The sequence below is a fragment of the Schistocerca cancellata genome, chromosome 1, assembly GCF_023864275.1.
Source record: "Schistocerca cancellata isolate TAMUIC-IGC-003103 chromosome 1, iqSchCanc2.1, whole genome shotgun sequence".
Classification (NCBI taxonomy): Eukaryota; Metazoa; Arthropoda; class Insecta; order Orthoptera; family Acrididae; genus Schistocerca; species Schistocerca cancellata.
Window position 1 is genome coordinate 763,282,908 of NC_064626.1, and position 576,716 is coordinate 763,859,623.

The 576,716-nt window shown below is 40.9% G+C and overlaps 3 protein-coding genes and 1 pseudogene across 6 annotated transcripts; 3 read left to right on the forward strand and 1 right to left on the reverse strand.

The window, feature by feature from the left end:
• The first annotated feature begins 121,991 nt into the window (after positions 1-121,991).
• On the forward strand, positions 121,992-420,165 carry LOC126186823 (uncharacterized). 4 transcript variants are annotated; one of them, XM_049928246.1, is made up of 9 exons: positions 121,992-122,087; positions 277,913-278,025; positions 278,581-278,758; positions 321,178-321,375; positions 351,915-352,022; positions 375,992-376,226; positions 400,356-400,596; positions 413,125-413,318; positions 419,536-420,165. In XM_049928246.1, exons 3-9 carry the CDS (start codon positions 278,672-278,674, stop codon positions 419,640-419,642), a joined length of 1,170 nt encoding a protein of 389 aa, XP_049784203.1. In that variant the 5' UTR covers positions 121,992-122,087; positions 277,913-278,025; positions 278,581-278,671; the 3' UTR covers positions 419,643-420,165. The 4 variants fall into 4 exon arrangements, with proteins under 4 accessions (XP_049784203.1, XP_049784204.1, XP_049784202.1 ...); XM_049928247.1 differs by lacking the exon at positions 121,992-122,087 and adding an exon at positions 174,703-174,725; XM_049928245.1 differs by lacking the exon at positions 121,992-122,087 and adding an exon at positions 184,822-184,947.
• On the forward strand, positions 295,134-295,250 carry LOC126100223 (5S ribosomal RNA; annotated as a pseudogene).
• A 117-nt stretch (positions 420,166-420,282) lies between the features above and the next one.
• On the reverse strand, positions 420,283-454,178 carry LOC126186869 (selenoprotein K-like). Its single transcript, XM_049928248.1, has 4 exons — positions 454,006-454,178; positions 441,838-441,922; positions 439,208-439,288; positions 420,283-420,776 (listed from the first exon to the last, which is right to left on the reverse strand). Exons 1-4 carry the CDS (start codon positions 454,022-454,024, stop codon positions 420,686-420,688), a joined length of 276 nt encoding a protein of 91 aa, XP_049784205.1. The 5' UTR covers positions 454,025-454,178; the 3' UTR covers positions 420,283-420,685.
• Positions 454,179-509,051: 54,873 nt separating this feature from the next.
• LOC126186885 (uncharacterized) lies at positions 509,052-554,369 on the forward strand. The gene is made up of 3 exons (XM_049928249.1): positions 509,052-509,522; positions 534,936-536,546; positions 550,546-554,369. Exons 2-3 carry the CDS (start codon positions 535,029-535,031, stop codon positions 552,232-552,234), a joined length of 3,207 nt encoding a protein of 1,068 aa, XP_049784206.1. The 5' UTR covers positions 509,052-509,522; positions 534,936-535,028; the 3' UTR covers positions 552,235-554,369.
• Positions 554,370-576,716: the final 22,347 nt, after the last annotated feature.

Consider the following 576,716-nt stretch of genomic DNA (forward strand, 5'->3'; position numbering starts at 1 on the left):
GAATTTTGACGACTGTAATCCTAGATACAGGTGCAAATATTAATGCTATGTCCTTATGTTTCTATAAGCAAATTAGTACATTAATTAAAATTCCAACATTACCCGTCCAAGGATGTTCAATAACAGGAGCCATCGGCTCCCAGACACAAAAGGTCAGTATACAAGCTTGGGTACCACTGGAGATTCAATCAATACCCATAAAATGTATTTTCCTCGTTGTCAAGAATTTGGCAGTGCCATGTCTCTTGGGAATGGATTTTCTACGACGATATAGAGCCCGAATAGATCTTTATATAGGCATTTGCACACTGTTAGTACAGCAAACAGAAGTTGCACTGGATTTAGTGAAAGAAAGAGTAAAAAACTTTGGCACTTGTAATAGCATTAGATTACAAAGGATAGGCAGAAAACCTTGTCGTAATCATTTCAATTTGTTTTATGGTAACTGTGATACATTTAATGATACAATAACAGTCAGTGACTTACCCTCTCAGCAGGAAATAACCAATAAGACTACAGAATCAACAGAGTTATCCGAACCTCAGCGACAGGAATTATTCAGTTTGTTGTCACACTATATCAACGTGTTTTCAAAACGACCCGGTATTATAAAAGACTATGAATATACTATGGAAGTGGTGCCGCACCAAACTATCTGTCGCACGACATATCCCATACCGTATGCAAGAAGGGAAGCAGTTCGTAATGAAATTAAGAAAATGTTGAACTGGAAAGTCATAGAGTATTCTAATTCACCATATAGTAGCCCGTTGTTGACGATTTTGAAACAGGATAACACAGTACGACTCGTACTTGACGCACGAAACATAAATAAAATTGTTGTGCCAGTACGAACGAGACCTGAAGCGATTGAAGAACACCTCCAGAGATTTTATGGAGTTAAATATTTGAGTAGCATAGATTTGAAAATGTCATTTTGGCAAGTGAGACTAAATCCTAACTCACGAAAATATACGGCATTTATCTTCGCCGGCAGATCCTATCAATTTCAGGTCATGCCTTTTGGATTGAATGTTAGTTCTGGAGTATTCATCTCCGCCTTAGATCATGTTCTTGGTCCAGATCTTATTGATGAAGTCACTCTCTACGTTGATGATCTTTTAATTGCTACTAAAACCTGGGAAGGCCACGTTGAATTAATACAGAAAGTGTTTCAGCGATTCCTGGAATACGGAGTCACTGCCAACTTGCAAAAGTCACACTTTGGCCGAGCCGAAATCAAATTCTTAGGACACGTCATTTCATCTGACGGAATACGTCCTGATCCGGCTAAGCTAAGTGCAATTAAAAATTTTCCTGTCCCATCTTCAAAACGACAACTTAAAGGTTATCTTGGACTCGCTTCATTCTTCAGAAGATTTTTACCAAAGCAAGTAATGAACAACCCTGATTTATTGAAATTGTTAAAGAAAAATACTCAGTGGAATTGGACTGACGACTGTCAAAAGGCATTCCTCGATATCAAAGAAGCTTTGTTAAATAGCAACATTCTTTATCATCCAGATATGGATAAGGAATTTTGTGTGTCATCTGACGCAAGTTTTCAGGGATTAGGTGCATGTCTCTTCCAGATCCATGAAACCAATGGAAAACCAGACATCAGAGTAATTAGTTTTGCTAGTAGGGTTCTTACAGAAACTGAACGATCCTATTCTGTTACTGAGTTGGAAGCTCTTGCAGTAGTTTGGGCTTTCAAGAGATTCAACTACTACATTAATGGCAAGAAAATCAAAGTCTATTCTGATCATCAGGCTCTTAGTTTTCTTCTGACGTGTAAACTCCTACATCCTCGCTTAACGAGGTGGTGTCTTCTCTTACAGGAATATGACTTCGAAATAATCTACATAAAAGGCAAAGATAACATTATTGCGGATGCTCTATCTCGCATGCCTGAAGGCTCTTCGGACAGTACTGAACTTTTGGAACAAATGTCAAATTACAGAATTTTATTGATGAAGGATCCAATACATCGGAAATATTTTCTTGATCTTTGTGACCAGATTGTCCAATTGCAGGAAACTGATCCAAAATGGAGAGGTGTGAAACAGATCCTCGAAACTAATCCTACCCATCGCATGTGCAAATATTACAAATTGCATAATCAAGTTCTTTTCCATCAAACATCACTGTCATCAGAAAATTGGCTAGTATGCATTCCGCAGGAATATGTAGAACACTTACTCTGGTATACACATATTTCGTGGGGACACTTTGGTCCAGAAAAGTGTAAGCGTAAAATAGCAAAGTACTGCTACATCCCTAACCTTCATAGCAGAATTCACAAGCTCTTGAAACACTGTATCATTTGTCAAAAGGCAAAACCTTTTAATCTTTCGAATATACTGCCTTTGAATCCTATTATCACAGAGAAACCTAGACAAACCGTAGGCATAGATTTGGCAGGACCCCTCCCACGAGGTCGTGGAGGACTAAGGTACCTTGTAGCTGTCATTGATCTATTTACCAAACATTTGAGATTGTACGCTATGAGATCTGCAAATACTCAACTAATCATCAATCGTTTAGAACGTGACTACTTTCCTAGATTCGGAAAACCTGAATCAATTCTCTCAGACAATGGGTCTAACTTTGTCTGCAAAAGATGGAAACTTTTCCTTGCTAGTCATCAAATTAGGCAAATCCTTATCTCCAAGTTTAGACCGCAGTCGAACCCGACTGAGCGGGTGTTCAAGGAGTTTAATCGTTTTATTCGTACTTATATACCAAATCAGCAGACTCGCTGGGTTGACTTTGTGTCACCTTTCGAGGAAATTGTGAATAATCCACCACACCTGTCTACTGGTTTCACTCCGAGTGAGTTGATGTCTTCTGACCAAGAGAAAAATGAATGGGTCAATTCAATTCCTAAGTGTAACAACGCAAGTGCTAGTTTAGACGCCAGAATAAGACAAGCTCTAACAACGTTGACCACCCAAGCCAATTTACGCAAGAAGGCGTATGACAAACATATTAATAAGGTGTTAGCTTATAAAGTAGGCGAAAAGGTCTTGCTAAAAACACACTTTAAACCATCGTTGCTCTTACACAAAAATCGAAAATGGCAAAGTCTTTTTGAGGGACCTTACGAGATCCTTCGTATACCGCATATAGGTTGTTATCTGATTTCTGATCCCGCAAATGGAAAAATAAAAGGATTATACCATCACTCTGATCTTAAAAAATATCATGCTACAGAATAAGTCAAAAGGAAAGCTTTATAATGACAAGAGAAGGTTAGCCGCTAGTGACTAAGTGACAACTGATTTGACTTCGTTAAAAAAAAATGCTTAGAATATATATTACACGACAGTGAATCTATCTTGCTATACAGCAGACAATTTAAAATATGTTATCTTGAGCCATAATTTAAGTACAGACAAGCTGATAAAAAAAAATCTTGTTTAACAAAGAAAGTGATCAACTCCAAGAACTCTAGTTTTAAGATTTAGTTTTAAGGAGATAATATTTAAGAGAGAGAAATGAAATATAAAGCAAAGGATGTGCCTAACAAGCCGGCTTCTGCGATATGAAATGCTAAAGAAGTGAAAATAAAACATAGTATGTAAGAATTTTTTTTTTAAGTTCAAGGAGCAATGATCCAGAAACGAAATTTATTTTCGTCAAGGACAAGGGTCGCTTGACAATTATTGGTTCCTGATCCCACTAAAAAGGAAAACAAGTAACTAGTTTCTAAGTCAGCTATGTCTAGATTAAGTTCCAATGTACATAGAAATCTGGAACAGGTTCATCTCTGCATTAAAATAACGTAATGTTTACGAAGCATGTGAGTTACTTGTAAGTACCAACATGACCACGAAAGCGCTATCCTTCAGCTAGATAAACAAAGTAGCATTAATTGTAATTGCAATACGCAGGACAGATACATTCAAAGCCATAAGTGAAATAAATACCAAGTAAAGAGTGTAAGTGGCAAGGACAAAGCAATTATGACTTAAGGTCATATATAGAGGCCAATGCAGTGTAGTGCAAGCAGGCGTCAAGGCGAGAATAAAATGACAATGAAACCGCCGGCAAAACAAAGTAGCTAGTTTGTAATTGGAGCGTGTACGCAGACGTACGGCGCAAAGGAAAATTAATTTCTGAGTCATAAGGAACAAGGAGTTGTTTGCTAGATTTCTTCTTCTATGTACTATTATATCTATGTCTTTCTTCTGAATTTGTGTAAATATCCTAACCCGCCTAAACCCGTCCCGTAGACTTGACGTCACAGATTGAGAAATGCGGTTGACGTGGAAGGCTGGTTTGGCATACGATTTTCAAAAGGAAGCGCGTGAACGAAATCGGGAAAAGCTAGTTTTGAAATGTCTTTATTTTTCCTTTTAAAGTCAATCCGAGACGCAAACCGAGATCGCGATAAGGAATTTGAAATTTTCTTGAATGGTGTTCTGTTCTCATGTGAGAGGGCAATCAAATGTGACTGATTGATCCTCACATCTAGTAAAAAAGAGAATTTTTGTTGAAATGACAGTGATAACTTTAATGAATCTAATAAATAGAAAGAACGATTGAAATGAATTGAAATAATAATAATTGCTAACAGATCGGAGAAACTAATGTATTGTGACTGTGAACTAAAACCATAATTAGTCTTAGAGAAAGATGAGGAACAATGTAAAGCGAAATGTTAAGGTAGTTACCAACAAAGTAACAGAAATTGAAATGGACATGATAATCAAAGCTCTGAATTAACAAGCTTCAAAGTGAGACAAACTATTTGATTATAAACTGTAAAAAAAATTGTGTACATAGTAGTGTATAAGTGAAGGCTTAAAATGGTGTGGAAGTCTGCCACAGACACGAAGCAATGCATCGTTGTTATAAGTAAGTGATAATTTCATTCACGGTGAAGAGAAAAAAGTGTTAAACGTGCAGATAGGCCGACGGACAATGATAGTCCGGTTGTGTAACCGAAGGCGGTGATGTGATTACGTGCAGTGCATCGGAAACCAAGTGTGTTAGCTGCTTTGCAAAGTGCGAGCGCTAGCCTACCTTAAAATCTTCAAAATCGGCTGGAAAATGTGGAGACAGGGATGGTTTCAATGGAGCCTCTGTCCCTGATAATTCTCGTCCCTCCTCACCAGCTCAGCAAACCACAAAATACCACAACACCATCGACGCAACGTGTTCACTGAACCGTGCGCGGAAAAGCTGAAGTACCGCGTGGAGGCCAGTGAGCGCTTCGAGTTGCGATTCAGCTCTAACAATCAGCCTGTGTCAACGTACATCGACGCAACAAACGCGTTAAATTTAAAGTGATGTACTAGCACAGCACTCCCGCTGCAGTTCGACGAAACGGACTTTCCATGAAAGCCGCTCCCAAAATAAAAGACTCTTATATGAGTTCACAACATATCACATACAATGCTAATGTTATATCCCGTGGATGAAATGTGAACAGCCAAACCACACGCGAATAGTGACAAAGTCAAATTCCTATGAATCCCAAGTCCTAAAATAGATTTAAGCTTAGTTTTTAGACTAATGGGTATTTATATTTCTTTTGTTACATGTAACGTGTGTACGTAACGTGCGAGTGAGACTCGCCCGCCAGAGCTGATGAAAAGTTTTCTACTCGGAGACCGCAAAGTAGCGATCCAACTTCTCAAGGCATAAGCTTCACCTGGAGAAGAATCAAATTTTAACTTACCTGTCAATACACAAACAGTGAAAGCGTAAAAATCATGACAACTAGTGAGCAATGGAAAATGGACACGTGTGAGAAATTCCATGTGTGAGAATTATATGTGTATAAAAATGGACACGTGTGAGAAATTCCATGTGTGAGAATTATGTGCGTATAAAAAGATGAATCCTATGTGTTTTCTTTCAGGAGCAAAGAGCCTATGAGCTCTGGACAATAACTTGAGGCCACAAGGATGGTCGGTATGAACACTGTAAAAAAAAAAAAAAAAAAAAAAAAAAAAAGACTGTAATGAGTATAATGTATAATATCCATTGTAAACTTCGTAGATTTACTGTCTTAGTTTTTTAATTTTTTTGTGTATCTTTACCTTAAGAACTGTCTTTGTCTATGAATGAGAGATCACCATATTTGTGTAATCCTATTAATCAAATGACAGGAATACTGTGTTTGATCAAAGTAAATCTGTAAAGTACTCAATCCCATAATGTTAACGGCGATATGTGAATCTTGGTAATCTCCTTGATTTCCAAGATTCCCATGGAAGGCAATGTAACATTATGTGATTGTCTTATCATTTTAAATCATTCATTAATCGAGCAGTCGCTCGGCAACAGCTACAGTTAGCAAATAATGTTGCGAGAATGTAAAAGGTGAACGACCTGTGACGTAACTTTTTTATTGTCGAAGCGCCGTCAGAGATGCATTGAGTTATTGACTTTGAAAACCGCGGCGCGAAAAACGGACAGAAGAAGAACACTTTTACACATTTTTTTTTTTTTTTTTTTTGAGGTACGAGATACTCTCGATGAACACTTACTCATTCTTCTCTTGTCTTTTGTGTCGGACGCGCATGTCTTGCCGCCGTATTATTATCGTTAAAAATAATATTGTTTTAGTGAAAAGTGAATGTGTAATACTAAAAGTGCCTAGCAGTAGATTTATTGTGCGACGTGTATGTGAAAACGTCGAAGGAATTGTTTTCATTAAGAGAAGTGCCAGTCAAAACGGTATCCATGTTAAATCCTTCATTGCAGTGTAAGTTCGTCTATTAATTGCCATAAATTCAGAGTTTCATGGAACTGGTGTATGGACTATTTATTTAATATAGAATCTATGTCTCACTCCTTCATGAAGTTATTTAATTTTCTTTATGTTTCTGCCAAATAGAGAGTTCACAGTCACGAATTCTTTCGTCGAGTTCGGACGGAAGTTGCATGCGGCGAAATACTTTCTCCGCGCCATATTCTACTGGTAAATGCATGATAAACTACGGTCCCTTAGGAAATTCATGTTGAGCTATCCAAAATAATTATATTTTGAATAGGCGTTTACTCTCCTCTGCACTGCAACTTCCGACTGATCAGACGATCCAACAAGAAACAGCCGCACACAGTCGGCGTTCGCAAATATGTTTCCACCGCTGATTATAGCTGTATGTTACAGCACAAAAGTAACATATTGTTATAATTAGCGACTACGAACGGGGACATTTATAACTGTATGTTTATGTATACACATTACGTAAACATATCGTTATAATAGTACTCGTGCAGCGGTTGTTTTAACGTAATCCAAAGTAGTAATGAGACAGAATGAGACGTACGTTGCTGAACAAAAGAATTGTTTCGTCGATAAACGTCGCGAAGTGGAAACAGACTAATGCGTATATGCACTTGAGGCAATGGAAGATACTATCAGAAGCTTTGCTAGAATGTTATCTCTTTTCGAATTCTTAGATTTGTATGATCGAAGCAATCGTAAAGAGAATTGATAATCTAAAGACATCAATCTTGTCGATTTTAAAAATGACCTTACATTGGTCTGAACTTCGGTAAAGCCTGATGGCACACCAACTGAAACTCATGTTAGAATATGGTTTTGCGCCAACGTAGGTATAGCCTTAAGAATTTTGCTGACACAGCTGGTGACAGTGGTAAGTAGAGAAAGAAGTTTTTCGACGCATAAACTGATTAAAACGTAATTAAGGTTAACAATGCACCAGGCACGATTGTGGGATGGGAAAGGCGTCGATAGCACATGAGCTACGTCACTGTTTGGATGTCAACGAAGACGTACAGAATTTCGGTGATGCCGCGCGAGTGGCCGCGCGGTTTGAGGCACCATTGTAAGGGTTGTGCGGCCCCTCCCGCCGGTGGTTCGAGACCTCCGTCGGGCATGGGTGTGTGTCTTGCTTGTTCTTAGCATAAGATAGTTTAAGTTCGTATAAGTAATGTGTGAGTCTAGGGACCGATGACCTCAGCAGTTTGGTCCCTTAGGAATTCAAACACTCACAATTTCGGTGATGCCAAAACAAGAAAAATATGTTACCTTAGTAAGTGGGTAAACATGTGTAGTATTAATTTCAGTTCTGATTTATTTACATACGTCGTACTGTTTTATTCATTTACGTAGTGAAGATTTGTTGTAGGGAAGGACTACAATTGTTTTGTCTAATTACGAAATACACTGCACAACACAATTAAAAGAGCACTTTTTCTTAACGCCTTCATCGTTTTCCACTGCGATGCTCAAGTTTCAAATTCAGCTCAAAAGTGTCTACAACCTACCTCTCTGACGGTGTAAAAGCGCGGAGTCCTGTGACGTCACCCTCGGGCTCAGCGACGCTTCGAACAGCAAGGTGTCGACACATGCGAAAAAAAGATCAGATCTCAGAGGTTCATGTGAGATGTAAGGTGTGTTAATGGTGTCACATTGGCACCAAATTTCATCTCAATTCTGCCCAACGCCACAGTGGACGTGTCAGACAATGAGAAGGCAATCAGACCGCTTCTTGTACATATTCAACCACTTATTTTGACTCGTCTGTAATGTAATGGAGATCAGAACCACAACGCCCAGCGTTCAAATCACGCTGTTTTCTTATGGGTAGCCGAGGAAACCATTTCAGACACAAAGCCGTTCATATTCGACACGAAAGAGCCCTTCTGTTTCGCGCCCTCTGCGGCGCGATCAAGAGGGAGTGGTACACTGACACACTCATGAATAAAAGGGCAAAGCACTCCTCTAACACCATCCTGTTCGGCAGTTCTCTCGGTGTCACCTGCCCTCCTTTGTTGAGCACTTTAAAAAGCTGTCTGCACAGAGACAAGCCGAATTCGAGGCGCCTGCAGGTAGGCAACCCCCTATACACCTCCGATTCTGCCAGCCCGCTAGCAGGGGCTAGAGCAGCAGCATGCAAGCGCCAACGATTGTGTCATAGCTTATCCCTGTCGAATTTTAAAGTGATAGAAAAAGGACAGCAGGGTGTTGCCGAACTGGGTGTTTGCTGTTTCCTTCGTGCATGTGTCATTGTCGCACCCTTTCGTGATCACGTAACAAGAGGGCTCGAAAAAGGAGGGCCAAAAGAACAGAAGCAACCTTTTCTGCTTCAGGCCATGTTCAGATTTCGTCGAAAGGTTTTGGAGAACCCTTAGAGATTCCACCCTGTACATCGGAGCAAAAATTGTGGTCGCACAGGGTTAACACACCACGGAAGGGGGTTACTTAGTGACTCCTTTTATGCCACCTCCTGCCTCCTGAGGCTTTTTCGTGTACATTTTGAGCGGTATTGTGTCTGAAACGTTTTCCTCGCCCATTCATAAGAAAACCGAATGAGTGCAGTCGTTGTCGTAATGCAGAAATAGAGCGATTTATGTCACATGCAAAAGGGTATGATCATTGGCTTTCAGGCAAAGCGTGGAAGCCTTTCCGAACCGGTTAAGTTTTTAAACTGTTCGCCGTGGTTAAATTATACGATGCGTGGTAAAATGGCGCTCTCCAAAACCGGCGTCGAGGTAACTGTAGCACATCAAGAGCTATAGACGACAGGGGTGAATGACGGCTGCGGAGATGTGTACGAGTGACTGGACGTGCAACTGTTGAGCAACTGACCGCCCAGATGAACCAAGGGGCTACCAACAGTGTCTCCTCAACGACAGGTCAACGACCGTTGCTGCACGGGCCTCCTCAGCAGGCGCCCGGTTCATGCAGCCTTGCTAACTGCTGTTCATTGATGACGAAGGCTGGAATTTCCACGCCAGTAGGGCAACTGGACGTCCACTGAGTGGCGATAGGTGGCCTTTTCGGATGAAATTCGTTTTATGCTCAATCCCAAAGATGGCCGTTGGCGTGTATGACGTGAGACGTCTGAAAGCAGAAACCCTGCAACTGTCGTCGAAGGGTCCAGGCTGGATGCACTTCATAGATGATCTCGTAAACCTGGAAGGCACAATGGATCAACACAATTATGCATCTATCTTTGGGGGCCATGCTCACTCCCACGTGCTGTTTGTTTTCCTTGACACCTGCCAGCAGGATAATGCTTCGTGTAACACAACTCACAGTGTAAATGTTTGGTTCGAAGAGCACCAGGATGTGTTTACCGTAATACTCTGGCCACCAAAATCCCCGTATTCAAACCCAATCGAGAATCTGTGGTATTACCTCGATCCGGTTGTTCAGACCATGGATCGTCAGCTAAGAAACCTAGTGCACCTGCCCATGGCACTGAACAGAACACATGTTGTAAGCGTTAAGTGGCATTTCCAAATACTTCCTTTCTCTGAATCTTTAAAAAAACATATATTAATACGTCTATAGCCTATGATTTGCTTTCTTCTTTATGCTAGGTGGCATAATAATTACTCAAATGTTTGTAAGAATATGGGAAAGTTTCCCCCTGGGAATTTATGCTCTGTTACAGTTATAAACGACTTTTCTAGCAGCAGCCGTTCACAGACACAGGCTTCCAGTTGTTTTCTAGACAGAAACTACCGATGTCAATAGATCTGAACGTGATTTTAGTTTTTACGCAAATGAAAATTCTTATTAGGAAGCATTTAGCAGCTATTCTTTTTGAGTTACGTAATTAGGTACTTAAGTACAAAAATAATATCTGCCAAACAAAAATTGACAGTGGTTAATAGAAGAGTTAATGGACGGCAATTCTCAAGTCCTGTCGAATGGTATAATTTTCAGAGCTATGACTTAATTATTTATCAAACATCATACACTGACAAGAAATTCATGACAAGAATGACTGTGTCAATAAAATTCTTCTGGGTTTGAGGCCGCATTGTCAGCTATAAAATACCGACGTTTGGGCGACTACTGCAAGATGCCTTCCTCAGGGTGTAGCAATACACCCTGAGGAAGGCGTCTTGCAATTGTCGCCGAAACGTCGGAGTTTTGTAGTTGACAATGCGGCCTCAAACCCAGAAGAATTTTGTTGACTGTGACAACGGCAGCGGAAGCCTATGTTTATAAGAATGAGTATGTCGACTTTAGTACACTTTGGTTATATTCGTGACGTCACTTGTGAATGTCACTTCGGTTCCCATGACGTCACAAGCCATGTCCCCTTTCTATGACATCGTCATGCGACATCCTTTGTCTTGGAACTGGACAAATCAGAGAGCTTTTAAGCCAGCATACTCTTATTTAAATCTCCCCAATCACAGATCCAGTATTTTGACAGCCGTTGAAATGAAACCGGCCAGTCTGTATGTAGCCGCTATGTTCAAAAGTGTCCAAATGTCCTGAATTATCTATCAAAAATATGAAAGGGAAAAAAGTTTATCTCAGATACTGTATCTATCATCTCAAATGTGCTCACACACCACGAAAAAGTATGTAATGGGTGAAACTTACACATCAAAAACATTTAAGTGCCTAAATTTTGCTCCGTCAGCAAATTTCATTTGACATATGTGAAGGTACACTCATCAAGTGTCAAGCAACAAATGTCACAATGTTGCCTTCACATCTAAAATACCCATCAAAATTGATGTCCGAAACATGACTGCAGACTCTCAAATCAAGCGCCCCAATGTTATTTTCACATTGAATTGTTCTATCACTCTACATGTGCATAAGAGTAACATGCTAAGAGGGCATTTGAACTTCGCTTTATGACTAAATGAGATCATGTACAAAAAAGGAACAGCGTGAGCCTAAAATTGTGCAAAACGAATTGTGCTGATTTAAAACTCGTCACTGTTGTGACGTATTCGAACTCCTGCTCATGCCTTCACGGCACAGAGTGTAGAGCGGCACTATGGGCTGTGCAACTGTGGTTTCTCCTAAACGAAGCTGCCTGGTATGAAGTGGCAACAGGAGAGGCCTTACGTCTCCAGTTTTCGATTTGTAAGTATCGTCGACTGGGCCTGCTTGCCACACAGCACCTTTTCCCTGCTCTGGACGTTCTTGTCTGCTTGGTGCGTATCACTGACAGGTGTGTTTAGCATCGAGTGATCCAATATGTTAACGTCGTTCGTTCGACTTATGTTGCCTGACTCCTTTAAGGTCGCCAGTGGTTGTCTGTCCGGGATTGTGGACACAGATGTATCTTGCTATTGTGTGAAAATGCTGGGTGGCCTTGGTCCACCTGCCCTGTTATTCACATAGCAGTTGGTGCCTTTAGCTATAGAAAGGTTGGTTGTCTCAGGTGTTTATGAACTCAGTGGCTCCAGTTTTGTTGGTTTACTGCTATTGATCAGCGTTCAGTTATACGATAGCGCACGAACTATATAGTATAATTTTTACTTGCCTTGAGCTCTTGGTAAGGGATAATTGTTGATAAGCGCTAATTGTTGTTTGGTGAATGTAAAGTTTTTATGGAGTTTAATGCCACTTGTTCTTCACTAACATTATCCATGCATGGATACTAGCAGATTTATAGATTATGAGTTTTAAGCACACAATCATATTAAAGAGGTTATAATTGTTGTTATGACGATTTTCCTACAATTATTTTAGCTTGCATTCCTGTATTTGCTGAGGTGTATCTATGTAACTGTTTAAAATTATATTTAGCTTTATATTGTAATATCGTCACAAGCATATGGGAATTTTCTGTTTATGAATAGCCGGCCGATGTAGCCGAGCGGTTCTAGGCGCTTCAGTCTGGAACCGCACTACCGCTACGGTCGCAGGTTCGAATCCTGCCTCGGGCATGGATGTGTGTGATGTCCTTAGGTTAGTTAGGTTTAAGTAGTTCTAAGTTCTAGGAGACTGATGACCTCAGATGTTAAGTCCCATAGTGCTCAGAGCCATTTTATTTATGAATTTTGCTGAGATTTTTGAGTGTCTTTTGTTGTAATAAAATTGAGTTAGCAATCTGCTGTTGATGAAAAGCAATGTGGAAGAAATTTACCACCTCAACTTGGCCCTTGCACTCACATAAACTGTATCACTGTGGTTGTAGTACATTTCTTCCAAATTGTATTTCATGAAAGCCACGTTGCTAACTTAATTTTACTACAGCAAAAGACTCCCGCAAAGACGTAGCAATATTCATAAACAGAAAACTCTCATCTAATCATGGCGATATTACATGCAAAGTCAAATGTAATTTTAAACATGCACCTTCACAATTTGCTTGGCAAATACAAGAAGGCAAGCTAAAATAATTTCAAGAAAATCACCACAACAGTAACCGCAGTCTCTTTAATAAAACCACATGTTTAAAACATATAATCTGTTAATCCCGTAGTATCTACCAGAGAGAATGAGTTGCATTAAACTATATAAAAAATTAACACACATTAACAAACACATCAACACAGCTATCTCTTACCGAAAGCTCTAGGCAAATAGAACTTATAAATATTGTTTGTGAACTGGAATATAACGGAGCACCGATTAAATACAACAAACCAATAATAATGGTGCAACTGTAGTCGTAAACTCTTGAGATTATCAACCTTTCTTAAGCGAATGGACCAACAGCTTTCTGAAAAGTAACCCAGGCTTTTCTGAATAACTAATGCCATCCAGTATTTTTATGCAACTATCAAGGTACGCATTTGTCGACAACATTGGGCAGACCGTCGCTGATGACAATAAAGGAGACAGGCAACATAGCTTAGATAAAAAAACCTTAATATATTAAATTATTCCACGGCAAATGCCTCTGCTGAAGATATGGGCCAAGGAGATAAGAAATTTATGTGACATTGCTCCAGCATGAGCAGTGCAGAATAGTTCTACAGCGAGTGCTACTGTAGTCTCTCATCAACGAAGCTGTCTCGTATCAAGTGGCAACAAGATGAGCATTGCACCTCCTGCTTTTGACCTGCACGGACTATCGTCCTGGAAGAACGGGACCAACGACGATTGAAGAGAACCCTTCAACGTGACAGAAGTGGAACCCTTCCGCAAATTGTTGCAGATTTCAGTGCCGGGCCATCAACAAGTGAGATCGTGAGAACCATTCAACGGAATATCATCGATCCGGGCTGTCGGAGCCGAAGGCCAGCTCTTGCACCCTTGATGACTGCACAACACAGAGCTTTACGCCTCTCCTCGGCCCGTCAACACTGACGTTGCACTGTTGATGACTGGAAACATGTTGCCTGGTAGGACGTGTCTCGTTTCAAATAGTGTCGAGTACGGGTATGGAGACAACCTCATAAATCCACGGACCCTTCATGTCAGCAGAGCAGCAGAGGACTATTCAAGCTGGTGGAAGGTCTGTAATGATGTGGGGCGTGTGCAGTAGGATTGATATGGGACCACTGATACGTCTAGATACGACTCTGACAGGTGACACCTACGTAAGCATCCTGTCTGATCAACTGCATACATTCCTGTCCATTGTGCATTCCGACGGATGTTGGCAATTCCAGCAGGACAATGCAACACCCCACACATCCAGAATTGCTACGAGTGGCTCCAGGAACGCTCTTCTGAGTTTAAACCCTTCCGCTGCCAACCAAACTTCCCAGACCTGAACATTACTGAGCATATCTGGGATGCCTTGCAACGTGCTGTTCAGAAGAGCTCTCCAACCCCTTGTACTCTTACGGATTAGTGGACAACCCTGCAGGATTCATGGTGTTATTCCGTCCAGAACTGCTTCAGACAGTCGAGTCCATGCCATATGGTGTTGCGACAGTTCTGCGTGCTCGCGGGGGCCCTACACGATATTAGGCAGGTGTACCGGTTTCTTTGGCTCTTCAGTGTATAAATAGAAGGGTGCAACTAATGTATAATTTAACACTTGACACCTAAAGCATTACTGTGGACTCTCAAATTACGTGCCACAATGCTGTTTGCATGTCTAAATTGTCTGTTCAAAAATGTGTGTGAATTCCTATGGGACCAAACTGCTGAGCTCATCGGTCCCTAGACTTACACACTACGTTAACTTATGCTAAGAACAACACACACACCCAAGCCCGAGGGAGGACTCGAACCTCCGGCGGGAGGGGCCGAACAATCAGTGACATGGCGCCTCTAACCACGCGGCCACTCCGCGCGGCAAATTGTCTGTAATATTTACCATAATACTTGAAGATTCTGGCATTTAGATGCTAGGCTTACCTGAGGACGCATTACTGGTGGTATATTGATTGAAGTTTAATCAGCTGTTGTCATTGAAAGTTTTTCAGTAATGCTTCATCTCACCAAGCAGTGTCTTAGGGGAAGAAGAAGATAATGCATCATGTACTACACTAGAAAAATATAATCGGCGTTATTGTCTAGCTAATACAGATTCTTTATTAGTTTCTGATCTTGGACATATCTGAGGTAGCATTTTTATCAACTGACGTAATATTTTTCCAACGATTTAGCACAACAAACAATACTAATATTTATGTGTTTTGATGAGATGTGTACCGCATTGTGTCCGTTAAACTACTTAGGTTTGCAATACACGAGGTTAACTACGTAAAGCTCCAAATGCAAAATGTAAACACACCACATGACCGAATTCAATGATGGACAAGGTTCCACACACAGAGGAAAGTCCGATAATTTTAAAGTTCTTTACACCAAAATAAAACTAATTATAAAGTATATAAAGATTTTGAATACAAAATAAATGTTATCGTAATGAGCAAATACAACCACATGCCTCTGATTATGAACAAGAATGCGATCATTGCACGAAAATAAAATTTTCACTATTATTTACGCAAAAATTTTGAATGCAAAACATATGTGGCACTACATTTGCAACTAAATCTTCTATAACATTAAAAGATATATTGCTCACATAATAGCACTACTAATCCAACTTACAGGTGAAGCAGCACTTGTCGACCTGTTTTGTTTGATCTTTATACCAAGCATTAAAGAAGAATTGTCTGTATCATTTATCAAAATACATAAATTTTTTTGACAACATTGCAAAACACACATACTCCAGTTGTTGATCTAGCTTACAGATTAAAATGACTTATTGACAATTATAGTTTGATCTTTGTAACAAAGTAAACAAAGTTATTCCCATCGAAATTGTCTGTATTATTTGTCAAAACTCATCATAGCGTGCTAGAATTGATATCAAACACAGCCAAAGATTATAGTTATGCCAGTGCTTGGGTGTTAACCTTATTTTGCATTACAAAACGCTAGTCATTCCCTGCTAATAACGCTGTCACACAGTAGAGACGACATGACACTTCTGTGAAATAGCGTACTGAGCAATAGTAATACACATACATATAAGTAAGAAATAAGGATTGCTATGCTTTCAGTTATCCACTTCTAACTGTTTTTCAGAGCCACCCAAACATTATAATAATTACATGTTAGGTTATTAACATTATCTTGTAGTACTGTACATTTATCGTCTTCTGCCTACAATGCTAGTTTATGCTAATCTACAGAGGAGGCTACATGTCATATGACCCCAATACACCGCTAAATTACAGTAAAATTGTAACAAATTTCCCGAAACACCGCTACATTGCAATAAAATTGAAAGAAATTGCTCTATCATCACCATGTTGTAACAAACTCGTAATAAGTTGTCCCATACATCATCATGTTACTGCAAAATTATAACAAAATACTCAATACATCATTGTTACAAGAGAATTGTGTTGAAATTCCCCATCTATAGTCATGTTACAGTAAAATTGTAACAAAATGCTCCATGCTCGCTGTTACAACGAAGCTGTAACAAATTACCCCACGCATAGACATGTTATGGAAAAATTGTCACAAATTGCCACACACATCGTCATATTACAGCAAAATTGCAACAAATTACACCATACATCGTCACTGTTATATGAAATTGTAAGTTACTGCCCCAGTTTCAGCATAATTGTAATCAACTGACCCAACACATCAACGTATTACAGATAACTGTAACACACTGTCCTGTGTACGAAACGTTGGTCATATTGTGCTGATAATGCTAACTTAAAATTCCACTCGTAATAAGTTGTCCCATACATCATCACATTACAGCTAAATTACGACAAACCACCCTACTGATTGTTATTTTACAGCAAAATTGTAAGAAACTGCCCCTGTTATAGCAAAATCAAAACAAATTGACCAATACATCAAAATGTTGCAGCAAGATTGTAACAGAGCACCATCATACATCGTCATGTTACAGCAAAATTATAACTAATTGCCGCACTGTCACCTGATAAGATAAGCATGAAACAAAATTGTAAAACACCATCTCATCTCCATGGTGACAGTGTATATGCCATAACCTGACAACAGTTGTCACCTACTGGATCTCCAATAGTATTCTAAAGCCAGAAGCTAACAGTGAAATTGCCATAACCTGCCATAAGCTGCAAGTGTGTGTCGACTACTGAATCTTAAAACTGTATTGCAACACCATTAGCTGACAGCGTATGTGCTGTAACTTGATTTAATGAAACCAAAAATTTCCTGTATTATTTATCAAAATCTAACCCAATGAAATTTTAACACCTTGACTGTGCCTTTGCAGATGTCAATAAGTCTCAGCTTATCTGAGAAAGGGCACATGTATTTATGCCAACTCGGCAAAATATGACATGCTCAGAGATTACAGCAGTGCACATATGTACATATCAGAAAGTCTATCGTGACATCATTTCTATTTATGCCTCTTAAATTTAGAATAAACCTCAACTTGTGTGAGAACTTGCTGACAGAGCATATATACACATATTAGTACAACTTCCCTTATATCACACTCATGTGACCTCCTCCCACTCCTTCCATTCTCTCCTCGCCGAAAAAACGTCAAACAAGTTTACGAACTACCAGCATGCTGGAATAGCTGTGGGTCGGCAACTTCTGTTAATCAGTACAAGGAAAAAAACAGGGGCAAAGTTGCAAATTTCACTTTTTTTATTCATTCGGTGATTAGTTTTGGGCCGGGACCCATTTTCAAATCATCATACCGTAGTCGAAAATGGTATTTCCGAAAATGCAAAAACAGTGTCAAAAATTTGCAAATGAACAGTTACAGCGCAAAAGTGAAATTTTGTAACTTTGCACTGGTTTTTTCGTTGTACGTCAAACAAATATTGGCCAAAGAACGCAAAATAGAAGCCAACATGCATAACTTATTTTTCATACTAGATTCTTTGTCTGTCCCCACTATTGTTCTTCTCTACTGCTCTTTCCAGTACAGGTTAATAATTCCCAGATGTACCATTAGCAGTTCTCGTAATTGTCTTTCATAGACTTCTTTCCTCAGCAATTACATTTAGTACGTTTTCGTTCATATAGTATTGTCTACTTAATATTTAATACTTCAGATTCTTCCAATTACCTTTACGAATTTGTGATATTCTGTGTTTCACATTGAAGTATTTTTCATTGTTGTTTTAAGGTTTTATTTAGCTGCTGAATCGCTCCTTGTAATCAAAGCTGAGTCAGAACACTTAATGTTATCCATCACCTGACGTAACATATGACGCATTTACCTTTTTCTTTTAATCCGATCGCCGTAGCTGATTGTCTTAAAATAGAGATCCTACTAATCAGCACTCCTGAATTTCCGTGTGTAGCCGAGGAAAGACTTGATTTCTTCACGTTCTGCATCTGTTATTGGGGAAGAAGAAGAAAACTTCTACTCATATCACGAGAAAGAACGACCACTACTTTCTTTATATTTCCTTTAATGGATGTACAGATCATAAGAGTGACTAGAGAATTAGAGTAGAACGCAACTTTCTTACTACATACTACTGGAAGGCCCAACATGACGTTCAAGATTGCAATGCATTCCATTTGTCACAAAACCACCTTGTCTTTTGTTTTCATTCTTGGAGAGTGTGGTTTCTCCTTGGCGGTGAAGCCACCACCGAGCCGCTGCGCTAAAACGTGAAAGGCCCGGCCCACAGAAGATGAAGCCGTTTATTTGATACTATCTCTTGCCGTTTTCTCGTTTTCCACGCTGCCCATTTAATGTCAACACATAACAAAACAAACACCCACGCACAGTATATGTTCCGCGACTTACCCCCTACTCAGTATTATTCTATCATGATCATCTTACCTTGTACTATACAAGAAGTGTGAAATAACGTTTTCCCAAACGGCATGTAACACTCCATATTCCCCCAATTAAAAGAAAGGTGTGGGACCTCTCTCAACCTCGAAAAGTGTTTGATTTCTCATTAACATAAAATAATAAGAAACTAATTACTTAAAAACGATTGATATGATTTCATTCTTTAAAAAGGAATAAAACTTTGCTTTCAATAACATAGCAAGATGTCACTTATATATATATATATATATATATATATATATATATATATATATATATATATATATATATACTTACTTATGGTTTCTTATATTTATTTATTCTACAATGCATTGCCTTTGAGCCAGTATACTCGAGTGTTTCTTGTATACTTCTTGTATATGAACATAGTGAGTTACCTTTTACTCTTTCTCACGTTGTTATTACCTCAGAATTGGCTTGTCAGGTATATGTCTACTATTCGGTCTCTGCAGTCAAATCTCCGTACAAGCTCTAGACAACAAGCATGTAACATTCCTGTTCCAGCCATTTTCGTCTCTACTGTCAGGTAAATTTATTTGATTATAGAACTAAGTTGGAGAAAACTTTCATATCGTAGAGGCAGTCACTGTGCCAAGCCTCTACACTATTACAAATGTGGGCGAATCCTTATCTCCCTAAAAATTAGGTCGTTCCATCAATGGATTCACCTGATCAAGGTATAAACCAATCTTCCTGTGGGTCTCTGAATCGTACAAGTCATATCTTTCACCGATTCACACTTAACCATGGTATAGTCCATTCCTTCTACCAATCGACCTACCCTTTTCCTCTACCATACCTCATCCGCTACTTGGGTATGTCTGAGCTTAACTTCATCAGTAAACGCAGTACTAGTAAGGTAACGTTCGTATCAATACACACTGCGGGTTGCTTTCACCAGGGGTAAGCATACATTCAGGGGTAAACTAGACCAAATTAAAAGAAATACGTAAGTACATCAGATGTTACGTCGGATGACACATGTCACGAAGTGGTCTGACTCAGTTTCGACTACAAGGAGCGAGCCAGCATCTACATAAAACCTTAAACCGACAATGTAAAACACTTAATTTGGCTCCCAGAGCGCAGGACACGCAGAGTTGTAGCAAAAAGGAGAAAATAAAGAACTATAAATTTGCAAAATCTTGATACTCAACGAGTGACAAATTACGGCGTTGCTAGGAGCAACAAGTATTAAACAAAAGGAGAAACTACTAGTGGTCGGACGTAAAACTCAGTAACGATCCGTTAAGAAGAAAGCGGAAAGAAGCATCGTCACAATTCCCGAAATCTGAAGACAAACCATACGTATCCAACTGTGGTACGAGTATTACGGCAACTTCAATTAAATTTACGTGTCAAGTAAACAACGTCGACACGTGAATAAAAGAATGTTTTACCTATGACGGATTACTTTCTCGGCGGGTTTGGAGGAGAAGAATTTTTCGGTGGGTTCGAAGAAGAAGACTGTGTTTCGGTGTCATCACGTTTAAGAAAACTGTGCAGTAATAGAGAGTACATAACAGGGAATATTTGCGTTGTGTGGCTGTCATTACTGTAAGAATGGCCGCAGAGGTTACAGAATAGCTTAAAAGACTTTTTCAACAAGTGTCTGACGAAATGAGTTCTAATTTTAAGAAATTACCTGACAAAGTAGATTCTAATATTAAGGTGCTATCTGACAAAGTAGAGTTTAAAAGTATTCAACTGTCTGTCCCGGTAGAAAATACGAAAGAAGGTCTAGAATTTGAGATAAAAGAACATGCCAGATAGGAAATAGAAGATAAATTAACTAACATTGCAAGTACTTTGCTCCAGTTGCCTAAAGAGTTGTAGGGTGAAGTCAAAATCAATCCAATTTAGTTACCGAGGAGATTAAAGAGCAAATCCCACAGGCGTGTAACTGTTTTAGAACAATACAAAGAATTTAGAGTAATAGTTACCATGCCTGAAACACTATCTAATTTGGAGGAACGGTCACACGAATTTGTAAATTCTACCGCACAAGAAAAAGTTGACTCACTTAATACTAACACTCTTCCCAAGGAAGGTACTGAATGTTGGTCAAAGTACATTAAAATTTGTCATAACCAGCAAATATCACTACAGTAATGCACTGTTTGCAAGAGTATTTTCAAGATAAGGGTAAACCACGACGTCTTTTAACTGATAATGGCCCACAATTTATTAGCCATAATTTGAAGTACACTCCTGGAAATTGAAATAAGAACACCGTGAATTCATTGTCCCAGGAAGGGGAAACTTTATTGACACATTCCTGGGGTCAGATACATCACATGATCACACTGACAGAACCACAGGCACATAGACACAGGCAACAGAGCATGCACAATGTCGGCACTAGTACAGTGTATATCCACCTTTCGCAGCAATGCAGGCTGCTATTCTCCCATGGAGACGATCGTAGAGATGCTGGATGTAGTCCTGTGGAACGGCTTGCCATGCCATTTCCACCTGGCGCCTCAGTTGGACCAGCGTTCGTGCTGGACGTGCAGACCGCGTGAGACGACGCTTCATCCAGTCCCAAACATGCTCAATGGGGGACAGATCCGGAGATCTTGTTGGCCAGGGTAGTTGACTTACACCTTCTAGAGCACGTTGGGTGGCACGGGATACATGCGGACGTGCATTGTCCTGTTGGAACAGCAAGTTCCCTTTGCCGGTCTAGGAATGGTAGAACGATGGGTTCGATGACGGTTTGGATGTATCGTGCACTATTCAGTGTCCCCTCGACGATCACCAGTGGTGTACGGCCAGTGTAGGAGATCGCTCCCCATACCACGATGCCGGGTGTTGGCCCTGTGTGCCTCGGTCGTATGCAGTCCTGATTGTGGCGCTCACCTGCACGGCGCCAAACACGCATACGACCATCATTGGCACCAAGGCAGAAGCGACTCTCATCGCTGAAGACGACACGTCTCCATTCGTCCCTCCATTCACGCCTGTCGCGACACCACTGGAGGCGGGCTGCACGATGTTGGGGCGTGAGCGGAAGACGGCCTAACGGTGTGCGGGGCCGTAGCCCAGCTTCATGGAGACGGTTGCGAATGGTCCTCGTCGATACCCCAGGAGCAACAGTGTCCCTAATTTGCTGGGAAGTGGCGGTGCGGTCCCCTACGGCACTGCGTAGGATCCTACGGTCTTGGCGTGCATCCGTGCGTCGCTGCGGTCCGGTCCCAGGTCGACGGGCACGTGCACCTTCCGCCGACTACTGGCGACAACATCGATGTACTGTGGAGACCTCACGCCCCACATGTTGAGCAATTCGGCGGTATGTCCACCCGGCCTCCCGCATGCCCACTATACGCCCTCGCTCAAAGTCCGTCAACTGCACATACGGTTCACGTCCACGCTGTCGCGGCATGCTACCAGTGTTAAAGACTGCGATGGAGCTCCGTATGCCACGGCAAACTGGCTGACACTGACGGCAGCGGTGCACAAATGCTGCGCAGCTAGCGCCATTCGACGGCCAACACCGAGGTTCCTGGTGTGTCCGCTGTGCCGTGCGTGTGATCATTGCTTGTACAGCCCTCTCGCAGTGTCCGGAGCAAGTATGGTGGGTCTGACACACCGGTGTCAATGTGTTCTTTTTTCCATTTCCAGGAGTGTAATTCCTGGCTTGGGAAGGAGTAAGACACATAACTATATCCAAGTATAGCCCACAAACTAATCCTCATGTACGTGTTATGAGGAAATTAGGACGTACTTTTCTTGGTGGCACACTAACTGGGCGCAGCTAGTGCTGGAATTTCAAATAACCCTTAATGAATTACCGCATGTGTCAATAGGATTAGCTCCTGTAGAAATGATTAATAAAACCTTTATACGAGAGCTCTTGTTAAAATTGTTTACATGGCCGAAATCATCGGCGATTGACTTGGAGAAGTAGCAAGAGAAGGCAGAAGAGAATCTGGTGACACAGACACAAACGAAACTCATAACTTTTAATGAGGTGGAAGAGTGGAATGATTTTCATACACCCAGGCGACCATGTAAGTACGCTCATACCCCCATAACCCTGAGTTCGGTGTGGGGCGCCAGAGGGGTGAGTCGACTGCTGTATCCTGTTGTGCAGTTGTGTACCACTACGGCGCGGACGTTTCTAGGTCCCCAGTTCGCTACAATATAATACAATACGCTCATCCCTCAACATTTTTTTATCTATTTCCTTCAGTTTTACGTATTTTTTTATATATTACATATTAAGCATCTCGAAAGAAGTAATTTTATTGCGTGAGACCGTTTTTTATCCGAAATAAGCACTGTAATAAATTGTATTTGCCATTAGCCTATTTAACCCCCGTGAGTATTAGCAAGCGATCTAATTATAAGAACAATAACAAAAGACTTGTACAACTTCAAGTAAATAAGAAATAATAATAATAAATGAAAAATCGAAAAAATTAAGAAATGTAAGCCTCAGTTAATTACATCCCACAAATTGTTTTGTATGTTTACAGCACGCCATGGTCCACACGGTAGTGTGGAAGGCACAACATTTGTTTCCCCTTCGTTGCACTTTTGTTAGACTATCAGTGGTACACCACGCTGCTCTTCAGGTACAAGCATTTCTGCTGATCCAAATAAATTGACGAAAGGGAAAAGGCACCATAGACCGCGCGGCTAACCCACGCAGCTGAAGAGGGGGGATGAGGTGATAAACTGGTAAACGATTCGCCTAGCACAGGGGAAATGGATGTGGAAAGCAAGGTGAAGTGCCTGATGTTCAAGGATTTAGTGTGAGTAAATGAACTTTAATGGAGTGGATAGCCAGGCTATATAGGCATAGCAGAGGAGAGGGTGCATCAAGGATTAGTGGATGTGAAGGATAATGAAATCTCCATATTCATATGGTTAATAGTTTTTATCTATTTTGGGCTTTCTTTTGAATGATGTCAGCTGCTCATGGTCTTGTGAATAGAGTTATTGACTCTCGATCACAGAGCCCCAGGATCGATTCCCAGCTGGGTTGGGGACTTTTGTTCTCCTCGGGACTGTGTGTGTGTGTGTGTGTTGTCCTCATCATCATTTCGCCATCATCGACGCGCAAGTCGCCGGTCTGGCGTGTAATGAAAAAGACTAGCACCAGGTGTCCAAACTCTCCAGAAGGGGACTCCTGCACAAGTATCTCATACACACATTTGTTGGATGATCAGTAGGTAAGGTTTCCACGTTAGTTTACTGTCAAAGATTAGTCTGAGGTAGTTTAAAATGTTAGTTAATTGGTTAGGATGATCCGAAACAGTTAGGAAAAAGTCATGGAAACCGATACTGCAGGTGGTTCGTACTGGCTTGCTGGGTTCACTTTGAGGAGACGTTGGTTGCATCAGGATGTAAACTGGCTCAGATGGAGTTGAAGAGGCCGTTGGGAATTGTGGATGGTGGGGTAGAGAGGGTTAGGAAGGTGGTGACATCAGCGTACTTGCGAGCTAACATCCCAAAGAAGTTCGGGCTCACATGCGGTTCCTCTTCGTCGAAATGTCTTGGCTCAATCTCGTCCAGGGGTTGAACCGAAAGTGTCGGATTACACACTCTAAATCAGACACTTGTGACCCTTTGGTTAAATTGTCTGGTTGATGGCAAGTTTGAGAAATACAAAGTTAATATAACATATAATAACAGTAATAATAATATCGACAACTAAATTAACGACCCGTAAATGGTGTAGGCCACACACTTGCGATTTGGTTAGAATAATGTTTATTCAGAAAGAAAACTACTATCGAAAGTGGTCGTATTTAGAATTACTATTACACTCGAGCGCATATCCATTTGACACAGTTTGATCATCCACAACCTCATCGCGAAACACAAGTTCAATACTCCACCTCGATATTTACACGAAAAGTTGGAGTTCACACCAGGTGCGCGGCTGCTCACCGCTCAGAGACTAAGTCCCGTGATACCACACAACGCGAAATTTTCTAAGTCATTTCACTTCCTAGCTGCCTAGAGACCGGCTGTCCGCTTTAGCGTCTCAATCCGAACTGTATGTCTGCCCGTGACCGGCCGCGTTTTCCTGCGCGCCGAACATCCTCGCTCAACTGACTAGGGCAGTTCCCTTTCCTGAAGCCGACCATCTGATTGGCTACAGCTTATTCTACATTATTTTACATTTCAACATATTTAAATAGTCAAAGCTTGACCACTTTCACGTTCTAAATAAAGTAACAATAATATCCATTACATAATAAACGTTAAATTCTTTTACTCAATACCAATAAACACTCCTGGAAATGGAAAAAAGAACACATTGACACCGGTGTGTCAGACCCACCATACTTGCTCCGGACACCGCGAGAGGGCTGTACAAGCAATGATCACACGCACGGCACAGCGGACACACCAGGAACCGCGGTGTTGGCCGTCGAATGGCGCTAGCTGCGCAGCATTTGTGCACCGCCGCCGTCAGTGTCAGCCAGTTTGCCGTGACATACGGAGCTCCATCGCAGTCTTTAACACTGGTAGGATGCCGCGACAGCGTGGACGTGAACCGTATGTGCAGTTGACGGACTTTGAGCGAGGGCGTATAGTGGGCATGCGGGAGGCCGGGTGGACGTACCGCCGAATTGCTCAACACGTGGGGCGTGAGGTCTCCACAGTACATCGATGTTGTCGCCAGTGGTCGGCGGAAGGTGCACGTGCCCGTCGACCTGGGACCGGACCGCAGCGACGCACGGATGCACGCCAAGACCGTAGGATCCTACGCAGTGCCGTAGGGGACCGCACCGCCACTTCCCAGCAAATTAGGGACACTGTTGCTCCTGGGGTATCGGCGAGGACCATTCGCAACCGTCTCCATGAAGCTGGGCTACGGTCCCGCACACCGTTAGGCCGTCTTCCGCTCACGCCCCAACATCGTGCAGCCCGCCTCCAGTGGTGTCGCGACAGGCGTGAATGGAGGGACGAATGGAGACGTGTCGTCTTCAGCGATGAGAGTCGCTTCTGCCTTGGTGCCAATGATGGTCGTATGCGTGTTTGGCGCCGTGCAGGTGAGCGCCACAATCAGGACTGCATACGACCGAGGCACACAGGGCCAACACCCGGCATCATGGTGTGGGGAGCGATCTCCTACACTGGCCGTACACCACTGGTGATCGTCGAGGGGACACTGAATAGTGCACGATACATCCAAACCGTCATCGAACCCATCGTTCTACCATACCTAGACCGGCAAGGGAACTTGCTGTTCCAACAGGACAATGCACGTCCGCATGTATCCCGTGCCACCCAACGTGCTCTAGAAGGTGTAAGTCAACTACCCTGGCCAACAAGATCTCCGGATCTGTCCCCCATTGAGCATGTTTGGGACTGGATGAAGCGTCGTCTCACGCGGTCTGCACGTCCAGCACGAACGCTGGTCCAACTGAGGCGCCAGGTGGAAATGGCATGGCAAGCCGTTCCACAGGACTACATCCAGCATCTCTACGATCGTCTCCATGGGAGAATAGCAGCCTGCATTGCTGCGAAAGGTGGATATACACTGTACTAGTGCCGACATTGTGCATGCTCTGTTGCCTGTGTCTATGTGCCTGTGGTTCTGTCAGTGTGATCATGTGATGTATCTGACCCCAGGAATGTGTCAATAAAGTTTCCCCTTCCTGGGACAACGAATTCACGGTGTTCTTATTTCAATTTCCAGGAGTGTAATTTCCTAATTAACTTTGAATGCCACGGCCAGTAGCCTTGCACCAATGTGCTTTCTGATAAATAAATAAAGAACAAAAGTAACTATTATGCACTTAACTTTACAACAAATATTCTATTACCTAATGATTAAATAAGGTGTCATGCTGTCATCGTTCAATGTGTTTTGTGTGGAAGAAATGATGATCTGATGCTTAACTGAAAATTCTGATAATTTAAATTTACTATATCTTTTAAACAAATAAAGCTACAGAGTTGATATTTTCAACGTTTGTCATTTTAATGATGCTCTTCTATACGAAATATCGGTGTTTAAGATCGACCAAAGCGTTCAGATTTTAGCATTCAGGTCGTTGTTACAAAACTTGTTAATTTCACTTTAACAGTAAATCCTAAACTATTATAGATATGATCAATATTCAAGTTTTATTGGGATCACCATGATAATTCATGAAGGATGGTAGATTTGTGGCTTCATTCCCTGGATTACTACAGAATTAAATATTTTTTATAAATGTTTCCCTTTATGGCCGATCTTAGGTCCGCCATGTTTAACACTGCTACGTCTCCTTGGCCACAAAAGGCTTCTACAAGGTTTCCCTATGACGTAGGTTGTCGTCTGTCTCACTCGCACACACTAGAGCGCTTAGACCTCATTCAGCACAGTAGATGGTTTCCCCATCCCGTGGCGAATGTGCGCCCTTTGTAGCACACAGTCCTGAGCGGCAGGGTTCGTTTCACAATTACTGAAGGCTGACTCTTTCAGCCATATACTTAAACGAGAGCGGAATGCTCATTAACTCACACTGAAGAAGATAGACAGGAGGAGGTGGTGGTTTGGTGATCTCAGAAGTGTGAAGGGTATAATTATTGGAGCAAGATAGGACGGGGCATTGGAACATTCCCGCGGTAGGATGCAACATACAGGAACTAGTAATGTTTATGGCGATTGGATAGAAAGGATGAAATAAGGTTGACAACAGTAATTGAAGGTTTCCAGTTTGAAGAGGAGACTGGAATGTCATATACAGTCATGGGCCTCTTCGCGTTAAAGCGATACAAAGGTAGCGGACTTTCTATTGCTTAGCTAATGGAATAAGAGATGGTTGAGGTAGTAGAGTTGCTCGTTGGATTAGAAATTAAGTTGGAAGGCACAATCGTTAATAAGAAGTAATAGGTGCTATTTAAGCCGTTGCGGATGTGTTGAGATAATTTTATTGCAAATAAAACGCTGAGGCAAGTCTGATGGGAGAGGAGGTGTCATTAGCTGTTTTGTTGGGTTTAGAGTAAACTACCACTGCCTTCTGTAGGTTTTCCAGAGTTGAGGATAGCAACCTGCATGGATAATAAGGTAGAGAGAACAGTAAGAATTACTGGGAAGAAACGGGGCCTTTTTCTAGAACTTTGTAAGCGATACAGTAGTATCAGAAACACTATTTTTTTTGTAAAGCATCTAATTTATATCTTATGCTGCAATTGGCGTGTTTGTGCTAAATTGGCTACATACTGGAAGCTGAGCAAAAATCATATTCATGGACTTTCGGGATTAAGAAGTAATCAAAATGGGTGTGATCAGGAATCGTAAAGCTATGGTGTAAGTGTGTCTCGCACAATAGCTTGAAGAAAGGAGCGGTATAGGCGACAGGATCTATGGACAGGAAGCACAGCTCGTGGAGGGATTGTGTGAAGGTTTGTATAGGTTGACTTAGTTGTCAGGCGGGCAAACGTGACTTTTGAAAAACTCTGAAGCAGGTAATGTGGTCAGAGAAGGTGATGTGTACAGGGCTATTTTCTGAGTTTTTTTTTATACAAAATACTAGTAGTTCGCTTCAGAGTAATTGCATTTCGGTTGATTTTTCTCCCACTTATATCCGTACCTGTATTGCATTGAAAATATTTGCACAACAGTGCAAACATCGACGATATAGCCTGTCTATTGTGTTTGGAAACGAACTTGTCTCATTCATTCACGGTATTTGTTGTTGACAACAGTAATGTCGACTTACTCTTCAGTACTCCTCGAATCTGTCTCGGGTTTATTTTTTCGGCAGTGTTGGTAGTACATTTAGTAATAAACAGCAGTGATACACGAAGGTGAAAAGCAAGAAAGTAAAAGAAAATACTAGGAAAGTGAAAAGAAGTATAAGAAAGCTGTAGAAGATGAAAAGAGGAAAATCTGTGAGGAACTCAGACGAGAATTGGAAAAGGATGTTACTGAGGGTAAAAAGAATTACAAGGAGTAAGACGTAGGAAAGCATTTGCACAAAACTGGTGAAAGGGGAAAAGGAATAGCCAATAACGTAAGCAGAGGAGATAAGAAAGAAATGGAAAGAGTACTTTGACAAACTGCTAAACGTGAAAAACAGCAATGAAAAGGGCATAGAAGTACGACAGAAGGACCTGGGCCTGGAAGAAGAGAAAGATATTACAATGGTAGCAGTAGGACTAACACTTAGACGGCTGTAACCAGGAAAAGTACCTGAGATAGATGAAATAAGTGTGGAGATAAAAAAGATAGCTGAACATACTGGGCTACAACAGTTGTTTAGACTGCTAAGAGGCATATGGACTCAGAAATATTTGCCTGAAGAATAGCAATCACAGTGTTAAAGAATGGAGAAGAGTAAAGTATGTGAGTGCTATCGAGGTATCATACTCATATCATAAGTAGCAAAAAGAAAGTAGGGGAAACGTGGAAGGTCAATCAAAAGAAGAGCAGTGTGACTTTCGACATGGTAGTTCAACAGCGAATCCAATCTTTAGTATGATGATGGAAAGGCAGTGAGAGTAGGGGAAAGATAGAGTGATGAAATTTTTTGACTTAGTGAAAGCTAACGATAGTGTCTCCAGAGAATAACTATGGAAATATTTGAGGGAAAGTGCGTTGGAAAATAAACAATTGAAATCCATCAAGCAGTGTTTAACAAAAGCTTCAACTGTGTCCAGGGGCAAATAGGAAGAACTGAATGGTTTATGGACGTAACGGTTGAGACAAGTAGGTGTGGTGCCGCCATTATTATTCATCGTGGTGATGGATGAAATCGTCAGAGAGACAAAAGAAGTTCATAGAGGAAGGCAGATGAAGTTATTGCTATTTGCCGATGGTATTGTGGTATGAGGAACCATGAGTAAGTATGTACAAGAACATATAAAAATCTTAAACGAAATAAAAATCTAGGTGAATACGAGTAGAACTCGCTCACTGAGGGTTCTATAAAAACTGAGATATTTATATAGATATAAACTCGAGAATCGAGAATTTCGACGATTTTTGCCCTGCTACCGGTACTGATACTGGCAAGATATCAAAATCTGTAACAAACGGCCGCTTCTTTTTATTGCATTGACGTAGAAGCTTAAATTGTTTGCAGCCCTTAGGGTCTAAATTTCAACTTGCTACGTCGCCCCATTCGAGGCAAAAAGGATTGCTAATAATTGGACAGATAGACAGACGGACAACGAAGCGATCCTATAAGGTTTCCGTTTGTACCGATTGAGATTTGGAACTCTAAAAATCGAGAAATATGGAATGAAATGCAGTTCGGGGAAAAGCAAGACTATGGTGGTAATCAGAAGAGACAGAGATGGCAAGGGGGTAAATTAATATTAACGGAGAGGATATTGAATTTGTGGGTAGCTTTAAATATCTAGGAAGAGTGATAATGGAGAACGCAAGAATAGAGGCAGAAGGTAGCAAAAACATAAAATAGAACAATGCGTTTTATCGGTATGTGAGGGGCTTAGTCAGGGGAAGAGAGATGCCAATGAAGTGGAGAGAAGTGGTGTACAAGACGTACTTTACACCCAAGCTGGCATTTGCATTGGAGACCTGGACAATGACGAGAAGAGAGGTGAACAAAATTGAAGGCAGTGAAATGAAATTCCTAAGAAGTATGTTAGGGAAACGAGAAGAGGGGGAGTGAGAAATGAAGTTGTGAGGATGGAAACTGGAGCAGGAAAAGCAGAGTGAGAGGACTGAGAAGGGCAGGTTAAAATGGTTTGGATATGTAAAGAGAAGGAAGGTGGAAGAATACCAAAACAAATGACTGAGACCAAGTTTGAGCGCAAGAGGATTTGAGGGAGATCTAGAACTAGATTTATTGACTCAGTAAAGACCAGTTTAAAAAGAAGGTATATAGACTGGAACTAAACAAGTATAGAAGAAGAATGACAGAAAGATAGGGAAAAGTTGAGGAGTATCATAAATGCCCCAATGTTGCCTGATGCTGGAGAAAGGGGAAACGAAGACGACGACTACACAGCAATATGGTAAGGTTTACTGATGAAGAGTTAGCTGATTATCAACTCGTGCATAGTTTTACTTAATGTAATTGAACAGCGGCACAAGGACGCTATGTTGGGCTGCCGGCAACTGCGTCACGGTACTTTTGCATTTGTAAGTAGGTGGCTACTAGAAACTGAATTATTCTGTGTTGGAACGGAAGATGTTTGCTGTGCGAGATATGCCAAAAAGGCTGATCTGCAGGAGACTCTGTTACATGTGGTTGATGACAATCGTGCCACCAGCAGTGGACGTGCTGCAGGAGCTCTGAAAACAAGAACTGTTATTTTACTCTGTGTATTGTTTTGCACGATTTGGTAATTGCATATTACAGACTTTTTCACTATTGTGAGTATATTTCCACACAAACAAAGATTATTAAGGTAATGAATCGAATGAGTGGGAATTACATTATTACTCTGTAATGAGCCACTGGAAACCTTGCGTCCCTTGAACTAAAATATTCAGAAAATATCCCTGAACAACCTCTGAAATTTTGATGGTGGAGCTTCGATTGCCCTGTATATCATATTGTTATCACACGTCATTGTTCTGTTTCTTTAACATTTTGAATAATGTTTGTAACTCCTATTGTAAGCTCTTGTGTGTTACCAAGAGTTTTCACTGCTGACAGCACGGAGTAACAAGAAGTAGTGCTAATGTCGTTTTGGCATAACATAAATTAGTTACTGTAGCTACTGGTTGCTAAGAGTGCTAAAATTTAGAAAACAATAGATTCCTAGGGCTCTGCTGTTACATAACCCTTCAGAGAGAGAGGCATCAGAAAAAGAAGTTATGGCGACACAAAGCTAACCACGCTTTAAACAGGCTGGTGAAGGTGCGTTGCGGAAGCAGTTTCTCGAGGTCTCTGTAAATCATCAAGATGCAAAAACAGTTCTTGATTTTTTTTTCATGAGCGTGCGAGCCACAAGTAGGTATAATAATTGATGCCGGCATACTGAAATGGCCTTGGCGTATTGTTTAATAAGCTTGCAAAACAGCCGCAAAAAGCAATGCGTCACTAGCTCCAGCAATGTATTTCTGTGCCTGGAGGACAATTTTAGGCCACTGTTTCGCGTGAGAATTTCGCCACTTGGATTGAACAAAGGATGCGGTATCAACGTAGCGTGGAAACATTCACGCAGTGTAACAACATAATTTCTGTGACATATTTCCTTTCTTAAGTTGTGACTATCTATGCACGCAAACTCGTAAAAACGTCTGTACCCAAAATCAGAGTGTAAGATGGTATTTTTGGTAAAATTCGTTGTTACGTAAATATAACAAGGTATTTATGTGAAAACCTTGCACAAATTTTCATTTACGCTTCGGCTCCAGAACCTGCATCTGTGATTCGAGAGATGTATCCAGAGAAACGTCGTATTTCGACGGATTCTCTAAAATTAATTCACCCTACCACGTGCGTGTGATGTCCTCAGGCCTCGTCCTGATAGTCTTGCGGGGCAGCAAATCTGACAGCCACCTACCGGGTTGCGAATGAACTGGTAGGTCATAACTCGGGACTCGGAGGTAACTGGTTCTATCGCGGCAGTATTTGAATGGCGAAAGGAGAGGAGCTGATGATGCAAGATTATTGATGAACAAATTCTGGGCCGATGTTCTGGACTATGTTCCAAACGTCACCAGAATGACTTAGGACACTGTTGAAAGCGATGGTATTGTCCGAATTGGACGAAAAGTTCGGCGGCACCCTTGATGCTATTTGAGAAGAGTTGGCTAAATAACGGTAACAGTTTTCAAACCTTCCTTCTATAGTATCATCATCATATTCATCGTCATCATAACAATCAGCATCATCAGCTCAAACACTACAATATATCTAAATCAATTTCAATGGATTAGTGGTTTGGGTTGGGTTGATTTAGGGGAGGAGAACAAACTGCGAGGTCATCGGTCTCATCAGATTAGTCAGATTAGGGAAGGATGGGGAAGGAAGTGCCCATTGAAAGGAACCTTCCCGGAATTTGCCTGAAGCGATTTAGGGAAATCACGGAAAACCTAAATCAGGATGGCCGGACGCGGGATTGAACCGTCGTCCTCCCGAATGCGAGTCCAGTGTGCTAACCACTGCGCCACCTCGCTCGGTCTATGAATTAGTGTAATGAACAATACCGTGGTGTTAAAACATCTCTAGAATTTCCACTTGTGGGAGTGGAGGTGTGAAAGCGGTGGCGTCTAACATAACTTCGGAACAGCTGGAGCAATTATAATAAAACTTGCTACATACTGTATATACCCTTCTAATTAGAAAAGTACATTCTTTGGACAGACTACCACAGAATCCTTAGGAATGGGGAGCAAGTGCCAAGGTGATAGACACGCAAAAAATAATAGAAAACGAATTATATTAGCGTCTTTTGTGTGTTTGTTTGTTTGAGTGTGTGTGTGTGTGTGCGTGTGTGTGTATGTGTGTGTGTTGGAGAGAGGGGAGGGGGGAGGTCAGGGAGCTTATTGCTTATTGGCGACAGTCCCAGTAGCATTTAACCTTTACGGCTGTAGTGGTATTAGAAATAGATGGCACGTAAAAGTGCAACTGTCTGGGAAAGAAAATGTGGGATTTGTATATTCTTAGGACTCCGGGAGACAGGAGTTGAGATAGGGGAAGCAACACAGTGGGTGATATCTATGCGTAACTCTGTAACGCATTGAGAAATTTCAATGAAATTTAGTACAAATATGGCATTCTTTATAGGGGGAAAAATTGTTGCTGTTAGCCACTGCACTGCGAGGAGTGGAAGTGGGGATGAGAAGAAAGTGCTATGAAAAATTAATCGAAAACGGCCGATAGTAGATCCTAATATATACTATTGCGGGTTGCTTGGATGATGGTGACTGCCATGATAGCTATTGATCAAAAACGTGTGTGGGTGGGCGTCGAAAGAGGGAACTAACATGCTGAATGTACTTGTGGAATTCGTGGAGCAATTTCAATTAAACCTGCATACACATATCTGAAGAAGACTTTCGGAAAAACGTGCAAGATCCTATGCGGGGGTGAAAGATGGATGTTAAGAAAAATGTAATCGAAGATGGCTGATATCAGTGTTACATCCATAGCCTTCTAGGTCATTGTTTGACTGGAGACAGCAATAAATGACATTTGCCACCTATCGCATTTTTGCCATTAAAACAAGAAAATAAACTGAGTTTGATTTTCACTATAGATTTAATTTATTTTAGTATCTAATATAAGGAAGGAAGAAAGATTAGGGTTTAACTTCCCGTACACATCGTTGCCATTAGAGACGGTGCACAAGCTCGGAATGTTTCGAGGATGGAGAAAGAAATCGGCCGTGCTCTGCTCAAGAAATCACTCCAGCCTTTGCAGCGAGCGATTTAGTGAAATCACGGAGAACCTAAATCTGGATGGCCGGAGCCGGATTTGAACCGTCTCCCTCCCAAATGCGAGTCCAGCGTGCTACCCAGTGCGCCACTGCACTGGGATAAATACGCACCATGAAACGCTAATAAATGCATAAAAGGCACATCTGGTCGCGAGGACCTTTTTGGGACTAGACGTACGCAACTCACTCCACTATTGACTATTTGCAAGCTTTGTGGTTTTGTACTCAACAAACGCCATCCAAGAGTCTATCATGAAATCCTGGTGTGGAAGACACCACCATCGTTTAGAATAATGAGTGTTTCGTGACAGACAGATCACTTACCATTTTAGTGCCAAATTACAAATTGTGAATAGCCAGAGCAGTCTAATCACTCCAGGGCGGGTTTAAGACCCAAACGACACAAGCCGCTGCCAGTGGCTTTAAGCTGCGAGGGGTGCCAGAGGCGCCACAATTGTATACGACGTACCATGTTAGTAGCGGTCACTTGTGGCGCCAAGCTGAGAGGGGCACCCAGATACACGATTTGTATACAGTACGTATCACAGTTAGTAGCGAAAACAGACGTGGGTGAAAGGGGTTCCGAAAGGATAGGCTAAACACGGTTGGCGGTGGCGTGTTTGTTGCTGTTAGAAGTAGTCCAACTTGTCGCGAAATTGAAGTAGATACTTCCTCTGAGTTAGTATGGGCAGAGGTCATTGTCGACAACCGAAACAAAATAATAATTTGATCCTTTTACCGACCTCCCAATTCAGATGATACAGTTGCTGAAAGGTTCAAAGAAAACTTGAGTTTGATTTCAAACACGTACCCGACTCATACGATAATATTTGGTGGTGACTTTAATTTACCCTCGATATGTTGGCGAAAATACATGTTTAATCCCGAAGGTACGCATAAAATATCATCCGAAATTGTGCTAAACGCATTCTCTGAAAATTATTTCGAGCAGTTATTTCGTGAGCCTACGCGAATACTAAACGGTTGTGAAAACACACTTGATCTCTTAGCAACAGATAATCCTCACTTAACGAGCATCAAAACCGATACAGGGCTGTTGTAGCGAGATTGAATATTGTAATCCCCAAATTCTACAAATTTAAACGAAAAATATACCTATTCGAAAATGCAGATAAAAATTCACTTGAAGCCTTCCTGATAGACAATCTCCACTCATTCCAAATTAATAATATAAGTGTAGACCAGATGTGGCTTGAATTCAAAGAAATAGTATCGGCAGCAATTGAGAGGTTTATACCAAATAAACTAACAAACGACGGAGCTGATCCTCCTTGGTACACAAAACGGTTTAGAACACTATTGCAGAAACATCGAATCAAACATGCCAAATTTAAACAGACGCAAAATCCCAAAGACTGGCGATCTTTTACAGAAGCTCGAAATTTAGTGCGGACTCAATGCGAGATGCTTACAACAGTTTCCACAACGAAACTTTGTCTCGAAACCTGGCAGAAAATCCAAAGAGATTCTGGTCGTATGTGAAGTATGTTAGCGGCAAGAAACAATCAATGCCTTCTCTGCGCGATAGCAATGGAGATACTATCGAAGACAGTGCTGCCAAAGCAGAGTTACTAAACAGTCTTTCGAAATGCCTTCACAAAAGAAGACGAAGTAAGTATTCCAGAATTCGAATCGAGAATAGCTGCCAACATGAGTAACGTAGAAGTAAATGTCCTCGGAGTAGTGAAGTAACTTTAATCACTTAGTAAAAGCAAGTCTTCTGGTCCAGACTGTATACCAATTAGGTTCCTTTCGGAGAATCCCGATGCATTAGCTCCATACTTAACAATCATATACAACCGTTCTCTCGACGAAAGATCCGTACCCAAAAACTGGAAAGGTGCACAGGTCACACCAATATTCAAGAAAGGTAGTAGGAGTAATCCTTTAAATTACAAACCCATATCGTTAACGTCGATATGGAGCAGGATTTTGGAACATCTATTGTGTTCAAACATTATGAATCACCTCGAAGAAAAGTGTCTATTGACACATAGTCAACATGGGTTTAGAAAGCATCGTTCCTGTGAAAGACAACTGGCTCTTGATTCACATGATGTGTTGAATGCTATTGATAAGCGATTTCAGATCGGTTCCGTATTTCTGAATTTCCGAAAGGCTTTTGACACTGTACCACACAAGCGGCTTGTACTGAAATTACGTGTTTATGGAATATCGTCTCAGTTATGTGACTGGATTTGTGATTTCCTGTCAGAGAGGTCACAGTTCGTAGTAATTGACGGAAAGTCATCGAGTAAAACACTAGTGATTTCTGGCGTTCCACAAGGTGGTGTTATAGGCCCTTTGCTGTTCCTTATCTATATAAACGATTTTGGAGACAATCTGAGCAACCATCTTAGGTTGTTTGCAGATGACGCTGTCGTTTATCGACTAATAAAGTCATCAGAAGATCAAAACAAATTGCAAAACGATTTAGAAAAGATATCTGAATGGTGCGAAAATTGACAGTTGACCCTAAATAACGAAAAGTGTGAGGTCATCCAAATGAGTGCTAAAAGGAATTCGTTAAAATTCGGCTACACGATAAATCAGTCTAATCTAAAAGCCGTAAATTCAACTAAATACCTAGGTATTACAATTACGAAGAACTTAAATTGGAAGGAACACACAGAAAATGTTGTGGGGAAGGCTATCCTAAGACTACGTTTTATTGGCAGGACACTTAGAAAATGTAACAGACCTACTAAGAAGACTGCCTAGACTACGCTTGTCCGTCCTCTTTTAGAATACTCCTGCGCGGTGTGGGATCCTTACCACATAGGACTGACGGAGTACATCGAAAAATTTCAAAGAAGGGCAGCACGTTAGGTATTATCGGGAAATATGGGAGAGAGTGTCACAGAAATGATACAAGATGTGGGTTAGACATCATTAAAAGAAATGCGTTTTTCGTTGCGACGGAATCTTTTCAGAAATTCCAATCATCAACTTTCTCCTCCGAATGCGAAAATATTTTGTTGACACCCACCTACATAGGGAGACAAGATCACCACGATAAAATAATGGAAATCAGAGCTCGTACGGAAAGATATTAGTGTCTTTCCGCGCGCTATTCGAGATTGGAATAATAGCGAATTGTGAAGGTGGTTCGATGAACCCTCTGCCAGGCACTTAAATGTGACTTGCAGAGTACCGATGTAGATTTGGATGTAGGTGTAGAGGGGAAAAGGGGGAAGGGAGGCGCCCACTGGTAAGCCACTTGTGTGGAAAAATGTTCTCGAACCGGCCCTGATTATTTTCAAGAGACTTCTAAAGAAGTCATCGTTTCCAACAAGCCACCGTGCTAACTGCACGTCTGTGGCACACAGATTCCGTCAGATGCTTCTCTGAAAGTCACTTGGAATGATATAACCGAACCAAGAAACAAGGTGCGTTTCAGGCACATTTCAGACCAATGAAAGTATTCACGCTAGAGGAATATGTAACGCGCCGTACAGATTAGATTGACACCTCGTGTCGCAGCGGACAGATTCGAAAAAATCCACCTTTTCAGTCCTCGTATACCCAGTCCAATTGACAACGAACAATGCGTATGATGGAACTTGTCGGAAGATCAGTTACGATTTGTTATATGAGCCATATTTTTGTAATATCCTGACCAAAAGCCATCAGTGGTTATTTCCAGAATTAGATTTTCGCTCTGCAGCGGAGTGTGCGCTGATATGAAACTTCCTGGCAGATTAAAACTGTGCGCCGGAACGAGACTCGAATCTTTGCCTTTCCTTCTGAAGAGCTTATGTGAAGTTTGAAAGGAAGGAGACGAGGTACTGGCAAAATTAAAGCTGTGAGGACAAGTCCCGAGTCGTGCTTGGGTAGCTCAGTTGGTAGAGCACTTACCCGCGAAAGGCAAAGATCCCTAGTTCGAGTCTCGGTTTAGCACACAGTTAAAATCTACCAGAGAGTTTCAGTGGTTATTTCGTTTACAACGAAGAATTCAGCAACAACGTAACTAATGGCTGATCTCCGAAGAAAGAGTGCAGTTCATAAACACTCCACCAGTCTGAACCCTGACACAATACTAATTTCGAGCCAGATGGGCGATGTTAGGTATAGTAATTGAAAAAGTTTTAGGACAACACATCTGATTTTCATTAACAAGAAGAATTCCAGAGTTCCTACGATAACCAACGTTGAAACCTCAGTATGCTCTCCTCACTAGCATGCAACTTTTCAACAAAATGGCTCTGAGTACTATGGGACTTAACATCTGAGGTCATCAGTCCCCTAGAACGTAGAACTACTTAAACCTAACCAACCTAAGGACATCACACACATCCATGCCCGAGGCAGGATTCGAACCTGCGACGGTAGCGGTCTTGCGGTTCCAGACTGAAGCGCCTTGAACCGCTCGGTCACAGTGGCCGGCTGCAACTTTTCATAGTCCAGAAAATAACAACTCACGTCGACACGGCCGGCCGGAGTGGCGTGCGGTTCTAGGCGCTACAGTCTGGAACCGCGAGATCGCTGCGGTCGCATGTTCGAATCCTGTCTCGGGCATGGATGTGTGTGATGTCCTTAGGTTAGTTAGGTTTCAGTAGTTCTAATTTCTAGGGGACTGATGACCACAGAAGTTGTCACATGGTGCTCAGAGCCATTTGAACGTCGACACGTAGACAACACGTATCAACGTCACTTTCCGAGTATTATGATAGAACACACGCTAATAGCGATCGACTGATACGAAATTAACCAACAGCTCCATTCACAAATAAAATAAAATAAAAATCCGTCAATATTGTCACGACGACGTAAGGTATAATCTGTATTAGCAACAGCATTAATTAATATTCTATTATCTAGCATTGCTGAGCTTTAGTATGCACCACTACCAGAAACAAAATTTTTCTACTGGTGATAACAAAATCTAACTTTCACTGTGGATGATTCCACTACAATTCTGTCGTCTGCTTAAAATGAAACGTAGGATATTCACTCGCACAAATAAAACGACGACGCCCTTCTAGTACGAAACGAAATGACAAACACCAATAAAGTACTATTCCGGTTCAATATGAGCATACACAAACTTGTTTAATAATCCTAGAGACGAATTATACGTTCATGAAATATTATGTATTTGTATGCCGTTAGTTTCTGATGAAGCAACGACATTATTGTTACGTCTTATTTACATTCCGTTGCTAACCAGCGACTGTACTATTCGCAGACTGAGAGTTCATCATTTACTTCCAGTGTTCCAAATCAATTGCGAATCTATTCTTTCGTAATGTTACTTCCCTTTAGGTATTTGTACTATCTTTTGCTTTCCAACGATTCCGTCTTTTGCCCAAGACCGACTCAAACAGTTATTATTAAATATTTCTCAAATAAGATATAGCTAAATCTTTAGTTTACTACGTTTACGTAATACTATATTGTTGGCCCTTGCCAAGTCCAATAAATTGGGATTAACTTTATTTTAATCAAACTTCCCTAAAGCAACTCTGAAAAAAATTACCTTTTCTCTTTCTTTCTTTCTTTATCTTAGTCTCTTTATCTCATTTTTTCTCTTTAGTTGATGAATCAAACTTTCTTTAGTACTTTCTTTGTACTACAAATGACATACGCAGAAAACAGTTTTAAAGTTTCACATAATTAGGGTGATATGGTGAATATTGTGAATCGAGTGAAATGGTGAATTGCTTTAATTCTTTACTGGTTAAACAGTCTGTATGTCTGCATGCCAACAGTCTCTGATCATCTGTGCAGTGTGCACGTGTTGAAAACCAGATCCGTTTTAAAAACCTGTAAGTACTTTGTACAAAACTGTTTTTGACGCTAAATAATTTTTATATGCTGCATGCATTTGTAGATGTTACTTCAGGTAGCGTAGTCCGCGGGGTATTTTTTGATATATTCTGCCTTCTTATACTGCTTATGTACTACATAACCTAGAAATCGCTGCGTCTAGTGTTTTGAACTTCTTGCCGTGCTATTCACCGTTTCACCCACAGCAAATGGGAGGAATGGTGAACTCGGGCAGGGATGATACAGTGAAGGACTTTTCTTATGTGTAAAGTGTAAAGCTTTTATTTAGGTACATCCCTACCAGGGTTTTTGACAAGTCATGAAATGTTAGCGTTTCCTATCCCATGAGAGAGTTATATTCTGTTTTATCCGACGTCTCAATACAATCGTTAATTTAAAAATTAATTTTTATATATATTTTTTGCGAGTAAAGTTTGGTTTGTCAGTGATTAAAAAAGTAGATGTTCTAACTACTGCCATTGTTCCAGGCAAAGATGCCTACATTTTACAAAAGACAAAAAGGATCCAGCCGTGCTGATTGGACAGAGGAGCAACTTAACGATGCCGTAAAAGCGGTGCAAAATGGAATGAGCCTGAAAAAAAGCCTCAAAGGAGTATAACGTTCCATGGTCAACGCTGAAGAGACGATTAGCAAACGGGTGCTTTACGAAAAAACCTTTGGGTGGGCCGCCTGTACTAACACAAGAATTTGAGAAAAAGTTGGTAAAACATATTATAAAATAACAAAACTTCGGATTTGCACCGACAAGGACAGAAGTACGTACCATGGCATATAAACTAGCTGAGAAATATAATCAACATCACAATTTTTACCGAGAAAAGGAAATTGCTGGAATGGATTGGCTACATATATTCTTAAAAAGAAATCCGGAACTCTCAATCCGCAAATCGGAAGGAGTTTCACAAGCACGGTCAAGGGATTTCAGTACGAAAAACGTTTCAGACTATTTTTCATTGCTGCAGAACATCTTGGTAGAGCATAACCTCCTTGATAAGCCGAGAAGTATATTCAACGTAGGTGAGTCCGGACTTCAGCCGAATAATAGACCAGGTTACGTGTTGGCAGCAAAGGGGTCTAAGAGCGTTCCAGCGATAACATCCGGTGAAAATAGTAAAACCATATCTGCAATCGCTTGCTGCAATGGAGATGGCATGTTTTTATCCCCAGCTTATGTTTTGAAGGGAAAAAATGAAAAAGCCGAGTACAAGGACGGTATGCCGCCGTTTAATGAACAAAGTAAGAGCATATGGACTATCAGACCAATTGTGTGATTGGATTGAGGAGTTCCTAGATAACAGGACGCAGCATGTCATTCTCAATGGAGAGAAGTCTTCCGAAGTAAGAGTGATTTCAGGTGTGCCGCAGGGGAGTGTCATAGGACCGTTGCTATTCACAATATACATAAATGACCTGGTGGATGACATCGGAAGTTCACTGAGGCTTTTTGCAGATGATGCTGTGGTGTATCGAGAGGTTGTAACAATGGAAAATTGTACTGAAATGCAGGAGGATCTGCAGCGAATTGACGCATGGTGCAGGGAATGACAATTGAATCTCAATGTAGACAAGTGTAATGTGCTGCGAATACACAGAAAGATAGATCCTTTATCATTTAGCTACAAAATAGCAGGTCAGCAACTGGAAGCAGTTAATATCATAAATTATCTGGGAGTACGCATTAGGAGTGATTTAAAATGGAATGATCATATAATATTGATCGTCGGTAAAGCAGATGCCAGACTGAGATTCATTGGAAGAATCCTAAGGAAATGCAATCTGAAAACAAAGGAAGTAGGTTACAGTACGCTTATTCGCCCACTGCTTGAATACTGCTCAGCAGTGTGGGATCCGTACCAGATAGGGTTGATAGAACAGATAGAGAAGATCCAACGGAGAGCAGCGCGCTTCGTTACAGAATCATTTAGTAATCGCGAAAGCGTTACGGAGATGATAGATAAACTCCAGTGGAAGACTCTGAAGGAGAGACGCTCAGTAGCTCGGTACGGGCTTTTGTCAAAGTTTCGAGAACATACCTTCACCGAAGAGTCAAGCAGTATATTGCTCCCTCCTACGTATATCTCGCGAAGAGACCATGAGGATAAAATCAGAGAGATTAGAGCCCACACAGAGACATACCAACAATCCTTCTTTCCACGAACAATACGAGACTGGAATAGAAGGGAGAACCGATAGAGGTACTCAAGGTACCCTCCGCCACACACCGTCAGGTGGCTTGCGGAGTATGGATGTAGATGTAGATGTAGATGTAGATGTAGGTTCCACGCTTTTCATGTCACAAAAGTCGGCGTACTAACAACTGACATTTTTCTTCTGTGACTAAGTAACCATTTTGCACCGAGGAAGCCTGAGGGAACAGTCGTGCTTATTTTGGATGGACATAGCTCTCATTGCAGTAGCGTGGATACATTAGAGTTTGCAGAAGAAAAAAAAACATAGTTTAGCTCTGTCTACCCAGCCACACCACACACTATCTGCAGCCGCTAGACAGAGCATTTTTAAAGCTCTGAAATTCTATTATTACAATGCTTGCAATTCGTGCATTAAAATGAATCCAAATAGAAAAATTTCCAGGTTAGTGTTCGGGGGACTGCTTACAAAGGCATGGCTACTAGTAGCTACGACAGAGAATGCAATATCGGGGTTCAGAAGCACAGGAATCATCCCGTTTAATCCCGATGTCATCCCCGAATACGCGTTTTTAACATCAGCTTCAGATCAACGTCAGGAAAGCAACGAACGACATGAAAATAGACCTACTTCACCTCGACCAAGTTGTTCGCACTGACAGAAGATACCTAATCCCTCGGAAGAAGCAACTGCAGGGACTTGAACACATACAAGTTTCACCACAACTGGGCTGTTCGCAAAGGGCGGAAAATCCACAGGAAAACATGCAGTTTTCATCAGAAGCAACAGACATGACCTCGGCAGTGGCAACAGAAGAATCTCAAATAACCCCTGGCAAACTCTTGGACCATATTTCGCCGATACCTATCCTAGATAAATTCGCATCTGCAAGGAAGAAGCCCAGAGCTTAAGCTGAGGTTTTGACTTCTCCAGAAAACATCGACAACCTGTGAAACAGAAAACGACAAAATGAGTCAGTGAAGAGTAGAGTAAATGCTAAAAAGAGGACCAAAGGAGAAACCGTAACCAAAGGAAAAACCGTAACCAAAGGAAAAACCGTAACCAAAGAGACTACCAAAGGAATTGTGAAAAAGAAGCAGCCTAAGAAACGAAAAGCGTCTACCACTGACACCGGATCCGACTCGTCGCTGGATATCCAATTGCAAGACGATGATGACGACGCAGATGATGAAGAGTGTTGTTGTGTAGGGTGCGGTCAACTGTACAGTTGCACTAAAAAGGATGTGGATTGGATCAAATGTATTAGCTGCCAACGTTGGCTGCATGAAGACTGTTCAAAATATGAATCTGTGTGTGACGTATGTGGCAAAAAGCAGGGGAAATAAGTTCACCATTTCACCCAAAGGGCATTTGCCATTTCACCCATGTACATTGGTGAAATGGTGAAATTGATAAAAATAAGTAATGTTTTTTTAAACTTTTGTAGTGCATTAAAGAGGATGTGGTATTGTTAATGTGTTACTTACGTATTTTGTGAAAGAAGAGTGTTTTTATTTTGTTTAAATAAACAATTTCTTGTCTTCTAAGGGGCCCAGATTTTTTGTTCACCGTATCACCCTGATTTAGCCTAAACATCATTATTTTTATCTTGAAAATCTCAATGGTCACAATTTATAGTGTTTGGTTCAAGTGCTGTTTATAACCTATTCTCCTTCGAATCAGAAAACAAACTAAAAAAAGTGTCTTCGTCACTTTGTATTCTATTTTTAGATTTTAGCAAAATTCATAGCTCTTCAGGCGTTTACATTCTGACATTTGCGTACCCACTACACCTTGGAGTTACTAAATCAATTACAGCGCACTTGAACCGTAAAATATGATCACCGTTCGTCCCTCGTTTGAATGGTTCTTGGTTGGATCGTTTTCTGCCTTGACTCTATCAAAATATAGGAAGACAGTCTGTTTCCAAAGACAACCGCGATATATGGTAAAGTATATTAACGCACAGTGACGTAGAGTTGCGTCTTCCGGACCTCAAAACTACAAGTATCACCTCAGTAGGTGGTCATGGTCTTCTCAAGCGTTGTTCACATACCTTAGAATACGCAATAATAATCCTAATTAGCCGATACTCACTTCCTTTACATCCACTATTATATCAGCTGTGTCACCTTCTATTGTGCACGCGATCAATACTCCAAACTATCCTAAATATTGGATAGTTAACGGATGAGTTGTCCAACATTCTCATAAATCCCTAACCAAAGAAAAGAAACCTTCACAACATCTAATAGCCGGTACGACCAAGTATTCTTCAAAATTCATCAACAGATTTACCATATAATCGTGTACAGTATTTCCGTACTTATAATCCACAGTGCGTGGCTTTACACGGACGCCCACCTAGCTATATTCCGAATCTAAATTATCATGCACTCATACAGCAATCACATTCGGCTGCCACGCAGACACCAACACTTCTCATTACTAATCCAATAGATTAAACTCCCGACCTCAGGACTGGCTGCCGAATTTCAATTAACTTGCCGGAGAATATTACTACTGATGACGAACAAGAATTCAGAATCAAACTATGACACGTCAGTGTCCTGTTACACACTACTACGACCGCGTCATAACAGCGACTACTCATGCTTCCTTCCAAAAGGATCGAACTTAAGAATCATTTTACGAACAATCTTAGAACGGTGATTATTCCTTGTACATGTTAAGTTCATTCTTCGTGGCCTTCGGTAACGTTACTGGTGACCAGCTGCAATAGTGTAGCGTCGTTTACTCACGCTGCTACCCACTCGCTCTGGTGATGGAGCATCTCCGACTGCGACCTGGTTTTCATCAGCTTTTTCTCTCGGTCTTTAGATATTCATATCTTTTAGAAGTTTAAACATCCATTTTCTTGTCGAGATTTAGTTGAGTCGGCTCTATTACGTAATGCGAAACGAAAAAATCGTGTCAACGTTTTTTTTTTTTTTCGTATTACAAATACTTACATGGGGTGAAATCTGTTCCATGATAAGTGGACTCACCTTGAGAAGGAGAGAACGTAAGTTCAGTTCCACATCCAGCCATCCAGATATAGATTTTCTGTGATTTCACTAAACGGATTAAGGTTCAAATGGTTCAAATGGCTCTGAGCACTGTGGTACTTAACTTCTGAGGTCATCAGTCCCCTAGAACTTGCAACTACTTAAACCTAACTAACCTGAGGACATCACACACATCCATGTCCGAGGCAGGATTCGAACCTGCGACCGTAGCGGTCGCGCGGTTCCAGACTGTAGCGCCTAGAACCGCTCGGCCACTCTGGCCGGCTAAACGGATTAAGGAAAACACCGGAATACAACGTATTGTGAATACATAGAAAGCACTTACTTCCTTGAAATACGTAGGAGTATGCGTACGGAGCGATTTGACGTGAAACGACCACATGAAATATGCAGAAGTATTTGTACGGAGCGATTTGAAGTGGAACGACCACATAAAATTAATCGCAGGTAAGACAGGTGCCAGACTGAGATTAATTGGCAGAGTTCTCAGGAAACGTAATCCATCTACGAAGAAAGTAGCTTACAAGACTTTCGTTCGACCAGTACTTGAATACTGGTCCTCAGTTTGAAATCCGTATCAGACAGTACTTTTAGATGAAACAGAGGACATCCAAAGAAGAGCAGCACGTTTCGTTACAGGTTGCTTTAGTAAAAGCGAAAGCTTCACGGAGAGGAAAAGACAAAGCTGCAAGAGAGGCGTTCTGTATCACGGTATGGTCTACTGTTAAAATTCCGGGAGTGTATGTTCCCAGGTGAGTCAAACAATACATTTCTTCCTCCTACGTATATATGGCTAAAAGACCAGGGAGGTAAAATTACAGAAATTCTAGCCGACGAGGGGCTTACTAGTAATCGCTCTTCCCGCGAACCATACGCGACTAGAATAAGAGGAGGATGTGACATTTTTTTCTCAAAGTGCCCTCCGCCATACACTCTAAGGTGTAGATGTAGATAAAACCGATAAACATAACTTCATTTCATTTGTAAATTATTAGAACTACATACAATAATTCAATCAAATTTCTTTTTTTTTGTAAGCTATAAACTTTTTATCTTTATTTTCGCCCAGTCAACTATGTAAAAATCGCATACTTTCAAACGCGTTTGAAATAAACAGCCCAAATGCCTTTTAGCTGCAAAGGACAAAAGTTCGCCTTTAAAAACCCACCTGCTTATTTAAGAGGCGGTAAAAAGAAGAGGAAGACATCTGGTACGATAAGGAAAGACAATTCTGTGTTTGTCGATCACAATAGTATTAGAAATTAATCTCCGTCGGAACAGGCCTCGGAAGGCCCAACGGTACTGACAGACCGCCGTGTTATCCTGAGCCTATCGGCGTCACTGGACGCGGATATGGAGGGGCATGTGGCCAGCACACAGATCTCCCGGCCGTTCTCAGCTTTTGTGATCGGAGCCGCTACTTTTCAATCAAGTAGTTCCTCAATTGGCTTCACAAGGGCTGAGCCGAGCGCGTTTGCCAACAGCGCTCGGTAGACCCGGCGACTATCCATCCAAGTGCTAGCCAAACCCGACAGCGCACTCAACTCCAGTGATCTGACGCGAACCGGTGTTACTACTGCGGCAAAGCCGTTGGCATAGTTGTAGAATTAATAACTACTAATGATGTAAGAAGACAGTAGTAAATGGAGTAAGCATACGAGCGGTAATAGTGATGATGGTGGTGACTGTATAAGCAATACGAATATTTTCTGTAGCAGGATTTTTAACCAGAGTTTGTTACTACTTACGGTAAAAAGAAAGTAGAAACAAAGCCGTAGTGATGGCACACAGCTTGTTGCCGACCGAAAAGTATTAGGCTCTGTTGTAGAACAAATACATAATTAAAATGTATTTATAGTAAAATTAAGCAACTAAATGTCTTTACTAGAAAGATTGGTCAAATATAAAGATGTCTACATAACATCTGATAGGAATTTGGTTCCGTCAACTGCGTTCAATGTTCTAAAAATTATATTGTCTTTAGTACAAAACTGTGCAGACATGCTGCAATGATTACATCGGACACTGTCTGGTGTGAGACAGAGAATCATAACGTGGCTACACTTGGAGGGCTGGTGCGTCAACTGGAAGAAGGAAAGGAATAAGGAAGATTGGGACTCAACTCGCTGTGACATTCTGTCATCCCACACTATTGACCGGAGATCACTAGCACCACCAGCAGCTGGACAGGGGAATCACCGTTCACTTCGTGCGTCACCATTAATACTACAGCACAAACTGCTGCGTTTGCGCGTTTGGAGTGCTACCGTGACAGGGAAGCATGGAGTCCTGATGGATGGCGTCGCGTTGTGTTCAGCTATGAATTGTAGTTCCGCAATACCCCAGATGACCAGATAAAACGTAGTCGGCTGTGGTTTCTCTTGAGCTCTTTCAACATGAACACAAATACCACGAATTCTACAGAAAACGTCTAGTTTCCACTTTGTAGAGCACTTAGTATCAGCTGCTCAGCCAAAGCAAGGCACAAATTTTAGACTTGCTATTTTCTCTTCTAAGAAACTACTCATTACAATAAGGTGAATCGGTGTGTATTACGTTAAAAATGCCACCATGAAAAGCTTAATTTTAGGAATATCACCTCTTCTGGTACTTTATTTAGCGAATCGTGCAAATAATAACGGTTACAAGTCAAAAAGCTACAACTGTTTATTATCTTAAGGTAGAATATGATTCAGCTTCAGATTTATTCACAACAAACAAGACCCTCGGGCTACAATTGTATACATTAACTGTGTCTTAGCTGCAACACAAGTATTTTTTTCCTAATGGGAACATGAGGTTAACATTTGCGAATTTTTAACCTTTTCATCATGCGCAAGTGCTGCCAACTCTTGGGCATCACTATGAAAAAATCAGCAATTCATGTAGCAGTGCACAGCAGCTTGTGACAACCACAATATACGGATGTGGTTGGTTCGCTGTGTTCCATTGTATTATTGAATTTTGTTATTGTTATTTTGCTTGGTACTTATTGTATGATTACTTTTCTATTTATTGTAATACAGAATATTTCGTAACTAGTTATTTTAGTGCATAAAATGAAGCCAAATGTATAAAGTATGTTTTGAAAAAGTGTACATATTTTTGAATAAGTGTTGCATCCAGAATCATTAAAAAATCACCTAAGAGCATTACCACATAAATGAAAAAAAAAATTCAGACCTGAAAGTGTTAAGGTTGGGTTAGCACTCATCCGTGTTGTAGGAGTGGCTGGATTAAGTCTATGAATGTGTCTGACATGGAAGAGGACTGATAACCTCGTCGTTGAGCGCCCCTAAATCTCAAACACATCTGAAATGGAAGAAACTTACGATGAGGATGAAAATTCGTACAGTAGCTCACTCAAAAGCCATAGGAATTACGCCTTTATAGCTCTTCTAAGCCTGTCGCTAAGTTTCTGGAAATGAGTGAGGTTGGTCTGAGACAACATCTAGTCAGCGTCAAAAAGTGATTACTCCCCTTCTCTTTTCATCTCATTAAAATTTCAATTCCCAGCTAGTCGGCAAAAGCTTGCTCGACATCACTCTTTCTGGCCACAGCTTAGCTTTGCGTAAGAAGTGAATGTAGTGCCACGTCACTTGTTTCTTCTGATGTTTGACTACGTTTCGCTTTCTAAGGGCTATACCTGAAGTGGCATTCTGTCTTCTTCCCTCAAGTGGAGGTTGATTCCTAGAAGAGGGAGATTCCTTCATGTGCGGGCGAAAAATGAGAGCTGCTAGGGGGGGGGGGGGCAAAAAATCTGGTTTCTTGCCTTTTTCCGATCCTGATTTCGGAGGTTTCAACGACCTTCCGGAGGTAGTACGTAAGATTTTCAGCTGTCACGCCAAATCTGTACTGAGAATGAAGGCAAAATAAAGTAAACGCTAAGTAAGTACATGTTTAAAAAGTGAATTACCATTATATTTGTTTGTACGCTTGTGAAACGTCTGACAGTTGTATAGACACGTAACTTAGCGTGTGTATAAGATGCAGAAGTTACGCATATTTTCCAGTATTTGTCATTATAATGTTTAGTTTCTAGTACATTCTTACAAATACCCATTAATTATTACTGCAGATATATTTCCACAGGAAGCAGCTTTCAAGACTTATACCTACAGTTTTGTAGAGGAGATAATATCATCAGTTGCACTGTTTGATCAATATGTGAAGCTTTTGAACCTATCTGCAGTCATTATCTACGTCTGTCCCAGATAAAAATATCTAGAAAGTTATTACAGATCGATAACTGGGATGTGGACGCTATCAAACTGTTTCCGTGCTATTGGCAGGAAACACATGTGTGTATTTTTTTTTTTAAGAACGTGAGGGTGTCGAAACATAAATTAGAAAAGTTGTTATTGAACGGCAGGGGATCTCGGAAGGAACACAGAGGAAGCAGTATTTCGCCATTCTTCGTTTGGTCGCCAGTTGAAAGAATACAAACTGTATGTTCCGGATCCTGTTTGCTTGTCAGGAGATTCGAATGATAAATCGTTTCCATATTGCTTCTGTGGTAATCAGGCTATCCTTTACTTCTGTATCTAATGCGACCGTTTCCGAAAAGAGTGTTGAATAATGTGAAAAGAATTTTCAGTTGCTTCACCGTGATGGCTTCCAGCGATTAAGCCTGAACAGTCTCGTCTGTTCGTCAAAGAAGCAGTAGACAGTTTTTTTTCCAACCTGCATGTTTAAATGAACTGAAATTGTGGCTCAGTTCGTATACTTGAAATTAATGTTTTCAGAACTATAAATGGAAACTTCTCCATTTCAGTTTTGAATCAGTAATTTTAGAATACGACAATCATTTTGCATTTACAGACCAAACATGTAGGTTTCTTATCTGAATTGGAAACAGTAACAACGAAGACAAAAAGTTAAATAACGCTGATACAGGTTTCACGGGAAGTTCTTACCGATTTCTTTAATTTTCATTGCTGTCTTCCTCCTCACCAGTCTGGTTATATAAGGCCTCAAATACTGTTTCATTGTGTAGCTCCATAGAAAAGGACTTTTTGCAATAAAATGGATGAAAAAAATCATTTTCGAACAGTTCTTCTGCGTAAATGACTTGTTAACTACTGGTAAAAACAGCGTAGAAAGAAATGCACGAGGCAGGATGTCTTTCCACTTAAAAGCACACGTGTGAGTGAATGCTTCCACTTGTATCGGCAGTTCAAGAAAACATAGCGTAAGGCAGCTCTTCCATAGCAGGCAGTAATACCTTCATGTGTTGTGCATGGCAAACAATATGTATCACATATTTACTTGGGACTGGAAAGGTATGGCTCTCCTTCCAGTGTTAGAAACAGTTTCGATGCGTTAACTAGATTTCGTATGTAGCAATGTGCACCCTAAAATGCACCAAACATATTTTTTAAACCGGGCAATGACTACATTTTTCACACCAAACTTTTCAAACTACGCGCCACAACAACTATGGGCAATAACGAAAAAAAAGTTCATTATCAAGCTTTGATGTCAGACTATAAGACGCACAAAATCAATTTTTTTTTAGCGAATAGTTTCCTCAAAATCGAATGAGAAAGACTGTGTATCGGAGGACATACGCAAATCCCAAATCAGTGGTCTTTAATTTTTTACACGAAAAGCAAAAGTATTAGTAAGAAATTAACTACGGTGACGCATGCAGCTTTTCTTCACCTGCATAAAACAATTTTTTGAGGCACACTGGATGTCTAGAAATTTACCTGCTCCTGTACCCTACGACACACGTTGCGTGGCGACCAGCACTCCGTATTGCGCTGAGCGATAAGAGAGAGATACGAATCGGTGTTGCATCGCCGTCCACTGACTGCGAACCAATCAAGTCGCTCCACTACGTTTCTAAGCGCTTCACCAATGTGGGTTGCTTCCGCTTCGTATTGAGAGTCACATCGCCTATCGTGTCGCAAATCGTATTGCCTCAATCAAAACTGTACCTCAAGCCACAGTATTCTATTGCCATTTTCAGCAGGACAATACTCGTCCACACAAGGAACGTATCTCTATGAATTGTCTGCGTCATGTAAGATCTGCATACTCGCATCTATCCCCCATAGAAGATGTATGGGTCAGCTCGGACGTCAACGTCGTCCCAATGTCAGTACACGCGTTATAAAGGATCAGATACAATAATTGTGGGCCAGATTCCCTAAGGATGGCACACGACGATCTTATGACACTGTTCCTAACCGAATCAGTGCGTGCATCCACGCCACAGGGGGCGCAACGTTATACTGATAAGTGGGCTCGTACTGACAAACTGTTTCTAAATGTGATTTTGTAATCATCTAAATAACATCACGTACCTTCTCAACCGGTTAAGTTCCATTACGTTTCCTCCTCAGCTTCTGGGTGCTTCCGTTCTTTGTCAGGCAGTGTAGATTACTTTTTGTTTCTTCGCCACACTAGAAAACGCGTATGTAGTGAGTTACGTATACATGCACAAGTTCCTGATAAGAAAACGATCAGGATATAACAAGATTAAACACCTGAAGACGAATGAGATTTATCGCATTTATCCATTGGCACCGATTCTCGAGTCTACAGATTACAGCGTCAATAAAAGACTCGCTGGCGACTAATTATTTCATTTACTGTGCAATTCGTGCATATTATGCCCATTATCTGAACAAATGAAGCACAGTAGCTAGCGCAGAGACGGCTATGCGGATTCAACATATAACCAAAACGGGTGTACCTGCAGTGGTATGAGTACGGATACACGGCGGTGTGGACGCCTGGACGGCGCCTTTCTCTCTGTAAAAGCGAGCTGTCCACATGTGGGGCGAGGCTTATTCGTATCAGGTCTGCGCGGACAAGGTCGCGGGCTGGGCGCCAGTGCTCCACATGTGACGGCTCGCCGAGGTCGCACTCCCCGCCGTAAGTACGCATTTTCGGCTTTTCAGGGAACAACAGATATTTACCAGTATTCTTCTTGAGCAGTGTACTTAAACGCGAAACAAGAGCTTCTTCTAACGCGAATTACCTTTGCAGAAACGGACAATAGATCGTCTTTGCTTGCAGGCTCTTCGACGGAGGTTTCTGCACAATACACTACTGGCCATTAAAATTGCTACACCCTGAAGATGACGTGCTACAGACATGAAAATTTAACCGACAGGAAGAAGATGCTGTGATATGCAAATGATTAGCTTTTCAGAGCATTCACACAAGGTTGGCGCTGGTGGCAACACCTACAACGTGCTGACATGAGGAATGTTTCCAACCGATTTCTCATACACAAACAGCAGTTGACCGGCGTTGCCTGTGAAACATTGTTGTGATGCCTCGTGTAAGGAGGAGAAATGCGTACCATCACGTTTCCGACTTTGATAAAAGTCGGGTTGTAACCTATCGCGATTGCGGTTTATTGTATCGCGACATTGCTGCTCGCGTTGGTCGAGATCCAATGACTGTTAGCAGAATATGGAATCGGTGGTTTCAGGAGGGAAATACGGAACGCTGTGCTGGATCCAAACGGCCTCGTATCACTAGGAGTCGAGATGACAGGCATCTTATCCGCATTGCTGCAACGGATCGTGCAGCCACGTTTAGATACCTGAGTCAACAGATGGGGACGTTTGCAAGACAACAACCATCTGCAGATACAGTTCGACGACGTTTGCAGCAGCATGGACTATCAGCTCGGAGACCATCGTTGCGGTTACCCTTGACGCTGCATCACAGACAAGAACGCCTGCGATGGTGTAATCAATGACGAACCTGGATTCACGAATGGCAAAATGTCATTTTTTCGGATTAACCCAGGTTCTGTTTACAGCATCATGATGGTCGCATCCGTGTTTGGCGACAACGCGGTGAACGCACATTGGAAACGTGTATTCGTCATCGCCATACTGGCGTTTCACCCAGCGTGATGGTATGGGGTGCCATTCGTTACACGTCTCGGTCACCTCTTATTCGCATTGACGGCACTTTCAACAGTAGACGTTACATTTCAGATGTGTTACGATCCGTGGCTCTACCCTTCATTCGATGCCTGCGAAACCCTACATTTCAGCAGGATAATGCACGACTGCATGTTGCAGGTCCTGTACGGGCCTTTCTGGATACAGAAAGTGTTCGACTGCTGCCCTGGTCAGCACATTCTCCAGATCTCTCACCAAGTGGAAACGTCTGGTCAATGGTGGCTGAGCAACTGGCTCGCCACAATAAGCCAGTCACTACTCTTGATGAACTGTGGTATCGTGTTGAAGCTGCGTGGGCAGCTGTACCTGTACACGCCATCCAAGCTCTGTTTGACTCAATGCCCAGGCGTATCAAGGCCGTTATTACGGCCAGAGGTGGTTCTGGGTACTGATTTCTCAGTATCTATGCACCCACATTGCGTGAAAATGTAATCACATGTCAGTTCTAATATAATATATTTCTCCAATGTATACCCGTTTATCATCTGCATTTCTTCTTTTGTGTAGCAATTTTAATGGCCAGTAGTGTATAAATAGCCTTATACCTCGCATTGAGAGCTTTCAGCAGTGGCTTCTGTTTATGTCTTCTTCCTATCTGCAACACATGAAAGCCAAAGTAAAACGTAAAGTTATACGTTTTAACGTGCTCATTTGCATCGTCAAGAAACTGCAAATCACCGATAAAACACAATCGATCTTCGAATGTGAGTTACGATAGCTGTTTTTCGAGATGGGAAGCCACACGTGCTGCCAACGAACAACGAATGAAAGTCAAGAAATCGATCAATGACGGGAAACGAGTGTTTTCGTGCTGACGCTGGCATTCAAATTTAACTACACGTTTCTGGTTGTCATGTTGCTATATTGCAGTACTTCCGGCTGCCACTGAAGCAAATGTGGGGCACCGGGCAAACAATTAGTAACCCACACGAGACATCACTCTAATACCATGTGACACTGCTTCTAGCGTTGGAAATGGCGAGGAAGAGAGTCCATAAGTTTCTGCAGGTATGCCGTATCCAGCTGAACTCACGCATGGACCGTTCTACATTTAAATGTACATGCTCTACAAACCATAGTGGTGGATACATTGTACCAATTTCACAAACCTTCCTGGTCCCGGAGGAGGTTCGAGTCCTCCCTCGGGCATGGGTGTGTGTGTTTGTCCTTAGGATAATTTAGGTTAAGTAGTGTGTAAGCTTAGGGACTGATGACCTTAGCAGTTAAGTCCCATAAGATTTCACACACACACACAAACTTTCCTTCCTATGCAGTTCGAGTACTGAGCGAGGCAAAACTCACTATCCGTCAGTATACTGCCTTAATGTTTCTCACCTTACTTTCACAATCTCTACCCGAGGCCTACGATGGCGGCCCTATGGTGATCGCACAGTCTTCTTCCATTACATATTCTCTAAATTTATCTCACAGGGCTCGCAAGAACTATTTCGTCTTTCTTCCAAGGGTACCTATTAAAGTTACCCAAACATTTCTACTATACTTTCGTATGGACTGTGGCGACCTATTATGATCCTATCAATTTGTATCCAAATTAATTCGATTTTTGCTGTCATCTCTACTAAATAAAGATACCATACACTGGAACGATATTCTGAAATTGAAGGTATTGGCACGATAAACACGTAAGCCAAGTTTACATAATTCCGAGTAAAATGCAAAAAAGTCCACAAACTGGGGAAAACATTAACCGGTCTTGTCTTTTCCCAACCTACATTTAGGCCACCATCACACCAAAATCTTGTTACATAACATGTTAACGATTTTTACTCAGTTTTAAAAAATTGGACTTTTCTCTCTCTTGCGTCAAATGGTTTTTTGGTATGATGTCAAATAAATAAACAAGTAACTAAAGATACAATGACTATTAGCACTTAATAGATTACTGAATATCATAAGGAGTCTGCGAAAATTAAAAATAATGTATATCCTAGCAAAAGTCGTAGTTGTGGAAGGTCAATAAGAAGTTCATTATGCTTCACCTCCTAATGAACGGTGTGTAGCATCCGTAGTAGTTTTCTCACAGATCAGCATATTTTAAAATTCTATGTCTGAGGATGGCACATACCTCTTCGTAAGCTTCAGGACATCTTTATATTCCTTAGAGTTAACTGACCTCGTACCTTATAAAGTTTTTCCTCAATAAAAGTCAGTGTAGTTGACGGCTTTCTCAATGACAATATCTTGAGAGATAAATTGTGATAATCATGTGCTACAGTGAACAATATGCTTGTGTTCAGTGGAGTACTCAAAGGATCCGTGTTTTGAAACAGTAAACGTCTCTTTGCTAGAGCCGGACAGCTTTTTTAAGTTGGGCTAGGAGTCTAAAAGTAGATCTTGTGTAACATCAACCAAATTGAACTGCTTGGATGTGTTTAACATACCAGAGTCTCACTACTGTTTGGTGCAATGACAGGGCAAACTCTGGACATGTTTGATTCTTGCCCCAAACATCCGACGTCAACAAGCCCATGTCTCATTTTATTCTGAATTGGTCTCATGGGCAAGCATCATTCTTGCACCACATGACCGAGCGATTTTCAAACTATTTAATGGTAGTAAAATATCTGGTTATTGCATCAGTGCCTTAGATTGGTCGCACTGGAGTCTTGTGTGCTATTTCTTTTGCTGGCGCACTGCATTTTGGCAGAACCTTTTCAACAAGTCTAGGTCTTCCACTAGCGTCCCCTAATACTAAATTTTACGAGATCGCCGCGTTTCATACCTCTTCTTAGAATTTACTCCTAGTTGTAAGATATGAGGTGCTCAGTTTGTTCACCGTTAGTCTTGTAATCAGGGATTATTTCCATTATTTTACAGTTATCCACATTTAAAGAGCTCTGTCATTCATTACACCAAGCGGAGTTTTCGTTCAAACCTTTCTGCAATTCCTTGCAATCGTCCAACGCCGATACCTTCTTGTACAAAACAACACCCTTAGAGAACAACCTTAAAGTGTGGCTGTTCCTATCTAATCAATCATTTATGTATACTGATAACATCAGTAGTCCTATTATGCTTTCCTTGGGGCACACGCGATGTTATTTTCGATACTGTGGAATATTCTTCATCTGAAATAACGTACTCGCTTCTATGAGTCAAATATTCAAATGGCTCTGAGCACTATGGGACTCAACTGCTGAGGTCATTAGTCCCCTAGAACTTAGAACTAGTTAAACCTAACTAACCTAAGGACATCACAAACATCCATGCCCGAGGCAGGATTCGAACCTGCGACCGTAGCGGTCTTGCGGTTCCAGACTGCAGCGCCTTTAACCGCACGGCCACTTCGGCCGGCAGTCAAATATTCTTCGAGCCAATCACATAGCTGCGAAGATACTCCGAATGATTGTATCTTGGTTAGACTGACCAGTGTGGCGCAGTTCGAATGTATTTGGAAACATGGGAAGTTGGAATCAAAGTATTCATCTGCATCTGTTGGTTGCAAAATGTGAATGAAACAAGCTGTGTTCAACACGAATGAACTTTTCCTGAATCCGTGCTGGTTCTTTGAGAAAAGAGTGCTTTCTTGTAGATATCCCATAGTGTCGGTGCTTAGAATATACTATGGGATCCTGCAATAGACCAGCGTCAGCAATAGTGATCCATAAGTCTGCGCATCCAATCCTTAACCCTTTTTGTAAACGGAGTGGAGTGACCTAGTGCGCAAGATATTGTCGGTTAATATGAGCCAAGAAGGGAACTAATTCCGCTATGTATTCTGACTGAAATTTCATTAGGGCCTGGTACCTTGTTCGCTTTAAACAATTTTAAATGTTTTCCACTACTGGATCTGTTGATACTCGTTATCTCTCATTTGTGAGCCTGTGCGTCAGTTAAATTTTGGTACGATAATATTCTCTTGTATGATTACCTTTTAAATGCGAAATTTGAAATTTCTCCTTTACACTTTAGTTTCTGCATCAGACGGATCCGCAAGAGACTGACTGGAAGATACCTCAAAGTTAGTAGGTAGCGGTTCCAAAAGGACCAAGAATATTCTACGGGGCTAATATCGGGTGATTTAGAGGCCTTTTGAGGTTCGATAGCGTGCCTAAACGTTCTCAACACCAGGAACGTATAGCTGCACTCCTGTGAACACGGCAAATCGATTGGGAGGAACCCTAAAACAATGGGATATACTGTCGGCAGTGGACTTCACAGAGGTTTCCAGAGAACCGACGTAAACGTTTACTTAGCGTCATTTGGCTTATGTTTTGATGTGTGTTGCTTGTCACCTCGCGTGCTCCTAACGTTACGTGTTGTAAACCACTACTGATGCTGGCACTACATTTGCCGTCCCGTAACCCTGTTGTAACAACGAAATGAATTTAGAGAAAGGGAATAACGTTTGTTGCAAAATTTATAGGAAATTTGTTAGATCTCTGTGCTGAATGCTTGCAGAGTAGATCAAAAATCGCTAACGTACATTGCACGTTCATAAGCCACCGTAAGCTGCGATTAGTTGTTAACGATGAAAATTAGCTAGTAAGTTGCGCAGTATCATGTGAACGTTCACTTGCATATAAAGGGTGGTGCAAGTGGTCCGGACAACAGAGTTCCTGTGTACAAAGGGACACAACAGAGGAAAGGAAATAACAGTACTAACCTGACTACAGCAGATATTGGAAGTGACCACCATTCATCTATTGGCACTTTTGGGCTCTGGTCAGCAAGCTGCTGAAGGCGGATCGAAGCTGGACTGTTGCATTTGCTGCAGTTTCGTCCGAAATGTTCTATCGCAGTTCTTGAAGACTACGAGGGTTATTGCGATAAACATTAAACTTGGTGGCTCCTACACAAGGTAATAGCACACTGACAGATCAGGTGGCTTGAGTGGCCAGCTAGGGCTGCGACCAGACTGACTTCTGCTAGCAGCTTTGTCAGGTGTGAAGATTGTGTAAATGTGCTAATGTTCGACCCTGCTGTAAGGTCAGTTGCTCCATTCTATTGAAAGTAAGTGTAGGACTTTTCCTTCTCCATTAATACTGCCCAAATTGTCCGGGTCACTTTTATTTGCCCCACCATATACATGAAAGTTTAAAACAATTATTAGGCGCTGAAATACACCACCAAACAGAAGAAACAATTTTTCGGGAAAGCTGTGCGGCCAAGATACTTTAACATTTTGAGTGGAACTGAAATATGTTGTCGACACGAGTTCCAAACTCTAATTTTTTACAGGACTTAGACGATTAGACTGTGTTTTCGATGACTGACTTTGCAAGATTATACGAAATTTTTTCTCGGGGGGGGGGGGGGGGGGTATTTGAGGGGCAACTGTTAACCGTAACTATTTGCTGTATTTGATAATTATATTCAGGTGTTAACCATTTGTTGAAAGTTTTTGCAGTGGTTATTCATCATAACGAGCCTTGGTTTACATTGTGACAGTAATCATCATACTGCACTTTTTGACTCATGCTTGCTGTAGATTTTGTGAATTGCTGTGCAGTTAAATGAACTTTTCTCGCGCGTATTTCTTATCTGCTCGCAACACATACATAAATAAATAATTGTGTATTTTATTCTGAATCTGCAATTCAGGTGGCTTTAGTTAACAAACATTTATTTAATTTAAAATATAACTATCTGGTTTAGTCAACATCATTAATTCTATGGGTTTTATCCAATCATTTTACTTATTTAAATATACTAAGCTGCTTATTTAATGTGAAATTATATCATTGTACGACACATAGTACAGGAGATATGACGTCATAAACATTGAGTTGCGTGAAAATGAAACTGCAGGGTGAATCAGCTAGAGATACAGGTGAAATATGTCTACAAATATGTGTGAAATTTGTTAAATACATGTGAAATACGCTCAAAGACAAAGAAAAACGACGGAAACCAAGCAGTTATCTTAATGGAACGGTTCAAATAGTTCAAACGGCTCTAAGCACTATGGGAATTAACATCTGAGGTCATCAGTCCCCTAGACTTAGAACTACTTAAGCCTAAGTAAACTAAGGCCATCACACACATCCATGCCCGAGGCAGGATTGGAACCTGTGACCGTAGCAGGAGCGCGGTTCCAGACTGAAGCGCCTAGAACCGCTCGGCCACAGCGGCCGGCAAATGGGATGGAAACCGGTAGATGTGAGGTACACGTACAGCCAAACAAATGATTACAATTTCATAAAACTCCTTCTCTGGCCTTTAGGCAAGCAGTTATTCGGTCTGGCACAGATTAATAGAGTTGGTCAAATGGTTCAAATGGCTCTGAGCACCATGAGACTTAGCTTCTGAGGTCATCAGTCCCATAGAACTTAGAACTACTTAATCCTAACTAACCTAAGGACATCACACACATCCATGCCCGAGGCAGGATTCGAACCTGCGACCATAGCGGTCGCGCGGTTCCAGACTGTAGCGCCTAGAACCGCTTGGCCACTCCGGCCGGCAATAGCGTTGTTGGATGTCTTGCCAAATTCTGTCCAATTGGCGCATTAAATTTTGAAAATCCTGAGATGGTTGGAGGACCCTGTCCGTTATGCTTCAAATATTCTCAATCGGGGAGAGATCCGGCGTCCTTGCTGGCAAAAATAGAGTTTGGGAAGCACGAACACAAGCAAAACGGGGCGTACCGCTATGCTGTAAGTGTGCCGTGAATGACAACCAAATGGGTCCTGCTATGAAATGAAATGGCGGCATAGATCATCACCCCTGGCTGTCGGAGTGTACGGCGGGCGTCAGTCAGATTGGTACACCATCGCTGTCTGGCGCGTCTCCCGACACGTCTTCGCCCTGGGAACTGGGTTGGGTTGCGTTGTTTGGGGGAGGAGAACAGACAGCGAGGTTATCGGTCTCATCAGATTAGGGGAGAGCCCGCATCTCGTGGTCGTGCGGTAGCGTTCTCGCTTCCCACGCCCGGGTTCCCGGGTTCGATTCCCGGCGGGGTCAGGGATTTTCTCTGCCTCATGATGGCTGGGTGTTGTGTGCTGTCCTTAGGTTAGTTAGGTTTAAGTAGTTCTAAGTTCTAGGGGACTGATGACCATAGATGTTAAGTCCCATAGTGTATTAAAAAAAAAAAAAAGATTAGGGGAGGTTGGGGAAGGAAGTCGGCCGTGCCCTTTCAAAGGAACCATCCCGGCATTTACCTGGAGCGATTTAGGGAAATCTCGGAAAACCAAGATGGCCGGACGCGGGATTGAACCGTCGCCCTCCTGAATGCGAGTCCAGTGTTCTAACCACTGCGCCACCTCGCTCGGTGGGATCTGGAGTAGAATTGTCTTCAGTGATGAGTTCCGTTTCGAACAGAGCCCCGATGACCTGCGAAGATGTGTCTGGAGACGCCCCAGACAGCGGTGGTATACCAGTCTGACTGACGCCCGCCATACACCCCGACAGCCAGGGGTGATGATCTATGGCGCCATTTCATTTCACAGCAGAATTTCTTTGGTTGTCATCTGCGGCACGATATTCTACGCCCCGTTTTGCCCCGTTTTGTTGGTCATCATGACACGCCATCCTCCTCGGCTTATACTTCAGCAAGGCAATTCCCGCCTGCACAATGGGAAAGTTTCTACTGCTTGTCTTCGTGCTTGCCAAACTATACCTTGGTTAGCAAAGTCACCGGATCTCTCCCCAATTGAGATCGTTTTAATTACGGGCAGGGCTCTCCAACCATTTCGTAATTTTTACGATCTAACGCGCCAGTTGAACAGAATTTGGTACGATGTCCCTCAGAAGGACATCCAACAACTGTATCAATCAACACTAAGCCAAATAACTGCTTGCATAAGTGCACACATGGACCAACGCATTATTGACTTGCTCAAATTGTAAAGCTCTTTCCCTTGAATAAATCATCATATTTTTAATAAAATTGTAATTATTTGTTTGTCTGCACATGTACATATATCTACCAACTTCCGCACCATTCGGATAATTCCCTGATGGTGTGTCTTCTTTTTTTTGTCTCAGAATGTCTATGTAAAATAGGTATGACATGGATGTATGTGGGCAAAGCCACAGCTAAAAATATTCTCCTAAATCCTTGTATCAATTTCAACAAAGCTTACTATCTGGAAATAAATACAGAGCGCTGGGGGGGGGGGGGGGGCAGAGGTTAAGAGCCAGCAACCTCCTACTTGGGGTGGGGATGATAACGTGGAGAGAGGAGGTGGGCTGAGTTGGACAGCGAGCAGGATGGAGGAGATGGACTCATACAGAGGGAAGGAGGAAATGGACAGAGAAATGGGCAGGGAAGCGGACAGAAAGGGGAGAGGGGGAGATGATGAGAGGGAGAGAGGAGAGAGGAAGAGGTGGACAGAGAAAGTAAAGAGTAGCACATGGGCAGGGAGAGAGGGGAGGAAGAGAAGATGGACAGAGAGAAGGAAGAGGAGGAGATGGGCTTAGAGGAGGTGATAGAGGGAGAGAAAATGGGTGAGAAGGAACAGATAGACAGAGAGAGGTGGGAGGTGCAGGTGGACAGAGACAGGGGAGTGGAGGAGATGGTCAGTTAGTGGGATCGAGAACGTGGACAGTGAGAGGGGCAGGAGGAGATAGGGGAGAGGAGGAGACAGAGATGTGAGGCAGAGATGGAATGAGAGGGGGGTAGAAGGAGTGGTCAGAGAGAGGAGGGGAGAGGTGATGGACAGAGACAGGAGGGAGGAGGAGTTGAACTTATAGAAGATTGCAGTAAATACATACCCTTGCAATACCCAGTACTCTTCTGATATATTCCTGACTACCCAAACTGACTTCTCGATGGTACATACTATCATATTTTTCGTGATATTGGTATGAAGAGCTGTAGCTTGCAGACGTTAAAGCTATACATTTTATAGCGTGGTGGCTATACAAAAAGAGGAAAACACGATATATGGGTGGCAAAGGTTACAGCAGTGAGTTTACGCTGTAGGAGGGTGTAATAACGCTAGAAGAGGGTTTGAGCATTAAGCATTGGAAATGCAATTTGGGATTTTTGTGGGTTTGGAAGGTACTTTTATATTTCAAAGGATAAAGTTTTGAGATGTAGGATGTTAGCGTCTCGCTGGGGCAGGATAAATAAATGTGATATGTAAGAGGTTCTGTAGGTGATAGTGTGAAAACGGTTAGTTTCTGTTTTTTTTTCTTTTTCTTTTTTCCTGGCGTGTGTCGGGTGACCCTTCTTAATATTTTTAAGCATATTTTCAAGGGTGCTTTTTGAAGAAGATGACTGGTTCGTAAAATGGAATGGTACGGATTGGGTGGGATATCGTACCTGTAGAACATTGTCAATTGATTTTGATCGCTGTAGTAATCGGTGAGTCATTCCCACAACCAACACAACAGACATATGGACTCATAACCACATCACAATTACATCCACGTATTCATTTACGCTCTATTCATTGTCCCTGCCTTTCCCATCTTCCTGGATGATACAGAGTCTTAGGAAGTTATAAATAGGAATAAAAGCAGGAGTGCTTTTCTTCCTTCTTATAATAAATCAGTTTACCCGGTCTTTTCTCTTGGAGCTCCAGTGCTGGTAACAGTCTACTTGAAGTTGATGCTGATCAAGCTACTGAAGAGGATGGTGCTGATGGGTGCGAGAGTGGTGCAATTGAGACTACTGCAGAGAATAAGTAATAGGTGCAGTTGTGACTGGTGGTGTTAATGAAGCTGTTGTTGCTTCCTGCAAATGGTATTCCAGCTCCTTTGATGCTGTAACTGGAAACGTTGCGCTCACTGGAATTACAGTAGGTGGCTGTAAGAGACAAGAACGGTAAATTTCACTTTCGTGAGGAAGTTGGATGAAAATAAAAGGTCAGGAATACAGGAAAAGTGGTTAGACGAGGCAGATACAATGAATAGAGAATGATTACGTCCATGACAATGGAGTCAACTGACAGCGAAAAGCTATGGCGAAGATTGTGGAATTCTAGAAATACAGACGATGGAGGCAGGAGGCACAGAGGACGATGACATTTAGGGTAGCAGAGGCCATGGCGGTAACACTGAAGACCATGACGACATCAGGTGAATGCGCCGACGAGCACGCTGAAATACGAAGTAGGCCAGGTTGTGGAGGCTTTTCCAAATCATGAACTGTAGCCCTGAGAGCTGACTGCACCAGCTACTACATGACTGGATAAAAGGCACCAACGCTGCGCCTGTGGTCCGTCTATCCGTTGTTACAATTCGCGAAAGTCGGTGGCGCCCATATCATCAGCACGCTGTTGCCCCCCAACAGCTGACTCTGGTGGCTGCGGTTTTCCTCAGACGCATATGTTCGCGGTACATTTTCGAAACGTACGCTTGTGAAACTTCTTGTAGCTACATAAAATCAGAGATCAAGTGGCTCAAGCGTCGAGCGCGTTGGTGACACTCATGTTCTTGGTTGTGTCTCTGCATCACCTTTAGGCGTTACAAGCGGGCAATGCTGTCTGCTGTAAGGTTAACGCTGTAAGTAGAGGGCCTGTCTGATTGAAGAAACCTTTGGATCAAGAGAAAACCCAAGAAACCAACACAGAATACCAGCAATAATGTATTTGTCTTTGAGCATAGGTTCAAATGGCTCTGAGCACTATGGGACTTAACATCTGTGGTCATCAGTCCCTTAGAACTTAGAACTACTTAAACCTAACTTACCTAAGGACATCACACACATCCATGCCCGAGGCAGGATTCGAACCTGCGACCGTAGCAGTCGCGCGGTCCCGAACTGAGCTTTGAGCATAGGGAAATGTTCAATACGTATGCAGGTGATGTAGAGCGAGTTTACAAAAATTAGGTTCAACTTGAGGTATAGTGCTGCCAGTGGTAACTACGGAGAGAACAGACGCGTAAACGCAAAGTTCTACATCATTATGCGGAAACCGACGTTACATTTACGATGCACCTATGACTGAGAGAACTGTCTGTTCAGAAAAACATGGGGTTTTATAGGCTATGATCCCTCTTCTACACCATGCCCTGAGATGGGGCCAGGGCGCTAATCCCATATGACGGGTTTCCGAGAGCATCACGGATTTATCCCGAGTGTGTTCGTCTCCATTCGTGTGTCGCCGCGAACGGTGGTCAATTGCCCTGCTTCAAAAATGGTTCAAATGGCTCTGAGCACTATGGGACTTAACATCTGAGGTCATCAGTCCCCTGGACTTAGGACTACTTAAACCTAACTAACCTAAGGATATCACACACATCCATGCCCAAGGCAGGATTCGAACCTGCTACCGTAGCAGCAGCGCGGTTCGGGACCGAAGCGCCTAGAACCGATCGTCCACAACGGCCGGCTTGCCTTTTTTGGTACATACAAAATTGACAACTGTTCTGTGGGAGCTGGTTTGACTTGTTACTTCGCCCTTGCCGCTGTGGAGAAGCCCTGTTTAAGTACCTTTGCTCAGCGTTTCGAAGCCTACACGACTGCCGGATTATGAGTTCGCACGAGTGGAAGCTAGCAACCACGCGTTCGCTGGAAGCCCGATACAACTTCGTCACTGGAAACCTCGACGTGACCAACAGAGGGCCATCGTTTAAGGCGGGTTACACCGAACTACGATCCACGGGCCTAATCGGTCCGACGGCGTCAGCTCATCCGGCCCGCCCACGGTACTTGAATTTGCTTGATAAAACGTATGGAACACGTGACGCTATTATTCAATTTTAATTTGAATATTATGTTTAGAATATTAGGAGATCTTCACACATGCGAGGACCTCCTGGCTGCTAAATGTCTTAAATGTACTATGTTCAGTTTTAAATTATTGCATCTAGATACTGTACCGAATGATGGTGCTCCCCGCGTTCATCATTTCGTCAGTTATCTGGCCCGCTGTGAAAAAAATTTGGTGACGTTTTGTAAAAGGTAATATAGTGTTCAGCAAGTCCGGTCGGTCGACGCATGTCCGAAAGAACAGTCGCCATATACGAGTATTATATATATACAGGGTGAGTCACCTAACGTTACCGCTGGATATATTTCGTAAACCACATCAAATACTGATGAACAGAATCCACAGACCGAACGTGAGGAGAGGGGCTAGTGTAATTGTTTAATACAAACCATACAAAAATGCACGGAAGTATGTTTTTAACACAAACCTACGTTTTTTAAATGGAACCCCGTTAGTTTTGTTAGCACATCTGAACATATAAACAAATACGTAATCAGTGCCGTTTGTTGCATTGTAAAATGTTAATTACATCCGGAGATATTGTAACCTTAAGATGATGCTTGAGTACCACTCCTCCGCTATTCGATCGAGTGTATCGGAGAGCACTGCAACATACATCGCGTTTCTACAGAATGATCTGCCAACGTTGCTCGAAAATGTCCCACTGGAAACGCGTCGACGTATGTGGTATCAGCATGATGGTGCACCTGCACATTCCGCAATTAACTCTAGGCTGACCCTTGACAGGATGTTCGACGGGCGTTTCATAGGACGTGGAGGACGCATAAATTGGCCAGCCCGTTCTCCTGATCTTACACCTCTGGACTTCTTTCTGTGGGGTACGTTGAAGGAGAATGTGTACCGTGATGTGCCTACAACCCCAGAGGATATGAAACAACGTATTGTGGCAGCCTGCGGCGACATTACACCAGATGTACTGTGGCGTGTACGACATTCATTACGCCAGAGATTGCAATTGTGTGCAGCAAATGATGGCCACCACATTGAACATCTATTGTCCCGACATGTCGGGACACACTCTATTCCACTCCGTAATTGAAAACGGAAACCACGTGTGTACGTGTACCTCACCCCCCATGGTAATGTACATGTCCGTCAGTGAAAAAGACCAATAAAAAGGTGTTAGCATGTGGACGTAATGTGCTGTTCCAGTCTCTTCTGTACCTAAGGTCCACCACTGTTGCCTTTGGATCCCTACGTAATTCGGTGCTCTCCGATACACACGATCGAATAGCGGAGGAGTGGTACTCAAGCGTCAACTTTAGGTTACAATATCCCCGATGTAATTAACATTTTACAATGCAACAAACGGCACTGATTACGTATTTGTTTATATGTTCAGATGTGCTAACAAAACTAACGGGGTTCCATTTAAAAAAACGTAGGTTTGTGTTAAAAAACATACTTCCGTGCATTTTTGTATGGTTTGTATTAAACAATTACACTAGCCCCTCTCCTCACGTTCGGTCTGTGGAATCGGTTCGTCAGTATTTGATGTGGTTTACGAAATATATCCAGCGGTAACGTTAGGTGACTCACCCTATATATATATATATATATATATATATATATATATATAGACGGCCAGACGCACACTCAACTCTAATTCTTACGGAAATCTGCTAAATGCCACGAGTATCGAGGAATCGAGGATAATGGGCAAGGAGCACTAAATTTACAGTGTGTGGATGTGTGGATAAGCTGAGTATGTGAGTTTGATGGGGGGCATGTTGGGGTATCCCGGCAGATGCAGGACTGTGTCCAGATGGGTTAGTGGTCTCAGCATCTGCCAAATAAGCGGGAGACCCGGGTTCGAATACCAATCCGACACACATTTTCAACCTTACCCCTTAGTTTTAAACAACGCCCGCTCGCAGCCATTGTCTCTAATTCCTTCGTGTCTTACTACTGGATTTGCCAACACGAGAGGGCTTCTGTATTTCTAACAGAGCAGTTGTACCTACAGTGCAGCTACTGGTGAGTGCATGTGAATAGTCTGATCAAACCAAAACGGACGTCGATTAAATTGCACCTGCAGATATAAACGTATTTCTTAGATCATGTTTCCTTGAAAACCTTTACAGGGAAGAAACTCTATTGATTTCCTTTTCTCTTTAACACAAAACGTCTTTGAACAGAGCATCTATAAGCAGAAAAACAAATCTTATTATTGATTATTACGGTCTACCCGACGGGAGGCCCTCGTCACACGACATTTCATTTTTTCATCGGTGGATTGTAATACAATCAGTGTGCGGAAGGCACAGTTGGAGGCGTGTCGGCACTAGAAGCCATAACGCGATATACGTAAGAATGAAAGAAATGTTTTGTCTTCTGTTGGCGGGGAAGGTGATAAAAAGGTGTAACAGGCAGTTTTTTTCTATTTTTGGGCGCAAGACCGCTTTATCATTCAGATTCCTTGAATTGATTGCTCTTTAGCGTTGTCGCTGTTGCAGCCCACGTGTGAAATACTTTGTGCCGCGTAACGATAACTGACATCGACCTTAGTTGTTCTGAAACACTGCTTGTATCTGTCGGAACAGAAACAGTAATGTGATCGCAGAGGTCACCGTTGCTTTCCCTTTCTTACGCCTTCTTAACGGTGCACCCCTTGCGTGATCGTGTTGTCCTTCGCGTGCCTCGTTGTCTCTCTCGCTAATATCAGCCGCCGTTATATAATCTGTTGCTCTCGTCATACGCCATATTTCCGGCGATTCCTCCTCGGGGTTGCGTGCATCCTTATTTTATGCAACAGTATTGCAAGTCAATTGGGTATGTGTGCCGCCTATGGTAGATGTCGTGCCTCAACGTGAAACTTGAAACCCAGACTGCCGGTGGAATGTGCGCTGTCCCCGGAAGATCGTTAGGGCTTTAACTGAATTGCGATGCTGACGTATATTACGCGCCCTTAACGGGCTTCTGGATTACGGCCAAGAGAGAACACGGTCCCTTTACGTCAACCCGCATCGGTACCGCCGCGTCGCGAACCGAACGTGTTCTTAGACTTTTCATATTTCAGTAGCCCGTAGAGAACAGCTCAGTGCATGGCGGCGGATACTAAGTACCACCTTTAATATTTCTCCTTCGTCATTCGTGCTTTCAGCATCTACATATGCACGGCGATTTACGCCCATATTTCCTTACTCGTAAAAACTAGCTGAAGCCACTGGAATCATTGTTTCTCTCGAACACAATCTGTAGATAATTCTGGTGTTGCTTTTTATTTCGAAAATGCCAAAGAGCATGCATCTTTGAACTGGAGTACAATGATTTGATATTTGTACTTGACAACATGAAATTCACAAAAAGGATCTGCAGCTTAGAGGAGTAGTCTTCAGTTAAGTAGTTCCTTAATTTTGTGTTGTCGTAATGATTTATCCAATCGAGTTCCGAAGGTTCGCTTTAAATTCTCTAGCCTTTAGAGAAGTAGGGCAGGAGTTATACATTGGCGTTGTAGATTTAGAGAAAGCTTCTGACACTGTTACTTGAACCTATTTTGTTCAATTTATACGCGGAAGTGGTTCTTTGAAGATGGAAGAACAGCTGTGGAGAAGTGGGAATCATTGTTAATAATATACCGGTGTTTTCATAATTTTTTCGGGTGGTCAACCCACCTTATCACAAGATGAATGCGATCTTCAGGTTATTATATGATGCTTACCTCAGGAATATAAGAAATGAGGACTATAGAAGAATCTAACAAAAATTGAATATCTGGTTGTGAATAGTGACATTGGATTTGAAATGCTTGCCAGTTACAAAACAGGTGGAAACATTTGAATACATATTGACAAAATTAGACTTAGTTTTACGTAAGTAAAATGCAGAATACAACAAACAAGAAAAGCAGTAGATTGTATGAATTCTTTTTGGTGGGACAAGAACCTCCGAAGAACAATAAGAAAACAGTACGCAGTTTAATGGCTGCATCCGTGCTTTGCTATTGACCAGAAATATGAATTTTAAGTGCTGACGTCAAAAGAAATTAGTAGCGGTGGAAATGGAATATCTACGAAAGAGCTCCAGAATATCCGAATAACCGAAGAAACAACTAATGATGGACTAGGAACTAGAATGGAGACAAGTGAAACAGTGATAGACAGGATCTAAGGAAACTCATCGAACTGGCATGGACGTTGTTGAGATGCCAGATTATCATAGACAAAGAAAATTTTTGAATGGAAACCAGCTGTAAGGAAAACATGTTCTTGAAAAGACAATATCAACGAAATACTGGAGCATCGCAGTGTATGTAAGGAGGATGTCCTGTATAGAATTCCTTGGCATAAGATAATAGCAATGTAGCAAAATGTTGATATTAATTGTTCTTCGTATTAATGAATCCTGTACAATAATAATAGTATTAATAATCGCATGTTCCATAAAAGACTTACATGATTTCTAAGCGATATAAGTGAAACAACTCAGTTTACGAGCTATGTATACATTATGCGTTCCTGTGGCAAGTACATGTCGGTTATATACAAAGAACTACTTTTTACACTAGCTACATTTAATAACAAAAACAATCATACCATGGCAAGGCGAAAATTTCTCGGTCCCCCATGAAGATGACGTTATGTGAATAATGTTTTGTTTCTGTGCATAATCCACAACGAGTTGACTTTTTTTTTTTAAAAAAAAAGGAAGGACAACTAGGGTTTAACGGTTCGTTGACAATATGTTCATCATAAATGGACAAGATCGGTTGGACAGGGATGAGGAAGGGATTCGGCTCCGTCGTTAAGAGAAGAGTCATCGTAGTATTCGCCTTGATCAGTTTAGAGAAGCCACGGGAGTCCTGGCCAGGGGGGGGATCTGAACCCAGCTTCCGGCAGATCCCCAAACGAGGTGGCGCAACGGTGAGACGGCCATCCAGATTTTTATTTGATTACCTCAAATAGTTTAAAGCAAATTCCAGCGTAGTGTCTGTGAACGAACACGGACGATTTCCTTCCCTATCGATCTCCAATCCGAACTTGTGTTCTGTCTCTAATTACCTCATCGTCAACGGAGCGTTAAATCGTATTCTTCCTTCTTTTCTCCCTGACGAAAGTGAGTCAAGTGCCTTATCATTGCGCCACCTAACTCGGTGGCTTTTTAATAGTAGTCCTACTGAGTGTTTCGTTCGGATGGATAAACTGGAATATTGTGCGGTCATGAAATTCTTTATTTTGTACATACCGTGCGGTCATGAAAATATCTTAAGATTTACAAGGAGTGTACTCCTTTATTTACAAAATGAGTGGTTGGATTCAAATGCGGTTGCTCTTCTCTTGGTGATCTACGTAAACGACATCTCCATACCCGTACATGAAACCGTTCAGGATAAACACAGTATTCTACTAGACGACCGTTGACCTCATATTTATGAAAACAGTAGTGCCATCGACATGCATGCTGTACAGTACGTTTTACATGAAGAATTCACCGTGAGCGAGCTTAGTGAAAAAATGGGAGTCATGTTTGTAGTATGCTAGTCGATAGAAAGGGTAAAAATGAATTTCTTAACAGTGTTCCTACAATTATTAGTTTCTCCCTGTTTAGAGAATGCTGTTGCTCCGCAACTGCACATTGAATTAATTAATGTCCAGTTGTTAATACGTTCTTTATTTTAGTCCACAATCGATGTGACGTTGCATCAACACAAAACAGTTTTCAGATCCACTAAAAATGGCTTAATTATAAAAGCCGAAACCTGTCATAGATTAAAATAAACATCATATTAGCATCTGGAGCGGTTATTCATTAGTGTTTGAAGCGCTTTGAAAAGAATCCCCTAGAAGTTTTTCACCAATATGCCACTGTGGGTAACACTTGGGCTAACCAATTAACGACGATATCGAAACAGTAGTTGGTGTTGTAGGTGGAAGTGGGTGGTCCTGCGTCGAAGTTTACCTCATCTGAAGGAAAGATTGTATCCAGTGCTTTTCGAAATGCGAAGGGGATTCTCGTAACTGTTTACATTGCGAAGGGTGAAACAATATTTGCGGAGTACCTATCAAGTTTTATATATATAGACTGAAGTGGAGAGCGAAAATTTGTGTCTAGGGCGGGAATCGTAGCCTGTTCTCCTCCTTACTAAGCAGGTGCGGTAGCCACTAAGCCACCCTGGCACAGGGGTTCACATAGCTGCACAGAAAATAACCTATCTCGCCTCCCTCCTCGATCCAAATACTCACTGCCGTACCAATCTACTTTAAATTCCCTCATTCACATGAACGGAATTGCCATGATCTGGAATAGGACCTCAGCATCGAACTTAAATGGGGGATTCAGCCTGAAACCCACTCTACTGGTCTCATACAGGTATGATTTTATGTATGTAGACTGAAGTGACGGCAGTGAGAATTTGCGTCGGGGAGGAAGACTTGCCAGGGTGATCTGTGCAGTTGTGTGAAATGCTGTGCCAAGGTGGTGTAGTGCCCAACGCACCTGCTTTTTAAACAGTGGTCCCAGATTCGATTCTCGGTGTTGGTACAAATTTTCACTCGCCACTTCGGAGTATATATATATACCGGGTGATCAAAAAGTCAGTATAAATTTGAAAACTGAATAAATCACGGAATAATGTAGATAAAGAGGTACAAATTGACACACATACTTGGGATGACATGGGGTTTTATTCGAACCAAAAAAATACAAAGTTCAAAAAATGTCCGACAGATGGCGCTTCATCTGATCAGAATAGCAATAATTAGCATAACAAAGTAAGATAAAGCAAAGATGATGTTCCTTACAGGAAATGCTCAATATGTCCACCATCATTCCTCAACAATAGCTGTAGTCGAGGAATAATGTTGTGAACAGCACTGTAAAGCATGTCCGGAGTTATGGTGGGGCATTGGCGTCGGATGTTGTCTTTCAGCATCCCTAGAGATGTCGGTCGATCACGATACACTTGCGACTTCAGGTAACCCCAAAGCCAATAATCGCACGGACTGTGGTCTGGGGACCTGGGAGGCCAAGGATGACGAAAGTAGCGGCTGAGCACACTATCATCACCAAACGACACGCGCAAGAGATCTTTCACGCGTCTAGCAATATGGCGTGGAGCGCCATCCTGCATAAACATCGTACGTTCCAGCAGGTGTTTATCAGCCAGCCTGGGGATGATGCGATTCTGTAACATATCGGCGTACCTCTCACCCGTCACGGTAGCAGTTAAAAAACCAGAATCACGCATTTCCTCGAAGATTAAAGGCCCGATAACGGTAGATGTGATAAATCCAACCCATACCGTACCCTTCTCGTCGTGCAATGTGGTTTCCACGACAGTTCTAGGATTTTCTGTAGCCCAAATTCTGCAGTTGTGGGCGTTGACAGACCCTCGGAGCGTGAAATGAACTTCGTGTCCACAACACGTTACTAAACCAATCGTCATCTTCCGCCATCTTTTGAAACGCCCACACCGCAAATGCCCTCCGTTTCACTAAACCGCCAGGTAACAGTTCATGATGACGATGGATTTTGTACGGATAGCATCGGAGGGTACGCCTCAGTGCCAACCAAACAGTAGTGTATGGAATGCCGGTGCGACGTGCGACTGCACGAGCGCTGACTTCCCCGTGCATAGACGAACCCGCTACAGTCTCCATTTCTTCCTGAACTGTCTCAGCAGCATTACGCCTTGTGCTCGGTCGGCCACTACGGGCTCTATCGTCTAAACAACCCGTGGCTTCGAATCTCGAAATCATTCTCGCCACAGCTGCATTTGTCAACGAACCTTTACCCGTTCGAATTCCCTTCCTACGGAGATAGGATCGTAACGCTGAACTAGCACATTCCCCATTCTGATAATACAGCTTCACTAAAAGCGCCTTTTCAGGTAACGTCAACATGCTGCGACTGCTGGCGCATCTGATTCTCTCTCTCTCTTTTTTTCTCTTTATTGTGATTTCATTCCCCTGCCCCATATGGGCAGGGGAGGGCTGTCAGCAGCACAATCCGTCGCTCTTCAGCCGAGTGACACGACAACTAAAACAAGAATTTCTCTCTCTCATTACACCTCCTTTTATACACGATTGCCATGCGCAGTCACTGACGTTTTGCTGCCGAGCGCCATCTGTCGGACATTTTGCGAACGTTTTTTTTTTTGTTCTAATAAAACCCCATGTCATTCCAAGCATGTGTGTCAATTTTTACCTCTCAATCTAAATTATTCCGTGGTTTATTAAGTTTTCAAATTTATACTGACTTTTTGATCACCCGGTATATACAGGGTGTTTAAAAAATGACTGGTATATTTGAAACGGCAATAAAAACTAAACGAGCAGCGATAGAAATACACCGTTTGTTGCAATATGCTTGGGACAACAGTACATTTTCAGGCGGACAAACTTTAGAAATTACAGTAGTTACAATTTTCAACAACAGATGGCGCTGCAAGTGATTTGAAAGATATAGAAGACAACGCAGTTTGTGGGTGCGCCATTCTGTACGTCGTCTTTCTGCTGTAAGCGTGTGCTGTTCACAACGTGCAAGTGTGCTGTAGACAACATGGTTTATTCCTTAGAACAGAGGATTTTTCTGGTGTTGGAATTCCACCGCCTAGAACACAGTGTTGTTGCAACAAGACGAAGTTTTCAACGGAGGTTTAATGTAACCAAAGGACCGAAAAGCGATACAATAAAGGATCTGTTTGAAAAATTTCAACGGACTGGGAACGTGACGGATGAACGTGCTGGAAAGGTAGGGCGACCGCGTACGGCAACCACAGAGGGCAACGCGCAGCTAGTGCAGCAGGTGATCCAACAGCGGCCTCGGGTTTCCGTTCGCCGTGTTGCAGCTGCGGTCCAAATGACGCCAACGTCCACGTATCGTCTCATGCGCCAGAGTTTACACCTCTATCCATACAAAATTCAAATGCGGCAACCCCTCAGCGCCGCTACCATTGCTGCACGAGAGACATTCGCTAACGATATAGTGCACAGGATTGATGACGGCGATATGCTTGTGGGCAGCATTTGGTTTACTGACGAAGCTTATTTTTACCTGGACGGCTTCGTCAATAAACAGAACTGGCGCATATGGGGAACCGAAAAGCCCCATGTTGCAGTCCCATCGTCCGTGCTTCCTCAAAAAGTACTGGTCTGGGCCGCCATTTCTTCCAAAGGAATCATTGGCCCATTTTTCAGATCCGAAACGATTACTGCATCACGCTATCTGGACATTCTTCGTGAATTTGTGGCGGTACAAACTGCCTTAGACGACACTGCGAACACCTCGTGGTTTATGCAAGATGGTGCCCGGCCACATCGCACGGCCGACGTCTTTAATTTCCTGAATGAATATTTCGATGATCGTGTGATTGCTTTGGGCTATCCGAAACATACAGGAGGCGGCGTGGATTGGCCTCCCTATTCGCTAGACATGAACCCCTGTGACTTCTTTCTGTGGGGACACTTGAAAGACCAGGTGTACCGCCAGAATCCAGAAACAATTGAACAGCTGAAGCAGTACATCTCATCTGCATCTGAAGCCATTCCGCCAGACACGTTGTCAAAGGTTTCGGGTAATTTCATTCAGAGACTACGCCATATTATTGCTACGCATGGTGGATATGTGGAAAATATCGTACTATAGAGTTTCCCAGACCGCAGCGCCATCTGTTGTTGAAAATTGTAACTACTGTAATTTCGAAAGTTTGTCTGCCTGAAAATGTACTGTTGTCCTAAGCATATTGCAAAAAACGGTGTATTTCTATCGCTGCTCGTTTAGTTTTTATTGCCGTTTCAAATATACCGGTCATTTTTGGAACACCCTGTATATAATGATATCTCTATGAGACCAGTAAAGTCTCTGAAATTGTGTCATTTTACTTAGCAGGTCTTCTCAATCAACTGCTTAAGGTACTCGGCGAGAAGACGTCTCGACGAATTGTTGAAGCATCCACAATATTTATCAGACGTGATATCCTTCCAGCTGTTCTCATAGCTAAACAAATGTTTCGCTTGAAAGTCTTTCGAGTAAAGGGAAGGAGATTATAGTGCACTATCAGATTCCTAGATCACAGACTAACGTGAATTAAGATATAATGTCTGTTTCAGATCGATAAATATTATACTGAAAAATAGAGAAGTTAAAATAATACAAACTGTGCGAACAGCCTGTTTACAAGTTGAATTTCAGAAGAAAACTGTCATCCCAAAGTTGTCGACGTGACCTCTCTCTGTCGGTTAATAACAAATTTGTCATAACGGGTGATTTTCTGCCATATATTAAAAGACGTCTGGCCTGGTGCAAATTAATGCATTGCACTCGATGACGATTTTATATTATTTTTATTGTAGTGGATCTACGCATCTGTGACATGCCATTCCATATGCAGAATTTTTTCGAGAGAAAATTCGGAAACTTGCGGCTATTAAATGTTCAGATGAAATTGAAAACAATAATTACAATAATTAGGAAAAACAATAAATATTTAACGCAAGAATTTGTAAATAAAGAGTTAAATATAACTTGAAACGCGTTTTTCTAGAAGTGTATATTCTATATGCAATGCTTTCTTCTGATGTTCAGGTAGCATGTGCTATGTTATAGGATCACGTATTGCGTTCACATTTCTTCACAGAAATTAAGCTGCACTTCGTTGAGTCGTTCATTCTAGAAAGTTCGAACAAGTGGCGAGCAGTTCCAAATAACCAACAAACATTTCCAATCGATGCTGTGATTGGAAGCTCATCATGAATGTTAATAAATACTAGATAACGCTCTAATAGGAGCATCATTGCAGTAGTTTGCGATTAAATCTCAGTGCCATGCCTTTAGACATGGGCATATCGTTGAAATGCCTCGGCGTTACTATTCCAAGCTACACTCCTGGAAATTGAAATAAGAACACCGTGAATTCATTGTCCCAGGAAGGGGAAACTTTATTGACACATTCCTGGGGTCAGATACATCACATGATCACACTGACAGAACCACAGGCACATAGACACAGGCAACAGAGCATGCACAATGTCGGCACTAGTACAGTGTATATCCACCTTTCGCAGCAATACAGGCTGCTATTCTCCCATGGAGACGATCGTAGAGATGCTGGATGTAGTCCTGTGGAACGGCTTGCCATGCCATTTCCACCTGGCGCCTCAGTTGGACCAGCGTTCGTGCTGGACGTGCAGAGCGCGTGAGACGACGCTTCATCCAGTCCCAAACATGCTCAATGGGGGACAGATCCGGAGATCTTGCTGGCCAGGGTAGTTGACTTACACCTTCTAGAGCACGTTGCGTGGCACGGGATACATGCGGACGTGCATTGTCCTGTTGGAACAGCAAGTTCCCTTGCCGGTCTAGGAATGGTAGAACGATGGGTTCGATGACGGTTTGGATGTACCGTGCACTATTCAGTGTCCCCTCGACGATCACCAGTGGTGTACGGCCAGTGTAGGAGATCGCTCCCCACACCATGATGCCGGGTGTTGGCCCTGTGTGCCTCGGTCGTATGCAGTCCTGATTGTGGCGCTCACCTGCACGGCGCCAAACACGCATACGACCATCATTGGCACCAAGGCAGAAGCGACTCTCATCGCTGAAGACGACACGTCTCCATTCGTCCCTCCATTCACGTCTGTCGCGACACCACTGGAGGCGGGCTGCATGATGTTGGGGCGTGAGCGGAAGACGGCCTAACGCTGTGCGGGACCGTAGCCCAGCTTCATGGAGACGGTTGCGAATGGTCCTCGCCGATACCCCAGGAGCAACAGTGTCCCTAATTTGCTGGGAAGTGGCGGTGCGGTCCCCTACGGCACTGCGTAGGATCCTACGGTCTTGGCGTGCATCCGTGCATCCCTGCGGTCCGGTCCCAGGTCGACGGGCACGTGCACCTTCCGCCGACCACTGGCGACAACATCGATGTACTGTGGAGACCTCACGCCCCACGTGTTGAGCAATTCGGCGGTACGTCCACCCGGCCTCCCGCATGCCCACTATACGCCCTCGCTCAAAGTCCGTCAACTGCACTTACGGTTCACGTCCACGCTGTCGCGGCATGCTACCAGTGTTAAAGACTGCGATGGAGCTCCGTATGCCACGGCAAACTGGCTGACACTGACGGCGGCGGTGCACAAATGCTGCGCAGCTAGCGCCATTCGACGGCCAACACCGCGGTTCCTGGTGTGTCCGCTGTGCCGTGCGTGTGATCATTGCTTGTACAGCCCTCTCGCAGTGTCCGGAGCAAGTATGGTGGGTCTGACACACCGGTGTCAATGTGTTCTTTTTTCCATTTCCAGGAGTGTATGTGGTGCAGAATGACCACACGACATGTAAGGAGAGCGAAACATTGTGATCAAATAAAAAGAATGAAAATAAACGTCTGAAAGTGCTGCGCACACTAAAATTAGAGCACTCTTACATGCACGTACGTCCCATTCTCGAATATCGTTTCAGCATTTGGGTCTCTTCGTAATGTATCTGAAGTATGAGTTCAAAGACGCAATCTTCAGCGTAGATTAGACGGGTTTAACTATTTTTATTGCATTGGACCTTTTCGTCTGTGACACGTCACTCCATATCTAGAACTTTTTTCGAGAAAAAATTCAGAAACTTGCAGCTATTAAATGCTCAGATGAAGTTGACAATAACAGTAAAAATAAAAAAAAATTAACAAAAGAATTTATAAATAAAAAGTTAAATATAACTTCAAAAGCGTTTTTTTCTGTAAACGTATATTCTAGATACAATGCTTTTAATTAATTACAAGTTGACTTCTCGTCATCGACTTTGTATATTTCAGTGGAGCTATATTCCGTACTCGTGCGGTCAATTAACGGGGGCAGCATAGCAGTATTTTATGTGTTAACTGGTCTGAAATCGACAAGTGATAGAAAATTAAACGGGGCAACGTTGCAGTATTCCTTGTGTTAATTGGTCTTATAATGAAAATTAGTATTTAAGTTTTTGTTTCATAGCCTCCTTGGAGGACAGATATCGATAAGTGACGGAAAATATAGATTTGATTTACATTCGCCCATCTTCCAGACAATTTTTCTAAGATTTACCTTTGCCACTGCATGAAGGCTTTCCTCCTACCGATGCGCCCATTTCTGACAATCTCTGTAGCTCAGTCCTCCAGTTTCATTTTTAAGTTGGTGTGCGACAGTCACTTACTTAAGGATTTTCCAGATGTCTCTGTGTAACATAATAGGTTCATTGCTTCTTCATTCACCGTTCATTATTCACTACACAATAGTCAATGTATTTGAAGTTATACTGAAATTCCTCCACATCGATGAGTTTGAAGTTTACGGAATGTATTTTATTTTTCGTCAATGTTCTGGACAGATCCTGTTACTTACTAAATTTAAACAGGTTTTTTTTTCTTAAAAAGTAAAAAAACAAGTTTTCTGTCTTTTGCAAGTCACTATTTCTAGTTTCTACCAAAAGCAGAATACAAAAAAATTCTTGAAACAAATATGGACACAAAAATGTGGCCTTTCACTGAATAAGTCACTTGAATGTCTTATTTATAATGACGAGAGACTAGGCCTCATAAATCACTGAAATGGGCGGGAAAAGAAGGATCATAAATAGCCAAAATACGCTATAAAAGACTATACCTATTTGTTTACTAGACTGCACTATTTAGACTATCACACAGATAGTATATTCATGTTAATACGGTGATGCAACTAAATTTTTAAAATAATGCTAACTTTTTAAACAAGATGCTAAACGTGCTAGACAGAAAAATCGAAAGTGTGTCTTTTCGGTTTATTGGGTGCACACCAAACGTTTTTTTCTTTTAAATGTTGAGTCTACTGTCACATAATACATTTCTCATCTGAGAAAACGACCCCTCAACATCTAAAGAGGTAGCTGAGGCAAATCTAAATCAACGAACTATTTGTATGGGCCATTTATAACGCTTCTGAAATATTTCTAAGTTTGTCAAGGCCAAGATTTTTCGAAAACATCGTTTTACACTTTTCCCTACTAATGGACCACATTTCATTGGCACTGCATCGCCCATAATTTTCACTAATTTCGTCAAAGGCTGCCCTCTTCCTTGAATCTTGCAGATCACTGGTGGCAGAAAACCAAATCTGCTGAAAAGAAAGTTAAGTCATTTTTCACTTCCGAAGATTCGGAAAGTTTATTTGCTGGTACATTTGAAGATACTTCATCCACCAGAGCAATATCCACCTTAGTTATACTTGAGATATCTGAAACGTAGTAAACTACAGCTAAAATCCGTGTTCCCCATCTCGGTATGGTAGTTTGAGAGGGCAGAGGTATGTCTGGTGTAATGTCTTTATTCGTCTGAGTCTTTTTCGGGCCTTTCAAAAAGATCTCAGTAACGGAAATAAATTCGTCGACATAGCAAACGATGTTCGTATTCCTGCAGACACCCTACAGAAACCATATATTACACAGTTCACGTGAAGCATGTATGGAAACTGAAGTTTTAAAGTTGTCCCAACGTTTTCAAAGTGTGGTTCAGCATCTGAAACGAAAAATAGTGAAATTGTCTTACTGATTTCTTTCAGACCACAGTAACTATAATGAATTGGTAATAAAACAGTTTTACTGAATTCCTTAGCCCACAGAAACTGTAATGAATTGGTGCATAACTCTGGGGAAGTTGGACTGTTAACTATTTCCAAAAGTAGTGAGATAAAGTTCGTTTTGACGCATTTTGTTTGTGTGGTTTGCATACGTTAATGGGTAGCCGTACATTCAGGGACAAATTATCTCCTTCCACCTCCTCTTAACCTATTGTTATGCTAATTGATTTATGACCCCTTGAGGGCTGATTTATGAGCACCTGGGAATAATCTGTTCTTCTGAGAAACCCCCCACCTCTCCCTTCCCCCTCCTCCTATCCACCTCTCTGGAAAACTCCCAATCCTCCCCCCTCTCTGATACAAGCAGACTTTTGATATCAAATTAATTGACAAATTAATTAAGTTGATCAATTAATTACCCCTCCCCTCTCGAAAATCCTCTCTCCCTCCCCTTCTTTCCCTCACGTCCCCTCCCCTCACCCACCTGGAAACCAGTGGAGAAAAGAAAAAGTCTGTGCTGGGGAGGAAGGATCTCACAACATGGAATTCAAATCAATGCCAATAATAATGTATTGTTCGATTGAGTTCACATGTTTTTTATTTAGTCGGTTTGTGGGAGACAATGCTCTCCTACTTAGGTAGAGTTCGCATCTGCCCCCCCCCCCCCCCAGCTCCACTTCTCATGACATAATTGCAAGCACCGATGAATGGAATGATGTGCAATGTATTAGCCACCGTTTTGGGTCACATGCATGTGTATCTGTCGTCTGGGCACTGGGAACAGCATCTGAATGCCATGGGGATTGGGCTGCATCTTCCACCTCCGTTTGCTGTGGAAGTCCACAAGTTAATGGCTTGTATGCATCAGCACACACCTCTAGCATCAGGAACTACCATGAGACTGTTCATGCACAGGGTGCCCATCCTCTGCAACACACAGAGTATCCGCTATCAGGGGCTGAAGGAAAACTCTTATCAGAGGCCTCATAGGCAGCTGCCACTTGTGTCGATATTGGTCCAAGTGGAACATGTGCCTACTCACCTGGGGGACTGCACATTGTTCTCATGGCCCCAAACGCAGCATCAGGTGGCGGCATTGCTTTGACTAGGAAATTCCTCACTCGCTTCTCGTATCTCTCAAGTGGCTACTTCCTAAGTTTGTGTGTGAACCAGTGTGTCCCAATCTGTGGACGGAGGTTTCCATCCCTCCTCAGAATACCAGAATCCTATCGGCTAATGCTGAATCAGTGATGGTATATAAACCCCTACCCCCTCCACTCTCATCCTCATTCTGATATCGCCCATGGTTGTGTTAGTTTGATCATCAATTTGCCTGTTTCTGTGTTACTTTGCCTGCAAGATGAAGAGTTTTTCAAAGAGCACCAGCAGCAGCACCAATGGCTGCGCCAAATGCCCGAGACAAGCAGAATTACCAGGTAAGCATGCACAGCATGAGATCGGATTTCACAGTGTATATTTTCTTTAAAAAGTTTCGTAATATCAAATCACACTGTGTTCAGATTTCAGTACCACAGCATTTGTTCAGATTTAATTTTCCTAGCATGAGATCGGATTTTTGGTGTATATTTTCGTAAAATGTTTCATATTATCAAGTCCTTGTGTGTTCAGATTTTGAAGTTAAAAAAGTGTCATAGTATCAAATCACGGTATCTTTGGATTTCGTAGGTTTCGTAGCATTTGTTCAGATTCATAGAATTTTTATTTACATTTGGGTATTAATTTTTTCCTTATTATTTCGGCATACGTCCACCAAATCGTGGGTCAGATGGAAGCTGAGAGGGAAGAACAGCAGCATCAACATCGTAAGTATATGTACTTTCTTCTTTGTAGTACTGTGTATTCATAATAAGTTGATGTAAGAAAAAAATGGTTCTGAGCACTATGAGACTTGATTTCTAAGGTCATCAGTCCCCTAGAACTTAGAACTACTTAAACCTAACTAACCTAAGGGCATCACACACATCCATGCCCGAGGCAGGATTCGAACCTGCGACCGTAGCGGTCGCGCGGTTCCAGACTGTAACGCCTAGAACCGCTCGGCCACCCCGGCCGGCTTGATGTAAGACATATTCTTTTCGTTAAAAAATCATCATATACATAACGCATCCCACCCCCCATGAACCATGGACCTTGTCGTTGGTGGGGAGGCTTGCGTGCCTCAGCGATACAGATAGCCGAGATAGCCGTACCTTAGGTGCAACCACAACGGAGGGGTATCTGTTGAGAGGCCAGACAAACGTGTGATTTCTGAAGAGGGGCAGCAGCCTTTTCAGTAGTTGCAAGGGCAACAGTCTGGAGGCCTTGTAACAGTAACCAAAACGGCCTTGCTGTGCTAGTACTGCGAACGGCTGAAAGCAAGGGGAAACTACGGCCGTAATTTTTCCCGAGGGCCTGCAGTTTTACTGTATGGTTAAATGATGATGGCGTCCTCTTGGGTAAAATATTCCGGAGGTAAAATAGTCCCCCATTCGGATCTCCGGGCGGGGACTACTCAAGAGGATGTCGTTATCAGGAGAAAGAAAACTGGCGTTCTACGGATCGGAGCGTGGAATGTCAGATCCCTTAATCGGGCAGGTAGGTTACAAAATTTAAAAAGGGAAATGGATAGGTTAAAGTTAGATATAGTGGGAACTAGTGAAGTTCGGTGGCAGGAGGAACAAGACTTCTGGTCAGGTGACTACAGGGTTATAAACACAAAGTCAAATAGGGGTAATGCAGGAGTAGGTTTAATAATGAATAGGAAAATATGAATGCGGGTAAGCTACTACGAACAGCATAGTGAACGCATTATAGTGGCCAAGATAGATACGAAGCCCACACCTACTACAGTAGTACAAGTTTATATGCCAACTAGCTCAGCAGATGACGAAGAAATTGAAGAAATGTATGATGAAATAAAAGAAATTATTCAGATAGTGAAGGGAGACGAAAATTTAATAGTCATGGGTGACTGGAATTCGAGTGTAGGAAAAGGGAGAGAAGGAATCGTAGTAGGCGAATGTGGATTGGGGCTAAGAAATGAAAGAGGAAGCCGCCTGGTAGAATTTTGCACAAAGCACAACTTAATCATAGCTAACACTTGGTTTAAGAATCATGATAGAAGGTTGTATACATGGAAGAACCCTGGAGATACTAAAAGGTATCAGATAGATTATATAATGGTAAGACATTTAGGAACCAGGTTTTAAATAATAAGACATTTCCAGGGGCAGATGTGGACTCTGACCACAATCTATTGGTTATGACCTGTAGATTAAAACTGAAGAAACTGCAAAAAGGTGGGAATTTAAGGAGATGGGACCTGGATAAACTGAAAGAACCAGAGTTTGTACAGAGTTTCAGGAAGAGCATAGGGGAACAATTGACAGGAATGGGGGAAAGAAATACAGTAAGAGAAGAATGGGTAGCTTTGAGGGATAAAGTAGTAAAGGTAGCAGAGGATCAAATAGGTAAAAAGACAAGGGCTAGTAGAAATCCTTGGGTAACAGAAGAAATATTGAATTTAATTGATGAAAGGAGAAAAAATAAAAATGCAGTAAATGAAGCAGGCAAAACGGGATACAAACGTCTCAAAAATGAGATCGACAGGAAGTGCAAAATGGTTAAGCAGGGATGGCTAGAGGACATATGTAAGGATGTAGAGGCTTATCTCACTAGGGGTAAGACAGATACTGCCTACAGGAAGATTAAAAAGACCTTTGGAGATAAGAGAACCACTTGCATGAACATCAAGAGCTCAGATGGAAACCCAGATCTAAGCAAAGAAGGGAAAGCAGAAAAGTGGAAGGAGTATATAGAGGGTCTATACAAGGGCGATGTACTTGAGGACAATATTATGGAAATGGAAGAGGATGTAGATGAAGATGAAATGGGAGATACGATACTGCGTGAAGAGTTTGACAGAGCACTGAAAGACCTGAGTCGTAACAAGGCCCCCGGAGTAGACAACATTCCATTGGAACTACTGACGGCCTTGGGAGAGCCAGTCCTGACAAAACTCTACCATCTGGTGAGCAAGATGTATGAAACAGGCGAAATACCCTCAGACTTCAAGAAGAATATAATATTTCCAATCCCAAAGAAAGCAGGTGTTGACAGATGTGAAAATTACCGAACTATCAGTTTAATAAGTCACAGCTGCAAAATACTAACGTGATTTCTTTACAGACGAATGGAAAACTGGTAGAAGCCGACCTCGGGGAAGATCAGTTTGGATTCCGTAGAAATGTTGGAACACGTGAGGCAATACTGACCCTACGACTTATCTTAGAAGCTAGATTAAGGAAAGGCAAACCTACGTTTCTAGCATTTGTGCACTCAGAGAAAGCTTTTGACAATGTTGACTGGAATACTCTCTTTCAAATTCTGAAGGTGGCAGGGGTAAAATACAGGGAGCGAAAGGCTATTTACAATTTGTACAGAAACCAGATGGCAGTTAGAAGAATCGAGAGGAATGAAAGGGAAGCAGTGGTTGCGAAGGGAATGAGACAGGGCTGTAGCCTTTCCCTGATGTTATTCAATCTGTATATTGAGCAAGCAGTGAAGGAAAGAAAAGAAAAATTCGGAGTAGGTATTAAAATCCATGGAGAAGAAATAAAAACTTTGAGGTTCGTCGATGACATTGTAATTCTGTCAGAGACGGCAAAGGACTTGGAAGAGCAGTTGAACGGAATGGATAGTGTCTTGAAAGGAGGATATAAGATGAACATCAACAAAAGCAAAACGAGAATAATGGAATGTAGTCGAATTAAGTCGGATGATGCTGAGGGAATTAGATTAGGAAATGAGACACTTACAGTAGTAAAGGTGTTTTGCTATTTGGGGAGCAAAATAACTGATGATGGTCGAAATAGAGAGGATATAAAATGTAGACTGGGAATGGCAAGGAAAGCGTTTCTGAAGAAGAGAAGTTTGTTAACATCGAGTATAGATTTAAGTGCCAGGAAGTCATTTCTGAAAGTATTTGTATGGAGTGTAGCCATGTATGGAAGTGAAACATGGACGATAACTAGTTTGGACAAGAAGAGAATAGAAGATTTCGAAATGTGGTGCTACAGAAGAATGCTGAAGATTAGATGGGTAGATCACATAACTAATGAAGTATTGAATAGGATTGGGGAGAAGAGAAGTTTGTGGCACAACTTGACTAGAAGAAGGGATCGGTTGGTAGGACATGTTCTGAGGCATCAAGGGATCACCAATGTAGTACTGGAGGGCAGCGTGGAGGGTAAAAATTGTAGAGGGAGACCAAGAGATGAATACACTAAGCAGATTCAGAAGGATGTAGGCTGCAGTAGGTACTGGGAGATGAAGAGGCTTGCACAGGATAGAGTAGCATGGAGAGCTGCGTCAAACCAATCTCAGGACTGAAGACTACAACAACAACACATAACGCATATTCTTTACTGTTGTTGAAGATGACTTTGAGGAGCAGGAGCAGGGAGGGTTAGAGATCCCATTACAGCTATCGTGTAAATGCGTATTCAAAAAAATAAAAAAATTCTTCGTTTTGTGTGTGTACATGTTTTTATTAAATCAATATGTTGCAGTTGTAGGCGATGTGGGGGAACTGAATCGAAGGGTTCATGGTGGTTCGAGTGAGGAGATGCTTGAGTAGGTGAAGGGGATGGAGAGGGAGCTGTGTCGTTGTGGGGGGGGGGGGGTGCCAGATAATCTGAGGGGTATAGCATGGAGCCAGAGCGATATATATATATAATGCATACTCACTCTGCTTACATATAATCAGTGTTCCTTGCCTCATTGCTTCAGCAGGCAATGTCTGGAACAATGTACCTATTTCAGTGCAGAAACAACCATGTAGATGAGGTGCTGTGCAGCACACTGCTCCATGTAAGATGAACCTCGTCACCCTGTGCTGAAAGCTGCCACTGTGCAAGCAGCCACAGCTGCAGCCAGCATTACCCGAGCATCAGCTCCACTGTAGCGTCCATGGGCCAGCCTCCCTCCAGCAACTGGCTCAGGCTTGTGCCAACAACCATCTCTTCAGCCTCAGGTGCAGCCAAGATGCTCATACTTGGGTAATGCACCATCTCTTCCTCTCCCATATTCTCGACAGAACCACAAAGAGGTTCTACAGCTGCAACATATTGATTTAATAAAAACATGTACACACACAAAACGAAGAATTTTTTTTTTAGAATACGCATTTACACGATAGCTGTGTTGGGATCTCTACCCCTCCCTGCTCCTGCTCCTCAAAGTCATCTTCAACAACAGCAAAGAATATGCGTTATGTATATGATGATTTTTTAACGAAAACAATATGTCTTAAAGCAACTTATTATCACAGTCAGCAGCAGCAGCATTGTCATCAACTAATTGTAATTATAGTAATAGTAGTAACGCTGTGGCTAGTGGCGGTTCCTTCCCCCATCTTTTTCGTGAAGGACGCCATACTACAATTAGAATACTCGGTGATTACGGATGCCTTTGAGGAGCGAATCTCGTTTGCTAGGATCGGGAATCCAACAGGAGGGTGCCGTGACCTTTGAGGGGTTTTTGAAAGCACACCTTCCCGTTCTGCAAATGGGGCTCCTCAAAGTTGTTAATGATCTGTAGTATCCCACCATCAAATGCAGCACTTTGCTGTGCATCAAACTGTCACACCCCACTCCCAAACAGGCTTCTGGCATTCGCGAGACAAGTCTTCAGTATCTTTGGGGGCAGAATGGCGTGATATCGTGGAGCTAATGAATCGCAGAGTGGTTTTTTGAGTCCACCTCGATTGCTATACTGGACCAGTTTTCCGAGATCGAAGTTAGAGGGTCAGCTAAAGCACACTCAGCTGAATACTACACCTTGACATCCATACACATGTCTACGATCTAGTAAATGGAGGATCCAGATATATCAAGCTTCCTAAGGATATAGCTCATAAGAAGGCATGTATTTATGTCAAAAATAAAAGTGACCAGGCTTGTTTTGCATTGTCAGTCCTGGATTGCAAAAGATCCGCAGTGCACATCTCAATAGGGTAGATACCTTGAAATTCGTAAGTGTTGTAACTTTGATGGTATCGAGATTCACGACAGACCTAAATTCGAGGTGCAGAATACCAGAATAATGATTCACATTCATGGCCTGGAGAAACGCTAGTCAGATGAGCAGCACAAGCAGGATAAAAATATAGTCGCCTGACCCCAAAACTTCTCAAAATGCATAACATGCATTTGGACTTGCTGCTATTCTCAAAGGAGGAAAATAAGAAGAAAGACAACTATCATTACTGCTACATCAGGGATAGGATCGACTCATTTCCTCCCAATGGTCAAAAAATCTTTCTGTAAAGTATATTTGCTTAAGGTGCCTCAATGTCTTTTCCTCAGACAATTTATTAGTAAATCATCTAGCAGACTGCACTTCCAAGGACCCAGTATATGTGATCATGCCTACTGAGGAAAACAAATTCTTAAAGTTTAAGATGCCCACAATCAGGAGCGACGCCCTTTGTAGTTTACACTGATTTTGAATGCATCCTCGCTCCTGTGACGCACTGTGAAGGTGACCCCACAACCTCACATACTACCTTCACAGAAAAACACATTCCATATCTATCAGCATATCAAGTTGCATCATCCTATGATTCAAGTCTTAACCGACACAAATCTTATGTCTGGTGTACCATTCAGTTTGGCTGCTCACTGAGATCGAAAAACTTTCGTGGGAGGTTAAAAATCTTTACAGTGACAACATTTCGATGACCAAATCGAAGAAGAATGAAGTTTTGTACAATAACGCCGTCGACTGCCATATTTTGTGGACCACCGTTAGATAAAAAAGTGGTCCCTTTTAGGGACTGTCATGCTACAGGTAGTTCCGTGACGTTGCCCATAACACATGCAACTTGAAGAATCAATTACCCCGCCACGTTTTTCTTTCATAATTTAAGTGGGTATGGCGCTCACTTTCTTGTAGAGCACTTGGTTGATTCCAGCATTGTGAAGGACCAAGTGTTGAGAAATATATTTCATTTTCCAAACGAATGACGCCGATAATTATACTCCACTTCCTTGACTCGCCACGTTTTATGTAGGTGCGACTCAGAAACTTGTTGAAACTCTGCCTCAGAAGGGTCTTCACATCACCTGAGCTGCATTCCCTGATGAGGAACAGTTTCAACTCATGACTAGGAAAGGGGATTTTCCATACGAGTGTGTGGTTAGTATGGCAAAACTCAACGAAACCACGCTACCTTACATAACTGCATTCTCCAGTGGCCTTACAGGCTATCCCATATTAGATGCAGAACAGAAGCCTGCTGTGAATGTATGGAGGGAATTCAGCACCTCCACTGTAGGACAGTATACACAGCTTTACATGGACACAGATGTGCACTTGCTCGCAGATGTTTTTGAGAAATTCCGGAGTCTATGCATGAACACATATTTTCGGGATCCCTCGTTTTATTACACAATGCCAATGTTGTCTTGTGATGCTATGCTCAAGAAAACTAAATGTAGCATCGAACTATTGACCAATGCTGATGTGATTCTTTTCTGTGGGCTTGGAGTCAGTGGGGATCTTTGTCAATGTGTCCATTGACACGCCAAGGCAAAGTACCCACATATGGGTGAGAAGGTCAATGGATCCCTTGATTCGAGTTACATTATGTGTTTGGTTGGTTGGTTGGTTGGTTTGGGGGATATGTGTTTGGATGTCAAAAAGATATACAAACTTGCCATGCAACGATCACAGCCGATTGACGAGTTTCGATGAGTGCACTGAAGAAGAATGCAAGGGATTAGGTGGAGAAATCGAGGGTATGGTGGCTGATTGAGATATGGGGTATGTGATGGCTGCAGAACTCATATACCTTATTAGTTTGCATGATACGTACTCTGATTTGTTGCTGTGTACGAAGCAACTAGTTCTGTGAGGAGGCTCCACATCAAAACTGATGACAATGCCGGTGGATAAGTGGAGATACATCATTCATATCTTAATCTCTAGATGTGTCTCAGATTGGGGATGAGGGTGGTTAGAATCACCCTGGTCATCTGCTTCAAGCAATGCCCAGAAGGAGTATACTGATTTGAATACAAAACTGAGGGTTTCTGCAACATATGACTTTGAGAAACATTTTTTTAAATCAATGATAATTCAGTTTTCGGTAAAACAATGGAGAATTTGAGGAAATGTCATGAAATTTTGATTAGAACCAAATGGAATGGATGTTGGAGCATAAGAAAATCCATCGCTGGACCAAATTTTAAATGGGTCACAGTATCCAATGGAACTTTGTCGCTGGGGAGATGGCTTGCAGTAGAGCTCACGAAACCTATCTATGCAGGGATGTGCATACTAGACCTATCCAAATTCCACATGTTCTGGTCCATTATGAGTTTGTGAAAACTCATTTCGCTGATCCTAAATTACTTTAGATGGACACAGATAGCTTCATCTATTGAGTGAAGATCTACAATCTCTATGAAGTAATGAGGTGCCACAGTGCAGAATTCGACACTTCTTCAGACATGGCCGATAGACGTTGTGGTATTGTTTAGCAGAACAAGAATATTATTGACCTGATGAAAGACTAGATGAATAGGTCGCTGATTGTGAAGTTTGTTGGTCTGCAAACAAAAATGTATGCAAATCGCACATGGAAGGTGCCACCCACAGGTGGGCTACAGATATGCGTCACGCAAGATCAAGAGCCTTCTCTATCGAAGACTATCTGCAAAGCCTGTACAGCAGTGTCTGTGGTGCTCTGATGCAGCACGTGGTGCAGCAAACTAGTATTTGATCAAGAGGACACAAGGTGTACACTGTACTGCAATCTGAAGTCGGCCTATCGCCTCATGACGACAAAAGTGTCATTTGTGATAATAGGACTGAAACTCTCTTGTACTCACACTACTCATTTGTTCTGAGAGAAGGGGTTCGGGAACACTGATTGAATGAGGTGGAGAGAATGAGACTGGCTGTAGATGTTGCAGAATAGTATGACCCTTTTATCATAGTGCAAGTAATTGTGTGTGTGTGTGTGTGTGTGTGTGTGTGTGTGTGTGTGTGTGTGTGTGGTGTAAATATTTGTTTATTTGTGCACACCTTGTATGCATACTATATGCCCTGTAAATAAATAAATAAATATTGTACTTGTAAAATATTTGCATATCATATGTGTAGACAAAAAGAATATTGTTTCGAGATCCTGGAATATGTTTGACTCAAATAAAATATGTCAACACCCATGTGAGGAGCGAAACGGAAACAGTTGTAGCTGCTATAGTGCAATCGTCTTACCAACTGAGCTACGATGGCTACCCCTTATTTTATATATTGAGAGGATAGTTAAATGACAAAAACAACAACGATTTGCGATATTTTTTTACACATCAACATTAGTATACATCAGTAAAAATTTACTGGTTCAGTCTTTACAACAGTACAGTATTTAGCAAATAAAGCTGTCTTGTATGCAGAGAATTCAGTATGTACTTTTCTCAAACTGATGTGTGCTCCTTTAGTTTCTTCTTTTGACACTTTATTGATGCAGTGTTCTAAATCATCTGTAAGCACACTATATGTACAGAAATAGTTCACAATATCTTTATACATAGTTTGAACACACAGCAACCCACAGTTCAGTTTTCCCAACACAAGGACTAGTAACACCACCACCCACATGCCAAACAAGTTCGTAACAGTGGAGTGTTGCAGATAAATGGAGCGACCTCCAGATCTCACCATGAGTATCAAGCCGTCATACAATGACTTTATAGATAGCGTCAGACCAGCACAGTAAAGGTCCAGGGGCGGACAAAATGGAGAAATCTCGAAGATCATCTGTTGATTGATTCAGGGTTCCATACAACACAGTTCATCCCATTCCAACTCCATAAACCGCTCTTTAACGCTTCTCAATGCATTTTTCAACCTCTGACACAAGATACCAGTCATTGTCCGCTGATGCTAGTACACCAATATTTAAGCGCTTTGAACCACTAGCTGTTAAATTACAAACTGAAGTGAAAGGAATAGAGCACTGGGATGAATCTGCAGCTTCTCATCCACCACATCAACACTCTTCCCTTGCAGCAACGTCAGAATGTTCTAGGATGGTACATATGTCAGAGACAAGTGCTCACCTGCATTGTATGGTGAAGAACCCTCAGCACAGCTCTTCTGAGAGTCAAGGACTGGCTGGCTGTCTTCATCAATGAGCAGGATGGATAGTAGCAACTCATTGTCCTGCTCCAGCATGCTGGTCAGTTTCGCTATGTGATCCCACAGTGCTTCTGTCACTGCTGGCACCGACAAGCAGAGGTCACTAAAGGACCCAAACATGCCTTAGTTCACTGCAGGGGTGCGGACATGCTCGAGGATGCTGCCAGTCTGGAAATAGCGGAGGTCACTGAACAAAGAAGAAGAAATAGGTGACATCCACAGACAAAGATATGGAGTTGAACAACGATGTGGACCTAATCCACATATACTTACTTTTACACATCTTGTTGTGTGAGGCAGAGGAAGTTGACAATCTCAGTTGCTACTGATGCTTCATGGTTCTCCCACTAACTGGCTGAGACTGAGACCGCATCTATCTTAAATACCCCACCATTACAATCACATAACTGGATGTAATGTGCCCACATTCCTGTTGGTTCACGCCAATTTTCAGGAAGGGGAGGGGGATGCTGCATTTCTATTGGTACTTGAGGGAAGTTGGGGGGGGGGGACTAAACTTGTTTTGAAAGTCCTCTGGTCGCGATATTGTGAACTAGCACAGTCGAGGCCCGTACACCAAGGTGAGCACTTGTGGTTCATTCTGCCTGAGGTAGTGGAATAGGGTAAAATTTTCTCCTGCACTGTGGATTGAGAGGCCATTTCAAAAATCACGACCACAGGCAGTAATCTCAGTGGGCTGCAAAATGTATCTTCAGCACATCCCGCTGCACTGCCATTATTTGCTGGAAAGTATTCACCCCACACTGATCTATTATCACCTCCTTCCATTACTCGTGTGCCGGCTGCTGTGGCCAAGCGGTTCAAGGTGCTTCTGACCAGAACCACACTGCTGCTACGATCGCAGGTTCGAATCCTGCCTCGGGCATGGATGTGTGTGATATCCTTAGGTTAGTTAGGTTTAAGTAGTTCTAAGTCTAGGGGACTGATGACCTCAGATGTTAAGTCCCATAGTGCTTAGAGCCATTTGAACCATTACTCGTGTAGGAGGCTGTGGACGCAGTCCTCAGCTGTATGCTTACAGGTAATACACTTATTTAATTCCTCTATTTCTGTCACCAACACCTTATCAATTGAACATATAATGATAGTACCGTCTCAGGAGGAGACTACATAGTCAGATACTGCAGTAACATAGTTCTGATATCAGCTCAAATATCCAGCAAAATACTTAGTATACCACAACATCTTTCATTATATTTTCATCATCACCACACAAGTGCTCCATAGTGAGATCCTTCCTGTCCGACATCTCAAAGGCTGAGTGATTTAGCGGTGGGAGTCACTTGGAAAGCTATTGCCACCTGGTGGCAGCGCACGAAACAAGAGCCTCCATAGGTGCTTGACCTCTGTGGTGTGCAGATGCTGCAATCAGTGACTGTCCAGTGCCCAGACGACAGATATGCATGTGGTGATCCAAAACAGTGGTTGATATAAGACCACACTTCATTCCACTCCTCGGTGGTTACAGTTATTAGATCATGGGAAGTGGGATCAGGAGGTGCAGATCTGAGCTCTACCAAAGTGGTGGAGCACTGCCTCCTGCAAACTGATTAAATAAAGAATATACAAACTGATATGAACAATATATTATCACTGATGTTGATTTGAATTCCATGTTGTGAGATCTTTCCTCTCCAGCACTGGCTGAGTCTTTTTCCCATCAATATCCAGATGGGGAAAGGGAAGGGAATTGGGAGATGGGAGGGCTGGGGGATTTCCCATAGATGGAGAGGGAAATTAATTGATCAATTTAATTAATTAGTCAATTAATTTTATATCAGAAGTGTACTTGCATTGGTAAAGGGGGGAGAGTTGGAGAATTTCCAGAGGGTTGGGGCAAGAGGAGGGGGAGGTGTGGTGGTTTCTCAGAAGGATGGATTATCTCAAGGTGATCATAAATCAACCCTCATAGGGTCATAAATCAATTAGCATAACAATAGATTAAAGGGAGGGGAGAGGGATAATTTTCCCCCGAATGTATTTTTGCCCTTGAATGTATGCAACCCGCCCAAGAAAATGCTTCAGATCGAACATTATCCCATTAGCTCCAGACACGCTGTTGGAGGAAGAAATGCGTTTATTGGTTCGTTTTCCGAAGGATCTAATGGTTCAACAATGATATGTGCAGTAAAATGACCCAAAGGAATCCAGATCTTTTATTTTTTTACTTAATCTATAATGATTTTCATTACTTCAACGTAACACTCACGTCAGCAACATTTTCCAAAATTTGACGCACTGGTGAGAGATTCGTCTGTATACTTCTCCAAACACTGACTTCATGTCGGATTCTGTAATTTTCACAAAGATATTCTGGTATCAATAAAAGCAACATTGCGATTTTACATTCGATGTTACAACTGCTGTTGGAAGCAAAGAAGTATTCTTCCCAGTAAGCTTGGAAAGTGCACTTTTGTGTTTGGTTGTACTGATTTGTTACAAAACGAAATATTTGTTTTCGTAGTTCACTGACTGCTCACATTATTTTGCACAGACGTATTTTATTGTCAGTAGAAAATAAGTTAGATCCAATAGCATTAATGTAACTTTGCAATTTACTGCTAAAGGAACACTGAATTTCAGCATGTTACGAACTACCTTACACAACAATGTCGCAATGAAATCTGAAAGAAAGAGAAATTCAGAACAGTAATTAAACCATGTGTTACCTCTGGAACTCACTGTTGGTTCTGAAGGAGGGCCGGCCGGAGTGGCCGAGCGGTTCTAGGCGCTACAGTCTGGAACCGCGCGACCGCTACGGTCGCAGGTTCGAATCCTGCCTTGGGCATGGATGTGTGTGATGTCCTTAGGTTAGTTAGGTTTAAGTAGTTCTAAGTTCTCGGGGACTGATGACCTCAGAAGTTAAGTCCCATAGTGCTCAGAGCCATTTAAACCATTTTTTTTTTCTGAAGGAGGTGTGAGCCGATAAGTAGCCAAAGAAGATAAGCGATGGTTAAAACCCTTTACTTCTTTTAACAGCGACACTCCTTGTTATTTTTAATAACAGAATAAATAATAATCAAACATATAAGAAAAGGAATCAGGTATTTATACACAAAAAAGTCAGAAAAAGGTAAGTTAAGCCGTAGCGTAAGACCTACAGGTTCACGTTCAAATGAAAGATGTATTTAACACACTTAAAAAGGCATTCTACCAAACTTCCTGTTCTGATAATGATGTCACAGCTTTGATAACCATCTTAGCAGCTACGTCCTCGTGGCCGCTATTTCCTGTTACTTATATCTGAAGAGATCGTGCTTGTATATCTCCAGTTGGTCCGAAACATGCCAGCGCCTATTAGGTGTGTATTGCCCACAGTAGAAGTAGCTCAAGGCAGTTGTAGAACAGTCCGTTTAGCACTAGCCCTCGAGATGTTTTCTCACTGTAAACAAGTGGTGCTCACAAACAGCTGTCGAAAATTCACTACCATCTCTTTCTTCTTCTTCTTCTTCCTCTTCTACATTTCTACAACAAAAGCAACTGCTACTACTACTACTGCTAATATTGTTATTTCGAGGTGTGGTAGACTGAGACTCTTTTACATCGCTAGGTTCAGACTGTTCTTAAATGACCAGAACAAAAGCAACGGTCGATTTTTCAGCTCAACTACAATGCTATTTTGTTTACTCATTTTTTTATGTACTAAACTAAACGCCGCCCGAACAGCTCTTGGAAGGCCCAACGGTACCGACCGAACACCGTGTCATCCTCAGCTGTTAGGCTCGCCGCTCGACAGGCTGTTGCCAGCTTATGTGGTCGGCGCTGCTACTTCTCAGTCAAGTACCTCCTCAATTAGTCTCACATGTGCTGAGTGCACACCGCTTGCTAATACTGCTCGACAGACCCGGATGGCCATCCATTTAAGTGCTAGCCAAGCCCGACAGCGCTTAGCTTCGGTGTGTTGCCACTGCTCCAAGATCGTTGAATATTTTTATGTACGTCACGAATTAAAATAAAAGACAAACAGTCTCTCTCTCTCTCTCTCTCTCTCTCTCTCTCTCTCTCTCTCTCTCTCTCTCTCTCTGTCTCATTCATAGAGTTTATTCCATCGTACGAGGTTCTCTTTATTCACGATTTGCCAAATTTTTCTTATTTTTAACTTCGTGACTGGAGGCCCTTCCATTCGCCACAGTCGTCAGTTAACTTAAGGGAGAAGTCGTGCTCGGCACCTGTCTATGAATCTGTAAACAATTTGTCGTGTTACAGTATGCTGATCATTTTTACTTTTGTACCGTCTAACTAGAAATGAATGAAATTCAATTTTCGTGCCATACACATTTCGCCTTTATCCTTTGCGAAACACATATACATCTTCCCAAAATGTAAACTAAATAGTATAAATAGAAATATATACATATTCCAGTCCACTGAAGATGCCTTGCAAAGAATAAAGAAGAATGATTCGAAAATTGTGTTTCATCCAGTTGTAATTAGACGGTCCAAAAGTAAAAATTATCAACACCCCGTAATATTATACACAGCTGAGAATGACAGGACTACAAAAACTGAAAATGTGTTGTCGTATTTTGTCTGTTTGTATATCCCATTTTCTGAGATAGAGATTGGGACCAGCCCACCACTTGCCAATACAAACTGGAAAGGCGCCTAAAACCACACTCAGGATGAAATTACAGTGAAAGCCAGACCTTTGTAGCTGCTTACAAGCGTTGATAAATATCAACGGGGACAGTTGAAAATGTGCGCTCCGATCGGGACTCAAACCTGGGATCTCCTGCTTACATGGCAGACACTCTACCTGACTGAACCATCGAGGACATTCAGGATGGCTCGTGTACCACACCAACAGTCGTTCATCCACTGACTCACAAGCTATCACGTTACGTTTTAAGCTGTACAAATAGGTGAACGTGAAGAAAAAACCATATGGGGTGTGAAATGCTGATCGCCTTTTCAAATCATTTTGTCAGCATTGTTCAAAAGAGCAAAAGACCTCCTCAGATGACGATACAGATTTACTTTATACGTATGACCCGCATTCTCAGGTTATTTTACTTCTTGCGATTTTTATGAGATGTATAGGCTTTGTGACTGAATTTGACAGAGGCACTTGGCATCTCCCCACCGTGTCCGATGCATCCTCTGAGTCGACCAGCGCGGATGTCGTGTTAATTAGAGACTTTATTGGTGCCAGTTACGTGACATACATTACTGTATAAGGGAACGACCTAATCGTTTAGTATTTAAGTGGGCCGGGCTTTGTCATACCTTGTAGTCAATCACTCGTTGAAAGTCTGGAGAGCATGGCAAGAATGCGAGGCGTTCGACGTTATTTGAGGGGTAACTGGAGTTCAATTACGTTGGAGATAGTTACGTTTGGCAGAACGAGGGTGGTGTGACATGTACCGAAATACAGTAACCGGGAAACGATGAAATCATCGACTTGAGGCTTGTGCAGTCGCTCTCCAGCGTAGGTGGCTACTGCGTGCTTGAGTTACGCCAACACGAACCCTGTCGCTAGGTGCAGAGCGTGCTGCAGTTTCTGCACCAGTCCATCTGTCACCCACAGAGTACGATGTGTCATTATATCCCACTCTCGTTCGAATAGTTTCCGCATTTTAGTTTCACCTCCGACGAAACGGCATGGGGCAGTGGTTGAGATATTGGTTCAAAATGTTCAAATGTGTGTGAAATCTTATGGGTCTTAACTGCTAAGGCCATCAGTCCCTAACCTTACACACTACTTAACCTAAATTATCCTAAGGACAAACACACACACACACCCATGCCCGAGGGAGGACGCGATCCTCCGCCGGCACCAGCCGCACAGTCTATGACTGCAGCGCCTTAGACCGCTCGGCTAATTCCGCGCGACGATATTGGTTCATAAATGGTTCAAATGGCTCTGAGTATTATGGGACTTAACTTCTGAGGTCATCAGTCCCCTAGAACTTAGAACTACTTAAACCTAAGTAACCTAAGGACATCACACACATCCATGCCCGAGGCAGGATTCGAACCTGCGACCGTAGCGGTCGCGCGGTTCCAGACTGTAGCGCCTAGAACCGCTCGGCTACTCCTGTCGGCGAGATATTGGAACTAGTCTCAAATCCATCTGTGGTCTTTGTGATTTGGGTTTCACGTAGTTTACTTAAGCAACTGCAGGTGAAACGGCCAAGCTAATGAACAAATTTTAATTGCCATTATCTATCTAGAGAGGGAATGCGAGGTAAAGACGTCACGTTTTTGACCATTAAACTTTATGCCAACGTCCTGGATTAATGTCCAAATCTCTCCACAATAACTGATGGAATGTGACCATAAGAAACTTTCGATGGTGGATCGAGCGTCTGGTGGATGTCTTATTCTCGGCGGCTCCTTGATGCTACTCGTCAGGAGTAGTATTTGTGCCGGAGCGATGTTTCAACCCTCTTTCTTTCTCTCACGCACAGCCATCAACAACACAGTCGCAACACTAAAACTCCACACGCACTCGCGACAGTCAGTTACTTGTAACAGTTACACTTCGCAGACAAAAGATCCCATTGTGTGCGAAAAGAGGTTGAACAATGTTAAAGACGGGGCAGTTTCATAAAAGTCTCGGCTGTTTCTTCTGAAATACCCTTGTCCAGTTGGGTGTCCTTCGGCTCTAATGACAACAAAGCCGACAGGACGTCAAACAGTTTATTTGTTTCCACTCCATTTTGGTTCGCTGACGTTCTTGATCCCGACAGCTGTTACTTCTGGGATCTGCAAAGGAACCTGCATCAACAGGACAGTGTCACAGAGTATGACACGAGACATGTGAGCAACACCAACCGACCAGCATAGTTTTACGAACTTTCAGCATAATGGAATAATTGTGGAACAGCAACTTCTGCTAGTCAGTACAACGAAAAACCAGCCAAAGTTGCAAACTTCTCTGTCATATGCATGCGCTGTAACTGTTCATTTGCAAATTTTTGGCATAGTTTCAACATTTTCGGAAATACCATTTTTGGCTATGTTAAGATGATTTGAAAATGGGTCCCGGCGCAACACTAGTCATCGAGTGATTAAAGAAAGTAAAATTTGCAACTTTGGCTAGTTGTCGTTGCACCGACACAACTTTTTTCTGTTTAAGAGTTCGCCGGAACTTTCGCCTACTGAGAGGGCCTTCCTATGGCTTGCAACACGCACCTCGGTGCATTGTCGACCGGAATGGTCGACGTGTCGAAATTTCGAGGCCTCGCACACACACACACACACACACACACACACACACACACACACACACAGATACGCCCAAGGTCTGTTCCCCATTGTCGCGACGTCTAACAGTAATTGTCTCCCACGGCGGTGCCACAAGGCACTGGTTTCTCTGCTTTCTGCGTGTCGAATCAAGGCTATATATCTGCCCGTTTCACATTTGCTCCGTCTAGTCTGTTCTTTCATTACATCGAAACTCAATGGTGAGGACAATACGTGGACTTTTTAATGGAGTGTGACACACACATAAGGTTACCACGCTTTATTAATCATCCCGTTAAAAGAGCACACTAGTCGCTTGGGACTGATACGTTGTGGACCTGATCACGTGACCCTCTGTCTCTCAAGTAAGCGAAGAGGAGTGTGCGTGCCACTTTCGACTTTAATTCAGGCTGCCGTGAACATGAATCTCTCTGTTTATTTCAACATTCTCAATGGCCAAGTGCCGCCTATCTTCACTATGAGTGTTCTGACTGAAAGAGGACAACAGCCAATTTCACACGGAAATGGAAATGAGAGTTTGGCGCCATTGGCCGGGTGGCCCCTTGCGGGGCAGTTCCGGCCGCCTTGATGCAGGTCTTACTACATTCGACGCCACATTGGGCAACCTGCGCGCCGGCATCGAACCCGGGCCCTTAGGACGGCAATCCGTGACGCTGACCACTCAGCTATCGGGGCGGACGCATGCAAACACTAAGGCATCCCATTGCACCTCGTCTGACCCGCTAAGTCCACCTATCTTAACCCCGGAACTATTTGGAACAGCGGGTGTAACGTTGCTATCAACACCCTCGCAATCTGGTAGCTCTGTGGGATTCGATAAGCAAAAGTGTGCCATCAGCTGGAACTGGCGTACCTGAAGAAACGTGCACTGTCTCCCTAGCCGAACAGTTGTCAAGTCTAGAGGCGGTGTCACACGACATTAGCGTGATGTCTCCTGAAGTTGACTAATTTGTTGTCCGGTATGCCTAGGAAGGTGTGTATTCCCAAGAATAACTTCCGCACCATCCTATGTAAGCCACTGTATATCATACCGTAATATAGTTTAAAAATAAATTAGTGCGTTTGATCTTTCTTTACTTTTCTCCCTCAATAACTTAAAATAATTTTATTTTGTACCTGTCATCATTGTGTGTTAATAAGATGTACTTCCACAACTTTTTTAATCAGCAGATTTCCATTTAGGTATTAAATGTTATGTAGACCAAACATCAGTGATACTATCAATATCTGACTTTTCTCAGAAAACGGAGTAGCTTTATTTTTTACTAAGCAGCTTACGTTGTCTCGCCAGAGTTTTAAAAATAGGCATACATTTTCATGTCGGTTCTATTGCACAAAGAGATTCGGTGATAACAATTAGTATATTTACCAGCTGAAACGCTCGGCACTACACGCATATTCATTTTGTCAATTTTGTATTAGTAACTAACATAAAAATTAACTGTGTTTGCAGTGAAGTATCGAAAAAATTTCGTTTCCACGTTTTCGTGAAAACACCTTTGAAATTCTGAAACAGCCTTACAAATAAATGTGCATAATATACAAATGCATCAGTATCAATATTAAGAAACGTAATCTGGGCACAGATGCTTCGCGTGTCTAAAATGTGATTTTGTAAACGTCTCTACGACAACGCCTTTTCATAGCTGTATAGACAGGTACTGTTTTCGTCTACAGACGTTTCCTCGTCGCAGCTGAAAGCTGTCAAAAGTGCTGCCAGCTATCAGGGATTTACTTAATTTGACTCGACTCCTACGAGTGCCTTATTAGTCAAGAATAAATATGTTAAAACTTCATACAGATGCGACAATTTTTCACGCATCTCTGTGTTTATGACATCTGCGAATTTTGTGGCGAATACAGTTAGTCGCATAGAAGTAATGCATTTAAACATCATACATGATGCGGCAGTTTTACATATATCTCGTTGATTATATCATATTTTCAGAACTATGACAGGTGGGTGGTTCTCACTCACAGCGACTGTTGACTGACAGTAAAGGATATCTGTAGCAGGTTTGGCTGAAATCGCTCCAGTGGTTAGGAGGAGAAGCGGACCAACCACCCACCCACCCGCACACACACACACACACACACACACACACACACACACACACACACACACACACACACACACCTGACATCTATTTGAAGGGGGTTTTGGAACATTTACCGTTTTACAAAATCTTAAAATACCTCTAAGAAAACGATCCGTTGACACATAACCAACACGAATTCAGAAAAATATCGTTCTTTACACGAACTAATTATGATATCGGCAGCTGATCTCAAGACGAGTCCATATTTCTACGTTTCCAAAAGATTGTTGAGACTGTTCCTAATAACCGGCTTCAAATCAAATTGCGCACCTATGGAGAATCGTCTCAGTTGTACAACTGGATTCAGGATTTCTTGGCAGAAGAGCTACGGTTCGTAGTAATTTACGCAATGTCAACGAGTGAAACACAAGTGGTATTTGGGACTCCCCAAGGAAGTGTTATAAGCCCTCCGCTGTCCGTAATCTATATAAAAGAATAAGGAGACAATCAGAGCAACCCTCTTATATTGTCTGCAGATGATGCTGTCATTTACCCTCCAGTAAAGTCATCAGAAGATCAAAATGAATTGCAAAATGATTTAGACACGCTTTCTTCATGGTGCGAAAAGTAAGAAGTGTGAGCTCCTCCATATGAATATAAAAAAAAAAAGTTTAATTTCTCTTAAACGATAGTCACACAAATTTAGGGGATGTCGATTCAGCTAAATACGTAGAGATTACAATTACGTACAACTTAAAGTGAAACAATAACATAGTAATTGTTCTGAGGAAGTCGAACCAAAGACAGTATTTTTTGGCAGAACCCTTGGAAGATGCAGCACATCTGCTCAAGAGACTGCCTACACTACGCTCGCCCGTCCTCTCTGGAATACTACTGCGCGGTATGGAATGGTTACAAGATGGATGGAGAATATCGAAAAAGTTCAAAGGAGGACAGCTCTTTTTTACTATCGAGAAATGGGCAAGAGAGTGTTACGAATATGACACACGAGTTGGGGTGGCAATCATTAAGAGATATCTTTTCACGAAATTCCAGTAGCTAACTTTCTCTTCTGAGTGTGAAAATATTTTGTTGATTCCTACCTTCATTGGGAGAAATGAGCATGGTAATAAAATAAGAGAAATGAGAAGTCGCACAGAAAGATTTAGGTGTCCAATTTTCCCATGTCGTTTCCGAGAGTGGATCGGTCGTAAATAGCCTGAAAGTGGTTGGCTCTATGAACCCGTTGCCAAGCACTTACGTGCCAATCGCAGTGTAGTCATGTAGATGTAGATGGAGGCGCAGATGTGGATACTCACAACCAAGTACATCTATTATGCCGTCTGTTACTACACTGCGCAACACAGTTGAAGGGTCACTTTTTGAAATCCCGTAATTGTCTCCCATTGCAATGGAGACATTCGATATTTGGCTCAAACGTGCCTTCAACCTTGCGTGGCGCCCTACGACGTCTCACCCGGCTCAGCGAGCCTTCAGACAAGAAGGTGTCGGCACATGCTAAATAAAGGCCAGAGCTCAGTTCATGTGAGGTGTAAGTTGGGTTAATCATGTCACACTGGCACCAAAATTTCACCATAGTTCTACCCACGCCAGTGCGGACGCGTTGCAGGATGGGAAGGTCGCCGTACACCCCTCTTATCCACATTTCATCCCTTCCTTCGACGCCTCTGCGGTGGAGGTCAGATCAGTTTCTCCCAGCGCTGAAGTCACGGGGTTCTCTTATGGGTGGTCGAGGAAAACATTTCGGACACTCCGCCGCTCAGAAACGCACTTAAAAGTGTGTAATGTGTTTTGTAGTGTTGCAACACTACAAAACACAATAGACACTTAGAAGTTTAAAAATAAACGGTAAATAGTGGCGTACGAAAAAGTGTGCTATGTAAAACGTAAGAAATTCATAGTTCTGCAGAGCAGCGAAAAATTAGACTACAAGTGTCAATGTCTAATAAAGAAAAACACCAACGACATGTTAGAAGACGGCATTTCCTGATGTAGGCGAGAAACCAAGCAGAAATAACCGTAAGTAAAAATCAACACATTGTTAACAAAGCGTTTTTCGACCTTAAAAACAAGTCAAATTGTAAATATCTTTGATTACAGACCACCGATGATGCTTAACCACAACAAAGCAAAACGCATCTGGTGAGAAAAACACGTTTTTTCTTGTAGTTAAATCGACGGAACGAAAATACCCTCAGGAATCGTAAAGTAACAACGACAATATGGCCAAACATATGAAGAAAATAAACACTTTGCTGGTTTGAATAATGTTCAAATTCCATCGAATAATCTTGAACGGTCTCTAGTGGTTCCTCCCTGTACGTCACAACAAAAATTACTACGGTCGCAATACACTCCAAACGGGTCAGAGCGCGTTAAATGCGGTTGCGGCCCCACGATGTCCTTAAAGAAGGGCTGAATTGTCCCGGACGTGGTGGCATGGGGGGGGGGGGGGGGAATGGGGGAGGGGGAAGGGGAAAGAGAATCAACAGCGTCGAACGTCGTCAAGAACATCATCCCGTTGCTCGTCGCACTGCGAACTACCTTTTCGACCACAAAATCTGTGGAAATCAACGTTGCAAGGGAATGGCTATTTCACTGATGACCTTTATGCCCCCTTCTGTCGCATTTTTGTGTCTATTCTGAGAGGCGGTGTGTCTGAAATGTTTTCTTTGGCACCCGTAAGAAAACCGTGTGATTTCAACACTGGGCGTCGCGGTTCTGATGTTCATCACAGAGGCGTCGAAAGAAGGGACAAAACGTGGTAAGAGGGGACGTGGCGACCTTCCCATCGTGTGACACGCCCACGCTGGCGTTGGGCGGAATTGTGGTGACATTTTGTACCAGTGTGACATCATTAACCCACCTTCGCACGCCACATGAACTTCTGATCGCTGGCCTTTTTTCGCACGTGTCGACACCTTCCTTTTTGAAGCATCGCCAAGGCTGAATATGACGAGCCAGGGTGCCACGCTTTTGCACCATTACAGAGAATGGTTGAAGGATCTTTGAGTCAAACAGTGGCACACAGTTACGGGCTTCCGAAAAATTAATCGTGTTTTGCAGTGTACTTAAACTAAAACAAAAGAAATGTTACGAGATATTGAACAAGTATTAGGCGTAGTGTATTTGTGACATTGCAGATTACCGTAAAAGTTTCCGATCTAAACAATATTAAAATAAGTATAAATAGAAGATAAGAGGCAGGCAGACAGGTTTCATTGAATACTTGAGCTCTATTTATGTAAGAGGGTAGCTGACATTATGCTTCGCGTTTACTTTTCACCTCAGCGTATTGTGAGCTGGCTTGATGACACGAAGATGCCTTCCAGTGGGCTGTCGCACCAGTATAAACGCGCACACCAATTACGGACGAGCGAGGTTATTATTATGTTTACAGCAGCTATTTCAAGTCTCGTTTTGTTCAAATCTTTGCAGTTAAGTTTAGTACTTGTAGCGACACTGGTGGATAAGAAGATTAAATTAATTTTTTGTATTTTCTCTAGACGGTATTTTGTTTAGCACCAGGGAGCTTTGGAATCATACTAAGGACGAAGAAAAGTCTAGTTATTTATATTCTAATACGTAAAATGTTTACATTTCAGTATCTAGACGTCTCTCTTAAGAATTAGCTTGTCTGTGGCATCACTCATACAGTAATGGAGGATGAAATCTGACATTAGTGAGCAAGAGTCGCCGGCCGATGTGGCCGAGCAGCCTAGGTACTTCAGTCCGGAACCGTGGTGTTGCTACGGTTGCAGGTTCGAATCCTGCCTCAGGCATGGATGTGGGTGATGTCCTTAGGTTAGCTAGGTTTAAGTAGTTCTAAGTTCTAGGGGAGTGATGACCTCAGATGTTAAGTCCCATAGTGCTTGGAGCCATTTGATTTTTGAGCAAGACTCCCTGAAATTATTTAGAGCCACAGTGCTAAAAACTTTTCGCACTCGCTAGTGTCTGACACATTTTATGATATTTTTATCAATTATGTTTTATCTCGATGCAATTAACTAAGACAAGTACACTATGTGATAAAAAGTATCCGGACACCCTCAAAAACATACTTTTTCATATTAGGTGCATTGTGCTGCCACCTACTGTAAGGTACTCCACATCAGTGACTTCAGTAGTCATTAGACATCGTGAGAGAGCAGAATGGGGAGCTCAGCGGGACTAATGGGCTTCGAACGTGGTCAGGTGATTGGGTGTCACTTCGTTCATACGTCTGTACGCGAGATTTCCACACTCATTCCTGGGTCCGCTGTTTCCGATGTGATAGTGAAGTGGAGACGTGCAGGGACACGTACAGCACAAAAGCGTACAGGCCGACCTCGTCTGTTGACTGACAGAGACCGTCGACAGTTGAAGAGCGTCGCAATGTGTAATAGGCAGACATCTACCCAGAACATCATACAGGAATTCCAAAGTGCATCAGGATCCACTGGAAGTACTATGACAGTTAGGCGGAAGGTGAGAAAACTTGGATTTCATGGTCGAGCGGCTGCTCATAAGCCACACATCGCGCCGGTAAATGCCAAACGACGCTTCGCATGGTGTAAGGAGCGTAAACATTGGACGACTGAACGCTGGAAAAACGTTGTGTGGAGTAACGAATCACGGTACACAATGTGGCGATCCGATGGCAGGGTGTGGGTATGGTGAATGCCAGCGTGTGTAGTGCCAACAGTAAAATTCGGAGGTGGTGTTGCTGTGGTGTGGTCGTGTTTTTCATGGAGTGGGCTCGCACCCCTCGTTGTTTTGCGTGTCCTATCACAGCACAGGCCTATATTGATGTTTTAAGCACCTTCTTGCTTCCCGCACTGTTGAAGATTAATTCGGGGATGAAGATTGCATCTTTCAACACGATCGAGCACCTGTTCATATCGCACGGCCTGTGGCGGAGTGGTTACACGACGATAACATCCCTGTAATGGACTGGCCTGCACTGAGTCCTGACCTGAATCCTATAGAACACCTTCGGGATGTTTTGGAACGCCGACTTCGTTCCAGGCCTCACCGACCGACATCGATACCTCTTCTCAGTGCAGCACTCCGTGAAGAATGGGCTGCCATTACCCAAGGAACCTTCCACCACATGATTGAACGTATGCCTGCGAGAGTGGAAGCTGTCATCAAAGCTAAGGGTGGGCCAACACCATACTGACTTCCGGCGCTACCGATGGAGGGCGCCACGAACTTGTATGTCATTTCCAGCCAGGTGCCCGGATACTTTTGATCACGTAGTGCATATGCAGTGTGCCTATAGATGTGTTTCGTTGCGAAGGAAAGAGTGTAGTATGCAGTGTATGCATATACCTTGTTGAAAGGAATTCGGAGGGGAGGGGATAGTCGGCCTTGCCTGTTGGACGATTAGTGTTAACAGCGTATTTTGCTTCACAGCATCACGAGTAGGTTAAGAATTAACAGTGATCGTTGTCTATGACCTTGGAGTTATGGACTTACAACTCCACACCCTTTGTCATTGGTGACCAAATTCTAATAACAAATGCTTCTTCCGGAGTCAGCATTTGAAACGGCTAGATGAAGGAAGAGCACAATTGCGCCACTTTAACCATGATGGCAGCTACTGGGATGATTACAAGCAAGAGAGTCTGTGTCTTTTTCCGAAGTCACAAACAAACAAACAAATAAGAGAACGTGATTTTTTCCGAGGGCATAAACTTTGCGCTGTTGGTCACGAATGTTTAAATAACGGGTGGCCATAACTAAACTGCCGCTGTTCCAAGTGCTGCAGTGCGGGCTGTATACATCGCAGGCCTCACAAACATCGTAGGCATGTTCATTAATCGATGCGCTCGAGGAGTATGCTGAAAAAAATAATAGTTCCACTTTCTGCCACCAATGGAACATACAGTGATGTAAGCAGTCAGAATGTGAAATGTTTCCTGTTTTGATGTCAGTGTGCTGTTTGTCGCTTGGCGACGACTGTTGACTTCTTTTGTGAAATGACTGTTGGCGTAAAGGGTAAGAAGATTGAAGTTTTCCGTAGGAAACGCAATGACTATTGAGCAGAAAGACCGCGCTGGTAAATTTGTTTCATGAGAACTTCAGCAATAGCAGTGCGACATTGCGGCAATATCGCCGATAGAAACAGCTGCGAAGAGGCGCTATGTTAATCAATATATTGAAGAAGTACGTGAATTAGGTGGTGCAGCGAGGAGAGGGAGGCGGCCCATTCACATGGCAGTTGATGCAGTTGCTGAAGCTATAGCCGGCCATACAGCAGATGCCTCAAATTCCGCAGCCATTTCTCGAGCTACGAGTATATCACGGAATAGTCTCTCCGCTGGTCATGAGTTCAAAAGATTTTGGGGCGCATTCTACACTGGTATCCCTATAAGATTCAGAATTTGCACCAAATGAAACCCTAAGACAGGATACAACGCCGTTATCGTTCCCTTCGTCTCTTGGCATGCGTGGGGATGAAGGCTGGGGAATATTGTGTGGACGGACGAGGCAAATATTACTGTGCATGGTGCTGCGCATGCGCAGAACTGTCGCGTATGGGATTCTACTTCACCACATCTTGTGCACGAACATCATCTGCGCACAGCTTCTGTGACTGCGTCATGTGGTTTCACAGTCCGCCTGCGTAACGTGTTTGCTACCAAGCAGCGGGCCCGCGTTCGATTGCGGGCAGGTTGGAGATTTTCTCCACCCATGGAATGGGTGTTGTGTTGCCCTCATCATCATTTAATCATACCGCCTCGCAAGTCGCCCTATGTGGCGTCACCTGAAATAAGACTTTCAACCCGGCGGTCGAACTTCCCTGGTTGTGGACTCCCGGCCAAAAATGCCATGCGGTTTCACAAGCTCCTTCATTCTCGATCCGCTTGTCTTCGAGGAAAGGACACCTCGCGGACCTGTTAGGAGCGCAGTGACATCTGAACAACATAAGGACCTCCATGTGCAACACGAGACTCGAGCTTTGCAAGGACGCAGCTGTGTCCATATCATCATTTTCTTAAAAGATGGGGCGACATCACCTGTCGCTTGCCAAGTGAAGGATTTGCTTCGAGAAATCTCTAGTAGTGATCGCATCATCTCTAGGCATTTCAAGACGCGTATCCTTCCACATCCCCCGACCTAAATCCAAGTGACTTCTGGTTGTGGAGATATGTGAAAGATCATACCTGTCAGGGATGTATCCGGACTCTTCCTGATCTGAAGAATATAGTACGACGATATACTGCTCTGATTGCACCAGATATGCTACAAGCAACTGTCGACCATATCGTGTTACGGATGCAACAAGTTGCTGTGTCGAGAGACCATACTGAACATACTGTATGCTGCAACTTGTGATCATATCCTAATAACCATGCCAGAACTACCTTTATCATGAGTTTGATCGTCCCCCCTCCTCCTTTTTCCTGCTCCAACATCAAATTCTGACTGCTTACGGAGCCATATTTTCACATGGTGGCATAAAATGTAACTATTTTTTTTTCAGCATACTCCATGAGCGCACCGTTTCATGAACATATCTACGAAGTTTCAGCGTCCTTCGACGTATACACTGCAACTTTCGAAATACTGTTGGACCACTGGTATAGTTATATAATCACCTGTGTTGAGTAATGCCACAACGAAGCATAGCCAAGGCGCAGCAGTTGAATAAGTGAACGTTCATGCCATCTGTTGGATAGTTGCAAAAACAAAAGCACAGGTGCTTCCGCTTGGAGGCAGCCAAATGAAATAGCGCTACGCGTAAGAATATCTGAATAGTGCTGCGCTCAGACGACGAAATAAAGAAGCATTAAATTAGGATAATATTACTACGTATAGTAAAAATATTACTTTAATATTATATATATATATATATATATATATATATATATATATATATATATATATATGGTAATGTTATGGTAATGTTATGGTATGTCCATTGGTAAATAGAGAACTTGGCATAGAGTAAATTAGTGTAATTAGTGTTTAAATGTGTGGGAAATCCCCAAGAACGCGGACAATGCAGGTTGGCGCGTGATTTTGGCAGTAGAGAGAGAGAGGTGTTCTGGAACTGTTCGGATGCAGAACAGAGATTACGCAGCGCGAAAGTGACGGGTTTAGTACGGAACGGTAACGTTGCTTATAGACAGTTAAAAGTGAGCTTACAACAAACACGAACTGGATTTATGGTGTGTCAGCAAGTCCAATGGACAATAAGGCTTGCAGGATGCAACATTTTGACGGAGACGGCTTGTGAGCAATATAGTTACTGTTCCCGATCAAAAAGAACATGGCACGCCTTGTGGAAATCTGCGTAATTTACGACGGACTGCAGCGACCAGCAGCAAGGTATGAAGTGACCAGTGTCTGCAGCTAATGTTGCAATGTGATCTTACTACCATATGAGATCCATTGATGAACTAACGCCAGCACAAGCAACGATCAAGTAGTTATCGTACGACAGTGTTTTTATGAACAGTGCATTTTATACCGCCGCCATAACAAGTACATTTATCCGTAGCGAACCAGTTTATGTATTTATCAAGTCAAGTTCTCTACAGTGGAATGTCTGAGTGAAATAATAAGTTTTTGATTCAAAGAGCATTCCACGAGTGTCATAAATTATTTACAGAAAATAGTTCTTTATTATCCCAAATTCATCACTGTGTGTGCAGCAATACAAGTAAAAAGGCTATATTACGTGAGTATCGGCGTATTAATGCAACAAGAGGATATAATCGGAGTTAACGCCGAAAATTTCCAACAAACGCCGGATTATACACCTGGCAGAAGACGCCAGGTACTGTGCCACATTAATTACAGTTCAACTCGATGTGATGGCTTTTCAGTACATAATCAACGTAAAAACTTATTCAATTTCATTAGAACAAAATGATTTTAAAGTAATGTTTTTTAACATCTCTAATAACCATCAGTTCTATAGTGTCCATTGCTTGTTCAATTAAAGAATTTATTGCCACCACAGTAGTCATTGTACCTTCAGTACAATGCAAATTCAGTAACATTAAAATCATTACTGACAGTTGGTGTAGATCAATCTAACTTACGGCAAGTTCAAGTGTTTATCATGTGTGTGTGTATATTGTCTTACGGTAAATGTTGTTCGCCTGTTAGGCGTGATTAACGTACACCAGTCAGTGCATTCTGTTCAGTCACTTCAAAGAAGTTATTTTTGTTAATGAAAATCAGAATTCATCAAACATTCGATTTCTTGTACGCCATCGCCAATATTTATTCAGAAATTCCGTGGAATAGTCTGAACTACATAGCAAAGCTATTCAGGCTTATTACACGCGATAGCCGCTTTCCAGACGTCCGATGCCGCATGGTCTAAAAATATTACAATACATTCGAATAGTGGCATCGCAGTTGCCACAGCAGAGTCTATGAAGAAGTGGTACAGTAAAGCTTTAGATAATAAATGTCAAATAATGTAAATACTGATACTTTGAAAAGCCACTATCAGGCGTCTTGTTTCAAAACAAAGAATAGATTACCAGTAACTTCTGAAATTTTCCCGGCGTATTTCTTCTTCTAATAATTTCCGGGTATGCAGCCGGATCCCGTCGACATTCTGCCACGATATTTCGGCCCAGAGACGTCCGGCCATCATCAGGTGAGTACACAACTACTGAAGAGCCCAGGTGCAGTCGCGGTATTTATGCCGAATCTCGCGCATGTGAAATGTACTGGCATCCTACAGCGCATGCGTCAGGTGTTGACATGCGCATCATAGCCGAGTTGTACGTGCTGCCCTCGGTGGTGGAAATAAAGGTTCATCTAGTCATTGAGTATCGAATGACACTGTCGATTCCGCTGTGATTGTATAATTTTAATAACAGGATTCCAATTTTTATCCAGCTGAAAGCCGTTGTCACGATTTATAAGATTATTGGCAAGACGTATTTCCACTGATTCCTTGATTACGGAATCCCAAAAACCGGAAACCGGGGATAAAATTTTTGTTACATTGTATTCCATTGCATGTCCCAAGGAAATACAGTGCTCTGCTACTGCCGATTTTGACGGTTGCCGCAGACGAGTGTATCTTTGTGTACTCACCTGATGATGGCCGGACGTCTCTGGGCCGAAATATCGTGGCAGAATGTCGACGGGATCCGGCTGCATACCCGGAAATTATTAGAAGATTACCAGTAAGTTAATAAATCTGGGACAATAGGTAAGGACATATCTAGTGCTGACACTTCAGGATGACGAAGTATGCAAGATACAAGAGGTGTTACCAACCGGACAATGGATATAGTAGCTGAGAATATCGCTATTTTGCATGAATCTATGGATCTTTGTAGATCACTAAAATATGTAATTCGAAATTAAGATAGATTTTGTGAATGTTTGACAGTTTCTCAAAAGAAACGCAACGGAAAAAGATAGTGGCATTCGTATAAGTTAAAGCACCTGGTTCCATGATCTTGGGACAACATCGCTGCCGCTTAATAGGGGATTCCAGAATTCAAGTCGAGCTTCGGGCATGACTGTAAGCTTGAGTGTGCTGCCACCATTCGTAAACCTTTGCAAACGCTATAATGTAGCTCCTGGAATACAATGAATACAAACTTTCACATGTCTTGAAAGTACAGTACTTTGTTTCCGGAAAACATGGCTAGTTTAGAGCATTCCAGTTCATCTTGAGGTAATTTACATTCATTGTGGAGATTTAACTTTGTAAGTTGTTCGTTTACCAATATTTATGGCACATTTGGAGACAAGTATGCTAGCAGCAGTTATGGATAAAACAATGCTGTTCGTGTTTCACTGTGTCACCTGTATAAAAACAGAGCATTTAATCAAACGCGCAGTTTGAACAAAGTCTGCCCCATCCATGTAAAACATCCACAATAAGTGCAAACCGTCAGCAGATGATCACGGAAATAGGATACTCAAAATCGGTCATATCTTGAAGAAATGGTTGGTTGCTGCTATTACAGTGCAACCTATTTTGAGTAAAATCGCGGAATTCCATGTAGCAAATAGACAGATAAATTTATTTTCCACGAGTTGTACACAGACAATAACTATGTTTTGTAACAAAGTACTGAAAGCAACGATTTCGGTTTGTATCACAATTTTTTTCATATTTATGTCTTTTCGTGGATAAGTACCGTTCAGATCTCCTGTAAACGAAGCGGCTACAAATTTAATGAGAAAAGTCAGATTTGCACAAGTTTTATTCAAACTACCGTGAGATGATCGAAGTATTCAGAGGTTGTTAAGAGCTTTAGATGGAGCATTAGGCAATTTTTACTAAAACATGGGAAAGGAATACAGTGGGAGACGAATGTGAGTCTTTGAAAGAAGAAATAGTGAAGGCAGTAGAAGATAAAATAGGTAAAAACACAAGGACTAGTTGAAATCCTTGGATAACACCGGACATACTGAATTTAACTGACGAAAGGAGAACATTTTAAAATGTGTCATACGATGCAGTCGAAAGGAAATAAAGACATCTTAAAAATGAGATTGACAGAAAATGCAAAATGATTCAACAGGAATGGGTAGAGGACAAATTTATAAGCATATAGAAGCATATTATCTGTGGGAAAGATAGATTGGAAGAAAATACATAATGGCAAAGTAGGAACGACTAAAGGAAAAATGATAAGCTTTAGAAACATGCAGGCCAGGGAAACGGAGGATGCTGCCTGTAGGACAATGAGAGAGACCTTTCGATAAAAGGGAAGCAGGTGTTTATGGATATCAAGAACTCTAGATGACAAGCCAGTGCTAAGCACAGAAGGGGACTAAGAAAGGTGGAAGAAATAAATAGGAGGGCTACACAACGGAAATGAGCTTCACAAGAATATTATACCCACAGAAGAGAAAATAAATGAAGATGAGACGGAAGATACTATGCTGCAAGAAGAAATTGGCAGAGCATTGAAAGAGGTAAGTAGAAACAAGGCCCGTAGAGTAGACGTCATTCCTTTAGCACTGTTGACAAAACTATTACGTCTGTTGTACAAGGTAAATGAGACAGCTGAATTAACCCCAGACTTCAGCAAGAGTGTAATAATTCCATTTTAAAGAATGCAGGTACTGACAGATGGGAATACTACCAAATTATCTTGTTTGCAAAATACTGACACAAATTATTAACAGAAGAATGGAAAAACTGCTAGAAGCCGACCTCGATGAAGACCAGGAACGTAGCAAAGTGAGGCAATATTGAGTTGACGACACGACACTGTTCGAAATTTTGAGAATAACGGGGATAAAGTACAGGACGAAAGGTTATAAGCAACTTTTACAGAAACTGCAGTTATAAGAGTCAAAGGACATGAAAGGGAAGTAGTGTTTGAGAAGGTAGTGAGGCATTGTTGTAACATATCATCAGTGTTGTTCAATCCGTGCATAGAGCAAGCAGTAAGGGAAACCAAAGAGAAATCTTGAAAGGATTCAGTAGAAGAAATAAAAACTTTGAGTTTTACCGATGACATTGTATTTCTCTCAAAGACGGCAAAAGAACTGGAAAAGGATTTGAACGGAATGGATAGTATTTTGAAAGGAGGTTAAACGATAAACATCAAAAACAGTAAAACAAGGTTGACTGAATGAAGTCAAATTAAATCAGGTGACGCTGAAGCAATTAAATTAGGAAATGAGACAGTATAGGTAGTAGATTATTTCTGCTATTTGGACTGCAAAATGAATGATGATGGCCGATGTAGAGACGATATAAAATGCAGACTGGCTATAGAAAGAAAAGCATTTGTGGAAAAGGGAAATTTGTTAAAATCTAATACAAATGTGTTGTTAGGAGATCATTTCTGAAAGTATTTGACAAGACAAAGTCAGAACAAAAATACGCTCAATAATTTCTGTAAGTATTTGTCTGGAGTGTATCCTTTTATGGAAGTGAACGTGGACGATAAGCAGTTCATACAAGATGAGAATAGAAGCTTTTGAAATGTGATGTAACAGAAGAACGCTGAGGGTCAGATGGGTAGAGCGAGCTAATGAAGAGGTACTGAACCGAACAGGAGAAAAAGAAATTTCTGACGCAACTTGACTAAGATAAGGGATAGATTGATGGGACATGTCCTGAGGCATCAGTGAATAGTTAAATTAGTAATGGGAGAAAGTGGGGGGAATACAAATTGTGAAGGTAGACCAATGCTTGTCTACACAAGCAGCTTCAAACGCATGTAGGTTGCAGTAGGTATTGTGAGGTGAAGAGACTTGCACAGAGCAAACTAGCGTGGAGAGCTGCATAAACCGGTCTTTGGACAGAAGACCGCAACAGATAGTGGTGGCGCTCCGAGCGCCGTAGGATAGCGGCAAAACCCTGATCTATTGAGGCAAAGGGGACCACCCCAGCATTCGGCATCTCTTGCGATGGCATCGGACGTACTCTAGCAAATTGGACACCGTCCACTGGGCACTAACGTGGAAGCCTCGTCAGTTTCACGACAGCCGGACTTGGCCGCTGATAACGAAATTGTGGAGACAGTCATCGAAAGTTAACATAAAAATTCATTTGTTCCACATTCTCTAAAAATTATGCAATTCCAAAATGCTTTAAAAATCAAATTCTTCACAATCTGTGTTACAATTACAGAAGTCTTTTTCTTCTTATTCGTCATCTGTAGGCGATGTTTCAACTGTTTATCTGTAGCGATATGTCTTTTTCTTGTTATTTCGATACTCAGGATATTTAATTGTATTTGGTTTCTCACATTAGTTTTCTCACTTTTTTCTTCTTTTTTATCTTTCTCACTTTTACTGCTGAACCCTGCTGCTCCCAAAAATTTGGGTGCTTTCTTATTAGCAGATAACACCTTTTCCATAGCCTTTCTTTTCTTGCAGCATCGCAATCTTTAAAAAGCTTCTTTTTACTTTTAGAATTTCTTTCAGAGCGGATGAAAGGAATTATCCGTGGGAAGGGAATCGGTAGATGTGATGTGCATTCACAGACAAACAAATGATTACAATTTCTAAAGAACTGGACAATATATTCAAGAGAATGACCTTTACAAATTGAGGAAGTCAACGACGCGTTGGTCCTCTTCCGGCAAGCAATTATTCGGCTTGGCATTGATTGACAGAGTTGTTGGATGTCTGGATGTCCTCCTGGGGGGGGGGGGGGGGGTTGCTGTGCCCAATTCTGACCAACAGGTGCGTTAGATCGCCAAAATCCCGAGCTGGTTGGAGTGACTTGCCAATAATGATCCAAGAGTCTTCATTGGGAAGGGATGCGGCTACCTTGCTGGACAAGGTACGATTTGGCATGCAACACAAACTCTCGTCATGTGTCGGCAAACATTATCTTACTGAAATCTAAGTCCAGGATGGCTTGCTGCGAAGGGGCGTAGACTATCGTCGACTTACTGCTGTGCTGTAAGGATACAGCGGATGACAACCAAATGGGTCCTGCTATGAAATGAATTGCACCCCAGACCATCACTTCTGGATGTCGGGCCTTAGGGCGGGTGACAATCAGTTTGATGTCATATCGCTGTTCGGGGTGTCTCCAGACACGTCCTCGCTGGTCGTCGGTGCTCATCACTGAAGACAGTTCCACTGCAGTCAATGAGATCCCAGGTCGAATGTGTCCGACTCCACTGCAAACGGGTTTTTTGGTGTACAGAGGTCAGTTGTAGTCGGCGCAAGAGGCACGGTAAGCTAAGTCTCCCTTCTATGAGCTGCATGTTAATAGTCTTTGTAGTCACTGAAGCACCAGTAGCACGTCGGATCGTTGATAATGTTAAATCTTGAGCTCTGAGTGCCTCTCTGACGATGTCTCGGTTCTCACGTTGTCTCGTCTCTCGAGGTCGACCGCTTCCCCCTTGACGCTGAGTTCAGCCATGATTCACTCATTCCTGCCAACATCATTGAATAGTGCCATCGCTCTTATTCAAATGTTGAGAGCTTCGTCGATTACTTCGACCGGCTACTTTGAGCCAATCTACGCGTCCTCTCTCAAATGCTGCCATCTGCATATATTATTCACGCGTCTGTCTGCAAGTTATCTTTACTGTCCAACTGAGAACACGGAATGATATTCGGAAAGCCTTTATGTCCTGGTATCGACATGTCCCCTGTTTACTATCCTTGCCGGACCCGTGGAGAAATTGCGTTGTAGTGTCACACATTTACCGATCGGCCGCCAAAGTTCACACTTTTGCATTTTTTGTCGAAACCTGTGTGGATATCAATTTGTGACCAATTTGTATAACTCCTACGTGGTGCCTCCTTTTTTGTCTTGTGTGTAAATTAGATTTTTTAAACTTGTTCCTTTTTAAATTTAGATAACATGCCTGATATGATTTTGTAAAAGATCTATGAATGAATAAACAACTAAGTAACTAGTTCTTCAGCTACATTGGCTTGGTATAGTAGTCAGTCATTAGTTACTGAGCTTAGGAATGCATCATTTTCCTTTGATAGGAGACTCTTCCTCTACATAAGTAAGAAGAGATTCCAAGCTTTGTGTGGGTTGCACTCCTTATCTTGAAATGTCTCAGGATTTAGAGGGTATATTCCTGTACTTTCAAACCGAGGTGCTCCTACTTCAGTAATTGCTATATTCATATAAACTTGGCTGAAAGTGTAGGTTACTTGGTAGGGTGCTATCTTCTTGTTAGTGTTTGGCTTAATGAAACTGTCACATTTTCGGTTGAAGACAGTAATAACTGCATTTTATGTGATGTGTATGGTGGTGTGGAAATCATATGCAGGGTGCTGGCGACCGAAATGGTAGATGGTCGAGGTTACATGACTACCGTCATTGTCTAGTGTGAAGCGGAATGCATCATCTGCTGTAGGCTTTGTGAACTTCTCTAAGTGCTTCAAGCTTTTCAGAAAATGTCCACTGTTTGGTAATCCGTTTTGGGAGATCTGTATAATGTTCCGCAGGTCCGCCTTTTTCATGATGATAAGCCATTCTCTTTCTTGTAAGGATAGCCCCCCCCCCCCCCCAAATTTCCACCAGGTCAACTTTATTTTAGCCCTTAGGTCCTAAAACGTGAATTGGTTTCCGAACTGGTGAAATCGACATTAAATATTTGTTTGGATGCAAACCAAATTTGTCCATTAGCTTTTCAGATTGTTGTAAAACAGAATTAGATCTTTGTTAAATCTGAAAATGCTGCTGATCGTCACCGGGATGGTCTTCTGAGAGGCTGAAGAATTGTTTGATGATTACTTTTACGAAATCCTGACAGGCTGTCTTCCAATGGCATTTTAGGGTTGGGTTGTTTTGAGGGAGTAGACAAGACAACGAGATCATCGATCTCATCGGACTGCGGAAGGAAGTCGGCCGTGCCCTTTCGAAGGAACCATCCTGGCATTTGCCTGGAGCGATTTAGGAAAATCACGGAAAACCTGAATCAGGATCGCCGGACACGGGATTGAACCGTCGTCCTCCCGATTGCGAGTCCAGTGTGCTAGGCATTTTAGGTTCAGCATCAAAATTGTGCTTGATTTTCAATTCCTCATCTAGAATAAACGCTAAATGCCTCAGATATGTTATATCATAAAAAATGTAGGCCAGCATATTTCCCTACCTCTCTGTAAAAACCCTTCCCACTTTATAATTTGATGCATTGCTTGTTTTAAGCCTGTCTCTCACTTATCGTTGAGATAGGACAGTACTGTTTATCGATTTCCCATCCAACATTAGTTTGTCCTGAGTCCATTTTGTCTTTCAGTTGTCCATTTTGTTACGCGAGGCACCTGAAAAGACAATACAATATTCTTTTTTTAAAAAACTTTTATACAGGGCCATGCCGCTACCATGACGGTATTGCTTCAATAATAATGGCCTCAATTCCCAGTGGGATAGTATGGCACATGACACTTAATTCACTACTAGTTGAGCCAGGATGGTTTCTTCGAAAGGGCACGGCCGCTTTCCTTCCCAATCCTTCCCTAATCCGAGCTTGTGCTCCGTCTCTAATAACCTCGTTGTCAAGGGGACGTTTAACACTAATCTCCTCCTCCTCCCCCTCCTCCTTGTCCAACTAGTTCAGATTGATATACGTAAAAATTATGACACAATAATTAAAAGAATATTAGTTGAATGCACGCACATACTTATTATAGCTAAGAGTTACGAAAGAAATGAATAACTTCTGTTTGTACGTAAAACTTAAGTCTCAAATTAGAATAAAGACGTAAAGAACAATATTTTTCGCAATATCTCACACACATTCTCTCTCTCTCTCTCTCTCTCTCTCTCTCTCTCTCTCTCTCTCTCTCACACACACACACACACACACACACACACACACTACTTAAGTCACAATCTTTTCTATAGTGCATCACTTATCGCGATCTTCACAGCACATTGGTTATACTTTTTGTTGGTTTAATTCCCCGTCTCCTCCAGTAATCTTCCATTCGCGTTGTATCTGGACACTAGAAAAGCAACGTATTTCAGATGAAGAGGTTGTTAAGTCAGCTACCTCCATCATTGGATAAAAGGTCAAACAAATTAATAATAAACATCTTAGTTTAGAATATCAGCTCCAGGAATTTTGGTAAAAGAACACCATTGGTTGCGACTGTGTATTATGTTGTAACTTAGGAATTTAATAATATGGGCCATCAGTGCTCAAAGCTACCACTATAACCACTTGTAACTATAAAATATGTGTAAGAAGAAAGATAAGCGTTGAATATAAGAAGTTTAATAGGAAAGGAAACATATGAGTGGGAGAAAGGCCCCTTATTTGACGCTATTTTACGACGTATGAAAATTATAGTATTGTAAAGTATGACTGGTAATGATCTGTTTCGAGATAAATATGACTGAAAATCTCATACAGCCTCTCGTCTCTAATATTCACGTACTTCTAGTAGATACTGAGAAGAAATAACCGCACGTAAGCTATTGTCTTAAGGTAAAATTTTAACCTTTCAGTAACAAATGACTGATTTAAGCAAGACAATATTGTTTGCTCTAAATAAGTTTCAGGCAGAGAAGGTTCGGCAGAAATAAAGTGTCTTTTGTTCTGATCGTAGTATATTATTTTCCTTGTGACAACACGCCTAGAAACAGAACGACACGAATGGCGCAGTACGAAAGGAACTATGAAAGGAAAAATCCCAATGCCTTATAATAAGATGGGGAAGCTAATTTCCATCCAAACTGTACTAGTGAAAAAGTGAAAATGTAAAAGAATGAAATACGTTTCCTGTAACGTTTACAACACTATCCACGGAAATACAACAAAATGAGTACATAATATTTGAGACTGTTATTCGCCAAGAGAAAGACGTGCATCTCTGGCAACGCATCAAGTACAGTGGGACCACAGTCGAACACTAAGTACTTGAATAATGTTAACTGGAACCAACAGCAATGCTTTTCGGCGTCGAAACTGGTAGAATGTTTTGAATAAACGCCGTTGAATTACAATACCCCGCTATTGGTTTCAATTATCATTATTCACATAAAAATAATTGGTGACGCAGTGAGATTAGTGTATAATGTGCAAGCAATATGCAACTGACCAATAGACCAATAACAGCGAGGTAAAAATAGAAGCAGAGCGTTGTTTCAGAAAGACGTTTAAAGCTGAAACAGCACTTTGAAACACGGTTAAAAAATTAATGGAGGTATGTTCCGTCTTTGCAACTACAGCAGCTAGATAAAATAATGTTTATTAATAAGGGTTGGATCCCCATTCACCCCGCCGGCCGGAGTGGCCGAGCGGTTCTAGGCGCTACAGTCTGGAATCGCGCGACCGCTACTGTCGCAGGTACGAATCCTGCCTCGGGCATGGATGTGTGTGATGTCCTGAGGTTATTAGGTTTAAGTAGTTCTAAGTTCTAGGGGACTGATGATCTCAGCAGTTAAGTCCCATAGTGCTCAGAGCCATTTGAACCATTTTGAACCCATTCGCCCGTAATATAACTGCGATTCTTCTTGGAATACTCGGCCTCTCCCGCCGGAGGTTCGAGTTCTCCCTCGGGCCTGGATGTTTGTGTTGTTCTTAGCATAAGTTAGTTCAAGTAGTGTGTAAGTCTAGGAAACGATGACCTCAGCAGTTTGGTCCCTTAGGAATTCATACACATTTGAACATCTTGGAATACTGGCATATAATGATTGCATAGTCTCCAGTGGAATGTTATGCCACTCTTCGTCCAGAACCTCCTCTAACTCCTGTAGTGACGGGAGAGGCGGAAATCTGCTCCGGGATCTGCGCTCCAATATCGCCCACAAGGGTTAGATAATGTTCAAGTCCGGGGACTGTGCTGGCCAGGGAAGATGGTGCTGTTCAAGTCCGGGGACTGTGCTGGCCAGGGAAGATGGAGCAGTTCAGTTGCATGCTCCTCATAACACGATTGTACTGTCCTGAATGTGTGAATGGGTGCATTATTGTGCTGAAATATGGCATCATTGTTGGGGAACATAATTTGAATCATGGCGTGCACCTGACACCTAAAATGTTCACATACTCGCTGGCTGTAACACGGCCTTTGAGACTAATGAAAGGACCAGCAGAATATCATGATATGGCTGCCCACACCATCACACTTCCACCTCCATGCTCAACAAAAATGGCTCTGAGCACTATGGGACTTAACATCTATGGTCATCATTCCCCTAGAACTTAGAACTACTTAAACCTAACTAACCTAAGGACATCACACAACACCCAGTCATCACGAGGCAGAGAAAATCCCTGACCCCGCCGGGAATCCATGCTTAACCGTTGGAAACAAGCAATCAGGATTATGGGTTTCTTTTGGATTTCTACAGACGTAAACCCAGCCCGATGTTGGAAATAACAAAACGCTGACTCGTCGGACTGCATGACGTGTTTCCACTGATCAGCCGTCCACGATTTAAGTTCCTGACACCATGTTTTACGCTCCTTTGCGTTGGTCGTCACCATTAATGACTTCGGTATGGCAGCTCGTCCATGAATATTTACTTTATGGAGTTCTCGTCGGACAGTGTTGATAGATAAGGGGTCTCGAAGATGGCTATTGAGCTTTGCAGTCTCTTTAGCCGCCGTAGTGTTGTGCTGTTTTGACACAATTCGTGTTAGCGTACGACTATCTCTGTCATTTATTTTTGATTTGCGCCTACTTTACATTTACACGATGATGTCTTTCCATGTTCTGTGTTGGCTGTCATGACTGTTGAAACAGTTGCTCTTGAAACACTGAATAAGATAGCCGCCTTGGTTACTGATGCTCCAGTTAATTGGGCCCCCACAAACTGCCCTTCTTGGGACTCTGGTAGTTATTTCATTGCACATCGAGCTCAAGCTCGGAATGCAAATACGAAGTGTGCGCTACTCGTAAACAACCTGCACTGATGCCTAGTCCGTACTGGACACGCACAATCCAGCGCGACACGTGCCTTACCTGTTTTGTTGACCGTCAAACTCAACCATCTCATTACTACCACCGTTCACATTATTTTGCCTATATCCTGTAAATTAACTCCCGTTTCTTTTTGCTCTATGCGTCTCGCTTCTTTTATCTATGAAGCATCTTCAGTGGCCTGCATTACATGTTTGTTTTCGTATACATAATGAAAGCATTATGTAGTAGTTACCATTATGTACCTGTGTTACGTTTTCTCGTGTTTTTCTCTTGTTTTTTAGTTCAGAAACAATTTTTTCAGCACAAGTTTCGTGTTGTTTCTAACCTAAAAAAACTAGAGACAAACAAGGGAAAACGTAAAATAGTAACATACTTGTAACTACTATATAATGCATTTATTATGTACATATAAATAAACATATGTTACAAAAATGGTTCAAATGGATCTGAGCACTATGAGACTTAGCATCTGAGGTCATCAGTCCCCTAGAACTTAGAACTACTTAAACCTAACTAACCTAAGGACATCACACACATCCATGCCCGAGACAGGATTCGAATCTGCGACAGTAGCAGTCGCGCGGTTCCGGACTGAAGCGCTTAGAACCGCTCGGCCACAGCGGCCGACAAACATATGCTACAGGCCACTGAAGAAGCTTCATACATAAAAGAAGCGAAACGCACAGGCAAAAAAAACAAACAGCCTTGATAGAAAGGAAAAAATGACAAGGGTTAAAAAAGTCGAAAATGCAAGGTCCATAAGTATCCCGCAATCCTTATGGTGCCATATGTTCACGCAGATCGTGTGGAGTTTGACACCCCTGTAAATGATCTGTTTCTCTGTGTCAGTCCCTGCACACTACGAAGACCACATCTGTCGTTTATTTGCTCCAACATACTGTATGCTTTCGAAATCTGGTGCTACAGAAGAATGCTGAAGATCAAATGGGTAGATCACATCACTAATGAGGAGGTATTGTATAGGATTGGGGAGAAGAGGAGTTTGGGGCACAACTTGACTAGAAGAAGGGATCGGTTGGTAGGACACGTTCTGAGGCATCAAGGGATCACCAATTTAGTATTGGGGGGCAGCGTGGAAGGTAAAAATCGTAGAGGGAGACCAAGAGATGAATGCACTAAGCAGATTGAGAAGGATGTAGGTTGCAATAGGTACTGGGAGATGAAGAAGCTTGCACAGGATAGAGCAGCATGGAGAGTTGCATCAAACCAGTCTCAGGACTGAAGACCACAACAACAACTGTATACTGCGTGGAGGAGCAGTTGGTGCTGCAACATAGTGTCCTGATAGTAGATCTCTGATCGCCAAGCTGTCTAATTTAACGAACACTCACTGCCTCACATCACTGGCCTCTCAGGCCTGAAAACAGCTGAACTAGGTCAGCGACGAGGTCAGATGGACGGTTGATCAATTTTTATAAGTTCTTCTGTTGAATCACTGTTTTTACTTACCTATAAATGTGCATGTGCGAGTTTGAAAAATCTGAAATTTACAGTTCAGTATTGTGTCGACTGCAAAGTCGTTAGAGCCAGAACAGAAACTCGTGTGGGAAAAAAAAACAGCCGATGTCTTGTTTAATGAAGCATAACGACCTTCACCGCAACTGATTCAGGGAAACTATGGAATATAAATACTATATGTATTGCCGGTCGCAAATATGAACAGCTGTTTGTAAGGCGCTAGTGAGTTCTTTTGGGACTTAATGAAATGCCACGTCCATTCACTCAATACGCTACCTCCCCCCACCTGCTTCTCTCTGCCCCCCACAATCCCCGCCCCCTCTTAAACCGCCGTCTTAACACTGAAGGCCGCATTGCCGTGAGCGTGGTGGACATAACACGACTAGTACCGGCGACTCGTTACATCACAGGCACGTTCAACAGGTGCTGTCCGGAGGGCGCATGGAAGGGACGTAGACGACACTAGGTAGGTGGTTACAGCCACTCGGTGTGTGAGAAGGGTGAACTGTAATGGCGTAACAGCTTCATATTCTTCATCATCATTTATATTGTTTGTAATTTTGATAATGTTTCGATGTGAACAAACGAACCTGTTAGTAGTAAAAGTATGCTTCATTACATTTATACGACTTCAAGGTGCAACCAGATTCAAACACATAGGCCCAGTAAAATCAGAAATTAAGTGTTCAATTACGAACAGGTAGCAGGGTGACGACCGTCTTTTGTTCTTCGAGAACTCACTCGTGTAGTTAGTTAGATGTGACGTATTTCACATCGTTACTGAAGGCAAGCCGGATAGAATTATCTTTCTGGTAGGTTTGCGCTGAATGTCAAATAAGAACAAAATAACTTTTCACCTACTTGTAATCTATCAAAAGTTAATGCTTTTCACGTCCACGTTTGTTTATCAAAGCGAGTAAAAGTCTATCAATCATCTATCACGGTTTATTGTTTCCAATTCATTTTTAGATACTTTTTTATACTCAACACGAAATTTCTTATTAAATAACTTATTATCATATTTCGTATTGTTAGCAATAGTTTTCAAATTTCTTTGCAATGGACCTACGAAACGTACTTGCTGCAGTAACTGTTGTGTGAAGACGTCCACTCCAGCATTTATAGATGCTGACAGCATAAGGTGGTTAAATCGCCCACAGTATCACCTGTCGTCGGGGAACGAATACGCTATATCTCAAACTAACCGCTGCGTGCAGAGAAATAATGCGACTATGCAATTCAAAAGTACATAATCTTCCTTTTCGTCACATCGTGCCGTCTCAGTTGACTGGCAGTTATGCAGTAAATCAAATATTACTAGCTGGATCTCTGGCCGGTGTCAAAGGTATTCGTGGAATTTCGTTTGATTTTCGTAATTAGCCATTACTTTGGACATAAAATATATGAGCCATTTCCATGGGTATCCTGGGATACATCGAAATACCAAGGTTTGGCTCCTCTTCTTGACCCATTGTGGACGTCAAGTGCGCATCTGTGTCTTGCGTAGGAGTTTGACGAATGCTTCTGAAATTAACTCAACTAACACACCAAACAGACGGACGAAGCGCCATCGACAGTGATACATGCCATGTGTGTGTTTAGAATATAATCAAGAACATTGCTGGATAGTTCAGTACTCAAGACGATTACGATACCACCTCTTCTCTGCTTACTTACCAAGTACTAGTGATGAACGCTGTAAGGACCACTGACAATGGAAGAGCCGGCCGCGGTTCTAGGCGCTTCAGTTCTACGGGACTGATGACCTTAGATGTTAAGTCCCATAGTGCTCAGAGCCATTTGACAATGGATGAATACATCCAATGGGTGACTAATTCTGTTCATCTTCCGCACGATTGTGATACACAGAGTTAGCAAATGCTGCTTTAGTACGATACACTTCTCGAGAAACCGTGGTTGAAAGTTTTACGAATCTACTGAATGCCACATACGAAATGATGAGGAACAGCTCTAGCGCAACCGGTTTAGGGGACCGGCCAGTGATCTGCCCTACGGCCTTCGATTCTCGACATTTTATTTTTTTTCTGGTCTTCCAGCGAACACTTGTGTCGATAGAAAGAGTCATGGTTCTTCGGAAACTAAGAATAATAAAATAATGATGATATTAAAAAGCTAAACTCCGTGCGAACAGACCTTGGAATGCCCAACGGTACCGATTGGCCGCCGTGTCATCCTCAGACCATAGGCGTCACTGGAAGCGGATATGGCGGGGCATGTGGTCAGCACATCGCTCTCACGACCGTATGTCAGTTTACGAGACCGGAGCCGCCACTTTTCAATCAAGTAGCTCCTGAGTTTGCCTCTTACGGGCTGAGTGCACCCCGCTTGCCAACAGCGCTCGCCAGACCGCGTGGTCACCTATCCCAGTGCTAGCCCAGCTCAACAGCGCTTAACTTCGGTGATCTGACGGGAACAGGTGTTACCTCCGCGGCAAGGCCTTTGGCAGTAATGACGATATTGGTAGTGTTATATTTGCTGCGATGTGTAATCGACATGTAGTACGAAATTTCAACATTTATCTGTCTATACATTCGGCGAATTTTGTAGTGAAGTTGTACAAAATTATACCTGCCTAGTGATGTTTACTGTCATCAACAAGTCAAAAATTTATGAAGCGACTGCAGAATGGTTTGATATTGTTGCAGGGCCAGAAGAAAATGTATTCGTACCTGTGTTAAAAAGGACGTGGTTTGCGTCGAAAATTATTTCTGAGGGGTCATCCTTTTAAAATATTATTGAGATGTATTTTTCACCATTAATAATAACAATTAAATGTCTGTTTCAAGTGCACGAATTTATCGATATAATGTCTTCTTTCCATCACGATTCCTTAGTATACCTCGATTATATCTCGCCACGCATGTATCACGACTATTATCACTACTATTAGTATTCCTTTCCGAAGAAAAATAATTAGTTGTAGAAAAAATTAAGAGACCTGAACAGAATACGAACATCTGGTCCAAAGCCTTAGCCGGTTCGCTAACACCAGAGCTCGGCGTTCTGGTGTGATATTCAACATACTAACAAAACTCTGAGCCTCTATTTCTCGAAACCACATGAGAGACACATCATAGTAGATCAGGATTTGCTACATCCAAAATTGTACTGTTTTACAAGAGATGATCATAATCGGTGAGCCGCAGGATGAGTGTGATCCTGCAGATCTGCCGCAGCTGTGCTAAAATGGAAAAAAAAATCTTGTGGTTCGCGTGGTCTTGTGTAACGTTAAATTGTTGGGCACGCAAGCGAAGTGGCTTATTAGCTAGTTCTCATTTTGGAGAAAAGAAGGGCTGTACAGTCGAATGCTGATCTGTGACTAATAAAGCAGTGTGGCGTCCACGACAAGCTTTCTCCAATAAATAGATTTCATGTGACACGATCCATTCATTTCATAAGAGGATGGAAAAAGTCAGCTTCCTTCCTCAAGTTACGATAGTGGAAACTAGAAACTGGGAATCCATATTGGCCATCCAAGTTTTACTTGGATGTCGGTAACGTGATCAATGGACACGCAATGTGTGCGCTTGCTAACAGCAGAAAGAAAGTTGCCGTGCGGTGCCTGGCGGCTGGTTGTGGGCCCAGCCGTGTCTTGAGGTGAAAGCAGCGGCTGGCCACGCGCCGACCTTGCAGCTGCCGCAGGGACGCCCGCGACGAACTCCCCTTAGAGCGACCTCCGCGGTCAGGCTAAGCCCGAGTTTTATTAACATCTCCTCCACCGCGGGACAAATCAGTGTTCTTCCTCTTTAATGTCTCTTTCTTCTGACATGTTTGGAGTGGAGGCTCCCCATCATGCCCTATTCTGAGCATCTTCCTTCGTCTGTTTGTATGTTCATCCTCTTCTAATGCCATCCATCATTCCAGTTCTCTTCCTACGTATTATATGTCCCAGCCTAGTTTTTTTTCTTCTTTCTGATCACTTTCAATTGCCTTATTTCTTCTACTGTTTTCTTCGTTACATCTTCATTCTTAAGTCTGTCTGTCCACTTCACCTTAAGCATTCTTCCCCTAAGGGATATTTCAGACCTTCTAAATATCTTTCTTTTTAACTATCATGATTTACTTCTGTACAACACTACACTCCAGACATAATACTTATGGATGACAGCACACAGTACAAACCCGAACTGAATTGGAGTTTTGGTTGACATTCTATCGAGATACAACATTTGGTACCGATCTGAGTGTCTGACATCTGGAGGTTTGTGTTTTAGTTTCATGTTCCAGGTATCATTTGCACGATAAATAGTTATGATATGGAACGAGTCATTATATATCGAAAACAATTGTTTGTTTGTTTGTAAATAGGCCTCCATGCTGATCACTTGTTAGTTTTTCCGTTTTTTAATTAAAGACAGGCAGATGTTAGTCAGTAATTCCTACCCATCACGATTTACGCATTACAGTAATGGATAATCTTCCATAGAGTAGGGAGAGTTATGAAAGAGAAACGCTTTCATTTTAGTTTCAAATTTTACTTTGCTGTCTGTTAGGCATTTTATATCAGTGGGTGAGGAATCAAAACTTTTGGTTGCAGCATTGTGAACCCCTGTTTGTGCTACATACAATCTTGCTGTTCAATAATGAATGTCATTTTTTCTTCTGGTATTGTCATTATGTACATTATTGTACCTGTTGAAGTGCAGTGGATTATTTACAACAAATTTCATGAGGAAATAACTATTCTGTGTAACGGATAAATTGCAACTCACATGCCGGGCACAAGGCAGGTACGACGAAAAATGTGTTAGTAAAATTTTCAGCCAAAGCCTTCTTCAGAATGAAAGCACAGCACTCACACACAGTCATACAAACATGTAAAACTCACCCACACGCGCTGCCTGTTCTAGCCAGACTCTTTCTTAACGGGGGAGGGAATGGAACCAGTGAATAATAATCATCGACGAGAGGAATTTAGAGCATCTGATGCTGCCCCAGCAATCAGCGCGGTTATGTACCCGTGTGTTGTGCGGGGGCAAGATGGTTGAAACGGTTTGGCTCGGATGTCAGAGCTCCTGCGACTTGGAAGACAATGAAAAACGCACGACAGAATAGAATGAACGGAAATTAAGTAAAGTAAAGGAAATCTAAAGTCAGATGACAGAAAGAAAACAATTACAATAAAAGTAAACAGTGCAATATTAATTCATGTGTACAAAAGAAAAACTTGTTTGAATTGCTCCACTTATGAATGAAATGTGATTTCTTTAAAGTTCAGATTATGTTCGGATCGATTAGTACACCCGTAAACAATCCAAGCTGGCAATTTTGGTGAAACAGCTACGTCTCCACACAATCAAAGTGGCGGACAAAGTGGCGGACATCCGCTTCAAGTTTGTGACGTAATGACACACCCCCTTCTTTTTTTTTACCTCCATTCGTTTGGAAGAGTATCAGAGATAATATTACAAGTCAGGTCAGCTTTTACTAAGCTTTGTATATCTTTGTTCTACGCTGATTGCTTCTAATATTAATTATTTGAATAAAATGTTTAAATCTGTGCTTCTTAATTAATTTCTTTCAATGCTTGTTATCTTTTCCTTCCCAACCATATAGCTGTAATATAATTAAATTCTATGGGTCAATATTATCGCAATTACGACTACCTAGGAAATATTCAATAGCTTTGCTTCCCTTGGCAAGACATTTTTCCAGTTATTATTTTCTTGCGACTTTAAATCTTGGTTTCAAAATATAGTCCATTGAAGAGTGATTTTTCTGAAATTATAATTCGGGAACTAATTTTTTTCGATATCTTGCTTTTATTATTTTTTCTTTTATTTCAAAATCAATAAGCCAGTTCGTCGTAGGTGTACGAGTGCCAGCAAAAGCTTGAATTCCCTGTATCAGACAGCATTTATGACATAAAGGATAAACAAAAAACCTTGGTGCTACCACCACTTTAATCCATACAATTAAACATTCAGATTAAAATTCACTGACTCTTCAGGTGTAGGCGTCACGCGTGCCACTAAAATCACTACGGTAGGTGAAATGGTCACTCAGTACAATTAATGATAAGAATATCTTTACTGTATGTTTGCCTTTTTATAATGGTTCCTTCAATATTTGTGCTCTGTGTTTAACAATGCCAGGTCAGATTTTCACTAAAGCACCGGGGGGAATTGTCACTGTGGGAACAAGATAAATTCCCGTATGCACATACAAGGGTCTGTCACAATAAATAAAACTGAACAATTATCTGCTCAAGGCCCAAGTGAAGCAATCCACTATTAATAAACAGCCACAACTCTATCCTCTAAGAGCCTGGCAAACAACAAAATAACCACAACTCAGCTCTCTCTGAGTGTGCCTTCAGAACCACTGTATTTACACTACGTAAGCGTACGGATCCAAGTCTGCTATCATCATATAAAACTCCCAGCCACAATCACCAACTCTTGTCCCTCAGAACCCATTAAAATACTTCCCTACCATTAAATAACTGCAAATATTTGCAAGCCCGCAAACTATAACTCGCAATCAAAGATCTCCCTACTTAACTTGTAGTGTTAAGCAAATTATAATTTGTTAATCTCGAAACTAGCGAAGTGAATCCTACTGAAATTCATCGTGACAGAAAATTCGAAAACACATAATGTATCCTGTAGTCTTTTATCCTTACGAGTCAGTTCGCTCCCGGCAACTAGTATCCAAGACTGTCCCGCCACGACACGAATCGACTTCTCGTTAGGTTAAAACGGCACTGCCTATCTGCTACATATAAAAAGAAGGAGAACCATTAAATTTAACAAAAATACAGTGCCACTGTCTCTTCTAACAATTTAAAGATTGTTGGCGCAGGCCGTCGGCTGCACCCTCGGCGGCCAACTACGACGGTTGGCTGTAGCATCTCTGGACTGCGAGGGTGACAGGTTGCAGCGCACCGCAGCGACTCACGTGCATGCACGTACTGCTTCCTTACTTTATGAAATCTACGACATAGTTACGGAACACATATTACACAAATTTTACAAACATTCGATTTAACATTTTTCTGGATATCAAGACGTTTCCAAATGCCGATTTCAAAAAGAAAAGGCAACAAAAAAAAGTGCGTCTTCAGAAATGACACAGCACAAATTTAGTAACTGCTTCATCTTTTCAGATGCTCCTCCTCATTTGTTCTGTACAGTTTCCGTTTCAAGTTATTAAACTTCCCAGGTAAAGAAAGGATTTTACTTCGCCTATCTTTTTTCCGTCCGAGAATGTGTTAACTGGAGCTTTCTTCTTGTTTATTCTAATAACTTACGTCTTTCCTGTATTTATCTTGATTCCATACTGATCTCCCCTTCTTGCAATATCTCCATCATCTTCGGTACCTCCTTTTCTGATCCCACCAGCTCTGCTCGATTACCCTCGTATTTTTTAGTCTTTAATCTCTCTCCTCCAATTACAATGCTTCTTGCATCCTCTGTGGCCTTACCTATCAGTTCTTCTCTATACATCTTGAGTGACTTCGGTGACAGCGAGCGTTCTTATCTTGCATCCTTCCAGTGCTCACCTCTACCGTCTCCTCATTCCGTACCCAGTAACTTTTTGCCTTGCGTACCTTCCTTTTATTAACCTTTTATCTTTCCAGTCTGTACCAACATCTTTTTAATTTCTCAGCAGTAAACGCCAGTTGACTCTATCGACAGCCTTCTCCTAGTCGATAAAACAAATTTACACCTCCTTGTTCATTCCTATCATTCTTTCTCCAATCGTCCTCAGACAACATTAGTTTCTTTACCATTTATGATCCCGAACTGATTTATATTTTTACATATATCATTCTCCAAATTTCACAGCTAACTTTCGATGAATGAATTAAAAAGAAAACTAAGATTCCGTTAAACGACAAGGATTTCTAGAAATTACAAGCCATGTTTAATACAGGATGCTATCCAGTTGCTTGCTGAGAGCTTGGATGGTCTTGCGGCCTCACCGGTAACAAACCAGCCAGAAAAAGTCGCATTAGCACAAGCTGACCTAGTGTCACATTTCGTGAATCCACAGGTAGAGCCATAGAGAGCTGAATGAGGGCAAACAGAGAGGAAAAGATCAACCGAAAAAAAGAGAAAAAAATGAGAAACCGACGTCCCGGACATAAGCAGGCAGAAACGACTAAAACAAAGGGGATGCCCCTCGTTTACACACTCGCACAGCTGTAGCTTGCAGACCAGAACTTACAGTCGTAGTGATTAGTGATTACTGATGATTGTATGTGCACACTTCGATTTTATATTATGGAAATTGTGTTTGTTGTTATTATGTCTCGTCAGTCCAACAAATATCTACACAAGATTAGTAAAAACTTGGGAAAACTTAAAGATGGTGGCTGTAACGCTTCATGTGTCCTACACAGTCCCCCCCCCCCTCACCCCACCTCGAACACCACAGAATGTACATACAACCATGTGAAACCGTCACAATGCCGGCCGGTGTGGCCGAGCGGTTCTAGGCGCTACAGTCTGGAACCGCGCGACCGCTACGGTCGCAGGTTCGAATCCTGCCTCGGGCATGGATGTGTGTGATGTCCTTATGATAGTTAGGTTTAAGTAGTTCTAAGTTCTAAGGGACTGATGACCTCAGAAGTTAAGTCCCATAGTGCTCAGAGCCAAACCGTCACAAAAGTCCTTCTTTGTACATCACATAGGCTTGAATGTCGTTAAAGCATTGACTCTTCATGTGAATTTCTAAACTTTATCGTTTTGTAGTAGTTTTGTATTGATGACATCAAGTCTCGTCACTCGTTACGATTTTGTTTTTCCAGAAAGGACTGTCCGTGTTTTACATATCAATCAAGTCGTGGCTGGCGTCAACGCGTAGCTGCTTTTGTTTAGGAGTCAAGCTGTGCAGGACCAACTTTGCACACACTTTTCTCTTCTTTAAGGCATTCTGGAGAATGTCTTGATTTTGAGATGTTGCTCCACTGTGATCTCTGGCTCACTACGGCCGCACGTTCACAACTTAATACTGCCTGCTCACCACTGAATGGTCGAATTCACATCTGTCGCACATAGTTGTTAGTTCAAACTGCAATCGTAGTTCGTGCGATGAAGTTATACGCCAGAATTAAAATCAGTCTCGGAACTATTTGGGCGGACGGTGTAGTTCTCAAATTAACTGCGTGAGACATGTATTCCTCAAATTTTCGGAAGCTTGCTTTTCAATGATTATATTTTTTGAACTGCAGTTTCTTGGACTTATACTAAAACAATGTACTATTCACTGATGCAAAAAAAATATTATTATTGCCTGAAAATATGCTGTATATTTTACCGTAACCAAAAATTTTTGCATTCTTATTATATTAAAACTTTTTTATATTTTATTGTTATAATTAAAATCGTAGTCATGTGTGGCACGTTAAAAATGGGACCTTAGAGCAAGTTATACTTGAGGGGAGGGAGACAGACTGTACTCCCCCTCCCCCCCTCCCACCCGCCCAGAACCGAAGCCCGGATTCGCACTTGAGCTTACTGGATATCAACAAACATATTCTCTGATTTGGAAGATGAGTGTTCTCACAAGCGAAATTGCTGATACGATACCCCAGGAATACACGGTAGCGTGTTCTTTAGAATGTCGCGCTATGTCGACTCAAGTATGTGGTACATTACTGGTAAAATCAATTAGTCAGTTACATAGTCAAGTATTAAAATCCACATATCGTTTAAAAAGACGTCTTTGTTAGACCCTTTTGAACATATGGCAATACATTCATCTTATTGTTTCCAAGATGAGTAGTTAATTAATCCTTTCGTACCCACTGGCTACAAATGTCTACATTAAATTTTTCTGGCTCTTAGTTGCAACACAAATATTTTCCCCAGTGTAAACCTCATGTACACATTTGTAAATGTTCAATCTTTTTATCATGTGTAAGTGCTACCAACTATTGTGCTTCACTATAAAAATATAGCAAGTCAATGTAGCAGTGCACCGCAGTGTTTGGTTAGTTATATTCCGTTGTATTAATGAAGTTTACAATTGTTATTTTGCATGGTAATTATTAAATGATCAGGTTATTTATTAAAACAGTGAAAATTTCAAAATTAGTTATTTTAGTCCATAAAAATAAGCCAATTGTTCAATGTATATTTTGAAAACTGGAACATATCATTACAGCATAAAGAAACATTTTCCTTCCTCCAGAAGAAATTCAGGTCTGAAAGCGTTAATGTCACCAGTCATACTAGTGTCCTAGCTGAAGAAAGCTGTTCCGAGCTTGACTTGCCGACTTGAGAACCAGCTTAATGAAATGAGAATCAGCTGAGTAAAAACGGTAAAACTGGTTGTCGTATGTGGCTGGCTGACCTCTTAATAGAAAACAGAATCGAGCCAGCCTTTCGGGGCTCATTCTCCCCAGCACTATGGTTAGGAGGCCCGATACCTGATTATTTTAAACGCGTGTTATCACTGTCGCAGTTGTGCCTAGGATGGTAGACAGGTCTCAAGCCAAGCAGACGGTTGCCCTTAAGCAAACATACCAAACACATGAATTCAAAATATATTGCACGTAAAGTGATATTCCACAAGTTTCACATATTATTGGATCAACTCGTCGGAGGAGGGAACTATGTTTCAATGGGCAGTGACCTGTTGTTGTGGATTAACATGAGATTAAAGGAAGGGGTCTCTGAAACAGCGCATAGTTCTCTGTAAAGGCACCAAGGGGCTGACAACCTTAACTTACCCGTCCACACAGATGGTTCACACTTCACAATGCACTTCGCTCATAACACGACGTACTCCGGTGGGATTTGGGACACTGGGGCATGTTCTTGTGATCATGACACGTGCGACATGTTTTTTTTTCCCGCCAGCAGGTTTAATACTGGTTACTTTCGCTGGGAGCAGTTGCGCAAGCGTGTGTTAACGACTTCGGTTACAGAATTACAACGATCTGGTCTTCATAAAGTTATTGGGATAATAGAGTAGTACTACCATGGGCACAGTCAGAGAAGACGGGTGGTTAAAAATTTGCTAGGCACTTCCTGCAACTTAGTGGTATGTATCGTGCTATCCTTTTTCCTCAACCACTACATCCCTCTCGAGATTATCCAGCGTTGTAACATTATAATTGCGACTGTGCCGTAGGATCGTCCTTTTTGTTTATGGTATACAAGATCCGGCTTCCAGGTCTGGTGGAAATGGTTTTTGTTCAGCCTGGAGCTGATGGTCTTTCTCTAATTGTCAGAAGTCATTTGTTGTCAGAGTCTACTACGTTGGCTTAGAGGTAAGTTACTCTCCCATTACTGCAGGTGGCTCTATCACAGCACAGGCCTGCATTGGTGTTTTAAGTACCTTCCTGCTTCCCACTGGGGAAGGCGATTGCATGTTTCAATACGATAGAGCACCTGTCAATAATGCACGGCCTGTGGCGGAGTGGTTACACGACTATAATATCCCTGTAAGGACTGGTCTGCACAGAGTCCTGACCTGGATCCTAGAGAACACCTTTGGAATGTTTTGGAACGCCGACTTCGTGCCAGGCCTCACCGACTGACATCGATACTTCTCCTCAGTGCAGCACTCGGTGAAGAATGGACTGCCATTCCCCAAGATACCTTCCAGTACCTGATTGAACGTATGCCTGCGAGAGTGGAAGCTGTCAGCCAGGCTAAGGGTGGGCCAACACCATGCTGAATTCCAGCATTATCTATGGAGGGCGCCACGAACTTGTAAGTCATTTTCAACCAGATGTCCGGATACTTTTGATCACATAGTGTATGTGCTTTTGCGGGGAGTGAGCTACCAACCGCGCTACCCAGTGTCCCCTTGCGGACTTAATCGGGTAGCTCTGTAGGGTATTCAGTGGAAGAGGTATTGACATCTCTAAAAGGGGGAGTCATAGAAGTTGGAAGGGAAACATACGTTCAAAGAAGATAACTAGGAAGAAACAGTGTGTAACAGGGGAAATACTTCAGTTGACCGATGAAAAAAGGAAATGCAAAAATATTCAGGGAAATCCAGCAGTACAGAAATACAATACACTTTGACTGAAATAAATAGGAAGTGCAAGGAGGCTAAGGTGAAATGGCTACATGGAAAATGTGAATAAATCGAATAAGAAATTGTTGTAGTAAGGACTGATTCAGCATATAGAAAAGTCAAAACAACCTTCGGTGAAACTGAAAAACAAGGGTGGTAACATCAAGATCGTAAAGGGAATTCCACTGTCAAATGCAGAGGAGAGAGCCGATAGGTAGGAAATGCACTTTGTGGGTCTCTATGAGGGGAAGACTTGTCTGATGCTCTGATAGAAGAAGAAACAGGAATGTATATAGAAAAGATCGGTGATCCAGTGTTAGAATCAGAATTTAATGGACTTTGGAAAACTTAATATCCAATAAGGTAGAATGAATAGATAAAATTCAATCAGAATTTCTAAAATCATTGTGGGAAATGGCAACGACGACTACTCACTTTGGTGAGTCGAGCGGTATACCACCTGACTTTCGGAAAAACAGAATCCACACTATTCCGAAGATTGCAATAGCCGACAAGTGCGAGATTTATCGCACAATCAGCTTAACACCTCATGCAGCCAAGTTACTGACAAGAAGAATGGAAAAGAGAACTGACGATGTGTAAGATAGCGATCAGTTTGGCTTTAGGAAAGGTACAGGCATCAGAGGGGCAATTCTGACGTTGTGGTTGATCATGGAAGCACAGCTAAAGAATAATCAAGACGCTTTCACAGTATCTGTCGACCTGCAAAATCGTTCGATAATGTCAAATGATCGAAATCTTTAGGAAAATAGGGGTACGCTATAGGGAAAAACGGGTACTATACTATACGTACAACAAACGAGAGGGAATAATAAGAATGGAAGACTAAGAATGAAGTGCTCGGATTAAAAAGGGCGTAAGGCAGCTATGTACTGAATTGCTTCGATGACTTCCTTTAATCCGATCTGGTGCGGATCCCAAACACGCGAGCAGTACTCATGAATGGGTCGCACTAGTGTTCTATATACGGTCTCCTTTGCAGAATGACTACAATTTGGTAATATTCTCCCAATAAACCTGCGTCGACCATTCGCATCCCACACTACAATCCTAACCTGCTCGTTCTATTTCATAGCGCTTTGCAACGTTACGCGTACATATTTCACTGACGTGATTGTGCCAAGCGGAAAACTACTAATGCTCTAATCGAACATTACGAGAAAACGGCTTCAGACTCCTGATCGATTTACAAATAAATTAATGCTTAGAAATTTAAGCATGTAAGTGAGAAAAAGATTGAAATTATGTTAAAAATGTCTTGGAAGTTGCAAAGTGCTCTAATTATCAAATAGTGGGTGAGTACAGTCTGTGTAATTTGCACTGCGTTTTAAGCGTAAGGTAACTTTTCACGGACCTCGAAGTTAATGACGTCATATCTCGTGAACTAATCTTGCTGTGACATTCTGTAGTGTATGTGGATACTGTCTGCAATAGAGTTGGTAGTAAAGAATTAATAAAATAAAAGGTCTTGCCCTGATGCTGAAGTTTTACTGCATGAACAGCGAGAACATAGTAAGCGATAAACTGTTTTCCTTTCACCATTCTGTGGAGGGGGTGCCGGAGGGAAAAAAGAACTTTGGTAAGGGTTTGAAACTATCAATAACGTTCGTTCAAAGTCACCACGTGCTCTCATATTCAAATAATCAAATACTGAATGAAGAAAGTCTGGATATTTGCGGGCGGTGAGTTATGTTGCTTCTAGAAATGTACATAGTTCGTTATTGTAATACTTGTCCTACTGCGTTAAGCCTTTAACATAAGATTATATCACTGCAGAGTACGACAACGTGGAAAGGTCGTCGCGCTCGTGACTCTCATTTTACCTGACCTTGTACAGACAGTCCAGCGCTAGACCGGCGAGGTGTTCACATTAGCGTTTTTGGTCTCGAGACGCCCGAGACGAGCACCGTCCGAGATCGTAAACGCGTAGAGGCCACTGTGTCACAGGTAAACAGCACGTACCGCGATATGAGGAACAAGGACGACTGTGCAGAAAATCTTTTCTCAGTTCAATGCTGGACAATAACAGCCGGTGAGCACACTTACCATCCAGTAACATCTCCTCGGAATGTAGTGCTGACATCATCACACCGCACTTGTACGTCGACTAAAGAAATGGTTCAAATGGCTCTGAGCACTATGGGACTTAACATCTGAGGTCATCAGTCCCCTAGAACTTAGAACTACTTAAACCTAACTAACCTAAGGACATCACACAACTCCCAGTCATCACGAGGCAGAGAAAATCCCTGACCCCGCCGGGAAGCGAGAACGCTACCGCACGACCACGAGCTGCGGACAAAGAAATGGTTCAAATGGCTCTAAGCACTATGGAACTTAACATCTGAGGTCATCAGTCTCCTAGACTTAGAACTACTTAAAACTAACTAACCTAAGGATATCACACACATCCATGCCCGAGGCAGGATTTGAACCTGCGACCGTAGCAGCTGCGTGGTTCCGGACTGAAGCGCCTAGAACCGCTCGGCCACACCGGCCTTCCCACAGCGGCCGGCGTTAAGGAGAGGTCACAGGATTAATAGGGGCGCAGAACCACTGCCACTGAATACTCGAAGCATGGAAAACGTCTCCTGAACTGACAAACAGTAGTGTACAATGGTAATCTCTGACGGCAGGATAATAGTTCATCAAAATCCACATGAGTACATCAGTGCAACGCAGTGCATCGTTCTCGCAAGTTGTGGAGGTATTCTCGCTTAATGGATGCTGACGTGGGATAAAATGGGGTCTAACAGGTCTTCAATCGTCGCCTACTAACGTACGTATACAGCTCGTGGCCTACTAGTTTCGGTGCCTCTAGATCGCGGGTCCCGTATTTGATTGCGGGCTGGGGATTGGGATCTTCTGTTGTTTTAATCATTTCCTCTGATCTTCATCAGACAGACGCAAGTCGTCGTAGTGGCGTATACAGGAAGACCTGCACCAGGCAGCCGATTTACAGACCAATAACGCCATGCAATCATTTCATTTCACCAACGAGCGACATCGAAATCTACTGTCGATCATGTGCATCCATTTGTTCACTTGGAGTACCGCGTAGGCGATCTCTGAGTTCAGTAAGATAACGCGGGAACCATCGTTCCCGAACTGTACCAGATTTGTCTGAGGAACACACCACGGTGTGTGCCACCTCCACTCATCTGATCTCTTGGTACCCTTCGCCATCCCCTGTCGCCATCCCTTCACAGGGCGCCTGACGTTAATCCAAGCATATCGGTGACACCATCGAGCATGACGCGCGTGTCTTGGCCCAAACTCTTCTGGGCGGCGAGTAAACTGTCACGGAAGAGGACGGGTGTCTAGTGGAGTCTACTGGAGTACACAACTGGGAAGGTGGCTCTGAGGCAGTTGCTCATTACGATGCAAGTGTCAGAGATTAAAAAGGAAAAATCATTCGATCTACTCCATGTGTAGAGAAAGTGATAATCTCTGCGGGCATAACTATTCAATAAATTTAATAAATACGATGCAGGGAAGAGTTTGAACGATTAGCAAATGGTGTTCATCGCTTACTCCAAGGTGACATTTTACTGTCAGGAAACAGACGCACAATGAAAGTATACTCACAGCATTCAAATAGTCCTCCGTCTCGTCCTAATTGAGAAAAGTTGCGCAGTGCTAACACGCTGGACTCGCATTCGAGAGGATGGTGGCTAAAATCTTAGTTCGACATCTAGATTAGGATTTTCTGCGATATACCTAAACTGGCTGAGACAAATTCCAGGATGGTTTCTTGGAAAGGACACGGCTGGTTTCCTTCTCGACCTTTTCCCATCCCGAGCTTGTGCTCTGTCCCTAATTGTCTCGTCAACAGCGAGACGTTAAACCCCGCGCTTCCTTCTTGTTTCGTCTCCTACTTTCAAAATGGTTCAAATGCCTCTGAGCACTATGGGACTTAACTTCTGAGGTCATCAGTCGCATAGATCTTAGAACTACTTAAACCTAACTAACCTAAGGACATCACACACATCCATGCCCGAGGCAGGATTCGAACCTGCGACCGTAACGGTCGGGCGGTACCAGACTGAAGCGCCTAGAACCGTTCGGCCACCCCGGCCGGCCCGTCTCCTACTCACAGATACGGTGGCATCGCGCGTAGTATAGGCGCTCTAGGGGAGAAAAGTAAATTACGCGATGAATTGCTGCAAAGATTAGCTAGGGAACGTTTGTTGGCGGATTCAGATTAATTCTCAGCACTCTAATACTTGCAAAATCGGTCTAAATAAGACCCATTAGGCTCATTTTGATTCCAGAGAAAGGAATCGACTTGCTAGTTCTCCAAAATCAATAATTCACTGCGCCGTAGCTACACAACTGCATTCACCTGCTCGTACAGTTTAGCGCGGAGCGCACTATCTTGCGAGACAGAAAGAGAACCAGACCCGGATCAAAATAAAGATGCCAAATTAAAAATAGCTTCAGCCGTCTATATTGCCGTTTTACTTCAATTTTGCCACCAGTTTCGGCTTTACACTACGTCATCTTCAAGCCCCCTGACCGATGTGTAGGAAGAATCCCAATCTTGTACAATCGAAGTAGGGGCCAGCATACAGACATTGGTATCCGTAGACTTCTGTTTAACAACGCGATGAAGTGATAGCGCTGTTAAAAAGAAGTACAAGAGGTGAGATTACTTCCTACACATCTGTCAAAAAATGGTTTAAATGGCTCCAAGCACTATGGTTCAAATGCCTCTGAGCACTATGGGACTTAACTTCTGAAGTCATCAGTCCCCTAGAACTTAGAGCTACTTAAACCTAACTAACCTAAGGACATCACACACATCCATGCCCGAGGCAGGATTCGAACCTGCGACCGTAGCAGCAGCGCGGACATGTGTCCGGAAACGCTTACTTTCCATGTTAGAGCTCATTTGATTACTTCTCTTCAAATCACATAAATCATGGAATGGAAACACACAGCAACAGAACGTACCAGCGTGACTTCAAACACTTTGTTACAGGAAATGTTCAAAATGTCCTCCGTTAGCGAGGATACATGCATCCACCCTCCGTCGCATGGAATCCCTGATGCGCTGATGCAGCCCTGGAGAATGGCGTATTGTATCACAGCCGTCCACAATACGAGCACGAAGAGTCTCTACATTTGGTACCGGGGTTGCGTAGACAAGAGCTTTCAAATGCCCCCATAAATGAAAGTCAAGAGGGTTGAGGTCAGGAGAGCTTTGGAATTGGTCCGCCTCTACCAACCCATCGGTCACTGAATCTGTTGTTGAGAAACGTACGAACACTTCGACTGAAATGTGCAGGAGCTCCATCGTGCATGAAACCACATGTTGTGTCGTACTTGTAAAGGCACATGTTGTAGCAGCACAGGTAGAGTATCCCGTATGAAATCATGATAACGTGCTCCATTGAGTGTAGGTGGAAGAAACTAAAATGAGCTCTAACATGGAAATTAAGCGTTTCCGGACACATGTCCACATAACATCTTTTCTTTATTTGTGTGTGAGGAATGTTTCCCGAAAGTTTGGCAGTACCTTATTGTAACACCCTGTATAAGCAAGACAGTTCACGACCTTAGAGAAGCCACAGAACGCTAGCAGAAACGAGATCTACAGTTTTTCTCTTGCTGCTAGGTCATACCTCTAAGGCCTTCAACCACAAAACCACATTAACACGAACTGCACTTTGCATTACACAACTGGCCATTAGCAAAGACGAGTGGGCCCCTAATTGCCGTGCGTATGACCTTCCACTTCTCTCATTTCACGGTATGAAGAAATCTATGCGGTGCTTCGTTTACAGGTTGGCGTCCTCGTTCATGACGCTCTCAGCGTGCAGCGAAGTTCCTACTTCATTCGAAGCATGCCCAGGACACTGGTGTCTTCGGCTTCTGTGCTGTCTTCTGTGCTTATTGTAAGCAGTAATGACAGAGATTGAAATAATTTCTGTGTGCACCTTTGGCCAAAAATAAACATTTGTTTCATTACAACGAATGAATACTTAATGTTGTAGCATTTCAATTTGTTTCATGACACTCATCTGGGTCGTAAGGCAGCATCTAACTACTGACAAAAAAAGAACATCATTAAATAACGTAAAAATGACTGCGACCAGTCATTTATGAACTGGTTTTATGTAAGTTAAGCATTCTGTTACATTATCTTATGAACTTTACTGGTTAACACTTCATACTGGTATTATAACGGTATTATGCTGAATAGTGTACTAAAATCCCGTTTTCTCAAGAATGTACTTGGAAATATATTACATTGATGATTGTCACGTTACGTTCGTCTATGTTCAACTGAACAAAACCAGTTTTATCACGGTGAATGCGATTCGCATTTATACTTCCAGGTTAGAAACAGCACTTCCGGGCATCCTATAACGTAATAAAATTTCAAATTTTTACTTACAAGACAGATGAACCCAACAGTACTTGTGTGATGTCCCGTACGATGCCACTTCGCTATTCGACATAATTTTCTGAACATTATACACAGTCTAATTTAAATATGCCTGACTTACACTGAGGTGACAAAAGTCATGGGATGGCGACAAGCACGTATGCAGATGGCGGTAGTATCTCGTACTCAAGGCATAAAAGAGCAGTTCATTGGCGGAGCTGCCATTTGTACCCAGGTGATTCATGTGAAAAGGTTTCCGATGTGATTGTGGCAGCACGACGGGAATTAACAGAGACAGGCGCCTGGGACATTCTATTTCGATATCCGCAACGTCAAGAATACCTGATTTCAGCATTACCTCTCACCATGGCCTACGCACTGGCCTACGGTGTTCACTTAACGACCGAGAGCAGCTGCGTTTGCGTAGAGTTGTCAGCGCTAACAATGAAGCAACACTGCGGGAAATAACCGAAGAAATCAATGTAGAACGTACGCGGAACGTATCCGTTAGGATACTGCGGCAAAATTTGGCGTTAATGGGCTGTGGCAGCAGACGGTCGACGCGGGTGCCTCTGCTAACAGCACGACATCGCCTATCGCCTGCAGCGCCTCTCGTGGGCTTGTGGCCATGTCGGTTGGACTCTAAGACAACTGGAAAACCGTGGCCTGGTCGAATGAGTCCCGATGTCAGTCGGTAAGAGCTGATGGTAAGGTTCTAATGACGCACAGGTCTCATGAAACCATGGATCCATGTTGTCAACAAGGCATTGTGCAAGCTGGTGGTGGCTCGATAATGATGTGAGCCGTGTTTCCATGGAATGGACTGTGTCCTTGTTTGGCTTCTTGGACATCATTTTCAGACATTCATGGGCTTCATGTTTCCGAGCGACGATGGAATTTTTATGGATGACAATGCGCTGCGTCACCGAGACACAATTGTTCGCAATTAGTTTCATGAACATTCTTGACAATTAGAGCGAATGATATGGCCACCCAGATAACCCGACATTGATCACATCGAACAATTACTGGACGTAATCGTAACGTCGGCAAAACTTTCGCAATTATGGAAGGTTATAGACGCAGCATGGCTCAATATTTCTGCAGGGGGCCTCTAGCGACTTGTTGAGTCCATGGCATCTCGAGTTGCTGTACTACGCGGGGCCGGCCGGGTTGGCCGAGCGGTTCTAGGCGCTACAGTCTGGAACCGCGCGACCGTTACGGTCGCAGGTTCGAATCCTGCCTCGGGCATGGATGTGTGTGATGTCTTTAGGTTAATTAGGTTTACGTAGTTCTAAGTTCTAGGGGCCTGATGACCTCAGAATTAAGTCCCATAGTGCTCAGAGCCATTGGAACCATTTTTTTGTACTATGCGGGCAACAGGATGTCCGACACAAATGTTCAAATGTGTGTGAGATCTTATGGGACTCAACTGCTAAGGTCATCAGTCCCTAAGCTTACACACTACTTAACCTAAATTATCCTAAGGACAAACACACACACCCATGCCCGAGGGAGGACTCGAACCTCCGCCGGGACCAGTCATACAGTCCATGACTGCATGTCCGACACGATGTTATGAGGTGTACCATGACTTTTGTCACCTCAGCGTATTACATGCATGGTCATTTACAGTACTGTCACAAGTAGATTTCTACTAAACCTTATTATAGATAATTATATTAGCTTGAAACAGATATCCTTTTCCCTGAGATAATGGTTCAAATGGCTCTGAGCACTATGGGACTCAACATCTGTGGTCATCAGTCCCCTAGAACTTAGAACTACTTAAACCTAACTAACTTAAGGACATCACACACATCCATGCCCGAGGCAGAATTCGAACCTGCGACCGTAGCGGTCACGCGGTTCCAGACTAAAGCGCTTAGAACCGCACGGCCACACCGGCCGGCCCCTGAGATAATGACTTAGGTACATTTTTGTTATTTGTTTTTTGGTACGTAAACCCACCCATGGCTACACCACCTCACTTTGCAGCCCTAATCATTGTTGGTGTACAGTTCCATATATCTTCTGAGTTCCTTATTCAGTTTGACAATTCTTTCTGGGAGTTACAATTTTCACCAACGTTAGTACATAACAGTAATCTTGTGAATAACGTCTCTGAGGCTGTTTCAGATGACGCAGTAGAGCACAAGACGGTAGCGTTTTTAAGGAACTGTTTCTGCATGTAATATGATTTGCCCATTCTAGCGCTTGGTGGTAAAACTAACAGGTGGATTTAAACGTTACGCAATGGGAATAAAGCTACATAAGGCCCCAATGTCTTGTGACCAAACTATCATCAAGTATTTAATAGTACCGTCAAAAGAAATTTAAGGCGGAACAACCACGTCAGGCTAGATGTGTAGAAGTCAGATCCCTCACCGAGGCATCAATAAACGAAGGATATGTATTTCTCCTATGAAAGATGTTACTCGCAAAATTCTCTTTCGAGCAGTTGATGTATAGTGTTCGTTGATCTGGGAGTTGATCTGGCAGCCTTAACAAGGTAGAGACAGAAACTATCCAAGGGAAGCGTGACTCATTAAGAGTTTATTTTGTGATCGCGAGAGAATGACTGAAACGATCAACAAACGTTAGCGGGAGGCGATATAGAGAAGGCGCCGTGCATCCCGGAGCGCCAAACTCTTTAAATTCCGATAATCCCGCCTTCCAGTAGAGCCAAGAAACATTACTTCCTGCAGCGGTAGGGTTCTTCCTGGAGACTACTGGGGGCTCGGGAAGCGGAGGAACCAAACTCTCTCCAGCACACCGACTGCCGGAGGGCAAGGTTTGGTGCGGGGCAAGTAGTTTCGCCTTCCACACACAGCGCCGATATCATTCAAGTGTTAACAACATCGTGTCGAACTTCTATGAAAATTTTGGAAGTGATACATGGCAGTCAGCTATCGCTTAAAGGATACACCAACGCAAGGAGTAGAGAGCGATCACGACGAGTCCGGAAATGCTTCATAACTGGTTTCTAACCAAACATACGACAAGACATGGTGTTCACTAAGTAACGGCGACTAATTGCTACTTAAAACACTGCTAGATATGAAACACTGTTAACAGCTGTTAACAAAACACTTTCGGCATGACGCTTTCTGAGTTTTGCCGACTGTTCGAAAAAGGGTAGTTAAGAGATATGTCAACAAGAAGGAACAATCCCTTCCAGTTGTGAATAACATTAGAGCGCGTCATCTTCAAAAACTCCTGTGTTGTCTGCAATTGAATTCAGAGAATGCACAGTCCTCGAAATAATCTGGACACATCCACTAACACCTGATAGTTCAGCAGTCACTAAGCTCAACGGACAAAACAGTACACATCCTATTGAAAGAGCACTCTGGTCGCTTTGGGGGGCACTGGGTTTTGTAGAGCTGATATCGGGCGGTAACATGGTCCTCCACTGCTGGCCTTCGGACGGGGGTCGGGGTGGGGGAGGGCGCATCAAAAATATGGAAAATCTTAAAACACAACACGTTTCCGTGTCGAATATGGTGTAGGAAAATCGTTGACATTCAAAACAGCTTCCAGTCGTCTCGGAATGGACAAATACAGCTCCCGTGTGGTTTTAAAGGGAATCTTATACTATTCTTCCATCAAAATAGTGGTAAGTTCGAGTAAGATGGAGGTGGATAGCGATAATTCACCCTTCTCTCCAAAGTAGGCAACAAAGGCTCAATAATATTGAGATCAGCAGACTGTGGCAGCCAGGGGAGAAGCGACAATGCACCCTCGTGCTCACAAAGAGAGCTGCCGTCTTGGAACACAGCATTGGACAACAAACACTGTACTAAGGGATGGGCCTGATCAGCCAAAATGGTCACATAACGCTTGTCAGTAGTGCTAGATTGCAGAGCAACCACGGGTCCCATGAGATACCACGATATAGCTGCCCAAATCATCGCTGAATCCCCCCTCCCCCATTCACTCCTGGAAAGTAAGTTCTGACAGAAGTTGTAATCAGTGTGAAGCAAGACTCATCCGACCAAATGACTTTATTCCACTGTTCCATAGTACATGTTTATGGCTTTGTTACAACGTTTTTCTGTTACGGGCATTTGCTCACTGATGAATGGTTTTGGAATTACAGCTCACCATACAATTCCCTGAGTGGAGGTCCCTTCCTATTTTTTTTTTTTTTTGTGCTGATGAGTGTCGCGAGTGCGTAATTTAGGTCTGCAGTGACTTTTGGAGCTGTCATCCTTTTATTTTTCGTCACAATCTTCGTCAATAACCATTCGTCCCGATCATTCAACACACACTTTTGCCCGCGTTCTGACTTAGCGGATTATGTTTTGTCGCTTCTCCTTCATTCGGTATAATTCTTCGATATGTTGCCCCTTGAAACACCAAAAACTTCAGCTACCTCAGTTACGGAGGCAGCCACCTTACGAACACCAACAGTTTGCTCACGTTCGAATTCACTTTACCTCCGATACAATGGACGCATAACAGCACAGCACATTGTTGTGACCACGGCTGAAAATTGGAACGTATTGTGGACGTGGCACGGGTGTCGTCTGTAGTCAGATACAACAGCGCAACCTGCAAGCTTGACTATCATCTGCATTTATGTTCAAGCATGTATTACTCCCGGTGTTTCCACTTTTTGTCGATTTCCTGTGGGTCGTGGCTGTATGGAATCACATGTGGGTCTCCATTCCTGAGATGTACAGAAGGAGAACTTTGGGGCGGAACGGAATACTTAATGTTTAACAGTCTTTGGTAAAGAAAAGAGAACAAGAAAACACTTCTTAAAGATGTAATAAATCACCTTGTAGTATAACTTAACGTACCTTAGTTGAAAATCGCTTAAAACTGTACGTTTTTTTTATTTTTTGCATTTTTAAAAGGAATGCTTCTATATTGCTCGTTCTGTCCCAACCACGGGGCAGAGAAGAATAAGAAAATTGCTTATGAAATGATAGCAAAAACAATGAAATTTTCGGCAGTATCATCTTGAAAAAAGGCTTAAAGTTGTTTAATGAATAATTTAGATTAAGGAATATGGAATATTAAAAAAACTGTTAACAATAACAAAATATTTTAATGTCGTCTTGAAAAAGGTACAATTGTTTTAATGCTCAATACAAAGTTACTGTTACTTTATTGAATTCCATCGTTCGTGCACCAGATGTATTTTCTGGCTTGCGAATAGATAAGATAGGATGCCTAGTAATAAATCCGGTAACCCAGTCCCACCCAGCTAGATAAGTTTCTTTGTGCTAACTGATAGGCTAATGATCCGACAATATGTTTCATCGTTGGAATAAAAAGTCTGGACTCCATTGACCTCAGTTACATCCCAAATCGTCCTTTTCTTCTTCAGTCAACACATTTTTAAATTTCTCATCTGATTTCTCAACTCTGTTCCAACGTTCCCATTGTGTACGTTAAACTCCTTAGATTCTTTTAAAACTCCCATTTCAGAAGATAAACAGCTGAAACTGCCATTTTCACTGATTTAATATCCAACTACTTTCTATCGGTCTTTCTAATATAAGTTCACATCGTCTGGAAAATCAAGGAAAAAGAAAGAAATATGTAGTCTGAAATCTATGTGCATCAAAAATAAAGGGGCAGAGGACAGAACGGGACACTATTCCGTCGCAAAAGCACATTTCCGGTTACCAGCTTTTATGGAGCATAATACCTGACGAATTTAAACGTACTATTTAACTACCGTATAGGAAACGGCGTGCACTTTAAGATTACATCCATTGAAGGTCGTGCAACTAAGACATGACAGTTTATCTTGCGTTTAAATTCATCAAAATTTCTAAAAACACAATTGGAAACGTGAAGGACAACTGTTCACTTTCAATTTGGACTCCAAACCAAGTCAAAATGACTGTCGCGCCTTCCCTTCCATTCAGAGATGTAGCTACATGTGACTACAGTAGGCTGCAGCATCCTCCGGTATAGAAAACAGCACAGTCCCGCTGTGCCCCGCTATCCCGTTCTGCCCTGAGTCTCACTACATTGGTACCTGAAGATCACTCGACGCTAATGATCCAAGTTCCATTCCAGGCGTTCCATTGTTCCACATTATTCACGTGCTGGGGGGAGGGGGAAGTGTTTATTGCGGTGTTCTTAATGACTGCCCAGAGGCCAAATTAAGTGGAGATGGTTGAATACAGTCTGGGTTGTCACAGTCCTTCCATTTGACTCCAAAAACGCAGTGAGCTGTTCTTTAGAGTCTCGTCGTCTTGCCTACGGGCCATAAAGTGCAGGCGCCGATCATCGGCTGGTGGTGGTTGAAAGGATCGACCACTTCGACACGTATCTTCAAGTTCTGACTTATACCACTGCTGTTGAATGTCCCAGTGACGTCACTGTGTTTTGTGTCAACGGGGCGGGCAGCTACATGTCCTGACCGCCCCCCCCCCCCCCCCCCCGCCTTAGAGTAAAATTTCAAAACGCAGACGTTCTAAGCCTGAATTAGCATTCGAGCCATCTTAACAGACTGGACAGTAGACACGAGCCGTACCATCCCAGTCACGACGGGAGACACAGTGCGCTCCATTGAACTGCATTAAGAATGTAGGTTTGATTAAGAAAGTGAGTTACACGTTTCGTCCCATGCTAAGACCATTGAGCAGCAAGAGTGGCGCTTTGTAAGAAGAGAGTAAATGTTCGGGATTCCCCCTCAGTTCTGCTACTGTACAAATGTCAGATTCATCACAGCGTGGGAATGAAATGGTGCGACAATTGGAAATGTATTCCACAGTTGAAGTACGCGGGGCAGTCATACTGGTGTAATTTGCAACATAACTGTTTTTATTTATTCTGTAAAAAGTCAATAACGACGCATGCCGAGGATGCCGGCTGTAGCAGAAATCCTGCATACTCCTTTTAAATCTGAATATTGTATCGAAAATGGTCATAACAGTTAATAACGTTACCTAGACTCTTTTTTTTCATAGAATTATAAAGCAAGATCACTGACTCCTCCCGCGGCACAATGCAGGCTTTCTTTAGAAGAGTAACATGAGAAAGTAATGCTTATCGGATAATTTTACTGATGAATTCATCTACAAACATGTAGAAGTGTAGCAACGTTTAGGAAATTTTTTACTTGGCTTCTTCAGAGAAGACTCATCAAATTCAGTAAGATGTTATTATGAACATAATAAAAGATGTGTTACATAATGTGATTTCCTCTTTCTTATTCGACGGCAGAAAGGAAAGGAACATATAGATAGTAAATATGTAATAAACATAGACATGGGCAGTCGGGGTAGCTAGCTACGCTTCCCTTCAACCCCCCTCCCATCCCCCCCCCCCCCCTCCCCCAGAAAAACTGCTCTTCACAATCCGAACTCGCACCCTGCTCCACCACACAGACCAAACCGGCACCAGTTTGTAGATAGGTGGAACGTGTAATGGATACTGACTACTAGCAAGTATATTCATAACCATTTGTCGTGAAATCTCAAAACTATGTTGCCATTCGGTGGGAAACTTTTATCTAATATCTACTGCCACCCCTCTCCACTACCCACTAGCGTAGAACATTTTTTTGGGGCGTAGTATCTTACTAATACCTGCATACCTTCCATGACAGGTGTGACTTAAAGCCATTTTATAGTAGACTGGTGTGTAAGTTCGTAGCGTTTTTCCGTAAGTTTAATAAACACAAAAGATACACGTGACAGAGATTTTAGTACTCCATAATATACACTCCACTATTTATAACAGTCTGTCAACGCTGGAGTAAGTTTTCGATTCCACGACTGTAGAAATTACGTGGTTTTGAGGATGGGAACTCGTCGAGTCATGTTCATCTGGAAAGGAAATTCCTTCAAGGTTGTTCGATAAAGAGCGGGGAATATGAAAATATGATGGCGCAAGGTGTGTGCGTAATGACTTCCCAAACCAACTCTTGTATAATGCTTTTTGCCAGCAGAATGCGGGCCAACATTTCGTGGAGTTGCATCCCTTAACGCAGTCTTCCTGGTCGTTGTTCTTGGATTGAGTCTGCAAGACGTCTCAGTTGACAATAAATGTCAGCAATGATGGTTCCACTTCAGCGAAGAAATTCATAGTACACCACACCGCCGCTGTTCCATCAGATGCATATTATTATTTTTTGTGGACGCGCGCAAGTCTTTGTACGGGGAGTTGCCGTTTTCTTTGGGCTCAACCATATCTTCCTTTTCATTATGTTAGCATAAAGAACCATTTCTCGTCACCAGTAACGATGCGGGATAGGAATGGTCGGTGGTGTTCATGAACCAATTGATGGTGAACAAGCAGAGTGCAGGTATGGCCACCGGCTGATTTTTGTGATTTTGGCATATACCCTATTTTTGAACGTCCCCCATTTGACGCGAACGTCGCACGATGGTGAAATGATCACGGTTCAACACATTTTCCAGTTCTCAATTGCCGGCCGGGGTGGCCGAGCGGTTCTAGGCGTTACAGTCTGGAACCGCGCGACCGCCACGGTCGCAGGTTCGAATTCTGCCTCGGACATGGATGTGTGTGATGTCCTTAGGTTAGTTAGGTTTAAGTAGTTCTCAGTTCTAGGGGACTGATGACCTCAGAAATTAAGTCCTATAGTGCTCAAAGCCATTTGAACCAACCAGTTCTCAATTATACTGACGTGGATCGTTATAAATTAATACGTTTAAACGATCATCAAACACCTAAGGTCCTCCAGAACACAGAAAGTCAAAACGATCTTCCTTAAAACGAGAAAACCATTTTCTTGCCTGCTCTGCCCACTGGCTTTATCACCATACACGGTGCAAATAGTTTTGGCTGCCTCCGCTGCTGTCATCCCTCTACTGAATTCAAACAAAAGAATACGTCGGAAATGTTACGGTTTCTCCACTTGGCATTTCATTTTCTAGCGTCCACAACCCCACTCACTATCTCCAAATGACAAAATGACGATATTTACACACAAATGGAACACAAACTACAAATAAAAAATGACAGTAGATAAATAAACCTATTGCAACCAGACTACAACATGCAAAACAAAAACGATACGAACTTATGCACCAACCTAATATAAGAGGAGTGACATTAAAACGAGATAGATAGGAAAAAAAGTAAACTGTTTATTATTTCAAAAGTAACTGCTATTACTGTTAATACTTTTATCCCACTGTGACACAAGAATGTCAATGTCTTCATGGAACAATCTTTACGGTTGGATTTTTTTGAGTCATCAATCTTCTGACTGCTTTACTGATTTGATGCGGCCCGCCAAGAATTTCTCTCCTGTGTCAACCTCTTCATCTCAGAGTACAACTTGCCACCTACGCCTTCAGTCATTTTCTGGATGTATTCCAATCTCTGTCTTCCTCAGCAGTTTTTGCCTCTACAGATCGCTTTAGTACCGTAGGGGTCATTCCCTCGTGTCTTAACAGATGTCCTATCATCCTGTACCTTCTTCTTGTCAGTGTTTTCCACATGCGCCTTTCTTCCTCGATTCTGCGAAGAACCTCTTCATTCCTTACCTTATACGAATATTCAGCATTCGTCTGTAACACCACATCTCAAAGGCATCGATTCTCTTCTGTTCCGGTTTTCCCACGGACCATGTTTCACTATCATACAATGCTGTGCTCCTTACGTACATTCTCAGAAATTTCTTCCTCGAATTAAGAACTATGTTTGTTACTAGAAGATTTCCCTTGGCCAGGAATGCCCTTTTCGCTAGTGCTAGTCTGCTTTTGATGTCCTCCTTGCTCCGTCCGTCATTGGTTATTTTGCTGCCTAGATAGCAGAATGCCTTAACTTCATCTACTTCGTAACCATCAAACCTGATGTTAAGTTTATCGCTGTTCTCATTTCTGCTACTTCTCATTAGTTTCGTCTTTCTTCGATTTACTCTCAGTCCATACTCTGTACTCATTAGACTGTTTTAGACTGTTCATTCCATTCAAGAGATCCTGCAGTTCCTCTTCACTTTCACTCAGGGTAGCAATGTCATCAGCGTATCATACCATTGATATCCTTTCACCTTGAATTTCATTTCCACACTTGAGCCTTTCTTTTATTTCGGTCATTGCTTCTTCGATGTACAGATTCAACAGTAGGGACTAAGGATTACATCCTTGTCTTATATCCTTTTTAATCTGAGTACTTCGTCTCTCCCTATAGGTTACCCCAACTTTTCTCAGAATTTCGAACATCTTGCACCATTTTACATTGTCTAACGCTTTCTCCTGGTCGACACATCCTATGAACATGTCTTGGTTTTTCTTTAGTCTTGCTTCCATTATCAATCGCAACGTCGGAATTGCCTCTCTGGTGCCTTTATCTTTCCTAAAGCCAAACTGATCGTCATCTAACATATCCTCGATTTTCTTTTCCAATTCTTCTGTATATTGTTCTTGTAAGTAACTATGATGAATGAGCTGTTAAACTGATTATACCGATAATTCTCGCACTTGTCAGCTCTTGCAGTTTTCGAAACTGTGTGGATGATATTTTTTCGAAAGTCAGACGGTATGGCGCCAGACTCATATATTCTACAAACCCATGTAAATAGCCACTTATCCCAATGATTTCATAAATTCTGATGGAATGTTATCTATCCCTTCTGCCTTATTTGATATTAAGTTCTCCAAAGTTCTCTTAAATTCTGATTCTAATACTGGGTCCCCTACCTCTTCTAAATCGACTCCTGTTTCTTCGTCTATCACATCAGACAAATTTTCCCCCGCATAGCTTGTTTTGAGTTTCCTATATGCTGAGTCAGTCCTTCCGACAATCATCTCTTTTTCGATTTCTTCACATTTTCATGCAGCCATTTCCTCTTAGCTTCTCTATTTATTACATTCCTTAGCGACTTGTATTTCTGTATTCCTGAATTGCCCAGAACGTTTTTTGTACTTCCTTCTTTCATCGATCAGTTGAAGCATTTCTTCTGTTACTCATGGCTTCTTCGCAGTTACCTTCTTTGTGCCTATGTTTTGCTTTCCTAGTTCTGTGATTGTTTTTTCTAGAGATGTCCATACCTCTTCAACTGTACTGCGTACTGAGCTATTCCTTATTGCTGTATCTATAGGCTTAAAGAACTTCAAGCGTGTTCATCATTCTTTAGCACTTCAGTATCCCACTTCTTTGGGTATTGAATGTCCCTGACTAATCTCTTAAGCTTCAGCCTACTCTTCATCACTACTATTTTGTGATCTGAGTCTTTATCTGCTCCTGGGTACGCCTTACAATCCAGTATCTGATTTCGGAATCTCTGTCTGACCGCGATGTAATTTAAGTGAAATCCTCCCGTACCACCCGGTCTTTTACAAGTAAACTTCCTCTTCTTGTGTTTCTTTAACAAAGTATTTGCTATTACTAACTGAAATTTATTACAGAACTCAGTCTTTCTCCTCTCTCATTCCTTGTCCCAAGCCCGCATTCTCCTGTAAGCTTTTCTTCTACTCTTTCGCTACAACTGCATTCCAGTCCCCCATGACTATTAGATTTTCATCTCCCTTTACATTCTGTATTACCTGTTCAGTGTCCTCATGTACTTTCTCTATCTCTTCATCTTCAGCTTGCGACGTCGGTATGTAAACCTGAACTATTGTTGTCGATGTTGGTTTGCTGTCGATTCTGATAAGAATTTCCATGAACTGTTCACAGTAACACACTCTCTGCCCTAACTTCCTACTCATAACGAATCTTACTCCCGTTATACTATTTTCTGCTGCTGTTGTTTTTACTCTATAATCATCCGACCAGAAATTCTTGACTTCTTTCCATTGCACTTCACTTATCCGTACCGTATCCAGATTGAACCTTTGCATTTCCCTTTTAAAATTTTCTAGCTTCCCTACCATGTTCAAGCGTCTGACAGTCCACGCCCCGACTCGTAGAACGTTATCCTTTCGTTGGTTATTCAAACATTTTCTCATGGTCACCTCCCCCTTGGCAGTCCTCTCGCGGAGATCGAATGGGGGACTATTCAAGAGAGATCATCATGACACTTTTTCAGTTATAGGCCACATGTCTTGTGGATACACGTTATGTGTCTTTAATGCAGTGGTTTCCATTGCCTTCTGCATCCTCATGCCGTTGATCATTGCCGATTCTTCCGCCTTTAGGGGCAGCTTCCCACTCCAACAGCAAGAAAATGCTGTGAACCTCTGTCCGCTCTTCCGCCCTCTTTGACAAGACCGTTGGCAGAATGTCGGTGACTTCTTATGCAAAAGTCTTCGGCCGCCAATACTGATTTTTAATTAAAGTTTAAGCGGTGGCGGGCTCCGAAACCGGGACACTTTCAGCACTAATCAAAGGCGTTACCCCGAGACCACATTTGGCTATGGAACTGTAGTTGTACCGAGGCGAGCACCTCTCTGTCTGAAACAAATCGACGGCTATCAGTGTCTTTCTTCAGGGCTAAAAAAATATGGAGACCGCTTCGGGGAGAGACCGGGACTGTATGGAAGATATGTAACGGCTTCCCAGCGAAACTTCTGCTACCTATTCAAAACAGCCTTGACGCCACCTGTGCGGGCATTTTGTTGGCAGGTTGTTTCGACTACGGTGCAGAAGTTCCACTGGAAAGCCCTTACACATCCTCCACACAGTGCCTATATGATACGATATTGGAAAGAAATTTCTGTTGCTGCTTGAAGCCATTAGATAGGTAGCCTGCCTGGTAGGTAGCCTGGAACTGTGGCCATGAACTATGGTCGGCCTATAGATATTACAATATTTTCACGAGTAAGAAACGTCCCATCTGTTAAATGTAAACATCGTGTTCCTGATTTCAAAAGAATAGTCATCGACCTTGTAAATATTCTGCATCTGTGTGAACTACCTCGACAAGGCCAGCTGAGCTACAGAAACAATGCAAGAACAAGTCTTATCTCTAGCGCATTGCACTGAGATAATGAGAAGAAAATTTACACATGGCTGCTGAACGTAACTTTTTCCAGTTCCACTTGTTAATGAAGTCTTTTCTCTCCTGTGCAAGTTACCCTTTTATGTTTTTGATATTTGAAGATTTCATATAACTTGGCTTACTAAGTTAAAAGAATATCTTATTTATATTTTAATTGGTATTACTAGCTTTTCTTTAGTGTCACCCCGAACGACAGAATCATCATTGCTGTCAACTCCCTCCACATTTCCTTAATGTTTTAATGGTGTCGTTTACAGCTTTCGGTTAGAAAGGACAGCAAACTGCACCTATCTTGCTCTAATGAGAACGTCTCTTTTACCACATTCTGTAAATTACTTCCCTATATCTGTGAGTCGATTTCACAGCTATCACAACTTCAAAAATCCTATTCACCGTACAGTGTCAAAAGTATTCTCTCCTAAGACTACTAAGGCTGTAAAACAGTTGTACAAAGTCAACTATTTTTTGTTGTTTTCACAGTTAAAGTGAACGTCGCCCAGTAACCTTTGTTATTCCTTTGCTTGCTCGAGATATTTCTCTATACAACAGTTTACCTCATGGCGAACTGATTTTACAATATTTCGAACATTTATTCGATTATGTTTCACGGATGATTTATTACACGTCATGTTTCGTAGACTTGGGCTGCACGCAACAATATTCGCATTTCTACAGAGTTCGGGAATTCTGAAGGAAGTTTACTGATCTTGAAAGAAATTAGCTTATTGCATTGGCTATGTTTTATGTCCAATTTATTTTTGTGTTGTATACTACAACGTTTCAGCTGTGTAGCATTTTCACGTAACTACACACATATCAAAAATCTTAATTACATTCTCTTAGTACGGTTAGACACACTCCTCATAAATGTTTATTTTCGTTTGTTCTGACAAACTTCATCGCTTAAAATTTTATTTCTTTACTTTTGATTCGATGTACGTTCATTAGTTGCTGCAACCAGTTTCACTTCCGAGGAGGTTATACGAATGCTACTGTATCGTTAATAGCTTCTGTTTTCCTTTCTCATAACCACTCACAGTCTGTTATTTCTAAAAGCATGTCAAGGTAGCAGAGCAGAAATATTTCGTTGTGGTATTCCTTCCGCAGCCAGCTTCAACCTAATTACGTTCGTCTCTTGATTTTAAATTTTCTAGACAACAGCACGGCAGAAAGGAACTGCATATTCAGTTACAAGAATTGTTGAAGTTGTGTTACATTCGCTTTCGTGACGTCTTGCCTTCCCGTCCCATCCGGTCTCGCCCAGAAACATTTGCCGTAATGTTAGTATTTATATTTCTCAGAGAGCAAGAACTAGATGTTTACTCCAGACGGTCGCACAAGGGAACATCTGCTTATGTGACGTTTAAGCTGCAAGACCGTTTAAGATCTAACTCCCTTCATCGGCGCCAAACGCACAAGACGTGGGCCAGCCACACCTCTACGGAGTGGGTGCTGGTGGTGATCGAGAGAACAGGTCGGACAAGTCCTTCGACTCACGAGTTGCGCAGGTACGGTAAAACGCAAGTCGTAATTTTCATTTTAATCAGTAAAGCTGGTTTCTAAGTAAATAACCATTTATGTAACAAAAGTGTAGTAAAACAACTTCACTGGTTCTGTTTTGTATTGATGTACATACATATTCTTATCACTGTTGCTGAATGTATTCAATTTCAAAGAGTAAGTCCGTGTTATAATCCCTCTACCACACTTCCTGTTAAAGGAAGGAGTAGCTTCACTATCGTGAATAAGAGACAGGATTTGGGTTTCATTCCTGGACACTAGACGCATTTGCAGGTGAATCTCTTTCCTTACTGCACATGGCACCACATTTATTTTCTCGACGCAAATGATAAATAATTGTTCCCTGGCTGTTGAAATGTTTCATTACTTGTGGATATAATACACGCGTTGCATTCTAAGAAGAACCACTGGATTTAATTCATCTTTCGTTGGTGCTTCTTGTGGGGTGGGAGCGGTCTAGGATTTATCGTTCCCCGGAGGCGCCGGTTAAATTTCTTTTACTCGTCGTGGGGAAGCTTATTCCATGTCTGTTCCCAAAATCGCCATGTTGTCCCGAACTTGGTGTAAGCCTTTCTAGTTGGCGAGACTTAAGTGGCTCGCGTATCAGTTCGAAATGTGTTTTACTCAAGCAGATTCCAGTTTGGCGTCAAGAGGCTGAATGGATTCAGTTCCATACCTTTCCACCACAGAAAAATCTGAGGTGTTGCCTGGAATAGTATTCGTAATTCCACGTCAGTAGCCAGCAACGCTAATCGCTAACCATCACAACATGTATAGGTTCTGAAGCAGATCTTCCTAGTTATATGAATCTTGAGAGTCTCGTTAAAAAGGAAGTTAATTGAAAGAAATTTTATCTATACGCGATGAAAAGTGAAATCTCTGCGAACTTTGTTGAATACACTATGTGATCAAAAGTATCCGGACACCTCCAAAAACATACGTTTATCGTATTAGGTGCATTGTGCTGCCACCTACTGCCAGGTACTCCACGTCACTCGTCTGTACGCGAGATTTCCACACTTCTAAACATAACTGGATCTACTGTTTCCGATGTGATAGTGACGTGGAAACGTGAAGGGACACGTACAGCACAAATGCGTACAGGCCGACCTCGTCTGCTGACTGACAGAGACCGCCGACAACTGAATAGGGTCCTAATGTGTAATACGCACACATCTATCCAGACCATCACACAGGAATTCCAAACTGCATCAGGATCCACTGCAAGTACTATGCCGGTTAGGCGAGAGGTGAGAAAAATTGGATTTCATGGTCGAGCGGGTGCTCATAAGTCACACATCACGCCAGTAAATGCCAAACGACGCATCGCTTTGTGTAAGGAGCGTAAACACTGGACGATTGAACAGTGGAAAAACGTTGTGTGGTATGAGGAATCAAGGTAAACAATATGTCGATACGATGGCAGGGTGTGGGTATGGCGAATGCCCGGTGAACGTCATCTACCAGTGTGTGTAGTGCCAAAAGTAAAATTCGGAGGCGGTGGTGTTATGGTGTGGTCGTGCTTTTTATAGAGGGGGCTTGCACCCCATGTTGTTTTGCCGGGTACTATCACAGCACAGGCCTACATTGATGTTTTAAGCACCTTCTTGCTTCCCAGTGTTGAAGAGCAATTCGGGGATGGCGATTGCATCTTTCAACCCGATCGAGTTCCTGTTCATAATGCACGGCCTTGGGCGGAATGGTTACACGACAATAACATCCCCGTAAGGGACTGGCCTGCACAGAGTCCTGACCTGAATCCTATAGACCACCTTTGGAATGTTTTGGAACGCCGACTTCGTGCCAGGCCTCACCAACCGACATCAATACTTCTCCTCAGTGCAGCACTCGGTGAAGAATAGGCTGCCATTCCCCAAGAAACCTTCCAGTACCTGACTGAACGTATGCCTGCGTGAGTGGAAGCTGTTATCAAGGCTAGGTTTGGGCCAACACTATACTGAATTCCAGCATTACCGATGGAGGATACCACAAACTTGTAACTCATTTTCAGCCATGTGTCCGGATACTTTTGATCGCATAGTGTGTCAACGCCTTATGCATAATGTCAAAAGTGTCCAACATCATCTATTTCAAGAGACTGCATTTGACACGTTTGTAGAAGGAATGAGGTTCAGAGGCCCGTCTCCCGGTCCAGATTTAGGTTTTAGGTGGTTTCCCTAAATCGATTAAGGTGATTGAGGGGGTAATTTCTAATTTCCTTTCATTAGGCTACAATCTATTCTGTCTACTGTGCATTTTGTGCCCGAGCTTGTGCTCCATCCGTAATGATCTAGATGTCAACAGGCTATGGGACAAATTATGGTCGAAGGTAACTACCTGGAAATGCGACAAGTTAAAAGCATACTAAGGTCCTTAGAATCAATATATATATAGCGAAAGAAAGGAAAATGACTTTTTAACGTGCAGTCAACGATGAAATCGTTAGAGACGGAACAGAAGCTCGGATAGGGAAGGTTGGGCAATGATATTGGCCATGTGCAACTCAAAACACCGGTCTTGTCATTCGGTTCCGTTTTAAAGAGCAAATTTTACAAAGAGCGAAAAGTAAATAGGCTCTTGCGTGACACAGGCTTTGAAGGACGAACAGATGCTTGTTTACATGAGCTGATAAGAGAAGGATCAAATAGTAAGCCTGAATGCTGTTGAGACGCTTAAGTAATAAACCTTCACAAGCAAGTACCTCCACTACGTAAAAAGCAGATCAATTTGCACATCGTATTTATTAAACAGCAAACAAGTTTAAATTGCCAAAGAAGACAAGCAAACGATCACAAAACAAGATAGAAAAGAAAACACGGCTTCTTCCTAGTCTTCCACATTAAACGAACTGAACTGGCTATCGATTCCAAACAAGTAGGAATAGCTGCATACCTCAGACAATCAATTTTGATTTTGGAAGATGGGTACAAAACAAACCAGACTGCGGAAGATGATTTTATACCTGATCTTATGATAATGTGAATTATTTGCTTTTAGTAGAAAGAGTCTGTAACGTCTTAAGACTACTTCCCAACTTGTACTATGAAAAATGAAACTGATTTTTTTGAAATTCTAATGTCATAAAATCGGGTGGACGAAGCAAAATAATGTGCGTTGACGCCGTAATTTGTTTGCTAAGTTCTTATCAGACCACAAATGCACATGCACAGGGTCCGCCTTCTATCGGTGTTAGGATTTTTTCTGTCACTTATTTTTATTTTATATTTCTTTTTCATTCAGCACACTAGTTCCGTAGGACCACATTGAGGTACAAATCATCATGATCATCGAACGAGTCAGTAAATGAAATTAACACCAAAAATTTCATAATAAATAAAATAAAATTTACACAAATCTAATGCAGATGACAAGCTGATGAGTATATAATAGCATAATCAACCATGTAACATAGAAATATGCTTCAAGTTTTCCTAAGAACTCCACGATAGAATAGAACCATGAGGAAATTCTTCAGTTGGGCTTGAATATGCAAGGATTCCTACTATCGTTTTTTTGATTCTTGCGGTACCTTACTGGTAATTGATGCAGCAGAATGCTGAACGCCTTCCTGCACAAGAGAAATGAGCGTTGAACAGCAGTATGCGCGGCTGGAGTTCACTTTGAGTGACGGTACAAGAAGCATTTAATGATGGAATACCTGACTCGAGAAAGAGACTTTATATGCGGATAGAACTGGAAAAGAAAACTACGTTTTTAATGAAATTTTCATATCGATGTATCTTTCAACGAAAGACATTCAAAAAGCCTACCAGACGGCAGTGAATTAAGAAGCGTTCCAGACAGCATCTGAAATATAAGATAAACTAATATGTAAGTCAGTGATATCATAACCATCATCAACATCATCATCCTTTTCCGAATCACCTATTCAGAGAACATTCGGTAATGCATATGTGAATAATGCTTATACATGTACCACATCTACATGTTACTGTACTGATATGCATTTTGAACAAACTGCATCATATTCAAGATTAAATATATGAGATGTATAGAATTTATTTGAATTCTTGAATTTATATAGGAATTATAATTGTAATAAATATTGAGAGGAAAAAAAACACATTTTATTTTAATCACATGCAGTAAATACAGTACATTGATAACTTTTCTTTAGTAGGTATTGGCTCCCACATGCCACTTGATTTTCGTCTTAAGTCTTCCTCTATCAGCGACTGAATCTCTTCGAGCTGGCGTCTGTTTAGTCGGAAGCTTTCCGCGAATACTTTTTCTGGAACTTTCATAAACAACACATATTCGCCAAGTGCTCTTCGCTTTGCATGTAGTTGTTAATACACAGAGACGTTTCATTGCTCTTATATGCACTGTACAGCAAAATAACATATCTGAGTTCCGAATCAGACTCAGAATCTATACGTAACTGCATCGAGATGTCTGCAGTGGCCATTGCGGGGCGAGGCTGTGCCGCACGAGCGCTGTGGGCTGGCCCTCTTGCTCTACCGTCCGTCTGCCGCGTCCCGAGTGGGGCGGGCATCACAATTCCCTGACTCAAAAAAATGGTTCAAATGGCTCTGAGCACTATGGGACTTAACATCTATGGTCATCAGTCCCCTAGAACTTAGAACTACTTAAACCTAACTAACCTAGGGACATCATACAACACCCAGTCATCACGAGGCAGAGAAAATCCCTGACCCCGCCGGGAATCGAACCCGGGAACCCGGGCGTGGGAAGCGAGAACGCTACCGCACGACCACGAGCTGCGGACTTCCCTGACTCCTGAACCCGGTTCGACAGGAGGTTCACAAACTCACGCCACATTATTTTCGAACTGTCCGTTTCTGAGAAAAAAAAAATAACCTTTGTGAATGGGTATGTATGAAAAACGCGAAGTTTTACCTTGGTTCGGTGTCCATGTAAAACTGTAGGTTACGTCCCGCTATAAGTAGCTGTGTAGGTCTGTGCAAATGTTAGAGGAAGGCAAAGGCTACCACTGCGAGTGAGATCATGTTGACCGTGCTATCATCCGCCGAGACAAAAAACAAACCAAAACAATGAAATTCTGGGAAATTCCAAAATAGACAAAATGCGGGAGACACTGATCGAAATAACACAAACTTTTAAGCTATACCATCTGACCACCAAGCTGAACTTCGCTGCTGGGAATAATTATTTGTGCGAAATGACGGAAATCACTTAGGAACATCATCACAAACTGTGAGAATCTCTGCAGTTGCTTTATGCTTATCTGCAGCTGAGAATGCGTGCCATTCAGAGCACAAATTCCACCGTATCAAAGCAGTGATTTTGATACTTATCAGGTATTACACAGCAGTACAGGCTCTCTATGAGCTATTCCTCTAGAAAATTATATTGTTTTTCTGGAATTTTTGCTGACGTTCGATGCTTGCAGAAATCTTTAAGACTGAATTCGGTAATTAGTTTCCTTATAACAACTGAAGCAGTTACAGGACCGCCGCTGTAAACAAGACTACGTACCCGTCTTCAAAGATGAATGCTAGCTGAAGACAGCCTCCGTCCTGGCTACTATGAAGAAATAACTTGTATAGTAGGATGGCATGTATTAAGGGATATAAGTGGTGAGATGGTACGTCAAAACTGTCTAGGCAAGCCACGTATGAATGGCATATGGCGTGGGTTGCATTATTGGTATGCAGTACCGTGGCCTACCGTGATAGCCCGTGAGGATTCTGTTACCTTCGAAATCCAACAGACCGATATCAGCTTCGTATCGCGCTATCACTGTAATTCACAACCCATACCTTCACATCTATGCTCTGTCGCGCAACGGACACATTCGACACACTGCATACAATAGGTGCACAATATTAGCAGCGGTTATCAAAACTCCAAGGTCGCCAACGAATAATAACCCGGAACTAGTAAATAAAAATCGAGATAACTAGATTTCATTGCTATAAGCCTGCTCCATTCACAATTGCCTTAGGGACTCGCAAGTAAAAATCCTGTACTAACAACTCAAGAAGCATAAGTTAACTGCTATGCAAACCCTTTAAAACACCTAAGTCATTGAACGGCGTTCAGAAAGCACGAGGTCATTCTATAGTAATTCCTCACTTTAAAATAACTAAGCCACAAATTGATGGTTGAGAAAAAGGCATAAAGCCAAATGAGTAAAGTAATGGATGCACAGTACCCCGCCACATCCTCTTATGCACATTGAGAGGCCAGCAACAAGTGTTTCTCGACCTCCACGTCTCCAGAAGGGCTCAAACAACATGTGGTAACGTTTTCGAATCAGGAGCCGGCACATATCTACTCCTTACTCAAGCCTTCAGTATTACTTATATAACTGCTGGATGATAACGCAGCAAAAAATCTTCCCATATAACTTGCTAGAATACAGGCACTTATTGTCTATGTATATGTAATTAAATATCGCTTTTTAATGTAAAGAGAACATACACAGTTCAAATATCGGCTTGTGATTCGTCCATTTTGTATTTATGTGTTTACAAGCATTTTCAGGCGGCAAGGATAAACTCCGTGTGACAGTCGACGCTGCGTGCCCAGCAGAGAATCTAACGTCGTATTGATGTCAGCATTTTGCTCTGTTGCCTGCTTTTCACACACGCCCCCGCTTGGACATCCAAGCAGATGTGACGATTTCATCTCGTACGGCCTTAACTAGCTGTCTCTCCACTCATTTGGTTCGTTACATTGCACGTCACAAATGCAGAAATGTTTTTCAGGTCGGCACCTCCGTATGGCATTGGCACCTCTTCCAGTTAATGTCTACACCACTCACCTAATAGATAATCACGGGAAAGAGGAAAGTTTTGCAGTATGCGGAGGATATATGTATTTACGTGGAAAATACAATCCTAGAATATTAAGTCACAACTGACAACCGCAATGTTCGCGCTACAACACTGGCTCACAAGAAACGGATATATCCACAGCTAGGATACCACTACAGCTAGGATATATCCACAGCTAAATCAAATGCAATATCGATTTCGAGGCACAGAGCGAATCTGCCAGCGGTAATAGAACTAGGACCGTAGAACTTCCCTACGAAGATGATACTCAAATACCTGGGACTCTTCATTGACCATAAGCTAACCTGGAATGCGTACTCAGTATCTGGCTAACAAATGCGAGATGGCTGTCAACATAATCAGATCTGCAACAGGACTTGTTTGGTGCTTGAACGTCGGTACAGCATCGACACTTTACCGTACGATGGTTCGTTTAACCATTTATTGTGAAAGTGGTTATCATGGATTTGCACATGACAGTTACCTCAACAGAATTAATAAATGCCAATACATAGGGCTGAGAGATGCTTTGGGAATAATGCGCTCCATCCCTAACTATGTACTCTTGGTTGAAGTATATGAACCTCCAATCTATTTACGCCGGTGGCATCTCTGAGCCAAATTTCTCCTTAAAAGAAATCAACATGAATCCAACAATCTTAAATAGATCGCCTCAAATATGAACACTGTTTAACTGGACGCTTCTGGGTTTATAGAACTCTTCCTTCCTTAGCCCATGCGTATTCAGATACTCAGGAGATTTCAAGGAAGATCATTAGAGCACCTAGACGAAATAGCCTTAGCGTCTCATTCCCACCGGAATTGTCTAAGGTGAACATAATAACTGGGATTACTTTTGACCATGAGGCTGACATTAACAATAAAATTATGGCACAGTTTTTAGATAGTATTAGGAGCAACATGCGTATCTACACTGACGGCTCCAAAACCCGTGACTCTCGTAAGTACGTTCTGCATACCATGTTTGCCGATGTCTGTGCTCTTCATATTACCTACAGACGTAAGTACCATGACTGCGGAACTCGTTACGATAGTAAAAGCATTTCGTTTCTGCTCGTAGATGACAGCATCTGTGTATTTTTAATCAGTACTTAAAATTTTTAGCACCTGTGACTGAGAACCTCATTGTATACAGGATTATCAAAATGCTGTAATCGATGCCTGAAAAAGGCCATTCCGTTTAATTTCGCTCGGGTGAAATCACACTGTGGAATCACTGGCAACGAGGCTGGCGACCGCTTAGCCAATGAAAGCTGCTGCGGTAGTACATACCACCAGGAATGCAATCCCAAGTACGGATCACCGGTATGTCCTCCACAGACGCACGACAGAAGACTGGTAACGGGAATGGAAGGAAACAAGACACAAAGGCAAGAAGCACGCAACAGTTCACTCGTCTTTCCCCTATTCCACGAAGTCTCCTTTAAATTCAGTGCCTAGGCGCCTCACCTCTATGATAGCCAGAGTCAAATTTAACCAGGGATGTTTCTGTAAACATTATCACAGGCTACACTTCGTAGAGACACCTTGCTGCTGTTGGGGAGAAATTGAAGCAGATTTTTTTTTTTGTGTCCAAGGCTGCAGGAAAGTACTACAATCATTTCACAAAAACTTGTGAAGCCTAGGCATTATTGACGGCTTTGTTAGCAGCACAAGATCAAAGACTTTTCCATACGATGTACAAGGTCACTGTTGCCGCAAACATCCACGTCTAAGACCAACATGTCACTGAAGTGAACAGCACAGTTTCAATTTGAATTTACAATCATTGTATAGTGTTGGTATGTAACTATGTGTGTTTTGTTTACAACGTGTGTGGGTGCGAGGTCACGCTCTCCGTTCTAACATTAATTTTATAACTTTGCACATGGCTGACATTTGCAACAACCGTATACACAAATTTGAAAAATATGTAAAAATCTGCCAACCGGTTGCATAGGTTTTCTATATACCTTGACCAGAAGGTGACGAAACCTGGTCAAGGAACATAAAAAACCTATGCAACCGGTTGGCAGATATTTACATATTTTTTCAAATTTGTGTATGCTTTTGCTGCAGACGCCAGCCATGTTCAAAGTTGTACGCTTCTTACCCGCCCATGTATCAAAGGCTGTCTCAAAGTACAAAGACATCAGAAAGAAAATCCTAAACACAGGTAAATTACCTTACCTTCTGATGAAGTCCCCCTTAGAGGTGACGAAACCTGGTCAAGGTATATAGAAAACCTATGCAACCGGTTGGCAGATTTTTAGATATTTTTCAAAATTAATTTTTTATCAATACCTGCATATGTTATGTAAGTAAGTAAGTATGTATGGATGTGTGTGATGTCCTTAGGTTAGTTAGGTTTAAGTAATTCTAAGTGTAGGGGACTGATGACCTCCGATGTTAAGTCCCATAGTGCTCAGAGCCATTTGAACCATTTTTTTGAGTATGTATGAATTTACGCTAAAAGCCAATAAATTCAATTAAAAATTGCAGCTAACTTCTACTGACTTCGCATCTCCCGTCGTGTAGAACCAAAGGGTGCTGTTGTTTGAATGGTCGATCGTCACATTCCTTGGGTGAAGCCTGTTTTATCAGAACTGGAATACTCAGTAATCGGTTTAGATACGTGTGGCTCCTTGTGAATTATAGCGTTACAACTTTGAAGAACCACCAGCACAAATTTTCAGTGAAACTATGGGCGAGTATACTCAGTTATTGGTTAATATAACGTATCAGCTTCCTCATTTAACTTCAGAGAGTATATGTCGTGTTTCTGAGAGAGACAATGTCCATGTCGTTGAAAAATATCCCACCAGATCTTCACAAAAGTATGTGGTTCCATCATCATGGCACACCAGGTTACTTTGCATATCTTACTAATGGACACGTGTATTAGATAATCTCTGTTCCATGACCAGCTTGTTCACGTGATCTGATCCCACTTTTCTTCTTGTAGGAAATGTGTGCGAGACAACTATTAAGACTAAAAAGGATCTCCTGGGGTGATTCTCGCTGCCTCTTTGTTCGAACAACTTAAGGGCTAAGCAACGTTAAAAGGGATGCCCAGCCTCTGCCACTTTCATTGCTTACTCCCAGGGTGCAACGGTCGTCACTATTCCCGCTCCGCAGGACACACAGGTTTGTGAATTCCGGAGCTATTCTAATCGGCGTGACAAAACTTTGTGCGAAAATGCCTACACAGCAGCTGGGAGACGCCACTTTAAACAACTATCGTGAATGTTCATCTTGTGTAAGATAAGCAAATACATAATCTTATTAAGAAAGTCTTAAACAGAGGCTTCTAATTTTTGGTTTTCGTGTCTGTACGAAGGATCATTGTTTCAAATTGATACAAATGCTAATATGTTGGAGGCTTTCTGTAGTGAACGTACTTTGTGTCATTACGTTTGACGTTATTTCTACTGTTTATTCTTAGCTACGGACATTTTCGTTGTCATTTTGATACATTCAAGCCAAAGCAGGAGTACTTAAGTGAACTAATGTTAAATTTGTATGACATCTTTCTTTGAACTTCTTGTAAAAATTGTGTTACGTACTCACATATCATATCATATTTCGTGAACAAATATGACTGGGATGCCTTCCAAAGTGCGTTTAAGACGGGATAAAGAATACATGTGTGCAACCTTTAAGTCGGACCTCGTCGTCTTCAACAGAAGGAAACACACTGGCGTTGAGCGTCATTATAAGACGAACTGTTGGCAGCAGATAACCACCGGACGAACTAGGCGCGTAAACATTCAACTATGGTGTTTATAGGAGGCCAGAGAAAGACGATAAATTACCGTAGCTTCTGCTCTACTAAAATTTAGCACTAGTACGTTAGTGTATCATTTACTATGTCTAAAGTAATGGACTGGGGGCGCTCGAAAGGTGCGTTTAAAACATGATCCCAATCAGCTGGTTCCTAGTCTGCATCTTGCTGCACCTAAGTGTCGTTGGAGTAAAATATTAAGGAAGATAAAGTCGTAACGCAATCCACCCACAGAACACAAACTAGAGGAGGTTAAAGACAGAAGATAGGCTATTAGTACTGGGATCTGAAGTACATAACATCAATGGACACAAACTGAAGTAACTGAGGTGCACAGAAAGAAACAATTCCTTATATACTTACAGTCAGAGCATACCCATAACTGTGTAGGTGCAGGAAAAGAATTGTCGAGAGTGGTAAATATTATTGTTAGAGAAATCGCAAAAACAGATTAAAAAGAATAAAAGCTTGTGACACTACTGTCACATATTGCTGTGTGCTATTGTTTCATGATTATTATTTTGTGAGGGAGGAAAGAATCCATTTTTTGCGCTGGGATGGTACACTGCTGATGTGTTCTCAGGGTCCTGCTGTCGGCAGAAGGCAGTCAGTGAATCTCATTAGAAGAAGTGCTCCTCCCAGGGAGGCAGGAAGTTTTCTCAGATGTGAAGCTGCTGCCTGTTTCGTGCTGTTACGAGCAGAGCTGGCTGGCTCCCTGGCCTAGCTGTCAGCAGGGGGCGCCATGTCACCACATTCATTCCTAGAGAATAATTTATTTTGATATTGCTGCCTTTTCTGCATGGACATCAAAGGACGAGACGTTGTAGCATCGCACGGCCGACGAAGAACGACAGTTCCCAAAATTTATGTTACCCTTTTGAACTGAGTCGCCCTGCTACTACGCTTGGTCCAAAGGGTCCGACCAATTGGGGAAACACTTCTCCGTGCTGGTACGAACACTGTGTTTGTGATTGTGCATTTTGTACGCCAAGTGTGGGAAGATTCTGCTATGTTCCCCCAGCTGTCCTTTTTTTTGTGAAATGGGCGATATTCTTGAGGATGACATTGACAACAGCATGAATTCGCTCCCTCCATGTAGAGGTTTTTGAAAGTAGAGTGGAGGGCTGTCAAGTCAGATTCTGGGCACTCGTCTCCAGGCCGTCTTTGAGAGGGAGTCATCTCCAGGTGCCAAATGGTGCTGACTGCCGCCTGCTAGCTGATTTGGAGAAATATAAGTGTCGAAAATTGTAATAGCGCGATCTACATTCTGAGCATCTCGTTACTTGCTTACTTTGTCACACAACTTGTGTTGTTTAATTTGGTTATAATTTGTGGCCTCTTGTTGATTCGTTAACTTTGTTTTTGCAAACGGCCCAGATGAACAGGCATTGTTGCATTTTCTCCTTAAAGAGTTTCACGCTTTTTAGTACGTCCCTACAGTCTTACATTCCTTTTTTAATTTTATTTGAGTTTTAGGGGAGAGTCTTCTCTATTAATTTTACTGTAATTTTTGTCAAACATTAGAGCAAATAAATAACTGTTAATCTAGGCCTTCATTTAGGTATCAAGGTCCCTTACTGTGCTACGGGTTTTCCATTGTTAGGTAACACACAAGTAGAAAATGTAAGCTGTTGTACGCCCAATTTGTTCGCACTGCGGCGGCCTTTTCATTGTGTACAGTGGGCAAATTCAACAATCAGTTGTATTAAGAATACAGATAAAATAACAAGCATTGCACTCGCTCGTCTTGTGTGATCAAAGACTTGTTTTATAACGAGCACAGCACAGACCCTCCTCGAGTCAGACCTAAGACACGAGACCGCTTAAAAGCGATACTAGTCATGCCCCAGAATCCCACTGTAAACGAAAAACCATTGCGAGAAGTTACAAAAATTTATATAACAACGCCGGATGGAGAAAAGCAACCAGATATCAAGGTTTGAGCAAGGTGGAGGGCGTCCAATTAAGCAACATTTTCCACGTAATCGCAGGTCGAGCATGCACCATTGTAAAACTACGGACACAAAACGACAGCCAATCAACAACGAGCGCCCGAAAGAGTGTATGTTTGAACTAATTTGTCCCAACTAATACCTGTAATGCTACAGAACGCAGGTGACGATGAAATTAGTGTTTAACGTCCCGTCGACAACAATTAGGTCATTAGAGACGGAGCAGAAGCTCGGATTAGGGAAGGACGGGGAAGGAAATCGGTCGTGCCGATTCAAAGGAACCATCCTGGCATATTCCTGAAGCGATTTTGGGAAATCATGGAAAGGCTAAATCAGGATGGCCGAACGCGGCTGTGAACCTTCGTCCTCCCCCAAACGCGAGCCACAGCGCAGGTGCTAATTAAATTAGCTGAACATAAATCACAGCCACAGAAACTTTAATATCCTGTCCATGGCCGGTTATATTAGACGCGAATTTTCTGTGGTGTTTAGTGGGTACAGCTCGACTGTTAAATCAGTCGTCCAGAAAGTATCGCAATGCTATTAATCTGTAAAGATGATAAGTTGTACTACAGAAACAGCGCATTGATAAGGTAGTCTACCTATGATCTAGCCGGCACGGTAGCTCAGCGTGTTCTGTCAGAGAGCTGGTTGGCCTCTGTAATAAAAAGCTGAGTGGAAGGATCAACAAACTAACTTTAACGGATGTCATGTGACGTCCGCAACGACTAAACCCAACGATCAACAAAGAGCAAAAATGCAAAAATAAATAAATAAAAATAAAAAAAGATGGGAGAGCCCTTGCCCGCGAAAGGAAAAGATCGCGAGTTCGAGTCTCGGTCCGGCACACAGTTTTAATCTGCCAGAAAGTTTCAGCACATGTTTTAGTTTTTCTTAGTGCACAAAGAGCAACAAACCTGGCTAATTATTAAGTGTGAACTAGGACAATGGTGAAAAAGAAAGCAAACGAAATTTGGAATGCTCTTTTCTCATCAAGTCACATTTTTTTTACAAAAAATGCTCTAAATCAGTGTCTCCAAAAAGGCTACAAAGTTGGCATCGTAGTACAGACTGGGACTCGAAGCCGGGATCTCTTGCTCACTAGCCAGTTGCATTAAACACTGCACTACCTGGACTCAGAGTTAAGCGCAAATACGCGGACTATTTCGGCATGCTCCTCGACCGGCCACATTCCCCCCTATCACCACCACTTATCCACAGTCCCTGTCTATTCCCTATGTGCTCGCTAATTTTAGATTACCGCTGAAGGTCGAACGTAAGTGTGCATCTGCACTGGTGCTTGTGGATTCATAGCCCACCGAGGTGTATCAGTTGTATGAATGCTTAGAGTCTGTTCTTTCGGACATGTCTGAAGGAACAGACACCACCTATTCATATAAACTTGACACCGACGAAGAAAAGGTTGGCGCATCTTCTCGAAAATTCGTAGAATGTTGCGAATAACTGTCGCGGGATCACAAATTCTTGCGACCAGCTCTTCACAGCTATTGACTTCCGAGGGCTCATCGCTGATTGGCTGCCGCTTCGTGGCTACAGCTCCACAACGGTGCGTCTCCCACCTACGGCTATTTGGAAAAATTTACTCGATTCCAAGTTGCATGCCTTGCTTTCTCCTCATTATCTGGTTCGTTTTCTCCACGCTGTTTAATAATGGCCGGTTATATTTAGAAGAAGATATGAAATGAAGAAATCTCTTCTGAAAGAAATTACAAGTTTCTTACTACAAATGTTAACTGTGTACTGGGAGAGTGTAACGAAACTATGGTTACGTGGGGAAGACAGTGAAATTTCGCTGGGGCGAAAATTTTCGACATCGAAAAGAGATAATTTGATTTAAACAAAAAACTTAAAAAAATTTGTTGTTATTCTTTTGTTCCACAGATATCAAGAAACGTGTAATCATGGGGGTGTTTCTTACTGATCACATTCGCCTCCACCACTCAAAGAATTACTTTGAGACAATTCCAAATGTTTACGGCTAGAACAGTTTCCAAAACATTACACTTTAGTAATTAGTTCGGCTGTGACACTCTTATAGTTCAGCTGATTTCTTATACGTTATCTTAGTTCGGTGTAATTCGGAGTAATCTGCTTCCCGCTGCTGCTGTTGCTGAAGTAGTCGTTGCCTTGGTCCATTTCATTTCCTAACTGGATCAAGTTACGTGAATTCCATGAAATAATCCAGGTACCAAGTCGTTTTATAGGGGTTTATTTATGACAAGCTGCACCATTTCTTCTTAGTGGGCGCCCACTCCACATAACAGGCTACATAGTCACAATACTGTATTACAACAATTACATTATTGCGCAGACGTGTGACAAAGGGGTTGCGTCTCAAAACTGTCTTCAACTGTCCATTCTTGAGTCTTGTGCTCCTCCTATTTATACGTATTTTAACAATCAAGTCAACAAAACTACAGTGCAAATTTATTAAATTAACAATTAAAAGTTTAACATTTTTGTGAGTAACTATCCACAAAACCTTGCTTATTTTATGCTGAAACTGTCGTATACAGTAGAAATGACTTTTACATAGGATGTACATCATATCATATAAAATACTGAAAGATAACAATACTAACCTAAATTTTCTTAATTATGGCTCCATTTGTAAATGTAAAATATTGCGAACATATATTGGACAAGCATGACCTACTAGTAAACAAATGGAATAATAAATTTTATGAGATTTAATGTTTTACGCGAAATCCCTTATTAGGTACCATTGGAATAACGGAACTTTCAAAACGGGAATGTAAAACAAAAGGGTTGTTTTATTTCAAGATACAGAAAAACATACATACACTCCTGGAAATTGAAATAAGAACACCGTGAATTCATTGTCCCAGGAAGGGGAAACTTTATTGACACATTCCTGGGGTCAGATACATCACATGATCACACTGACAGAACCACAGGCACATAGACACAGGCAACAGAGCATGCACAATGTCGGCACTAGTACAGTGTATATGCACCTTTCGCAGCAATGCAGGCTGCTATTCTCCCATGGAGACGATCGTAGAGATGCTGGATGTAGTCCTGTGGAACGGCTTGCCATGCCATTTCCACCTGGCGCCTCAGTTGGACCAGCGTTCGTGCTGGACGTGCAGACCGCGTGAGACGACGCTTCATCCAGTCCCAAACATGCTCAATGGGGGACAGATCCGGAGATCTTGCTGGCCAGGGTAGTTGACTTACACCTTCTAGAGCACGTTGGGTGGCACGGGATACATGCGGACGTGCATTGTCCTGTTGGAACAGCAAGTTCCCTTGCCGGTCTAGGAATGGTAGAACGATGGGTTCGATGACGGTTTCGATGTACCGTGCACTATTCAGTGTCCCCTCGACGATCACCAGTGGTGTACGGCCAGTGTAGGAGATCGCTCCCCACACCATGATGCCGGGTGTTGGCCCTGTGTGCCTCGGTCGTATGCAGTCCTGATTGTGGCGCTCACCTGCACGGCGCCAAACACGCATACGACCATCATTGGCACCAAGGCAGAAGCGACTCTCATCGCTGAAGACGACACGTCTCCATTCGTCCCTCCATTCACGCCTGTCGCGACACCACTGGAGGCGGGCTGCACGATGTTGGGGCGTGAGCGGAAGACGGCCTAACGGTGTGCGGGACCGTAGCCCAGCTTCATGGAGACGGTTGCGAATGGTCCTCGCCGATACCCCAGGAGCATCAGTGTCCATAATTTGCTGGGAAGTGGCGGTGCGGTCCCCTACGGCACTGCGTAGGATCCTACGGTCTTGGCGTGCATCCGTGCGTCGCTGCGGTCCGGTCCCAGGTCGACGGGCACGTGCACCTTCCGCCGACCACTGGCGACAACATCGATGTACTGTGGAGACCTCACGCCCCACGTGTTGAGCAATTCGGCGGTACGTCCACCCGGCCTCCCGCATGCCCACTATACGCCCTCGCTCAAAGTCCGTCAACTGCACATACGGTTCACGTCCACGCTGTCGCGGCATGCTACCAGTGTTAAAGACTGCGATGGAGCTCCGTATGCCACGGCAAACTGGCTGACACTGACGGCGGCGGTGCACAAATGCTGCGCAGCTAGCGCCATTCGACGGCCAACACCGCGGTTCCTGGTGTGTCCGCTGTGCCGTGCGTGTGATCATTGCTTGTACAGCCCTCTCGCAGTGTCCGGAGCAAGTATGGTGGGTCTGACACACCGGTGTCAATGTGTTCTTTTTTCCATTTCCAGGAGTGTATATTACATAAATCCTCCAGATAAAAGCTAAAAGGTACTGACAAAAATTGATTGTAATGAAATAAGAGGAGCTCGGTACCTTTCTGATACAACAACAACATTTTATGTTAATATTTATATTTACTAATCACGACAAGTAAGATGTAGATGAGAGTAGGTAACAGACCAGAAATGACGTCATTGTGGGCAAATCGGGACGCACTGACCCTGAGATTTTAACGGCTGAACGAGAAAAAGCCATAAAATTAACAAAGAATTTTAATGTGAATCTCGAAATTTTCTCGGCGTACTTGGCGGCTCACGTGAACGTGTGTGGCCGGTGCCCAGATGAGATACCGCGCACGTGACTGGCTGCGCTCGCGAAACATTATCGAGTAAGACGTTTAAGTCTACAGAGAGTGCAGTAATTGTAGACTTGAATAAGAAAAATTACAGTCTAAAGGACATTCTGTTGGAAACTACTGGATACGCGCAGGTGCCAAGATTAATAAATTATAGTTCCATCGCAAGTACGACATTTTAGAGCATTAGCAGTAAATGGAACAGAAGTGCCGGAGAAGTCTCTGAATTGTATGTCTAAAGCATCAGTTAGATTACATTAAATTATAAATTCAGAAATTTTGAAGGAATTAGGCCAGTAATTCAGGCTGCAACCTTGTAATAGGTGACTCATCTGGGAATAAGAAGAAATATACATTACTAGGTCTTACCTGAATCACTGAATGGCATTGTCTTGTTTGGCTCAACAGGAGAAAAAATTTAACGAAATTAGATGTGTCCAGTTACAGTAAGAACGAGAGTAAGTCTGAAAAACTAACTTCGATGCAAACCGAACAAATACCGAAAGCCTAAATAGTTATGGCCGCACGGAGATTTTAATTTCACTCCTGACTTGTGCGAGGCCAGTATCAGGCCACTGCGCCACTTTGCTCCGTACAGTACTAGAGATAGGACTCGGTACATTTTCGCGAAGAGTTAACTACGACAAATCTTTGTGCAACAATCGCTGTAAAAAGAATCCAACTGACTGATGAAAAGCTCTCGGGTTTCCAGTCGGGTTGCAGCGTTAAAAGATCGCAACGTTTCGAAGTGTGTCATATTCAGTATGACTCCAGAACATAATGAGTACGACGCTCTTCGAAACGTCGCGGTGTTTTAACATTGCAACCCGGTTGGAAATCCGAGAGCTTTTCGTCAATAGTATACTCACGGAAAGACTGGCTACATTCACTTATAAAGAGTCCAGTTGGTTTTGTGCACCACCCTGTAATGTCAATATGACATGGTTCCATCACTTCATCCAAGAAAGAAGTAGTTATCTAAGCAAAGACTGGACGTTGGTACTCCTGCACCAAAAGAGGCACAGTCAATTTCTTTTTGCGAAAATCACTGCAACTGTTTTTTTCGGGCTGCACAAGTGTTCTTCTTCTTTCCCCTTCAGAGAGTAAAGGAATAACTAGCGAATACTGCGCAAGTATTCTGTACTTACTGGATGGTATGATACTTGAGAAGAGGTTTAGATTTCAATAAAAAAAATTATTTTTCGTTGTGCTAATAATTCTGCCTACATACATAATTTGTCATTGGGAAAATACACTGTGTGATCAAAAGTATCCAGACAACTGGCTGAAAATGATTTACAAGTTCGTTGCGTTCTCCATCTGGAATTCAATACAGTTTTGACCCAACCTTAACCTTGATGACAGCTTCCACTCTCGCAGGCATACGTTCAATCAGGTGCGGGGAGGTATCTTGGGGAATGGGAGTCCATTCTTCACGGAGTGCAGCACTGAGGAGAGGTATCGCTGTCGGTCGGTGAGGCCTGGCACGAAGTCGGCGTTCCAAAACATTCCGAAGGTGTTCTCTAGCGTTCAGGTCAGGACTCTATGCAGGCCGGCCGGTGTGGTCGAGCGGTTCTAGGCGCTTCAGTCTGGAACCGCGCGACCTCAGATATTAAGTACCATAGTGCTCAGAGCCATTTGAACCATTTGAAATCTGCGCAGGCCAGTCCATTACAGGGATGTTATCGTCGTGTAACCACTCCGCCACAGGCCGTGCATTATGAACAGGTGCTCGGTCGTGTTGAAAGATGCAATCGCCATACCCGAATAGATCTTCAACAGTGGGAAGCAAGAACGTGCTTAAAACATCAATCTAGGCCTGTGCTGTGATAGTGCCATGCAGAAGAACAAGGGGTGCAAACCCCCTCCATGAAAAACACGACCACCCCATAACACCATCGCCTCCGAATTTTACTGTTGACACTACACACGCTCACTGATGACGTTCACCGGGCATTCGCCGTACCCACACCCTGCCATAGGATCGCCACATTGTGTACCGTGATTCGTCACTCCATACAAGGTCTTTCCACTGTCCAGTCGCCCAATGTTTACGCTCCTTACACCAAGCGAGGCGTCAGTTTAGCATTTACTGACGTGATGTGTGGCTTATGAGCAGCCGCTCGACCATGAAATCCAAGTTTTCTCACCTCGCACCTAACTGTCATACTACTTGCAGTGGGTCCTGATGCAGTTTGGAATTCCTGTGTGATGGTCTGTCGGCGGTCTCTGTCCGTCAACAGACGAGGTCGGCCTGTAAGCTTTTGTGCTGTTCGTGTTCCTTAACGTTTCCACTTCACTATCACATCGGAAACAGTGGACCTAGTTATGTTTAGGAGTGTGGAAATCTCGCTTACAGACGTATGGCACAAGTGACACCTAATCACCTGACCACGTTCGAAGTCCGTTGAGTTCTGCGGAGCGCCCTATTCTGCTCTCTCACGATGTCTAATGACTACTGAGGTCGTTGATATGGAGTACCTGGCAGTAGGTGGTAGCACAATGCACCTAATATGAAAAACATATGTTTTGGGAGTGTCCGGATGCTTTTGATCACATAATGTAGAATGTATTTAAAGAAGATCCAAGAGTCAAGACATTTATGTGAAAGGAGCCCACGTTCAAAAGCAAGCTTTCCAGCCTAAAGACATAGTCTTTGACTCAGACGTGAAGAACTTTTCCACCTTGCCCCACGCAACGATGGGGTGTGGGGTTTTCAGTGGGAGAGAAGAGGGGTGGGGGTGCGGCAAGAAAATAACTAGCAAGTGGAGAACTGAGTGCCAACTCAGTTAATGGAATTAGCGTTACGAAAAAAGATGCCTCAATCTGTAGACGACAGCAGCCGTGAGTCACCGTAGTACAACGCAATAGGAAACAAAGGCTCTTGTGTCCCATCTAAACTATGGGAGAATAACTGAATAGGCTGTAGGAAGTTTTGCATTAGTGACGTCTCACCAGCAGACAGAACACGTTCGCATATCTGCAGCGTCGCGAGTTAGCATATGAAACGCGTAGTTGTTACTTGAGGAGTAAGTCAGTATCATGACCGGCCGGCCTTGCTGCCAGAAAAAACGAGTCTTTCAAAGTCTTACATCACTGTGCGGCCGCACGCTTCTGCTTTGTGGAAGTCAGATTCTTCTCAGCTGCTCCGACTGACACGACCGGCGTTCACAAAGGTGAGTGTGTGTCGTAGAGAATACTACTGGAGTGAAGAAGGCCTGGCGTACTCTGCGAGTCGCCAACATCATATCACAATAGTCAGGTGGCGTTGTTACGGTACTGTTGCTCACATTTTGTGCCAAGACCAATACTTCAATTTTCCACGTATTTGGCCTGCTGAAAATCGTCGAAGAAGGAAAATTACTTTTCCGAGGTAAGTACAACAAGGACGTAACTACAGTAATCTCACTAGTGAGAAATACATTGTGTGTTGTTTACTATCGAGACATATCGAGTATAATGAAGGTATAAGATCATAGTACAAATTTATGTGACTGTAGGCCTATGGCCATATAATTGTGAAACAAGTGTTAGATAAATTCGGTAGCGTGGGAGAGTGCTGCAAGTCAATTTATTGAATATACGCATTGCGAGCAACGTTCATCTTCAGACAAGCTTTACAAATGATAGTCTGAATCATTTGTTGCGTACTACTGATGTGAAAAGTGTCGAGTTGCACGCGGTTCGGAAACCACGTTGACTGTAGGTCCCCCTACAACTGCCTGGCTAAGTCAGTTCAAAGGTCGTAGGAAGGGAACGGCTTATAAACTCCAACAGGACCGTGCCTAGTAAAGCACTGTGGCGTTCAAAATAGTCTTCGGGTTAATGACTGCGTGACTTTAAGATGAATAAAGATTAAAAATATGGTACTGTAACGTACACACAGACGGAATTTCGTCCCTAAAAATCTTTCAGAGTTTAATAAATGACTAATTTTCTGCATGACAGTGCCAAATTCGTTGACTTTTGGTTCACATTTATTTATAGGAAGCCATTTCTCTGTGCTGAGGTAGCATCTATATTACTAGAACTCTGTCCCGAAATCCATTGCCAGTTGCAACGTAGGAGCAACAAAAATTCGATTTTTAACATTTCATTTAATTATTGAGAAAATACAAAAATTTTAAATTCTTTCGTAAACAGAGTAAGACAAGAATTACAATTGGAAAGTATATATACGTCCTGAGGCGGCGTAATTTATGGCGCACAAATTACCCTGAGTATATTCATCCAGTATATGAGAATGATAGCCCGTAGCGACTCCCAACGAACTTTACACATAGCTTCCAACATTTACCAAACTTTTCCGCCCTGACACCCACGCAAATGATGAAAAGAATAACGCTTATCACTTACTACATAATCGCTCTTCAAGAAGTCGAACTTCAGCATGCGACACGCCTTTTTAATTTATTACTTCTTTACTATTAACTCTATTCTCTACACACTTTGCAGACAGTATCTATATATATCACTGAATGTACCTGCAAAATTGTATCACTGTATGGCACATAGCTCAGAGGATAAGACTTCATAAACATTGGGAAATTAGCTCTTGCTTAAAATGGAGCATAAATTGCCCTACATTCATGCAGTTTTCCAGTACCAACAAAAGTTCTTTGGAAATTCTGCTGTCGTTGCGTCCTCCGTATAAAACAGGAGTTCCTCTCATAATCGTATCAATACACTGGAAACTTCAGACAAACAGCCGCTTCGTAAGAGATGATACGCGGGAGACTTGAGAAAAGCGTCCAACGCAAACGATTTAAAACATAATAGGAAACAAAACGTTAACAAAAAAATAGACGCGAAACTGCGTGTTGGTCACCAACCGCTGGATCCAGTTGGAAGTGTTGCCCGTTTAATTAGTCATTTCTTGCTTATTCTTTCCTGGGGAACACAAGGCTCGGAGTACTTTTAGGCGGCAGCAAGTTAGGAATGCGGTCGCCGGCAGTTTTAATAAGAGAACTTATCAATTTCCAATAGATTTAAGCGTAACTTCAAACCTTTCTTAAATTTCTTCTCACTTACAAGCTTAAAGGCAAAAATTTAACGCATTAACCCGCTTGTAAAGTAATCACATGTTTGAAGCTATTTTATACAGGGGAGTGCGATTCTTTAAAGAATCTGTGATTTAGTGGCAATTTAGTAATACAGAGCTCCGTCAGTACGGTCAGTGCACCACAAAACGTAGAAATAGTGGCGGCTATCCCTTCCTTCCCTACGAAAAAAAAAGCGACATACAAGTTGTGACACGTCGCAAGCAAGTTAAATGCCCTTTCTCTCTCCAAACTTGAGCCACATTTATTCCAGATATCGAATGCAAATTATTAAAATGCCTATGAAGTATGTGTACAGAACTCACGGTATCTTTGAATGAGCTTTTTGCGCACTATCTGTATAATAACATTCAAATACTGCACAGCAGTTTCAGACAAACCGTACGCAGCGCGATAGTCACAAGATTTTTTTGGAGTCATATACTGGGACAGTAATTCCATTCTTGTAGACCGCTTCAGGAGAGAAATCATTTCAAAGGAACTTGTATCTTCCTAACGTAACGTTTACCTTCGTCGTGACTACTATCTGTCCTATAGCTGACATTCTAACAGAAGTCAATTTAAAGCGAAATACGTGCCACACTGGCGACAATTCTCCAGCTACAATAACAATTCTACTTTTTTCTGTATGAATTTGATGGATGAAGATGGAACAAGCGCTCGATTTTTGACATAAGTTTGTTTACTCTTAATAACCCTCTGAAATATGCAGCGATAAGATATGCATCGAGTCATAATTTTGTAGTGCAATCCCAAAATTGCCAGCGACCGCATCCCTAACTTGCTGCCGGCTAAAAGTACTCCGAGCCTTGTGTTCCCCAGGAAAGAATAAGTAAGAAATGACTAATTAAGCGGGCAACACTTCCAACTGGATCCAGCGGTTGGTGGCCAACACGCTGTTTTGCGTCAATTACTTTGTTGACGTTTTGTTTCCTATTATGTTTTAAATCGTTTGCGTTGGACGCTTTTCTCAAGTCTCCCGCGTATCATCTCGTACGAAGCGGATGTTTGTCTGAAGTTTCCAGTGTATTGATACGATTATGAGAGGAACTCCTGTTTTATACGGAGGACGCAACGACAGCGGAATTTCCAAACAACTCTTGTTGGTACTGGAAAAAATAGCAAATTTTACTAAAAAAAAAAAAAAAAGAAGCAAACTGACGCTGTGCTCGATCAACAAATCCGGGCCATGAGCAACGTTCCACCAAATACTACAGACACTCTTTCTAATTATACTAAGTTGTCAGTTCCTTTTAAAGTGCTTCAACTTCCTGAGCCTGTCACGCCAATCACAATATCAGGTGAGGTTCACGGTTAGGTTGAAGCCCTCGTAAGGAGTGATCGAATCCAGATCTCGGAAGATATGTAGAAAAATCCGAGTAAATGATTTAAGAGTGGAAAAGATCTACCGCGGTTTAATAAAAAAGTTCAGAGAATGCTGAGCAAGCAGAGATCGTTGCACTCTCGTCGGTCTATAAAAAAGTCGACGCTGGAAACATAAAATTCCACACTCATACCTTAGCGAAAGATCTTCCCGGGAAAACAAGAAAATTCAGGTCTTGCTTAAAACTGGTAAGTTTGTCGAACGCTTCTATCCAGTCACTCTTCGGCCAAGGTTTTGTGGCAGTGGAAGACAACAATAGGAAAGTTGAAGTTTTAAGTTTCGCTTTTAAAAAAACAGTTATGCAGGAGGATCGTACAGACATATGATCGTGTGGCTGTCGCGCAAATACCAATACGGCGGACATAGAAACAGGTAGCCATGATGTTAAGAAGTAACTGAAAAAGTCGAAAAAAGTCGCCAGATCATGATGGAATCTCAGTTCGGTTTCACAGAGAGTACTCTTCGGCACTGGCCCCTTAGTTTGCATTTATCACGAATCTGTTGTTAGCGCAAAGTTCGAAGCCACTGGAGAAAGGAGACTCCTGTATACAATAATCGTAAAAGAACGGACCCTCAAAACTACAGACCGATATCCGTAACACTGGTTTACTGAGTAATACTTGAGCATACTCTAAGTTCAAATATAAAAATTTCATTCAAATAGAAAAGCTTCTGTTCACATATCAGAACGGATTTAGAAAGCATCGTTCGTGCGAAATTCAGCTTTCCCTTTTCTCGCACGATATATTGCGAACCACGGACGAAGATCAACAGGAAGATCCCATATTCGTAGATTTTTCGGAAAATGTTCGCTTCGGTTATGCACGGCAGACTGTTAGCTAAGGTCCGAGCATGCAGATTAAGTTCCCAGATATAGGAGCGGCTTGAATAACACTTAAGTAACAGAATGCAGTACGTTGTCCTCGACAGCGAGTGTTCATGAGAGGTAAGGATATCAGCAGGAGTGTCCCATGTCAGTATGACAGGACCGCTCATTTTCTCTATAGGATGATTTTTTCCATCGTGTACAAACTCTAGGGATTGATCGCTGAGAGGATGCGGGACAAAAAAGGTCTAAACGCATGGTCTCCACGCTAGACACCATTTATTCAATCATACTTTGTTACAGAGATTGCGTGCTGTACCATGCAACCACAGTTACAGTTCGCATGGTTTCCTCCTAGAGTGTGGTACTGTCCTCATACGACATGCCCTAGACCCTCCACTGCCATAGTAATTGGTAATGTACCCGATTAACTTTTCCTGCTGAATCACCTTGTAGTGGACATGACTCAGCCTGGTACACAATGATTCCGTATTTGAATCGAGAGCTTGTCGACATGCCGTTTACTTATGGAAAGGCAAACGGCAATGGGCGACGGGCAGCGAGGTTGTATCAGTAGATCATCTCCGCCGACGACAACCACAGCATTCAGAGTTTGCAACAGCGTTTCGCCGTTTGTCTGAGACAGGGTCGTTTCAGGAAGCATGAAATCATGAAGGACGTACCCGAAATGTTCAGACACCGGACCTGGAGGAAGTGTGATTAACACTGCGGAATGCGACCGCCATGTCAGTACCAGGCAGCTGGCCCGCCAGTACAGGGTAGGCCAGATGACCGTCAATTGTTACTACCCTTATCACTTACAGCGTCTGCACGGCTTACTAGCGACAGACTTTCCACATCTGGCACAGTTTTGTCAGTTGTTTCTTCACCAGGCAACCACGATTCCGAGATTTGTGGCATCCATCCAATTCACAGATGAGCCCACCTTCACGCGGAGTGGTTTCTTCAACTTTCATATCAGTCATCTGTGGGATAGTACGCAAAACTCCCATGGTATGGTGACAGCGAATCATCAGCATCGTTGCAGCCGGAATGTGTGGACCGGGATAGGTGGTGACCGTATTTTGGGACCAGTCTTCCTTCCACGTAGTCTAACAGGCCGGAGCTAGCAGCGTTTCTTGCGGGTGACTTTGGCTCCCCTGCTGGAAGAAGTGCCATTGATGATTGGAACCGTTATATGGCTGCTACATGATGGCGCTCCAGTCGACTTTGCCGTCAATCGTGTCTCCCTGGTCGATGGATCGGACGAGGGGATATAGCTGCATGGCCTGCTCGTTCACCGGATCTCAACTCGTGAGATTTCTAGTTATGGGGCCATCTCAAAAGTATCGTGTGTGCAGAGCCCATTCCAGATGTGGAGACACTGGAGTAGCGTATTCATGCTGCCCTTAACACTGTTCGGATGCAGCCTGGCCGATGTGAATGTATGAGACAGAAGATACTACGGCGCGTACACGCATGCGTTGAGGCACATGAAAACCATTTTCAACACATACTGTGTAGTCCTGGATTGTCTCTGAACCGCAGTAGCGGATTTGGATTCATTAAACCATAAACGACACTGCACACGCTCTGCACCCTTATACAACTCTGTTATCACTGTTGAAATAACTCATTCACACATGACACCTCGTGCGGACATCGGAAACTAACAGTGTTAGGCGGGAATAAAACTTGGAGGATATTCTGCATGCAGTACTGTATCGAACATTTCTGTATGCTATTTACTCTTTTCACAATTAAAAGTTACTTTTGAATAACTTATTTCTAAACACCCTGTATATGACCACGAACTTCTATTTCTCTGGGGCGTGTGTGGAATAAGCGATTTCAGGCACCCTCGAAGCCCAGGTACAAATCGCAGTGAAAGGAATGAAAATACGTATGTATAAAACGTCCACTCCTCATATTTAGTGAGAAATGACGTGCAGATCGTTCTTGAAATACACTAGGTGAATTACTACGTTTTTATTCATGCAACTGCAGAGTAGTAGGTGCAGAAAAATGAGTTCCGCCTAACTTCGTATCAAACGAATATTGGTGGGACGCGACTTCAGTTGGATTCGTGACTGATGGCGATAGTTAGGTTGTTCTGCGCACCTGCGTCACGCATTTTCCGACAGCCAACGAGCATTCATTGACGTCCTAAGAGCTCTGCTGTGAGTGTCGTATCCAGTGCAAGTATTGAACGTAATCATAGCGAGTTATTTAGTGAATTTTTGTTCCATTTGTTGCAAGTTGTCATAGCTGATTGTGGAGGTAAGCGACAAATCCTACACAAGTAAGTGGGAGACGTAATTTACAAGCTTCCATCAAGCGCAAACCCTACCGCAACTGTCGATTCGCACCGGCAGCAATACAATTCCCGTTTGTGTTTCGACCTGCGCAAACCACCGTCGTTCGTGACAGGACTATAGTTAGAGGAAAGGGAATTGTAGCTATTATTGTATAGTTTTATCTGAAATGAGAACAAGTGTTTAATTTTACTACAACGTAAGCTATTGGTTGCAACACATCAAAAGCGAAGTCAAATATTGCACTAAATTTACACTACTGGCCATTACAATTGCTACACCATGAAGATGACGTGCTACAGACGCGAAATTTAACCGACAGGAAGAAGATGCTGTGATATGCAAATGATTAGCTTTCAGGACATTCACACAAGGTTGGCATGGTGGCGACACCTACAACGTGCTGACATGAGGAATGTTTCCGACGGATTTCTCATACACAAAAAGCAGTTGACCTACTTTGCCTGGTGAAACGTTGTTGTGATGCCTCGTGTAAGGAGGAGAAATGCGTACCATCACGTTTCCGACTTTGATAAAGGTCGGATTGTAACCTATCGCGATTGCGGTTTATCGTATCGCGACATTGCTGCTCGCGTTGGTCGAGATCCAGTGATTGTTAGAAGAATATGGAATCGGTGGGTTCAGGAAGGTAATACGGAACGCCGTGCTGGATCCCAACGGCCTCGTATCACTAGCAGTCGCGATGACAGGCATCTTATTCGCATGGCTGTAACGGATCGTGCAGCCACGTCTCGATCTGAGTCAACAGATGGGGACGTTTGCAAGACAACAACCATCTGCACGAACAGTTCGACGACGTTTGCAGCAGCACGGACTATCAGCTCGGAAACCATGGCTGCGGTTAGCCTTGACGCTGCATCACAGACAGGAGCGCCTGCGATGGTATACGCAACGACGAACCTGGGTGCACGAATGGCAAAACGTCATATTTTCGGATGAATCCAGGTTCTGTTTACAGCATCATGATGGTCGGATCCGTGTATGACGAAATCACAGTGAACGCACATTGGAAGCGTGTATTCGTCATCGCCATACTGGCGTGTCACCCGGCGTGATGGTATGGGTACCATTGGTTACACGTCTCGGTCACCTCTTGTTCGCACTGACGGCACTTTGAACAGTGGACGTTACATTTCAGATGTGTTACGACACGTGGCTCTACCCTTTATTCGATCCCTGCGAAACCCTACATTTCAGCAGGATAATGCACGACTGCATGTTGCAGGTCCTGTACGGGCCTTTCTGGATACAGAAAATGTTCGACTGCTGTCCTGGCCAGCACATTCTCTAGACCTCTCACCAATTGAAAACGTCTGGCCAATGGTGGCCGAGCAACTGGCTCGTCACAATACGCCAGTCACTACTCTTGATGCGCCATGGTATCGTGTTGAAGCTGCATGGGCAGCTGTACCTGTACACGCCATCCAAGCTCTGTTTGACTCAATACCCAGGCGTATCAAGGCCGTTATTACGGCTACAGGTGGGTGTTCTAGGTACTGATTTCTCAGGATCTATGCACCCAGATTGCGTGAAAATGTAATCACATGTCAGTTCTAGTATAATATATTTGTCCAATGAATACTCGTTTATCATCTGCATTTTTTCTTGGTGTAGCAATTTTAATGGCCAGTAGTGCAGTTGCCAGTGACTGTAAAGGCTGAGTATTGTGACGTCGTGCTAGCAGAAACGTAGAGAAACAAGTGTAGAGCATCGTAAGGGTAAGTACTGATTATTAACGTTTGGATTTGAAGATGCACCAACTCGTTTAGCAGCTTTCAACCAACTTCCTCCTTGTCGTAGTCAAGAGCCGGTTGGCAAATAGGACTTCTTGTTAAGTTTGTTCAAATGCCTGTGGTGACCCTTTCTTCGTTCCGCGTAACTTGGTTGTAGAAGTTCCAGATTTTATCTTTCCACTGTTTGGGCAGTCAGAATTATGCTTCACTCTTCGCCCTTCTATCTCCCCTACACCACGAAATATCTGAACATCTGCAATCTGATGGTTATCTCCAAAACATGAAGAATGCATCACCATGGCGTAAATGAAACCGAGATAAGATAATCTGACGTAATTGTGATACGTAAATATGATGCCCTTCCCCTCGTTTCCAACAAAGGATCTAATCTGTGAGTGAAGGTTTTCCAAGGAAGTTTATAAACGAGACCACCAGTTCATTTGAGTTAAACGTGGAGGCGTGGTCGTAATTTTGTAGTGTATAATTGGTCTCTTGCTCTACATTGATAACATATGGCTGAGCGTTATGTGGACAAATTGGATGACAAGTTAGATAGCCTGCTAAAGGGACTGGCTACTCTACGCTTGTTCTTCCACTTCTGGTACATTGCTGCGCTGTGTGGGATCTTTACCAGACAGGATTGACGGGGAGATAAAGTGGAGGGGGCAGCCCATTCTGTATTACTGCGAAATAGGGGAAAGTGTATCATGGATATGATAAGTTAGTTAGGTGGAAACCATTCATTAGAACAAAGACGTTTTTTGTTATGACGATATCTTTTCACGAAATTTCAATCACCAACTTTCTCCTCCGCACGTAGGGATAGATGGCCATCGAAGTATAATTATGAAAACAAGAACTGGCACAGAAAGATTTAGGTGTTCATTGTTTCCAAGTACTGTTCGAGAGTTGAACGGTCGAGAAATAGTGTGACAGTGGTTCTATTAAACCTTTACCATACACTGAAGTGTGGTTGCACAGTAGTCATAGAGACGTAGATATAGCTGGTGCACCATGAGTGGTTTGCAGAAAACAAATTTAGATGACGTTCCCTTCAATGGCCTTGTTCTTCAAGACAATGCTAAGTGACACTACTATCCTCGTTCATACACTCATAGGTGAATATTGCAGTGAGCATTTCTGGCCATCGTAATAGCCCACCCCCAACATTATTAAGCCGCTGCGGCCGCTTTTAGAGTAGATTACCTCACGTCTGACGGAACTAAGTACTACACTGGATGACGAATGATACAAAAGTCCTGTTTGCATCCATCTCGCTACCAATTGCAGCCATACGACAGATTAAATTCTGTGCAACACAGTTGTATCATGTTCTTTCGTATGTTTTCATGTTATTGATAGCTGTCTTTCTGTTCTCATGTGTAATTTAGTTTTCCGTTTACGTCGGGAATGAACAATACTTCCTGGAAAATAAACAAGAACCATCTAAACAGTGGACTACAGGCGTTCAAGTAAGAGTTATTTATTTCTCTTGGCGGATATCGTGGCGAGGAATTACGCGACAACGGTAACGGCTTAGGTTCAAAATGGTTCAAATGGCTCTGAGCACTATGGTACTCAACATCTTAGGTCATAAGTCCCCTAGAACTTAGAACTACTAAACCTAACTAACCTAAGGACATCACACACCCATGCCCGAGGCAGGATTCGAACCTGCGACCGTAGCAGTCCCGCGGTTCCGGACGGCAGCGCCAGAACCGCTAGACCACCGCGGCCGGCGAAACGGCTTAGGAAGTCAGGATTTTCATTCCAGGTGCCGTTTCCTGAAAGTTGAGAAGAACCGCCAGCCGTAGAGCAGACTTGTGTGTGTTTACACGTGACTGACCTACACGCGTTTCGCGTCTGTCTGGAGCACAGAGGCTTATCTGGGTCATACTGGGCCGGCGCCTGCCCCTGACAACCAGTTCTCCGCGGTCGAGCTAGCTACAACGTCCTCGGGGCTTTTTAGCGCCCACACTCTTGTTGACGGATTTTGTTCCCAAGCAGCGAAAGATACCACCTCACTAAAGCAGCTTTAAATATCCACCGTTACTTTCAGGTAAGCTGCATGTGTTCTGGCGTTGTAAAAGCTATTGAAGAAGTTCCATTTTTCTTCAGCGACTAGTAATAAATACTTAGGTGCCCTTTGAAATGTTACTTCTATCTAAGTGCAAGTGGAGTTTTTGGCACGTTTTGTTCTTCGCAACTAATGACTGAAGCCTATATTATCTGAGGCGGATGCTGACCGGGAAATACAAGCGGCGTTGCTAGACAGACCCACGTCCAGAAGCAGCTTCCCTGTTGACGACGTGGCAGGTGCGAAGTTACTGTCGTACCCATCAGGTATTTAGCATCTACACTCGCAAGTCTCTTTACTGTACATACCTGAGGTTACATATTCATATTTTCGCAAAATGGAATTACGTAGACTGCCTAGACTTATTAAGATCCAAGCTCTTAATATAACATTCCTATTCACTAATCTGGAATTAAACGCTAAAAATATGTAAAATGTGTATGGCTATACACAACGTTCTTTCTACTTTAACTCCTGGCGAGGACACCAATTTTTAACTATCAAAAGGCAAAAGAAATTTGTTTAGATAGAGGCAATGAAAATTGTAATAGTTTCCACTCTGTTAACGTTCTCATGTTAAGATATCTACCCACAGCTTTTCACTGTCTACTTGATAGATGCTTGTCTTTGTGATCACTGTCGAACAGTACCAGAAAGTGTGTAGTGAACAAACAAAGGATACACGTCCTTGCCACCTCCTTTACATCAACTTTTGATGATATCCCACTAAAGTTAATGACTGACAGCGAAGTGAAGCTGCTGTATTGCCCAAAGCAGTGTATTATGGTTTTAAAAAATTATTTGACATTTTAAATCAGGAATTATGAAATCCTTCTACTCCTCTAACTTTATTTTTCCTTGTGGGCACCATTTTTAGTTTCCTTCAAATAATAACTTTCTTGGTATTGTTATTTGTGTAAATTTCTACGGAAGAGTAATGCAGAGATGTCACAATGTACTCTTTCGTCTAAATCGAAATAATCAGCAACTGGTTGCTGTTTATTTCCATAGATACAGCTACAGTTGCTGAAGATGGATAAAACACTAATCTTTCATCTAACATGACTTCCACCGTTGGAAAAATTGTGGATGTGAACACTTCAAGTTGCATGCTAGGTTCATATTCATTGTTGAACTGGTGGACTTTTTTGAGCGATCACTGCAATGCTGATGCATCTGTCTTCTGAAAGTCAAGTTTCCTTCCTGAAAGGAGGAATAATTTCAGAGGTCTTGCAAGACCACCAAAGCCTTTCAAGACACTGTCCATTCCATTCAACTACTGCACCGAATGACATTGGGCATAGGCTACAACCTTGTCTTACTCCATTCTCAACCGCTGCTTCCCTTTCGTGCCCCTCGGCTCTTATAGGAGTAACTGCCATTTGGTTTCTGTACAGATTGTAAATAGCCTTTCGCTCCCTGTATTTTACCCTTGCTACCTTCAGAATTTCAAACAGAATATTCCACTCAACACAGTCAAACGCTTTCTCTAAGTCTACAAATGCTATAAACATAGGTTTGCCTTTCCTTAATATAGTTCTAAGATAAGTCGTAGGGTCAGTATTGCCTCGCGCTTTCCTACGTTTCTCCGGAATCCAAACTGATCTTCCCCGATGTCGACTTCTACCAGTTTTTTTCATTCTTCTCTAAGGAACTCCTGTTAGTACTTCGCAACCATGACTTGTTAAACTGATAGTTCAGTAATTTTCACAAATGGCAGCAACTAATTTCTTAGGAATTGCAATTATTCCATTCTTCTTGAAGTCTGAGGGTATTTCGCAGTGTCATAACTTTTGCACACCTGATGGAAGATTTTTGTCATGGCTGGTTCTCCCAAGGTTATCAGTAGTTCTGACGGAATATCGTCTACTGCAGGGGACTTGTTTCAACTTAGATCTTTCAGAGCTCTGTCAAATTCTTCTCGCAGTATCATATCTCCCATATCATTTTCACCTACGTCCTCTTCACTTTCTATAACATTGCCTTCACTTCTTTGTATAGACTCCTTATATAATCCTTCCACCTTTCAGTTTCCCTCATTTCTTAGGACTGGTTTTCCATCTGCGCTCCTGATACTCATACAGCTGCTTCTCTTTTCTCCAAAGGTCTGTTTAATTTTCCTGTATACGGTATTTTTTTTCCCAAGTGAAATATGCTTTTAAATCCTTACAGTTGTCCTCTACTCATTCCTGCGTAGCCATTTTGCGCTTCCTGTCTGTCTCGATTTTTAAATGTTTTTATTCCCTATCGCCTGCTGCATTTTCTGCAGTTTAAATTTTTTCCTTTCACCAATTAAAATTTAATATCTCTTGTGTTATCCAAGGATTTCTACTAGGCCTTGTTTCTTTACCTATTTGACCCTCTGTTACCTTCATTATTTCATCTCTTAAAGCTACCCATTCGTCTTCTACTGCATTCCTTTTTCCTTTTCTAGTCAACCGTTGTATAATGCTCCCTCTGAAGCTCTCAACAGCCTCTGGTTCTCTCAACTTATCCAGGTCCCATCTTGTTAATTACTTAACTTTTTCCAATTTCTTCAGTTTTCATCTATAGTTTATAACCAATAAATTGCGGTCAGAGTCCACATCTACCGCTGGAAATGGCTTGCAATTTAAGATATGTTTCCGAAATCTCTGTCTTGTCATTATACAATCCATCTGAAACCTTCCTGTTTCTCTAGGTCTCTGCCACTTATACGACGTACCAAGTGTTAGTGATGATTAAATTATGCTTTGTGCAAAATGCTACCAGATGGCTTCTTATTTCGTTCCTATCTCCCAGTCCATATTCACCGAATACTTTTCCTTCTCTTCCTTTTCCTACTATCGAATTCCAGAGCCCCATTACAATTAAATTTTCTTCTCCTTTACCCATGTTAATAATTTTTTTCTCTCCTCATGCATTTCTTCAGTCTCTTCATCATCTGCGGAAGTAGTTGGCATATAAACTTGTACCGGTTTGAAGACATGGGCTTCATGTCTATCTTGGCTGCGTTGATACGTTCACTACGCTGTTCATAGAAGCTTACCCACATTCCTATTTCCTTTATCATTATTAAACCCACTCCAGCATAATCCCTAATTTGACTTTGTATTTATAACCCTGTATTCACCTGATCATAAGTCCTGTTCCTCATGCCACCGAACTTCATTATTTCCCAATATATCCAACTCCAAACTATTCATTTACGTTTTTAAATTTTCTTACCTACCTGCCCCATTAGCGTATCTACACTCCTGGAAATTGAAATAAGAACACCGTGAATTCATTGTCCCAGGAAGGGGAAACTTTATTGACACATTCCTGGGGTCAGATACATCACATGATCACACTGACAGAACCACAGGCACATAGACACAGGCAACAGAGCATGCACAATGTCGGCACTAGTGCAGTGTATATCCACCTTTCGCAGCAATGCAGGCTGCTATTCTCCCATGGAGACGATCGTAGAGATGCTGTATGTAGTCCTGTGGAACGACTTGCCATGCCATTTCCACCTGGCGCCTCAGTTGGACCAGCGTTCGTGCTGGACGTGCAGACCGCGTGAGACGACGCTTCATCCAGTCCCAAACATGCTCAATGGGGGACAGATCCGGAGATCTTGCTGGCCAGGGTAGTTGACTTACACCTTCTAGAGCACGTTGGGTGGCACGGGATACATGCGGACGTGCATTGTCCTGTTGGAACAGCAAGTTCCCTTGCCGGTCTAGGAATGGTAGAACGATGGGTTCGATGACGGTTTGGATGTACCGTGCACTATTCAGTGTCCCCTCGACGATCACCAGTGGTGTACGGCCAGTGTAGGAGATCGCTCCCCACACCATGATGCCGGGTGTTGGCCCTGTGTGCCTCGGTCGTATGCAGTCCTGATTGTGGCGCTCACCTGCACGGCGCCAAACACGCATACGACCATCATTGGCACCAAGGCAGAAGCGACTCTCATCGCTGAAGACGACACGTCTCCATTCGTCCCTCCATTCACGCCTGTCGCGACACCACTGGAGGCGGGCTGCACGATGTTGGGGCGTGAGCGGAAGACGGCCTAACGGTGTGCGGGACCGTAGCCCAGCTTCATGGAGACGGTTGCGAATGGTCCTCGCCGATACCCCAGGAGCAACAGTGTCCCTAATTTGCTGGGAAGTGGCGGTGCGGTCCCCTACGGCACTGCGTAGGATCCTACGGTCTTGGCGTGCATCCGTGCGTCGCTGCGGTCCGGTCCCAGGTCGACGGGCACGTGCACCTTCCGCCGACCACTGGCGACTACATCGATGTACTGTGGAGACCTCACGCCCCACGTGTTGAGCAATTCGGCGGTACGTTTACCCGGCATCCCGCATGCCCACTATACGCCCTCGCTCAAAGTCCGTCAACTGCACATACGGTTCACGTCCACGCTGTCGCGGCATGCTACCAGTGTTAAAGACTGCGATGGAGCTCCGTATGCCACGGCAAACTGGCTGACACTGACGGCGGCGGTGCACAAATGCTGCGCAGCTAGCGCCATTCGACGGCCAACACCGCGGTTCCTGGTGTGTCCGCTGTGCCGTGCGTGTGATCATTGCTTGTACAGCCCTCTCGCAGTGTCCGGAGCAAGTATGGTGGGTCTGACACACCAGTGTCAATGTGTTCTTTTTTCCATTTCCAGGAGTGTAATATACCTCGCTCCGATCCATAGAACGCTAGTTTTGTTTCTCCTGATGACGACATCATCCTGGGTAGTTTCCCCCCTAAGATCCGAATAGAGGAACATTTTACCTCCGGAATATTTTATCCAAGAGGGTGACATCGTAATTTAACCATACAGTGGAGCTGCATGCCCTCGGGAAACATTACAGCTGTAGTTCCATAGACTATTGCCCCGGCATGCACTGAAAAGGCTGCTTTCCCCCTTCAGGAGCCGCACGTATGTTTGGCCTCTAAGCAGATACCCCTCTGTTGTTGCACCTTCAGCACGGCTACCTCTATCGCTGAGGCTCACAAGACGCCACACCGAAGGCAAAGTCCATGGTTCACCTGGGGAAGGGGCGAGGGTGAGGCGGATGCCAGGTTTGACCAGCGTCTGCACTTACGTTCAGAATGCATTTCTTGCGGTGTTTCCTTATTTTTATTCAACCCTTGTGTTTCTTTGATCCTCTCTACCAATAGTATTGTAACTACAGTTTAGTTCGTTTTCTGTACATGCATGTGCAGATCAGAAAACTATGAATTAACCCTGAAATCCAGCCCCAAAATAATAATAATAATCGGTAATCTGAATCGTAAATGAGTTTGGTAGAACAGGATGTTATTCACAAGTGTGCAACAGAATGGGCCACAGATCTTTTGCAACATGGAACCATGTGGAGAGTCTTTCCTATCGGAATGCGTAGCCATCTAAAAGAATATTAAAGTCCCTGATACTGTACTGATTCAAAATCAAGAAAGGTGCTCCATAGTGACTCAAATTAATAAATGGATGAGTATGTAAGTGCAGCCATGTCTCAAAAACGTAGACTGAATGCATCTCGCAGCAAATGATTCCGTCGGCACCTGCAAACTGTCACTGAGAACTTACCTTATCAGCTGAAAAGTAATTGTTTGAAAAGAATATGCTTTTCTTTGGTGATACCCTGAGTGCAATAGATCTTTCCATTTTTCAGAACTGAACGTGTATGTGCTGTATGGCAGTGTAGTAAGCGTGTTACACTAGAGAAAAAAGTGATGTTTCAAACAACGACACAGGGTTACACAGAGCGTCTCTTGTGACTTACAGTATAGTTTGTGGGATATGGTCATCCTCATACAGTCAGGCAATGCAACTTTAAACTGGTCTATGTAATGGATCTATACCATTATATTTAATAGGATTATCACATGTGCTCGATGCCAGCATGCAGTATATGGGAGGAGAGAGATGCAGTAAAAATCTTATCAAGTTCTCTATCGGATGAAGTTATTAGAGCTTTCATAGTTCGTAATTTTTCTCTGTTGGATGGTACAGAATAACGATGATAGCATGTTGGAGTGATAGACGTGAATGGGCCCTGAGGGACACGAAACTGCTTCGGACTGCAGTATCTGTATGTAGTTTGGGGACACAACACAAAGCTGTAACAAAATCCTCATTCTTCTTCCAGTTCCTGCACTGTCTTTTCTGCTACCTCATGTTGCAGGAGCAGGCCTCATAAGGCGCTGACCTTACACATCGTACACTGTTGTGAAGCTATGACAACTTGTTCCCATTTCCACCGAATGGTCAAAACATGGTCCTGTCGCACTAACTCAGGTCACTCTGTTTCTACACGGGTTGCAGAAGGTGGCAACTGCTCAGTTCCGACTTAAACTGAAAGGATCACATGTGCAAAGTTGCAAGAGACAAAGGGACTACCTAAAACGATATTGGAATTTTACTGAAGCAGATAGGTTCGAGAAAGGTGACTTGTTACGAGATAAGAGAGTGCCATAAATATGATTCACTAGTGGCTGTAAACATTAAAGGACTTCTCCATAGCATCCAATGCAGGTATGTGGTTGAATGGAAAGGCTTGATTCCAAATCCCAGACAGCATTTCTAGTGGATATTGTAACACTAGAGATCTGAAAAGCCTGTGTACATTTCTTACGACCTCAATCAGCACACCATCTACTGTTTGTGATCCTTCTCAATCAACCTTCGCCTATAACCCAGTGGATATATCGTACTGGAGAAATATCTAGTGGTGGCATGAGGGTGTTGTAAATACTGGCGTCATACCACGTTCCTTAGCTTTCTAAATTCAGTAATTTTATTACGAGGTTATACCATAGGCGACGTGTAACCGCACTGTTGGCCTGATAATATGTACTCCAGTGATCACCGTCTATATTCAGTGTCGTGGTATTTGTCTGGAAAAACCACTTCATTCATAGGTAATGCCATACCTCGATTTATAAAGCCAGTGTAGCTTTTAACATGAATACTTGTCTGCATCGCCGGCCTGGTGGCCGAGCGGTTCTAGGCGCTACAGTCTGGATCCGCGCGACCGCTACGGTCGCAGGTTCGAATCCTGCCTCGGGCATGGATGTGTGTGATGTCCTTAGGTTAGTTAGGTTTAAGTAGTTCTAAGTTCTAGGGGACTGATGACCTCAGCAGTTATGTCCCATAGTGCTCAGAGCCATTTGAACCATTTTTTTTTTTGTCTGCAGCTGTAGAACCAAGACTGCTTGTGGCAGTAATATGGTCATGTTTTTTAATATCTGGCGGTTTGTAAGGCGTCTTTCTAAGACACGGTGGTAACACTCACAAAAAAAAAACTGATGAGAGATTTCCACCCATTGCTGATTTTCTCTCAGTATTATTTCATATAGCCAGCAAACATTTATTGGCGATGTATTATACTTAGTAATAGGGTGTGTGTGATAGGTTCACCATGTGTATCAGGCTTATAAAGTATGTGTGTGTGTGTGTGTGTGTGTGTGTGTGTGTGTGTGTGTGTGTGTGTGTGTGTGTCAGCAGGGTGTATTTCTGATACTTCGCTCATTGTCGAATGTCGTCCGATTGAGACCATGATCGCAACATTTAATTGTAAGTATAGCGATCAAATATGTTTGTGACTCGTTTCCTAGGATAATTGTGTCTAGGGTGTCCAAATGGAGAGGCCTGTTGGGATGCAGGAATGGAGCTGAATTAACTATGTCGTCCTCTAGATGGCCAAATAGCGAACAAACACTTAGTATGTGTTGGATAGCTGTCGTGTTCGCATGAAAATTTGAGAAGATCCAATATGGACATGTGTGTTTGCGCTGGACCATTATTCCATGCCATGTAAATTGGCCGATTGACTGCTTCTTCACATTTCCCGTCTTTATTTAGTTGGGAGAACATCGATTGTGGTGAGCACATCTAGCAGTTAAAGACAGGTAGAAGACACGTTTGCTGGTTCTCTAGACATGAGAAACACCTTAGTTGACTTTGTAAATTATAGGGATGATTTGGAAACTGTTACATCACTGACATCTGCATTCGCAAGTGGAAATATCAGTTTCCTCTACTTTTTTTTCGTGTTTTCACGTAAAGGTCTTCACAGACGGGATGAGTTTCTAGTTACTCAGTGGTTTACAGCACACTCCACCTTGCTAAAGTTTCGGGTTTCTAGAGAAATAATTTCCAGTCTATATCTTTGGAATTATGTTGCACAAGCGATGCTGTTTTGCAACCGATATTGCTATGTGCTTTATATCGAGAATTATCTCGTAAATGGTAAATATTCTGGCAAACCACGTGAAAATACATGTGTCCTTGTAAGCCCAGATTGGTGTAGAAAGCAAGCAGGTCTGACCAGAAACGGTGACGCCTTTGTGCTGAGGGGAACCGAGCCAGCCTTTGTACAACAGTCCTCGCGGTATATATACAAGTGTCCCGCGAAGATGGCATGATATTCTGGCAGACCATGTGAAATTACATATGCTCTTGTAATCCTGAAGTCTGGAGATGGGTGTGAAAAGCAAGCAAGCAAGCAGGTCGGGCCAGGGACAGTAATGCCTTTGTGCCGAGGGGAGCCGACCCCAAGTTTGTGCAACAGTTTTGAGAGTGACTTTCGTCCACTGAGGGCGCTCTGATCACATGTCAGGAGTTGATCACCACCCGACCTCATGGGAAATATCTAGTGCAGCGAGGAGTATACCTATGGTGCGTGTGCTTATGCTATCTGTCTTCGCAATATATGTACGAGTGTCTGGCGGTCGATAGCTATATGCATGATGCAAGAAGGGCGATTTTGTATGGCACAGGATATGAGTTGTATGTTTACTATATCGACTAGGTACACGGTGATATATTGTTGGGTTGGACATCTGTTTCATGCTCTAATACTCAACCTTCCGTCCTTAGTGGCAGAGTAGTGTAATTGAGTAACAGTCTTTCCATATTTGATGATCTGTAGGTCACTTTGCAGGATTTAATTGTCATTGCAATATGGCGATCTGTACAAAATAGCTTTTTGCCACTGAAAATCTTGTCTGCAGGAAAAAAAGGTGGACAGTGCTTCCACACTGGCAGCATCAGTAATTTGGAGGGTAAATTCAGTAAGATCCAATCAGAATGCGCGATTCATTCACAAAACGTCCTTTGTGCTGGGGCATAGGAACATGTACAAACTGATTCAAATAAGATGGAGGCAAGGTATCTATGGAAAGTTCTGGGAAAGCAAGTGTTCAAAGACAAGCTGAAGCAGACCATCCATCTCTGGCAGGGATGCTGTCACTCATCGGCTACTGCGGCATTAGGACATCTCCAGACCAGTAGCTGCAGACACCAAAAGTTCCACTCATTTTTCTCTTCTGTACAACAGTGCTTCGAATTCCGTTTGTGTAACTGTTCCGATTTTCCTGTCTGTGCTTAGACAGTGCTCTCCTTTCAAGGAACAAGAATGCTTTTATGATTAACGGTGTCTTCGCGAGCTTGCACAGACATGATGAGGGCTTTTAGCTGTGAGAACGTTTACCGTTTCTGAGACGTAAGTTGAAAGCAGGACGTCACGATTTCTGGGAAGGGGACACGTGATGTCCCTTTAGGACCATCAGCAAGAATGCATTTGGTGTTATTCTGAGCTACTTTCGTAAACAGGTCCTGTTAGGACAAGAATTTCCATGCAGACAAGCTGAAACATTACGAAAGCTCCTACAAAAGTAATCGTTAACTATTTCTGTGACACTTTACAATTTCTGAGAAGTCGACTTGGCTCTTATACAATGCTCTGGTTTTCCGCCAAAAGAAAGTAAATGACAGCTCTCTAGCTGGAATACACCTCCATTACAGACGCCATTTTGAAGACAATGTATAGCGCTGTCTCCTATCGAAACTTCATGAAACTATAAGGCTGAAGTGGGAATATTCCACGATGTCCCAACACATATTCTACTTTTTTGTCATGCATGCTTAGGCGCAGCTCGCATGTCCTGGTAGGATCACTAGGAACTTGCACCCTGTGCTATTCTGGGAAGCATTGGAAAAGATTCCTGTGATGTCAGTATCCACAGGTAGAGAGGTATCGTGCCAGCATTAGTAAACACATGTGTGCAGCCCAGATGTTGATTTGGCTCTTATTTACATAGACATGTGACGTCAGTATAACACTCGAGGAACTCTAACTGTATATTCGAATACAGACGCGACTTTCACCTGCTGGCTGCTGTCGGCAGCTGCCTGAGAGCAATAGCTCACATCCCTATATTTCTCTATCTGGTGGTGACTCGTGGCATTGGCACGTGTGCACATTGGAACAGTTTGCTGAGAGTGATATGGTGTGCGAACATCTCACTGGACCGCAGGTACAAAGGACATGCTTCATTGCGCCAGCAACGGTATCTAGGTAGACACATATTTCAAAAGGTATTTCTCAGACATCAAGTATGAAAAAGAAGCCTCGTGCTCGCGGGACCCGAACTGACACATGCACATGGTTCGGCAGCTGATGGATGCATCTTCAATTCACAGGGGCTGCCAGTGCATCTCGACTCCTGGCAGTGCGTGCGGTGACTTTCTGTGTGATCCAGTACACAGAGGATGATGGGTGGTGCGTGCTTCACGATTGAAAGATTTTTAGTGTGTAATTAAATGTGATAGGTGTTTCATGATGGTATTCCTTGTGGGATCGGAATAAAAAAAGAAAAGTGATATATGTAATTACTTCTTACAAGACCTTCATCTCACCAAAAAGCAGAGAATGATGAGTGACAGAAATCCAACCCCCGAAAACTGCATTTTTGTAAATAAACAATATGCCCTTGAATTTCCTGTCATGAGATCCTTCCTCTCCAACACAGAGCAGCCAATTACCAGGTAGGGGTGGGGGAGGTGTGGGTGAGGGGCAGGCGGAGTTACTAGAGGGGAGGGGTTAATTAATTGATCAATTTAATTAAATAGTCATTCATACTGATAAGAGTTAGAGGGGCTATTCCAATAACTCAGACCTGAAAGTGTACTTGTAGCAGTGAGGGGGAAGGGGGGTGGGTGGGTTGGAGGTTTCCTGAGGGGATGGGGGAGGGGGAGGAGAATGGGGGAACAATAGGTTAAGGACCTGTCAATCAAAACGAAGGATCCTTTTAGCAGAACAATATAGGTAAAGGACCTGTTAATCAAAGGAGAAAAATAGGTTAATGACCTGTGAATCAAAGGAGAACAATAGGTTTGCCCCTGAGTGCATACCTGCACCTGATGTAGGCAACCCACAGTAACAAAATACGCTGAAACGAACTTTCCCCTACTACTAACGGGCTTATCGATATATTCGCCGAATAGCCTCTTGATCCAAAAGCTCCTCCATCCACACTGTTCGATGTGGTCGCGCATTGTCATCTATAAAATGCACAGTGTCACAATGACGTTGCAGGTTGAGTGTACCGCTTTCAAACATTTGGAAGCCACTATGTCAATGCAAGATTATACCTTTCCACACTGTAACAGCTGGAAGAGCAAACGATCACATTCGCCAATGTTCCCGAGAGCATTACGCGTTCCAACCTCTCGCTGTATGAGGGTACATCGAGCGTTGTCGAACGTGATCGTTTTGGTGGTCCAGATATTATGGAGTGGTGAAACATAATGCTGCATGGGCGTTCTGAGCTCCAAATCTTCGAACATGATACACTCACCAGTCAACGTATTGTGACACTGTGTTCCTTCCCTCATGTGCGTCGTTTCGGGGCTGCATTCGGTTCTGACTTCATTTTTATGGATGACAAAGCGCGGTCGCGTCGAACAGCGTAGGTGCAACGACTTTTGGAACGAGAAGATATGCAGCAAATGGACTAGCCAACCCGTTCCCCTAATTTAAATTCCATCGAGCATGTGTGAGATGCCCTTGGAAGACGTATTGCACCACGCCCATTTGCACCAGTGACCATGCAGCAGTCGTCAACGACGCAGGTGAAAGATGGGACCGTCGTACCACATGAACTTCTTATCAACCTTGAGACCAACGTGGGGGCACGTTGCAGAGCATACATTTCCGTCCGTGGTGATCACGCACCCTATTGAGGACGATGTACTGCCTATTTTAGTGTCCAGGGCCCACCATGAATTGCGGTGACTTCAGTGTAATTGTTGTCTTTGAATAAAAGTGTCATATCTGTTCGACTCACTGTGTATTTCTTTCAGCTAATTTCTGTACGATACTATAGCAGTTCTTTCTATGTATGGTCCAAGTTCCATAGCGTTGTGTTACTCAGCAGTAACATATCGTGTGAAATTTACTTTCGTCCTTACGTTTTGCACACCAGTGTCGTCGTGGCACAACAGTGTTATCTCTGGTTAGCTAACAACTTAACAAGTATAATTAGTGGTACCGTCAGCCTGTACCTCGCCAGATAACAGGCGAGGTCTCGTGATAGCGACTTTTGTGTCAGCTTTGGAAAATTAGATTTTGCAACGCCCTGTGTAGTGCTTCACAATCAGAAAAAATGAAGAAAACTAACACGTAACTGCGGTAAGTACTAATAGCTAGGATAATGTTTGAAGTTTGTCGGACTACTGCCCATAACCGATGGATACATACGTTCTGAAATCCCAGGGTTAAAAATAAAACGTTTCGATCAAAGAACACACAAGCAAAGACAGCAGTTCGGTTGTGGTAACCTAAAGTGGTGTAAAAATAGCTCCTTGTGGAAACTGTTTGCTTATCTAATAAACTGACGCTTTCTTAACATCACTATGATGGGTGCCCTTGTCTATAATTTAGTATAAAGTCAATATGCACCTACGAAAAAAGGAAACACGCTTAAACAACGTTTTGGTACAGTAAACCAGATGAATGAAGTACCGTCTGTAGCTTCTCATTTAGGCCTTTAGTGACTGAAATCAGATTTATTTAACGAGGCAGTGCACATGAAAAACAAAACAAACGTCAAAACGGAAAAGATGAAAATGTGCACCAATAAACCTCCAGATACGTGTATGGCGTCTTTAAACCATTTATATATTTGGAAAAAAATATTTTAGAACGAAACAACAATATACGTATGCACCAAAGTAACTTCCAAGTACTTCTGAAAATGTGTACCAGTGTGTTTCTGATACCGACTACTTCAGGCATGAAGAGCTCTCAGCAGACACGATAGCAATTTTGAAAGCGCCTCACGATTGTAGGCCACGGCAAATGCTGTTTACATTGTGGGTGGATTGCTTGCCAAATAATTATAGTAACATTAACGTAAGAATTTCTGTAATTTTGCAGATTTTAAGTTACTCATGACAAAACATGTACCAAAGGAAACAATACCCATAACCAAACTGATCTGGTGCAGCCTCTGGCAGCCAACCTTAATCATGGAGGAAATTTAGAAATTTGTGGTAAGATCTTATGGGACCAAACTGCTGTGGTCATCGGTCCCTAAGCTTACACACTATTTAGTCTAACTTAAACTAACTTACGCTAAGGACAACACACACACACACCCATGCCCGACGGAGACTCGAACCTCCGACGGAGGAGCCGCGCGGACCGTGACAAGGCGCCTTAAATCACGCGGCTACCCCGCGCGCCCTTAATCATGGAGAAATGCGAAGTTGTACACTTGAAACATTATAAAAAAGAAAAGTAAGCTACAAACACTGAATTAACGTGTTACAGCTGGCATCAGTAGCGTCATATAAAACACACCAGAGAGTGGTTCAAAATGGTTCAAATGGCTCTGAGCACTATGGGACTCAACTGCTGTGGTCATCAGTCCCCTAGAACTTAGAACTACTTAAACCTAACTAACCTAAGGACATCGCACACACCCATGCCCCAGGCAGGATTCGAACCTGCGACCGTAGCAGCAGCGCGGTTCCGGACTGGAGCGCCTAGAACCGCACGGCCACCGCGGCCGGCAGAGAATGTGGAGATACTAAATATAGGGCACATGTAGATTCAGTCGAATTCAACTCGAGCAGTAGGCGTCAGTTCATTGATATCTGACGAGAACATTACTCGATAGAGAAAGATTGTAAAAAGATTGGGCTAACAAGTGGTACTGAATATGTGCAGAGAGGATCAGCATTGGTATTCACAGACGTATTCGTGTGATGGAAGTATCTGACAGAAACGTTGGAAAGTTTGACTCTGCAGGGTTTCTAAGAAAGGCGCGAAATATTCGTATAACGAAAAATTTTCATCCGACTTTTCGAGGTTGCAATTGACGAATATCATGCAGCACAATAATTGTCGAATCCCTCAGCATGAAGATGTATGAGGCTCATTCCAGCTGAGAAAAAGTCATGTTGGCAATCATTAATCACAAGCTCCGTCTACGAATAGTACGGGAAGAATACCCAGTCCCCGATACAATGAAGAATGGTCTCCATCATACTTTTCATGGCTACATCAGAGTGTATGTAAAATTTCAGCACTGAAAAGAAGTACCTGGAGAGAGTAACAGAGCGATAATTTCGATCGCGAATATGTCCAGTAGATCCTCAATGTTGCCGCTTCCGCTACATTTGGACAGATACTCTACTAACCAGTTTTTAGTATATGTCAGAGAGTATTTGGCTCTAATTTGGTCCTCCCTTTTCTCTTCCACTCGGAAATGAAACGCATAGTAAGTAACTGCCTCCGTCTGCGCGTTTCACCTCTAGTATCTTTTCATTATGGCCCGCCAATGAGTGTTGATATGGAGGGTGAAGAATGGTAGAACAATGTCTCGAATACTGAATCTTCAAAATACTTCAAAGATCTTCCTTTGTGTTCCGCCAGCATTTTCGTAACACATTCGATCTGACTGAATGAGGTAACTGAAAATCGAGAAGCACGTCTTTGAATGCCTTTGTGCTTTTCGTTTGTTCCGTTCCACCATTATACCCCAAACACCTTATCAATACTGTTGAGCGAAGCGGTATAGTCGTTAAGACTTTTTGTGATACGTTCTGTCATTTTTCATTCTCTTTTGGACCCGCTAATCTACTAAGCGCTTAAAGTGCATCGACTAGGGCGGCATACACTGCGAACGGAGTAACAGCTGTGCAGACAGCCGTCCGCTAGCTCAGGTTACAAGTGCAAATAACAGATGCTGTTGCGATGGGATCTGAGCCGAATCCACACAGCCGAGATCCTGTTTCTAGTGGGAAAGTATGAAATTAGCGCCAAATCGATTATATTATTAAATATTGTTTTGTAAACAAATGGAGAACCACCGCCACATGGATATTAATAAGTTTTGGAGGTTAGTTTGGGATCAAAACGGAAAAAAACAATAACTATACACGTTCTTAGAAAAGGCCTTCTATGGCGGAAAATATCCGTATAAAATTTGACGAGATTGAATGCCATAAGAAATATCGTTTCACTACCGATCTCGTAATTATTAGGTAATCACGCCATGTGGAGAACTGTTTACCGATGATCGACATTCAGCGAGAAGCAAATTTGAAGTAACGGCTCGTCAAAATATAGGTCTGAGTAGGGATTATTGAGTGTAGTAGTTTGCCAGGCATTAGTCGCGTGTGGTAGGCCTTGAGATTGACCAGTCCGCGACGTAAAGTAAGCCTTCATAGAGTCCGAGGCCGCACAGGAATTTCCTGAAATGTCACCCACTGTCTGGCTGGCGAGATGCTGTTGCAACTTCACTTGGATGCGGGAGAGACAGAATCAAACTTGCGTCCTGTCATCTCGATGTAGACTGTCTGTGATTTCCCTGAATCGTTTCTACAGGTACACGTATCAAGTCTAACTGCAAACACGTTACTTGCGACTTCAGAGAGCGTTACGTACTAGTACAACAGTGCCACTGTGGACTATAACAGCCTAATGAAACGTAACTCACTACTGGTTTTTATATTTTTTTTTATTTGCATGAATTCTGTTGAAGTGCACGAAACGCCTGAAACACCGCAGCACGGAGAGGAAGTAACTGAAATCTATACTGACGTATACATTGTATATGCGTAGGGACCTATCGAGAACGCTATTCTAGTTGCTGGAACTTCAGCACTCGTACGTGGGTACACAGACATGAAATAACACGGGAAATTATGGAAGATAACAGTTAAAAAATATTTAGTTAACACCATTGTTAAGTGGTGGATTTTTGTCATACGTTAGTGAGGAATGTTCCTTTAGTAAATTATTGACAGCCTTAGACAAGATTGGCAACTTACTTCAAACGTACAGAAATATTAAACTGCGCAGATAACAAAACGAAAACACGCAGAACCCTAGGATTACAATGTCAAGAGCCATAATTTGAATCGGTTCATTCATATAAATACTTGAGTGTAAGGGCATGAAACGGAACGATCACATAGGCTCAGTCGTAAGTAAAGCAGGTGACAGACTTCGATTTATTAGTAGAATACCAGAGAAATACATTCAGCCAGAAAAAGACATTGCTCACAAAACACTCGTACCACCCATCCTAGAATATTTCTCAAGTGTGTGGGACCTATATCAGTTAGGATTAATAGGAGTTATAAATGCATACAATGAATGGCAGCACGATTGATCATAAGTTTGTCTGACCCATAGGACAGTGTCAAAGATTCTGAAGAAACTGATCTGGTAGACGTTTGCTGATAGACACAAACTATCTCGAGAAAGCCTACTTAAAAGTTTCAAGAACCAGCTTAAGTATTGAAGCCGGAAATATACTGACGCTGCCTACGCATCGCTTCCGTAGACATGAGGAGAACAAGATGAGAGCCGGCCGCGGTGGTCTAGCGGTTCTGGCGCTGCAGTCCGGAACCGCGGGACTGCTACGGTCGCAGGTTCGAATCCTGCCTCGGGCGTGGGTGTGTGTGATGTCCTTAGGTTAGTTAGGTTTAAGTAGTTCTAAGTTCTAGGGGACTTATGACCTAAGATGTTGAGTCCCATAGTGCTCAGAGCCATTTGAACCATTTGAACCAACAAGATGAGACTGATTACAGAGCGCAAGGAGTCATTTAAAAAATCATTATTCTGCCACTTACATAAATAGAACGGTGGGATAATGGAGCTGTTACAATGGGAAGCATCTTCTGCCATGCATTTCATAGTGGCTTGTGGAATATGTATGTAGATGTAACGTAGAATAATATAGAATAATTAATTATATTCTTCTTACGATATAAATTCCATGGTACAAAACCTTTGCATCGTTCTGTTAGTTCGCTCAGCAAATATTGGATATTTTATTCAAGCGTGGAAAGCAAAACGCTCCTCTTTTCTAATACTTATTTTAGAAGCACATCTTAAGTTTCTCAGCAGTGTTCGTTACGTACTATGTGATAGCTGCAACAAGCCATAGCGGCTTCAGAAATAATTACGGCAAAGATTTCAAACAAAGAAGAAATGCGTGTTACTGGAACATATCAGAACCACACTGGTTCTGTTGGTGACATTATACTGTTTGCTTCTAGAAAAGACAAACTGAAACAGTTAATGTAAGAATTTAAAACAGTGTATTTGAGAGTAGACTTGCACGAATTGTTATTGTAGTTGTTCGGCAAAAATCAAACAATCGAAACTTCAGGTAGGAATATCAGCAGTGTAGGAAAAGATAGATTGCTGCATACCGTAAAGAAGACACGTCAAGTTGCAGACAGGCACAATTAAAATAAACTTACATAAAGCTTTTGGCCACAGCATTCATCAGTAAAACAGATACACACACAAGCAAGCACACCTCACGCATTCCGGCCCGAGATGCTGGAGTTGGCGGTCGTGTGTGCGTGAGGTGTGTTTACTTGTGTACGTGAATGGTGTGTGTCTCTCCTTTACCGACAAAGATTGTGGCCGAAAGCTTTATGTAAGTGTCTGGCTTAATGCAGCTCTTCATTCTACATGTTAAAAAACTGTCTATTGTCTATTCTCTGCGAGTCTCTTCATCTTCAGATAATAACTGCAAACTACATCCATTTGAATCCTCTTAGTGCAGTCAAGACTTGATCTCCTTCTACAATTTTTTCCTTTAAACATCCCTCCATCTCCAAACTTACAATTCATTGATGCCTCAGAATGATTTTATCAACCTATACCTCATTTTAATCCATTTTCCTTTCTCCCCTATTCCATTCTGTACCTGTTCCTCATTTCTTCGATCCACCGTTCTAATCTTCAGCGTTGTTCTGTACCACTACATTTCAAAATCTTCAATTATTTTCTTGCCTGAATTGTTTATCATCCATGTTTCAATTCCGTGGAAGGCTACACTCCAGACAAATACTTTCAGAAAAGACTTCTTAACACCTGATTTTTTTTCTTTGGTATTAATAAATTTCTCTTTTCAGAAAATATTTTCTTTTTCTTGGCAATCTACAATTTATAACCATTTTACTTCGGATATCGCCTGTTATTTTACGCTCTCAAACAGTAAAACTCATCAGTTACTTTTGACGTCTCATTTCCTAATCTAATTCCCTCAGCATCGCGTGACAACTCGTCTGCATTCCATTACGCTTGTTTACTGCTGTTGATATTAATATTATAACCTCTTTCAAGACACTATCGATTCTGTTCAGCTTATCTTGCAAGTCCTTTCATGTCTCGGATAGAATTGCAATGTCATCGCCAAACCTCGAAGTTTATATTTCTTTTCTTTGAACTGTAATTCCCTTCCTCGATTTCTATTTGGCTTCCTTCACTGCTTCCTCCATATATGGACTGAATAACATTTGGGATAGGCTACAAACCTGTCAGACTCCCTTCTCAACCTCTCTACATTCGTTCAAAAATGGTTCAAATGGCTCTGAGCACTATGGGACTTAACATCTATGGTCATTAGTCCCCTAGAACTTAGAACTACTTAAACCTAACTAACCTAAGGACATCACACAACACCCAGCCATCACGAGGCAGAGAAAATCCCTGACCCCGCCGGGAATCGAACCCGGGAACCCGGGCGCGGGAAGCGAGAGCGCTACCGCATGACCACGAGCTGCGGGCTCTCTACATTCGTCAACTGTTATAATTATAGTCTGATTTCTGTACAAGTTGTAGACAACTTTCAGACCCTGTATTTTCTCCCTTTTACGTTCAGAATTTCAGTGAGTGTATTCCAGTCAACATTGTCTAAAGCTATCACTAAATCTAAAAGAACTGTAAACGTGTATTCGTCGTTATTCAATCAGTTTTGCAGGATAGATCGTAAATTCACCAGTCTTTCTGTTCTTCTGTAAGTAATTTGTGTCCGTATTTTGTTCTCATGGCTTATTAAACTGACGACTTTGTGAAACTTGTTCCTGTCTTCCTCGGAATTTGAATTACAATGATAGACATGGAGTTTACAGTTATTGGATTCAGAAAAAAACTCAATTATTGATCAAGATCGCAATTTATTATTTTCATTGATTACTTGTTTCGGGTCAAGTTGTTAGCCATCTTTAGATCACAAGACAAACATTTTTTTCCGTATACAATCACCAACCTGTGGGACACACCGTCCTAAGTTTTGTATAAACTTCTTAGCTGAATCTTATTTTATAGCTCAGCGAAACAATGCAAAATCACCCATGACTATGAGATTGTCGTATCTACTGTGTAAAAGCATTATATCAGGTATCTTCGCGTGTGGATAGTGAGCTCACAGTAAACGTACTACGTTGCTCTAGAGACGAGGTAACAGAAAAAAATACATTAATTTTCTCTCAGTTATATGAGGTTGTCGTATTTACTGCACATGTGGAGATTATCTGATATAATGGTTTTACACAGTGGATGTGACAGATCTCTTAGTCATGGTCATCTTATATTAATGTTTCATCGAGTTGTATAATAAGATTGAGCTATGCTGCTTGCACAAAATTTACGACGACGTGTCCTACCGTTTGGTGATTAGTGATTACACACGCACGCACACCTCAAAAATGGCATTCTGGGATCTGAAGAGAACAGTAAACAATTAGAAAAAAATGTTCAAATGTGTGTGAAATCTTATGGGACTTAACTGCTAAGGTCATCAGTCCCTAAGCTTACACACTACTTAACCTAAATTATCCTAAGGACAAACACACACACCCATGCCCGAGGGAGGACTCGAACCTCCGCCGGGACCAGCCGCACAGTCCATGACTGCATCGCTATCAGACCGCTCGGCTAATCCCGCGCGGAAAACAATTAGAGATCGCGTATCTCCAACCAGACCATGTCAAGAAACAACAGAAGTGGAAAGTATTGCGTCAAGAACACCTCGACCGAACGCTATCAAACTGATACTTCAGTATATCCATGCGTGTGAAATATATTGATTAGAATTTCATCCTTACGCGAGATTACTTTCATTTTTATCAGTGAAAATAAAACCCATTCCTGATGAAGAATTCTATAAGCATATGATGGCTGTTGGGTGTGTCTAACGTTACTGGAACTTTTCAGATCAAAATTTCAACATAGCATGCCAGAGAACGAGCCTGCTCTTAACGCCATCTTTCGGACTTTGGAAAAGGTCGAATCATTGGCATGATTGGCGTGGTAGGATCATACAGACAGGTCACACAGACAATCGGCTGCAGTGCAATGACTGCAAAATTACTGGTAACGGGATGGTCTCAGGATAACAGTGTGGCCAGAAAAGTAGGTGCGGGTCCTTCTAGACGGACTACTCCGCTAGCAGATAGCAAGATTGTTCGACTAGTTCTGAGGAACTTACGAATGACAACTGCTGAGATCCGGAGAGGTGTTACAGGCAGAGTGTCACAATGAACTGTTGAGGATAAATTACGGGAAGCTGTGTTGATATCTCGAGTTGCCATGCGTTATTTGCCGCTGATCACAGACTCGTGTGGTGTAGCGTAAAAATGAACTGGGACAGTGAGTGGCATTCTGTGGAGCTCGGCGAGGAGTCTCGCTTACTGCTTATAGTGCTCAGATCAGCACTAACGCCTTCGTGAACGGCCTGGAGAAAGGTCACAGGCAGCTCGGTACTCAGTCCTCCTCTGGCTCTGGAATCGTGGTGTAAGGAGTTATTCGTTATGACAACAGGACTGGTTTGGTAATTGTTGAAGGGCAAGTGAATGCTCGCCAGTGTGTGGCAGGAATAGTAAACTCTGTTGTCGCACACTTTCTGAGATTTATTGATGGATTTCGGGCATCACCTATAGAGCCAGACAATAAAAAACAACAATTATCTGTCACATCGATTTAAACTGAACGTAAGTAAAAGATCTAAATAAATTAACATTTTTAGTATACACTCCTGGAAATGGAAAAAAGAACACATTGACACCGGTGTGTCAGACCCACCATACTTGCTCCGGACACTGCGAGAGGGCTGTACAAGCAATGATCACACGCACGGCACAGCGGACACACCAGGAACCGCGGTGTTGACCGTCGAATGGCGCTAGCTGCGCAGCATTTGTGCACCGCCGCCGTCAGTGTCAGCCAGTTTGCCGTGGCATACGGAGCTCCATCGCAGTCTTTACCACTGGTAGCATGCCGCGACAGCGTGGACGTGAACCGTATGTGCAGTTGACGGACTTTGAGCGAGGGCGTATAGTGGGCATGCGGGAGGCCGGGTGGACGTACCGCCGAATTGCTGAACACGTGGGGCGTGAGGTCTCCACAGTACATCGATGTTGTCGCCAGTGGTCGGCGGAAGGTGCACGTGCCCGTCGACCTGGGACCGGACCGCAGCGACGCACGGATGCACGCCAAGACCGTAGGATCCTACGCAGTGCCGTAGGGGACCGCACCGCCACTTCCCAGCAAATTAGGGACACTGTTGCTCCTGGGGTATCGGCGAGGACCATTCGCAACCGTCTCCATGAAGCTGGGCTACGGTCCCGCACACCGTTAGGCCGTCTTCCGCTCACGCCCCAACATCGTGCAGCCCGCCTCCAGTGGTGTCGCGACAGGCGTGAATGGGGGGACGAATGGAGACGTGTCGTCTTCAGCGATGAGAGTCGCTTCTGCCTTGGTGCCAATGATGGTCGTATGCGTGTTTGGCGCCGTGCAGGTGAGCGCCACAATCAGGACTGCATACGACCGAGGCACACAGGGCCAACACCCGGCATCATAGTGTGGGGAGCGATCTCCTACACTGGCCGTACACCACTGGTGATCGTCGAGGGGACACTGAATAGTGCACGGTACATCCAAACCGTCATCGAACCCATCGTTCTACCATTCCTAGACCGGCAAGGGTACTTGCTCTTCCAACAGGACAACGCACGTCCGCACGTATCCCGTGCCACCCAACGTGCTCTAGAAGGTGTAAGTCAACTACCCTGGCCAGCAAGATCTCCGGATCTGTCCCCCATTGAGCATGTTTGGGACTGGATGAAGCGTCGTCTCACGCGGTCTGCACGTCCAGCACGAACGCTGGTCCAACTGAGGCGCCAGGTGGAAATGGCATGGCAAGCCGTTCCACAGGACTACATCCAGCATCTCTACGATCGTCTCCATGGGAGAATAGCAGCCTGCATTGCTGCGAAAGGTGGATATACACTGTACTAGTGCCGACATTGTGCATGCTCTGTTGCCTGTGTCTATGTGCCTGTGGTTCTGTCAGTGTGATCATGTGATGTATCTGACCCCAGGAATGTGTCAATAAAGTTTCCCCTTCCTGGGACAATGAATTCACGGTGTTCTTATTTCAATTTCCAGGAGTGTATTATAATGTAAAAGAATTCTCTCTTTCTTATTTGAGCCTCTGTTATAAAATTGTATAAGAGCTCACAGACTTTTGTCTTCTGCTGTTAAAAGGGGTTTAGTGTTTGTAAACAAGGCATTTCCAGAGGCCATCAGATGCTGTAATACTGCCATAGTTTCTTGAAACCTTCTGTGGCCGCCGAAGAAAATGTGATTAACATCTTCCTCACTGCCGCATTCACATGAAGATGAGGTGACCATGTTGAGGCGGTAGAGATGTTGTCGGAATCTCCCGTGATTGAAGCGAAGTCGTGCCATTGTCACTATAAAGTTTCTGTTGTATCTGCAGTTTTGGTGCCAAGGACATGGCGGGAGATTAGGCATCACTATGGCTTAGTATCTGCTTTAATTTCTTAAGGCTCTTGAAGATTTTCATTCCATGGGTCGTGATTACAGTCCTTATGTTGTTTAGAATATCGTTGGGTGGCAGTTTATCATATTTCACTGAATCGGTAAATACAGCTTTCTTGGCCAGAATACGCGAGCAGGGTCCGAGATGGCATATTCAGGCAGGATAAACAAATCCCTCGCACTGCACTTTATAATTCCCGACAGTAATTCGGATTCTGTACCCAGACCGAGTATTGATATGAAGTAGAGGTCAGAGGTACCTTGGTTTCATTATCACGGCCGCATCTCGCTCCGTGAAGGTCGCCGCCGCCAGAGGCATGTCGTGTGAACCCGTTCACTGACGCGAGAGTGCCCCTGAATGAAAAAAGCTGTCTCACATTTGTCCCGCAGTTCTTCTGCAGCTTTCGATGCACGCCATTGATAGTAAAGGGACTGACATTACCTGAGCTTAGGTTTTTCTATTCGGACCGCTCCCTGTACTGTATGTGCACGACTATGACGACTTTCGCTACGCTCTGGACTTTTCTTCTGGCAAGCCGTTCACTTCGTGAACTTTGCCGTCATCAACCACAGCAACTGCCTGTTTATTGCGCAGGTCTCTGCATCACTGCCAATGCAAGCGGTCAGAATGTGTGCTCTGCATGTGCCGAGTAGGATAGAAAACAGTTCACACCACAGATGCCTTGCTAAGTGTACGAATCCTTGACTGGCCCGTTCACTCCCGTGACTTTTTTGTCCGCAGAGCGTGTCTGGGATGTGCTGCGAAGATGTGTGCTATCATACCACCCTCCAACCAATAATCTTCGTGTATTTCAGGCAAGAAATAAATTCCGCCAAGTGACATGCGGCAGCTGGTTGCCTCCACGCCACACAAATGAAAGAGCCGCTGACGTTGCTGGACATCAGCTCCGAATGGAATGAAAATTTAATAATTTAACAGCCGTTACGTAGTGATCCTCTTCACAAAACGTGACAAATATTGGGCTTACTATTTCTGCCACTTGTTGAAGTCAGAGGGTGTTTCGCCTGTCCCGTATATCTTGTATGTAATACTGGATTGGTCCATAGGTTCGCAGCGTTCTTCTATAAATTTAATAAACACAACAGATACACAAAACAGATACTTTACTCATCAGTATTATAACCTCCTTCTGCCGACGCTGGGCTTACTTTTCGATTCCGCGGTTGCCCTACGTGATCTTGATGTGAAAACCTCGTCCAGCCATGTTTGGAGCGCATTTTCATTCAAAAAGGAAGTTCCCTGAAGCTTGTTCCATAAACTAGGACTTCTGATATGAAACTTCCTGGCAGATTAAAACTGTGTGCCCGACCGAGACTCGAACTCGGGACCTTTGCCTTTCGCGGGCAAGCGCTCTACCATCTGAGCTACCGTAGCACGACTCACGCCCGGTCTCACAGCTTTACTTCTGCCAGTATCTCGTCTCCTACCTTCCAAACTTTACAGAAGCTCTCCTGCGAACCAGAGCTTCTGTAAAGTTTGGAAGGTAGGAGACGAGATACTGGCAGAAGTAAAGCTGTGAGACCGGGCGTGAGTCGTGCTACGGTAGCTCAGATGGTAGAGCGCTTGCCCGCGAAAGGCAAAGGTCCCGAGTTCGAGTCTCGGTCGGGCACACAGTTTTAATCTGCCAGGAAGTTTCATATCAGCGCACACTCCGCTGCAGAGTGAAAATCTCATTCTAGGACTTCTGATATTTTTAAAAATATCGGAAATCTGATATATTGAGATTTGCAAAAAATCGTTAGCGGATCTCGATATAGCGAACAAAAGTGCCGACATATCGATGTATCGACTGGATAAATATCAACGTGCCGGCCTTCTTAGCTGGGTGCTAACCAGCTTGCCTCCCATGCACTGGGCGCGGGTTTGATTCCCGGCCGGGTTGCAGATTTTCTCCACTCGTGGACTGTGTGTTATGTTGTCCACATCATCATTTCATCCTCATCATCGTACGCAAGTCGCCCAATGTGGCGCCGACTGAAGTAAGACTTGCACTTGGTGGCTGAACCCGAATGGGACATCCCCGCCAACAATGTCATACGATTGTTTCATTTCGTTATATTTCAACGTACCGAGCCAGGAAAATAGCGGCTTCGCATTGTAAATATACTGCCGGTTTTAGAGTTGTATATTTAAGTACTGATTTATTATTAGATATTATGTGCATTTACAAACTAGTAGCCAGCCTATCTCCCTTACACAATAACTGAAAGAAAAACTATGCAAGTCCACGCTTGTCGATAACCACTTTGCATGTAAGTGGCACAATAGAAGGTGTCCGATGGGTCCATCACTCGGTTTCGTCACATATCGGATTTATGTGGAACGCTTCATGTCGACTTCCCTGTTTTTTTTTTTTTTTTTTTTTTCATCTCTGCCAACGCCAGCGACCTAGCATTTGTGGTGTGGCTAAACGTTGCAGTTTCTGCTGATAACGCCAAGCGCCGATTACGTAAGCACGACTCCGCCCACCGCAAAGACTAATCTTGTCATTTAGATTTTTGTTCATCATTTTCAGTACTTGTTTTTGAAGGATACCAATGTAAAGAAATAGCACAGTAGTTGCATTAAAAATTGTTTTCTAACGCAAATTCTTCACGTCGGAAATCCCCTTACTACATTTACATCGCCATCCCCCTGTGCAATTGGACTTCTTCTTTTTTGCCACATATACTTGATTCACAAAATCAAAGAGAAAGATTTGACGTGATGAAAGTTCAAAAAATATTAAGACTCCTTAATATAGTGAAAGTAAAATTATGTTCTACTACAGTTTCAAAAGATCAACTTCAAATATATACCGAAAATTATTTGAAAAAGGTAATCAAAATTAAGTATATCGGCACTCGATATTTCTATATTGATAGGCATATCGGTACTAACTTGAAAAGATATCGATATATCGATATTTTATCATTATCCGTGACATACATAGAGGAAAAGGGAAGATCTCAGGGCGCGAGATTAGGTGAATAAGGCGGGTGCGGAATTACTTCCGAACCCAAGTCCTGTATAGCGTTTTTTGCCAGTCTAGGTCCTAGGAGAATGCTGTCTCGCGTTATTGTGGAGTAGTATCACTTAACGCAGTCTTCCTGGTTGCTGTTCTTGGATTACTTCTGCAAGACTTCTCAATTGTTGACAATAAATGCCAGCAATGGTCGTTACCTCTCGTAAAAGCAATCCTTTGTACACCGGACCGTCGCTGTTCCACCAGATACATGACATTATCTTTTGTGGATGCGTGCAGGTCTTTGCACGAGTAGTTGCCGCTTTCATTGGGCTTAACCATTTCCTTTTTTTCCTTATGTTAAGATAAAGACACCATTTCTCGTCACCTGTAACGCGACAGGATAGGTATAGTGGGTGTTGTCCACGAGCCGATTGATGAGGAGCAAACAGAAATGCACATATGGGCACCAGCTGATTTTTGTGATTTTGGCTTAGAGCATACGGTAACCGTACATCCGATTTTTAAACATTCCTCGTTGCATGAAAATATCGCACGATAGTGGATTGATCACAGTTCATCACATTTGCCCGTTCTCGAGTGAACTGACGTTGATCATTGTGGATTACTGCGTTTAAACGATCTTCATCAAACCCCGAAGTTGTTCCTGAATGTGACGAATCACTAATGTCGAAACGATGCTCCTTAGAACAAGAAAATCATTTTCTTGCCATGATCTGCCCTATGGCATTGTCCTCATGCACGGCACAAATGTTTTTGGCTGCCTCTTCTGCTGTCAACCCTCTGTCGAACTCAAACAAGAATATGTCGGCAATGTTCCGATTTTTTCACTTGGCACTCGAATTTCTAACTACGCAATTTCACTCACTATCTCCAAATAACAAAATGACAATATGTAAACTCAAGTAGCTACAGTGAACTACAAATAAAAATGACCGTAGGTAAATAAACCCATAGCAACCAGAATAACAACATGCAAAACAAAAACGCTACGAACTTATGCACCAACCTAATAGTTTCGTCAACCTATATTATCCCGAGGATCTCAATAATATTGATTGAATATCGTCTGCTGTAGGTGCTTTGTTTGGATTTAGGTCTTTCAGTTCTATGATAAGATTAAATAATGTGCAATGAACACACCAAAAAGAAGATGGTGCGTATTGTCAATGAAAACTCAAAAGTATTTAACGTCGGAAATGATAATTAAGAGAAACAGTCAAAGTTCCGGTTATTGAAACAATCACTGCATATTCCGAGACCATCATACATAAGGAGACAGATGACTGAATCAGATTGATATCTTAGTGGTTATGTTTTGTTAATCAGTGGTCTACACCTGACTTGCTTACCAAACGGATGACACGATTGTAACAAGTGGCTCAAGTTGTCTTTAGAAGTGTAGAATGTCTACTGTATGCTTCTCTTCCTTTTTACCCTCTCTTAACCGCTTGACATCTTTTCGTCGTCTAATTTACATGGCGCCAAAAACTAGAAGCTTTTCTACATGTTATCTGTAACGGTAGGAACAGTCTTTCCATTATAGGAACTGGCTACGTTGTGTTATCTTCAGATAATCATGAATTTGCCTACGCCTCCGTTTTCGAATCAATTTTACCGTTTTCTATCAAATCCGCTGAGCTTTCTGTAGTAGTAAAAAGTGAAATTCTGGCGTGTGTCGTCATATGCGCAAAAACAAAGCTAGAACAGAACGCTGACAGTTTTTGTATTGCTTCTATATTGTTTTTTTGGCTGTACATTGAGGTAACATACTGATCTGCAGCTTAGTCCGTAGATGGCGATGGTTTGGTTGTGAGTTTTCGAAGCCACTGTAATTCAAGTAATGGCGCACATTTTGTAATGTTGATGCTTTAATTTGTTCTGAAATCGGTGCTGATATTCAAGACAATAAAAGCGGGTTAAAAGCTGTGAGCTATCTGGGGAAGTTAACCTTGCATTACTGAGCAACTGTTTCACCAGGTATCCAGTCTAGCTCACCAAATTCCCAACCAGACTAACATTAATTATAATCTTTTAGTAGTCATCCTATAACCGGTTTTATATATATATATATATATATATATATATATATATATATATATATATATATATATATAAAGACAATTTAAATAAAAAGAAATAAATCAGTTTATATTTGGACATTTATTTTACCACTGATCATTGTTCCGTTAAAATTTCAGCATATTAAACTTGATTCATAACTAAACTGGTGCCTTATTTAGGATTGTGAAAATGTGAGTTTGTAATCTTACGGAACACATCAAATATGGAGCCAAGATTGGGAGACTGCATACAACACTGCATTCATAAAATAACACGCGAAGACCGTTGAAACATATGCAAGAGGAAATTAACCACAATCAACCGATTCAATTTTCACCCAAAGAAGTTACGTTCGTAGCGCAAACCTGTCCGTCATGATATTACCACACACTGGTATACTAAATTCGTACTAACTCTCTGTGAAATCTTCCCGAAAAGAATAGCTGAGGGCTACTTTGATGATTACACCACATGCTTCACGTTGTCAACTTGGTTTACACAAAGAGTGTAACTCCACAATAATTTTGATAATTAAAATAAATTACATCGAAACACAAATTACAAAAGAAGAACCTCGAACTGGTTACTATCGTCTTACTATTAACCTGATGGGTCAAACAATTGTATAAGCACGTGGTACTGGTCTCACAAAGCACACCCCACGTGGGTTGAACATAAAGGAAAGTTGCTATATTGAAAAATATTGTCAAGACGAGACGTTATAATCTCACGCACATTCGCATTTAAGATTGATGATCTTAGTTAGAGTTACGGATCATCCACACGTGGTTCCACTTTACTCACAAAGTAGTGACAAAGCAACTAGTGGAAGATATTCTGAACTTCACACTCGAATTACACTGCGTTGCAATTTAAGATAACATTAGATATTTTAGATCTAAACCTGAAATAAAGGTGATTAAATTTTCAGTTAGGCTGAACTTAAGAAATCCATTGTCCTACGGACTTAGCAGAGGCGCGCCGTGACCAGAGAGGCAGCTTCCTATACCAAAATGACAAGGGACGGATAGAACCATACTAAGAATAGAAACCTTTTAGAAAGCGTAGCTACCTGTTCCGACGTTGGTCCTACTGTTCTCTAGCAGACAGGCTTGTCTGCTACCATCAAGCATGCAACTAGAAATACATTTGCTCGTTCATCCTTTCACACAGAAGGGAATAGGGATGACAGTATCTTATCATATACACTATATTAAAAAAAAGCGCATGTAGGTTCCATATGAGACTGTGTGACATGAATTACATATAAACTGTGTTTTAAAGTGTAGTAGTGTGACAGATCGTTCTTGTTTATGTGTAAAAGTAACACGTTCCACTGCTCAGTCTCCTCCCAGATAGAGTCAGAAACACCACAGTAAATTTAGAAGTGGAATGTATGCCATAAATGACAACAGTTTTAAGAAATAAACATGAAAGGAATCCAACAGAGACCTTTCAATTATTTCGATGAGTGGTTCATGTCCGCCATTTTGATGACATAATGTGTGAAAGCATGCATGTGGTATCGGCAGGCTCAGTATTTTCCGTCTGTCTGGAACTAGGACGTCAAAAATCTGAACTCTACTCTAATCACTGAGACCATCACTGATACAGCATAGAAAGCTCTGCTGGAGCGTTTGTGGAATGACATCAAACCACCAGCACGCTCGCAAAACAACCCACTGAAATTCTGTTAATATCCTCTTGTCCGCCGTTCTGGCTTCTTTACAGTATTCATAACTCAGTATGACACTCAAAACAATGATCCAACCTACAGAAAGTCTCGAGGAACCAGTGATATTGATGCATTTTTTTCAATGAAACACAATCTGCATCACGTATTTTATTACTATGCCCAGCTTCGGCCAATTTAGGTCACCTTCAGCTTAAAATACGAGTATGTAGAGGATATTAACTGTCACTGGCATCAGCTGGCGCGCGTCGCCAAAACTCTTGCGGATGCACCATTGCTGAAGCCACCACTCTCAATCTTCTATTTATGAAGATGGCTCAATCAATCAGAACAAATCATAACATTCAATTACGTCATCTAGAGCACTTTTTGCGCGAACTTTTCAATCAGTCAGAAACTGAAATGCAGTTCTTACCTACTCGGCATTTTCATGGTCATTACTTTATTTCTAGTCTGTTCACAAGGCACTTTGAATAACTGCGTTTATTGCTCTCTGCCGTTAAAGCTTGCTAATTCAGAATCTGTACTTCACATTTTAGATGTAACCTGTATTTTCCACTAATGTGAATCCTTTCTGAATACTTTCTTGAAATGTGGACACTTCATGCAACGTTCTGATATTGACTTAACAAATCTGTAGATACTCGTATTTTTCTCTTTTTAAACTTCCTTCTCCCCTCGGTGAATTTGTTTTAACATATCTACGAAGCAGGTGAACAGTACTCAAGTATTGATAAGATAAGAATGTCGTAAATGACCTCCTCCATACGTAACCAGTACTGTCTCATATTCCTTCACATGAAACGTTGAACGGTAAGTTTTTCTTCATTTCACGACTCACGTCATCAATCCGTTGTTCATCCCTTCAAAAGTCACTTGTAGAGATTTAAATGCTCTAGCTGCATCCAGTGCTTTAATGCTGATACAAATATTAAAACAGAAGCGAAATTTATTGTCTATTTATGGCTACTGCATTGTGTTTGCTCTCATTATGCTAACTGGCCTGTGTTTGCAACAAGCACTGAATTTTCTGTAGATCTTCCTAGATCTAGCAATAATTTCCTCGCGACATTACATCGTGCCAAACGTCTATGTTATTCATAATCAGTCGCGAACCGCTACTGACATTATAATTTCTGGATACTGGAATGGGACAGATTCAGTCACGCCTTCCAGTTTCGTTCCTTTCTTCCGACGTTCCCCGTTGGAAAAAAAGGCACATAAGTGCACAGATTAGCCAAAACATTATAAGCACATGCTTAATAATCTGGAACGCAATGCAGCAGACCTTCTGCGTGGTATGCATTTGATACGTCCTTGGTAAGTCTACGGAGATGTGTGGCATCAGATGTCTATCCAAAGGTCATGCGATTCCCGTAAACCATGGATGGGTGTTTTGTGGGTGCAGAGCTGGCGCCCAATAGTGTTCCAGCTGAGTTCCATCGGGTTCACCTTAGGCGAATTTTGTGGCCAAGACATCAGCATGAGTTCACTATTACGCTCCTCAAACCGCGTGATACGATTTTGGCCTTGTGGCACGGACATTTATCCTGTTGGAATATGACATCGCCGTCGGGGAAGGTATCAAGCATGAGGGGACGCAAGTAGTTGGCAATAATGTTCACGTAGCCTATGGCTGTCATGGTGTCATCGATTACTACCACAGGCTCCATGAAAGCCAAGGTGGATGTCCAACATCATTGGCCTGCATCCGACGAACGGATCATGCTTCGAGCAGTCATTCGCCTGGATGATGGCATATCCAGGCTTGACCATCGACTTGGTGTATCCAGTAACGTCCGACTAGCCCACCTGATTCACTGATTCACTGATTCACGTCTCTGTCTCGATGTTCCAGTGCCCACTGTAATCGTAAATAACGATGTCCTTCGGCCAGCATGGGAACGTGTGGGCATCGTCCGTTGATGAAGCCCATATCCAACAACATGCACTGAACGTTGTGCTCCAAGACACTTGTGTCTGCACCTGCACTGTACTGTGTCTTGAGATCTACCACAGATCGCCACCTATCCTGCTTTACAGAGTGGAGAAGCCTCCAAACTTCATGTTCTGGGATGAGACATTAGACACCAGCCTTGTCGTCTACTCGTGACATCACTTTCATTCAACTACTCTCCATAGATGATCAGGATAGTACGATGGTGCCGAGCGGAAACACCTCTACGATGTCAGGATGGTGTTGTGGAACCTGTAGACCGTCTGTTGGCGCCAATAAAACATGATTAGGAAGTTGTAATTTATTCATTCAGATTTACAGTTCTGAGTCTCCTCGTCAGACTCGGCTGACGTCTCGTTCCAGTGAGGCGGAAGAATTCTGTTCACTTCTGGTCAGTTAGGCCGCTTCTCCAGCAATTAATTCGAAGTCAGGCAGGCGAAGCAGAGCTGTGCCAGGGTGGCCTCACAATGGGTTAGAACGTCCTCGATCCAATTCCATAAAATGCCGATTTCCCGCGATGTCCCATCGGGATGTACCGCACTCCCTGAAATCGTGTAGTCGGATGATCCTAGCCCCACCGGACAGAGATGCCCTTCACACCCAGAAGTGCATATAGCGTCAATCAAGAATAGAGGCATCGGACGGCTCTCTCACCAGGCAATGGTGATGATGTTAGTGCGACAAGCACTGCAAGATGCACTCGTGACAGAAGACCTTCAGTCTCCCCATCATTGTCGTGGTAGGCCACCAATGCAAAGCCCGACAAGTAGTAGGTAGTGATTACTAGGATGTTGTCATCTCGGGAACGGCAAGGAGCGTGTTCATGAGAAGTGCTGGAACATCTAATAAATGGATGTGACAACACCGTACTAATCATTGAACCGAGTGCTCCGGTACGAATGTGATCGATCCTAACGACCAACTGAATCCAGAGCTGGAGAACTAAGGTATTTATGGGAAGTGGTGGGAAGTTAAGACGTGAGGCTCTGTCCGTTATGACCGAATGTGGCCCGCTTCTCTACTAGATGTCAGCGGTCCTCGTTCCGCTTTGTTTACTTAACAATTTGTTACAAGCTCTTAACTGCACTGTCAAGTGCCTGGTAGGTGTTTTTGCGTCCTACATATTGCCTGTTGCTTAACGTAACAAGAGCTAACAAATACGTGTCTGTCACACTCTCACAGTGGACGTAACTTATGCCTGGCGGTTGGTTCCGGTTTAGCAACCTGTGCTCGTTTACGCGACCGACTTACGGTGCTGACTGTTTCTTTCTGCTGCGTAGTTAGGTCACCACCTCTGCCTGGTGTCGTCTGTGGCTGCGCCATAATGAACTTTAGGAAAATTTTAATTTCTTGCCCTTTTCTGTTCTGTGCCGTAAAAATAGCAACACATGAACTGCCTACCAGCTTCGCAGTTTTCGAGATGCTTGTTCCCAGAAGCTAGACCATAACAATCCTCTCTTTGTCAAAACCGCGTGTGTCAGTGGATTTCTCCATATGTGGCCCGTGTATTTGCTGGAATGTTTCTTTCCTTACCACGTCGCGGCCTGCAATGCCATCAGGCGACATTCAATCTCGGAGTGGGTAGCTGTCGCAATATTTGGCTCGTTAGTGTATATTGACTATATATTTCCTTCTATGTGTGCTTGTCCAGTAAGGTGTGTCACGAGATTCGAAACAGTACACTTTACGCCGTAAAGCCCCAAACTAATGTCGCATATATGGTAAGATCGCGCCGCATTTTGTTTACTGACTGTATGGCATTGGTGGCCAGATGTCCCCAACTTGGGGAAGGTCAGCTGCCAAGTTGCAAGTCTTTTCAGTTGACGACACAGTGTGCGAATTGCGTTTCGATGATGACGAACTGATGATGGGGACAACACAATACCCAGTCCCCTAGTGGAGGAAATCCCCGACCCAACCGGGAATCGAATCCTGGCCCGTTGCACCGCGGTAATGAAATAAAACGTTTTTCGAAACGCAATAAATGCAGCGTCAACCTGGAGACAGCTGTATGCAGTTCTCTGAATGTCGTTGTGGATTTGAGGTAGGCACGACGGCATCTACTTTTATTTAATTTTCGCGTAAAATAGTACACGGGATGTTTCACATATAGACATACCTGTTGGAAGGGCACCTGCATAGTTATGCTGCGGCACTTTTTGTAATACTTTATGTGTTCGTTCTTTATCGATGATGAAGTCCCGTCGTTCCTCATTTTGAAAAACCTGGTATCGAAATGACGGCAGTCCTCTACCAGGTTCGAAGCTGATTTCTCACATTGCTCTGAGAGTCTTCTGGTCTAATCAGTGAGTCAAGTAATTATCGAACACAGTCTGGCGATTTACTGTGATATAGGAAGTATACAATTTTTCTCGCTTAAGAATCATTAAGATGAGTCTACACCCTTTTGAGCAAGATATTAGCGTTAAACAAAAAAAGGAAAAAAAGAAAGCACATCAATATCAAACCATCTGAAAACCTTGCAATTTTTATGAGACGAAAGTGCGGACAAGTCCAATGAACGACGGAAGTTACAGACCATACTGTTGAGAAACAAGCTGGTGTATCCTGACGCCAGAGGGTCACACAGGACTTTCATCTGTGTTCTTGTGATAGGAGCGAACCAGCATTTTCTGTTGTAGTGCATGTACTAGCCTTGTTAACTTCACATTCCTTAAGCTTTCGGCTAGAAAAATCGCTGGGCAGCGAACCGAGCGTTGCAGCGTCGTGGTTAAAAGTAGTTTCGTATTTTGAAGTAATGGGGTTAAAACCCCAGTCTAGTCATCCCAATTTCGGTGTGCTGTGATTTCCCTAAGTCCCTGCCGGATGATGCTTGTATGGCCCCCTCGGCCTGGTGCCTTCCGTATTCTTATCCAAACGAAACTTGTGTTCACTACGTGATGATTTCGACCTTCCTTCTTCCATCCTTCCGGGGTACATACAGCTCTAGGCATCGAATCAAGAAGCGAATTGTGCGTTTCTGAGAGATTACCTGCCGTGCTATTTTCGTTAGAGACTTCAACACATTCGTACGGATCTCTGGAGACCAGTGACGGGACTGTTGGCGAAAGGCCTTAGTAAGACCAAACTTCTCTAATCGGTGGCATGCCAGGACTGCAAGACAGAAATAACATAAGCTGCTCTACGAACACGTATCGACGGTAGTAATTGATGCCGCGTAGTGATGTTGCAAAATGAAGCCAAGTTTGACCGAATGGTTCAGTTTTGACTTTTGTATCACACCAGGCGAAGCAATGGCATTAGAGAGGATGCTTATAACAGAGACACAGACCCTATCAACATCTCTGTCATTTGTTCAGTATGATGCTCCAAAATATATGCAGAATCACTGTAATCACGTACTTAACATGAGTGCGTTGTTTTAACTCCAGACTAGGGCGACGTTTTGGCACTCCAATGACAGTGTCCATACTCTCACTGCAGCCTGAAGCGTCGGTTATTGACAACTTCACAAATTTCGGATAGTGGTAACCAGGATCGAGAGGGAGACGCTAATGTCGTACATTCAAGAAAATTTTTATATCATGGTAGCTTCGCAAATTACAGACTTTGCGACAGCAGTCTGGTTGTAATGTCGTGATACTTAACCGTTTGTCCGCCCCCGGTAGCTGAGAGGTGAAAATGAAACGAGACCGAGCATTTGATTGGGATATACCATAATAGGCAACCCTCGAGAAGACGAGCGTTGGGTGCCGTCAATAAACCGAGATATCTCACGCAAAGAATAGTGGAAACAAAAAATTAAGAAAAACACCTGTTTTGTATATTAAAAAAGTAAAAAAAAAAAAACAAGATGGAAAAAAAAGTTTCGCAGCAAAGAGTCATGGACAGGAATGAAACGTTTCCTTTGCTGCAGAAGCAACGCACCTTGAAATTTCCACTGCAGTGACAACACTGTTTTTCTTTTCTTGATGCAGAAGAAGTACTCTTTGTATTAAACGTTCTTTTAACGGCATAGAAGCCAGCCGAAAAGGCAGAAATTGGCGAGCGTAAGGATGGGTTGAAGGGGAGGAAGGAGACCCAACAAAAAAAAAGTGGTCAGTGTGACAGAATGTCACTCCTAAGGGCCCGGGTTCGATTCCCGGCTGGGTCGGAGATTTTTCTCCGCTCAGGGACTGAGTGTTGTGTTGTCCTAATCATTATCATCTCATCCTCATCGACGTGCAAGTCGCCGAAGTCGTGTCAAATCGAAAGACTTGCACCCGGCGAACGGTCTACCCGATGGGAGGCTCTAGTCACACGACACTTATTTTTGCATAAACCGTTCTAGTCCCGCACAAAAGTAAGTATGGCGCCTTAATGTGAGATTTTCATTATCATGCGACTGTGTTCCGTTGCTGTCGGCAGTTCTGGAAAGAGAACCTAATACTTCGCAAAGTGATCCTTGGCCAGGACGTTACACGTCCTACTTTGCCAGACGAGAACACTGCTGATGCCGAGAATCTACCCAAGCGTGTACCCTATAGACCAGGGAAAGAGCGTTGAAACATTCCTGTAGCGACCAGTCAATCAGTTCCTGACGACAAGCTTTAGCTGAGTCTAGCTCCACACGAGCGGCATTTCTGCACCACAGAGGTTCCGCAGAGCTTGAACTGACTGTTAATGTAACAGATCAGCCACACGCGGCCGGAATTTATGACTGCGTTACGTCGTTCAGCTGCGTCACACACAAAAAAAATATATATATAAAAAAAAGAGAAGAAGAAGAAGGCGCGACGATTGTTCGCAACGATATGTCATTACATTGTTCCCACGAGCAGAGCTGCGAATAGCCTATCGGATGCATCGGTGAACTTCCAACCGTTCCTAATGTAGATCACATATCTGGCAGGCGTTCTCTTGCTGTAGCCACTCGAAGAGTGATATCATCGGGTATGTTGCGTACCATCCTTCACGTATGCAAGGCGACGAGCCACTCGTGAAAGGAAGAAGATCCCGTCGACGACGATACTGTTAGTGACGGAGCACAAGCTCTGACTGGCGAAGGAAATTGGCTGTATCACTTTCGATCCACCCAGACATTTTCTTAAAGCGATTTAGGGAATCCTCGGAAAACCTAAATCAGAGACCGGGTGGGGATATGAACCAGCGGCCTCCCGAATGCGAGTCCATTATCTCACCATTGCTGCACGTCGCTCTGTGCCAATCATTCGTGTACCGCACGTCATTCTTCACTGGAAGACTGGAAAGGCTGTTTGCTTTGAGCATGGCGTATGGTCGTTATCATTACAGATCAGTTTCGCTTTTTGGATTTGGCGATAAACTGAAATCCGTAATAATCTAACCCCTTGTCATAAGTGAACTGGAAATCTGCAATACCACTTACGACAAGGGAAATTTTGAACCAATTTCATTTTAGTAAAGAGTAAGGGTTAAAGCCTGTCCTATAGTACAAATGTTATGTTCGGCCAAACTGCTGATGGTGCACGAAATTCTCGATATCCATCCAGTTAATGACAAATAAATATTACCTCATGCAGCCGTTATTCGATGCTTTCACTGGGAACCTTGTAACCTCCCCAGAAAAATGTGAGAGAAGAAAGACAATAGTGTAACCTCCCAGAGAAATTTTCTTAAACTGACAATAATTAAATGTTAGAACTAGCAATCTGACCACCCATGCATAACCTCCCACAACATGAAAGTCAACTCAATAAGAAATGAATGAAATCTCAATGACAATGGAAACACAAATAGACCGAAATGTCGATCTTTAGGCCCTGATTAAACTCAAATTCTTACCTCAGTAAAATTGGATCTGCTCTTTTTTTTTCCATAGCTTGGAGGAAATGCTTCGTAAAAATTCTTTGAACTTAAGTAAAAGCTTTTCTTTAGGGAAATCCAAGGGAAATGTTATTTCAAAAAAAAGGATTGTTTGTTAAAAATGGTTAGTTTCAAAACGAAATTATTATTGGGGCGTTTCTTGAACAAATTAATTACACTCAAGATCCATTACAATACATTATTAGCTCATTACCTTATTTAAAAATGTACCTCGTCCTGAATCTTGACCAGAGCCATGTCGACGCCCGCCGACTCCTCACACACAACTGCACTGGGCTGCTACTACCGACAGACTGTCCATGCAACTGCCTCTCGCAACAGACTGCCTACTCTCTCGGCTCGCTACTGACTACTACTGCATCTCGCAACAAACTGCTTACTCTCGCGAGCTATTACTCTCTGGTCAAAGATTGTTATGCCTCACCATCGCTGCGTACGCGTTTCAACCTATACACACTGTGTGACGAAAAAAGTGAAGCACGCAGAGGGAAGCCAGACACAAAATGAATCGTGACGGTTTGAGGGGGTGTGTGATATTAATTCAATGATTACAATAACGAGTCACAGTTACAAAGACCTTGGCAGTATGAGCCCGCTCTGGTCTGGATGCCTACACTGATTCGATGGGGAATGGTGTCATAGAGTCATTATATCCACTCCTGGAGCAAACTGGTGCACAACGGTTGCAATTGGTGCTTGATATCTTGGATACCGGCACTGGAACGGAACTCATATCCGAGCTGGTCTCTCACATATTCTATCGATGACGGATCTCGGGATATCGCCGACCACTGGATTAACTCAGCATCACGGCAAACAATTCATAGACGCACGTGCCGTGTGTGGACGAACATTGTCATGTTGAAAAATGGCACCACGATACTGTACCAAGAGAAGTAACTCATGGAGACCATATATGTCCGTGCTGTAATGTTGTCGCACTATCAGCCGTGACTTGAAGCCATGTAAGGTGACTCCCCCACAATGACACCATGACGGGAGTGCCTCTCTAAAACATTGGAAGAAGGAAAGCTCTCTCCAGGTCGCCGCCATATTCGCCATCGATGGTCCTCCGAGGTAGTGAAGAACAGGCAATAATGCCACGCCATTCATCAGCAGCCCTTGCCTGTTAATTCTCGAATGTCAGGCGCAGATGTGAAGGGGTTACGATGTGCCTGGTGGAGAACACACCTATCCACCCTCGAGGTGGTCAGATGCGCTCGATCGGAACCTTGGCGACGAGTATGTATGCCTTCACTCTCCAAGGTTGTTCAGCATCGAATCACTATCACATCCGTACGCTCCACATATCTGGAAAACGCACAGTTCACCAGCCGCCCAAACGGAGACCTCAATGATGCCCCATTCAGCCTCTGTCAGATATTGCTAACGTTATCTCACACGAGTACGTGGTATCTCTGTGTCCTTCACAATAACCACTGAACTCATGACGCTGTTCAAGCTCCATGTGTACTCTACCAGGTTTGCTAACAATGCTAAACACGAATAACTCTGGTGGCCGTTCTACCTGTCACAGACAATTATTTACATGCAGCCGATGGTGTGTACGTGTGCGATATTACATTGTCATCGGACCGTCTTTCCCGTGTGTTTCACTGACAGCAGCCTTTGCGTTTACGACATTTGGACCGAAGAGTAGACAGACAGAAACAAAATGAAAGTGTCATTTGGCATATGTACACACGCGCGCACGCACGCACGCACGCGCACACACACACACACACACACACACACACACACACACACACACACACTACTAAGTCGAAACAATACGACTACTAACTTGATTGAATGTTGGTCCACCTTTCCACCTTTCGAACACAATACAGACGAGGTTCTGCGTAGCATGAATTCGATAAGTCTTTGGTAGGCTTCCAGAGGTATGTGACACCGGATGCCTGTCCACAGTTCTCTCAAATCCAGTAAATTACAGACCGGTGGTTTATAGACGAGAACCTGGCGCCTGATAGTAAGCCAGATTTATTTCACCGAGGTTAGAAAGATGAGAAGATATCGACATGAGTTCACACTATAATGTTCCTCAAGCCATTACAGCACGCCTTTGGCCTTCTGACACGGACAGTTATCCTGCTGGAAGATACCATCGCTGTCGGTGAAGACATCAAGCATGTTGGGACGCAGGTGGTCCGCAATAATGTTCATGGCGCCTTCAATTACCACTACAGATCCGATAAAATTCTAGTCGAATGTCACGAATAGCATAACACTGCCTCCACCAGCCTCCGTCCGTCCGTGGCGCAGTGCATATTTCGAGCAACTATTCATCTGAATGACGGACCCCACCATCGACGTGGTGTAACAGGAAACAGAAATCACATGACCTGCAGACACGTTTCCGCAGATTCACGAACCAATCTCGATGATCAAGTGCCCACTGCAATCGTAAATGACCATGTAGTTGGATCTACATGGTAACATGAAGGGATCATGTGTTGTGGGGCTCCATGTATAACATTTTGGGCTGAACGGTGTGCTCCGAAACACTTGCGGCTGCACCAGCATTATGCTCTGTCGTCATTTGCGACATAGATCACCGCCTATCCTGTTTAAGAGCGGGAAAGCCTCCGAACTTCGCAACCTATGATGAGTCGTGGACACTCAGAACCTTGTCGCCTACTTGCGGTTTCAGCGTCATTCAATCACTTTCCACAGATGCTCACAGCAGACCACCTTCACCGTTTCCGAGATGGTAGTTTCCAGGCGCTGTACCATAATGCGATTCATTGGCAGAACACTTAGAAGGTGCAACTAGCTTACCAAAGAGACTGCTTACAGTACGCTTGTCCGCCCTATTCTGGAGTACTGCTGTGACGTGTGGGATCCGCGTCAGATGGGACTGACGGATGACATCGAAGAAGTACAAAGAAGGGCAGCTCGTTTTGCATTATTGCGAAACAGGGGAGATAGTGTCACAGACATGATACGTGAATTGGAGTGGCAATCATTAAAACAAAGGCGTTTCTCGTTGCGACGGGATCTTCTCATGAAATTTCAATCACCAGTTTTCTCCTCCGATTGCGAAAACATTCTGTTGGCAGACACCTAGATAGGAAGAAATTATCATCACGGTAAAATAAGAGAAATCATGGCTCGCACAGAAAAATTTAAGTGCTCGTTTTTCCCGCGTGCCATTCGAGAGTGGAACGGTAGAGAGATAGTATGAAGGTGGTTCATTGAACCCTCTGCCGGGCACTTTATTGTGAATAGCAGAGTAATCACGTAGATGTAGATAACGAACTATCCTTCATCGAAGTAGCTTATGTCAGTGAATTTCTGCGTTTGCAGCTCGTATCGTCGCTACAGTGATTCCCCATTTCTTTCTACTCCGCGAGTGTGCTTTCCTTACCGATTCACGAGCCCGCAACGCCACTAGGCGTTTCTCAATATCGCCGTGGGCAGTGGTGATGATCTCTTGGCTCATGAATGTAAGTAACAGTGATTGTGTACTTCCATTATTAATCCAGACTAGTACTTACGCGTTTTCTGACATTCACATCTTTTAACAGCAGCAGGTATTTCTTAATTACTTCATTGTCAACTGAGGGAGTAAGTCATTGCAAACACTGAAATTCACTCGCTATATAATTTCAACCAGCGTTTCCATTGGAGTTAGGACTAGTCCAAAGTTTGTGTCTTTTTAGGTAGTGAATTCTTCAGCGTATAATTAAAGTCATCAAAGCCTAAGAATGATATCGTGAAGTAATTTAAAACATTTCAGTCCAATTTTTGAAGACAGACAAGACGTAAAAAGCTCCTTGGAATCCCGAGGCATTAGCGCTATCTGTATCCATCACCTTGGCCTATTTTCGTTGCTCTTGAATAAACATTAAGAGTGTGCCACGTACGCCAATAAAGCGCAGTGAGGAGCATCCGCGGCTGCCATCTTCGTCATGCCTAGTCTATCTTCTTTCAGTCTCTGATTACTTTTTAGATAACAAGCGAAACCTTAGACAAAGGAAAAGAAGTTAAAACGTTAAAAGGAAGACGTCCGGTTTCGCGTTACACCTTTTACAGCAGTTGTCGTACTTGATCCTCAGGAGGCAACTAGATAACACGCGGCTTACCTAACCCGACCAGGCGGGTGCCGGGCATATCAGTTGAAAGCCGGCGTTCGGGTTGGCTGCAGCCCGCTCTAAGTGTGTGTTTCTAGGACATTCGCCATTCTTTCTAACCTGTTTCAAAGTCTTTTACTCGCAGACTAATTTTCAGCTACGTCAGAACGCGAAGTCCTCCGGTTGCGAGTGCTTCTTGAGGTAAGTAATCGAGAATTTCAGCTGAACGAAAGAGTCCTGCTTCGCCGTCTGCGCTAACTACAACGCGAATATGTTGGTTTTTTTTGTTTTTGTTTTTTAGCTCTGATCGTGGACACTGCACCACTGAGTTGCGAGAAAAGTTCGTCATCATTCAAGTGTTCTCTCATTCCGCAACAAATCATTAAAGCGGAAGGCTGAAGGATAATGGTCACTGTGGCGGTCGTGATAAGCGTTTCATTCATTCATGCGCGTAAAACGAGTGATTGCTATACACTTCTAGAAGTTTATTAATTAATCTTATCGTGACTTCGCGGTTCTTCCTTAAGCGTTCAGTACAAGGACAAGATGAAGACATTTTGGCACAGAGGTAGCGTTCGTATCAACTATGATTTTTCGCTGTGTTGGTACATGATGCAGTCTATGGCATGCCAAGAAACAAAATGATCTGTGGAATAGTTTTCTTTACACGTCCTTTAAAAGTCCTTGAAAAGCAGTAGTATTGCGTGTGTTTCGTTTAGTACCTAACCTGGAATTTTGAGCCATCATAAAAATATTTATTTTGTTCATCGCAAATTTACCGGAAGATGAGAAAAAAATGAAGGTTTAACGTCCCGTCGACAACTGGGTCTTTAGAGACGGAGAATAAACTCGGACTGTTTCGTTCAGGTTGAAGATTGAAACTGGCAGTACCCTTTCAAAGAAACTATCCCGGCTTTTGTCTGGAGTGATTCAAGGAAATCACGGAAAACCTACATGTGGATGGCCGGGCGCGTATTTGAACCGTCGTCCTCCCAAAAGCGAGTCCAGTGTGCTAGCCACTGCGCTACCACGATCGGTCGAAGGTCGATGAACGGTCATTAGGAGTCTTCTCCTTTAATTGTAAAAAGAGAATGGCTGAGTACAAACATGACCGTACTGCTCTTGAATATGATCCATATGAAGGACTTCTTAAAATTGCTACCTCCGATGAAAACAAAATGAGTGACGGCGTCTATCGAAACACCATTACTATGTAAGTGACGCCACTATTCGTAATAGTCAGATGATCAAACATCCACGTAATGTGCGTGTTTGAAGTGCAGCTGCTCGTAATATTCGCTACATGTTTATGAAAAGAACTAATACGTGGAAGCACACAAGGAAGGCAAAGACAGGTTAGAAGTTAATGTCCAGTCTACGCCGAAAGCTTTAAAAATGAACAAGAACTGGGTTGAAAATAGGCCATAGTTTGATTCAGAAACTGTTTCGGCATTCTCCTGACGCGATGTAGGGCAACCAAATTAAAAACTAAAACTCCGCCCTAAAGGCCATGAAGGCCCAACGGAACCGACCGACCGCCGTGTCATCCTCAGACCACAGGCGTCACTAGATGGGGCATGTACTCAGCACACCGCTCTCCCAGCCGCATGTCAGTTTACGAGACCGGAGCCGGCCTCCAGGGCAACCAGAGACAACCTAAATGCGCGAGGGGTGGCGCCATGTTTCAGACATTAGACACGTATTCGGTAACACTAGGTTTCAGATCCGCGCCCAGACCTCCAGATTTAGGTATTCCGTACTTTACCTCTAGCACTTAAGCAAATAACGGGATGGTTCATTTGTACAGGTCAGGGCCGATTTCTTTGCGATCTTCGTCCAATCCCAGTTTGTTCTCCGCCTCTGCTACACTCGTCCTCAACGGAGCGTTATACTCAGATATTCCTTTTCTTCGGAAGGGGAGACCAACACCTCTCCTCTCGAATAGTCTTAACTCCAGAGTCATCAAGCTTACCGTAAAATACTAAGAGGTGGTCGCCGAAGCATGCACAGTAGAAATGAAGTTTCAGTGTGTTACGACAACAAGAAGCCCTCTGTGGCAGGAGTGACAATACTAAAGCTTCGAAACTTCCTTGAGAAGACTTTCCTGCGTGCTTTCCCCTCTTTTGACTTGAAGAGGCAATAATGTAATGCTGCTCGACCTAAAGGTGGCTTACTTGAATTCTGGCACTGAAATAAATTTTCTTTGTCAGAATTCCGCTGACGAGGAAGGAATGGGTGGTTTTATGTTTTTATGATCACTAGTTTTTATATCAATATCCTGGATTGAATTCCAAAAGTAATTGTCGTCTCTGATGGGTTGGGGTCATCCAGCCGACAGAGTGGACATTAGTGCCTCTGGAGAGGAGGAGGGCATTGGGTCGGTGCCGAGGTTTACCCTTATTATTCTCACTTCTGCATAGCTACACTTTCATGACAATGTTTACATTTAGATAGTTACACCTGACTGCACAACTAACGTGTTGGTTAATTGCCACTGCGTACAAAGAAACAAAAGCATTTCGAAGTGCGCAGTCAACGTTGCCGGCGATTCGAGTTTCTTTTTCCTGAGCTCTCGACCAAGGACGACTAGAGCATTTGGCTTTTTTTTTTTTTTTTTTTTTTTTTTTGTAAGGTGTAAGCTCCATAATGAAATAATTGTGAGGAGCACCATTTAAGTTTTTCGTGGCGCCATAATTTCGATCTTCTAATAAGTGCTGTTGGTTCACTGTGAAGTTCAACATTGATAAACTGCCACATGGCGAGATTATGGTAAAGTACAGAAGTAAATCGAGACAACGAAATGTTTCTCCTAGCACGAGTGTAGCGTATAATCCACCTCAATGTAGCGAGTCATAAATTTCTTGATGCACTAGAGAGATGCCCGAAATGTAGTCCCCTCGAATCTCTCTAGATGTAGAATATTTTCAGTAACGGAATCTGACCGAAATGAATCTTTTACTCGAATGAGGACATTAATTTCGATGGATTCCACGGTATGATCCATCTCCATTAACCCTGGAACACTAAAGGCGAGAAAAAGTTACATTGCTACTAAACTATCGTAAATTTTACTACTCCATATTTTATTCAAAAGAAGTCATAATTTATAGTTTATGCACTAGTTAATTACAATTACAAGATCTCCAGCGCTTTGTTACATATAAAATCAGTACAAAATGTACTGTTTTACACCATATACTGATAATTCCAGATTTGCGGAAATCGCGAATTGCTACCAACTGCAATCGTAAATTTTAACGAGGATTTAGTAATCTAGGGTTAAGAGACATCGTGAGGAACGAAAGCGACATCACTTGCTCTCAGGGATGTCTCATAGCACTGTTACTGTTCAGAATATATTCGAAATATTAATCAGAGTATAGTACCATTTGGTACGCAGTCTTATATCCAGTCACAGACATGAACACATACGGTCTACTGTTCTTTGACAGCGTCATGAAGGCCATAATTCAACTAAGCTCGAATCCCTCCGCAATCTTTCAATATTCATAATTCTCCTCAATACATGACATAAAGTCTCTTGTCTGAGATACCGGTTTAAATTTCGCTTTTACGGATCGAAGTTTTTCCGCTTGTATAGCAGACCTCCAAGAGGTGAATTCAACCTCATTTCACTTTCCGAAATCCGACAAACGGAAGTCATACATTTTGAACATCAAACTGATTGCTGTCTCACGAGGAAGTTTTTTATCTCGTAACCACATAAGGAAATACGTCACGTCGCATTAGGAGGAAACAGGTAGTACATTGCCGCGACATCGGTATAAAAAGGACGCAACGGGAATAAAGCTTTCTTCATCCGCTGCCAGCCCAGGAATTGAAAACAGCAATAACGATAAAAGGTAGCTTTTTATTCTGTCTGTATAGTTCGAATCAATCAAATTCTGGTTGTTGTGAATATAAATTGACATTCACGAATCAAGATAAATATTCTAATTGTTTACGGAGAACGCAGAGGATCATAACGAGAACAGCTGAGCTGCACGTACAAAGGTGAAATTTATTACTCTGGGGTAAGCTGAAAGATGAAGGCTATCAACAAATTCCCATAACCCAAGAAGTTTTAAACCATCGTATTGTTGCAGTGTGTGCGACGATATTGCCTAAATCTCATGTCTGTCCAGAAGTCATCGCACGAGCAAACGGAAACGTGTGTTAACAGTAGTCACTGGCCATTTCGAACACACTAAGCAAGCGAAGTGACACAGTGCTCCATAGTGGACTCGAAACCGGACGGCGGTTCGAACGTCAGTCCAAGCGTAGTTTTCACTAATGGTAAACGTCTCGATGGTTCTTTCTTAAAAGGACATGGCCGATTTCCTGCCCCGTAACTCCCCAATTCGAACTTGTGCTCAGTTTTTAGCGATCTAGTCATCGACGGGACGCTGAATCCTGATCTTTCTTCGAACACCCGATAACTTGAATGGAACGTCATAGAATTGTTTATGATCACTTTCTTCTGTGATTTCCATTTTGTTACTGTTGCTGAGGTAATATTACAATGTAAATGTGTACGATTATATAGTAATTAAACTTCTGTTGTTTTTGAATGAGAGGTTATTATATAGCAATCTCTGTGCGTTAATTTCCTCTTTCACTGATTCATTCCATTTATAAAATTCACCTTTCGTTCAAATTCTGACAACAACATACCATGGTTTTACCGCAGTTAACTGATGAATTATTCTTAGGCACCAGGTCTTTTGCCTTCCAGTTGGTGTGTCAGTCTGAAGCAAAGTATGATTAGTATCAGTTTTAAAATAAACTTCTCACATATTTCCCGAATTTGTAAATAGCTGGAGCGCCTAACCAGTCGGACGCGACATTTCCATTCGAGGATCCATGCCCGACACAACACTCGTAATTGCTAAATACTGTACGAATTTCTCCGAAATTATAAACAGAATTTCGGAGATTAAGACACGGTTGAATTCGTCTCTTTGAGACTGTAATTCCACTTGAAATACCTAGTTGATACTGGTGTTCTTGAAATTAACATACAGTAGCTATGCTGTGAGACTATGTGTCGCTTTCTTTTGTACAATTAATTGTATGAAAATAAGATTACAAACTCTTAAATAGTACTGGAAATTTTCTAAGTGGACAGCTTAGCTGAATTCCTCTTTATCCAAGTCACATACGTCAGTAGCTGACAGGCTATCCGCGGACGACCATGTGGGTGCTTTATCAGAAACTGTGACAAAATGCAGGAACAGCTGCAGTACTGTTGCAAAACTGGCAGTGAAGCTCAGAGTAAACAAATGTTATGTAATCCGCGTGGTTACACAAAAGCCTCGATACTGTTCGATAGCATCATCACCGAGGAATCAATAAGATCAGTCATAAGTGTTAAATTTACGAGAGTGGTTTGATAAGTCTGGTAAATTTCCATGAAAGAATGGAACGTTATTGTTGCGCCTCATGGTTGGTAACCTTGATTATTCCAAGGATCCTATAAAGAATTTCAACAACGTACATCGTACAGTTCATTGTCGACAGCCGTCCGAACTGATCAGCGTGTCGACTGCGATTGAAAATGGAGAAAGCCGGGTTTCGTGCTGTTATTAAATATTTTCATTTGACGCATTGGATTGCACCGTGAATCAAAATAGAACTGGACTCTGCACCGTCAATGATGACCACAAGAAGCGCGCTCTGGCCGTCCAATTGAGTCCACCACAAAGGAAACCATTGACAAAATCCATGATATGCTAATGCAAAAGCGCCGAATAAACATTCATGAAACTGCTGAGATTGTAAGCATCTCAACAAAGTGAGTGCATAATATGCTGCAAGCGAGAATTGGCTACAAGGAAGCTATGTGCGAGGAGTGTACCTTTGATTGCTCACAGTCGATCAAAAGCACATCCGTCACAACATTTCAGTGCAGTGTCTGGTAATGTTTAATCGCAATTTGCAAGATTTTTTTGCGCCGATTTGTAACTGTTAATGAAACTCGAATCCATCATTACACACCAGAGTCAAAACAGCACTCAAAACAAAGGACAGAGACTGGTGAAAGTGCACCAAAGACGGCAAATACTTTCTTGTCAATTGGTAACATGATGGGCACTGTTTTCTGGGATTCCCAAGGAATAATATTCGTAGATTACTCGTAAAAGGGCAGAAAAGTAACTGGACCCTATTATGGTTCATTGTTGGCTCGTTTGAAAGTTGCGTTGGCTGAAAAGAGACCAAGGTTGGCACGTGAAAAACGCTATTTCACCAGTGTAACGCACCAGCCCACAATGGCGAAAGTGCGTGACTTGAGCTTTGAACTGGTTCCTCATCGATTCTATTCGTCAGACTTAGCCCCAAGGGACTTCTTCCTGTCCCTAACTTCAATCTTTGGTTTTGCTAGGAAGAAATTTTCATCAAATGAGGAAGTGATAGTTGTAGTCAACGAGTATTTTGTAGAGCTTGACAGAATCTATTTTTCTCATGGGATGAAAAGGTGGGGGACGGCTGGACTAAATGTATATCCCGCAAAGGTGACTATGCCAAGAAGTAGGATGATTTGCTTAAGAAACAAACTTTTTTCTTGTTTTTTTACCATACTTAACAAAATAACGTCGTATAGGATTATCATCGACAGTGATTCAAGGTAGAGCGTCCACATAGATCTGCTTGAGTCCATTTGTATACCCAGTACTTGAGTGTCATTCGTGACTGTGGGATCCTTCCCAAGTTGAATTAGCCGATGAGGAAGATAAGACTGTAAGTATGATTCATCACATTGGTATCTTCGTACATCCATAGCTGTAATGAAGGATAGTGGGACGTCAGCTGGTATAAATTTATATTAAAAAATGAAAAAATTCCTCCAGCTGTATTTAAGGTGTCGATTTTATTTTGGCAACTAGTTTCAACGCCGTAACAACGTCATCTTGAGGCCCTATAAAATATACCATACAACAACCAATGTGATATCAGTAATCTATGAGTTATTATGTAAACAAATAGATTATAAACATATTGCATAATGGGCGAATTCAATAAAATTAATTACATTTTGGCAGTTTTCATTTAATGCAATCATTCTGGAAATTAACCATTTATGTGGTACCAGTAAGTACAATTGAAAATATATATACGTGGTCGTTTCCATTACAGATCAATGTCAAGCATTAAATGAAATGGGAGTATATATAAAAATGTGATAGGCTACAGGAAAGATAATATGGTTAGTTGGTTGGTTTGGGGGAGGGGACCAAACAGCGAGGTCATCGGTCCCGTCGGATTAGGGAAGGATGGGGAAGGAAATCGGCTGTGTCTATTCAAAGGAACCGTCCCGACATTTTCCTGAAGCGATTTAGGGAAATCACGGAAATCGTAAATCAGGATGGCCGGACGCGGGTTTGAATCGTCGAAAGGCACTATGCTTCAACTAAGTGCTTATTCTTGAAATATCTACTACTTCTATTGCAGATGAGTCAAGCAACATTATTTCCAAGGACACTTATCTCCCGTAAAATCATTAAGGTAAAGTTATTGAAAATCTGTCCAAACAAGGACGCGAACCGAGGGTCGTGATGTCTGCCGAAGTACGTACACCCTATCGCACAACGGTACTGTGCCTGTCAAAGTACTGACGTAGCTATAACTGCTGTTACCATGTTTCATCTTCTCCTTTACTTTCTTTTTCACATTCATCCAAAACAAAACTAACGTTTTCGGCAAGGATCATATTCTAGCCATTTATAATTATTATTTGTGTGTGTTGAGACGTCCAGACCTCATGAAGACCCTGGCAACCCAACAAATTAGTAATAATAGTCTTGGTAACGTACAGGGTTCGCCAAGAGCTAAGGTACACGCTTTCAGGAATGATACTACTGGTGATTCTGAACAAAATAAAGTAAGTTTTTATTGAATAACCCGAAAACCGTGGGCTGTGACGTAAACGAGTCACAGTACCAAAATTAAACTGCATTAAATTTCCTACAAATAAGTTCCTACTCATTTTTTCCAAAGAGCTATCAACTGCATTAAATTTCCTACAAATAAGTTCCTACTCATTTTTTCCAAAGAGCTATCAGTTTGTTCGATTAGAGGGAGAAAATACTGAAAATCTCGCGCGACGCGCAAGCGCTGCAGCTTAGATAGATTTTGTAGGCCAATTTGAGATGGTTTCTCGATGTGACAGATCACAAGTGTCCTGTATCAAATTGTTCGTCTCGAATTCATCTACATCACTGTGGTACATTGTAAAACAATAACAGTGCACCGTATAATACAGTAAATAAACAACAATGTAGCGCACATTAAAAGTGTTCTATCTCGGAAACCATTCGAAATAGGGTATATCTCCATATGAAGCTTTGTTCAGTCACCAATACTGTTACCCCTCAAAGCATGTACCTTTCTTCCTGACTGAACTTGTATTTAAGTGTTGTGTATTCTTCGGTACCTACAGATGAACGCTAGGGGCCCAAAACGCTTTGCGAATAAATTTTTATAAAATCAAAAACACATAAACAATGAGGCTATTGCTGTATATACACAGACCTTAGTTGAGGGTCAATACTGTCTTGTACAAGCACGCCGAAAGAAAACAAGTTAGCAGTGATGACAAAGGATCAACGAAGAGCTATTCAGACAAGGATCAACGAAGAGCTGGATGCCATGAGACTGCAGTGAGCTGCTACTCCTTTTTTTTTTTTATTTTCCATTTGTACCGCCATCTTATGTTTTGTTTGCCGTTTGAGTGTGCTCTGATTTGGCAGGAGTGCCGAAACAGCGATAAAGAAATGTAGGCCGCGTCCTACGCGCGGTCACCGTCTAGCGCTCGCCAGATAACGACACTCACCACGGCCAACTGCATCGCGTCACTCGCCTCTGCAGCGCTCCCACTGGTCTGTAGTTCGCAACTCGTCGTTCAACAGAGCCATGGCCACCTTTTCTTGGTGTGTATAGGTGTCATAAAAATAAATTACAACGAAACATAATTGTTTGCCTTATATCATACTTCCGAATTATAGCGTGTGAGTTGCGTAATATAGACATACTCGTGAGGTCAACAGTACATAACAGAATGTTACAGTGAGGGGAGGTAAATGAAAAATGGAAGGAATCGTATTGGAAAATTGCATCTTCTACTAGGAATATGCTTCTTCATAGTACTACTGATGTTCAGTAGCCTTAGTGTGAATATTATGTAGGCGCTTGCATTACCAAAGGCGTATGACGTTTTCCATATGTTAGTAACGTCAGAATACCTCACCAGCTAAATCTACGGGAATCTTTTCAGTGATTATAATAGTAAATATCTTATCAGATAAATTTATTGAAGTCTTTTCAGTGACTATACTAGTAAATAATACTTACATTTGTCACACAAAAAATGAGTCCACAACAGTTTAAGCGACCTGCATCACAACCTGACCAACATACATACATATCTGTCCTGCGTAGGCCTAGCTATTTTGTGGCGTCATTCCACACTCATTCACTGACACAACGGTGCCTTTGAAGAATAACATTGCTAAGATATGCGGTCTACACCAAAATGTTGTTGCTCCTCTGGATAACCCCGCAACCCTGCGGTGCTTAATGACAAGGGCAGTAATTGAATTACGTGACTAGTGTTCAAGCGCAACGGGAGTGTTCGTCGGTGTTTAATGGAAGAAAATTTGCATTGCAAGCACGCGAATTCCGCACTTTGTTTCCACAAACCACTGCGCTCGTCGAGTGCTCGTTAACTGCTGTAGTGAAAGGGCATCGAAACGGGCGGCAACGTGGCAGAATAGCTAGACTTCAGTGCGAGAGATAAGACTCCAAAAAATTGGTGATCTGGTGATAAGCGATCGCGCGGTTCCAGACTGAAGCGCCTAGAACCGCTCGGCCACAGGGGCCGGCTGACTCTCTCAGCATAACAGAATGATAACCTATTTACTAAACACACTCGTGGTTGCACATAAGATTCACATATAAGATCTTACTTTTTATTTGTGGGTGACCGGTTTCGATCTGCTTCAGAGAGCATTCCTTGGTGTAACCGATAGTGCATAAATAAAAGATGATAACTTATATTCGACCACGACAGAGTTTACTAAATATTAGATCGCCCTTTTCCTGGGACAATGTTTCAAAAAATTACAACAGAATGAGACAAGCAGATTATACCACACGTCCTGTCTCCTAGGCATTTACATCTCTACCCCGCAAGCCACCTTGCAGTGTGTGGCGTAAGGTAATTTGTGTACCACTGTCACTTGTCATCTTTCTCGTTCCAGTCCCGAACAGTTTGCGGGAAACACGGGAAGAACCATTGCTGCTAAGCCTCCGTGTGTTTTCGAATCTCTCTAATTTAGACATAGTAGGAAGCAATGTACACTACTGGCCATTAAAATTGCTACACTAAGAAGAAATGCAGATACAGACGGGTATTCATTAGACAAATATATTTTACTAGAACTGACATGTGATTACATTTTCACGCAATTTGGGTGCATAGATCCTGAGAAATCAGTACCCAGAACAACTACCACTGGCCGTAATTACGGCCTTGATACGCCCGGGCATTGAGTCAAACAGAGCTTGGATGGCGTGTACAGATACAGCTGCCCATGCAGCTTCAACACGATACCACAGTTCATCAAGGGTAGTGACTGGCGTACTGTGAGGAGCCAGTTGCTCGGCCACCATTGACTAGACGTTTTCAATTGGTGAGAGATCTCGAGAATGTGCTGGCCAGGGCAGCAGTCGAACATTTTCTGTATGCAGAAAGGCCCGTACAGGACCTGCAACATGCGGTCGTCCATTGTCCTGCTGAAATGTAGGGTTTCGCAGAGATCGAATGAAGGGTAGAGGCACAGGTCGTAACACATCTGGAATGTAACGTCCACTGTTCAAAGTGCCGTCAGTGCGAGCAAGAGGTGACGAGACGTGTAACCAATGGTATCCCATACCATCAAGCCGGGTCATACGCCAGTATAGCGATGACGAATACACGCTTCCAATGTGCGTTCACCGCGATGTCGCCAAACACGGATGCGACCAACATGATGCTGTAAATAAAACCTGGATTCATCCAAAAAATGGCATTTTGCCATTCGTGCACCCAGGTTCGTCGTTGAGTACACCATCGCAGGCGCTCCTGTCTGTGATGCAGCGTCAAGGGTAACTGCAGCCATGGTCTCCGAGCTGATAGTCCATGATGCTGCAAACGTCGTCGAACTGTTCGTGCAGATGTTTGTTGTCTTGCAAACGTCCCCATTTGTTGACTCAGGTATCAAGACGTGGCTGCACGAACTGTTAAAGCCATGCAGATAAGATGCCTGTCATCTCGACTGCTACTGATACGAGGCCGTTGGGATCCAAGTACGGCGTTCCGTATTACCTTCCTGAACCCACCTATTCCATATTCTTCTAACAGGCATTGGATCTCGACCAACGCGAGCGGCAATGTCGCGATACGATAAACCGCAATCGCGATAGGCTACAATCCGACCTTTATCAAAGTCGGAAACGTGATGGTATGCATTTCTCCTCCTTACACGAGGCATCACACCAACGTTTCACCAGGCAACGCCGGTTAACTGCTGTTTGTGTATGAGAAATCGGTTGGAAACTTTCCTCATGTCAGCATGTTGTAGGTGTCGCCACTGGCGCCAACCTTGTGTGAATGCTCGGAAAAGCTAATCATTTGCATATCACAGCATCTTCTTCCTGTCGGTTAAATTTCGCGTCTGTAGCACATCATCTTCGTAGTGTAGCAATTTTAATGGCCAGTAGTGTATTTGTCGAGTCTTCTAGGGATGCACCCACTTGGAACTTTAACAGTAAACTAAATCGTAATGCAGAACGCCTCCCTTGCAGAGTCTGCCATTGGTGTTGGTTGATCATCTTCAAGACGGTTTCGTGGTTACTAAATGAACCTGTAATGAAACGTGCTGCTCTTCTTTGGATCTTCTCTATTTCCTCTACCAGTCATATCTGTTACGGATCCCATAATGACGAGCAATATTCAAGTATTCGCCAAATGAGTGTTTTGTCGGCTACTTTGTGGATGCACTACGTTTTGTAAGGATCCTTCCAATGAATCTCAGTCTGGCATCTGGCTTACTCGCGATTACCTTTAGCTGGTCGTTCTGTAATGGGCGTCAAAAAGTACCCGTTGCAAGGCCGCACAATCCGGAATCGGCACGCCAATCAGTCAAAATCGCCGTGACCACTGAGGCAATCATCTCACCGATGCACCAGGATGAAGATCCGGTTTGCTAAAAGACCGTGTCCTGCCTCGTGAAGAAGTCCGTAATGCATGTTGCACATCCTCGTCCGACAGGAATCGTCGACCCTTCGGGGTCTTTTTCAAGGGACCAAAAGTGTGTCAATAGCATGTGGAGGGATCAGAACAGTTTAGCGGGCCCTCTAGGGTTTCCCACTTGAGTTGGCGTAACTTCTGAGTTACGACATTTGCGATGCGGGGACGTGCGTTATCATACGAGGTGCATTCAAGTTCTAAGGCCTCCGATTTTTTTTTCTAATTAACTACTCACCCGAAATCGATGAAACTGGCGTTGCTTCTCGACGTAATCGTTCTGCAGACGTACACATTTTTCACAACGCTGACGCCATGATTCCATGGCAGCGGCGAAGGAGTCTGTTTCGACCACTGGAAAATCGCTGAGGCAATAGCAGCACGGCTGGTGAATGTGCGGCCACGGAGAGTGTCTTTCATTGTTGTAAAAAGCCAAAAGTCACTAGGAGCCAGGTCAGGTGAGTAGGGAGCATGAGGAATCACTTCAAAGTTGTTATCACGAAGAAACTGTTGCATAACGTTAGCTGGATGTGCGGGTGCGTTGTCTTGGTGAAACAGCACACGCGCAGCCCTTCCCGGACGTTTTTGTTGCAGTTCAGGAAGGAATTTGTTCTTCAAAACATTTTCGTAGGATGCACATGTTACCGTAGTGCCCTTTGGAACGCAATGGGTAGGGATTACGCCCTCGCTGTCCCAGAACATGGACACCATCATTTTTTCAGCACTGGCGGTTACCCGAAATTTTTTTGGTGGCGGTGAATCTGTGTGCTTCCATTGAGCTGACTGGCGCTTTGTTTCTGGATTGAAAAATGGCATCCACGTCTCATCCATTGTCACAACCGTCGAAAAGAAAGTCCCATTCATGCTGTCATTGCGCGTCAACATTGCTTGGCAACATGCCACACGGGCAGCCTTGTGGTCGTCCGTCAGCATTCGTGGCACCCACCTGGATGACACTTTTCGCATTTTCAGGTCGTCATGCAGGATTGTGTGCACAGAACCCACAGAAATGCCAACTCTGGAGGCAATCTGTTCAACAGTCATTCGGCGATCCCCCAAAACAATTCTCTCCACTTTCTGGATCATGTCGTCAGACCGGCTTGTGCGAGCCCGAGGTTGTTTCGGTTTGTTGTCACACAATGTTCTGCCTTCATTAAACTGTCGCACCCATGAACGCACTTTTGACACATCCATAACTCCATCACCACATGTCTCCTTCTACTGTAGATGAATTTCAATTGGTTTCACACCACACAAATTCAGAAAACAAATGATTGCACACTGTTCAAGTAAGGAAAACGTCGCCATTTTAAGTATTTAAAACAGTTCTCATTCTCGCCGCTGGCGGTAAAATTCCATCTGCCGTACGGTGCTGCCATCTCTGGGACGTATTGACAATGAACGCGGCCTCATTTTAATACAATGCGCATGTTTCTATCTCTTTCCAGTCCGGAGAAAAAAAATTAGAGGCCTTAGAACTTGAATGCATCTCGTAAAACAGTAGCACCGCTCCACAACAGTGGTTTGCAACGAATGTGCTATCACACACCGGTGTTTGTCCTTCGGCAACCAAGAAGTCCTGTCTGGACGCATTTAGTTGTAAGTCGCCATAGTTCACGTTTCTGCATTTACCACAAGCACGTCGAAAGTCACGATGACCACACTGATCCCTTGCCTACATGTCGGTGCTTATACACCAGCATCGGAATCGCGTTACGTTGCATATACGCTGCAGCAACACCCTCAGACGGAAACTTTCCGGTCGCCCCCTATGATTCAAATCGCTTCGTACACATACTCCTAGACATTGTATGGCAGCAACTGCTTTCAGTGATTGCTCTGCAATTGTGTAATCTTACAACAAAAGTGTCTTTCTGTCTATGTATTCGCAATACGTTGGTTTCTGTTGGACCTGCACCAAGCGTCGATCCTCAGCACGTCTTCCTGCATTTCGCAACAATTTTCTAGCCTCGCAACTTCTCTGTATACAACAGCAGCATTCGCGAAAAGCCTCTTGCAACTTCTGACGTTATCCACTAGGTCATTTATACATATTGTGAAAAGTAATGGCCCTACAACACTCCCCTGGGGCACGGCCGAAGTTACTTTGCGTCCGAAGATTTCTCTCCGATCAGAAGGACATGCTGTGTTCTCTTTGCTTGGAACTTCAGTTCAGTCACACAGCTGATCTATAGTCCAAGTCAAGATACACGGCCTCTACCTCGACGCCTGTATCTACTGCTTTCTGGGTCCCGTGGACGAACAGAGCGAGCCGGCTTTTTCACGATCATTGTTTTCGGAACCCAAGTTGGCTCCGACTGTGGAGACTTCCGGTCTGCAGAAAAGTCGTAACTCGCGAGTATAAAACATACTTCAAAATTCTAGAACTGACTGACATCAGGTATATATATAGGCCTATAGTTTTGTACATCTGTTCGACAACCCTTCTTGAAAACTGGAATGACTCGTGCTTTTTTCCAATCATCAGGAACACTTCGCTCCTCGACGTACGGTACACTGCTGCTAGATGAGGGCCAAGTTCTTTCGCACACTCCCGTCAGGTCCAGTGGCCGTCCCTCTGTTGGGCGATTTCAGTTGCTTTTCTATTCTATGGTCACTTATTTCGATATTAGCCATTTTGCCTTTCGAGTGACGGTTTAAAGGAGGCTCTACAATGCAGTCTTCTTCTGTAAACAGTTTTGGAAAAAGACGTATAGTGTCTCGCCTTTTCTGTGTCGCCCTCATTTTCAGTGCCATTATGGTCACAGAATATCTGGACAGATGGCTTCGATCCTTTTACTGATTTAACGTAAGACCTAACTTCTTAAGATTATCTATCTAGTCGATAGACAGAGTTTTACATTCCAGCTCGTTGAACGCTTCACTCATGGCTCTCCTTACGCTAATTTTGGTTTCGTTTAGTTTTTATTTGGCTGCGAGGCCTTGGCTACGTTTAAATTTGCTTGAAGGTCTCTTTGCTTTCGTAACAGTTTTGTAATATGGCTGTCGAACCACGGCGGATCTTTTCTCTCACAATTCTGCTCGATACATACCTGTCTAAAACTTATTGCACAATGCTCTTGAGCTTTGCCAATTGATAGATAACGTTGTTATGCTGGAGATGAAATTTTTGTGCTGACCACTCAGGTAGTCTAACATCTAAGCAGAAAGTTTTTTCCTGCCTTTCTTTGTATTCCTATTTACAGCTGTATTCAGTGATGCTGTAATGGCCTTATGATCACTGATTCCCTGTTCTATGCTGAGTAGAAGAGTTCAGGTCTGTTCGTCACCAGCATCGCGTCTCCACCCAAAACTATAATATGACCAGGAAATTTACGCGAAGTACTCTCCAAGTTTCCTCTCCATTGTTGCGCCAAGAGTGCTGCTAAGACAGGGGGTCTATGAAAGCATCCGATGATCATAACTGATCCTCCTTTAACACTTATCTTCACCAAATTATTACGCAATAGGAATCTGTCCAAAACTCATTAGACATTCTCGTATTTTTTTATATCTACAAACACGCCTTCGCCACCAGCGTTCAACCTATCTTTGCGATCTACATTCCAATAAGAATTTAGTATTTCGTTGCTACTGACGTCTGGTTTCAGCATCCTGTCCTCTAGATTATGTCCCAAAACGTTTGATTCACGTCGGACGATCTGGATGCGAATATCATTTGCTCGAATTATGCAAAATGTTCTTCAAACCAATAGCGAACAACTGTGGCCCGGCTACAGGGCGCACTGTCATCCATAAAAATGAAGTCCATGAATGGCTGCAAATGGTCTCGAAGCAGCCGAAAATAACCATTTTCTGTCAATGATCATCCATTTGGCCCACAGGACACAGTCCGTTCCAAACAAATACAGCCCACACCATTATGGAGGTGTTAGCAAAGGCCCTCGCGTCGGTCGTTTTCCGCCATAGCTCATTAACACCAAATTCCGCCGCACTGTCCTAACGGACACGTTTGTTATACTTCCCACGTTGATTTCTGCGGTCTTTGCAGGCAGTGTTGCTTGTCTGTTAACACTGACAACCCTCCAAAAATGCCGCTGCTTTCGGTAGTCAAGCAAAGGCCGTCGGCAACTGCGTTGTCCGTGGTGAGAGGTAATGCCTGAAATTTCGTATTCTCAGCACACTCTCGACACTGTGGATCTCGGAATAGTGAATTCCCTGACGATTTCCGACATCGAATGCTCCATGCGTCTAGCTCCAACTACCGTTCCACGTTCAAAGTCTGTGAATTCCTATCGTGCGGCAGTGTTTTCACATGAATCACCTGAGTGCAAATGACAGCTTCGCCAGTGCACTGCCCTTTTATATTTTACTGTCGCGACACTACCGCCATTTGTATATGTATTTGTATATGTATATATTGCTACCCCATTACTTTTGTCACGTAACTGTATATCAAAATTTTCTTTCCGCGATCTGCTGTGTCGAATGCAACTCTGTCTGGACTCAAATGGCATCGTATTCGACCTGTGGAGATATTTCTCTGTCCTAAATACCGACATGTGCGCGCCACACGTACTCCGCTGTCCTAGTACCTCTTCCTGCGTGTTGTGCACGCCTGACCTGCTAAGGGGAACCCTACAATTCTCCAATCGATAGCGGAGGTCGTGGAATTTGTATCCGATCCCATGGCAAAATCGTCTGAGCCTGTGGTTTAGACCATACCCTCTGCTCCGAGCCAGAGAGGACCATCACGGGTTCTAGGCATTTCCTTATAAACTACATCAACAGACTCTCATGATGTCACCTCAGTCTTATAAGTGGGTCGATTAGTGGAAACACCAACCTTGTGTAATGATTATGGCAGTTGGACGGTCGTCGATTGGAAATTTTGTACCACACTCAGTGAGCCTGATATTAAAATTAATATAAAGGAATAAACCAATCTGAAAATGAGACACTCTGAAATAAGCGACAACGCCACACAAAGTAAGTCTGCAAAGGTCCCTGTGGAATCCAGAATGAAAGCCCATGAACACAAAGAATAATTCGGTGAAAGCACAGATCTCTATATCACCTAAAAGTACGGAGAGAAAGCTATTAAACAAAGCGAACACGTAAGAAAGCCACAACCTTCCGAAGTAACATGAACGAGAACAGGCCGAGAGACAAAATACTGAACGTTTGCCGTGCGCCAAAGTCTGAGTTGTATGCCAGACCGCATTGGCCCTAAAGTTGCAGGAGTGTTGGAAGCGACTGCGCTGTCCTCCTTCAGTCTACCTCAGACACACTGGCCCACGCGATCCCGCTGTTTCTAGGCTGGCAGCACCTGGGCCCCTTGTAGTCCCAGGATCGCCGGTCTGTCAACGTCTACGCAAGCATCTCCAACTAGCCAAGGAGCACGTTTGGCTGGCCTGCAAACTGCTGCCCCAGCCGCGGTACCACGACGCGATGAATCCTCCTAGTCTTTAAACTGGCTCATCAGCCGATTGACGTCGTTCTAAACCGAGGGGAAGGTATAAAACAGTCGTAAAACGTAACCAATTTCTTAATTGTGGCGATATACAGTACATTCAGTGAAATGTTAAATAACTTTACGATGTTTAAAGTGCCTAACTATATTCGTTTATCTCTATGAAGCTTTTTAGTTGGTTAAGCACATATGAAGATAGCGACTGTTTGCTAAAACCGGTAATGGAAATATTTTTTATAAATGTAAGCGATTATCGCCATAGCAAATTTTTATATAACTGCAGTTTTCTAAACTTTTTAAAAAGAATCCTTATGAGAAATAGGTCATCATTCAACGGGAACAGCTTTCAGAAAAAACTCACGTAATTACCAGTTCCATTCCCACCAGTTCTCAAGATTAATGTGGCGACATGATTCAGTAATATTTTAACGTAAGTGCTTGTCGTTTCGACTTAAATGCTTCTTGATTTCAAGTTGTTAAGTTCTCCTACGAACATGTCAGTCAAATCGAATGAAAAACAATTATGTTGGTGCCTAGTACACGTGAGAGTCAAGTAGCTGAAAATTCTTCTCCACAACACGTTCTGGGATGTCTAACAGGCTGCGGTTTTGTGCAACGTAACAGCTGTGAAGTTATTAATTCGTTCCAAAGAAGCTCTTTAAACTTCAACGCTGATGAGATACATATACCCTTATTATGACCACCTGCTTTAGAGCTTGTTTGTCCATCTTTGAAACGAAATACGTCACTGATTTCCGTGTTAGGGATCCGACAATTGGTTAGTAGGTTTGTGGAGGTATGTGGCATTAGATATCTACCACAGCTCATGTAATTCGCGTAAATAACGGGCCCTGATTTGCGTACGCGGTGACGGCGCCCATAGCGACCCAGACAGGTTCTGCAGCATTTACATCAGACGAATTTGATCGGCGAGACGTCAACGTGAGGTCATTATATTGCTCGTCAAACCACTTTAGCACCGTTCTGGCTCCGAGACACCGACAATCATACTGTCAAAGATGACATCGCCGTCGGAGAAGGCTTCAAGCGTGAAGGGATGCAGGTGGTTCGAAGCTGTCAGCGTGGAACTCCTTGACAGAATAGAAGGAGTGACCCACGAGGAAACTCTTCGGTTTCGATTTGAAAGCGCGTGGATTACTGCTAAGGTTTTTGAATTCTTGTGGTAGCTTATTGAAAATGGAAGCAGTAGTACACTGCACACCTTTCTGCATAAGAGTTAAGGAAGTCCCATCCAAATGAACGTTTGATTTCTGCCAAGTATTAATTGAGTGAAAGCTGCTTATTCTTGGCAAAAATCTGATATTGTGAACAAGAAATAACAGTGAAGAACGTATAAATAGAGAGGTCAATGTTAAAATACCCAGACTAGTGAACAGGGGTCGACAAGAGATTCGTGAACTTACACCACTTATTGCCCGAACCGCCCGTTTCTGAGCCAAAAGTATCCTTTTAGAATGGGAAGAATTACCTCAAAATGTAATACCATACGACATAAGCGAATGAAAATAAGCAAAGTAGACTAATTTTCGAGTCGAACGATCACTTACTTCAGATGCCGTTCGAATAGAAAAATGGCAACATTAAGTCTTTGAAGAAGTTCCTGAAAGTGAGTTTTCCACGACGGTTTACTATCTATCTGAACACCTAGACATTTGAACTGTGCAGTTTCACTAATCATATACCCATTCTGTGAAATGAAAACATTGGGTTTTGTTGAATTGTGTTAGAAACTGTAAAAACTGAGTCTTACTGCGATTTAGCGTTAGTTTATTTTCTACAAGCCATGAACTTATGAACTGCACTATTTGAAACTGAGCCAGTCTTGCACACAACATCCTTTACTACCAACTTGGTGTCATCAGCAAACAGAAATATTTTTGAGTTACCCCTAATACTAGAGAGAACATCATTTACATAAATAAGGAAACGAGGAATAGGAGTGGCCCCAACACCATTTTTTTGTCTCTAGATGAGGGAAGAGTGTAAGGTCATCCACGGGAATACGAAAAGAAATCCGTTAAATTTCGATTAGACAATAATTACACAAATTTAAAAGCTGTCAATTCGACTACATACGTAGGGATTACCATTACGATCAACTTAAATTGGAACGATCACATAGATAACGTTGTGGGGAAAGCAAACAAAGACTGCGTTTTATTGACAGAACACTTAGAAGATGCAACAGGTCTACTAAAGAGGCTGCCTGTACTGCGCTTGTTCCACCTCAGCTAGAGTACTGCCTCGTAGTGTGGAATCCGCGTCAGATAGGATTGACGAAGGACATCGGAAAGTTCAAAGAAGGGCAGCTCGTTTTGCACTATCGCGAAATAGGAGAGTGTTACGGATCTGGTAAGCGAATTGAGATGGCAATCTTTAAAACTAAGGCATTTTTCGGTTCGGTGAAATCTTTTCACGAATTTTCAGCCACCAACTTCCTCCTTAGAATATGAAAATATTTTATTGTCACCAACCTACATAGGGAGGAGCCCGCCCGGCTAGCCGCGCGGTCTAACGCGCTGCTTCCAGAGCGGGAAGGCGTGCCGGTCCCCGGCATGAATTCGCCCGGCGGATTAGTGTCGAGGTCCGGTGTGCCGGCCAGCCTGTGGATGGCTTTTCAGGCGGTTTTCCATCTGCCTCGGCGAATGCTGTCTGCTTCCCCCTATTTCGCCTGCTTCGCAGACACCATTTCCACGTACGCGTACACCATAATTATTCTGCCACGCAAACATTTGGGGTTACACTCGTCTAGTATGAGACGTTCCCAGGGGGGTGGGGGCACTGTGGGCGTAACCGCACAATAACCATGAATTCAGTGCGGGGCGGCGATGGGGTGGGTGGAGTGCTGTGGTCCGTTGTGGAGTTGTGAATCACTGAGGGCTACGGCGGGACGAAGCCTCTTCGTCGTTTCTAGGTCCCCAGTTTAATACATACATAGATATGTACATGGATACATAGGGAGGAATGACAATCGCAATAAAATAAGAGAAACCAGAGCTCGCACAGAAAGACTTAAGCGTTCATTTCACGCGCTGTTAGAGAGTGGAACTGCAGTCATGGACTGTGCGGCTGATCCCGGCGGATTCTCGAGTCCTCCCTCGGGCATGGGTGTGTGTGTTTGTCCTTAGGATAATTTAGGTTAAATAGTGTGTAAGCTTAGGGACTGATGACCTTAGCAGTTGCCCCATAAGATTTCATACAGGGAGTGGAATGGTAGAGAAATAGTCTGAAGGTGGTTCGAAGAACCCTCTGTCAGGCACTTAAGTGTAAATTGCAGAGTAGGTATGTAGATAAGATATTCTTACAACCACTATTATTACACCGTATTACTTGGCTGCGAGTGGTACCCTATGTTGTGTTAGCTGAAGAGCCAACACCGTGTTACGAGTGGAGGCCGCAATGCACGCGTTTTAGCTTACGCAGGCTGGCGTGAGGAGGGAAGAACTATATTGACGTGAGGTCTGGAACATGACAAGGAATGAGAATTCAGAAAGCAGACATAATTAGTTTGATACTTAACTTTAATCCATTAATGATGAACGTTGCTCTTGACGGTACATGATTCACAATATTATCTGCTCAGAATACATTCTTGAAGTAATTATAGTAACTTAATATGGCGCCTTGCTAGGTCGTAGCAAATGACGTAGCTGAAGGCTACACTAAACTGTAGTCTCGGCAAATGAGAGCGTATGTAGACAGTGAACTATCGCTAGCAGTCGGCTGTACAACTGGGGCGAGTGCTAGGGAGTCTCTCTAGACTAGATCTGCCGTGTGGCGGAGCTCAGTCTGCAATCACTGATAGTGGCGACACGCGAGTCCGACGTATACTAACGGATCGCGGCCGATTTAAAGGCTACCACCTAGCAAGTGTGGTGTCTGGCGGTGACACCACACCCTAGACTCGTTGGACTGCCCGCACCAACAACTGGAAAGCTTGATTCACAGTGTGGTCATGGGCGTGACCAACATGAAGTCACCTTTCTGCCATTCTGTCACGTTTCCAGATCGACTCGGCTTGCTTCGCTAATTCCATACAACCGAGTGGCACATACATATAATTTCACCGCAATGAAACATGTCGGTGGTGGAGGGACACATGACTCTTTGATACCGGTTCTACAGTCTACAGCTTTCCAAAGCGACCAGTATATTTTAAGGGAGTAAATAATATTTTGACATCTAACACCCAGACACTCGAAACCATGTGATAGTATTTACAAGGGGCGTCCTTACCTAAATTTCTTCACGGACAGAATTTCTCAAGTGTATTACCCAGAAACAGAAGTACAAAATGGTTCAAATGGCTCGGAGCACTATGAGACTTAACATCTGTGGTCATCAGTCCCCTAGAACTTAGAACTACTTAAACCTAACTAACCTAAGGACATCACACACATCCATGCCCTAGGCAGGATTCGAACCTGCGACCGTAGCAGTCGCGCGGTTCCGGACTGAGCGCCTAGAACCGCTAGACCACCGCGGCCGGCAAACAGAAGTACAATTACATCAGTTAATGATTCTCTGGAAGGGGGGGGGAGATTTAAGCAATGTTTGTGAAACAAAAGATGTTGAATAACCAAAACGGTTTTATGAGTAAGTATGCTGTGAACATGGGCAAGCTTCATGATGTAGAGGGAGAAAGCGACGCTGAGAAGGTCCTTTTACGTTTCTTGTAGACGAAGCTCCATGCTGATCATCATACACTGAGGTGACAAAAGTTTGGGATACCTCCTAATATGGTATCGGACCTTGTTTTACGTGGCGTAGTGCAGCATCTCCACGTGGCATGGACTCAACAAGTCGTTGGAAGTCCCCTCAGAAACATGAAGCCATACTGCCTCTATAGTCGTCCATAATTGCGAAAGTGCTGCCGATGAAGGATTTTGTGCACGAACTGACCTCTCGATTGTTGTTTTTTTGGTCTTCAGTCCGAAGACAGCTCTCCAAGCTACTCTGTCCTGTGCAAGCTTCTTCCTGTCCGAGCAAAAACTGCAACGTACATCTTTCAGAATCTCCTTACTGCGTAGATCTCTTGGTTTCCCTCTGCGATTTTTACCCCCCACACTTGCTTTCAGTACTAAACTGGTGATCCCTTGATGTCTCAAATGTTGAGTGGTACTTAAGATAGGTAAATAAATTAGTGAAATCAATGTGAAGTGAAGTAGAAATTAGAAAATAAATGAAAAACTTAGTTTAGTTTAGAAGAATTACACACTGGCAAACAGCGGACAAAGCAGCAGTGCCAACGGTCGGCGCTTGAAGTCAGCACGTTCAGGAGAGAAGCGGAAACTGTCGATTCAGCCGTCAGGGCATCGCCCGACCGGCTCACCTGTTTCTCAATTGTCACATGTGATCAAAGGCCCTCGCCTACATTCCAAGAGCCAATGACCGACGTTAAGAAGATTCTTCGAGAAGCTTTTCAACGTGACAGAAGAGGCAATGACCGTGAAGTCGTTCACCTCCAGTGAACTGAAGTGAATAAATACGCGAGACGCAGTGGGCCCAAGAAGAGTAGTAGTAGTTTTCAGTTCAGTTTCAGTGCTGAAGACCGTCATGCAAGAAGAGACTACATCATACACAGACGCACCAAGTCCGCCGCTGTAATGGAATAGCAAGCAGCAGCCTCGCCGCCAGAAGACAGAAGTTAAAAGGTATTTGAAGACTGATTTTTACGTACCCGGGTGACTCGTGAGGACGGGAAGGAGACGGCCTTACATCAGCAGTCAACTGTGAGCTGGGATGAAGACCTGGCAGCCGAAGACTGGCAAGCGGGAGTCCGTTGTTCGAGTCCGGGACACTGGCCTTCCTCCGCCACGCCGCTCCGCTGGCCGACGCACAACACTTGACACACGCGGCCGCTTAGAGAAGAGAAGCACTGGGACGCCACATCCAAGGTATCACCATCCGATTCACGACTTCGTTCTCAATAATTAAACGGGCCACAGCACGATGCGCGTCTCCAGTCAACTGGGCGAGACGGCGACACGAAATACACACCGCCATGTGTAATCAGACGCCGCCGCTGCCGCAGCAGAAGGCTTCGCAAACGACACAGCTGCCGCTCTCCGGGCCAGAACATCCAGTAAGGAAACAGTAGTACAAAACTTTCAATAAAAGTTATCTTATGTAAAAATGCTGTTTCATTCTACCCCATACCCGAGCCAAGGAAGAACCCACCCTGCCCACATGTTGTTAAGAGAGAAAAATTAATTTATTTAGTATTTTCACCCTGACATAATGCTTTAGAATCAAATGCCCTTTGCAGTAATGCTCATCCTGACAATTGACTAGCATCAAAAGAGGAAACCCAGTTACATTTAGTGACAGAAGTGTTACACAAAATACGTCCTACTAAACGATTATAGTCAAGTTGTGTCACAAATTTCTTTTCTCTCCAATTCTACTCAGTACGCCTCATTAGTTACGTGTTCTACGCACTAAATCTTCAGCATTCTTGTGTAGCACCACATTTCAAAAGCTTCTATTCTCTTCTTGTCTAAATTATTTATCATCCATGTTTCAATTCCATACATGGCTACACTCTATACAAATACTTCCGAAAAAAACTACCTGACACTTAAATCTATACTTGATGTTAACAAATTTCTCTTCTTCAGAAATGCTTTTCTTTCCGTTGTCACTCTACATTTTATATCCTCTCTACTTCGGCCATTATCAGTTATTTTACTACCCAAATAGCAAAACTCATCTACTACTTTAAGTGTCCCGTTTCCTAATCTAAACCCCTTAGCATCACCTGATTTAATTCGACTACATTTCATTATCCTTGTTTTGCTTTTGATGATTTTCAACTTCTTTCTCTACTGCTTGCCCAATCTACATATTGAATAACATAGGAATAGTCTCCAACCCTGTCTGACTCCGTTCTCATCCCCTTTTTCCCTTCCTCATAACTGCTGTCTGGTTTCTGTACAAGTTATAAATAGCCTTCCGAACCCTGTATTTTATCGCTGCCAACCTCAGCATTTCTAAGAGAATATTCCACTCAACATTGTCAAAAGCTTTCTCTAAATCTTTCCTTAAGCTATCTTCTATGATTATTATTGCGTGTTCCCACATTTCTCCGGAATCCAAAGTGATCTTCCCCAAGGTGGGCTTCTACCAGATTTTGCATTCTCGTGTAAGGAATTCGTGTTAGCATTTTGCAACCACAACTTATCAAACTAATAGTTCCATAGTATTCGCATCCGTCAGCGACTGCTATCTTTGGAACTGGAATGATTATATTCTTTTTGAAGTCTGGGGCTATTTCGCCGGTTTCATACATCTTGCTCACCAAATGGAAGAATTTCATCACGGCTGACCCTTCCAAGGCTTTCAGTAGTTCTAACGGACTGTCGTCTGCTCCCGGGGCCTTGTTTTGTTGTAGTTCTTTCAGTGCTCTGTCAAATTCTCCTCGCTGTATCAAATCTCCCATCTCATCCCCGTTTACTTCCTCTTCCATTTCTATAATACTGCCCTCAAGTACATCTCCCTTGTATAGACTCTCTATGTACTTCTCCCATTTATCATCTTTCCCCATCTTTGCTTCGAACTGGTTTTCCATATGTGCTCTTGATATTCACTCAAATGGTTTTCTTTTCTCCAAAGGCCTTCATAATTTTCCTGTAGGCTGTATCTATCTTTCCCGTAGCGATATTTGATTCTGAATCCACGCCGGCCGCGGTGGTCTAGCGGTTCTAGACGCTCAGTCCGGAGCCGCGCGACTGCTACGGTCGCAGGTTCGAATCCTGCCTCGGGCATGGATGTGTGTGATGTCCTTAGGTTAGTTAGGTTTAAGTAGTTCTAAGTTCTAGGGGACTGATGACCATAGATGTTAAGTCCCATAGTGCTCAGAGCCATTTGAACCATTCTGAATCCTCACATATGTCCTCTAGCCATTCCTGCTTAGCCGTTTTACACTTCCTGTCGATCTGATTTTTTAGACGTTTGTATTCCCTTTCGCCTGCTTCCATTACTGTATTTTCATGTTTTCTTCTTGCCATAAATGATCGATGCGATTCTTGTCGGGAAATTTAGGTGGCCAGATCATTCACTCGAATTGTTCAGAATCTTCTTCAAACCAATCGTGAACAGTTATGGCCATTGACATGGCACACTGCCATCCATTAAAATTACATCGTTATTTAGGAACACTTGAAGAGTGCCTTGTGTACAACTTGAGGTTGCGCCACACTCGAATGCTACCATCAGCTCTTACCAATTGAAAAAGGGATCATCTGACCAAGCCACAGTTTACCAGTCGTCCAAATTCCAACCGATATGGTCACGAGCCCAGGGTAGGTGCTACACTGCTACAGTCAACGTCGTGCTGTTAACAAAGGCACTCGCGTCGGGCTTCTGCTGACATAGCCCATTAACGCCAGATTTCACCGCACTGTTCTAACGGATACGTTCATCGTACGTCACGCGTAGATTTCTGCGGTTATTTCACGTAGTTTGCTTACCTGTTAGCAATGACAACTCTACGCAAACGCCGCTGCTATCGGTCGCCGTCGCCCGCTGTGTTGTCCACGGTGAGAGGTAATGCCTGAAATTTGGTAGTCTCGGCACATTCTTGACATTGTGGGTCTCGGAATATTGAATTCCCTGACGAGTTCAGAAATGGGGGATTAGAACACTTGAACGGAGTGACACTTGCACTGAGCCTGCGGCTCTTGCGGGCCTAACCGACTTTTCACAGGCTCACTAAGGAGTCTAGCAGTTCAGCGCGGCTGCTCGTGCCAGGTGGATCGCGCTCACACTGCACCAGTGAGCAACCACTTATAACTTCAGCTTTGCTCATTAAGGTTTTTCGTGGCAAATTTATTTTTAAGAGTGTTGCATTAATGAGAAATGACAAAGAAATTCAACAGAATGAGAACTATCACTGAAATTCAACATCTCTTTTAATACACTCCTGGAAATGGAAAAAAGAACACATTGACACCGGTGTGTCAGACCCACCATACTTGCTCCGGACACTGCGAGAGGGCTGTACAAGCAATGATTACACGCACGGCACAGCGGACACACCAGGAACCGCGGTGTTGGCCGTCGAATGGCGCTAGCTGCGCAGCATTTGTGCACCGCCGCCGTCAGTGTCAGCCAGTTTGCCGTGGCATACGGAGCTCCATCGCAGTCTTTAACACTGGTAGCATGCCGCGACAGCGTGGACGTGAACCGTATGTGCAGTTGACGGACTTTGAGCGAGGGCGTATAGTGGGCATGCGGGAGGCCGGGTGGACGTACCGCCGAATTGCTCAACACGTGGGGCGTGAGGTCTCCACAGTACATCGATGTTGTCGCCAGTGGTCGGCGGAAGGTGCACGTGCCCGTCGACCTGGGACCGGACCGCAGCGACGCACGGATGCACGCCAAGACCGTAGGATCCTACGCAGTGCCGTAGGGGACCGCACCGCCACTTCCCAGCAAATCAGGGACACTGTTGCTCCTGGGGTATCGGCGAGGATCATTCGCAACCGTCTCCATGAAGCTGGGCTGCGGTCCAGCACACCGTTAGGCCGTCTTCCGCTCACGCCCCAACATCGTGCAGCCCGCCTCCAGTGGTGTCGCGACAGGCGTGAATGGAGGGACGAATGGAGACGTGTCGTCTTCAGCGATGAGAGTCGCTTCTGCCTTGGTGCCAATGATGGTCGTATGCGTGTTTGGCGCCGTGCAGGTGAGCGCCACAATTAGGACTGCATACGACCGAGGCACACAGGGTCAACACCCGGCATCATGGTGTGGGGAGCGATCTCCTACACTGGCCGTACACCACTGGTGATCGTCGAGGGGACACTGAATAGTGCACGGTACATCCAAACCGTCATCGAACCCATCGTTCTACCATTCCTAGACCGGCAAGGGAACTTGCTGTTCCAACAGGACAATGCACGTCCGCATGTATCCCGTGCCACCCAACGTGCTCTAGAAGGTGTAAGTCAACTACCCTGGCCAGCAAGATCTCCGGATCTGTCCCCCATTGAGCATGTTTGGGACTGGATGAAGCGTCGTCTCACGCGGTCTGCACGTCCAGCACGAACGCTGGTCCAACTGAGGCGCCAGGTGGAAATGGCATGGCAAGCCGTTCCACAGGACTACATCCAGCATCTCTACGATCGTCTCCATGGGAGAATAGCAGCCTGCATTGCTGCGAAAGGTGGATATACACTGTACTAGTGCCGACATTGTGCATGCTCTGTTGCCTGTGTCTATGTGCCTGTGGTTCTGTCAGTGTGATCATGTGATGTATCTGACCCCAGGAATGTGTCAATAAAGTTTCCCCTTCCTGGGACAATGAATTCACGGTGTTCTTATTTCAATTTCCAGGAGTGTATTTTGATGATACGAAGAACTGTGGCCAGCTATTTATTACGGCCGTTGCAGCCTTATGATGGCTGTCGTTTTAGGAGGAAATTTAAACTGACAAATTTTAATGTTAAACATAAAAACATAGAAGGAAGTCTGCCAAGGAGCTTCTGTGGGTGGATTTCAGTCTCTTCTTTGGTTTAAAAAAGCAGCTAGTACGCGTAAGTCTAAACACCAACATAATCGTAGCTGCAGACTTGTGAAGACGTGAAAATTTACATTGAAACAGAAGTCTACGAGGCTAATTTTACTAAGAAAGTAATCGTGCAATTGCCTCACTGTGGGTGCAGAAGTTCTAGCTATAGTCGAATTTCCACACTGTCAACATAACCCGAAAATCAGTGAAAACAGCTAACTTTGCAAGCTAAAAAGCAGTATGGTAACTTGATCTAGCAGCAGATTCATTCTCTGAGTGTTCCTCCTGAAAACAAAAACGTATTTTCATAGTGAAAACGTTGGGAAAATTATTGAGACGTTTATTTCTCTGTTCCCATACGATGAATACTTTCTTTAGTCATATCGTTGAAAAGGATTTTCCCAATTTTTTTCATATCGGCTTCTCGCTGTTCACCTTCCAGGTGTCCATAAACTTTTGCACAGACTTTATTGTAATGTTGCTGTAAACTGAAGTTTCTCGTTATGTTCAGAGTTCTGAAGCAGATTAATAGAACACTACGCGTATTAAAACACCATCACATACAGTAAACGTATAGACTAGGTATCCTGTTCTGATACGTTGATCCTGATGTGCCTGACCACTTTGAAGTTCCTAACCCGGCCATCATACTAATTTTCATCCCTTTAAAAACAGCTATTCACCATTTTAACTTCACTCTTTTTTAATTTAATAGCTGTCTCTCATCTTTGGAGCGTTTTCTCTGAAGGTTCCAAAACGATTTGGCTGTATTCTAATCACAAGTACGTCAAAGAAATACGGACTGCCTAAGGGGCTGTGACACAACGAAAGATGCCGTAGATAATTTTTTATTTCTATCACCATCTAACAGAAGCATCTTTACTCCGAAAATTGGTATGAACTCAAACTAGGAGCTTAAAGCGTTCCAAGATTTCCAGGCAAATTGATGCGGAACAATTGGTAGTCAGTCGTTGGAAATCACTTTGCCTGTTTGTTGACTGTGTAGATATAAATTCAGGGAAATGAAATGAGCGTATGGCATTGTTGGCCGGGAGGCCCCTTGCGGGGGAGTTCGGTCGCCGTATTGCCAGTCCTTTCTAGTTGACGTCACTTCGGCGACTTGCGGGTCAATGATGATAAAGGACACACAACACCCAGTCCCCTGCCGGGAATCGAACCCGGACCCCTGCGTGATAGGCGGAAACGCTACCGCTACGCTACGGAGGCGGACAATTTGGAGAACACACTGAAGTACTGTTCAGTACAATCAATAAGCTCCAAGGAAATAGGCATTGGTTTACAATCAGCTATGCTTACCACTGCACCTCCTCAAGAAGACTGTGGGTAGATTTTTTATTCAGAAAATTCAAGAAAAAGGCTACTCTGATTTTGAAATTACAAGAAGCCTCATATAAGCAGAAGGGAACACGTTAGGGTGCCGATGAGTTTTAATGGGTACGTGTCTTGTAGTAACATTCATTTTTTGATAAAATGTTGAAATTCATTTTACCACAAGTTTATTTTTATAAGCTCAGTGCCAACTTTTTAATCATAAGTATTAACCTATTTACATGAAATTTTAGCAGGAAGTATGCATTAATATTATCGAAAATGTAATTTGTTTATTTTATGGTTCAAATGATTCTAAGCACTATGGGACTTAACATCTGAGCTCATCAGTCCCCTAGACTTAAAACTACCTAAGGACATCACACACATCCATGCCCGAGACAGGATTCGAACCTGCGACCGTAGCAGCAGCGCGGTTCTGGACTGAAATTTAAAATAAACACTGAAAATAATTTTTAACGTTTCTCATAAGATGACTGCACAGAACCGTTGAACTACGTCTTGTGAATGTACCTACAAAATGTGGCATGTGAAAACTGTGGTACAAGTACCGAAACTTGGTTTCCAAGAATGCCATTAAATCATATTAAAAATTCAAGACTCGAAGACCAATGAAGTTATGGACTTGGATATTTCTACATCTTTACATAACAGATACTATTTTAAGAATTGGCTGCCATCGGTAAGGTAGTAGAAAAGTTAAATTTTTGGGTGGAGTCTCCCCTTAAGCATTGCGCCGTATACACTGTATGTTCGAATTGAGGCTACGCAGAACCTAATTATGGTCATTCTTCTGAAGGCCATTGTTTGCACATCTGCGCTACCAGTCGGTTATGCTGCGCTAGTAAAGACCACAAAGACTCCTGACGGTCCCGTTTTACAACGAATGCTCGCAGGCGGCGAAATATCATGAGTGCACTTGCTCACCTAGCCGCATCCTCAACGGGCCTGCTATGGTGTACAACATGTGTCATAGAAATTAATTTTGACGTATGTTGAAAGGTTGCAAAACAGCGACCAGTCACTTTTTGTGATAATTTATTTTGTGTTTACCAGTTTCATGCTGGTTTGCTCATCTTCTAACAGCGGGAGAAATTATGGATTTAACTGCATATCATTTGCCTGGGTTTTCGCTGCAAAGACCTTGTTTTCATTGTCCGCCCGTACACATTCTAATTATAAGAACCTCTCAAGGCGAATACTGTGATTATTCTTTAGAAGAGGCTTGGCTTTTGAAATAGTCTCGTCAGTCTTCATTAGGGAATATTTTACAAATTTCAATAGATATATAGCCGAGTTTGTATCATTTACAGGAAACACCAAGAGGAGGTGGTCTCTTTTCGTCTCCCATTAAATTTATTTACAGTATTTACAAGATTGTCAACGATTGCGTTAAACTACTTTTCAGTATTTACAAATTTTTCAATGATTCTGACGTTCTCTTAGTCATCGTAGCTTCTGTACGTAGGCCATACAAGTCAGAAGTGATTTTGAAATCCCATGTTTGGAGTTTCTTTAATGCTTTGCAATCGTTTCGTCGGTCTTCACTGGTAACTTTTTTCTTCTTTTCCCATCAGAGTTTAAAATTAGTCTGTGAAACTGGTGGCCGTGGTACTCTGCATTATCTCAAAGATTTTTGTACCAATGAGTTAACATTCGGACGAAGTGGTGATGTCAATGCATTTATTCTTCGGTTCCATCCATCTCAGACGTTATTAGTGCAATGGCGCCTTCCATTGCAATTCCACAACTCTCGTGGCATATGTTCGTTATCGAGCCCACAAAATAGTCATAAAAGTCCTGAAGATTTTGGTTTTCAGGGCTGCTGTCCTGAATACGCAGCCAATTACCACCCAACACTTTTAGGGGAAGATATGCTATTGCAGAACGCATTCTTCTGTAATGGCGTATATTCTCGTTTTCCTAATAGGCTGGAACGAGGCCGTAACACTTCAAAAAGATTGCATAATCTCTGTTCCAGGAAACAAACTGTTAGCTGCTTGGACGACGGCAATTTCTAAGTCCATCATCAGAGATACAGGATTCTATCTAGGCACGTTAGTTTTAATAGCTTTAAAAAAACGTTCATATGTTTCTCGATTTTTATTTGGCAGCAAAGTGTAAACATCTGGGGTGATATCCGTTTCCTCCCAAGAACTACTACGGTCAGCGTAAAGTATAAACAGCTGTCTAAACTGCTTGCTCAAATCCTTGAACGATCCATCCATACAGAATGATTCACAGTTTTGATAGCAGCGCGGGGTAGCACCGTTGTCTCAGGCGCCTTGCCACGGTTCGCGCGGCTCCCACATCCGCAGGTTCGAGTCCTCCCTCCGGCGTGGGTATCGTGTTGTAAGTATCGTAAGTTAGTTTAACTTAGATTAAGTAGTGTGTCAGTCTAGGGGCCGATGACCTCAGCAGTTTGGTCCTATAGGATCTTACCACCCGCAGTTTGATAAACACGCTCTTCCGTTTTCGCTGGCAAACACCAGAATTCTGTCACTTTGATTAGATTAGATTAGATTAGTACTTGTTCCATAGATCATGAATACGACACTTCGTAATGATGTGGAACGAGTCAAGTTAAGAAAAGGTGTCTATACAAGACATTAAATTATACAAAATATTACATGACACTTAATATTTTTAATTTTTTTGGGTGGGGGGTGGGGAAATTACCCACTTACTATATCCAAAAATTCATCTAATGAGTAGAAGAAGTTGCCATTCAGAAATTCTTTTAATTTCCTTTTAAATGCTATATGGCTATCTGTCAGACTTTTGAGCTGTTAGGTAAGTGACCAACGACTTTTGTGCATAATTTACCCCCTTCTGAGCCAAAGTTAGATTTAACCTTGAGTAGTGAAGATCATTCTTTCTCCTAGTGTTGTAGCCATGTACACTGCTATTACTTTTGAAGAATTCATTCTGATTGTTAATAACAAATTTCATAAGTGAATATATATATATATATATATATAGTGAGGCTACAGTGAGGATCCCTAGCTCTTTAAATAAGTGTCTGCAGGATGATCTTGAATGAGCTCCAGCAATTATTCTGATTACACACTTTTGTGCAATGAACACTCTTTTACTCAATGATGAGTTACCCCAGAATATGATGCCATACGGAAGCAGAGAATGAAGATATGCGTGGTAAGCTATTTTACTGAGATGTATATCGCCAAAATTTGCAATGACCCTAATAGCGTAAGTAGCTGAACTCAAACGTTTCAACAGATCTTCAGTGTGTTTTTTTTCCAGTTCAACCCCTTATCAACGCATACACCTAGAAATTTTGAATATTCTACCCTACTATCGATTCCTGATCGAAGTCCATATTTATTGATGGTGTCATTCCATTTGCTGTGTGGAACTGTATATACTGTGTTTTGTCAAAGTTTAATGAGAGCCCATTTGCAGAGAACCACGTAATGATTTTCTGAAAAACATCATTTACAATTTCATCTGTTATTTCTTGTCTGTTGGGTGTGATAGCTGTCTTGTATCATCGGTAAAAAGTACCAACTTAGCATTTTCGTGAATATAGAATGGCAAGTCATTAATATATATTCAAAACAGCAGAGGACCCAAGACCGAACCTCGCAGCACCCCATTCTTGATTGTTCCCCAGTTTGAGAAATCACCAGTTTCTAGCATATTATGTGAACTGCTTGTTTCAACTTTCTGCACTCTTCCAGTTAGGTATGATTTAAACGCTGTCCCATTCATACCACAGTACTTGAGCTTATCAATAAGTATTCCATGATTGGTCCTCTGTTATCATCTGCAAATAAAAAAATTGCTATCATTATACATCAGTAAATTATTTTCGTGGGAGAATATTCCTCCACAATTGGTGGGATCTTGTGTAGTTCCCACACATTTTCGCCAATGTGATGTAACGATTGTTTCGCTCTTCTGTTTGATCGTAACTATGTTATTAAGTCGTAGCGTCGATTGGAGAGCTGCCGTACTTCTTCAACATAAACTGATGAAACTATAGCGTCTGTTTCTTTTGGCCGCTTCTTTTCACTGACAAAATTTTTTCGCCTTTCATTCGCTGCTTCACCTGGAATATAGACATGGCTACCTTCTCCTAAAACATTATTTTTTGTGGATAGTCTTCCTTTACATTTGTTCTTCATAAAGCTTACACAATGTCAGCAAATCACTTCTTGTTTGTTTGTGTAGTCCACCATAAACGGATGCCCGTTATAAACCAATAGAGGATTCCCTTTAGTAGTCTCAGTGAACTCAGCCTCAGCCTAAAACACGGAAAGCTGCTTCCAGTAAGAGGTTGATAAGGCACTGACTCGCGATAAAGCCACACAGACCATGAACTGGTATGGGGACAGGGAACTTTGTGCAGGAAATGGGCTTTGGCCATTCCCAGAATACTTTGCAGGTAGCGGTGGACAGGCTAGTGTATCCTACTTCTGGAAGACACTGCCCACTTCCTACAGCAGGGGCGGGCTAACGTTGCACGCGGCTCATGAGCGCACAGCGCTGCACGTGTGCTGCTCGCGTGCAGGCGGCGACCGGGGCTGTGGCGACAGCCGGCAGGTTGCGGCAGTGTAGTGCCAGGCTAAGCTGCGGACGTTGATGCGAAGCGAGCACTATGTAGTGAACGTTGTATTTCAAGAAACGGAGAAGTGGAGATTTGCTATCTTTTAAAAAGTAATGGGAGAATCATTTTTTCTTTGTGCAAAAACGTGAAAATTCGAAATGTTTAACATGTGGCAGTATTCTCGCTGGTCAACGGAAGTTTAGTATTGAAGGCCATTATAATAAATTTCACAAGAACGAGTACAATTTATTGTCGGATTCTGAGCGGATGGGGTATTGACTGAGCTTAAGAAGAGCGATCTGACGATACCAGATGAATATGTCGTAGTTGGCCGGCCGGAGTGGCCGAGCGGTTCTAGGGACTACAGTCTGGAACCGCGCGACCGCTATGGTCGCAGGTTCGAATCCTGCCTCGGGCATGGATGTGTGTGATGTCCTTAGGTTAGTTAGGTTCAAGTAGTTCTAAGTTCTAGGGGACTGATGACCACAGCAGTTAAGTCCCATAGTGCTCAGAGCCATTTGAATTTGTCGTAGTTGCCGTTGTCACGAGAGATCTGCGACTTTCTCTCGTCATGTCTCCCATCTAACTGATTTAACATTTTATGGAGCACTGTTTTCAAGTTTTCAGGACGACAACGATAATAGCCCAGCGGTATGTGCAAGTTATAAGACTGCGCTTAATATAGCGAGAGCTGGAAAACCATTTGCTGAATTAATAAGTTTCGGTTAAGAGCAAACATCAGTGATGAAAATTTACGTAACTGTTTGTGTTTGTCTGTATGTAGAAATTTTGTTCCAGATATTAAACGTATTGTAAACTCCACCTGTGATAATTAAATAAAACGTATCGTAGGTAATAGGTACTCTTTCAAGCCATGATTTATTTCAAGCACTCCTACTAACCTTATTCATTCACTCAATAAAGCAAGCTAGGAAACAAAACGCATTACAGAGGAAAGAGCGGACAGAAGGTATGGTGGGGATGGGAGATAAGCGGGTGGCCAGCTGTGTGCACGCGGAACACCCGTTAATTACACGCGTGCAAGTGCACCGCACATGTGCAGGATTCCTGCCCGCCCCTGTCCTACAGTGTCCTGGGCTCCATACAGATACCAACACATTCCCTCTCTGTACAAGTGTCATTCCTTTCGAGTGTCACAAACTCCGAAGTGGAACATCCCCTGCACCTAGTTCCAACTACTATTCCGTGTTGAAAGTCTCTTAATTTCCATCGTACGACCACAATCACGTCGGAAACCGTTTCACTTGAATCGCCAGAGTACAAATGACAGCTCCGCCAGTTCACTGCCCTTTGATAACTTGTGTACGCGATAATGCCGCTATCTGTATATGTGCACTTCGCTATCCCATGACTTCCGTAACCTCGGAGCATATACAAGAACAACTGATACACTAGCTTCGTGAGGGAAGGAAATTTTATTGCTCTTTATTCGCTCGGGGCGATGGTCTGAAAGTGAAAGGATGGGTGTGAGATTTCCACAGGATTTGCAGACACAATGGAGAAAATATCTAATGCATGAAAGCATTTTTTTCTCAAGGCACTGACGATAGTCAGGTATAACATGTCCGTATGGGACTGAGATAGTATCAAATGTATTTAAGTAAAAGAAAGATCAAACATTGGCCCGAAAACATTATTTCATGTGAGTGTCTGCATTACTTGTAAAACAAATGCCCAGGTGTAAGGTGGTGCTGTATGAATACAGAATAAAGGTAATACAAAAGCCTCTTCCAGCAATGGAGAATCTAAGAACAGCGAGGAAGAGATCTCATTAAATGTAGTTCGGGCCAATGTGAGAAGCAACTATTGGGAAACAATATCTTCTGTGGGGGCCTGAAAAATGTGCAGAACGGATTAAGAGCATATTTTTTACGCTTTCGGCTAGCTGAGGACTGAAGCGAGACGCGACGGTAGAGGAAACAATTTTTTTAAAAAAGTGCAGAGGATATGTAATTTACTTGGAGGGGGGCGGAGAAGAGAGAACTTGGAATGGGGTACAATTTCGTTGTTTTTCCATGTAACAGTCGCATAACAAGGCGGATTCGACGCTGCATCTTCAGTAGTAATTGCCGTGTTAAAAAATGGTTCAAATGGCTCTGAGCACTATGGGACTTAACTTCTGAGGTCATCAGTCCCCTAGAACTTAGAACTACTTAAACCTAACTAACCTAAGGACATCACACACATCCATGCCCGAGGCAGGATTCGAACCTGCGACCGCAGCGGTCGCGCGGCTCCAGACTGTAGCGCCTGGAACCGCTCGGCCACTCCGGCCGGCAGCACGAGTATTCCTAACTAGTTGCCAAGTTTCAAAGAACAATTTTAAGTGAAGAACGGTGAGATATTCTTTGTCTCCCTACATATCGCTTCCGTGGCGACAATGGAAACAAGATAAGGCTAATTATGGCGCCCCCACAGAGACAAATAGTTTTCTGTTGAGGGCAATTGCAGCTGAAGTAATCCATGATTCAGAAATAAACTGCTTTCAGATTTATTTGAACGTTTAGAGTAATACGACCGGTTCCGTGATATGAAATCACATCTTCAGGTGTACGTCTACAAGATAGGAAACGTACAGCCGACATTATGATAAAAAAAACCACACCTATCCTAATAATCTATACTCTGTGACAACCAGTAAGGAATACTCGCACATCAGTAAAACTTTTAAGCCCTGATACTGGAACGAAGGAGAATCAACCTTCTTAAAATTAAATACTGTTACCCGCAGCACGCAGGGCGTCACAGTTGAAACTGACTAGTTGAAAAACTGACATGTTAAGAGCACCTTTACCTACAATGAAAAGTGCAAAGTAAGAAAACAAGAAAAGGTAAAAGCCCCAGCTAGCAACACTGAAAGCCCATGGTCAAGAAAACTCACTTCATACCAGGAGTGTGGCCCTGCACGGCGAGGCGCTGTAGTGTTGCTGTCCGCCACTTCCTGGTTTGGAACCAGGGGCATTGTGTTGCTAGCTGGGGCTTTTTACCTTTTCTTGTTTTCTAATTTTACTCTTTTCATTGTAGGTACACGCGCCTTTAACGTGTCAGTTTTTCAGCTCGTCAACTTGAATTATGGCGCCCTGCTTGTTACGGGTAACAGTTTTTTATTTTGAGAAGATTGAGTCCCCCTTCTTCTCGTAGCAGTACTTTACTGACTTGTGAGTATTTCATATTGGTTGTCATAGAGGATACATGATTACCAAAGGTATGTTTTTCATCATAATGTCGATTGCACGTCTTCTATCTTGCAATGTATACCTGAAGACGAGATTTGACACCACGAAACCGGTCGTGTTCATGTAGAAGTTCATATGCAGCGGAAATCGGCTTATTTCTGAAACACGCATAGAGACATTTAGGAAGGAATCCTTCCCTCGCCCCATCAGGTGGCACAAAGATAATTACTCTCTGCAATGCGCTTTAGAGAGGTTTTCAAAGTGTGCACGTATCCTAGATATGATAAAATTTCGTCAACGCGTTTTCATTGTTCTTAAAATTATGCATCCCCTTCTGGTATTCCATCGGCCGCTCGGCATTGTAGCTGAAAATGAAACAAACTCTATAATCTGCCGGGTCTCAGCGTACCGCATGGTCAGAGGTTTTAAAAAAATCCAATTTCTTTGCTCGTGCAGTTGTTCAGCTGCCAAAACATTGCGCTTAGAGTTTTATGTTTCCAGTATTTTATCTTACGTCTCTGGGAGCATGAAATTGGCGTCATCTTTTAGTTTCTTATCAAGAACCCTCACAAACATTCAACGGTATTTCGGCAATAGTACTGCATGGTCATATTTACTTGTTCTAATACATACAAATTAAACAGGTCTCATGTATGTCACGGGCTGCCTTCTATGTGCTGCGATTAGCTTCCGCTTTTTGGGAGCTTCAGATTAAATGTCGAGACTTCCTCTCTTCTGCAAACTACATCAAACATGTATCCTCGTAGTCATTAGTCTGGCAAAATCGAGTAAACTCCTCTCGGTCTTTAAGACGCAATAGCTGAGTTACTATTTCAAGAATTCGACGGCTGTCGCCGGATCTTCTTCGGGAATTAGAACTACTGATTTCCGGAGGCATGGCCTCTTCCTTCAATGCACGGAGCTACAGAGTCCAGAATTTTCCACACGTGGCCCGAATTTTACGCACGCACGGTACAGCTATCTGCCGTGCGCTGCCTGACTCGCCTTTCCGTGCATACGAGATTTCAGCCCATTATTGGAAAAAGCTTCCGTTTCGTGCATAGAAGAAGGAGGGATTGCCATTCCCAGAAAGCAATAGTCTTAACTCCTAATGATGATGACATTGACACCTGATGAAAGCTCGAGAATTATAATTTTAATGGTGTTGTTCGAAAAGTGAAAGGATTTTACTTACATCTAACCAGTCCTTAGTTTACATCTCAGCCTCTTTCTGTCAAGCATTTCACCGACTTCACTGGCTTCCAGCCGCTTGAACGAGTTGTATCACTGATAGACGTATGTCTACATCGACTATACCTATTTCTTCTACAAACATCTAATTTATCCCTAGGATTACGTCAACAAATAATACCGAACAGTCCTAAGATTATGTCAGTAGCTAATACTGAACTTAATTAATACTGATAGCAATATCCTTTACAACCTACGACAGCGTGGTTCTGGAGGCGCCTTGTGGTCGTGTAGTAACGATAATAGCAGTAGTAGTAGTTTTATTTATCCGTAGATCACTTTTACATGGACAGTGGGCATATCTTGGGATTACAGATTACAACAGAAACAACGTAATTCATATATACAGGCATTTACACAGGCCCTACTTAAATTTCAAGTTTGATAAGGACGAAACAGGTAGTTGGCCGTAGCCTTATAGTAGGAACCAACATGACGTTTGCCTGAATTTATTTAGGGGAACCACAGAAAGCCTAAATCAGGATGGCCAGATGAAGACCGCTGTTTCTACCCTCCCGAATACAAGGACAGTATGCTTAAAACAGTACTACTTAATTCTGTTTATCCCTAGTGTAGAATAATGTTTTGCAAAGAAATTATTTAATAATGCAAAAGGCTAGTGCTACACTGTTCATTTATTTCTCACTCCCTGACACTGTACACACTATACACACATCGTTTCATAACGTAGCGTTACACACACCATCAGCTGACGTCAGGGAATAGTGACATTGTTTGCTTTCCATTCTGTGTGCCTCAGCTTGCCATTTGCTAAACTGAAAAATTGATTCAGCAGCCATCTATAACGAGCGACTTATTGAGCTCGGAAAGATAATAAGTTGTTAGCAGCTCTGAGTCTTTTCCAGAAAAAAAGCAATCAAAGAAAATAAGAAAAAAGAGGTAGGGAAAGTGTTACGTTAAATAATACACTCCTGGAAATGGAAAAAAGAACACATTGACACCGGTGTGTCAGACCCACCATACTTGCTCCGGACACTGCGAGAGGGCTGTACAAGCAATGATCACACGCACGGCACAGCGGACACACCAGGAACCGCGGTGTTGGCCGTCGAATGGCGCTAGCTGCGCAGCATTTGTGCACCGCCGCCGTCAGTGTCAGCCAGTTTGCCGTGGCATACGGAGCTCCATCGCAGTCTTTAACACTGGTAGCATGCCGCGACAGCGTGGACGTGAACCGTACGTGCAGTTGACGGACTTTGAGCGAGGGCGTATAGTGGGCATGCGGGAGGCCGGGTGGACGTACCGCCGAATTGCTCAACACGTGGAGCGTGAGGTCTCCACAGTACATCGATGTTGTCGCCAGTGGTCGGCGGAAGGTGCACGTGCCCGTCGATCTGGGACCGGACAGCAGCGACGCACGGATGCACGCCAAGACCGTAGGATCCTACGCAGTGCCGTAGGGGACCGCACCGCCACTTCCCAGCAAATTAGGGACACTGTTGCTCCTGGGGTATCGGCGAGGACCATTCGCAACCGTCTCCATGAAGCTGGGCTACGGTCCCGCACACCGTTAGGCCGTCTTCCGCTCACGCCCCAACATCGTGCAGCCCGCCTCCAGTGGTGTCGCGACAGGCGTGAATGGAGGGACGAATGGAGACGTGTCGTCTTCAGCGATGAGAGTCGCTTCTGCCTTGGTGCCAATGATGGTCGTATGCGTGTTTGGCGCCGTGCAGGTGAGCGCCACAATCAGGACTGCATACGACCGAGGCACACAGGGCCAACACCCGGCATCATGGTGTGGGGAGCGATCTCCTACACTGGCCGTACACCACTGGTGATCGTCGAGGGGACACTGAATAGTGCACGGTACATCCAAACCGTCATCGAACCCATCGTTCTACCATTCTTAGACCGGCAAGGAAACTTGCTGTTCCAACAGGACAATGCACGTCCGCATGTATCCCGTGCCACCCAACGTGCTCTACAAGGTGTAAGTCAACTACCCTGGCCAGCAAGATCTCCGGATCTGTCCCCCATTGAGCATGTTCGGGACTGGATGAAGCGTCGTCTCACGCGGTCTGCACGTCCAGCACGAACGCTGGTCCAACTGAGGCGCCAGGTGGAAATGGCATGGCAAGCCGTTCCACAGGACTACATCCAGCATCTCTACGATCGTCTCCATGGGAGAATAGCAGCCTGCATTGCTGCGAAAGGTGGATATACAGTGTACTAGTGCCGACATTGTGCATGCTCTGTTGCCTGTGTCTATGTGCCTGTGGTTCTGTCAGTGTGATCATGTGATGTATCTGACCCGAGGAATGTGTCAATAAAGTTTCCCCTTCCTGGGACAATGAATTCACGGTGTTCTTATTTCAATTTCCAGGAGTGTAGATGTTTTGTCATCATTATTAATATTATTTATTTGTCTTACAGTTTTCATTAAACTCCTATTCTGTGTTATCTAAGTAACCATTCACTGAATGGAGTGTACGCTTAACAGGCTCTTTTTAATTACCTTCTTAAATAAGGTTGTTTTAGTAAACTCTTTAAACTCCTTGGACAATTTGTTGTACAGTTCTATTTCTTGGTAGAAAATGCTGTTGCGAGTTTTATGTTTATTCTTTCTTGGTAAATGTAAGTTCAGTCTAAATCTTGTTCCATGATCGTAGACAGAGCTGTTTGTGCTCTAATTATCAATGTCATTTTTTTTTTATATTTACTCATATGGTGTCGTTGAACAACCCAGATCTTTACAATGAGTTCAACTTCTGTTATTTATTATTATTATTCTAATGGCCCTTTTCTGTAGTTCAAGAACTGTGTTCATATTTTGTGAATTTGTTCCCCATAAAATAATTCTGAAGCTAAAAATTGAGGGTACATATGAATAGTACTCTGAGGTGACATAAGTCACTGGATACCTCCTAAAATCGTGTCGGACCTCCTTTTTCCCGGCGTAGTGCACCAGTTCGATGTGGCATGGACTCAACAAGTCGTGGTAAGTCTACTGCAGCCTTCCATAATTACGAAAGTGTTGCCGTCACAGGTTTCTGTGCACAAACTGACCTCTCGATTATGTCCATAAATGTTCGATCGGATTCCTGTCGGGCGATATGGGTGGCCAAATCGTTCACCCGAACTGTACAGAATCATCTTCAAAGCAATCACAGACAATTGTGACCCTGTGACGTGACATCATTGTTTGGGAACATGAAGTCAATGGTCTGCAGACAACCGTTTCCAGTCAATAATCGGTTCAGTTGGACTAGAGGACCCAGTTCATTCCGTGTAAACGCAGTCCACACCATTATGGAACCACCACCAGTTTGCACTGTGCTGTTGTGACAATTTAGGTCTTTGGCTTCGTGGGGTCTGCACCTATTAACCCAAATTTCACCGCACTGTCCTAACGGATAAATTCGCCGTACGTCCCACATTGATTTCTGCGGTTATTTCACGCAGTGTTGCTTGTCTCTTAACACTGAGAGCTCTATCTTCCCTCTATTTTAATTGATAACGAGACGAGTGTTGTTCGTGTCTTAAAATTTTGTGCGGTGTCCGGAATTCTTCCCAAAATACTTGGTGTGCAATCTTAATGTGTCACAGAGCGGCTGAGTCACGTATTGTTTCTAAGTCGTCATTCAGCCACGCTTATTTGTCCCTTTCTTAACAGCATCTTTACAGGTATTTTCGCCATGATTTCATTTAGTTATCCCGCTGTGTCTCGCTGGGGTCTTATTATGGGCTTTTCTGAAGCTCACCCTCCTGGTGTTGCCTTACGTTCCGTGTGGTGGGATCAAACGCAGTTTACCAGTTTATTGATCCTTCCATAGATTATGAAAATCTTCTTCAGTATAACATTAATGCAAGGGCGCTGATGACCTACCTGTTTAGCGCCCTCCACCATAAATCATCATCACCATCATCTACGCAAACGGTATTTCCCTCGGTCGTTCAGTAAGGCCGCCTGCCACTGCTTGTCCATTGTGAGAGGTAATGCCTGAAATCTGGTACGCTCATAACACCCTTGACACTGAGGAACGAGGAATACTGAATTCACTAACATTTCCAAAATGGAATGTCCCAAGCATCTATCTCCAACTACCACTCCACGTTCAAAGTCTGTTAATTCCTGTCGGGCTGCCACAATCACGTCGGAAACCTTTTCACATTATTCACCTGAGTACAAATGACAGCTCCATCACGTGGAACTGGACGGAGAACTCTCGTTCCTCCGAGGTATGATGGAGTTCGCAGCAAATTCGTGCTTGCTGCCCATGATTGTAGTGTGTCAGGCGTCTTCATTTAGGACTGTCTTCACGCCGCCCCAAATGACAACTCTGCCAATACATCGCCCTTTTGTATCTTGCCTACGCGAAACTACCGCCATCTGTATATGTACATATCGTTATCCCATGACTTTTGTCATCTCAGTGTACGTAAGCAAAAGGCGCTGGGTGTTACACATTGATTACAAGACTGGTCAAAACATGCTGATGACATTTTGTAATTATGTATGTGTGTTCAGACCACTTCAACTGAGAATCAACATTCATTCCTAGAAATATTGCATTTGTTACGCAGGCTGCAAGAAAAAAGGTGCCAGCACTTTTAATTTTACGTTGTCGTTTTCCATCCTCAAACTGAAACACATGGCAATTATTTCTGTTTGTTCAATGTCACTTTATTGCATAGTGAACAGCTGTAAACTTTCTCGAGTTTTTCATTTGCTTTCCCTGCAAAGAGTTCTCTTGCTTTTTCAGTGACCATAATATTGCTGTCATGGTTGCTGTCGAAGGCAAAGGCCCTCTGCAACGATAGGCGTTCAGAAAATGGTTCAAATAGCTCTGAGCACTATGGGACTTAACTGCGGCGGCCATCAGTCCCCTAGAACTTAGAACTACTTAAATCTACCTAACCTAAGGAGTTCACACACATCCATGCCCGAGGCAAGATTCGAACCTGCGACCGTAGCGGTCACGCGGTTCCAGACTGTAGCTCCTAGAACCGCTCGGCCACTCCGGCCGGCTAGGCATTCACTTGGCCTGCTCGTTACATGCGGTGGTGGAGACGAGGTGTCCACCCTCGCTGGTAGGGTGGCTCCTTCATCATTGGCTCCTTCATCATTGATAGAATTACCAGCGCATGCCATCATTCACTCACAAACCACCGCAATATACGTTTTGGTGTTCACCGCGATTATATAATATTTGTGAATTTTACTGTAAAAATTATTTAGGCCCTACTATTATATTAAACTGTTTCCCAATAATCTGGGTCACTTATCACATCGTAAAGTGGCATGTCCGGTAGAACTAAAATGTGTCTGTATTCATCATATTGAGGGGACTGAAATATTAATTGCTTTGCGAGGTCACACTGGCCGCTCTGATAGGCATCTCTCTTTCTACCAATGATCTTTCGCACTGCAGCTCAGTGTGTGCTAATTTTGAAACTTCCTCACTGATTAATACCTTACGTCGAAATAGGACTCACACCGAGTATCTTTGCTTGTCGCAGGCAACTGATCTACTGACTGAGCTATCCAGGCACACGCTCAGTCAGTGGACCAGTTGCCTACAAAAGCTACTGATTCCATTTTCGACTTCTGATCCAGCACACAGTTTTAATCTACCAGAAAGTTTCACCGCTCTTCCTATGCAGTAATTGTGCAATTGCACTGGATAAGGACCATGCACCAATAGATAGTGAACCATCTCGTGATTGGAATCGACATGTTTCATTCTCAGATGAGAGCTGGAGAGAATTGCATATACTGTACGGGCCTTAGCACAGTCGCCCTTTCTCACTGACAGAGGTATACCCTGCAACTGGCCCATAACCGTAACTTTGTATCCTGTTCTCTTTTTAACTCTCTCTAAATGGCCAACTTATAGCCGGTACGTTGCCTTGTGCTGAGCTGGAATGTCAGTCCTATGTAGAGATAATACTGCTGCGCGGTGCTGAGAGAATACTGCTGCGCGGTGTCGGATCCTTGCCAGTTAGGACTGACGGAGTGCATCGAAAAAGTTCAAAGAAGAGCAGCACATTGTGTATTATCGCGAAATATGGGAGAGAGGGTCACAGAAATGATACAGGACTTGGGCTGGACATCATTAAAAGAAAGGCGTTTTTTGTTGCGACGGAATCTTCTCACGAAATTCCAATCACCAACTTCCTCCTCCGAATGCGAAAATATTTCGTTAACACTGACCTACATAGGGAGGAACGATCTCCACGATAAAATAAGGGAAATCAGAGCTCGTACGGAAAGATATAGGTGTTCATTCTTTTCGCGCGCTATACGACATTGGAATAATAGAGAATTGTGGAGGTGGTTCGATGAACCCTCTGCCAGGCACTTAAATGTGATTTGCAGAGTATCCATGTAGATGTAGATGTAGAGTGAACGTTGTTCAACATGCGACGCGCCCCAAAGAACATGCACATTAAGTTTCGAATGACAAATTTTGGAACCACTACAAAACCCATCTACTGCACTTTCGCCATCTCCGCGGTCGGTATGTGAGCAGGATCATTCTCCTGGCGATATAGGATTATTTCTTGCACGCTAATGTTGGCCGTTCCTTGAACAACCGACAGAAAAACGTCATAATAAAAAGTATCAAAGTGCCAATAATTATTTTCTGTTCAGTTACTACTTTCTTTTAATGGCTAATATTTAGCTTGCATAATGTAACAATAATTTAATAATACTTAGATATGATACTATTCTATAGTGAATAAATCTATTGTGTGTCTCACAGAGCCGTAGCGAGGTGACCCTGTGCTCCTGGCAGAAGGGCCAAAGCTCCGCCTCCCGCCTCCGCCCTCCCTTCCTCCCCCACTCCCACCCCTTGCAGATGTATCTTTCTGCAATTTTTTTGCCCAGATTTAGCAAATATTATAATTTTCTAGGAAAGTTTACTACAATGAAGCATTCTTTCTTCTTTTGTTAGTGCCTTGTCCCGCAGTTACGCAGGGTCGACATAGTTAGAATGGATTTGGCAAAGTTAATTTTTAAGGGGTGGCAAGATGTCCTTCCTGCCGTCACCCCGTACCCCCCGCGATGGAATTAGTGTGACCCAGCTGTCTGTGTCGAGTGTAATCCGTGGAAGAGTGCGAACGTTTTCAGATGTCTGCGAGTCTTGTAACTGAGGCGGAATGTGGGGGACCAGCCCAGTATTCAACTAGGGGGATGTGGAAAACCGCCTAAAAACCACATCTAGGCTGGCTGGCACACCAGCCAACATCGGGCGGATTCGATCCGAGAACAGCGCGCCTACCCGAGTCCAGGAAGCAGCGCATTAGTGCTCTCAGCTAACCTGGCAGGTTACTAAAAATGAAGCATTATTGAGAAATATTACTTGGATGAACTACATTGATAGAAAATATTGTGCACTACGAATTAAGTGTATCATTCTAGTAAACAAATTAAAAATTGTATAAAGTTTCTAAAAAAATTAAAGCAAAACGTAATCTGTGCCTTGTTATATACGTTCATTGATTTAGTCTGATATATCATAAAGGGCAGATTTTATTCCCACCTCATAAATTATTACTAGCGCATAAAGTATTGGTTATAAATGTTATATTACCAACGTCAGGTTTACGAGCTGTGTCGTATTCTAGCAACAAGCAGCTAAATTTTGCAATCTACTTTCACCCATACTCGATCGCAATCATATCTAATTTCCTGAAACTGCGTTCCCACGTTGCTGCAGTCGCTGGCATTGTCACAAATATCCCCATAGCTGTTTTGATGTTTGGGTGCGTATCTCTTACCCCCAACTTAATTCTTAAACCGCCTTTCCTTCTTTCCCTTTTGCGTCCACTCCGATCCTGCGGCCTTCGCAGGAGGCAATCTCGCCATCCCCTCGTTACGGCCCTGCTGTTTCATGTAAAGTAGACACATCCAATATTTCTTAAAAAATTCAAGACATCGAAATCAGGTTTTCAACTACTTATAGTTGTATCTATCTAATGAGATTTGAAGTAAATTTTTCTTTCTTAAAATGTCCATTAATTTCGACAGTATTCTGTGATAACTGAAATGAGAAATGCGCAATATTTATAGCAATGGCTTCCACAAAAAATCCTTAAATTTAACACGGCACCGGCTGGGGAGGCCGAGCGGTTCTAGCCGCTGCAGTCTAGAACCGCGCGACCGCTACGGTCGCAGGTTCGAATCCTGCCTCGGGCATGGATGTGTGTGATGTCCTTAGGTTAGTTAGGTTTAAGTAGTTCTAAGTTCTAGGGGACTGATGACCTCAGAAGTTAATTCCCATAGTGCTCAGAGCCATTTGAACCATTTTTAACACGGCAATTACTACTAAAGACGCAGCGTCGAATCCGCCTTGTTATACGACTGTTACATGGAAAAACAACGAAATTGTACCCCATCCCAAGCTCTCTCTCCTCCCACCCCCTCGCCTCCCTCCAACTAAATTACATATCCTCTGCACTTTTTTAAAAAAATTGTTTCCTCCACCGTCGCGTCTCGCTTCAGTCCTCAGCTAGCCGAAAGCGTAAAAAATCGGAGGTCTCCGATCAGATAATATAATCATTAATTTAGCACTCATTCACAGGCCTTTTAGATCCTACAGTACCGCAGCGAAGAAACAGCAAGAACATCATTGTTGAACATGATCGAGCTGTGTAGGCGGCAGCTGTGTGAACCGAGCGCGCTGTTTCCATGTAAACCATGTTAGGTCTGTTCTAATAGTCGTTTCTTTGCGATGCCACTTGTACGACATGGCACTGTGACAACAGCGTGTGTTTGCAGTCACGACCCGAGAGAAAGACTTCTTTTAGGCAGAAGATTGGAGCAAGAGAGGTAAGAGAATTCACATGCCTCTCCCAGTTTTTCGGCAGTTTTTGCGCCCGGTCTGCGTCTGCGCCGTTGGTGGGGGCTTACCGCGTCACGCCGTCGGTAAGGTCCTGACGGCAGTTCAGCGTCCGTAATTACCGTTCTACAAAAAAGAAACGAATGTTACTGCTTTTTTTAAAACTAACTTTGCTCAGAAACGGTCTAATATTGCTTAACCAACTGCATAAAATGCTTGACAAATAATATTTCAGTTTAATTTGAAAGCGAATTTCAAACGTAACCTCTGCACAACTCTTTTCATTCGGTAGGGAATTTTAATTTAAAAGTGTTTTTTTTTTTTTTTTTTTTTTTTTTTTATGGAGTAGGAGAGACGTAAGAAACAAACAAACTGAGTTCCCCCTAAAATAACACTAGCAGGAATGTCGACGCTTTCAAATTGTGGGCCATGAAATTTAATGATCACTGCCTCACAGCAGCAGCGAACGTTGCATTCCCTAATAAAAACCAAATACAGATGCTTAGATATGCTGAGTCACAGATAGGCACAACAAAAAGACTATCACAAAATGAGCTTCCGGCCAACGAGGCCTTTGTTGAAAACACTCACACAGCCCCTGCCTTTTGAAGCCAGACGTTCAATAGAACACTGACAAATATATCTGAGCAAAATTTGTTCACTGTCCCTCAGTTTGTCTTTCATAAAGGATTCTAGATAAAGAAAGCAATGCAAGGGCTCATAAATGAAGTCCTGATAAAGTTAAACAAGAAAATAATCCTGTTGCTTTATTGTTACATTCCATCCTAGATTTTCCTTTGTTCAAATGCAGGTGTATTAGATTTATTGTGTAGACACTAGATACACCACCAAAAGATATTAGTTTAAAAGATATTAGTTTAAGATTTAAGAAAAAGAATTCAAAACCCATCAGGTCACTAAAAAGAGTAATTTTGCTGACTATAACAGTGTTTCTAACAGCATATTAAAATCTTGTGATGACGGCATTAAAGTTGAGCTACCTCTGCAATCACTCAAGGAGTCAAAGCTTATGTCCTAGCAGACTTATATGCTGTAGTAAAACCCATTTATAAAACTGGAGATAGGAAACCACCTCTGATTACAGAACCATTTCATTCTCTCCAGTCTTTTCAGAAATGTTTGAGGATCTGGCCTATAATAGAACACTGACTTGTTTGTTTGAGCAAAATTTGTTCCCTGTTCCTCAGTTTGTCTTTCATAAAGGATTCTCGATAGAGAAAGCAATACAAGGGCTTATAAATTAAGTACTAACAAAGCTAAATAAGAAAATAATCATGTTGTTATATTTTACAACTTGCCACATCCTTTATTAACTTGATCATCAAAAAATTCTTTGTGGCAAACTAAAGTGTTATGACGTTAATGGCAACACTCTACTATGGATGGAGTTTTACCTTGATAACAGGAAGCAGAGAGGTTTCATTGACGTGCTGTGCTACATGTATGAAACTCGCCTCAGAAAGTGAGAATATGGCATACAAGGTCCCAAGAGGATCAATACCAGTTCCACTCTTGTTCTTACCTCCATAAACAATCTTCCTCTGAATTTAAAGTGTTATCCAGAAGCTGTAATGTTTCCTTATAAGACAAATGTACTATTCAGAGGCCAAAACTCAACTTACCAGACACAACTCATATGATAGCTTAACAGATGTCCAAGTGGTTCACATCTATTTGAATATTAATCTCATAAAGTCTCATACAATGCAATTTCGAACATTTTTAAATAAGAATGATTTTCATATACTATAATTTGACTCATTACACTAGGTCCTCTGTCAACATCTGGGTCTACATCTATACTCTCCAAACCACTGTGAACTGTATGGCAGAGGGTACTTCCCATTGTACCCGTTATCTGGGTTTATTCCCATTTCATTCACATATTGAGTGTTGGAAGAATGTTTAAATGCCTATCTGTGTGTTGTAACTAATCAAATCTTGTCCTCATGATCCCTATGCGAGCTGTAAGTGGGGAGTTAGATTATAATCCTGGAATCATTTAATGCCATTTCTTGAAACTTTGTAAGTAGAGTTTCTCGAGATAGTTTACATCTGTCTTCAAGAGTCTGCCAGTTTGGTTTCTCTAGCATCTCAGTGACACTCTCCCATGAATCAAATAAACATATTACTGTTAATGCTGATCTTCTCTGTATAAGTTCAATATCCCTGTTAGTGCTATTTGGTGCAAGCCCGACTCTCTTGAGCATTATTACAAAATGGGTTTCATGAGTGATTTGTAAGCAGTATCCTTTGTAGACTGACACCACTTTCCCAGTATTCTACGAATAAACCAAAACCTACGCTTGCTTTACCCACAACTGAGCCTATGAAACCATTCCATTTCATAATATCATACAAATGGCTGTCTTGAAATACCATCCAGCTTTTGTGAGTCTGCTATTTGGTAGATGCCCAATGAAGAAGTTGTTGTTTTGGCTGTTAAATTCGCATTAATGGTGACAGGTTTTTTTTTACTTTTTTTTGTGAAGACATAGAAGACAGCAGAGGACATTCACTGTCAAATGGGGATGAGACAATGAGTGAATATTATGAAGACAAAGATAATCAAAACTGTTACTACATGACAGCAGAGGACATTCACTGTCAAATGGAGATGAGATAATGAGTGAATATATTGTTCATATGTGAGTGTTCAATTCAGGATCTGAGAATGTTCAAGATTAGAAATGAAATAATTTACCAGCTAATGAGATTAAAAAATTGGTGGAAATGTTTGAATGTTTGATGGAGCATCTAAATGGAATAAATATTTTATGCCAGTGGCACTTGCAATCCATTTTCCAGCAATTTGCTGATGACATGCTACTAGATGATTATCATGACCAGCAGCAAAGTTCTTTGATGAAGATAAACCAAAACTTGTCCTATTCTATGATAACAATATAAATCATGGAGGTAATGTTATCATAAATAATTTCATAAAACAAACTTATATGCACAGTAAAAATGACCATTATTGTAACCATAGTCTTACATTTTTATTTTTATTCATTTGTTTATTTTTTTGCATTGGAACATACTTTTTCTTAACGACATTAAGGTAGTGGTATGCACTTGACATAGTGATAAATAAAACCCCTGTGCTTGCAAAACTTTAGGTATATAGTGTCCAGTGCATCTTGTCTTATTGAATTGACAATGATGAAATTCAATAAATCCCTTAACTTGATCATCCTCTGGTGACTGTTCCTCATAAAGTCAGTGCAAGGCACTACAATATCTCTTACACACAGAGCAGTAGACTGTTGTACTCACCGAGGCACACTGACATAACAGTTATTTCTAATTCACCTGCACTTAAATATATTGAGGTTGTAATAATTTAGGAGTAAAGGAGAAAACTCACAAGCACCAAACAATAGAAATACTGAGTCATCAACATGTACACAAACAAAGAATGAATGGAAACTTTGCCAGCTTTTGGGTGAATTCTTTAACAAGCTAGAGAAAACACACATCATTCACATGTGCCACTACAGTGCACTGGCTGCACTCACATTAAGGCTGTGATTTTCAAGTGACTTATTATATTGAACCTTTTATTTTAAATTTTCTGTTGCTTGTCATTAGCTGTGCTATTTTAAAAATTATACTTTTATCATTCAGTGTCAGTGTCATTAGCACTAGTTTACCAGTATTTGTTATTGCTTCGATCTATTAATTTACACTTACTTATACCATATTTCATGACTCTTGTAGTAGCAATAAAATAAAGTACACTTATTTTAATGCTTATTGTAATTTGGCTCTCAATACTTGTGAAGTTTACTCTAATAAATAATAAGTTTAATAATAAATAATAAGTTTACTCTAATAAATCAAGTACATTGTTTTCAGTACATTTTTATGTGTTTATTTTGAGCTATACCTGATATGTTATAATACTCTTGACAAGGGCTGCAAACATCTCATCCTTCACTTCACAGAATTTTCCAGATCTGATGCCACACACTTTTTCTGTTTTAGTTTCCACAGAAGAAGCATCTGGTTCCAAACACAAATGATTCAGTCAGTCTACAGATTTGTAACCTCTGTTAACATCTGAAGCTACAGTCTTCAATATTTCAGTCACCTGAAAGGTAAATCCGTGATATGAAAATCGTTCAACAACATAACTTGACAACTTTATATGCTTATGTAAATTCATAGCCGGTGACTTTTGCCTTACAAATAACTAATTAATATGATGGGAAAAATGAAATTATGTAATAAAATTAAACTCTTAATGAACTCATGACTTAAATTTATATTTTATTTTCCATTGTTGTGCTGGAAGCCATAAAAGTGATTTATTTAGATAATAGGGGCTGAAAGAATAGATTAAGTGAACTGATAACTGGATAAAATTACAGCAACTAGGAATGTTTGAGATCTTGTGTTAATTACAGACTTGAAATATTACGCTAAATTCAGAAATATGTACTGATCAAAGGACAGCTTCCTTTAAAAGCATAGATTATTAGTTTGAAAATATCTTTTTGACCACAAAAATGTCATATTTATAACCCTTCATCAAATATCTTTATCAGTTGGTGCAAGTTTAGTACTGTAGATGGGCTGAAACCTAAATAGTGCAGTACATGATAGGATTACTCCTCTTGTAAGCCTTACAACTGCTGTTGCCTTCTGCCTAGCCCTGGCTGAGGACAGATAGTTGTGCAGATTGAGAGAAGGCACCTTCTGCAACAGTGAGCTACCACACGCTGACAGGACAACATCACTACCATGCCAGCCACTGAGACTCTAGGAAGGAGGTCTGCTATTCCTTTTCTTTTTACAAGAGGAACTCACTATGAAGTTGGTTTTGATGTGGTATGTATTCAGTGTTTCAGCATGAAAATAGTAATCTAGTGCTGTAATGTGCTATCAAACAGATGAGTCAATAGTCATTCAAACTGAAAGAACTGTGATATAACTTTAGTTTACATTAAAGGTACATTGTAGTAACTGTAATAAGTCAGACAGTCATTCACATTTTTAAATGTGACATGTTGGCGAAGAGAGAATGGCATGAACCTGTCAGACCTATGGATGTACTGTAAAAGGATTACATATTAAAAAAATTCTGCTAGGCATTAAAATAAATGTAAAAGGCTTTCCTATATAGGACTGATCATTGTGGAACACAACTTCAGATATAAATGCCAGTAATTTAAAAAAAACTTTGAATAACCATTCATTCATTGCCATATCATATGCTGTACTCTCCATCGTCTTTAACTGCATTTCTCCAGAAGATTATCCTGTAAGATAACAAGGAGCAAATGTATTCCAAATATTCATCATTTTTGTCTGGAGTGATGACAATAAGAGTATGAAAACTGATTTTTTGATAACTTTAACAATGTGCTGATTGTGGCTTCATTTCTCATAGTCTCTTAATAATTTTACATATGACTTTCCATATAGAATGTGAATAATAATATATCCATCTGTGAGACTTGGAAATAATTTTTATTTGCTTGGTACAGTATAAGATAGTTTTTTTTCTAAGATTTAAGTTTTTCTTGGTTTGAATAAATTATTGAGTTATTTGACTATTTTGTTGGTTGTATCTGGAGCAAAGAGTTTGGATTTTCAATCAGTTTGCTATCATTAGCTGTAAATATTAAAGTTTATGAAGTGCTTTACACTCTCTTTAGTAGGTTATTAATTTCAGTTGGAACGTGTAGGGCACTATCTTCCAAACAATATTATATTATTGAGGTGCTATATCTGATTTGCTACATGTTATTTTTATTTTTGGGGTACAGAATGTTAATGTGAATCTTATCTCCTGCTATGAATATCAGAATTTAGCCTTGCAAGTGTATGCCACTGATACAATATTCTACTTTAACCAATAAAATTTTACGTTAAACAGAATCAATGATCTTATTAAGGCCAATACCAATATTATAATTTTTCTTATTTAACTTCACCAGAACTCAGTTCATGAAGTAAAAAGTAACATTCCTTATAGAGAAGCCATTAAATGTGAATTCTTCACATTTACATTTTTGGCATTTATCACACACACACACACACACACACACACACACACACACACACACACTAAAAGTCTAAGAAGCTGACCTTGCCCAAGGTATTGGACGGGTCACAAGTGGTGGATAATGAACATTCCACCAGATATGGTGGACAGCTGCAAATACAGAATAAGCAGTACCAGACCAAAGCAAAATAAAACTAAATCCACTTTGTATCTGTCTTGTAGCAAGCGGTAAAGTGGTCAGTGTCTGTTCACCAGGGGTGTGGCTGAAATTTATATTCCAGTCTTAACTCTGAGTTAACTCAATGAGTCTACTCAACCTCACCTGATTCTAGGTACAATCATCACGGAGCATTTTGATAATCACAATATTACCCCAAGTGGTCAATCCACCACCAGCATTACTGGCGCAACTGGTCTTTTGGATTCTGGGGTGGCCAGAGGATTCAACAGAGGAAGTTGGAGTCCTCAGGCCAACTTAAAACCAAAACAAATATATTTTTTGCAACACTTAACATGACTGTGTTTTGGAAAAGGTGATTACAGAATTGCGAGAGCAGAAGTCAAGTCAAAATATAGATCAATCAATCAAGTTAGGCAGAAGTAATATCAGAGTATATCACCTTGCCTTTTCAGATGATCTTGCAATTTTAACTAGAGATATTACCACAGCTCAAAAACAAATTGAAATTCTTAAAGATGTTGCAGAAAAAATAGGTCTACAAATATCATTCGAAAAAGTGGAATATACTGTATGACAGGCAACAAACAAGCACCAAAATTTTTGAATATAAAATATGGAAAAATAAAAAGGATTTCTCAGTTTAAATACTTGGGAGAAATCATACATGAAAATGGCATGGAAAAAACTGTAAATGAAGATCACTATCAAAAAATGGCAATTTACACAAATTATTTATAATAAAAAATCACTTTCCAAATTCAGTAAACTTAGGCATTACACCACTGTAATCAAACCTGAATGTCTTTATGGAGCAGAAACTTTAATTTTAAATAGAAAGAGAGATATTGAAGAAATTCAAAAGAAAGAAAGAAGGATTATTAGAGAAATATTAGGCCCCAAAATTACTGATGGAGAAACTCATAGACTGAAAAGTAATAAGGAAATAGAAGAATACATAGACATACATGGTGACATGAGAAAATTAAGACTTAAATTTCATGGGCACATTAAAAGAATGGCACCCACTAGATTGACAAAACAAGGAGCAGAATTCTACAAACACAGAAATAAGGCCAAAATGGATCGCAGTGATTAAGGAGGATCTTAAAGTAGCTTGTATAACTCAGGCAGACATTACAGATAGAAAACATTCAGGCAAAAGACATTTGCTTGGAAAGTTGTTCAGAGGAAAATTAGAAAATGAACTGGAACACCATGGTCTCATGAAAGAAAGAGACTACATTCTGAAAGGGTGAAACAAATTTGGACACAAAGGAGGGCAAACCATGAAAGGTGACATTGATGGATTGTACCTCATCTGGTCCTATTGGGGCCATAGGTGAATAATATATTTGTATCTTTAGTGAATTGTATGTTGTTCACAAATTGCAACATCTTCTAAGCTTTTCACAGTAATTAAATAGATAGAAGCTTTGTCTTTTCCTGATATATTTCTGACCAAACAGCAGTTCTGATAGCTTGAGTCAGATTCTTTGTTAATCATGCATCTGGATTTCTTGTGGTGGTATTTCCATTGAAACTATCATCCCCTAGCACATATCCCATTAGAAATACAATACAAATTTTCATAAATTCTGTTTTAAGCTGTTGTAATAGACCAGTAACAAAATATTTTCATAAAAATTTTCATTCCCTATTTTGTCCCCTTATGTATTGAATTAAAAAAAAAACAGTGAAACATCTTTTTTTAACTTGTAACTGAGAAGCCAAATACAAATTTTCTTATATTTAACTTTAAAAATAATTAAAATATTTTGAAAAGGGTAGATTGCTACTCACCATGTAGCAGAGATTTTGAGTCACAGATAGGCATAACAGAAAGATTGTCAAACAAGTAAGCTTTCAGCCAGAAAAGCCTTCATCAGAATTAGACAAAATACACACATAACACGTGCGTAAACACAACTCACACACGCATGACCACAGTTTCTGGATGTCGAGACCACACTGTGAGTAGCAGGTAGAAGTAGTCTGGGTGGTTGGGGTAAGGAGGAGGCTGCAGTGGTGAGGGGGAGGGGGAGGGGGAGGGGAAGGGATAGCAGGGTACAGTTGGGGGACAGTAAAGTGCTGCTTGTGGGAGCACACAGGGACTAGGTGGAGAGAGGATAGGGCAGCTAGGTGCAGTCGAGAGGTCAGATGGAGGGGGGTGGGGGGAATTGGAAAAGGAGAGAAGTAAAACAACTGTGGGTCTGTTGGTGAAATAGAGGGGTGTGTAGTACTGGAGTGGGATCAGGAAAGGGGATAGGTAAGTGTAGGACAATGACTAAAGAACATTGAGGCCACGAGAGTTACAGGAATGTTGGATGTACTGCAGGGAGAGTTCCCACCTGCGCAGTTCAGAAGATGTTTTATTGATAGGAAGGATCCACATGACACAGGCTGTGAAGCAGCCATTAAAATTAAGGACATTGTGTAGGGCAATCTGCTTGGCAACTGTGTGGTCCAGCTGTTTCTTGGCCATGGTTTGTTGGTAGCCATTCACACGAACAGACAGCTTGTTGATTGTCATGCCCACATAGAATGCAGTGCAGTCATTTCAGCTTACACAGAACTAGTTTCATAGGTAGCCCTGCCTCTGATGGTATAGGTGATGCTTGTGACTGGACTAGAGTAGGTGGTGTTGGGAGGCTATATAGGACAGGTCTTGCACCTAGGTCTATTAGAGGGACATGAGCCTTGAGGCAAGAGGTTGGAGAACAGGGGATGAGTAGGGATGGATGGGAATATTGTGTAGGTTCAGTGGGTGGCTAAATACCATTGTGGGAGGGGTGGGAAGGATATTGGGTTGGACATTCCTCATTTCAGGGCATGACAAGAGGTTGTGGAAACCCTGGTGGAGAATGTGACTCAGTTGTTCCAGTCCTGGGTGCTTCTGAATCATGAGGGGAATGCTCCTCTGCAGCCAGACTGTGGGTCTTTGGGAGATGGAGGGTGACTAGAAAGATATGATGCAGGAGATCTGTTTTTGTACAGGGCTGGGAGGGTAATTACGGTCTGTGAAGGCCTCAGTGAGATGCTAGGTATATTTCGAGAAGGACTGTTTGTCACTACAGATGAAATGGCCACAGGTGCCTAGGCTGTATGGGAGGGACTTTTTCATATGGAATGAGTAGCAGCTGTCGAAGTGGAGGTACTGCTGGTGGTTGGCAGGTTTGTATGGACAGAGGTACTAATGTAGCCATCTTTGAGGTGGAGGTCAACATCGAGGAAGGTGGTTTGTTGGGTTGAGGAGGAACAGTCGAAGCAAATGGGGGAGAAGGTGTTGAGGCTCTGGAGGAATGTGCATAGAATGTCCTCACCCTCAATACAGATCATGAAGATGTCATCAGTTAATCTGAACCAGGTTGGGATGCTGAGTGGTTAGAAAGGATTCCTCGAGATGACCCATGAATAGGTTCGCAAAGGATTGTGCCATGTACATGCCCATTGCACCCCATATTTGTTTGTAGGTGATACCTTCAAAGGAGAAGTAATTGTGGATGAGAATATAGTTGGTCAGGGCGTATAGAGGGAGGTTATAGGTTTGGAGTCCATCAGGCATTGGGAAAGATAGTACTCAATGGCAGCAAGGCCGTGGATGAAATGATAGTGTAAAGGAAGGTGGCATCGTTAGTGACATGCAGAGCATGATGTGGTAAAGGAACAGGAACTATGGAGGCTTAGTGGAGGAAATGGTTGGTATCTTTTATGTAGGATGGTAGATTTCACATAATAGGCTGAAGGTGTTGGTCTGCAAGAGCAGCAATTCTCTCTGTGGGGACACAGTAACCGAACACAATGGGGCATCCTGGGTTGTTGGATTTATGGACTTCAGAAAGCTTGTAGAAGGTAGGAGTGTGAGAAGTAGTAGAGGTGAGGAGAGTGATGGACTCCAGGGAGAGGTTCTGGGATGGGCCTAAGGATTTGAGGAGAGACAGGAGATCCTGCTGGACTTCTGGAATGGGATCACTGTGCAGGTTTTGTAAGTGGACCTATCTGACAGCTGGCGGAGTCCTTCTTACAGGTAATCCTTGTGGTTCAAAACAACAGTGGTGGAGTTCTTGTCAGTGGGTAGGATTATAAGGTGGGAATCAATTTTTAGGTGGTAGATTGTGGTTCTTTCTGCAGATATAAAGTTATCTTACATGTTGAGGGATTTGGGGAACGATGGGAAGCAAGGTTTGAGGTTTAGAAATTATGGAATGTTAACAGGGGGTGATTTGGGGGCAGTGGGGATGGATCATGGTTGAATGGAGAAGTGAACTGCATCAGGAAGGGTTCAACATTGGTCTTTGGATGAGTCTGACTGGTAGGGTTTGTGTCAAAGAAGAGTTTCCACTGCAGGGTCTGGGAGAAGTCCTGTATGATTAAATTTTGGAGGGGGCAAAAGGAGAAGCATTTGTAAAGAACTGATACTTCTGTGGGGCTAAGGATTTTGGAGGAAAAGGTCATGAGTGTGTTTTGGGTCTGTTTAGGTTCTGGTTTCTGTATGGTGGTGGAAGGTAGTTTTTGAGGATGGTGTAAATGTAGCAGGTCTGTGAGGCAGGGTTTGTCGGCTAAGAGGGGATGTGGAGGAGGTTTGAAGGTTGTTGTAGAGGTGGTGGATAGTGGTATTGCAAGGTGGGAGTAGGAAGTGAAAAGGTTGGAGAGTTTCTTGATGGTGCATTTTGCATGCTGCTCTAGTTTCTGGAGGGCAAGAGTCTCAGTGTGTCACATGGGGTCAAGAAATTTGGGACTGTATAGCAGGATAAGTTTATGGGTAGAGAGGAGGTATTGCAAGGAAGTCTGGGCCTGATTGACGTGGTTTTGCAGGGCTATGTTGGTGAGGGCTATGGACTGGTGGAATCTGAACTGTCATTGTGGAAGGAGGGGGTGCAGCCAGAGCTGGTTAATAATGAAACATTTTCATAAAAATTTTCATCTCCTATTTAGGGACTGAATTTCTAAAGACAATGAAACGCGTATTTTGTCTTATTTTTAACTGAGATGTCATGTATCGGTTTTCATAAATGTAACATTAAAAATGATTTATTTTAATTAATGAATCATTAATAATGATTCTTCACCCACTATTTTACTCCCTTAGTGGTTGAATTTCCAAAAATACTGAAGCATGTATTTTTTAAATTCTGACCGAGAAACCAAATACCATTGTTCGTAGATCTAGCTTCAAAATTGCCTTAATAGTGATATATTCCCAAAAAATGTCCCCTTAGGGGTCAAATTTTGAACAATTCCTTACAAAACGATGCCTACAGTATTAAACCAACATGTTCTCCAAATTTCAAGTTTATATTCTTATAGGTTTGAGCTGGGCAATGCTGAGTCAGTGAACCGGTCAGGTCCTATTTCACACCACTAGGAGCTGAATTTCCAAAAGGGCTGAAACACATAATTTTTTATTTTTAGCCAATAAGTTATAAATAAAAATCAGTGTCCTGACTGACTGACTCATCACTGCCCAGCCCAAACCACAAAGTAGAGGGTGTTGATCTTACATTGCAGGTGTCAAAGAAGGGATTTTTCAAAATTCCACCCATTAGGCGGTGAAATAGGGGATGAAAAGTTTTATGAAATATTACATTACAAAGACATTTTGAAAACATTTGATTCTGGCTTTTCATATAAAACACTGAAACAAGTATTTTTATTATTATTGTTTTTAACCGAAAAGTCAAATTCCAGTTCTCATAGATGTAGTTTTGAAGATACTTTAGCAGTTCTTTAATAATGATTTATTTTAAAAAAAATTTAACTCAATATTTTGCCCCCTTAGGTGTTGAATCCCCCCCCCATGAAACATGGACCTTTCCGTTGGTGGGGAGGCTTGCATGCCTCAATGATACTGATAGCCATACCATAGGTGCAACCACAATGGTATCTGTTGAGAGGCCAGATAAAGGTGTGGTTCCTGAAGAGGGGCAGCAGCCTTTTCAGTAGTTGCAGGGGCAACAGTCTGGATGATTGACTGATCTGGCCTTGTAACGCTAACCAAAATGGCCTTGCTGTTGTGGTACTGCGAATGGCTGAAAGCAAGGAGAAACTACGTCCGTAATTTTTCCCGAGGGCATGCAGCTTTGCTGTATGATTAAATAATCATGGCATCCTCTTGGGTAAAATATTCCAAAGGTAAAATAGTCCCCCCATTTGGATCTCCGGGTGGGGACTACTCAATAGGACGTCAGAAGAAAGAAAACTGGCATTCTACGGATCGGAGCGCGGAATGTCAGATCTCTTAATCGGGCAGGTAGATTAAAAAATTTAAAAAGGGAAATGGATAGGTTAAAGTTAGATATAGTGGGAATTAGTGAAGTTCGGTGGCAGTATGAACAAGACTTTTGGTCAGGTGAATACAGGGTTGTAAATACAAAATCAAATAGGGGTATTGCAGGAGTAGGTTTAATAATGAATAAAAAAAATGGGAGTGCGGGTAAGCTACTACAAACAGCATAGTGAACACATTATTGTGGCCAAGATAGACACGAAGCCCACACCTACTACAGTAGTACAAGTTTATATGCCAACTAGCTCTGCAGATGGTGAAGAAATTGATGAAATGTATGATGAGATGAAAGAAATTATTCAGGTAGTGAAGGGAGACAAAAATTTAATAGTCATGGGTGACTGGAATTCAACAGTAGAAAAAGGAGGAGAAGGAAATGTAGTAGCTGAATTGGATTAGGGCTAAGAAATGAAAGGGGAAGCCGCCTAGTAGAATTTTGCACAGAGCATAACTTAATCATAGTTAACACTTGGTTGAAGAATTATGAAAGAAGATTGTATATGTGGAAGAACCCTGGAGATACTAGAAGGTTTCATATAGATTATATAATGGTAAGACAGAGATTTAGGAACCAGGTTTTAAATTGTAAGACATTTGCAGGGGCAGATGTGGACTCTGACCACAGTCTATTGGTTATGAACTGTAGATTAAAACTGAAGAAACTGCAAAAAGGTGGGAATTTAAGGAGATGGGACCTGGATAATCTGACTAAACCAGAGGTTGTACAGAGTTTCAGGGAGAGCATAAGGGAACAATTGACAGGAATGGGGGAAATAAATACAGTAGAAGAAGAATGGGTAGCTTTGAGGGATGAAATAGTGAAGGCAGCAGACGATCAAGTAGGCAAAAAGACAAAGACTAGTAGAAATCCTTGGGTAACAGAAGAGATACTGAATTTAACTGATGAAAGGAGAAAATACAAAAATGCAGTAAATGAAGCAGGCAAAAAGGAATACAAACGTCTCAAAAATGAGATCGACGGGAAGTGCAAAATGGCTAAGCAGGGATGGCTAGAGGACAAATGTAAGGATGTAGAGGCTTATCTCACTAGGGGTAAGATAGATACTGCCTACAGGAAAATTAAAGAGACCTTTGGAGAAAAGAGAACCACTTGCGTGAATATCAAAAGCTATGATGGAAACCCAGTTCTAAGCAAAGAAGGGAAAGCAGAAAGATGGAAGGAGAATATAGAGGGTCTATATAGGGGCAATGTTCTTGAGGACAATATTATGGAAATGGAAGAGGATGTAGATGAAGATGAAATGGGAGATATGATACTGTGTGAAGAGTTTGACAGAGCACTGAAAGACCTAAGTCGAAACAAGGCCCCAGGAGTAGACAACATTCCATTAGAACTACTGACAGCCTTGGGAGAGCCAGTCCTGACAAAACTCTACCATCTGGTGAGCAAGATGTGTGAGACAGGCGAAATACCCTCAGACTTCAAGAAGAATATAATAATTCCAATCCCAAAGAAAGCAGGTGTTGACAGATGTGAAAATTACCGAACTATCCATTTAATAAGTCACAGCTGCAAAATACTAACGCGAATTCTTTACAGACAAACGGAAAAACTGGTAGAAGCTGACCTCGGGGAAGATCAGTTTGGATTCTGCAGAAATGTTGAAACACGTGAGGCAATACTGAACCTACGACTTATCTTGGAAAATAGATTATAGAAAAACAAACCTACATTTCTAGCATTTGTATACTTACATAAAGTTTTTGACAATGTTGACTGGAATAGTCTCTTTCAAATTCTGAAGGTGGCAGGGGTAAAATACAGGGAGCGAAAGGCTATTTACAATTTGTACAGAAACCAGATGGCAGTTATAAGAGTCGAGGTGCATGAAAGGGAAGCAGTGGTTGGGAAGGGAGTGAGACAGGGTTGTAGCCTCTCCCCGGTGCTATTCAGTCTGTATATTGAGCTAGCAGTAAAAGAAACAAAAAAAAAGTTAGGAGTAGGCATTAAAATCCATGGAGAAGAAAGAAAAACTTTGAGGTTCGCCGATGACATTGTAATTCTGTCAGAGACAGCAAAGGACTTGGAAGAGCAGTTGAATGGAATGGACAGTGTCTTGAAAGGAGGGTATACGATGAACATCAACAAAAGCAAAATGAGGATAATGGAATGTAGTCAAATTAAGTTAGGTGATGCTGAGGGAATAAGGTTAGGAAATGAGATGCTTAAAGTAGTAAAGGAGTTTTGCTATTTGGGGAGCAAAATAACTGATGATGGTCGAAGTAGAGAGGATATAAAATGTAGACTGGCAATGGCAAGGAAAGCATTTCTGAAGAAGAGAAATTTGTTAACATTGAGTATAGTGTCTTGAAGTCGTTTCTGAAAGTAATTGTATGGAGTGTAACCATGTATGGAAGTGAAACATGGATGATAAATAGTTTGGACAAGAAGAGAATAGAAGCTTTCGAAATGTGGTGCTACAGAAGAATACTGAAGATTAGATGGGTAGATCACATAACTAATGAGGAGGTATTGAATAGAATTGGGGAGAAGAGGAGTTTGTGGCACAACTTAACTAGAAGAAGGGATCAGTTGGTAGGACATGTTCTGAGGCATCAAGGGACACCAATTTAGTACTGGAGGGCAGCGTGGAGGGTAAAAATCGTAGAGGGAGACCAAGAGATGAATACACTAAGCAGGTTCAGAAGGATGTAGGCTGCAGTAGGTACTGGGAGATGAAGAAGCTTGCACAGGATATAGTAGCATGGAGAGCTGCATCAAACCAGTCTCAGGACTGAAGACCACAACAACACAAACAACAGGTGTTGAATCTCCAAAGCTTCTGAAACCCATGTTTTTTTTTTTTTTTGTTTTTTTGTTTTTGACTGAGAAACCAAATACAAATTTCCTAGCTCTAGCTTCAGAATTTACTTAATAGCAACATATTTTCAAAAAGCCTTCTATCCCCTATTTCACCCCCTTAGGAGTGGAATTTCAAACAATCCCTTCTTAAGCCTCACAGTATAAGATCTGCATCCTCTACAAATTTCAAGTTTGTATCTGCAGTGGTTAGGGCTGGACGATGATGAGTCTGTAAATCAGTCAGGCCCTATTTCACTCCCTTAGAGGTTGAATTTCCAAAAACAGTGAAACGTTTTATTCATTTCTAACTGAGAGGCCAAATAGCAATTTCCTTAGATTTAGCTTTAAAAATGGTTTCACAATGAAATATCTTCATGAAACTCATAGCAATTTCCTTAGATTTAGCTTTAAAAATGGTTTCACAATTAAATATTTTCATAAAACGTATCACTGCCCATTTCCAAAAACAGTAAAATGCAAATTTTCTTTATTTCTAACAGTGAAGCCGCATACAAATTACCATATTGAGCTTTAAAAATGCTTTCAAAATGAAGTACTTTCATAAAACATATCACCCCCTATTTCACCCCCACAGGAGTGGATTTTCAAAAACAGTGAAACATATTTCTTTTTTTTTTTAATTTCTAACCAAGAACCAAATTCAGATTTCACAGATTTAGCTTTGAAAATGTTTGCATAATGTAATACTTCATAAAACTTTTCATCCCCTATTTTGAAAAATCCTTTCTTAAATGACCCCAACAGTGTAAGATCAACACCCTCTCCTTTGCAGTTTGGGCTGAGTGATGATGAGTCAGTCAGTCAGGATACTGACTTTTATTTCTAACTCTAGGTGAGAATTAGCTTTTATCAGTGTGTGCTCTGGAATATCAGTTTTGAGGAAAGGGGGAGTGGCTCTATACACAAAAAGTGGAATAAAATCCCAGGCCTTAGACCTTAGTAAACACTGCATTGAACACCTATTTTAGTGCTGTAGGCCTACTTCAGTAATAAACTTGGAAACACATAAAATAGCAGCTTTGACAATCTATAGGCACCCAATTGGAAATGTTTTAAATTTCAGTAGACAATTAGAGAGGGTACTAATAAGACTTAGTAGAAATAACTGGAAAGCGATTGTATGTGTATATTTCTGATTGAGAGCTTCTATAATCAGTTATGACCTGCTTCGGTTTGACCCCTACAGTAACATCCCCATCAGGAATAGGACATAGTACAATAGCAACTGATAATTTGTTTCTAAATCCATCTGTCTTTAATGAAATATATGTGAACCTCTAAGTAAATGACTTATCTGACTATGATGATCAAATGGCAGCAATAATGCACCCCATCAGTTGATTTAAACAAGAAAAGAAAAGGAAAATTTCATAGACTTATATATGCTGATTCAGAGAGAATTTTGTGGATTAAATATGGGAAGAAGTTTACCAATGATACACAGGAGACGAGATGGTTAATTCTCTCCTAAAACTATTGTTCCAACATTGTGAATCCAGTTTTCCTTTACTATGGGTCAAGGACATTTACTGTGGAAGCCAATAAAAAGGATGACTAACATCTGGGATCATAATATATTGTGGTTGAAGGAGAGACATTTATTTAATGCAGAGGACTAGCTCTAACCAAGAATTAAAAAATCCACCATAAATAGTATTGTAATATTCTTCAGCCTGACATCAAAAAAGGTATACACCATATCCTACATATAAAAAATCTCAAAATTGCAAGAACAAGGCAAGGACAGTGTGATGCATTATTATGCATGAAATGAATAAACTTGGCAAGGAAAATGATATTTAACTCCCAAGTGTCAGTAGCATCAAAACAGATGGCATGAAATTAAAGTCATTGGCTACTAAATTCAGTGAATTCTTCCTAACAGTAGCTGAAAATGAGAGAACAAAACGCTTTCTATCAAAAGCTGATCCAATAAATTTACTTAGATGGATAATGCACATACCACTGCCAGATATTAGTCCTTCCAATGCATCTGTTAGAGAGATCATAAAAAATCACTATGTCACTAAAATATAGTTACTCTTATGGTTATGATGGAATCTCAGCCAAAATACTAAAATTTTGTGCTGACTTAGTTACTCTGGTAATAATGAGTGAAGGAGTATTTCCTAATAGAAATGTGGTGGTAACACCAACATGCAAACCTGGAGATAAACAAGTTACTCTAACTATTGACCAATCTTCCCATATTCTCAAAACTTTTAGAGTAAGTAGCTTACAATTGAATACTTAATCATCTTTCTCAGAATAACCTTCTAAGAACAACTCAGTTTGGCTTCCTTAAATGTTTCTACATTAAGAATGCAATACATGTTCTTACTAAACAGCAAAAGTTATCCTTATTCTTTAGTTTCTCCTGACATATTTGTTGATCGAACTGTCCACCAGTATACTGCCAGTTCATAGCATCCAACAAGCTCAATATTTTGGTGATCATTGTCAGGTGTGCTGACAAACTAAGCTCCGGAGGTTGTGTGGCTGACTTATATTCCCTCCCCTGGCAGGCCGTTCCCTCCATGGTACGCGGCTGCAGCTGCACTTCAGCAGTCATGGAGACACTAGCATTGGCATCCGTGGTAGGTGCTCTGTCTGCCCTCATCACCAGATTGTTTTGTTTGCTGAGGGTCTTGTTAATTAAACTCAGTACTGGGTGGTGTGACAGAGAGCACACCTAATCTGCCATTTGGGTACCCACTTTTTCGGAATACAGTTCTGAGGTGTTCCAGCTCCTAGGACAGACCCTCTGCGTCTGAGATAGTGTGTGTGCTGTGTAATAGTGTTTTCAGTACTCCTTTCCTATGCGAAGGCTGGTGGGAGCTGTCAGCATGCAAATACAGGTCAGTGTGTATTTTATTCTGACACACAATGTGCTCCATGCTCTTCTCTTGCCCATGACATACAGAAGTGGTAATCTTGCTTCTGCTTTGGTCTCCACAGTGAATTTGGTGTTGGGATGTATTTAGTTCAAATGTGTAAGGAAGTCAAGGAGTTTGTCCCTTACATGGGACCACATGACAAACATGTCAGCCACATAATGGAAAAAACATGTGGGTTTCCATTTGGATGACACTAGGGCTTCCTTCTCAAAGGGCTCTATATACAAATTTGTGACCACAGGTGAGAATGGGCTGCCCATTGTGACTCCTTTCATTTGTTCATAGTATTCTCCATTAAACAGGAAATACGTGGAGATCAAGACAGGCCTGTAAACATCAATGGTCTTCTTATAAAATTTCTGACCAATAAGGCCCAGTAACTCTTGTAGGGGTACCCTGGTGAATAATGAAACAACGTCAAAACTCACTAAGATATCTAAGTCTCTCGCCCTGAAATTGTCACGACATTTACAAAATCCACAGAATTGCAGACATGATGAGTGCATTTACCCACATAAGGGTTTAGTATTTCCATCATGTGTTTTTTCAGAAAATATGTAGGAGCACTAATGCTGCTGACAATGAGGTGCAATGGCATCCCATCTCTGTGTACTTTAGGGAGCCCTTGAGGTAACAGTTTCTTGGTGATCCCTTCTGGTAAATACACATCCATGATAAGAGCCCTAATCTTGTTCTCTACCAACTCTGTGGAGTCAGCATTGATCTTCCTGTAGGAGCCGTCATCTTCTAGCTGGCTCAGCATCTTGTCAATGTAATCCTTGTGGCAAAAGACAACAGTGGCATTTCTTTTTGTCAGCAGGTGAGACAACAATCTCAGGGCACTCTCTCAGGTCCTGAATAGCTGCCCACTCTCTGCTGGTAATTTTTGATTTCATAGGCTTAGTTCCTGTCAGAGCACAACGGGTTTTATTATGTACTTCTTCAGCAGTCTCAGATGGTAATCTCCCCACAATTTGTTCGACTGTGCTGACAATGTCCACAACTGGTGTGAACTTAGGGGCAAGAGCAAAGTTAAGTCTCTTTTCCAGAACTGAAACCGCATCGTCACTCAGATCCATGTCATTCAAATTGATGACCATCTTGCACAGGGCTTCAGGTAATGGTGAGAATTTTGATATTTGACATCCTGTGGCCTTCCTATGGGCAGAATCAGCTGCCAACCAGGTAACACCAATAATCCAGTCCCAGGTCCAGGAATTAAAAAGATTGGCCAGTTGTAAATGTAGTCTAAATAGTTCCACGGAATTGTACTCAAGGTGCTGGTGGATAAAGTGCACCCTTTCATGTACCAAGCAAGGCTGGCCTGCTTCTTAATTCTCATGGATGCTGCAGAATTGATGTGACACATGACTTTTGCAAAGTTTGGCACAACATGCTGGGCATGACATCCCTTCAGAATTGCAAGAGCACTCAGAATATAGCATCTCCGGTGGCACAGTGTGTCATATTTCTTCATTCTGTGATACGTCTCCTCCCTGTAAAGGTATAAAATATGATTGCTCAGTTTCTCCCAGCATATTTGTTGATTGAACAGTCCACAGGTGTACTGCAAATTTATAGTGTCGAAGGGGCACATTATTTTAGCAATCAGACGTGTCATTGTCATCAGGTCCACTCACAAACTGAGCTTCTGGGGATGCATGGCTGACTCATATCCCCTCCCCCAATGAGCTGTTCCCTCCATGCATGCAGCCATGCATCTGCAGTCACAAAGATGCTAATGTTGGCGTCTGTGGTAGCATTGATGTAAGTGCTCTGCCACCCTGCTCACCAAGTCTGATAGCTGAAATATTATATTTTTGGGCCCTATGAACTGGCAGTACACGCATGGACAGTTTGATCAAAAATTACCCTGTTGTCGTTTTCTGTGATGCTACCAAGGCCTTGTATTGTGTAGATCATAACATTCTCTGAGAAATGAAAAGGAAGTTAGATAATTACTTTCATGTTCTATGGATCATTTTGCACAGTGAACTGTAATGATGTAGGAAGATTCACTTTACATTCACATCACAAATTAATTTGTAAATATGTCTGCTTGCTGAACATTTATAAGGCCCTTAAAAAACAGACGTGAGTTAGTAATTCCTACCCACCATCTTTTACACATTTTGATGATAGAGATTCTTCTACAGAATAAAAGGAGAAACCTTTTCAGTTAGTTTTCAGATTTTACTTTGCTGTCTGTCAGACATTTTATATGCCCAGGTAAGTGGTCAAAAATTTTAGTTGCAGTGCATCCCTTTTTGTCCTGGAGACAACGTTAATGTGGAGTAATGAATGTCATTTTTCCTTCTGGTATTTTAACTATGTACATTATTGTTCCTTTTGAACATTATTCCCTATGACATTATTGAATGAAAGTATGCAAATATGTCAAATTAGTGATTTGCTTCTCCCCAAGATTTGCAATGAATCTTAAATCAAATGTGGCTGAACTATGTTGTTTTTAGAGTTCCAAAACGTGCTTTTCCAGTTTAAATTCTCATCAATACTGATACCAAAAATTTTGAAGTTTTCACCCTACTTACTATTTCCTCTCCATTTATAATTGGTTTAATACCCCTACAAGTGCAGAACTGACTATGTTGTGTCTTTTTAAAATTGAGAGAAAGGCCATTTGCAAAAAACCAGTCAATGATACTTTCAAGGACATTGCTTGCCATGGTATTGCATTAAAAGTTTTCCCCTCAAATGGAATCATATCTTATCAATAGAAAACAGAGGGTCACAGTAGCAAATGATAAACAGGAATAAGATTAAATTCAGAGTGGGGTAACATTAAATATATGCTGCAAAGTTCAGTGCTTAGACCTCCACTGCCCTTGGTGCTGTGAATGATTTTCTGTGGACATTAGAGGACTCTGCAAAAACTATAATGTCTGCTGATGACACAAGTATGTTGATAAAGAGCTCAAACTCACACATTCCAAACACAGCAAATATTTGGTTGGCAAGGGGAGGAGAAGGCAATGGCCTTGCCGCAGTGGGTACACCGGTTCCCGTGAGATCACCGAAGTTAAGCACTGTCGGGCATGGCCGGCACTTGGATGGGTGACCATCCAGTCGCCATGCGCTGTTGCCATTTTTCGGGGTGCACTCAGCCTCGTGATGCCAATTGAGGAGCTACTCGACCGAATAGTAGCGGCTCCGGTCAAAGAAAACCATCATAACGACCGGGAGAGCGGTGTGCTGACCACACGCCCCTCCTACCCGCATCCTCATCTGAGGATGACACGGCGGTCGGATGGTCCCGATGGGCCACTTGTGGCCTGAAGACGGAGTGCTTTTTAAGGGGAGGAGAGATGATTGCACAAATTTCCTGATCCCAAGTCATTGTGCCAATGTCATGGGTTAAATTCTAAACTCTTCACAATGGTTCATGGAATGAGGTCATGTAAAACTGTTGATTGTGATCTGTCCTGCAGACTAGGACATTAAGCTTAACGGCTCCCTTGGTGCTATTCGAGTGGAGGAGCTTATGTGCCAGCACCGAGATTAACCTTCTCCCTTGCCTCATCATCATACAACACAAACATAACACTGTACCATATACACAACCATTACACTCATCTACACTTGTCAAATACACATATGACATAAATCCTACATATCCACAATGAAGGGGGCCACTGAGCATGGAAGAAGTGCATCCTTTCTGATATGCAATTGGATCCAACTCATAGGGTTTCCCAGTGAACAATGCCGTAGAACATTTACATTTTACACCCAGAAGAATAATGGAACATGCTTTCAACTGGTTCACTATCTATAATTTTGCAGAAACTGATGTTACGCAATTCCAAACAAATAAAAATTACTAAACAGGTATCAGAAGTAGACTTCAATGGGCATACTCTGAATGAGTCTCCATGTATGAAGTTGAGGTAGTACCAGAATTAACCAAAAAGCTCAGTTCTGCCTGCTTTGTATTTAGAAATCTCTCTTACTGTGTTGACAAGCAGACAAGTTTGCTAGCGTACTTGGCATACTTTTGCTCAATTCTACCCTATGCCATAGTCCTCTGGGACATTGCAGCTAAGTTGAAAAAAGTATTTATTTTACAGAAGTGTGCAATAAGAACACCATGTAAAGCTGATAACAGAACATCTTGCAGAAGTCACTATAGGGATCTATGGATTCTTACATGCCAATACACATTTCCCTATTGATGTTTGTAGTTAATAACAAGAGTGAGTGTAGGATGAACTTAGTAATTTACAATCACATTACTAGAAGTAGAAATAAATCCATATAGATTCTGTACCCCTCTCTTATGTTCAGAATATAGCTTCATGGTGCAAAGATCTATTATATAAAAGGTTGTGAGTGGATGCCATGCAGGAAACTGAAAATCCCTACATATTTAAACATAAAGTACAAGAATACATAACTAGACACTGCTTCTACAATATATCTAAGTATTTGTACTTGGGAACAAAAATTATGCCTGCCTGTAATATCTGAAATCTGTGCATACTCAATTGCAGTGTGAAAGATTCATTCTGGAGTCTAAAACATATCACACCAGTATATGAAAATGAAGTCCCATGCTTCTTGTCAGAGCGTAGGGGAACAATGCGGGAGACCCCCCACTGCCGTCCTAGGCAAGGTCCTGATGGAGGTGGTTTGCCGTTGCCTTCCTTTGACCATAATGGGGATGAATGATGATGATGAAGATGACACAACAACAACCAGTCATCTTGGGGCAGATGAAAATCCCTGACTCCGATGGGAATCGAACCCGGGACCCCGTGCTCGGGAGCTGAGAACACTACCATGAGACCATGAGCAGCAGACACACCAGTATATAGACAGTAAATAGTGGCCTGTGTATAGTTAAAATGCTTTGTTTGAAGTACAGTATCAGCTGACTAGTATAAAAGGACAGATAGTGGCTTTTTTCAAAGTAGTTCTTTTTCATCTTACATAAATGAATAAAGTACTCTACAAGTGATTGCCATAGTTATCAGTTTGAACAGTTTAGTGCTAGTCATAATCTGTTGTTAGACTGCTTTACAAAAGTAACCATCAATGGCTTCTTCAGCCTCTCATATATAACTGATTCTTTCCACATCCTTAAAGGCTCTCCTTCATGATGAGATTTACAGAACACAGAGTGTGTATTAATGGATGATTCATTTTGACTCTGTTATTAAGCTGTGAGTGTATTCTCTTACATGAAATGCTTTCATATGACTCATGTGACAAGTTTACTACTGGGGGTGGCTTAAGGTTTCTGAAGAAAGATCAACAGTTATCTTGAGGGCCACCCCTGAATGTTACTCATGCTACTTTTTTTCATATTTTCAAAATATTGCTGATATGATGACAGTGTCACCATATCAGCAGTATATAAGAAACACGAGATTGGGACTGTCCAAAATTTTAAACTTACTGGTTGTTTAAAACTTGAATTTGAACATGAAACTTTTCCTTTTGTGGCTAATGCTCTTACTGAGTGAGCTACCCATGAACAACTCATGACCATCCCTCACACTTCATTTCTGCAAGGATCTCTCTCCTATTTACTCAACTCACAGAAGCTCTGTCAGTAGTTTTCAAAACAGTGCATACCCTGTTATAAGCCATTTCCTTGCAGTATCCTTTCTTAGAAATGCAGTTGATCAAAGTATGCAGTAGAGCTTCTGTGAAGTTCAGAAATGGTAGAGATGTCCTGGCAGAAGCGAAGCTATGAGGGTAGTTATGTGTCATGCCTGCATAGTGCAGTCAATAACAGCAATGCCTGTGAAAGGCAAGGTTCTACATTCAAGAGCCTGTGAGGCACAGAGTTTTAATCTGGTACGAAATTTAAAATCTAATCACACTCCAGGGCAGAGTGAAAGAGATTCATTCTGGAGCCCAAAACATATCAACTTTAATTTCAGCAGTAATTACATCTCTAACATAAAATCTCAACTTTCTATATCTCTCAATAGTCATAAAAATAGTAAATATTTAGGATGAATAAAGTTATTGGAGGCATAACTAATTCATTACAGCATACATAAATTCTTGTAATGTTTTGTGACCAGTAGTAAGTACATCGACTGATACTGAATCCAAGTTTTCATTTTTCTCCTGTTTTTCAATTATTGCATTGCAGTTCAGGTTTGTAGATTCCTTTGATGGCTTAGCAGACTAATCATGGCATGAAACATGAAAGTACACATCGGCAGGAATGGAAAGTGTTCCACCATGATGCACCAGTTTGATGTTTATCAAACTTTTATTCTATTTGCATTGAAGTCCATCACCATCAGTATGGGTTGTAATACTCATGGGCATGAATACAAACTTGTATACATTGTGATATCAAAGCAAACAGCCTCCAAATGTCTCCTTGATGAAGCACTTGACATGCTTGAAACACATGTCATGTTCATGAAGATTGCATACTGGATGCTGGCATGAAAGTATACATTTTCCCACTGTATCCCAGACACACTCTGTCAGCGACAATCAGAGCACCAGGAGGGCCATTTAAGGGTCCACACATTCCTCAAGGTATTTGTTGTGTGAACTGCAGTGTGAGGTCTTTCATTATTGTGCTGGAATATGCCATCTGTATTGTTGTCATGAAGATTATGACAAAAGTGTTTACCATTCAGCCACATACGAGTGATCACTCAGCCTTCCATCAAAAGTTATCAAATCAGTCCTCAACAGCTCCTCGCACCATAATTCCAGGAGTTGGAGAAGTACGGCCCTCGAGAATAATTTTTTCTTGTACCCTTTTATCAGATCACCTACAGACATGTTGAAGTCAATCTGACCACCATAAACAGAAGTGAGACTCATTACTGAACATGCCAGAAAGCCCCTCTACAGGTCAGTTCGCTCTGACTGCACACCATGTAAACCTCATTGTGTGTAGTATGGTATTAGTGGTAAACAAGACATGGCAACATGAGACCTCCTCCCTGGTTTCTGTAATAGGTTTCTGACAGTTTGCGATGACAGCCTGTAATCTCTGCCTAGACTTAAGTCATTGTCATCCTGTTATTTGTAAGAGGCACTCAAACAATCTATGATCTTCTTATGGTGTACTTCTTGCCACGCTGTTGCCGTGCATAATCCCATCACCACTCAATCTGCAGTCGTTGTATTACATCCAACTGTCTTTATGATCTGTCAACATGATGCACCCATGACCCTCATGCCGATGATTTGTTCTTTCTCATAATCTGAAAGGTGGCCATAAGCTTCACTTGCACATCCCCTGAGCATGTTGTGTTGTGATCTCCATTGGAAAAATTCCAGTTAGACACACCCAGAAGCCATCATATACTCACACTGTTCTTAGTATGTAGGAACAGAGCTTTTTTCTGTATAGAAAATAGAATTACCCTGAGTATAAAATTTTAATCAATGTATCCCACTGGCCTGTAAACACTTGCATATAAGTTTGACAGTGTTTGCTCCAGGTGTGCACTTCTGACAACAGAATTGTGCCATCTGCACAACAGGTAACAGAATAATGATTGTTGTATTTTATCTGTTTTTATTTTTATTTCAGTTGATCACAGTAGACTTATTAGGGTATGGAACGAGTCAGTGTGTCTACAATATTTGCAGTCATGAATTGTTTCTACAATTAATGGATACAGTAGGGTACAACATTGAAGATTCAGAATATGATTTGGCAAACGTTTTGATATCATTTTTGAAAGAGAATGGTCTAAGAACTGAGCCTTGTGGCACACCAGCCTCAACATTTTTCATTTAAGAATGTTTGTTTGCCACTGAGACAAATTATTATCATGTAGTGTACAAACCAATTATTGTCTGATAGTCTATGTGCTTCTTAAAACTGACACTTCTTGAACAGTTTGCATAAGTAAAATAATTGAATTCTTTAAATAGGTTATGGGAAATGAGAAATATCTTATTATGGTGTGCAAATACTATGATTTATTTACTGTGTCAAAACTAATGAAGTAATTTTTTTCCCTGTCAGTAAAACACTGACTGTCAGAAAGAAAATATGTTTTTCAAAATTATCATTTAGTTTATTCTAGGAGTTACAAATATCTGGGAAAACATGGAGACTGGCTGATAATATTGGGAGGTATTCTTATCAGTTCAGGAAAAGTTGCAAACAGAACATAAATAATCTTGTTGATAAAGTAATTGGACAACCATGGACTAGTCCACACTTGTTGAGGGAGACTAGTTTTTACAACTTAAGTGCATGTGACTGTAGGCCAACGAATGTCTGACTCGTTGGAAACTGATTACCAGGTATTTCACTTCCAGAGGTATCAGTGAGTCAGTTTTGTCTACAATATAATTTGCTGAATACACAGATAACTCATTCAATTTGGTTCAAACATCATCTATTGTGTGTTTGTGTATGTTTAATAGAGTAGATAAGGTTTTGGTAAGTCCGATCCCAGGCTTGGTGAAGTGCTTAAAATTGCTAAATTTTTTAAGGTTGCTTCAGCAGCTCAGCAATCCTTTACAAATGAATCTCAAGTTTTGCATGACATCAGACACCATCACAAACTGGTCAACTCATGATTTCCACTAATGATTCTCTAACTCCACCTCCTTGTCTCACCCAAGCTCATAAGTGCACAAATTGCTGGTACCTCACGATAGACTTAAATACAGCAATGCTTTTGCTCCCTCCACAGTGTCGAGTGGCCCCTTTCAGAATATTACTTGGGCAAGTCATAAATACCCCCCCCCCCCCTCCTTGCTGTTGTGATGTTCCTCATGCATGTCAAAGAAGTGACAGTCACTTCCTGCCTGTGGTAGCAGGTGCAACAGAAGTAGATGCTTGCATCATGCACCAGACTGCTGGGCCTGCAGGGAGTGTGATTACTTGGCTATCATATATCAACAAATGGCATGCTGCAGTTGTACTCAGCCACAGGGTGAAAACAACAGAGTCATCCACATTGTCATGGTTGTGGTTCAGGTGTCTCCCAAACTCCACAAAAACTCTTTTTGAACTTAATGCTGCTCAGCCACTCCATGGAATTCCAGCTGGACACTGGCACTCCTGTGTTTTGAATCAGTGACAACATATAATATCAGCTCGATTTACCTGCCATGCAATGGGTCCAGTGCTGGGTCCTGCCTTCCTGCTGCAGGACCATACCTATTCTCAGAGAACTATTGCTAGTCGCTAAGTACAATGGCACTGAACACATATTAATCTCCTTAGTGCTGCACTCCCCTACTGCTAATAACATTTTGGCTTCAATGTCTTTTCAAATTCTGGGTTCACAGTAGCGAACCAACTTAATTTAGTATCAACCATGGTAACATTTTCTGATCTTGACATTCTGTACATGTCATATAAGAAGATTTTTGAACCAACACCTGAGTGTGCATCTAACTTACTGGCTCACATTTCTCTGCAGCCTTCTGCAGTGGCTAAATTTTACTGAGCTTGTCCACGTTCATTTTCAGTTTGGGAGGCAGAGCTCACAGGCAGAACTCACAAAGGTTCAGTAGTAAAGCGTTATTTTTCCGGTTTCCACCAGCCATTGGGCAACAGCTATGGTGGCAATTAAAAAACCAAATGGGTTGTTACATATATGTGGTGATTTTGATTGCACTATTAATTCCCAGTCAAACATTGATCTTTATCTACTGCTTCACCCAAAGGTTTTGTTGTCTAAACTGGCTGGGGGCCACTATTCAGTGATAGATTTAAAGGATGCATATCTCCAACTGCTGCTTGTTGATGCTTCATATCATTTCTAGTTTTGAATAAGTCATTTGATCTACACAGGTACAACAAGTTACTATTTTGGGTTGAGAGTGTACCCACCATCGTGCAAAAATATTTAGAGCAATTGATTCAAGGTATTCTGCACTATGCTAATTATTTGAACAATAGTACTGTTCTGGGTTTTTTGTGTGTTGGACATCACAATAACCTTGAATCCCTTTTTAAAACATCTGCAGGTTATTTTGTCAGTCAGAATAGTGCAGTTTCTTTGCATCCAACATTAAATACCAGGGAACATTCTGTGTCACAAAGGTATCATGCCTGTGAGTGGCCACATCAACATGATCATAAACATGCTGGCCACTACTAACCTTAAACAGTTGTTGTTTTGGGGTAAAATCATGTACTATGCCAAGTTTATCTCCCCAAGTGGTGCAGATTGCACATCCTCTCAATCAACTGTACAAGGAGGACACCAAATTCGTGTGTCAGCCAACAGGCTTTTCAGTGCCTTAAAGACAGTCTCAAGGTGACACTGACACCATATACACCAGGCCTGTGATTGATCCCAGTAGGGCATTGCAACACCTTTTTCCTCAAAAGATATCAGGTATCTCTGAGCATCCAGTTGCCTTTATTTCCAAAATGTTAAATGCTGTACAGCTCAACTATTCCCAAATAGAGAAGGTGGCTTCAGTGATCATTTATAGGGTCAAGAAGTATCATGTGTGTTTGTATGGCAGCAAATTCCAACTTTTGACTGACCACAAACCCTTGATTGTTCGGGAATCACTCTAGCTCCCAGACAAGGTGGTGCAGTATTTGCAGTGCTGTGCATTGTTCTTCAGTGGGTAGCAACATGAATCCATTTTCGTACTTTTGCCCAACAAGCCAATGCAGATGCCCTGTCCTGCCTCTCTCTTGGCCCTGATGAGGAATCAATTCCCAGAAAACTGTTTGTTTTGCCCTTGATCAGTACCTACAAAGAATGCTGGGTGAATTCCTGTTGACGACATGTGAGGTTGCCTCAGCATTGTCCCGTAACCTAGCCCTGAGGAAAGTTTTGTTGGCAGTCCAGAAAAGGTGGTCAAATAATGTTTCTATTCCAGGCTGGCCAAGCATTTTGAAATTATTTACACTGCAATATCAGCTCAACACCACACACAGCATCTTAGCATTGGCTGTGAAGGATGAAGGACTCCAACATTCGGGGTGTCCCACCTGCCCTCCTCTGGTCCCACATCTTGCAGGTTCTTCTTCATGTGTCACATTGGTAGATGGCCTCCAGTTTACACATACTTGATTCCTGGCCTTCTGTCTCCATAATAGCATTGACTATCAGACCACCAACCCCTTCCACTCTCCCCCTCCAATGTTAAGTCTGAGCAGATGGTGTGCACATTCAGAACCCAGATGCAGAAGGCCTCACAGGTATCATCAACTGAGGATACCATGCACAGCTCCCTAGTTACATATAGGTTCGGCCCCATTAATGGGGTCACTCCAGACAAAATCATACATTCCACTGGAATCAAGTCCTGTTGGACCTCCATCATCCTGTAATTGTACCCATTCTGCGTACAGGCACCTGTGTCTGGGCATGCACATTTTGCAAGCATCTGGGGTGGACAAAAGGGTTGTTGTAGGACACAAGGACTGTCAGATGATTGACATCATGGTTGGGCACATCCAACAGATCCATCATTGCATCTAGCTCCAACCACAGCTGCCCTCGCAGTCACCACCCCTGCCCTCCTATTCTGCCTCTGGTCCTTAGACCAGACACCAGAGCCACTACCAGCAGTCTCTCAACATGTCATGTGTCTTGGTATGACCTCTTTCCTTGTGCCCCTGCCACCAGTGGATGGGTGAGGAATCACAGTTTGGGAGTCAGGATCACAGTTTGGGCATCTATAGAAATGGATCTGTTCCATCTATACTAATCTTCCCTTACCCTGGTGGCACCAGAGGTCTCTACTGCTGCTTTGAGCACACTGCTGCCCCCACTGTTCCTGGAGTCCTTAACCAGGCCTCCTGACAGGGTCAGCCTGAGCCGATGTTCGTAGATCCACTTGTGCAATGTGACGCCACTCCATCCCTACATGTCGATTTCGGAAGAGGAGGGGGATTTAATATCCCTGACAGAAGACATGATCAACAGCAGATCAGAAGTTCTGCAGTTAGCATCTGTAATGCGCCATCAGAGGAACTAGATTAGATTAGTACTTGTTCCATAGATCATGAATACGACACTTCGTAATGATGTGGAACGTGTTAGGTTAATAAAAGGTGTCTATACAAGACACATTACACAAAATTTTACACGACACTTAAGATTTAATATTTTTAGTTTAATTTAATTTAATTTTTATTTTAAATTACCCACTTACCATATCCAAAAAATCATCTAATGAGTAGAAGGAGTTGCCATTAAGAAATTCTTTTAATTTCCTTTTAAATGCTATATGGGTATCTGTCAGACTTTTGATGCTATTAGGAAAGTGACCAAAGACTTTTGTGGCAGCATAATTTACCCCCTTCTGAGCCAAAGTTAGATTTAACCTTGAGTAGTGAAGATCATCCTTTCTCCTAGTGTTGTAGCCATATACACTGCAATTACTTTTGAATTCGTTCGGATTGTTAATAACAAATTTCATAAGTGAATATAGATATTGTGAGGCTACAGTGAAGATCTCTAGCTCTTTAAATAAGTGTCTACAGGATAATCTTGAATGAACTCCAGCAATTATTCTGATTACACACTTTTGTGCAATGAACACTCTTTTACTCAATGATGAGTTACCCCAGAATACGATGCCATACAAAAGCAGAGAATGAAAATAGGTGTGGTAAGCTAATTTACTGAGATGTATATCGCCAAAATTTGCAATGACCCTAATAGCATAAGTAGCTGAACTCAAACATTTCAGCAGATCTTCAATGTGTTTTTTGCAGTTCAACCCCTCATCAATGCATACACATAGAAATTTTGAATATTCTACCTTAGCTACTGATTTCTGATAGATGTCTATATTTATTAATGGTGTCATTCCATTTACTGTGTGGAACTGTATGTACTGTGTTTTGCCAAAGTTTAATGAGAGCCCATTTGCAGAGAACCACTTAATGATTTTCTGAAAAACATCATTTACAATTTCACCAGTTAATTCTTGTCTGTTGGGTGTGATAGCTATACGTGTATCATCAGCAAAAAGCACCAGCTTTGCATCTTCATGAATATAGAATGGCAAGTCATTAATATATATTAAGAACAGCAGAGGACTCAAGACCGAACCTCGCAGCACCCCATTCTTGATTGTTCCCCAGTTTGAGAAATCACCAGTTTTTTTGCATATTATGTGAACTGCTTATTTCAACTTTCTGCACTCTTGCAGTTAGGCATGATTTAAACCATTTGAGTGCTGTCCCATTCATACCACAGCACTTGAGCTTATCTAGAAGTATTCCATGATTTACACAATCAGAAGCCTTTTAGAGATCACAAAAAATCCCAACGGGTGACTTCCGGTTACTCAGAACATTTAATATTTCATTAGTGAAAGTATATTTAGCATTTTCTGTTGAAAAACCTTTCTGGAAACCAAACTGACAGTTTGTTAAAACGTTATTTTTACAAAGGTGTGAAGGTACTCTACAATACATTACTTATTCAAGAATTTTAGATTAGGCAGTCAGAAGAGAGATTGAGTGGTAGTTGTTGACATCAGATGTATCCCCTTTTTTATGTAGTGGTTTAACAATGGCATACTTCAGTCTATCTGGGAAAATACCCTGCTTCAGAGAGCTAAGAATCCCACTTATCTCTTGGGAACAAGCTTTTATTATCCTGCTTGAAATGCCATCAATTCCATGTGAGCTTTTATTCTTGAGAGAGTTTATTATCTTCCTAATTTCAGAAGAAGAGGTGGGTGGGATTTCAGTTGTATCAAATGGTATGGATAAAGCCTCTTCCATTAACTGCCTTGCTTCTTCTAATGAACATTTAGATCCCATTTTCTCTACAACATTTAAAAAATGATTATTCAAAATGTTTTCAACTTCCGGCTTGTTGTTTGTCAAGTTTCCATTCGCTTTGATGGTAATGCCGTCAGCCTGTACTCTTGGTTGCCCTGTCTCCCTTGTAATAATATTCCAAATATTTTTGATTTTGTTATCAGTAGTATTAATCTCAGACATGATGCACATGCTTCTGGACTTTTTAATAACCTTTCTTCATGTAACACAGTAGTTTTTATAATATTTGACTGTTTCTGGGTCATTACTCTTTCTTGTTGTTAGATACAGTTCCCTTTTGTGGTTACAGGATATTTTTATTCCTTTAGTAAGCTCAGGTTTTTTGCATGGTTTCTTATGATTAGATTTAACTACTTTCTTGGAGAAACAGTTTTCAAATTCTCTTACAAGTGTATATGAAATAAGTTATATTTTAAATTAGCATCAGGTTCCTTGTACACCTCATCCCAGTCTAACTGCTGAAGATTTTCTCTGAAATTTCTAATGGTTGAGTCATTACATTAATTGAATGCACAACTTTGGAGGGTAGTTTTGAATTACTGAATGGAGCTGTCATATACTGTAACTAGCTGAGCACCATGATCAGAATGGCCATTCTCAACAGGACAAGAATTTATGTTTTTAAACTTATCTTGGTCTATAAAAGTGTTATCTATCAATGTGCTGCTGTCCTTTACTACCCGAGTAGGAAAATTAATGACAGATGTCAAATTGAAAGAACCGAGCAAGACTTCCAGGTCATTCTTCCTATTACCCTCTTTCAGTGAATCAACATTGAAGCCCCCACAAATAATAATTTGCTTTCCCCTCTCTGACAGATAGCACAACAAGGCATCCAAGTTTTCCAGGAATAAATGAAAGTTTCCTGGAGGGGACCTATATACTGTTACAATTATAAAAGCGCTCTCTTTCAGTTTAAGTTGACAGGCACATGCTTCTGTATGTTGCCCTAGACAAAACTTTTTTGTATGTAAGCTTCTTACACAGTGATAACTTTTAACATATATGGCAACTTCTCCTCTCACCTTATTCTCTCTACGCATATGTGCAGCTGGTTTATAACCATTGATATGTATCTTTTCCATATCAGACACAATGTGATGCTCAGACAGGCATAGTACATCTATTACATTATCAGATTCAATGTCATCTAAACAAACCAGGGGCTCATCTATTTTATTCTTCAATCCTGGAATATTTTGGTGAAAAATGGTAACATTATTTTTTATTTTACTTTTGTGAGAATCTACTTTTTTCTTTAATCCACCAATATTTTGGTTAAATTTGGTAACATTATTATTTACTTTCCTGTTATGAGAATCTTGTGAGTTTTGGACTTCTTTAGCACCTGCCTGCCTGAACTTCTCATTGGACACTGATATTAGTCTAAAAAAGAGGTACATCATGAGTACTAGTGTCCTCCCTGATGGATTTCTCTAACAACCCTGCCAGTTTACCCTTCCCTTTCCTATTTAGCTGTAGGCCATGCCTAGTGAAATCCCCCCTATCAATAGATTCGACAGGAACCAATCCAATGTCTGACAGAGTGGCCGCTCTACGCAACTGATCCAACCCCATATTTACCCTCCTGACAGAGCGGTTCAACTGGGACTGATCATGCCACGTGAAAGCAGGCACCAGCCCAAAATTGGTATGGGTCGTTGCAGAAGCTATTTTCACCAGGTCACACTCAATACTGTAGCCCTGATCCTTATCAAAACTGTTTCCCACTCCACCCACTATCATCACATGATCCTTCTTTGAGAAACCCTTGCACAAGGAACCTATATCCTCTACCACCTGGCTAAGACATGCACTTGGCTTGAAAAAGTTTCTGACGTGGTACCTGTCACCTAATTTTTCCTGCAAAATCTGGCCCACGCCTCTTCCATGGCTGCTACCTACCAACAGAACCTTCCTCTTACTTTCTACTTTTTTTTGAAACAGTTGGTTTCCTGGTAAGATTCTGTTGCATCTTAACTACATCTACTTCTACTGGAGCCTCTTCCTTACTTAACTGTGGTAGCAAGGCAAATCTATTTGTTGTGCCAATTGGGGAACTGTCAGACACTGTTCTCCTTCTGTGGCCCCTGTTCCCAGCTACCACTTCCCACTGCTGTTTACCCTCCTCCCCCCTTAACCTCTTCAATTCCTCCCTTGCTCTGTCCAAATCAGCCTGAAGGGCTCTAATTTTCTCATACTGTTCAGCTATAATCCTATCTCTTGAGCAAACCCTGCAAAAGAATGGAAGAGTCTCGTTTGCTTCCCCAATTCCCACACCGCTACAATTTCCCCAATGAAATCACCCGTCACAACAGCTGCACAAAGCCCCTGAACTGCTGCCAAGTCAAAGGGGTGAGGCTGACAGCAGCTTGGATCTAGGTATACTGGATCCCACAGGGTTTGTATCCCTGAGGAATACCGTATTTACTCGAATCTAAGCCGCACTTTTTTTCCAGTTTTTGGAATCCAAAAAACCGCCTGCGGCTTAGAATCGAGTGCAAAGCAAGCAGAAGTTCTGAAAAATGTTAGTAGGTGCCGCCACAACTAACTTCTGCCGTCGAATATATGTAGCATGCTTTGTAGATACAAAGATAAATACTGGCGCCAAAACCTCTGCGTCAATAAATAAATTTTAAAAAAAGGTGGAAAACAAGCTTTTTTTTCTCCGTCCCGAGTTTCGACCATTTTCATACATTATCCAACGAAGTAAATACAAATTCCGTATTGTTCATCTTCGAATGTAGCAGAATTTCAATGTACTACGAAAATACGACTGGCAAGACTGTTTGGGATGTTTGTCAATATGGCCAACTCTACGTTCTGAATTTTTTCCTACCTGTGAGAAAAGATGGTTGCTAATAGGAACCTGATGAAATGTGAATCACATGCACTATTCTCTTGACCATAAGAATAATACGAATATAAACATTTTGCCATGTATTCTTTCGTGTTTGCTGCTATCTCATTTAAATCCTGTCTGCCTAATAAACTATGAAACTAGAGCAAGACAACAGCAAACGCGGAAGAATATACGTATCGTGTCATGTTTATATTCGTATTATTTTTATGCCTAATAGTGATGCAGTCAGAAATGAAGCACGGCAACCGACTAGATTTTTAAATCTAAGATGACTAATTTCTGTGCAGAATTTGATGTACTAAAGAAGCGGCCGCAAAGATTTTCAAACGGAGAAAAATTTTCGCGTAACTCTCGTTCAGAACATGTTCTATCATACACAGTCTATTATTTGGTTCTTGTTGATCATTATCAAAGAAAGCAGCAGTGTAAGTAACAACATATAGCAGTCTCTTGCCATTGTTTCGCTAATGAGACGATTCCTCTCTCTCTCTCTGTCTCTCTCTTTTTTTTTTTTTTTTTTTTTTTTAATTGTAAGCGGCGGTAGCGCGCACAAAAGCAAGCCATGCCGCGAGCGGCGACAGGCCGTAAACACTCATTATCAGAATGCGACAAACAGTGCATGACACAGTACAGTAATGCATTTTCAGCTTACAGTGGCGTAAACACCTATAACAAAGAAAACGGCACTTATCAGATCAAAGCAAAATAAGCAATCGATTCAAATCAGATGAAGCACGTGAAAAAGGAAGGGTACGCGTATAAATACGGACGGAGCGCCTGACGCATAGCAATGGCTACCTGGTAAAGCTTAACTGCTAAGCTTACAACTCGAACCAAACTACTGTAGCTGTATCGTCATTCATTCGACCTAAATTGTGTCTCATATTATAATGGACCAACTTTGTTTCGATTTGGAGGTGCGGCCTAAAACTTTTCTCCCCCCTTGAATTTCGAGTCTCAAATTTCAGGTGCGGCTTAGATTCGGGAAATTTTTTTTTCCTTGATTTTGAGTCTCATTTTTCAGGTGCGGCTTAGATTCGAGTGCGGCTTAGATTCGAGTAAATATGGTACTCGGATGCAATAACTGCCTAATTCACTCATCCAGCACATCGTACTCTGGCTCTCTCACAGCCTTATCCTATCTCAACAGAGACAGGGCCACCTGTGAAAGCAGCCATGTCATATAAAGGCTTGTTGCAATTACTGCATAGTATTTTACGTCATAACCACCAACTGACTGTATGCCATTGTAAATGGTCACCACCAACAGAATTGACCACCCAGTGGTGGAACATACCACTGAGCACAACATGCTCTGGTACAGTAGTTGCTTCAAAACTTGTGCCAAGTGGATCCTTCCCCCCCCCCCCTTCTCCCCCCCCCCTTCTCCCCCCCCCCCCCCCCCAGCACCAGATTTTCTCATCTATACTGATACAACTACACAGGAATACATCCTTCCCTTCTGTAATATTCCTGGCCTCAGTCTCCTCTAACCTACTGCACCCACATCCTCTACCCAACAGACTCTCCCTCCTCTATCCTGTCACTCCCTCCCAATCCATGCCTTCACATCATTGTCATTGTGCACCACACAACTCACAAACTCTGGAGTCTGTGAGTTGCATTCCTATCATGTACACTTGCTGTCCCCCACCCCTCTTCCGCATTCTTATCCCACACACTGGCTGCAGTCCCTTGAGCTACCAGCAACTCGTCCTCCTGTTTCCCACCTCTTTCTCTCTGTATCCACCATACCCAATGTAAACCCTCCCCACTAGTCCACCTGATCTTAGCATTGTGTGTTCAGCTGTCACAGTGTAGGTACAAGGGTCTGTGTGTGTGTGTGTGTGTGTGTGTGTGTGTGTGTGTGTGTGTGTGTGTGTGTGTGTCTGAAAACTGCCTATCAACGACTCAATATATCTACTGTTCAATGAGGCATCTCCTTTACTGCTAAATTATTGCCTTTCTTAAGGGTTCACAAAGAACAGCATACAAGATATCTCTAATGAAATCATGGCAGAGGTAAACAAGAATTATTGTATATTCTGTGTGTTTCCCACAACCTTTGAGCATGGGGATTATAAAACTCTATTCTTATAATAAGATGGTATTGCTCGCATCCCTCTGGCATGCTGTCCCTTTTTTATAACAGTAGTCAGAGGGACACAGTGACAGACTGTCTACATCTACATCTATGTCCACAAACATTTTACCAGTTAATGGGGTTCCTTCCCATTCCATTTATGTATCAAGCACAGGAAGAATGACCATTTGAATACCTCTGTCCATGCTATAATTATTCTGATCTTGTCCTCACAATCCCTGTGTGAGCAATACACAGGGGATTGTAACGTATTCCTAGGGTCATCATTTAAAGATGGCCCTTCAAACATTGTCAGCAGACTTTTGCGAGAGCCTGCTTGTTCGGTTTCTTCAGCATCACTGTAATGTTCTCCCATGGGTCAAACAAACCTGTGACCATTCGTGCTGCCCTTCTCTGTATATGTTAAATATCCCCTGTTAGTCCTATTTGGTAAAGATCCCACACACTTAAGTAGTATTCTAGAATGGGTCACAAGAGTGATTTGTAAGCCATCTCCTTTGTTGACTGATTGCACTTCCCTAGTATTCTACCAGTAAACTGATGGCTAACACCTGCTTTACTCACGACTGAGCTCATGTGATCATTCTGATCCACATCCCTACAAAGTGTTACAGGTATTTGTATGAGGTGGCCGATTCCAACTGTCACTCATTGATTTTATAGTCATAGGGCACTACATTTTTTATGTTGTAAATGCACAGTTTTACATTTCTGGACATTAAAGCAAGTTGCCAATCTTTGCACCACTTTGAAATCTTATTGAGATCTGACTGAATATTTATGCAGCTTATAGTACTGCAGAAAGTCTGAGATTACTGTTAATATTATGTGCAAGGTCATGAATATACAGCACAAACAGCAGTGGTCCCAAGACGCTTCACTGGGGGCACACTTGTAGTTACTTCTACATCTGATGGTGACTCCCCATCCAAGACGACATGTTGTGTTGTCCCTACCAAAAAGTCCTAAAGACAGTCATAAATTTCACTCGATACCACATATGACTGAACTTTTGACAATGAGCATACGTGTGGTACTGAGTCAAACACTTTCTGAACATCATGAAATACTGCATCTGTCTGACTGCCTTGATCCAAAGCGTTTAGTGTGTCATGTGATGTAGTAATTGACGGAAAGTCATTGAGTAAAACAGAAGTGATTCCAGGCATTCCCCAAGGTAGTGTTATAGGCGCTTTGCTGTTCCTTATCTACATAAATGATTTGAGAGTCAATCTGAGCAGCCGTCTTCAGTTGTTTGCAGATGACGCTGTTGTTTATCGACTAATAAAGTCATCATAAGATCAAAACAAACTACAAAATGATTTAGAAAAAATATCTGAATGGTGCAAAAAGTGGCAGTCGACCCTAAATAACGAAAAGGAGAGCTAAAAGGAACTCATTAAACTTCAGTTACATTATAAATCAGTCTAATCTAAAAGCTGTAAATTCAACTAAATACCTAGGTATTACAATTACAAACAACTTAAATTGGGAAGAACACATAGAAAATGTTGTGGGGAAGGCTAACCAGAGGCTGCGTTTTATTGGCAGGACACTTAGAAAATGTAACAGACCTACTAAGGAGACTGCCTACACTACGCTTGTCCGTCCTCTTTTAGAATACTGCTGCGCGGTGGGGGATCCTTACCAGACAGGACTGACGGAGTAAATTGAAAAAGTTCAAAGAAAGGCAGCACAGTTTGTATTATCGCGAAATATGGGAGAGAGTGTCACAGAAATGATGCAGGATTTGGGCTGGAAATCATGAAAAGAAAGGCTTTTTTGTTGCGATGGAATCTTCTCACAAAATTCACCTACATAGGGAGAAGTGATCACCATGATAAAATAAGGGAAAAAAGAGCTCATATGGAAAGATATAGGTGTTCATTCTTTCCGCACACTATATGAGATTGGAATAATAGAGACTTGTGAAGGTGGTTCGATGAACCCTTTGCCAGGCAATTAAATGTGATTTGCAGAGTATCCATGTAGATGTAGATGAGAAGAGTGCAAGCTGGTTTCACATGAGTGATGTTTTGGAATCCATGTTGGTCATTCTGTTCGAAATACCTCATTATGTTTGAGCTGAGAAAATGTTCTGAGATTGTACAACAAATCGATGTCAAAGGTATTGAATGGTAGTTTCGTGGATCACTACTACTACCCTTGTAAACTTATATTACCTGTGCTTTCTTCCAATTTCTGGGTATGGTTTTTTGTTTTGAGGGATGTACAATAGATTATAGTTAGAAGAGGGGGCTAACTCAGCCATAAATTCAATATAGAATCTGATAAGGATTCCATTGGGCCATGGAGCTTTGTTCAATTTTAATGGTTTCAGCTGTTTCTCAGCACCACTGAAACTAATTCTTATTTCACTTATCTTTTAAGTAGTATTGGGATTAAATTGGGTCGATTCTCCTGAGTTTTCCTTTGTAAAGGAACATTTGAAAACAGAGTTAATCATTTCAGCTTTTGCCTTCCTAGCCCCAACTTCAGTTCCTGTCTCATTTGCTAGGGGGTGACTTGAAAGATTGTTTAACAATATTCTGCTGCAGTAGTCACTGAAGCATTCATGCTTTGCTCTCTTGACAGCTAAATGCATTTCATTCAGCTTCTCCCTACCTATTGTCCTATGCTTTGTTTTACACCTATTATGCAGTAGTCTGTTTATTTGGGAGTTTCTCTATGGTGACTTTATCCCATGGAGAATCCCTTCCATTATGAACTGTTCACCGGATATGTCTCTATACAGTGCATGGTTAACTATTGTTTTAAACTTAAGCCATAGTTCCTCTATATGCTCCTGCTCTGTGCTAAAAGTTTCAAGTTCCTCATTGATATGACATTACTGATTTTTTAACTAGTTTACTATATTTTTCTGCTTGTTTTAGTTGCCTTTTTTACTTAGGTAATCATAGTTGCCACAACTGCATCATGATCACCAATTCCTGTTTCGATGTGGACATCCTCAAAGAGGCCACCTCTGTTTGTTGCCATTAGATCCAATATATTTCTATCATTGGTGGGGTTTTGAACTAAGTGTTCTAGGTATTTTTCAGAGAAAACATTTACTGATGTTTCACAGGATGTCTTATCATGTACACCACTAACAAACCTGTAATTTTTCCAGTTGATTGTTCAATGATTAAAGTCTACACCGATGATTACAATATGATTGGGGTACTTACATACAAGTGAACTGAGGATTTCTCTTAAGTTCTCAGTTACATCAGGATATAAGTCATGTGGTTGATAGAAGAATCCAATTACTATTTTTTGCCTATTCCTGATAAGCCACCTCCATTTCCCATTATCGTATCCTTTTGGTATACTATTAAATTTCCCCAAAAATCTCACTGCTATCAATCTCAGGCTTCAGCCAGCTTGCTGTACCTGGCATGACATGGGCTTCACTGCTTTTCAGGAGCATTTTGAACTCAGGCACTGTGTTGAAAATGCTTCGGCAATTAACCACTACTCTTACCTTTGGGAGGCATTTCTCTTCATCTTACACTGATGCTTCTGGGTTTCCTACAGCCTAGTCTAAAAAGCCCTTGTGTGCACCCCACAAATGGTCAGTTATCTGGGTAACACCTCTGATGTGTGCTGCACACCTGACCCACTCAGGTGCACTCTATACTACAGAAATAAAATTAAACTCTGAATGAGCCCTTGTAACATGTGGAGGTTCAGTTCTGGCTGTGTTTATGTTTGTAACCTATGAACACTGATGTGCAAAACATGATGTGCATATCAGATGATGTGTCACTGCCAAGCAACATAGCTCAATGAAACTTGGACCATACATAGAAAGAACTGCTGCAATATAGTACCGGAGATAATTGAAAGAAATACACAGATCAACAGAAATTACACTTTTATTTAAAGACAAGAACTACACTTAAATCACTGTGATTTATTATGGTCCCCTGGTCATTACAATAGGCCAAAGGTTGGTGAGGAGTTCTTTTGTTGGGGCATTCCGTCATTCCTCCACCAGCATGACTGACAACTGCTGGATGGTCATTGCTGCATGTGGACATGCTGCAGTGCATGTCCCAAACACATCCCACACATGCTTGAATGCATTTAAGTCAGGGGAACAGGCGGGCCAGTCCATTCATCGAATATCCCCTCATTCCAAAAGGCACTCCACGTACGCTGTTTGATGTGCTCATGCATTGTCATTCATGAAAATGAAGCCAGGGCTGAGTTCAACCCTGAAAAAATACTCATGGCTAAGGAGTACAGAGACACAATGTAGTTGACTGGTGGGTGTACCAATATCAAAGATTATGTCTGCTCACACCATAACATCTGGACCACCAAAATGATCATGTTTGATCATTTTCCTGGGTGCATTATGTATTCCCACCTCTCCATATGAGGGTATGACTAGAATCACTACTCAAACTGAATCTGCTCACATCTGAGAAGAGCAAGCGACCTTACTCTTTGTTGATCCATCCCTATGCTCTTGCATACACTTGCTTCAAGTGTACAGACAGCTACAGAACACAACATACTCTGATTACTGTGGCAAGAGGCAGTGCTGAAGACAGCTGATCTTTGCAGTTCCATGAATGAGGTCACTGCCAACAGGCATTATGGTCCTTATGTCACTGTGACTCTGATGTATGCACAGCTATACTATCAGCATATGATATAAGGTGGGGCAGAGGTCTTCATCAGTCTTCAATGGCTCACCTGAAGATGATTGGTGGCCGTCCAGTTGAAATATCATATCCCGAAATCTCTTTGAACACAACATACTATTCTTCGGACAAAGAGATCATCCCCATGCAGTTCCCTTGCCACTGTGGAGAGCAAGACTGTGTGCCTTTCATTCCTGGTAAATGTGATAGCAACTGTGTTTGATATTTGACTTGGGTCCCTTCTTACCTGTTGCACGGTCATCTGGTGCTGACCTCATGGCATGTGACATCCAGTTTTCTGTGTATGACTGGAAGACTTTTAGCAACATGCTCCTGCATTTTCATTCATTTCCACCAAGTAGTTAATGTGTTGTGTTACTTCATCTGCCTAATGCTTAAGTCTTGTAGAGTAGTGTAAATAATCTACCAATGATTTTAAGGGATGGATGCAAAACTGCTGATGATACAAATATAATAATGAAGGATCTAAACTCTGCCTTATTCTGACATACACAAGTTGATAACTCAACAGGCCTACATTTGGTTCCAAAAAAAATCTTAATCTAATAAAAGCTCAATTTATACAGTTCTGAACAAGCAAATATGACCTGTTGGCACCATAAGTACGAATAATGGCTGCACACTTAAAAAAGCTTTGTGTTAATCTCATCACTCAGTTGGAGGACAAGTGAAAGCAGAGTCAACAACTGATACAGGCCTTTTTTTAAGGGCATTATTCCAAATTTCAACAAAGTAAGTTAAGAACAGTACCAGATTCTATATACCTAGACATTTTGAAAGGATTTCACTCCTGAAATAATGCCCTTTCAATAGTGATCATATTTGCATTTCATCTATCAAATATGTGATTCACTATGCGCTAAATTTCTGTGGTTCAACTGTTATTATTTCTGAACAGTATTGTGAGAGGTGAAATAGCAACAAATATTGGTCAGAAACAAGTGAAAGTACCAAGAATCCTTCATTTCCACAAGTGCCTTTTGTTTTTATTTTTGAAAAGACTTTCACAGGACCAGTGGCTATTAATGGGAACAAAATGCAAGACATACAACACTTGCTTGATTATATCCTGCATGAATATAACACTTTCTATGGTGGTTTGATGAAATGACCTGTGCATAACAGTGCTGTTGATGATGACGATTTTGAAACTGTTTTGTATGCGCTTTGATTAGAGTTGCAATACTGAAAAAGAAACTATTACTTAAAAAAGGAACATCTTAAAACACTACTAAAGAAGTAACTTGACCTTGCAAATGAATTACTTCCTCAAGAAAAGGACCTTATTCCAATACTTTGGACTTATTTTTTTCAAAGAGATTGAAAAACTTCGCAACTGCAGTAATGCCAAAATACCCATTTCATTCTGTTCTTTACACATCGGAAAGCCCATCCTGTTGCACTCCATACACTCACTCGCAGAATGTTTTCCTTGGTTCCTGAAACATAAGATTTTGGAGTAAGGTCCTTTCAAAGATGACTGCATCAATTACATAAATTGATCAAGAAGGTCAGTTTAGTATATTTTACACTCAAAATACCTCTGATAGTGTTTCCATAATGGCAAGGCTGTAAGCATCTTTTGAAAATTTTTGTAATGGCATTATCTTCTGGGACAGCACAGTAAAAGAAAAGAAAGTATTTATCCTTCTAAATCAAGTAACTGAATATTGTATAAATTAGATAACCATGCACCTTGTAGAAATCTCTTTAAGGATTTTGAAATTCTCAGCAGTACAAGATTTACTGTGATTTACATAATCACAATACAAGATACACACAAAAATTTCATGCAGACTTTGCCTCCATCCCCAGGGTTCAGAGTAGGGAAATGTAATTTGACCAAACATCTTCAACAGGCTCCCGTCTAACACAAAGCAAACAGCAGAGAATTGCAACCAGCTCAAAGAAAATAAAAAATACCTCACCAGTCATTCCTACAATTTATCTAAATTTCAGGGTGGAAAAGTGTACCAGGTACATGACAAGTGGTAGTGTTTTGTGAGCAAGCCTGTGGTTTACAGATATATCTAATTGTTTCATTTAAAAATAACAATGTATTTGTGTAAGTAATAAAGACCAATAACAGATTAATTACCAGAATTTCAGTATAACTGAGGAACCATTTGTTTTAGTAACTTTTCTGTTAATTTACTAGTTTAGCTGAGACAAGCAGGAATTTTTAACAAACAGTTTAATGATTATTTATATATAATATAATGCAGCCTACTATTATGTTAGTAAAAGTTGTTCCCTTTTCTTAAAGTATAACTTTACTCATTCCTCATCCCTGATTTTACTTCTTGATGGGATCTGTGGTAAAAAGTGAATGAATGAATTAATAGAAGAGTATTGGTCCGTGATTTGTTTTGCATTTGTTGGTGTAACAGAAGAAAATTGTTCAGGAAATCTATTTTTGGTCAACTCAGTGGAAGGCTATTTGTTTGTAACAGTTCTGACAAATTTGTAAACATATTTGGAGAACTCCTGCAACACAGATATAGTGTCCACTGCTCTAAGCCTAGTTCCATGGAAGTAATTCCCTGGTGTCTTAACACATATTCTATCATCATGTCCCTTCTCCTTGTCCATGTTTTACTCAGATTCCTTTCCTCTCCGATTTTGCGCAGTACCTCCTCTCTCCTTATATTATCAGTCCACCTAATTTTTGACATTTGCCTGTAGTATCATATCTCAAATGCTTTGATTCTCTTCTGTTCTACTTTTCCCACAGTCCATGTTTCACTACCATACATTGCTGCTGTGCTCCGGATGTACATTCTCAGAAATTTCTTCCTCAAATTAAGGTCTATGTTTGATACTAGTAGACTTCTCTCAGCCACGAATACCCTTTTTGCCAGTGCTAGTCTGCTTTTGATGTCCTCCTTGCTCCATATGTCATTGGTTATTTTGCTGCCAAGGTAGCAGAATCCCTTTACTTCATCTACTTCATGACTATCAATCCTGATGTTAAGTTTTTTGCTGTTCTCATTTCTGCTACTTCTCATTACTTCTGTCTTTCTTCAGTTTACTCTCAATCTGTATTCTGTACTCATTAGATTGTTTATTCATTCAGTATACCATGTAATTCTTCTTCACTTTCACACAGGATAGCAATGTCATCAGCGAATCGTACCATTGATATCCTTTCACCTTGAATTTTAATTCCACTGTTCTTCTGTTTCCATCATTGCTTCTTCGATGTAAAGATTGAACAGTAGGGGGGAAAGACTACATCCCTGCCATACACCCTTCTTAATCCAAGTGCTTTGTTCTTGGTCATCCACTCTTATTATTCCCTCTTGGCTTTTGTACATATCGTATATTACCCTCCAGATTGACAAATCCCATGGACATGTCTTGATTTTTCTTTATTCTTGCTTCCATTATGAACTGAAACATCAGAATTGCCTGTCTGGTGCTTTTACCTTTTCTAAAGCCAAATTGATTATCAATTAGCACATCCTCAATTTTCTTTTCCATTCTTCTGTATATTATTCTTGTCAGCAACTTCAATGCATGAGCTGTTAAACTGACTGTGCAATAATTCTCACACTTGTCAGCTCTTGCAGTCTTTGGAATTGTGTGGATGATATTTTTCCAAAAGTCAGATGGTCGTTGTCAGACTCATACATTCTACACACCAACATGAATAGTCATTTTGTTGCTTCCCCCAGTGATTTTAGAAATTCTGATGGAATGTTGTCTGTCCCTTCTACCTTATTTGATCTTAAGTCCTCCAAACTCTCTTAAATTCTGATTCTAATACTGGATCCCCTATCTCTTCTATATTGAACCCTGTTTCTCCTTCTATCACATCAGACAAATCTTCTCCCTCATAGAGGCCTTCAATGTACTCTTTCCACCTATCTGCTCTCTCCTCTGCATATAACAGTCAAATTCCCATTGCACTCTTAATGTTACCACCCTTGCTCCGAAGGTTGTTTAAACTTTCCTGTATGCTGAGTCAGTCCTTCTGATAATCATTTCTTTTTTCAGTTTCTTCAAATTTTTCAGACAGCCATTTTGTCTTAACTTGCTTGCCCTTCCTATTTATTTCATTCCTCAGTGACTTGTATTTCTTATTCATAAATTTCCCTGAACATTTTTGTACTTCCTTCTTTCATCTATCAGCTGAAGTATTTCTTCTGTTACCTATGGTCTCTTCACAGTTACCTTCTTTGTACCTATGTTTTTCTTTGCAATCTCTGTGATTGCCCTTTTTAGAGATTATCCTGGAAGTCTCGCCCATCGAACCTAAGGTAATTTTAGTGTGGAGTGGGTAAAGGCTGTTAAGAAAGGGGTACCGGTATTAGGATGGGAGAAATGGGAGTCAGTATCTCATGATGATTTCAATGCACTTGAATGTAGTAAGAAGTATATTTTTTTGAGTAAATTGGGAAGGTTTTTTCTAAATTTTTCATACACCAGTTGTTAGGTGGCATTTGAGTATCCACAGCAATTCTACAGATTTTTTTTTGTAATTTGGCCGTTATCAAAAAATAATTGTATGTTGAGTAAAGAGGACAGGAACAGAATGGACAGGAAGAAAAGAGAGAATAAAATGAAATAGAACTAGCCGCAACCTCCACGATGTCCCTTCTTTCAGTAGAGCTCATTCACCCAAGTGTGCATGAGCGCCCTTGAATTTGAAATAATGGAAAAAAGTAGTGACTGATTGAAGATTTTTGACAGCCTGTAATGTATATTGATGTGGTAAGGTGTTGTACACAGATGTCAAACATCTAGTTTAACTTTTCAATCTAGTACACAGACTTAATCTTTTAGAAATGTTCATCATTATTATTTGATGTTCCCATAATCATCAAAAACTAAAAAATAATTAACAACAGTAGGTGACAGATTTAATATGATTTTGCACCGAACTGTTATAGATAATTAAAAATAAACATTTATTCATTACTTACTTATCAAAAATTACTAACACTTCTGTTGTTACTGATGTAATTTCCAAGAAGCATCTTTTTAGTTGTATTGTATTGTATAGAACTGGAGCCCTAGAAATGATGGAGAGGCTTCGTCCCCGCCATAGCCCTCAATGGTTCACAGCCCCACAACAGGCTACAGCAGTCCATTCACCCCACCGCTGCCCCACATGGAACCCAGGGTTATTGTGTTGTTCGGCCCAAGTGCCCCCCCCCCCCCCCCCACCCCCCCACCCACCTCACCCACCCCCCACCTCACCACCCCAGGAACATCTCACACCAGACGAGTGTAACCCCAATGTTTGTGTGGTAGAGTAATTGTAGTGTACGTGTACGTGGAGATAGTTTTTGTGCAGCAGTCGCCGACATAGTGTAAATTCAGTGGAATAAGGGGAACCAGCCCGCACTTTCTGAGGCAGATGGAAAACCACCATAAAAACCATCAACAGACTGGGCGGCATACCGGACCTCGACACTAATCCACTGGGTGGATTCGTGCCGGGTACTGGCATGTCTTCCCACCTGGAAAGCAGTGCATTAGACCGCATGGCTAATCAGGCAGAATATTTTTAGTTTATTAACATAATGTGCTATTGTAATTTGTGCTTGAATGTGGTACAGGAAGTAAGTTATAGTCACAAATTATTTTTTGATGAAATATGGTATTTTATTAATGAATATCCTCTTTTTTTACCAGGGTCGTACATTTAGTGGACTCATACACAGCTACTTGGATACATCAGATGAACTGAATAAAGTGTTTCTTCCAATTTACCAAACTCCTGAAGGCAAGAAAATTTATGATGAAACACTGGCCTCAGTTCGTGAGAACTTTCCTCAGTATGTGAGAGAAATTGAAGGAACAGCTGATGGAGCAAAGGTGCCATTTCATAAAGTAAGTTGTGGCTCATTTCAGAGACATACTCATGTAATCCAGTTTAAAGACATAAAGCAATATCAGACACAGTGAGAAAGGGAGTCTTTTGTTCATTTCTATTTTGGTAAACGTAATGAGTATTAATCACAACTAAGTAAAGAAAAGAAGGTATGGGCAAACCAATTCGAACTGCCTTGTGTAATTACTATGACATTTATTATTATTATTATTATTGTTGTTGTTGGTACTGGGTAATACACAGGGCTGCCACAAGTTCTGGAAATCAGTGAATTTCAAATGTGCCAGGGAAATATCAGAGGAATTTGGAAAAAAAATCTGGAAAAACCTTGTTTTTGTCTCAGTAGATGAAATGTTTTATTTATTGAGATGTCATGCATCGTTGCTGGCTAGGTGCAGCTGAGTACATGCGCTGCTTCCCTACTCTCTCATTCCTACTGCTTCTCCCCTTCCTATCACGCCCCTCAGCTTGCAGTTGATGCTGCCACCACTTCTTGCTGCTAGGGTAGCCTGCCAACGAGAGACAGAGAGGTGTGAGGAGTGGTTTTTTTTTGGATCTGATTCTCAGAGGCTGTATACAAAGCGGTTGGAGATGGCAGTCAAGCGTGCATGAGTTGTGTCTGAGTGATTGTGCGAATGTGTGTGTGCTCTCATTTTCTGCGTAAGGCTGTGGCCAAAAATTTAATTTTGAGAGTGTGATTGTCTTTTCTATGTGCCTGTCTGCAGCTCAGTGATTATCTTTACAGAGAGTTGCTACCTATTCTCATTAGTATTGATTCTCAAGGTATTCACACAAATTTTCTGTCACATGGATTGATCACCATGGCTTCACTTCATTAACATGGTGTCTGTGACACATGAATAGCTGACCACATGAGTGGATTTCTCTGATGGGCCAAAAACACAGGCAATTTCTGCGGGTATCTCCCGTTCTGAAGCCTGTTGTTTCCCACTAATGTGCAGGCCCTGCCCGTCAGATCTAGTCTTACCGATCTATCTTCAGGCCAGGTCTGTCTGTGTGTGGCTTAATGTGGAGGATTTTCATAGTTTATCCATGGACCCAGGACTGCGGTGCTCCTCGGCAAGCCACAGCCATGGCGATGGATTTCAGGAATTGCGACTGTATCACCACAAGTACATTTTACACGGTGGCACTTTGAAGACATTTTATTTATTGTAGTACATTTTCGCTCTTCAAAAGTAGTTTATATATTAGAAACTATGACCGATAAGAAGAAGAAAATTGTGGCTCTCGTTGGCGATTTGTGTGCTAAATACTCACATATTTCTTAAAAGAAAAATCACACAATACCTGTAAAATAATAGACATAACACAGTGGGTAATAACCAACAATAATGAACATACTAGAACCAACATTTCATTGGCAGTTAGCCATAGTGTTGGTTTACGCAACTCTTGCCTGCCTTATGCACTTTTTTCAAGAGGCCTACTTTTTGCTGTGGTTAGTTCTGAAACCAGTGAAGGTATTTTAAATCTGTCTTGCGACTCCAAGGAAATGCATTTTTTTTTCACCAAATGTGTTTCGTTTTATTGAAATAAAATAACAACAGTGGTCTTAATGAAACAAATATACCATTTGGCGTCCGCAGCTCGTGGTCGTGCGGTAGCGTTCTCGCTTCCCACGCCCGGGTTCCCGGGTTCGATTCCCGGCGGGGTCAGGGATTTTCTCTGCCTCGTGATGACTGGGTGTTGTGTGCTGTCCTTAGGTTCGTTAGGTTTAAGTAGTTCTTAGTTCTAGGGGACTGATGACCGTAGATGTTGAGTCCCATAATGCTCAGAGCCATACCATTTGGCTTGCTTTCTCCATCTAAAAATATTTCATTACAAAAGATGGTGATGTTAGTGCTTAAGGTTTTTGCTCACACAGGGGAGAAATACAGAAGTCCTTACATATTTTTGAGATCTCAAAATTTGTTAGAGAAAAATGCAAAAATTTGTCTGGGAATCAGGGAAATACCAGGGAATTTCACTTGGAGAAACTTGTGGCAACCCTGATAGCTTTCTTCCTGCTTTTGATACTGTCACTGTAACCTACTGCATCAATTCTTGAGCTATAAGTTTGTGAAAACTAATAGAGAATCAGATAAACATCAAATTTATGCTGAGACAATCAAAATATTAACTTTAATGATAGTATGCCTCATGATACGTATGATTTGTAGGGACTTTAGAAAGTAAGTTACACATTTCAAAAATATTGCAAAACAAGTGGATACAGAACAGGACATGAAACACAAACAAAATTACAAAAATTTTTTAATACATGTTGGAACAAACTTGCTTAAAAGGAGTAGTGAAGTTGAATTAGTGAATGAAACAAGAAACATGATTTGTGCAGCAAGAAGTCTTTATGAAGGATCCAGGCTCATACTTAGTGAATCGCAAAAAGGAGGTCAGTGAGTGACAAATACATATCCAAAATAAACAGTGCTGTCAAACAACAATGTGATTGTATTGGTACTATCTTCAAAGACCCAAACAAATTCCTGTGTGAAAATTATCTGGGAAAGGATGGCATAGATTTAAATAGATTATGTTCGGTAACACCCAGCAGAATGTATGCAGATGTATGTAAAATCATTAAAAACAAGGGAAACTAACATTGTATAGTGGGGGTGAAAAATCAGGAAGTCTGATATCCACAAAAAACAGTGATAACAAAAAAGAATATAGGACAAAAACAAACATAGAATCAGGATATTCAATTATAAAAATAATGCACCAGAATATACAATACATAAAAAATAAGGTAACCCAATTAGAAATAATTCTAAATGAGGAAACTCCTGATATTCTAGCTCTGACAGAACATGGTCTAAATGAGCATGAAATTGTAAATCTTACTGTTGCAAATTACAATGTAACAGCTAGTTCATGCAGGAGGAATAATAAGGGTGGTGGAGCTGCTATACTAACCCATAACAATATAAACAGAAACCATATAAACAGCCTTGATTTATGTAAAAAAAAAAAAAAAAAAAAAAAAAAAAACATTGAAAATGTAGTCGAAGTAATAGGCAAAAAAATTGTTTTAAGCAGTTCCTCACTGTACATCTTAAACATCTACAGACCGCCAAATGGGTGCATAGAAATGTTCATTGAAAACTTAGGAGAGCTCTCACATATCATCCTGAGCAAGAACTGTGCACTTGTATCACTAGGTGACCTAAACATAAACATATTGAAAGACACCAATGATAGTAGGGAGCTCCTAAACACAATGAAAACATAAGGCTTATAGAGTGCAATAGCTACTCCAACATGTATAACTGCTAACTCCTGTACTCAAATAGATCACATCTTCACAAATTTAAGATACTTTCAGTACAAAAGTGAAGTTATGGAAACGGCCCTGTCAGACCATGATGCAATAAAAATATGTCTACATCATATCACCACAAATGAAAAAACACAATAAATATGGCAAAAAAGAAGATTAAATGAACAAAACTTAACAGCCCTTGGGATAAATCTTGAAAAAGAAGGATGGGAAATAATGGAGAAAGACTCTCCATCAGAGGATCATAAAGTGAATTATTTTATTGACTTACTTTCCTACCATCTCAGTATTACATGCCCAGTAGTAAAAACTAAAGCCAAAACTACAAATAAAAACAAAAAATGGATAACAAAAGGAATTTTGGTCTCTAGGAACAAGATAAAAATGATGCACAGAATACATAAAACTAGCACTGATGAAAACTTTAAAGACTACCACAGAAAATATAAAAGAATGTATGCTAAAGTACTGGAAGTAGCCAAACGACTAGAAGCAAAAAAGTACATAAATAGTGCTGATAATAAAAGCAATGCTTGTTAGTTTATTATAAATACAAATCGCAAATCCTCTAACTCACAGGAACACAGCAAAATACAGTCCATGATCAGCAAACAAACTGTAACTGAACAGAATAAAATCATAAATCTCTTCAATGACTGTTTTGCCACAGTAGGCCAAAAACCAAAAGAAAAAACAAATAACAAAAAATACAATAACACATGGAAAACATTTATTAATACCCATGGAAAAACAATGGCGCTTTCCCCAGTGACAGAAGAAGAAACACTAAAGATAATAAAAAACCTAAAACAAACAAAGTCATGTGGAATTAACACAATATCAAGTACAGAAATTAAACACTGTGTGCAGGAACTTAGGAAACCTCTTACACAACTAATCAATTCATCATTCCTGGAAGGAACTTTTCCAAAGTGCTCAAAGACAGCACTGATAAAACCAGTACATAAAAAGGGGAATTAATACAATCCAGAAAATTATAGGCCTATAGCTCTTTTACCAGTAATATCAAAAATATTTGAATGAGCTTATGCACAGAGACTCATCACTTTTCTGATGAAATATGAAACAATCAACAAGAATCAGTTTGGCTTCCAGAAAGATAAATGCATCATAGATGCAGTAATAGATCTCATCAAAAATGTCATAACTTGGACTCTAAAAATTAATGTGTACGAGTATTTCTGGATCTAACAATGGCATTCAACTGTGTAGACCAGAAAACTTTAGTAGAAATATTAGGAGTATATGGCATAAGAGGAAATGCAGGAGACTGGATTCTCTTGTACCTGACAAATAGGAACCAATATACTGAAATTACAAAAACTACTGGTGAAAAAATAAGATCTAAAGCAAGAATTTTACACTTGTCTGTGCCACAAGGCTCCATTCTTGGCCCAACACTCTTCATTCTATACAGAAATCACATCTCAAATATGATTAGGTATGGTAATATAGTAAACTAGTGCAGATGACACAACTCTTCTGTTTAAGGATAAAGACACAGAAAAGCTAGAAATAAAAACCAATGTAGATGTAAATAATGCTGTCCAAAGATTTATTGATATTACCAAAACACTTTGTTACTAAAACACTTTGTGTAAACTTCAGACTTCAAAACTTTCACAGTGAAGATATGCATAGATGAGTGCTTAGCAGAGAACACCAAATATACAAAATTCCTTGGGATAATTATCGATGAAAATGTAAACTAGGATAAGCATGTACAGTATATGAGGGGGAAACTTAGCTCAGCACAAACTCAGCTACCTGAGAGATACAGGCATTATGAAAACAATATATTATGCATTAATTCATATGATATTAAGTTATAGCATACTTTTGTGGGGAAATACTTCAAAAACAAACATTAATAAAGTATTTAAATTACAAAAAAGAGTCATAAGAATGATAGCCAACCGTAAATGGAAAGATTCATGTAAACCAGCATTTAAAGCTCTCAAAATACTAACTTTACCCAGTATATACCTACATGAACTCCTCTGTTGGACCAAACTCAAATACTCTGCTGATACTAGAGATGACAGCACACAACACAACCATGACACAAGAAAACAGAACCTGTTTCCTGAACCTACACAAAAAAAGGTTATACACTGGACCAAAACCCTTGAGAAACTCCCTTCAGTCTTGAGAGAAATAAACAATAAAAATATTTTCAAAAAATGTCTGAAAAATTTTCTAATAGAAAACTGTTATTACAGTGGTAATGAATTTATGTGCGTTACATTTCAAAACAATTGCAATACTATTATTGTATCAAAAGAAAAACTACAAAATCTAATGAAATAGCCCTAGAATAATTTTGTAATAAATTATATTTTTGTCAAACAGTACCTGTCAGTGCATGAAATGAAAATAATTCTTGATCCAGCAGAGAAAGGATAAATAAAGGATAATAAAGGATAAATAAATAAATAAAAATTAAATAAATGTTGTCCTATGCTAAAACCATTATGCAACCAGAGTGGCAGATTGTCACAAGAGAGTACATGTTCTAGATTTCTAGCAGACACATTTTTACTACAGTATGGATAACAGATGCAGCAGAGTCTGGGAGTGAAATAGCCCTGGATCTATGATATTTCTGAACCGAGGCAAAAACTTGATATTGGTGTTCACCCCCCCCCCCCCCCCCCAAGCATTTGAGACAAAACGTCAAAAATTTTAAAAAAGTTGATTTTTCAAAAATATGTTTATTTTGTAGCACACATCTTTCTGAAGAGTTTGAATATAAAACATATATGTTCATGGAAATGTAAGACAAGTTATGTGGTCTTAAGTATGCCGAAGTGCAGTGCCATGCCTCTTCATACAGCACTGTATTTCGCTCTGTGGAATACAAATGTGTATATTTTGTGATGGAAGCCATAAACCCTATACTCAGGACAATGAAAATTAGAATGTCCTGTGGTGCCTCTCCTGCTCCCAGTCGACTGGTTTGACATCCTCCCGCCCCCCTCCCCCCCCCCCCCCACACACACACACACACCAAAAAAAAAAAAAACTCAATTAATACTTGGTGGGATTATTTGTGACTGGGAAAATAAGAACTTTTGAGAAGCTGTTAGCTTGTAACTTTCTCTTTTGAGTGATAAGAAATTAAATATAGGAAACAAGAAAGCAGTAAGGACAAGAGACAAGCAAGACAGTAAACATTTCTTCAGTCCTTAGGTCCCAGCATTTTTTTCTTTCTAATCTTGCTACAGCTTGCAAGGTGTGCTTTTCTTTCTCTAAAAGAATCAGTGACCTCATCATAGTTCACCAAATGTTTTGCTTCATGAAAAATTAAAATGTCATTGCCTAATACTGAAAAAGCTTTTAATACAAATAGAACCCAATTCTGGTGTAGTTTCTCAATTTGATTACGTATATTTTGTCACTGTTAGATAAAATGAAATATGCATTTCTAATATTGCAGCAATTGTAACACATACAATATAAGTGAGACTGTTTTGGCACAAATGGTCATTTTATCTACCTCATTTACATAAATAACATAACATAACGTAAATCACAAAGTACCAATATCAAATGCCAGTTACATCTCCTAGAAGCACAAAGTTTTTTTTATAGGAAATAATTTCACATTCATTCATATGCTCCAGTTTCTCAGGCATAAAATCGAAAAGTAGCAGTAGTAATATGAAATTTTTATATAAATTTGGAATAGTCATATTCTCCCACATAGTTTGTGTGATGCTCCCATTTCTTCTCCTTCCTCATTCTAACAAACAAACCTGCCATCACTAATTCTGTAACTATTCCTGCCACTGTCAAAAGTTATTCTCTGGTTAACTTTACTAACCCTGCTAGAATCACCAGTTTAGTTATCCCTCATTTATTCTCCGGTTAGGCGTTATTACGTGTTCGTACAACTCGTTTTCCATATTATTCAGAAATAGAATTAAGCAGCTGCTAACTGGGAACTGTACAGCTGACCTTTAGTAGTGTAGTGATCTGGAAAAAATTTTGTGTCAAAATTTCATTTTCTTGGATACACCGAGAAGATTATATGTAATCTTTCTTATATGTTCTTCCTGTTAGTCATTTATTTCCACTCTGGTAATCTGAATCAATGGATTTTGCTGTAATTATAACAGTGCTTATCATTCCCACAAAATAGGACTTGGCATTCATCCGTTTGGGCTATTTGGCTTTCATATAGCCCTGTTCCCTTTTGTCTTTGGAAACGTTTTTTATGTCTAGATGTAAAGGGGATTCCCCTGGCAGATATATCAGGTACACTAAGTGCACATTCAAAAATCAACTTTTGATTCATTTAGATACCAACTTAGAATGTGTTCAAAAATGTTCAGAAACCAACAGAGATGCATTTCAAAATCATATGAACAACTGGTAGACCAACATGTGCTCTATGTTAGGCACTCTGTGAAACAAGGTTTTTCTTAAAAAATATGAATTTGGTGCCCCCTGAAATTGCCACCCAGGGCAGATACACTGGTTTCACCTCCCCCTGCAGCCAGGCATGGAGTGAAATGATGCAGCAACTGGAAATGTACTCCAGAGTTGAACTGTACAGGAAAGTACCATTCTTGTGCACAAAATGCTTAAATTACGCCCAGGTTAGTCATGAGATTCTGGTAGTATATAGACAAAATGGAGTGTCATGTTGAATGGTGCCAACAATTTGACCAAGGCTGCACAGATGTGGTTCATGCTGATCCACCATAACAGTCCAGAACTTACATAATGCAATTTCCATTTGCTTGGAAAGCTGAAAGAACATCTGGGGAAAGAAATTTCCAACTATGAGGACATTCAGACAGCAGTTCTTGAATGGCTCTATGACCAAGATTGGATATGTATTGTCAAAGAATGAAACAATTGAGGTGTATCATTTTGGCTGTTCTTTACAGAGATTTTGTAACTATGTTGAAAAATACTGTCATGAATCTGTGTCACTTTGAAGTGCAGTGCAGCGGTCAATGAATTATACATGGCCTGCTATAATAATGTGTAACTTACTTTTTAAAGTCCCCTCATGTTTGATGAATCATGTATTATTGTAGATCCTGTCCCATGGCTTGAGTAGTTCTCCAAGGAAACTGAAGGCCCAGTTCTAAATCACATGTTATGAAATATTTCCACAGCGAATCTCTGTCATATAAACAACCCTTTTTTAATCATTGTGTTAGCACATTTGAAAAACAAGGCCAGAATACGAAGTTCCTCTGTTATGCTTAGCATACATTCATCCATATCCAGATGCTACACTTCATTTATACACACTCTAATGTGTTTGGTCAGGGGAGGATGACTCTTTGATGGGTATTGAGCAAAGTAGTACAGTGGTTAGCACATTGGACTCATTCAGGAAATCTGCATCCAACCACCCAGAGTTAGATTTTCTGTGATTTCCCTAAATCACTTTAAGCAAATATGCATCCGACCATCCAGATCTAGATTTTCTGTGATTTCCCTAAATCACTTTAGACAAATGATGGAATGGTTCCTTTGAAAGAGCACTACTGATTTCCTACTCCACCCTTGAAACAATGCTTGTGCTCCATCTGTAATTATTTCAGTGTCTACAGGATATCAAACCCTAATCTTTCCTCCTTCATTCCTTGCTTCCTTCTACACTGGGTGATGGAGCTGTGCTGCTAATGGTCAGGGAAGCATGTAGTTCACCAACCTAGGCATGGTTGCAGTGGTGTGATGGATAGATTTCAGGTTTCTGTCCAATGTTCCATCATGAAAACAGCATTTTTAAGCATAAGTTTTATTCCATAGAAAATTAAAACAGTCATGACAGTCCTGGAAGGCAGCCAGTGCTCCCAAGGCTCAACCTGGGCTCAGTCAGTGATGAACTGCTTGGCTAAGTAACTGTCTGTTGTTTCAGACAGTGTGTGGCATATGGGAAAGCAGTACTTCAGCACAGCAACGGAAGTGCAGCAAGCAGCAGCCCGTGATGGTGGCTGTGTGTGCTAGGCATGAATATACAGCTTGGCACAACATAGCATGCAGAATCAAGTTGTGGACCCAGCGCAGATGGCAATGGCTCACAACATTGACATGAGCCAGCACAGGCAATGGCAAACAGCTACAGTATTTCCTCGCATGTAGCAGTGACCAGCAACAGGGTTTTGCCACACAGACAACAATGGCGGGACAGTTAGTTGTCCCAAGCTCAAACCATGGAACTTGAGAGTTGGTGGACAACAGCAATTAGAAGTTAGCCAGAGGTGGCCCACAGGTTGGGGTGTGCCAAGTCAGCAGTATCCGTATTTGGTGTAGACAGCAGGCCCACAATTACCTGAGGCAAAGAATGCTGACAGCACCTTGTTAACTCATCTTTAACAATATTTGAGTGTGGATTTCCTCTTGTAACTGGTCCTATGACATCTCTTTTCTGAGATGGTCACAAGATTCTGCTGCTACACCAGTCTGGGTCATGGTGCAACAGATGCTAACTGAGCAGAACAGCATAGTTGTGAGCACAATGTGCTCAAAATTTAGGGGAAAATTTTTCAAATTCTCATATCCATTGAGCTTGAAGTTTTCATGGTTTCCCTAAATCTTACTTATTTACTTTACCTTTCTCAGTCATGCCCAGAGGATCATGCACATCTACAATGCTCCTCTTTTGCTCAATTCTGTGAGGGGCATTCAGTAAGTACTGAAACACATTTTGTTCCCTTTCAGCCAGTTTTGGTTGAAAAAATATGAAATTTATTGTGGGACATCATGGAATATTCCCACTTCAACTCCTATAGTTTCATAAAATTCCAGTTGGTGGCAACAGTCCATGTAGCCTTCAAAATGGTATCTGTAATGGAGCTGCACTCCAAGCACAGAGCCGTTTTGAGTTTCTTTTGGCAGAAAACCAGAGCATCACAAATATTTATAGGCCATTGCAGAATGTCTACAGAGACATGCCAGTGAACAAAAGCACGGTGAGTCATGGCCCGCACAGTTAGCCGTGCAGTCTAGCGCACAGCTTTCCAGAGTGGGAAGGAGTGCCTGGTCCCCGGCACGAATCTGCCCAGCAGACTTGTGTCGAGGTCCTGTGAGCCAGCCAGTCTGTGGATGGTTTTTAGGCAGTTTTCCATCTGCCTCAGCAAATGCGCACTGGTTCCTCTTATTCCACCTCAGCTACACTATGTCAGCGATTGCTGCGCAAACAAGTTCTCCACGTATGCGTACACCACCAGTACTCTACCACGGGTTACACTTGACTGGTGTGAGACATTCCCTGGGGGGAGGGGGGGGGGAGGTCCACTGGGGGCCAAACCACACAATAGCCCCGAGAAAGTGGCTCGATGTGGGGTGTTGGAGGGGTAAAGTGAACTGCGGTAGTCCTCGTGGGGTTGTGGACCACTGCGACTGTGGTGGGGACAGAGCCTCTCTGTCATTTCAGGGCCCTGGTCAACATACAATACAATGGTGAGTCATTGGGCAAGGTGTCTGCCATCATCACAACAAGGTCACACAAACCTGTCCCATCTACCGTTTGCCACCCAGGTGCACACAGCTGTTACTCTTACAATGTCAGAATGTGTGGGACACCCTCATTCAAGGTGATTGATGGATCATAATCAAACACCTCAACTGCTCAACTGGACATCTGTGTTGGTAGTGCTGACAGACTAGTCCACCAGTTGGTATTCTCAAAGGTGTGTGCCCAGTGGGTTCCTCACCGCCTAACAAAAGCCGAAAAAGAGGAATGAAGGATCATCTGTGCAGAATTTCTTGAGCATTACAAGGCTGATCATGGAATTTTTTTTACAAAAATCATCTCACGTGATGAATTGTGGGTTCAATACTTCGAACCGGAAACAAAACAGAAACCTATGGAGTGGCACGACACCACCTCTCCTCTGAAGAAAAAGTTCAAAGCCACACCTTCAGCCAGTAAAGTCACAGCAGCATCTTCTGGGTTCTGAAGGATTTATTCTGTTTCATGTTCTCTCTCGTGGTGCCACTGTCGACTCTGAAGTGTATTGGCCTACCCTCAGGAAACTGAAGAAACAACTTCAGCATGTTTGTCACAACAAAAATACAGTGAACTTTTCCTTCCCAATGACAATGCAAGGTGTCACACAAGTCTGTGCACCTTAGAGGATTGTATAAAACTTTATTAGACTGTATGCTGAGCGAAAATTTTCTAAGTCCCACTTAGGGACGTTATCCCAGACAAGAGCTGTAGGTGTTCTAGCAATTCTCGTCAGCTTCTGCAGTTGGCATTACATAATCGAATGGCGGAGCCAGAGTTGGAGCAGAGTCAAAATGAGATAACTCATATTATCCAGTGGCCTCACAGCCATTGACCTCAAATAAAAACAAACTTAATCAAGTTTATTACAGTCTTTATTTATGGATCCTGCACCTTCCGACTTCCATCTGTTTGGGCCAATGAAGGCTGCATTCCACAGGAAGCAGTATATGGATAATGAGGAGGTTAGCGATGCAGCAAGACGTTGGCTTCAACATTGAGCAGTAGAGTGTACCATGTGGGTATATAGGCCCTCACAGTAAGGTGGCATAAGGCTGTCACATTGAATAGGGATTATGTAAAAATATAGGGTTTTGTAACCAAAAGAGTGGGGGATAATGTGGTGTACTGGAATCTGGAATAAAGCCATCCTGCTTTGAGGGGAAAATGTGCTGCACTACTTATTGAATGGCTCTCATATTTACTGCTTTTTGCCATCAATCACCTACTATGCTGATCTGCAGCAAGTTCTCGTGGACTCCATTCCTCTTGTCTTTTGTTTGGTCTACCTAGTGGTCTTCTTCTGCAGGGAGTAAACTTCATGGATTTCGATATTTATCCATCCAAGCAATATGACCTGCACACCTGTACAAGCCATTTGGTTGTAATAGGCAACAAAATGTGGACTGTTGTAGATCACATCCACTCACAATTTGCCAGATCCTCTATTCCCCAGTGATCTCAGCTTGTATATGACCATAGTTTTTCCTTAAGACTTTCTTCTCAAAAATGAGAAGATTATTTAAGTATTTTTCCAGGCAGCCAAAGTTTCACAAGTATACAGTTCTACAAATTGGATCAGTATTTTGTTCAGTGAAATTTGAAATTCTTTGGGAGACTGCATGATTTGAAAGCTGACAGAGGCTGAAGTATGGTCAGTTTGTGGCTTGGATCTTTGATTTGATTTCTTCTTCACACAATATGTACTCTTTAAAATATTACTTTTAGATATTTAAAATTATGAATCCTTTGTAGGATTGGATTCCAACTACCAGTGGCTGAAGTGGGTCTCTTCAATAGGCATGAGTCCTGCTTGTCATAAGATATTCAATCATCGATTTATTCACAAGGAGACCATTCTTGCTGACTGTTGGCTCCATACTGTCACTCATCTGTATCAGTTTTTCTTTAAATCTGGACAATAGGGCCATGTTGTCAGCAAATGCAAGATGTGTGATTTTCTCATCCTCTATCTTGATCCCTTAAAAATCTTATGGGAAGCTTTCCTCATTATCATATCTAGCACCTAGTTGAACAACATTAGTGATGCACCATAGCCTTGTCTCAGTCCTACATTTATGTTAAAGCTCTCTGTGAATTGACTCCTGCATTTTGTTTTGCCTTTTGAATCAGTGAGGCAAACTCTAAGCAGGCTGATGAGTTTCTTGGGTATTGAAACTCAGTTAGGCAATCCATCAGACTCTCACAGTGAATGCCTTCTTAAAATCTACAAAGAGCACATGATGGTCTTCCCCTTATTCTCACATCTTCTCAGTGAGCTGCCACAGTACTTAGATGTTATCCACAGTTGAACAGTCCTCTCTGAAACCACCTTCATATTCATGAATAACTTCTGCAAATGACTGGTTTTTATCCAGTTTATACTTGGACAAGATCACCAAATTCCCACCATGTTCACTCTTGGGACTTAAACTTGACCAGACTTTGGAAATAATGTGAAACAACACTCATCTGACCAAATTACTTTCAACCACTGCTCCATAGCACAGGTTTTATGGTTTTGGCACCATGTTTCCCTGTTACAGATATTTGTATCACTAATAAGCAGTTTTGGAATTCCAGCTCACCTTGCAATTCTCTGTCTATGGTGTTCCCTCCATGTTGTTTTGGTTCTGACAGTGCGACTTTCAGTTCTGCCTCTGTCATCCACTTATTTTTTGTCACAATCCTCTTCAATGCCTGTCTGTCAGGACCACTTGACACACTCTTTCGTCCATGTTGTGACTTAGGGATGATGTTTTTCTGCTTTCCCTGTATGCAGTATAAATATTCATGCAGTGCCTCTTGAAGCACCCAACACTTTGGTTCCCTTGGTTACAGAAGGACCCACATTACTAGCACCAACAATCTGCCCATGTTCAAATTCTCTTAGCTCTTACATAATCCACTCACAACTACATAGAGCACTGTTCTGATCATGACTGATAATTGCAACATATTGATGACACTGTCCAGGTACCATTCATGGTCAAATACTATAGTGCAAGCAGCAGGCTTGGCTAGCATTTGCATTTATGTTCCATGTGGTGTTTCCATTTTCTTGTCCAACTCCTGTAAAATATGCATGACAAACAATTTTCTTAACATTTAAGACAGTTATTACTTGGAAAACCAAATTGGTAACCTGGCTGCAGTGGCAGCCCCATCATATTCACATACAAGTGGGGAAGGTGACGTGCTACAAGTGCCACTGGATGAAATCCCCATTTAGAACAGGAACAGAAACAGAACTTACAATGTTTCTCACATTAGCTCCTTACAATGCTTCACCAGCAGAACCTGTAAAACTATCTTCTCCAGTGATGTTGCTGTTTTCCACAATGGTGACTGTTGATTCATCATCTCCTGTCATAATCATAGATGATAATGCCGACTGTTTGTTTAAATCTATGCTGACTGGTATTACTACACTTGTAGGTTCCTTGTCCATCTTGGTATCTCTCCGCCAGTAGTCATCCCATACTTTTTTGGTGTGATTTACAGCCTTTCAAGTCTTCTAATGTCAGAACACTAAAAGCTATCACAGCTGCAAAAGCAAAGTGACTGTGTGGTCTAACAGTTTGCTTATTTATATAATAGAGGGAAACATTCCACGTGGGAAAAATATATCTAAAAAGAAAGATGATGAGACTTACCAAACAAAAATGCTGGCAGGTCGATAGACAAACAAACAAACACAAACATACACACAAAATTCAAGCTTTCGCAACAAATGGCTGCTTCGTCAGGAAAGAGGGAAGGAGAGGGAAAGACGAAAGGATGTGGGTTTTAAGGGAGAGGGTAAGGAGTCATTCCAATCCCGGGAGCGGAAAGACTTACTTTAGGGGGAAAAAAGGACAGGTATACACTCGCACACACACACATATCCATCTGCATATACACAGACACAAGCAGACATTTGTATATGCGGATGGATATGTGTGTGTGTGCGAGTGTATACCTGTCTTTTTTTCCCCCTAAGGTAAGTCTTTCCGCTCCCGGGATTGGAATGACTCCTTACCCTCTCCCTTAAAACCCACATCCTTTCGTCTTTCCCTCTCCTTCCCTCTTTCCTGATGAAGCAACCGTTTGTTGCGAAAGCTTGAATTTTGTGTGTATGTTTGTGTTTGTTTGTGTGTCTATCGACCTGCCAGCGCTTTTGTTTGGTAAGTCTCATCATCTTTCTCTTTAGATATAGTTTGCTTATTTAGTTAGCAATGCTGAGGTCCTGATTTTAATTCCCAGTGATCACTTCAAATTTTTTTCTGGGGGAAGGAGGTCCACTCAGCCTTGAGAGGCCAACTGAAAAGTTAACTGAAAACCAGCGAATCTGATGTGCAAGTTACAAAAAAAGTAGCATTGCAATGGAATGTTCACTCAATGTTTATCTGTTAGCAGCAAAGCATCAACCATTATTTATTCAGGTTAGAGAAAGATATGGTTGAAGTATTACAACTATAGATCTTATTCTTTGCAAGATTTCAGACCAATTACACAGGAATTAGGCCTAGATAATATGGTGGCAGAAGTTGGAAATCTTTGTCTTGTAAAATTTTGTTGATAGAATATGAGGAGGTTAGTACTCCTTAATTAATGCCAAAAGTTCAACTTTCCTTGTCTCTACACATATATAATTGTTTTCTGTTCTTTTGCATGACAATCCAAAGTTTTCATATTATAGTCATAGAGATGAAATGACAACAAAACGAAACTTTGCATTCACAACAATTAAACATTGCCTGACACTGTTATTTTATAATACTTGTTAGACATTATCACTTTACAATATATATTCACAGTGTTGGGTGTATGAAAAATAAATAAATACTTGTTTGTATAGGCATCTTTTGAAAGCAAATCCCATAGATGGAACAGTTTTTCTGGTACATTCATTGCCAGCTTTCAGCCCAGTTTTGTGCAACAGTTGCTTGAAGTGTTAGCAGAGTTGGTTGTCTTTGTTTTGTTCATAATATTGCAGAAATTTCTGTCAAATAATATATTTATCTTTATCATCAATGAAATATTGTTGTGTGCATTTTACTTGTTCTGCTTTTCAACAGATACCTGAATTCTCCTCCTCTCAGCATAGAGTCCCTCTTTCCGTAACTTGCACATCATTAACTTGCTTAACTTTTCCTTGCTTGCACCTTCTGTCACCTACTCTGTTGATATTATCATACCTTTATCATTATCAATAAAATTAATGAGGTTAACAGCAAGTTGTCACGTCTTCCTGTGAAGTTATTTTCTGCAGTCACATTCCTTGATTACATTTCACACTTACAATGCAAAATAATAACACGTGCTACTTTGAATTGGAATGTAACTGCACCTAGTCATGTGACCAAATTAGTTTCTGCTACGGCCTGGTTATTACTTTGTCTTGCTGACAAAATAAATGTAAATATATGCTGTGTCTGTTCTTTTAAAGATGTCCAAAAGATCAGACACCACACACACACACACACACACACACTCACACACACACACACACACATTAAGATGAGATGTCCACTGATCTCATCAGTGCAGATGCACACCAGGCTCAAACTCTTTTAGGAATCCGTGAAATGCCATGAGTAATGAGGGAGGTACGGTACGTTAAGGTAGTCTGCTGTTGCAGTGACTACTCTGTGGTCAGAGCATCTGCCTAGTCAGCAAGAGAACTGGGTTCGAATCCCAGTCCAGCTCAAGTTTTCAACTTTCCCCATTGATTTCAATCAATGCCCACTTGTAGCCAATGTCTGTAATTCCTCTACATCTTAATTCATAATAGCTGCTCGATCAAAATGGTGTCTGTATCTTCAGGCATATATAATTGAGACAGCCACTGATCTCTTCAGTGCAGATGAACACCAGGCTCGAACTCTTATGGGAATCAGTAAAATGTCATGAGTAATGAAGGTAATGGGCAAGGGGCATTACATTAGTACTGTGCAGATAAGCTGATAATTTGGGTCCAATGAGAGATATGGTAGAGTAGTCCATGCTTTTACAATGACCACTGTGTCCATATGACTTAGGGGTCAGAGCATCTGTGTTGTAAGGAGGAGACCTGGGTTTGAATCCCAGTCTTGCACAAATTTTCAACTTTCCCCATTAACCTGTGAGAACTCGCATGTTGAGCATTTTACCCTCACTCAACAAGCAGTCTAAAATTTACCTAAAATGTGTAAATTAGTATGTTTTTGTTATTTTTATAATAAACCACTCATATTTTAGTATTTAATACATTGATTTGCATTACACACTAATGAGTTTATCTATATTGTTGGTAATAATCTTAGGACAATTACAATCACCAGTCTTCTGAGGCACTTTCACAAAAAGTTGAAAAAACAAATAAAACAAGAATTTCTTATTATTTAACTTTTGTGACTTAATCATCATCATATACCTGAGCTTTGCACATACCACATAAAATTACAGTATGTTCATTACACAAAAATTTTTGACAATGGATACAAGCCTGTTTTGTCTTCCAATTTTTGCGTCTTGGACAGACTTCCTGGGGTTTTTCAGCATCTGAAACTTCAGTTTCATTGGTAAATAGTTTTATAACTTGCTGTAGAGGCTGAAATAGGTTTTGATTATACTCCTATGCCCAATTCATGGTTGTGTTAGCTACAGATCCAGCATTTTCAAGTACTGTCTCATAGTAATAATCACATTTATATTCTCTTTATATATTATTTGTCTGTTTATGCCAGTGTTTAAATTTGAAAAAAATAATCTCAATGCCCACCTACATGCTACTCGAGCCACGGAATATTCTTCTTTCAGTCAATCTACCACATCAATACCTCCTTTTGTCCAATTACAATATGTGTTTATGGTTTTTGCGTGTTCCCCAGTTTTTGGATCAATCTGATCATTGTCATGGCGCATAATTATCATAAGCACAACTTTTTTCTTTTTTTTCTTTGGTATATAGGAAACCAGACCTTGTTCTCCTGTAAACCAAAGGTACTGCTGAGTGTTGGTCTTATTTTAGTATCTAGGAACAAAGGAGGGATTTCTTTTTTATTCTTCCTGAGAGTACCAACTAAAGTTGCTCATTTGCTTGTCAGCCAATGGAATCAAGGTGAAATTATCAGGTGTTATGTTTCTACCAGTGTATAATATATCTGGTGATAAATGATTCACAACAGCAGATGCAGTGTTATCGAATTTGTATGGGCCATTTGTTTGCTTGCCTGGGTAAATTCCTACATTACTTGTGTAAAAAGAATTTGAGTCACATAAAGCAGACACTTTAATTTCATACTTGTCCAGTTTATTTGCTATGTACATACGGAATAGCAGTTTCGAAATGCTTCCAACATTTAATCAATTGTTACATTTTCTCCTACGTGATAATTCAATCGACACTTTGCGACAAACGAATCAAATATTTTGCGAACTGGTTAAGATTGTCATAGTTAGACCTCTCTCAGCAGGTTTGAATATCCTCAAACCTTGCTCAGCATAAATTTAGCAACACTGAAAAAATCCTTATATTTGAAACTAGTGCAGAAATGTTACTATTCAGCAGAAGAATTGCTTAATTAAGTAATTATTCAGTAATGTATATTATATTACTGATATTATAAGGAAAGTTGTAAACCAGTTTTTGTGTTTTGACGAGTCTCCTGTACTTTAAGTCAATGGCTTGAAATTGTATGTTATAAGACAATAAACTTCTACTTCTACTACTTGTCACCAGAAAAAGAAATCTAGTAGTGCTCATAACAGCTCGAAAAATATCAGGAACTGTGCCATCTTTATCCCACATTTCCTGCACATTCAAATGACACATTTTTTTATACCAGCCATGTACAAAATGCCAATAAACGCTTTCAGTTCTATAATATCAGTCTCTTTACAATCCCTCTCTCTTAAAAATTCAGCCTTCATTTTTCTAATACAAATATTCATATACATTACTATGTCAGTCAGCATTTCTTCTTCTTCATCATCATCATCATCATTTAAGACTGATTATGCCTTTCAGCGTTCAGTCTGGAGCATAGCCCCCCTTATAAAATTCCTCCATGATCCCCTATTCAGTGCTAACATTGGTGCCTCTTCTGATGTTAAACCTATTACTTCAAAATCATTCTTAACCGAATCCAGGTACCTTCTCCTTGGTCTGCCCCAACTCCTCCTACCCTCTACTGCTGAACCCATGAGTTTCTTGGGTAACCTTGCTTCTCCCATGCGTGTAACATGACCCCACCATCTAAGCCTGTTCACCCTGACTGCTACATCTATAGAGTTCATTCCCAGTTTTTCTTTGATTTCCTCATTGTGGACACCCTCCTGCCATTGTTCCCATCTACTAGTACCTGCAATCATCCTAGCTACTTTCATATCCGTAACCTCAACCTTGTTGATAAGGTAACCTGAATCCACCCAGCTTTCGCTCCCATACAACAAAGTTGGTCGAAAGATTGAACAGTGCACAGATAACTTAGTCTTGGTACTGACTTCCTTCTTGCAGAAGAGAGTAGATCATAGCTGAGCACTCACTGCATTAGCTTTGCTACACCTCGCTTCCATTTCTTTCACTATGTTGCCATCCTGTGAGAATATGCAACCTGAGTACTTGAAACTGTCCACCTGTTCTAACTTTGTTCCTCCTATTTGGCACTCAATTCGTTTATATCTCTTTCCCACTGACATTACTTTCGTTTTGGAGATGCTAATCTTCATACCATAGTCCTTACATTTCTGATCTAGCTCTGAAATATTACTTTGCAAACTTTCAATCGAATTTGCCGTCACAACTAAGTCATCCGCATATGCAAGACTGCTTGTTTTGTGTTCACATATCTTAATCTCACCCAGCCAGTCTATTGTTTTCAACATATGATCCATAAATAATATGAACAACAGTGGAGACAGGTTGCAGCCTTGTCTTACCCCTGAAACTACTCTGAACCATGAACTCAATTTACCGTCAACTCTAACTGCTGCCTGACTATCCATGTTGTTGTTGTGGTCTTCAGTCCTGAGACTGGTTTGTGCAGCTCTCCATGCTACTCTATCCTGTGCAAGCTTCTTCATCTCCCAGTACCTACTGCAACCTACATCCTTCAGAATCTGCTTTGTGTATTCATCTCTTGGTCTCCCCCTACGATTTTTACCCTCCACGCTGCCCTCCAATACCAAATTGGTGATCCCTTGATGCCTCAGAACATGTCCTACCAACCAATCCCTTCTTCTGGTCAAGTTGTGCCACAAACTTCTCCCAAATCCTATTCAATACTTCCTCATTCGTTACGTGATCTACCCATCTAATCTTCAGCATTCTTCTGTAGCACCACATTTCGAAAGCTTCTATTCTCTTCTTGTCCAAACTATTTACCGTCCATGTTTCACTTCCATACATGGCTACACTCCATACAAATACTTTCAGAAATGACTTCCTGACACTTAAATCTATACTCGATGTTAACAAATTTCTCTTATTCAAAAACGCTTTCCTTGCCATTGCCAGTCTACATTTTATATCCTCTCTACTTCGACCATCATCAGTTATTTTGCTCCCCAAATAGCAAAAGCTCATTTACTACTTTAAGTGTCTCATTTCCTTATCTAATTCCCTCAGCATCACCTGACTTAATTCGACTACATTCCATTATCCTCATTTTGCTTTTGTTGATGTTCATCTGATATCCTCCCTTCAAGATACCATCCATTCCGTTCAACTGCTCTTCCAAGTCCTTTGCTGTCTCTGACAGAATTACAATGTCATCAGTGAACCTCAAAGTTTTTATTTCTTCTCCATGGATTTTAATACCTACTCCAAATTTTTCTTTTGTTTCCTTTACTGCTTGCTCAATATACAGATTGAATAACATCGACTATCCATGTAAAGACCTTTAATTGCTTGCAAAAGTTTGCCTCCTATTCCATAATCTCGTAGAACAGACAATAACTTCCTCCTAGGAACCCGGTCATATGCCTTTTCTAGATCTATAAAGCATAGATACAATTCCCTGTTCCACTCATAACACTTCTCCATTATTTGCCGTGAGCTAAAGATCTGGTCCTGACAACCTCTAAGAGGCCTAAACCCACACTGATTTTCATCCAATTGGTCCTCAACTAATACTCGCACTTTCCTTTCAACAATACCTGAGAAGATTTTACCCACAACGCTGATTAAAGAGATACCTCTGTAGTTGTTACAATCTTTTCTGTTTCCATGTTTCCATGTAAAAATGTTTGGTGTGATTACTGCTTTTGTCCAGTCTGATGGAACCTGTCCCGACTCCCAGGCCATTTCAGTTATCCTGTGTAGCCATTTAAGACCTGACATTCCACTGTATTTGATGAGTTCCGACTTAATTTCATCCACCCCAGCCGCTTTATTGCACTGCAATCTATTGACCATTTTCTCCACTTCCTCAAATGTGATCCTATTTCCATCATCATTCCTATCCCATTCTACCTCGAAATCTGAAACATTACTTATCGCATTTTCACCTACATTGAGCAACTCTTCAAAATATTCCCTCCATCATCCACAGGATTCACCAGCAGTTTTCCTGACCTGTCCAAAATACTTGTCATTTCCTTCTTACCTCCCTTTCGAAGACTGCTAATTACACTCCAGAATGGTTTTCCAGCAGCTTGACCCATAGTCTCCAACCTGTTTCCAAAGTCTTCCCAAGATTTCTTCTTGGATGATGCAATTATCTGTTTGGCTTTGTTTCTTTCTTCAACATAACTTTCTCTGTCTACCTGAGTTCTAGTATGTAGCCATTTTTGATATGCCTTCTTTTTCCTTTTACAGGCTGCCTTGACTGTGTCATTCCACCAAGCTGTTTGCTTCATCCTACTTTTACACACTACTGTTCCAAGGCATTCTTTAGCCACTTCTAGTACTGTGTCCCTGTACCTTGTCCAATCCTTTTCCAATGACTGTAATTGACTACATTCAACTAACTGGTACCTTTCGGAGATCGCTGTTATGTACTTGTGCCTGATTTCCTTATCCTGAAGTTTCTCCACTCTTATCTTCCTACATATGGACCTGACCTGCTGCACTTTCAGCCTCACAATCCCAATTTCACTGCAGATTAAATAATGATCAGTGTCATCAAAGAATCCCCTGAATACACGTGTGTCCCTCACAGCCTTCCTGAATTCCTGATCTGTTATTATATAGTCAATGACAGATCTGGTTCCCCTGCCTTCCCAAGTATACCGGTGAATGTTCTTATGTTTAAAAAGGGAGTTTGTGGTTACTAAGCCCATACTGGCACAGAAATCCAAGAGTTGTTTCCCGTTCCTGTTGGCCTCCATATCCTCTCCAAATTTACCCATAACCTTTTCATACCCTTCTGTTCGATTTCCAATCCTGGCGTTAAAATCACCCATGAGCAGAACACTGTCCTTGTCCTTTACTCTAACAACTACATCACTGAGTGCCTCATAAAAATTATCCATCTTATCTTGATCTGTCCCTTCACAATGCGAATATACTGACACAATCCTAATTTTCTTGCTAGACACTGTCAAATCTATCCACATCAGTCGTTCGTTTACATACCTTATTGCAACTACGCTGGGTTCCATTTCTTTCCTGATGTAAAGCCCTACACCCCATTGTGCTATTCCTGCTTTGACTCCTGACAGGTAGACCTTGTATTCTCCCACTTCCTCTTCTTTCTCACCCCTTACCCGAATGTCACTAACAGCTAAAATGTCCAGTCCCATCTTACTTGCAGCCTCTGGCAGCTCTACCTTCTTCCGAGAGTAGCCCCCATTGATATTAATAGCTCCCCATCTCATTACCATTTGATGCCAAGTTGTATCTTAGGAGTCCCTAGTTTGTCAGTTAGAGGTGGGACTCTGTCACCTCCAAAGGTCCGAGGCATTTTGCTCTGATTGTTGCCAGCATCATATTTAAAGTACCAGGGAAGCAGGTTGCTAGCCTTACTTGCCCCGAGTCCCATTGGGTTTTACCCCTAACGGCTGAGGGACTAACAGGTGGATTTGGTAGTCTTTGCTGTATGAGCACAAAGATGGACACGACTCAGAATATGCCCGAGATTCCCAGCCTTATTCCAAAGTAACTGGTATCCCGACTGTCAGGACCACTTACTTGGCCACTCATACGTTGCCCATGGTTCATGAACTAGAACATGACTACAGGAACCCACACCATGAACCAGCTCGAAAAATATCAGGAACTGTGCCATCTTTATCCCACATTTCCTGCACATTCAAATGACACATTTTTTTATACCAGCCATGTACAAAATGCCAATAAACGCTTTCAGTTCTATAATATCAGTCTCTTTACAATCCCTCTCTCTTAAAAATTCAGCCTTCATTTTTCTAATACAAATATTCATATACATTACTATGTCAGTCAGCATTTCTTCTTCTTCATCATCATCATCATCATTTAAGACTGATTATGCCTTTCAGCGTTCAGTCTGGAGCATAGCCCCCCTTATAAAATTCCTCCATGATCCCCTATTCAGTGCTAACATTGGTGCCTCTTCTGATGTTAAACCTATTACTTCAAAATCATTCTTAACTGAATCCAGGTACCTTCTCCTTGGTCTGCCCCGACTCCTCCTAAATATTCATATACATTACTATGTCAGTCAGCATTTCTTCATTTACAAAAAAAAGAAAACAGTCTACAATATCTTTGGCATCTTTTGCCACAGCTTTTATCTCTTGTCTACCAATAACAAGATTATGAGATCTTGTCCTCAGACTGGAATGCCCTGGATTGCAACTCCACTTTGTTTGTTTGCCTAAGTAATATAACTGACTTCATGCTTGGATGAAAGACATTTCCACCTCTACTTCATCTGGCGACTGTTCCATTTCAGTACACTGATCTCTGTGTTCACTGCCTAGGTCACTTTTGGTATTATCGGCTCTAACAGATGCTAGTGCAACATCTTCTAGGTTGTCTTCTTCCAGCCACACCTAAAATCTTTCTTCTACTCTATTCATCTATATAAATACTAAATAATGTTGGTTTGCTCATAATGTAGATACTTAGCTCTTGTTGTTGTGGTCTTCAGTCCTGAGACTGGTTTGATGCAGCTCTCCATGCTACTCTGTCCTGTGCAAGCTTCTTCATCTCCCAGTATCTACTGCAACCTACATCCTTCTGAATCTGCTTAGTGTATTCATCTCTTGGTCTCCCTCTACGATTTTTACCCTCCACACTGCCCTCCAATGCTAAATTTGTGATCCCTTGATGCCTCAAAACATGTCCTACCAACCGATCCCTTCTTCTAGTCAAGTTGTGCCACAAACTTCTCTTCTCCCCAATCCTATTCAATACCTCCTCATTAGTTACGTGATCTACCCACCTTATCTTCAGCATTCTTCTGTAGATACTTAGCTATTGTAAATAATTAAAAAAACACAATAGACATACTTAGGTCAACATTCGCATGATGAGCAGAATTCCATGTAATGATGATCAGCCCAACCAAATGATATCTGTGAGCAACACCCGCGTACTGGTGCAATGATAACAGTTTGTGCGTGTCAGGGGACGTACAAAACCCTGCTACTGAGCGATCGAGATTTCTGAAGGCATTGTTGACAAAATGCTGATTTAAAATTTGTGTGAGCAGAATGCTCATAGTGCGAGTGCTCGCGGGTTAATTTCAGTTGATACTGGCTTGCAGCCAATATCAGTAATTCCTTTGTGTCTTAATTCATAATGGTTGATAGATCAAAATGGTGTCTGATCCTTCAGACATGTCCAAAAGAACAGACACCATACATCTGAACATGAATTGCAGAACTGGAAGAAAGACTTACATGAACTATGAAATATGTGTCAAAATGAAACTCAGAGGACTGTGAAAGAAAATCTATTCTAAAGATTTGGAACAGCTCAGTAGAGTCAGTGCACCATTACCAAGGGAGAATTATGAAACTGGGCCCCGTGAATTGCAACTGAGCTGAAATCATTGATTTCCAGGCTTCTTTCTCCTAGTCCAGGGAATTACATGGAAAAGGAAGACATAACTTCAATTAAACATGTAGAGGAGAAGTCATTAATAGCTAATACTAAAGAGAAATTCATACCTGACATGAAGACAAAACTTCTTGTTACCCAAAAATGCTGTGTATAAACCCAATCAGTCAGATTTCATGCAACTCACACTTTATCATTTCGAGTGAAGAAAGACAGAGCCACTTTGCAGTCAATGAATGCTATGTCACATTCATATGCAACAATGCCAGTGATAAATATCAATATATTACTGTTTCCACAACTTAATCACTATCTTCGGGAAGCAAAGGCAAATAAGGACCAAAAATTTAAAAAAAAGAAAGATTTAAAAGAAGCAAAAGTTTAGTTGCAAAAATCTTGTAATTGACATAGAAAAATTGAAGCAAATAAGTTTCAGTATTGCATCCAAAACGTCTTCTCTCCAGTTCCAGAAAATAATTCATTGCTTTTGTTGGACCCTTGGCCTAGACCTCTGTCTTTAGTAGGATGACAAAAAGACTGTTAATATAACTTGAATTCCACCCAGAACTAGTAGTGTCATTCAGCCTCTTCATAAAAAAATTTTTCAGCAGTGTGGAGCATTTTTCAATACATTTGTCAGACAGTATAAGTTTTGAAAACTCTTTTGTCATTTCAGGTTTACCTGCAGAATAGCATTGTTAAACTTCAGTCACATCAGTCTGCATCATAATGTTTTACAAATTTGATCAAGTCTGCAAAATATGCAAAACAATGGCCATGACCATTTCTTACACCATCCCAATTTTGCCTAACTAATACTAGTAATTACTATGAAGTACATGAGTGCATTAATTTTTCTTTTGTCAGATGTGCCTGCTTTATGGAAAATGTTGTTTTCATCATACAATACACATTTCACATTTTGGTGATGACTGCAGGGAATAAACAAGGAACTGTTCCATTGTCATTAAAATATACATTATCGTAAGAACTGTGCTACAGGAATTTCATGACAACAAAATAAAGTCCCTATAGATGGAAGTCATCTGCAATGTAACATCATATAGTTTGTGGATTTTCTTTCCGCCCAATCTCTCTTCTGACTGCCTTATCCAAAATTTTTGAAAAAGTAATGTATTGTAGAGTAGCTTCACATCTTTGTAAAAATAAAGTTTTAACAAAATGTCAGTTTAGTTTCAAAAAGGGTTTTTCAATGGAAAATTCTATATATACTTTCACTAATGAAATATTAATTGCTCTGAGTAACCGGAAGTCACCCGTTGGGATTTTTTGTGATCTATCAAAGGCTTTTGATTGTGCAAATCATGGCATACTTCTAGATAAGCTCAAGTACTGTGGTATGAATGGAACAGTGCTCCAATGGTTTAAATCATACCTAACTGGAAGAATGCAGAAAGTTGAAATAAGCATAATATGCAAAAAACTGATGATTTCTCAAACTGGGGAACAATCAAGAATCGGGTACCGCAAGGTTCGGTCTTGGGTCCTCTGCTGTTCTTAATATATATTAATGACTTAACATTCTATATTCACGAAGATGCAAAGCTGGTACTTTTTTCCGACGATCCAAGTATAGCTATCACACCCAACAGACAAGAATTAACTGGTGAAATTGTAAATGATGTTTTTCAGAAAATCATTAAGTGGTTCTCTGCAAATGGGCTCTCATTAAACTTTTACAAAACACAGTATATACAGTTCCACACAGTAAATGGAATGACACCATTGATAATTATAGAATTCGATCAGAAATCGGTAGCTAAGGTAGCATATTCAAAATTTCTAGGTGTATGCATTGATGAGGGGTTGAACTGGAAAAAACACACTGAGGGTCTGCTGAAGCATTTGAGTTCAGCTACTTATGCTATTAGGGTCATTGCAAATTTTGGCAATATTCATCTGAGTAAATTAGCTTACCATCCCTATTTTCATTCTCTGCTTTCCTGTTGTTGTTGTTGTGATCTTCAGCCCTGAGACTGGTTTGATGCAGCTCTCCATGCTACTCTGTCCTGTGCAAGCTTCTTCATCTCCCAGTACCTACTGCAACCTACATCCTTCTGAATCTGCTTGTATTCATCTCTTGGTCTCCCCCTACGATTTTTACCCTCCACGCTGCCCTCCAATACAAAATTGGTGATCCCTTGATGTCTCAGAACATGTCACATGTCCGTCCTACCACCCGATCCCTTCTTCTGGTCAAGTTGTGCCACAAACTTCTCTACTCCCCAATCCTATTCAATACTTCCTCATTAGTTATGTGATCTACCCATCTAATCTTCAGCATTCTTCTGTAGCACCACATTTTGAAAGCTTCTATTCTCTTCTTGTCCAAACTAGTTATTGTCCATGTTTCACTTCCATACATGGCTACACTCCATACAAATACTTTCAGAAACGACTTCCTGACACTTAAATCTATACTCGATGTTAATAAATTTCTCTTCTTCAGAAACGCATTCCTTGCCATTGCCAGTCTACATTTTATATCCTCTCTACTTCGACCAGCATCAGTTATTTTGCTCCCCAAATAGCTAAACTCCTTTACTACTTTAAGTGTCTCATTTCCTAATCTAATACCCTCAACATCACCCAACTTAATTCGACTACATTCCATTATCCTCGTTTTGCTTTTGTTGATGTTCATCTTATATCCTCCCTTCAAGACACCATCCATTCTGTTCAACTGCTCTACCATTTCGATAATATTGTCCTCAAGTACATCGCCCTTGTATAGACCCTCTATATACTCCTTCCACCTTTCTGCTTTCCCTTCTTTGCTTAGAACTGGGTTTCCATCTGAGCTCTTGATGTTCAAACAAGTGGTTCTCTTATATCCAAGGTCTCTTTAATTTTCCTGTAGGCAGTATCTATCTTACCCCTAGTGAGATAAGCCTCTACATCCTTACATTTGTCCCCTAGCCATCCCTGCTTAGCCATTTTCCACTTCCTGTCGATCTCATTTTTGAGACATTTGTATTCCTTTTTGCCTGCTTCATTTACTGCATTTTTATATTTTTTCCTTTCATCAATTAAATTCAATATTTCTTCTGTTACCCAAGGATTTCTACTAGCCCTCATCTTTTTACCTACTTGATCCTCTGCTGCCTTCACTACTTCATCCCTCAAAGCTACCCATTCTTCTTCTACTGTATTTCTTTCCCCCATTCCTGTCAATTGTTCCCTTATGCTCTCCCTGAAACTCTGTACAACCTCTGGTTCTTTCAGTTTATCCAGGTCCCATCTCCTTAAATTCCCGCCTTTTTGCAGTTTCTTCAGTTTTAATCTATCAGCTTTCCTATGGCATCATATTCCGGGGTAACTCATCATTGAGTAAAAGAGTGTTCATTGCACAAAAGCGTGTAATCAGAATAATTGCTGGAGCTCATTGAAGATCATCCTGCAGACACTTATTTAAAGAGCTAGAGATCTTCACTGTAGCCTCACAATATACACTCCTGGAAATTGAAATAAGAACACCGTGAATTCATTGTCCCAGGAAGGGGAAACTGTATTGACACATTCCTGGGGTCAGATACATCACATGATCACACTGACAGAACCACAGGCACATAGACACAGGCAACAGAGCATGCACAATGTCGGCACTAGTACAGTGTATATCCACCTTTCGCAGCAATGCAGGCTGCTATTCTCCCATGGAGACGATCGTAGAGATGCTGGATGTAGTCCTGTGGAACGGCTTGCCATGCCATTTCCACCTGGCGCCTCAGTTGGACCAGCGTTCGTGCTGGACGTGCAGACTGCGTGAGATGACGCTTCATCCAGTCCCGAACATGCTCAATGGGGGACAGATCCGGAGATCTTGCTGGCCAGGGTAGTTGACTTACACCTTCTAGAGCACGTTGGGTGGCACGGGATACATGCGGACGTGCATTGTCCTGTTGGAACAGCAAGTTCCCTTGCCGGTCTAGGAATGGTAGAACGATGGGTTCGATGATGGTTTGGATGCACCGTGCACTATTCAGTGTCCCCTCGACGATCACCAGTGGTGTACGGCCAGTGTAGGAGATCGCTCCCCACACCATGATGCCGGGTGTTGGCCCTGTGTGCCTCGGTCGTATGCAGTCCTGATTGTGGCGCTCACCTGCACGGCGCCAAACACGCATACGACCATCATTGGCACCAAGGCAGAAGCGACTCTCATCGCTGAAGACGACACGTCTCCATTCGTCCCTCCATTCACGCCTGTCGTGACACCACTGGAGGCGGGCTGCACGATGTTGGGGCGTGAGCGGAAGACGGCCTAACGGTGTGCGGGACCGGGACCGGGCACTAACAGGAGTCCCCCAGAGAAGTATGGCTGGACAACCTTGCTCTCCATGCGGGACCGGGACCGGGCACTAACAGGAGTCCCCCAGAGAAGTATGGCTGGACAACCTTGCTCTCCATGCACTTAAACAATCTGATGTATACGGCAAGCAGCAATCGGTGGCTGTTTGCTGATGATGCTGTGGTGTATTATGGAAAAGTGTTATTGTTGAATGACTATAAGATGTTTCAGGATTCTGAGATAGAATTTCTGTTTGGCGTGATGAACAACAGCTTGCTTTTTTAAAATTAAAAAAAAAAAAGAAAAAAAAAAAAAGAAAGAAAGAAAGTAAGTTAATCCAAAGGAGTAGGAAAAAGAACCATGTAATGCTGGAGTACAGTATTAATGGTGTGCTGCTTGACATGGTTGCATCAGTTAAATATCTAGGTGTACCACGTACCACTGCAGAGTGATACGAAATGGAACAATCACATAAGATTGGTAGTATGGCAGGCAAGTGCTCAATTTTGATTTTGTTGGGAGAATTGTAGAAAAGCATAGCTCATTTATAAAGGAGAGTACATATAGAACACTAAAGTAAACCATTGTTGAATACTGTTCAAGTGTTTGGGACCCTACAGGACTGGATTAAAGGAATACCTGAAAGCATTTCAGAGGCATACTACTAGATTTGTTATCAGTAGGTTTGATCAACATGTGAGTACTATGGAAATGCTCTGAACTCAAATGGGAATCCCTGGAGGAAAGACAATATTCTCTTCATGAAACACTGTTCAGAAAATTTATAGAACTGAAATTTCTAGCTGACTGCAGAACAATTCTGCTGCCACCAACATACATTTTTCATGGACCACAAAGACAAGATAAGAGAAATTAGGGCTCTTACAGAGGCATATAGACAGGTGTTTTCCTCTCACTCCATGTGCTAGTGGAATATAGAAGGCAATGACTAGTAGTGGCAGAAGGTACCCTCTGTTATGCACTGTATACTGGCTTGCACGGTTTGTAAGTAGATGTAGCTGTAGAAGATAAGACGTTGTCACCTTTAATCTTTGTTCCATCAAACCATTGTTTTGAAAGTTTGCCCATTGATAATTGGACCAGTCACTCTAACTGAAGGATATGTTCTCTTTGACAGCAGCTGACCAATTTTCACATTCAATCTTGACATCTATCTTTATTATGAATGTCATCTGCACATCACAGTCTTCCTTTTATAAGTAACTGAGTGCTCTAAGTTCTATCCTGTCAGCAAGATTGTTTGCATGATTAACCAAAAATTGCAAGTTATTGTGTAAATATTTGGACAGAAATTGTCTTATACATGTTAAATCTTTTCTATTAGCATTTTCAATAAGAATTTCAGGTAGTGTAGCTGAAGTTCAAAACACATGTATATAGAAATATTACACTAAATCAACTTACTTGATATAAGAATTATTATCTTTGACAAATATTGTTCCTTTTTTTTAGCTCTTTCTCCTTAATATGGATGACGTACTACCAACAGTTGCTGGATACAAGTCAACAGATAATCCTGAAACAGGATGTTCTACAGTTTGCTGCAATCAACCTGGTCAGGTATATCTTGTATTAAACATTTCTTGGATGAATTTAAATAACATTCAATGAAATCTTTTCTTTGAAATCTTTTAGTTATAAGGTAAAACTTCTAGTTCTTAAAACAGAGTACAAAAACAGAAAACGTTTCACCACAATGCTGGCAAACATAGAGCAAGCCAGTCCAACAAGGCATATAGTGTGTGTGCACGTATTCCAGTGGTCAAATTCTGGGGACGTTGGAGCAGCCTCTTATTCTTGACTCTTAGCGAATGTATAAGGTTTATTCAACATATTTTCCACCTGATTGATCAACAATGCAGTAGCAAATATAGTAATATTAAGAAGTTTATTGTACTCTTGACAGCATTTGACTAATCTAGTAGTAAATGTTGCTTTTATTTAATTTCAAATAATAAAAGGATAACTTAGTAACTATAATCTAAATGATTTCTGTCATGTTATGAATAGTCATTCAAGGTATGCCTGTTTAACATAATGGCTTGCACAGTAAAAGTAGAAATATGGATTCAAGCATCTTTATCATGCTTTGTGATCCCATTCATTTAACTTAAATTTGAATGATGCTGCCAAGGTCACATTTGAAACAGCTCATATCTTTAACGCCAGTAGAGACTAATATAGAATATTTCTGCATCCCCTTACAATTATTAGAAATTCCTTAAAATCACTAGTTGAAGCTGGCCTTTTATTTTGTCAGAGACACAACGTAGGAGGCAAACCCTGTGAGTATGTACAAGGTGTTCAATTTTGCTTCCACCATTTGCCGGTACGTGGCGACAACTTTATATAGCAGTTGAAAAAAACAGATCACAGACATCAGGCAGTTAGCTTGGACCTCAGTCAACATAACCTCATTCAAACATTAGTCAATTTGTGTCTGCATCATAAAGTTGTTCTTGATTAAAAATGTCAATTTATGAGCCTAATTCTCGTCATTTGTGGGAGGTGTTACTGTTTTGTTTCAGTATGAAGTAAACAGCAGCTGAGTCTCATCAAATGCTCTCAAGTACATATGGTAAAGACACTATTAGTGAAAGAATGTGTCATGAGTGGTTTCAATGCTTCAAGAATGGTGATTTTAACGTCGTAGACCGACGTAGTGGTGGAAGCGAGAATGTTTTTGAAGATGCATAATTGAAGACATTACTGAGTGAACACTCGTGTCAAACTCAAGAAGAATTGACACAATTAGTGGGAGTGACACAGCAAGCAATTTCAAAACATCTCAAGGCTATGGGCATGTTTCAGACAGAAGGAACTTGGGTCCCGTGTGACCTGAAACCAAGAGACATTTAACGGCATGTGTGTGTTTGTGAACAGTTGCTTTAGAGGCAAAAACAGAAGGGATTTCTACATCACATTGTGACAGGAGACAAAAAATGGGTTCATTACAATAACCCTAAATGTGAAAAATCATGGGGATATTCTGGCCATGCTTCCACGTTGATGACCAAACCAAATATTCAAAGCTCCAAGATCATGCTCTGCATTTGGTGGGACCAGCTCGGCATCGTGTACTATGTGGTGTTAAAACCAAGTGAAACAATCACAGGTACTTGTTATCAATGCAGTTAATGTGTTTGAGCACAGCATTAAAAGACAAACGGCCGCAATACAGCGAGAGGCACGATAAAGTGGTTTTGCAGCACGACAACACTCGACCCCACATTACAGAAGAGGTCAAAACGTACTTTAAAATGTTAAAATGGGAAGTCCTACCCCACCTGCCATTCTCCAGACATTGCTCCCTGTGACTATCACCTGTTTAGATCAATGGCACATGGTCTGGCTGACCAACACTTCCAATCTCATGAAGAAGTCACAAATTGGATCGATTCATGCATTGCTTCAAAAGGTGAACAATTTTTTTGATGCAGGATTTGTACACTGCCCAAAAGATGGGAGAAAGTAGTGGCCAGTGATGGAAAATACTTTTAATGATACATGTGTAACCAATTTATTTCATTAAAGCCTCAAATGTTGGGTAAAAAACAGCGGAAGCAAAGTTGTACATCTTGTAATTATGTGAAATCATTAAAATATTAAATCGCGTGATGGATAATAACTCCAGATACATAACTACAAAACTTACAAATTATTGTTTTGTATGTTAAATGACATATTTTATTAGCATCTGCTTCATCATTATAGGAATGTTGCCCTCTCATAAAGTGATGTGTAAGTAAACTACTGCAATGTCACTAGTCTAACATACATGGGGATTCATCTAAACTGTTCATCTAAAATATTTTCAAAATTGTTTCAGATACTATAATTTGGTTTCATAGCTGTACTAATTACAGATGTATAGGTACCAGTTTCACCTTTCCAAATAGATATATAATAATTTCTAGTTATAATATCACAGATCTTGTTTCACACTCTGGAATTTTACTAGCGGTTTTGGAGAAATTATAGTATTTACAACTAAGAATTTATCTGTTTTAAAGATCAATAGTAGACATTAATAGCCATACACTAAATGAAATAACATGTGTAAAATTCTGTGAGGTGTACTGTGAGACTTCACTCCATTTTTGTGCAGAACATGACTGGAAATACTACCCACATAAATCTAAAATTAGATAAAAGTACAAAAATAACCTCAAAGAAAACAATGCAAAATAATCATCACATAATAATGCAGATAACCATGGCAGAAAAGTTGATGAAACTTTATGATATAAACAGAATGTTAAGGTGATAAGTTTTGTCAAATCAGAAGCTTCCATGGGCAAAGTAATAAAGAACAGCCCCACCAATGATCCCTTTTACCCAGCACATTTTTCTAATAGCAGGGTCAAATGATATCTACCAAAACTAACTCAATAAAGCCACTCATTGTTTACATGAGAACTCCATGGTCTACACAAACATCAAGTAATTTTTACGGGTATTTCTAAAAGATGTGATCTTGTTAGTTTTTCATGTATAAGTGAAGCAATATAGAAAGCAAATATTCTATATAGTTTAGAAGAATCTGCCAGGCCTTCCCCAACACAAGCTTCCTTGCAACAGATGATATGGCCAGAGAACATTATATAAGAATGTGCATTTAATAAAAACTGCTCATTCGGTCCCTGCATACAGATCCAAACACCTTACCACAGACTATTGAAAAGGCTTCCAAATGGCAAAAAGTTGATTGTAACCTGCCAATTATATGTCATTCTAAGCGGAGGAAGCCCTCAGAAAAATATGTAAATGAAATTGTTCATCTCAGTCACCAGTTTAAAAATGTTGTTAGGAATTCAGACATATTGCAAAGCGATAGTTCAGTTTTAGTGGCACAACCCAAAGAAAATAAGTCCAGTGTAAAACAAGCACAAGGAGCTAGTAAAGTGCTTAGCACATCACAGAAATGGAAATCATTGAAGTTAAGGACAACAGTTAGAATACTTCACCAGAACATTTAGTACACAAATAATAATGCAGATGAATTAGAGGTGAAATTACAGGAATATAGGCCAATATTATAATAGAACCAGAACATAGGCTAAAAAAAGATGGAGATTACCAACTTAAAAAATTTGCAAATGTAAATAACTTTCGCAGAACATTGCATAAAGATGGTGAGGTTTTTATTTTCTCTAGCTGTGAATCAAATTATGCCATTCAAAATAGCATAAAATGTATTAGTGAAGTGAGCATTGAAGCTGCTGCAGTGGGAATAAAAACTGCATGGAAGATGTACTATGCATTTGGCCTGTACCTAGCACAAAAAGTTAAATAAAAACATTCTTTGAACAACTAGAAGGCACAATCCAAGAGCTTTCAAAAACATATGTTTATTCTATGATTGTTGTTGTTGTGGTCTTCAGTCCTGAGACTGGTTTGATGCAGCTCTCCATGCTACTCTATCCTGTGCAAGCTTCTTCATCCCCCAGTACCTACTGCAACCTACATCCTTCTGAATCTGCTTAGTGTATTCATCTCTAGGTCTCCCTCTACGATTTTTACCCTCCACGCTGCCCTCCAATACTAAATTGGTGATCCCTTGATGCCTCACAACATGTCCTACCAACTGATCCCATCTTCTAGTCAAGTTGTGCCACAAACTTCTCTTCTCCCCAATCCTATTCAATACCTCCTCATTAGTTATATGATCTACCCATCTAATCTTCAGCATTCTTCTGTAGCACCACATTTCGAAAGCTTCTATTCTCTTCTTGTCCAAACTAGTTATTATCCATGTTTCACTTCCATACATGGCTACACTCTATACAAATACTTTCAGAAACGACTTCCTGACACTTAAATCTATATTCGATGTTAACAAATTTCTCTTCTTCAGAAACGCTTTCCTTGCCATTGCCAGTCTACATTTTATATCCTCTCTACTTCGACCAGCATCAGTTATTTTGCTCCCCAAATAGCTAAACTCTTTTACTACTTTAAGTGTCTCATTTCCTAATCTAGTCCCCTCAGCATCACCCGACTTAATTCGACTACATTCCATTATCCTCGTTTTGCTTTTGTTGATGTTCATCTTATATCCTCCTTTCAAGACACTATCCATTCTGTTCAACTGCTCTTCTAAGTCCTTTGTTGTCTCTGACAGAATTACAATTTCATCGGCGAACCTCAAAGTTTTTACTTCTTTTCCATGGATTTTAATACCTACTGTGAATTTTTGTTTTGTTTCCTTCACTGCTTGCTCAATATACAGAATGAATAACATCAGGGAGAGGCTACAACCCTGTCTCACTCCCTTCCCAACCACTGCTTCCTTTTCATGTCCCTCGACTCTTATAACTGCCATCTGGTTTCTGTACAAATTGTAAATAGCCTTTCACTCCTTGTATTTTACCCCTGCCGCCTTCAGAATTTGAAAGAGAGTATTCCAGTCAACATTGTCAAAAGCTTTCTCTAAGTCTACAAATGCTAGAAACATAGGTTTTCCTTTCCTTAATCTAGCTTCTATGATAAGTCGTAGGGTCAGTATTGCCTCACGTGTTCCAATATTTCTATGGAATCCAAACTGATCTTCCCTGAGGTCGGCTTCTACCAGTTTTTCCATTCGTCTGTAAAGAATTTGCGTTAGTAGTTAGCATCCATGACTTATTAAACTGATTGTTCGGTAATTTTCACATCTGTCAACACCTGCTTTCTTTGGGATTTGAATTATTAAGTTCTTCTTGAAGTCTGAGGGTATTTCACCTGTCTCATACATCTTGCTCACCAGATGGTAGAGTTTTGTCAGGACTGGCTCTCCCAAGGCCGTTAGTAGTTCTAATGGAATGTTGTTTACTCCCAGGGCCTTGTTTCGACCCAGATCTTTCAGTACTCTGTCATATTCCTCATGCAGAATCGTATCTCCCATTTCATCTTCATCTACATCCTCTTCCATTTCCATAATATTGTCTTCAAGTACATCTCCCTTGTATAGAACCCTCTATATACTCCTTCCACCTTTCTGCTTTCCCTTCTTTGCTTAGAACTGGATTTCCATCTGAGCTCTTGATATTCATACAAGCGGTTCTCTTTTCTCTAAAGCTCTCTTTAATTTTCCTGTAGGCAGTGTCTATCTTACCCCTAGTGAGATAAGCCTCTACATCCTTACATTTGTCCTCTAGCCATGCCTGCTTAGCCATTTTGCACTTCCTGTCGATCTCTTTTTTGAGACGTTTGTATTCCTTTTTGCCTGCTTCATTTACTGCATTTTTATATTTTCTCCTTTCATCAATTAAATTCTATTTTTCTTCTGTTACCCAAGGATTTCTATTAGCCCTTGTCTTTTTACCTACTTGATCCCCTGCTACCTTCACTACTTCATCTCTCAAAGCTACCCATTCTTCTTCTACTGTTTTCTTTCCCCCATTCCTGTCAATTGTTCCCTTATGCTCTCCCTGAAACTCTGTACAACCTCTGGTTTAGTCAGTTTATCCAGGTCCCATGTCCTTAAATTCCCACCTATGATTATTGGGGATTAAAAATAAACACAAAAAATACATACAACACTAAGACACATCTGGACTTATTGCAGATTCACAAGCTAAAAACAAAAATAGATAAACTCACCAGAGTAACTAAGCCTTGCCACATTAGTAACAGCGGTTCATATCAGATCACCAAAGTTAAGTGCCATTGGGCTTGGCTATCACTTGGCTGGGTCACTGTCTAGGCCTGCCAAGTGCTGTTGGCAGGTGAGGTAAACTTAGCCCTTGTAAGACCAATCGAGGAGTTACTTGATGAGGACTAGCAACTCTGGTCACAAAACTGACAACAGCCAGGAGAGCAGTGTGATGACCACATGTCCCTCCATATGCGCATCCAGTGACACGCATTGGCAGAGGATGACACGTGGTCGGCCAGTACTGTTGGGCTTTACAAGATCTGTTCAGACAGAGTTTTTAGTTTTCTACAGCAGGTCATTTTGCAATCATGACAGACATTAACATAAAGACTGGTGGAAGTGAGCAGAACATATTGGAGCAAAAAGATAATTCAGTTAAAAAGTATGTTAATGGCAGAAAAATGAAAAACATTATATGCAGACAATGATGCAAATACCAAATTGGGACCAGCTTTTTTCTTTATTTAGTTGTTATTATAATGTAACATGTCTTGTCAGCAAAACAAGTACCAAAAAGAAAAAAAGTGGGTGACTGGGGAAATACTCTAGGCAAGAAATAAGCTGAAAGTGTATTATGACTTTCATAAGCTAAAAAAGACTGAGGCTTGTAATATTCTGTATGAACTAAAAAAGAAAGAGTACTGCATTTTCATCAGAGAATCATGCATGAAGAGACAAGGAATGTAACACAACGGGAAGATGGCCTCTGCCCACTGAAAGGTGGCAAAAGTGATGTAGATCCTCTGGAAGTAGCAAACATCTTTAGCAGATATTATATAACTGTAGCAGATGTAGTGATAAAACAAAATAATACTACTGTTAGATAATAAAAAATTTATTATAATAGATATGCAACAGCAAATTACTGAATAGCTTTAAAACATTGCTGAAAATAATATTATATCCAACCATTACAGACAACAATAATGGTTTACTCAAAGTTGACGTATGTCCATCTACAACATCAGGACATGTCCTGATGAAAGCAATAGAGCAGAAGGAAGTTTATATATCAAAATAAAATACCAAGCAGCACACTGTTTTCCAATTCTCTATGTAAATATGCAATGTTGTAGGGCATTCCATTCCTCCACTAGTGTGGTTGACAACTGCTGGATGGTCACTGATGCATTTGGATGGACTTCACTGTGTCCCCAACGCATCCCATATGTGCTCGATCGGATTTAAGTCAACCAAACAGGCAGATCAGTCCATTCACTGAATATCCTCTCATTCCAAAAACTCCTCCACATGTGCTGTTCAATGCACCATGCATCGTTACCCATAAAAATTAAGTCAGAGTCAAATGCACCACTGAAGAAATGCACATGGGGAAGGAGCACAGTGTCACAAAGACATTGACCAGTCAGTGTACAATCTTCAAAGTTTTGTAGACAGTACACCCATGCAACATTATCCATTCCCACACCAGAGCACCTGGCCTATTGAAAAGCTCATTTTGGACAATGCACCTGGGTGCATTACTTGTTGCCACTTTTCCCCATACATATAAGGGTATGTCCAGAACCACATGTCAGACTGAATCTGCTTCTATCCGAGAAGAGCATGTGACTCTACTACTTGATACCCCAGTCCATATGCTCTTGGCATAATCGCAAATGTTGCTATCAATGTGTACATGTTAACAGAACACAAGGTATTGGCCATTGGGCAAATAGGTCACCCTCACGAAGTTGCCATGCCACTGTGGAGAGTGAGACTGCATGCCCAGCAGTCCTATTAGACGTGGCTGCAGTAGCAACCACTGTTTGACATAGGTATATTCTTGGCTGTTGCACAATGTAGCGGTCATTTGCTGCCGTACCTGTCCACGATTGACCACGTTCTCTCCTGTATGCTGCAGTGCCTATGGTTCAGAATGCTTCCCATGCACATGAAACGATGTGAACAGTACTAAACTGCTGGGCTGCACTTGTCACTCTGCATCCTTCTTCCAGTTTCCCAAAGATTCTTCCCTGTATGAAGTCATTCATATGTTGTTTCTGGGCTATGCACTAATGAAGAAGACTATCACAGTGCACCATAACTGTTCATAACATCTATCTGGGTTAGATGGTGTTTCATCACACCTCATAAAGTGATGCAGAGAAAGTATACTAAAACCCTTAATACATGTGGTGAATGCTGCAATCGAGGAAAATGTGTTTGCAGATTCACAATAAGGAAGTAAAGTAAAGCCAGTATTTGAGAAGGGAAGTGGAGGTCAATTAGGAAACTACAGGCCAGTATCTTTGATCTCCACTTTTGCAAAAATCTTTGAGATGATAATAAAGAATAAAATAACTCTTATAACTAAATTTAAAATATTGCACTCATCACAAGTTGGTTTCAAATAAAGGAAGGCAATAATAATGGCACCAACAGATTTAGCAGAACGTAGTCTCTTTTCACTTGACAGGCAACAGAAGACTTGTGGGATCTTCATGGATTTTTCCAAAGTACTTGGCAGTGTGAATCATTCCAAACTAACGAAGAAACTCTGTGCATTTTTAGGGAAATGCTATGGCATAATTAACTTGCAGACTATGAACAGGAATCAGTTCACAGAAGTCAGACTTACTAGGTGGGGGAAATATAATCAGTTACAGTGTGGAGTTACAAACTGTCAGACATGGCATGTCCCAAGGTTCCGTCCTCAGACCAGTACTATTTATTCTCTACATAAATGATTTCTGAGACTACATAAAATAGTAACGTAACTTTATCTGCTGATGGCACAGCACTTTCTATGCATTCAGTAGGCTAAATAAAACACCAGAACACTGTAGGCTGGAAAATATTTACGGACAACAGCTGAGACAAATTAGGAGATCAAAAGGGAAGCACTCTTGAATGCTGAAAATGCAAATAAGTATCTAAAACAATACAGTTTTTTTATGAATCAGCTAAACTAATGTATGTTGTGTTTCAGACAAAACAGAGTGACACAGATTTTCCTCGAGAGCAAAACAGCGAGAGATGTGAATGATAAAGTTATCAGGACAATTTGCTATGTATGTTCTCACATCTGGCCTACACAGTTCAAATATGAGGAAGCACACAAGCTGACTAATTAAAAAGAATGTTTAAAAAAAAAGAACCAGTGAGTAAAGGGTAGATTGATACTCACCATATACAGGAAGCATTGAGTTGCAAGCAGGCACGATGAAAAAGACTGCTAAAATATGTAAGCTTTTGGACAAAGTCCTTCTCCCAAAGTAGAAAACACACACATTGACATAAGCCAAATCATAAACACATGGTCACTATCTCCGGGTGCTGAGGCCCAACTTTGACTGCGTCTGACATGAGCAGCAATCTATTGGGATGGGCAGTGGGGTAATGAGATGATATAAGACAAGGAAGAGGAGGGATAGCAGGATGGGGGAGGGAGAAGATGCTAGTGGTTTCAGAACAAAAGTGCTCCAGTGCACTTTGATCATCAGGCCAGGGCATATCTTGCAGACTACTTCAGACAGAGGGTAGTTGGAAGGAGATGCCCAGTCATGGGTTTGTTCACTTTCCTGACCTCAGCCCTTTTGACTTTTGCTTTGTAGGTACGTGAACTTCCTTGTGTTCTCAATATCAGCAGAAACAGTACCTGAGCTTATTGAGTAAATCTTTACAGCATTTGATACCATCAGAGTGGAGTGAAGAATCTGACAGGGAATCAGAGAAAATAAGATTCACTTGTGTAGTGAAGTTGATGGTTATCATATTGCACATTTACTTCACCATAGTGAAGCCACAGATTCAGTTTATGTTGTTTGATTGTACATTATTGTCCATAAACATTTTCTAGCCTACAGTGTTCTGGTATTTTATTTAGCCTACTGAATGCATAGAAAGTGCATAGTATGGTAGAAACTTTTATTTCACATTTCTAGTTATAGGTTTATTATTCCAAAATTTTCTGAATTTCATCCTCTATAATCTCCCAAATTTTTAAAACATTATTCTGTAACACTCTGTTTATCAGGATATTATGGCAGTGAGGTCAAGTGATAAAACACATCCTAAATGGAGCCATAGATGACTATAACAAAGGGAAGGAAAATTATTACACAATATAGCGAAATCTCAAACTCAATAAATGCTCTAGATGAAGCAGGCAAAAGGTTATTTACCATATTTACTCGAATCTAAGCCACACTTGAATCTAAGCCGCACCTGAAAAATGAGACTCGAAATCAAGGAAATAAATTTTCCCGAATCTAAGCCGCACCTGAAATTTGAGACTCGAAATTCAAGGGGAGAGAGAAGTTATAGGCCGCATCTCCAAACCGAAACAAAGTTGGTCCATTGTAATATGAGACACAATTTTGGGCGAATGAATGACGATACAGCTACAGTAGTTTGGTTCGAGTCATAAGCTTAGCAGTTAAGCTTTACCAGGTAGCCATTGCTATGCGTCAAGCGCTCCGTCCATATTTATACGGGTACCCTTTCTTTTCCACGTGGCTCGTCTTGTTTGAATTGATTGCTTATTTTTTCTTTGATCTGATAAGCGCAGTTTTCTTTGTTATAGGTGTTTACATCACTCTAAGCTGAAAATGCATTACTGTACTGTGTCATGCATTGTTTGTCACATTCTGATAGTGCGTGTTTACGGCCTGTCGCCGCTCGCGGCAGGGCTTGCTTTTGTGCGTGCTACCGCCGCTTACAATAAAAAAAAAAGAGAGGAATCGTCTCATTAGCAAAACAATGGCAAGAAACTGCTATTTGCTGTTACCTACACTGCTGCTTTCTTTGATAATGATCAACAAGAACCAAATAATAGACTGCGTATGATAGAAGATGTTCTGAACGAGAGTTTAGCGAAAATTTTTCTCCGTTTGGAAATCTTTGCATGCGCCTCTTTAGTACATTACATTCTATACAGAAATTAGAGTCATCATAGATTTAAAAATTTAGTCAATTGCTGTGCTTCATTTCTGACTGTATCACTATTAAGCATAAGAATAATACGAATATAAACATGACATGATATGTATATTCCTCCGCGTTTGCTGTTGTCTCACTCTAGTTTCGTAGTTTATTAGGCAGACAGGACTTAAATGAGATAGCAGCCAACATGAAACAATACATGGAAAAATGTTTATATTCGTATTATTCTTATGGTGACGAGAATACTGCTGACAAACATTCCAAACAGTCTTGCCAGTCGGATTTTCGTAGTACATTGAAATGCTACTACATTCGAAGATGAACAATACGGAATTTGTATTTACTTCGTTGGATAATGTATGAAAATGCAGTGGTCGAAACTCGGGGCAGAGAAAAAAAGCTCGTCTTCCACCTTTTTTTTTTTTAAATTTATTTCCTGACGCAGAGGTTTTGGCGCCAGTATTTATCTTTGTGCCTACAAAGCATGCCTGTGTAGTGCTACATATATTCAACGGCAGAAGTAAGTTGTGGTGGCACCCACCAACATTTTTCAGAACTTCCGCTTGCTTTGCACTCGATTCTAAGCCGCAGGCGGTTTTTTGGATTACAAAAACCGGAAAAAAAGTGCGGCTTAGATTCGAGTAAATACAGTAACATGGTACCAAACTCAATCAAAGAAAAAACAGTATAAATTTTAAAAAAGTCATTTAAAAGGGCCTCTCACAAAGAGATATGTATATAGTATTAGTGAGTATTCAAAATGAAAATAAATGTCGATGTTATGCAGACTGTAACAACACACCCTCCCTAATGTAAAGTTCAAATAAAAACTTATGGATCCAAATAAAGAAACAGTATTAACATGAATAATATTTACACAATGGGAATTTTTCATTTTTTAAACAATGTGTTACTCAAGTGGGGAATCAGTGCATTGTTGAATTTGATTTCAGATTTCTGCATAATTCTAATGCGCAATTCATGAGGAATAAGATCAGTTTCTTTTTATACTGCATTTTTCATGGCTGGCAAAGTCCGCAACCAAGTTTTGAATACCTGAACCTTAAGATGCTTGCATAGAAAAAAAAATCATGGTCTGATGATTGTGCAGGCAAGGGGACATCAGCTTGTAAAAAATTAGGTGTCTGGAAATATCTGTCACGGCACTTGGATAGAAACCCACAATGGGCGTCTGCTTTTCAGAACTGTTATTGCTGTTATTGTTGTTGTTGTTGTTGCTGTTGCTGCTGCTGCTGCTATTGTTGAATTCTTCAGTCCAAAGACCGGTTTGATGCAGATCTTCCCACTAGTCTATCCTGTGTAAGCCTCTTATCTCTGCACAAGTACTGCAACTTACATCCAACTGATGCTAATTTGAACCATACTCTTTTAGGATGTTCACATTGAAGCTGTTAATCTGCTATCAGTGACCGTGAGGTAGTACAAACAGCAAGGGCTTGTGAGACCAATTGAGGAGCAGCTGGACTGAGAAGTAGCACTCCACATCACAGAAACTGACAATGGCCATGAGAGAAGTGTGCTGACTGCATCTCCCTTTGTATCCATAGCCAATGGCACCTTTAGATTGAGGATGACATTGTAGTCAGTCGGCACTGTTGGCCTTTCTGATGTTTGTTTGGATAGAGAGACAATATTAATAGTAACCCCAGACTTTTCACAGTTCATGCAGTTGTCTATAATGAAATGCTGTCTGAAAACAACTGCACAAATATTAAGTCAGATCTAAATAATATTTCAAAGTGGTGCTAAAGACTGGCAACTTGCTTTAAATGTTCAGGAACACAGAACTGTACACTTAACAAAATGAAAAAAATGTTGTCTCCTGTGGCAGTGATATCAACAGGTCAGAGTTTGTAATGGTCAGCTCATACAAATACCATAGTGTAACAATTTGTAGAGGTATCAGATAGAATAATCACTTAGGCTCAGTAATAGGTAAAACGGGTGGCTGACTTCAGTTCATGAGAGAACAGTAGGGAAATTCAGTCTACAAAAGAGATTGGATACAAAACACTTGTGTAACCCATCCTAGAATATTACTCAAGCATGTGGGATGAGTACCAAATAGGACTAACAGAGATATTAAACATTTACAGAGAAGGGCTGCTCAAATGATCATAGGTTTGTTTGACCCATGGGAGTGTGTTATGGAGATGCTGAAGAAACTGAATTGGCAGACACTTGAATATAGACACAAACTATTCTGAGAAAACCTACTTACAAAGTTTCTGGAACCAGATTTAAATGATGATTTTAAGGATATACCACAATCACCTATGTATCATTCCCATAGTGATTGCAAGACAAGATTAGATTAATTACAGCATACACAGAGCAGTTTAAACAGTCATTATTCCTATGCTCCATACATGTGCTAAATGGCAAGAAGTCCTAATACTGGTTTGCAGAGTATGGCTGTAGATATATATAAGGGGCAGTCAAATGAAACCCAGTCACTAGTGTAAAGTAATGGTAATGATTTTATTAACTCAAAAATGTAGTTATACACAGTACACATACTCAAAAATAGTTGCCAAAACTGTTGGTACATTTATTCCATTGCAACACCAAAGGCACATCAGACTGCAGCAGGCTAACAAGTCAGCAGTCACAGAACATTGCTATCAGAACTACATGGTATGGATTACTAAGGTTCTAACACAGATGTCTAATTTCTGGCTCTGTGTCAGTAACAGTTCCATTGAGATGCAAGTAGGGGAACCACTGACAACTTGTGATAGTGGCTACGTCCTTAGAAAGGCCTGAGAACCTGCACTTAGTTTGATTAAGAAGAGGCAGGAGATAACCTACAATCAACTGGCTTTGGGGGCATGTGGAGCAACAACAGCAACAGCAAAGATGCTACCAGCATGTGACCCTGGATGTGAACCTCAAAAGGAGCAACTTATCAACTTATCAGCTGGAGGAAGGGGGGGAGGGGGGGGGGGGTTGGAGATGATGTACACATGTATATCCCTGAGCACAGATGGTGTACAGAACAGCAAATTGGAGGGAGAGGGGCAAGAGAGAAAATCACCATGCTCTCTTCTAAGAAGTTAATTCATCAGTGCACCTAGTGATGGCAATGTGGTCACTTGATGAAATGTTGTGCCTGTTGGACACTGACACCTGGCCATTTCATCATGAATTATGCTGGAAGAAACTGAAGAATCACAGAATTACAATACTTTAAACAGTTCTAGAGTATCTGAGATAAACAGCTTAGCTATATATTACTGTTTAAAATTTCAGTCATTCATTCTGTCATTCACATGTCATATTCCAGAAATCCCATCATGAAAGAGAACCTTCCGAGACATGGAACAAGTCAAGTTACACATCAATAGGCAGAAGCAACCATTTCTGGCTACTTCTGTAAAGTACACTAACAACAAACTATGACTAGTAGTAAACTATCCACAATAATAATTGTAGGAATTACTTCCTTATTACCTTACATTTGTATATTAGGGAAAAAAACAGTTACTTTGAAAAAGTCACTGATCCTTCTCTTATACTACTAGCCTGCTCTTGTTAAGTAACATTTCAAACAGAGCATTTATGTAACTTTACACAGACCACTATCAGCTGCCTATGAAGCAATTAGCTTGAATGGAGATAGCCCTTAGCACTGAAGTAGATGTGTCTATTTCTCCACAGTAATGGAGAAAGCTCAAAGCTGATCAGGCAGCAACACATGCAGAATTGAGAAAATAGAGAGCTTCAGTTGGCAGCAGTGATGTTATGTACAGGATATATGATTAGACTGTGGTCAAATCGGTTAGATCAGGCAAGAGGTCAAGAGATGCTGCATATCTTCTAGTTTTAGTTTAGATGTCTCCAACAGCTTGTATGCTCTGGAGAGTATGGGAAAAGGCAACCCAATAAGTTTGGGAACACTCTTACAAAACAGGAAAAGAAGTGCAAGCTAAGATTAATGGTAAATAAAAAGGCGACATTCTGTTTCTATATGGGCTAGTCAGGCTTGACCGATTGCCATGTCATCCTCTGCCAAGGACATCATCAGATGCAGTATGGAGGGCCAGGACACCATTCTCCCAGTTTTGGTCAAGTTTCTTGGCCTTGCAACCACAACTGCTCGGTCAAGCAGATCCTCAGTTGGTGTTAAGAGGCTGAGTACAGCCTGTTCCAGTCCTCCCACCAAAGAAAAATTCCTGGCACTACTTGGAATCAAACTCAGGTCCTCTACATGGCACTAAGCTATGGAGGCAGACTAAGTTAAGAATATCAGGAAGATTAAAAATACAAAGAAGGTCCTCCTGCCAGGGAATAGTTGAGAAGAATGAACTAGTTCAGAACTGCCTGGATGGTGAATACTACGTCATTATTACTGCTATTTTTAACCCAGTTTCAGTGCTCAGTGATGTCACCTGTGGTTTAGGCTCCCCAAGGAAAAGTCGTAGTAGAGATCATGTAGTTATTACTGTGGGTGCTGAGAATGGTTTAGACTATAATTTCAACCATGCAGTTGAGGCAAATTGCTTGGAATGCTCCGCACACAAATGTGGAGATCTTGGCCATCTGTGAGCTATATAACAAGAACTGGCTCAAGCATTCTGCAGGAAGTGTAAATGCAGAGCTTCAGGAGTCATTCACTCAACACAGTGGCAAGGTCACACATGGGTGTGATACACCTTACAAGTTTCACTCTGCATCTGAATGTTTCCTGTATGAGGTTAGTTATGTGACTAATTTCCAGAAGCATTAAGTGTGTCTGTTCAATTCCAATAATTTTCAATATTTTCAATAGGCTTTTTTAAGATAAATGTTTACAAAAGACAAATTTTCTGAATAACTACAGATACCATTGTAACTGTCAGTGTAAAAATTAAAAAAATATGGTAGCTTAGACAATACAATTGCTAACAGTCATAGTTTGTTTGGACTATGTGTTCAAAACATAAGCAACTTGTTAAATAAGAAAGGTGTGTGTGTGTGAGTGTGTGTGTGTGTGTGTGTGTGTGTGTGTGTGTGTGTGTACAGGTGGGCGGGTGGGTATGTGTGAGCAGTTATTTTTTCAAACCACAATTTCTTCTCATTTTCTTGTTCAAACATGCTTCAGCACATATTTGCCAAGGACAATGGCTCATTATTTTTATTACATATCTTGATTGCTAGCTTATTTGTTTTCCACTACACCCATACAAACAAATTACAATTAAAATATCCAATGAAAATAAAGATCCACAAATCTTCTGAAACATGTTTGGACATGGAAATTAAGTTTGTGTTTTACAAAAGGAATTACACCCAGTCCTATAATCTATTTACAAACACATCACAAATGAAATTATTTATTATTATTATTGTTATTACTATTTTTATTGTAAATAGTCTTCATGGGTTTGCGCCAGAAGACATTGTCCTAATTCCACAATATTTCCTCAGAGTAACTGTCCAACATCTTCAGGTGGTTCAACCTTGCTGGCAGCTAGGTGCGACTGATGATATCCACATGTTGACTCCTGTATATAGAACACGCACACAAAGAATGTGCAGGTGCGGAAATCACATGTGTGCAATGATTTGCAGATAGATGGTGCCATACTTAGTATCACTGCGCATGCGTGATTTCCATGCTTGCTCATTCTTCACTTGTGTGTTGTATATACAGGTGTCGACGTGTGGATACCATCAGTCACACCTAGCTGCCAGCAAGGTTAAACCACCTGAAGATGTCAGACAGTTGCTCTGAGAAAATACTGTGGAATTTGCACAACATCATCCAGCAGCACTCATACTCACAAAAAATACACATATGATGTACTCTTGTATGTATAGACTGTTATTACCCAGTGCATGATCACTGTGTTATATCTACTACATATCCACTGGGAAAGCTTGAAAGTCACACTTTTATTATTGTTTAATTTATGTTGCACATTCACTGTTGAGATCAGTGACTTCTGGCAGCAGTATAATCCAAAAAACTACGTCCTATCACCTCTTGAAAAATCTTTTGTAACTGGCCTCTGTACCCAATCAGCAATGGAAGTTCTCTGCAGTAGCCTACAAGAACATATTGAGAACTGTTATTTACAATAACATTTAGAGTTCAGAGATCCATATTAGTTAATTTCTTCAGTCTACTTCAGTAATTATTGGGTTACTCTGATGTTTCCCTTCACAACAACACCACCAACATCCACCCCTGGTAGCTGAGTGGTCAGCACGACAGAATGTCATACCTAATGGCCCGGGTTCGATTCCTGGCTGGGTCGGAGATTTTCTCCACTCAGGGACTGGCTGTTGTGTTGTCCTTATTATCATCATTTCATCCCCATCGACATGCAAGTCGCTGAAGTGGCGTCAGCTCGAAAGACTTGCACCAGGTGAATGGTGTACCCAACAGGAGGCCCTAGCCACATGGCATTTTCCAACACCACTAACAGTGGATATGGGGTACTATAACGTCTGTGAAATTTTCCTGAGAGATTGTCCAAACTTGGAGAACTCTACAGTCATGTTCACTTTGATTTCACTCAACTCTCCCAATTCACTCATACTCACAAAAAATACACATATGATGTACTCTTCTATGTGTAGACTGTTATTACCCAGTGCATGATCACTGTGTTATTTGGAGACCTTTTGCTGCATAATGTACTTATAGTTCATTAATACTGCAATAGCAACTGGCTGTCAATAATGAGTTGTGAAAGGGAAGTAACCTTCCCTTTAATTGGAGGTAGTCTTTAACCAAAAGATGTTCAGCAAGTCATTGTCACTCAGTGGCTATGGTGCAGTACACTCTGAAGATATCATTTAATTATTGTGGGATATTGTTTATTGTTTAGTTTGTTAGCATTTGGATTTAAATGCAGGAAACTGTAAATAAAATAGTAACCTGTCCCAGCTTTCCACAATTATCTACATCTGAATTACTTGTCTGGTGCAGCAGCAATAAATTATGTACACAAACCTTCCTTATGAATCTGTTTATCTATTAGTGAAAACTGTATCAAAATCTTTACAGTAGTCCCTAAGATTAGCCTTCACATATGGAATGAAAAAGTTGGCTAAGGACTTTAATTTATAATATGTATAGATATAGATTCTGTCTTAGCTTTGTTGCTCACTAGAGTTGCAGCAACTGTTTACTTTACTACTTTCCGTACCAGATACTGCCTCTTCTGTAGCCAACCAGGTTGTAGTTCCTATTGGTGTCATGAAATATCACTGTAAATGCAAGTTAAATATCAAACAGCTAACAATATATGTATTACACACTCATCATTACTATAATTATAAGCTATGCACACAAACCTTCCTTGTTAAGGAGACCTGAGCTTAGCCATCACATACCAATGGAAAAACGTGGTGGAGAGCATTAATTTAGTAATATGTAAAGATACATTTTACAAAATATTATAATTCATCAATCTTTGTTGAAAGTTTAATCAGGTGTGGTAGCGAGTCAAACTGTTAAAATTTATATCATTAAATATTGAGCATGGAGTGGAATGTTTTGTGATGCCCTTGTAAGTATAGCTGCCAAAAGGCAACCTCAGTTATTTCATAAAAACTAGACAAACTGCAATTCATATTATGGGAGTACTACTAAAAATATATTCTGTCAGCTTCTTTTTAATGATATTGTGCTTATGTTAGAGCACCATTAATGAACAGCAAATGTTTGATGAGCATTCTGTGGTCCATCAAAGTGTTCAGTTAACATGAAAGTAATGAATAGTTGTAATTGAAGAAAAAAAACTGCTGACAGAATTTCCAAAGCTTGAGTTATGCTAATAAATAAGTGTAAACAATATTTTACAGTTGCCCAGGTGAATCAGTAAATACAAGGTTAAATTACGTACTGCGTGTAATAGAAATTACAAGTACTTAGTTGCCTAGTTAGCATAACAAATAAAATTGAATCCTGTCTTTTAATAGTGCTGCATTTGATAACCTTGGTGAACAAGCAGATGAAAGATATTTGTGACTCACCCATGTCCAGTGGGGCCATCTTCAGCAGGAACACTGCCAATGTCACAGGCCAGTCATATGAACTTCTCTCTCAGTTGCTTTGCCTCAAAAAATGAACTACCATTATCACTTCTGTTTACCATGATCAATTTATACTTGCATTGCATAATGCTTTGATTCATGAGAGTGTGGTTTCCAACACTGCTAGGGTTCATGGAACTTACATCAAGCAATAAGAATGCATGGATTTAACATTATTTTCAGCTAGGAACTATTGCACATTAATTTGTACCTGGAACTATGTCTTGTGTTAAATTCTATCAAGATTATTATTGTTTGGTTTTCCTGGGCTAATAGACAATTTTAATCTATTGTTACAGAAGACATCTTGAGGTTTGGGTATTCTGCTAGATGTCAGCATCATTCATGTACAGTATTTCAATGATGTGACTTGTTATCTTCCATCAGGTGCTATTTGAGACAGTTTGTCGAATGGAACAGGTCCAATATTTACGAGGGTGGTTTGAAAAGTTCTCGGAACAGAATAGAAAAAAAAGTACTTTCATCATTGAAACTTTTTTTTTATTTTTCAGTGTAGTCTTTTTTGTAGATTGATGCACTTGGTCCAGTGATGTTCCAGTGCATTGATCCCATCTCGAAAATGAGTTTCCTCCAAGCCTGCAAAATACTTGCCAACTCTAGCTATCAGTTCTTCATTTGAATTGAATCTTTGTCCACCAAGAAAAATTTTTGGTTTTTGGAAGAGATGGAAGACTGACTGAGTGATATCAAGTGAATAAGGCAGGTCTGGCAACAACTCATACCTCAGCTTGAATAAGTTTGCCATGGTCATGGCACATGTGTGTGGGTGCACACTGTCTTGATGGAAGATGACTTTCTTCTTGTTAAACCTGGCCTTTTTTCCCATATCTTTTGTTGCAATTTATCCAGGAGTTAGCATAGTATTCTCCAGTAATTGTTTGCCCAGTGGGGAGATAATCTACAAACAGAATCCCCTTCACATGCCAAAACACTGATGCCATGACCTTTTCCATTGAAGGAATTGTCTTTGATTTCTTTGGTGGCTGAAAATCAGCATGTTTCCACTGATTTGACTGTTGTTTTCTCTCGGGAGTGTAGTAGTGCACCCAAGTTTCATCTGTGGTCACAAACCGGTGCAAAAAATCTTTTTTGTTTCTCCTAAAACAAGCCAAACATTGTTCCAATATGTCCATTCTCATGCATTTTTGATCCAGCGTCAAGAGTTGTGGCACCCATCTTGCAGATAATTTTTTCATTTCTAATTCCTCAGTTAAAATGTGATATACACTTTCAGATGTCATCTGACAAGCATGAGCAATTTCATGCACATTCAATCAGCGATCCTCCATGACCATCTTGTGCACTTTTGCAATGATTTCTGGAGAAAGTGACACATCTTGGCCAACCACTACATGGATCATCATTTAAGCTCTCCTGACCAAATTTAAATTCATTTGTCCACTTGGCAACAGTTGAATATGAAGGAGCAGAGTCCCAAAGTGTATTCTGGAAATTGGCATGAATGTCCTTTGTTTTCATACCTTTCTTTATGGAGTACTTAATCACTGCTCCAATCTCGATTTTTTCCATCTTCGCAAATCACTATTCTGGAACAATAGAGCCATGTCACCACCACAGCTCTCTTCCAAGAGCACTAATGTGGCAAGTGTTTACAGGCAACAGACCAATGAATATCACGTGAACAACACATTGCGCTAGTGCTGACCTCGTAGTGATTCTGAAATATTTTCAAACCACCCTCGTATACCTATGGCCTTCCCCCTCCACGATCAGTTCCAGGTATTCTGTCTGCAGTCTGCTCCAACTAGATGTGCCACTAAGCATCCTCTCTTTAGCCCAGTATACCAGGATGGGTGCTGGCATTATGTCTTTGGACGACTATGTGTGTCCAAGTGCTGACATTCCAATTTTGATCTGATATATTTCTAGATATTCCCTCTGGAGCTTGCTCACTCTCAAAGCATTCTTAGGTAGTCTCTCAGTTCTTCTCAGAATTGAGAGTGTTAGCACCAGGCACACCAGATCCAAGATGGATTGCTGCAGGACACTTCTAGTGGGAGCGGACTGCAGAGGGAACACCAACAGACCAAAAATGGAATGCCAGCACACGGACAGGTGCACCAGATCAAAGATGCAACACCAGTGGTCAGCCTGGTGCACTGGTCTGAAGGGAATGCCTAAGAATGCTTCTGGTAGGAGTGGACTGCAGAGGGGACACCCAGAGCTGCACAGGACTGAAAAAGGAATGCCAGCCCACAGATGGGTGTGCCAGACCAAAGCTAGAATGACAGAATTTTGTCTGGTACACCAGACTGAGGAGAGAACACCTAAGAATTCATCTAGTGGGAGTGGGCTGCAGAAGGAAGACCTAGACTGCACCATAGCAAAATCAGAATACCAGCAGGCTGACTGGTGCACCAGAGTGAAGACAGAATGCCAGGCCATAGGTATAAGTACTGGACCCATTCCACTTGACAGGCTAGATGTATATCAAAAACCTCACATTGCACTTTCAGGTGAGTGATATCAAATGTCCAGGTTGCCAACAGGCCTCCTTACTGCCTACAAACCCACATTTGTATTACTTGGCTCAAAAGTTAGCTGTGTTGCCAATACATCTTTGTTACCATTGTCTCACTTATTCCTTCCATTTATATGATCATTTTTGCAATCAAATGCCTGTGGTAGTAACAAGGCTAGAAATATTACAACACCGCAAGTCAAACAATGCAAGTTGTGCATTTTGGATAGTGGGTTTGCAGCGTTGAGACAAAAACATCTGCTTGTACTAGATAATGATGGAAATGGTGAGAGCCTTCGAGCAGATCATTGCACTGAGGGTGGAATCCACATGCTGATGATCGATAACAATTCCCAATTCACAGTGAGAGATTTCAAATGGCTTTTCATCTGCAATGGAATTAAACATTTTACCAGACCCCCTTTCCACCCAACCACAAAAGGGTGGCAGAACAGTTTGTGCTTTCAAAGAGCAAATGTGAAAAGCCTTAGGGTCTGCAAAATTGGCTTCAATGTTAAATACCTTCCTATCTTCTTACAGATCCATACCCACTAAAGCTAAAAGCTGAGCAGAGCTCCTTCATGGACACTCTTGGATCTTCTGTTTCCATTCACCTAACATGAAGCAGGTGCAGTTGACAGGAACAACAGGGGCACCAGGTGGTATTAGTGGCTAAAACACATGGGATGCTGTGCCAGTACTGAAACCAGCTCTGATTGTGACGCTATGATCAGCGGCCTCCCTTGCCGTGAACTCCACCATCATCACCATCATAGACACATCATAGGTCTTTTTACTCCCAGTTCAAAGAGGTAGGCTGCCCAGCCTTCCTTATGTAGACTGAGAACTACACCTCCATATGGCTTCATTAATCATTGAATCACTGGACCTGCCATGTCTCACAGAGGTACCTCCACTACCTGAAGGTTTTGGGCTTTCGCGAAACTCTCCAGATCCAGAATTATCATTGCCAGTGGCCCGAGGCATCTCTCAGGAGCCTTCCATCATGACATTGAACTGCTCCCAGCTGCTTTCACTGTGTCCTGCTCCATTCCACACAGGCAGGTACAGGCCAAGAGAGAGATTTAGTATCTCTGCAGGATGTGCAAATGGAAGATACAAGTGTATTGATATGTATAACATCATCCATATCCCAGTAGGGTGCATGAAGCGGGAACACATTCAATGTTGCAGGCTGGTCACATGAACTTTTGTAGTGGGCAAATATAAGGCTGCCCAGCAGAGATCCTCCCTCAGTTGCTATTATCTGACTTTGCCTCTACAGGTGAACTGCTGCTGCTTATGCAGACTAATGTAGACTTGTGTTGCATAGTGCTATGAGTGTTACCTCCATCACCACCATCAGACTTAACAGAACTTTGCTTCATACTACACTTGCAACAAGCATGCATAGCAAAATAACTACATCAGTTTCAGTCAGGAATTACTGCATATTAATTTGTATCTGGAACTATGGTTTATGCTGAATTCCATAAAGAACTATTATTTTTTTGTTTTTTTGGACAAATTGACAATTTTAATTTATTGTTATAGAAGTTTATTTGTGATTAATAAGTGTAATTAACCCTAAAGTGAGGGTTAAAACATCACAATAACAAAAAGCATCTACTAAAATATTTTGAGGATTTGTGAAGTGTAAAAAGGAATATGATAACATGAGAAATTTCTGCAGATTTTTTTTAGAAATAATCACATTATTTCTGTGATAATGAATTCACTTTGTTTTCTCAACAACTAAATGTATTTTTCAGATGAGGAAATTTATTAATGTACACTAAAATGAGAGCACCTTCATACAAAAGAAGCAACATTTTACTTGATAAATACCATTGAAGTATCTCATTATTAAATATCAGTTATATTTTACATAATTGCAGTGTGCAGTGCCATTCTTTGTAATAAGTCATTGTTTGAAATGACTCATAATGCTACAAAAACAATTGTAAGGCAAACAGTACTTGCTGTTATATTAGTCATATTGGACAGCCTTCGCTCTACTGACGAATGAAGTGTCAAGAGACTTCAAGCCAGATTACTCTATGCAATAACAATTTTTTTTATTTTTGGTGCAATGAAAGAATGAACATGTTACAACAATTACTGTTTCTAGCTACATTTTAATCAATACTCATATTTTTATTGTGACTTTAGCATAATTAAATAAATCTTGAAAGTTTATTGTTAATCTTAATTGAATACATTGGTGGAATGAAAGAATGAACATGTTACAACAATTACTGTTTCTAGCTACGTTTTAATCAATACTCATATTTTTATTGTGACTTTAGCATAATTAAATAAATCTTGAAAGTTTATTGTTAATCATAATTGAATACATTATACCTCCCAAATGAGCATTAGAAAGTTAATAAGTTTCACAAAAACTGTAACCTTAAGTAAGTGAATTCTGTTTGTCAACTTGTTTTTCAGGAAGTTCTTGGACATACTGAGGATGTTCTGGCAGATGTAATGAATCATATTTACTTTGTATCAGCACACATAATTTCTGATTCACCACAAGGTCGTTGGAAAATTACTGAGGAACATTTCACATCTCTCTGCTATGCAGGCCATTTGCCTGGTTTCACCATGAGCTACAATCACCATGGCCTTGTCTTTAGTGTAAATATTATCAGTGCTAAAAACTGTGTGTCTGGAAAAACACGTAAGTATTTGTTTGTGACAATTTAATAGTTAGTTGTTGTTTGTGAAGATGAGTCATTAAAATATTGATATACAGCATTTTATATAATACTGTCATACTTATAAATTCATAGTTCAGTAAATAATTCATTAGTTATAATTATTGCATTACTCACAAACATGGAATGTTGAGCCTTTACAGAACTATATTTTGTTTGAAGTGTTTAATGTGTATGTTGACATGACAGTCATTTCATTCATCCATGATCTCCATGATCTTTCTTGCCACCCACTCCCTCTGTTCCTCCCTCCTCCTTCTCTTGCACAAACAAGAACATCACAAAAATCTTTTTGCAATGTCATAAATTATGCAGATCAAAACTAACATTCAATTATGATATGAAAATATGGATATATTCAGCAGTCTGCATTTTCGACTGAGGAACATCACCTTCACTGATATAACCAATAAAGATGTTACAAAAATCACTGCACCGCTGAAAGTAATGCTGTCCAAAATCTATAGGTTAGTTAGGTCTGACGATGGATAAAATGATGGAGTTTCAGATTTGTATTCTGCCATTTATCTGTTGTGGTCCATAACCATGTCACTCAAAATTAGTAATTCTCATTATTATGTTGCAGGTAATGTATTTAAATCTTCTGCTGACTTAACAGCCTCAAATAAAGCCATCTTTCACTTAGAATTAAATTTGATAAAGAAATAAACTCTAATTACAGATACTCCTCACTTGTGCAGATTTTCTAAATTCATTTGGAAAAGTATTGTGCAATATATTCATAAATGTATCATAAAACTTAGAGCAATGAATAAATAATTATATGAAGAGTAAAACATATATGGAGACTAATAATTTATGTTGTACACAACCGAAAATTAAAAACAATTTATTACATACAGCATTCACATCACAGGTATTGTGCCTCTTTATGTCACAGATGGTCTGCTTTCAGTTCTACTATGACATCATCAAGTAGTGGGCATAGTTACACTATTTAAATTAGTTAGCTGCAAATATAATAATTATCAGAGTCACAATAAACTGTTTTACTCTAAAAAGTTGACTGCATTGTTTAACTGGTATATGGTGTCCTTGAAAAGTTCCACTATCATTTCAGAAAATCGTTGGATACTAATATATTAACGAAAACAATTCGTTTTTGAAAATACAATGGAACTGGATGGATAAAAAGTCTTCTCACCAAGCGGCAGCAGGAGAACACACATACAAAAGGTATTACAGTTTCCAAGATTTAGGAGACAGTGGCTCCTTCTTCTGGCAGAAGGATTGAAGGGGAAGAAAGAGGGGTGAAAGGAAAGGACTTGTGAGGTTTAGGAAAAGGGGTAGAGTTTGGAAAAGTTGTCCAGAACCCCTGGTCAGTGGCGACATGCCGGATAGGATGAGAAGGAAAGATGTCCCGCCCAGTTCGTCTCCTCCATGTTGGGGTTCTGGGCGGCTTTCCTGAACTCTGCCTCTCTCCCTAAACCTCACCAGTCCTTGCCCTTCCCCCCTCTGCCTGAAGAAAGAGCCACTGGCTCTGAAAACTTGCAGACTGTAATAGTTTTTGTGTGTGTGTTCTCCTGCAGCCACTTGATGAGTATTTTTTTATTTGTCCAATTACAACTTGGAGACTATCAGCGAAAGAGATCATAGATGTTTGTTGTAAAAAGTTTAGCAGCTGCAAAGATTCTATTCTGTTAAGCCAGAATTTCAATGTGTACCTCACTTATTACTTGTAGAACATCAAGACAATATTCAAGTTCTGGCCCTGTACTGGTCAGAATTGCACTATCAACAGTTTTACAACAGACCATGATTCTATGCCTCTCATAGTTTCCACATTATGATTTTTTTGAAATGATAGTGGGACTTTATGGACACTCTGTGTATTCTTACAGCACAGAAACATGATTCTTCCAGGCACATGCTCCTGCTGAAACTTAGCCCCATCTAAACATCTTAGACATTTTTAGATGCAATTGAAAACTCCTTATGCAACAGTAGACACACACATTTTTCTGGTATTAAATTGTTTAAGACTGAACTTGTATGTTAGAATGGATCAAAGTAGTTGACAGGCATCTAGAAAAAATGGTAAATTGCTTAGTTGTTTGACAAAGTCTTCTTCAAAGTTAACAAAAGACACACACACACACACACACACACACACACACACACACACAGAGAGAGAGAGAGAGAGAGAGAGAGAGAGAGAGAGAGAGAGAGAGAAAATGACCACTGTCTTTTCCCGCTTTTGGCAGCTGACTGGAACTAATAGTGACTTTGCTGGTTTGGTAAGTGGAGAAATGAAAATGGAATGGAGTTTGAAGGGGGATGAACAAGGAAGGAGAAATTTAGGAAAGACCATGATGAGGTGGAAAATGTAGTGCATTCAGAAGCAGATTGAGGGACTACGAGAAGGAGTGCTGAGTAAATAAAATGGAGAAAAATGAAAAAACCACAGTATTAGAGGAACACAAGAAAAGGTTACACTGAGTGAGCTGAGGTAAAAGGGGGAGTGAGGGTCTGATGTGGAAGGAGTAAAATAAGATGGGATGAGGAAAAAAGTAGGTGAAGTATAGGTGCCAGAGAAGACTGAGGCATGAGATTACATGACTGAAGGCTACTTATATGGTGCTGGTAGACAATCCATCAGGTGTTGGAAACAGGGAAAGGGTGAATCCAAATGGCAAAAATTTTGCATCAGGTATTGAATTCAATCACATTATGTTGGGCAGTATGCTCTGAAATTCAGTTTGCCTTTGTGGGGCTATAGAGATGTATAAACTCATTCAGACAACGCAAGAAATTTAGTAACAGTCTGATTCATTCATCATGTTCCATCATTCCCCTGGGAATATCTTTGGAAATCGTTGGTGATGGCTGGGTGGTGCTTATGTCAGACTACATGTTGGTGGCAGTTGGCTGTGCTTGGAGCCTATTACCAGGGGCATTCAGGTGCAGTCTACTGACTGAAGGGTGATGCATCAGTCACACACATATGTGAATGCTGTTCTCTTCTGAGTGACTTACCAAGCTTGTCATTAACATATTTCACTGAATACTTCACAATAATATGGAGAGCATTCATTATGATATGTCTGAGGTCATTCTCAATTGTAAAATTGAGGCTACAATCAGAACTCTTGTGTGCACTGCCAAGCATGATTATGAATTTGGCCCTTACAGATTTATTTATCCAAAGAGACTAAATAATCTTAATGGAAGGGAGAAAGATAGATTAGCTGAACTAATAGGGGAGGGGGATAAGGCACTGACACCAGTGAAAGAATTCCTGTGATTACAGGTGTGAGAGGCTAATTGCCATATTCAGAAAGACAACTTTAAAATACATCCAGGTGACTGTGGACTACTCCAACCACAAAAGTCATTTGTAATTATTGCAGTTATAGACCCCCACTGGGAAATTTTCAAATATGTTATTCTTAGAAAAAAAGAGTAATTATTTTTATGACTCTCTCTTGTATGGCATCAGTAATTTGTCACACTCATTTAAGTAGACTGCAACATGAAACAAAAGTTAGTAAGTTCACTATGAAATAAAGTGGTTGACCCAAGCCACAAGAAAATTAAAGAATTTACGCAACTAATTCTCTATGCATGCAGGTTGAATGGAATACAGAAAAGTTTGCCACACAGTAACATGGTATGGCAATATGGATAGACAGCGGTGGAAACAACTGTAATAGTTTGTTACTCAGTTCAAGTGGCTGAGTAACTATACGAAGTCACAGGCTCCAAAGCATAATTTCACTCTAGCAGTCTCACACACAGGCATAGCCAATTTTTACAACAGTTAGAGCAGCCCACTTAGTTATCCAACAGAGTCTGTAAATACAGCCTTACCATGTAAGGAAAATGTCATTTAGATCTGACTCACTGAGAATCAGAATGAGATCATGGTTGCTTGGGCTCAAATCAGCGAGTTAGCTGGTCTCATATGATTGGGCAGCCAGAGATGCTGTTTTCCTTGTGGCAATGCCCTGGCCAGATAAGAAACAAAGACATTTGTCAATAATTCTGCATATTCCATCTATACATTTGAAGAGAATTACAAGAATTATTATGTCACCTAGCAGGTAAAAGAAAGTGCAAGATGGTCTGTCAAGGTTTTAATATTAATTTTATGAAATATTTGGATAAAAGAAATGATTTGGTAATTACTTACAATTTACAGTCTGAGTTGTGTTGTAATTTTCCTGCCATAGTTATATAGGAAAGCAGCACACTAACAAACACCATATTTACAAGTGAACATTCAAGTAGTTATGTAAATGTTATTCAGTAGTGACTGGCCTCGCTGACCATTCTGCACAACTAGCCATACTATTTGATTTACCTGATTCCAATGAAATGGTTTCATGGGAAACAGTTAGATTAATTAATGAACAGACAACATAAAGTTTTGAGGCAGCCTTTCAGGAAGCTGTCGAAGGTGGGAGGGGTGGCGTGTAATGTGACAGATGTCAATTCCAAATTTACTGTGACAGTATTATGAAAAGGGTAGTTGATACTCACCATATAGCAGAGATCATGAGTCACAGATAGGCACAACAAAAAGACTGTCAGAAAGTAAGTTTTCGGCCAACAAGGCTTTTATCAGAAACTGACAACATACACACACACGCTTATGCAAATGGAACTCACACACACATGACCACAATCTCTGGCCGCTATGTGTTTTGGCTATTTCTGATAAAGGCCTCGTTGGCCAAAAGCTCACTTCTGGACTGTCTTTTTGTTGTTCCTATCTACGAAATAGCATCTCCACTATATGGTGAGTAGTGACTATCCTTTTCATAATATTGTTACATTCCATCCTAGATTTGCCAAATTTACTGTGTTTATAGATGGATTTCTATCAGTCTTTAACATCTGCTTTCCCAAGAAAACAATAACATATTGTATTAATTCCATACAAAGAAGCCTTGAATTACAAAAACAATCAAGATTCATGTGCAAGAAAAAGTTATTTACATCAAAGTATAAAACACATTTCTAACAGATAATTTTTTGGTTATTCTTGAAGACATGTATTTTGTTTTTATCTTTAATCACTTGTGGGAGTTGGCTGTATTATTTGATTAAATTATAAAGCACACTATTTTAGGTCCCCCCCCCCCCCCCCCCCTTCTGAGATGTAAGTAGTTTCTGGATCTGTTCCATGCTCGTGTAGAGATCTGTTCACTGGGTACTGGTCAGTGTCTTTTTTTATGAGATCACTGTTTGCAAAATGTATTCATATGGGACAGTCAAGATTCTTGTAGATTTAGACAACTCTCTGCAGTGAATTTTATAGCTACTATTGGCTATAATTCGTACAGCCCTTTAGTGTAATTTAAAGACTGTTTCTATATTCTGCTCATTTGTTTCCCAGAAGCTTTTGCCATAACTAATTATAGAATGAACATATGCAAAATATATTGATCTAGTGTCTAAGCTAATGTGGAAACTAATACCGATTTTTTTTTTTAGTAAAGTTAATTTGTTGTTTTCTATCCATCTACATACATGCATGAGTGTTTTTTCAGTTCTTTGTTTAGAACATTTGGTGACTCATCACTTATTTTATCAGAATGTTACTATCATCAGCAAACAGTACTGTTTCATCATGTTTGACATTCTAAGGAAAATTGTTGATATATATTGTCATGTTGTAACAAATCTGAAAGTAGGGTAGTCAATGAAGTCCAACACATAGCATTGAAAGCACGCTAATTGTGGACACCAACATTCAAACAGGCCAGAACTGACGTCTTGGATGAGAGCACTGCTATTTGTACAAACATTGAATTTTCAAAAATGAGTGAACATTACAAACATAAGAAATTTTGAGAACCTTCTAGAAATGATAAATACCGAATGATAAATATTTGCTGATAATTAGATTTGAACTGGTGACCTTCTGCATGCCAGCCAGAGACACTAGCTGCTACTCCACACTGCATGCAGCACAGCTAATGGCATTTCTCCCTCTCCTGATTAAATAGTGATCCACTGTTCCAGAAGTTCTAGATCCTGTCAATGCTCATCTGTATGGCAGTGCTGGAGAATTCTTGCATTCAGGTCATGCTGTCACGTTCTCTTCACTCTCGTGAGTGTCAAAGGTAGACCCTTGCATTGCAGTTTCAAGATCCCTAAGTGAGCCTTCTCATCGATCTGCCCTTCTCATCGATCTGCAGTCCAGGACTCTAGTAAGGAGGACATGGATGATATCTGTGTGGTTTTGACTTCTTGTTGAAGATTTGCGTCATTTGTTCATGATACCCAGAAAGCAGTAGTACAGGTGCCTAGGTAGATGCCATGTTTCTTGATTTCAAGAAGGCATTTGATACAGTTCTACACTGCCATCTAATGAACAAAATATAATGGGTAGTCAAATGAAAACCAAACACCTCCCACAATGGGGCCATGAAATGGTTCCAATCAAAAGGAATCACCACACACATTAAGACATTTATCTCACTGGGAGACGTTTCGTAGAATGCAGTCAGCTCCTGATGGAGATCCCACAGCCGCACCAACTCTTGCACTTTCTTGTCTGACTGAAACTGACATTCATATGTATCGTTCTTCAGCTTAGCAAAGATGCAAAAATCACATGGGGAAAGATCCGGGCTGTACAGAGGATGATGCAGTATTTTCCAACCAAATCACTGAAGCATAGGCTTTGTCTGATTGGATGATCTTGTCCAACAGCACTTCTGAGTGTTTTGACTTTGTGATGAATCACAGTTTCTGCAAAGTCTCTTTGCAGCACTGTGCATGAATTGTGATTCCAAACTCAATGAACTCGACAAGCAGAGGGCCCTGCATTTGATGAAGTAGGTCATCATGACCTTACCAGAACCTGTGTGAACAGCTTTTGAGGAGGGGGGGGACAATGTCAGGGGAATGTGTGTTGTTTTCACAATTGGCTTTGCCATTTGCCCTCAGGCTGTCGAAATGCTGTCAGACGGAAACTTTCTGTTTCATGATAATGCTGGCCCCTGCACTGCCAATCGGACAAAAGCTATTCTTCAGCAGTTTGTGTAGGAAACACCACAAAATCCTCTGTACAGCCCAAATCTTTCACCAAGTGATTTTCACATCTTTGGTGATCTGAAGAAAGACATGCATGGATGTTGGTTTCAGTTAGATGAGGAAGTGCAAGAGTGGGTGCTGTTGTGGATCCATAAGCAACAAACTGTGTTCTGTGAAATAGTAATTGATTGTCTTTTCTCCCAATGGGATAAATGTCTTAAGAGTGTGGTGACTCCTTTGGAACAGAATGATTCCATGGTCCATTGTGGCAACTTTCCTGTTTTCATTTGACTGTGCCTCATACGAGCATATGGAATATCAGACCAACTGTGTGATTTGATTGAACAGTTTCTAGCAAACAGGACACAGTGTGTCATCTTGAACAGAGATAGATAGATAGATAGATTTATTCACCTCATAACATACCATTTCAGATCATTGTTGATTTGATGTACTGGAGGCATATCAGGATTTTTACATTATTTTATATATATTTCTAAGATATTGCTACATGATTACATACTACAGTTTCCAGTGTACAAAAGTAAAGGTATAATTTCCTTATTCAAACTCTAAAACTGTCCTCAAAGAATTCTTCAGTAGAATGGTAACACTTTTCCACCTGACAGGTATAGAGTAATATTTTCAGTGAACCTAATTCGATGATAAATGTATTAGTGCCTTTTGTTTTATTGTGAATATTTAACCCCATATACTCTGGTGTTCAGGCATAGTGTTTTAAATGGTGTGTTGGCAGTTTAAGATTCTCTCTGTAGTGAGTACTGTAATTGTGGTCAAAATGGAAAGAGTTAAGTGTATGTTGACTTTTATGTAAGAACAACAATGCCTCGTATATGTAAAGGGAAGCAACAGATAGTATTTTTAGATTTTTTAACAATGGTCAACATTTTATCTGTCATTCAGCAACACACATGTTTCTAACTTTTTTTTAATAATAGGAGTCTCAGGACATTTGCCGAATTTCCCCAGGAGATTATGGCATAACGAATAATTGACTCAAAGCAAGAGTGACAGACTTTCTTTCTGATGTTTATGCTCGTGGCACCTGACAATATATACATTGCAAAAGATATGTGTTGAGTTTGTTTACCAGGCAGTCTGTTTCTGCCTTCAAATGTAAATTTTTGTCAAGATTTAAGCCTAAGAATTTCACATGCTTTGCTTCTGTGATGCCCTGATCATTGCAAGTTACTTTTAGTTCGCTTTGCTTAATTTAGCTTCAGATTGCTTCCTTTTTGTTTTAGATACATTTAGTTTCAGTTTGATGGAACCAAGATTCGAGTTTCTCTAAAGTATTTATGACACTTTCCATAGTTCTTCCTCATTTCCATAGTTCTTTCTCATAGTTCCACCTCATTTTCAATTAGAACTGATGTATCATCAGCAAACAAAACAGAACGAGCATCAGTAGGAAGTGGTAAATCATTTATGCAGCAAAGGAATAGATAGGGACCCAATATTGAACCCTGTCAGACTCCTCGACCAATGTTTTCCAATCTGAGGAGTAATTTCTCAAATTTGAAGTTATAGTTACTTTTTGTTTCCTATCTGTCAAGTAAGAGATGAACCACTGTAAAGCAGTGTTTCTCAGTCCATATATATGTAATTATTTGTATAGAAGTAAAGAGTGGTTCACTGAATTGAAGCTTTTGTCAGATCACAGAATATTCCTGTGACCTTTCTACCCCTATCTAATGAGGGGCGTATCTTTCGAGTTAACTCATTGATTGCATGTACAATGCATTTTCCTTGTTGGAATACAAACTGGTTTTTAAAAATTATGCCTTTTGCTGTAAGAAATCTTTGAATTTGTTTTGCTGCAATCTTTTAAAACACTTTTTAGAAAGTACCATCAGAAGAGAGATATGGTGTAATTCCTTGTATCTTCTGTCGATCCTCTTTTGAATAGTGGCTTTATCTGTGCTTATTGTAATACATTTGGAAAGCATCCCTACTGAAAATGTGGGTTAATCTAACTGACAGTGGTTGTGATTGCAGATGTGGGTATTTCATTCCACCCAAATGAGATTTTGGTTTCTAGAGACAAAATTTCATTTTCCACATCCCATTGGGTGATTTTTTCTAACTGTTTGAAAAATGTGCTTGGATTGTTTTCCAAATTTATGAAATTTACATTGTCTTGATTGGCTGCTAAATCTGTGTCTGACATTACTACATTTAAGAAGAATTCATTGAAACAATTTGACATCTGAACAGGGTTAATTACAGTACCATTTTCAAATCTTATTTTTGAAATCTCATAATTCTTAACTTTGGTTCCTAATTCTTACTGAACAACTGTCTTTGTCTTAGTATGATGTTGGAGGATGAAAGTATTATTGGCCAGTTTTTAGCTGCAACTACATCATTCCTGAATACAGATGATAGTGATTGACATACATAACACAGTCAGGATTTCTGTTTCATTGTAACTCTTTGCGGAGTAGTTCCCTTTTTCTAGCATTAGAAATTATTGTTCCAAGTGCAATCCACATAAGTTTACTGCTTGCTTTCTTTTGCCAAGATCTGAGAAGGGAAGTTTCCTTAAACACCTTTTAAAAAAACTAAGGATTTGTCATAGTTTATGGTGCTTGAACTGTAATGGTCTACGGGCCAGCTTGCAGTATTTAGTTTATTGTGGCATAAATCCACGTGTCTTTTGCTGTAATTCATTTTTAATATACATTTCTGTAGGCTTTAATTTATCTGTCTTTGGGAGCTCAACAAAAAGAACTGAATGACTGAAAATACCTAGGTCTAAACAGAGATTGTTTTCATTTTCAAATTGATAGTTTGTAATAATATTATCAATGCAGGTTACTGATTTGCTGTTTTTTCTAGTACTTTCAAAAAAGTTTAATTTGAAATCAGGTTTCTGTATTGAGTAATGAAATTTTTTTTTTTGGAATCACAGCTGTCAACTAACACATTTAAGTTAAAAGCTATAGAGCAACTCTCAAACACACTCTTTTCATTTAAATAATTTAAATCTACTCTTACTTTATAGCTTACAGAAGAAGCAACCAGAATGCAGAAACCTCCTTGAGATTTGTTACTCCTACAAACCCCCGCATGAACCATGGACCTTGCCGTTGGTGGGGAGGCTTGCGTGCCTCAGCGATACAGATAGCCGTACCGTAGATACAACCACAACGGAGGGGTATCTGTTGAGAGGCCAGACAAACGTGTGGTTCCTGAAGAGGGGCAGCTGCCTTTTCAGTAGTTGCAAGGGCAACAGTCTGGATGATTGACTGATCTGGCCTTGTAACAATAACCAAAACGGCCTTGCTGTGCTGTTACTGCGAACAGCTGAAAGCAAGGGGAAACTACGGCCGTAATTTTTCCCGAGGGCATGCAGCTTTACTGTATGATTAAATGATGATGGCGTCCTCTTGGGTAAAATATTCAGGAGTTAAAATAGTCCCCCATTCAGATCTCCGGGCGGGGACTACTCAAGAGGATGTCGTTATCAGGAGAAAGAAAACTGGCGTTCTACGGATCGGAGCGTGGAGTGTCAGATCCCTTAATCGGGCAGGTAGGTTAGAAAATTTAAAAAGGAAAATGGATAGGTTGAAGTTAGATATAGTGGGAATTGGTGAAGTTCAGTGGCAGGAGGAACAAGACTTCTGGTCAGGTGACTACAGGGTTATAAACACAAAGTCAAATAGGGGTAATGCAGGAGTAGGTTTAATAATGAATAGGAAAATAGGAATGCGGGTAAGCTACTACAAACAGCATAGTGAACGCATTATTGCAGCCAAGATAGATACGAAGCCCACACCTACTACAGTGTTACAAGTTTATATGCCAACTAGCTCTGCAGATGATGAAGAAATTGAAGAAATGTATGATGAAATAAAAGAAATTATTCAGATAGTGAAGGGAGACGAAAATTTAATAGTCATGGGTGACTGGAATTCGAGTGTAGGAAAAGGGAGAGAAGGAAACGTAGTAGGTGAATATGGATTGTGGCTAAGAAATGAAAGAGGAAGCCGCCTGGTAGAATTTTGCACAGAGCACAACTTAATCATAGCTAACACTTGGTTTAAGAATCATGATAGAAGGTTGTATACATTGAAGAACCCTGGAGATACTAAAAGGTATCAGATAGATTATATAATGGTAAGACAGAGATTTAGGAACCAGGTTTTAAATTGTAAGACATTTCCAGGGGCAGATGTGGACTCTGACCACAATCTATTGGTTATGACCTGTAGATTAAGACTGAAGAAACTGCAAAAAGGTGGGAATTTAAGGAGATGGAACCTGGATAAACTGAAAGAACCAGAGGTTGTACAGAGTTTCAGGGAGAGCATAAGGGAACAATTGACAGGAATGCGGGAAAGAAATACAGTAGAAGAGGAATGGGTAGCTTTGAGGGATGAAGTAGTGAAGGCAGCAGAGGATCAAGTAGGTAAAAAGACGAGGGCTAGTAGAAATCCTTGGGTAACAGAAGAAATATTGAATTTAATTGATGAAAGGAGAAAATATAAAAATGCAGTAAATGAAGCAGGCAAAAAGGAATACAAACGTCTCAAAAATGAGATCGACAGGAAGTGCAAAATGGCTAAGCAGGGATGGCTAAAGGACAAATGTAAGGATGTAGAGTCTTATCTCACTAGGGGTAAGATAGATACTGCCTACAGAAAAATTAAAGAGACCTTTGTAGATAAGAGAACCACTTGTATGAACATCAAGAGCTCAGATGGAAACCCAGTTCTAAGCAAAGAAGGGTAAAGCGGAAAGGTGGAAGGAGTATATAGAGGGTCTATACAAGGACGATGTACTTGAGGACAATATTATGGAAATGGAAGAGGATGTAGATGAAGATGAAATGGGAGATACGATACTGCGTGAAGAGTTTGACAGAGCACTGAAAGACCTGAGTCGAAACAAGGGCCCCGAAGTAGACAACATTCCATTGGAACTATTGACGGCCTTGGGAGAGCCATTCCTGACAAAACTCTACCATGTGGTGAGCAAGATGTATGAGACAGGTGAAATACCCTCAGACTTCAAGAAGAATATAATAATTCCAATCCCAAAGAAAGCAGGTGTTGACAGATGTGAAAATTACCGAACAATCAGTTTAATAAGCCACAGCTGCAAAATACTAACATGAATTCTTTACGGACGAATGGAAAAACTGGTAGAAGCCAACCTCGGGGAAGATCAGTTTGGATTCCGTAGAAATACTGGAACATGTGAGGCAATACTGACCTTACAACTTATCTTAGAAGAAAGATTAAGGAAAGGCAAACTTACATTTCTAGCATTTGTAGACTTAGAGAAAGCTTTTGACAATGTTGACTGGAATACTCTCTTTCAAATTCTAAAGGTGGCAGGGGTAAAATACAGGGAGCGAAGGCTATTTACAATTTGTACAGAAACCAGATGGCAGTTATAAGAGTCGAGGGACATGAAAGGGAAGCAGCGGTTGGGAAGGGAGTAAGACAGGATTGTAGCCTCTCCCCGATGTTATTCAATCTGTATATTGAGCAAGCAGTAAAGGAAACAAAAGAAAAATTCAGAGTAGGTATCAAAATCCATGGAGAAGAAATAAAAATTTTGAGGTTCGCCTATGACATTGTAATTCTGTCAGAGACAGCAAAGGACTTGGAAGAGCAGTTGAACGGAATGGATGGTATCTTGAAGGGAGGATATCAGATGAACATCAACAAAAGCAAAATGAGGATAATGGAATGTAGTCGAATTAAGTCAGGTGATGCTGAGGGAATTAGATAAGGAAATGAGACACTTAAAGTAGTAAATGAGCTTTTGCTATTTGGGGAGCAAAATAACTGATGATGGTCGAAGTAGAGAGGATATAAAATGTAGACTGGCAATGGCAAGGAAAGCGTTTTTGAATAAGAGAAATTTGTTAACATCGAGTATAGATTTAAGTGTCAGGAAGTCATTTCTGAAAGTATTTGTATGGAGTGTAGCCATGTATGGAAGTGAAACATGGACGGTAAATAGTTTGGACAAGAAGAGAATAGAAGCTTTCGAAATGTGGTGCTACAGAAGAATGCTGAAGATTAGATGGGTAGATCACGTAACGAATGAGGAAGTATTGAATAGGATTTGGGAGAAGTTTGTGGCACAACTTGACCAGAAGAAGGGATTGGTTGGTAGGACATGTTCTGAGGCATCAAGGGATCACCAATTTGGTATTGGAGGGCAGCGTGGAGGGTAAAAATCGTAGGGGGAGACCAAGAGATGAATACACAAAGCAGATTCTGAAGGATGTAGGTTGCAGTAGGTACTGGGAGATGAAGAAGCTTGCACAGGATAGAGTAGCATGGAGAGCTGCATCAAACCAGTCTCAGGACTGAAGACCACAACAACAACAACAACTCCTACAAAAGATGCTAGCTACCTTAAAATTATTTATTCTATTTAAAACTTGTAAATAATCTTCTGTCAGCCAGTGTTCATTTAAACAGATTATTTTCATAGTTACACAATCTGAAAGTAGAATTTTAACTTCACCTATTTTATAGCATTTAAGGTTTGGTAGTTCTGCTGTTAAGCTGCTGATATTCCAGAGCATCAGTAGAGCATTTTTGTTTTTGACTTTGATTTCATGTGCATCTCCTCTTTGGTGCCTATCCTTTTTATTTTCCATTTCAACCTCTGCTTTTTCACTCCTATCATAATGTATCAGTTTCCTGTGCTTTTTAGGATTTCACACGTCTTTCTCAGACATGTGTGAAATCCTAAAAAGCACAGGAAACTGATACATTATTTTACTGAAATTCATAGAGCCTAACCTATTGAGGTGTAAGGCATCTCTCTCCTGACATTTATCATTTAAAAACTTGTTTGGCTCAATGAACACTGCCCCGAGACTGTCACACTGTTTCCTGGTACCGCTGTTTATTCTAGTGATGTAAGTATCACTTAGCGATTTTCTGTGAATAATTCCATTAATTACCAGCCCACAAGATCGCAACATGTGACTGACTATGCCTCAGCTGAGCGGATGTGCTTCTGCCAGCGTCATGTAACATAAGTCACTTATGCTCCTCAGCACAGTGATCTTCACTGAGCCAAAACAAATGACCACATGCCAAACTATTGCTCCCCACATGCCACAGTGCCAATGCAGGAGCATTTTGACAACATTGTGCATGACTGTCACCTGTCTTTTGACTACTTGATAGTGTTGTGACTTGGCAAGACTGCCAAGCCACTATGAGAGGAAGCCGAAAGGCACGCGTTTAAGCTCACGCAGGCTGGTGTGAGGTCTGGAACAGTTAAGGGAATTTATAGTAGCAAAAAACGTAAGTAACTACTGGAATACTTAACTTTAATTCATAATTGGTGAACATCGGTCTGACGGTACATGCATCACAAGATAAATAGCAAATGATAATGGCGCCTTGCTAGGTCGTAGCAAATGACGTATCTGAAGGTTATGCTAACTATCATCTCGGCAAATGAGAGCGTAATTTGTCAGTGAACCATCACTAGCAAAGTCGGCTGTACAACTGGGGCGAGTGCTAGGACGTCTCTCTAGACCTGCCGTGTGGCGGCGCTCGGTCTGCAATCACTGATAGTGGTGACACGCGGGTCCGATGTATACTAACGGACCGCGGCCAATTTAAAGGCTACCACCTAGCAAGTGTGGTGTCTGGCGGTGACACCACAGATAGTGCCCACAACAAGTTCATCTATTTGAGAAGAATATTTTAGTTGCCTCAGTGATCCACATGGCAGCATATCTCTTCCTCTCACCCCACCAACAAAGACTGCTACCGGACTTCAAGTCTCCACTTGTGCACATTAACATGATCTTGTTGACTTGGACTCTGACGGATGTTTCATAAGGCTTCTGCTGGTCCCACTTCCGAGAACTGTATTTTTCACTTTGCCGCCTGCTTCCTTCCCTTTGATGAACCACACTATGTCAGACCCAAATTCTGACATCAACTTGCTACCACACAATGACCATCAACTAAGGATGAACCTAGAACATTGCAACCTACCCAGTACATCGACCATTCAAGACAAACAACAGGAAAACAATCATATGTCCATTAACACACTCAAGCAATATGCCTCATCAGCTGATGAGCTCCTGGTGATTCACCAACTCTACGCCAACAGCCGTGCATTATTGGATGCACTCCGTACAAAGAACATGTTGCTCCCACAATGTAATAATGACAAACCTGCTGCCTCACCAAGGTGTGTGAGCGGCTTGTGCCTCTGACACACAACCGTCATGATAACAAGAGTGAGAATGCAAGCTTGGTCACATCCACCTCACCTAAACTCTGACCACACCAACTCCCTGTTCTACACAGCACCAGCATTGTCATCGACCCCAAGCACACAGCGAGCAAAGCACATACACCAGTACACCATTCCAAGCCTTGTCATCCAGCTACCCTATTACTGGCATCATTGTGCACACCTCTCTGACTGTACAGCATATTATCACCACATCTCTTCTGCATAAATCACTGCCAAGCAGCTCAACTGCCACCCACTGCCAATCTTCACATGACAACTGCAACCTATTGGCTATGTTAACCTGTTTCTGTGTTCAACTATTACACATTTACCACAGGTTGATGATCAACAATGCTGCACCCAGAACACATTGAAGGAATTGAATGCAAGAGGATGCCTTTTCAACCACATTCACTCGTGCAATTCGCCTTCAACTGCCACTGTCAACCTCAGCATTTCTTCCCATCAAGAATTCGCCACAACATCACCAGACTCTATGATTGCCCTGCATCTACACTGACTTAAACCACAATTGGAAACGTGTTGGTACCCTGTGTTCCTCCCTCCCCACTGCTCACAGTCCTCCATAAATGGTCTCAGGATAGACCATGTCCATCAAACTTCCCTCCGGCAAATATATTACTGGATCATGTCAACCACACTTTCCCCTCAATATATGCCTTCCCTTTGATCAAATCAGTCTCTCTGGCATGCCAGCATCCTTGCTACAAACACCCCACCCCTGTCTCTTCATTTGTATCACTGGTGTCCCATGTGAACACACTGGACACTTCTCACGTCAGCTGCAGCCATACCAACTGTTCAATACTCATACCTTACCTACCGAAACTTCAAGAAAAGATCCACTCATACCTCATGGAAGTGCCAGCCATGGCACGATCAGTCATTCACATTCTACCCACTGCAAAAGCAGTCACCAATCCCACTATCATCTTTCCTTCAGTGCTCCGCACTACCACTGTGAATTATTATTGAATTCTTCAATGCTGTGGACAAGTTAGGCAATGGATGTTGACATAATGGTGATTTATTGTCAATAATGCTGCTTTAGATTCTTCCAGATAGTTATGACAATATTAGTCTCTCTGTAGGGAATTATGCATTAAGTGGATTGAAATATTCACAGCAATATCCATCAATGACGTACAAAAAGTGGAATATCTGTGACTTAACCACTGACCTTTGTGTGTTCTTAGTGTCCAAACAGAAAAGACATGTACCTCTTTCTGTGTAATTATTCATGAAATAAAGCATTATTATTGTTCCATACTGTGCTGTACCTCAGTTATATCTTACCTGCATTGCACTTGTGCTACAAATTGTTCTGTAATTACATGTTATACCTGTATTGTCAAACCACATACCAATAGGCTATGGGCCCAGGTAATGCAATCAGCAAAAACAACATTTGCACAACAGATATGGTGCATATGACTGCTGCACATGGAGCTCATCTAAAAATGCAGTCATGCAATAATTACAACAATGGAAAATACCAGCTGAAGCACTAGTCATCAAAAATGACACTTGGGGATACATATCTGGAGGCTTATCGTAACCGGCAGTGGCTGATGAAGGCGAAGTGCTCTCTGCTGCAGAAAATACACACAAAGCTTGACTAGCAGCAGACAGAAGAGCAAAAGCAGATTTTGTTTTATCCCTCAGTTCCCCTGAGTTGAGGCAAGTAAAGAACTTCACTGCATAACATTAGGTATGAATTAAACTAGATAAGATCTTATCTTATCATAAATGGTGGTTTATTGTCAACAACACTGCTTTACAGTCTTCCAGATAGTTACAACAATTTTAGATGAAATGTAGAATCTTATGACAATTTACCAGATGTTGAGACTGTAAAAGTAAAAATCTTGGAAGAACACAGCACAAGGATTTGGAAAAACAGTGAAAGTGTGAGCACTGTGATGTTTGTTAAATTGGGTAAACATTTCATGAATGAGCCAAAAAGTGCTGTGAGTGACAGTGAGAAATCAGAACAAAACTCAAAACAAAACCAAAAAAGGAAAAATGTAGCTTTTGCATTAAGAAGGTACACATAGGAGATGAATTTTTTTCAAGAATAAACTAAGTATACAAGCTGCAAACAATCAGATGATGAATAATTTTACAGCTCTGAAGAAGACAGACTTCAAATCATTAAAGGCCAATAATTCAATCCAGACAATAACTTATTATATGATGAAGATAACAATTCTTCAAGTGTCACACCTGCTCAGCAGTCTGTGCCAGGTGTAGATTTATCAGATGTTTCACTACATGATGCTAACTTCATTTCAAATAAAACAGAGGTCAATGTCGCTGATGAATTATGTGGTCCAGGTCATGAAGAGTGGAGGCTGAGGAGAAAAGCAAGAATAGTTGCATGAGGATTCAGCTAGTGGCCTGGAGTTGACTTTGTGGAAACATTCTCTCCAGTTGCAAGAATTGAATCATTTGACTACTCATTCCTCTGTCGGTCAAATTTGACTTATGTTTTCACAGCCAGTGGATATCACCACTGAATTTCTCAGTGATGAAACTGACAGAAATATTCATGAACAGCTGGACTCACGGGTCAAATTCTTACAAAAGTTAAAAGATATGAAGAAAGATATTCATATAGTCAAGAAGGCACGAGACTCACTCCAAACACTGAAGTGTGCAAAATGAGAAAAGCCATTTATGGGCTATGCCAAGTTGGTCTGCAGTGGTATGCCATGTTAAATTCAATCCTAATGTCTGTTGTATTGCAGTCCTCAAATTCAGATCCAAACATCTTTGCAGACAGAGTTCAAAAATTTCTAGTCTTTGTACTAATTTATCTAGATGATACTATATTCACTTCAGCAGACCCCCAAAGAACAAAACAGATCAAGGATGAGTTATCTGCCAAAGTATGTCAAGGATTTTGGTGCCATAAGGTGTTACCTGGGCATCAAAGTAAATCAAACTGTTGACAAAATTACATTATGTCAAAATGACAGTTCTGGATTTTCCATTATGTCAAAGTGGCTATATCACAGAAGTTTTACACTGGTTCAAAATGGATGATTGCAAGCCATTAAGGACTCCATTGGCAAATGGGAAATAGTTGGATGCAACAGCTATGAATACAGAAGATTATACTCATCACCCATTCAGAGAACTGGTTGCAGCGTTGATATACATTGCCATCAGTACTCAACCTGACATAAGCTATGCTGTCAATAAGCTACCCCAGTACAATAAAAGCCATACTTTTATTCACTGGCATGCAGCTAAGTGAATCCTTAAATACTTCAAAGGAATCATGGACAAAAAAGTGACCTACATCAAGGATTAGGAAGGAATCTTCAGTTTCACAGCTGCTGATTGGGCAAGTTCTGGTGCTGAGAGGAAGTGGTATACGGGCTGCAGATTCACCTTATCCTGATCAGCAATCTCACTGTGTTCACACAAGCATAGATCCATTGCTCTTTCATTGACTGAAGCTGAGTACATGAGCCTAGCAGCTGTGGCAAAGGGAGCAATTCACCTGTCAACATTCCTGAAAGAGAAGGAAAACTGTCAGACATCACCCTGTTCACTGACAATCAGTCATCTGAGAAGTTAGCACATAATACAGTTTCCCACTCAAAGTTGAAGCACATTCGTATAAAATATCACTTCATACATCAGGCTCTAGAAGAGTATCTGGTGAAACTGGAATATCAGCCAACAGAAGATATGATGGTAGATGTACTCATTAAGGCTCTTCCTGCACCAAAGCACAAGAAGTGTGTTGAAGAACTTAGACTTCAATCCTAAAACAACAAACTTAAGACTCAGTTTTTAATTTATAACTGCTACAAAAATTGAGGTTTAAATTTTACACCCACGTAAGACCTTTGGTGTCTATAGGTGTCACTGTGCATGTTTTCAAGTCAAAGTACACATTATCCTAAATATTACACTTTCTAACACAATTAGCTGATCCCACTTTGCCAATATACACACGGGTGTGCTTACTGACAGTATGAACACCAACTCTCAACTATCCATGGGGTCACCATTGTACATTCCATCACACAATGACATTCAGAAGACACTCTGTGCTTGTAGCGTTAAAAATAAAATAACAATTCCTGACAGGTGTGCAATCCAGTGATACATTTAATCACAATGTGTCTGCAGCCCAGAGTCATGAATTAACTCATCTGCCAATGTAATTTGTATAGATCCTTTGACTTTTTAATATAATCCCAAGGCTACTTTTTCTTTAATCTCATTTGAACATTTGTGTTAAAGAGTGAAAGATGAAAAAACCTGGTGTAGCTTCAGGTTTAAAATTACCCATGATTAGATAGCCTAATAATTTGTCTTCTGCATCACTAATGATATCCTCCAATGAGCAAGTAATTGTTATAGTTGTTCCTTTTCACTTGCAGATAACTGATGTAGAGATGAAGTTAGTAAACTAGATACTTCAAGTGATGAAATTAATTCAAAAAAATTAATTTCTGTCACAAATTCTACTATCCATTCGTAGCCAAGGTTGATGCCTGAGTGCTCTTTCATTCTTTACAGTAAAGTTAAATTGTTGTCGAACCAGTAGTGACATTCACTGGAATACATCCAATGCACTGAACATGATGACAAGAGTATCTAGCAAATTTTCACTCAGGAAGTTGTAACAAAAAATTAGATTTCACTTAACATGCCATTTTTTCAGTAACTATGCAACAGGGAGCACCCATATCTTATTCCATTTGCTAATCGTGTATGTTGACCCTTACTGTAAGTATCTGGTTCAAATGGCTCTGAGTACTATTGGACTTAACTTCTGAGGTCATCAGTCCCCTAGAACTTACAACTACTTAAACCTAACCAACCTAAGGACATAACACACATCCATGCCCGAGGCAGGATTTTGCAGGACCTGCGACCGTAGTGGTCGCACGGTTCCAGACTGTAGCGCCTAGAACCGCTCGGCCACTCCAGCCGGCACTGTAAGTATCTGTTCTTCAGTGAATTAATTTCATTAATTTCTTCAACTTTTCAGAACTGTTGTATAGTAGTGATGTTACTTTGGCAGCTTGATCTGTGCAACAAAATTCTTGAGACACGTTTTCTGGCCTGTGTATTTTAGCAATACAATCCTTTTACAGCATTTTTTTGTACTGATATATTCATAGATTAAGTATTTGTTACATCTTCAATGCCAAAATTATTCATAACATAGATGAATGTTATTTATGTTCACTTCCATTTAAGATGTAGTTAATTAAACAGGCTAAATTGGTAACTCTGGCTGCATTGTGATGATTTACAAGTAGTTGGTTTGTGTTATTTAATTTTTGTTGAAGTGTTATGTAACTGATACATATCTTGGAATGTCTTCAATGTCTTGGTTTTGTTTTTTAGTAGTTATATAATCCACTCCTTCAAGCCTACTCGCAATTTCACATGCTTCTGCTTCTGCAGAATTGTTAATTTCTTTGCAGCTTACTCCTCTGCATAAGTCACAAAACTCAAGATAAAGTAGACTTTTTTCAGTTAAATTTCAGTCTGGAAGTTCATCATACTCATAAAGGGCAACATCATTGTCCAGGCATCAATCGAAATTAATAATACCTTTTTTGTTCTGCTGAGCATTGAAGCAAAATTTAAGCTTCTCAGCTTTGTTGTACATAGTGTGGCTGCACAAGAGTGTGGAAAGGAAATATAATTTATATTCAGCAAACGGCAAGAGGGAGTCATAAATTAACTATTTAGAAACACCAATGCAAAGAAAGTTCCTGACTACAGAGGTTTGATTTTGCTGTCACATGGCCTAAAACCTGCAACCAAGGATGAACAATATGCCTTTAGTTCTCACAGGGCAGCTATCAACCTTGTTTTTACCCCAACAGTGCTTAATGAAAGGCATTGAGAAAAAAATTTTAATTGTCTACTTGGACATTAAAAGTATGTGGTCATGTGCCACATAAGTGTATATAACAATGTTTGAGGTGCAAAATGGTGACGAAGAACGTCACTGCAAAAGTGCAGGATGGTTATAATAAAACTTTCGTGACCTGAGACTGCTCCCACATAAAACAAGTGATTGTAGTACAGTGAAACTTTGTGATGAATGAATATTTTAAAGAAACATTTTAATTTACACATGAAAGGGTAGAATTTGTTAATTGCCTACCATATTTACATTCCAGCCTACAAACATTGCTCAATGTAATGACCGTCTGCATCTGTCTAGCATGAAACTGCACTAAAGATTGCTCTACTGCTGCCTAAAATATCTCAGTTGGGATGTTGGCTACCTACCTTGCTATGCTCATCTTCAGTCTCCAGCATGTAGTAATGTCACAGCCAGAATCACATGAGTTCAGATCTGGCGATCTTGGTGGCCACTAGTTTGGAACAACTGGCCAATGATTTGGTTTTCTCCAAATGTTCTTCAACCCCAGTTTGGAAAGAGGGCCTCTCCATATTCCTTTAATGTGTTGATACTTGTGAAAAGCAGCAGCACTGTTGTGTTTTTTTGATAAAACAGCTTTATGAGTAAAGCCCTGCTCATCTTGTCCAGACCTATGTTGACTGTCTACAACTGTAATTCACACTGGTGCTTGTTTTTCAACACTAGATCACCACACCAGTACCAGTACCTGATGGCACATCATGTCACTACCAGTACTAACAATGCAAATCCTGCAGTGCACAGTTTGAACATCATTCCTATAAAGTGGGTACCCATTAGGTAAATAGTTTTCCAACTACACTGGCTCAAGTAGCAAAATTTTAACTATAAACACTGCTCAGTTGCTGCTAAAGTATTGCTTATTCATCATTTTTTAATGTTCCCGTTAATAAATGTCAAAGAAACATATATCACACTAGACTAATTTGGTTTCACTTTATCAAATGAGCATGTAAAATTTTACTTTAAAAAAACATTTTATTTGTCACAGGAAACAAACTGACACTTTCCATCGACAGGTTTCACATGAAAGATGTGATGTGTATTATTTGTTTGGGCTGCAAAATACACATTGCAAAAATCAAAACTGCAAATATCTGCTGAATTACCAGATAAAACATACCTAACAACTCTTAGGATGGACATTTTCTGTATAAGAGGCTCATATTTAAAGTAAGAACTGATAGCACATCATGTCCGCGCATCCTGTCACATGACATCTGTTCATGGTCGGCCACTCTTGGCAAGTCTCTCACTACACTGCCATTATGTTTCATGTCTCTGCCAGTGTTGCTTGTATAGCTATAGTGCTTCATTTGTCGCAATGTCAGTCAGTAATCCTGCCGATTGTGAAGGTGCTCAGTTGTTCAGTTCTTAAATGCAAAACAAGTTTGTCTTGCTGAAATTCACTGGCAGCTCGTTGACATTTATGGTGCAGATATAATGAATGATGGAAATGTGCATAAATGGTGTAAGCTGTTTAATGAAGGAAGGACAAATGTTCATGATGAAGAACGATCTGATGGCCTACTGTCATGAATGAAGACTTGACACAAAAAGTTGATGAAACAGTTCTCCAAAATAGGCACTTCACTGTTGATTAGCTGCACCAGAAATTTCTACAAGTTTCAAGATCAGTAGTTTTTCACATTTTTACTGCCTAACGTCACTACAAAAGAATGTGTGCAAGATGGGTGCCAAAAATGTTGACAGAATAACACAAAACAATTTGTCCATTTTAGAGCACTATCACAAGGATGATGATAAATTCTTGAGTCACATTGCGACTGGTGATGAAACATGGATTGTGCACTGCACTCCAGAGAATAAATGTCAATCCAGTGAATGGTGTCATTTAAACTCCCCAATGGAACTACAAAAATTCAAACAAGAACTTTCAACATGGAAAATCATGGCCACTTCTGGGACCAGAAAGTAATTCTTTTGTTACATTTTCTGCCAAGAGAAATGATAATAAATGCTGAGAGGTACTGTGAAACTTTACTAAAGCTTAGATGCGCTATTCAAAATCACCTGTGGGGACTGCTCTCTACAGGCGTCATTCTGCTTCACGACAATGCTTATCCTCATGCTGCAAAAAGAATAAAGATGCAATTGGACAAGTTTCATTGGGAATTATTGGATCATACACATACAGCCCTGGATTAGCTCCATTAAACTTTCATCTGTTTCCAAAACTGAAGAAATTTCGTGGTGGAAAGTATTTGGAAAATGATGACATGTTGGAAGAAACTGTTGCTCATTAATGGCAGAGTTCTTTGATGCTGGGATCCAAAAGCTTGTGCCATGACTTGACAAATGTTTAAATGTTCATGGTGACTATGTTGAAAAGTGGAAAAATGTGCATATTGTAGTTTTTGATACAATTTAGATTCATAAATACAGTTTCTCTAACTCCCTTACAAATAGGTTCTTACTTTAAAAATGATTCTCATAAATTTCCACTGCAGTGAATACTCTATACACATTTTTCTCCCTGCACAGCTTCCTTATTGAAGGAAGCTGTGCAATCCTACTTCAGCATAGCCTGAATCACAAATTGACTCTTATGGTCTCATCCTGCTCATTTCATCTCTTCAACCACCAAAATTTGTAATATTTATTTAGAACACCCAAAGAGTAGTCAGTGTTTGTTTTGAAATAATGCCTTTAATGAAATGTCCATTTACTATCTAGTACATATTACTCTCATTCATCTTCACAGTTTCTATGATTTTAATATTAATTTTCTAATTTATAATGTTGCCAACCCTTGCATCCCTTACTTCTGCTAAGTACAGTACTTTTGTTTTAATAGTTTCCTGTTAAAAGAAAACTGTAAGAAGTTGTCTGATTTGTATTTTAATAGCTCGCTACTTCATAACACGTGCACTGCTCGCAGCTGAAAATTTTGTACAAGCACAACAAATCTTACGAGATAGTGGCTGTGGTGCAGCAAATGCTGTGAGCATCAATATGACATTTTTAAACCAAGAAGGGGATCGTCTGTTCCACAATGCTGAAGTAGGACCTGCTGCCAATGGAGCCACGGAGAGTGCCTTGAGTGTTCTCACTGCTAGTCCTGGAGAGCATATATATCACTGTAACAAGTATGTAAACTTGTACATATACTTAAAACAATTCCTTTAGTTGTTTTCTTTCATGTTAGAAGCAACATTCTCCTGTACCCCAGCAACTCCCATAGTAGTATATTGTGCAAAGTGTAATGTAAGGTACTCCTGTATAATCTAGTTTCCAACCAAATTCATTTTGAAATGCCCAGACAAAGACATCTACTGGTCTGCTAAGTACTACAACATGATTCCCAAGTTATGTTTTCAAAGTTCTAAAAGCAATGTAGCTTGAAATCAGTTTGTGTGCACATTCTTCAAAAATAAAAGTCACTGATAATCTTGTCATTGAGTGACCAATAGCTCCTCTCCAGAACAGTCGAAACTACCTATTATACTTTCCAACACCACAAGTGATGCATGGAGAAAAGCTTCCCAGGAGACAAGTTATCCACTGCCCCAAATTTCGTTTATGATAACTGGAGATAGGCCGAGGTGCCTTGTGAAATTATTTGAGATGACTCTTATATGGAATTTTTCCAAACTGCATGAGCAATGGTATGAGTGATAAGAAAACATACTTGAAATTAATCTGAATGTTTTGGATGCTCAGGACTCTACTTGTTCCACATACTTTATAAACAACCTGTTTTTAACTATACAGACAACCTTTTTTTAATTGTATACAGCTTAGAGGAGATGTTTTAAAAAACATCATTTCTCATGAATAATCTGATTTAACTTATCAGAAAATTGTTGCCATGAAACAAGTGCTTAAGAAATCAGGTCATCTCTTGGTTTAACATACCATTGATATATTGCTTGTTAATGACCATTTTCGTAACACTTTATAGACAAGATATCTACACATGCATCCAATTTATTCTTCATTAGCCACACTGAGGTGTGTGGCAGAGGCTACACCATATAGCACTAGTGAAAATAGTATATACGAAGAACAACTGTCAGAAAACCTCTGTACAAGTTCAAATTTATATGTTATTTTATTAATTATTACAATTTTCGAGGAATCAATGAAATAGGTTGAAAATACTTGACTGCTATTGAAGAGACTGTTTAAAGATCCTGAAAGAGTTGTTGAAAAACACGTGGATATAACTGTTTGTATTTCGTTTGTGAAACAAATGAAGGTTTCCATTACATTCTCATTTTCATTCCACAACAACTATCAGCTGCTATTGCATCTCTATGGCACAATACTTTAATACAAGCAAGAAATAAAGAAAATTTGTTATACAGTACAAGCATGGATTGCCAAACTACTTAGAGATTTTAACATGTGTCAGCCAAACACATCAACATTCTTATCATTTGTCTTCTAGGTTCAGGTTCCCTGTTTCCCACTAAAGAAAGAACAGGAGTACTACATAATCATGGATAGTGTAAGGTCGGAATAAAATTTGATAGTGTTCCTGATCTAAAAGAATTGTCAAAGTGGCAAACAGCGAGCTGCCCAATTTTTTTCTGCAGCATATATGTCTTAAACTAAGCAAAGCTGATGCATTGGGTAAGTGGCAAATCAGATATCTGCAACTACCAAATAATGGATCACACTTTTCAACTTTAGGTAGCACATATGGAAGTGTTTAATTAAGCAGAAAATGATTTAGAATCTATTTTTAACAATGAGTCATCTCAAAACCTTGATTCAGTAACAATAGTTAAATATCAAGTCCCAAGTTTCTCAAATACATGCTGTTTAAATGACATATTTTGAAACTGGTTCTGTAAAGCATCCACTTTTGACAGTTTAACTGAAACTACCACATACACGTGTTTACAAAAACATTTTTGGCACCGGCTAGAAAAATAATAATTTTTGTTCTGAATAACCCGGAAGTATAAGTTAACTGTTGTTACTACTTTTGCTTTTCATGTGTTCACTCTCTGACTCAAGATAACCCACTCCCAGAAACAGAATACATTGCACCAATGCATACATTATTACTACTGCTACTGCCATTTCTACTACCACTACTACTACTACTACTACCATTATGGTGTAATGCTAACTGAACAGGAGTGAAGTATTTTGTACATACTGACAAACATAATTATATGACTTACCCCCACCCTTGATGAGTCATGAAATGTCACTTATAGTGCAATGTGATCTACCATAGTTCTAGATTTCTCTGTTTGCAAACAAGTCACCATTGTACCAAATGTTATAAAGTGTGGACAAAAAAGAGCCTTCGGCCTGGAATCTCATTGATTGTCTTCGTTGATGAGTCCCACTTCGAATTGAGCCCTGATGACCAGTGGTGTATCTGGAGACATCCTGGACAGTGGTGGGATAGCATCCTAACTGTCACCTACCATATGGCCTGACAACCAGCAGTAATGGTCTGAGGTGCCATTTCATTTCATAGCAGGTCCCATTTGACTGTCATCCATGGCACCCCTACAGCCCAGCAGTACTTCAGCAATATCTACATTGTATTTTGCTGCCCTCCTTGCAAGCCATCCTGGGCTTACATTTCAGCCTCATAATGCTTTCCCACACATGTTGAGGGTTTCTACTGCTTGTCTTCATGTTTGCCATACCCCACCATGGTCAGCAACGTCACCGGATCTCTCCCCAACTGAGAATGTTTGGAGCATTATGGGCAGGCTCCTCCAAGCATCTCAGGATTTTGATGAACTAATGCAGCAATTGGACAGAATTTGGCATGATATCCACCAGCTTTATCAATGAATGCCAAGTCAAATAACAGCTTGCTTAAGGACCAGAGGTGGACCAACGCATTATTGATTTGTTCAATTTGTGAAGCTCTTTTTCTTGAATTAATCATCCATTTTTTCTGAAATTGTAATCATTTGTTTGTAAGGAACATCACATCTGCCCATTGAGACAATTCCCTTGTGGTGCATCTTTGTGTGTGTGTGTGTGTGTGTGTGTGTGTGTGTGTGTGTGTGTGTCTTAGAATATATTTTCTTATGAATTGTATTTTGTAAGAATTGATAATTAGGTGTTGAATACCTTGTTAGGGTTGAAAAGTAGACTTCCTAGATGTACCATCAAGACCCCACTGCCTGCAACACATGTTGCAACAGCTCCTCAAATCAGAAAAATTATAGTAAGTTTAGGGACTGCTTTATCATACAAATGCACTGAATAGCCAAAGAAACTGGTACACCAGGCTAATATCATGTATGGCCCCCATGAGCATGCAGAAGTGCCACAACATGATGTGGCATGGACTCAACTAATGTCTGGAGTAGTGCTGGAGGGAATTGACACCATGAATCCTGCAGGGCTCTCCACAAATCCATAAGAGTATGAGGGGCTGGAGATCTCTTCTGAACAGCACATTGCAAGGCATCCCAGATATGCTCAATAATGTTCATGTATGGGGAGTTTGGTGGCCAGTGGAAGTATTTAAACTCAGAGGAGTGTTCCTGGGGCCATTGTGTAGCAATTCTGGATGTGTGGGGTGTCACATTGCCCTGCTGGGATTCCCAAGTCTGTCGAATGCACAATGGACATGAATGGGTACAGGTGATCAGACAGGATGCTTATGTACAAGTCACTAGTCAGAGTCATATCTAGACATATCAGGAGTTCCATATCGCTCCAGCTGCACACATCCCACACCATTACAGAGCCTCCACCAGCTTGAACAGTCCTCTGCTGACATGCAGGGTTCATGGATTCATACACGTCCATCCACTCGATACAATTTGAAAAGAGACTTGTTTGACCAGGCAACATGTTTCCAGTCATCAACAGTCCAATGTTGGTGTTGATGGGCCCAGATGAGGTGTAAAGCTGTGTGTCATGCACTCATCAAAGGTACATGAGTGACCCTTCGGCTCCGAAAGCCCATATCAATGTTTCGTTGAATGGTTCGCATGCTGACACTTGTTGATGGCCCAGCATTGAAATCTGCAGCAATTTGCAGAAGGGTTGTACTTCTGTCATCTTGAACACTTCTCATCAGTCATCGTTGGTCCTATTCTTGCAGGATTTTTTTTCTGTCTGCAGCAATATTGGAGATTTTATGTTTTATCAGCTTCCTGATATTCACTGTGTGCTCATAAAATTGTCTTACAGGAAAATTCCCACGTCATCACTACCTCAGAGATTCTGTGTCCCATTGCTTGTGCGCCAATTATAACATCATGTTCAAACTCACTTAAATCTTGATAACCTGCCATTGTTGCAGCAGTAACCAATCTAACAACTGCACCAGACACTTGTCATCTTATATAGGCATTGATGACCACAGTGCCATATACTGCCTGTTTACATATCTATATATTTGAATAAGCGTGCCTATACCAGTTTCTTTGGTGCTTCAGTTTATTTTTGCATTGTAGAATAAATAAAGTTCAATTGTGATGGTAGTTAAATAGATATGAAAATAACATCACACAAATAATAGTCCCTCAAAATTTTGGTTAAATCAGTGTATCTTCTTTAACTTCACTTTTCTGCTGCAGATAGGGCTCACAGTTCTTCCACCTCAATAAGTACATGTTGACTCCTGTTCATTGTACTCCATAATATGGTTATTTTTGGAGTGCTTCATGTATCAAATATACAGTTTCCCCACACAGGTTGAAACTATGTCATCTTGCCTTAAATGTTGGCACTGTCACTGTATGATACCTGTAGTGCTGTGCACAACTTTGCACTCATAAGCTGAAGGGCAATTAACAATATAGTTATTATTTAATTTTGTCTAATCTTGAAATCAGTATTTCCATTAACATATGTCAGGTTCAATGACACTTGGATAAATGTGAAGCACATTGTTTCATTACATTCATTAGCATATACTCTTGCTAGCAAGCAGTTCCAACAATTAATGCTTACAAAGACACTGATGGCTTCTGAACCAGTATATCTAATCATAGTTAAATTTATGTACAACATTTTAGTACATCCACAGACTCATCACTTTACATACAAATTGGTTTCATCAGTTTAATACAATTAAATTTAAATGCATACTCCCTACACTACACAAAAGCCAAACACAAGAAAGCCAATAAAGTACAGGGTATCAATAAAGGGATTTCCCACTTATAAATATTAATAGTATCAACTGAAAGCATTGTCAAGTTTTGGTTCAAGGTTACAATTAAAGAGTAACTCAAACAGTTTTAAATAATCACATGCCTGAGTACCAATTTGTTGTTCCCCCTCACAGTGCCATATATGCAGAATGGTGACTTCTGAGTGTGAAGCATTTTGTGTGAATCTGTGGTTTGAGCTCAATGTGTGTTTCATTTAAAGTCTGCCCTCATGTGGCAAAAACATCTGACAATGGTACAGTCAATTCAGATGACCAGATGTGTGTGTAAAGGGAAAAGCATGGGGCAACGTAAAGTGTCTGAAGAGGATACTCACCGTTTCAGGGCATCTTACCATCGTAGTCCACAGATGTCTGTTCAAAAAGCAAGCCTTGAACTTCGGCTGCAAAAGCTGACAGTATGGAAAGTTTTAACAAAACTTTTACTCATACTGGTTACAGTTGGTCCATGTATTGTGCAGCAGTATAATTTTATTGTGAATGTTTTGTGAAGGCTAGGTCTGGGCCAGTGTGCCAATCAGAACATTAACAAGGCACACTGCTGATGTAATGGATGTCAGAGATGAGCATTGCCACACAACCTTAGACTGAGGAAGGCAGAAATGCAAATGTTGCAGTGCTGCATAACAAGGCACTCTGACGTAACATTACGTAACTTCATTTCCAGGGCACCACTGCAAAGTCAAATGTAATCAGAAAGACCTGAGCTCAATGACCCAGCATAATTACTGAACTACAGGAGACAAGGTGTGCTGACAGGACCAATACGGAAAGGCAAATGCACTGATAAGCTAGAGCCACCGTGTCTTAGATGCAGGCTCAGACCTCAAATTGCAAGGCTTTTGGAGCTCAAAGACACATTCAGTCATGCTGCCATGCTATCCATATCAGTAGAACCAGAGAAAATGACAGTCTATTGAGTTTCAGTGAAACATGACAAGCAGACTGATGATGGCCTGCCTACTACCTGCTTGCTGACTTCAACACCAAGATGCAGCCAACCTGATGCATACCATAGCTGTAGTCTGCCATTGCTGTCCACTAGGTATCACAGATTAGAAGACCAGTGTGTGGCCAATCCTCCATTACAGGTCATTGCAGATGATCTGCGAGCTACCATCTCCACACTGACAGTTGTGGCACATTTGTGCAGCCTCCTGACAGACTCATGAGCATGTGCTGCAATCTTGGTCAATTCATGGTAGACCACTAGGACCTAGTCTTCATGACAACCAACATACTGGACCACAGTTAATAATCTTGACCTGATTGTGCAACAATCTGTCTTCAAGAGTGCTCAGGTGGGAGCCGCAATGTATCGCTGAATGTTCTGTGGGTGACGGCTCCACATTCCTGTGCTGCCACCAGCACATCATGTGGCCATGCCACTAAGCTGATGAGTGACATCATGGCTTGCTGATGAGGCATCAGCACTTCTTCACAGAATGTGCACTTACATCTGGCCGCCAACTGCTGCCCTGAAACTCACCACGATAAATAAAAGTTATTGCAAATATCACTGTATGACTGCTGGGCATAAACTGGGCCACTCACCCACATTGTGTGCTTGGCCTCCCATTCACAACATGACCCCCAGCTACCTGGGTCACAACATTGGTATTAGAAATGGATGTCACCTCAGGACTTCAGTGACAGTGGAACCATGTCTGCTCCCATTCCTGGAAATATGGCTCAACTGCTGCAGGGTTGCAGTTTAGTGTGCACGTTTTTGTTTGGCTGCAGGGAACATAAGGAGTCAGTGAGTTTTCTGGCAAGTCTCTAGTTGCATTTATATGTATTGAATAAAAGGAGTGAACATAGGCAGTGATCAAAGATGGTGTATATCAATTTGTACCATTTCAAGACATACTGTATTGTGTTGTAAGCCTAGCTCATTCATTGTCTTGGAGTATGAGATACTGATACTCGTGAATAACCATTCTAGCAGAATATTTGGTTGTAATAGCGTATGCTAGTCTATTTAAGTGTCTGCATCATCATTTTAGGTTTTACTTCTTTGCTGGGCTTTGAATAATTGCTAGCAGGTCAACCATGTCATTGTCCATTTCACAAGTTCTACCCTGGAGCAAACACTGAGAGTGAAGATTGTGGCAGTTCCTGTAAATTTACTTCATACACAAAGCACTAATAGTGCGCAAGTAATGGAGAATAACATAACAGTATCAGCTCCAAAACCTTGTGAAAAAGCAGTATCTCAACTGTCTTGAGGTGCCAAATGAAGTAACTGTGTACTATAAGGAAGTAAATTGGCATTTGAGAAGCAACATGGTTGATCTTGATTTAGGTGCAGTAGTATCTACACCAGTGGGTGATATTGATTGTTGTTTTGAGGCCTTATAGACTGGGCCAGATATACTGGGAAATACATGTGCCACTGACTTTTGCATTGTGCAGACAGTAATTGCAGATGGTGGCTTTAAGGTAGATACTATTGAGAATACACTGAAAGCTGTTGATGATGTTGGTCATACTGCAAATGTTGTGGCTAATGTAGTAGTACAGCCACATTTATTTCTGAAGGACTCAGCTTTGTCACCAATTGGTTAGGGGCAAGAGGTGAGGGGAGGGGAGGGAGGTGAGGGGGGGGGGGGAGGAGGAGGAAAAATGATAGTAAGGCTAAAGATCAAGCCAACAGGACTGAATCCTTTCAAGAATATGTGCCTGCCAATACTTGCAGTGTGATAGGAAATATGGGTAAGAGAAAACATCATGTAACTGTTCAGATAAACACAGTCAAATTTGGAAGACGTTGTTTCAGCTGAAGGAGACAGATGTATGTGTTACATTGTCACAGGGTTCTATTACCGTGAAGGTAGGACCACTTAAACTGCATATGGCATCACTAAGATTCAATACACACAGTAAAGTGCAAGGAACACAAGAGTCGATTTTAATCAAAAGATAGTATAAAGAAGCATGGCACTGCAAGGTGTAGTCAATCTGTAACTAGCTGTAAAATAAGAGAGGTAACTGGAGCTACCAATCAGCGTATTGTACTAGGAAGTACTGCAAGTAGTTGTGTAATCATATTTTAATGATATGTGTTTTGAGGAAGTGTAAGGGAAACTTTTGTTTCAAAGATAAACTTCCAGATGAAATACCAAAACAGCAGGTTAAAAAAATCCACCTGATAAACATGTAAAGACAAAAATAAGGATAATGTAGCATTAATGTGAAAGAGAGTTCAGCAAATTGAAACTTAAGAAAAATGGTATAGAATTAGGAAACAGAGAGACATTCCATGTACGTCAATTCTCAAGAGTAAAACAGTTGGTCAAGAGTAAAACAGTTGGTGCAGGGGACACAGTTTACAATTATGTAATTAGATCTAAGAGTGTTGCAGAGTATAAGCAATGGCAAAATTTTTGAAACAGGGGAGGAGTGTTGCATGACAGAATAATTTTCTTGTACATGTACAATTTATCACCCCCCCCCCCCCCCCCCCCCGGCAGAGAGGTTCTGCCAGGTGAGCTCAGAACAGAAAAGGCGGGCTCTTGGCTGACGTGCCAAGTGGAATGTCAACAAGGTGTACTGCTGACATAGCAGAGCCAGGGCGTGAGGTGAGCATTGCCACACAATCTCAGAATGAGGCAGGCAGAAATGCAAACATTGCAGTGCTGCATAACAGGGAACTGTGAAGCAACAGTTCATAACTTCAGTGGCAGGTTGTCACTGCAAAGTCAAATGTAGCCAGAAAGACTGGAGCTCAGTGATGCAGAATAATTATTGAATTACCACAGTGAGGCTAGGAGCGCTGACGGGACCGATAAACAAGGGCAAATGGGCTCGTACGCCCAGAGCCACTGCATCATTGGTGCAAGATCAGTCCTTTAAATAATGAGGATTTTGGAACTCAAAGACACATTCAGCCATGCTGCCATTCTTCCTGTGTCTCTAGAACCAGAGAGAATCATAGTCAATAGAGTTTCAGTGAAACCATGCCAAGCTGATTGATGATGGCCTGCTTGCTGATTTCAACATTGAGATGCAGCCAACTTCATGCACACCATAGCTGTGGTCTGCCATTGCCTGCAACTGGGTCATTGTGGATAAGAAGACTGGTGTGTGGCAAGCCCTCCTCCACTAAAAGTCATTGCAGAAGATCTGCAAGCTGCCGTCTCCACAATGACAAGTCTGGTGAGTTTGTGCAGCCTCTGGGCCAACTTGTAAGCAGCTGCTGTAGCCTTGGTCTATCCATGGTGGATGACCTGGGCCTAGCCTTCACAACAACCAACATCCTTGACCACAGTCAGCAATCTCCACATGAACAAGTGACGGGCTGTCTTCAAGAGTGCTGATGAGGTAGAAGCCACACTGTATAGCAGAATATTCAGTGGGCAATGCCTCCTCATCTCTACACTGCCACCAGCGACTGTTGCACCGATCTGCAGAGCGACATCACATTTCATTGATGAAGCATTATACAAGCTTATGGCCAGCCACCGACCCCACTCTGAAGACACTTATAACACTGTAAACTCATCACGATAAATAAATGTTATTGGAGTTACCACTATGTCACTGACACCTCCGGGCATAAACTGAGCCACTCACCCACACTCTGTGCTCATTCTCCTGTTCACACTGTGACCACAGCTTCTCGATTCACAACACGTTTTAAAGCCAGGTGAAAATGGTGTATGTTATAACTAGTGAAAGGATTTTAAGGTTCTAATTCTGGCCAGAAAAAGGGGAAGAAAGGTTCTGAAAATACATACAAAAAGGTGCAAAAAAGGTGCTGATGAAATTACTTAGGTTTAAACAAGCTACATTAACTTTCTATGTGCCATTTACAGGTTTCTGCTCTACTGGATTATACACATCATTTCAATGTTTTTGACACTAAGCTGCTGGCACTTTGAGCTCAACAGCTCCTTATATTCACAGATACTCCACTTGGCATCTATAGAATCTATAGAAACCAATGGAGCATAACTTTCCAGCACCCACAAAGGAAGTTCAGTTAAAGTTGCAAAGGTTTCCTCATCTGGATTGTTCTTCAAATGTAATTCAAATTTGTCTTTAACAAATCCGTCAGGGACATCCCTAACATTCATCAACTTCTTCCACCATTCCTGTTACTCCATACCTTCTTCTTCCAAACTCTGAATTACATCAGGCAAATACTTGTAGCCACAGACTGCAAAAAATTCTGACTCAAGGTCTTTGTTGACCAATTGTTTGGTCTGCTTTATGGCTGCTGCTGTACATTGTGTCTAGGGTAAATATGAAGTTTTCAATTTTATCAAAGTTTTCGCGCAAGAAGAGTGCACATCTTATCCAAGCACCTCACCTTGTGATGACAGGAAACTGTGGAAGGTGGAGCCCTATCATTTCCTGATAGAAAACTTAACATCTGGGAGCCTTTTACCAGAATCCTCTTCAGGGTAGCAATGAAGACATTTACCCTACAGTAATTCTCCCAGATACTTTTGCAAATATGTTGTAGACCATGTGCAATATATGTCACATGCTTATGGTTGGAGTATACACCCTTTAATTGCTGGAAAGCCAAAAGCATGTGTGTACTTGATCTGTCAACACAAGCCTGATTTTTTCATATTGTATGCCCGCTGGCCACAGGTTCATACATGAGTCATTGAATAATTGCATTATTGTGCAGGCATCTGTCTTCTCGAGTTGGTACATCCTGGAAAGCACAGGTTTTACCCATTCACCAGATAATGGAAAAACTAACACATGCAAAATATATCGTTGGGGCTCATCAGTAGTTTCATCTAAACTGAACCCCATTTTTTGTTTACTGATTGCCTCTTTTACTATCTCTGAAACATTCTCATAAATTCACTGTATGCAACTTTTTCTGAGTGCTCTCATCCACCACTGACCCCTGAATATACTTCTCAAGAAATGATTTGAATAAAGATTGTTGGAATTCCTGACTGGATTAGTGCCCTGGCAAGATCCAGACTAAACTCATTCAGTGACCACTGTTTTTCAGATCCTGAAGCAGAGGTGTGTATCAGAGCAGTCTGCTTAGGTTTCAACTGGCAAAGTTCAATGTTCTTCATATGTTAGTTGTTCTGGATGCATTGGTTTATTCTTTTTCTTTGGTGCTTGTCATCAATTGCAATTGTACCAATACTTTGCAGACGGCGCATCACAGAATGATGCCACCAGTTTCGATAAAAATAATCTTTAATTCTTCTGAAAGTGAACACAACTTCTACTTAACCTTCACCATGATTTTGTAGTGAAAAACCAGTTCTGGTAGAACACCAACACATCCAACAAGACACTAAACAGTCGATAGATAGGAACTGTTAAAAGTCATGCTGGCACAAACTGTATTTAGGTTTCAACTGTTGCAGCATCAATGTTTAAATTTTATTTGATTTCACAGCTCCGAATTGACCATTTTTACTGAAGTTGACTATTGTTTCTGAGTTGGCCATTGTTGCTAGGGGTATGAATAATTACTGCTGATTTCCATAAATTATATTAATATTTATTGACCATTGTTGACTTCTGATTAAACAAAATCTTAGAATCCTGTTCAAGAAGAGAAAAAGTGCTGTCTGATGTATTGAAAATGCAGATAAACATGGGAGGAAAGGTGCTTAAGCATGGAATAGAAGGGAAGAGATGCAAACTGTAATAATCTCAGAAAAAGGTGCAAATATAGTTTTACTTTTGGAAAGGCCTGCACCTTAAAATCCTTGCTCCAGTTATAACTTTGTACGGCAGGATAATTACTTTCTTGATTCTGTGGTGTTCAGTGATGAAGCAACTTATCATCTAAATGGGAAGGTAAATATCCGTAATGTTCATATCTGGGGGTCAGATCATGAACCTATACAATGCGAAGAGATTCCCTACAATTAAATGCATTCTGGACTGTGTCCTGACATCAAGTGTAAGGACCATTTGTTTTTGTTGTAGCTACCATAACAGGGGTGGCCTATCTGTATGACAACTGTTTTCCGGTGGCCTCCACATCATCCTGACTTCACACCATGCGTGTGTGTGTTCCCCCCTCCCCCCCCCCCCCTCTCGAGACTTTATACCACTACCTAATGATTTGACAGAATTGAGACACAAAAATGTAGAGGCTATTGCTTCCATTACCACAGATTTGTTAACCAAAGTGTGTGTGAATAATTGAAATTTAGGTTGGACGTGTGCCATATAACTAGGGCTGCACATCTGTAAGAGAAACTAGGTTGGTTACTTTCAAATTGATGTATGATTTGTTGCAAATAGTATAAGTTAAACTTCTCTAATATACCATTGAAGCTGGGACACCCTGTAAACAAAATAAAGTTTTGTATCTCTATGGTACTAGGATGTGAAAACTGTGTTCCTTTACATAATTTTCTGTGAAGCAAAACGAAGGTTTTAGATGCAAGAACTAAAAAAGCTTCTATGTCTGGCTTCATACATTCACCTGCCAGTCAAAACGAAAACTACTCTAATTCATTATCAAGAAAGAGAAACTGAGATATGTGTGTGTTTATTGCAGGTTTCTCAGGCTTAAAATACCTGAAACAGGAGGTATGATTATAGCCAGCAGTGAGCAGCGCCTTTCAACTCTCAACAATTATCCTGATCCATTAAATAAGGATGATGTAGCAAGAATGTTGGGTGACATTTCACACCCAGAATACAACGTGTTCCAAGACTTGCCAGGAGCACAAGTCAAAACAGTAGCTGTCGGTACGTAGTGAGATAACAACTAATATGAGATTTATCATTGAGTATCGCATCCTGTTTCATAAAATACAGGTTAAAAAGGATTCACTAAATGTAAGCACACGATAACAGTGAACTAAATGTCAGAGCTATCAGGTAAACAACATTTTTCCCCCAAAGTAAAGGATTTTTGTTTCTATCTTGCTTTTGTGTTACTTTTTATCCAATCTTTTATGTGATGTGTAATTTTTGTTTTTAGCACCAGTACAAGTTACATACTGTACACAGATTGTCATTCCCAGGTTACAATAGATACCAGGCAATCAACTGTACAAGAGCATTTAGACTTCTTAATTCAGCATCTCGTTCTGCTTGTACAGTTTGTGTCTGGCAGCTAATGTGTAACCTCAATTTGTGGCATTGTGTAGTTTTTCTACTGATTATTTCTTTCATGTCATGTCACTCATTTTTCTGTCATCTGGGTGTGCTACATGCAGGATCCAGCCCAGTGTTTAGATACTTGCCATATATATGTGCACACAGAAATATATATGTCATTTTTCTCTCTTAATATTATTTTTATGCACAGTGACATATAATTCTTAACTCCAAGTTAGTTAAGTTGTTTATACGTTGTATTAAACACGGTTCCAAATGTCAGACAATTTTTGAAAATTTTGTAACTGTAATCATTGAGAGACCATTCTCAGACTGTTCAATTGAAACCAGCAATATATCAAAATGTAACAGGCAATCAAAGAGTTTCAATTTGAGGCCGCTGCTGCAGCATGGGTGCAGCATATAAACACTGGCATATAAACACTGACATATAGGCAAGGGATTAATGTGGCATACATGTCCATCAGACAATGAAGAATGTGTACAGGGCAGTATGTCTGTCAGAAAGCAGCGCTGTGGAATGGTGCAACAAGGAGTGCTACTGCTTCATGATAACACAAGTCCCCATATTGCGAACGTTGTAATGCAGAAGTTATGCCAAGTCAAGTGGGAGACACTCGAGCACCCGCCCTATAGTCTTGATCTCTACTCATCCATTTATCACACCTTGGGCCCCTAAAAAGAAAAGGCCTTGAAGGGTCAACAGTTCCTGTCAGATGAGTGTGTGTAGTAGGCACTTATAAAGTTCTTCATGCAGCTGGACATGGTGTTTAACCACATGAGTATTTTCAATCTAGTGCTTCAGTGAGATGATTGCCTCAAAGTTCACAGCAGTTTTGCCTGATGGCATACCGATTCTGGACTGTACAGCCTTGGAACAGAAACTTTCTGATCACCCATTATTTATCTGTTTATAAATCACCAGATATCTTCACAGTGCCTTCCAGTTACCCTCTGCACTATTCACCATATATATGTTCTAATCTCATAATGGTAGTCAGCTGAAAAAAATGCCAAGGACTAATTTCCTTTATCAGAGTGAGAAACTCCTTTTGATGCTGTTTGCAACTCAACTCACTCTTCACAACTCAGCACACAAGGAAGGAAGACTGTGTGTCAAAAACATATACGAGACAGAAATTGAGCATATGCATCCATTAACAGATATGAAAAGCCAATAGTTAATCCTAAGAGGATGTGCTTAGTTATTTTGTAACACTGTCCACTTTGAAGGTAGTCTCAGGAGCATACCCATGCCCTAACAGTTCACATATTTCATGGTTTGTCACTGAACACTAGTAAAAAGTAAGTGTAGTTAATTTCCACAATTTCAGAAGGTAATGAATTGTTTAGCCTCAAATCATTTAGCAGTCTGATTCTGACTCCACCCCTGATTCACCTATTTCTTCTACATCAACTTACTCATCTCTTCTTCGTCCTACATGTTGGAGTCATACCTCATCCTTTCCAACATTTATCAATAGTTAGGTTCATCTGCCCCCCATATTTTAACACCTCTTCCTTTATCTCCCCACAATTTGTTTTTCAATATTTGTGTGTGCCAGTCAATGATTCCGAGGAACACAACTTTTTCACTTTCACTAGATATGTACTTCATTCATTCTGATTTTGTTTCTTTGCAATTTGTTGATATCACTTATAATAGAAATATAATAACAGCATTGTTGTGTTGACAACAGTCACTGACAGCAGAATTAGCAGCGGCTGCTTCACCTTTTCCTTTGCACTGTTTTGCATCTTCCAACTTATGTTACTAGTGAATTATTCAAACCAACTGTAGTTCATACTCAAATTTCAGGCACACCACCACACAATTGCTGCTTCTTCAAACTGATATTTTGGTTGTGACTCACTCTAAAGACCTTTAAAATTATTTCTCAAGAAACCTGGCTCCTCACATGCTCCCTATTCTTTTGAGATTCAGCCTCGAGTTAATCAATATTACATCATAGTCCAAATGTATGTTTGGTGTGGGTGCACTATGCAGCAAAACAGAGCATAAGGTAGCTTTAGAAGGTAAAAGGTCCCATACACATCTTTAAATCTAAGACCTGCTTAGCAAGTGTAAGATACAGAGCATGTGCATGCAAGATGCCTGAATGAGTTTACTCATTAAATCCACAGGCTGGGTAAAGCTGATGATCTGCTAAAGTGGCCACCTGGTTCCTCCTCTTCACTATAAACACATGACTCATGTGTACAGGTTCTTTGTTTAATTTGAAAAAACTATGTATCTTGAAAAATATACATTGTATGAAAAAATGTTTGAGGTGAAAAGTTAATATTTCATAGGGGACATGTCTGTGCTAAAATTGGCCCTGCCTCTATGGGGTAGGAGACAACATTTTATTTTCAAATGCAATACCTACCATTTTTATTGCAGATTCAGATTCTATGCCAAAAAAGTACCTAGGATTTACCTGAAACTTTTTTCATGCATGGTGGATGGTGCTGTAATTGACAACATTCAATTTTTCTGGTATTTGCAATTAAGAACATACTCACTTGCTTTTATATTACACTTGCAATAAAAACTGACTTTTTGATTCTGAATAGTCAATATTTTCGTTAAAAATTGCAAATTTGGTTACACAGTAAAACTCTTACAGTTCAACATTTAAACGTATTGCAAATAAGCTGCTTTTAATGTAACTTATTTTTCTGTTCCCTTTGGAGTTGGTGTTGGCAGGTCCCTGCACAGTCAAGATGCTCGATTTCACTGAGGCCCCTCAAATCACACCATCAGGATGACTGATTTCAGTGTCCTTCCATCCAGCTGCAGTAACTCTCACACCTACTGCTATGTGGCCATCAGCAGAATACACCCCACAACCATTATAAGGAAACATTTCATAATAATAAAACAGGTGCACATGCCACAGATGCACACAGAGCATACAAAGTGAACTCGCATGTATGCCCCATCGCTCAGCACCACACAAATCAGCATGCCCCACAGCAGTGCCAGAACCTTTATCAACTTGAGCTTCTGGTACATTTGCAGGAATGGATGCTTGATCCACAGAAGAGAAAATCTAAATAATTTTAGTTTATGGCGAGGCTTCAAGAAATTTGAACACTGCTGTTGCTCTTTGTGCCCAGCGTTTTGCTGATAGGCTGTGATATCTTAAGACTATTTACCATGTTGTGAAACAATTTACTACTAAGGAGGTGTACCAATTAGAAAAAGAACGTGCCAAGCCACTGTTACATGGAACAGCACAAGTATCAACTGTTTAGATTAAGAAGCTTACATTTTTAACATAAAATACAGAATGAAACGAGTAAGTTCTTAATTGCAAAACATTGAATCCTGTCGATTACAATGCTATCTACCATGAATGGAAAGAATGTTTTTAGCATAGAATCCAAATGTGCATTAAAATGGGAGTTCCTATTTGAAAATAAAAAGTTGATCCCCCCCCCCATTCAAGATGGGTAAGTGCCTACGACACGTGCAACCCAAGAAAGCAGGAACACTGGGGACGAACAAGATATTGTCTCTAAGCATAGAACAATGCAGCAAACTTGCACTGATAAGACGAAGTTGTTTTGCACCCAAAGAGAATTATATGATGGGCTGCTATAAGTACGGTCAAATATGATGCAGCCTTCCATACGCAACAACTGCCACCATTTCGAAATTCATTTGTCTTGCGAGGGCATTGTCGCCATTTGGAAGAGTTCTGCAGGACAAAGTTAGATGGCTTCTGGCCCTGCAGAACTTCCATCCACGTTTTCTGCAAAATGTAAATGTACTTACAGTACTCAATCCTACTTCAATGAGTAGTCAATGAGTTGAGTGTAACAAACAGATTTATTGCTGTATTTAACTCAATATATCCTTTCAACATAAAGGATCTAACAATTCTATCTATGTAATATCCAACTGACATTCTTTTTTTATACAACATTGTTATTACTTTTCCAAGGAAGGACTCTGCTTGAAGTATTCTGTGAAGCAACATTGATGTGCCTCCATTACATCCGTGCTGACATCACAGCATCTGTTGTTGTGTCTACAATGGCACACAAAACTCAACAAATACCTCAAACAGAAATTACAAATTATAGGCAGAAACTTAACATATACTGGGTTATGTAAATAAATCTGATTTATAAGATTGAAACCTTATTTTATAGTAATTTGTATTAATTCAGTGCCACAACATAGCATGTTCACTCATTCATAATCAATGCTGAGAGCTCAGAAATTTTAAACTAAAAGATATTCATGAGGATATCCCAAACAAACCTCGAAATTTCTGTAATCTCTCAGTCTGCTTCTGTATTTTACAGACATTATACTGCAGTTTTTTTGTTTTTTTTTTTGTTAAACTTTTGTCCTACATCTCATGTAGTTGCTTTCTTCCTTTACTATCTTTAAAGAAAAACAACTGAAAATTATCTTAATTTGTATGATGGTTACAGGTTTCTTTCTTCCTCAATTTAAAATGCATACTTAGGTAAAGGCAGTTGATATACTGAAGTCAATGCAACAAACATTTTATGTATGCTGCACAACAAAGTGAAGCATAATATAGTTTTTAGGGGACCATCCTAGCTTTTAAAGCTTATTTTGCAACTACATCTGTCGCACATACTAGAATCAAACAATTTCCTGTCTTTGCAAGACAGTACACAGCTCTTATACTTTTAAACAGTATGCTTATTTCAAATTTGTGTGACACTTGCTACTTTCTCCACATTAAACTATGAAAAAAGCTGTTCACCCAAAATGTATGCTAAATTTTTAGGTAGTTTCATTACTACACTACCATATATTGTACACATGAAGGATTCTGAAATTTTTTACACTGCTCATAAACACCAAAAATCTACAAAAGCGTCCCTGCACTACTTCCAACCAGAGGAAGAATTGTGTGGTGTTGCTTCTGGAAATGATCTTGATTTTTTTGCTATAAATGCACACACGGAAAACATGCACCAACTTTGGCGGCCAGAATGAATTCCTTGCTTAACCAAACACTAAAATTGTAAAAAAAGATGAATTTGATCTTCACAAATCTCACTGTCTAATAGAGTAACGGGAAGTCTGATCAAAATATTCTCTAAGACAAACATAGCAACAAAGTTGTTGCCTATGTTAAGGCAGGAAAAGAAAATCTGTGTTTCTGATGCCAACATTGTCGTACAGAAGTATTAGTGAGAAAAATAATTTTAATGAAAAGAGGTATCACATATGTATCACACAAGATGACATTTTGACAGAGCAGACTTCACTCTATTTCATATAGATTAAGGACTGTTAGGCTTGTCAATTTTTACTGTTTGTCAAATCAAAATGAATGAATCAGATAAATCTATTCATCTCAATGATAGAAGCTTAATGGAAAGCATTTTTTGAAAGGAGGATTGTTACATTTCACTTGTCTAGAGACCACAAACAAATCTGTAAAGGTATAAAGCTGAACAACAAAACTTACCACCACCCTAAATAAATGTGGTCTGCATCTGCTGAAATAAAACACATGCCAACAGGTAAGAGCAGTGATATAAAAATGTTAAATGTACAGAGCTTTGTATCAACTCAAATAAAATATGCAGTGTGGCCCGTCTCTCTTTCCTCACTTTGCAAACCAAAGCAAGAAGCCCAACTATGTGAATAAACTATTTCAGTATTCTGTTAAATTTAGTCTTTTGAAAGCATGCCAGTCTTTTCTATGTAGAAGCTCACACCTTTATTTCTTTTATAAAATCTTATAAAACCTGTTCATGGGGATACACTGTTGTGTGTTTCTGTAGGCAATGTATTTTTGACATTTCAGTATAAGTTGTAATGTATTATTCCTTTTCACAGGTATATTTGATTGCGTTGGAAGAACATGGAGCATATATGCTGACAATCCAACAAAAAGTAATCCAGTTGTCGTGCTTCCACTGTTTTTGAAATCTACAAAAAAATAGTTCAAGAGAAATGGAGGGAACATCTATCATCATGTAATCACCAGATCACATCGATGAGCATCTGAGTTACCTTCGTTTGAAAATATGTTCCTTGTGCACAGTGTAAATGTTAACCATTATGTGAATATAATTTTAAAGTAAAAGCATTAATATCTTCAAGCACTTGCATATTAGTAATGAATGAGGAAAATTAGATGATGGATTTCAGCTGCAGAAGATTTTGCATCTCTAATTATTTAAATTTTCTGTAACTGACGACCACACATACCAAACCCCCCTATGTGCATCCACTACTTATATTTTTGTGTCACTAACAGAATAAAATTTTTTACCACTATAAATGATGAAATTTAAGGTTTCATACAACGCAGCTTCAACAGAATTTTGGAACTCCAGTATTCATATAAAGATGTATTTTTATTGTATTCACTGTATGCCAAAAACTAATTAACTTAGAAGATTACCACAGATTAATTACTATCATACAATGCAGAATAAACATTACATCCATTTTTATTGTTAATATGTGTGTCATTTTTATGTATTATGCTTTGTGCTTATTCCAAGTATCATTGAAACAATGATAGACTTGTTAGCTGCCAGGAAATAATGATTATGTAGCTTTTAATGAAAGACAAACTTGCACTGGAGTATTTTATTTGTACATTCAAATTACATAAAAATTTATCATTACACTGAAATTTTAACACATCTAACAATAATACTTCAATTTCAAGATCTTCATAAATATATATTTCTAAACTAGGGAGTACGTATACTGTGTAGATCCCACATCAGTCAGCACCACTCCAGGTGTACTGGTTTTACTAGTGCAACTTCATAAGCAGTTAGCACAAACAATGGCTTAAACAAATTTTGATTTATACCAAATTTAGTAAAATAGAACAGAAGAGGAATGGCCATTGCTGTGTTTCTGCTAGAATCCACACAGGATTATCACAGCTTGTGCATCTTATGATAAGATACTATGCTGTGATACTCTTGCCTCCTACGGCTATGCCGTTAGGAGGCTAAGTTTAACCTCATCCTCCTGTACCACAAGGCAGTGAACTAAGATCCGCTGTACCTCCACTGCCAAATCCTCCAAGACGGCGTCTAGGTGCTGGTGGTGGACTGAAAATGTAAGCAATAAAACCAGTTTTAAACTGTATGTAGGGTTCAGCTAGCTGTTTTGGCAGTTAAACTAGATGAATGTTTTTGTCCAAAATGTGAACATATCTTACACAGAACCAATCTGGTGCTGTAACAAAAAATAGTGATGTAACAACTCACAAATAGGAAAAAAGAAAGAATATAATAAAAATCAGTCAACACTTTCATACTAGGAAGAATAAGTATGTTCTCAACATTATAAAACACAAACAACAAAAAAGGAAGTTATCACAATTATGTCATAAATGTAAGCATACATACAAGGCCACCTGTGCAGCAGCCAAGTCTTATACCAACTCCACTGTAACTACTCAACTGCTGCAGTGATTTTTGTGTGAGCATGTTGACTGACCATCTGTCCACATATATGGCCAATCACTGCCAAAATAAAGCCAAGGGGAAGACTATCCACTTATCAGTCAAGCATCCTGACTGATTGAACATGTGACGTCAATGGCTGCTTCTCGACCCTTGCTATTTGGATACAAACTTATCTGAACTGCTCAGGTGGAAACTAGGCTTTCTTCAATACATTCTTTGGTTCCAAAATCCCTCAGCTGCATCTTCACTAATCAGTCTTGTTCACCTCTGCCCATTTCGAACCCATAAGGGAAAAGTGGTGGTCAATTTTTCTTAACCTACATGTAAAGTGAAAGAAAGATTACCTTGCTACAGTCAGTAGATGTCTATATACATATATATTCTCTCTCTCTCTCTCTCTCTCTCTCTCTCTCTCTCTCTCTCTCTCTCTGTCTGTCTGTCTGTCTGTCTGTCTGTCTGTCTGTCTGTGTGTGTGTGTGTGTGTGTGTGTGTGTGTGTGTGTGTGTGTGTGTGTGTGTGTGTGTGTGTGTGTTTATTTTAACACACCCCCACCTTCAAATAGAGATTCAAATCAACCTAACAAAATATTCACAGGCTATTTCCATTGCACCTACCACTTCAAGTGTATGACTGTCATTAAACAGAAAATTTCTGTATGTACTTCCTATATTTTATAGTCACGCAATACAACAACACATCATATGCGGGTTCCACCATACATTTGTCACATTCATTTCTGCAATAGGAAAATGAAATCCTACATTGCTAACTTAACATTGTAATTTTTTGACAGCAAAATTTATTCTTTCATCTTTACATCATCAGACAGTTATTCTTAAAGTTTTGAAAGTTCAGACTTCAAAGCATGATAAACAATAGCCGCTTCCAAATCACTTTTGCAAGTTAAAGCAATGTGTGATTACTAGAAGCAGAGGCCAGGCCTTCACTGTTCTGCTGCACTCTAGTACTCTGTCAGGAGTACACAAATGAACGTTTCTGTACAATTTCTTCTTCTGAATAGATTTGGAAGTGAAAGTGATTGGACTGTGATTTGTGGATTCTTTCACTTACACAGACATTGTTTTTAATTAGTTCAAGAAATTCATAGCACAGAAACTGACTTGAACATTGAAGTCTGTCCAAATAACAGCTTACCACAGCAAGAAGATTTGCAGTTAGTGTACACCACACTGTCTACTCCAAAAACAGAAGGTTTGATTTTAATTCTGTCAGCAGATGGTAAATAGGTTTAAATCTAAGTTCAAGATCGTAATGGCGATGAATCACAGCTTCAACAATTCCACAAAAAAACATGTAATGAATGGCATGTGCCTTGATTTCTCCCTATTGTGCTAATAAAACTAAAATGGAGGAAGTAAGGACTATTGGCAAAATCTTTTTAAAAGACAACCACAAGCAGAGATGAATAGGATCTTCTTTAATGATAACAAGCCTGTTTTTGAATTAGCTCCACATCATTTGTTTATATTTCTGTAATTAAGAAACCATCGGCAGGCTTCATTTTAAACCTCAGTCAAAACTGTGTGTCTTTCCAACACATTTTTGAGCACTAATGACAGGAGAATGTAATGGTGCATTAAAATGTGTGAATACAAAATCAGCTCACTGTTGAGCCATCTTCACGTATAAAATACAGAAAATTGCATAAAAGAGGTGAATAATAGTATCTTACACGTTATATTTAAACTTCCCTTATGTCGTACATAGCAACAAAAATTTATTAATTCAGTCTGTATCAGCATATGCATTACAATCTTGAGATTGATACTGGTAATTATCATACGTCCATGTGTGGATGAAAATATGATGTATTCCTTACAATGCTAGTTACAGGAACAAGGAAGTAGTTTTACTACAGCTTGTGGAGAACTGGCCACATATGTAGTGCTAATGCTACATGTAAAAGCCAACTGCCAGATGATGCTACTAGAGCCAACAAAGTTTTACTAAGTTGTGCCTCTATAATAATATAAAGAATTCTAATGTAGCTAACATTATATTAGATTCATGTTATATAAAATGTAAGGAACTATGTTCAGTTTCTACAATATGTAGCAACAACCTGTGGTGGGCATGATAAGACATCCTGTGAAACATTACTAAATGCCTTCTCTGACCACTACCTAGAAAAGACAGCGCAGAACCACACTCATGATGGAAATGTATTGGATCTAATGGCAACAAATAGACCCAACCTCTTTGTGAATGTCCACATCAAAACAGGTATCAGTGATCCTGACGCAGTTGTGGCAACAATGATTGTCAAAGCACAAAGGATAAAGGATAACTAAAACCAGCAAACGGATATATACTTCCATTAAACTAATTTTTTTCTTAAAATCAGTAGTGTCATGGCTCAATGAGGAACTTTAAACTTTCAGCATCGGACAGGAGCATCCAGATTAATTATGGCTCAAGTTTAAAAGAATAGTTGATCATGCACTGGATAGATATGTACCCACCAGAGAAGTTTATAATGGGAGGGACCCTCCATGGTATACTGTCACTGTAAAGAAACTTCTATAGAAACAGAGACTACTGCATAATAGGTGTAACATTTGGCTGTCAAGAGAACAATGCACGAAGCCTTAATTGACTACTGTAGCAAAATACTGTCAAATGACATTTCAGAAAATCCAAAGAAATTCTGGTTGTATATAAAGGCTGTTAGTGGCACCAAAGCTAGTGTCAAGTCCCTAGCGAATGAGACAGGAACTGAAATGGAGGGTAGCAAAGCAAAAGCTGAAATGCATAACTCTGTTTCAAATGTTCCATTAGAAAGGAAAAGCCAAGAGAACTGCCTCAATTTAACCTCCGTACAACTGCAAAGGTGACAAATTATTATTAGCATCAGTGATGTTGAGAAACAGCTTAAATCATTAAAATTGAATAAAGCTCCATGGCCCAATGGAATTCCTATTGTATCCTACACTGAATTTGCAGTTGAGTTGGTTGGTTGGTTTATTTAAAAGAGGGGGATGGATTGAACTGCTAGGTCCTTGGTCCCTCGTTCCAATTAGAATAATTCCACATGGGTGGGAGTAAAATTATCGAGGCATACAAAACACAGCTGGAAGAAAGGAGAAAACCACAAGAATGACAGAAGGGCAACAAACACTACAATGGACAAAATCGGACAAGAAAATCACAGAGAGATGCAAGAAACGTGTAGAAGAAATCAAAATAAGAGAGCAAATTACCATGGCTGGCCAACCATGGGGATAAGAAGGAGAAGCTAGCCACTCTGCAACACATTACAACCTCTACCCTAAAAGCACTAGGGTGGAGGACACAGAGGGACGAAGGACAAGTGCTAACACTTAGATCAAATAATAAAACCCACCCTCACGAATAAAATGTAAAACTCAATTTGCTGTTGAGGCATTGTCGCTTAACACCAAAGGTAGGGTGCTGAGAAAGTTAAAAGTCCGCTGCAGAGCGGCTAAAAGTGGGCAGCCCAGCAAGAGGTGGACGACCGTCATTTGTGAGCCACAGCGACACCGAGATGGCTCTTCACGATGGAGGAGGTAACCATGCATTGGCCACGTACGGCCAATGTGGAGCCAGCAGAGGACAACTGATTCCCTGCGAGAGGACTGCATGACAGACTTCCACACATTCTTAATCTCCTTAATGACACGCAATTTGTTGTGTGTACTGTTATGCCATTCCATCTCCCAAAGCCGAAAAACCCTGCAGCGTAAGATGGAACGCAGGTCAGTTTCAGAGATGCCCATCTCCAGAAGCTGTTTCCGCATAGCCTGTTTGGCCAGCATGTCGGCAAATTCGTTGCTTCGGATTCCAACATGTCCTGGGGTCCACACAAACACCACTGAATGATAGGACTGCTCCAGGGCATGGATGGAGTCCTGAATGGATGCTACCAAAGGATGGCGAGGGTAGCATTGGTGGATAGCTTGTAAGCTGGTCAAGGAGTCAGTACACAGGGCAAGAACAAATGTGCTCAAGAGCACGAGATATGGCCGCCAGCTCTGCAGTGAAAACACAGCAGCAATCTGGCAAGGAGTTCTGTTCAATATGTCCTTCACAAACATATGCGAAGCCTACATGACCATCAGCCATCAAACTGCCGCTGTAAACCACTTCATGGCCCCAGTACATGTCTAGAATCAAGAGGAAGTAATAGCAGAGAGCTGCAGGGTTAACAGAGTCCATAGGGTCATGCGAAAAGTCCAGAAGAGTCTGCGGCCTAAGTGTACACCATGGAGGTGTACGTGAATGGACCTCGAGGAGAGGTGGTAATGGAAAGGACTCCAGTTCAGACAGAAGGAACCGGATGCAAACCACAATCATAAGCCCTGACCTCAGCAGCCGATGCGGGAGATGAACCGCCGTGGTTGGGAAAAGGAGACAGTAATTCATATGTGCAGGAGAACTACGAACGTGTGCAACATAACTGGCGAGCAGTTGTGCACACAAAGCCTACGTGACCATCAGCCATCGCGCCGTCAGTGTAAACCTTCTATGGAGGGACTCCGGCCTCCATCAGGACAGTGGTCACCAGACTCATTCTAAAAGCTCCCGTCGCTAGGCGAACACCACAGTGATGCACTGGGTCAAGTAAATGCAACACTGAGGGTGCCGCTGAACCATAAACCAGACTCCCACAGTCAAGGCAAGATTGAACAAGGGCTCTGTAGAGCTGCAGCAGTGTTGAGAGATCTGTATCCCAGCTGGTGTTGCTCAGGCAGCGGAGGGCATTGAGATGCTGCCAGCACTTCTGCTTAAGCTGACTAAGGTGAGGTATTCAAGTCAATCGGGCATCGATAACCAGTCCTAAAACTCGATGTGTCTCCACTATAGTGAGTGGATCGTCATTAACGTAAATTTCTGATTCTGGATGAGTGGTGCGATGCTGACAGAAATGCATGACATACGACTTCATGGGTGAAAACCTGAAGCTGTGGGCTAGAGCCGATGACTGTGCCTTGTGAATGGCTTCCTGTCGGTACTCCTCAGCAACACCAGTACTGGAGGAGCAGTACAAAATGCAGGAGTCATCCACATACAGAGAAGGTGAGACCAACAGCCCTACAGCTACTGCTAGACCTTTAATAGCCACTCAATACGGAGCCCTGCAGAATGCCATTCTCCTGAATACATGGGGAACAATGGGAGGCACTGACTTGGACACAGAAAGTACGAAGCAACAGGAAATTTTGGATAAAAATTGGGAGCAGCCTCCAGAGACCCCACTCATACAACATGGCAAGGATACGATGTCACTAGGTCATGTCGTATGCTTTACACAAGTCAAAAAAGATGGCAACCAGATGTTGGCATATGGAAAAGGCTCTTCAGATGGCAGACTTGAGGGACACAAGATTATCAGTGACAGAGCGATCCTGGCTGAAGCCACCCTGACATGGAGGCAGTAGGCCAAGTGACTCCAGGACCCAATCCAACCACCGACACACCATACATTCCAGCAGCTTACAAAGAAAGTTGATGAGGCTGATGGACCAGTAGCTATCCACATGAAGCGGGTTTTGACCGAGTTTGAGCACCAAGATGACAAGGAGATGTTGCTTTTAGTCAGATGAAATATGTTTAATCATCTGGATCCTATCCCACCCAAGAGCTGTGTCGGGGCAATCTGCAAGGGCACTGCGGAGCTCCCGCTCTTTAAATCGGGTGTTATAGGGCTCACTGTGGTGTGCAGTGAACAAGAGGACTTTACTTTCCATCTGCTGTTTGAGGGTGTGAAAGGCCGGGGGGTAGTTCTCAGACGCAGAGGCTTGGGCATAGTGCTAAGCAATGTGCTCGGCAATCACATTTGCGTTGGTACATAACACGCCCGCGCCATTGATGTTAATGCCAGGGACACCTGTTGGGGTCTTGTACCCAAAAAAACATTTGATCTTCATCCAGAATTGGGAAGGTGACGTATGGCACCCAATGGTCAAACACATACCTCTCCCAACACTCCTGTTTCTGTCACTTTATAAGCTGGTGAACGTGGGCACAGAGCCGCTTAAAGGCTCTAGAGAAGGGTGCCACTTATGTCACTGTAGAGCTTGCCAACGTCCTTTAATTGCCTCAGTGACTTACGGCGACCACCAAGGGACTATTTTTCACCGGGGGCACCCTAAAGAACGAGGGATCACACTTTCCGCCGGAGGAATCATCATTGTGACTTGCTCAATCTCAACATTGATGGCCCCACGTGGGGGAGATTCAGCGGTGACAGTAGAGGTGAAGGCTTCCCAGCCTGCCTTGTTTAAAGCCAATTTGCATTGGCGTCCATGGGCATGATGCTAGGGGAGTGACAGGAAGACGGGGAAGTGGTCACTATTACACAGGTGTCACGTACTCTCCAGTGGATAGATGGGAGAAAGCCAGGACTGCAAACCGAAAGATCAATGGCCAAATATGTGCCATGTGCCACACTGAAATGTGTGGGGGCACCTGTATTTAAGAGGCAGAGGTCGAGTTGTGACATTTTTTACCTCCGTACCTCGGCCAGTAAGCATGGCGCCACCACATAAGGGGTTATGCGCTTTAAAATCTCCCAAAAGTAGGAAAGGTTTAAGCCGAAAGTAGGAAAGGTTTAGGAGTTGATCAATCGGTGCAGCCAATACTCTCAGGGGTACTGCACCATCTGGAGGAAGATATACATTGCAGACAGTTACTTCCTGCGTCATCCTTATCCTGACAGCCACAGCTCCAAGAGGGGTTTGAAGAGGCACAGGTTCACTACATACATAGATGCAAACTCCACCTGACACTATTATAGTCGCTATGGTTCCTGTAATATCCCTCATAGCCCTGGAGGGCAGGGATCCACATTGCCGGGAACCAGGCTTCCTGGAGGGCAATGCAGAAAGCAGGTGTAGAGCTTAACAGTTCCACTGGAGGATTACATGATCGTGAGACTGAGAAGGCAGGAAACACTCAATGAGGCAGTCCACGCCCCAAGGTCACCTGCTGCAACCAGATGAGTACCTGTGTGATTGACATCCATTGTGTCTGAGGGACCAGCAAGATCTAGGTCCTCAGCAGCCACTAGATTCTCCACCTCATCCTCAGACACAGAGCTTTTAGGCAGTGGTGGTATGGGTGCCACACAGTGCCTTGGTTCTTGGGGGTATTTTTCTTTTTACATTTGTCCGGCTGGGAAGGCTTCACTGATTCAGTCTCAGGGACTGAGGAGAACTGTGAAGCCCTTTGATCAGCTACCTGTGGTTATTTCAGCCACTAGTGGGTGTCAGCTTTGGCACTGGTAGGAACCTGGGAAGGGAGTGACCCGAGGGATCCCTTCCTGGCGATAGGAGCCAAAGAAGACTTACACCTCTCTGGCGGAGAAGTGGGCAATGGCATCCCCAATGGTTGGAGGAGGTGTTGCTCCTGAAGTAGGTTGTGCAGGAGGAATATGGAAGGAAGTGCCTTCCACCATCAAAGGGGCAGGTGGAGTCTGACGGCTCAGAGCCAACTGTACGCAGCAGAATGGAAGATGGTAGAACCGTTGTCATAGTGGTGGCGTAGGTTGACGTCATATGCACAGGATGTAGCCTTTCATATTTTCTCTTAACCACAGTATAGGTCAGTCGGTCCAGGGTCTTGTATTCCATTATTTTTCTTTCTTTCTGGAGAATCCTGCAGTCTGGCGAGTAAGGCAAATGGTGCTCTCCACAGTCAACACAGATGGGAGGCAGAGCACAGGGAGTATTGGGATGTGAAGCACATCAACAATCCCAACATGCGATGCTCCAAGTACAGTGGGAAGACATATGGCCGAACTTCCCGTACTTAAAGCACCACATTGGGAGAGGGATATATGGCTTTACTTCATAGTGGTAGACCATCATCTTGACCTTCCTGGGCAATGTGTCACCCTCTAAGGCTATGATGAAGGCACCGGTGGCAAACCTGATTATCCCTCAGACCACAATGGAAACCTGGCCGCTCTAAATTGGTGCGCAGTCATCGTCAGACTGCAAAAGAAGGTCCCTGTGAAATATGATACCCTGAACTATATTTAAGCTTTTATGGGATGTGATAGAAACAGAAACATCCCGCAGCTTGTCATAGGTGAGTAGTGCCCATGAATGGGCAGAGGATGCTGTTTTGATCAAGACGGACCCTGAATGCAGTTTGGACAAGCCCTACACCTCCCCAAACTTGTTCTCTAAATGCTCCATGAAAAACTGACGTTTCATTGGCAAGAAAGATTCCCACAAACTCTCATACAGACGAGGTACCATTGTGAATAATCTTCACTGCCATCCTTAGCCTGGCACTCCCCCCATGAAGTGGCCAGGGAGAGGAACGATTTGGGGTCATATTTCTCAGCATTGACATTATGCCTTGACTGCTTAGAAACTGCTGGTGTTTGACCACCAGCAAGAGATGACATATTACACCTCATGGCGCGTCATCCACCCTGATGCCACTCACTGACCAGGGGCCCTCCTCACGGCTGCCACCCAGCCACAGCAAATGCCACCTGGCAGGACGGTCATTGCCGGGAGTTCCAATGCCCCAGAGTGACGGACATCTATGCCTTGGCACACGTGGGGAGTTAACGGTGCAGCATCAGCAGAGCAATCCCCAGATTGTCAAGGGGCTACAGCCAACAGGGTACATGGCGGCCCCACTACAATGGGCTGGCTACCGAGCTGGATATCAGGCACAAGTAAGCTACGAAGTCCATTATCGTCGACAGTGCAGAAAGCAATACTGCACAGAGGATGGAGGAAAATGCATCCAGGAGGGTGATCTTACCCAACAGCTGGAGAATGAGTGGGAGTCCACATCCACACCAACTAAGGATTCGAGAGGTCTCAGTGCGTGATTGACACTGTGCACCATGTATGGCACCCTTCCCCAATTGGCTTGCTCCCTTAAAAAAACTGTGGCCAGTGGTTGGAAAAAAAAGCACAGGTAAAACCCATCTACAAGAAGGGTAGTAAAAATGATTCACAAAGCTGCCATCTGACATCACTTTGTTGTTGAATCTTAGCACATGTTCTGATCTCTAACATTATGAGGTATCTTTAACAAAATGAACTACTCCTTGCCAACCACAACAGATTCCGAAAACATGACCATGTGAAACCCAACTCTCACTTTTCTCACATGACACATACTGAAACTTTTCAATCAAAGCAGTCAGGTGGATGCAGTATTTCTTGATTTCTGCAAAGCATCTGACTCGGTACCACATCTACACTTATTGTCAAAAGTTCAATCATAGTGATATCAAGTGAAATTTGTGACTGGATTACAAACTTTCTGGTAGGGAGGACACATCATGGTATCCTAGATGGAGAGTCTGATGTAAAAGTAACTTCATATTAATGACCCTGCAGATTATATTAAGAGCAACCTCAGACTTTTCGCAGATGATACAGTTATCTACAATGAAGTGCTGTCTGAAAAAGCTGTGAAAATGTTCAGTCAGAGCTTGATAAGATTTCCACGTTGTGCGAAGATTGGAAATTTGCTTTGAACATTCAGAAATATAAAACTGTGCATTTCACAAAATGAAAAAAATGTAGTACCCTGCAAACTAAAGTCAATGAGTCACAGATGGAATCTGCCAACTCATGCAAATACAGTACCTGAGTGTAGGAATATGAAATATTATGATCACATAGGTTCTGTTGTAGGTGGTAGACTTCAGTTTATTGGCAGAATACTGGAGAAGTGCAGTCAGTCTACAAAGGAGATTTGTAAGGAATCATTTGATCCAGTCTAGAATCTGCTCAAGTGTTTGGGACCCTTACCGAATAGGACTAACATGGTATATTGGCGTGTGGGAGAGTTACAGTGCAGGTGAAAAAACTGAACTGGCAGACAAAGATAAATGAAAGATCCCAAGAAAGTATACTACCAGAGTTTCAAGAACAAACTTTAAATGATGACTCCAGGAATATACATAAATCACAAAGGGAGCATGAGGACAAGATTAGAATAATTGCAGCACACAAACACACACAGGCATTCAAACAATCATTCTTCCCATGCTCCATACTTGAATGGTAAGGGGAAGAAACCCCAACAACTGGTAGAACAGGAAGTACCTTGTCAAGCACTTCACGGCGATTTTCAGAGTATGGACATAGACATAGATGTAGAACCACATACCGAACCTAAGCAGCTCATTAAGTAATACAAATCAGGACACACTAAAAAAGAAGAAAATTAAAGGGTCACCACAAAACAGAACAACATTTTTAAAATACAGCAAAGTATGTACAGTGCCAATGGTCAAATTATAAATCCATAATATTAAATAATAAAGTGGGCAATACTGCAACCTCAAAGCTTAGTGCAAATTCCAACCAGTATTAGAAGTGGCTTTAATTATAAACCAGCAAATACACCGACGGCAAAAATTGCAACGCAAAGAATGAGTTGTGAGATATAAATGAAAGCTTGTATGGGTGTTTGTACATTTGAAAGATGATGTCTACTCAAATTTCGCACCAGTCACATAAGAGTGGCACAAGTATATGCCAGTCAGGTTTGCTTTAAAAACATGTAACAGTCACGAGATTTCTTTACCTTTAGAGACTGAACACAGTGAGTTGATGTGAGTCAGGAATGTCTACGGCACCAAAGAGACCATCATTTAAATCTCTCTGAGTTCAAATAAGATCGTGTAATAGTTAAAAGAAGCTGGATGTTCTTTTTGCAATATTGTAGAAACACTTAGCAGGAATGTAGCCACTGTACACGATTGCTGGCAGCAGTGGTCATGGAAACGTACCATCACAAGAGGAACAGGCTCCAGATTGTCACTTGGTGCTACTGAGAGGGAAGCATATGGCTTGGCACATCATACTGCATCGGCAGCAGCAACTTTAGCAGCAGTTGGCACCACAATGACACAATGAGCTGCTACATATTCGTTACTTCATGGACAGCTCCAAACTAGATGCCTTATAGCGTGCATTCCACTATACCCAAAACATTGCCATTTGCGACTTCAGAGGTGTCAAGTGAGAACTCATTGGAGGACTATTGTGTTTCCTGATGAAAGTTGGTTCTGCCTCAGTGCCAGTGCGGGCCGTGTGTTTGTCAGGAGCAGACCAATTGAAGGCCTGCAACCAATCTGTCTACTTACTAGAAATGCAGGACCTACACCTGGAGTTATGGTGTCAGGGGGGCGTGATTTTGTGTGACAGCAGAAGCATCCTCATAGCTATCCCATGCATCTCGACTGCAAACTTTCATGTCAATCTGACGATTCGACCTATTGTGCTGCCATTCACAAACAGCATTCCAGGCGGTGTTTTCAGACAGAATAATGCTCACCCACATACCACTGTTATAACAACATGCTCTACAGTGTGTTGACATGTTGCCTTGGCCCTCTCATCTGGCACCTGTACAACAATGCATGCACATCTGCATTCTTGCATTCAACAGTTTGGCAGTTACACCAGTTATTAATGTACCAGCTTTCAACATTTGCAATGGCTTATCTTGTGTTTACATTAATCTGTAATCTTGAAATGCTAATCACTTAAATAGGTTACCTAGACAAATGTGTTCCACAATTTCATTACTCTACTTTAATAAATTTTTTTGTGTTTTGATTTTTTTTTCAACCAGTGCAGATGGATAAAATTTAATTGGTACAACTAAGCCATAGCAAGTTACATTAAAGATAGTTACAAGGATCAAACTTCATGAAGATAAGATTAATTCCTTACACCTACGTATTTGCTATAGATTATATCATTAAAGACTATCACACATGAAGCATGTGAAGAAACAAGTTAACTGATGAACATTAAGCATTGTTTCTATTTATTTTGTAACACAGCACGTTTCTGAAGTCATATTCGAACCAACATCCAGATGACGTGGGTTTATGTATAATCCAATTAAGCTTAAGGTTCCTGTATTAAACACACAATACATATACACTGAGTGAGAACTCAGTTTTAGTCCTCCACATAAAATAAGCAAACAGCTGAAGTTACACACTTTTAATTTCAGGTTTAGGTGTGAAGTGTAACCAGCATTATATGTGGTCTTTATTGTGAAACCTGAACAAACATATCTTACTCTGTGTGTGTGTGTGTGTGTGTGTGTGTGTGTGTGTGTGTGTGTGTGTTTTGTGATACATTTTAAGCTTAATTGCATTACACACGTCTATGTCATCTAGGTATCGGTTCGAATATGATGTGACTTACCAAACAAAAGCGCTGGCAGGTCGATAGACACACAAACAAACATAACCACACACACAAAATTCAAGCTTTCGCAACCAACTGTTGCTTCATCAGGAAAGAGGGAAGGAGAGGGAAAGACAAAAGGATGTGGGTTTTAAGGGAGAGGATAAGGAGTCATTCCAATCCCGGGAGCGGAAAGACTTACCTTAGGGGGAAAAAAAGGACAGGTATGCACGCACGCACGCGTGCGCGCACGCGCGCTCGCGCGCACGCACGCGCGCGCTCCCCCGCACACACGCACAAGCAGACATTTGTAAAGGCAAAGAGTTTGGGCAGAGATGTCAGTCGAGGCGGACGTACAGAGGCAAAGATGTTGTTGAAGGCAAGTGAGGTATGAGCGGTGGCAACTTGAAATTAGGGCAGGATTTTAGATCCACCCTTCATGAAATCCTCCCCACTCCACCAAGAGTGTCTTTCCGCCGTCCACCTAACCTTCGTAACCTCTTAGTTCATCCCTATGAAATCCCCAAACGACCTTCCCTACCCTCTGGCTCCTATCCTTGTAACCACCCCCGGTGTAAAACCTGTCCCATGCACCCTCCCACCACCACCTACTCCAGTCCTGTAACCCAGAAGGTGTACACGATCAAAGGCAGAGGCACGTGTGAAAGCACCCACGTGATTTACCAACTGACCTGCCTACACTGTGAAGCTTTCTATGTGGGAATGACCAGCAACAAACTGTCCATTCGCATGAATGGACACAGGCAGACAGTGTTTGTTGGTAATGAGGGTCACCCTGTGGCTAAACATGCCTTTGTGCACGGCCAGCACATCTTGGCACCGTCCAGGTTATCTGGATACTTCCCACTCACACCAACCTGTCAGAACTCCGGAGATGGGAACTTGCCCTTCAGTATATCCTCTCTTCTCGTTATCCGCCAGGCCTCAACCTCCGCTAATTTCAAGTTGCCGCCGCTCATACCTCACCTGTCTTTCAGCAACATATTTGCTTCTGTACTTCCACCTCGACTGACATCTCTGCCCAAACTCTTTGCCTTTACAGATGTCTGCTTGTGTCTGTATGTGCAGATGGATGCGCGCACGCGCGAGCGAGAACATCCCTGTCCTTTTTTCCCCCTAAGGTAAGTCTTGATTGGAAAGACTCCTTACCCTCTCCCTTAAAACCCACATCCTTTCGTCTTTCCCTCTCCTTCCCTCTTTCCTGACGAAGTAGCCGTTGGTTGCGAAAGCTAGAATTTTGTGTGTATGTTTGTGTGTATCGACCTGCCAGTGCTTTCTTGCTTTCTTTTGGTAAGTCACATCATCTTTGTTATATATATATTAGTTAACTTTTATTTTTATATGATTGTGTGTGGTACTGCTTGAAGATATAATCTACAACAAACACCTAGAAGTAAGATACAGTAAGTTCAAGCCTTGGAACAGTCTTCAATGTAACACCTAATGGCTCAATTGTACCACTTAGGCTTTATCCATCTATTTACTGGTTTGTAATTAAAGTCACTTGTAATACTGATTGTATTTGGCACCTACACCTTTGGTTACAGGACTACTTGGTTTATAATTCAATATTGTTAATTTATAATTTTTTTGAGCACTGGCATTTTACATACTTTCCTGTATCTTAAAATATTTGAATGTTTTCAATTGTGACCATATTAATTTCCTTCTTTTTAGTACGTCCTAGTTTTGTATTATTTAACAAACAGCTTATTTTTGGTGTATGGTTGCTACTGATTGTAGACAATGAACATAGTTCCTTACATTTTGTATAACAAATCTAACAAAGTTCATTACATTAAAATTCTTTATATTATTATAGAGACACAACTTCGCAAAAGCTCATTGGCTAGCGGCACCATCTGGCAGCGTTTACACGTAGCATTAACATTACATATGTGGCCAGTTCTCCAACAGCCGTAATATAGCTACTTCCTTGTTCCTGCAGCTAGTGTTGTGAAGATGTGCCATACTTACATCCACACATGGACTGTATGGTAGTTACCGCTGTCAATCTCCATGCATTTAAACACAAGTGTGGCAATATGAGCACTGGAGAAACATACAGCTAACACCGTAAGTTATGTAAACACGACAACAAAGTTTAGGTAAGGATATAGTTTTATAACCCTTGCCAAATAGATATTCTATGTATTTTGTCAAGGTCTATAAACATTTTTCAGCATGTACATGATAAAGAGTGATTCAGCTCAACAGATTATGACAATGTGTAATGCCTGGAGGGTGGTAAGCACTGAATGAAGTAATTTTTATTGGTACGTACCACAGAATGGAAGTATAAATATAAAATTTACGATACGATTGTTCACCTCTTATAGACAATTTTCTGCATTTTAGATCTGAAGATAGCTCATCTATGATATGAACTAGTAATCAGTAAAGGAGTGTTTGCAATCTTGACACAGGATTTTTTATCCATGCATGTTAACATAACAGATCACCTTTCTTCCAATTTGACAATGTCAGTTAACATAATGGAGCACCCATTAAGTGATTTGAGAGGATGCACTTCCATGAGCAGTGAGATAATCCAGCAATAGAATATCAAAATACATAATATCAAACAATGGAAAGTCCAAGTTGTGAAAAGGGTAGATCACAACTCACCATAAATATGACACACAGTTGCAGACTGGCACAATGAAATGACTGCTACACATTTAGCCTTGCACAAGGTGAGAGAAAAGTAAGACTTATCTAGAAAAGTTTTTATTTTTTCAAAGAACAATATTCTCCCCTTCAAAATAGTTTCCTTCAGCAACTATACACCAGTGGGTACGTCATTCCCTGTCTTGGTAGCAGTGATGAAAGCCTTCAACTGGCTGGGTCTTTCCTTTGAATTTCCCCCGAGTTCCAATATGACATCCTCTACGACTTTCAATTTCAGGAAAATAAAAGAGGCACAAGGACTAAGATCAGGCGAACAGTGGGGCTGTGGAACAACAGGAATGTCTTCTGAGATCAAAACTTCTGAGATGAAAGTGGCCATGTGATATGGGGTGTTGTCATGATGCAGCATCCACTTATCTGCAATGTCTTGTCTCACTTGACTCAACCTTGTGCTAAAGAGGCTTTCAAAGACATCTTTGTAAAACACCTGGTTGACAGTTTATCCTGGACAAACAAATTCTTCATGCACAATATCATTTTTGACACTTTCATTGGTTTTTGAAGTTGAAGGTCTCCCTGAGTGAGTTCATCTTCAATGTATTCACAGCCTTCCAAAAATTATTTGTGCTAGTGAGAAACTTGTGCTCTTGATAATGTTATGTTCCCCACAAACCCATTTCAACTTTTGATCAAATCTCAATGCTCTACATTCCACTGTTCCATTTTCAAAAAAAGAAAAAAGAAAAAAAAGAAAAAAAAAAAAACTTCAATAATGTGACACTCAAAAATCATGTCATGAATGTACAGAGCTGAAACTGGGACCTCCGTCTGGAATGAATCAACACCAGTCTACACAAGTAGAACACAGTGTTGCCAGGTTACTCACAGTGTTGTCAGACATTACTTTTCTCACACATCTAGCACCCCCCCCCCCCCCAAATCTCTCTCTCTCTCTCTCTCTCTCTCACTCTCTCTCACTCTCTCTCACTCTCTCTCACTCTCTCTCACTCTCTCTCACTCTCTCTCACTCTCTCTCACTCTCTCTCACTCTCACTCACTCTCACTCACTCTCACTCACTCTCACTCTCTCTCACTCTCTCTCACTCTCTCTCACTCACTCTCACTCACTCTCACTCACTCTCACTCACTCTCTCTCTCACACACACACACACACACACACACACACACACACACACACACACACACCTAAGGCTTCTTCCCAATCACTCAAAGACTGATCCATTTCCTTTCCAATCAGCCTGTCTTGCCATTCATTCACTGGCTTGTACCTTACATTTATGACCCACATCGCATCTTATCACATTTGATGTTCACTGCCCTGACATATGCAAGTGTGTAATGTCAACTGTTTTTATAAATTTGTCTCCTGAAGTATATTGGTTTTAGCTTTCAAGACCAATATGGACATTACTGTTTAATCTTTATTTTCTGTCTCAGCTCACTCAATTTATCATCCTGCAGGCAGGGGAAGTTGCAAGTGGACTGGAAGAGGAGGGGAGACCAGAATAAGACATAATGGACAGACATATCAAACTACAAGAGTGAAGTGGGGGAGGGGAAACCTGGGACAAGGATCACAGTATCAAAGGATCTATAACTACATCCCAGTGCCATTCCTAATGGGTTGCTCCATCTATCTACATTAATTCAGCAAAGTATATACTATCCTCAACAAAAATCCTAGTTCAACATCCTGGTCCCCTGTCAATGAAGGGCTCCCTGCAGATAAAGACTCCACAATTGGGGTGATAGATCATGGTGATTACATCCAGAACATCTCTGCCAACTGTAACTCTTCCACACCCAAGCTCTGCCATGGAAATCCCATCCCATAAGCCCAGCATAAACTCAAATCCCTAGGCTCACCCCAGCATTTCTCCCTTGGATCCATTTTGTCCCTCATTTCAACCACCCAGTGCACACCCAACTTCTACATGCTTCTTTAAATTCACAAACCTAAATATACTGGACACACCATTGTAGCTGGTTACTGTGCTCCTATGGAAAGAGTTGCAATTCTAGCTAAATAACACACTGATCCATTGCCTAAAACATAACTTCCAAAATCAAGGGCACAAACCATTTCCTTTATCACCTCTCCATCTCTATCCCATTGGCATTTCACTCCCTGTTAACCACTGTTGATGTGACCTCCCTTTACAGTAACATCCTCCATTGCCATAGCTAGTCCTCCAAACACTACCTTCCACAGTTGCCAGTTCCAAACCCACCAGCTCATTTCTTATGCACAATTACCTCTCCTTCTAGGACAAAATCTGAGTCACAAATAAGGACAAATGCATGGCATCCTGACCTGTTCATAAGTCACCTAGAACTACCCTACATAACCATTCTAGATCCTAACCCCACTGTGTGGTTCAGGTTCAGTGGTGATATCTATGACCTGGATCCAGAGCCAAGGCATTCCACAGTCTTAATTCCCTCTCTGCTATCCATTTTGCCTGGTCTTCATCTTCTCAGCAAGCCGTCTTTACCTCTAATTCCTTGATGATTCCTTAATAACCTCTATTTGTGCAAAACGTACTAACCCCCAACATTACCTCCACTTTGATAGCTGCCATCCCTTCAGAAAGATTACCTCTCACACGGTCTAGCCACTCTTAGATGGCACATCATCTAATGAGTGAACCTTGTCCAGTCTGCTTAAGTTTTTACTCACAAACAGGCCTACTGTGCTATACCCACAAATACCAATTCTCCAACCAATCCTCTTAACCAGCTGCAAAGGAGCGTCCTGCCCTTACAATCCAGCCATATTGTCTGCTTGTGTCTGTATATGTGTGGATGGATATGTGTATGTGTGCGAGTGTATACCCGTCCCTTTTTCCCCCTAAGGTAAGTCTTTCCACTCCCGGGACTGGAATGACTCCTTACCCTCTCCCTTAAAACCCACATCCTTTCGTCTTTCCCTCTCCTTCCCTCTTTCCTGATGAGGCAACAGTTTGTTGCGAAAGCTTGAATTTTGTGTGTGTGTGTGTGTGTGTGTGTGTGTGTGTGTGTGTGTGTGTGTGTGTGTGTGTGTGTGTCGACCTGCCAGCACTTTCATTTGGTAAGTCACATCATCATTGTTTTTAGACAATGCATGCATGTTTACAGTGTACACAACTGCATGCATGTTTACAGTGTACACAACTGAGAACTTCTAAGGAGGGAATAAGAGAAAGAAAATTAAGAACAGTAAAGCAAGTGTGTAACCATAATTACCTTGGACCCCCTGGTCTCCTGTAGTCAGTTGTGTACTGTGGTCCACGTCTGTTTGTGTCCGGTGAGACTAATGTTTTTACACTGTAATAACAAAAAATAATTAACAATTTCTTTTCTACTGCTACAGAATTGTAAATTTTAAATAAGACGTAACAGATTAAAAATTCCTACAAAAACAATGCTAATACTTGAAAACCCATTACATACAAAAGTAAAAACATTACATGGCAAGGGATTTTGGGGTGTGCATTCATAAAATATTTTGTCCCACACTCTGTGTGCAACAGAAGTAGTGCACTGTCAGAAAAGAGTATACGTTCTGTGTTTCCTGCAGACAGTCTTACTGTAATACGGATAACAGCCGCACGAAAATGCGGGAGTGAAACTGCACTGCAAATGGAAACATATTCCAAAGTTGAAGTATGCAAAACAGTATGATTCTTGTGAGAAAACCATCAAAATTACCCACAGTTTCACTGTGAAATTCTGGCAGTACGTGGACCAAATGTAATGTCACATCCAGCTGTAGTGAAATGGTACCAACAATCTGACTAAGACAATACAGACACTGTTGGTGAGGATCAGGAAAGAAGACAGCTGACCAACTACAGATGAAAATGTCCGGGCAATCAGGGCACTGGTCTGCAGTGATTGCAGATCTTTCAACAATGAGGATGTTCACATGGTGGTTCTCGAATGGCTCCACGACTAAGGAGTAGATTTACCTCTCTGAGGAATGACCAATAGAATGTTTTGTCCAATGCTTAGAGAGACTTTGGTGGGTGTTGGAAAATAGTGTCATGAATCTGTGTGACAGGCGAAGTGCAGCATTCAATGAAAGTTACCTCGCCTTCCATAATAATGCATAATAAATGCATAATAATGCGTAACTCACATGGGTCATCATGCATGTAATGCTGCAAAAAATTTATGCCACTATCTGTAACTCCAGATAAAAATGTCAATTTTTTTCTGATAAGGAAGTAACCAGCCAATACAGTTCATCATTATGAATCAGGTGGCAGCAACAAATAGTGTTTACTTCATTTGTATTTTTATGCTCTTTTTATCTCCTTTTCATGAAAGAAACTGTTTTACAATGTTTTCTGTAACATACATTACAGGGGTTCAGTATCTCAACAAAGTACCTCCATATCTTTAGGAGACTAACAGTAAGAGGACAGCCTTGAAGGACTTACACATATGTAGATCATAGAAAAATTAGTATCTACAGCTTTTACACATTCTGGTTGGCTTATGTATACGGTGCTTAATTCTGAGGGCATTATTGTAATATCCACAGAAATTTTGTGTTGAGATGTATGAGCTGGATCAAATAAAAATTTTCCTTCTGATTTTATCGAGAGATATCCTGTTATATCTCAACAATTCAATAAAAACACCCTGCCATTAATGAGAAGCTCACATATGGTGTATTTTTATGGCAAGTGGTTTCTGTCACAGACCATCTTCAAACCAGCATGTATCTCCCATTTGAGACACAGAGTCGATACACAGAGCTGTTGTATGTGCTAAAAGGCACCTGTCTTCAACTGCACTCGCAGGTGGTACAGACAGACAACCCTGTGAAGTATTTCTGAACACATTTTCCAGTAACTGTCTTCAGCAGCTAGTTCAACAGCCCGTAAACAAAGAAAAAATGTTTGACCTTGTAGCAAGAAGCAGACCTAATCTTATTGACACTATCAAACAAGAGAGGGAGATTTAGCAATCATATAACACTGATGGTTACTGATGTTAATAAATCCATCAAGAAGTTTAGGAGAGTCTTTATGGTCAAAAGAGTATGTAAGCAGCTTTTAGCATCCTACTTAGAAAAGGAATGGACATGTTTTAATTCCAATATAATTGACATAGAAGAGTTATGGGCAAAGTTTAAAATGATTTTGTAAATGACATTTTGGACTAGTATGTGCCAAATAAGTGGAGGAACAATGGAAAAGACCCACCGTTATTCAATCACAAAATTTAGAAAAATGTTGAGTGAGGAGAGGTTGTTGCACTTTCACATTAAAAAGACATGGAAATTTCAACAGGCAAGAGAGAGTAGAAATTTGTGTATCTGTAAAAATCAATGTGTGAAGAATACAACTTCCATCACCATACATTATCGAAAGCTTTTGCCACGAACTCTAGAAAATTCTGGTCCTTTGTAAAATGAATAACGTGCTGAAGGCTTCTATTCAGTCACTCGTCAACCAGTCTGGTGTGAGAATAGAAGGAAAGCTTACGTTATTTGTTTTATGGTCACAAAGAAGCACAATTTGTGCAGTGTAAGACAGAAAATAGTTAAAAATGAGAACTGATATCACAGATAAATGAATGAAGCACTGAAATACAGTGAGGCATGCCATCCCAATGTTGAAATGCAAAACATATGAGCTTGTCTGCAGGAAGCTAGCTGCATGCATCCTTTTAACAGATTATTTCTGAAAAGCTCAAGAGGAATCTAGTCATTAAATTGGCTGAATGTATTGAGCACTTTTTAGGTGGCAGGATTTTGATTTTTGCAGTCATTTAATTTCTTTTGTATATATGTTATACATCAGGGACAAAAATTTTATAAAGATAAAAAATTACGTTTATGTATACATTGGTTAAATACTTACAACAATACAAAAAAGTCAACACAGCCCCAAAACCAAGAGACAACCCTTGATAGGCTCCAAGGCTGTGCTCTCTGAATACTCCCATCTGAAAGACAACACACACCATATATATCAAACTGTGATAAAATTCATCAAGTGAAAATGCTAAATACCTCTCGACACTAGTGTGATCAGCACTGTTACTGGATAATTTGGGTTACTTTAACTTTACATGATGTGTTGAGGTAATGATGAGCAGTAATAAAGGGAATCAAAGACAAATTAATGACACAGCTGGGGCCATATAGTAAATACAGTTAAGCACTTGTGCTCTCTCAGCAGCAAAATAATGCATGACAGTTGAAGCAAGAAGGACATAGGATTGGACTAGCACAGGCAAAGCAGTCTTCATCAAAAGAAGTCAAACCGTATGTGAATGAAGTCAACTAGTATGAATCTTAGATGTTTATGTACAGAAGGACAGTTGGCAACTATCTAGACACTGTGGTAATACCTCTTCCAGAAAATGTACAATTGACATAATTTCTCAATTTGCATTATGCTTTAGTCTCACTTTGAATGGGTATTTGAAAGCAAACAGATTTTTCTTGGGGTGAAGGTACTGGTGACTGATCCATAGCATAGCCTTGTTTCTATGTTAGTTTGGAAGGTGACAGTTGCTGAATAGTTGAAATTAAGTGTACAGGAATCTTAAGTGTCGTATTACTTTCAATTAGTTTCAATTCTGGGGAATACAGAAGCGTCCGATCCTACCCGTCGGCTTTGACCCATGACGTCACAAATATGGCGGAAACGACCATAAACGACAATTCCAATATGGCGGATATAAAAACATCGAATACATATCATAAACACGAAAATACATAGAAAAACAACACACACACAGGTTTCACAAAAAGCCTAATGACTAACGGGACAAGCGTGGGAAATTGGGGGTTTTTGGGTGGGGAGAAACTAAATATACACAAATTTAGCCACCGACCGCCATACAAAACCACGCAAAATGACGAAAAAAAATCGACATCACAAAACTCACCAAATACCACAAAACACATTCTTATCCGGAATCAGAAACTTCCCTTGACCTATATAGATCTACAGTAGCTCCCGATCCCATAAATTGGGATCGAACACTTCCCTTGACCTATATAGCTCAACAGAATCTCCCGATCCCATCCCCCAATACAAAAATCAAAAAACACCACAAACCATAGCAAACAAACACTTCCCTTAACTTACATACATCTACAGCAGCTCCCGATCCCATAAATTGGGATCGAACACTTCCCTTGACCTATATAGCTCAACAGCATCTCCCGATCCCATCCCCCAATACAAAAATCAAAATACACCGCAAACCATTGCAAACAAACACTTCCCTTCACTTCTCGAACCAGGTACCGCGCCGTATGGAACGCCATACGTCATCTTTCCTACAGCGCCACATGTAACCGTCCCTGGTCCGAGACGCCGGAACTTTAACCAATTTCATTGGCTCACGGCACAGACCGCACTTTACGACTTCGGCAATTAAGCCAACTAGCTGAAGAAATTTGATCAGCTCTAAAGGTGTCTCGCCCATCATAGCCCTCAACCGAGCACTATTAATCCGGTCTTTCATATCCATTCCTGAACAAAAAACCACAACCGAATACACTTAATAAGAGAATTATATTTATTGTTATGAATATCTTGCTAATTGTTCTTTGGTACTTCATTACCTTAGCAGAATTTTTCTTTAAAAAAAAAAATTGTGTGACATATGATATAGTACATAATATAAGTTCAAATAATACATGCATTCCTTACCAGCATTTTAGTATCACCTTATGTAATGCATATAAGGTAAGAATCTTGAATGATTCCTTTACATGAAAAAATATAGAAGGGTACGCAGCATTGCAGACAGCAAGGTAAGAAAATTTCCTGCCCTCTCAACTAAATGTATTGTGCGTGCAACAACAGTCACTGCCAAATGATAATCTTGACTGGCGACTTGAGGATTTTGAAGGCATATGGCCAGAATGCAAATTGATCATGTTGATCCCAGACAGATTCATAAGCACTAAGATCTGGGCTTAACTGCTGTGAGCATAGTTATCCCAAAGTTCAGCACTGTTCCTGTGTATCATGAACCTCTCTGCACCCTATAAGGCAGTGCAGCACGAGTAAAATTGTCAGAGGGTCTGCCAATATGTGAGAGTTTGAGATGTGTGAATTCTGGTCCTGTCAATGCCAAGCCGGGAATAATACTCTCACAGGAACCCAGGCAATGGCTTTAGTCCATAGGGCATAGCTGGTTACTTATGCACCTGCACTGTGCTAGACAAAACTTGGGTAAATATCAAACAACATGGATGTTTGAAACACTCTACTGTATTTCTTACTTTTAATTTGTGGACAAAAAGTTACTGATCTGAGGATATAAAGATACGTTAATGTAGTCTGAGAGGAGTCATGTAACAGTCATATATCAAAGATACAGTGAGATTACCAACAATTAGCCAAAACGAAAAGAGGGAAAGAAATGATAAATTGAATTTAAAATGTAAATGTATTTTCTACAGAAGAACAGGCTTTATTGTAAACAAAAAAATTAAGGGAAATACGGAAGCGTCCGATCCCACCCGTCTGCTTTGACCCATGAAGTCACAAATATGGCGGAAACAAAAACAAACACACACACTTTCCACAAGAAGCCTAATGACAGTAACGGGACAAGCGCGGGAAATGGGGTGTTTTGGGTGGGAGGGAGGGCGGCAAACTAAATATAAACTAATTTAGACGCCTAGCGTAGCTACAACGTGTAAGTGAAGACAGCCATGCATGAATACCCATCCACCTCCCCAGGGGTCGTACACCTGCAACCCATAGAAGATAAAGATGCTTCAGTAGCTGATTAGTGTTTTTTGTCTTTTAAAAAAAAAATCTCACGGGATAGAACGAACAGATCAGAAAAGTACATAAAATAAGATAAAACAGGACTGGAGACAGCCACACTCAAACCAAACTCCGCGCCGTCATGACGTCACACACGACAACACCCTTACGTCATGGGTCAAAGCCGACGCGTTGGATCGGACGCTTCTGTCGACCCAAATTAAGCTACAACCAATGTTACAAATACCAAAGACCATACCAAAATTTGTCTCAAAAGCAGACAAGATATTCTATCATCAACATGCTCACATGTTGAGGTAGTACAAGACCTCTATGAAGAATTACAGAAGCTGATAAATTACAGGAAATAACACTACAATGTTAATAAGAATGTGGGATTTTAGTGTGAAAGTAAGACCAAATCTAAACATTTATCAGAAGAGATATTTAGCTATGATACCAGAAATGATAAGAAGATATTGTTCAGCATACCCTTTCAAAAGAAAAGAGAAACCTGACTTCACAAGTCAGTACAGCAGAGGAACAGTTCAGAGATAACTGATTGTATCATATCAACAAAAATAATAAACTTTGGAAAATTTAATATAACTGGATAGATAACAAAGCTGTTCACCATGTGGCAGTATAAGAAAGCACATTTAAAATTAAGGAAATGAGCAAGCTTCTGGAGTCAGTGGCACCACCTCCTGGCAGAAGTATTGAAGGGGGAGCAAGAGGGATGAAGGAAAAGAACTGGCAAGATTAGGAAATGGGAAGAGTACTGGAAAAGTAACCCAGAACACTGCATCAGAGGATACTTACTGTCCAGTGTCTTCTCCTGCCACTGCTTGGTGAGTGGATTTTTGATCTATATGATTATATTAGCATGACAATGCAGCCTGTAATAAACTATCACATGTGGGGCAGTGTTTAGTGGACAATAACATTCGTGAAAAGGACTGGCCTGCCCCGAGTCCTGACTTGAACTCGACAGCACACATACGGGATGAGTTAGGACATCAATTTCACTCCCCACCAGAGCCCATTATCTGGTTTTGGCTCTTGAGAAAGAATGGGTCATTCCCCACAGACATTCAGACACATAATTTAATGCCCCCCACCCCTGCCTCCAGCACAGTTCAGGCTGCTGTAAAGGAGTGGACACATCCCATGTTATGTCCTTTAGTTTGTGTCTAGATACTTTTGGTCAGACAGCATAGATTGTGAAAATTTATTCAAGGACAGGAAGATATATTAAATTGTCCAGTGTCTTAGAAAATTAAGATTAAACAGATATAAATAAGTGACAATCAAGGCACTTTTTTAATTGGAAACCTTTAGCTCAATACTCTTGCCTGCATTCTAAAGGCAGGCATTCTGTCTCTCTAATGATAAATGGGATAATGTGGCTCGATGCAATGTTCAGTATAGCAACAGGCCTCAAAGAATCATTTCAGCTCAAACCAGGCATGCTTTCTCATTTTATTGCAAGAAGGGTTTTCAGTACAGGAAGTTGTCCACCATGCTTATATTATGTCATTCAGTTTCTATTGTGAGGAACAAAATGCTGATATCTGACTCAGTGGTCATGCATGGTTAACAAGATCAGCTGATGACAGCAATGTACAAAAAATCACTTCATAGGTACCAAGAGAAGAATGCAACAAACTGCAAAATGTTTGCTTCCTTTATTGAGAAAAACTAAGAGGGCTGCATTTACTCAGTATGCAACCATATTTACATGATCACTTTGGCCTCTAAGTATTCATTAGAAACCGTACCACTCCTCACCCCTCCACAATGAGTAAACAAGGCAGTCAAACATCTGGAATGAAACCTGTATCAATGGAGTCGGCATAGAAAAAAATCTTAAACTTTAACCAGGAAGAAGATCAAACTGAATTTAGAAGTGGACACAGCTTGATGGATCACATTTAAGTTGTGAACAAAAGAATAAAATGGGGTAATACACACGGATTACCACTTTGTCTGGGACTCTGATATTTAGAAAGATTTTGACTTTTTTGACTCCACAAAGAACAAGATCTTGATTCAACCTACGTAAATACAGGGTGTTACAAAAAGGTATGGCCAAACTTTCAGGAAACACTCCTCACACACAAATAAAGAAAAGATGTTATGTGGACATGTGTCCGGATACGCTTAATTTCCATGTTAGAGCTCATTTTAGTTTCATTAGTATGTACTGTACTTCCCCGATTCACCGCCAGTTGGCCAAATTGAAGGAAGGTAATGTTGACTTCGGTGCTTGTGTTGACATGAGACTCATTGCCCTACAGTACTAGCATCAAGCACATCAGTACGTAGCATCAACAGGTTAGTGTTCATCACGAACGTGGATTTGCAGTCAGTGCAATGTTTACAAATGCGGAGTTGGCAGATGCCCATTTGATGTATGGATTAGCACGGGGCAATAGCCGTGGCACGATACGTTTGTATCGAGACAAATTTCCAGAACGAAGGTGTCCCAACAGGAAGACGTTCAAAGCAATTGATCGGCGTCTTAGGGAGCACGGAACATTCCAGCCTATGACTTGCGACTGGGGAAGACCTAGAACGACGAGGACACCTGCAATGGACGAGGCAATTCTTCGTGCAGTTGACGATAACCCTAATGTCAGCGTCAGAGAAGTTGCTGCTGTACAAGATAACGTTGACCACGTCACTGTATGGAGAGTGCTGCGGGAGAACCAGTTGTTTCCGTACCATGTACAGCGTGTGCAGGCACTATCAGCAGCTGATTGGCCTCCACGGGTACACTTCTGCGAATGGTTCATCCAACAATGTGTCAATCCTCATTTCAGTGCAAATGTTCTCTTTACGGATGAGGCTTCATTCCAACGTGATCAAATTGTAAATTTTCACAATCAACATGTGTGGGCTGACGAGAATCCGCACGCAATTGTGCAATCACGTCATCAACACAGATTTTCTGTGAACGTATGGGCAGGCATTGTTGGTGATGTCTTGATTGGGTCCCATGTTCTTCCACCTACACTCACTGGAGCACGTTATGATTTCATACGGGATACTCTACCTGTGCTGCTAGAACATGTGCCTTTACAAGTACGACAACATGTGGTTCATGCACAATGGAGCTCCTGCACATTTCAGTCGCAGTGTTCGTATGCTTCTCAACAACAGATTCGGTGACCGATGGATTGGTAGAAGCAGACCAATTCCATGGCCTCCACGCTCTCCTGACCTCAACCCTCTTGACTTTCATTTATGGGGGCATTTGAACGCTCTTGTCTACGCAACCCCAGTATCAAATGTAGAGACTCTTCGTGCTCGTATTGTGGACGGCTGTGATACAATACGCCATTCTCCAGGGATGCATCAGCGCATCAGGGATTCCATGCGACAGAGGGTGGATGCATGTATCCTCGCTAATGGAGGACATTTTGAACATTTCCTGTAACAAAGTGTTTGAAGTCACACTGGTACGTTCTGTTGCTGTGTGTTTCCATTCCATGATTAATGTGATTTGAAGAGAAGTAATAAAATGAGCTCTAACATGGAAAGTAAGCGTTTCCAGACATGTCCACATAACATTTTCTTTCTTTCTGTGTGAGGAACGTTACCTGAAAGTTTGGCCGTACCTTTTTGTAACACCCTGTACGTGAACAATCTTCCATCTAGTCTACAACTAGCAGAATTTTATCTTTTTACAAATGATGCTAGTATTGTAATAAATCCAAGTGCACACACACACACACACACACACACACACACACACACACACACACACACACACACACACACACACAGATACAATTCTTAAAAGTATCATTGACTGGTTTTCTGCTAAAGGTCTCACCCTCAATTTTTAAAGAGACATTGTATTCAACTGTCGACATCAATGGGCATTACACCAACTATAAGTGTAAGGAGGGAAACATCAAAATTCTTATGGGTTCATACTGATGATAATTTAAATTGGAAAAAAACATTTAGGAAACCTCTAAAACAACTTAGTTCAGCCACATTTGTGCTTGGAATCCTTGCAAATCTTGAGGAGAGAAATCAGTAAGTTGACACATTTTGCATATTTCATTCAGTGACATCATATGGAATAATGTTCTGGGTTAGCTCACCTTTAAAAGGTAAGGTCTTCATTGCACAAGAGCGTACTGTGGGAGTGATGCTTGCCAGTGATTGTCTTGTGGACATTGTTTGAGGAGCTGGGCATTATGACTGCTCCTTCACAGTATAGTTATTCCCTAATGAAGGTTTTTGTAGATAATCCACCACAATTTAAAAGGAATACTGAGGTACATAATTACAATACTATAAGGGAGAATGACATTCTCTACTCCACATTTGGCATGTATTTGGCACAGGAAAGGATGTACAATACTCCAAAAAGGATTTTTTATTACTTGCCCAGTGATATGGGGTATCTGACAGACAGCACAGTAAAATTTGATAACAAACTGAGAAAGTTTTTCCTTGAAAACTACCACTATTCTGTAGAAGAATTTCTATTACTGTAATACGTAAAAGGTGGTGGGTAGGAACTACTAACTCACATCTGTATATATTCACCTCTATTTATATTTACCTTGGAAATGTTCAGAATGTAGCCATATGTACAAATTAATTAGCAATGTGAATGCAAAATTAATCTTTCCACATCATTATGATCTATTTTGCAAAAGGATCCTTGGAACAATACCTAACCAAGATAATTTCTAGTCTCAGTAACCTTTACAGGTTGACCGAAGCGTCCGAACCCACCCGTTGGCTTTGACCCGTGACGCAAGGCTGTTGTGGTGTGATGTCATGACATCGCGAAACTTATTTTGTGAGAGTGGCATGTTTGTAGGTGTTGTTTTGATGTGATCAATGGTGCTCTCTGGTAGTGTGTTTATGGGTAGCGTGTTACGTGGTTTATGGGGTTATTTGCATGATAGCATTGCACGTATGTGGTATCGGAACTGTGCTTTCAGCAGAATATTTTTCAGTGAGTTAACAATTTTAGTTTTGTTATTTCGACGTTATTGTAGTTTTTTTCTGTTCATGTGTGAATTTTGGTAAATTGCTTTTTTTATGCATTTAGTAGGTATGGATATGACTGACAAGGTCAACAGTTTTTGGTTGTCGGCGATGATGGGGCAGTGCGTCGTCTCTAGTAAAATTTCTTCAACTATTCGGATTTTTGGACGAAGTCGTGAAGAAATGAGGCTTACTAAAGTTCCAGCGTCTCAGACCAGGGACGACTATATGTGGAGATGTCGTAAGGTAACAGGTCAAGGGAAGTGTTCGATTCCAATTTTGTTGGTTTGTTGTGTTTATTGAAGTAGTGATGATTGTGGACGTGGTTGTTTTGGGTTTTGTGATTTGATATTGGTAGTTTCTGTTCACCTATATAGGTCAAGGGAAGTGTTCGATTCCAATGTGCGGTTGTGGCTGTGGGTGTTCTGGTATCGGGAATTGCTGTTGAGCTATATAGGTCAAGGGAACTTTTCGATTTCAGTTTGTGGGTTTGGGAGCTGCTGTTGAGCTATATAGGTCAAGGGAAGTGTCTGATTCCAAAGGATATGGTGTTTAGTGGAATTTGGGGAGCTTAGTGTGGTCTCTTTTTTTCCTCCCCCTTGTCGTTTTGTGTGGTTTGGTATGGTAGTGTGTGTCTAAATTTGTTTATATTTACTTTGTCCCCACCCAAAAACCCCCAATTTCCCACAATTGTCCTGTTAGTTTCATTAGGTTTTTTTATGGAGCGTGTGTGTGTTGGTTTTTCAATGTATTTTCATGTTTGTGGTCATGTTTACATAATGACGTCATAGGTGCCATATTGGAGTCAGTGTATGGTCATTTTCGTTGTGGGTCAAAGCAGACTGATGGAATCAAGACGCTTCTGTATTTCCACCTTTACCCCCCCCCCCCCCCCTCTCTCTCTCTCTCTCTCTCTCTCTCTCTCTATGTCTGTCTGTCTGTCTGTCTCTGTGTGTGTGTGTGTGTGTGTGTGTGTGTGTGTGTGTGTGTGTGTGTGTGTGACATGGTAGACATGAATGATCAGGTTACCAGTGTGTTTGCTTCAGTTTCTAAGTATTTTCATGGTAGGTGGGCACTAATTTTAGGTAGCTTTGCATGTTTTAATTTGTGTTCCCATATGGAAATGTAATAGGCATTTCAATATTAGAATGATGCCACCAAAATAATGTTTAATGGACGACTTCGTGTTTACCAATGTGATCGTAACATAACTATTCACCAACACTGCATAACCAGTACAGGGACTATGATGTCATACAAATATTTTAATTAAAAGTGTGTTGAGACCTCCACACAAATATGGGAATTCTTGATGAGGATTTCCTTGTTATTAATCTCATTGGGGAACAGCAAGAAAAATGTGGTTGGCAGTGGAGATGTACTACTTACGGAATGTGCAACATGTATTTTAAAAAAGAAAAAGAAGAAGACTCATTAGGATCATTCCAGGTCAAACGAACCAGATGTCCCCACCATATCTCCAATTTTGTCAGAACTTTTACCATAGTTGCAGGCCTATCTCAAAGGAACTTCTGTGAGGTTCCAACTCAAGTTATGCTGTACTTTTGACAACAAGGCCATCAGGCTGGTGGTCACTTGTCAATGAACATATTATCATGAATAACTCATGTTTAAGAACTCTTCATAAGTTGGCTGTTACAGTGAGACACCACACAAATTGGTGTTCCTACTCAACTTTTGGTGTGAAGTTCAGATGTAATGTTGACAGGATCAATCAGGTAGCACATTTTCCAAAACTGCTGCTCAAAGTGGGCAAAAATACTAGTTTCTACCATTGATATCTCCAGCCGGAACATTTCTACATCACAATATTTGGTCTGTTTATCAATAAAATTAATATTACACCACATGATAAACGTAAACTTTCAAATATGTTTGGTTACTGAGATATTTGGATCTAGACTGAGTGCCTAAGTTGTCAAATTTGACCATTGTTTGCTCCAAATATCTCAAAATGGTGGTCAATCAACTTTCTTCCAACTATTCCCATTAGAAGGAGCAGATCTCTGTATCCTGCACTCGTTTCTGTTTGTCGTTTAAGGGATAATCTTCAAACATATGCTGGCTGCTTTGTTGTCATAAACACATATTTGGTGTTAATGGATGCGCATTTTTTTTATTTCCACTGCCAGAATAGCCAGGCCATGTCACACCCATTCAGAATTTATCACAGAGGTACTGAAGATATCCAAAATTTGAATGTTATCATAATCATCGAGGCATGGCACTGTTTGTGTGCATGCTTATTTGACAAGGTTGATGGAACACCTGAAGGATGCAATTGGAAAAATCAACTATTTCTACTATTCCAATCATTGTTCTGCTGCCCAATGTAAAAATTTCAGGAACTTCACCAATTTACTCAGCACCAAAAGTTGGGTAAAACAACCGGTTTGCAGGTTTCCACCGCAATAGTCATCTTATAAAGGGCTGTCAAGTATGATTTATTTGCGATAATATGCTCATTGGCGGCGTGACCTCCAAGCTGATGACGGTGGTGTCAAAAGTAAAGCTTAACAGAACTTCCAATTAGGTGTGCCTGCAGCTATGGTAAAAGTTAACAAAACTGGAGATGGTCAGTTTTGGACAATTTCAAAAAATTGATCTGATGCAGATTGTCTTACAACCAATCAATACACCTATCTTCACAGGAGACCAGTCTGTCACCACAACTTCATTTAAAAAAAAAACAGTGGTGGTGGTTATGTCACAGTGAAATAAATGTTCAAATAAGTAACTGAGATGCTCAGTTTTGTCACAGTGCCATTGCCACATTTACACAGTCACTGAGTCAGTGCATGGCGATAGTTTCTCGTATGTCAGTATACTTGATATCTGGTTCTCGATAGTGGCCTGTTCTAAAGTTTTCCATGTACTGCTGTTTTCATTTCATTACCACCCCTGCTGCTCCCCTGCATATTCAAAAAAGCCATCTGCCTGCCTTCCATTATGTTGTATCATCATCATCATCATCATCAGCAGCAGCAGCAGCAACCTTCATTAGAGATGGAGCACAAGCACAGATTACAAGTATCAGGACGGAAATAATGAAAAACCTAAGCCAACAGCTTGATGACCGTGAGGAAATATAGATTGCCGAATCTCCGCAATAGATTAACTCTGTACAGCTCCAACAAATGGGGAACCTTGCATTTCGCAATCAAAGCTCTTACCTGTAACTAATCCAGCACAACTCAAAGCACACCCTCTGCTAGTACCTCACACTCACTTTATGAACATTTTTCAACACATGTGTACTTCTATTCAGTCAACATGTAATACTGCTCTGTTGATCACATTTATTATGCACACCATATGCACAAAGATGTTTTGTAGCACTTCCTAGCAAGTAATATTTTCCTGGTGTTATACACAGTTTTAGAACTTGTCCTGAATTGTCATTTGTCCCTCATTCCTCAAAATAAAATTATGTAGGTGAAACAAATAACTTCATCTTTAAGGGCACTATGGAAAGACGATCTCAAATTGGATGACCCAAGGGACTAGGTGAAACAAATTACTTCAACAAAAAAGTAAATGTAAACGTATGTAAGAAAAATCTGAAATGAGGCATTGCGTGATTAAAATAAGGTACACATGAAAGAAGGGTGCTTTAGGTGAATATAAAAGTAACCTCTACAGAAATCATACCAGTACATACATAAGATTGTGATAAACATTATAAAGCATACATTATTAGCTAAAACTGCTTTAGAGGAAGTTGTATGGCGATAAGTAACCGGCTGTTGACCGGACGGAGTTCAAAGGCATTAAAGGATAGAAGTTTAGCTGAAAGGAATGTGTCGACAGCAAATCGGTCGTATTCTTTTCAAAGGAAATATTCCCGACTTTGGATTAAGCGATATGGGGAAACTTTAAAGCTGGATTGTGTCACCTACTTCAAAGGCAAGCGAGAATATTACACAAATTAATATTTAAAAAAGTGATACAAATTAATATTTAAAAAAGTGATACACATTAAACATTTAAAAAAGTCAATTCTGAACAAGTAATGTAAAACATTAGCAAAATTAAAAGAGCTAGGCAACTTATTATTCTCAATCCTCACAACATTACGATTAGTTCGAAAAGTCTTAACTCCTGCTACGATTCAATTAGTTGGCGAAGTTACAGTAGACAAGATGAAAATTCTAGAACACTGCATTGACGAACATCTTCCACGTATAGTACAAATTAAACTCTCCATTCAAATACCATTTCACCTAATAAATTAAGAGAACTTCTTACCCGATGCAATGTAAACCATATCCTCGAACAAATGAGATTGCACTAATTTTCTAGTTTTTATACAAACATGTCTGGAACCTTAGCTACAATTTCGATGACGAGTCACTCCCAACTCCCACACAAACAGTTAAATGTCATCACCCCTGACACATTTCTAGCGATCAAAGAGATTTAGCAGTCGAAAGACCTTTCTATCATTGTTGCCATCGTTTTCTAAGATGCTTAGGTGTCGCTAGTCTGGTACACTTCAATATTCTTATATAAAATCTCATACTTTTCATTCCTGCTACGCTTCAGTTATCCAAGCTTGGTGCATATTTTTTAGATTAGATTAACTTTCATTCCAACAGATCCGTAGTCTTAATATTAGTAGTTGTTGATCTCTTTAATTCTAAAATCGTTTAGAAACATTCCATCCTGTAATATTTTCTTATTGGTTGACGAAATAAGGTCACTTTCACATTTAGGTCCATCTAGTCGTTGCAAGTTTATTTATTTTTGTTTTCTTCTAGGAGATTATTTAGAGCCGGGTTTTCACACGCTACAAAAGTTATGCCACGTGGTCGATACCACAGATTTCCAACATTTAAGCAGCGGAAGACGCATGTTACGGCCCTTGTAAGACCAAACTTGTCTGTCAAATTCCTTCTTATCTAGTAAGGAACTGACAAATAAAGCAGTACACGTTCCAAGAAAACATTTACAAGACTGAAATTGGTAATGTAATTACAGAAGTAGACGAAGAAAACAAGGCGCTAGTCCATGGAATGGTTTAAAATGAGAGATATTTACATGATAACTTGTTAAAGGAATTGTTGCGCTCGTAACCTGATGATTACACCAACTTCCCGTACATAAACAGTAAAACAGACAAACAGAACGAATTACTAAAAACTTATTTAGAGTTACTTTCTCCTTACACTGAAAAAGAAGACAAGTAAGCGAAAATCTTCCACTTGATTCTCTAATGACGGTTCAATGTTGTGGAACTTCGCAGTACAGTAGGACAAATTGCAATGAAGCTAACATCTTGGGTTGTCGGGTGTTCTGCCGGATATCAGCGTCGTACTTGCACGATATTTCGGTAGCGTAACTCGTTACCTTCATCAGGTACTCGAGGAGTAGTCTCAGGTCGCACCTGATGAAGGTAACGAGTTACGCTACCGAAATATCGTGCAAGTACGACGCTGATATCCGGCAGAACACCCGACAACCCAAGATGTCATTAGATCGCCGGAAAAGCCTGAAGAATTGTAATGAAGCTATTTTTCACTAAACATTGCGGCGCAACATCGACACACACAACCTCCATCATCTTCTCAATTTTTCCGTCAACCTTCAACGTGCTGCATGTTTCTCAAGTACTTCAAATGGTACCATACACTCTGAAATATTTAGCAAATATAGTAAAATTCAACAAATTATTTGATTGTGTATGGGGCTATTGTGATACGGAACAGTGCTCCACATGACCTGGCAATGAACTATCAATACTAGAAAATAATGGGGTGAGTAATCCGTATTTTTATATGTTTATGTGTTTTACTATGAAATTGGCTTCATCAACTGAAGTTATATATGTACATGGACTTTTTAGTTGACATACATATAGTTTTTAATGCATTTACAAACTGACGATTCTCATAACGTATTAACATTCTAGATTTCTAGTGTGTTACATTCCATATTTATGCAATCATATATTAATAACTACTTCATCTCTTCCATTATAAATCCGCATGTTAAGTGCAGAATTACACACATCTTCTTACAGTTTCACATTATATATATGGAATACCTACAGTTTGCTCACATGCAGAAGAACATTATTGTTGCAGAAGAAGCTGAGCAGCACAGTCACTGTGGTGTAGTGGTTATTTTACTAGGCTGTTGCATGGAGGGTCATGAATTCGAAACTCACCCCAACTGTAATATTTTAATTTCCATATTCGGTTAGAGTACATTCTAGAAGCATCTACAAACGCCAAGAATCATTGTACTGGAATGTTCTGTAACAGTATATACACCATATGTGTTCTGGCCGCTGGCAGTTCGCTCCATGATCTTGTATTTGCAAGTGAAGTTAGTGTTCGTCATTCATCTAATTACACCTTCTTCTATGTGACATTATGATCACACATGTGATTTGATGACAATATATTTCATTTGTCGTTTATGGATTGGCCTCATAGTATACTAGTAAAGTGATAGTCTGGAAACACAAAGGTATTTGCAGCCTTGCAAAGTAATGTACATATTCGAGAAATTTCAATCAAAAATTAAGATTAACTTCTTACAGCTGAAGGTCATAGTTATATAAAATTTGTGTAAATGTCATTGTGGTCGCCTTTTGACTGTGAAACTATTTATTTGTAAAATTCAATATTGCAACCTCGACTGTGTAGCCATTACTGCACTTTACCTCATGTCACAACATAAAAAAATCATGTGACATGACATGACACAGAACTTGGTTCCATAGCATGGTGTTAGTGATTATGACTTCTTGTGTATTTTGCTCTCATTGAGTTTCAATGTAATTATGTTTCTCATATTGTGCTTGATTTTTGCTTATGTTCATAATATTTGATGGAATAATGATTCCATTTTAGTTTCAAGTAAAGCAAAAGTTAATTTGATGGCATGGTGTATATTTACTTCTTCTTATGAATCTATGTGTTAACTGCCCGACTTAAATGCATTGTAAGTATGTCGACCATATTCTACTTGTTCACATCCATTTTTCATACTTTCTCACATTTTATTGAAAACTCCATGCTAGCAGCGTGGATCTTGCAGCAGTTGGGAGGCTTGCATGCCTCAATGGTACAGATAGCCATACCGTAGGTGCAACCACAACAGATGGGTATCTGCTGACAGGACAGAAAAACATGTGGTTCCTGGTGAGCAGCAGCAACCTTTTCAGTTGTTGCAGGGGTGACAGTCTGGATAATTGACTGATCTGGCCTTATAACATCAAACAAAACAGCCTTATTGTACTGGTACTCCAAAAGGCTGAGGGCAAGAGGAAACTACAGCCATAATTTTTTCTGAGGACATGCAGCTCTACTGTATGGTTAAATGATGATAGCATCCTCTTGGATAAAATATTTCAGAGGTAAAATAGTACCCCATCTGGGACCCCAGGCAGGGACTACTCAGGAGGACGTTCTTATCAGGAGAAACAAAATTTGGGTTTTACGGATTGGAGCATGGAATGTCAGATCACTTAATCAAATAGGTAGGTTAGAAAATTTAAAAAGAAAAATGGATAGGCTAACGTTAGACACGGTGGGAATTAGTTAAGTTCTGTGGCAGGAGGAACAGGACTTCTGGTCAGGTGAATACAAGCTTATAAATGCAAAATCAAATAGTGGCAATGCAGGAGTAGGTTTAATAATGAATAATGAACTATGAACATGGGTAAGATTCTATGAACAGCATGGTGAACACATTATGGTAGCCACGATAGACATGAAGCCCACACCCACCATAGCAGTACAAGTTTATGTGCCAATTAGCTCCGCTTGAGGAAATGTATGGTGAGATAAAAGAAATTATTCAGATAGTTAAGCGACTGGAATTCGATTATAGGAAAAGGAGGAGAAGGTAATGTAGTGGGTGACTATGGACTGGAGGAAAGGAATGAAAGAGGAAGCAAACTGCTAGAATTTTGCACAGATCGTAATTTAATCATAGCTAATACTTGGTTTAAGAATAATGAAAGAAAGCTGTATATATGGAAGAGACCTGGAGACATTGGAAGGTTTCAGATTGATTATATAATGGTAAGACAGAGATTTCAGAACCAGGTTTTAAATTGTAAGACATTTCCAGCAGCAGATGTTGATTCTGATCACAATTTATTGGTTATGAATTGCAGTTTAAAACTAAAGAAACTACAAAAAGGCAGGAATTTAAGGAGATGGGACCTGGATAAACTGAAAGAACCAGAGGTTGTAGAGAGTTTCAGAGCGACATTAGAGAAGGATTGACAAGGACAGGGGAAAGGAATACAGTAGATGAAGAAGGCGTAGCTCTGAGTTATGAAATAGTGAAGGAAGCAGAGGATGAAGTAGACAAAAAGACGAGGGCTGGGAGAAAACCTTGGATAACACAAGAGATATTGAATTTAATTGATGAAAGAAGGAAATATAAAAATTCGGTAAATGAAGCAGGCGAAAGGGAATACAAATTACTAAAAAATTAGATTGACTTTAAAAGAATATAATACTTCCACTTCCAAAGAAAGCAGGTGCTGACAGGTGTGAAAATTATTGAACCATGAGCTTAATAAGTCACAGTTGAAAAATACTACCACAAATCCCTTCGAAAAGAATGGAAAAACTGGTAGTAGCTGACTTCTGGGAAGATCAGTTAGGATTCCAGAGAAATGTTGGAACACATGAGGCAATACTGACCCTACGACTTCTCATAGAAGATAGTTTGAGGAAAGATAAACCTACGTTCATAGCATTTGTAGACTTATAGAAAGTTTTTGATCATTTTGACTGTAATACTCTCTTTTCAATTCTCAAAGTGGCAGGGGTAAAATACAGGGGGCGTAAGACTATTTAGAGTTCGTAGAGAAATCAGATGTCAGTTAGAAGAGTCAAAGGGAATGAAAGGGAAGCAGTGGTTGAGAAAGGAGCGAAACAGGGTTGTAGCCTATCCCTGATGTTATTCAACCTGTACATTGAGGAAGCAGTAAAGGAAACAAAAGAAAAAAGGGAGAAGAAATAACATCCTTGAGGTTTGCAGATGACATTGTAATTGTGTCAGAGACAGCAAAGGACTTGGAAGAGCTGTTGAACGGAATGTCTTGATAGGAGGATATAAGATCAACACCAACAAAAGCAAAACGAGGATAATGGAATGTACTCGAATTAACTCAGATGATGAGGACGGAATTAGATTACGAAATGAGACACTTACAGTAGTAGATGAATTTTGTTATTTGGGAAGCAAAATAACTGATGATGGTCAAAGAAGGGAGGATATAAAATGTAAACTGCAATGGCAAGAAAAGCGTTCCCGAAGAGAAATTTGTTAAAATTGAGTATAGATTTAAATGTCAGGAAGTCCTTTCTGAAATTATTTCTATAGAGTGTAGCCATGCATGGAAGTGAAACATGGACGATAAACAGTTTAGACAAGAAGAGAATAGAAGCTTTTGAAATGTAGTGGTATAGAAGAATACTGAAGATTAGATAGGTAGACCACATAAATAATGAGGAGGTATTGTGTAAAATTGGTGAGAAGAGAAATTTGTGGTACAACCTGGCTGGAAGAAGGGATCAGTTGGTGGAACACATTCTGACGTATCAAGGGATCTCCAGATTAGTATTTGGGGGAAGCATGGGAGGTAAAAATCGTAGAGGGACACCAAGAGATGAATACAGTAAGCAGATTCAGATAGATGTAGGTTGCAGCACTTACTTGGAGATGAAGAAGCTTGCACAGGATAGAGTAGCATTGAAAGCTGCATCAAACCAGTCTTTGGACTGAAGCGACAACAACAACAATATGAACGATATACTCACAATTTACATACCGTCCAAAGCAGAACAGTTACATTCTGTGACAAGATGTAATAAAGTTGGATACCTATTCTGTCAAAAACTGCTAACATGGACCTTTCCACTAAATGTAAGAAAGTATGAAAAATGTATGTGAACAAAAATAAAGTGGAATAAAGAATTATGTACATTACTTCTACACTGAGCAGTTTACATGCAGATCCATAAGCAGTATCAAACTCATGAGAGTTTGCAGAGTAACATGCTATGGAACCAGCTTGTGTTTATATAAAACGAAAAGAAATATGGTATCATTTACCTACAGCCAGATGCGAATATGAGCAACATACTTACATTGCAATTTGTTCAAAAAATGGTTCAAATGTCTCTGAGCTCTATGGGACTTAACATCTGTGGTCATCAGTCCCCTAGAACTTAAAACTACTTAAACATAACTAACCTAAGGACATCACACACATCCATGCCCGAGGCAGGAATCGAACCTGCGACCGTAGCAGTTGCACGGTTCCGGACTGAGCGCCTTAACCGCGAGACCACCGCGGCTGGCACATTGCAATTTAAAGAGCGCACAAACTCGTAATCAGGAATACAATGATGTGAAACCAACTTTTATTTCGTATGAAACAAAACTAATATGGAAGTCTTTAAATCACCTAACACACAAAAAAAAAAATGATATAGGTTGAAGCGCTCTGAGTGGTCTGGCAGCCAACTAGGACTGTGTTACCGTAAATCCCTATACAAGTTTACTCCTGTGGTCAGTATTCGAATGGTATCACCGAAACTGAGTGTGGAAACGTCCAAATGCCTATGGTGTAGTGCAGATGATGCCATTTTAATGTGTGCCACAAAAGTTACACTCGCTTTAGCTTTGTGATGCTACTATCGTTCCCTACCACTAGTTATCTAGATACTGACTAGCTAGAGAGCCTATGTAATACCAAAAACGTCTACAAAGAGGTGTTATCAACAACTCTATAGTTTATTGAACTGCGCAAGAAATAACATTATTTATGAAAACACGAAAACGAGTGCTACAATGTTTGAGATATCAAGCATTACTTGAAATTATGGATGGTATGTGGGAAAACATCCCTGATTGTGAGTTACATATGGCTAAGGCTAAAACAAGAAACACTCACAGTACCTACATCAACGAACACAACAGAGCATTAAAATCTTACAAAAGTGGTGCATATGCAGGTTCATCTAGCAGACAAAATAATTAATTTCTGAAAATTATGTAGCAACTGTATAACTGTAGCAACTATATAAAATTAATTAAGCCATACTTGAAAATTTATTCCTTTCTTCTATGCATATTTAAGACAAACTCTTGCATTTTCTTTGAAATAGAAGTGATACAGTTGCCAAAGTTTAATAAAAATAGTGCTGATACAATAAAAGTGATCACTTCATTCGGTATGGTAAGTGAACACTATCATTACAAAAGAGATTTGAAGTATGGTTTTATTATATACCAAGAAACTCTGACAACATGGTGTGTGTGTTTTTATTATATATGATATGTAGCGTGAACTATATCAGCATGGTGTTTTTATCATAATATTAACTTTCTACATTAAAGGTTGCCAGTAGTTAAAGGTTTTGCCACTGCAGTTATGAACACACAACCATTCATTTGTGTGGTGAAAGTGTATTATGTTCCTAATACATGATGCATAGGTAATATTGGTGTATGGTCCAGAAAGTATTTAGTGAAAGGTGATTTGTAGTTTCACATCAACTCTCTTACTTCCACAAATGATGAAAATTAATGCATTACTCACGCTATAATCGGAGAGTCTAACACAGAACTTCAATCCCCTCACAAACTGGCCCAGTGGATTTGAGAAGCAAAGTAACAAAGTTTCTGGTGGCCAAACATTAGCCTGAGTCTAGCTTTTAATTAAGAAAATCGTCAGTTATATCACAGTGTCTTTTAGTGCACAGACAAGAAACATAACGCCAAAAATCAGTGTACAATAACTTTGAATTTCGTCTTACTTAACTCGTGTTAGGTGCTAAAGTGAAAATATTAACTTTTAAATTAGTCTTTAGGACATCGTAAATAACATCGAATACAGCACACATGAACTATGAAACTGCACTTTTTATAATATTGTATAAATATTGGGAAGTTAACATGTAATCACTAGATGTCAAATATCGATCAGTCACTTCTAGTGTAATCCGAAATTGCATCTTTCATGTATCGGATTTTTTGATAGAGCTTGAGTCATAACTCTGAAAGTACTCAAATTGACTTTTGTTATTCGAAAGCAATTCACAAAGGGTATTTGTTTAAGGGTACTTCATCCATCATAAATTTTGTGATGTTTCCTGCAGCTATTTGGTAGTTATCTAGTGAGTTGGAGCAGTGTGTCCAATAAAGCAGAATTGTGCCAACCCCAGCTGGTATTTCGTGGCCAGAAGTGTCTCTAGAGCTTCTCTTGTCAGCAGAAAGATGATTGCTGATCTCTTTAGCTCGAGTATGTCTGCTTTTGGGAAAACAGGTAGTTTGCAGAACACTGGGAATAACCCAGTCTGTGGTTATTGAAAACCAGACTGTTACTTGCCATCCTCCCCCCCCCCCCCCTTGGAGGCAGGGAATGCCATGGCTGCCCTACATTCCCCAGAGAATACTGAGAGCAATATTCCTTCTTTCCTGCATGGCTTCAAAAGACAGACGCCATCTCACCAGAGTAGGAGAATCAGTTGCATTCATTCTAAAAATCTGTTTTGGCCCATGCTATTGCACCACTCTGAATAAATGTTTTGGCATGTAAGGCTCACCAATGTAATGACGCTGCCCTGGCCGAAGGATAACTTCGTGTTCAAAAATGTGCATCTTGTACACAAAAGAGGGGAAGTTAAGTGTGCTTTCCCTTCCTTTTTCATGGTTAAGGACAATTTTCACCTGTAACCTTGGCAACAGCACCCCCCCCCATCACCATCACCATAGAGGTTTTGAGAGCAGAGAGTTGAGGGCCTTTAATTTGGTTTCTGGGTACTCTGTTCCTGGCTGTTTAGGGGACAGCATTATCTCTGACCACACTTTTGAGCTGGTTGGCGCACAATACCTGTTGAAGCAGATGTAAGCAGCGCACTTGCAGTCACGATCCATAATCTGTGCACCTCATAACCTGCTTACTTTGCCATGTAACTTGTGATGCTCGTTTTCCTTATATTTGTGGCTTCTTGTTATAACGTTGTCCTCGATCATGTGAGCTGCCCAGTTAATGAGATCTAGTGCTTTAGCTTCATGCAGAGTCCCATAGTTTTTAATATCTATCACTGTGTTAGCGTCATTTTGTAATCCAATGTTGACTTTAGAAATCTCATTGTGATTCATATTAATTCTTATAACAAATAAATAACTGTAAATCTTAGTCTCGACTTAGATTTCAATATCCTTCAACTTGCCATGCAATTTGCCTGGTTAGGCGACCCTTAAAAGAGTTGTATATCAAATTTGTTCACTTCATTGTGTCGGAGTTGTCCTTGTGTACAAGGATAACTTTCTTATTACTCCGTCAAAGCATTGAGCATAGAATTCTCTTGTGTTGTATCAGTACCATTTAGTTTATACAGATATTATTTTCTGAAAGCTACCAGGACTGCATTCGGCCCCCTTAAGTCAGTATGAGTTAATTCTCCTGATGTTTGAAGTCAGTGCAAATCTTCCAGCCAATCAGACTCGAGAACAGACTGCAGGTATTTTCAGTCAGCACTCGTCTAAGGCGCTGCATCCCGCCAAGACTATCTCAAATAAGAGTTGCAAAGCACAGGCGTCTGCCACTACATGACAACCAACAGTGCTCTTGCAGACGAAATGGTTGGAAAGACATCACCGATATGGTTTGCTGTACTGTAATAGACACTACAGTGGATAGTGCGATAAAGAATATCAGAGAATCTGCTTAGGAGAGACGATGAGAGGACATTCTGAGTATACATTATATTACAGCCGTATTGTCCGACCTCTCTAGAGACTACAGCAGATCGAGTTGAACTCATACATTAGAGTATTGTTTAGGTGTTTACGAAACTAATCTGTCACCCCTTATAGTCGGATATACTCATCAGTGCGTTGAAATCACAATCCCCTACGTCAAATCTATCCTCCCCTTACTGCTAGATATACATAATTTTTTACATGAATAGTGGTCTGGCTACTTCCTACAAACGTCTGGTGATAAGTTGGAACATAAGCTACAGTAACTTCACGTTCAAACAGCATAACGTTTTTCACTTTCATTTATTGGTGTATATTGCCCGAAAAAATATGGTATTCCACACTCACACCAGTCGCATGTCGTTTCACACGGTCTACGGTGGCTTTCGAGTAGCAAAACCCTCTTGACACATCGTCGATATCAGATGTTCATCGAGGAATAGAGGACGTAATTACAATAAAATAGGCTTCGCTTCTTTTATTTATGTTACATAAGCTCTTGTATTACAGTCGGTGTTTGTCAGAGTAGGAAGAAATGATACTCCAGGCCAAGTCACAGACCCCTGCTAATTCTCTCGAAATCGGTTACGTTCTGACAGCACTGTTCCATTAGTTACAAGGCTGACAGGTAGAGAGCTATCACAAAAAGAAAAGGAGCACACTAACGTACGTCTGCAGCTCTTGGTCTAGTGGCTAGCGTTGCTGCTTCTGGATCACAGGGCGCCGGATTCGATTCCCAGACGGGTTGCTCAGGAATTAGGTGTTTGTGTTGTCTTTACCATTTCATCATCGTCATTCGTGACAGTGGCTAGATTGGATTGTGTAAAAATTGGACTATATAAAAATTAGGACTTTGTACAGGCGCTGATGACTGCACAGTTGAGCGTCTCACAAACTAAACATCATCATCAAATACTAACTTACAGAAGGAAATTCACTACCACGCAGACTGCACAAAGAAACATAAAAGGATAACCTCTTCAGTTCGTCCATACCGAATGAGAGTCTATAAATATCCACGTGTACATGACCTAATCTTCTTTATTGTATTCCTATGATTACCACGCTAGAAATACGACAGTGTTGTGGAGTCAGAGTCTTCATTGACAGCACAGTGTCTCTCTCTCTCTCTCTCTCTCTCAGTTTCTCTCTCTCTCCTCATTTTTTTGTTACATCCAATGAACTATAAAGACTTCGCTAACGTCACCTGATAGAGAACTCTATAAGTTTTACCACATCTCTCTCTTCCGATATGTCGGAAACAGATACTGTCTGCATATTGACATCGACCATATGTAGTGAACCCATCAATTATGCGTGTATTGGCCCATGGGAGGAGGTAGCCAGTGATCGAAGTTGCTTCCAAGGACCTGTATAAAGTTTTGTCGCCTGTACTGGAAGAAGACCATATCCCACAGACTATCAGTCACAAGGAGAGGGTTCTTGCGTTGTTATTTCGTAAGTGGTTTATACATTGTCTTTTGCTGTAACACATCGAAGCAGTGTATGACTACTGCTGTGTACACAATCATACATTTTGTTTTTCTGTCATGACTTCGAAGTCTGTGTTAGGTGTTAAACAGGATGGTTGAAGTAACAGAGGCGGTTTATATTATTGGCAAACATGTGGAAGACATCACAACATGTGGAAAGTGGAAGAGTCTGCTGCATTCTAGTGTGTTTTCAAACAACTATCTGAAGGATGTTGACTTTGGTTTATACGTAGAATACTAGGGAAGGGCAATTGGTGGACAATGAAGATTGTTTACAATGTCTCATGTGACTGGCTCTAGAGTGTTGCCCAAGTGTGTGGGACCCTATCAGATAGGACTGACAGGTAATATTGAATATATAAAGAGAAGGACAGCACAAATGTTCACAAGTTTTCTGATCTGTTGGAAAGTGTCACAGAGATAGTGAAAAAATTGCATGGACAGAATCTTAAAGATAGATGTAAATTGTCACGTAAAAATCACTAACAGTTTTAGGTCTGGGCTTTAAATGATGAGTCTAGGAATATACTCAATCCCCTATGTAACACTCACTTAGGAATTGTGCTGGTAAGATTAAAATGATTACAATGTGCACAAAGGACATCATATGTGAATGGAACAGGAAGAAACCCTAATAACTGGTACACTGATTTGGTGTATAGATGTAGATGTACAAAAATTGGCAATGTACTTTAAAGGTTGAGAAATGTAAAACTGTGCTTCATAAAACGAAAAAAATGTAGTATCAAATGATGGAAAACCCAGGTGGAGTGATGACAATATTATGCTGAGAATAGACTGCTACTCACCATATAGAGGTGATGATGAGTCACATACAGGCACCACAAAAAGACTAATAAACATGTGAGCATTTGGTCAATAGGCCTTCCTCTAAAGTAGACAACACACATTCACACAAGAACAAGGCTTACACCCATGAAGCTACTTGGAACTCTCCATTTATTACAACTTTTTTGTTTATTTTATCGATCTTAGAGTTAACTAATAAAATCAGGTAACAAATCCAAAAAAGGAAGGCTTTACAGTAAATGCTGATAATGTTCATTCCTGCTGAAAGGAAAAACTAAATTAAAGATGATATCATAGCTGTATTATATGCTACAATAACCGTACATCGCAAAAACTGATGAAATATGTTACAACTGTTGTAACTTCCAAAATTATATTTATTAAGTAAATATACACATAAATTTTGGGCTGCACTTTTTTTGATTGAAAATAATTCTGTTAAAATTGTATTAAGCACAGATTCAGATTGCAACTTACGCTGCAGCAGTTGGTTATAATGACTAATCCACAAAAAGTTTAGAGCCAGTTGTCATTACATATACTGTGAGTTGGGCCCCTGTCCATGTCTTCCATTTGTAAACTTATGGCTACATCATTATAAGCAACTGCTACAGCATCAATTGTAATCTACATTTCTGCTTTATACAATTTTGGCTTGCAGAAATTCTGTAATCACAAGGGCTGTTGAAGCAACTTCATACCTAACAGAGTGGCAGATATCACCTTTCTCGCTGATGGCCTCACTGACATAGTGAGAGAACTTCCAGTTGATTGAACTAATGTCGTTACTACAGTCTAAGGCATTTGCTATGCACTTGAACCCATTTGAATCGCTTATTTCGGAAGGCCTGTGTCAAACCAATGTAGTTTTGAGAAAAGTAACAAAAACTGTGTTAATATTTTACACAGCCTTTTGTGAGTTGTTTGCATGACCAAGCGAGAGATACCACAATAAACAATTATTCTGACTTATTACATACTGAAATATTGTGTCTATTTATTGACCAGCGCCGAATATTTCCTTTTGATGCAGGGTTTTCTCAAATAAGTGAGAAATAAAAATCTTAAAACCTTTACATCACACAAACAAACTGTTTGATGAACATGCAAGTAAAAGTTAGCGATAATGTTTAAGGAATTCACAATAACTTTTTATGAAAACAAACTATTATCAGTACCGAAAATCACAAATCAAAAATCTTCAGTGTCTGGTGCTCCTACAGTTGTTGGCCAGTGATGAACAATATTCCAGAATTCTGAGCTGTGTCTCTCCTGCAATATGTAACAATCGACTTTTTTATATCTATCGTATTCTTGACACTGATAGCAATGTAGCCACATGAATAGGCTAGACCAGCTTGGAATTTCACAACAAATTGAGAAACTCTGGGTAATCCTAATCTGAATCTGTGAGTAATTAAACCACTGATCGTACTGCAGGCTGTTATAGTCACAAATAGCTCATCACTGAAGGCAAAATGATGGGAAATGTTGAAACACTGAATACTACTTTCAGGTCCTTTTCTGATGTAACTGTCCATAGTGATTCAGTTGCCATCTAGTAAAGTCTCATCCACCAAGACTTGAAGTCCGAGATTTCATCTCTTAGATAACCTTCACAGAGAATTGTCATCTTGCACTCGGTGATATGATTAGTTCAATGTAATTCATAATAACTAATACTCTGTAAATTCTTCGCAGTGATCTTTTGACTTTGCCAAAATCTCTTTCAGATGGTAAGAGAGTGCCACTGACAGGAAAAAAAATAACTGTACTTTCTGAAATTTTCCAGAATCCACGAAAGCTTGACACATTCTCAGGAAACAGAGATTTTTGCTTTGCGCTGGGCCGTTATCGCAAAGCAGATGAACATTTTTGATGTCCTTGGGGATTCACATGGTGAGATAGTGAGCTTTTTGAGCAACACCATCATGAGAAAGGTAATGAATTGCCACAGTGTCTTTCAAATTTTGAAAGCCGAAAAAGTTAACCATCAGCTGCTGGAGATAAAATAGGTCTTCAACAGGTATTCCGGGTAGATGAAGATTCTGCTCGAAATAAGAGCTCAGACTGAAAATATGTTATTATCCTTTCACCTAAATTCCAAACAGTGTCAATTTCTTGACTATTCTCTTGTGCATCATTAAAACACCAACGAGAAGCCTCATTCGAAATGTTGTCTTTAATTTAACCATTAATTGCTCACTTTCAACACACATCTGCTTGTTGTTGTTGTTGTGGTCTTCAGTCCTGAGACTGGTTTGATGCAACTCTCCATGCTACTCTATCCTATGCAAGCTTCTTCATCTCCCAGTACCTACTGTAGCCTACATCCTTCTGGTCCAGCTTAGTGTATTCATCGCTAGGTCTCCCTCTACGATTTTTACCCTCCACGCTGCCCTCCAATACTAAATTGGTGAGGCCTTGATGCCTCAGAACATGTCCTACCAACCGATCCCTTCTTCTAGTCAAGTTGTGCCACAAACTCCTCTTCTCCCCAATTCTATTCAATACCTCCTCATTAGTTATGTGATCTACCCATCTAATCTTCAGCATTCTTCTGTAGCACCACATTTCGAAAGCTTCTATTCTCTTCCTGTCCAAACTATTTATCGTCCATGTTTCACTTCCACACATGGCTACACTCCGCACAAATACTTTCAGAAACGACTTCCTGACACTTAAATCTATACTCGATGTTAACAAATTTCTCTTCTTCAGAAACGCTTTCCTTGCCATAGCCAGTCTACATTTTATGTCCTCTCTACTTCGACCATCATCAGTTATTTTGCTCCCCAAATAGCAAAACTCCTTTACTACTTTAAGTGTCTCATTTCCTATTCTAATTCCCTCAGCATCACCCGATTTAATTCAACTACATTCCATTATCCTCGTTTTGCATTTATGGTGTTCATCTTATATCCTCCTTTCAAGACACTGTCCATTCCATTCATCTGTTCTTCCAAGTCCTTTGCTGTCTGTGACAGAATTACAATGTTATCGGCAAGCCTCAAAGTTTTTATTTCTTCTCCACAGATTTTAATACCTACTCTGAATTTTTCTTTTGTTTCCTTTACTGCTTGCTCAATATACAGATTGCATAACATTGGGGAGAGGCTACAACCCTGTCTCACTCCCTTCCCAACCACTGCTTCCCTTTTGTGCCCCTCGACTCTTATAACTGCCATCTGGTTTCTGTGCAAATTGTAAACAGCCTTTCGCTCCCTATATTTTACCCCAGCCACCTTCAGAATGTGAAAGAGAGTATTCCAGTCAACATTGTCAAAAGCTTTCTCTAAGTCTACAAATGCTAGAAATGTAGGTTTGCCTTTCCTTAATCTATTTTCTAAGATACGTCATAGGGTCAGTATTGCCTCTCGTGTTCCAACATTTCTACGTAACCCAAACTGATCTTCCCCGAGGTCAGCTTCTACCAGTTTTCCATTCGTCTGTAAAGAATTCGTGTAGTATTTTGTAGTCGTGACTTATTAAACTGATAGTTCGGTAATTTTCACGTATGTCAACACCTGCTTTCTTTGGGATTGGAATTATTATATTATTCTTGAAGTCTGAGGGTATTTCGCCTGTCTCATACATTTTGCTCACCAGATGGTAGAGTTTTGTCAGGACTGGCTCTCCCAATGCTGTCAGTAGTTCTAATGGAATGTTGTCTCCTCCCGGAGCCTTGTTTCGACTTAGGTCTTTCAGTGCTCTGTCAAACTCTTCACGCAGTATCATATCTCCCATTTCATCTTCATCTACATCCTCTTCCATTTCCATAATATTGCCCTGAAGTACATCGCCCTTGTATATACACTCTATATACTCCTTCCACGTTTCTGCTTTCCCTTCTTTGCTTAGAACTGGGTTTCCATCTGAGCTCTTGATATTCCTGCATGTGTTTCTCTTTTCTCCAAAAGTGTCTTTAATTTTCCAGTAGGCAGTATCTATCCTACCCCTAGTGAGATAAGCCTCCACATCCTTACATTTGTCCTCTAACCATCCCTGCTTAGCCATTTTGCACTTCCTGTCAATCTCATTTTTGAGACCTTTGTATTCCTTTTTGCCTGCTTCATTTACTACATTTTTATATTTTCTTCTTTGATCAATTAAATTCAATATTTCTTCTGTTACCCAAGGATTCCTACTAGCCCTCGTCTTTTTACCTATTTGATCCTCTGCTGCTTTCACTACTTCATCCCTCAAAGCTACCAATTCTTCTTCTACTGTATATCTTTCCCCCATTCTTTTCAATTGTTCCCTTATGCGCTCCCTGAAAGTCTGTACAACCTCTGGTTTAGTCAGTTTATCCAGGTCCCATGTCCTTAAATTCCCACCTTTTTGCAGCTTCTTCAATTTTAATCTACAGTTCATAACCAATAGATTGTGTTCAGAGTCCACATCTGCCCCTGGAAATGTGTTACAATTTATAACCTGGTCCCCTAAATCTCTGTCTTACCATTATATAACCTATCTGAAACCTGTGAGTATGCCCACGCTTCTTCCAAGTATACAGTCTCCTTTTATGATTCTTGAACCAAGTGTTAGCTATGATTAAGTGCAAAATTCTACCACGTGGCTTCCTCTTTCATTTCTTCCTCCCAATCCATATTCACCTACTGCGCTTCCTTCTCATCCTTTTCCTACTATCGAATTCCAGTCACCTATGACTATTAAATATTCGTCTCCCTTCACTATCTGAATAATTTCATTTATCTCATCATACATTTCTTCAATTTCTTCGTCATCTGCAGAGCTAGTTGGCATATAAACTTGTATTACTGTAGTAGGCGTGGGGTTAGTGTCTATCTTGGCCACAATAATGCGTTCACTATGCTGTTTGTAGTAGCTTACCCGCACTACTATTTTTTTATTTCTTATTAAACCTACTCCTGCATTACCCCTATTTGATTTTGTATTTATAACCCTGTATTTACCTGACCCAAAGTCTTGTTCCTCTTGCCACCGAACTTCGCTAGTTCCCACTATATCTAACTTTAACCTATCCTTTTCCCTTTTTAAATTTTCTAACCTACCTGCTCGATTAAGGGACCTGACATTCCACGCTCCAATCTGTAGAACGCCAGTTTTCTTTGTCCTGATAACGACGTTCTCTCGAGTAGTCCCCTGCCTATGGTCTCTGAAATGAAGGTAAAAATCTTGATTAAACAAAATCCTGGTTAAACAAAATCCTAGTTAAGTATTTTCAACTAGTAGATGTATTTGATGGGAAAAGGATATCCACTTTTTTGAGAAGATCATTCATAATCTTCCTATTAAAGTCTGCACTTAAGTAAATGTATGCTTTTCCAGCATAATGAGACTCTTTCGTCTGAAGTGCTGATATGTGCTCATCAACTTTGGCAATGTCAAGTTGTGATACTGAATCATTGGTCTGGACCTCCCTCACTCATTTTTATGGTTTTTTCCAAGCTATCTTCTTATTCTTGCCCTTTTCTCGCCAACTGCAAATAAGCTTAAAAATGCTTGTCTGCAAATTTTGATACCATTTGTACCCATCATACAATGACGTTTAAAAGAATTTGCCTTCAGACTTTTTCCTTTCCTTGGTCTATGCCATTTTACTTCTTCTACCCATGTTAGCTCTGAAGGTAAATATTTCGTCCATTTTTACTATTAGGATCCAGAAGGTGAGATTTGATGACTGTTCATCTTGACTAATGAATTCAAAACACTTAGAACTGCATGTACAAGGTTTTCCGGTAGCTTTTGCAGTTATTAGCTTACCTCGGTAATTGTATGCTCCAATCCGTTTAGTTTAGCAGTTCTGATTACATTTCGTTTGTACTGCTCAGAATAACATACCCCTTTCCTCCTCCTTTCCTTATGAATACGTTCATCTTCACAATCTGAATCACTGATATTGATAGAATATAAGATACTATAAGGACACAATATTATATCCCACTGCTTGCTGTACAATAATGACTTTGAAACAAACCTACAGTTGCATTATTTATATTGTTCTCACGCCTTTCCTGACAATCACAGCATCTGAATAAAGTACATGGAATTATTGTTCAGAATTGTTGAGAGCAAAAGCGCCCTAAGTTCTGGATGTGGGGCTGTTTTGAAATCAGTGAGAATTTCTCCACTGCTATTTGTGCTATCTGATAGATCGTGAAGGTCCTTTCCAAACCATGAGTCGACCCCTAAAGAAAACAGAAATGTACATAGCACAAAATTTCATAAAAGTGGACTTAATGCCCCCCTGAAATAAGGGATTCATGTGCATATGACTTGTATTTGGACATACTGTGAATATGGACAACCATCAACTGTATAATGGAATGATGACAATGAAAAGTTGTGCCAGATCGCGAGTTGAACCATCACCTAAAGAGAAGATCGTGACGCCCTCAACATGACGTCCTCTAGAGCGGGCCAGGTTTGGCGGGTCTCTACACTAAAAGAATCAGGGCATGCACCCTGAAATCTTTTCTAAACGATTTTACAAAATCTATTCGATAATAAAACTTGATTTCTACATTACTTGTAGCTTTATGTATCAGCTTCATGGCGAAATGGCCATATTTCGTTAATGATCATAGTTATTATGATATTTCCTACATAAATAACAAATTGGAAAACATTGCAATAGAAAACATGGGTTGATGGGGTTTTGTGTTTGATGCACATTATACCATACATTGCTGCGAATGAAGTTTAGTTAAAATATTGAATTTTTATTTGACTTGGGAAGAGGCCTCTGTCTCCAGTCTCAACAAAATGGTTTTTTAAGTAGCAGATTCACCTCCCATTACATGAGTGTGGGAATGAAATAGTCTCATATTCTCATATAACTGACGAGGGGCCGCTACGAACACGCAAAATCCACAATCCTCGAACGATTGTCAAGAAACTAGCAAGAGGCAATTCATCACATAGTGCATGAAATATCGCTCTACGAGCTCACACCATCTCAACTTTGGCAAATGATTAGAGTATTAGTAATCGCCTTGAAGCGGGAACGTGTGGTATCTCCGCTTACAGTCACTCACGTGCAGTGAACCGGCTTTATCGCCGCGCCCACGCACTATGCTCAAGGGAGAGACTTGGTGACAAAGAACGACTAAAGCAGTTTCGGGACAGGACACATTTATTCTTCCCAGCGTTACAATAAATGACAAATACCATTCGTCGCTAGTGTCCGTCCATACAGGTGCGATGCACTGGCGGCACGGCTCGATCACCGATCCCGGAGGTTATACACTCCAGTGATGAGCCGTGGAGCGGCCGCGTGGACCGAGCGAGACAAAAGGCCGCGTCACTCAACGTTCTGCTCCTGGCGCGACCGGAGGCGCCGTAACGTCCGCGAAGGAGTGAAAGACACTAACAGTACGGTGCACACTGCGGAACGGCGACTGCGTTTACGACCGCGCGTACGCAATTACGGCGGAGTCATGTTGACTCGACGCACGTGGTCCGCGGCTGGAGAACTGAGAGACGTGTGTCGCGTCGCATCGACTAGCTCGCACTGTCCGCCTGCTTTTGTCCCCGTGCGGTCCGGTGTGCCACGCACCGTTGCCGAAATTCGGCGTAACGGTACAGCTGCCCCTACTTGTGTCGGCAGTGCCGTAGTTCGGCCCTTCGTGCGTTGGACGGTGCTGTCGCTACAGCCTCACCCCTATCAAATGAAATGCTGTGGTTGCACTGGATGGTTGAAATACCGTCAGCCCTCCGACTATAACTCTTGTCCCATCCTACCAACCCGTAAGAGGCAGGTTTACAGCTGTCAGTTCACTCTTACAAAATCATAAGACATGATCAGTTCATCTCTGTGCCGTATTCGTTGGCACCGCCAGTGGTTGGCAATCCTATAAACACTTCAGCACACAGTTTCACGCGTGGAAGCTACAAGTCTCGCCAGTCCCCAACCTTGCTCGACTAGCTACCTTGTGGTAGTAGTAGCAAGCCCACTGCCCTCACCACTCCTTCCCGCCCAGCCTCCAACACGCCATAATTACAGATGTCGCCCCCAGTTCACAGCTAGTCTCCGTGTATCCTGTGTTGGAACCACAAGGATGCGGCATTAAGTGCTTCCTGCTGTACTCGCAGGACTTAAGCTTGCGCCACTGGATGAATTAGGTGCATCATCTTGTGGGCATTCTGCAGGGCGCCTACATCATCACCTGTTATCAAATAGTAAATAACTACCACCAGGCAGAATGTACATTCATGACCCCATCAGTGACACACTCTTCCTGGTCGACACTGGTGCAGATGCTAATACACACCTGGAAATGGAAAAAAGAACACATTGACACCGGTGTGTCAGACCCACCATACTTGCTCCGGACACTGCGAGAGGGCTGTACAAGCAATGATCACACGCACGGCACAGCGGACACACCAGGAACTGCGGTGTTGGCCGTCGAATGGCGCTAGCTGCGCAGCATTTGTGCACCGCCGCCGTCAGTGTCAGCCAGTTTGCCGTGGCATACGGAGCTCCATCGCAGTCTTTGACACTGGTAGCATGCCGCGACAGCGTGGACGTGAACCGTATGTGCAGTTGACAGACTTTGAGCGAGGGCGTATAGTGGGCATGCGGGAGGCCGGGTGGACGTACCGCCGAATTGCTCAACACGTGGGGCGTGAGGTCTCCACAGTACATCGATGTTGTCGCCAGTGGTCGGCGGAAGGAGCACGTGCCCGTCGACCTGGGACCGGACCGCAGCGACGCACGGATGCACGCCAAGACCGTAGGATCCTACGCAGTGCCGTAGGGGACCGCACCGCCACTTCCCAGCAAATTAGGGACACTGTTGCTCCTGGGGTATCGGCGAGGACCATTCGCAACCGTCTCCATGAAGCTGGGCTACGGTCCCGCACACCGTTAGGCCGTCTTCCGCTCACGCCCCAACATCGTGCAGCCCGCCTCCAGTGGTGTCGCGACAGGCGTGAATGGAGGGACGAATGGAGACGTGTCGTCTTCAGCGATGAGAGTCGCTTCTGCCTTGGTGCCAATGATGGTCGTATGCGTGTTTGGCGCCGTGCAGGTGAGCGCCACAATCGGGACTGCATACGACCGAGGCACACAGGGCCAACACCCGGCATCATGGTGTGGGGAGCGATCTCCTACACTGGCCGTACACCACTGGTGATCGTCGAGGGGACACTGAATAGTGCACGGTACATCCAAACCGTCATCGAACCCATCGTTCTACCATTCCTAGACCAGCAAGGGAACTTGCTGTTCCAACAGGACAATGCACGTCCGCATGTATCCCGTGCCACCCAACGTGCTCTAGAAGGTGTAAGTCAACTACCCTGGCCAGCAAGATCTCCGGATCTGTCCCCCATTGAGCATGTTTGGGACTGGATGAAGCGTCGTCTCACGCGGTCTGCACGTCCAGCACGAACGCTGGTCCAACTGAGGCGCCAGGTGGAAATGGCATGGCAAGCCGTTCCACAGGACTACATCCAGCATCTCTACGATCGTCTCCATGGGAGAATAGCAGCCTGTATTGCTGCGAAAGGTGGATATACACTGTACTAGTGCCGACATTGTGCATGCTCTGTTGCCTGTGTCTATGGGCCTGTGGTTCTGTCAGTGTGATCATGTGATGTATCTGACCCCAGGAATGTGTCAATAAAGTTTCCCCTTCCTGGGACAATGAATTCACGGTGTTCTTATTTCAATTTCCAGGAGTGTATTATACTCTTGGTATTGCCTGTTACGTTACCAACACCTTCCACCATGATGCTGTGAGCAGCTAACATCTCATTGGTCATGGTGTATGGCTCTACTCATCTTCAATTTCGAGCACAATTTTTTTTTTTTGACTGGTCATTTAACGTCGCTGACATGATGAACCTGTGTTAGGCATAGAGTTTTTGTGACACTACAAACTCTCTCTACACCTTTTGACAACTACCCTGCTACAACATAACTATGGCCTATGCATTGGGGGCTCCTTTGTCACAACACCTACGCATTCGAGAGCGGCTACTGCTGCCTCTCTGCGAGTTAGCTTAAGTTAGTGTCTCACTTCTAACTTGGTAAATTCATTGTGCCAACTGCTCAACCAGTGACATGACGTTGCAACTCTATGCATTGCAAACGTGTTGTTGCAAGCACTCATCAGCAACACATCAGCAGATCTGGTACATGCACAGACAAACATCGCTGCACTCACATCAAGGACATATGTTATAACCGCACATGTTGTGCAGCCAGATCCTGCAAGTACAGCCACAGCTGTCACCAAGAACGTTCATGTCGAACTGGCATCTTGCTCACATGTTGAACAAACTTCTTGCTCCACAACTGAGAGCTTCAATTACATGTCCGCTTCTCACTACGCCCCCCCCCCCCTCCCCCGGCGAGTCACCGCTCCACACGACAGCCGATTCAGCCTCCGCACCCGCAGCTGACGCCGACCACTCCTACGTCACATTCTACAGTCTTTATAGTCTTGACTGCCTGCTCTTTAGGTGAGTCCTTCTCTGTTTAATAATGCTGCCTGTGACGTTGTCCCCCACCTCACTGAGCCTACTCCTTATGTGACTCCAAATCCATTGAGGGCATCCATTAAGGTCATTACAAACAGTACTTGTCATAGGCTACACACCACTCTAGTCCACACAAAAACACGCTGGGTGTCAGGTAAGAAACTTCATGCAGCCAAAGAATGTGTTCAGAAATTGATAAGCTTAGGGATCGTATATCCTTCTGACAGCAATTGGTCATCACCTACTCATCTCGCCCCCAAGAAGGACTAAACTTTCAGACTTTCTGGAGATTATCGTAGGCTCAATGGTCACACCATTTTAGACGATTACCCCATCCCCAACATTCAAGATTTTGCATTGCAGTTACATGGTGCTCAGCATTGCAGCATCATTGACTGTCATAAAGCATATCGCCAGATTCCAATGTACGAAGATGATGTTCCTATAATTGCCATTATAACTACCTTTGGCTTGTTCTGATATTGCTTTATGCAATATGGACTCAAAAATACAGGTCAGACATGGCAAAGTTTTGTGGATGTTTTATTTCCCCAGTTTCCATTTGTTGCGCTTATCTCGATGAGATTTTATTTTTTTCTGCCTCTGCTGAAGAACATGAGCAGCACCTTTCCCAGGTACTCCACATAGAGATAAATTACAAAATCACAGCTGCGTCTGACAGAAGTTACGTTCCTAGGCCACACCATGAACTCTAAAGGCATATGTCCCATGTCTGAATACGTCGTTCGCATTACGAGCTCACCATCGCCCGTCACTTTTCGTGATTTCCAACATTTCTTGGCCATGATCAGTTTTTACAAGCATCACATTCCCCATGCCTCCCCTCTACAGGCGCCCTAACTGACGACTTGCAAGGCAACCACACCCCAGGTGATCGCAAAGTCATGTGGTCCTAAGACGTGACTCGAGTCTTTAATGATCTGAAAACGGCTCTAGCTAATGCAGTCACACTAATTCATCCCAGCGCCGATGCTAGCGATACTACGATGGGTGCTGTGCTGCAAAAACATATAGGCAAGACTTCTCAGCCACTGCGCATCTTGTGCATAAAACTGTCTACTTCTCAGTGTAAGTGGTCCACCTTTGATAGAGAACTTCTTGCTATCTATGAAGTCATACGCTATTTTGGAGGGGATATTGATTCATGTGATGTCATTATTTACATGGACCACCATCCTCTCGCGACGCACTATGTAATCCTGCCAGTGATCTTGTAACCTCCACCTCACTTATCGCCCTTAATGACAGTGAAAAATTAAACCGCATGTACCTAATGGAAATTTGGGAAAAGCAATCGTCACCGAAGTTAATTTGTCGGTAAAGAGGGAGGAAAGGGTTACATCTAAATGAAAGGAAAAATGCAAATGAAACTGGTGGAAATTAATTTTGAAAAGGGGTAAGTTAATAAAGAAAGTAAATGTGCGGCCGTTACGTTAACAATTAACTAGCGGTAATTAGATATTTGAGATTTGGGAGAAATTACGGTCGCCAGTCCTAAGGACAATTACTGAAAAAGAAACGTTATTGCACATATAATTAGCACTAGAAGTGTGGCAACTGAAGGTTGACACATGTAGTGTGAAAACTGAAAGTTTGTCAGAAGTAATAAATTTCGCTACACTCTGACTTTAGCAAAAGAATTAATAAAACCGGAAAATCGAAAGTTAATTTAGTGACTGAAGTTAATAGTAAGCTTTCTTTCTGAAGCACATCGAAATTCAGTAAAATACGGTTAGTCTTGGACTACCTCAACAATCATTTCAAAAGCTACTTGAATCTATGCAATTTAGAAATAAGAGATTTAACTTTGAACTTGAATTAAATGATTCTGAACAATTAACAATAGTAAAATTTAGTATGTACCAAGCTGAGCTGCAGTCACAGGTAAGCTAAAATACGGTAACAAAACTCGCACTCTTAATTTGTGCTTGTGTAATCTAAATATTGTAGCCAGCTATGAATACCTTAACTGAACTTTGAAATTAAAGCAGTGAAATCGAATGATGCTGGCATTTGAATTTCAACGACACTCGGGTTCATTCCGGAAAAGGAAGGGACCCTGCTTGGTAATGCAATTGGGACAATGAGCAACAAAGGTTCATGCTATGTTGCTGTAATTTAGTTATGAAAATGGAACAGTTTGAAAAGCTGAGGTCTGCCATACAGTTCCAAAACTTTACGTGCTTACAGTCTTCCTTGTTGGTTGATTGAAGGTTTGAAGCCGTCGATTGAGGAGGTGGCGACAGTCACTCATTGTCGGCCGTCACTGTTGCAGAAGCTGGATGTTGGCGCGCCTTCTTCTCGACACGGTCACCAGGCGAAACGGGCTCTTGATGTGCGCCAGCTAATGCTTCCCGTGTCAGAAACTATCATAGCAAGTCGAGCGCAATTACATGCTGCCCAACCCCGAAAGCGCGGCAACTCGCGGGAGCGTCACACAACACACCTACTCCACTGCACCACCCCAGCCAGACTCTCCCTCTGCCCGCGCTCCACGTGACAGAGTTAACACTACCAAAGGTCCTAAACACTTTGGTTCTCCACACGACCTATCGATGTATTTGTTCGATAGCATAGTTTTCCCTAGGCCAGACCCAGGGTATAAATACAAATAATATTCAAAAAACAAACCAACATAAATGCACAAATATATATATACAAACAGTAAAACAATTACAATATATAAAGACACAGAAATGTCATATCTTCAGGTAACAAAATAAGGAAAAAAATTTATAGTGCAGCAGATGGAAATAGGAGGATATGCATTTCCGGCGTTACAATCTTCCTCCGTGCAGCTTTTGGTATATGGACCTCATCAGGCAATATGCGACAGGCATCTGTCTTATCAAAAGCATGGATAACATTGTAGCAGACTACATGTCGCACGTTCTTACTATTTCAAGCCTTTTCGGCCCATCAGAACTCGAGTGACTACAAACTACAGATTCTGAGGTGCAGTCCCTAACTACAAACAACTCCATCATACTGCACATCTGACCATGCTGCTCACCTGGCGTCGAGCAACTGATCCTTAGTGATATGTCGACAAACTCGCCACAGCCACTTGTACCTCTCCCCCTTCATCCGACCATCTTTTCTTCACTACATGGACTAGCTCACCTGAGCACCAGAGCGATGGTTCAGCTCGTCACTGAACGTTTTATCTGGCCAAATATTGAGAAAGACTGCAATGATTGGGCTCAAGCATGCGTATCGTGCCAGCGTGCTGAAGTAGGTCGGCATGCTCAGACGACTCTTGGACACTTTGAGGTTCTTAAGGGACATTTTAAACACGTACATATTGTCCTCGTTGGTTCCCTACCCCTCTCTAATGACCACCGCTACATTCTATATTTCATTGACTGTGTAATGAGGTGGGTGAACGATATACTGTGTCTTGAGCATTCATTACCTGCTGGCTCTCTGGTTCCAGCTGCCCTTCATCCATCATCACGGATCAAGGCCGCCAATTCGAATCTTTACTCTTCGACCACTTGTGCATTCTATGCGGTGCCAAGCGATTTTGTATGATGGCTTATCATCCACAAAATAACGGGTTGGTCGAACGCTGGCACCAAGCACTGAAAGCAGCTTTAAACGGTGATTCAGACTCCTGGTCCAACGCACTTCCATGGGTTCTGTTGGGCATACACATAGCCAACAAAAATGATTTGAAAGCCTTATTGACAGAAATCCTTTAGAGCCCCTCATACTACCTGCTGAATTTGTCAAGGACTCTAGTATTACTGACAACGAGGTACTGCTCTCTCTAGTGGTGCAAGTTCGTTCTCCTATCACGAGCACACACATACTGCAACCCTGGACACACACATGCCCAGCGCTTTTTCTCCACAAAGACGTTGCAGGCTATGAATTTATTATGTTCGAGATGATACTGTTCGTCAGGACCTACCTCTTCCGTATTCAGGGCCTCATCCGGATCTCAGTCGATTGGAAAATACAAGGACGATCATGCTATACCGCAAACCACAAACAGTCTCCATACAACAGGGTAAGCTGGCGTGTGTTCTTGCCAGTCAAATCTCAGTCGACGAGGTCTCAGAGCTAAGCCCCAGTGTAGCTGCGACGAGCGTCTCGATTCCTGGCGAGTGTTCAGCAAGCACTCACACCTCAAACTTCCTCCCTCCTCATCAGGGCAGTGTTGGTGATAGTGTTCCTAGCAGTGTAAGTGTTGCATCTGATAAAGTGGTCGTACCTTTCTTTACACAGCCTACGCCTTGCGCGTCACAGCTATGTTCACTGTCGACGTCTCTGCATGCCCCATTGAGGATATTTCCTTGTAAAGTCATAAAGACTATTTGTTTGTTATTCAAGCATCATTTTGCTCCCTCAAACGCTCTGATTGTAACCTAACACTCATCCAAGGTTTCCAATTATTTTATGTACTATTATTTTGTAGACAGCTCTCTTCAAGCTTACGGCGGCTAAAATGGTCTGCTTACAGTTCATGTCCAATACTATCAGCAACAGCCCTCACATTCTACGCCTATCCATGTCCCACTCTCTCATCCGGGTTCACCTCTGACATGGGTACAAGATTTTGTTATGTTGTTATGTCTTCACTTTCCTCCATCTCGATCCATCTCCCTTTGTCTAATTGCACCTGATCTGTGCTCCACACTCAGAAGGGGGGGATAGGGGGGGGGGCTCTGTGGCGGATCAATGTATCGAGTAATGTGAAATATATGTAGTAAGATGTTTGGCTGATACCGAAGACTCAGGCAGTCTCATGTTAACTGTTGAACTGTACAGCGGACTTGCGTAAATATGTTACTAATAATAAATAATTGTTGATTTAATGTGGATGTTCATGACCTTATTTCGCTATGAAAACCACACACACTCGCAAGTGTACCATTTTTCCGTTCCTATCCCTGTACAGAGAAAGGAAGGGATTCTTCTTTGTACAAATATCTCTTGATTCATCAGTGAAAGTAACTTTGACCAATAGTTGGCAAGATTTTGTAAATCATCAGTTTTACTGGGTCATTTCTAATCTGCAGCAAAAATGCAGAACTGTACTATTTGATGACTATTTATCTGTGGTTAATAAGGCTACAGAAACAAGATAGTCATTACTTTATGAAATGTTTGGAAAATTTCATTGACCTTAAAAGAGTTTATAAATGTATAATTTATCTTTAACACATCAAAACATAATTAAGATGAAAAGGTTCACCACTTCAGTGTTAAGGATGATAAACTATTTGCTACGAATTATTTTCATAATTTTCAGGTGATGAACAGGAAGAAAATCCTTTGGTAAGTTTCAGTTGCAACTGTTCACTATTAAACATTCGATGGGCTACACAATAGCACTAAAACTGCAACGCAATTGAAGTTTTATTTTGATCTGAAACGTTAACCTTTTCTTTTTTGAAGAAGCATCACCAGTTATGACAACAGCTACATTTATTTTATTGACAGGTTTAATTTTGCTTCTTTTGCCAGAAAGGCAGTATAATTTTTTTTTAAATCTATAATAAAATTGTCTCAACTACATAAATATGTTTATTTATATACTGAATAGATTCTGTAAAATCGTTTGGGAAACAATGTGGGGGTGTGCCTCTATTCTGTTGGTGCAGTGCCTCGTCCAGCCTGGCCCGCTGGGGTGATGTCACACCGAGCACGCTACCTGCTTCTGTGTAGGTGGTGGTGATCGAACCTGGATTTCCCGCTTATCACAGTCGGTCGCCTTGCCATTAGGCTATCTCAGAACGCTCCACAGCCATCCTTAAACTTCCATATAGTGTCAACCATATGTCTACAGCCTGTACTCGTACATTTATTATGTATATGCCTGTACAAGGCAGACATTTTTGACTGAAAGTCGTTTACCTGGTGTCGGTGAATAAATACGATATTGCAGTCCTATCTTGTTCAAATGACGATGCAATGTTCCTTCGGATATGCATGCATGTGTAGTGAGAATGGTCTGCTGTTAGAACGTGAAATAGCTAGAACAGGCTAGTAATGCATCTAAAATACAAGCAAACGAAAAGTAGTCAACTCCATATTGTATCCGTGTGAAGCAAGTAACAGAAGACAGATTGGACTGGAAACAGGATCACAAGTCCCTGTCGAAAATAGCTAGGAATTGGCGTTGTGCCACAGAGAGAAGGGAGCCGTCAGGAGTGCCCTATGGAAGTGTGATAAGACCACTGTTATTCTGTTTATATGCAAATGTTTCGATGGACAGGGTAGGTAGCAGTCCAGCGTTATTTGCTGATGACGCTGTGATTTATTGTAAGGTGACGAAGTTGAATGACTGTAGGAGGATACAAGATGACTTACATAAAATTTCTAATCGGTGTCATGAATGGCAGCTAGCTCTAAATGTAGAAACGCAGGAAATTGATGCGAATGAGTTTGAAAAATGAACCCATAATGTTCGGATACAGCATTAGTGATGTCCTGCTTTCCCTCGTTCTGTTTGCGAGTGGAACAGGAAAGGAGATTATTATTTGTGGTGCAGGGTACTCTCTGCCATGCGCCGTAGGGTGGATTGCAGAGTATTGATGTAGAAGTAACCTGAGAACAGAAACTTGGGATTATACTCCCAGGGAGACACATTATGACGAAATTCCAGCACCAGTCAGTACAGAGTTTATTGAGAAGCACCTCTTGACTTAATGAATTGCATGGGTGATATGATAGCACAGAAGATATCAGAGACAGCAGTTGTAGAGGAACTTAGAAAACAGTATCTTAAATGGGTAAGAATGTAGACAAACATATGTTGCATGATAAACGAACTTGAGCAATTTCGTGCAAGTGAAGCTGAGCACTCGTAAAGATTAAACACATACACTGTAAGTCACAATGACCTGTCCACAGCACAACAAAGCGTTTCGTAATCATGTGCAAAACCACACCTTATGAAGTTCATGAACTTTGTTCAAGGAGAGACTATGTGGGGAACACCTGCATCAATCCAAGCTGTGGGAACTGCTTACAGAAAGAGATGTTTCTCGTGCAGCATCTGCAACGGAAGGCTTCCCGACTTGTCAGCTGCCCAATGCAATACCATATCTACATGAAGCTCCTGACAAAGGATATGATAGAGATGGTGATGGTCATGATGGCATCGACACCGCAACTGCAGTAGCAGCAGACACCCATGCAGCTTCGACGTCATGTGCAGATCGCCCCTTATTTCTCTGTGAAGTACAGTGTTCTGACTGTGGTAATACTCATGACTATAAGAATCGCAAAACAGTGAAGTGCAACGAAAATCAGGGTTTCTCATCAAATACCAAAAATATTTCTAGCATTTTGGGCTCCACTAAAATTATGCAAATTACACACAGACAAAACTTACAATAACTTAGAAGTTAATGCTAAGTTAAGTCATTTGGAGGATCCCAATGTACTGCAGGTACCTCTTAGATGCATTATCAGATATGGGCATCCAAAGGGAAATCCATTATGTGTCCTAAACCTGGGACATTAGACAGGATTCTTTTGAGCGTAAATAATTTGCCAAAAGAGTTTAAACTATTGCGTGATCTCCTTTGGCAGGCGTTCACGAGAAGAAATTAACCATTCAACATTGAACATTTATACGTGGATTTTGTAAAAGCGTATGGACGCATTTTCTTTGACCCATCCCTTCTGTCTCTTGAAGTGCTTTGTTTACACTCGAAACACAAAGAAGTACAAAGATACTAAAGACAAATGCTGTGTGCAGTCAACTGGGTATGACTAAAATACGAAAACTAGTTGATGAGCTGAGTGTTGATATAATCTGTTTGCAAGAACCATACTGTAGAATCAATAGGTCCCCGCATGTATCTGCAGATATGTTAACAGTTACTGACCAAGATGAGACAATATCTGCCATTGCAATTACAAGTAGAAATTCGCTGTGACTAACGCGGCACAGCTGTTTACAAGTACATAGTCACATTAAAAGAGAATAACATGAAGATAGAGCGGATTAAAGGAAGCATCTACATGCAGTATTCTCATCCCATCGTACCTTATGAAGATAACCTCAGGGCAGTAGCTCTACATCAACGAGGTGCGTGTATCCTTGTGGCAACACATGTGAACGAAAAATTCTCTCCGTAGCATAATAGGTGAGATACTAGAGGACACAATACAGGATTTGGACCTCATTGTTTTAAATCCAGAAGGCCAGCGGAGTACATTCGAGGGATGAGCAGGTGTAGTCACTAACAGAGACGTTACTTTAGCAAACTCATACGATAGTATAATTTTCGGTTTGTACTTCTGCGGTGCATACATGCGATCCTATCGATTTCTGGCGTTAGTGCGCCTTTACGCAAAGATAAATTATTCTGTGGTCAGAGGTAACAGGCGTGGATAAGAGTTTCAAGCGCGCGCCGGGCGAGCCTGTGGCGACTGGAGAACTGGAGGCGTTAGAGGGCGGAGTGAGACGAGTAGTGAGAGCCAGGCGCATGTTAGTTGTGAACTGCAAGCATAGGAAGTGCTACAGCGTCGTCTGAGTGATGGGTCTTAGGCCAGGAGGTTGCTGTTTGGCGTGGAGCGGATCACATCGGAACTAGTGCTCGCACTCCTACTAATTTTGTTGAGCGTCAGCTCTCAGTTTGGAATATGAACTGTGTCATTAGCTGGAACAGTAGTTCATCCTTCTGTGTTCCACTTTGGTCGCGTGCAGGTTCATCCCGTAAATTAAACTGTTTTCGGTTAGCAAGTCTCAGAAGCATTTTTCCTACACTGAAGAGCAGAAGAAACTGGTACACCCGGCTAATATCGTTTAGGGGTCCGCGAGCAAGCATAAGTGCTGCAAGACGATGTGGCATGGACTCGACTAATGTCTGAAGTAATGCTGGAGGGAGCTGACCCTATGAATCCTTCAGGGCTGTCCATAACTCCGTAAGAGTACGAGGGGCTGGAAATCTCTTCTGAACGGCACATTGCAAGGCATCCCAGATGTACTCAATAACGTTCGTGCCTGGAGGGGAGGGGGGGGGAGGGGTTGGTGGCCAGTGGAAGTGATTAAACTCAGAAGAGTGTTCCTGCAGCAATTCCAGACATGTGTGGTGTCGCCCAAGGTGCAACACTCCATCGACGGAGTCTGCCAGCTTCAAGTTGTTGTTGTTGTGGTCTTCAGTCCAGAGACTGCTTTGATGCAGCTCTCCATGCTACTCTATCCTGTGCAAGCTTCTTCATCTCCCAGTACCTACTGCAACCTACATCCTTCTGAATCTGCTTAGTGTCTTCATCTCTTGGTCTCCCTCTACGATTTTTACCCTCCACGCTGCCCTCCAATACTAAATTGGTGATCCCTTGATGCCTCAGAACATGTCCTACCAACCGATCCCTTCTTCTGGTCAAGTTATGCCACAAACTTCTCTTCTCCCCAATCCTACTCCATACTTCCTCATTAGTTATGTGATCTACCCATCTAATCTTCAGCATTCTTCTGTAGCACCACATTTCGAAAGCTTCTATTCTCTTCTTGTCCAAACTATTTATCGTCCGTGTTTCACTTCCATACATGGCTATACTCCATACAAATACTTTCAGAAATGACTTCCTGACACTTAAATCTATACTCGATGTTAACAAATTTCTCTTCTTCAGAAACGCTTTCCTTGCCATTGCCTGTCTACATTTTATATCCTCTCTACTTCGACCATCATCAGTTATTTTGCTCCCCAAATAGCAAAACTCCTTTACTACTTTAAGTGTCTCATTCCCCCAGCATCACCCGACTTATTTCGACTACATTCCATTATCCTCGTTTTGCTTTTGTTGATGTTCATCTTATATCCTCCTTTCAAGACACTGTCCATTCCATTCAACTGCTCTTCCAAGTCCTTTGCTGTCTCTGACAGAATTACAATGTCATCGGCGAACCTCAAAGTTTTTATTTCTTCTCCATGGATTTTAATACCTACTCCGAATTTTTCTTTTGTTTCCTTTACTGCTTGCTCAATATACTGATTGAATAACATCGGGGAGAGGCTACAACCCTGTCTTACTCCCTTCCCAACCACTGCTTCCCTTTCATGTCCCTCGACTCTTATAACTGCCATCTGGTTTCTGTACAAATTGTAAATAACCTTTCGCTCCCTGTATTTTACCCCTGCCACTTTCAGAATTTGAAAGAGAATATTCCAGTCAACATTGTCATAAGCTTTCTCTAAGTCTACAAATGCTATAAACGCAGGTTTGCCTTTCCTTAATCTAGCTTCTAAAATAAGTCGTAGGGGCAGTATTGCCTCACATGTTCCAATATTTCTACGGAATCCAAACTTATCTTCCCCAAGGTCGGCTTCTGCCAGTTTTCCATTCGTCTGTAAAGATTTCGTGTCAGTATTTTGCAGCTGTGGCTTATTGAACTGATTGTTCGGTAATTTTCACATCTGTCAACACCTGCTTTCTTTGGGATTGGAATTATTATATTTTTCTTGAAGTCTGAGGGTATACATCTTGCTCACCAGATGGTAGAGTTTTGTCAGGACTGGCTCTCCCAAGCCTGTCAGTAGTTCTAATGGAAAGTTGTCTACTCCTGAGGCCTTGTTTCGACTCAGGTCTTTCAGTGCTCTGTCAAACTCTTCACGCAGTATCATATCTCCCATTTCATCTTCATCTACATCCTCTCCCATTTCCATAATATTGTCCTCAAGTACATCGCCCTTGTATAGACCCTTTATGTACTCCTTCCACCTTTCTGCTTTCCCTTCTTTGCTTAGAACTGGGTTTCCATCTGAGCTCTTGATGTTCATACAAGTGGTTCTCTTATCTCCAAAGGTCTCTTTAATTTTCCTGTAGGCAGTATCTATCTTACCCCTAGTGAGATAAGCCTCTACATCCTTACATTTGTCCTCTAGCCATCCCTGCTTAGCCATTTTGCACTTCCTGTCAATCTCATTTTTGAGACGTTTGTATTCCTATTTTCCTGCTTCATTTACTGCATTTTTATATTTTCTCCTTTCATCAATTAAATTCAATATTTGTTCTGTTACCCAAGGATTTCTACTAGCCCTCGTCTTTTTACCTACTTGATCCTCTGCTGCCTTCACTACTTCATCCCTCAAAGCTACCCATTCTTCTTCTACTGTATTTCTTTCCCCCATACCTGTCAATTGTTCCCTTATGCTCTCCCTGAAACTCTGTACAACCTCTGGTTCTTTCAGTTTATCCAGGTCCCATCTCCTTAAATTCCCACCTTTTTGCAGTTTCTTCAGTTTTAATCTACAGGTCATAACCAATAGATGGTGGTCAGAGTCCACATCTGCCGCTGGAAATGTCTTACAATTTAAAACCTGGTTCCTAAATCTCTGTCTTACCATTATATAAACCTTTTAGTATCTCCAGGGTTCTTCCATGTATACAGCCTTCTTTCATGATTCTTAAACCAAGTGTTAGCTATGATTAAGTTATGCTCTGTGCAAAATTCTACCAGGCGGCTTCCTCCTTCATTTCTTAGCCCCAATCCATATTCACCTACTACGTTTCCTTCTCTCCTTTTTCCTACACTCGAATTCCAGTCACCCACGACTATTGAATTTTCGTCTCCCTTCACTATCTGAATAATTTCTTTTATTTCATCATACATTTCTTCAATTTCTTCGTCATCTGCAGAGCTAGTTGGCATGTAAACTTGTACTACTGTAGTAGGCGTGGGCTTCGTATCTATCTTGGCCACAACAATGCGTTCGCTGTGCTGTTTGTACTAGCTTACCTGCATTCCTATTTTCCTATTCATTATTAAACCTACTCCTGCATTACCCCTATTTGATTTTGTGTTTATAACCCTGTAGTCACCTGACCAGAAGTCTTGTTCCTCCTGCCACCGAACTTCACTAATTCCCACTATATCTAACCTTAACCTATCCATTTCCCTTTTTAAATTTTCTAACCTACCTGCCCGATTAAGGGATCTGACATTCCATGCTCCGATCCGTAGAACGCCAGTTTTCTTTCTCCTGATAACGACATTCTCTTGAGTAGTCCCTGCCTGGAGATCCGAATGGGGGACTATTTTACCTCCGGAATATTTTACCCAAGAGGACGCCATCATCATTTAATCAAGCAGTAAAGCTGCATGCCCTCGGAAAAAATTACGGCTGTAGTTTCCCCTTGCTTTCAGCCGTTCGCAGTACCAGCACAGAAAGGCCGTTTTGGTTATTGTTACAAGGCCAGATCAGTCAATCATCCAGACTGTTGCCCCTGCAACTACTGAAAAGGCTGCTGCCCCTCTTCAGGAACCACACGTTTGTCTGGCCTCTCAACAGATACCCCTCCATTGTGGTTGTACCTATGGTACGACTATCTCTATCGCTGAGGCACGCAAGTCTCCCCACCAACGGCAAGGTCCATGGACCATGCTTCAAGTATCACATACTAAATGGAACTACAAGAGAGAGAGAGCACTTTTCGATACTTTTACAGGAGTTTTAAACGTCAGCTTGAAGAGAAGAAGAAGAAGACTACGAGTACCGAAAATTTCTGGCAGAATACCTGAAGACAAGAGAGAAAGGCATATTTCCCATGGCCTGCCAACAGCAGTGTATGATTTAGTGCAAAATTATATATCATTGGTTCTGTGGAAAGAATGCCATTATGTAAGTGGATCAACATGATATTATATAAATGCCGACTTCAACTTGAATGTGTGGAAATCATTCCTTCAGAAACACCTTCAAGGAAAAGTAAGTTATTATTTTTACTGGAGAAATTTAATTACTAATATAAATTTGTAAGGTCACAAATAGACACTTGTTGCACATGTGAGGAGCTAACTGTTCAACTGAAGTGTCCTTGACTAAATGATACAGTGAAGAGAAGAGCTGTTATCGAGTTGCTTCTTCATCAGCAGAGGAACAGAAAATTTTACTCTGTTCTTCAACATGAGGAATCTGAAGCAGGGATATTAGAGGACCACATTCTTTCTTTCTCTTTTGATGTTATGAAGAACATCTTCTAATCAAAACTGCCTGTTCAAGAGGCATTTTGTGAAAGGCAACTAACTGTTAATGTATTTTACATACACAATATGAAGACTGACAAAAGCGCAGTATATGTCTACAATGAAGGTGACGGCAAGAAAAGTCCACATAAAGTGAGCTCATTTATAAATGATTATATAAAGGATGTACCACAAAAATACACCGAACTTCATCTCTTTTCAGACAACTGCTCATCTCAAAATAAGAATCACATCCTCAGTAGATTTCTGTTGCACCTAACCGATTCTGGGAGATTCAACGATACTTTCCAGTGAGGGGGCACAGATTTCTGTCCTGTGATACTGATTTTGGCATTACAAAAAGCAAAATAAGGAAACAGGACAGATTGTTTACTGTGTCTGATGTTACATAGGTGATTCTTCCAAGTTCTAAGGAAGGTAAATTCCATGTTAAAAAAACTGGTGCTTCTGAGATATTAGACTTCAAGTCATGGTGGCGACTGTATTACAGAAAGACCAGGATTTCTGAAGAAACTCAAAAGATTGGAGGAGACAAGGTAAGGTAACTTACTCTATCAGCGCTTTTACATAGAATATCAGATGGGTTTTGTTAGAGCTTTTACAATGATCAATGGACCTACTTGTCACACTTTTCTTCAGGGACTCCGCTGTGGTCCACTGACTGCACAAAAAAAACTAGCTTACCCATCAAGAAAGGTTTCCGTTAAGTCCAGTAAAATGAAAGACTTGGAAAAACTGTAAAGTTATCTGCCTGACGAACACATGCCTTTTTATAAAGAAATTCTGAAGTGGTCTGTAACGAACAACGACCAAGACCACGAGTAAATGACCTGCAAGATATAGATTTTTGTTGCAGAATTGTGCATATCTATTGTAAAATGCAGAACTGTACGTTTTATATTGTTTGCTTTAAAGGTAACGATAACATGAATGAAAAAGAGTATTTGGTTTCAGAATATTTTCGTATTTTTTAAAGGCATCTTTTCCAACTTTTAATAATCAATTACTTTACTTTAATATTGCATTAGAAATCTAGTCTTTCGTCAAAGAATCAAATTTCCATCATATTACATAAAAAAGTGAAGAAATATGCCAATAAGTAGTTATTTTAAGATTTAAACAGTTTTTATCGATTTCTCACATACGTGTATCAGTTGACTTAAGACCACCTAAAAATATACGATCGAAGATGCGCTGCAAAACATTGCAATGAAGGCAGCTGCAATTTGCATGTAGGGAAGAGTGTATAAGCTACTGACCCAAAAGGTTAAGGAATCTACTGCAATGTCGACAATTCATTGAGAGGATGTCTCAATCATGGAGCATGTCAGGTGAATATCTGCAAATCGCCCTGCCTCCTGATGATAACGCTGACACAGATAGTGAAATAGATGTGCAATTTAGAAGTGTACTAGAGAAAGAATATAAAAATCAGATGTTGGTGATACGTTTCTCCCAAGAAGAAGTTTCTGTCGCAATTTAAAAGCTCGAAACTGGAAAGGCGCCTGGTCTGGATGGCGTCTACGTTGAGGTCGTCTGGATGAGGTTTACAGGCAAACTGATACTAATTTAAAATTTAATGTATTCCATGATACCTTTGTGAGTATATTTTAAAACAGTTTCCACAAGAAAACAATGAAAATAATTTTAAAAACCATCTAAAAGCATAAGGTTTACTAAAGGGATAAAAATATCTTATAAACAGAAAAGGAAAACGTAACTTATAGCCAGGAGTAATGATCTAGAAACAGTCAAACATCATAAAAACTACTTCAGTGTATTAAGAAAAGTTATTCAGAAGTCCAGAAATGTGTGCATTTTGTCTGCAATTAGAGCCTATGATAATAAAATTAAAACAATTTGGAATCTTGTTAAAAGGAAAACAGAGCAACGGAGAGCGCTGAAAGACTGTATTTCTATCAGTTTGTTAACAAAAAGTCAGAAGTAGAACATGTTTTTAATAATCATTTTTTCAGTGTTGTAGAGAAAGTAGGATCCACCTATTCATTAGAAAATGCAAGGCTGTAGATGGAAGAGGCAATACCTATGCAATTTGATAAAACTGAAATTCACTCCACTTTTCCTACAACAGTTAGGAAAATAATAAATTTATTCTAAACTAAAAGCTCGCAGTAAATTGATGGCATTTCCAACAGAATACTAAAAGCTTGCTCCCAACAGATAAGTGGGATTCTCAGCCACATGTGTCATAGCTCACTGAAACAGGGCATTATTCTGTATAGAATGAAATATGTTATTGTTAAACCATTGCATAAAAAAGGGGATAAGTCTGATGCTAACAACTACTGCCCAATCTCACTCCGAGTGCCTTAGCCAAAATTCTAGAAAAAGCAATGATTCAGCAGTAGCTTAAGATATTTGTAAAATAAAGTACTAATGTCAGTTTGGTTTTCAGAAAGGTTTTCAACGGAAAATGCTTTATGTGCTTTCACTGATCAAATATGAAGTGCACCGTATAACCCATCACCACCCATCAGCATTGTTTGTGCTCTGTCAAAGGCTTTTGACTGAGCAAATAACGAAATTCTTCTAGATAAGCTTAAGTGTTGTGATGGTAGTGAGACAGTGCACAAACGGTTTAACTCATATTTAACTGGAAGAATGCAGAAGGTTGAAATTAACAGTACAGATAGCCTGAAGTAATCAGCAGTCCTTTAACTGGGGAAGTATCAAGAATGATTTCCGACTGTGTTCAGTCTTGGATCCCTTAGTGTTATTAATATATATTAATGGCTTTCCAGACTATATTCCTGAAGATTCAAAGCTATCACTTTTTGCTGGTGATACAAGTATAGTAATCACACCCAACAACCAATAATTGGCTGAGAAAATTGTAAATGATGTTTTTCAGAAAGTTATTAAGTGGTTCCCTACAAATGGACTCTCACTAACTTTTGAGTGGACACAGTATACAGGATGGGTCACTAACTACTGCCACCACGAGTCACTCTGAAAGTATGATAAGAGCTGAAAAGTTTGTGGGACAAAAGTTGCAAGGGACAACAGAGGACATAATATGACGTTGGTTTTTTGTTGCTAGGTGGGGTCGCTTCAGAGATATGAACATCATTCTACTTTTTAAAAGACATGCTATAGTCTGATACTTATTTTCTGATAGCGGCTATCGAGATGAATCCAATGATGTGTAACAGTAAGGTCTTTGAAGGTCAATGAAGGTCACAAAGGTGGCATGAATGTCCATTTACAGAAGGTGTTCAAAGTGATGACCACTGGTATCAATGCAGTGTTGCAATCTTCTTATCATGAATTGAATGGTATTCCTTATCACATCGGCACACACTCATGCTCTGACAAGGCTCTCTCGAATATCTTCAGGTGTAGTTGGAACTTATTTATAAACAATGTCTTTTATGAATCCCGACAAGAAAAAATCCAGAGGCATCACGTCTGGGGAACAAGCCAGCCACGACACATCTCCTCCGCATCCAATTCAAAGATTTGGGAATTATCTCTGCAATTCATTTCTAGCCATCAGCAAAAAATGTGCCGGATACCCATCGCGTTGATACCACATTCTCTTCCTTGTTCCTAAATGTATTTCTTCCAATAACAGATCTAACGTTTCTAGCAGGAAGATGGTGTATTTCCTGCATTAAGATTTCCTTCGATGAAATAGGGGCCTATAATTCCGTCCGCCAGAATCCCACACCATACTGTCATAGATCATGGTTTTTGGTGTGCAACTTGCTGCAGCCAATATGCCCAATAATACACGTTATGCAAATTAACATTTCAATGGCTCATGAATTTAGCCTGTGTCAGTAAACAAAATCAAAATAATAAACGTGTCATCCCTTTGAATCTGAAGCTGAGCCCATCGGCAGAATTCAATGCGACATATACAATCTGTACCAGTTAATTCTTGGTGGAGACTGATATGCTACGGATGATATTTGAGGCAATGCAGAACAGGAAGAACACTACTCTGGCTCATTCCAGATTCCCAGATTTGACGTGAACTAACACAAGGATCTTGAACCACAGCCGCAAGAGTAACAATTTCTGTTTCCTTGTTAGTAACTTTCCTTTTCCGGATACGTTTCTGATGTATTAAGAGTATAAGGAACGCCCTATGCTTACAATGTTAAATTGAGCTAAAAGTTAGGAACATTTTCTCATTTGTTATTTGGATGATACTCTTGATTTTTTCACAGAACACAGAGATATGTTCTGCTTTTATGTTGAATTATTAATTTTGAAAAAATAATGTATAGTTTTTCAGATATTTAATTTTTTGTAAATGTTAAAAAAAGTTATACATTTAAACAAGAATTTTAAAATTTACATCCATTAATACAAAATAATTCCACATATCTTTTAATTCAGATATATTAGAAGGTCTTAAGGAACAACTATAGAAAATTTCTTCTTTCTACTATAAATAGTCCCTGAGAAAATGTACTTTATACACAAAAAAACTAAAGTTACAGGAAATTAGCTTCAAAGTTTTTACTTCAGTACAGGCCTGCTCCATAGCTTGTATCATCAGAATCGTCCAACAGCTTCCTCTTCATGGCTCTGCTATGCTGTCTAGCCATCTTTGAATATACTTTTATGGCATTATCTGAAGACCTGAGCCGTTCCTTGTCCAAACAAAGCATAGCTGCGGCAGTTTGTAGTCCTACACAGAGCCCCAACTTCTGCAGAACTTTGCACTTTGTTATATTGCCCTGATTGAATGATGAAACAGCATAATAAACGCCAAAGTGAAGTGTGTTTATACCCACAAACACAGTTTTAGGTAGTCTATTCCATATCACATGGTTCACACACTCATTTGGATTTTGAGTCCGGCCATGAAGACATTTCTTTAGTAGACTAATATCTGATCTGATCTGATCTGATCTGATCTGATCTGATATCAGGTGATGAGGGTGATTGTATTGTTTCTTAGTTACCTTGCCTCTGTTGTACTTGCACCAACTATTGTCTCCTTTTGGACATAGCCCATGTTGGGGATTCTCATTGTTTGAAGCTGTATGAAAAAACAGAGCCCAGACTGCTCTTCTCATTAATTCTGCATCTGCTGTATTATTGCTAGACCATAGTACTTCTGAATATGATCTATTGTAGCATCTGTCAGTCTATTTTTCCCATCTAAAGTTTTTCCATCGCTCAATTTCTTGCCTTTCATGCTAGCCTTGAGCCGTCGAAGTCTTGATCCCATCCTTTTCCAAAGATGGCCAACACACTCCAGTTTGGAAATTTTCACATCGTTACCATAGGGTCTCAGTTCCTCAATTTCTTTGAAAGCCTTTGAGTCACCATTTCCAAGATAATTTATGTATCTAACGTTGTACCATTTTACTGAGCGTTGATAAATACTTCTTACACCAGCAACTTCCATACCACCACTTGACCCATAGTAATTTGCCATGCACTCCTCTTCATGTTTAGTTTTCATTTTCTCCTTGCATCTGCAATGCTTGGAAAGTATTGCCACATCAACTACCTTACCAGTGTCCACACTTGTAGCTGTTACTACATCATTCAGAGATGTGTGGCCTCTCTTCTGCCAGCTTCCATCAAAAGCTATGGACAAGTCTCTGCTATTATTATTTTCAACAACTGCTTCCTCAACAGCATCTTTCATGTTTTCCTGTGCCACATCTTCTACAGCAGAGCCTATTGCAATTATGTGTTTGTTAAATTTTGAAGGTGGAGGAGGGAGGTTCATCACACCACACAACATGGCACCTGCAGCCTTGTCCTTCCCTATACACCATAATCCATAAACCAGTCTAATGTTTTATCATATAGTATACCTGTATCTGCAGTAACATGTAAGGAATTGAAGAAAGTAACACTGTGTTTGCAATAACTGCACATCAACTCTAATTCACAAGCAAGTCCTACAGTAAGTTTGTTTTCAATGAAACACCACATTTTCCACATTGTTTGCAGCACACATTGTTCTCCAAAACGTCTGATAATAAAGAGACATTAATTACCTCATATTTTGTAGTCCCAGCCTTTAGTTTCTTGTATTCTTCTTCAATTCCAGTTAGTTTTCGTCTTGAAGCACTTTCTGGTGTAGTGGCAGCAGCATCACTCAATGTATCACTACCAGTGATGAGGTTAGTCGCTACTGGAACATCAGATACTGATGAAGATGAATCAGACGAATTTTTAGTACACTTTACTTTCTTGCGCCAATGTACACGCTTTCTAAATACCTTCAGACTAGGTATTGGCATGTTGAAGGAAAGAAAACTCAATGACTTCTCCACATACGACTTGACTTTCACAACAATGACATGGATGTACTCACAAAGGAAACAATACAAATGGTGCAGAATCTATTGTCAACTGTCTAGCAGTGTAGCCAATAGAAAAGCTAACTTTCTTGTGCTCCTTTATATCTCTGGCATGGCTGTCTATATCAGGTATATTTCGTGTCTCATATATAAGGTGCGGAACATCGTGTGTCGAAATCATTTTAAAAAATTATTTAAAATAGTTCTATTCACGTCATTCAAATATTTTATACATGGTATTAAACGGGAGAGTCTAAATTTTTCGAAAATGCATTTACCCAAAAATCGATTTTTTCATCGAAAAACTCATTCCGTATACCCTTTAAGATCCAGTTGTTCTCAATTCATCATACACATATTTATATGTGGGACGTGTAGGGTGAGTACATTGAGGATATCTTTCAGTGTATAAGCCTCTAGCTCTCACTGAATATCGTTGGAATTCTCTGTAAATGAGAAGCATATCACCTTGTTCTTCAAAGGAAAACATCAATCATATTCACTTGATTCGACGATACTAGTCTTATCGTTCATATTAGTGTTGTATTGCAAAGCTGTCGAATGGTCTTTACATGTCAATGCCAAGTTAGATGGATATGCAGTGCTTGGCGAATATTTACTATTTTCACGATATACAAGAGAGAATTGTCAGAGCATGTGCTTTTATAAGTGATAAGGAATACCAATCAATCCACGATAAGAATATTGCAACACTTCATTGATACCAATGGTCATCACTTCTGTAAACGGACGTTAATGCCACATTTTTGTCCTTCGTTGGCCTTCAAAGACCTTACTGTTACACGTCATTGGATTTGTCTCAATAGCCTCTACAAAAATAAGTTCAAAACTATAGCATCCCATTTGTAAAAACAAAGTTGACCTTCATATTTCTGATGGGACCCAACCGAGAACAAAAAGCCAACGTCATATTATGGCCCCTGTTGTCCCATGCAACATTTGTCCCACAAAATTTTTAGCTACTATAATATTTTCAGAATTATTTTGGTGGCAATAGTTAGTGACTCACCCTGTATACAGTTCTGCACAATAAACAGCGTAACACCTTTGATAAATATAGACTCTGAATAGATGTCTGTTACTAAGGCAGAAAATTCAAAATTTCTGGGAATATGCATTGATGAGAAATCGAATTGGAAGAAAAACATTGGTGATCTGCTGAAACGTTTAGGTTCTGCTACTCATGCCATTAGCACTCTGTCTTCAGGCCACAAGTGGCCCATCAGCACCATCCGACCGCCGTGTTATCCTCAGCTGAGAATGGAGATAGGAGGGGCGTGTGGTCAGCACACCGCTCTACCGGTCGTTGTGATGGTTTTCTGTGACCGGAACCACAACTGTTCGGTCGAGTAGCTCCTCAATTGGCATCTCGAGGCTGAGTGCACTCTGAAAAATGGCAACAGCGTATGGTGGCCCAAATGGTCACCCATCCAAGTGTCAGTCACGCCCAAGAGCGCTTAACTTCGGTGATCTTATGGGAACTGGTGTATCCACAGCAGCTAGGCTGTTGCCCTCATACCATTAGGGTTATTGCAAATTTTGGTGATAAACGTATCAGTAAATTAGCCTACTATGCCTGTTTTCATTCACTGCTTTCATATGGTGTCATATATTCGGGTAATTCATCATTAAGAGAAAAAGTATTCATGGCACAGAAGTGCGCAACCAGAATAACACTTGGAGCCCACCCAAAATCATCATGTAGATATTTACTTCAGGAACACAGGATATTCACGGTACCTTCACAATACATGCATTTACTTATGAAATGTGTTATTAATAATCCATCCCAATTCAGTAATAATAGCAAAGAGCATAGCTACTACAAGAAGAAAGGATAATCCTAACTATTCTGGGTTAAATCTGATTCTGGTGCAGAAAGGGGTGAATTATGCTGTCACAAAAGTCTTTGATCATCTACCTAATAGCATTAAAAGTCTTAATGATAACTCCTACTCAATAAACGAATTTTTAGATATGAAGTAGTAATTGCAAAACAAAAGGAAAAGGTGAATTTTTAGATACGTAGTAGAAAAAAAATTACATTAAGTGGACACATTACACGTCATTATGAAATGTCATATTCACGATCTATGGAACAAGTGTGTAGAAATCAGTCTAATCTAAAAACCGTAAATTCAACTAAATACTTAGGTATTATAATTACAAACAACTTAAATTGGTCGGAACACATAGATAATGTTGTGGGGAAGGCTAACCAAAGTCTGTGTTTTATTGGTAGGACACTTAGAAAATATAACAGACCTACTAAGGAGACTGCCTACGCTACACTTGTCCAACCTCTTTTAGAATACTGCTGCACGGTGTGGAATCCTTACCAGATAGGACTGACTGGGTACATCGAAAAAGTTCAAAGAAGGGCAGCACGTTTTGTATTATCGCGAAATATGGGCGAGAGTGTCACAGAAATGATATAGGATTTCGGCTGGACATCATTAAAAGAAAGACATTTTTCGTTGCGACAGAATCTTCTCAAGGAATTCCAATCACGAACTTTCTCCTCCAAATGCGAAAATCTTTCGTTGACACCAACCTACATAGGGAGGAACGATCACCACGATAATATAAGGGAAATCAGAGTTCGTACGGAAAGATATAGGTGTTCATTCTTTACGCGCAAAATACGAGATTGGAATAATAGAGAATTGTGAAAGTGGTTCGATGAACCCTCTGGCAGGTACTTAAATGTGATTTTCTGAGTATCCATATAGATGTAGATGAAGATGTAATGTAATGTAGGTAGACTGATAGTGCCATGTTTGACAGCTTTACTAAACAAGGTGTTGCTAATAGGCAGGATCCTGTTTATATAGCTAGATCACTAATGATTAAAAAGTGAAAGGATAAAGAGCCACCATAACTAAAAATTTATACTAATTTGCTAACTAAACGTCTTAGCTAAAGTTTAGGTGCATCTTCTCTGTGTCTGGTTGCAGGTGTACAGGGAGTTTTTGACTCTAAACCAGTGTCTGTATGGATTCAAAAAAGGGCAGATGCTATTGAAGGAGTTGTTGTATACATAGATGACATTCTAGTACTTGTCTCTGCAGACTCCAAGGCTAGACTTGAGGAAAAGACGAATGATTCAGTTAACAGAGCTCCTCAGATTGTAGAAAATTTGACAGCAAAGTATGCCATCTTGCTCATGGTTGACATTGCAGGTGCATTTTAAAATATTTGGTTGTCTACGATGTCTGCATACCTCCAAGACCTTGGTGTCCCCAAATGGCTGTGTAAGAGCTTTGTATATTATTATAGTGAACATAGCGTTCAGTGGCTTGTGGTGCAGAGCAAGTTAAAAAGGCTGCCAAGGGATGTCCTCAGGTTTCCATAAGTGGTCCATTGACCTGGGCTCTTAGTAATGAACCCTATTACATTTGTTAGATGGGGCAGATACTATTGAAGGCGTTGTTGTATACACAGATGACTCCTAGTAGCTGTGTCTGGAGACTCCAAGGCAAGACTTGAGGAAAAGACGAATGGTGTGCTTGCTCAGATGGAGCACTGGTGAAAGAGCAACAAATTGATTATAGCTGTTCATAAAGCAACTTACATATTTGGGCATTTTTCTTGGAGAGATTAGAAACTTTCTATAACATGTAAAATCTGCTACTCAGAAAGCAGCAAAAATTAGGCATGACATTGCCTTTCCTGGCACTACTGACTATAAATTACCAATCTATGTGGCGCAGACCTATCACGAAGCTATCTTCAATGACATTGTGGGCTTTTCCACCAGCGTCTTGGTGTATCGTCTTCAACTAGGCAGCTACAAAACAATACTGTGACAAATTTAGTGATACATACTTCTCAGGCTCATGGGTATTTTTGCACAGTCCCTGTCGAAGGATTACTGGTGACTCTTGGGATATGTCTTATAGATATTGTGGTGCATTACAGGGTAGTGCAGTATTGGTTGGGGCATGGACAGCGCGAACATGTGTACAAGACTATGGAAATTCATATTACTGATAACAGACAATTATGAGCCTGGAAGGTAAGTGAATGGCAGCTTGACTGGAACACAAGAAGCACTGTAAGCTGGATTTACAATGTATTCCCAAGCATCAGGAACAGGTTTAAACTGCACAATGTTCTCCCTAGTCAGGGTGGTGCACCTATTAAAAGATCAATTGAATCTTGCAGAATGTAGCAACACACCATTCTATGAATGTGGAATGGATCATTTCATTTTCAGGTAGCCCCCTCTTCAGATACAGAGCGACAACAGTCAATTTGACTGTGATCTGCAAATAATTGTAAGTGAATATAACTCATGGACTACAGGTAATACAGAGCACCTAAAAGGTAACTGCTTAACGTTCAGTCTATAAGATCAAATCGGCGCTCTGAATACCAAAATAACATTTTAGATAATGGTGTGCTCATACAAATGTATTAAGAAAAGCTTTTATTCCCTAGATACATACGTACACAGAGAAGAAACTTTTTTGTTTTTAAAAAAAGGAGAGACAGAGAGAAAGAATACTACGGACAATTAGAGAGCTATGTGTGGACTCAGGACTGCTGAGGCATGCACATAACGGTCTGAGCAATGAAGAATAGTGTGGCAACAATAGGTTTAGAAGACCTTATAGTTGTGGTTATTCTGCAAACCTCCAGTTATTCCGAGGCTATCAGTAAGATGTCGAGAAATATAACCTGGAAGTTATTGACTTGGAACTTGAGTTATTTTCTTTTCTTTTATTTTTTAAAATTGATTCTTATTTTTAATTTTCGGTTTTATTTCTACATTAATATAACAATTGTTGCCGTTAACACACACACACACACACACACACACACACACACACATATATTATGTATGTATGTATGTATGTATTTATGTATATCATAGTGACTGTGTGTGTGATTAATGAATATGTACAACCTGTTTAGAGTTTCCAGATAAGAGGCCAAAATTCATGGCAATAAACTAAAATTGAAGTGAAAAATTGATCATAGTTTCATTGACTACCAAGGGATAGCAAGAGCTCTTAAACCTGCAGTTTCGAATCCAAACTGAGGGAGACCTCATTCTTACAGGAAAAACGTTATAAAGGAAGCAAAAGTACTCAGTGATATTCAATATGACAATGTGGGACACTGACACTGAGCAAAAATTACAGACATTCAAAGAAGATGAAAAAGAAATGCATACCCTGAGATAAAAAACAACTATAATCTTCACTTACATTCGATGAAGCTACTTCACATCCTTCCATAACTGCTAAATGCTGTACATAGACTGTGAACAAAATTAGTGTAACGTGAATAATTTTCATATTTCATCACACTTAGTGAAGACGTTTCAACAAAGAATTTCTAACATGGAAACCAACGAATTTAAATCTGTTAGTGGAAAAAATGTTGAAGACAAACGAAAATAATAAACGAATGTGTGCTTATGTACAAATGCTGGTGCTTAATTGTTTTTAAATCTGGTGTAGTACGTCTTGTAATTTGAGAAAGATGTGTGTGAAATATATTTATGTATTTCCTGGTGTAAATGATTTTTAATGAAGAATACAAGTCACCAAAAAGTGGAGTTACTTTGCTCCACTTTTGAACAGTTTTTGAAATAAAACCACATAATGCATAGTAGTTTAGTTACATGACTTATAAAAATGAGATTGTTGTTGTTGTGGTCTTCAGTCCAGAGACTGCTTTGATGCAGCTCTCCATGCTACTCTATCCTGTACAAGCTGCTTCATCTCCCAGTACGTACTGTAGCCTACATTCATCTGAATCTGCTTAGCGTATTCATCTCTTGGTCTCCCTCTACGATTTTTACCCCCCATGCTGCCCTCCAACACTAAATTGGTGATCCCTTGATGCCTCAGAACATGTCCTACGAACCGATCCCTTCTTTTAGTCAAGTTGTGCCACAAACTCCTCTTCTCCCCAAATCTATTCAATACCTCCTCATCTAATCTTCAGCATTCTTCTGTAGCACCACATTTCGAAAGCTTCTATTCTCTTCTTGTCCAAACTATTTATCGTCCAGGTTTCACTTCCATACATGACTACACTCCATACAAATACTTTCAAAAATGACTTCCTGACACTTAAATCTATACTCGATGTTAACAAATTTCTCTTCTTCAGAAACGCTTTCCTTGCCATAGCCAGTCTACATTTTATATCCTCTCTACTTCGACCATCACCAGTTATTTTGCTCCCCAAATAGCAAAACTCGTTTACTACTTTAAGTGTCTCATTTCCTGATCTATTTCCCTCATCATCACCCGATTTAATTCGACTACATTCCATTATCCACGTTTTGCTTTTGTTGATGTTCATCTTATACCCTCCTTTCAAGGCACTGTCCATTCCGTTTAATTGCTCTTCCAAGTCCTTTGCTGTCTCTGACAGAATTACAATGTCATCGGTGAACCTCAAAGTTTTTATTTGTTCTCCACGGATTTTAATACCTACTACGAATTTTTGTTCTGTTTCCTTTACTGCTTGCTCAATATACAGATTGAATAACAATGGGGAGAGGCTACAACCCTGTCTCACTCCCTTCCCAACCACTGCTTCCCTTTCGTGCCCCTCGACTCTTATAACTGCCATCTGGTTTCTGTACAAATTGTAAATAGCCTTTCGCTCCCTGTATTTTACCCCTGCCACTGTCAGAATTTGAAAGAGAATATTCCAATCAACATTGTCATAAGCTTTCTCTAAGTCTACAAATGCTATAAACGCAGGTTTGCCTTTCCTTAATCTAGCTTCCAAAATAAGTCGTAGGGTCAGTATTGCCTCACATGTTCCAATATTTCTACGGAATCCAAACTTATCTTCCCCAAGGTCGGCTTCTGCCAGTTTTCCATTCGTCTGTAAAGAAATCGCGTTAGTATTTTGCAGCTGTGAGTTATTAAACTGATAGTTCGGTAATTTTCACATCTGTCAACACCTGCTTTCTTTGGGATTGGATTAATTATATTCTTCTTGAAGTCTGAGGGTATTTCGCCTGTCTCATACATTTTGCTCACCAGATGGTAGAGTTTTGTCAGGACTGGCTCTCCCAAGGCCGTCACTAGTTCTAATGGAAAGTTGTCTACTCCCGGGACCTTGTTTCGACTTAGGTCTTTCAGTGATCTGTCAAACTCTTCACACAGTATCATATCTCACATTTCATTTTCATATACATCCTCTTCCATTTCCATAATATTGCCCTGAAGTACATCGCCCTTGTATAGACATTCTATACACTCCTTCCACCTTTCTGCTTTCCTTTCTTTGCTTAGAACTGGGTTTCCATCTGAACTCTTGCTATTCCTGAAAGTGGTTTTCTTTTCTCCAAAGGTCTCTTTAATTTTCCTGTAGGCAGTATCTATCTTACCCCTTGTGAGATAAGCCTCTACATCCTTACATTTGTCCTCTAGCCATCCCTGCTTAGCCATTTTGCACTTCCTGTCAATCTCATTTTTGAGACTTTGTATTCCTTTTTGCCTGCTCCATTTACTGATTTTTAAATTTTCTTCTTTAATCAATTAAATTCAATATTTCTTCTCTCACCCAAGGATTCCTACTAGCCCTCGTCTTTTTACCAACTTGATCCACTGCTGCTTTCACTACTTCATCCCTCAAAGTGGTTATTCTTCTTCTTCTACTGTATTCTTCTTCTTCTACTGTATATCTTTCCCCCATTCTTTTCAATTGTTCCCTTATGCTCTCCCTGAAAGTCTGTACAACCTCTGGTTTAGTCAGTTTATCCAGGTCCCATGTCCTTAAATTCCCACCTTTTTGCAGCTTCTTCAATTTTAATCTACAGTTCATAACAAATAGATTGTGTTCAGAGTCCACATCTGCCCCTGGAAATGTGTTACAATTTATAACCTGGTCCCTAAATCTCTGTCTTACCATTATATAACCTATCTGAAACCTGTCAGTATGTCCACGCTTCTTCCACGTATACAATCTTCTTTTATGATTCTTGAACCAAGTGTTAGCTATGATTAAGTTATGCTCTGTGCAAAATTCTACCACGTGGCTTCCTCTTTCATTTCTTCATCCCAATCCATATTCATCTACTACGTTTCCTTCTCATCCTTTTCCTACTATCGAATTCCAGTCACCCATGACTGTTAAATTTTCGTCTCCCTTCACTATCTGAATAATTTCTTTTATCTCATCATACATTTTTTCAATTTCTTTGTCATCTGCAGAGCTAGTTGGCATATAAACTTGTATTACTGTAGTAGGCGTGGACTTCGTGTCTATCTTGGCCACAATAATGCGTTCACTATGCTGTTTGTAGTAGCTTACCTGCATTCCTATTTTTTATTCATTATTAAACCTACTCCTGCATTACCCCTATTTGATTTTGTATTTATAACCCTGTATTTATCTGACCAAAAGTCTTGTTCCTCTTGCCACCAAACTTCGCTAATTCCCAGTATATCTAACTTTAACCTATCCATTTCCCTTTTTAAATTTTCTAACCTACCTGTCCGATTAAGGGACCTGACATTCCATGCTCCAATCCGTAGAACGCCAGTTTTCTTTCTCCTGATAACGACGTCGTTTGAGTAGTCCCCGCACGGAGATTCGAATGAGGGATTATTTTACCTCTGGAATATTTTACCCAAGAGGACGCCATCATCATTTAACCATACAGTGAAGCTGCATGCCCTCAGGAAAAATTACGGCTGTAGTTCCCCCTTGCTTTCAGCCATTCGCAGTACCAGCACAGCAAGGTCGTTTTGGTTAGTGTTACAAGGCTAGATCAGTCAAACTTCCAGACAGTTGCCCCTGCAACTACTGAAAATGCTGCTGCCCCTCTTCAGGAACCACACGTTTGTCTGGCCTCTGAACAGACACCTCTCCGTTGTCGTTGAACCTACGGTATGGCTATCTGTAATGCTGAGGCACGCAAGCCTCCCCACCAACAGCAAGGTGTATGGTTCATGAGATTGATCTATTCTAAAAGGATGTAAACATATCTAGTAACATTCAAAGACACAAAAGATTTATTTTTTATATTTTATAATGTTTTAAAATTGTAGCAAAGTAGCCCCTAGAAGGGAAGAATATGTTGTGCTACCTTATAGGACCATGGTAAACTGACATATATGTACTTGGTATTAAAGGGAAAAATCAATAAAAATCAGGATACTGCAATTTTTTATATTTAATAAGTCAAAGAAGACCAACATGAATAACATTTAGTGTTTTTTTTTTTTTTTGTGAAAGAGCCAACAGCCTTGCTGCAGCAGTAACATCAGCTCCTGTCAAATCAATGTAGTTAAGTGCTGTAGGGCTTGGCTAGGTCTTGGATGGGTCACTGTCTAGGTCTGCTGAGTGCTGTTGGCAAGCGGCTTGCATTCAGCCCTTTGTGAGGCCAATTAAGAAGTTACTTGATTTAGAAGTAGCGGCGCTGGTCACGAAGATGACAGTGGCCAGGAGTGTGGTTTGCTGACCACGTATCCCTCCATACCGAATCCAGTTATGGGTAAGGGCCAAGGATGACACAGGGGGCCAGTTAGTCCTGTTGGACCTTCAAGGCCTGTTTGGATGGTGTTTGTTTGTTTGTGATAAAAGAAAAGATCAATGTTACATTAGATTTATTGGCATGTCAAAATGTCAGTGTCTATTCCAGGAAAATGTTTTGCACAAATTCATCATTATTAACCAAAAATGCCACTTTCACTTAACTATTTTGAAGGGTTTATACCTTTAACTACACCATCTGATTTGTGAAAAAGTACATCTCTATATACAGGCCATTTCCAGTTATCAAGAGATAGTTTCTATGGTATTTGCAGGTGCATCATTTTCGATAAAGCTTTCAATAACGCCAATATAATGTTCATTTTCACACTTTCTAGCCACAAACATGCCTGTCTATTCGCTAATTGGTTTCGGTATCGTATGTGATTTTGATAGACTCTCTTTACCTTCGGTACATGCTGCTAACACTTCCATTTGATTTCTTCTGTACGACTGTCAATCGCCATCTGAACTTTCGTCAAGAATTTGTTGTTCTAATAGATCTTCATCAATAAAATAATTAAGCATTGTCTGGATATTTTCTCTTCAATTGTTTACTAGGACCTGGCACTGGTTTTGAAGCATTTTGTGACTTTTAAGCAAGAGTTCCGCTTATTAAGGATTTCTGGCATTTTTCAGTGCTATAAACTGCATTTTGGCGAGATTCTAGCTCCCATTTAGACTTGTTTCATACTATGACAACATTAATCTCTTACTAGTACTGATTTTTAACTTAATTAGATTCGCACCTCGCTGAATGAAGTCTAAAACAAACTAATGAAAATACACAGGAGTTACTTTGATCCATTTCATCAGTGGTGCAGGTTCTCTCGCTTTTCTCAGTAAATACCCTCCATGTATGGTTTTGGTTGCACAGTGATAAATAACGTGTTGATTACAATTTTGTGGTTGTGATTTAGACAACAACTAACTTCTACAGATAAAAGAATGTCATTTGCCGTAAATTTGAATAGTTTTCTGGTATCAAAATACCACTTTTTTGACGAAAATTACCTCAAAAATACATTAGTAAAGATTCAAAATAGCGAGTGACAGAATAATTCAAGCATATGAGGTAGGACAGAATCCAAACTGTTGGACAGAATCCAAACTATTCCAAAATGTTTATTAGCGTAGGTGCTGGGCAGGTTTGAATAATTTCCCTCCTTGGGGCAAAGTAGCTCAACTTTGCCGTATTAGTTTTTGTTGGAAAAATGTACAATGAGGGCTGAGTGGGTTGTGCTATAGCAATATATTTTGTGGTAGAATGCTGCAACAACTATTCCTACTAGAAATTTATGTCAGTTATTCCCATATTTTAAATGATATTCGTGATTAAGAAAGTGAGAGTGAAGTCATATGCCCAAACAATGTACTGAAAATGATGAACTGGGCTGAACAAGAAATAAGTAAAGCCCTCTCCACACACAACGATCAGTCTGCGCAGACATCGGCGCAGATGTCTGTACATGCAAAAGATCGCTGCAAATGTGGTGTGTTCACACGACACAAACCCCAATCTACTACTCGCCCGCCATCTGTCGGTGTAGAAAAGAAATATCAGTGGCAAGCGACTACGCTCCCCGTAAACGTCAAAAATTTAATTCAGTTATTTTGAATTTGAAATATAGAAATGGAGGAAGTTCTACTGTGGTCCATGTTCGCAACTTGTGTTACAAAAAACGTTCAGACCATCCGCGGGAAACAGAGAAAGCGGTCAAAATGGTGTAGACAGTGGCTGCTAAAGCGAAAGCAGTTTTCTCACGTAAATTTACTGCGAGATTTGCAGGGCGAACCTTAAGAAAGCCAAACACCATAACGTTGGCTGGTATACTTGATCTACTCCTACATCAGATCTTCTAGCTTTCTGAACTTTGGATAACTCTTTTCGGTAAACAGTTCGCAACGAATTTTTTTTTTTTAATTCTGTTTTCCGAGGCGTCAACTGCCCGCAATTTTTCAATTAGAGCATTGTATGGTGCTGTCTTTTTGTCTCGGTCACTATATTCTTTACTTTTAATCTTCGACAATTTTTTTTTTCCTTTATTGAGTTTCGATTCCCCCTAAAGGGGGCGGGCTGGCAGCAGCTTTTTACGCCGCTCTTCGGCCTACAGAATTTGTTTTAAAAAGAGGAAGATAATAAAAATAATAACAGTTGGCGATAAAATCGGTGACTTAAAGGTAAAAGGGCAGAAAATACTGGAGCTTAAAACATAAAAACACAGGGTGGATGATGCTAATAAAATACACAGGAAGCAGAAAAAATAAGAGACAGACAATTAAAAACACAGCGACAGTCTGGTTTCTGTTTGCAAGAGAGATAAAATGCACACCCAGCGACAGCATGATTTCTGTTCGCATCATTGTGGAAAGACGCACAACACTGAACACTCACTTAAACACTGCACTAAAAAAAAAAAAAAAAATGGCACAAATATGACATACCACACCTGCGAGCAGGTGGGGGGAAACTTGGTCAGATGACGGGAAAAAGGGGGGGAAGGAGAGGAAAAGGGAAGGGGGAGGGGGGAAAGGAGCCAATTGAAGATGAGGATACATAAGAGGGGGGGTGCTGAGCAGACGTGCCTGGGAGTGGGGAAGGCAGAGGAGGGGAGTCTAAAAGGACGCGGGGGGGGGGGGGAGAAAGGAGATAGGGACAGGGTAGGTGGGGAGAAAACACAGGTTGGAAGGGGGGGAGGAAGAGGGAGCCCAGGGAAAGGACGGAGGAAAGGATGGGGGGTGAGGATCAGAGTTGATAGGAAGGATAAATGGAGGGAGAGAGGGCATCATCCGGGAGGGGGAGTTGATGGAAGCCGCCTTGGACAAGGAGATGTAGGGTGTAGAGATGCAGAGTGGGGGGGACACAACGGTGAAGACGTGGCAGGGGGCGGGGATCAGAGAGGAGAGGAGCAACCAGGGGGTGAGGGGGTTCAAGACGGCGGGAGGTGTAGAGGATGCGGATATGTTCGAGGAATAGGAGCAGATGGGGGAAAGGAATGAGATCATAGAGGATCCGCGTGGGGGACGGGAGGCGTATACGGAAGGCGAGGCGGAGGGCATGACGCTCAAGGATCTGGAGGGACTTATAGAATTTGGGGGGGGGGCAGATATCTAGGCGGGACTGGCATAACAGAGGATGGGACGGATTAAGGATTTGTAGGTGTGGAGGACGGTAGAGGGGTGCAACCCCCATGTCCGGCCAGAGAGGAGTTTGAGGAGTCGGAGGCGGTTGTGGGCTTTGGATTGGATGGAGCGGAGATGAGGGATCCAGGTGAGGTGACGGTCAATGGTGAGGCCAAGATAGGTGAGGGTGGGGGTGAGGCGGACAGGACGGGCGCAGACAGTAAGGGAGAAATCCAGGAGCCGGAAGGAGCGAGTGGTACGACCTACGATGATGGCCTGGGTCTTGGAAGGGTTGAGTTTCAGGAGCCACTGGTTACACCATGCAGCAAAAAGGTCAAGGTGAGTCTGGAGAAGGCGTTGGGACCGTTGGAGGGTGGGAGCGAGGGCGAGGAATGCGGTGTCATCAGCATATTGCAAGAGGTGTACTGGAGGGGTCTTCGACAAACATGGTGATTTCTATATATTTCAATGAATTCACTAACAAACTCTCGAGAGCACTGACGAGTATCAGCCATTTTAATGCCCTGTGCGCACAAATACAAACACTAGACTGAGCAAACAGCTGTTTCGCGCCAGATTTGCGGCGATCTCCTGTCCACACGCTCCAATTTGTCTGCGCAGATGTGGTTTGAACCCACAGATTTGAGAGGTTTCGCTCAAACCTCCAACTCTAACTTGCAGGTCTGCACACATCTCAGGTTGGTGCAAATCTTCTGTCCACACGCAACGATCTGTCTGCGCAGATGTGATGTGCGCAGACATTTGCGCAGACAGATCGTTGTGTGTGGACGGGCCTTAAGGGTTGGAGAAAACAAAACCTGAACACACATTCCGTAGTCGAACGCTTTTACCGCCAGAATAACACTATTCGTGTATTCATAACATCCGTAGTGCAGCCAAAATACATGAACAAATATTTCCCATTAAAGTGTGGTTGGCATTTGCTTGGATGTTATAATATTTTGTTGTTGTAATACCGATATCACTGGGCTATACCAAAGGGCGGACGACAACGAATTTCAATCTGTAGATGTTGGTATACACTTGTGTTTTGTAAACAGAGGGGAGGAAACACTATTTAAACTAACAAACAGTGATTTTAATTATTAATCGAAGCACGTAGAAAATCTTTAACGATTTAAGTTATCTGGCGAAGCGAGTAAATATCATAAGATACACTACAATCCGTACTTTTAGGTCGACGACATTAAGGGAAATAATGCTGAATTTATATGGGGTGTGTTTGTATTTTTTACTCCACTGTTCAGCAGTTTGGAAATGCCACTGTATTGAATTCGGTTGATGGTATGTTCAACTCACGCAACTAATAACAATACCATTTGTTGTCTGGTATCGTATACATTTGCTCCATCGTTTGCTATGGTATAGATATATTATTATTATTATTATTATTATTATTACTACTATTACTACTACTATTACTATTTATCCAGTAGATGAAAAGAAACCAAAGTATGTACGTGATCCTGGAAATGATCGTCTTACTATGTACAGCAGGGGAGCAGTATGTGTTATAATTTATAGTCATGTTCTCTTGTGTGGGGCTGTTGAAATGATGCTATACTGTTTACAAATTTATTCTTCAATAATTCAGATTTGTTCCATGCAAGCAGGTTCAATGCTGTTTGTACTGACTAGGTCACTTTGAAGGGATGACTAAAGGGTCATTCCATATCAAATCACCCAATAAAAAATAAATTTTACACCCACCTCCTTAGATTTTCATGAAATTTGGCCCAAAAGGTTCTAATACCATCCTGACAACACTTGCAAATTTTTTTGCTGTATCTCTTATAGTTTTTTTAAATAAATTTTTAAAGTTTTTATGTTTTGCGTTTTCTGAACCTTCGGAAATGGTAAATTTAATTTGTATTCAAAACTTTAAAAATGCTTATCTTAAAAACTCTTTTAGATAACATCATGAATTTTTGCAGCAGATAAAAATGATAAGATAAAAATGATACTATTAAAATATATTAATATTTTCTATGAAAAAAAATGTATTTTTTTCTTTTTTTTTTTTACGGATGTTTTGTTTTATAAGAATTGCAATGTCTAGAGTCTCAGACCTGATAGAATGCTCAAATTTGTTTTAATTTACTCTTAAACATATAGGCTACTTGATGAAACAAAAATAATGATTGCTTTTTAACATGTTTATTAATTGTAGTAGATTACAGTAGAATTATGTACAAAGATAGTGTCCTTAACCCAACTGATTGCTTGAAACATTGAATTTTTTGAGTAATTTTGTCTTTTTAATAAACATTAATGCTGATTTAAACTGTTTTTCCACTTCATCCAAGATCTTTCAGTTCTTTTGATACAGTCTTTTTTAAAGTAATACATTCTTCCACTGCCGCTTGATTGAGGTGCGTCTACTACACAGACTATGTGCTCCAAAGGCACTATGCAAGAATCTTCTCTTTCAGGCCAGTAAAATGATGCAGCTGGTCCTGAAGGATGTAGAAATAGAATTTCTGCATCTTCTTCATCATTGAATATTGTTTTTACCAGTCCAAAGTACCAGTTACCATCATAATTTGCAGCCACATAGCTATTTATGGATGGTTCAACACGAACCCAATCAGAAGAAGAATGGAAAGATAAGACTAAGGAGGGTTTTACACTATCTGTAGTCCTGCTAATTTCAAGGTTGTTTGTTGGAAGTGGTTTGAAGTTAAGAAAACTTCTTGTTCCAGGAATGGTTCGGGTTGCTGAAAAACGTTTTTCTAGTTTTAACTGTAGCAAATCAGCTTCTTTTTTGTCAGTAAAGTGAAAATGAATGTTTTCAATATTTTTTTCACAAAACTTATACACATCGATTGCTGTCATTATTTGTTCTTCGTCTGAAAGCTGTAGACTGGCTTTCCTTAAAATTCTTTTAATAGTTCCTCCTAGGCCATCACAAATTGACTTCCCATGACTTGTTGCAAAAAAAAGTGTGTTGGGCCTTCAAATTAAAGTCTCTCAAGTGTTCAGTCAAATTTTTGAAACCGTTTCTATTTTTGTACTGCCCAGATCAACCATCTGTAAAGTAGTGAACTGAGTCAATGTCAGTATGATGTAATGACAGCCACTTTGTAATTTCTTTTTGTACAAAGTTAACAAAACCAGTGTCATGTTCTTGGTCATCACTAATAAAACAGTGATTGGAAATAAAAACATTGTTTTCCTCATTTCTTAGAAAAACTCCAACTGGGTATAGAGTACAACCATCTCTATTCCAGTGGTAACTTTGGATCTCATTTTGTATAACAAAGGAATAATTTTCACTGAAATCCATCACAATAATTTGTGTTTTGGGTGGTGGGTCTTCTTTCAATCTTTTAAAGGCTGCTGATTGGGATTTTGCTATAAACGAGTGCGGGGTGAGCTTTTCCAATGACCTAACTAATAAAGAAATGTAGTCTTCAACACTGATAGACTGTTTGATCATTTCTGCCCTGTCTGTGTTAACCCACTGACTGATTACAATTTCTTCTTCTAAATCATAATCTTCACTTAGTTTTTCAGTTAAGTACTCAGTTAGTGCAGTATTTGCAGGACAGCTGTCGCAGTGATGTAGCCTGCAGTTTTGGTTTTCTGTGTTGCACACAAGCATCTTAATTAGGTCTTTATAAGATTCTTCAATTTTCACAGCATCCAGTAATAGTTTTAACATTCTGGTGGATACTGCATACACATACAGTGTGTGTGCCTGCAGCACCAGCAAGGATACACCATTTAGGTCTCAAGAAACTAAATTTTGAAAATCCTACTTCTACCTCGGGATTCTCCCATTTGAAAGAATAATAGAGTTCTCTCAAGTTACACAAAATGAGTCTTTTTTTGCATGTACACATTTTTTTGAACACTTACTTTGTCTTTTGTTCCAGGTAGCACTCTGGAACTTTCATCCTTTTCATAAAAATCTGTTACAAGTCTTACTGTATTTTCAGAGAGAGTTTTACCTTTTTTTGGACCAGGAGTTTACAAAATACCCTTTTCAGATTTTAGCTTTCCAGCTTGTCGCACCATGTACTCACTTACATTAAATTCTTTCATCACTTTATTTCGACTCCAAGAATCTGGAGCCAAGGTCAGAATCTGGATTTTTCTAGACCTCCCAACAGATGAAATCTCTTTCATAAGAGAAATCATTACATCAAAATCCTTTGCTTTCTCAACCACACTTGTATCTTCTTCGTCATCATCAGAACTTGGTGCATCATATTTTAATGCTTTTGAAACCGCCTTTTTTGCAGCCTTTTCAATACTGCTAACCTCCTTTTAAAATAAGACCCTTTACTTTGTTCTGACAAGCCATGAAGCTTTATTGGTGTTAAACCTAAATTATCAAGAGCAATGTTTGTTTGTACGAGGGATTCATTTCTGGATTCCAATGATTCTAATTCAACTATGACTTCATCATCTGTTTCACTTTCATTGACTTCAACTCTTAATTCTTCCTCACAAAAGTTAAGGCATGTTGAGCAAAGCTTTTGTCCAGGTTTTATGCTAATATTTTTTGTCAGTAATTGTTTAAAAAGATCCAAGCCTACACTTCTCAACGATTTTTTGATGGGCTTTTTGTGTTTTTTTTAGTGGGTCTACACATGTTGTTTGATACTTTTCAAAAACATTTAAAAAGTAGTAGCTGTGGTGTGAACATATATTCTTAAATTCACACAGATTAATTCCAGATCGTAAGTGGATCAAATCTTTTTCTTTCTCACTCAATTCAGATACCGGTTGTAACTTTTTTGAAGGTGTGTAGGTTGTTTGGAAACAGTCAGATTTTTTAAATAACCCTACACTACAGGTTTGAATATCTGACATACTGATTTCACTTTTGGTCTGATTACTGTTCTGGTTACTTTTATAGGATATTAGAAAAGAATGTCTGTAAACTAAGTAACAGTACTTACTGAAAGTTCAAATAAACTTGATAAAATACTATCCAAGCACTATTTAACACTGTAATAATTTTTTACTTCAAAACACGGGAGTAACAAAACAAAATCCAAGCGTACATTGTTACTCCAAGAAGACAAAAACGTTTTTTGGTGTCTAAGTCACTTGGTACTTTTTATTTTTAAAATATAATTAATATTATTTTAAAAATTAGATAACTATGAAACAGGTTAAAAAGCCAACATAATTTTTCTTTTATCTAATAGCCTATACAATTAAGAGTATTTTAAAACAAATTTGAGCTTTCTATCAGGTCTGAGACTCTAGATAATGCAGTTTTTGTAAAAATAACACCCGTTAGCTTTTTTATTAAATCTAAAAACTTTAAAAATTTATTTAAAAAAAACTATAAGAGATAGACCAAAAAAATTTTACAAGTGCTTTCAGGATGATAAAAGAAGTAATTGTACCAAGTTTCATCAAAATCTGACATGGTTGGTGTCAAGGCCTGGGTGACTTGACATGGAATGACCCTAAAGTGATTTCTGTAACATTTGTAAAACTTGTTATTTCTTCACACAGTGCCAGGGAAAGCCTACGAACAAAATTATCCGAATTGTAGCTACTTATTGTATTAAGTCTGAACTGCATCAGCAATTTTTATTACCCATAGTTTTCTGCAATATCAAATTAACTATTCCTTGATGCCACTGGATGCCTCTTATCAACTGATATATTCCTTTAGTCAAATTGTGTCATAAATATACTTTCTCTACAGTTTGATTCACTACATCTTGGTTAGTTATCTGATCATCTAATCATCAGCATTCTCCTATTGCACCATGTTTCAAAATCTCTTCTTTTCTTTTATGTGCTTCATATTTACCATGTTTCACTTCCACTACATACCAGGCAAAATACCTTCAAAAATGATTTCACAACATTTAAATTTATATTAGATATTAACATGTTTCTCTTTTCCAGGAAAACTTTTCATGCCATGATGAGTATACCTTCTATACTCTCCCTACTTCTGCCATTGTCAGCTGTTTTGTTACCCAAATAGTAAACTTCAGCTACTGCTTTCAATCCTTCAGGATTGCCTTTTACCAAGCGAGGTAGCACAGTGATTAGCATACTGGACTTGCATTTGGGAGGACGACAGTTCAAACCCATGTCCGGCCATCCTGATTTAGGTATTCCATAAATTTTGTAAACCATTTAAGGCAAATACTGGGATGATTGCTTTGAAAGACCAGGGCTGACTTCCTTCTCCAGCCTTCTCTAATCTGAGCTTATGCTCCATCTGTGATGACCTTGACATGATGTTCAACACTAATCTCCTCCTCCTACATCGCTCTTGTTTTACTTTTAATGATAATCATCTTATAATCTCTTTTCAAGACACTATCCTTCCCATTAACTGATCTCCCAGGCTCTCTTCCATGTCTGTGAGAATTACATTGTCATTGGCAAATTTACCTAATTCCTTCCAATGTGGTTAGTACTAAAATATGAGCTGAACATTATTTAATTACTTATTCATTGTATACGTAAGAAAAGGTACTGGAAACAAAAAAGCATAGAAAGAAGGTACAAACAAACAGTATTATGAGTTATTTAGTACATCAGTTCTACTTTCGAATAGTTTTCAGATTCTTTAAGAGTATAAAGAGCTTTCTATTTCAGCAACTTTTAGGTCTTATTTTTCAAAATATTAAGAGAGGCAGCATGTGCCTCCTTAGCTAATGTGTTGAAAAGCTTTATTCCTACATATGCGTGATGTGTTTTTGTAAGTCAGGTTGTAGGTATATCTATCTTTAACGCTTGACAAATATGATTATGAATGAACCGCCTGAGGTTGTAACTGGTAAGGTGTTCTGTTATGTACAATAGGTAGCTAAATATAAAAAGAAATGGGACTGTCATTATCTTTAATTCTTTGAAATAAGGCCTACATGATCTGTTATTTTTGGTAATCCCAGAGATGCTTCTGCCTAATAAATTTTTTTCTGGCTGCTGGAGTATTACCCCATAGAAGAATGCCATAGCTTGTATGGCAATGGGAGAAGCTGTTGTAGGTGTTAGTCAGCAGTTTCCCAGAAAGAGAGGTGCATAATTTTTTCAGTAGAGAGGTAACTCATGAAAGCTTTTGTGATTTATAGTCTGTGACTGCTTACTGTCCATGCCCTTCAGTCTGATTTCTGTACCAGTTATAGATAACCATTTGCTCCCTGTATTTTATCCCTGAGGCCCCAGACTGGCATAGGGTTTATTCTATTCCTGACTGTTGAAATCTTTCTCTAAATTTACTAATGCTTTAAATGTAGATAAGCTTATCTTCATCATATTTTCTGTGGGATGTCATAGTTTTAGAGTTGCCTTTTGTATTGTTTCATTTCTCCAGAACCCAAATTGTTCATCCTTGACGTTGGATTCTACTAATCTCCATTCTTCTGAAGGTCTGAGTACTTTGTGTCAGTCTTTTGCAACTATGACTTATTAAACTTACTGTTCAGTAATATTCACACCTATCAGTGACTACTTCTTATTGAATTGAAATTATTACATCTTTCTTGAAGTCTGAAGGTCTTTTGTCAGACTTATATATCTTACACGCTAGGCAGAATAGTTTTATCAGGGTATGTTCTCCTAAGGATATGAATAATTCTGAGGATAATACCATCTACTCGGGTATCTTGTATAGAGTTAGATCCTTCAGTGCTCAGTCATTTGTTTCTCATAGGATCCTAACACCCATTGCATTGTCATCTACTTCTGGCTAAAGTGCACTTATGGTGTCGGCAGCCTATGCTTTGTGTGGTGAGGTTGGCAATTCGTTGACATTTGTCATAGCCAGTGGGGATACAGTATACAGTAGCCAATGAGAATTGTTGAATCTAATGGTTTCCTTTTGTAGAAGATATAAATTCATTACGTTTGTTTTCGAGGTGTAGAGTGTTAGTGTGAATTTTAAGGTCCCTTACTGATTTTCATATTTCCTTGGTGATTGACAAAAACTAATTGTGCTGACAGATTGACCTGTAGCATAGTCCGAGACTTAGGTTAGTTTGAAATGTGACTCTTTGGTTATGAGTTGGCAAAGCCAATGAATGTGAATGGAAAGAAACTAACTGTGTGCATAGACTTACCTACAGTGTAGCCAGAAGCATAGATTGGTTATAATGTGTTTGTTTGCTTTGAGTTGGTGAAGCCAATGAATCTCAGCACAAGAATGCAGTTGCCATAATGTATTGATGTATAACATAGCCCAAGATATACATTTTGTCATTGTAATAGCTTCTTTTTGTTTCTTGTTTCCAATTTTGATGTAAATTTTGACAGTGTTCTTAAATTCTAACTGAATAGAACAAAATATCAGCTAACTTTATTTATGAAAATAAGAAATTATGAATGAAAATATTATTGACTAGCTACGTCTACCTCATGATTCATCATGTCAACTTCCCATGATTCGTTGCGCAAACCATTATCACCAGCAGCGTGCAACAGAAAAGCCGTTGAAATCGTAAGCGTACTTTTACATCTGCTTCCAATTCCCTGTCAGTAATATTGTCTTAGATTTGTTTCCTTTGCATAGACCTTCTAAATATTCCTGCCACCATTAAGCTTTTCCTTATTGTCTTAGTAGTGGCTTTTCATCTGATCTCTGTATATTTATACAGCTGTGTGTCTTTTCTCCATAAGCTACTCTCTCTCTCTCTCTCTCTCTCTCCCCCCCCCCCTCTCTCACTCTCTCTCTCTCTCTCTCTCTCTCTCTCTCTCTCTCTCTCTCGCTGTTGAATCTTCTGCTACCAGATGAAGTCGTGGTGTATGACATCATACAAGTGCAAACAGAGAGAGACATAACACTGACATTGTCTCTGTATCACAGGGTCCTGGGTTCGATTCCTGGCCTGTTCAGGGATTTTTCTCCATCTGGGACTAAGTGTTGTCCTCATCATTTCATCATCATTGGGGATCATGGCGAGACTGGGCAGTGAAAATATTTTGACTTTGTACAGGAGCTGATAACCATGCAGTTGAGTGCCCCACAAACCAAAACTTGATGCTCATCAGAACACTGACAATATTTGTGTGTAATTTGCAAACAATCATAAAAGTCAAAATTTATGATCTACAATTAATCTAATAGCCCATTACATATCAAAAAAGCTACTCCTCGTCGTCAGTCTTTAAGATAAGTGAATTCTCTGAGTACCACATTGGAGAAATGTTAATAGATCTCAAGAGTAAAGTAGAAGAGTAACAAGTGTTAATTCCATAGTAAGAAGTGTTAGGCATGACTAAAGTGTAATGCAAATAATCTATTAAAAAATTGCAATGAGCACCCACATAGACTCAGGATTGCTGAGGCATGCACATACTGTGGGGACAATATAGTATAGAGTAATAATAATAGGTCTAGATGTAGGTGTAGTTGTAGTTAGTCAGCAAACCTTGATATCTTTTGAGGCAGCTAGTAACCATTGTAGAAATTTAAGCTGAACAGGACTTTATTTACATTTCTTTTATTTTATGTGATACCTTGTTACGTTAGCATATATGGAATATAGTGACAATATTATGAAAAGTATAGAATGCTATTCACCATGTAGCAGAGATGTTGTAGATAGGCACAACAAAAAGACTGTCAAACAAGTTAGCTTTTGACAAGAGGCCTTCTCCCAAATTAGACAAAACACACACGCATGCACGCACGCGCGCGTGCACACACGCGCGCACACACACACACACACACACACACACACACACACACACACACACACATGGCCACTGTTGCAGGCTGCTGTGGCATTGGTCAAGTGTGTGTCAGTTGCCTTTTGGCTGAAAGCTAACTTGTTTGACATTGAAAGTCTTTTTGTTGTGCCTACCTGCAACTCGTCCTCTCTGAGATGTTGTAGACAGGCACAACAAAAAGACTGTCAAACAAGTTAGCTTTTGACAAGAGGCCTTCTCCCAAATTAGACAAAACACACACGCATGCACGCACGCGCGCGTGCACACACGCACGCACGCACACACACACACACACACACACACACACACACACACACACACACACACACACACACAATTCACGCACACATGGCCACTGTTGCAGGCTGCTGTGGCATTGGTCAAGTGTGTGTCAGTTGCCTTTTGGCTGAAAGCTAACTTGTTTGACATTGAAAGTCTTTTTGTTATGCCTACCTGCAACTCGTCCTCTCTGCTATATGGTGTGTAGCAATCTATTCTTTTCATGATATTGTCATTATTCTACCTTGGATTTCCCATTGTTGTATATGTAATATAAAGCATTGACTTTTACCACACACGAATATATTGAATATGTATGATCGAAGGGCCAAAGTTTATATTAATGGACTTAATTGTGTCTATATTATTGTTTGCAATGAATTTTGTGGTGACAGACTGATTTGCAATGTAGTGAGAGATCTAGGCTAACAGTTTGGTAGGTTACAGTTTGGTTGTGAGCTGGTGAAGTTAGCAAATGTGGTGTCATGGAAGATTTTGTAGTTCTTGTGTGGGTCATATGTTATACACATTGTTTTGTCCACCATTTTGTTGCTGTCATGGTTCAAAGGAGACTTGTGGTATTGGAAGCTTTAATTAACCAATTTTTCTGTACTCAGCATCTATCTTTTCCATACTGACACCCTTCTGCAGCTTTGCATTTGTGTGCTAGTCATTCCTGCTTTGCTGTTTCTTGCAATCTTCATTTTTTTGACATTTGTATTCCATTTCATGTGATTCACTTGCAAAATTTTATGTATTTTCTGTTTGTCAATGTAATTCAATGTCTCATGTGTCTTACCTTTATCATTTTGCATGGTCCTTTATTGCCTTGACTATTCCTTCTGAAAATTCTGATAAATAAATTATAATCAGAGTCCACATCTGCTTCTGGATGTGTTTCACAGATGTAAATCGAGTTTCGAAATCCCTCTTTTTTTTTTTTATCCATTACATAATCCGTCTGAAACCTTTTTGTGTCTTCAGGTCTCTTCCACATACCCCAATACCCCATCAGCCCAAACCTGTTTTGAGACTGGATCAATAAAAAATAGAGAAAAGTTAAGATGGTGGTTTTAATGCTTCAGCTGTTTTATATAGTCTCCACCTCGCCCCCACCCATTTGAGTGAAGTGCACAGAACGTTCATGCAACACTGTGAAAATTCCAGAAAAGTCCTCCTTTGGGATGATGTTTAAGTTGTTCATCACACTGGTTTGACAGTCAGTTAAGTCATCAAAACATTGACCCTTGATGTGAATTTCTATTGTTTGTCGTTCTGTGGTAGGGTCATATTGATAACAAGAAGTCTCATCTATCATGTTTTCTTCCAGAAAAGCATTGCCATGTCAATCAAGTCGTGGCAAGTATCCATGTGTCCTCGTTTTTGTTCGGTAGTCAAGTTGTCCAGGAAAAACTTTGCACAGACTCTTCTGTATTTGAAAACATTCTGGAGAATATCTTGAATACTTGATTTAAAGATGTTGCTGCATTGTGATTTGTGACACAATAACACTGACACACAATGGGTGCACGTGTTACGTAACATAGCCTGCTCACAACTGAATGATTGAATACTCATGTATTTTCTATGGTTGTTAATTCTAGCTCGTACCATAGTTACTGTGCTGACATAAAATATACCAAAAACAAAATCAAACTTGGAACTTTTTGGATGGGCAGTAAATGATCATTCATGATTCTTGGAGAAAGTGTTTATACTTATTGAACTGTGCTCTGTGCAAAATCTTAATTGGTGGCCTTCTCTTTCAACCTTTTGTGCAGTGCATGTTCTCCTGTTGTTCCTTCTCTTCCTTTCCCTACTATCTAATCCAGACCCCCATCAAAATTCCTTTTTTTATTTCCCTTAAGAAACAAAATAATTTCATTTAAAACACCACACATCTTTTTGACATGTTTTTGTTGTTCCTGAAAATGTGAAATTTCAGGGCTTTGTTTCTTGTGATGATGACACTGACTCCCACACCCAAGATGAATGTGAGATGTATGAAATGCTTGTGAAGGAACTCATGAGGTAGGAGGTGATAGTGACAACAAAGAAGAAGAAAAGGGGGAAGATGACTGTGCGCCAAGTTTTGCAGCTGCTGTGCAAGGAATTGATACTGTCAGGATCTACTTTGCCTCTTTGAGCATAAATGAATTAATTCTAACAAACGTGTACCAGCTGGGATGACAGTGTCTGTCTAAAAATACTTGAATAGCAATTCTGGATCACTAATTCCACAATCATAGACAAAGCCCCCATTTAAGGAAAACCCCTGCTTAAGGAAAGAAGTATTTGGGACCCCAGAGATTCATTGAAAAGGAGCTATACTGTAACTGTTTTTTAAAACATTAATCTAAAACAAAATATCATAAATGTAACCAAACCACGTACATACTGTCTGTGCAAAAATTCATTAATTGAATAACAGAAATTGTCATGCAGAAATAATTTCCATTTCTTTATAAAAGGAAATTTCTGGGAGACCTTCATTAATATACAAGGAGAGTGGTTCAATAAACTGCACAATACAGTTCATGATCACTTTTTCTAAATATTGAAATTGTCTCCCATTGTAATGCAGAAGTTTGTAATTTGGTTCAAATGTGGCTATGACAGTCCTTTGTATTGACACAACTCATGCGAAAGAAAGCCCAGAACTCAGAAGTTCAAGTGAGTTGTAAGGTGGGTTAACGATGACAAATGAGCACCAAACTGTACCACCATTCTGACAAATGCCACCAAGGATGTGTCACACAATGGGAAGTTCATCGCACGTCTCTTACCCACATTTCACCCCTTCTTTTGACGATACAGTGATGGGTGACAAAACCGTGATGGCCACTGTTGAAATTGTGCAGTTTTCTTGTGGGTAACCAAGAAGAACAATTCAATGCACTGCTGCTCAGAATTGAGGTGAAAAAAAGGCCTCAGGCCAGGGCTTAAAGGGATCAGCGAGACTGCTCCTTTCTTCTGGGCGTTGATTCCACCCATTTTGTGGTCAGAAACGACAGTTTGTGGCACAGTGAGTGACAAGGTGGCATTCTTGCCAACCTGTGATGCTGCTGGCACTCCCTGCATGATTCATCCTGTCTCTAAGGACATTGTGGGCCAGCAACCCCATTGAAAATGATGGCACTCTTTTGGAGTGTAATGTAACCACAATATTGTTGCTCTGGTATACAGGGTGGAACCACTAGGGGCAGTTTAAAACCATTAAATGAGATCTGAGTGTGATCTGAAGCAACGAAGGATGCTTATGCTTTTCCCGCCCTCCTGTTCTGCATCCTCCATGCCATGATCATGTGTGTGTGTTTGTGTGTGAGGAGGGGGCACTGACACACATTGAATAAATCAGTAAAGGACCCCTCTAAGATCCTCCCAGTCAGCAACAACCTAGGTGTCCATTGCACACTTTTGTTGAGCATTTTAAAAATGTACAGAGACACAGAGAGAAACCTGTGACAGAATCCTAGGCATCTGCAGGTAGACAACCCCTTTACACCCCTCTGATTCTACTTGCCTACTAGCAAAGGCTAGAGTAGCAGCATAGCCTGCTTGCAGGCACCTAAAACTCTGACATGGGTTTGTCTCTGTATAGATACATTTTTAATGTGCTTAAGAGAGTGCGCAGATGCCTATGAGTGTGATATCAAACTGGGCAGTCTTAGAGGGATTGTTTGCTGCTTCATCCATGCATGTCTCAATGTCACCCCTTCCCCCCTCATGATCACACCCACAGGACAGCACAAAATGAAAGGCTTGAAAAGCATAAGCACCCTTTGCTGCTTCAGATCATATTCACATTTCATAGAATTGTTTTGAACTGCCCCTAGTGGTGGTACCCTACATCAGAGCACAAATTGTGGTCTCACTACATTCCAAAAAAGTAAAGTCCTGTTCAGTGGGGTTTCTGGCCCATGATGACCTTAGAGAAGGGTTGAATCATGCAGGAAGTCATAGGTTTTCAAGGAAGTCATACTACTGTAAACTCGTTTTGGACCACAAAATAGGTGGCAATCAATGCCCAAAGGGAAGGGACAGTCTCACTGCCGCAATTACGCTACCTCCGTGGTCTTTACATATCAGTTCTGAGCAGTGGTATGTCTGAATTGTTCTCCACGGTTACACATACGAAAACCACATGATTTCAACAATGGCCATCATGGTTCTGATGCCCACTACAGCGACATCAAATGAAGGGTTGAAATAGGAGTAAGGGGGATATGATGAGCTTCTCATCATGTGACACATCCTTGATGGCATTTGTTAGAATTGTGGTAAAATTTGGTCCCAACGAAAAATAATGAACCAGTTTTACAACTCACCTTGCTGTTTGAAGCATTGTCGAACCCAAGGGTGACATCGCATGATGGCACACGATTCCATCAATACAGTGGATGGTTGTAGCCACCTTTGAACCAAATTACAAACTACTGCATCACAATGGGAGACAGTTTCAGGGTTTTGAAAAAGTGACCCTTTAACTGTTTTGTGGAGTGTTTTTTTACCCTCTCATACTTTGCTCCTCTCTGTGCTAGAGTAAGTTTGCATTGTGGATAGTCAAGCCTATTTTTGTTTCTGTTGTTATGAGTGTTGTAGCATTATTTTTCAAGTTGTGCCTAATTCTTTGCAACAACTTTATGAATGAGTAATTGTATAGTGAGGCTGTTATTAGTATGCCTAATTTTTTGAAAAGTTGCGTACATAATTTTTGCGGATGTGCCCCACAGGTTAACCATACAGCACGTTTCTGTGCAATGAACACAGTGTTTCTTGATGTGGAAATGCTGTAGAAAAGTATTTCATATGATATCAGTGGATGAAAATATGCAAAGTTAACTAATTTTCTGCTGCTTTCATCACTATAATCAAGAACTTCATGTAGAGCAAATGTTGCTGAACTCAAGTACTTGAGAAAATCTGCAATATGTGATTACCAACTAAATTCTGATCAGTACGCACACCACGAATTTTGAAGAATTGATTTTACATACTTCATTTGCAACGTACTTTGTTGTCCTTGCTGATGATACATCTCACCTGTTACAAAACTGAACAGTCTTTGTTTTTTTTTCTAAGTTAAGTGATAGACTTTTACAAAGAATCAACCAATAATATTTTTGAATATGTTATTTATGGCTCCTTTTGATACTGTAGCTGTGTAAACATCAGCAACAAAGAGCACTATTTCTACTTTATCAGTGTGGGATGGTCATTTACATACAGCAAGAACAGTAATGGTCTCAGAATTGAGACCAATGACCTTGCTGTTTGGTCTCTTCCTCCAAACAATCCAATCCAATCTCAGAATTGAACCCTTTGTAACACTAGTAATAATTTATACCCACTCAGAAGAAAATTCATCATGATCTTCTAACATGACCCTCTGATTCCTCTCATTTAAATACGAATTGAACCTCTTAATCTTGGTATCTTGCAAGCTATAAACTATAAATTTCTAAAAGAAAAGAAGTTGTAATTTGCACTGTAAATTCCTTAGCTAAACAAAAATCCCTGTAATTCAAATCTTGTCATGCAGGTATTTTAATGCACAGTCGGTGAAATGGTAGGTGACATGTTCAGTGGAATAACCTTTCTGGAATCCAGACCTTATATTTGAAGGTATGCTCAGTCATTCTGAAATACATTATCTTTACCAAAACTTTTGAGAACATAGCTATTAGTGAAAGGGTTGGATAGTTATTAATATCTGTCCTACTACCATATCTTTTTTAAAGAGGTTATTAATAATGATATATTTAATTTGGGAAGAGTCTTGACTAAACAGTGAATTAAATGGCTAAGTACAGTAAATATTTGGAAAGACATGCTTTCCATATTTTGCTTGCAGTTTATCAATCCCACGAGAATTTTTACTTTTAAGAGAGTTAATTATTCACATAATTTTCCTGGAAGAGTTAGGGTTCTCTTGAATTGGCCAAAAAAATGCTTTCTAGTAGTTTGTGGTTGTGATCTTAAGAAATTTGGTTTTGCAAATCAATGTGTGAAAGACAGCAGGGATTTTTTTCTATTCTTTGTAGCTTGTAGTTTTTATAGTGTAGTTTAGCACCACAGTCACATAGTTTTAATGTAGTGACATAACCAACCAGACTCGTATTTCCTTGTCAGGTTCAAGTCTCTGTTCATTAACTGCCAGAAGAATAGGTCTTTCGCTTGTATGCCAGCGTGCAGCAAACTTGTGGTGGCATGCTCATTGCTCTCTAATAGCCTCTGTTTGTATTTTTAATGAGTTGGGCCATGAAAATCTTTTGCCTACAAGATAGAGGGGTTCATTTTCATCTTTTTTTGTACATACTGTCTTCATTCGAATTTCAGCAGTAAGATGAATAGGGAGTGTGCATGCCATGTCCAGACACAGTAGGTTATGGCTGCTGTTTGCAAACAGATGAAGGCACTGTTGGCTGTGGTCAGTCATCTGCAGGCTGCTTTCTTGGGTTGTAGCAGCAGCTGAGAAATTGGTGCATTAAATAGAACTCCTCATGTGTCACTTGTAGCAGCCACAGACTCTGCTGCTTAGGCATATTTCAACAACCCTTTGTGGGGTAGGTGTACCGATGTACTGTACATTTAGCAGCACTCACACAGAGTGAATGACAGATTGCAACATGTTTACAGGTGCACTTGCTATGTCTGCCAGGGGGCCTCATCCGAGATTTGGGGGAGGACTTGCCTACAGCTGTCGAGTATGCAGGGTGTAGTCATCTACAACTTGTGGCTTATGTTAGCACCACTGATGTCTGTTGCTTGGGTTCTAAGGCCATCCTCCAGTTCTACAGGTGACTGGCAGAAATGGTGAAGAGCAGTGGCCTTGCTAGCAGGATGCAAGCAGAGCTTACAGTTTGCAGTATTGTACCTGGAAATGACAGGGGGCCTTTGGTTTGGAGTTGAATGGAGGGTTTCAGCCAGAGTCTCCATTAGTTGTTTAACAGTCTTGGCTGTTGATTTCTGGACCTGTGTTCTGGGTTGAAGGATTGTAGGACTCCCTCTTATAGGTCAGGGATGTACTACACGAAGGAAGCGACTACTTGGATAGTGCAGTACTTGTGAAGTGCTCGTGTGGTTTTTTTAAGCTAAGCAAAATTTTGAGATCATCTGATGAATGCTCACCTCTCGATAAGCAGAGTGACATTAGATTTTGTACAAAATAAAGGTGCTTCGAATGCCAAAATTTTAACACCAAATTGCTGAATCCCTCATATCCAAGCTCCTAAATTTACTGTGCTCGTGGGAAGCTGTTGCGTTTGCTTGTATGCAGAATAGAAAGCTGGATGAAACTCAAAGCTCTGACTATATTTAATGAGGCATAGAATGTATATCAAAAATATGTCAGAAGTCAGAGGAGGGGGAGTGTTCATTGCAGCCGACAAAATGGTGTGTCTATTGAGGTATGTTGTGTCTATTGAGGTTGAAACTGAGACTGGCTGTGAAGGGTGCAAGTAAGCAGCCTACGTGAATTCAGTGCAATTGTTGGATTTTTTTTTTTTACTGTCCACCCACTTGGGTCGTTATAGTTTTAGAATTGTTTAAAGAAAGCCTATGCTCAGTAGTGTTGAAGTACACCAATTGTGTAGTATTAGTTGAGGGCAACTTTAACCTTCTAAGTATAGACTGGGGTGTCTTTGGTTTCTTGAAGATGGTATGAACAGCAGTCTTGTGCACTGCTTCTAAATACATTTTCCATAAACTGTCTTGTGAGCAGTTAGTTCGACAACCCACACTTGATGGATATGTTTTAGACTTTGTAGCTACAAACAGGCCTGATCTTATCAGCAGTGTCAGTATAGAGACAGGAATTAGTGATCATGATGTCATCACAGTGATGATGGTTACTGAATTTCCTAAATCCCTCAAGAAGGTTAGGAGAGTTTTTATTTTGGAAATAACAGATAAGCCATTGTCAGCATCAGACTTAGACAATGAATGGCCATCATTTACTCCAAATATCATGAAGATACAAGAATCATGGACAAAGATCAAACTTATTGTTATATCACGTCCTGAAAAACAGTGTGCTAAGTAAGTGAATTAAATATGGAAAAGGCTCATCATCATGTAATAACAAAATTCGGAAAAAATGCTTAGGAAGCAGAAATTATTGCAATCTCAGTTCAAAACAGTATGCAGAAATATTTACAGGAAAAAGTTAGTAGAAATTCGTGCATCTGTAAAAAGATTGATGCTTAAAGCACACAGTACCTTTCACCATCATATGTTAGTGAGTGTACTTGGTGAAAACACAAGAAAATTCTATTACTACACAAAATTATTGAGCCTGTTGGTGGCTCCTATCCACTCACTCATCGATCAGTTCAGTGTGGCAGTAGAATATAACAAAAGGAAAGCTGAAGTTTTAAATTTCACATTTAAAGAGTCATTCATGCAGTAGGATCATACAGACATACCATCATCTGACCACTACAAAGACAGTATGGGGAATGTAGGAATAGGCATCTCTGGAGTTGAGAAGCAATAGAAAAACTAGAAAACCAATAAGTCACCAAGTCAGGATGGAATCCCAATTCGATTTTACAAGCAGTACTCTTTGGCATTGGCCTCTTACTAAGCTTGCATTTGTCATGAATTTCTTGTGCTGCACAAAGTCTCAAACAGCTAGAAAGATGCAGAGACGATTCCTGTATATAAGAAGGGAAAAGATTGGACCCATGAAATTACAAACCAGTATAATTAACATTGGTTTGCTGCAAAATTTCTAAGAATCTTGTAAGTTATAATAAAACTTCTTTACACAAATCAGTATGGATTTAGAAAGCACTGCTTGTACAAAACTTGGCTTGTCCTCTTTTCTTACATGGTATCTTGTAAACTGTGGATGAAGGCTAACATGCAAATTCCATATTCCTAGATTTCCAGAAAGTGTTTGACACAGTGCTCCACTGCAGACTTTTTAATGAAGGCCCAAGCCTATGGAATGCAAAACTTGGTATGTAATAGAACTCAGTATTTTGTCTGGGATGGTGAGTATTCATCAGAGCCCAGGACATCATCAGGACTGTCACAGGGAAATGTGATACACTCACTTGTTCTCTATACACATATATGATCTGACAGATAGGGTGAATAGCATACTGCAACTGTTCCCTGATGGTGCTGTAGTGTATGGAAAATTGTTGTCACTGTGTGGCTGTAGAAGTATACAGGATAACAGACAGAATTTCTAATTGGCTTGATGAATGGCAGCTTGGTTTAAATTGTAGAAAAATGTAAATTAAAGTATATGAGTAGGAATAAAAACCCTATAATGTCCAAATACGTCATTGGTCCCTGCTTCACACTGTCACAATGATTAAACATCGAGGTGTTAATGACACAACGAAAATGGAATGGAGTGAGCATATAAGGTTGGTTGCAGGGAAAGTAAAAGGCTTATTGGGAGAATTTTAGTAAAGTGTCACCTGTCTGTAAAGGAAATTGCCTATAGAACACTAGGGTGATCCATTCTCAAGTACTGCTTCAATGTTTGGGATCACCACTGGTTAGGATTAAAGGAAGATATTGAAGCTATTTAGAGGCACGTTACTTGATTTGTTGCCTGCAGTTTTGATCAACCTGTAAGTATTATGGAGATTCTTCGTGAACTCATATGGTAATGCCTGGATGGAAGATGACATTCTTGTTATGAAACATTGTTGGAAAATTCAGAAAATGAGCATTTGCAGTTGACTGTGGTTCTACTGCCACCATTGTACATTTTGTAGGTCCGTGTATACAAGGTAAGAGAAATCATGGCTTGTATGGAAGCATATAGACTGTCATTTTTCCCTCAATTTGCAAGTGGAACATGAAAGCCGACTAGCAGTGGTACAAGATACTCACTGCCAGACGCTGTATGGTGGCTTATGGCATATGTGTGTAGATGTAGATCTCTTTATTATCTTTAATTTCTAGATGATCTTGTTCCTTGGTAGACTCTCCTAAGCTCTGATGTGACATGCAAGCTTTTCTCAATAATACCTCATATAATAAGGAAGCAATTACACATTTGTGCATTTTATGACTGTGTTAGACAGTCCTCTCTTTCTGCTAGATGGTACTTTAATGCCACCTGTTATCCACTATTTCTGTAATACACCACTGATGTCATATTTGATAATTTTTGTAGGGAAACTGCTGTTAAAGATGGAGATAAATTTTCTTAGAAAAGCATTAAATTTACAATTCACATCCTTGGTATCATACATCTCAATCCATCTCATGATTTGCAGATTTGTTCTAAAGGTGTCTGTTGTGAGCTTTTTGGCTATTCTAGTGGTTTTCCTAGTTAACACCCAATTTGCATGCATCATGTTGTCTGTTATGGCTAGTTGGGCATCATGGCCTGATAACTCATTTGAAACTTGGTTGACATGCACTTCATTGACTATGGCCTCACATACAAAAGTTTTGTCTTTTCTGATGGGATAGTTTACAACTGAGATTAACTGCAAGTGTTAAGAAAAACTACCATATCCTATTTTGCTCATACTGCTTTAAAAAATTAATATTGAAATCATCACAAATTATTATTTCTGAGAAATTCTGAAAATGTCCCTGTGGGAATCTGGAGAGTGTAACACTTGTGCTATTAGCCAGTATGTTTTCACATGCACAAACTTCCATGTGGTGTTGTGCACAAAAACTACTTGTGTCTATAGTTTTGATGACAACTCCTCCTTTCTCCATATTGCTTCTGCTTTAGAAAGCTACTAATTTATAATCTTCAGAATTTAAATTTCTATTCATTTTTTCCAGATGGTTCTCTGACAGGCAAACTACATCAAATAGATTTTTGCATCCTAGCACAAAAATTTCAAAACTACAAGAGCAAGGCAAAGAAATTTGGTGCATTATTAGGGATGAAAGGAATAAACTCAGTAAAGCAAACTCCTTGATGGCAGAGAGACAGATAATATGGAACACAAATCAGTAGCTAGTAAATTAATTTTCCTACTTCTGGTGGCTCCATTAGATTTGTTTGGACTGTCATTGCCCACTCCACCACCAGACATTAATTTTGTTAAATCACCTCTTAGAAGCACCACAAGAAATCATTAGCTAAAAAAAAAAAAAAAAAAAAAAAAATGTTGTATCTCAGCCAAAGTACTAAAATCTTGTGCTGACTCAACAGTGCCAACCAGTCACTGAGTTTAGATGTATTTCCTGGTGAATGAAGTTTGCAGAAGCAACACACTATATAAAAGAGGAGATAAGCATCTGACTTCTAATTATAGACTCAACTCCTTACTTCCTGGGTTCTCAGAATTCTTTGAGAAGCTTGGCTGAACTGTCTTAATGAAAATAATCTTTTAACTACAGGTTACTTTTGCTTTTGTTAGGGCTTCTCTACTGAGTAAGCAAAATATGGTTTCCAAAACTCAATTCTAGTAGAACTAAACAACAAAAGCTACCCTGTTGGCATTTTTGCAAGCACAAAATTCTACTAGGAACACTGAAATGGTATGACATTCAAAGATCTTCCCCTTGCACAGAAAGTAAGATTAAATTCAGAGTGGAAAAACATTAAATGTTGTGAGCCACAAAGTTCAGTGGTGACCTGTTCCTGTTATTGGTTTACATAAATTATGTTCCACTTACATTGGTGGACTTTTTCTGATGGTGCAAGTACAAGATTGATAAAGGGCCCAAGCATATACATAACAGATACAGGCAGGAGAATAATGGAACAGCCTTACAACTGGGTCACACCATACCGCCTAACCTTTGATCTTTTATAAACTCAAGAAGTGATTTCAAGCAAGTAAATTTTGCTTACAGGTACCAGAAGTAGAGGACAATGGGCAGACAATGAATGAGGCTCCACAAGTGAAGTCCCTAGGTACCCAGCTAGATAATAAACTGATGTGTCACCCTCATGTAGATAAATTAACCAAAAACTTCAGTTCTCTGACTGTGTTGACCTGCAGGCAGTATTGCTAGTGTATTTTCACTCAGTGTTTCCCTGTACCTTTGTATTCTGAGGCAGTGCAAATAAGGTGAAAAAAAGTTTGTATCCTACAGAAGCATGGAATAAGAATGTTTTGTAAAATTAATAATCGAACATGTTGAAGAAGCCTTTTCAGGACCTTAGTGATTCTTACACTTATGTACCAGTACGTATACTTTGTAATGGCATTTATGGTTAATAAGAAGAGTGAATTTAAGATGAACCCTTCAATTCACGACCACAACATTAGAAGTAAAAATAATTTTCATACAGGCTGTGCATCACTCTCTAGGATTCAGTATAGAGTTTTACACTGTGATGCAAAAGTCTGCAGCATGTTGCCAGTAGACATCAGGCAGGAAATTGAAAATTTCTGAATATTCAGAAACAAAGTAAAAAAGTACCTCATTAACAGCCCCCTACTATTTATGAGAATATTTGGACTCAAGGGCATAAATACCCTGGAACTCTAGTATTTATGTTAACTATATCTTGATCTTGCTGGTGTACAGACAAGTGATGTGTTTAAAGTTACATAAATACAGTGCTAGAAGTATTAGATAAAAACATTATTTGAGGAGTATAAGAGAAGGATCAGTGGATTTTTTCAAAGTACAGATAGCTGTTTTCCTTGTAATACATATACATAAAGTGATGTAGAAGTAATTCTCAAAATTATTACCCTGGGTAGATTGGTACTGGTCATAATTTGTTGCTAGTTTAGTTTGCAGAAGCAGCCACCAATTGTTAATTCTGACTGATAATTTATAACTCGGTTTGTTCCACATCCATGCAAACTCTCCTTTACGATGGGATTTGGGAATGGATGGATGGATGAGTGAATGTTTATTAGGTTATGTTAATCTCTTTCAGTATTGCATGACTGGATGAAGAATTTAACCTTAAAAGAGCCCCTCTCACACCAGGAATTGAAGGAATTCTGTCATTTACATTTGTGGCTCACCATGTTCCCTCAGCTAACATGTTTCTCCCCTTCCTATTAAGTTGTAGGCCCTGCTTTGTGTATTTCCACCTCTCTATACCATCTATTGTGGCAGTGAAATGTGAGCACTCTTCGAAGCCTGGAGCAACCCTCCCAGTTCCACTATGTCTTTGTCTGTACTCTGCAGGCCATTTAACAGTGTATGGCATAGTGTATTTCTGGTACCACTCTCTTCATCCCCCTTCCCTATTCCATTTGTGAATGGTATGTGGGAAGAATAATTGTTGGCGAACCTCTGCATGATCTCTAATTTCTCTGATTTTCTCATGATCATTTGATGAGACGTGTGAGAGGAAGTAATATGTTGCTCAACTTTTCCCAGAATGTACGCTCTCAGAATTTCCATAGTAAATCTCTTCGTGATACACGACTCGTCACTTATAGTGTTTACCACTGGGGTTTGCTGAACATCTCCATTGTTGAGCATCTCCATAACACTCTTGCACCAACTAAATTATTCAGTTAAGAGCTACGTGTTGAGCTCTGCTTACAAGAAAGTCCTGAAGCCAGTCACAAATCTGATGTGATAGTCAATAAGTTTGTTTTTGTTCGCTAGACTCATAAGCTTTTTTAAGCCAAGACTAATCATGCTGCTGAAGAACCTCAACAGTACCAACATTTGTGTGCAGAGTTACTGCTCCTACTGCATGCAAATTACTCCTGATGCTATACCTCACATTCCTGGCCAGGCTGTTTACTTGCTCCCCCAATACCAGTGCTGCTTGGTCATCCTCGTTCAGATCCGTAGTTAATGCCTTAATGTCCTCTATCACCTGATCAAGACTCACACTTAGCTACACAATACTTGTGATCTGGAACTCTGATCCTAATATTTCCTGCTCTTTTTGCCTACACCTCTCTCTTTCCGTGTGTTATTTATTTCCATTCTAGCTGAAATCTTCTTCAGCTGCTTACTATTTTCATCTGCTGTTGAATGAGCTTTTCATCTCCTGTCTCAGATAACTGGTCATGTTTATTATTCAATCTGACACTGAACAAGCTCTGCAAAGTAAATCCTCTTTGCCTTTTACCTGTTACTTTTTCACACATTCCAGTGCCTTTGTCTCCGTTTAACTGCCATAATTCAAATTTCACTGCCTCAGATTCTGCTTCTATTTTTCTCTCTCTGCTGTGAATCCTAGATGTCCATTGTAGAGCCTTCTTAGACAGTTTCTTGTCTACTCCAATACATTCACCCTTATGGAACCAGAATTTACAGTTCTCACAGAACACCCCTCACTAACCAATCTGTGGCAGCATCCACATTTATCACCCATGGCAGTATGGATGTTAAGAGGCATTAAGCTGAAGTGACAAAAGTCATCGGATAGGAATACATGTGTACAAATGAGGCTAGTATTGTGTACATAAGATATAAAAGGGCAGTGCTTTGGCAGAGCTGTCATTTATACCAAGGTGATTCATGTCAAAACGATCCAACGTTATTGTGGTAGTGTGATGGGAGTTAACAGACTTTGAATGTGGATTGATAGTTGGAACAAGGCATACAGGACATTCCATTTTGGAAATCATTAGAGAAATCAGTATTCCGAGATCCACAGTGTCAAGAGTGTGCCGAGAATACCAGATTTCAGGCATTACCTCTCACCATGGATAACACAGTGGCCAATGGCCTTCAGCTAATGACCGAGAGAAGCGGCATTTGCGTAGGGTTGTCACTGCTTACAGACAAGCAACACCATGTGAAATAACTGCAGAAATAAATGAAGGATGTAAAACGAATGTGTCTGTTAGGACAGGGTGGTGAAATTTGGCATTATTGGGATATGGTAACAGACGACTGGTGCGAGCGCCTTTGCTAACAGCATGACGTCGCCTGCAACATCTCTCCTGGGCTTGTGGCCTTATTGGTTGGACCCTAGGCATCAGGAAGACCATGGCCTGGTCAGGTGAGTCCCGATTTCAGTTGGTAAGACCTGGTGGTAGTGTTAAAGTGTGGTGCAGACACCACAATGCCATGAACCCAGCTTATCAATGAGGCACTGTACAAGCTGGTGGTTGCTCCGTAATGGTGTGGGCTGTGTTTACCTGGAGTGGACTGGGTCCTCTAGGCCAGCTGAACCGATCATTGAGTGGAAATGGTTATGTTCAGCTACTTGGAGACAATTTTTGGCTATTCATGTTCATGTTCCCAAACAATGATGGAAATTTTATGGATGACATTGCTCCATGTCACCGGGCTACAGTAGTTCATGATTGGTTTGGAGAACATTCTGGACAATTCGGGTGAATGATTTGGCCACCCAGATTGCCTGACGTGAATCCCACTGAACACTTATGGGACATAATTGAGAGGTCAGTTTGTGCACAAAGTCCTGCAGTGGCAATACTTTTGCAATTATGGACAGCCGTAGAGGCACCATGGCTCAATATTTCTGCAGCTGACTTCCAACGTTTTGTTGAGTCCATGCCGTATCATGTTGCTGCACTAAGCCGGGCGAAAGGAGGTCCGACATGATATTAGGAGATATCCCATGACTGTTTTCACCTCAGTGTAATGAGAAAGAATTTACAAAAGTTTAAACTGAAGAATGGACGTAGTGTTAACAAAAGCACTTTTCTCAATATTGCACTGATGAGCGGATGACTTAACAAAGATGATGTGACTTACCAAACGAAAGTGCTGGCAGGTCGACAGACACACAAACAAACACAAACATACACACAAAATTCAAGCTTTCGCAACCAACGGTTGCTTCATCAGGAAAGAGGGAAGGAGAGGGAAAGACGAAAGGATGTGGGTTTTAAGGGAGAGGGTAAGGAGTCATTCCAATCCTGGGAGCGGAAAAAAGGACAGGTATACACTCGCACACACACCTATATCCAACCGCACATACACAGACACAAGCAGACATTTGTAAAGGCAAAGAGTTTCGACCCTCTTTGCCTTTACAAACGTCTGCTTGTATATATATATTCTTGGGAAATTGCCTGGAAAAAAAAAAAAAAAAAAAAAAAAATATATATATATATATATATATATATATATATATATATATATATATATATATATATATTTTTTTTTTTTTTTTTTTTTTTTCAGGCAATTTCCCAAGAATAAATTGTAACTGGTTACAAATTAATCATAACAGCTGTGCAAATTCATATTTCTTGTTTCCAAACATTCATTGTAATGAATTTACCCCAACACATGTGACCAGTCAGGTATAATTTAATACATTGTTTCCTACTATTGACAAAATTAGTACAGCTAAATCTTCAATATGATAACTAGAGCACAGAACTTGTGCTGGTAATTTTTTGGAGGATGGGCTGGAGGTGTAAGTTTTGTTTGGGTACTGATTTTTCTTGCTACAATATGAGTAATGAAAACTGTTATTTCCAGTAATATAAAGTACACTTGATGTTCTGTGGGCAATCGGTATGGTTGCAAATGAACACACTTCATACACTGCGATTGCAGTGTAGACAGTTTTATTGTTCCAAGATGACTGGTTTCAACAGTCTTATGCTACCATCAACTGATATTATAGAACTCGTTATAAAATTGCCATGTTGATTTCATGTAGTGTAACATGACAATTTTATAGCAAGTTGCTTAAGATCAGATTATGGCAGCCTATGACTGTTAAAACCAGTCAGCTCGGAATGATGAAAATGTCTTCACTGTGATCATGGTGTACGAAGTGTGTTCATTTCTTTCCAGTAATGATAAAATGATGAAAAAGATTGTATTTATTAACTTTATTTCCACAGCTCAGCAATTTTTGTGTGATTGTGCCAATTTCAAGATTTTATTTTCCTTTTTCAGATGTGTGGATTTATGCTGTAGTTTGAGAGAGAGGCATCCGGGAAGTACTGAATCAAATATTTTAATTTTCAACTCTTCGTATATTTTGAAGAAATGCGAAATTCCAGAGAAAATTTGCAACATGTGAGGACGAGTGTTCAGAACTCAAGAACATTGCAACCTCAAGATCAGTTTTCACTGTGTTCTACATATGACAGTTGTGAACCAACAATGACAGTGTCAACCAGTGCTTCACATCCATCAGGTTCTCATATTCCAAATTCTAGTGGCCATTATTACTACCGTGGTGGGACACAGCCTTCTCCAGTTTTTAATTCTGTTATATCAAACCAAAGCCAGAATTTGTATAATGGCATGTTTGCTCCACAAACAAACTTTTCGAATCAAAGTGCTTTTGGATTCAACAGTTACGGAATTGTTGATCCTCCACCGTGGGTATTTGAAAGTAGAGTTTCTTCATCTGGTGGTTCACAGACTGAAGCAACAAATAAAAACATATACAGTGAAAAGAGTATTAGTTGCCACTCACAAGGTGTATCTCATACATGTTGTGCAACTCGTGTCCTTGAAAACACTGGGCTTTGCTCACCTCTTCCTGCTGATCCATTCAAAATGCTGACAAAAGACTTACTAAGCTGCTCTTCAAAAAATATTACAAGTGTTGACACACATTCATGGTTTTGTAGCCCAGGTTTGGGAACTCCTTTAGGCCAGCAAACTCATAATGAACATAACAGCTTAAAATGCACTGAACAGTTTCCCTCGTGCTCATTGCCCCAAGTCAGTGCTACCTCACATGAACATTCAGATTTGAAAGGATCTGTCAGCAGTCATTTAGCTGGCAATTATTTTAATTCTGTGAATCAGACCTCATCAAATAAGCACTCTCCATGTACATCAGAAGCTAGTAGACTAAATTCTGAGGTAATTAAAGAGCAGACTGGAAAGTACTACAACTTACAAAAAGTGCATCAACATAGTGTAAATGCTTCAGAGAACCTGCTACAGAAATCAAATTTGGAAGAACAACCATCCATCTTCAGCACTCCTTTGGAAGATGTACTGTACTCAAATGTGCCATTTTCAATTCATTTTAATAATGAAGTCAGTCAGAACAAAACTAGCTCTTCTTTAATACCAATCAAAGATCATTCTCATGGTAATAACACTTTCGAAGATATTAGCAAGACATTTTCTACATCACATGATCAGATTTCATTGGTACAACAATCGTATCAAAATCAGAGATACAGTACAGAACCTCCCATTCAGTGTGACGCAGTAAATGCTTGTTTATCATCAGAGACAAAAATTGGAGGAGAATGTCCTGCCAACAGCACTTTGGGCAGTAGCAGTTGCTGTCAACTGCAAGAGGCGTTAAATGCATTTGGTTCTCATCACATTGCACAGAGGCATAATACAACCTGCTTTCACAGTTGTCCGTTGGATGTGTGTCTAAATGCAACTGCAACCCAAAGTGAAGAAGTAGATGATGACGATAAAGAAAACAGCAACCAGGGATCATCTTCAGCTGGTGGAGAAAGTGACATAATTGTTGAAGAGACTGGTGGTGAGGAAGAAGTTCCTGAGGGCGAAGTTACTGTTAATGAAGTGAGTATGATATTGTAGTCAGACAACATACAAAACATAAGACTATTTTCTTTATTTGATTGTACGTGAAGACATCCTGCTTCCTTATAAAGTCATTTTTCCGTTAGTTGTACAGTATATGGCCAGCAGTAGTATTATGTTTCCACATATTTTTATAATTTTGTCCCTGTCCAACCAAATGATTGAGGGTCCCCTGTGGCTTTCACTGACCAAACCATGTCCAGAAACAGATCTCTCATACCTTGTCTACACAGTCACTTAACCTCTGCCCCCAACCCATATACCGACTGACCAGCTGCAATGAAGTGCCCCTTCATGGTTAAGTACCACCAAGGACTGGAGCACCTGAATCACATTCTCCGCCAGGGTTTAAACTACCTTTTGTCATGCTGGGAAATGAGAAATATTCTCCCCTTTCTTCCCACAATGAAATCCTGCTGTCCATCCAGTCTACACAATATCCTTTTCTGTCTCTATTCCACCCCTGCCCTAGCCGTTTGCCACCATGGTTCATATCTTTGTAAAAGACCTACACACAAAATCTGTCCCATACATCCGTTCACTGCCGCATACTCCAGCCCTGTCCCAGGCATTTCATACCCCATCAAAGGTATTTCTGAAAGCAGCAGTGTGGTACTTATCTGCACTGTGTAGCATCTTATGTGGATGTGATTACTAACAAGCTGTCTATCTGCATGAATGACCATGGCTAAACTGTGTCCAAGATGCAGCTGTACCACCCATTTGCTGAGTATGCGGCATGACATGATGCGCTTTCATTCAGCTTCTGTTTCTCAACCCATATCATCTGGATTTTTCCTACCAATAGCAGCTTTTTCGAATTGCGCAAGTGGGAACTTTCGTTATAATATATTCTTTGTTCCAGTAACCCCACTAGCCTCAACCTTCACTAGTCCTTGTCCTCCATCTGCCCCCACTTCAGCTTCACACGCACTCACTGTAGCCCCCACCCTTTGTGTATAGTCCCTTCATCTTCTCTGCTTCTCTCCTCTCTCCCAACACAAATTCCCAATGCTGGACCGAGCAGCCCACAATTCTGGCCCTTCCATGTCCCTGCACACTCCCACTGCTACCTCATGATCCCCATTCCCCACCTCATGCCTCTTCTGCAACCCCAATACCCCCACTAGCCAAGTTCACTGCTCACACAGTCTACGTCTGATAAGAACTTTGCTGACAGATTAATATTATTCAATAGTCTAATTTTAAATGTGCCTGTCTGCCACCCATTGCTTCATCTATCCTAATTTTCATTTTTTATTTACAGCAATAGATATTTTTACATTATTTGGGACAGTCAGAAAATAACAACCCCTATTTTTTGTCTTAATTACTTTAATTAAAGTTTAGTTGGGATCTTTTTGATTTTTGGGCAAAATTGATTATGTACAAGTTTTTGGGTTTGCAGCTGAGTTTCTAAATGTGCATAGAAAATGACAGCTTGATTGAAAAATCAAAAACATGTAAATGAAAACTAGGATAAATTTAAAATATGATAATGTGCTGATAGGTTCAAGGTTATACCTATCAGTTTGTATTTCCAGTGAAGTATTCCGTACATCCTTCCACAATAAAACTTGTAAAAATTTGTGCAAGTCCTACTGTTGAATTAAGTAGAGTAAAACCGAAGTATGTGTGGTACATACATATTAATAGTGGGCAGCACTTGGTCAACGAAACATTCATCACATATATTATCAAACTAAACTTAAAAATTAGCTGATTTTTATATATATATATAAACCAGATGTGCTATGCTTTTCCTACTATTTGCACATAGTGCATGCATCCCCTACACGGAAAACATATAAAAGTGAAAACCATAAAATATGTGAAAGTCATAAGAGTTGTAATGGTTGTACATTATAAATGAATATTGAGATGTTAAAGTGGTAAAAGTATATTAAAGCAAAGTAAGATCTTTCTGATGGACCCTGCACTGTGCTATCCGGCCATTGTCATCTTTCCTGAGCATCCACTCCACTAACTATCTCTAGCCAGAAAAGAAGTGGCAGCAGTCTAGAATGGAATGGTGTCCTGTGCAGTCAGGGCTGTGTCATCTCCTCTGTGCTTAAAGCCAGTGGTGTAAACACCAAGCAATGCGAAGTACACTACCATCAGCTGTCAGAAATATGTCATAGCCAGATGGTGCCTGGTTTCCTTCTATTGTAACTTTGATAATATTTTATGAATTTTACATTTGAAGGTTTGTCATACAGCAGATGTTGACATCAAATGCAAAAAGCAATGAAAGCAAAGCACACTTGAGTGTACCTATACAATTCCATGTTTTTTTGTTATTGAGTTTGCTCTGGTCACATATGTAATGAACATTTTGTTCAACAGTAATAGGCCAGTAATATGCATGAACCAAGTGTATTTCAGTGTTACTTTAGTTAACTTACAAGTAAAACTCACATTTTTTGTACAGGTTGTAGGATATGTTAATAAAGACTTTTCTCTTTTTCTTATTGTAGTATCTGAAGATTGCCAACAAAGGCTAAAATCTGTTATGATTGTGTCAGAAATAAAAGTAAGTTCACAATAAAAAGTCTCCTTATTTCTCATCAGCCACTGGCAAATGACATCTTTCACTATCTTATCATTCTGAAGGTGATACAACCTTCAGTGCCCTGAAGAAATGAAAATTTGGTGATTGTGCTACTGCTTGTTGTGTATAATTAATGTGTAGCAGGTCCTTCAGAGCTTCTCAAAACTGGTGATATTGTCCTACAAGTTTACTGTGCTGTATTGATCTAGAAATTCCCAAGAATTTTCTCCTGGCCTTCATGAACAACAGAAACAATGCTATTTCTCACTACTGGTTTCGAATTCAGCATATTGCTTCATTATTTCAAGAGAGAGAAAATAAGGGGCACAGCTTTCTGGCTGCCATTGGTATAGTGAATATGAGTTACGCCATTCAATAGATTGTTTCACGGTATTCTGCTCAAATAAATGAATTTTGTCTCATCACTTGTGACAGTGTTCAGTAGAAATTTTGGTGTGTTTGTGGCTATCTGACCTGCGTTCACAAATAGTGATTGTTACTCTGTTCAATTTTGTATGATATCATGGTCATCACCAAACGGCACTCGCAACCATTAAAGCATCCTCATTAACATTCTGCTAGTATTTGTGACTTTGAGTTAGCTTAAAATCTTTACCAGCAAGGAAATCTGTTACAAAAATAGTTTTATAAGTTCAAACAAGGGAAAATCTGGACTGGAATAACAATGTGAATTAGGATAAATTTCTTCTTACTACATAGAGGAGGTGTTGAGTGGCAGACAAGCACTTGGAGATGACAGTGGCCATAAGTGTGTGACTTGGGCATTTATGAATTTGTGTGCATTTATTTCTTCATCTGCTGAGGGACTTTGTCTGAAAGCGGATGTTATCCAGCAGTCTACTCTTTTAAATGTGACTGCTGTCTGCTCAGTGCCTCCTCTATTGGCAAGCAGCAGTCTAACCTAAATCATATTGTTTTGTTTTATAAGTTCATTATTGTGGACCTTCATCCAATAGTAGCACTTGCAACCTATGCCCTCAATTATCTGCTAGGTGTATTCCAATCTCTGTCTTTCACTACAGTTTTTGCCCTCTACAGCTCCCTCTAGTACCATGAAAATCATTCCCTGATGTCTTAACAGATATCCTATCATCCTGTCCCTTCACCCTGTCAGTGTTTTCCACATATTCCTTTCCTCTCTGATTCTGTGCAGAACATCCTCATTCCTTACCTTATCAGTCCACCTAATTTTCAACATTTGTCTGTAGCATCACATCTCAAATGCTTCAATTCTCTTCTGTTCCAGTTTTCCCACAGTCCTTGTTTCACTACCACACAGTGCTGTTCTCCAAACATAAACTTCCACCATTGGTTATTTTGCTGCCTAGGTAGTAGAGTTCCTCAGCTACATCCGCCTCGTGACGATCAATCCTGATGTTATGTTTCTCCACGTTCTCGTTTCTGTTACTTTTCATCACTTCTGCCTTTCTTCGATTTACTCTCAATCCATATTCCGTACTCTAGACTGTTCATTCCATTCAGCAGATCATGTAATTCTTCTTCACTTTCACTCACGGTAGCAATTTAATCAGCAAAACTTGTCATTGATATCCTTTCACCTTGAATTTTAATTCCACTTCTGAACCTTTCTTTTATTTCCATCATTTCTTCTCCAGTGTACAGATTGAACAGTAGGAGCAAAGTACTGCATTCCTGTCTTACACCCTTTTTAATCTGAGCACTTTGTTCTTGGTCATCCACTCTTATTATTCCCTCTTGGCTCTTGTACATGCTGTATATTACCTGCCTCCCCTTTAGCTTATTCCTATTTTCCTCAGAATTTCGAACATCTTGCGCTGTTTTACATTGTCGAACACTTTTTCCAGATCGACAAATCCTATGAGTGCGTCTTGATTTTTCTTTAGTCTTGCTTCCATTATCAACTGTGGTGTCAGAATTGCTTCTCAGGTACCTTTACCTTTCCTAAAGCCAAACTGGTCATCATCTAATGGATCCTTAATTTTTGATGGTTCCAAGTCCGCTCACGGTGTTGGCTATGCTTTTGTTGTCGGAGATGATAAGTTTCAATACCGGCTTCTTGACCAGTGCACAGTTTTTACCGCAGAGCTTTTTGCCCTCTATCAGGCTGTTCAGTACATCCGGAGGCACCAGTTCACTCGCTGTGTGATATGCTCTGACTCCCTTAGTCCTCTTCAGAGTCTGGGTGATCTAGATCCAATCCACCCCATCGTTCGACGGATCCAGGACTGCCTCCATTTGTTCCCGGATGGCGGGCCCAAGTGATGTTCATGTGGGTTCCTGGGTATGTTGGTATGCCTGGGAATGACGCTGCTGATGCTGCAGCCAAGGCCGCAGTCCATCTCAGTTGGCCCACCTCTTACTCTGTTCCCTCGCAAGATATTCGTATTTTTCTCTATTGGCGTATCACGTCACTTTGGCATGACCATTGGTGCTCCCTTCATGGGAACAAACTCAGAGAAGTCAAACCTCTCCCAACAGCCTGGTCGACTTCCTTCCAGCCGTCTCGTCATGAGGGAGTAATGTTAGCTTGGTTGCGAATAGGGCAGTGCCACTTTAGTCACCGCCACTTGTTGACTGTCGACCCTGCACCCAGCTGTCCTTTCTGTAGCCAGCCATTAACAGTCAGACGTTTCCTGATCCTCTGCCCCTATTTTAGCCACTTATGTCTCAGGGTCAGGCTGCCGCCCGCTTTTCCTGTCCTGATATGCGAGCTGTGGCTCACGTTTTAAGTTTTTTTTAAAAAGCAGTAATATGACATAAGAGATTTGATTTCTACCTGGTGACTCCGGTGTCTTGTCGCTGTCTTTTAGATATTCTTCCGTAATGTCTTGACGTTTTAGATTTGTTTTTTTCTTCCTTTCTGTATTGGACCTTGAAACGGTTTTTTCCCCTTGCAGTCCCAGTATTCTATGGGGCGCTTATGACCTTAGATGATTTGCGCCCTAAAACCCCACAAAAAAAGGTCCTTAAGTTTCTTTTCCATTCTTATGTATATCATTCTTGTCAGCAGTGTTGATGCATGAGCTGTTAAGCTGATTGTGTGTTAATTCTCACACCTGTCAGCTCTTGCAGTCTTCGGAATTCTGTGGTTGCTATTTGTGTGAAAGTCAGATGGTATGTCGTCAGACTCATACATTCTATACACCAAAGCGAATAGTCATTTTGTTGCCACTTCCCCAAATGATTTTAGAAATTCTGATGGAATGTTGTCTATCCCCTCTGCCTTATTTGATCTTAAGTCCTCTAAAGCTCTCTTAGATTCTGATTTTAATACTGGATCCCCTATCTCTTCTAAATCAATTCTTGTTTCTTCTCGTCACATCAGACAAATCTTCACCCTCATTGAGTCCTTCAGTGTACTCGCTCCTCTGTGTTTAACAGTGGCATTCCTGTTGCACTCTTAATGTTACCACCCTTGCTTTTAGTTTCACTAAAGCTTATTTTGACTTTCCTATATGCTGAGTCAGTCCCTCTGACAATCATTTCTTTTTCAATTTCTTCACCATTTACTGCAGCCATTTTATGTTAGCTTCCCCTGCACTTCCTATTTATTTCATTCCTCAGTGACTTGTATTTCTTTATTCCTAAATTTCCCTGAACATTTTTGTACTTCCTTCTTTCCTTGGTCAACTGAAGTATTTCTTCTGTACCCATGGCTTCTTCGCAGTTACCTTCTTTGTACCTATGTTTTTCTTTCCAACATCTGTGATTGCCATTTTTAGAGATGTCCATTCCTCTTCAACTGTACTGTCTACTGAGTTATTCCTTATTGCTGTATCTATAGGCTTAGGGAACTGCAAGCGTATTTCATTATTTCTTAGTACTTCTGTATCCCACTACTTTGCATATTGATTTGTCCTGCCTAATCTCTTAAACTTCAACCTACTCTTCAACATTACTAAGTTGTGATCTGAGTCTATATCTGCTCTTGGGTATGCCTTACAATCCAGCATCTGAGTTCAGAATCTCTGTCCGACTATGGTGCAATCTAATTGAAATCTACCCATATCACACGGTCTTTGCCAAGTATACCTCCTCCTCTTGTGATTCTTGAACAGAGTATTTGCTATTACTAGCTAAAATTTATTACAGATCACAGTTAGTATTTCTTCTCTCTCATTCCTTGTCCCAAGCCCATATTCTCCTGTAACCTTTTCTTCTACTACTCCTCCTCCTACAACTGAATTTTAGTCCCCCGAGACTATTAGATTTTCATCTCCCTTTACATACAGTATTACCCTTTTAGTGTCTTCATATACTTTCTCTATTTCTTCATCTTCAGCTTGCGAAGTCGGCATGTTTACCTGAACTGTCATGTCAGTGTTGATTTGCTGTCGATTCTGATAAGAACAACCCTATCACTGAACTGTTCACAGTGACACACTGTCTGCCCCACTTTTCTATTCAGGACGAATCCTATTCCTGTTATATAATTTTCTGCTGCTGTTGATATTACCCTGTACTCATCTGACCACAAATCCTTGTCTTCTTTCCATTTCACTTCAATGACGCCTACTATATGTAGACTGAGCCTTTCAATTTCCCTTTTCAGACTTTATAGCTTCCCTGCCTTGTTCAAACTTCTGACATCCATGGCCTGACTCATAGAACATTATCCTTTCATTGGTTATTCAGTCTTTTTCTCAAGGTCACCTCCCCCTTGGCAGTCCCCTCCTGAAGATTTGAATGGGGGACTATTCCGGAATCTTTTGCCAATGGAACGATCATTATGGCACTTTTTCAATTACAGGCCATATGTTCTGTGGATACACATTGTGTGTCTTTAATCCAGTGGTTTCCATTGCTGTTCATCATTGCTGATTCTTCCACCTATAGGGACAGTTTCCTACCTCAAGGACTAGAGAGTGCCCTGAACCTCTGCCCGCTTCTCTGCCCTCTTTGCCAAAGCAGTTGACAGAATGAGGGTCACTTCTTATGTCAGAAGTCTTCGGCCACAAGTGCCCCTCCAAATTTCAGGTTTCTATCCTTGGCAGTTTGGGCTGAGTGACGATAAGTCAAAGAATCAGTCTGGCCCTATTTCATCCCATTAGGAGTTGAATTTCCGAAACCACTGAAATACATATAATTTTTGTTTGTAACTGAGAAGTCAAATACCATACTTTTTTTTATTTCTGACCGAGAAAACAAATACCAATTTTCATAGGTCTAGTTCCAAAATTGTGTTAATAGCAACAAATTTTCAAAAAACCTTTCATCCCTTATTTCACCTTGTTTAGGGTGCAATTTCGAAAAATGCCTTAGTAAGTGATGCTTACAGTATAACATCAACACCTTTTCAAAATTTCAAGTTTCTGTCCATAGTGGTTTGGGCTGGGCTAGGCTATGATGAGTCAGTCAGTCTGGACATTACCTTTTATTTGTGCAGATTTCATTTTTCTCTGTGCATTCAGTTTTATAGATAATATGCACAAATCATTTTAAAAGACATGTATTTATATATATATCAATGTGATTTCACACTACATCATAATATGTTCACCTAATTCTGCGGACTTTTTTCTAGTCAGTTTCGCTTTTGTTTCTCTTAACTTACTACCGTGTTTTGCCTTGTGTTGTCTCAGGAATGCTTCTAATAACATTTTTGTATAGCTTGGGCATTCTTGATCATCTTTGGTGTGTATCAATTCCTCTGTGCTTATTTTATGTACTGGTGGTTCTGTGATAAGTTTGAAATGATCTTGAGATATAGGCATAGGGTGATCACATGAGTTTTGTCACTATTTTAATGTCACTATGTAAGTTAATGTGCATCTAGCATGGCTTAAAAACCTTCCTTTAAAAGAAACTTGGGCTGTTGAGTGTGGTGTTGTTACTAGTATCAAGTGTGATTCTAAAATAACTGGTGGTATTCAAGGCCCAATAAATTTTAAGTGTTGCATTAAGTTAGCCTTACATGAACAAAATACATGTCAGTTGAAAAGTTTGTTTCATGGGATATTAAAGTCAGGGAGGTGTGATGCAGTTTTTGCTGATCTTTTCTACATATACACAAATTTCTGAGAACATTATTTCAACTTTTATTTCCTTTCTTTGAAGAGCTCATCGGTTCAGAGTGTGACATATGATGGACAGTGTGAGAAATAACAGATACCAAGGGCTTTTTCTGTTACATAAATGGATCAGTGGCAGTTATTGCTCTTAAATAGTTGTTATGCAATAATGGACTTTCTTAGGAATAGTGCGTGTTTAAAATAAAACAAAGCACTGTTGTTCATTAGCAAAATCCATAGAATGAGTTTTGAGGAAATTCATAGAACAATTTTTGAGTGTGAACAAGCATTATGACCTAAGAAGCTTCTTACATCACACCCAGTCACTACATATCAATTAAGTTCTGTTGCAGAACCACATCCTTCAGTAGGGTGCTGTTACATACTTTTGATAGTATGACATTTAGCAGTAGAAGATTTGGATAACCAACTTAAAAACTTATTTTTTAGAGTGAAAACCCAGGAAATGAATCAGTTTAAAAATTTTCTTTGGCAGTTATTTCCATCTTCTTGCTTCAGTCTGGTAATTTAGCTATACACTGCATTTGCCCCTCTGGGAATGCAGTAATTTATCTCTATGAGACACTACATGTTGCCTGATACGAGGTGTTAATTTTGGCCTTTCACAAAGCCAAGTCATTATAACTAATTTTTCTTGAAACGAGGCAGTTGACTCAAATTAGATCAATTTTTCCCTTCCTTGAAAAATTTTAATATCAAGTTAAGAAACTCATGTGGCTGCTGTTCACCTCCTATTCACACTCACTTGTTTACAGGTAAATGAGCCTCAATGAAATTATGCAACAGGTATGAGTTTTTAAGATAAACTCATCACCTGTCATTCCCCACAGCACTACTGGCAGTATATCTATACTTCGTAATCCATTGTGAAATGCATGGCACAGGGTACTTCTCATGGCAAGGCATGCTAGGGTTCCCTCACTTTCAGATAATTTTAAAACTGGGGCAGCCACAGCTAAAATAGCTATACATGTGTGATTGACGATTCATACAGTATAACAGGTGTTTAAATACAGGTGTTAAAACTATTAAAATATAAAATTGAATCAAAAGGCCAATAGTCCTCTGAAGCTGTATTTATTTAAGTTTACCAGAGACCCACACAAACGGTTTCACAACTTTGAAGTTGCATCTTCTGGTGTATAGCTGTACAAAAAATGTTATAAATTAATGCTCTGATAATGGGGAAATGAAGTTATCTGAGATATCTTAAAGTACTGAGTGAATAGAGTTAAATAAGGAAGAAAGTATTACGGATCTAGCTAGATACATGTGAATTACATTTGCCTAACAAAGAATAGGCCAATACATATTCCATAAATAAGATTCGTTATTTTATACCAAAAGAAGATTACTTACAAATGCTGTGTCATATGGTGCAGGAGGTTGTTACAAACTGTCGCCAACTGTTACTCTGCGGCATTCCGTAACAACTCCCTATACCATATGACATAGCATCTGTAAGTAATCTTCTTTTGGTATTAAATACCAAATCTTATTTACTAAATACATATAGACCCATTCTTCGTTGGGTGAATATGATCCACACATAGTATACCTAACTAGATCCATAATATTGTCTTCCTTATTTAAGTCTATTCACTCAGTACTTTAAGATGCCTCAGATAATTTCATTTACCCATTATCAAAGCATTAATTTATAATTTTTTTTTGTAGAAACACAAGAAGATGTAACTTGAAAGTTGTGAAACTGGTTGTGTGGGTCTCTGATCGACTTAAGTAAATACAGCTTCAGCAGACTTTTCATTCAGTTTAATGTTTTAATAGTTTTAACACCTGTATTTAAACACCTGTTGTATTGTAGAATTGTCAGTCAGTCATCTTTTCCCTTCCATTGGCATGTGAGGCACGGAAAGAATTACTGTTTAAATTGCTCGTGCATACTGTAATAAGTCTAATCTTATCTTCACAGTTTCTGCAAGAGATATACATAGGAGACTGTATAATGTTTCTACATTTCTTGTGAAATGCTGGTTCTTAAAAAACTTTGTGAGTAGGCATTTGTGGAACGCTTCATGGCTATCTTTGAGTGCCTGCCAGTTCAGCTCTTTTAGCATCTCATTGATGTTCTCTCTTGGATCAGACAAACCTATGACCATTGGTGCTGCCTTTCTTTGTGTATGTTCAGTCTCTCCTGTTAGTCCTATTTGCTACTGGTCCCACATATTTGAGCAATGGTCTAAGATGGGTCATACAAGTCTTTTGTAACAAATTTCTTTATAGTTTGAGTGAATTTAAATAATGACCCGATGTCTGCCACCTGCTTTATCTATGACTGAGCCTGTGAGATTATTCTATTTCATAACCCTACCAACTGTTGTACCTAAGTGATTTTATGAATTAAAACATTGACTGCTGGATGCATAGTGAGGGATGTTTCACTGCCACACCAGGCTAGGCCACGGTATCACACCTGAGGCTCTGATATGGTCGTCCGTGGCCTTGTGGCAGTCAGTGTGTTAATTATTCTGTTTGTGACTCATTAGTATTGTAGTTGTGTGATACTACTTTTCTTCATTTTATGAAGTGCACAATGTTAGATTTCTGAACATTTAAACAAATTATCAGTCTTTGCACGTCTTCGGAATGTTATCAAGAACTAACTGAATATTTGTGCAGCTTTTTTTTTCTTCAGAGAATACAGTATTTGAGATAACTGTGTGTCATCTGTGAAAAGTCTAAGGTTACTATTAATTTCATCCGATAGGTCGTTAATGTACAATATGAACAGCAAGGGTCTCTGTCTGTGGCAACATGCTGTGTTCTTTCTAGCAAGAAATCCTCCATCCAGTCACAAATTTTGTTTGATACTCTGTATGACTGTACTTTTTAAGGAAAAAAAACGTTAGTATGATACTGAATAAAATGCGTTGTGGAAATCAAGGATTACTGCATCTACTTGGCTGCCTTGATCCATATCTTTCAGGATGTCATACTCTCAGCCTCCTTGTATAATGACAGAACCAACCTTTTGTAAAATGTGGTGGTCCATTCTGCATTACATAGGACTGTCTGGACAGATTTGACCAGATGGGGTAGACCCAAGGCATACAACTGTAACAAATTGAGCTGTAACAAGGGAGAGAATACTTGTTTTTCTTCATTTGAATCTTAGGCTGTACCGAATGTTATTTCAAGTACTAACATTTAAATATAAAAATCCTGTGGAAGCACCAACTTCTTTCTGGGTCATATTGACCTGAAGAAATCAGCAGGATTAACTTACAAAACAACTGTAATACCTTCATGTGATGTAAACCATCAATTGTTCATTTTGTTGTTTATCTCAGCCTGCATAAAATATTAGCTAGATATGTCAGTTGTGTATGAAAGTGGGCTGTTAAGTTTGGTAAATTTCTGCAAGATAACAGAAATTGTAAATATGTCATATTCATGACTAATTATTGGTATTAGTTTATTTTATGGACTAGTTTAGAGCATTGCCTGTCATTGGTGGTATCTACATTACAAAAGACACATATTTATTATAATATGTTACTGAAAAATGCTGAGTTGCTGATAGGCACAAGAAAAAAACTGTTAAACAAGTAAACTTCCGGCCAAAAGGTCTTCTTCCAAATTAGACAATATGCAGACGCATACATTCATGCAGATGCATTTATATAAATTTGTGTGTGTGTGTGTGTGTGTGTGTGTGTGTGTGTACATATACGTTGCCTAATTCTGAAGAAGGCCTTTTAGCTGAAAGCTTACTTGCTTAGTGGTCTTTTTGTTGTACCCATCTGTGACTCGACACCTCCACTACATGGTGAATAGCGATCTATCCTTTTCATAATATTGTCATTATTCGATTCTAGATTTTCCATTGTTTAATACATTGCTTAAGGCATATGTAGTTATTTTTTGTATGTTTGTAATTTTTTGTACCATAATAATGTTTCTTGCCTTATACATAATATTTTCTAGCATAAGTCAATAGTGATATTTCATAATAATCATGTAATAATATGATTATATTGTTTTTATATGTGCATATGAGCAATTGGCATAAGGTATTTAAAAAAAAGGAATGTTTAAGGGTTGACAGTTTTGTTTGAATCTTGTGTAATTAGTTTGCAAAGTTCAACATTTTTCTTATGACATACTGTTATATATGAATACACTATATGTTTCAAATTTCTACAACATACAAGAATAACTAAGAGCAGACCTTAAGCAGAAATCTGTAGAAAATACGCCCAACATCATGTGTTCAAAATTATATAAATAATAAACTAGATACAAAACACCTTGAAGACGGAGGTAGCTGACCAAAACTCATAAAATTTAGTACTTTGACTGCTTTGAGGCCTTCAGCAGACACAGCAGAGGTGTCATGCCTGACGCCGTTTGCTTGCCAGTGGCTGCGTGCTTCTCTCTGTTTAGTACAGTATATGTCCACACACACACACACACACACACACACACACGTGCAAATCACACATGGCTGCAGTATCAGGCAACTGAAACCACACTGCGAGCAGCAGCACCAGTGCATGAGGTGGAGCATGTGACTGCTGGCGTGCACACGGTGTCTGTTGTGAACCCCCACTGTGTCTGCTGCAGGCTTCAGGCAGTCACAATGTTAAAGAAAGAAGAAAACTGCTAATTATTAAGTGGCTAGTTGTTGTTCAGGTTATTTCTCACATAGTGGAGTGCCAATCCAGATTTTTTCTTAATCGCTTAAAGTAAATACCCTGACAGTTTCTTTGAAAATAACAAAACATACTTTCCTCTTTCTCCATCTGAACATGTGCACTGTCTCTAATGGTGTTGTTGACAAGATTTTAATCTCTATTTTTATTTATTTTGTTTTTCTCATAGAATTTCACTGTACAACCCAGTCTTACAAAATTTTTGAGGCTTTCGTGGACACTTGTTGCGTATTGACTGCTGGGATCTGTGGCTGATGTTTGTTTAACAATTTTCCAATGTTTTGTCGGCATGAGTGGTTGGCATTGTCAAAGGATCACACTCGAGTACACTAGTGGCAGTAGAGGGTACACCTTTGACAGTGCCAGCCACTCGTGATGGGGAAATGTCAGTTGAATATCCTGGGGAAAAACCAGCTTGTAATACATCAGCTTAAAGTCTTGTTAGCTGTGTTGAGACAACAATGTCAGTTGATAACTGATAATTTCCTTCCTGTCATATTATCTAATAAGTAGGACATGTGCAAAAATAATCTTTATGGACAATTTAGGAAACCTGATATAGAAATATTCTCAAAAGGAATTGACCATTTGAATGAGTTGGTCATAATGAATGTATAACTGCCTAAATTAGCTCAGGGATGCATGTGTAAGATAGTTGAACATTATTGTGAATCTCCTGGTGTTATGATACTCCATTTTCTTCTCATTTGTTACAGATTGTTGGCCTGGATAGAAATACATCAGAAAGGTGTTTCGTGTGTAGTGTAACAGCAAGTTCAAGCATGTCCAGTGTGTGCCTTGTGCAAATGAGCAGCAGTTCTCCACTTGTTTCTGTCAGCAACACCCCTGTTGCAAAGAAGCTGGAGCAAATTGTATCATATGGTGTACTGAATCACATATCAACATGCGACGTGTCAATTTGCAGACGATGTTTAAACCTTATTGACACAATAGACTGCCTTGAAGTGAAACTAGATGCTGTTAAACAAGACCTGAAACAGTTGTTTGCAAATAGGCCAGAAATTTTGCCTTTAAATGCAAATGATGAGTGGGTGAACAGTGGGAAAGGTGGTAATATGGAAGTTAAGAGTTCTGAGCTCTCCGAGGATGTAAATAATGAAAGTGATAAATCAGCAGTTGATGTTATTTCTGATATTACTAACAAAGTTCCTGAGACAAAATGCATCAAAGCACCCAGTTTGATAGTAGAAGAGGAAACTGTAATTAAGGTCCATGAGGTTTCAAGTGAAAATAGTCTGTCTTCAAAAGTGAAAACAATTGAAAGTGAAAGTAATCAATCTTCATGTACTGCACAGTGTGAGATTTCAAATGAAAATGGCAGTCAACAAAATGAAACTGAAAGCAAAAAGTTTTGGTGTGCTCTATGTGATAAATCATTTTGTAGCAAAGAGTATCTGAGCAGGCATAAACAAATGCATACAAAACAGTACAGTTTTTACTGTGACCGTTGTGGTCGTGGATTTTCAATGCGACGACGTTTAGAAAATCATTTGTTGGTGCATAGAGGTGAATTCCGATTTCAATGTGAAATTTGTGGGCGTGGTTTCATCCAGCGGCACAGTCTTGATGACCATTTGAGGCGACATCAGGGCAGATTCAGACTCAGTTGTTCACATTGTGGCCGTGGTTTTCTACATAGAAATTCTCTGAGAGTGCATTTGCGCACACACACGGGTGAACGCCCTTTTATTTGTGAACACTGTGGTCATAGTTTTTCATCTGTGTCCAATCTTCGAGCTCATAGCAGTGTTTGCAATGGGGACTTACAACATTCATGTGAAAAATGTGACAAGAAGTTTGCTACAAAATCTCACTTACAATCACATATGCGCATACACGAAGGCCTTTTTCGCTTTAATTGTGATGTGTGTAAACGAGGCTTCATGAAAGAATTTGATTACAAAGTACATCTGCGAACACACTCTGGTGAAAAGCCTCACAAGTGCACAGTCTGTGGAAAATTTTATAGCAGTATTGGAAATCTAAACCAGCATGCAAAAAAACATTCAAAAGATAAACCATACAACTGCTCAATGTGTAGTAAAGGGTTTTTGCGTAAATCCATGTTGACAGCCCATATAAATGAACATATGGGAGATCGCCCATTTAAATGTAGCCATTGTGATAAATGTTTTGCCTCAGCTCGTAACTTACACACTCACGAGAAGTCTCATGTAGAAAATGGCAAGAAGTATGTCACTTGCTCTGTATGTGGAAAATCTATTAGTCATAACATGAAAGTTCACATGCGGACACACACAGGGCAGAAACCGTACAAGTGTCAGCAATGTGATATGGCATTCACTGTGAAAAGTACGTTAGACAAACATAAACGAACAAAGCACAAGACAGTGTGTGAAACACAGGAAAATACTGAAAAGTAGTCGAACTTTATCTTTTATCTCCAGATTTCCAGCTATGGTGCTTTTGTTCATTGTTAAAAATATGTTAAACAAGGAAGAGGTTATAGTGCCTATGGTGGCCTTATATAGTCCATAGATGGCTTTTGATTGGTTGGTGATTACATAATGCTGTTGCAGATGGTGTCAACATCTATGCTGGTGGCACCACCGTTCCTCTAGTAGCATAAACATTGTGACAGATATCTCTGCCTGTTCTCTGCACAGAGAGCTCATTTCCATGCACCACTAAGATTATATCTGCTGTCACATTTGAAGTTCATGTCAGACATTCTTATTTCTACAGCCTCTTCAACTGCAGAATCCCAGTATGTAGGAGCCTGGAACAAAACTTTTGTTTCATTTAACAGTATTTTTATTTGCTTGTGAAGCTGTGTTCAGCAACTGCGGAGTTCTCCAGTACTCGATTAGTAATATGCCACTGATGCTCAGCATGACGGTTGGAAATGGTGCAGATGCACTGACCGATGTAGTTGCTACTGCACTTGCAAGGAATGTCATAAATCCCATTTTCATTTTTTAGTCAGCCTGGATGTGGTCTTACTATTTACAAAAGTTCCTGTGGAGGACACAGTGAAACTTTTGGCAAAGCGTTTTCCTTGTGCAAGGAAGTTGTTCTGATGTGTTATAACAACCCCTGTGTCTTGTAAGGCAGTACATTTTATGAAATGACAGACAGAATGGCTATGGAGTTTCCATTGTCTCCAGCAGTGGCCAACTTTTTTATGGATCATTTTGAGGAGTGTGCATTAAATTTTGCTCCCTTTCGACCATCTTCATGCTATCATTATGTTGACGACATGTTTGTGGTCTGGCCACAAGGCATAGAAGCTCTGCAGCACTTCCTTGAACCTATGAACAGTATGCACCCAAACATCCTGTTCATTGTTTAGACAGAGATAGAAGGAAGGCTGACATTTTTAGATGTGTTGCTACAACGAAAATCAGATGGACGTCATGGCCACTCAGTGTACGCAAGCCAAAGCACACTGATTTATATCTTAGTGCCCAGAGTTTTCATCATCCAGTCCAGAACAGAGCAGTTTTACATACATTGGTACACAGAGCAGAAACTGTTTTTGACAAGGACCACTTGTATTCTGAAATCAATCATCTGAAGAATGTGTTCGAAAAGAACAACTCTGATTTGTATGATATGAAGTCAACATTCTCCAGGAAAAGGAAATGTGAAAATGTTGAACATTCACATGATGAGGTACTGACTATTCCTTCCATTCTGTATCCAGCAGGAAGGCTGAGTACTGGGAAGATGACCTCCTAAGATGGTAAAGAAGATGCTACACCCTGTTAAGCACAGTCTCGGCCACAGATCCCTGGGATTTATAATATACCTTGTGAGTGCAGTAGCAATTACATCGATCAGTCCATCCGGACCACTTCTGACCGCTATGGAGAACGTCAATGGTATATTAAAAATCAAGAACTGGAGAAATCTGCATTTGCTGAGCACAGCTTCCCAAAAAAACATAAAATACTGTTTGACAAAAGTTTTGACGCGGGCTCCTACATACTGGGATTCTGTAATTAAAGAGGCTGTAGAAATAAGAATGTATGATAGGAACTTCAACTGTGATAGTGGATACAATCTTAAGCGGTGCATGGGAGCGAGCTGTTGATGCAGAGAAGCGGTAGAAATAGTCATCGCAATGTTTACACTACTATGAGAGCGTGGGACCACAAGTGCAGACGTTGACACCATCTGCAACAGCATTACGTAATTACCAACCAGTCAGAAGCTTTCTGTGGACTATATAAGGCTGCCACAGCTGCAAATTTGACAGTCAATTGCCCCTGACAAAGGTGATGCAGATAACTGTCCAAAGCTTAAGATTTTTAAGAAGTCTGAGAATGTTTTATACAACAGTGGCATTGCGAAAGACTTCATTTTCAAGAGCTCATAGTGGTTTGTATGACAATAAATTACTTGCTGTGAATGTAAAGACTACATTTCAATTGTTTCTGCATATCTGGGATGCTAGTCATTAAATATATTTATTTTGAGGACATATTTTTCTATTTTTATATGTATTTGTATGTGAGAAGGAAATTGTTATATACATTAAAGTGAGTTACAAAGAGAGATTTATTTACTCTTCATTACTTTCATCTTGAACAACACTGCCTGGAAATGCACTGTATGGAAATGCAGAGCTGTATCATGGTTCAAATTCCACAGTAAGCACCAGATTTCCACATCCATGGCTATGAGAGATAGATCATACACATGTGGGAAGATGTTCTTTAAAGTTCATGAGCTGTTTAGTTTACTTGCTATGTAAATTAAATTTGATCCTTTTCCTTTTGTTGTTTAACCAGCATAAATACAGAGGTACGGCAATACTTCTTTGTGCTTCTCACAATGTGTGTTACAAATAAAATAAAAGTTAGTCCCCATGTATTTTATTCACCTTTTCTTTTTTTTCCGTGGACTCTCAGAATGTAGCACTGCAAATTTCTCTGAGACTATTGTAGACAGGCCCGTACAATCGTTTACTGTTATTTTAGCATGTTTAGTTGACACCTCTGAATTATTTTTGTTCTGAATTTATTGGTAGTAATTCACTTTGATTTATCTAATAGTGAAAATCATCTTTACATGCAGAAATCTGTGTGCATGAATCACATATTGTGCTAAATGTGTTCAGTACTTTTTAATCTGTCTAAGAAGTTGTTTACATTTTATACTGCAGTGCAGTGTGAGACACTGTGTTGATGATCAACAGCCATATTCAGTTAAGAATGAACTAGAAAATTGTGAGTATGGTGCCACATCACACACAGAATATTTCAGAAAAAATTAGAATTTGTGCCGGACTGGCACTCAAACATGGATTTCCTGCTTGTCGTGAGTGGTCCACGACGAGTGGCGATCTGTGTCATTGCTGGAGGTTTGCCCGGGTAGCCAAACCACTTTGGCTATCTGGGTAAGCCTCCAGCAATGACACAGATTGCCACTTGTCATGGTTTCTTTACTCCCTCGTGCTTAGACTATCTTACTGTGATTCCCGCACAGGGTGAGATACTGTTTTTTCTCGTAATTTCCTTGCTATGGCATGTAATACTGTAGTGTACTGTGAGACACTGTGTTGACAATCAACAACTGTATTCAATTAAGAATGAACTCACAAATTGCGATTATGGTTCTGCTACACTGTAGAATATTTCGGAACTACTTCAGCTATCTGAGCACACCTTCAGGAGTTGCCGAATCTCCATTTACCCTTTTTTTTTACTCTGTAATATTGTGGAGATGGTCTCGGTAGATTCAGTAAAACTTTCCAGTTCATCTTTACAATCTGTTTAAATTGTTCACACAATATTTTGACAGATAACATTTGTACAAGTTGTACAGACAAGAAATATAAGATGGATTTTACAGCTTAACGAAAATTATCTTCAGTGTAGACTTGCAACCAAATTTGTAACCACACAGTTACCAAGAAAACATAAATTTTTGGAACAGACAAAATGCATATTACACGTAAACGAACCTCTGAGCACTAACATCATAGGAATAACAATGTTAATTTCGATAATGAACCAAAAGATGAAAATTCCAAATTGTGCAGTATTATTAAATTATTAATTAAATCATCTTTTGGAGATTTATGTCTCATCCAAAAACTTAGAAGACAGAAACACTAAAATGCTTCCCAATTTTTGTCAGTTCTATTCCAAACAGAAAATAGCTAAATTTGAAAAATGAAAATTACATTGTAATTTTGAATAAAAAAACATCATTGATTCACAAAACTGTTCATGCCAAAATTACTTTTAATATTTGTAAATCCTGATATGGAACAGAAAACAGATGCAACCTATTTGTAGAAAAACACAAAACTGCAAAACACCTGTTTGACAATCAGAGTAGGGAACACGCCAAAGTCAAATTAAGTATACCAGTGCTGACACAATATAAACATCATATTCTCATTAATAATTACCAATAGTTACTGTAAACATTATTCTCAAACTGTAAGTTTCACATTTTTCTAGTTTTTGTAATAGTATTAACCTGTGTCAAAAGCCTGCAAACGAAATCTGGAATAACAACTCCAGCCTAAACCTGGAGGTTTTAAGAGGTGTTTGTTGTCTCGAGGCAGATGATGCACTGGGTTGTCAGGGATGGTAGGAAATTGATGTGTCTTGAGGATCACTCTAAAACCTGTTGTCATCACTAATACATGTGAACATTGTGTCCACCAGTGAAAGTGTAATCAGAATTTGGAAGTAAACCATCTGGTGGAAAATGACATCATGGCCAAGACTTTTTATTTAAAGACACATATCAAACCTCTTACCAGAAAGTATTTTTATAAACATGCATAAGAAGCAATTGCAGCCTGGAAGACATCAAACAAAACTTCAACAACACCAAAAAACTAAGTACAAATTAATTCAGCTATGCCTTTTCACTTTGTCCAAATTTAAATACCTTAGGATAGAAGACAAGTACTGGAATCTGGTCTTACCCAAAAGGTATTAGGACAGGTGGATGAAGTGACATTAGATGTGGTACCATGATGAGGTTTCTAATGTGCAAATATTAATGGGTTCTATTTCTATGGCAGAAAAATGTATTTAGAGTTTTTATTTTCATGGCATAGAACCATAGGGTACAACAAAAATTTTAAGATGGTTGATGCCACCATACTTGCCATGTGAACCACAAATTAAAGATGGATTGACTGAAAAATGAGACGGATGCCAGACTCCAAAATCAGCTGTTGTAAAGTGACACTTAAGTTAAGCAGATTTACAACTTTTATTTCTCGAGTTTGTGTTGTGATAGCGGAAACTATTATAATTTAAAATATGCTTTGGTATTGGTATTTTGCAAAGAGTGAGTAACAATTTTTTTTAAATGTCGAGTCTGGTTGACGAAAGAAACAAGAACCATATGAAGAGGTGGTATAGTTTTTGTAAGCAAATATAGAAACAGTGTCACTTGGCCAGAATGTAGATGAGGCAGATCATAGTCTGGGAGAGCTAGGCCAAATTGAAAACAATGGACAGGCAAATTTGCAAAGGATTTGAATGAAATTGTGTTGCAACATTAGTGGCATTACCCAAACAAATGTTCTCATTATAAGTGAACTTACTAAAATTTCACAAGATAATAATAGAGCCTCAATTGAACATCCGAATCTAAACAAACAATTATTGATAAAATTATTTAATTGGATATATAAAAAATCTACTCACCAAGTGGTGGCAGAACACACACATAAAAGACTGTTGTGATTGGGAAGCTTTTGGAGCCAGTGTCTCCTTCTTCAGGCAGAAGGTTTGAAGGGGAAGGACTAAGTGTAAAGGAAAAGGACTGGAGAGGTCTAGGAAAAGAGGAAGATTTTAGGAAAGTCACCCAGAACCACAGATCAGGGGGGACTTACTGTACAGGATGAGAAGAAAGGCAGTCCCCAACAATCAGTCTTTCCTTCTCATTCTGTTTGGTAAGTCTCCCCTGACCTGCATTTCTGGGTGACTTTCCCAAAATATACCCCTTTTCCTAGACCTCTCCAGTCCTTTTCCTTCATCCTTCCCCTTCAACCCTTCTGCCTGAAGAAGGAGCCACTGGCTCCGAAAGCTTCCCAATCACAACAGTCTTTTCTCTGTGTGTGTGTGTGTGTAAATGAGAAGATGAAAGTTGGTGTTGTAGAAACCAAATGTAAGGATTAACTTGAAGTGATTAGGCAGAATAACATGGGACACAATGGTACATTTAATAATAAAATTGAAAGGTTTTTAAAGATGTGTCAGAACAAGTGGAAACAGTTGGGAAAGAAACTGATACCAAAGTATCAAATTTGCATGGAAATATTGTAAATAGACAGAAACAAGTGCAGCAATTACAAGGAGGAGCCTGTTCCAAAACATTCTTAGTGCGGGGTATTCTGCATGGTCAAATACGCCTGTGAAAAGCTGTCCTGTAATAAATATTTTCACCTGGTAGATTTCATGCTGCATTGTAAAGACAGCTTTATACTTGGAATGAGTGATGACTCAAAATTAAATTAGTAAAAATATTCTTAGGAGGTGAAGCTTTATGTTGGGCAAACCAACTTAATTGCTATAGTTTAACATTTACTAAGATTTAAGTGTTTTTTGAAACAGTTTTGATGTGAAGCAGAGCAGGCCAGAATTAAGAGAGAGTTTCTGAATGGTTCTAGGTACAGAGAATAAAGAAATTTTGTTAGTACCCGTACATTTGCGTCAACCATTCGGTGATTTAATGCAGATCAATGTACTAAAAAGAAGACTGTCTGAAACAATACAGTGGGGGTTTTATGGACCTGATGAATCTGTGGATCAATTCCTAAAATATGTAGACAAGTTTTACAGGGCATTCAAAAGAACAGAGAGGCAAACTAATAATTACAGGAGACCTTATTGGGGAAACAGTAACTGTAATAGCAGTAGTAATAACTACATAACAACTTTCATGGTTGAGGTGGACCTAATAACAATAATGCCATGATTTATTATTCAGAAAGGGGGCATGAATTGGGTAACCAAAACTTTCATGATTACAGAAACAGGAGGTTTGAAAGTAGAAGTAGACGGTGGTCCAAGTACAATCAAATGCAGCAAACTTTTAGACCACATGTGAAAAACACGAACTGTTAAACTGAGGACCTCTCGGTCGTCGGTCTGCAGTACGAGAGACAATAGAAAAGATTATGCAGGGCCAATGTTACTGATGTGCACTTAGATAAGAGTTGTGATAATGTAAAAAACAGAGTAGTTAATATGTTTCAATTTAAAAAGAAAAAAGAGGTAGTAGATGAAGAATTTTGGAGTGGTTACTGGAAAGAACATTTAGAAAACCTAAGTAATGATGAAACATTAAGTGATGAGTTTTGTTTAGAAGAAGATTTGTACAAGTTATTCAATCAAGATCTTGAGGGTAACTTAGAACAAAGTGATGGTAAGGAAAGTGAATTTTGTAGGCTTCTATGAGCAGAAGGATGAGGGTGCAATAGAAAATAAGTAACTTATGTTTGTCCAAGGGATAATATGTTAAGTGATGACGTTGAGAAGTCAAGAGTTGAAGTTGAAAATGATGAATATGATGATTTTAAGTATTTTATGAGTTTTAAAAGAGAAGGGATGTTGAGAGAAGAGGAAGATGAGGCCTCGGATCCTGCTGAGTTTTTTGGTGTACAAGGGGTGATAGGGAAGATATGAGTTACATAAAGTCTATGGTGTTGGAAGTGCCCAGTCATGCTCAAGATTCAAGTAGTAATGGAGGTGAAGTTCATGATTGTGCTAAACAAAACCCACACTGTTTGGAATCAAGTGTTATGAAGGAGAAGATTACAGTAGAACTTCACAAAATATGGGAACAACTGACAGAAGTATCTAATCTACAGAGTTCTAAATGGTGGAATGACCATAAGAGTGCATGTTATAAATATTTTAAAGGAAATTTAGGTGACCAAGAACAAAACACATTTAACTTGGAATCTCTGTTTGAAAATGATGGGGATAAACTTAGTACTCACAATTCTGAAGTAAGTGTGAAATTAATTGTTAAAGTCACTAACATGTATAATCATGATAATATAGAACATGACTTGTTAAATGAACCTGTTGACCATAGGCCTAAACCCCACACATATGTATTGGACCATTTGTAGCTGTAGAAAACTCTCGTCCTGATGCATATAATTTGATCTACCAAAGATCAAGAAAATTGCCTGGATTGAGGAACATCGTAGCAGTGAAGCCCTACATTCAAAAGGCTTGAAATTTAATTGTTGATTAGAGATTAAATTAGATTAATTATTTATTCTATAGACCCATAAAAGAGGGAATCCTCCTGGGTGTGGAACATGTCAGATAAACACATTACAAAAATGTAATTATAAAAACTTGAGTTTCATTAATTTTAATGATCCTCAGTCAATAAACAGTAAAATTATGTACATGAATTAAATTTAAACTCCTAATATTTACAGGTTTAATACTTACATCTGCTTTCATTAAACCCATCATTCAGACATTTGCTAGTTTCTTGGCTATTACAACCAAGTATCGTCAAAAATTAAAGTAAATTATTCATTTCAGTGATCCTCAATTAAGAACAGTCAGGTTATGTACAAGATTTAAAATTAATCTTCCACTATTTACAGACTTAAGACTTACATCTGCTTTCCATACATTCATCATTCACACAGTAGGTAGTTACTTGGCTGTTACAACCAAGTATTGTCGAAAATTAAAGTATAATAAATTTTCATTAAAATGGTCTACTGCACTTGTTGAGAAACTCATGGCTGGAATAGAAGGACACTTAACAGAAAAAAAGGTTGGCACTTCAAAACATATTTCCTCATGAGGTAGTTGATCTGTGATTACCATGTGCTTAGCATACACAAAGACTCCAGCTGTGCAATGTTTACTTCCATTACAAAGGATCCTCAGCATTGTACTGAAATTTTATTCCTAAATTCTTTATGTTTAAAGCATTTGTATGTATGGTCTACTAAAATTGTCGTTAAATCAGTTTGCAAAATTTTGAATATTGTTAACTAAACATGTTAACATTAATCTTGCTGCAAATCATGCAAGACTCATCTAGCAAATCTAGCTTATTTTATGTTTCTAAACCAATCAAAGTAATTATTTCTTATCCAACAGTAGCCTGAAACTGCAATGGCATCATGAGTAAGTAGTCATGATGTTGGACTGCCATGTGGATGAACAGTGTTCAAAACTACCTGGTGCCATTTTTTTTCCCCCCGCACCTTTATGAACTGTCTGGTCATTGAAATGTTCGTTCTCTTTCTGTAGTCTTGGCAGTTGTTATACTGTACATTGGTTATAGAATATGTGTCATGTAGCTAGAATACATTACCATCACAAATAAATGCGATGAATTATGAGAGCATGTAAGATACCACATAAACGTCTCACAGAAATGAAAACAACAAATGAACTGGTGTGATCTACCTCACAACAAAGGAATTTAAGAGTCAAGACTTCCCAAACAGAACAAAACTTCAAAAATGTTAAAAATGTATGTTTTGACAGAACACAGAGGAACTGTGTGACTGTTGCATTCATTTGTTGCAGCTTATATGACAAACTATTACGTTTTCATCTTTTCCTTGGGAGTGATCACATTCACATTCATGCAAACACCTGTTTCAGGCAAGGAGGCATATCTTACCCACTTACCAGTCATACAAATTATGCATTTTGGTAAGATATTCCTATCATATGACACAATCACTGTCACTAAAGCATGTATGACACACCAGATATGTTTTCTGGTGCAGGATTTGGTTGACTTATCACCTTGTCATCAAACATTTGAGGTTCCCATTCAAAAGCCACTAACTTTCTTCTGCTAATACAGTATTTGTACAGAATCAACTGTCATTATAAGTTCCTACCTTACACCTCGCTATTGCAAATGGACATTACACCATGACAAAAAAAGGTGATGAAGGTTTGAACACGGCTTGCCCACATGGCAGTCCAACACAGTAACTGTGCCACCATTTCACTTCCTGGCTGTTCTATATTCTTGGACCGTTCGCTGTTTCAATTTTGCTTTTTTTTCACAATCCAGTTCACCTTCTTCCTGTTTTCATGCTTGATCTGTGTTCAGTTTTTGATGGGCTGTCCACTGGGCCATCTTACCACGAAATCTGAGAGGGGGGGGGGGGGTGATGAGGAGTTTCTATTGAAAGAACTATGTATTTGATAAGAAATAATTATATTTAAAAAGAAAGATGATGAGACTTACCAAACAAAAGCGCTGGCAGGTCGATAGACACACAAACAAACACAAACATACACACAAAATCTAGCTTTCGCAACCAATGGTTGCCTCGTCAGGAAAGAGGGAAGGAGAGGGAAAGACAAAAGGATTTGGGTTTTAAGGGAGAGGGTAAGGAGTCATTCCAATCCCTCTCCCTTAAAACCCAAATCCTTTTGTCTTTCCCTCTCCTTCCCTCTTTCCTGACGAGGCAACCATTGGTTGCGAAAGCTAGATTTTGTGTGTATGTTTGTGTTTGTTTGTGTGTCTATCGACCTGCCAGCGCTTTTGTTTGGTAAGTCTCATCATCTTTCTTTTTAAATATATTTTTCCCACGTGGAACGTTTCCCTCTATTATATTCATAAGAAATAATTACTTTGATTGGCTTAGAAACATAAGATAAGCTAGATTTGCTAGATGGGACTTGCATAAACAGTAAACATGTTCACAGTAACTTTAGTGATAAAATTTAATGACATTTTATATTTGTGTGCACATGCCTACTTAATCTGTGATCATTTCAACTCATAGTTTTGGGAAAAATCTTTAAATTTTGATATATAAATTTAGATATTTTTTACATAATTGTTTCTGATAAAACAGCACATAATCTAACATTTGTCCTCAAAAGCACAATATAAAAGCACTTACTGTACAATCAAGACATTCCTTTTGTACTATAGCCATACTTGCACACTGACTGAAATCAAAACTATAAAATCTAAGTTGAACCATGATTTTTAGATAAGATTTTTCAATCATTGTACCATAAGATAATCTTATGCACTAAAATCTTTCAAACATATTTGATTCTTAAGTTGATCCAATTTTGACATCTTGGATGAAATTTAATCTACATAATTACCTACTTAGCACACTTTTGCCAAAATACTATTCATTTTTATTTACATATATTCATTTGAATTTGCATAATTTTTTCTTATGAACCAAGAGACTCTTTAATCAAAAAATTTGTGGGATGTAAGATAATCTTTTGAAAGAATTGCTTTTGAAGTTCAGAATGCATCTTTACATTTCAACCCAATGTTCTTTTATTTATGTCAGTTCCTTTATAGCACTTACATATTGTACAGTTCATTCAGTGTATGATTCTGCTAAATGGGGGTTGTATTAACCCAAATGAAAATTCCAAAATGGTAGTATATTTTCTTAACTCACTGCACCTGCAGGAAGTACTTAATTTTGTTGTAAGATGTCAAGAAAATTTTATAAAATTTATTTAATTTTTGTTAACATGTCCTTATATTGATGTATTTCATCAAACCAAATTTTAAGACAGTTATCACAGGGAATACAGAACGCAAGCTTGGTTGTAATCAAAACGTAAAATTTTAAAGTCATTACTGGACAAAATTATTAGAATTTCGTCCATAGTGGAATATGAACAGAATTCTAAAGGGGTGTTGTAACATAATGGAGATGGCATCAGTAGATTCAGTAAAACTTTCTAGTTCATCTTTACAATCTGTTCACACAATATTCCTACAGATAACATTTGTAGACACACTATAAGTTTTATAGATAGGACATAGAAGATGAATTTTAGAGCTTATTGAAAATTATCTTCAGTGTAGATTTACAACCAAATTTGCAAACATCATATTCTTGTAAGTAATTACCAATAGTTACTGCAAGCATCATTCTCAACCTGCAAGTTTCACATTTTTCCCAGTTTTTGTAATAGTATTAACTCATGTGAAAACCTTACAAAACAAAATTCAGAATAACAACTCTAAGCCTGAACCTGGAGATTTTATGAGGTCCTTCACGTCTCGTGGCATATGACGTACTCGGTTGTCAGGGATGGTTTTGAGGGTCATTTTAAAAACTGTTGGCTTAATACATGTGTACAATACTAATACATGTGAATATTGTAACCAGTAGTGAAAGTGTAATTAGAATTTGGAAGTAAACCATCTGGTGGAAAATGACATCATGGCCAAGACTTATTATTTAAAGGCACGTCAAACCTCTTACCAGAATCTATTTTTATAAACTTGCTCAAGAAGCAGCTGTAGCACCAGCCTGGGAGACATTGCCCAAAACTTCAGTAACAGCAAAAAGCTAAGTACAAATTAATTCAGCCAGGCCTTCTTCACTTTGCCCAAATTTAAATACTTTAGGGTAGAGTGGATTCTGGCCATACCCAAAAGGTATTAGGACAGGTGATTCCCACATATTCTAAAGCTGATCCTGAACCTTAATCACAACTTGTGAGTTTATTCTTAATTGACATGGCTGTTGATCGTTAATGCAGTGTCTCACACTGCCCTACAGTATTTCATGCTACAGCAAGGCAAAAACGAGAGAAAACATTGTCTCATCCTGTGCAGGCATTTCAATAATATAGTGTGATCACAAGGGGATGTTTTCACTAGGACAAATGGAGTTTTGGACTGCTCCTGGATGTGTGTTCAGATAGTTGATGTGGTTGAGGCAATAACTCATGACAAGCAGGAAATCCAGGTTCGAGTCGCGGTCTGGCACAAATTTTCATTTGTTCTGAAATATCTGCAGTTGATGTGGAACCATAATAGCAGTTTATGAGTTCATTCTTAATAGTTTATTTTTTGTTAATAAAGAGGATACTTATTTTGTGATGACTCCTGATGTACGATAAGGTATGAATCTGCAATTTTCCCATATTTGCATGTACCTACTTAATGTTGATTATAGAACTACTTTAAACAGGAAGTTAACAGCTACCTCTGAAAGAGGTAGAGTCACTGATACTCCACACCTGTATTATGAAAACACAGTGGAGAATCCTTCTGATTATATAAAAACAATTAAGTGTGCTTTCCCTTCCACTTGCAGATGCAGAATGGAAAGCATGATTGCTTGTATGCCTTTGTGTTTTGTGAAGTAATCAGTTTTTTTTCTTAATGAATTCTTAATGAGTGACTAATAGAAATCTACAAAATATTCCTCATTCTGTAACAGTTTACAAGTAATATCTCTTGTGACATTATACCCAAGCTGCTCTTGGTGTGTAATTAATCTAGTCAGATAAAGAATCCCATAGCCATTGCTGAATATACTGCTCAGTAAAGTGAAGGTTTCACTTTTTAAATCTGGATGAGGCATATGTAATCTTTCTATTTTGTGCCACCACAGAATATCACTCCCACCTGTCTGAATGGTCTGGATTGTCACAATTGTGAATGTAATTTTTTACTTGAAATCCCAGATAATTTTTACATTTGGCAGGGTTCATGATTATTTTATTTTTCTACATTGATAAGTGCATATATTTTGTTTTTCTACATTGACAAGTGCTTCCAAACACCTAAAACTACATGCATTATTTTTGAGTTTGGGTCAAATGTTGATGCAGTCTTTTTTTCCAGTAGTGTCACAAATATTTGTTTCATCAAGCAATTTGTGGTCACAGCTGTTGTTATTACAATAAATCAGCACACTACAAATATGATCAGACTGCTGGCCTAGAACACTCCGAAAGATGTTTTGCAACAAGGAAAACAAAATATAATTCAGATGTGTTACAGATGAATGCAAAACAAGCCTTGAAAATAATGAGTCTATAGCGTGGTGTTCACATAATTATGTCCATAGCATCTTACGACTGTTAGTTGATTTACATGGATGATTCTTCCAAAATTAAAAGCTAATAACAATATAGAAATTAATTTTGTGTACACAGATAAATATTTTTTAACTTACAGTTTCATAATGTACTGCTGCATATGGATCAGTTGTAGAGGATGGGTTCAGTATGATTGCTGTTGGAAGTAGGGGGAGACATTCTTCTGCTATCAGGATGGCTTAGCTTCTCCCTGTCAGGTGTCCCAGGTTCAAATGACAGCAGTGGTGGAGAGAAACCAGTCAGCTGTGTTATTAACAACAGGATTTTAGATAAATTTGCTTGAGACAGGTAGGTGTCCATGTCCTTCAGGTATGATCACATGTTGACCTCTGGCTTATAGGAAGTGAAACTGTGCTGCGATGGTTGTTCTTGGCAATGGCAGTAGGCTAGGCAGTGGCTGAAGCAGTGTTATGCCAGACACTGCCACTGCTGACTCAGAGGCAGTTGGCAGTTTGGACCTCACAGTGCTGCTTATGTTGCATGCTGCAATTTTAGTATTTGGTGGGGAGGAGCTCTGTAACAAGGGCTTTGACATGAAAGTGGCAGTTAGCAATGAACAGCTGTCCAGTGGGAGCTGCGCATGGATGGAAGATCTGGCCACTAGCTTGATGGGATGTGTGGTGGCCATCCAGTTTCCATGGCTGCTTATTCAGTGCCCTGGTAGCTGGAATGGTGGGTATTAATAGAACTTTGGTGAGCGTTTGTTGGAATGTTGCTGGCATAAGCGTCACTTAGCGACTGATGAAACACGATGGAGCGGGTTGTTGCATGGTGCATTGTGATACAGGTGATTGCTGGTTCTCCAGTTGTGTCTTGACTTATGAAGAAACTCCTGCTGTAGCCACTGAAAGTGTATTGCACCAGGTTGTAACAGTCCTTTTCCTTCAGAAAAGTTGGTCACTAAATTCAGCATCCTAGCTTGTGCAATGTACATGTGCTGGGAACAGAGTCTAGGTTAGCTGCTACATTTATGCACTTGAACTGCAGTTGTTACTATTGTCTACAGTCTCGCACCCATTTCAACTATTTACTTGAAGATGAAGAACTAGTTGTGCTCTTCAGTCCAAAGACTGGTCTGAAGCATCTTTCCATGCTAGTCTGTCCTGTTCAAGCCACTTCATCTCTGAATGACTACTGAGGCCTACATCAATTTGAACCTACTTACTGTATTCATGCTTAGGTCTTCCTGTACAATTTTTACCTCCCACACTTCCCTCCATTGCGAAATTGGCTATTCCTTCATGCCTCAGAATGTGTTCTGTCAACCTGTCCCTTCTTTTAGTCAAGTTATGCCTTAAATTTCTTTTCTCCTCAATTCAATTCAGGGCATCCTCATTAGTTATATGATATACGCACATAATCTTCAGTATTCTTCTGTTGCACTACATTTCAAAAGCTTTTACTCTCTTCTTGTCTGAACTGTGCATCATTCGTATACATACCTTTCAGATAAATACCTTCAAAAAGACTTACATTGATATATAGTTTAACCACTGCTCCATTCCCTCATGCTGATTCTTCACTGGTGTTGATGTTTCTCTGGGCCTATAGGCAAAAGGACAATGAAATGGGATTTGAATGCTACTGCACCTACAACTAGTAGTACTAAGAAGGTAGCCAATGAAGAGGTTCCCAACATGGTAGCCTGGTGCTGGCTGTCCTTGCAATATTGGTGCATTGTTGAAATAATTGTCCATGCTGATTCACTTGTTCTGAGAAACAATTAATTGCTCTGAGAAGGGAGAAAAGTAAGATCTTTGATGGAGTTTAGATAGATAAGGTTTTTAGTGCGTCAGATTTAAAAGGGAAGATCAGGTAGGTAAAGCATGGAGCAGGTGACGTTCAATGTTGTTTGCTCCATTATGACTGAAATTTACTGTCAGTTTCTTCCAATGTCCGTAGTAGACTATCGTGCGATTTCGTTGCATATGGAGGGGCTGTGTGTAGCTTCAAGGGGTATTTGCTCACTTTGATGCCTTATTCATCTTCTCTCTGTAACCTTCCCCTGCTCTTTTTGTGTGGCTGGGAGAGCTTCTGGGGTGCATCTGAAAGATTGAATGCACTGCACATGTGCCATGGTGGTTTGACTTTGAAGCTGCAGTTTCATATTCACTATCTCATCTCTACTACTGGTGGGGACCTGGGTATCACATGAAAAACTTCTTCATTGTCTCTCTAAGAGTATGTGGAGTAATTTTCATTACCCATTGACGAACAGGGAATTTTGGTAATGTGGCTTTTCTTTGTAGTGCTCCTTTCTGATGTTCTGAAGCTTTAGTGTTTGCCTTCTGAATGTGGCATCACATAACTTTTAACGCCTTTTTCAATCCACAGTTGGTTGATGTATTCCCGAGAAGGTTGTTGATTAACAAAAAATGTGAAGGCATTTCCTGCCTAAAGATGACCCCATAGGATGAAATCACTGTGCTCTCCTGTATCATGGAGTTACATGCTGCTACAATATATGGCAGCGAGGCATCCCAATAAGTGTAATGGCTGTTCACATAATGACTTAGCATCTTGCTTACGGTCTATACCCCCACACTTCTCTTCAGGTGATTGTGGATGAAATGCACTTATTCATAACCTCTGGTTTCACAAGACAAATAATGCAAGAAGTGGTCACTGATGTTCAGATAACTTATGGGAATGCAGCTGGGTGCCATTGTCGACATTGCCGATGTTTCGATAAGTGACCAAACTGTCATTTTCAAGGCAAAACTGCTGCAAGTAAGTACTGTACAAGGGAATTTAAAACCTCGGTAGAGCAATTCTGGAATGCTTTATCTCGTTTTTTTGACAAGGGAGAGAGCAGGATTCTATGCAAAATTTAATCAAAAACATCAATTTTTATATACAAGGTTACTTGGTAATTTAAACCAACTGCTTCCTTACTAACACTGTTCCAACAGCTGGAAGTGTATGCCAGAATCTCTGCGTTGTTATATTCCAAAGGAAGACTGGTGCCAAGATGATCTTCTGCAATAACTAATTTGCTCAGCAGTTGTAATATGTGTGATGCGTATGCTCAGTACACCAGTCCTCCATGGTTCTGATAATCTGACCAATATGTGATGTGCCGCAACTGCAAGGAATGTGATAGACACTCGCTTTATGCAAACTAAGATCATTCTCAATGTAACTTAAAAGGACCCTAATCTTAGATGGAGGTCAGAAAACACATTTCACATAATATTCCCACAAAATATGACCAGTCTTGTTGGATATGCTCCTTGTGTAAGGTAGGAAGGTCTTAGACCTTGGTGCCAACTCGGTATTATCATTATTCTCCCAGTGCATGGTTGGACGACTATAATGATAACTTAAAAAGATATCAGCTTTTTCTTGGGATTTGTTGGATGGGTGCTTCAAGGTTGCAGTTTGACTGGGAATTTCATTCTGTATCTGCCCAGCCTTTGACGAATTTTGTATGTTTCCATGGCTTGGACTGTAGACGATCTGTTTATATCTCGCAGAGAAGGTTTTTGTTGATATAGCTTTATCTATGCTGGCGAAAGGTTTATATTTTGCACTGATGCCCAAGCATTCACCAGTAATTAATTTTATTAGTTTGTTTTTTAACTTGAGGCTATGAGGGGGGCATGTCATGTGTTGACTGGTGCACACCCACCCAACAGAAAAATAACAGCAGCAGAGAGGCCTGCTTTACATTCACTTAGAGTTGTTCCAGATTTTGGTATTATAACCCCAGACAAGGGCAATGCTGTAGTTGTTCTGGACAAGCAGGATTACGGTCAAAAGATACAGTGTTCACTATCTGATTTAGCATATCACAGGAGTGGTGCAGACGTCACAAAAAGTGTTGAAAGACTAACAGCTTCCTTGTTGCAGGAGACTGTAAAGTCTTAATACTCATTGTGCTGTTCCTCCTGGGTTATATGGTCTTCCGAAGATACACAGAGGAGAGGTTCCTCTTTGTCCAATTGTCAGTAACAATGCTCCGATATATTGTGTAGCAAAATAACTTGTTACTCTGTTGAGTCCTATGGTGTGAGCATCACCTTAAGAGCTTGGTGGATTTATTAAGTTGATTAAATGGATTATCCAGAATGAAATTTTCATTCTGCAGTGGATTGTGTGCTGATATGAAACTTCCTGGCAGATTAAAACTGTGTGCCGGGCTGAGACTCGAATGCGGGACCTTTGCCTTTCGCGGGCAGGTGTTCTATCAACTGAGCTAGCCAAGCAAGACTCATGTCCCGTCCTCATAGCTTTACTTCCACCAGTACCTTGTCTCCTTGTTACATTATGTTTGAATGACACTGAGAAAGTTTTAATGTGGTCTCTCTTCACTCATGTTCCTGTCTGATTTGTTACGGCCAATTAAGGTTCAGTTTGTTGATGAATTAATGAACTTATTTCAACAAATGTTGACTTCCATTTACTTTTTATTCCATGACAAGAGCAGACAGATGGAGCTATGGTGGAAAGCCCACTGTCACCTATTATTGTAAATTTGTGTAAGGAAGACTTCAAGGAATGTACGCTGGAGTTGGTGGCTTCGAAATCTGTACGTTTTTTCAGAGATGTAGATTATACTTCTGTTGCTTGGCCTCATGGCAGTGAGTATTTGAACAATCTTTTAAACACCTGAATTCAGTCTGGTAGAAAAGGTCAGCTGCCTTCTTCCCTTCCTTGATGTGTTGGTTTGGAGGAAGGCTGATTGTACAGTGGGACATACTGTTTATAGGAAGGCTACTAACACTGACTTGTATCTGCACGCAGATAGTTGTCACTATCCAGCTCAGCATGAAGGATTATTTCGTATCTTGGTTCACACACTGAGAGTTGTTCAACTGAAATAATCCATCTTGAGGTCACCTTTCATTAGAATGGATATAGTGAAAGGTACGATCGACCAACTGTGCACCGGAAGAGTGGTGATAATATTGAGTTGGCACCAAGGTCCATGGCCTATGTTGCGAAATGTGTTTTCTGGCCTCCATCTAAAATAATTTTTGTTTTGCATAAGGCAGGTGTTATCATATTCTCTGCAGTTGTGGCATGTCATGTGTTGGTCTCACAATCAGGACCATAGAGGACCAACATACTGAGCATAAGTGTCACACATGCTTACAACACCCAAGCAAATATGCTATTGTAGAACATTGTCTTGGCACCAGTCATCCTATGGAATATAGCAACAAGGACATTCTGCCACATGCTTCCAGATATTGGGACAATGTTATTATGGAAACAGTTGAAATTAAACTACCAAGTAACCTTGTAAATACAGATGGAGGTTTTTGCTTGTATTTGGCTGTGTTAAAAAACAGAGGGATAGAGTTAATGCTACCTCACCTGTTGTTGATTAATTTTCACTATTGATAATTTCCGGTGTTAGTCCTGGCCTTTTGCAATTGCTTAGAAGCATACGTAGAAGCATAGGTTATCAGGTGCTCTGTCCCATCTGCTTCTTGTCTTAGGCGAATTCTAAGTGTTGAGTGGTAAATTCGAGGGCAAATTTCTCCGAAGGATGGAGGAATGTTGAGTGGTACTTACGTAAATAAATTAGTGAAATCAAAGTGAAGTAGAAATTAGAATATAAATGAAAAACTTGGTTTAGTTCAGAGAGTTACACACTGGCAAACAGCGGGCAGAACAGCAGAGCAGAAGAGACAATGACCGTGAAGTCAGCAAGTTCCACATAAGCGGACGCTGTCGATTCAGCCATCAGGGCATCGCCCGACCGGCTCACGTGTTTCTCAGTCATCACATGTGATCAAAGGCCCTTGCCTACATTCCAAGAGCCAATGACCGACGTTAAGAAGATTCTTCGAGAAGCTTTTCAATGTGACAGAAGAGGCAATGACCGTGAAGTCGTTCACCTCCAGTAAACTGAAGTGAATAAATACGCGAGACGCATTGGGCCCGACAGACGAAGGAAGAAAAGAGAAGAGAGTAGCAGTAGTTTTCAGTCAGTTTCGGTGCTGAAGACCGTCATACAAGAAGAGACTACATCATGCACAGACGCACCAAGTCCGCCGTTGTAATGGAATACCAAGCAGCAGCCTCGGTGCCAGAAGACAGAAGTTGAAAGGTATTTGAAGTCTGATTTTTATGTACCCGTCTGACTCGTGAGGACGGGAAGGAGATGGCCTCACATCAGCAGTCACCTGTTAGCTGGGATGAAGATCTGACAGCCGAAAACTGCCAAGCGGGAGTCCGTTGTTCGAGTCTGGGACACTGGCCTTCTCCTGCCGCGCCGCTCCACTGGCCGACGCACAACACACGCGGCCGCTTAGAGAAGAGAAACACTGGAACGCCACATCCAAGGTATCACCATCCGATGCATGACTTCGCTCACAATAATTAAACGGGCCACCTCGCGCTGCGCGTCTCCAGTCAGCTGGGCGAGACTGCGATACGAGATACACACTGCCACGCGTAATCAGACGCCACCGTTGCCGCATCAGAAGGCTTTGCAAACGACACAGCTGCCATTCTCCGAGCCAGAACATCGAGTAAGGAAACAGTTGTACCAATCTTCAATAAAAGTTATCTTGTGTAAAAATGCTGTTTCATTCTACCTCATACCCGAGCCCAGGAAGAGCCCACCCTGCCTACACGTTGTTAAGAGAGAAAAATTAATTAATTTAGTATTTTCACCCTGACAGAATGCTTTAGAATCAAATGCCCTTTGCAGTAATGCTCATCCTGGCAATTGACTAGCATCAAAAGGGAGAACCCAGTTACATTTAGTGACAGAAGTGTTAGATAAGATATGGTTGTTGCCAACTGCTTCTGATAATCCAGAAAAGCTAGGATGGGACCAGTGATCAACAAGTTCTTCATCTATATGAAGACTTCTTCACAAGCTGGTGTCCAATGAAACTTAGTAGCTTTCTTTACAAGCTGTGTGAGGGGTCTAGCAAATTTTGACACAAATTTTCAGTAATATTTAGCCGAGATTAAGGAGGACTGCAGCTGCTTTTCTGTATTAGCAGTAGTAAATCCCTGTATGGCTTACAGTGGCGCAGACCATCCTAGCCAATAACATGGTCTAAATAGCTAACTTCCTTAATGACAAAGTTGTATTTCTCCAAACTCTGTGACATCTATGCAGGTCTTAGTTGACTAAAAACATCTTGTAACCACACTAAATGGTACTGGATGCCGTTGGAAAACATCGTAATATCATCCAAGTACGCCATGTACTGCACTGGTTTCTAACTTCGTAGCACTCTGTCTAACATGAGCTGGCAAGTTGCTGGCTTATTCTTCAGTTCAAATGGCTGTCAGTGGTATTGTTAATGACCAGACAAAACTGTGAACATGGTCTTGGGCTCATCCTCCGGTGCTACTTCTAACTGGTGGTACCCACTTCACAAATCCAGAGTTGTAAAATATCAGCGTTGCTTGAGGTTATCCCAAGTTTCCATAACATTCAGCATAGGTATGCACTTGTACCTATGCACTGATTTAAATAACAATAATCAACAGAGTGAGGTGGCGCAGTGGTTAGCACACTGGACTCGTATTCGGGAGGATGACAGTTCAATCCCGTGTTCAGCCATCCTGATTTAGGTTTTCTGTGATTTCCCTAAACCGCTTCAGGGAAATGCTGGGATGGTTCCTTTGAATGGGCATAGCTGACTTCCTTCCCCATCCCTCCCTAATCCGATGAGACCAAAGACCTCGCAGTTTGGTCTCCTCCTCCAAGTCAACCTCAATCCAACAATAATCACAACAAAAGTGGTATGCCACACACCCTCTCTTGCTTTTCACGAATACAGTTATCTTCTGTGTTTGTCTGCCTATGAGGAATGCCACACAGGGATTGCAAAACTCCTGTTTCTGTTTAACAGCAGGGCACAAAATCCACTTTGTATCCATCTGCCTTCCCATGCATAAACTACTGATGACATTCCCCTTTTCGAATGCTAAATCTGTCTACACTTAGCCAAATGTGGCACAGATGACAACACTGATAACATGTTTTCAGTGCTAAATACTACCCTTATTGCTTTAGATCTGATCACTGGTTCTATTTCTGTAAGGGTCCCTTAAGCTCCCATAGCTTCGTTCAAAGATTTTGGAAACTGGTTGTACCTTACAAGAAACTTCAGCAGGCAAACCTCACAGGAAAGCATCTAGTGTCCTTTGTTCTGCTTTTTGTAGAAGATCTTTATTAGTGCTGTCATCGCCCGAGAAGTTCATGGGTATTTATATTCAGTTTCCTACTCGTGTATGCAGAATTTTCTATGAATTCTCCTTGTTCTTGAGATATGTTATGTAGCTGCTCCTGACAGAACCTTGAAACGAATTTTTACCGTTGTCTCACCTAGTCAATAGTAGTCCCTGCTTAATTAACCGCTTGATGCCATTCATATTTTGATGACGTTTCTTTGAAAATTGCATATCTTATTTTGGTTGTTGGAGTTTCTGGATTATTGTAGTATCTGGTGACTAATGTTTGAACTTAATTTATCTTTTTAAGTTTTGAAAATCTCTTTCTTTAATTTTTGTCACTTTTGAAAATTTTAATTACCCTATTCCTTTATCAGTAACCAGAAGATGATTATATATTTAACATTACTGAAATCACAAAATTTCGTTACCAAAAATCATGCTTAAGGGCATTTGTTTTTCCTCATAAAATATGTTTATGTTCTTAATATTATTTTCTTTATAAATGTTTTCTCAGAATTGCTGTAATGTTACTTCACAAACTCTTTATACTGTAAAAGTGTGCTATCTTTGTTTACTGTATTGTAATTTTTTCGAGGAGTCTTTGTGAAGAGTTGAAGGAGGACAGACAGGAAGTGAAGTCTGTGACTTGCTTCCAGAGTTAGTAATGTGAAATGTTTATGGTAAAATCTGAGTATTTCCAGAATGTTAATGTTTATATCAGTGACAGCAGAAGATATAAAACCAGTGAATCTTAAAAACAGTGTTTAATTTGAAAGTCAGCATTTTAATCTAGTTGCATTTTTACCTACTTGAGGAGAACCATATTAATGTCCAAGTTGAATTCAGGAATATAATATGATCATCCAGTGTTAACAGGTTAATGCTCTTTTTGTATTCATGTCAAGACCAGGGTCTGTGAAGGAATCATACTCCTAATTTTACGGGACAATGAGTTGAGCCAATGAAACCTAAGAGAAATCAAAATGATTGTAATTATTGACTGCTGATTACTGAATCAATCACCTTAGGGAATGCCTGTCATCCGTCCAGTGTACGTTTCTGTCTTAGTTGATGATGACAGAAATGTTGAAACCTAAATATGTTCATTTTATCATCATCATGGTTATTGAACAGGGTTGTTAGAGCATATATCTATTTCTCTTCTGATAGCACTTCAACAATCCTTCCCACAAATTGTGAAGGAACGGGCATCTTGCAGTTTTTTTCATGGCACGCAACAAATACGCTTGCTACCCCAACCTCAATTAAGCTCACCATTCCATACTCCTAACTTTGCCCTTTCTAGGTTGTCCAGAAACATCAAAACACTTTCCATGACTTACCTGAAAAAAGAGTAACTAATGTTGTGGTGCTAGAACCTAGGATGGATAAGGGAACATTACGAGAAGATTGTTTCCCTCTCTCTTCCCACAATCTTTCTAACTTGTTATGCAACTCAATATTTTCTGCTCACATTTGAGGAACCTGATCAAATAAGTGCTCGGTCATACCCTGGGTAATCAGCTTCTCATCCTGAGAGCCTGGTGCCATTTTGCTTACAGTCTACGAATACTGGCAGAAAAAGGAAAAAGAGCATGTGGAAAATAGTTAAATGCTGAAGGAATCCATGAGCCCATACAAAATTTCAAGCTGACACATCTGAATTGCTCAAGGCAAATGACAGGATGGTTCCTTTGAAAGAAAAGGTCAGATTTCCTTCCCTAATGTGAACTTTTGCTCTATCTCTAATGACCTTGTTGTCAAATGGACACTGCACTCTGATCTTCCTTCCTTCCAATTGGCACGCATGCGCCCTTCTAATGAAGACAGCCATTACACAGCCACTGCAATCGCTCTTCTTTATTCTTAGTAATGCTGAGATCGGGTGGTATTTCCATGTGCAAGCTGCACTATTCTGACACAAAATGTAAAACATGTCAGAAGACTACAGGCCGTGTCACCACTTGAGTCATTCCACTTCTGTCACCACATGTGCGGGGCAGTATTAATATGAGCGTTACTGGAAGTGTGGGGAGCATTTCTGCTACCATAATGGCCTCACTGCTTCCTACCTAGGTGTTGTGTTTTAAAATGGCAGCCATGGAGAATGTAAACCAATCAGCAAGAGCCAACAGGTGGGCTGAATTCTATATTATCCACAGGATCTCACGTAGATCTGCTAAAGATGGGTAGGCATCCACACAGCACTGATGTGATCAGGCATCAACCTCTGGCTCACACAAAATGAGTTTGTGCTGCTGCGCTTATTCTGAAAAGTGGCACTGGTTGAAGTAATGCTATGCCAGATGCTGCTGATACTGACTTTCAGGCAGCTAGTGGTAAGGGTCCTGTAGCTTGGTTAACACGACAGGCTGCTGCCATAGCACTAGCCAGGCGAAGCTCTGAACCTTGTGTCTCGCCAGTCATGTGGCAGTTGGTGATGGACTGCTGCTGCCCAGCGTTTTCTGGACAGGTGGAAGATCCAGCCAACTGCTTGAACGCACAATACTTGGCAGTCATCTGGTTATCGTGGACTCTGGCTCAATGTACTGGTAGATACATGGCCATGTACAAACAACATCTTGGTGACCATTTGTTTGGCTGCTATTGACAGTATTTAACAAAAACACAATGCTGCCTTAACACTGTCATTGCTGGTTGCTGCAAGGTGCTTGTAATACAGACAGTGAGCAGTGCTCTGGTGATGGTGTCAGCTGTCAAGTAGCTCCCACAGCAGGCACCAAAATTGTGTCATTCCAGATAGTAAACACAGTAATGCACTGCAGTAATTCTGTGACTCTTTACTGCTACTTTCATCATAGATGGCTGTGTTGCATATTCTTACAGCCCAAGGAAGCAATTTTCTATCAAGC

Coding starts and splice junctions, on each gene's coding strand:
- LOC126186823 (XM_049928246.1), top strand. CDS start 278,672: ATGCCAGCCACTGAGACTCTAGGAAGGAGGTCTGCTATTCCTTTTCTT. Junction 321,376..351,914: donor CAAAGGTGCCATTTCATAAA/GTAAGTTGTGGC, acceptor CCTTTTTTTTAG/CTCTTTCTCCTTAATATGGA. Junction 376,227..400,355: donor CTGTGTGTCTGGAAAAACAC/GTAAGTATTTGT, acceptor GTATTTTAATAG/CTCGCTACTTCATAACACGT.
- LOC126186885 (XM_049928249.1), top strand. CDS start 535,029: ATGCGAAATTCCAGAGAAAATTTGCAACATGTGAGGACGAGTGTTCAG. Junction 536,547..550,545: donor GCGAAGTTACTGTTAATGAA/GTGAGTATGATA, acceptor CATTTGTTACAG/ATTGTTGGCCTGGATAGAAA.
- LOC126186869 (XM_049928248.1), bottom strand. Junction 439,289..441,837: donor GTTGACTTTTTTGTATTGTT/GTAAGTATTTAA, acceptor TTGTTATTACAG/TGTAAAAACATTAGTCTCAC. Junction 420,777..439,207: donor AGGAGACCAGGGGGTCCAAG/GTAATTATGGTT, acceptor TTACATTTTCAG/TCCACCACCAGCACCTAGAC.